Consider the following 504548-nt stretch of genomic DNA (forward strand, 5'->3'; position numbering starts at 1 on the left):
GGGAGGTTGAGAACAAGGAGTCTTACCTTTTACAGTTCTATATTATTTGAAATAATATAGAACTGTGTGGTTACTCTTAAAAATATTTATAAAATAAAGAAGAATGGATTCCAGAATTTTTAATGTGCTTATGTTTTCTCCCCATAAATTCCCCATAAACAAACACATACAACATGCACATTAAACCAAAAAACATTACCTTTAATTAATCTTTATTTACAGATAAAAGCCATGCAGAGAAAATTACATTTTTCTTTTGGTTAATTTATAGATCATGCTAAGGAAAAAGTAATTCAATATTCATTTCACTAGAAGAATTTCATAAACACGTTGTAATTCTTATTCTACCATTGAGCATAATGGGTCTCTGGCTAGGGAAATAATAGCGCTAAGTAGTAATTAACTTTTATTTTTTTCGTTAACTTAAAGATATCAAATAGGGTTGCTAGATCTACCATTTTTTAAAATTAAGACTATTTTTTTTTAGATTAGTTTTAGATTCACAGCAAAATTGAGCCAAGGGTACAGATATTTCCAACAAACCTCCTGTCCCCAAACATGCACAACCTGCTCCTTTGTCAACACCCCCTCCTGAGTGGTACAATTTTTCAACTGATGTAGCTTTGTTGATATATCATAATCACCCAAAGTCCATAGCTCACATTACAGTCACTCTTCTTGTATATCATATAGGTTTAGACAAATGTAATGTATAGTGACATGTGTCCATCATTATGGTGTAATACAGAGTATTTTCACTGCCATAAAAATCCTCTGTGCACTTCTTATTCATCCCTTTCTGTCCCCTAACTCCTGGCACCCACTGTCGTTTTTGTGATGACCATAGTTTCGCCTTTTCCAGAACGTCATATAGTTGGAATGATACAGTATACACTTATAGCCTTTCAAGGTTGGCTTCCAATGTTGAAATATGCATTTATGGTTCCTCCATGTCTTTTCATGCTTACTAGCTTGATTAATTTTTTAATCAAACATTTTCCTGTCACCTCATTAATATTTAACATCTCATAACACTAAGGTAAAACAAGAAATCCTTTCGATATCTTGAAAATAAATGGAACAGTGTTTTTCTTCAGAACAAATGATGTTGCAAAAATCATTAGTAGTAAGACTGAAACTAAAAGGACATAAAGATGAGAATGTGCAATACTTTGGAATAAACTTAATCAAGGAGGTAAAAGTTTTACATTGAAAACTATAAAACATTGATGAAATAAAGGAGACAAAAATAAATGGAAAGACATCTGTGTTCATGGATTGGGATACTTAATAATGTTAAAAATCACCCAAATGAATCTACAATCAATGCAATCCCTATTAAAATCCCAATAGCATTTTTCACTGAAATAGAAAAAATAATCCTAATATTCATAGGAACCACAAAGACCCTGAATATCCAAAACAATCTGAGAAAGAAAAACAAAGCTAGAGGCATCATGCTTCCTGATTTCAAAATATACCATAAAGCTACAGTAATTAAAATAGACGGATCAATGGAACACAATAGAGAGCCCAGAAATAAGTCCGGGCATATATAGTTAACTGAGTTTTGGCAAAATTGCCAAGAATATACAATGAGGAAAGGATAGGCTCTTCAGGAAATGGTGCTGGGAAAACTGGATATCCACATGTGTTCTTACCACACACACACACACACACACACACACACACACACACACACGCTTGAGAATGTGCATAATCAGTTTCCTAATTTCCAGTTGTGATCTGAGAGATGTATGTTTTATATCTTGGATAATTAAAAGATATAAAATTAGTTCAATAATCATTGGCTTCATGTCCATTTAACTGTATGAACTTGGCTAAGTAATTAACTTACACATGCTTCAGTTTCATTACTTGGGAAATGTGGGTAATAATAATTAATTCATAGTGTTCTAAGGAGCCTATCACAGTGTGTGGCACATAGTAAGTTCTCAATGAAAGTAATTTACAATGGTGTTGATGATATATGCTGACCATGATTTAAGGAAAGGATTCTTTAGTTTTCTCTCTCTCCTTCCCTTCCTCTTTCTCTCTCTCCGCACCCTCCACCCCCCACCCCCCGTCTCTCCCTCCCTCCTTCCTTCTCTCTTTTTTGAATTTTTAAAAAATTTTAACCTGTCTTCTATTTCTGGTGAAGAACTGTGTAATTGTACCTTTTTTCTGGGTATTATTTGCCAAGCAGGTGTAAAAGTACAATGCAATATAATTTAGTAAATTCCTAATTTTAGGTATTGGATTCATGCTTCCCTCTGTGTGAGTCGATCAAGCAGTGTCCTCACACACTTGTCAAGCTGTGTGAAAGAACCTAGGCTGGCAGAGAATACGACCAGGAAGTGCCAAAGGGTGAATTTTCTAATGTCTCATATTTGAATTAATTTGAGTTTGTTTTTTACTTAAAGATTTAGATTAGGAAGAGATATGCAAATGTACTCTTATAATTGCTGAACAGGGTAAGGTTTTCTTTTGCCTCATTCAGAGCAGATGCAAAAGCCATTTTGTCGTGTTGGAGTTCAAGGTCTAAAGACCATCTGGAGACTATACTAAAGTGAAGAGCATGCAGTACAATTTGAATCGCACACTTTTATTAAAGATATGGGAGAAGGCATCTGATCTTTCCTATCTTCATCATCTGTAAGTTTTTTACATATAAGTATTTCTTCTTTAAAATAAGAATAAAATTATTAAAGACTGCAAATATTGCCAAATAAAGCTGTTTTTAGGAAAATCGTAAAAGTCTCTGCCAAATCTCTCTGTGGGGACAGAGCCAGGAGTGCAGTTTCCAGGCTCTCGGCCTCACGTGGAAAGCTGCTGGCTCAGGTAGTAAATGGCCATCAACTGTGATTGGATGGCCATCAGCTGTGGCTAGTTGGCCATCAGCTGTAACCAGTGAGCCACTGGCCACTAATATAACTGCTGTGGCTACACTAGCAGCAAATGGGGGCTGGCAAGAAGATGGTGCTGAGCTAGCAAGAGCAGATTGTAGTTAGCATGGCGGATTGCAGCTAGCAAGTGGGGTTGGTTGGCAGAGAAGTGGACGGCAGGTTGCGAGTAGTGTGGCTCCTGTTTCCTGTGTCTCCAACCCAGCCGCCAACGAGAATATAGTCGTATGACTTCCCTATCTATGGCCGTGGGTGTTCCTTTTTGGCCTCACCATATCCTGAGTTCTTATGTGGGGAGCAGAAGCTGAGACCCCACATGACGCCCTGCATGACACTCTCCTTATAAACATCAAAGAAACAACAACAACAAAACTTTGATGTTGAATTGTATTTTCTTAGAAAGCATATGAGTATCTGGAGGCCTCCCCCCCCACAAATGTTTTGAATGACCCAACAATCTTACCAACCTCCAAGGAAAACTCCCAAGATCAACTGCTTGGAGTTTAAGGAGAGAGGAACAATAAAGAGGAATTTGTAGGGAAAAGAAAAGAGAATTTTGAAAACAAAGAAGAGAAAGAGAAGAACATAAATGATATTTAAAAAGTGTTTAAAAAGTGTTTATTGTAAGTAATGGTTGTGTGACAACTATTTGGATTCTAATATCATAGATCATTTCCTTACCATTGTTGTAGGTCACATTTCTTGGTCTTTTAGTCGCTTTCTATGTCAGAGTCTCTAGTGCCAGATATTCTTCTGGGTGCTTTACTTGTGTTAACTCATTAATTCCTTCGTATAAAGTGATGTGGGTGCTACAGTTATTATCCCCATTTTACAGGTATTATACCTTATCTCTGTCACCAAATGACAAGAGTTTAAGTGAGTTGCTCAAAGGCACACACCTAGAGGTGATAGAACCAAGATATGATGAACTCAGATAGAACCAGAATCAGATTCCAGAACTTATGTCATCATCTTTTTTGCTAGACATTTTTCTGGGGAAGAAGACTTTAGGGGAAGTCCTTGGGCTTCTTTCACCTCATTCAAAAATTGCAGTGGGTGGTGTGAGATTAACTCAAAGCTGTTGTGTTCCATGAGTCTGTGAAAACATGGGAGTGATCCAAGGAGAACGTCAAAAATGATGAGTTTTTGGAAAACACAGCTAATGATGAAAGACAAAAATAATTAGAATGATTGAGCCTTTGAGAAGGGGAGGCATTTTGTTAATTGTGTTCCAATATGTTCATGGAATAATAGCAGTAGTAGTCATAGTAGCAGACAATGGTGCCCATCTTTATTTTTCCAGAGAATTTATTTTTTTATGTTTCAGCAAGAAAAATATTTTTGCCTAAAGCTTGTGACATTTTCAAACTTGCAACAGAAATTGTATACAGTATCATTTTTTCTTGCAAAGTTATCAGGGTAGACGTAAAATCATGACTCTGCTGTTTATTATCCATAAAAACTTAGCTGAGATTTTTAAAATTTCTTTGAGCCTGTGTTTTCTCATCTGCACGAGGGGAGAAACAGCAGTGCATACTTATAAGGTTGATGAGGATATTAAATGAGTTATGCCTGTAGGGGCACTTAGCATTCTATCCGGCATCTACTTACTGCTTTATACATCTCAAGAGTCATTAGTCTGATTACTGTTATGACTATTATTCCCTGTGGTCAGTGGTGAATCTTTTTGACATGAGTTTTGGTCCTCTAATTTGCATGTATTCAAGCCTGGCCAAATTTACACAGATACCTTTTGTTTAAAACAAAGGTTGAAATAGAAATAGTAAAAGTATTTTATGATGCAAGTTCACATTGACCATCCACATTTGAATTTTTATGAGTTACAATTGTTATTTAAGAACGATCCTATTCGAATGCTAGGAATTCCATAGGAAGTCTATGGAATCTTATTTCATGATGAAGTTTTATACCAAATGCACACACGTGCTTGCACATTTTATGGTAGCCATTGAAGTTGAAACACAAACAAGTAAGATGACTTTATTTGATCTTTGGGTTGAAAGAGAATGCTGTGGTTATTATAAAATGAGAGTTATTGAAAATATTTCCACACCACCTCCTGTCCCGTGTCTCAGTGGCCCTATGTAAACCGAATAAGCAGACAAATAATTACACAGACATGTTATTGGTCTTGGCTTGAGTCACTAGTTAAGGAAAGATTTGGAAAGTTCTCGTTAGCAGCATGAGCAGAGAGTAAAATAGGTAATATTTTCAATGACTTCTACGCAATTCTTTATTTTAAGTAATTAAACATATGAGTAGTATTTCCTCCTATATTAAGTTGCTATGGATAACATTTTAACTTACTTTTTCCTCCTTGCCCTCAGAGACATGAGAAGATGAAGCCCAGGTATGCTTTTTCCTGAAAACGAGATTTAATTTGCCTGAATAATGCAGGTCTGTCTACCACAGCTTGGTACTTTGGTTTTCTGTAGTTTTGCTTCAAGGTTAATCCTCTTTGCGATTCAAAATGGTTGTTTTTATCATTTGAATTTTGTTCATTTGCTTGTTTGGCAAATGCTGAGCTGAGTATATCCGACTAAAATGTAAGCCCTGTGAAGGCAGAAATTTTGTCAAGCTGTTTACAGTACCTAGGACAGTACCAACACATAATAGGCATGCAGTCCTTACTTGTTTAATGAGAAGTCAGGGTTTCTCAGCCGTGGCACTCTTGATATTTTCCAGATGATTTTTTGTTGTGGGCAGTTTTCCTCTGCATAGTAGAATGTTGAGCAGCGTCCTTGTTCTCTCAGCTCTAGATGCCAGTAGCGCCAACCCCCAGTTGTGGCAATTATAAATGTCTCCAAACATTGCCAAATGACTCCTGGGGAGAGGAAGGGCCCAAATCGCTCTCTGTTAAGAACGACTGCAGTAAATTAATGGATTGCTTTGGCACGTCAAAGAAAGTCTTCATAACTATAAGTCCCTGGCAGAAAAAAAAAAAGGAATTTGGAAACTATCTGACTTACATAATCAATATAGATCATTTATACCCCACAAAAGTTAATGTGATTGTTAAGCCAATGCAATAGATTTGTGATAGTAAGTGGGAACTTACCTTTTGCCACCTTGGGAAAGAAGAGAAGGGGTCACCCCTTAGCCACTGAAAGTAATATTTTGGCAGGATTTTCATTATCCCTTCTCCCTCTCCGAACCTAGTTCTTTAGGGAACCCAGTGTTATTTCCATGTCTGAATATAAAGGTTCTAATCCCAAAGTCTACAAAATATTTAACATTGCAAATGTGATATGGAACTCTGGGTTATTTTCGTGATGCAGCTGTTGGAAGCTCATGCATTTCGGGAACGTGGAAAGCATCTCTGACAATGTGCAATTGTTGTCTAAGCTATCATACTCTCATTTGCCACAATTCTGGCTTCCTTCACATGGTGTTTGTAGGACTGGAAACATTTGCCACCATATTAGCAAGAAGGAACATTAGGTGTGAAGAGACACCTGAGGGAATAGGCTCAGTAATCACACTTCATCTCTGCCAAGTTCACAGCTCAAATGAAATGCAAATGGGAAATATTTTAAATAAATCACTCTCTCTGTCTAAAGATATACAAATGTTTAGATGACCTTGGGCAAGTTACTTAGCCTTTCTAAGCCTTAAATGCCATCCATTAAAGGGAGGATTTTGGTGATGCTTAAATGATGTCTGTAAAGCATTTAGCACAATGTCTGGCATGTACCAGGAACTGAATTATTAGCTATTGTGATCATTATCATCATTATCAAACATACAGGAGATGTTATACCCCATAAACTGGTTGACTATGATGGAAAAACCAAGAACACAAAATCAATGAGTTCATATGGATTCAGGGTAGAATCTTGGTTCAGCTACTTACTAGCTGTTTGAACTCTTGGCTCAATCAGCCAGAACTATTATATGTTGTGCTACAGTATCAAAGGACTTAAAATTTTTACTCTTTACAACCCCAAATGCTTTTCTTGCTCAGCTTTGAGTCCATTAAGGTCTAGTTGCATCTCTACTCTACATCATCCTTAGGCTGGGACCAGGCTGTCAGAGTAGCCACTATGTAACACATTGTATTCAACATGGTAGAAGACAAATAAACAAGAGGGCAAGTCACAGAGAGATTCTTAAAACTTCTGTCCAGAAATGCACACAGCAACTCTGGCCACATTTTCTTGGCCAAAATAAGTAAAATGACAACTCCTGAGTTCAAAAGATCAGAGATATATATATGAGAGGGGCTCTGCAGAGACTGGCAGGTCAGTGCTACAATCCACCAGCCTCTAATGTGACCCTCTGAGCCTTCATCTTTGCATCTGTAGAAGTGTAAGCATTGAGGAATGTAACTAATACATGTAGAGAGGTTATGATGTGCTGGACTCTACCCTACACATGTAATCTACAAAATCTCACTAAGACCTCTTAATAACCAGCCATGGTAGATTGGTGCTATGGCTCCATCTTTCAGATTTATAAAAATGCAAACAACAACAACAACAAAACTGGGTATTGAAGAGACAAAGTAACTTTATGCTTAAGATTATATACATAAATTGCAGAGTACACACTAAGTACTTAAAAATGTTAGTTCTCTCCCCCTCCGCTTGTGGTTGCATAATGGCTTATTTTTGAAACAACATTTTTAATTGTTTTAGACTCTTTCTGTATGTAGGAAGAACAGTAGGAATAAAACTGGCTGACTGAAGATTGTGCAACTAGCCCTTTGGAGTCCTTACTAAATTTCTAGTTTTTCTCTACCAAAATCCATGGACAAGGGGCATCTACACTGGACACTCTCTTTTATACTCAGTTTTGGCCTGCTGGCTCCCCTTCCCAATCTGCAAATGATTCATTTCTATCTTTCTTCTCCACTTTCAAATATGAGTTACTACCCCCCACCCCCACCCCTCACCTCCCACCCCACCCCACACACACACAAACTCCAAACCTTGGCAGATCTTTGTAGTAAACAGATGGGCTATCTGCGTTGCTGGGAGACCACTTCATACGTGGAATCCAGTCCAAAGGGAATATCAGCTACACTGGGATAGTGGCTAAGAGCTTCCTCTGCTCTCTCTCTCTCTCTCTCTCTCTCTCTCTCTCTCTCTCTCTTCTGACTCCTTTTAATATTCTTGCTCTGGCTTCATTATCTACTAGCTGTACATCCCTGAGCAGACAGACCTCTTCCCTTCCATGATCCTCAATTTCCTCATCTCTAAAATGAGTATAATAGTACCATTAACCCATAAGATTTTGTGACTAGTTAATGAAATAATGTTTATAAGCCCTTAGTGCAATTTCTGACTCATAGAAAGAACTCAGTTGTTTTGTTGTTGTTTTTATTTATTACTTTCCTCAAGGTTAGTAGACTAAGGTTAGTAGATTAAGAATCTGGGGCCAGCCCAGTGGCTCAGGCAGTTGGAGCTCGGTGCTGCTAACTCCGAAGGCTGCCGATTCAATTCCCACATGGGCCAGTGGGCTCTCAACCACAAGGTTGCCAGTTCAACTCCTCCACTCCGCAAGGGATGGTGGGTTACGCCCCCTGCAACTAGCAACTGCAACTGGACCTGGAACTGAGCTGCGCCCTCCACAACTAAGACTGAAAGGACAACAACTTGACTTGGAAAAAAAAAAAGTTCTGGAAGTACACACTGTTCCCCAATAAAGTCCTGTTCCCCTTCCCCAATAAAAAAATCTTAAAAAAAAAAAAAAAAATGAAGAATCTGAGTTTTAGAAGGGGGGCTTGGTCCTACTTATGATGAATTCAGGAGCTTCATTTGAGATGTACCTAGGCAAAGGAGCTCAGTAGAAATAGCATGAATTTCAAAGGAACTTGAATTCCAGTCAACTGCTCAGCCCCTCCTGAGTTGTAGTACCTTGGCTGTTTCAGCCTACGTCGGTATTCTGCTTTTAAAATGGGCATAATAATTTGCTCCTGATCTCATATAGTGGCCATAGGGATTACCTGCCTGTCACATTGTCCCATATTCAAGATTAGTTTGTTTCCCTCTCCCCTCTAGTCCGTTCTCTCTGTGTCCTAACCCTCTGCTTCCTTGGGGCGAAGAGGCAGTGTTTACCCTACTCTTTGCTACATGCCAGCACCTGGGCACTGCCTGGCCACAGGGAGGGCGTTCCATGAAGGCTTGGGGAGATAGACAAGTCACCAGAACTCACACAACTACGCATGTAAGGTGTGGATGCCTTTTTGTTACCTGGAAGCCCCTGCGTCAGGCAGGAAGCCGTCTTGCTGATGGTACCAGCCTGCCTTCCTCCATCAATAGACCCCAAAGTTTCCCCGGAGCCTGAGGGCGTCGGGCGCGCGCGGCCGAGCCCGCACCAATGTCTGTGGTTCTGCCTCGCCCACCTGCCCGCCCTCCCCTGAAGCTCGCAGCTGGCCAATTGCAGCCCTCTCCCGGCGGCTGGCTTTCTTCCCGCCCCGGCTGCCGCCCCCCCCCCCCCAAGCCCTTCCCTCCTCAGCCCTCCGCTGCCCTGCTCCGCTCCAGGCGCGCGGGCTTCGCCGAGAGCGCACAGCGGAGAGGCAGCGCCCGGCACCCCGATCTCCCCGGACCCTGCCCGCGCTTGGCTGCTCCCGGCCTCGCTCCTTTGGCTCCTCCCGAGAGGACGCTTCCGGCGTGTCCCTCGAACTTCATTTGAAAGGGAACCCGTGGGTAAGAAGACGGAGCAGGGCGAGTTATGGACCCTGTGAGTAAGGTAAGACAGACGGGGCAGGGCAGCTGGTCCTGGGGACCCCGAGGCTCCGGAGATGCGCCCCAGCCCCTGCCTCATGCTTTCCCTTTCTCTCTCTTGTCTCATTCGTCCATAGCTGGCCTCAGCAGGCACCTTCCGGGCGCTGAAAGAGCCCCTTGCTTTCCTGCGAGCCCTAGAACTGGTGAGTAGACGCTTCTGTGCGGGGAGGGGACCCAGGGGGCCCACCATCAGGCGAAGAGAGGTCGGGTGAGGTGTTATGTGCTTGGTTCTGCTCAAAGCTGGGGTTCAATCTCCCTATTTCAATCTTCCCCACTCCCAAGGTGCCATTCCGGAATGGCGGGGACAGGAATGAGGGACCGTTTGGAGGCGGAGGTGTGGACAAATTTTTGCAGGCGCTTAGACAAGGTGTTATCTCACCTCAGCGCTCGCAAACGCGCTGTGTCTGATGAAAGAGGACTCCGCGGGAGATGGAGATGGGAGGGGAGCAGATGGAGGGGCTGCCACCGGGTCCCTCTGCTCACCTGGACTTTCTCATGGGCGAGGGCCTGAGACAGGGACGTGGGGCTGAGCGGGGTAGCTGGGAGGACTGAGCCAACCTCAGAAAGTTGGTCAGCACCGGGACAGCTCTTCGCCTGAGCTGGGATGCTGGAAGCGCTGAGGTCACCTGCTCCGCGGCAGCTCCAGCGACAGAGAAGCTGCGAGGCTATGAAAGATACTGGGCTCGAGAGTGGGCTTCCTTCCTTCCATGTTGTAATTTCTCTCCTCTGGCCAGTCCTAGAGGACTCTTTTGATTTTTACTGGAAGATCTCCCCAGCCTTCTTTGTGTAACATTCATCACTGACTGGGTTTTGGGAGATTATGTTACTCTTAGGTTTTGTCCCCCTTGAAAAAAGAACAATTGATGACAGTCCTATGGCAACTTGCCTGTTGACAGAGGAGTGAGGCATAGAAACTCACGGGGCTACAGAGCAGTGTTAGTGGTGTTGGCTTGGTGATGGTTATTCAGAGTGAAATCTGCAGGTCACACGTTCCCTCTTGCTAGGAGCTCTGAGAGGCAAGTGAACCTTGTGAACAGAAAGTTCAAAGCCCGTCACGTAGCATTAATCACAGGCCCTACCACTGACTAGCTGGGAAATTATGTAAGAGTGTGTTCTGCTCTCCCAGATCTTCGTTCCGAGGGCTATTGTCTGGGTCTGGCTTTACAATGGTGGTGCCTGTTTACATGGGTGATGTACAGTATAATCGTTATTTGTAGACCTGCATAAAAATGCATGAATATATCAATTTGACATATGTTAAGACTGCATTTGCAAAGCTTGAGCTAGAGGTTCGGAAACACCTATTCTAAAACTGTTTTCCTTACAGCTCACTAAGTTGAACAAATCAAGCAGCGCTCACAGTCCAGGAAACTTGCAGTTGTCTCAGAATTCTGTCCACGTTCATTCTTTCAGCCATCTAATAAACATTCCCTGTGAAAGAGTGGTGTCTTTGATAAAAATAATAGCTCCATTGCCAAGCCATTGTCTCTCAAAACAAAATCCAAAGACCTGACATAATTTTTCTGACATAAACTCTTGTCTCACATTGTCATTTACCTGAAACGTTAGTTTGTATTCTCTTCAATCCTCTTACATTATTTTATGCCACTACTCACCACACAACCTCTACTGATACATTTCAAAGACTGCTAAACCTGGATGAATTTGTTTAAAATGCAGATTTCTGGACATTAATCAAAATCTTGAGATGAGTGCCCCTGAATCTGCATTTTAAACAAGTTCTCTGGGTAATACTTGCGCACAGTGAAGTTAGAGGACCACCTCCCTAAGCTCCATCCAAAACTCAAAAGCATTTTTCCCCGTAAAGACCTCGCCATTTCTGTTCACAGTGTGTGCAATGCCCTCACACCCAGAGCCTAGGGAAAAAAAATGCTTGTCTTTTAACCTCAGCTTAAATATTACCCCCTCAGTGAAGATTTCTGTCATGTTTACTCCTTTCCATTTTTTCTATTGAATTCTTCACCTCATTCTTTGGGCTTCCATTTCATTTCATTCATTCATTCATGAGAATTTATCATATTGCATTATAGGTGTCTTTTTCTTTGTGGGGTGGGGAGAGAGAGAGAGAGAGAGAGAGAGAGAGAGAGAGAGAGAGAGAAAAGTTACTACATTTCTAGTCTTTCCACTCTCTCTTCTAGGGCTCTAAGGCTCTAAGGAAGAAAGGCTTTTGCTTTTTAAATCAGGTATTAGCCTCTCATTTGTGGACGAGAACCTGAATAATGGACAAAAAAAAAAAAAAAAAAAACCACAACACCTTATATACAAGTAAAATAGTTGATCAACCCTTTAAAATAACTAAGGTGGAGATATGAAAGCAGAGAGATAGAAGACGGTTAGTTGCTGAGAAAGTTTAACACAGTGGAGAGAGGGAAAGAAAATGTTTTTTGTGCATGCAGTGATGTGAAAAGCCACTCTGCGATATCCTTTCCTGCAGGAGATCTTGGCAATGAGAGAGAGTGTGATCTCTTAGATGGCAGAACATTTGTTCTATTTGTCTGTTTCCCACTAGTGCTTTTCCTAGTGCTTGGTGAACAGTAAATGATCAACCAAAAGTGTAAATCTACAATGACAGAACACTGAAAATATCCCAGTTTTTCCTGTTCTGTGATAGAGCATCTTTAAAGTTGGTAGTATTTAAAGTCTTTAAAGTACAGTCCTTTTGTTTTTCAGTATTTATGCTGCAGAAATAAAAGTGTGTGTAAAGAAATATGTTCAAGGACATGTACTGCAACAGCATCTGTAGAGGAAAGAACTGGAAACAATTAGTAAGTCCATTAACAGGACAATAATCCAAGTATGATTCAACAATGTAGTGAAATATTATACTACTATTAAAAAGAATGAGTTACATTAAAATGCATTGGCTGGAGGTCAATATATATAATTGTGTTTGATAAAATTAAGTGAGAACAATTGAGTTTTATTGTTAGTATTTGATAAACTTTTTAAATGGAAAAAAGTGATTTTCACTTTTTAATCAACATGTGGAAAATTTGTTCAATAAAATTTCTAAGTAATGTATGGAGTACAATACTATTTTTGTAAAAAGAAAACAGAGTTTTGTGTGTGTGTGTGTGTGTGCATGTGTGTGTGTGATTTGCATAAAGTATAGATGTATATTACTGAATTGTCAGGATTGATTTTTTTCTGAAGGGTATACTTTGAGGTGCAGTGGGGAGGGAAAAGGAAAAGGTGGAGGAAAGCTGTGGTGTGCTGGAAGAATCATAGGCATATCACTTGTCCACTCTTGCACATATGAGTAATTCTTAAAAATAATTCATATTTTATTATTTTAAAATTTTTTATTAGTTTCAGGTGTACAAAGCAACATAATAGTTAGACATTTACACCCCTCACAAAGTGATACAATCTACTACAAAAGTAATCCATATTTTAAATGCTTTCCTGTGTATTGGCAATATAAAGTGGTATTAGTTCTAAAAGTATCCTCCACTTTTGGATTTATAGCCTTAGGGGAAAAATGAACTTTATGTATTCTTTGCTTATGATGGGCTCATGGATACAGTATTTTTAAAGTCTCATAACATATAAAAGTCAAGCCTTCGGGAAAAGCTTTAGCTAGTTTCAAAGACTGAGGCAGAACTCCCAAATCCTTAATCTCTACTTAAATGAGATTAGGGGACTTTTCACTAACTTGTGGGTCAAAACCAAAATTCAGGACACAGCACTGACTCTGGTATTCTATGATGTTAAAATAAGTCCAGCAAATCTCTTAAATCATCATTTGGAAATGGATATATCTATATCTATCTATCTATCTATCTATCTATCTATCTATCTATATCTGTATATCTGTATATCTGTATATCTATCTCTCTCTCTCTCTCTCTCTCTCTCTCTCTCTCTATATATATATATATATATATATATATATATATATATATATACATATATATATATATATATATATATATATATACTGAATTTTTATATATAGATATATAGCTATATACTGAATTTACCCCATTTCTCAGACTTACTCTGAAAAACTAAGCTGGTATAATCCTGTCTTCCACTTATCATTTTTATTTTGCTACTTTAGTACATTGCCAGTAGGACTTTGGTGTGTGTTGTTTTTTCCCCCCTTTCAAAACTTTTGTTAGCACATTCTTTTCTCTGGTATTTACAAGGCTCTGGATTTGTACCTGTGGATTCATGTGCAATGGATTTTGGGGGCCCCACATTGTCCAGGACCAGAACTGGTGCAGCTGTTGGGCATTGAAAGGACTTCAGCGACTCAAAATATGTGCTTGCTTGGCACAGTCCTCCCACACGAAGCTGCATGTACAGATTCTGTCTCTGTAGAATTAACTGCTGGATCATCTTGCCCGATTCTTCTCATTCTTATTTTTGATACCATCCCAAATTTTGTTATACCATTTCTGCTACAACCTCTGGACCTCACATCTGCATTCTACGTTTCCTTTCTGCCTTTCCAAAGAAGGCCAGCTAATCCAGAGATGTGTGTGTCTGACATATGAGGTACAGGTCTAATTGATCTAAATGGAGGCACCTGTTTCACATAATCTTCATTCGTGAATCTAAATTCTGAGCAATGTTTCTAAGCAAACATCATACTGCTTACTTGATATTGACAGCATTTATAATAAAAATATGATATAATTAATGTACTGTAATATAATTAATGTATTATAATATAATTAATACAATATAAAACAATAATAGTCATTTTAAACCCCTAATGAGAGAAGTAGCAATAGCTATACTTCAATGCTTTCCATACATCATCATACTGAATCTATATGACTCCAACATTCCCATTTCGCCACAAAGCTCAGGCATGTTAACAAACTCATCAAGGACAAGATTGTAAGAATGGGCAAAGCCACGGTTTGAGCAGTCTCACTCTTAACTATATTCTCTTAAATGCTACACTTTTCTGCTTCCCTTAAGGTACCTTATCCCTAATCCTCAAAGAAAACGTAGAAGACAGATACTATCCTATTTTGCAGTGTTTATCTCACTCAATAAGATAGCTATTTGAAACCTTTTCTGGAAATGCCAAGGAGTGTTTGTATTTAAAGACAAATTCAACAGATATCGATTGTCTTTTACATTAAGTTTTATTTTCTGTTGGTTATTAATTAACCAAGGTAAAGTAGGTTCTTAGTAAATATCAGTATCTTTCTATGTTAAATATGTATTAAAAGATTTTGGTTATAAAGCCAATAATTTCATGTCATTTTCTGACTTTTTTTTTTTTTTCTATTTAAAAAAAATCTGTGTGCATGAGTCAGGCAACTTTCTTTTTTTTTGTAAGTATAAACCAGACAGGGAATTCTAAAATACAACTTATTTAAATTATGAGCAGCAATCTGCGATTGAGTGTCTGATGTAATTTTAAAGCTACATTAATATTTATTTAATTAACTTTCTAGCCTCACAATTAGTGACAAAAATCATGTGCAATTGGAATATGAATCAATAAATACACTTTTCATAAAAGAGCCATTTCCCAGTGTGCTAATGGATTTATCAGTTAAATGCTTTTCTGAGTTTATTAAGACAGCTGGTGTTGGGCCCCACAAGTGCAGGAAAAAAAGAGGAACATATTTCTTATGAATTTGAATCCTAATTTTATTCTTCACTAGCTTGGTGACCGTGGGCAAGTTAGGACTTCACTAGGTTTCATTTTTCTCATCTATAAAATGGACTGATAATAGTTCCTACTTGAAAGAGTTGCTATAAATGATTAAACCACTTAATCCAAGTAAACAACCTTGCACAGTTCCTAGGCTATAATAAGTGCTCAACAAATGATTATGAAGTTGATGATGGTGACAATGATGTTTCTGGTGATGATGGAACAGGAGGAAGTAGAAATCCATCACTGGGTAATTTAGAACATTATGATTAACTTGTTGCAAGTTAGAGTCTTGGTAAAATTCTGAAGTAGAATATCTGTATTCCTCTTGCAAGCACTTCTTTTGAGCCCCTCTACCTCTAAACCATGCTGCTGTGGTTACTTTTACCACAGCAGGAGTGACTCCAGGGGTTTGCTCCTTGGAATATTTGCATTTGGAAGAACATTCCAGAGAGACCAGTGTGGACCCTAAAGGAAAAGTTCTAATGGAAGAATTATAGGCATTTTGTTCTCTGGAATTTTTTTCTTGAGTTATAGGGAGAGAATTTTCCTGAAATTTCTCAAATTATAATCCATAGACATTCCTTACACTGGAGAAGTTACAGTGTATCCAACTGAATTCTCTAGGTGGAGGTCCTCATAGAGTCAAACTTGGGCACTTACTAACCACACCCAGGTGTACCTGGCCCGTGGGGTCTCTCAGAAAGGAATAAGGGATGCACCCTGGGCTCATGCTCAAGGAGAGGCATCATCCTTAGTTCTCTGTTCCTCAAAAGATTCACATCTCTCTCTGATCCAGGTGGGAACAATAATCATGTGGTAGTAGAAAAACAAAATACTAAAAAGTCTCTAAGGAATGTGTCTGCAAAACCACTGCCTTCCTTTGAGTCTTCGTCTGCAATAGGCATGTGTTTCACCTTGGTTGTATTTATAATGATTCTTGTTCACTCTATTACCTTAATCTTCCTTTGAGAACCTCAGTTTCCTCACCTGAATATTGGGGAGAAGTACTCTGCCTACCTCTCTCCCATAGTGTTGGAAATTTTAAGTGAGGTTACGTATGTGAAACACTTTTTAATCTATTGAATATCCTCCAAAAGTAAAGATAATTATGATCATGATGATGGTGATGATAAATAAATACCTTTTTGCAACCTAAGTGACTCTGAACACCATATAATTGCCCTAGATGGTAAAGGGAGACTTGAAGTGTGAGAGCCTGATCTCTACACAATGAGGGGCTGAATCTTCCCAACCACTGTCTACCCTCTAGCCTCTTCCCCAATCTCTTTTGTGTCATTTAAACCTAAAAGAAAGAATGATACTGGAAGTTGAAACTGATGCATCATAGAAATTTGGGGAGGTCCACCCTCACCCTTTTTGCTGTCATATAGAAAACCGATTTCTTGCTCTGTGCACATTTCACATTTCTTTGAAGTTTGGGGGACGTGGTAATGTTTTTTTGCTGTTCGGATGAACTTTTGCATATGCTACTTCCTTTGCTTAGAATACTCTCCCTCACCCTTTTCGCCCACTCCCTATTAGCTGGAAAATTCATCTTGTGCTTTCAGGTGTCACCTTAGATGTCACTTCTTTTGGAAGGACTTCTCTGAGTAGGGAGGCACCACTAGATGAAGCCAACCTCCCAATGGCTCCCAGAGCACATTCTGTAGTGACTTGTTTACATTTTAGCTCCTCAGCTCCTCAACCAGACTAGATGCTTAGTGAGGGCAGAATCTTGTTTGTCTTGTTCATCAGTACATTCTAATTGTCTAACTTTGTGCTTGGTATGTAGTAGGAACAACTCCAGGGACGTTCACAAATCCCACCAAAACACCCAGGTACTAAGTTCTTAGTAAAGGAAGTGATTGATTGAAGGAAATGAGGGAAGAAGGAGGGAGTAAAGAGAATGAACAATGAATAAATGAATCTTTGAGAACATATTGGATGTGGTATAAATTCCCTTTCATAATCTCCATTATGGACAGGAATTATAAGGACTCCCATGGAAACAATCATTTAGCAGTTGCTCTTAGTTGGGGAGCAGAACAAATCACGTAGGTTGACTCAACTGTCAAGGAAAGGAGGCAATTGTAGGCATACACACTGCCCAATAAAGGAGGAGACCTCTTGCAGAAATAAAAATGTGAGGACTGAAACAGCCCCAAGCCTCACGTCATGGGTTCAAGGCTGCTAGTATTGTATCTCGGCCACCATCCTGCTTGACTTCTTTGTGTATTCCCTTTCTGCTTCTCATTTAGCTTATTCTTTCTGTGAGTCTTATCTAATGTCCTAAGAGAAAGCACGTGATTAGCTCAGCTAATATTTTTTTCAGTTTAGACATGACTCAGCCCCAGGCCACATCAAGCTATGGATTGGTTACCCATGCGTAAATGCCTACTGCTGGTCCTGAATAAAGATGATCATGAGATTCAAAGCATGTCCCCCCTAGACTGTTCTTTCTCCTGGGGAAGTACGAGGGAGAGTTCTTCATGTAGTGGGCACATTAGGCTCAGGGAGAGGTTTACGTGTCTGCAGGAAGAATAAACGCCTGTTTTCCACCAGCACTTATCCCATTAAGGTAGCACTGGCACTTTTCTCAAGGGGAAGATATTGCAATTTTGAGATTTGGGGAGCAGCATTCCTGGAATTCTCTCTGCTGAAGGGATCACTGATGGATTCACACTGGTGGTGTTGTCTCAGGGGTGTACCTTGGGCCCTTCAGCACACGGGGCTCCACCAGTTTGTGCCATCTTGTCCATCACTTGAAAAGCCACTTCCTGAAAGGAGTGGTGGGGCTTTGCCTAGTGATGAGATAGCCCATTTATGAAGGAAAATTATTTCCAGAAACCACATGCACTTCATCTTAGTACATAAATTACTTTCTTGTGCTTATTAATTTGGTAGAAAATAGGAAAACATGTAAGTAAATATGTGTGTGTGTGTTTAAATGTAATATTCCCTACAAATTAAAATTTTTGTCTTGAATATTTACTCATGGAAGAGTCATTGGCTTTCCTGGTGTGAAAGGTGCTGTATGTTTAAGGAAAGGGAGGTGAGGAATTAGTTGACAAGCAAGAACCTGGAAGGCAGCATGAAGAAAACTGGAAGGCGGCATGGGGCTTGAAGGAGTGTGGGCATTGGAATGAGCTTCTTGTCAGAATCCTGGCTCTTCTTTCTGGATGTGGGACATTGACCCCATTGCATAAGTGTGCCGATCCTCAGGTCTATAGCCGTCAAGTGAAGATAGTAAGAATCATGTGTTTTGATGGCTGTGAGGGTTAAGGAAGATAGTGCTTATAAAACCTCTGGCAGTTTGGTCCATATTAAGGTCCCTTAACTACAATTAAGAAAGACATTAAAGATGGTGATACGATATCCACAAATACGATGTCCTACAATTTCTAGCACAGTATAAATATAAAGTTTGTTCAATAGGACAATATTATTGTCCTATCCTTTTTTGTTATTGATTGTGAGATGATCATAAAATAAACATAAATAATATTAACACTAATATATAAAGACAAACACTTTTCTATGTGCTATACACATATTATTTCACATAATCTCAAAATTACCTTTGAAGGACCAAACAATAACCTCTTTTTACATATGAAGAAACTGAGGCGTGGAGAAGTCAAATAACTTGCATAAAGTCATGCCAGTGTGTGATAGAGCCAGGGTTTGAACCCAGGCAATTGGATGCCAGACTCCTTGATCTTAATCATTTTTCCATGTTATCTTCCACTAATAATGATCACTTATTACCACTAGGTCTTTTTTTTCAACCTCTATTCCCCTTCACCTTTCCCCCACTTTTTAATTTTTCAATTATAATTGATATTCAGTATTATTTTATATTAATTTCAGTTGTATAGCATAGTGGTTACACATTTATATAACTGAAGATTATGTATAGTTGATCTCCTTGACTAGTCTAGTACCCACCTGGCACTATACATAGCTGTTACCCTATTATTGACTAGATTCCCTGTGCTTTGTTTTATATCCCCATGACTATTTTGTAACCACCAATTTGTACATCTTAATCCTTTCCCCTTTTTTACCCACCCATCAAACCCCTCCCATCTGGCAACCATCAAAATATTCTCTGTATCTATAAGTTTGTTTCTGCTTTGTTGTTTGTTTATTTTGTTTTTTAGATTCCATATATAAGCAAAATCACATTGCATCTGTCTTTCTCTGTCTGACATACTCCACTCAGCACAACACCCTCCAGCTCCATCCCTGCCACAGCAGATGGCAAGAACACTTCCCTTCCATGGCTGAACAATATTCTGTGATATGCTCGTATATGTACCATCTCCTCTCTAGCCATTTATCCATCAATGGACACCCAGGAGACCTCTACATCTCAGCCATTGTAAACAATGCTGCAATGAACATATGGATGCACACGTCCCTTCAAATGAGCATTTTGGGTTTTTCAGATAAATACCTAGAAGTGGAATTACTGGGTCCTTTTTTGTCTCTTGTTAAAACCTTTATTTTAAAGTCTACTTTGTCTGACATAAGTATTGCTGCAACAGATTTTTTCATTTGTTGCCATTTTCATGAAATATCTTTTTCTATCCCTTTACTTTCAGTCTGTGTGTCTTTTGATCTGAAGTAAGTCTCTTGTAGGCAGCATATGTAAGGATCTTGTTTTCGTATCCATTCAGCCACTCTATCTCTTGATTGTAGCATTTAAAGTTATTGTTGATAGGTATGTAGCTATTGCCATTTTATTATCCATAATTTTGATCATTGTTTTTTTCCATCTTACATAAGTCCCTCTAACATTCCTTGTAATACTGGTTTGGTGGTAATGAACTCCTTCAGTTTTTTCTTGACCTACAAGCTCTTTATCTGCCCATCGATTCTAAACGATAGCTTTGCTGGGTAGAGTAATCTTGCTTGTAGGTCCTTGCTTTTCATCACTTTGCATATTTTGTGCCAATCCCTTCTGGCCTGCAAAGTTTCTGTTGAGAAATCAGCTGACAGTCTTAAGGGAGCTCACTTGTAAGTAATTAAATGCTTTTCTCTTGCTGCTTTGAAGATTCTTTTTTGTCTTTAACCTTTGGCTTTTTAATTATGATATTTCTTGGTGTAGACCTCTTTGGGTTCATCTTGTTTGCGACTGTCTGCACTTCCTGGGCTTGTATGTCTGTTTCCTTCACCAGGTTAAGGATGTTTTCTGTCATTAGTTTTTCAATTCCTTGAAAGGTGAAGGGGAATGAGAGATTCAAGTTTCCAGGTACATAACAAATAAGTCATGGAAATATAATGTACAGCATAGGGAATATAGTCCATAACATTGTGACAGCATGGTAGTGTCAGAGGGTTGCTGAACTTATCATGGTGATCACTTCTTTAGGTATGTAAATGTTGAATAACTCTGGTGTACACCTGAAACTAATATAATATTGTGTATTAGTTATATTTTAATAAAAATATTTTAAAAAGAAAAGAAAAATAAGTAATAATGAGTGTGTACAGTTGATAATCAAAGAACTGAGATTTGAATGTAGGGTGCCATGCTTCCAGTGTACTTAACCTAGCCATTATAAAGGAAGAAAAGTTTTGATTCTCTCCCAGAGATCTGATTCCTATGGGAAAAACCATCCTAGCCAACACACTTGTCATCCATAGTCCCAAGTAAACCAGGATTAAGACTGAGGCAGAAGCCCAACCATTTGGCCAGAGAAGTGGTATCTATCAGGGAAAAATTCACCAAGAGAGTGGTTTTGATTGAACCCACTTATTTGTCTCAGTTAGGTAGTGAATTCTGTCATAGGCAGACAGAGAAAAATTCTTCAGTTCTCTTTACATTTCAAAGACAAGTACATTTTTAGAGCAACTTTTTCTTATGAGTGAATAAATGAAAGGATAGTTTTGATTTGAATTGAATTGATATTATTTTATTTACATAAATCCGAACCACTGTGGAAAATACTTACAAAGAGGCATGGGCCTGTATGCTGTCTGCCTTCTCTGTTAGTCAGTAATTTCTCTGCCACCTTGTAGCCCATCCCCCGTCTGCTTGTAAACATGCAAAGATCTTTGAGCTTGTAAACATTTTGTTTTATTGATTTTTGGAGGGGGACATGCAGTTTCCTCTCCTATTTTGGTTAGCTTGTCTCTGAAGAACCTGGGTCTCATGCCCAAGGCCATCTGTCTGGTGGGCTTAACGGCCAGAATGCAAACCAGGTCTGCTAGAGGCCAGGCAGATAATGTGTGAGGATACAGGATGCAGGCCTCCGTAAGAGGCGATACTTATAACAAGAGGTACATGGATTTCTGCCTGTAAGAGCAGCTGCTTCTGCTCTAGCCAATTATTGCTGAGCAGGAGCATAGGTGCAATGTATCTATATATTTCCATTTTTCTTGAGAAAACAGAAATAAGGATTTTGGTGCTAATCTTGAGAGATTTTAATGTTGTAAATGTCTTGCATTTTCCAAATATTGTGAGGCCCATTCTTTGCAGAGTAAACAAAGCGTGGCTGAATTCTTAATATGGCCCAGAGTTTCCACACCATCCTAACTCCCCTGCCCCCAGGGTTTTGTCTGTGTACCCCCAAGGACCTGGCCCAGTTCTTCTTGCACAGGAGTTTCTGAGAAGCCATTTGTCTTGTGGATGAATGGGAACTTCGGTGTTCAGAAATTAACCCTAGCTTGCTTTTGTAATGATGGAATTGGTGAGTCTAAAAGTCTCTTTTGCCTTCTTTCAGATAATATAAATTTATTTTTCACTAGCTATCTAGGAAGCATAAAAATATGTGGACTGTGTCTTCTTGGGCCAAAACCTTAATGGGAATGGAGGAAGTGGCTCTTCTTAGCAATGTAGGGTAAATGAGTAATGCAGCTCTGGATACCAGATAATGCATTGAAGAGAATTGAATTTCTCAGTCAACCAATGTAACCTCAAAGAACTCTGTTTATAAAAAGTGCAATTTAATTGTTGTTTAAAGAATCAATGAATAAATGAATCCTAATGCGGGATGATTGTGAACATTTATCTAGAGTAGGATGGTCTGACAGAACATACAGCAATAAGAGAAATGTTCTATATCTTTACTGTCCAGCACAGTAGTCACTAGCCATATGTGCTTATTGAGCACTTAAAATCGAGGAACTGAAATTTTTATTTTGTTTATTTTTCATTTATTTTAATTTAAATAGCTAATGGTTACGTATTGGACCACGAGTGCAGAAAATGAGCTCATCTATCTGATTTGCAAGGGCAATGTGCTGAACTTTGGTTAATGACTTAGGTAGGGAATGGCTACTATGTAGTAGGATATATTCATTGCAAAGTCATTCTGTTCTTTAAAATACGCATTTTTACATTTATTTTTCAACACATCACACAGTTGGTATTGGGGAAGTTTTCAAGTCAACTTCCAGATATTTATTAGATGCTAAATTTTCCAAACTTTACCAGTTCTTTAGCATATGCTTTTCATGCATTTTATGTATTTCCATCTATTCAGGAATTTTATACATTTTACATTAATTGTATACATTGAAATAAAATATAAAACAAACTAATAACCCTTTTTTATTGGCCCCCAACATGAAGCAAGGTGTCAGTTGTTAAAGTTTGTACTAATTTGTTAGCATAAGAATATCTCATAATAATGGCTATTATGATTTGTTAATGAGGATATGCATTTTATTTGGGAAACAGACTAGATATCCTACAAGGATTTTTTGATATTATGCGATGCAGAGAAATTAAACAATTTCTTCAAGGTTAAGTTATCAAGGAATCATGCTGAGACATTTAGTCTATGATTAGCAAGGTAGTGGGGTCATGTTTTAACAGTGGCCGTATGAGCAGTATCATATCATTAACATTCAAATGTGCATTTGAGAGGAATAAGAGCATGGTAATCAGATTAAAGGAGTAACAGTGGCAAGCAACGTGGTACTTATGCATCACAATGGTGGTGTCAGCCGTATGAACAACACCTGGGAATGTGCAATTCCATGTATCTCTCACCCTCATTTAGGTCACCCATAGACAAAATGGAACTTTAGAGATGGCCTAAGTGTCCTGGTTATGCAGTGTCTTAGTTTGGATTCCCTTGAGAGCAACACCTATGTCAAAGGCAGCTTCTATGAGGGTAGTGATCCCAGGGAGCAGGAATGAGGGACCAGGGGAGTAAAATGGGGATGGAGAAGAAGTACCAATAAAACGGTACATTACGGTGTTGGTCATCCTTGCGGGAGAATGTCACTGAAACTCGTATGGCTTCCTGAGCATCCTCATGCAGTGTGTCTTAGAACTACCTAACGTGGGGACAAAAGGATGAAACAGTAACCTTTTGGTTACCATTTCCCACTAGTCAAGAGTGACCCCATGGAAGTTAACTCCCGTCTCTATTTGAGTTTCCTAAAAACAAACACTGAGGAGGAGTAGTTTATTTGGGAAGTAGTTCCAGGGAACACTAGTAAAAGGGGTGGAGAACTAGGACACTATTTAAAGTGTCACTGCTATTGCCAACTGCAGCTTAATCCCACCTGGAGACTCTGGGGACCAGTGTAGAATATTCATTGGCTATAATTGTGTCACCTGGCTACTTTTATGTGCAAAAGAAGCTGGGAAATGTGGTTTGTAGTCGGGCATGTTGATACCTCCAACAGGACTGTTGTTAAGGAAGAGTGGACCTTGGGAAGGAGTTACCAGTCTCTGACACAGACACACAATAGATATTCTTCAAATAGTTGCTACATTCTCCACTTTGCTTTGACTGAGGTGGTGTGTGTGTGTGTGTGTGTGTGTGTGTGTGTGTGTGTGTGTGTTGTTTTGTTTTGTTTTGTTTTTAAAGAATCCATTTTGATCCTTCAATGGATCAGAGATCATTTGGTTGCAAGTAACAGTAACCCATTCAAACTGGCTTTGGGAAAAAAAAGGTATGATATATTGCAGGGAATCAGGGTTGTCAAAAAGCAAGAGTTTAGTCAGGCTTCATAAGTGAGAGAGAGGGAGAAGGAAAGGAGATCTCGGAGCTGGAAAGTCAGCAGTTTTTCTGCATCAACTTACTGGACCCTTAACTAAACCTGCTCTTTGCTTCATTTTGTGTCTTGGCTCCATTTCTCTGGCTTTTACTGTAAATATCTCACTCTGCTTTTTTTTTTTTTTTTTTTTTTTGTATTTTAAGAAGAAAATAATCTGCCACTAGCTCGATTCTAACCTCACAGTATATGTGCCCAACACTGCTCTTGGATAAATTCTCCAGAGAGAGAAAATGGCTGACTCAGTCTCACCTATGGGATGGTTCAGGTTGGGTTCTATGGCCAGATTTGGGGAGAGAAGCAGGACCATGTAGTATAACAGAGGCTAGCCAATGTTGGGGGGAGGGAGATTCTTCTAAAAGGGGCAATGAGTGGGGAGAAAATGGTTGCTATCTCTACTTCACCAGTAGGAACTTCACCAGTAGGAACTTTTTTCAAGTATGAGAAAATATGAAGTTTATAAGAAATCAGCTTCCCAGGCAGTTGATAATGATGGTGGTAGTTTCATAATTATTGAGAAACTAATACAAATGAGGTGTCTCTGTGGGTGATGACAGTCACTTAGATGTTGGGGGCACTAATCTTCATTCTATCTCCTGTGCAGCAGGATGAGGCATTTCCATGTTCTCAACGTAGCATCGTTGAATTCATTAATCATTAGAGGTGCTTGGTATTAAAATTAGCATCAAATTATGATTGTCCTTGATTGCAGAATTGGGATGTTTTTTACTTGTGGTGCTCAAGAGTGATTTGGATATATTTTTGATAACTGTTCCAAGTTTCTCTGCCATTTTCAGAAGAACTCTTCACAGAAGAGCTGGTGGGGGCACAAAGGGAGAAGGAGGAACTATGACTTGCCTCCAAATGATGCCTTGCAAATTGTACCTTGGCAATTGACATTTTATAAAATGTGTTACTCAGAGCCCATTTAAAGAATCTGCTTGTATTCTGAGCTATGAGTGTGAATTATAGAAGATACATATAGAAAGTATATAGAAGATACATGTATCCATCCATTTATCTATCTACCCCGTGTTTCCCCCAAAATAAGACCTAGCTGGACAATCAGCTCTAATGCGTCTTTTGGAGCAAAAATTAATATAAGACCCGGTATTATATTATATTATATTATATTATATTATATTATATTATATTGTATTATATTATATTATTATATTATATTATATTATATTATATTATATTATATTATATTATATTATATTAAGACCCGATCTTATTTTACTTATAGTAAAATAAGACAGGGTCTTATATTAATTTTTGTTCCAAAAGACACATTAGAGCTGATTGTCCAGCTAGGTCTTATTTTCGTGGAAACACGGTATCCATCTGTCTACCTCTCTATCATCTGTCTGTCTGTCTGTCTATCTATCTATCTATCTATCTATCTATCTATCTATCAATCATCATCATCATCTTCGTTCTAAGGTAGGGTAAGCATAGAACTGCTGACTCAAATGCTTTGGCTGAAAAAATGTGGCATGATGTTGGTCTTCACCAACCTGGTGCCAACCTCTACCTTTAAAGATAAAGTAATTATGGTGGACTCTGATGGTCCCCTTTACCAGGCTAGTGCACAGCTCTCTCCCCCTTCCATAGCTGCTATGAATGTTGATTGCTAACAGGTTAGACCTCCCTCTTTTCTAGAGAATTGCCTCTGGCTGAATGGAAGCCACCTAACCCGGAACGTACACTGTGCCCCAGGGGGAAACCTACAGCCAGTAACAGCCTAATACTGGGGTACACAAGTCTGGTTTCCTTGCCTCAGGGAGGGACCACCTCTGGTCCAGTTCACACTTTAGAGCATCTGGCGGCATCAGGCTGGTGCTAGCCTCTAGCTGACACCATACCCATGCTCAGTTCCTTTCCATGCTCTCTCCTCCCCTCTATTGTTTCCTGAAGAGCATCCCCCAGTAAATCCAGTGCACCTGAATCTCTGTCTCAGGCTCTGCCTCCAGGAAACCTGATCAAAGTTACGAAGGTTACTGTAGTGAGGCCTTATTTTTTTAAAAGCATATTGGCAAAGGAAGCTGGGGAGAAGTTTCTTTCTGTGAAATAGTTTTGTTAAATGCAGTGAAATACAATTTATTGAAAAGAGAACTGGTTTTGAAAATCCAGGCTTGAGCCTTTGTTTCCTCATGTGACCTGAAACCAATTTTCTGAGCCTCAGCCTCTTCATTGGAAAAGGGGAATATTTTTTCCTTCATCATCTATTACTAAACTGGTGTTTTATAAACATAATCTTTCTTTTCAGTAGTGTTACTGTGACATGTTGGAGAAAGAAATCTGGATATTTAGATTATGTTTTGGATGACCTTTAGATATGAAATGTGCATAGCATAGTACCTAATATAGAGTGGGCCTTTGTGAATTTTGAAACGTTATTTAAAATATTTATATTTTTAAAAGATATACATTTGTAAATATTGGCTAACTTAAAAGATTGCTCAAGCCATAGAACAAAAATCTAGAAAAGCCTACATTACAAGGATTTAGCTATTTGTTAAGTTGGATTGATATGGAAGAAATAGGTGGAGGGCATTGTTTACCATCTTATACTGAGTTTGATGCATATACCAACATTCACTATTTTGAGAAATTTATTTTTGAAGTTCATGAACAATTAAAATTTCCTACAGTATTCTTTTACCAAAGAAAATTATTTCCTGTCCTGAGGCTGTGATGGGAACCTTCTGAAATGACATATTGTAATTTATGCAATTCTTCCAAGTTTGCTACAACAGGCTTGTGTTTAAATCCATATGATTTAATGAGAAAAGTTGAACTATTTTAGAAAATTCTCCTTAGAAGCTTAGCAGTAACTAAGCAGGTGGGTGCTTATGACATTAATTTATGTCACTTCTTGACACTTCTGGATTTTGTAGTTTCCGTTTTGTACTTCTGCAGCTCAAAAAAGATTCAAGATCTCTCCTGTTGTCTAATGAATTACTTTCACTTTAATATTGAATGTTACCACAAGCTTTACTGAAATGTATGCTCCATGAGGACGAGCTTGTCTGTCAACTTCACCTCTATAATTCCATTATGTAGAGCCGTGCCTGTATCATGGTATCACCCAAATATTTCCTAAATGAATGGAGGTATGAATAAATGAATTATTTATTTTCCCATCTGGAATGCCATTCTTCATCAACATCCCTTGTTTAATTATTTTCTGCCCCGCTGAACAATTACCCATCCTTCTAGAACCATCTTAAATTCCCAGATTGTTTCTTTACTCATTTGAACTTTCATAAGAGAAATTTCTTCCTCTGCTTTGGGAGTCTCTGTCTGCCTTAGTGAGTTAGGCTAGTATTTCCCGACATAAACTAGGCATTCTAGCACAAATTTATTCCTCTTCTTATTCAAACAGGTAAGTAGGAAGGAAGTGAAACTTTTTAGAGCATTTCCTTCATGCCAATCAATACGTGACAGGCTTGATGTCCCCACATCACTACCTGTAAGGTTGCTATTCTTTTATAGATTTGAGTTTTGGAAATATCATTATGTCCAAAGCCACATGACTAATAGCTTATAGGAAAGGATTTAAATCTTAGTGGGCCTGACTCCAAGTTCATTATGCTATCCTCTACACCACTTTATTTCAATGGTCTGCAATTTAGCTAGGTATATGATATATTACATTCTTCAGTAAAATAATTTTTTTTATCAAAATTTTTGATGTATTGATTTTCACTATTGAAATAAAGCACCAATAATATATGACAGCCACATTGAATTAATGTGCATAATTTCTTATATATTCTTAAAATGTTTGTTTCTTTAAAAATAATCTGTTTTTTTCTAAATGCAAACATAATGGGCAGTCATCATAATAATCTTAGAAACTGACAGTGAGTACAGTAAAGAATTCACTTTCAAAAGATACATTTTCAGAGGTGAAGATCATTAGTTATAAAAATTTGCAAATCACTCATGTAGAAACAATGGCTTTGGATATATTCTACTCTGTAATTCTGAACTCAGAAAAAAAATCTGAGAATAGAATGCTCTGTATCACTTTATCACTTCTAAGCATCACTGCTATTATTATGGTATACTGTGTGCAAGTAGCCCTTTCAAGCAGGGTGCTATAGAAGGAGAGACTTGAGTTCACTCATCAGAAGACCCTGATCTGGGTCGTAACTCTGCCACTTAACTAGCTGTTGAGATCCTAGGTAAACCACTTCCATGTATGAGCTTCAAGGTGTTCAAATGCAAAATGAACACATTAATACCTGCTGAGCCCACTTACCAGATTTGAGAGATCAAATAGTTTATGAGCCCTGTGTGTGAGCATGCCTACTGACAAATAACTTATTATATGCACAGAAGGTAATTTATCCTCTGGGGTCAGAGAAATTCGTGTCCAAGTTTGATCAATTACTTCCAAGTGTGGAAAATTTTTTTTTTAATCTTAACCTATAAAGTTGGGATAGATATACTTACCTCATACACTTCTGCGATCATGAAATTTTAAAATGCATGTAAAATACTTAGAGAAGGCTGACCCTCAGTAGGTGCTCGGCAGAGGACAGGTACTAAGAAGTGTTATGAAAAGCACTGAATGAACGTGGACGTCAGTTCCTTCTATGTCCCATTTTAAAAAGTGTAGTATCACTTCATAGATATGATCTTTTAGACCCTGTCAGCAACATTTGGTGAGGTTTCCAAAGAAGCTACATCATTGTTCAGTGTTAGCTGACCTTCTATCATAAAGCAGAATTGTCATTTTGAGTTTTATCAAGAAAAAGCTGAGTTCTTTGGAGACACTGCCCATCACAATCTACTGTGAGGGGTAAGGGCTATAGGGTTCATGGTCCAGGGAGGTCCCATGGAGTTCATGAAACCCTCCTGGTGTGTAACTCTGGGCAGTTGAGGAGCAAGTATATACTCTTGCCAAGAGCCACAGAATTGATGCAGCATATAAGCCTGCTCCAACTCTACTTCGTAACATCACATGAATTGTCCATTGAGTGCTGTTGGCTTTTCTTCACTCCTTTTCTTATTCTAGGACTGTTCAAAAAAGCTGTTCATCTGCAGTTAGCGATAACATTTAAATGGAAAAAGGAAAATTTTCTTGGAAAAATAACAGCTGGGTTAATTTTATATGTGTTGTAAATGACTGCTAGCAGATCGTTTTCTGCAAGTGGGAAAGTATTTGGGAACTAAGGGGACAGAGAAAGGCATGACTGATGCCAGTTCAGCTCCAAAAACAATAAGACCTTCAATCACCTTGAGAATCAGGTGTGTAAAAAAAGATTGTGTGTGTGTGTGTGTGTGTGTGTGTGTGTAAAATAAATTTTAAATTACTGGTCATCCATGGATAGTGTTTCTTTAAACAATATCAAAATTGTGAAGAGCATATAAAGACCAGGGCAGAGAAATGGCATAACTTACAAGGGAATTGATCCTCTAATTTATAGGGCATGCTACAACCTTTCAATGCTTGTTAAAAGATTTTTTGTCTTTCTTTTAAAGCCTCCCAGTTGGAATTTTATGATTTAAAAATATCACAAGTGAGAATTGTATGAATGACTCATGCAAAATACTCAACATTTTCTACTTCTTGGGACTATCAGTCTCTTTTTTTCTTTTTTTCCAATAAAAACATCACATGTGTCTCACTGGAAGAAAAGAAAAGGATTTGTAATGAAGAGTTGTCTTTTCGGGAAGTTAAGTTTGTGTTATTTAATTTTATTAATTAATTTCATTAAATACTAATGTTACAATTAAATGTATAATTATGTTGTTTAATGATAAGACAAATCAGTGACCCAGTAAATATGATTTCATATATAATTTTATTAAATGCTTTTTGTGAAGAAGACTAGTGTGGTAATTAAAAGATTTTGCACAAGTTATGGGTCAGACAGGTCTATTTTCAGTCCTGATCCTGCCATGTTACCTGTAGAACAATGGGGAGAGTTACATTCTTTATGAGCCTCAGTTTACAGGTCTATTAATATATAATGTGTGAGAATGACATTAGTACTAGTTAACCTCTTAGATGGTCCCCAGTGACCCTCACCTCCTGGGATTAATATCTTTGTGTAGTCTCTCCCCCCCACATTGCACTGAGCTAGCCTGCCCATTGGAGAGCCCCTTAGGCAGCACATTGAAGCCTCCAGCCGACAGTCAGGAGGAAGTGAGGTCTGCAAACAAGTGAATGAATGACCTTGAAAGTGTGTTCTCCAGCCCCTGAGATGACTATAGCTCTAGTTGACCATACGACTGCAATCTCATGAAACACCCTGAGCAAGATCCTGGGTTCCTGACATTCAGAAGTTATGTGAGATAGTAAATGTTTGCAGTTTTAAGTGGCCAGTGTTTTTGAGTTGATTTGTGATACAACAGGAAAAAGAGTTTATTTCTTATCCTCTAAATAATTAAGAGCTTTTTGTATATTTAAGTAGTGCACATGAGATTTGTGTTTTAGATTTGTTTTTCCGTACACAAACCCTGTTTTCTATTTTGTGATTAATAATCACCTCAGGAGCTTGTTTGAAACCCACACACCTAGGCCTCACCACCAGAGATTGTCATTTGGTAAATCAGGGGTAGGGTCTAGGCATCTTTATTTTTAACAACCAAACTGGGGATTTGAGATGCAGGTCCCCTAACTACGCACCATCTTTCAGGAACCCTGCCCTTGTTAAACTGTAGCTATTACTTTCAGAACCAACTTCGACCTTACTTGCATATCCTAAATGACAACTCATCTGGTTGGCCATGGACTTTCCTAGTTTTAAAATTGAAAGTCCTACGAATCTCGGTAAATTCCTCAGTCCTGGGCAAACTGGGATGCCAGGGTTGTTTAGCATCTCCCGTGCCAGCCGCTGCAACTAGAATGAATACCCTCTTCACCCCAGTTTCTGCATCTTCACCTGCCAACGTTAACCCATCATTGAAGGCTCAGTTCACGTACCACCTCTCCATCCCAGAGAACTTTTCATATTCCTCTTCGTTATCCTGGGAGCCTTGGGATTCTCAAAGCATGGTTTCTTTTATAGAACCATATAAGGGTAACATTTGTGATTTCTTTATCCTTTGTAAAACCCTGGAGGCAAGGACTGGTGTCTTATTTATCTCATAATTGAACGTCAGGCTCCTGGATTTGAGGTATTGATTCAAGTTCAGGTGCAGCTTGCTGCAGCTCCGAGGAGTAAGCCTTTGGGGAAGGAAGAAAGCATCTCTCTTTACTAAAGTCTCCTAATATGCTCCCTTTCAGTATGCTTGAATTTAAAGCAATCTTGTATTCATTACTTCAGAAACATTAAATAGGCTTATATTTATAAGTAGGACACTACACAAAGGAAGATGACTTCTTTTCTGACACCTGATAGTTACTCGCTGGCAGAACAGACTGACAGATTCCTAGGTACTTTCGCTTATCCATACCTGACCCCTGTCTATCAGTTTTACCAATGATTAAAAACAATATAAAATTAGTTTGTAATGGCCCATTAACATTTGCCAAAAAGTTCATTATAATGATAAAGATCAAGTTGCAGGGAACCCAATATGCTTAATTATGACTTCAAAATGCTAAGAAAAACTCTCCCTCATCCTTGAAAATCATTACATTGTCTTTGCCTAATTTCAGGTGGATTTCATACAAATGGAAGACTGTATTTAAGAGACAGGTGATTTTAATCATGGTTTTGACATTAACTTGATTTAGATTTGCGGAAGGCAAATTCATTCAGTTGCTCTAGGAGTTTTGTTTCTTCTCAACTGTCATTTTTATTGTGCTTGTTCTCTTAAATTATAAAATTTACACTCTCCATGGTGAAGGCAGAATAACTAGAGGAAGTGTCTGGATAATAATAATAATACTTGTTATATACTGAATACTCAGTCCGTGCTAGGCTGTGTGCTAAGAGAAAGCATCTCCCTTCAGTGAGGTTTCTTAATCTTCTCCCTTTCCACATGTGTGAATCTAAAATCAACTTATGCTTTACCCAGTGTTGGATTTTGCATTACCCAATGTGGTTTTTCCGATAACACAAAGGATGAAATATTATTGTCTCCATTTTATAGATGAAGGGATAGCAGCTGTGAAGTTAAGTGATTCACTGGAGTAACACACAAGTTGCATGAAGGAGCCAGGATTCAAACCCAGACTGTCTGACCTCCAATCCCAAGTTCTTAACTAATGTATTACATGCCCCACCACCCCACCACCTTCTTAACATAAGATTGGAACCAATTTTCTTCTTGAAAAATCACTTTTATAAGGGTTACTAATGTATTAACAAAGTGCCAAGTTTACTTTAATTCCTTCATTCTTTAATATATGTTTATTTCCCCAGAACTTCTGTACTAATATGTTCATATTTTCTCATTGACTGACATTCTAATTTCAGAAATATTTCATCCTCCTCTCTCTTTGCCTTTTAATTAGCATCTTCCTCAGCCTTTAGCTGGCAGTTTTACAGTCTTTCCTTTCCCTGCCATCTTCTCACTTCAGTCTTTTTGTCAAATAATCTTTTTTTTTTAAGTTGAAGGAATTCTTCATGAAAGTCTTTTTTAATACAGATAATCATCCCTCAATTTACAAGTTCTGTAAATTTTGATTTTCATATATTAAGTTGTCTTAAAAGAGGTCACACATTGAGATTAAGTAAGAAATTCGGTAGTGATAAGATTCCTAGGGGTAAACCTATTTAAAATGTTCACTTTCAAGGCAAAAAAATTGACTCTGGTCTAATTGCAGTTGGTATTAAGGGACTAATAGAGATCTGATACCAGACCTGAGAAGGACATAGTTCATGGCTTTTTATCTTGCTCACATTAGGAAATAATAATGAATAAGGATTTTTACCAAAGTAAAGGACTTTGAAGGGCAAAGAAGAAAAGATTATCTTCAATAATGTTAGGAAGTATTAAGGAAAAGGAAAAAAGAGGGCCTCAGTATCCATTAAATGCAAGAAATAGTAGAATCAAATCCTTCATTTTGCTTTGGCATTCAAGTTGAGAGATAAAGAGGAACCTGACTATATTTTGCTTGTTTGTTTTTAAATTATTAGACATTTTCATTGTGGTCTCATCTCATTGTCTGGAAGACATTCTAAGATGAAGACTATATCTAATCAATGTCAATGTTCTGAGCATAGAAAAATGTCAAACATATAACAGACATTAAATGATTATTTTCTCAAGAAAATTTTATTTATCTACACATACTTTATTTTTTAATACTTTATTTAGGTATAATTGACATGAAATAAATCAGTTACCATTTCCAATGCTCCTTATTCCTGTGCTTAGATTCACATTTCCATCTAGTTTCACTTTCCTTATGTTTGAAAGACTTTCTTTAACAATTTTTGTTGGTAATGTCAGCTGGTGATAAATGTTTTCAGCTTTATTATGTCTGAAAAAGTCTTCATGTCATCTTTATTTTTGAAAGGCATTTTTGCTGGGTATGAAATTCTGGGTTGTGGGGGTTTTTGCTTTCAGTATTTTAAAGATGCTGCTCTACTATCCTCTCACTTGCTTTGCTTGTAAAAAGAGGTTTTTCTATCATTCTTATCTGAATTCTTCTGTACATAATGTGTCTTTTATCTCCGGCTACATTTAAGATCTTCTCTTTAGCATGTGTACTGAGAAATTTAATTGTGACATACTTTGGTGTACTTTCCTTCATGTATATTTTGCTTGGAGATTCATTAAACCTCTTAAATCCATAGTTTTCATCATATTTGGAAAAATTCCAACCATTATACTCCTTTTTTTCCCCCCCTGCTCTTCCCCGCTCTCCTCTGGAGACTCCAATTCCTATAATAGGCCTTTTGAAGTGGTCCCACAGATCACTGATGCTCTGTCCATTTTTAAAATGCTTATTCCATTCGTGTTTAATTTTGGATAGTGGGAAGGATACCTGCATAAATGACACTTACATGTATTCTGGAATGTTCAGCCCAGAGTGTTAGAGGGGATACTGATGAGATATTTTCTGCCCTCTCTTGCACAGCTAGTTCAAGGCAATCCACAATACACATAAATGTCATTTATGCAGGTGTCCTTCCCACATTCTTCCAAAAATCAGATGTGTAAAGTTTAATGTCTACAAGTGAACAGAAGCCAAAAGAAGGTGGTATTATTTTCACTTTGTTTTATTTAAAAATCTCTTTGCTTTCTTTGTGTTTTTAATCAACTTCTGCTTTTCCCCTTAACATCTCACTATAAAAAGAAATGATGTGTAATTATAGTTTATGAATATCAATTATCAGTTTGAGAAATTTTATCTGTACCTCTGACAACCACTAGCTAAAAGTGAAGAATAATAGTGAAGGATTAACCTGATTGACTTCGCCATGGAAGTGCTCAATGTGGCATCTGTAGAAAGATGAAAGTAGATAAAGTAGATAATGCAATTTTGATTCAAAGTTATGGGTGTATGTATGTACGTACATATGTCTGGATAAATATATACACATATACATATATGCATACTTTGAATATTGTCATCAAACAGGATATTTCCTTATCTAAAAAGTAACTTTAACAACTTGTTGAAGACAGTTTTCTATGCATTATTTTAAATTTAATACTCTCTCTGAACTTAGCATAAGAGAGACCCATGTGTAGGAATTAGAAGGCTTGGGACATACCAATTTCTGCAGTTAAATCCTTACAAGACTTTAAAGAAAAATTTCCTCTTTCCGGGCCTCACTTTCCTTAACTTTAAAAGGACAAGGTAGGATAAGATGATCCCATTCAGGTATAGAATTCTGTAATTCTTTAAATCCCCCCATTGACAATACAATAAATTCCAATGCTGTGCAAATATGAAATAAATCTAACAATGAAATGAATCATACTAAATAATTCATACAATTCAATTCATACATCAAAGTCATTCACCCCATGTACAGATAGTGTTGGGATGTTGATTAAATTTCTTCTAACATTTTCTTTGTGTGAGCAAGACATATGCATATTACATAAGTAAGATTGACTATACTTGCTGTTCTATAACCTACTGGCCAAAGATTTCATTTGCTTTTATTAAAACAATACATTTTCAGTCTCACTCTCTGTCTCTCTGTCTCTGTCTCTGTCTCTGTCTCTGTCTCTCTCCCTCTCCTTCTCTCCTGTTTTTCAGAGGGGATAGTTCAAATTGGACCACATTTCCTTAAACTTCAGCTATATCTGTCTCTTCCTTCCCTGTTCACAGATGAACTCTATCCTACTTTCAGAGAAGAGAGAAGCCATTTCCTTTGACTTCCTGTGGCCAAACCTACTAACAAAACATACCTGTGCTCATACACATCCTTTTCTCCTTTCCTCCTGACGTGATAAAAGATGTTCCTTATCCTGCTCATGACTGATCTGTCCACCTATGTCTTGGATCCCTTCCTCTCCCAGAGTGGCATAGCCCCATCCAAGTCTGTTGTGCTGAGCTCCCCAAAGCTTAACCCAATCCATGGCTACTAGCCTCATCTCAGTTCTTTGAACAGACCAACTTCTTGCCTGTCTTGGACTCGCACTTATCCCTGTTCTTGGAATTTTCTTTCCTCCACTCTTCCCACGGTTGGCCACTTCCCATCTTTCAGATCTCCATTGAGATAGCCTTCTTTTGCAAGTGTTTCTTTACAGACTCAGTAGATGTCTCTTCACCTTGATAAATTCTATATCAGCACCATACTTGTTTCTTTGATAGGACTGATAGTAATAGATATTATTGGATTATTGGTTCATTCCTTTCTTCATTGTCTGTCTCTCTCATAAATTTAGAAACTTCATAAAGGCAGAAACTCTGTTTTAATCACTAAGGTATACTCAGGGCCTAGCAGAGTACCAAATACTGCTACCATTTATTGATTGAATAAATGAAGGAATGAAGGAATGAACAAATGCCTTCCTAACTTGGGAAACCATTTCAGTCAAAGAAAAGTTGACCTGATATTTTATGTGGGCCAAACTTACAAACATTTAGAGATTAGCTTTTGTGGTATTTCTTCAAAGTCTTCATAATTCTAATCCAGGTCTTCTTGAACAGTGTGTGCTGGCTTCTCATAGCCAGTGGAATTGTCACATACAAGTTTACATGAAAAGTAAGATATGAATAGACATTTTAATATATTATATGAATTTAGTCACTCTCCTTGTGTATTGAGAAATTAATGTGGAATAAATTTCTTATGAAATTGCCCTTACTTTTTTATGGATATGATATAACATTGGAAAATTCTGTTGACTGACATAAGGCTCTGTGAGACAAGACTTGTTGCAGCCTGTTAGAAGATGTCATAAATATCACAGTTTCACAGACATTTGAATTTGTGATTTGGAGAAAATTATTTAATTGTGTAAGTCCATAGTATTTCTGTTACCACACTTTATGATATTTTTCCCCAATCTTTTGAGATCAATAGTGAAAAATGCATTTGAAAAACAAGTTATTTATCCACAAAATGTCCCAAATAAACATGCCATATAATTCAGTTACTGAACAAGGTAGGACTATATTTTCTTGTAATTTACATTTTTCACAGTGGTCCCACTAGCACATAACAACGCAGTATTCACTGATGGGGTGTTGATTAACATTTAGTTGAAGAATTATAAAAAAGTTAATGGTTAAGTCATTTGCATCTCCTGTTAAGGAAATTTTGCTGTTACTGAAATAATTTTTATTATAGAAAGCACATTGGCATAATTTATTATGTAAATGACAGCTATTTTTCTGATTAGCAAAATAATCATCTTTGTTGTTAAAGTTTTGAAAATACAGAAAAGCAAAAAGCAGGAAATAAACATCACTCATAATTACAAAACCTAATAATAATATCTGTTTTTAGAACATACTGTGTATATGTATTATGTATAACTAAAATTATGCTTTAAATATTGTTTTATAACCTTTTTTCCACATATTCTGTTGTGAAAATTTTTCTATATCCTTAGGAATTTTTCTAAAAGGTTACATCTTTAATGACATAGTACTATAACATATCGCTGTATCACAGTTTATTTAATCAGTTTCTAATTATAGAGACATGAGGTTATTTTCACTTTTGCTGTTTTATAAATAATGCTGTAGTGAACATCTTTAGACATATATCTCTATGCACATTTTTTATTATTTCCTGATTGTAACTTTTTAAAGTGGACTGAATGAGTCAATGGGAAGTCAGCAAAACTAGGCTTAATTCTTTTAAAAGGATGTCAAGGTAAAATAGAAGAAAAAGAATCTCATCATATGGCCACCTTATTTTTAAAAACTATTCTTATTCCTTCTAATAACTACTTGTAGACTATACTGAAGAAAGCTATATTCAAGTTTTTAGAGGAGCACTATAATAAAGGTACACCTAGTTAAAATAAAATAACACAATATAGAGAATGTTTAGATCCAAGAACTTACTCTATAGTTCTGTACTACTGGACCAGGAAGGCCAGGTCCAGATACTCTCTGTGTCCACAGAGTTTAGAGAATTGCCTGGCACATAGCAGTAAATTAGGAGTCAGCTAGTGAATGAGTGAATGAATAGAATGACTGTTAATGGATTGGTGTAACAGAACTTTTAGACCCATACAAGGCATCTATGCATTTCAGGAAATGTGAATCTTAATTTGTGTACTGACTTTCAATATGGAAATAGCATCTCTTTGAGAGGACGATACAAATTTTAATCTTAGTTTTGTGTTGTACTCCGAGACCTTGTTTTTCCTCAGTCCTCCTCTGTAGAATGAGGCTACAGCACATGGTTTTCCTGAAATTCCTGCCTTTAAAAAAACTTTAATCCAAAATCTGTTCTCTTTACCCCCTTCTCCCCCCATTTGATTAAATCAATCTATTAATTTTGAAAGCTGGAGCATGAACAGTGCTAGAAAACATGTATTCCAGAAAAGTCAGGGAGAACAAAGCATTGCTTAGATAAACATGCTCGATATGGATTAGATTTTTAACCCAGAATAACATAATTACTTACACCTTTGAAGCTTATACCTCCCCTCTTCCTCCAGATATTTCTTTCAAATATAAACGAGACCTTAGATATTTTGGAACTTATTTTTGGAAAATATTGATATTTTATTACAGCATTTTCATTTTGATAAAATATGACTTCAGGGGACTTAGTCTATTTCTGACCCTTAAATACAATAAGACTTTTCAAAAATTTTTCTTCGTAGGAATAAACCATGTTTTATTGTAGAAAATATGGGTCCTGAAGAAAATTTGAAAGAGGGAAGTGTGTTTTATTTATCCCTAAACTTGCTTTGTTGAGAATTGTGGGGATTAAATGTTTCTGTAAGAATCCATTTCTATTTTTGGAATAGACTAATGTGATTGCTCTTATAAAAATTATGAAAGTCAAGGTATATGTGGGCACAGATAAAGGAGAAATTAATTTTGAGCCCCTGAAGGATGAGCGATATATGTGTGCAAATCCCCTGCAAGTTTGCTGGTTCCTTAAAATTAAGGACTGTGCTTTATTTTCTCCGTAGTCCGAATACCCAGTTTGTTGCTCAGCGCATAACAAGTGCTTATTTTTCAATATCATTTAGGGAAGGAGAAAACTCTCTCTGCTCCTCCTTTAGGGAGAAGAGTCCACATTTCTAGCCCCAGAAGTTCTAGCACAGAAGTTCTCCACGTGTTTACACACACGTCTCCATTTGGGTAGCCAATTGTAACATAAAGAAAACTCTCCTTGAATAAAATCAGCTGTAGGTTCTTTGCACCCCACATTAGAAAGCTCCCCTCGGAAGTTCCTCTTGAAGGGGTAGCTAAAAAGCAGCCATGTCAGGCTGGCTGGCAGGGAATTAGCAGTTCGTAGCTCTGAGAGGGTTGCAGTTGTGGCTGTTTCTTTAGGGTGTTTACAGCTCTGCTGTCACTAAGGGAGTCCACTGTTGTTACTAATTCAATTAGTTCTGTTACAACAGTCAGTGAGGAGAGATGGTGCGTTGCAGTGTCCCTGCTTGTCCAGAATGTTAGGAAAGGCTTCCTAATGGAGGAATAGGAGGGGACCCACACTGCTTGGTTAGAAAAGTACACAGAAATTCTCTGTATTCAATGCCTAGAGGACCATAGGGTTTTCATAATGTCATCCACAAATGTTTGTCATGAGCACGCTATTCGTAAAGTGTAAATGCTGGAGATATGAACACACGTAAACAGAGGAGGTGGACATACATACACTTTTTTAAGGTAATGGGGTTATTTCCACTTCGCAGCTGAGGAGACAAAGGCTCAGAGAGGTGAAGCACCCTCCTGAGGTCACACAGTTGGAAGTGGACGAGAGAGGGCTTGAATCCACATCTGCCTGGGCCCCAAAGTCTATGTACTGCCTCTACAAATATAAATTGATTTAAAAGTCTCAGTGATCATGCAGAGGCGTTTATAGTACAGTCTTTAGGTCTTTATTCCTCAGGATGTTTCTGTGGGTTAGGTGGCCTTGTGCCCGTTGTACAGATGGAAAACGACAGCTGTGAGACAGTCAACTTGTCCATGATCACTCAGCCTTTCAGTGTTACAGCTGAGATCTGACTACAGCCAAAGTTCAAGCTCTTTTCACTCAATCCCAAGGTCCCCCCTACCCTTGAAAAGCTCAGCCCTGAGATGAACATACATAGATACAAGGAGATTTACAAGCCCCCATCTAAGACTTACTTGCTCATTGAGAGCGAAATTTTAGGGAAGACGCTAGAAGTCACGTAAAGGCCATTTCTCCTGCATAAGCCTCCCCTGAAGGATGGGAAGAGGCTTTTCACTGGGGATTATCTAGTGAATCTTCCTCATGTAGAGGAGGCAGATAGGAGTGCAAGGTAAGACCTTAAACCCCAAAGAGGTCACTTCTGCAAGATCCAGGAAAGGCTCAAACAGGACTAGTTTAAGCACATCAATAGAATTCAGAATAGCAGGGCTCTAGCTGCTTAGTGACTGTGGCATTTTGTCAGGGAAGGGCTTTTGACATTTGTTTCTTTTGAAGCAACAACAGAGCTTTTGAATCATCAACAATGCTTTCTTTGGAGGGCAAAATGCCCAAAACCAGCTTCAGAGGAAATAAGAAAGGGCCACATGTAATGTTTTCCACGTGTTAGACTGACCCATGTACTCGCAAAGCTCATTGTGCAGTGGACAGTCCACCTTTCCTCCCTTCGCTTCATAGCTTCAGTTTCTAAACTTCAGGGCCCTGTGGCAAAAGAGGAGGGAAACGGATGAAACATGGTTAGTTCCATGAGCATTTATTGAGCTCCTCCTACTGTGGAGATGATAGGAAGATGAAATGGACTGAGTCTGTGTCCTTGAATTTGATAATTTAGTTGTCGAGATGAAACATACACAGTCCAGAATGCCTTAATTGTGTTGGAAAGGTACTCCTTTATACTCCCAGAGAAATTTATTTCTGAGAAGTTATATATTTCCTGCTGAGGCATCAGGAAAGGCTTCCTGTAGGAGGAAACATTTGAGTATTTGATCTGGGTTTAAAGACTATAGGACCTGGAGAGTTATAAATAGGAGAGTAAAGTGTGTAAGGTGGTTCTAGGATAGGAAAAAAACAGCAAAATAAGAATGCAAATGAAAGCGTGTGTGTTCAAAAAGAGTATATTAAAGTAAGCTTAAAATAGGACAGGAAATAATACCTGGATTTTCCTGAGCACTTCCTTAATCCCCAAAATTAAGTTTTCACATGCATTTACTTACTGAATGCTCACAACATCCCTATGAGTCAGGTATTATTATCTCCATTTTACTGAGGACAGTGAGGCCCAGAAAGGTTAAGTAACTTGCTCAAGTCACACAGCAAGTAGAAGAGTCAGCATTTAAGCCTGGACTATGTGATTACAAAATTCTAATGCTTAACCGTATATACTATACTGCCTCAATAGGTAGTTCATTATGGCTGGAATATTGGCCAAAAGCAGGAAATAATACTGAAAATTTAATAGTAATTATTAGAACTATGGTTTACCTCAAGTGAGTATTTTCAGTGCAAATGTACTGGGCACATTACTTTGATATAACTTAATCCTACCACAGTTGTGGAAGCATCATTCATCTCATTTTAGGATGAGTAAACTGAAAGAGGAACTAACTTGATAAAAGCATATTAAGGAAGTAGTAGTTTTGAGCTTTAAATCAGTATCAGTGACCTCAGCCATTACATTACCTTGCTTCCCAAGATTGGGACCAAATGATAAGAGTCTTGAATGCCAAGCCAGGAAATTTGCATTTATCCTATAGCCAACAAGGAACTATTAAAGGATTATGATTTAGGAGGTGAGATAGCTTGATGTGGCCTTCTGGATGGTTAACCTGGAATCAGCATCGGATAGATGATAGATAGATTATAGAACGGAAAGTCAAACAGCAGGACCAATTATGGGACTACTGTAACAGTCCATGTAGACGTCCTATCCAGGTGAGATGTGTGGTCCACGTGAGTGGTCCTGAAAGCTCAGTATAGACAGAACCCTAAGGGGGGGAGAAAGGAACTGTATGGCACTGGGTTTGTGAAGCTCTTTGGTGCTTTGAAATCTGGATGTCTCACTAGAGGTGGAGGCTGCTATTGTGAAATCTGCTGGGCAGGCAGCCACTTGAGCTAGCTATTTAGTATGGAGAGGACCTGAAGCTGTGACTACCAGACACTGGGGTGCAGCTGCAGCCACCCAGAATTAGCTTGGACAGACGGTGATGGGTGACTGGCTGTTCTCCACAGACCTCAGGACAAAGCACAACAATATCACAAGTGAGAGGCACATGGCTTCCCATGAACACAGAAAACATGTTGAGTTTCTGATTTGCTCAAGGTGTTTTCTTTTCATGTCTCAGTTACATTAACTCAGGCTGATAATGGTGAAGAATGCTTGGTACAAATCAGATATTTATTTTTTTTTTTTGAAGAGGCCATCTGGTGAGTTGTCTGCATTTATATCCTGATATCCAAAAAGCCCTCCCAGCAGGTTAGAAGCTGAGGACGTCTCAGCTAGTACAGTACTAGTGGAAACTATTTATAGCACGGCAGAACAGCCACTGCAATTACATCTTAATTCTTGGGGGACAAGAGACAGGATGTTAATTAGATCTTCCAGATAATAGTAATGACCATTTACTTGTACCAGGCATTTTCCCACATGCAATAGGTATGAATTCTCAGCACCACTCACTTGGATTATACAAGAAACATAATTTTAATAATTTCTTTAATAAAATAACTTGAACCCACAATCTACCTAGTGGTCAGAACATCATCTATACACTTCCAAGAAAGGTCGGATCCAGAAATGGGTTAGTCAGTCCCAGTTTGGGATAGAATCACATTCAGCATCATCTCTCCTCCCATTTATTCTTCCTTTCCACCCAGGAGGGTACTGAGCCCAGGAGGTCTCACTCAGGCGCCAACCTGGTGATGGTCTGGAGTGGGTGTCCCCTTCTCTGTCTGGACTTTGCTGGCCTCCAATGCTCTGCATAAATTTATTTACTTGAGACCTTGATGCACCTCTGAATGGAGACTGGACAACCTACCAGTTCTGACTGGTTCCCATTTTAGACCCCTGGCTCAGATAACACATTAAGGTGATGTTCAGTCTTCCCCTTGTTTCTGGTGGAAACTGCCCACACAACTGACATCTGATACTTAGCTCCCTGTGCTACCACAGGACCCTGTACAACTGCATGCATCTCTCCTTCTCAGCCAAAGTTCACTTGCACTGAAGACCATAGGAAGTTTTGGATGCCTCATCCCTACAACACCCCAGGATTATGCGAGCACTGGGGCTCTAAAAGGGGATTTATTTTGTCTCCACATCCCGGTGTGTCTGAGATGGAACCAGAGGATGAGACATTGTCATTTTTTTTATTTATTGGTCCATTTCTGAAGAATCCAGCCCCAAGACAAATGGTGACCCGTCTCCCCCTGCCTGAATGGGGATGAGATGGGGAGAATAAAAGAAGAAATTGGTTAATATCTCAAATTATGGTTCTGCTACACACACATGATTTTAAATCTCCACAACACGTCTTGGTAATAGGAATGATGACATTGACAGTAAGAAAAATGAGGGTTAGAAAAGTTAAAGGACATGTTCCACTGAAGCCAACAGCAGTGCAGAAGTTTGGACACATCTGACTGCAGAGGGTGAGGTCTTACCCATCACTCTACAGATAGCAGAGGCTGAGGATGCTTATGGGACCTCACTTAGAATTTAGGAATCAGGGTACATATTTGGATTGTTGTGTGAATCAGAATATTTTGAATGGATCTACTTTATTCTTCTTGTACCAGATATCAAGGGCAATAGTTAAGCCATGTCTGCATTGGGAAGGTTTCCTTTATAACAAATGGGATTATGCTGAGATTCCAATTGTACATCACCATTTGTTATGAATTGAAAGGAACCCCAGAGGCCACTAGCTGAAATCATACTTCATTTATTCCCCATCACTGAGTGGCCAGCCTTCTCCTAAATCTGATAGCTTGTCATGATAAAACTGAAAGGCTGGAGGCCTAGATTCTGGCCCTTGGTAGCCTTCTCACAGTGATGCCCTGAAACCAGAATCTTCATCGTCTGTCAGTTTCTCTCTCTGCTAAATATCACTAGGAAAGGGAGTTGCGGTTGTTACTAACTTTGAGACCTTTAGAAGAAAGCAGAAGTTCATGGCACATATAGGCCTTAATAACTCATCAGAGTAACTGAAGGGTTGTGCTTGTACTGTTGCTAATTAAGTTGACAGAGGGCTAGTTCTAGGAGGCGTCATATGGAAATATCTTAGATTTAAATGACTATCAGTTTCATTTCCCTGCTCCTAAATTTTTACCAAAATTAATAGTAATATTTTCTCAAAGCATTAGAAACTAAATTCCTTATACAAATAAAATGAACCACTGATACCTTATTTTTAGCTCTTTGTTTTATATTTTTTCAGTGACTAGGTATGTATTAATTGTTAGCTATGCTAAAGTGCAGTATTTAGTACAAATTTGGAGGAGAAAAATAGTCACTGGCTATGACGAATGGAGAATGGAGACAAATATACACATTATAAAAGGAAATGTGCCCCCCCCCCAACATGACTAAAATTAAAAAGATAATACCAAGGGATTCCAAGAGTGTAGAAGAACTAGAACATTCTCACACTGCTGGTGGGAGTGTAAATTGATGTACAAGTAACTTTGGACAACTGTTTAGTTATATCTACTAAAGTGAGTATATATGTTGGTTCCTATGGAATATATGTACAAGTATCAGATATACGTGATACATGTGATATATGTATATTATATATACTTATATCATGTAATCTATACATATATGTATCTCCAAGCAGATCTAATCTTTGGCCTATATTTCCCAAAAGAAACAAATACGTATGATTTCCTAACAGACTATTTATAAAACCACAAATGCCCATCAGTAGTCTGATAGACAAATATATTGTGGTGTATTTATACAATGGATTACTTACTGCAAGAAGAATGAAAAAAATTGAGTTCACACACACAATTTCACACACAAAAATATTGAATGAAAGAAATCAGATACAAAAGAAAATATAGTAAATAATTCAATTTATTTTAAATAGATTAAAAAAATAATGTGTGGTCTTAGAAGTCAGGACAGTAGCTAACTTTTGTGGGAAGAGGGTAGGAAGGGTCTTCCTGGGTTCTGATAATATTTTGCTTCTTAAACTAAGAACTGAGTAGATAGCTATGTTTACTCTGTAAAAAGTTGTTGAGCTGTTTTGCACTTTTCTGTATGTAATATGTCAAGAAATTCAATTTATAAAAGGCAGTGTGTGAAAAGGACCAGGAGAGGCACAGATGGAAAAAGCAGGACAAACTAAATATTGTTAACAAATTAATTAGGCATAAATTGTAAAATGTTATTCAAATGTGGAATATCACATATGCTGAATCTAAAATAGATTTTAGTGGTCCCATCACTAGGTTTTAACATTACTTTTAAGAAATTCTACAAATCTCAAATCTTTCACAAGACCAGTTATATCATTCAAGATGCTCAATACTAAGCCAAAAAAAAAAAAAAAAAAAAAAAAAAGCAAAAGCACACCTTTACAAAAACTGTGATATAAGCAGAATGAGAATTTCTTCTCACGTTTCCCTTTATCCCCAGGTCCTAGAAACTCAGAGCCCTCATCTCCCGCTTTGGGTCTGTCCAGAATCTTTTATTCAGGCTGCACATTTCACCACAATTAGATGACCTGTTTAGCATAACTGGCCTGAGTCAGCCCGTTTCATATCAAATGAAACTGGTCTATTTTTAAAAGAAGGAATTAATAATGTAGCAAAGTGATCTAGGAGTTTAATCATTGGGTCGAGAGCTCCAGGCACCATTTCCCCTAACACCCTTTTTCTTCCTGGCTTTGACTTACAATCAGTGTTTTTAAAATGGATAAGAGAATGAGCATAAAAGCAAAATTGCTGGTGACTAAAAATAGTAGCCAGCAGTCCTGGGCAGCAGGCAATGCTCCAGGGCTTAGCAGGAAAGCTGTGGAAGCTTGGGAACCATGCTCAGTGCAGAATTAGCATCGAACTGGAGGACTGATGTGATCTCTGAAGAACTGAATTCCCCAGAGCTGGTGTCGGAAGCCACTATGATTCAATAAACTTGCCACATTTGTTAGTAGCTTGTGTTTAAACACGAGTATTGTGTGGTTGAGCAGTAGTGGTGACTTTGTTTTTTTCTATCTTTTATTTATTAGACTGTCCATGAGAGGCCAGGACCTGTTTTCCTGTTGCCCCACCTGCAGCATTTATCGACAAGCTGTACTATAGTATCTGCACAATATAGTTCTTGAATGATCTAAATACAATCTATGAGTCAAATACAACCAGAAGGTTATCTCAGCTCTCACAATTCTGAAAACAGGGCCCGTCCTCGGGTGCTTAGATAGTGCAAAAGTAATACATACTATCAATGAGCTTAGAAAAATACACTGCCTATTCAAGTAAACAAATAAGACTTTGGCTATTCAGCAAACTTTGGCTCCAGAGCTCTCAATACACAATCGAGGGTTATTTAAATATTAAAAATAATAGCTAGTCGTAATCAAGAGTTTGCTGTGTACCAGTCACTAAACTGGTCACTTAATCTACATTGTAATTTAATGAGCACAATAACCAATGAGGTACCTAGTTATCATAGCCCCATTTTACAGGTGAGAAAACTGTAGCACAGTAATGCAGCTGTTGAGCAGTCCAGTCAGCATTTGATCCCAGCATCTACAATAGATTAATTTGTCTAAAATCGTCTAGTCCTTTACCAGCTTGCTCTGCAATTCTTCCCCAAATCATCACGATGTAATTATGATTAAAGAAAATGAAATGAGCCTGTTCTTAATCTTAATAATTTCTTGAATCACAAAAAATCTCCAAAATGTAATGCAATTCATTTCTTGAGGAAAGGACTGTACTCCCTAATGACTAGTAAACTGGTCACATATCTTATGACTGTCATGGTTTATGCCTGGGTCCTGGAGCAATTCATCGTTCCCTTTCCACTCACAAATGACCTCTGGACAATAAATCATATGGTTACTAATGAACGCATTTGTCCTTGACAGAAATGTCCAAACTTCCTCAACTAAAGCTTGGGTGTCTAGAATACAGGCGAACTAAGATCATGGGTCAGGCTGATTTCTTCATCTGACCCAGGTCTTTTAGGATCAAGACCAGGTTGCTTCTTGACTAGAAACTAGCTGTCTGGCCACTTCTGGGTGTTAGCCACTAAAGTGGTCCTTGCTTGGTGGAGCAATCACCTCTCTTACATGTCCTTTATTACAGCAGGGAAGTAAATGCCAAGCACAGAGTTCTGAAATCAGGTGACATGCACGGGACATGTAACCTCTTGTTCTCAGGGCTTTCGGTGTCCCTGCTGATATTTTAGTATTAATTTGGGCTGACTGGTCTGAGAACGTCCTGTGACTGGGCACGTGTAGGCTCAGCTGTGCCTGGTGTTGTCAGGAAGCTGAGTGATGCTGTCTGGGCTCCAGCAGGTCTCTTGGTCCTCAGGAGCCTTTTATCCAGCAAGTGTCCCCTGCGGACAATCAGTCCTGGGGTCCAATCCATCCTTGTTGACTGCACGGGTCAGTCTCCTGTAGGGCCTTTGGATGCATTCTTCTGAACACGACTTCAAGGACAGACCTCTACATGGAAGTTAAAGGTCCCTTGTGGAATAATCAGGGCTCTTCTAATTGTGAGTGTCAAAACTTCATTCCAGCTGGCTTAGACTAAACAAGCAAATAAACAAACAACCTTTAAATCTAGGTTCAGATTCCTGCTCCAGGTATGGCTGGATCCAGGATTTCAAATGACGTCATTGGGCTCTATCTTTCTGTCTCCATCTTTTGGCTGTTCTTCCCTGTATTTGTAGACAAGCATCACCCCACATGCAGCCACAATGAACACAACCAGGTCCAAGCTTTCCTGACTTCATGCTGAGACCTCAGAAAGAGAGAGACCATTTTCCCCCAAGGAGCCTTTCAGTTCTTACATAAAGGCTCTAACCAAACTGGGGATAAAACAGGAGATTCCAAACACTTGAAAGTGTTTCTAAATGCTAGTCACAGTTTAATATTTTACATGTGTTAGTTCATTACATCTCTGTGAGCCCTACAAAAGAATTATTAGTTATTCTTTTAAAAAGAGGGATTATTACTATCTCCGTTTTACAGATAAGGAAACTTAAGTATAGAGAGATTAAGTAACTTGTTCAAGGTCATATAGACTGTAATTGATGAACTGATATTTGAACCCAGGCAGTCGAGCTGTGGAGCACAGGCTCTTGATGTTCTACTGTACCATATATGGCCCCACCTGATGAGCAAGAAACAGCTTTCTAAGACAAAACTTTCTGTCAGACAAAAAATTGACAGAAATAGACTTCCACTAATATTGTCCTCAAGACCTCCATCACATTTGTACAGGTCACTGAAGTCGCTGATCCTTTATCATGATTGCAAGGAAGGAATTGGTCTAGATAAGGGCCAGGAATATACAATACATGTGCCACTACCCCATTATGCCGTATGGTTCCCACGGCAGACATTGCTCATTAATCATCACACCATTTGTCCCTTAAATCTGGATCAAGTCTCAGGATCCTTCTCAGCACGTTAATCTGGAAAGCTGTCATGCAGGGTGTCATGCGGGGTCTCTGGTCCCGCTCCCCACATAAGAATGCAGGATATGGTGAGGCCAAAAAGGAACACCTACGGAGCCATAGGTAGGGGAGTCATACCACTGTATTCTTGCTGTTGGCTGGGTTGGAGACACAGGAAGCAGGAGCCACACTGTCCGCAACCTGCCGTCTGCTTCTCTGTCAACCAACCAACCCCACTTGCTAGATGCAGTCCACTGTGCTAACCGCAATCCGCTCTTGCTAGCTCAGCCACCACCTTCTTGCTAGCCCCCATTTTTTGCTAGCGTAGCCACGGCAGGTGTATTAGTGGCCAATTGCTCACTGGTTACAGCTGATGGCCAACTAGCCACAGCTGATGGCCATCCAATCACAATTGATGGCCATTTACTACCTGAGCCAGCACCTTTCCACATGAGGCCGAGAGCCTGGAAACTGCACTCCTGCCTCTGTCCCCACACTCCACCCCTAGAGGGTCTCGCCTCACAATCTAAGCGACAAGCGTCTTCCGCAAGGGGCCCTGTGTGAGAAGCCTGGAGGTGAATGTAATATCCTGGACACAGCCAGGCTCTCTGGGCACAGCCAGGGCCTCTCAGGACACTGCCACTCTCTCTGGGCACAGCCAGACTTCCTGGGCACAGCCAGGGCTTCTCACATAATCTCGATGGCGGCCAGTCGAGACACAAAAGCAAACATCTGCCAGTTCCACTACAGGGTGGTACGTTCCCAAGCAAACAGTCAAGCGGTCCATCAAATCAGAGATGGAGCCCATTCCCCATAGTCCACAGTCATTCGCCAGGGCTGTGCGTTAGCCTCACAATGTGTGCCCTCTCCACAGGGCGAGGGCTCTAAGTCCTCCCCAACCTGGGGGTGAGGGCCTCAGCAAATACTTCCCAGCCCATAGAGCCACAACGACCTTCGCTTTCTCCAGCCTGTGCTGGTAGGAGAACTATCCACCCCTCCACAGGGTCCAGCTCTCCAGCAGCTGCTCCTCCTGGTCTTCCTGAGACTGAGTGTGCATACGCACAAACTGCTCCACCACCCTTTGGGGAGCTTTGGCCTTCACCGTACCCTACTCGCTGTGCCATGTGTCACGCAGGGTAGCATGCCGGATCTCTGGTCCCGCTCCCCACATAAGAATGCAGGATACGGTGAGGCCAAAAAGGAACACCCACAGAGCCATAGATAGGGGAGTCATACCACTATATTCTCGCTGGCGGCTGGGTTGGAGACACAGGAAGCAGAAGCCACACGATCCACAACCTGCCATCTACTTCTCTCTGCCAACCAACCTCACTTGCTAGCTGCAATCCACCATGCTAACTGCAATCTGCTCTTGCTAGCTCAGCCACCACCTTCTTGCCAGCCCCCATTTGCTGCTAGCGTAGCCATGGCAGGTATATTAGTGGCCAATGGCTCACTTGTTACAGCTGATGGCCAACTAGCCACAGCTGATGGCCATCCAATCACAGTTGATGGCCATTTACTACCTGAGTCAGCACCTTTCCACATGAGGGCGAGAGCCTGGAAACTGCACTCCTGGCTCTGTCCCCACATAAGCCTTACTAAATGGACAGAGTTCATATGTCTTTCCACCAAAACCTGTTGCTAGCCTAGGATTAAAAGATCTCGAAAGACACTCTCAAGGTTAATGCTTCAGGATTCCTTTGAGGCAGTGAAAATGAAAGACGTAGATAAAGCAGAATCACAAGAGTTTATTAGATACTCATGAGCAGGTGCTGTCCTAAGAATTCTTCAGGAGGTCTATCATCTATGCTGCAATTCACCCTGCTGATCCCCACTGGTTTTTTCTGTCCTTTTTCTTCCTCCTTTTCTCAGAATAGCAACATGACATACTGTGTAGTGACAATGTACTATAAACCTTTCTTCTTACATGCTGATATACATTTACACCAACTCTGTGAAATACATTCCATCAGGACCGCTGAGAGAGGCCAGCTCTCTAGAAGAGGGCTGGGGCTCAAATATAAACCCATGTAAATAATTTTACCTGGAGAGCTTGAAAAAAGTTCTTTACAGGGCCTGAATTTAACCTGTTCCCAACAGCCCTCAACAGTACCCATTCCTACTTTTTTATGAGGAAATTGGGACTCAGAGAGGTTAAGAGACTTTTCTAAAGTCACACAGCTGGAAGTACCAGAATTAGGTCCTGGACCTCAGGCTTCCAGCAATAAATCGATAAATATCTCCTGAACTTTTAAAATCCAGGTTGTGTGCTAGCAGATGAGGTTTGGAAGAGGCTTACGCCAGTGTGTCTTTCCTGGCACATACTTTTAATTGGCAAGACAGCATGAACATAAAACGTCAATGAGATAAAAAACAAACAGGTCCTCTGTCAACTCAGAAGTTACCTTTAGCTGGTGGGCAATCTTGAGGATTGGGTGTGTACCCTTTCACAACGTGCCTAGCATGTGGATCTAGAATGAAAAGCTTCAAAACAAGACCGATGGCCAGGGAAGAAGCGTGCATTTTTTAGTTGGGCTTCATGAAGTCTCACGCCTTGTCCTGCCTCAAAAATTTCAGACTTGGCTCCCTGGCCTTTCTCTTCCACACCCCTCTTTACTCACTACTCTGACTCACCCTTTATTTTCAGCCCCAGTGTCCCTCCCGCAGGAAAGTGTGCTCTGATGGCCACCTCGCACCCCCGGGTCCCCTTATGCTTGCATGGCTTCATACAGCTTACCTGTGCTAACTCGTGAAGTAATGGATCATTTACTGACTGTCCTTAAAACTGGAATATAAAGTCTGTGAGGGTCAAATATATCTGTCCTGCTCCTATTGTATCCTCAGGCCTAGTTCAGTGCTTTGGTCAGAGTACTTACTCGATATATTTATTAGAGGAAGAAAGGAGGGAGGGAGGAAGAGAAGAGAGAAGGGTATACATCTTAAAAATCTTAAACTTACTAATAATTCTGAAAAATGAGACTAGCATTTATTGAGCCCTCATGATGTCCCAGGCTTTTTCTGTCATGGTCCTGGGATACAGGTCTCATCATTCCTATTTTATAAATAAGAGCTCAAAGCCCAGAGGTTTAGGAACCTGCCTGAAGTCCTTCAGCTATTAGATGATACATCAAGGATTTAAACTCAGTCTGTCTGACTCTAAAGTTCTTTCTAGAGTCTCTATATAGTATCCAACAGCAGGGTTTCTCGGTGTTAACCGTATTGACTTTTGGGGTATATATTCCTTTGTCATGGAGGCTCCTTCATGCGCTCTAGCATATTAAACAGCATCCCGGGCCTCTACTCACAGATGCCAGCCGCACTCTCCCCTACACCACTGGATGTGACAACCAAAAAAGTTTCCAGACATGTCCGAACGTCGTCTGGGGGACAAAATCATCCCTGGCTGAGAACCACTGCCTTTGAGTAATGACTACATGCTAAAAACAGCAGATTCAAACTCACACTTCCTCAAAAACAGATTGCTTTTTAAAAAAAAAATACTTAAGTTTATCTTAACCTTCCTTTGCTGAATTCAATTTAAGGGCATTTTCCAACCTGTTGCACTCTTCGTTGATTACACTCTTATCTCTTGTTAGACTTTTCAGAAACTTGACAAATAGTGAGTTCCTACCACTCCCTCCCAGCCTGGTGCTATCTTTGACTCTGAAAAGCAAGGAGAATACCTTGATGTTAAGGGAAGGTATGCACAAAAGTGGCTTCAGACTTAAGCGGGAATTTCTGATTTGGTATCAGATTACCCCTTTCATGGTCATAGCAGTCACCAGTCCAAAGACAGTGATAGAATTAAATCTGCAGCTAAATGTTTGTCTTTTCTGTCTAATTCATTTTTTACATTCTTATTTTCATTCAATGCAATGGGGATTTCTTAAAAGTTAAAATGTTTTGCTAAGAGATTTTCTAAAATATAGTATTAAGAATGAAGAGATGGTCTGTAGTAATAGAGAAAATTGGTGACACCTGGTGGTGGACGACATAAAACTTCTTAGAGTTTAAACAGGATTAGATGATGATGATGATGATGGTGATGATGATTATTATTTAGAATAATCTGTGCTATTTCAGTCCAGTATTATAAAGTATTTTTGGCTCACAGCTGTTTTAATGAGCAGGGCAGGAGTGTATAATTGCAAATAGTTTAGCTGTGGAATTCAGAGTAGCTAATAATTTCTTTTTTCTGGCATGTAGAAGCCTTGTGCAGGCAGGAACAAGGAGTAGAGGCAAATTTATATGCTTATAAGACCTCCATCAGGAGTTGGCGTTGGCTCTTAGAATCAGAAATTTAACCTTGGGTGCTTATAGGATATGGCCCGCCTGAAAAGGGTATGGCTTGGACGTGGTTGCTACAAGAGAGTGTCCTGCAAGCTGCAAGATGGGAGATGAATGCTGATTGCCTGGTGTGACAAACGATTTCAAGAGAGACCAGAGAAACACATCATAACAGCTGTGTCCTGGCTACCTTTCTTTAGCCCCTGTGCTGAAGTTCAACCTGAAATTTCCAGGCCATTGTCTCAACCAATCGTGTGTGTGTGTGTGTGTGTGTGTGCGCGCGCGTGCAGATGGTGGTGAGTAGAGGCCGCTTCACTAGTCACAGGCACTCGGAATGCGTGCTGGCTTCCTCAGAGGAAAATACGTCTCTTACTTTTGCGAACCCATTGTGCAGATTTTGAATCCTGGGCCCAGTGATAAGTGATACTCCCCTGCAGTCACTCGTGACCCAGCCTTCAGCTGATGAGGGCTACCTTTGACTCTTTGTAACTGCTGAAATTAGTTCCACTAGGAGATGTTTGGAAAACCTGCTACTGGAAGAAGATGGTGTCACTCTGGAAGGAGTAGTGAGCCCCTAATATGCACGTCGTGGATATAAAGGCAACTCGTCACAGTCCTGTACTTGGGTGTACAAAGTCCAGGGGGAGATAGTAATCATGTAAGTGTTGGGTTTGGTGCCATAGAGACAGAACAAAGTGCAGGTGAGCATGAAGGGGGGCAGGGCAAATATTAATAGAACCATCACACCTGGAAGCCCACAGGGTTTCCATTTCCCTTGAGCTTGGTTGAACCATTGTTTCGGACTGGTCATAGCTTTGTGAGACTCTTCATCTGAGGTCTTCTTCTGATCCCACTAGCCTGAAACTCTGACCTTCTGACCTTGTATCTTCTGTCTGGGCCACTGTCCATTCCACACCCTTTTGCTTGCCTATCTCCTAGATTTCTTAAAGGCCACTGTCCTGACCCCACACAAGTCCATGATAGCTTCTCTTTTAGCAACAAAGAGAAATGACAGTAAAATGATAAAAAATCTAAATGTCTGACCATTAGAATTTGGTTAAATATACCATAGAATAATATGCAGTGACAAAAAATGATGTGTAGAGAAATAGAAAAATATTTATAATATTTGGTCAAGAAAAAAATTAGATTATAGAAGAGTCTGCATAGTATTTTCCGGGGACCACAACTATGAATTACTGTTTTAGGATGAAACCAGAAATTTAGCCATGAAAGTACTGATGGGGGCTGAGAACATACATAATAGGATCTCAAATACAACACACACACACACACACACACACACACACACACACACACACAATGTTAACAGTGATTACCTCTGGGCAGTCATAACATGTATTATTTTATAACCTTAAAAATTTGATTTTATAAAATCTAGCCTCAAGGCAATCCAATAGAGAATGGATAGTCTATTCTGCAAATAGTGTTGGCAAAACTGGACACCCACATATAAATAAAAATAAGAATCTCAACAATGACATTCATATTTCAGAAAATTTAACTAGAAATGCATCAGAGACCTGTATGTAAAATGCAAAATTACATAACTTCTAGAAGATGACACAGGAGAAAATCTAGGTGACCTTGGGTTTAGTGATGACTAAAACACACACACAAAAACAGGCTCTATGGAAGAAAACAAATTTGAAAGTTGGACTTTATTGAAACTTAAATCTCTGTTCTTCAAAAGATATTGTTAAGATAATGAAAAGACAACACAGATTGGGAGAAAATATTTGTAAAACATATTTCTGAAAGAAGACTTGTATCCAAGATACATATTAATTATTCTTAAAACTCAACAATGAAAAAACAACCCAATTAAAAACTGTACAGGGGCGGCTGGTTACAGGCTCAGTTGGTTAGAGTGCGAGCTCTCAACAACAAGGTTGCCTGTTCAACTCCCACATGGGATGGTGGGCTGTGCCCCCTGCAACTAAAGATTGAAAACGGTGACTAGACTTGGAGATGAGCTGCACCCTCCACAACTAGATTGAAGGACAATGACTTGGAGCTGATGGGCCCTGGAGAAATACACTGTCCCCCAATATTCATCAATAAAATTTATTAAAAAAAAAAAAAAAAAAAAAAAAAAGACTGTACAGATACCTAGCCAAGGAATATATACAGATGGAAAATAAGTACATAAAAAAGATAACATCATATGTCATTAGAGAATTGCAAATTAAAATAATGAGATACCACTACACACTTATTAGAATGACTAAAATGCAAAATATTGGCAACATGGACTGCTGGCAAGGATGTGGAGCAACAAGAACTCTCATTCATTGATGTTGGGAATGCAGAATGGTGCAGTCACTCTGGAAGGCAGTGTGTTAGCCTCCTACAAAGCTAAGCTGAGTCCACCATCTTACTAAGCAAGTGTGCCTCTAAGTATTTACCCAAATTAATTAAAAACTTATGTCTACACCAAAACAAAACAAAACAAAGACACACACACACACACACACACACACACACACAAAAAAAAAAAAAAACACACAAAAAACAACAACAAACAAACAAAAGCAAAAACCTGCCCATAAATGTTGATAGCAGCTTTATTTATAATTTTCAAACTGGAAGCAACCAAAATGTTCTTTAATAGGTGAATGGTTACATAAAATGTGATAATATTATTCAGCAATAAAAACAAGTGAATTATCAAGCCACAAAAGACACGGAGGAACCTTAAATATATATTACTAAGTGAAAGAAGCCAGTCTGAAAAGGCTCCATATGATATGATTTCAGCTATATGACATTCTAGAGAAGTCAAAACTATAGAGACATTAAAATGATCAGTCATTGCCAGGACTTTCAGAAAGTTGGAGGGAGGGAGGGAGGAAGGGAGGGAGGGAGGGAGGGAGGGAGGGAGGGAGGGAGGGAGGGAGGGAGGGAGGGATGAAACTATTCTGTATGATACTGTAATGGTGTGTATGTGACATTGTGCATTTGAAAAAACCCACAGGATGTACCACACAGTGAACCCTAGTGTAAACTACGGATGTTAGTTAATAAGAATGTATCAATATTGGTTTATGAATTATAACAAATGTACACCAATGCAAAATGTCAATAACGGGGGGAAATGTATTTTGTGGTGGGGTAGGGGTCAGGGGAGGAAATGTATTGGAATTTTCTGTTCAATTTTTATGTAGACTTAAAACTGCTCTAAGAAATAAAAGTCTGTTAGTTGTTCTTTTTTTCTTTTCTTTTCTTTTTTTTTTTTTTTAATCTAGCCTCTAATAAACTCTTTGAGAACTCCTTTTTGACCTTTCACCCTAAGTTAACTAGTTCAGCTTCTCATCCAGTGACTATGCTACAAGAATAATTATTCAGAAGGCAAGTCATAAGCTGTGGAGTTTAGATATCTTGGAGAAAGTGCCTCCGGTATTGGGGGAGTTACGCAGGGCTGGTTCCCAGTGAGTCAGCAGGGTGGAGCAGTGGAGCTCACCTGACCAATCAGATTCAGATTTGGCCTATGGGGGTGGGCTCAATATAGGAAAGAAAGATGGTGCCTGCCTGCTGGCTGCATAGGAAGAGGCCCTCTCACAGGGAATATGGCGACTTTCCTCTAGCCCCCACTACGAAGCCGCACACCTCAGTCTGCCCCCTATATGCCTCTGTCGCTCCCCGAGTCACCATTTCTCCACTGGAGCCCAGGGTGAGTCACTGCGAGTGAATGAGTCTGTGTGCGGGCCATTTAAGAGGATGGCTGGGTTTCCTGCAGCCTTCCATCCCACTTGGTTCCTAGGAATCCTCACTGTTTTTCACAGCCAGATGTTGTGGGGGCTCCTATTCCTGGCACCAGTACTCTGGGCTAGGGAGACTGGTGTGGGGCTGGGGTCCCTCGCTCCTTCCGGGGAGAACCTTTGCAGCTGAGATATCTTTCCTGATTCTTAACCGCCACACAGCTGTTTGGGGCCAGCCTGTTTGGCGTCTCTGCCCCTCCTATCCGTCTTGATGTAGCTTCTTCTTTATATCCTTAGTTATAAAACTTCTCAGCTAAACTTCAGGTGATTTTCCATGTTGATTGTTCTATGATTTAGTTGTAATTTTAATCTGTTCATAGAAGGAAGCATGGACAGTGTTTATCTACTCTGCCATCTTGGATCTCTCTGGTTTGTTAATATATTTTTAAGGATTTTGGCATGTATATTCATCACAGATATTGGCCTATAATTTTCTATTTTTGTAATGTCTTTGGTTTAGGACTCAGGGTAATGATGGCCTTGTAAAATGAGCCTGGGAGCTTTCCTTCTTGAATTATTTTGGAACAGTTTGAGGATAGGTGTTAATTTTTCTCTGTTTGGTAAAATTCACTTGTGAAGCCATCTGGTCAAGGACTTTCGTTTGTGGGGAGTTTGTTTGGATCCTGATTTGATTTGATTTTTTTAGTAGTAATTGGTCTGTTTATATTTTCTGTTTCTTTCAGTCTTGGAAGATTGTATGTTTCTAGGAATTTATCCATTTTTTCCAGATTGTCCAATTTGTTGGCCTATAGTGCTCATAGTATTTTCTTTTAATCCTTTGTATTTCTGTGGTGCCAGTTGTCACTTCTCCTCTTTCATTTCTTATTTTATTTATTTAGGTCCTCTTTTTGTCTTGATGAGTCTGGTTAAAAGTTATCAATTTTGTTTATCTTTTCAAAGAACCAGCTTTTGGTTTCATTGATCTTTTGTATTGTTTTTTAAGACTCTATTTTGTTTATTTCTGCTCTGATCTTTATTATTTCCTTCCTTCTACTCACTCTGGGCTTTGTTTGCTGTTCTTTTTCTAGTTCCTTTAGGTATAAGGTTGCATTGTTTATTTGATATTTTTCTAGTTTCTTGAGGTAGGCCTCTACCGCTATGACTTTCCCTCTTAGAACTGCTTTCACTGTGTCCCATAGATTTTGGGTCATTGAATTTTCATTTTGACTTGTCTCAAGGTATCTTTTGATTTCTTCCTTGAATCTTATTGTTAACCCATCCATTGTTTAGTGGCATGTTATTTAGCCTCCACGTGTTTGTGTTTTTCACTTTTCCTCTTGTGATTGATTTCTAGTTTCATAGCATTGTGGTCGAAGAAGATGCTTGATATGATTTCAATCTTCTTAAGTTTATTAAGACTTGTTTTGTGGCCTAACATGTTGTCTATCATGGAAATTTTTCTATGTGTGCTTGAAAATAGTCTATATTTTTCTCTTTGGGTTGAAATGCTCTAAAAATATCAATTATATCCATCTGGTCTAATGTGTCATTTAAGGCTGCTTTTCCTTGTTGATTTTCTATTTCCATGATCTATCCATTGATGTCAATAGGGTGTTAAAGTCCCCATACAATTACTCTATTACTGTCAATCTCTCCCTTTAAGTATGTCAATGTTTGCTTTATATATTTAGGTGCTCCTACATTGGGTGCATCAATGTTTACAAGAGTTATATCGTCTTATTGCACTGATCCCTTTATCCTTATGAAATGTCCTTCTGTGTCTCTCACTATAGCTTTTGTTTTAAAGTCCATTTTGTCTGATATAAGAATTGTTACCCTAGCTTTCTTTTCATAAAACATATTTTTCTATCCCTTTACTTTCAGTCTGAGTGTGTCTTTCGGTCTGAAGTGGGTCTCTTGTAGACAGCATATGTATGGGTCTTGTTTTCTTATTTATTTATCTACCCTATGTCTTTTGATTGTATCATTTACATGTAAGGTGATTAATGATAAGTATGTAGTCATTCCTATTTTATTATATATACTTTCCCCGCTGCCCCCCTTCTTCTTCTTAAAAAAGCTCCTTTAACATTTCTTATAATACTGGTTTGGTGTTAATGAATTCCTTTAGCTTTTTCTTGTCTGGGAAGCTCTTTATCTCTCCTTCAATTTTTAATGGTAGCATTGCTGGGTAGAGTGGTCTTGGTTGTAGGTCCTGGCTTTTCATTACTTTGAATATTTCCTGTCAATCTGTTCTGGCCAGCAAAGTTTCTGTTAAGAAATCAACTGACAGTCTTATGGGAGCTAACTGCTTTTCTCTTGCTGCTTTTAAGATTCCCTCTTTGTCTTTAACCTTTAGCATTTTAGTTACTATGTGTCTTGGTGTGGGCCTGTTTGGGTTTACTGTATTCTGGACTCTGCATTTCCTGGACTTGTACATCTATTTCCTTTGCCAGGTTAGGGAATTTTTCATCATTATTTCTTCAAATAGGTTTTCAATCCCTGGCACTCTCTTCTACTTCTAGTACCCCTATGAGGCAAATGTTGATATGCTTCATGTCATCCCAGTGGCCCTTAAATTGTCCTCATTTTTAAAATTACTTTTTCTATTTGTTGTTCCAATTGGGTGTTTTTGTTACCTTGTCTTCCAAATTGGTGATTTAATCCTCCCCTTCCTATAATCTGCTGTTGATTCCTTCTAGGGTATTCTTTATTTCAGTTATTGTATTCTTTATTTCTGACTTTTTAAAAAACTGTTTCTGCATCTTTTTTATGTTTACTATCTCTTTGTTGAAGTCGTTGCAGAGTTCATTTATTCTTCCCCTAAGTTCATTGAGCATACTCATAACCAGTGTCTTGAACTCTGTATCTAGTAGATTGCTTGTCTCCATTTAGTTTAGTTCTTTTTCTGGAGTTTTCTCCTGTTCTTTTACTTGGGAAATATTTGTCTCCTCATTTTGTTTGTCTCTCTGTGTTTGTTTCTATATATTAGGGAGATATGCTATGTCTCCCAGTCTTGGCAGAGTGGCCTTATGTAATAGGTGTCCTGTGGAGCCCAATGGCACAGTCACCCTGATCACCTGAGCCAGGTCCTCCAGAATTGTCCCTTGTGTGGGTTGTGTGAGCTCTCCCATTGTAGTTGAGCCTTGATTGCTGTTGGCAGTCAGTGGGTAGAGTTGACCCACAGGCTGATTGGCTGTGTGGATTATCTCTAACCACAGCTTATGAGCTGTTGTGCAGGGGCTAACTCCATGGAGCAGGTTTCACCCCAGCATGCTCTGGTGCCTGCCAGGATCACCCTTTGGCTGTGCCATTTGTGGAGCTAATTAGGTAGTGCTCTGTTGTGCTCTGAAGCTGGCCACCCAGTGTGTTGATTCTAGGGCCTCTGGAGAGAGGCTCAGTGCAAACTAGGTCAGCTGCCACCTGTGACCAGCCCTGGCTTACTGATAGGAGCTACAAAGCAATCCATTGTTGTTAGGTTCCTATACTCGGCCTGGAGGCATGCAGGAGAGACCATGCTGCAACTAAAATCAGCTGCCACCTGTACCATGCCTGGGGTCACTCATGAAGAGGCACAGGGTACACCAACACCAGCTGCCACCTACGTGGGACCTGTGTACCTTGGAGAGTTATTAGGAAAGTCTGCAGCATGGGCTGAGGCCAGCTGCCCATAAAGCACAGCTGCTGAAAGAGCTTTGGGCAGTATACAAGTTGGGTGGAACGGCCTGTCAGGGAGTCTCCAATGTGGGGTGAGTGATGTTCATTAGGTTAATGCAGAGTCAGATTTGATGCCAGTGCTGGACCTGGGGCCACTCAGCAAGAGGCACAAGGCACTCCATGGCCAGCTGCCACCTATGTGGGGTCTGCAAACCTTTGAGAGTTTTTAAGAAAGTCTGCAGCACAGGCTGAGGTCAGCTGCCTGACGTTTTGGGAGCCTTGGGTAGTGGGCGAGTCGGTGGGGTGGGGTCTCAGGGAATCATCTGTGTGGGGCGAGCAGTGTTTACCAGGTTAATGCAGATTCAGATTTGACACCCACCTGCACCTTCAGGCCATATGGGGGGAGAGCTCAACAAAGGAAAAATGGCAGCTGTCCTTCCAGCACTCACCCTGAAGTTACACAATTCATAATCACCATAATCACCATAATTACTTCTCTGTATGTCTCTGGTGCCTTTTGAGCTGCTTTCCCTTTGCTGGAACATAGGCTGAGTTTGAGTGAGTTTGTGCACAGGCCCTTTAAGAGGATGCCTGGGTTTCCAGCAGCTTTCCTCTCATCCAGTCAATCAGAATCCGAGCTGGATTTCACAGCTAGAAGTTATGGGGACTTTTCTTCCTGGCACTGGTGCTCCAGGCTGGGGAGCCATATATGGGCTGGAACCCCTTAGTCTTCAGGGGGGACCTCTGCAGCCAAGATATCCCTCCTGATTCTCAACCACCACTGTGAGTGTGAGGCCAGACCATTTCATGTCTCCACTCCTCCTACCAGTCTCATGTGGCTTCCTCTTTATATCTTTAGTTATAGGAGTTCTGTTCAGCTAGGCTTCAGATGGTTCTCCAGGTTGGTTTTCCATAATTTAGTCATAATTTTAATATGGTCATTCGAGGAGATGAGCACAGTGTTTATCTACTCCTCTTTCCCCCCCCAGATTGATGTCTAGTTGTTCCAGCACATTTTGTTGAAAACACTGTCCTCTTTCCATTGAATTGCCTTTGTTTCTTTGTCAAAGATGATTTGACTCTATTGATGTGGGTCTATTTCTGTGCTCTCTATTCTGTTTCATTGACCTTGTTGTCTATTTTTTGTCTTATATCACACTGCATTAGTTGCTGTAGATATTCTTGGCAAGTTGAAGTATTTTCTCTTTAATCTTAATTTGGCTAGAGTTTTTAATAGTGAAGCGCTGTTGGATCTTGTCAAATGCTTTCTCTGCAATGATTGATATGATCATATAATTTCAGTTGTGTAGTTTTTTGATGTGGTGAGGTATACTGTTTGAATTTTGAGTGATAACCCAAATTTGCATACCTAGAATAAATTCTAGGTTCACACTTGGTCATGACCACTGATCAAATAATGACCAGGTATACAATTGATCATGGTATATAATTCTTATTTTGCATTTTTATACACAGTTTTCTAATGTTTTGTTGAAGATATTATGCCTAAGTTCATAAGAGATAGATGCCCGCAGTTTTTTATTCTTGTGGTGTCTTTGTATCAGATTAATTCTAGGGTCATAAAATGAGTTGAAAAGTGCTTCCTCCTCTTCTACTTTCTGTAAGAGATTGTGTAGAATTGGTGTTAGTTATTTTCTAATGATTGGTAGAATTTCCAGTAAAACCATCTGTGGCTAGAGATTTCTTTATCAGAAGCTGTTTAATTAAAAATTCAATTGCTTTAATGGTTATAGTGCTATCCAGATTGTTTATTTCATGTTAACTGAGTTTTCAGTAGTTTGTTGTTTTGAAGAAATTGGTCCATTTCTTCTAAGCTGTAGAATTATGAATCTAAAGTTATTTGTAGCATTTCCTGATTATCCTCCTGCATGTGCTTTTAAATAATGGTAAGTGCTATGAATAAAGCAAAACAGGGATGATAAGGAAAGTCCTCTCAGGAGATGATGTGTGAGCTAAGATCTGAAGGAGCCAACTGTGGAAAAAGTTGGAGAAAGAAAATTCCAGGCAGGGGGAAATTTACAGGCAAAGGCTTAGAGGAGGGGACAAGCTTGACATGCTTGAGGGAGAAAAAAAAGCTGGAGTAGAAAAAGCTATAAGGAGAATGGTTGCAGTTTGTGGAGAAGGGAAAAATTCCCGTTTTTCTCCCCTGGTTTTTTTGGCTGCCTGAGTAGTCAGGAGGAAGATTGACAAGAGAAAATCAAATTTAATCTCATGTGCACAGAACCCTGTGTTCATTAGAGAGTCAGAGATCCCACATACACGAGAGGTTCAGAGATAGAAAGGGGGCTTGAAGTATATAAGACATTCTGAGCGAGGGATGAAATAAGGTGCCTTGGGGGCTTCAAAAGTTCATTGGAGGATGACAAGAAGAGCAGATGTTCAGTAATTAATAGTTTGCTCTGCCCTATAGCTAGGTCAGAAGAAGTTATCTCTGATAATGTTTTATGGGCAATGTCTCTAATTCAAATTCTTTTAGGTAGTTAAAGGGGGACAGAAGTTTCTCATGAGCTTGAAGCCAAAATTGCCTTTAGCTCAAAGTAATCTGCATACTGTAGAGGCATATCTTGGGGTGGCACATTCTGGATCCCCATAAGTTGAACCTGGAGAGGCGACAAGGGCTAGAGAATGTGGTACCTTGGGCCAAGGGAAGGTGCTTGAATATTATGGTTGGGGAAGTGGGACATCATTGGATGGCTTTAGGCAGGAAAATCATGGCTGGATTTATTTTTATAAAAGATCGCTGTGGCTGCTGTGTGGAGAATGGGTTTTAGGAGGGCCAAGAATCAGAAGTCAAGTGATGAAAAGTCTGCAGGCTTCTCTGTAAGACGATGGCTGCTGAGATCCCAGAGGCAGCAGTGAAGATGGAGCATAGGAGGCAGAGTGGGCACACAGTTTGAAGTTACTGTTTTTATCCCTCTTTGCTCTACTGGCCTCAACTCCGCTTAAAGATTAAAAAAGGATTAACCATGCTTTTTTGTTGAGCTTCCAGCACATTTCTTTTGAGACCATCTAAATGCATAAGGTTTAAATAAAGTTCAGACTATCAAAAACCACCTCAGCTATATTTTGACTTTTCTTCAGTCTTAGTCCATTCAGGCTGCTATAACCAAAACCAAAACAAAAACAAAAAACAAAAAACCCATAGACTGGGTGGCTTATAAACAACATTAATTATTTCTCACAGTTGTGGAGATTGGGAAATCCAAGATCAAGACACCAGCAGATTTGCTGTCTGATGAGAGCCCACATCCTGGTTTATAGACGGCCATGGTGTTGTATGCTTACATGGCATTAGGGGTGGGAAAGCTGTCTGGGGTCTCTTTTTAAGGGTATCACTCCCATTCGTGACCTAATTACCTTCCCAAGACCCCACCCTTCCAAATGCCATCACATTGGGAATCAGGATTTAACACATGCGTTTTGGGGGACAGACCGTCTACCCCCATGAAGTTTTTAAAAGTTCAGACTACAAAAATCATTTCAGCTATGTTTTGGCTTTTCTTCTACTGTATAAATTGCCCCCGAAGTTTTGTGCAGGCTCATGAATTGCTGCCTAACTTTAGATGGATTCTTGAAAAGGCATCAGCCATTTGTTTTGTCAGAGGTTTAGGCCATTGTTCAGAGTGTTGAGAGATAACAAGAGTACACTTTAATGCGCTACAGATGTCTGGACGGTGACTCAAGCTCCTGGCAGAAATCCAAGGCAGGAAACCTGCTGTTGTGATTCGTATTCTGTGTCTATGCCGGAAACAGCTTGAGCTGTAATTGCAGAGTTGATAGTGATGTAAATGCATCCAAACCCCAAGTGAAGCCTCACAGATGTACATCATTAGGAGAGCTCACAGTTTCTCTCAGATGCCATTCAGAGGCGATTCATTTGCAATCAATTTCAAAGACTCTGGACGGGAAGAATGTTCTCTCATATTGTCTAGCTCACTTTAAAATCTGTCCTCCTGACATTTTGATAAAAGGTAATAACCAAACCTCTTGTGTTTAACAGAAAGTGCTTGTAATAACAAGCCTTGTATTGAAGAAAAAAAAAAATGACTCAAAGTATCAACCGCCCTTTAGAAATGGGATACACCATTTTTCACTTGACCCGATTGTGCAGTTGTCTGCAGTGCCCTCCTCTTTCCTAACCATTTCATGATTAGTTAGGAGGCGGACACTTGAGCTCCCAGTCAGAAAGCCTTGCTGGGTACAAGTTGTAGAAGTTTCACATTTTTTCTTAATGTGAAAATAAAAAAATAAAAAAAAAGTTTTGGTCTACTTACATTTATAAACTTTTAGTAATACAGAGAAACAGTTAATATGTAATTATAACAGTAAATAAGATATGAATATTTAATTCTTTATTCAATGTATTTGGATCCCAATGGGAAACATGCATACTCAAACAAGGTTTATTTATGAAGAGAACATTAATAAAAATGTAGTTGGGTGTAAGGAAAGCACAAGGGGTAGTGCATTTACCTGGGGTTAGTACCCCAGACCATTCCCACACCTGGGCCCATGAAGAGGCAGGAAGAAGCACCTGTGGAACCTGGACGGAGGGCGCTGTCTTGAAAGAGTGGTGACCTTCAGTGAGGGGCATGGCTTGGTTGAGGTGATTTTGCAGAGGACAGACTGAGGAATCCATACCCTGACCTCACTCTCCCCGCTTTCCCATACCCTCATTTGCTGGGTCTCCATTGGCTGAATCCAACCCAATCAGAGCCTAAGGGACCCCATGGGTATGGTCCATCCAGGTCACCTCCTGGGGAGACAAAGGTAGAAAGTGGATCTGAAGGGACAAGTTCATGTTTTTAAAGATGTATAGCCTAGCATAATATATTAATTTTGAAATATGGTTGTGGGGACAGAGCCCCAGAGAGCAGTTTTCAGGCTCTCGGCCTCACGTGGAGGGGCACTGGCTTGGGTAGTAGATGACTGCCAGCTGTGGCTAGTTGGCCGTCAGCTGTAACCATTGAGCCACTGGCCACTGATACAACTGCCACGGCTGCATTGGGGAGCTGAGGAGAGTTGGGGGGAGTTGGGGAGAGTCGGTCGGTTGGCAGAAAAGGGGACAGCAGGTCGCACGTCGTGTGAATCCAGCCTCCAATGAGACCATAGTGGTATGACTCCCTTACTTATGGCTCCGTGGGTGTTCCTTTTTGGCCTCACCATATCCTGCGTTCTTATGTGGGGAGCGGGAGCAGAGACCCCGCAGGCCACCCCGCACCACAATGGTCTTTGAATTCTTTTCATACATCAACTTTATTTTCTTCACGAGAGCCATCTCTGAGTCACCAAACACAGTTTTAAGAGACATTCACTTTTTTAAATACAGAGCTTTGAAATATTTCTGTGATCCTGTTGCTCGAATTTTTACCCAAGTCGCAAATATACATTCATATACTCGTATTATTATGACATTTTCACTGTTTTTGTAGATATATGTTTATATACTTCACTGTGTAACTACTTAGTATTTTACTTCTAAAAATTAGTTTAAAATATTATCTATAATGGTAGCTGTTGCTGCAGTTGAGAGGTCATATTAACAGAAAATGTGATGAAATATGTACTAAGTTTCTTTACCTCTTTTTCGACCAGTTCTATCAGCTTTACCTTAATGAGCATCCAGAAGTAGGAGTGATTGAAGTCACTTCAGAATTGTTGTATCTCCCCCAAGTGTCACTTGGTGATGGAGTTTCCTATAATTTGAGAGACTTTGTAATGATGTAAATATAAGGCTTTTACTTCAGGAATGATTTTGTGGAGAAAAAAAGTATTCTCTTAAGGCATATATTCTCTTAAAACTACCTAGACCTCTGTTTTCTCATATGAATCAGAATAATGTTAGTACTTATCTCACAGAATTACTGAGGAAAAAAAATGAAATAATGCAAGTAACACAAAATTGGGGACATAGTAAGTGCTAAACTTCACTTAGTTTATTAATTATTTATTAGTTTGCTAAATCACCCTAATTAATCCATTTCCTCAAAGAACTATCTTCTTAACTGATGATTACTTTTTTCTTAGTGAGACTATCATGTTTCCCAGAAAATAAGACCTAGCTGGACCATCAGCTCTAATGCGTCTTTTGGAGCAAAAATTAATATAAGACCTGCTCTTATTTTAATACAAGACCAGGTCTTATGTAATATAATATAAAATAACATATATAATATATAATATAATATAATATAATATAATATAATATAATATAATATAATATAATATAATATAATATGACCGGGTCTTATATAATATAAGACTGGGTATAATATAATACTGGGTCTTATGTTAATTTTTGCTCCAAAAGACACATTAGAGCTGATGGCCTGGCTAGGTCTTATTTTCCGGGAAACAGGGTAGTAGGTAATAGATTAATGGTGTGATTTGACAATAATGAAATGCAAGCGTGTGGTTGAAAAATGTTTTCATCTGGTTGCTGTGGATAAAGTCCAGCATTTCCAGTTTAAATTTCAGCAGGAGGCAGGCTACTTTCTGCACCATTTGAAATAGCTTATGAAGAACTGTTTATCCTCTGCCTGAATTCTATACACACACATTTCCTTTTGTAAGTACACTATTGCTGAATCTTTTGAGATCTTCTTCTGTTGGCTTGAGTACTGAAGGAACTTCTGCCTCATTTTGAGCCACTGCCTTAGCCCAGTAGGTGGCGAAAGCATAGACTATTCAGCTGTATCTGTCTTGGGTACCAAATGGTGCTGTTTTGACTTCATTTTGATATTTGTCTTTTAGTTTCATTGTACTTCCTTTTTCTTGTATTTCTCTTAAAAGTAAAATGCAAAGAATTAGAATAATCTATTGAGTTTGTTCAATTATATTTAAAGCTTAAATATAAACTGTTCTTAATACCCCGGCACTGTATTTCTAAAATGCAGTACTTTTGTAGTCACTTCATACTGAAACTGAATAAGAAAAGCTAAGCTATAATGACTGCACTTTTAGTATCCCATCTACAGCATTTTAGGAAAGGAATCTTAATTATCAGGAGACACCCTCCACATTTACAACTCTACTTAGTATTTCTAAACATTAAAGGAAAGGGAAAATATGTAGGTTTATCCCCTCCTACATACACACACACACACACACACACACACACACAATTATTAACTTCTGATTGGAAAGGGAGATTTTCCTTACAACAAGCACCTATGTCACCCTAGCTTTTCAAGCTGGATTGACTACAAGGTCTGTGCTGGGGGTGGGAGACAAGACACAGGGAGACCCTGTTTTATTCATATTTTTTGGCAAATCGGGACTTCAGAGTATATCGTGATGGAGGGAAAATCCGTATTACCAAAGCCGTGTGTGTGTGTGTGTGTGTGTGTGTGTGTGTGTGTGTGTGTGTTGGGATGAAGAGGAGAGAGATGAGGCACTGTTATGCAGAACATCTCAAAGGGATTAGGCAAGAGTGTGAATGAAGTCAAATGCCTGCAGGAGCCGGCAAGTCACATGAACGCATGAAGCAGGCTGGCTGTTAGACAATCATCAGTGTGCTAAATGGAAATGACATGTGCACTCAGTAGTGACATCACAGTCAGAAGATCAGAAGTGTGCATTCATGTGCGTAAGAGACAGACAGACAGACAGACAGACAGACAGACGGACGGCGGCACGTTGGAGAGGCCTTGCCCCTCCTGATTGGCAGCTTAACCAGCAGTGTGCGGGACCAAATCACGTCTGTAGTTTGGATCTGCTCCAGAGCCCATCGGCAGTGATTCCTTGACCTTTCATCATGGCCTAGGTGCTCTGTGTTCACTTTTTAGTCCCTCCTTATCTTACCAATGAGAAATTTGATCTCCACTGGGGCTACATTAGTTTACATCTCTTGACTGTGTGCTCCTTCCAAGATACTTTGCTTCATTTTTGCATATATTTTCCTGTATTTATTCTATTTGTTTCTTAGATTGTCCTAATATGACCAGTTATCCCTGATGTTTCTTGTTTTTACAGGAAGAAATGCAGTCAGTGTTTCAAAGGCCAAAATTCTGAGTGATGGGCCCAGTTGATTTTGATGAATTTAACTCTCAGAACAGATAAGCAACACAAGTACACTCATTTATTTGTTGCGGGTCTTGCTCTTCTCATCTGCTTACTCCATCTGGTTTCAGGGGTAACAGGACATTCGGTGACTAATGCATTTGACAGTTTGAGTTCAAGCTGCAATATTACATACTTCCAGTAGAGGTCACATGCGCTTTTCAAATCAAACGTGAGCGCGTTGTAAATGGAAAATACTGCAGTTTGGCTTTCCACTAATGCTTGAAGAAACAAGATTCTTGGTTACTTATTGCTTTAAGGGAATTTAGACCAGCTTTCCCTTAGCGGAGGGAATTTAAAGTAGAAAAATTTGCTTGTGTGTGCGTGCGCTTGTGTGCGCGCTTTCGCGCAATGGAGATCAAATTTGGGGGCAGTAGGAGTTTCACTGAGGAATATTATCCGAGATGACAAATTTCTAAAGGTAAATGTGACATTTAGTTTTATTAATCCTAGGCTGTTTTTAGAGTAATATCACCTGTAGGGTAGTGTTAAAAGTTTATCTAATATTCACGGATTCTATTTATTCAACAATATATACTAAGAACCTGCCAAGTGACAGGCACAGGGGTTATTGCATAGACAAGAGAAAGCTCGTCCCTGCCGTCATGGAACTTACATTCTAAGGGGGGAGAGGTAAAACAAGTAACCCAACAAGCGAATGATGACCAGTTCAGAGAGTGATACCTGCTAAGACGCTGTGATGGACAGTAGGGGCCGGAGGGCAACCTGAGACCCACAGTGTGGCCCTGCTCTCTGAGGAGGTAGCACAGGAACTGACCTGAGTGGGAAGCAGGAGCCAGCCCTGTGAGGACTGTGCGGGGGGGCGGGGGGGGGGGAGTTCCAGCTGAGGGGACCTCAAGTATGAAGGTCCTGGGGTGGAAACGACAGAAAGAATGCCACTGAGCCTGGAGGGAGGTGAGCTGAGAGGAGAGGGCGATGATATATGCTGGAAAAGGTGACAAGGAGCCAAGGAAGACCTGTGGGCCTTAGCAAGAAGCTGCTGTTTCGCTTCATAAAATTGTAGAATCTTCACGTTGGAAGGCAGCTTGGAAATCATCCCACTCAGTTGTTCTCAAAACATGTAAAAGAATGTCCTAAGGAACTTGTCGCAGAGGCAGATTCTGCCAGAAATTCAGATACAGAGGTCTAGCATGAGGTCTGTGGAGCCACATCGAAGGTGAGGCATATGGGTCCACATCTTCAAGCTCCATGGTTCAGAGATGGAAGCAGTCCATGGATCACTTGAGAAAATACTGATTTATCAATTAGATTTCTACGGTTGCCAGCGACAGAATTCAACTCCAGCTGACTGAAGTAAACAATTCATTAAAAGGAAGCTGGGTAGCTAATGGCACAAGGGAAAGGTTGATCATCAAGACCCAAAGATACTCCAGGCATCTAGATTTGCAGAAACAATGGGGAATGTTTTCAAGGACTGTAACCTAGAGATCAACTCCAACCCAGGTTCTCTGTCTCCGAGTGCAGACTGTTTACTCATTCATTACCACGGGGTTACTAGGTGTCTACCAGGTACCAGGCAGTGTACCAGGCACTGGTGGTACGGTGGGACCAAGAGAGGCCTGAGTCATTGTGCGCATTTTAAACCACATCTTCCTTCTCCAAATTTATTTTGTTTATTGAGCAAACATTTATGAAATACCTACTGTATACAAGGTGCTGTAGGTGAAATAGAAATCCACAAAATAGCACTTATTTCAGGAAATGTATAATCTGGTAAGAGAAGTATGAATAGAATGTTATGGGAATTCAGAGGAGTAAGACGTGGCTATCAGCCTATAGGAACTGAGATGTCGTCCCAAGAATGAGATGGGTCATCTTTATTCATCTCCCTTGACTGTGAGGAAGACGTAGTGAAACTGTCTAGAATTAGCAATGCTAATTGCGACCTGCTACAATGGAACCTCTCCCTTTGGCCTTGACCCCCACTGTAGCTGAAGCAGCACATCCCAGCTTATTTTTTCCCCCAGTTTTATTGAGAAATACTTGACCCACAGTGGGCTTATCTGACATTCGTGATGGATTATAACGTCTTTGCCCATGGGGCTCTGCAGTGGAAGCTTAGGAATTAGCCAGCAGCTGGATCATGAAGGGGCAGGTCCGCTGGATGATTCAGGCCCTCCGCAGTCACGTTCCTGCCTGACTCACTGATGACTCCAGTCCTGCTGTCTAAGCTCCACTTTAAACAAACCATCCCCTGCACCTATAAAACTCAAGTTTTACAGCACTCTGAGCTGTTAACATGTTCAGCTATGTGACTGAGACTTAATGTTTGGGTGGTGAGCTGATTCCGTGAATGGGCATTTTCTTAGCATGAAGATATCTAATTTTTGTCTGAATTTTACTGCATAAAAATACAGGCTGTATGCATGAAAAGTAAGAACACAGAATCTAAAGTCAGATTCCCTGGGTTGTAATCTCAGTTCTGACACTTATTAGCTGCAAAAATTTAGGCAAGTTGCTGAACTCTATGCTTCAATTTCCTCATCTGTAATATGAGCACTAATAATGATAATCTTCTTTAGAGTGCATCAGCTAGTGATTACTACGAAAATGCTGCATAACAAACTACCCTAAAGCTCAGAGGTTTAAAACAATCATCCTTTACTGCTGCTTGCACAAATAAGAGTCAGTGGGAGGTCAGTGCATCAAGCTGAGCTTGGTCGGGAGGTTCTGCTCCACCTTGCAGGTTAGTGTTTGTCTCTCATACACCTCAGGCTACCAGATTGGCAGAGGATACACTTCTCATGGTGATGGCAGAGGCATTAAAAGGACATGTGGAGACACGAGGCCTATTAAGATGTGGGTTTGGAATTGGCAGCCCATAATTTACATGTCATGTCCTATTGACCAAAACAAGCCACCTGGCCAAACTCAGGCAGAGGGCAGAGAAATATTCTCAGCCCCTTTACTGAGCGGAACTACAAAGTCACATGGCAAAGAGAGTAGTTACAGGGAGGAATGAAGAATAGAGGCAAATAATGAACATAACACACAGGGTTATTGTGAGGATTAAATATATTAATGTATGTTAAGTGCTAGAAAGATGCCTGGCATGCAGTAACTACTTTATCAATGTTTCCTTTTATTATTATTCTTTTTCAAATGTCATCTCAGTCTAGAAAATATTGCAGGAATGACTATTGGCATCCTGAGAGAGAAAGGAACCTGCTTTATAAGCTGTTGACATGCATGTTTATAATAACCACCATCAATATTTGTTGAGTGCTTTCTTATCCTTTGTCCAATTTGATCTTCACAACAAAGCTAAGGAGTGGGTATGCCTTTGCCTTTTGCAGGTAAGGGAGGAGGTGCTCACCAATGAGAGTAACTTGCCCCAAATCATAGATTCACAGATCCTAGGATTTTACCCAAGGTTTGTCTGATTTCAAAGCTGCTGTAGTAAAACCAGCATCTACTGCAGGCCTTAGGCCCCTGCCTCCCACATCATTCAGATTTCTAGGAAAACTGTCAGTGGCAATGGCTTCCCCTCTGATTGTTACACATCTTCACTGGCCCCACTTTCCAGTCCATTCTGTACGCCTCAGCCAGGGTGGTTCTTTAAAAAGGTAATGGTGAACTTCCGCCTCACCGGCACAAATCCTTACTGCTTTCAGAAATCTTAAGGTTCCTAACGTAGCCCACAAGACCCTGGTGTTCCAGGCCCTGCTCTCCGCTCACCCTGCGGCCTCTCCCTTTCTTCCTGAGCTCTAGGTGCCTCGGCCTCCCAAGCCCTTGCTCACTTCCCTTCCCTAGCATGGGAACTTTGTTCAAGGACTACGACAATAACATGGCATATAAAACACATACTATGTGTTAGACACTATGCCAAATGCTTTACAAATGCTATCTCATTCAATCCTCAGAATAAGCCTGTGAAGGTTGTGTTATCATTATCTCTATTGCAGATGGGGAATAAAGCTGAGACAGTCAGGTCAAACAATTTGTTCAAGGACAGTAGGCAGTGTCATGGTCCCTGAATCCCCAAGCCCTCCTCACTTTGCTGTGTCATTGTCGCCCCTTTCCTTTTGAGACTACGAGAGCCAAATGGTCTCACCTTTCCAGTCCCCAAGTCCATGTTCCTGGCACATATTAGGTACTCAATTAATGTTCATTGAATATGAAATATATTTGTCCTGATAACAAACCCATAAGCAGTTTTAGAAATGGAAAAAGAAGGACTTTCCTAATAGATTAAGGCAAATACAACAAACAAAAATAAGCCAATGAGAGCAAGCAGAGGTCAAGTGTTATAGTGCAGAGGGTAAGCAGGCTGGCTTTAGAACCAAAAACTCTGTGCTCCCATCTTGCCTCGTTCTTCTACCTCTGTGAATTTTGGCAAGACATTTATGTACTCTAGGCTTCAGATGCTCGTCTGAAAAACGGGAGTAATAATACTATCTATATTCCCATAGGGTTGTTGTAACATTGAAATGATTTAACATGTAAAAAATGCTTTTCACATAAAAATGCATCATGAATAGTAATTATCATTATTACAAAGCATTGTGACTTCGCCCAAATGCTAAGCATTAGTTCCCTAGTTTCTCACATCTCTGGAATTGGAGTTGCCTTTTCTTGCTTCGGCAGAGTCCAGACCTTGTATCCTAGCTCCGTCCCTGGCTGTGTCTGCAGGGTGAGCAGCTCCCAGCTTTAGCACTGCCCTGGGACTGTCACACCACCACTGTCCTCTGGACCCATGGTGAGGTGCTTTCCTCCCTGAGACCCCAAAATCCCTCCCACTCTTGATGGACTCCTACCAACCTGTCTTGAATGTCCATTTGTACCCTGGACCTGGCATAGCTAGTGTGTGAGCTAGAATGAAAACCCAAACACTAGAACCATTGAATGTAAGAACTTTACCGTCTACTGCTCTTTCCCCAAGAGTCAAATAAAATTCCTATATTCCTATAATACCATTCAATGTTCTTCTATTAACTTTTTATGATACTAAGAATTTTTTAAAGCATTCAGTTTCTTTATTGAGAAATTAAAATGTTTTCCATGTTTTTATTTCAAATATACACATTGAACGTCTGCTGAGTATCAGGCACTATGCTGGGCTCTGGGGAGCACTTGAACAAGCAAGAGAAGCATCTCTCTCCTCCTTCTAGGTAACAACTGGGTAACCTAAAAAATCCACAGGAACTTATTTTCTATTCATAGATAAATCCTATCAGATTCTCCAAACAAGAGAGTGTATCAGCCTCAGAGAATTTCAATGTGAATTAAATTTCTACACCTGGCCATGGAATAATAACTTTCCCCCTCCTTGTCAACTCAGCTTCTCTACTCTTAGGAGAATTCAACCAAGACTTCAGTTATTTGCAGATCGCAATAGAGACTTGGTGTAAAGTCACAGTGTGCTACCAGAAAAAAAGCAAAACTCCTTGTTGCTGTGAGATGCCTCCTGAAATTTTAGATTGGTACCTGCTGGCTCTCCCAGAGAGATGCCCTTTTCTGTTTGAGTTTGTGCTTCCCTCCTGCCTCTCCTCGCCACTGGGAAGTCACTTTGAACAGCACCAGGCTTTTGAAGACTTCTTGCTAATGAGATCATGCAGGCAGCAGCTGTGTAAAGTTCTGACTTTAGAGGGGTGGTTATCATACAAACACACCTGGCTTCAAGTTCCAGCTCTGCCTCTTATTACCTTTGTGATTTTAGCCAAGTATCTTATTAATCTTTCTGAACATTAGACTCCATATTTGTAGAATGAAGATAATAATAATAACAATAGTAATAATAAGTATCAGGGTATTTTGTTGCAAGCAACAGAAACTTATTTTAGGATACAAGATGTAGAATTTACTTGAACATTACAAAGTGACTTATAGATTCAGTGAACATATAAAGAAGGGGATTCAGAAAGAAGCAGAATCAAGCAGCCGTGGGGATTTATGAATTAGGAATGAATAGCCACTCTCCTCAGATTCTCAAATATACATCGCAGCCCCTCCCCCTCTTCTGAAATCCAGACTCGTATATCTAACCATCTTGTGATAGCTCCACCTGGAGTTATTACAGGCATCTCAAGAAATTATATTTACAAAGTAAAACTTAATTAGTCCTCCAAATCCTGACAATCCGTATTTTTATTAATGTACCCACTTCCACCTCATTACTCTAATCAAAATTCTTGTATTCATCTTTGTTCACAGCTTATATCCTGTCCATCAGATTCTTTCAGTTGTGCCTTTTACCTATATCCTGATTCTGACCATTTCTCACCTCCCACCTGTCACCCACAGACCAAGAAGCCCTCGTATCTTAACCAAACCGTTTCAATGACCTCTTTTCTCCCAGATTTTCTTCTTGCCCTGTCCCACTTCTATTCTACACACAGCAGTCAGATTAACTATTTTAAAAACAAAATCAAGACATGGCAATCCTCCGTGAATGCTTTAATGACTTTCCATTACATTAACAATAAAATTCAGTGTCTTGATATTGACCTACAAGACTCAACATTATTTGGACACCGGCTACGTCTCCAAACGCCCTCTGTAGCATTCTCCCCTTGCTTGGCCCGTTAGCCTCCTCCATGTTCCTAGAACAGACTAAGTTCATCTCTATCTTGCGATCTCGGTCCTTGCTGTCTTCTCTTGGCGCAGAACGCCGCTCCTCTGATGTTCACATGGCTGACTCCCTCACTTCATTCATGCCCAGAATCACCTCTTAAGAAGCACTACTGACTATCTTATGTAAAACAACACCCCGACTTACACGATATTTTCTGTAAACTTAATGAAGGCAGGACATACGTGTATATGACACACTACTGAAATACCAGGAGGCTTCCTGCCACATAAGGGACATTCGTTAAGCATTGGGATAAATTAATGAATATGTTAGAATGCCACTACTGGGGTGTAAAGCTCCAAACCATTTTCCATTCCATCCCTTGGAGGTTTTCAAATCTCCAAGAATCTCAGTGGCCTATTCTGGGCTGTGTGCTCATTCCTTGGTCAGGGGAAGACAAGCTTCTGTTACAGTCACACCTGCAAGGCTGTGTGCACTGAAGGACTTGTGGTTCTCTGAAGGTAAATTGGAGTGGTCTTACCAGAAAGAGGCAGAAAGGATAGCAGGCCAGGGCAGCAGGCGTTCAGCTCACATTACCTCCTCACAGCATTATTGCGTGGGTTACGTATGGATGGTAGCCTTGGTTGCAGTTATGGTTATTGAAGGGCACTACTAACTTGAAACTTCAGCTCTGTCTTTATATATATATATGTGTATATATACTGGGGGTGCCAAAAAATGTATACAGTGGACACTGGTCAGCATTGCTCAAGCAGTAGTTCACTGTCATCAGAAGTGTCTGGACACGGATGGTAACCGCTTTGAGCACCTCTTATATTTGCAGAAGTAAGATGTGACTTGTATTCATCCTTTGTTATCGGTATATATTGAGTATTACAATTTTAATAGTTTTCCTTTCTTAAAATGTGCATGTATTTTTTGGCACCTTCTGTATGTGTATGTGTGTATACATACACACGTGTGTGTAATATATATCTACATATATCTACCTATATCTATATCTATATCTATATCTATATCTATATCTATATCTATATCTATATCTATATCTATATCATACAAGCTTTGTATTGTTTTGCGAAATAAGAAATTGGTAACTTTATGGGGCAACTCAAAAAAATAGCTAACATTATTAGCATATATTCAACAATTGTTTTGGGGGTAGATGAGATTTTATTAATGTCCCCCCATATGTAATTCTTCAATGTTGAGTACAGGAAGAGTCCGTTTCCCTCTCCCTTTGAATTTAGGTGTAGTTCGTTGGTTAGTATAGCCATTAAGTGTGAGGGAGGGTGATGCGTGCTGCTCTGACAGAAGCGTGTCAGGGCTGGTCCAGCTTCTCCCTGCCATCACCAGAGATGTCTCAGGTGGTGAAGCCACAGTCAGACTGTGCCTGAGTGCACATGTGAAGCAGAACCCCCCCACCATGCTATGGCCATATTCACGGGTAAGAAATAAACCTTTGTTGTTTGAAAACTTACCAGGTTTGGAGGTGGTTTATTACTGCAATATATCCAAGCCCACGCTGACCCAAGTAGGGAGCTTTACTTTTCTTTTGCTCACATATTAAACCACTGAGTGATAGACACAATATTAGAAAGCAGGGTTCCTGAGATAAATAGTTATCTCTCTATTGTAGGTTCGTGGATGGATTTATTTTAAAAAATAAATTAGGAACCTACCATGTTACCAAGTCTGATGTTAAGCCCTGGAAAATTAGAAATGAACAACTAGACTTGTGTTTACCTTTAAGGACCTACAGTCAGGTGGGACTTCACTGAATAATCATGCAAAAATTACTCTATTGTGATGAATGCTGTAGGAGAAAGTACTAGATTCTGAGGTAAGGGGTAACCTAGCTTTGTTTAAGGGGTGGGAGTATCAAGGAAGGCTTCCATGAGGAGGTGGCATTCATGCTGAGACCCAAATAATGAGCAGAGTCTTCTCAGCTTCTAACCAGAGGTGTCAGTATAATCATTCTACTTTGTGAAATCTGTTCCTTTCAATCCCTTGATTCTAAAATTGCTCTATACCTTCCACCTTTTACCAAACAATAAGACAAAATTTTGTAGAGAGCCAAAGCCATTATCTGAATGATTCCTAATGAAAGCAACTGTCAACACAAATAGAATTATCTAAACAGTTCCTTGAATATGGTAACTGGATAGCAGTAAGTATAACATAAGAATTTCTATAATATTCATATGCAACTAATCTGTGGTAGCAAATACAATTTTCGGTTTTTATGCCATCCAGAGTGGTGCTCTCGTGTACTTAACTACTGGAAGCCAGATCATTCCTCATACTTATTTCTTGTCTTAGTGCTATTTGGTGTTGCAATTTTAAACATTTTCCTTTGCACAGCATCAGTGTTACAGTGGCAATATCAGCCCTTTGGTGTTTAGATATTTAAGCATTTTATTCTAGGGAAGATTTCAAATATAATCATAATCATAATCATAATAATTTCTCATGTTTAACTGCATATTATCACCTTTGAATGTTAAAACAACCTTTCAAGGTAAGCAAGGCCAAGAATATCTTTATTTTTGAATGAGAATTCTGGGACTCTGGAAGTTTCTGAGACTTTCCCAAGGTCTATAGCTGGTGGGTGACTGAACAGAAAAAGAAACTCAATTCTTTTGATTGCATGGTTGAGAAACGGATGGGGGGTATTCATGATCTGGCAGTTGCAACAGACGCGCTTGGGTGGCTGTCCTTGGGTGGCTGACTCTGATCTTAGACAAATCACGAGGACTTTGAGCTTCATTTTCCTCTTCTATACGGTAGAGAATGACAGCTAACTCATGGGCTGTTGTAGGCGTTAAGCAAGATGAGCTGCTCTGTATTCATGCAACTGTTTATTTACTTATTCATTTAGATATTCACTGAACCCCACTCAGTTCCAGGTCCTGTCTAGAAACTCAGAACACAGCCCTGAATAAGACAGTCTTTGCCTTTATGGACTGTCCAGACTAGCATCTCATAGGGAAAGTCCCAGAAGGGTCACATAATGGTACTTCCTTCTGCCCAGACCCTATATAACCTCCTACCAGGGCTCATTGGCTACACTAAGTATGAAAACTGTGCGTGATAACTAGGAGGAGCATTAAGTTTTACAAGGAAATTTACCACCTGTTGCCACTCTTATCCCTGAAGATGCAGGTTCTTTGATTTGGAATGATGAGAAAATGGTAACAAATAATACTGAGTAATAATAATAATATTGGAGTTACCATCTGGAAACGCTTTCCCATACTCAGTCCTGTTGTTGTTGTTGTTGTTGTTGTTGTTGTTGTTGTTGTTTTTCATTTTCTACATTAAAGAGAGTGACCATCAGTCTAGAGATATAAAGCACACCACTGCTAAGGATGTTGAAGCGACCTAAATGTGAGCTGTCAGAAATCTAGACGAGCCCATTTCTGTCCTGTTCTGGATGAATTGCACTTCTGTGAGAGAGCTTCTCAATCTGCCAGGATGTTGGTAATGCTTTCAAAAATGGGGGGAGGGGTCAGTAGATAGTATAACTTACAGATTCAAGAGCTTAGTGTCAACCCAGTAGCAAATAGTTAGAAGGCTTATGTGCCCATAGAAAAGGAAGAAGGCGCATGAGAAATATTGTCACGCAGGGTGTCAGGCGGGGTCTCTGCTCCCGCTCCCCACATAAGAATGCAGGACATGGTGAGGCCAAAAAGGAACACCCATGGAGCCATAGGTAGGGGAGTCATACCACTATAGTCTCGCTGGTGACTGGGTTGGAGAAACAGGAAGCAGGAGCCACACAATTCGCAACCCTCACTGCGCCGCTTGCAGGCTCAGCCACCATCTTCTTGTTAGCCCCCATTTTTTTGCTGCTAGCGTAGCGCAGCCACAGCAGTTATATTAGTGGCCAATGGCTCAATGGTTACAGCTGACGGCCAACCAGCCACAGCTGACGGCCATCTACCACCCGAGCCAGCACCCCTCCATATGAGGCCGAGAGCCTGGAAACTGCTCTTTGGGGCTCTGTCCCCACAAATATTGACTGCACTGACTCTTTTTATAAAAATAGTGTTAGATCAGAAAACCATTTTGAACAGATATATCTAGATGTAAGTAAAGTTTTTCCAAAAGTTGCTCAAGAAATTCTGTGTGTGTGTGTGTCTGTGTGTTTTAAAATGATTCTATTGGCATGTGAGTGGATTTCAGAGTACTGGTATTCAAAATTAATTCACCTTTTAATATAGAGGCCAATTATAAAAAGGTTTTCTGTAAATAATACTCATGAAATTATAGTTGATCACATTCTTTTTTTTTTTTCATACAAGAGGGAAAAGGGGATCAAATATATGGTGATGGAAGGAGAACTGACTCTGGGTGGTGAACACAGCTTATATTATAGAATTGTAAACTTGATGAATTGTACTCTTGATACCTATGTAATTTTTCTAACCATTTATCACCCCAAGACTAGCATTTGATAGGGAAAGTGCTAGAAAAAAAGTTATAAAAAAAATTCTTGTTTTCAGCTTGGATAAAAGTAATTTAGAAGAGGACAGAGTCAGTGAATTCTTAATTGGTTGAATTGTCAAACAAAGTGTGGATTAAAATCAACCAGAGTTCAGATGATGTCTGTCTTTGTTCCTGCCTCATTCACTGCTACAGTGGATGACTTGTATTAAGACCTCAAGGAGTGGTTCCCAAACCCAAATCACCTGATGTGCATGGGAAAAATAGAGCAGCTTGGATCTGCTCTTGGAAATTCTGATTTAGTCGGTGTGAGGGGGAGACCTTGGATGCTCCGCTTTAAAGAAGTTTCCGTCATCAATTTGTAAATGACCTTAGTTGGAGGATGAATTAATACATTAGGTGACTGACTTATGATCTCAAGTGACCTGAATAAACTGAAACAAGGACCAAATTTAATGAAATGGCATTTTTACCCATAGGAATAAATGACAAGATTTATTTTGGAGGGTCTGAAAACCATCTGCACAAGTACATGAAGGGGAGTGATAGCTTCCGATGGGTAACGACCGAAAATATTCAGGGGAAGTTAACTGGCTGCAAAGTACACATGTGCCAGCAGAGGGCTCTGGCATGCCACCGAGCAAATGTGAGCTGAAGCACAGGATTTTGGCAAAAGGTGAAAGATCAACTGTATAACTTATAATTCACCTCCCAGATTCCACTAAATATCTTTGAAGGTTGTATTCAACAATCAGAACATCATAGAAAAACAGAATTTAGAGCTTGGAGTGCTCTACAACCAAGTAGTCCATCTAACCCTTGAGGTATTCAAGCATGGTGCCATCCTCCCCAGGGTTCCACAGAGTCTTCCCTGGCAGGGGGAAGGGGTTGGGTGGGGGAGGGAGTAGGTGGAGCTCAGCTCTCTCACCCAAAAGGAAGCTCCAACCAACAGCAGCTCTGCTATGGTTTCACATTTTTGGTCTCCACGTAGCAATTTATATGGGAAATTTAATTTTAAATTTGGCTGATTAAAATTTAACATATAGAAACAGAGCGGAAGAATTACTATATGTCAGCCTTACAATTTGCTGTCAGAAAATATCATCAGGGTCTATTTCTTCAAAAAGATGCTTAAAGAGGAAAGAAACATATCAGTGCCCTTTTCATTTATTTGAGGAAAAACTGTTACCCAGAGCAAAAGGGCTTGTGTTTTTTCAAAGGAGACTTACCATGTATATACATTTGGATAGACAAAAACCTTCCTTCATTACATTTTCTGTTTAGCAAGAAGCAACGCAAACCTTGTGACCCGTGGTATCACTTCAATGTGATGAGTCTATTAACAGGAACACCCTGCATCCTCTAATATTCCTATTATCTCTCACATAAAGGTGGCGAGCAAATGAAGCTTTTGATGCTGTATTTCTGATTTCCTTTGTTGCAACAATAGTTCCTTGCTATCTTAAATGACATTGAAAGTTGTCTATACAACTTTTGTAAACACTTTAATTTAGTAATTATATAATGAAAGACTTGAAAGACTGAATTATGCTGCATCCATTTTATTCTCTGCAAAAGAGGCAGAATCTTAATTAGCTTTACTTCTAGACTCATTAACCCATATATAATCTCTGGTTATATATTAAATTCAAGTAGAATTCAAATCCTGTCAGGACTTTTGGGATAAGATTCAAGGTTTCCTATCCTCCCACATAGGTTTTTTTTTTTTATTCTTAATTTTACTGGGGGAGTGCGAAGAGGAATATTTATGGTATTAGATTAATTTAGACAATCTATTACTATAATTACAGAGCTAGAAGAGAGTAACTTTAAGATGCTGTGAAAGGAAAAAGGCTAAATATGATATACACCAAAGAAGAAAGACGATTCTCGAAACCTCCCGGATCATAGCTTCCAGGCAAGGGCGTGTGCCTTTAGAGGTAACAGTGCTACCTGGTAATCCATTCACTGCCATTCACCGAGCATTGTTGTGTTTTTTTATATGCTGTGTACTCCTGTTAGGAAAACAGAGTAAATACAAGACACAGTTCCTTCTTGCTGGCAGCTCATCCATTTTGGTTAAGAACTAGGAGGAGGATACTGTTGTAATAGGCTTAGTTTTACACTCTCTATCCAGGCGCTCCAATGAGTGATGCAGAGGAGAGTCATGGCACCAGTATTGACTGCTTACTCTGTGCCAGGCGCTGTACTGTACACGCATTATCACATTCGGTCCTCAAACACCCATTTTGAAAATTTAATGAAGAAAAAATAATGAGCCATAGAGTGGTTAGGAAACTCGCCCCCAGATTACACAGCTAATGTCAGAGTGAAGAATAAATAAGCTAGCGAATAGTAAGCAGTAATCACAGTGCCTGGCATAGGAAGTGCTTCCTAAGCAGCAGCTCCACACCAGGTGGTGGTAATGGCAGTAATAACAGTGTGTGTCAGTGTCCTTCATAATAACCTTAGGAGCAAGTTACCAATTTTAATTCTAATATTTCCATTGAGAAACAGGCCCAGTGAGTGCAAATGACCTGCTTGGGGACACCAATTATTGAAATGGCAAGGGAGGGATTCAAACCTATACTTTTCTTCCAGCCTTCCCAGCTCTGGAGTTTAGGTTTTATTTTGCACAGGGTCAGTATACTCACTGAAAAATATCTGCCGGGAGTGACAGTAACAACACTGGTAGTTAAAGGCTAGTGCTATAATGATACTTGGAGAAATGGGGTGGTGAGGCATAGGATCAGGCTGGAGGTTATCAACAGCAATGCAAGTGTGATAAAATTGATGTAATAAGAAGCAAGAGGTTGGCTTTGACAGCAAGGAATTATAAAAAGAGAAAGAGAGAATGAGAAAGAGCGAGAGGAAGAGTGAGAGGGGGAGAGAGATGGGCCTGAGGGATGTTTAGCAGGATTTATGGAATTTAGTGACAAGCTACGGGGCATGAAAGGGAGCATTCACCTGCACCAAGAGCAATGGTAAGGCCAAGACTGTACCTCTTTCATTTACCTGGTATCTGTGTTGCTTAGCTGAGCATGTGCCTGCCCGCAGGGGCTCTGTAAACACTTGGATAATACATTAATGAATAATGACCAGAGGTAATGCCAGGCTTAGAGCCTATGTCCTGCATTGAAGCAAAGAGAGCACAGGAAAGAGCTCTAGTTTGAGGGAAAGAGCAATGTGAGTTTACATATGATGAGTTTGAGCTGAAGAAATTGCAAACGAAGAGCCGAGAGTTGAACGTAAGAGACCCAAGTTCTGAAGGAGTTCAGGGCAGGCAGTTCAGCTACGTGTGTAGGAGGTGATAGTTCAAAGGGCAGAGTTTTCTTAAGGAAAGTGAGAGCAGGACAGACTGGAAGAGTGAGCCTGAACTCAGAGACAGGAGCAAAACTAGAAGGGGGTACCAGAAGTGGTCCCAGGAAGGAGCCCTTTGGAATGTTAAGTCATGGTCCCCAAGGAAGGGATGCATTTCCAAAAGGGAGCAGCAGTAGCGGCGTCCAGTGCAGCATAATGAACCAGGGGAAGTGGAATGGAGAAACGGCTCTTGACTTTGGCCAAAGGAGTTTACCTACAGCTTCGGGAAGAGTTTTTTGTTTGTGTGATGCTTCAAGTCAAATTGCAGACGATGCGGTGATTGCAGTGAGAAAATGAAGAGCGCTCGTTGACAGGTGTTCCAATCAGACCTGAGCCAGGGGGCTTCATAGAGTTGAGAAGGGAGTCTTGCATGAAGATGCTGTTGTTTTCCAGATTGGGAAAAACAAAGCATGCAGGCTATGGTCTGTGTTATGGGCTGAATTGTGTCCTACCAGAATTCACATGTCCCAACAACCTGTAACGTAGAATGTACCCGTATTTGGAAATAAGGTCTTTAAAGTAGTGATTCAATTTAAATGAGCCACTGGGGTGGGGACCAAATCCAGTTTGTCTAGTGTCCTTATAAGAAAGGGTATTGTGTGCACAGAAGGCAACATGTGAAGATGCAGCAAGGGGACGGTCAGCTGCAAGCCAAAGGGAGGGGCCTCAGGAGAAACCAAACCTGCCAACACCTTGACCTTGGCTTTCCAGCCTCCAGAACTGTGAGACAATACATTTCTGTCATTTAAACCCCAATCTGTAATATTTTGTTATGGCACCACAGCTGACTAAAGCAGGCTGCAAGGTGGGGGTGAAGGTAAGTGTGGAAAGAGGGGCAGATAGTACAGGGGAGTGGACCCCAGAGAATATACGGACATGCAACAACAGCATAAAGTCAGTCATGAAATTAAAACAATTAGGTGCTTATTGCCAAATAATCTAACCTATGTGATATTTCTTGCCTACTTACTTTTCTTGAAGTATTTCAATATTTGTCTTTTTTCACTGAATATACGAATCTAGTCCTTTGAAATTTGAAACCTGGTGTTCAAGCTCCCTAAGGTGTAATCTCTTTTTCCATGCCACTGTCTTTTTGTTGTTGTTGTTGTTTTTCATTTAATAAATCACTATCTACAGTTTGGAGGTGAGGGAGAGAGGATGCTACTCTCCAGGCCTTCCATGTCATTATTTTTTATTTGATCGTAATTGGGATATTGGTCATCAGTCATCTAATATTGTATTTCACTTATCGTTTTAAAGTGTTTTTAGACACATGTCTTGTTTCTTTACCACTGTACAGAATTCTGAGCTTGATTTGGGGTGGTGAATACTAGGAAGAATTTCCCTTCCCATTTATGGAATCTAGAGATGCAGAAACTCAGAGCTTCTCCAAGTCCTTTTCTTGTCCCATGATCATTTTGTGAAGAAGTTCATGGATGAACCCCGTCAAATTAACTCATTTGAATCTTACTGTCTAAAGCAGAGTAAAATGCAAAGGCAGTTTGTGTGCCTCCATCCTCGTGGATTAGCCACATTATTTCTGAATTTTGAAAGTCCAAATAATCAGCAAGTGGTTAGATAGATGGAGATGTGTAAATGAGTGATACATTTGTACATGTCCACAGGAAGAGGGTATGTTAATCCTCCTTTATCCTCTGCATTCTCTGCCCTATGGGAAAAGCTTTCCTCAGAGCAAGCCCAAGAAGAGAACAACAATCTTTTAAAATACTTGGCAAGATTTCATTTAGAAAATCAGGCCCCTGAGAGTGTTCTGAAAGGATTGACTCTACTTCTATTCCGGATTACTTTAATCTTTTGATCGTCCTCTAGGTGAGTTTTAAAAAAATATATTGACAAGGTGTCTAGTGTGTCAATAAAGAATCTATTGGACACTTTCTTTTAATAGAACTTCATAATCACTCTTCTGTAGAGGTCTGAAAATGGAATTTGTGCTCATCCAAAAAATTGTCCTGGAATTTAACTGTGACCATTTCACACTGTGATGTTTCAAGTGGACCAATACCACATGGCCTTTTGTATATGGTTTGTGGCCCTAGCTGGAAGTTTCTAGGCCAGGGGCAAAACTTCAGGATGGAGCACACAGCCCTTTTTGGGTTTCGAAATAAATATGTCTTCTACTCTCCAGCAATTTAGAGATTGCTTGAATATTATTCAAACCCTTTGGGGAAAATAAGGAGGAATTTTATATTTTATACTCTCAGGTTGAGCTTTTGAATTCATGAGAATCTGATAAAATTTTAGAGTGCTAAATTAGAGAAAGACTCCTATATAAATAGAGTACATTCAGGAGCTCAGAAAATATACTCCAAACGCCATTGTTGGATTAGAATTTAAATAATCCCATTTGGAACATATGATTAAAGCACTTTTAGACACGGAGACTTCAAGTCCTTCAGGGTTTCCAGTTCTACTTATATGATATAGATATTTTAAAATTTGTATTTATTTTTATTAAAGTATAGTTAACAATTTATATGATAATTTGGTTATAATTTGTGAAAATGGAAAAACCTACCATCAGTTTTTGCCTTGAGTTTACAGTTAAATTCTATTCTACATAGGTTCCCTGAAATGATATTTAGTGTCAAAGTAGTTACTTCATTTAGTAATACTTTTAAAAATATTACCTTAGATACCAACAAGTCCAAAATCCTTATCTCCAGCCCTGATCTACCCTTTAGCTACACATTTGAGTATGCATGTGTCCACCAGACATGTCCACTTGGATATCTGAAGACATTTAGAAGTTAACATGTCCAAAAAGGAACTCTTGGTTTCTACCTTAAAACCTACTCTTCCAGAATCTTCTCCTGTCAGTAAATAGCACCACTAGCCACCCCAAAAAACAAGCACCAAACCTACATGTCAATCTTGGTTTCTCTTCTCTTCTTTGCCTTTCCTTTCAAACTTATCACCAAGTGCTATCAACAGCACTTTTGGGACAGAACCGAAAGTCCGTCTGCATCTCTCCATCTTCACTACTCCTACCCTAGTCCAAGTTATCACCATCTTTCAAGAGGGTTCCTGCAGAATCTCCTAGGCTCGCCCCTCTAAAATCCATTCTCCACACAGCTGCAAAAACAATCTTGTTACAATTTTACTCAGTTCACATCACTCCCCTGTGAAGCATCTAATGGCTTTCCTTACAGTTAGGATAAAATACAAACTCTTTATCATGGCCTACAAGGTGCTACATGATATGACCACTTGCCTATCTCTCTGCCTCATTACAGTCTTCTCTCTATGTTAGTTACTATCCTTCCACCACCCTGAGCTTTTCTTTGTTTCTGTAAAGGGGCAAAATTTCCCACCCCAGTGCCTTGGCAGTTCTTAAACTCCAGCCCCCCACAATGCCCTGTCTGCCATCCCCTTCTTTCCACAGACCTTCACATGATTGGGTCTTTCTCCTCATTCAGGCTTTAGCTGAGGTGCCAATTTATCATAGTGACCTTTCTTGATCACCTCATGTGAAGTAGCTACATACATCACCTTATCTGTCTATGACTTCACTTTTGTTTGATTCATGGTACTATTAATAGTTATTGTCTGAAAATATTTCTTTATTTTCTTGTTTATTGACTCTCTTCTCCATTGCAATGTAAGCTTTACAAAACCGAGGAAATAACTCTTATTTTATTTTTTAATTCTGATACACTCTTTTTTATATATTAAAGTTTTAATGTACAATTAGAAGGTTTATGATACAAACTCCCCTGCTACTTTCCCATTATTTTTTTCTTTGTGTTATAGTTACTTTTTTAAAAAGATTTTTTAAATTAAAATATAGCTAACATACAATATTATATTAGTTTCAGGCATACACCATATTTATTCAGCATTTATGTACCTAAAGAAGTGATCACCATGATAAGTCCAGCAACCATCTGACACTGTACCACGCTATCACAGTATTATTGACTATATTCCCCATGTTGTACATTACATCCCCATGACTTACATCTCTGGCCGAGTAATATTCCATAGTGTAAGTGTACCACCTCCTCTTTATCCATTCTTCCATCAACAAACACCCAGGCTGCCTCCACATCTTGTCCATTGCAAACAATACTGCAATGAACATATGGATGCACACATCCCCTTGAAGTAGCATTTGGGTTTCTTCAGATAAATACTCTGAAGTGGGATTACTGGGTCCTTCACCCTCTCCTCTTATAGCCTTTGTTTTAAAGTCTATTTTTTCTGGTACAAGTATTGCCACCACAGTTGTTTTTGTTTTATTCATTTCAATTTTCATGAAATATTTTTTCCATCCCTTTATTTTCCATCTGTGTGTGTCTTTCAATATGAACTGGGTCTCTTGTAGGCAGTATATGTAAGGGTTTTTGTTTTCTCATCCATTCAGCCCTCCTATGTCTTTTGAGTGGAGCATTTAATCCATTTAGATTGAAAGTAATTGTTGATAGATATGTAGCTATTGCCATTTTATTATTCATAATTTTGATCTTTTTTTCCATCATAAAGAAGTCCCTCTAACATTCCTTGTAATACTGGTTTAGTGGTGATGAACTCCTTTAGCTTTTTGTTGTCTGGGAAGCTCTTTATCCTTCGATTAAAAATGATAGCTTTGCTGGGAAGTGTAATTTTGGTTGTAGGTCCTTGCTTTTCATCATGTTGAATATTTTATGCCAATCCCTTCTGGCCTGCAAGTTTTCTGTTGAGAAATCAGCAGACAATGTTATGGGAGCTCCCTTGTAAGTTACTAGTTGCCTTTCTCTTGCTGCTTTTAGGATTCTCTCTTTGTCTTTAATCTTTGCCATTCTAATTATAATGTGTCTTGATGTGGGCCTGTTTGGGTTCATCTTGTTTGGGATTCTCTGCACTTCCTGGACTTGTATGTCTGTTTCCTTCACTAGGTTAGGGAAGTTTCCAGTCATTATTTCTTCAAATAGGTCCTCAGTCTCTTTTCTCTTCTGGTACCCCTATGAAGCAAATGTTTCACATTTGATGCCATGCTTCACATTGTCCCAGAAATCTCTTAAACTATTCTCATTTTCTGGGTTCTTTTTCCTATTTGCTGTTCTGATTGGGTGTTTTCTGCTACCTTGTCTTCCAAATCAGTAATTTGATCCTCTGCTTCATATAGTCTGCTGGTGATTCCTTCTAGTGCATTCTTCATTTCAGTTATTGTATTCTTCACTTCTGACTGGTTCTTTTTCATGGTTTCTGTCCTTTTTTATGCTTGATACTTCTTTGTTGAAGTTCTCACCAAGTTCCTTGAGCATCCTTATAACTGTTGTTTTGAACTCTGTCTCTAGTGGATTGCTTGCCTCCATTTTGTTTAGTTCTTTTTCAGCCTGATTGACTATGGGGTTTGACCACTGCCACAGCTTACAGGCTGCTGTGCAGGGGGCTTATCCCACTGAATAGGATTTGCTCCAGTGGGCTCTGGTGCCTGTTGAGACCTCCCTTTGTGTGTGCCACTTGTGGGGCTAATTGGGCAGCACCCTGCTGTGATCTGAGCCAACCTCCAAGTATGTTGGTTCTTGGGCCTTTTACCTGGAGTTCTGATGCAGGCCCAGGTTACCTACTACCTGTGACCAGCCAGGGACCACCTGGTAGGAGCTACAAAGTGATCCACAGTTGTTGGCTGCCTATGCTAACCCTGGAGGCATGTGGGAGAGACCATGCTGTGAACCGAGGACGTCTTCCACCAGTAGCAGGACTGGGGTAGCTCTGAAACATGCCAGAATACCCGAAGGCCTGCTGCCACTTGCTGGCTCTCTATCAGCCACTGATAAAGTCTTTTGTGGTATACAAGTTAGGTTAGGTGTGCTCTCGGGCAGTCACTAGAGTGGGAAGAGTATGGTCATCAGGTTAATGCAGACTTTGGTTTGGTGCCTGGAGCTACTCATGAAAGTCTCAGAGCACACTGAGGCCAGTCACCACCTGCCTGGGGTGCATGGACTCCAAAGTTTTCTAAGAGAGTACAATTTGTGTTGGGCTGGCTGCTTACAGGGAAGGTGCCTCAGGTGTTGGGTGTGTTGGGTGGGGTGGGGTCCCAGTCAGTCAGCAAGGTGTAACAAGCAGAGCCAATCAGATTCAGATTTGGCCTGTGGGGGGAAGGCTAAACACAGAAAAGATGGCTGGCACCCACCTGCTAGCTGCACAGGAGAAGGACCCAACACAGGGAAAATGTTGACTGTCCTCCAGACCTTGCTATGAAGCCACACACCTCAGTCTGCCCGTAAACCCCCAATATGTCTCCAACACCCCCCAAGTTACTATACCTCTGCTGGAGCCCAAGGTGAGTGCCTGCAAGTGAGAGAGTCTGTGCTCAGGCCATTTAAGAGGACATCTGAGCTTTCTGCAGCCGTCCGTCTCACCTGGATGGTTGGAATTCTCACTGTTTTTCACAGTCAGATATTATAGGTCTCCTCTTCCTGACACCACTGCTCTGGGATAGGGAAACTGGTTTGCAACTGGGGTTCCTCACTCCTCTGGGGGGAGCCTCCATGGCCGACATAGCCGTCCTGGTTCTCAACTACCACACAGAGGTTTGGGGCCCATTCCACGTCTCTGCCCCTCCTCCCAGTCTCAAGTGCCTTCTTCTCTATATTCTTAGTTATAAAACTTCAGTTCAGCCAGACTTCAGATGTTTCTCCAGGTTGATTGTTCTATAATTTAGTTGTAATTTTAATATGCCCATGAAAAGAAGCAGGTACTGTGTTTATCTACTCTGCCATCTTGGATCTCCTCTATAACTGTCTTATTTACTAGTGTATCCCTAGTGCACAAAACAGCTCCTTGCATAACAAGTGCTTGAATGAAGAGTGATATCAGCATTGTATTCTCATTATAGTGTTTTTCACTATATGCTTTAAACTAATCTCCCTCTGTAACATTCTCTCTTAAACATCCCATTTTACCAAGTACAACTGACTTAGCTCTGTATAAGTTGATGTGTTGGTTTCATTTTTAAATTGACAGCATAAAGGTTAAAAGAAAAATGAAGACAAAAATAATGTTGGTAGAGTTAATAGATTCTGTTGCTATATAATAAAGATAGCATTTATGAACCACATTTGCTGTTAATGGAGTTAAACATTTATTTAACAAAGAGCACATGAAAAATAAATGGTCAATTTACTTGAAAGCACCAGAAAAAACATTTTTTAATCAAAATATCTCAACAGGATGTGGCATTTTGTTACTCGCTTTTAAGTCAATGGTTCTCTAGTCTCCTGAGGCTTAAATAGACAAAAATTTACAGTTCTAGGTTTAAAAACCAACTTGTTTCTATGTTAGAAGTCACTTTCAGGTATGAAAAGAAGTCTTATTTTACAAGTATAATTATCAGGTTTAAGTGAAACTGACAGCCTGGAAAGACACAATGAAATAGCTTCAGGACAATAGCAAATTTTAGTAAGGAAAAGCCAACCAATTATCTTTAATGAAATCATGTGCCTTGAATTAAAGTCTTTGTTTTAGTGTATTATAAAATAAAAGCTGGAAAAAAATTAAGGAATCGAACAGCTAGGATGAAGCAAACCAAGTGAGATACATTTTAGATGCTTAAAAAAACAAATCCTGCTTCATGAAGACACAATGCTCCAGAAAACGGGAATCTATGTTATTAAACAAAAATATTAATTACATGGTTTTATACTTAGCAGAGCATTAGCGAATTATTATGTTCTCCATTATCATAAAACAGAATGTTCTATGTTTTGTGATTTCTTCCCCCTTACTGCTGAGTCCAATCTTTAGTAAAACAAATATGATGGAAATCAGAGGAATATAAGAAACTTGAACTGTCAGAATAAATGGGCACAAAATATTAGTCAGATCAACTTCACTAAGAAGTCTCATTAGTATTGGTTCAGAAAGTAAAGAATAAAATGTTCAAATTATGTTTTCTTAGAATTGATCTATGGATCCATATTGCATTTACTATAAAAGAATAAATCAAGTATTTTAGAAAGAAATACTGTACAACATAGAAGAATATTTTCAACAAAGGATAACTCCATATATATTATATGTATACTAAATAAAAGATATTTAGAATGTTAGTATTATAACTGGATAGATTCTTGCAGTTTATCTAATACAATATTTCATGATGTGGTTTTAAGTTGTCCAAAGTCATTGCATTAAATGTCATTAAATCATATAGTGGAAAAAAGTATTCACTTTCAAATTCTTACTGTCTTTAAAGCTCTATAATGCAATTTTGCAAGCACACGAAGAAGAAAGAATGGAAGAGCATATCACCATATACTGATCATTCAGGTTTGTCACTTGCTATAATTTGGAAAGTTTCAGCCATAGATTTTTTGAGTACTTTTTCAGCTCTATCCTCTTTCTCTTCCTTCTAGGACTCCAATGACATGAAATGTTATAGATCTTTTGTTATAGCCCCAGAAATCTTTGAGGCTCTGTTCAATCTATCAAGAGAGAAAACTTTCGGACAATAGCTGTTCCACATTAGTCAAGCACCAGTGAAAATAACTCTGTTCCTTACTTCCATCCCCACCAGCAAAGGTCAGGTGGGAAGATTAGACTTCCAAATTCACCAGGCTGTAACGAGAAACCCTAACTACTTTCCCCCATATTATCCCCACACCCATGGTTTACAGAGAAGGCTGTTTAGGGAGCCAGGATTTTCATGCCTGGCAGTGACAAACCCACACAAAGTCAGAGAAGCCTGAGGGGCATGGATTTCCATCCCTATCCAGCACTAAAAGAACTCACTTCAGTTCCAAGATCGCTAGCTAGTCTGTCCTTTTCTTCCCACATTTCAGAGTCTCCTTATGTATATTTTATACATAATTTGCAGGGTTTGTAATTTATACTTATACTTAACAGAAGGAATGATGAAAACATATGTCTACTCCATCTTCCACCTGAGCTGGTTTTTACTTTCTCATCTCTTTCCCTTTCCTGCCATTTACTTCTTGAAAAAGGAGAGTTTTGTTTATTTTGAAAAATTTCCAACATTCTGGATTACTGACTGCTTTTTTTTTAACCTACAGAATAGATACTTTCTTTTGCCATTTTAGAATTTTACTTGCCACTCTACTACAATGAAATACTAATAAAACCACTGTTTCTGGTGATCAAATGATTTTGTTAGAGAACTTTAGGAATTTAGTGGTGGTATAAAGACTAATATGTAATATTGTAACAAATAATATTATCTAACATTATTCTTTGACTCATATTTTACGTGAGTTATGGAATGATGATTTGGTCTCAAAAAATATGAATTTTTGAGAATGAGCTCTTAGATTTTTTTCACTATTCCAAAAATAATACTGATACTATTTTTCCTCAAAGTCTACAAGCTCCACGATGAAAATCTTAGATACTGAGATGTTCTTTCTGATATATATTTTTTTACCCATCCTTCCTTCCCCTCTGGCAACCATTAGTTTGTTCTCTGCATCTATGGGCCTGTTTCTGTTTTATTTATTTGTTTGTTTTGTTTTGTTTAATTCCACAAATAAGTGAAATCATACGGTATTTGTTTTTGTCTGCCTTGTTTCACTTGCTGATTGCATTTTATGTATCATTTACTAGGTTCTTTTATTTCCATAAACTGCTAATTAGCTTCCTGTTTATAGATGGTGCTGTGACCCTCACACTAGATTATGCTAATCATCTGGGCATCGCAGTTTAAGGAGGTAAAGATTAATCAGAGAGTTAAGGAGTTGTTGGCTTTTCTCATTCATTGTGTAGTTTCCCATCAACTCTCTCTGATAGCTTTCACTTTCAGTTTTTTTTCAGTCATAATAAAATGGCACACCTTTTACCCAACTGCATTCTGAACAAGTTGATATAAAATCAAGGAATAACCCCTGGAGGCCAAGGGTTGCGTTTGGGAAAACAGCGTGGTGTGAGACTCAGTAGCTCCTAAGAGGAGAGAGTGGATCTGAACGAAGATCATCCTGTATCCTTCCCACGTTTATTAAGCAGATAGGTCAGTTCACCTGTCCTAGGACAGCATGAGCCAAGAAATGGAAGAGGCAATGAGTTATGTTAACTGAAATTCTATCTTATAAAGTGACAGAACTCTTCCCTGAAATGATATCAAGAAACACATCTTTGTTTCTTATATCTATCTCTCTGTAATACTTTAGTAGACCACTGGTACTAAGATTTTGCTAAACTTTCAAAAAATGTTTGTTTTTACAGATGGCCTCCATTTGTGTTATAAGATACTAGTTTTTAATTATGGTCATGATATAGGATTTCCTTTGAAAAGTAAATTTATTGAAATAAAAACAAACTAATTTAAAGAATAAAAAAGTAAAAAGAACAGTATGATGGAGTATAGGTATGACAACAATTGTAACTACAAATGGAAAACCCTGATTAAACATCTAATGATGTAGTTTCAGCACTGTGGACACTCAGAGAAGCGAAGTGCCTTCTTCAAAGCATCACATCATTTGAGGGCAATCAATGCTGCATCTGAAATCCAGTTACCTAATGCCTACTCAGTTGCTCCTTTCGAGCTATGCTTTTTCCTGAGCAAGTGCTGGGAAGATGGAGTGACTTGAGGGCAAGAGTCTTAGAACATTTGATTGCAGCACTTTGCAGGAAGGGCCTGGTTTCCCTTATATATTTCTATATCCCCAGCACCTAGCAGAGAGTGCAGCACAGAGTGAGTGCTTAATAAACATTCTTAAAATTTGTTGGATACTAATATTTACCCTTAAAAATATTATCTTGTACTTCTAAATACAGCACCCTTCGTTGAGATTCAATTAAAGTCAATTTCTCACCTCTCCCCCTTCCCTAAAGATACGACAATATCTCTGCCTGCCCAGAATATGTGATTTCAGGTTCCTTGTATCTCAACTGGTCAGTCTCAGGAACAAGCTTTTTAATTCCCTAACAATAATGAAGGGAGTGAATAATATGTCCTAAGATAGGCCAGTTCCTGACAACCACTCAGAATGCTAGAATGTTCAAGCATTCAGCAGAATTCTGATTTTAAGTTTTTCAAGCAATAGTTTTTTCCAGTTTATTAAGGTATGATTGATAAATAAAAATTGTATGTATTTAAGTTGTACATTTTTTTAGTGTACAATGTGATGATTCAATGTACATATATAGTGAAATGATTTGCACAGTCAAATTGATTAATACATCCAATACCTCAATTAGTTACCTTTTATCAAATTTCAAGTATACGATAGAATATTATTAACTATAGTCACCATGTTGTACATTAGATTCCCAGAACTGATTTGTTTTTTAACTGGAATTTGTATCCTTTGACTAACCTCTCCCATGTTCATTGCAGCATTATTCACCATAGCCGAGATATGGAAACAACCAAAGTGTCCACTAACAGATGGATAAAGAAACTGTGATATGTGTATATACAATGGAATATTATTCAGCCATAAAAAAGAAGGAAATCCTGCCATTTACAACAACATAGATCAACCTTGAGGACATTATGCTAAGTGAAATAAGCCAGACACAGATAGACACATTTCCCATCCCCCAAGCCTTTGGAAACCACCATTCTATTCTCAGTTTAACTTTTTGAGATTCTACATCTAAGTGAGATCATACAATATTTGTCTATCTGTGTCTGGCTTATTTCACTTAGCATAATGTCCTCCAGGTTCATTTATGTTGTTGTAAATGGCAGGATTTCCTTCTTTTTTATGGCTGAATAATATTCCATTGTACATACACATATCACAGTTTCTTTATCCATCTGTTAGTGGACACTTTGGTTGTTTCCATATCTCGGCTATTGTGAATAATGCTGCAATGAACATGGGAGTGCAGATATCTTTTTGAGATACAGATTTCATTTTTTTTTTTTTTGGATATGTACCAAGATGTGAGATTCCTGCATCATAACGTAGTTCTAATTTTAATTTTTTGAGGAACTTCCATATTGTTTTCCATAATGGCTACACCAATTTATATTCCCACCCACAATGAACAAGGGTTTACTTCCTCTGCATCCTACCCAATACTTGTTACCTCTTGTCTTTTTGATAATAGCCATCCTAACACAAGTGAGTTGATATCTCATTGTGGTTTTTATTTGCATTCCCTGATGGTTAATGAGGTTGAGCACCTTTTTATGTACCTGTTGGCTATTTCTATGTCTTCTTTGGAAAATTTTCTATTTAGGTCTTTTGCCCATTTTTTTACGGTGTTACTTGTTTGTGGGAATTCTTTATATATTTTTGGATTGTAACTCCTTATCCTATGCGTATATATGGTTTGCAAATTTTTTCTCCCATTCTTTAGGTTGCTTTTTCATTTTGTTGATGATTTCCTTGGCTGTGCAGCTTTTTAGTTTGATTAGTCCCACTTGTTTATTTTTGTTTTAGCTGCCTGTGTGTTTGGTGTCATATTCAAAAAGTCACTGCCAAGACCAATATCAAGGAGCTTTTCCCCTAAGTTTTCTTCTAGGACTTTTACAGCTTCAGGTGTTCTATTTAAGTCTTTACTTCATTTTGGCTTCATTTTGGAGTCATGTCAGCTAGAAATCCAGCTTCATTCTTTTGCATGTGGATATTCAGTTTTTCCAACACTATTTATTGAAGAGAGTATCCTTTCCTCATTGTGTGTCTTTTGCAATCATTGTCAAAGATTAGTTGACTGCATATTCTGGGTACATTTCTGGGCTCTTGATTCTGTTTCATCAGTCTACGTGTCTATTTTTATGCCTGTACTACACTGTTTTGATTACTATAGCTTTGTAAAATACTTTGAAATAAGTAAATGTGTTGCCTCCAGCTTTGTAATCAATATTTTGCACAGAAATTTATGGAGCTCCTATGTTTATGGGGCTGTGCTGAACACTTGATATGGAATTTTCTCATTGAAGCACCACAAGGACCCTATGAGTTAGGTGCTATTATTATTTCTTTTTATGATAGATACAAACTGAGGGTTACAGATGTTAAGTAATTTGTCCAATAAAGCACAGCTAGTGGTGTTGAAGCTGGATTCAATTTCAGATCTTCCTAACTAGAGAGGGGAGCTCTTAACCTCTACTCAAACTTATCCTTGAAATGAATCAATAGTTTAGGAGACATTCTTGAGGTAGAAAGAGCAGAAGATATAGAGTTGAGAGGACCCCTTGGCCACAGCTCTCAACATTTACAGCTGTATGTCCTGATGTGAAGCACAAATATAAACTTCAGTCATCTAAAACTACTTCCTCAGTGTTTGTATTATGTTGAGACCTCCTGTACTATTATTTACTTATTAGGTACTCGATACTCTTCTTTAAGTAGATAACTATTAAGATAAACATGATGAGTGAAATGATATTATTAAATTCTTTCTGAATGCTGCAAAATGCTTTGAAAGTGACAATTATGTGCTCCTTCCACGTCTCCCCTGACTTTCCCCTCTTCTTCCCTCCCTTCTTTTCTTTCTTCCTTTTTCTCTTAGAGGTTGTTAGCAAGTACTATGGAGGTTCTAAGGAAGTGCTACCACCCAACTTAGACTTTCTGCTGGATTAAGAATTATTGAAAAATAATTGAAAATAGAGTAATTTTCAGATGGTGTGATTCAGTGTCATTTAATATTATATATTACCTAATTTCACTTCTTATTCTAAGAATGTGCCCCACAAGTTGAGAATCACTGGCTTAAATTCTTTGAGGATTTTTATGAAAATTGAATGGTTAGCTGGAAAGTTCTACAACTCTTCCCTTTGGCCTGAATAAACATAAACTCATAATTTGGCTGTAAAATTAATAGTACTTCTATGTCTCCTCCCTGATACCACTAATTTAGATTTTTCCAAAAACCATTTAGAAAATGTTTTCAAATGATATAGTGGCTGAGGACTGGGGTATGTGATTAGACTTTATAGGACATCAAGTAGAAGAAAACCCCCTCTTGTAAACATATTTAATATGATATGCCATTTACTCTTTTAATGATGGAGTCAGGTCAACAGTTATTTTGAAGTACATGCTATGTGTAAGACCTGCTACAGAGAAAAACCAAATATGGTTCTTAACCTCACAGAGCTAAAAGTCTTGCATAGGCTACCAGAGCTGAGAGACTCAAGACCAAGTGTTAACCCTGTCAAGACCTTTCTGGATGAATGCTGAATGATATCTTAGGAACTGTAAGTAGCTAGAAGTTCATTCACCTTTATTTCATTTTGTCTGACACCAGTTAGGCCCCTGTAATGAATGCATCAGGTCTGTGGTCTGTACTAATTACTCTGGTAGCATGCAGCTAATATACGAGTATGCAGAGTACTTACTAAAAATGAGGCTCCATGGTGGACAGCTTTGTACATTTCTGATAACTATCTGTTATTCACCCTTATTTTATAGATGGGAAATGGAGTCTCAGAGCATTTGTGTGCTAAGTGGTTAAGTGTGATTTGAGCCCTGTTTTGACCTCACAGCTTCTGCCTTAGCTACTAAGCCTGATTTGTCTCACTCTAAAACTAAAGAAATAAATTTCTTCTACCCTGTGAGAATCCACGTGTCCCCTTGCCGCCAGCCATCTTAAAGGCACGGGGCAGTGCTGAGTTCTAGAGTAATGACAAGGTGTCTGCTTTCCTCGTTAACAAGCTTTGTTTGAATCACTTAGATGGCATTCTTAATGTTCCCGAAACCTGCTTGGTGTTTGTTTAATTATAATATAGTCTGGCACTTTGACATTTAATTTTCTTGTTTGGTTGTAATTATCTTCTATGAGACTAAGAGCAGAGCTGGATTATATTTACTTCCTTTCTTCCGTTCTTTTTTTTCCACCCTAACTATGCAAATCTGACTGTGACTCACTGTGTCCCAATGGGCCTCCTTTCTGGATGACTGACCTGGGATCCGCCTTAAGGGACGTGGCTGCGCAGCCAGCGGGGCCAACCTGGGGGGAGCCAGACGCTGCGCATGCAGAGCGCAGTGTGGTGGCCGCCACGGCCAGCACAGCAGGCCATGCCACAGAGCACCCTGTCTGCCTCCACAGCGGAGGGTGCCCCTCGGGTCACAGGGAAACCTCGACAAGGCAGGGACCCTGCCAAGTGGCTTCTGCTCTTCTTTTCAAATAATTAGAATTTTTCACAGTAAATGGCCTTGTCCCTCAAGAATCCCATTATTCAGGGGTTGGGTTTTATTGGACCCAGTAGTCCTCTTAGGACAACTGACATGTCTTTATTCTTTAATAGATTGTGCAATATTTCATAGAACAAAGCAAATGTCTTTCACACACACACACACAGTTTATGCTTTCAGAATACACCACATCCTTGTAACGCCTTAGATCCAAGTATAGGCTTTATAGTTTTCTTTCACTCACCCTATTTTTAAAACAAATGTAAATTTATTTACCACACAATTCTTTTAGAACTCCAAAATATTTATTTTGGGGGATACACATCTGTGATTTCCTCATAGATGGTCTTCATATCGCTTAACCTTTAGAGTTTTGCATTTGCATGTTCACCTTCATGTCTCTAAATGCCACCAGTCACTGCAACCGCCACCTCTCCACACTGCAGTTTACTGCTATGGAGAGAAATCTTCAGCATCACTGTGATCTATGTGATTGGAACACCTTTGAACGCACCCTACCAAGTCTTCCCCATTCCTCCGTCCACCAAAGACTCCTCTGTACTAGCCCCATTTCAGAATCTGGAGAGTGGTCAGAGAAAGACAGAGTGAGCAATAAGACAGGAACAGAGGCATAGTCAAAGAGGCCAAGTTTATCAAAGAGCTGGGTCAGATGGAGGGGTGGGGAAACAGGAAGAAAGGCTTATGGGGCAGGGGCTAGTGAGGGGTTTGGGGAGTTTCAAGTGGGGAGTTCTGAAGCAGCTGTGGGGTGTGAGGGGTTGAGGGGAGGGAAAAGCTTTGGGGATATACTGTTGTATGTTAAAGGTTGGGTTTCCCAGGAAGCTGGCCCTGAGACCAGTACTCAGAACATTTCTCAGAGGGGATCTGGGTTGACATCTGGGGATGGAAAGCAGGATCAGGCAGAGGAAGAAGATGGGCTCCAGCGTAGTCACCAGAAAGATTGCAGCTGACCCTGGAGGGAGTTGAGAACTCGGGATGACACTTCAGAGCCATCCTCAGTTGAGACGAGGGGCCTGGACCTTTGTGCCCATGATCAGTCACTGAATGTGGGTTGTTCCAGCAAGAGGGAGAGAGTTTGGGTAAGGTAGCCCTGAAGGGGCCGACAGCTGGGCACTGGCTGCCAGCAGCAGGACCCACAGCTAAGGTCATATGTCTCTTATTCCTGAAGGGGTATCTGGATGGCATATCACAGAAACCACCACATTATGGTGGATTATGAACTGGACTCCATTTATATTTTTTGCAAGCCCTAGTAAAGTTTACATTTTAAACAATACATATATTTTTGGAATGGTGCAGCTAAAGGGTGACTGTGCAAAGATCGAGCCCTATGAGGTCCCACAAACTATTAGATTTATACCTCGAAACTTGATATTAGATTGTGAAAACTATTAATTGATGCCTGCTCACACAGCACAAATTCCCATAAATTAAAAAAAGGGGGTAGAGAGAAGTGCTTTTATTATATTTTGATAAAACAGTTGTTCTGACCTCCAAAATTAGATCTTTTTGGCCTTCGCATGAGGAGATTTAGAATTTCAGCTACATCTGGGCTTTTATTCTTATCAAATTATGATCAGCAAGAGTAAGAGTGGTGTTCTCTTTGGAGCTGCTGTCAGAGGAGTTAGGAATAAAAGAATGTGTTTTATTGTATTGTTCACAGTGCATTGTGAAACAGTACATTAAGTGGATGGAGTAAGTTTGGGCTCCATTTTTGAGAAGTACTTTTGGTTCCAAATAACCAAAATGTACCTTAAGCTTAAAAAAGAGGGAAGGATGGATTTGTTAGACTCAACATGCCTGGGACACAGTCCAGATGATGTTATCAGGTTGGCTTCCTCCTCAGGCAGGCTTTCCGAGATGGCTGTTGGTAGTCCTGGGTTTACATCATTCCAGTTTAAGTACTGAGCAGAAAGATTGTCTTTCCTACCAATGGTCCAGCCAACTCAGTGGGACTTACACTCTTTGGTTTTGATTGGATCACTTAGGCCACGTGCCCTTTCCTGAAACAATCACTGTGGTTGCGGGATAGGGTACCCTCACTGGATGTTATGTGGGAAGCCAAGACTTCCATCAGCCCCTCTGGAACCATGTGGATTGAGAATGTGGTGGGAGCTATTCCCTGAAGGAAAATCAACATACTGCCAACAACAAAAAACAGACAAAAACACTTGACATCTACTATCCTTTCAGACCAAAGAGAAAATTCTGCCTCAGCCACTTTTAATTTGTTTCTGTTCTCTTTTTCTCACTGTTCTCATATGTAAAATGGGAACAAATCAGAAACATCATTCTGATTTGCAGGGTCAGTATAAGGATAGTTATTCATATATTAGTATATAAAAACTCTTTGAAACATAGGAGGTGCTCACGAATTAAGAGCTATCATTATAGTCAATAGTAAGCACATTCTGGACCCTATACTGGCATTTCCGTAAGTATTACCTCACTGTTAATTAGGAACCTATGAAAGCATTTATACTGGACCAAGCACTACTGACTTCTACCATTTCACAGGATATTTAATCTTGTCTTAGCCACAAAAAGAAAAACGTGATATCTCAGCATTTTCCATACCACACACAAATTGGCAATAGGAAAATTGTTCTGTCTCTAAAAATCATGATAAACAAATGTGTTTTGTAGCCTACTTTTGAATTATAATCCGAAAATTGAACAGAAGTAGATAGAATTCCAGTCGGGCCTTCCTCTTGAGGGTACATTTAGCAAATCAGAGGAGCAAGAATACATCTTCCAAATGGTACCCAGGTGGCTGTTAAATACATCAAAGGCAGGAAAGGATGAATGACTAGGAAATTCATTTGTGATGGGTTTTGATGTGAGTAACTGAAAGGTTAGAGCTAAATGAGACTGTACACCTAAAAGAAGGGACCCAGGCTGATCCCTAAAAAAGGACATGGTGTCACTGCTGATGGCTTCCTGAGGACGTGTATCTCCTCTGCCATTGTGAGAAGAGAGTGTCCACAGCACTGTGTGAGAGGAAATAGAGCAGCCTTATGATCAGACAGATATGGGAGTGCATCCTGTTTAGTGAACTTAAGCACAATGTTTTAATGCCCCCGACCTCAGATCCCTTATTCCCTCATTCCTCACCATTCCTAGTGAAGCTCTGGCTCCAGCCTGATTTTTTTTTTTTTAACTCTTACAAATCTGCCCCTCCCCAGGGCTTTCTTCCAAATTGTTCCCTCTGCCTAGAATGCTCGTCTGTAACTTATCCCAGCTACTCAGCGAAGACCTTCTCCTTGGAAATTCTTTCTGCTGGAAATTCTTTCTGCTACCCCCGCGGCTCACTGTACTCCTCCAGAGCCCGCTGCCCTTGCTTTTTTTCTGTGTGCGTATCCCCTTAGACTGTCAGCCCCACGAAGCTGGGGGTCATACCATGTTTCCCGGAAAATAAGACCTAACTGGACAATCAGCTCTAATGCATTGCTTGGAGCAAAAATTAAAATAAGACCCGGTCTTATAGTAAAATAAGTTGTGTACCCAGTGCCAAGGATAGTGCTTGGCCCTCGTTGGTCCTAAATATCTTTTGAATGGATTATATCATTAAAATGAGATATATTGGATTTCATTACAACCCAACTGCTTCCACTATTAAGCTTTCTGCCTGCTTATGGGGGAAAATATTTGGGATGGTTCTTCCTAGGATTCTCTCCATCTGTATTCAGAGCTCTAGCCAGACTTGAAAATGGTCTAATGGAGTTCCTATCTCCCATGTGTCCTTGCCAGTCCCTCCCTGGAGGTTATTAATAGTGCCATTAGTCTCCGCTACCATTTATTGAGGACTCACTATGTGCTGCATACCATGTTAAGGGCAACAATAATAGCTGCTAACACCTATGAGAATTTATGTGTGTGACACACACTATATATACAGGTATATTATGTATTAACTCATTTAATTCTCACAACAGCCCTACAAGATGAGCACAATTATTATCTCTCATACAGATGAGGAAAGTGAGACAAAGACAGGTTAAGTAGTTTGTCCGTGATCTCATAGGAAGAAAGTGGTAGAGCCGAGACATGAAGCAAGATGACTGGGTTCAGAGCCTGCATTCTTAACTCACGCTGACCTGATTTTACAGATGGGCAAACGGACACTTACAGAAGTAATTTTACATACCCAAAGTCTCATGACTAGTAAGTAACAGAGGCGAAATAATAATTCAGATGTGCCCAACTCTAGCACTTTGGTCCTTGGTGACCATGGCCATTGCCCTTTCTAAGCTATCCTGCCTCTTATCAGCCATGAGCAGTAAGCAGAGCCCTCTGTGTGCTCACATTATAAGTAATATCCAGATCCATTAGGACTAGCAACTCTATTGCCTAACTAATATTCACTATCAATAATTAATGTTTGTGTAACGATAAATCTTCATGGAGAAGAGAAGACGTGAGCATCAGTCCCAGAAATGGTACCACATGTCCCTCCTTCAAAGGCTTGCGTTAACATACTCAAAGTGGAATACTAGATTGCTTAATTCCAGGCAGTAAGCGTCAAGTTTTCAGAAATGATATTGCTCTCTGGTTTCAGAGGCAAAAATTGAATAGATTCTCAGGTTATATCACTGTACACAAACTATCCAAATTACCGTTTTACATTCCACATTTGCCCAACCAGAGGGATGACTGCATACACAAAAATACCCCTAAAATAAGGCTATTCATGATTCTTGAGGAAATAGCATTGTGCATATGTGTACATCTGTTTATGGAATCTTGGAAATCTTTTATCTTTCTGTGCCCTGGAGTATTATCTGGGGAACAGAGCTGTATTCTCACAAGGCTGTTGTGAGAATCCAGGGAGATAACATATGGGAAAAGAACTTTGAAAACTGCAAAGTGCTAAACAAATGGAAAGTGGTATTATAATTATCGTCCAAGGAATTCAGTTACATCTCAGGTGCCTGATTGTTCAGCCGTAATATCCAACCCAAGTGGAAACTCTTCTTTTCCTGGGAAGTGTGATGAACTATGCCTCCACATTTTTATTGTTAGTAAGTAACATTTTATTTTTATTTTCATTAACTTTTATTTATACCAGTGACTTATGAATGAATTTATGTGCCAGAAATCCCATTTTTTCCATTTACATGGAAAATTTTCCATTTTTTCCCATTCCTGTGAGAAAAAGATGCACTAAAATATCACAGGTAAATCTCCAGGTTTTCTTGACTCACACCATAATTCCCATCGGCCCTCCTTCTTAGAGCCAAGCACTGGCATGAGTATATTGTGATTCTTCTATACATTTTTAAATGCTTACCAATGCATGCATATGGCCCTAGAAAAGTAACTACAAGTCTTTAGCATAAATTATATTCTGTGTGCATTTTTCTACGACTTGGAGTCAACCATACAAGTAAACTACTGAAAAATAACCATTTTCATACATGTCTCGTTGTGCATATATGTGAGAGTTATTTTAAGATAAATACTAAAAAGTATAATTATTGGGTCACAGAGTATACAGGTCTCCAAAGTGGCTGTACATTTTTATTTTTTTAACAACTGAATAATTTATATTTTTTCCTCTGATGTATATTTCCATAAACTATAACCACAATAGTTTTGTCCTAATTTCATATATTTTTAAGAAGGCTTTCATTGATTACACTATCATATGTACTTCTCACTATAAAATTTATATAAATTAAAATTAATTTTTAGGGTTAAAACATTGTTCTGTATTTAGTTATTATATGCACATTTTATATTTACTGTTTTCACTAGTGTTAGGAAGTGACTGTTTCCCCACATTATTATGGAGCTATTGCCAAACTTCTTTATGTTTGCTAATTTAATGAATAATAAATGGTATTCTGTTGTCTCCTTGTTCTTAGAGAGACTTTTCTGTTAATAGCCTTTGTTTACTTATCTACGGAACATTTTTCATGTTCATTTGTAGAAGTTCTTTACATATTATGGCTAATATGTTTTCGTCTGACATATACCAGCGGAGCCAAAAAATGTATACACATGACTTGTATTCATCTTTTGTTATCAGTATACATTGAATATTACAATTTTAATACAGTTTTTTCCTTTCTTAAAATGTATATACTTTTTTTTGCATCCTCTGTATTTGTATATATAACAAACATTTTCTAGGAAGTTATCATTTCAATACCTATCTGAAAGTGTATATAAAAAGCACTTTGGGAACTACAATACAGTGTAGATTATTTCATTTTTCATGTCCCAACATCAGTGTTTCCTCTGCAGGGAGACCTTTGACTTCCTAGATCAGATCAAGTCCCTTGGGGTACCCTTATGTCACAGTCTGCTTTTCCTTCATCGCATCCGGCACACTGCTAAGTAATCATTTGCCTAATCATTACGTTTATGACTATTTCCCATGCCAGAATGTAATCTCCCCATGGTCAGGGTTGTGTTTAATTTTAGCCAATACTTTTCTCCAGGTCATAGCAATAACACATAGTAAGTACAAAATAAATACCTGCTCAGCGATTGTATGAGCTTTGGAATAGGACAGACCTGAATCCAAATCTTAGCTCTTCCCCTTTCCTAGCTGCGTGGCTTTCAACAAACCTCTTAAACCTCTCTCAGCCCAAATTTCCTTAACTATAACATATTTTGTAATTGTATTTTTCGCTTATTCTTTAAAAAAAAAAAAAATTGATGTTGCAGTCTAGGTTTAACTCTGTTCATTCTAACCCAGAATTTGGTATAAAGAAAATCTTGTTTGGACTCTGTTATTAGTAGATCTGGATTATTACTAGAAAAAAAACAACAACAAACAAACAAAAAAAAAAAAACAACACAAAATAACATTCACATTGCGAATCTGTTGGTTTGGAATGTGAAGACAATATTTAATGAGATTCTAAGTGTACTTAACTTTTTATTCTTGCTTTCTTAAAAATCGAGCAATTGCATGTACAATTTTTCTTTATCATGGCAAAATCTCTTACCTTTAAAGCAAATTATTCTCAACCTTTCTGGATCAAAGATGCCATTCAGCTTTCTTACAAAGAGAAAATACTCCCAGATTTCCGTGGGCAGTAAGTATGTTAAATTGCCATGGGCCACACTGCCAAGATATAACCAAATAAGCTGAAACACCAAGTGTCATTGTGTTCAGAATCACTTCTCCAGAATTGTAGCTCTTAGAGAATAGGAATATGTTCAAAGAAACAAAAATACCTTAAGTAATCATACATAAAAGAAAATTTTAACCAGAAGTCAATATTAACCACTAAAGCTATCCTGAGCATTAGCATCAGATAAAGTTTGCAATTATCTCATATTTATGGGATAAATTTTATGTAATAAAGATCATCAGCGTAAATAGGTACATTTATCAAAATATGGATCTAATGGTCTATATCACCATATGAAGAGCAGTATACTGTCATAACTCATATGCTGTGGGTAATGGTAGACTTAAAAGCTCTAAATTGGTCTTGCATCAAGATCTGAGCGCTGATTATCAAACAGTTCTGATGCTTGAGGGGAAAGTGATACTGGGGGCTGGTTTCTGGTTCCAGTCTCCATGTTATTCAGAGAGTTGTTGGGTGACCATCCTTCTTTGCCTCACCTACAGGATCATTGAAGATAATGCTACCAAAGGCAGTTTGTGCGTTGCTTCTTGGCTCTGTTTCCTTATAATAAATTTTCAAAAGTGGAAGTAAGCCTCTTTAAGACTCTTAATATGTGAATTTGTCATAGTGTTTTTCCAGACGGGTGGCACACATTTTCAATGCTGCTGGCAAAATATGTGCAGTAATAATAACAACAGTAACAAAATGGCGAGCTTCTGTTTGTTGTAACAAAATGGCTAGCTTCTGTTTGTTGAGTGGTTACTGCGTGCCAGGCACTGTGCTAAGCATTTTACACATATTATCTCAGTGGAGCCTCAAAATAGCCCTGTGCAGTAGGTACCATGATTGTGCCTGTTTCCAGATGGAGATGATGAGATCCAGAGAATCAGGGAGGCTAAGCAAGTAGCCTAAGGTCACACAGCTCATGAGTGTTGTCTTTCCATTACATGTGAATCAATAATAGTATGAACTAGTAATAACAGATAACAAGTATTGCACGTTTAATATATAGAAATATATGTATACGCATTATGTTATGCGTTACGCATTATCTCTTTCAATGTTTGTAGCTTTTTCACTATAACTTTACCTGCGTTGGGTGTTGTACTTCACATTTTATTTCCTCTTCTTTTTTCTTATTTAGTGGGTACAAAAATCATCCCTGGGATTTAAAAAGAATTGTCTTTTAATTGTGAAGATGAGCATCTCTTCTGTTTTATAACTTCAATTAAAAATCCTAGAGATGCGTTGCATCTATCTAAAGCCAAGCTCTTTGTCTTACTTAATCTCTCTTTCCCTTAATTTTCTCATCTCTTTTGAGGATTAAATGAGTGAAAAAGCATGCAAAGCATTTAGAGCAGTTCCTGGCCCATAGGCAGCAGCCTAACAAGGATATCTATTAGCTAATAATAGTCTAATAGCCACACGAGCATAACCAACCATCTATGTGTGAACTGCTCAGCCAGGGACCAGCTATCGCTGGTTGTTCCCTTACATCCTTGGGTTGATTACACCTGCACCCCGAACAGTCCCTGTATGATGTCAGCTTCACAATTAATTAATTCTGGAGCTGGCAGACTCTATGGAAGGACTCTTTAATTGCCCTTCAGTTCAGTGGTTAATCATATCAGACGGCTCCTCGGGATCGTTCCTCTAAGGAAAGATATTAGCCTAAAAATGAAACTTTGAGAGCTCCTTTTCTCGCAAAACAAGCGTTATAGAAGTGAAACCTGAGGAAGGAAATTATAAAATGAACTCTGCGGACAAGTCAGTATCCCATGTCTAGAGGGAGAGAGGGAGAGAGTTTTCAATCACTCCTTCCCACGACATCCTCAATCAGTATCTCTTTCAGAAACAATATTAGTTCAGGTATTGCCTCTTTTACAGGCAATGTCTTCAGTTCCCAGACTGACAACATCCTTTTATCGTAACATGTCAGGAACACTCCTGGGTAAGTTTCTGGGATGTCAGGTCTTTAACTTGAAAAAGTGTGTCATGGAGGGCTGAGTTCTCCCTCCACCCCAGGGATCATCAATATTCAAAATCTGACAAAAAGGCAAACAGTAAAATTTAAATATTTCATACATGTGTTTTGTTTTACTTCTTGTGGGAACTCTCTGCTATATTTTCAGGCTCCTCTAGTACTAAAATAAGGGGAACATGGAAGCCTTAAGGACATTGACATTGAAAATATGGTGAGGTGGGTTAACTCTAAAAGGCTTTAAAGGAGGGAGAGAGGAGAAAGTGCCCTATTGGGGACAAGATATCTGGGAGTAGTAGTCTTGGCACTACTACTTACTGAGACCTGGAGCCAACCACCTAACCTCTCTCCAGAATCATCTGCAAAATGAGAGCGTTGACTCAAATTGATAGTTTTAAAACTTTTTAATGCAGTGGAGCCCTTTAAAAAAATCTTACTTGGAACTCAGATATATAAAACAGATAGAAGTCAAGCTACTCTGGTTAAAGTAGAATCGAGGGGCCCAAAGCACTACCTACTTGGCTCCCATTTCACTAATTTTTGTCCTTCCTTTCCTCCTCTCCAAATCCTTCCCCATCCTCCTCTTTCTGGAAGCTTCTGAGGTACCTTTGAAGTACTCGGGCCCACAGTTACAAAATCACAGCTTTCAGCAAGTCCTAAGGTCACACTAGTTCTGAAGAGCTGTGACATCAGAAGCTGGGTCAGTACTAGGAAATCTAGCATGTTGTAGGAAAAAAGACTTATCAGCTGGGCAATTAGGCAGACTTGGGTTTTAATCCATGCTCTGCCACTGAGTAGCTGCGTGACTTTGAAAACATCAGTTATCTTTTTACAAAAGTATTTTCTCATCTGAGGAAGACGGTAGCTTCCTATGAATATGGTAATAGCCCATAAACAATGTTCAAGAGATATTAATTCTCTTCTTGTGTGTCCCAAGAATTGTCTTTGAAGAAAATAAAAAGTGACATTGAGACAGGCATTCAGATAGCTTCAGCAAAGAAAATATTTGAGGGTATGTAACATACTCAGAACATAATGGAAAACAGAATCTCCAATTATCCTTGGAGATGGGTAGATGAGGGAGAAGCTTTTCACAGTTTCAAGAGGGTGTGATACAGAGGAGGAGTGAGAGTTTTCTTAAGAAAAACCTGGGATACACAGTGATCAAGTGACCAATTTGCTTTTGGGAATATGACTCACTCCAAATTTGATGGTTCTTTGCTTTCTGTAAGTGAAATCAATGCCCAAATCAAGAAGGATTCTCCAACTCAAAAGACGACAGATTGAACGCATCAGTAGAGTATGGTGGAAGTCTCTTAGGAGCAGTGCCTTTAAAAATATTTTGAGTTAGTAGTAAAAGCAAATGGAATCTTAGGCTCCATTAACAAAAAGCCTGGTCTCTACCACAGAGATAGGCTCTCTTCCCTCTCTGCTGCTTCAAATATGCATGAAGAACTGTATTTGAATTTGACCCCATCAGAGGATAGCCACTAAATGGTGAGAGAGTAAAAACCACATCCTATGAGGAACGTTTGAAGGGACTGGCGACTCAGGCTGGGAAACAGGAATAAGCTAAGATATTTCTTGGGCTAGGAAGCAGGAAGACGTGACCGCTTTCATGGTGGGAAAAGTTTCATCAGGACCTTCAGCTACAGTGACATGCAATATGTTTCTCCAGCCTTGCATCATGCAGCTTAAGATTCAGGGCCCTGGAGAAGACCATCTGATTAGATCAGCTTAGGCCGCAAAGCCTGCTGCATCCAGAAGTGAAAAAGGATCTGGTCATGGTAAATTAGATTATCAGGCCAACCCTTTACCGAATCCCATGTAACAGAATTATACGTCCATAGGCTTTGCCCCATGTGACTTTGTAGTTCCTTTCACTAAAGGGCTTTTTCTTTTTTTGTTTTTTTTTGCATTTTGACTTTGTATTCAACTATGTAACTTGCTTTGGCCAATTGAAGTGAAAGTGTGTTAGTTCTTAGTGGGGAGAGAGAGAGAGAGAGAGAGAGAGAGAGAGAGAGAGAGAGAGAGAGGATGCAGCATGTTTTATTTAACAGTTTGCAACTTGGTTTGTAACATTTAAAAATATTTGTACTCCTGTGGTGGGGGGACAGCATAAATGTTAGGACTGTGTTTGTGACAGTACCCATGGGAGGCATGTCCCATCTCTGCTTCCATGCAGTTTTGGGGAATACCGGTCCATTCCCCTCCTTATACAGAAGTAGCCGACCCAAACCCACTTCCACCAGACTTACTTTCCTTGTCCTTCTAGCCTCAAAGGTCAAGCATGTGACCTAAGCTCAACCAATCATATTCTTTCTTCCTGGCTTGCAACTTAAGTAGAATAACATTGGATAAGTTGATTTAGGCGATGCTCATTCAGCAGGAGTGGGTCCTGGGAGTGAAGTGGCACCTCTCTGGTTGCAGTCTTGCTGCTCTGCCTCGTACTCCAGGTGTCCCTCACTTCATAGGTTCTGAAAGCTTCTCGATGTTGTTCTCTATGGTGCTTAATTTGGCCAGTTGGTTTCTGTTGCTTATCATCAGAGACCTTGGCAGTTTTAGGCTTCAGATTTCTGTTTTGTGAATGACCTCACAGCTCGGACGATCAGTGGCCCATGTAGCACATGCTGTGGAAGCTACTCAGCTTCCTCTATGTGACAAGTTTATATTTGTAGATGGGAGGTGTCTCTGCTCATGGTGCCCCCATGGCATGAGTTGTATAGATCTGTAGACAAGACAAATCATGAGAAGCGGACGTGTCTAGGGTCCGCTGTTGAGTTTCCAAGTTTCCCATATTTCTGCTAGTTCTTTTGTGCTTCTTTCATGGCTTCTGCCATGAAAAGAAAATGGCTAAGCCACTTAGTCATACAGTGGAAATGAGTCACATGAGGCAGAACAGTATAACTGTGTCAACCTCTAACTCGTTTCCATAGAAGAAAGAGTGAGTTCAGCCAAGAGCATTAGAGCCATCCCAGCTGACAGGTAGATGTGTGAGGAAACAAATGCTAATATTTATAGGCAAATAAGATGTGGGGGCTTTTACACAACAACAGCTTGTTTGCTTAGTGAGATATAGTGTATTAGTTGTCTATCACTGTATAACAAATTACCTCAAAACTTAAATGCTTAAAATAATAGTATTTATTATGTCACACAGTTTCTGTCGGTCAGGAATCCAGAAGCAGCTTAGCTGAGCTAGTCTGCCTTGGAGTTTCATGCGTTAAGATGTCAGTCAGGGCTGCAGTTACCTGAAGGGCTGGATGATTCACTTCCAAGATGGCTTAACCATACAGATGGCAAGTAGAAATTGTCAGTGGCTGAATGCCCCGTTTCCTGGCCACGTGGACTTCTGCGTAAGGCTGTGTGTGTGTGTTCTCATGACATGGCAGGCTGGCATTCTCCGTAGCAAGAGATTTCCTGAGAGCGTTCAAGGGAGAAGCTATGCTGCCTTTTATGAGACAGCCTGAGAAGTCAGACACCGTCACTGTCGCCCCATTCTGTTCATTTGAAGAGAGTCACTAAGGTTAGCCCACACTTAAGGGGAGGCAAATTGTGCTCCAGCATTCAAGAGTAGGAGTGTCTAAGAATTTGTGGACATGTTTTAAAACCACCACAGACAGGCTCTAGATCAAGTGATTGAACTGAACAAAATGGGGAAGAGGCAGTTTCCCAAAATAAAACCAGGTAATACCCCCAAATACATATTTGAATAATTCCCCAAAATAAAATGCTATAGGAAGTGGAAGTGGAAGCAGAATAGTCCAAAAAACTAAACATCAGAGGAGGGAGCATCCCCTTGAAATGTTCTGCAAAGGGGTCTTAGACTCATTCGGTGTGACCCAAGGAAAAGGAGTAGGGCCCGTGTGTGCAAGAGCTACAGTAAAACAGAATGACGTGTTGTAAGTGATGGAAGATCCTCTGAGATGGTCCAAAATGACGTGATGTAAGTGATGGAAGATCCTCTGAGATGGTCCAGAAAGAAAGCAAAATTGGCAGTATAGCGACCAACGGCAGAGGCAAAGGGGAGTACAGGAGCTGGATATAATACATGCAAAAGGTTTAATTCTAATGCTGCCTAAGAAGAGGCTCCAGTTTGAGAGGCAGAGGTTTGTAAAACCTACAGTGCTTTGCAGACTTTAATGAAGGTGGATAAAGGGAGAGAGAGACGGCATTCATGTACTCATAACGGTATTATGAAGAAATCTGTGCAGAGAGCGACAAGTGAAATAGCAAAACAAGCACCCAAGAAGATGATTGGATTTGCTGATGAGTGGCCTGCAGCAGTGCACTCAACAGACTGGCCACGGATTGAATAAATGCTTGATGAGAGCCGTTCTGTTAAGAGCATGTGATTGTCCTCGTCGTCAGTGCAAAGCAAGAAGAAAAGGACCGGTTTGTGCGTTATGTTTACCGCCAAGGAGAACTGTATCAGGGTGAAGCCAGGAAGTTCTTTCTGCTTGTCACAGCCCCTGAGTGGTCAGACCTTGCTAGCTCCCACCATGTTGCAGATGAACTGGCCTAAGGACGAAGAGCAAGAGGATAGGGAGAAAACACAGTAAAGCATTGTTACCTGTGCAGGGACTTACCCAGCATGTCTGTGTGAAGTTTGAGTATCATTTACTGTGACGAGCCCAGAGGAAAAGATAAACTGAGGGTCAGTTTAATGACAGGACAAAAGCCATTCTATCAGGAAAGATAGCACATACCTGGTGCTGTGCCCGTGTTCGTAGTGCCATCACTAACTGACTGCACTTTCTTGCAAAGTCTGAAGGTGGCCGTGGGCATCTTACGTGACTCAAAATGGTGCTCCAAACACCTGATACCAAAGGATCAGAGCTGCAGTGCAGGGTGAGCCCTATTTGCCCTCCCTAGGGTCAGCCTCTGAGAGTTGAGGAATTCTTGGTGAGCAGCCCATGAAGGAAAGCAGTGTCCTTGGCAAGGGAGATAACTATAGAACAAAATGTTCCTCAATCTGCTGAGCTTCAGAGATGCACGTTGCTCCCTTGAAGCACAGAATTTCCTGCTTGTCATCATTAATTGTATATATTCAAACTTATCTACTCATAAAGGAAGGTGCTATTACAGAGGAAGGGGCCCCTACTGTCCTGGTAAGAGATGGACTCAGAAGCAGGAAGAGAGGTCTGGAGAAGACCACTTTCTAGGTCAGGTAAGATTGGCATTTGGGGTTGGATAATTCTTTGTTGTAGGGGACTGTCCTGTGAATTATGGGATATTTAGCGGCATCCTACTCTCCAGATACCAGTAGCTCTCCCACTAATCTGTGACAATAAAACATGTCTCCAGACATTGTCACATTTCCCAGGGTGAGGTGGGGAAGGTGGCACAGAACCTCCCCCGGTTGAGAACCACTGCTCTAGATGATAAAAGTCACAGGCTGGAAATCCAACATGAATTTCAGTTCCCACCTAAAAAATAGTATTTTATAACTATGATGATAAGAACCCTGAAGGATTCTAAAAATTCTGTCCTTTCATCATTTTATCTATATCACCCCTCTTTAGTGGCAAAACCTTAACAGGAAAAAGGGCCAGCCTATTTGCAGGCATAGCTGAAGAGAAGCCTTCCAGTTTTTAAAAGTCCAAGGTAGCAGAGGCAGGTCGGGGTGTGGACTGTGGATTCAGTGAAGGAGACCGGAGCAAGTGGGAACACAAGGCTTAGGTCATGCTTACCTTCGAGGCTTCGCGTTAGCCGTCCCCTCTACCTGGGGCTGTCTTCCTTCAGATCTGCGTATTGCCCCTTCTTTTTGATCAAACAGGGCTCCATTCAGATGTCACTAATTCAGAGACCACCCAAGTGACAATAGCGCATCCTCTCAATCACTCTTATCCCATTATACTGTTGCATTTTCTCCATAATATTTAATCTCTGAATTTGTTTTCCTAATGTGAGCACATACTTATTTTATATCTCCAGACACTCACCAAATATGAGCCCACCTGAAACAAGGACTTTACCCTTTTCATTCATTGCTGTATCCCCCGTGCCTGCTACTAAGTGGCAGCTCAGGAGTATTTGTTGCACACAAAAAAATAAATGATGGTGTACTTGACATACATGATGGTGACGCAGGTGTGGAAGTACAGGGGGCTGTTGCAGCACATAGCATGGGACATAAACTGTCTCAGAACATGAAGGAAGCTTTTCTAGAAAAATGTGGCCTCAAATATGAGACCAGAAGTCTCTGGCCAGGAGAAGAGCCCAAAACAGTATATCAATGTGTATATTAACACAATTAGTCCTCACAATAGCCCCATGAAGTGGGCACATTTGTTTAATCACCATTTAACACCATCACCATTACCATTTAACCAGTAAGAAAACAGATACCAAGAAGCTAAGCTCACTTGCTCAAGGTCACACTGCACATAGCATGGAGAGCTGACGTATGACATTGGCTGTCCTAATATCAGAGCCCACACCCCCAAACATCACACTAATGAAGAAAGACAGACGAATAGCATGGTTAATGTCCCAGAGCTGAGAGAGAACATGATGTTGGGAAGCTAGGAGTCCAAGATGCATTATGCAGAGAGAACAAAGAAGAGGGTGGGATGAGTGACGGAATTAGTCAGACAGAAAAGAGCCAGATCAAGGAAGTCTGCATCCAAAGACCATGCATGCACAACTCGGGGAATGATCTTTGACAGACCACAGTTCTTACATTGCAGATTAACGTCAACAATCCCGTAAACCATAGGATGGGTTTAATTTCTTGTGACCAGGTCCAATTGATCAGTTGGTAATATTTAGAAAAGTGTTCATAGTAGCTGCTCTACCTCCAATCACCATTTACATGGACAACAACAACACTGAACCCAGGTGTTTAGCATCCGGGTTTGTTTTATTTTTGAAGAAAAGGCAACAGAGCATTAGTTTTTATCCTGGAATAGATGGTTTGTCCAGCTGTAGATATTGTAGAAAGGAAGCTGAATGTTAATTAGGTGTCAACAGTAATTATGGTGATTATGTTTTTTGAATAGCTATTGGGAATCGCTGGATCCACATCTAGAATGTAATGTGAATGACATTTTAATAGTTTTTAAAAGAAAAAGAGGGAACAGCCTGTTACTAAGGAAATTACAGTGAATAGAATTATAATAAAATAGATTTCTTAACAAAGAATTGGAACAATGGTAATAGTCACACATGAAATATATAGTATATATTGAAGAAAATCATGAAAAATGTTTTTGAGATAGGATCCCTTATTTAAAAGAAAACCAATTATCTTAAATATTCACCTCAAGATTTCCTTGCAATGTGTTAGAATGTAAATATTTTTCTGCTTTTTCTTAAAATTGGATCAGATAACAGTTTTTATAAACCTATCGTTTTAATGATATTCTAATTACATGTTTTTAATCTATTACAGGGACTCCAGTATTGCAGTAAGTTGTATGCTCATCCATTTCATAAAACATTTTTGTTGAATTAATTTATTTCAAAATAAAAATCACAGTTTGGAGTACCAATATTTAAGACAGGAATTTATCCTATTTTTTATATTGAAAGAGTCTTCCTTTTTATAAAAAATTGTCAACTGATATTTTAAATAGAGCATCTGCTTCACATATTTAACAAATTTTATAGAAATCTTGGGGCTAAGGTAAAATTAATTTGCCCTCTCAAGCCAGAATTTAAAAGTGTAAAGAAGGGAAAGATGTTGGCACAACTGTTTGTAATCACAAATTACAAGCCAGCAGTATAGATGAACATACTAGTATTGCTGTAGTCATTCATTCAACAAATATTTGTTGAGCACCCACCACGTATCATGTATCATGGGATGAGTGGGCAGCAATCCACACCATTGTTTGGTGACCTTCCTGACGAAAAGGACATATTTCCATCAATATTAATGGCTCCCTATCGCAATGACTGCAGCGCAGGTTGTCTCTGTGCCTCTCCACTCCCAGCTGAGAAATATGGCTGACAGACAATTATGAACATAATAGGTTCAGTCCCTGTTCATGACTTTCTATGGGTGGTCTTCAAAGTTCAATGGACAAATAGTAAATAATGTGATGAATCGTCTAACAGAAGAAGTACACAAAGCTGTGAGATCACATGGAAAGCACACAGCACAGGTTAAGGAAACCCTCTCAGAAGAAAAGTCCTATAATCGGATAGGAAGGTGGTACAGAGTGCACAGGTAGGGTACAAGTGAACAGCAAATGCAGAGTGCTGAAGGCTAAAGTGGGTCGCCCACATTCAAGGAAGTGAAAATAGTTCTGCGTGTCCAGATCAAAAAGGACTGAGAAGGTTGTGTTTAGTGTTGAGTCCAAGTAAGTTCAGGACCTTGGACCATGTAAAGGACAGGACTTCATCTTAAGAGCAATCAGAAGCAGACAAAAGGTGTTGGGCAAGGGAGTGAAATGATTGGATTAACCTTTGAGAAGGATCCCTCAGGCTGCCACGTGGAGAGCGGTTTGGAGAGAGCAAAGCTGGCTGCAGGGGGACCAGTTAGGGGTCTACTTGCTGCAAGACTCAAAGTAAGAGATGGGTGTGGTGTATGCTAGAACATAAAAAAGAATACATGGGTTTGAAACAAAAGATTAACAAATAGAATCTACAGAACTTTGTTTTCTGTAGCTTAAATTCTGTGTTACTAAAGAACATTTCAATGTGCAGGTTTCAATAATGATAAAATAATAACAGTATTCAAAATAAAAACACTTATTGGGCATTTATGGGCACTTGATCAGCACTTCTCATTTAATCTTCACAGCACCACCATGAATCAGGTATAGTCGTGTCATTCTTCCTGCCTTATAGAGAGAAAATTGGGAATCAGAGAAGTTGAATTTCTTGTCCAGGATCACATCAGTATGATCCTGTAGTAGGTGGCAGAGCTGGGATCTAGGCACTGATAGCTTGCCTCCTGAGCCCATGTTCGTGCTGGAAATGAATGATGGAGAACAATAATGGGGTCATATAATACCTAAGTCTTGATGTGTGTGGGTTAAGAGTGTAGCTTTTTCCCACCAGTACACTGTGTACTTGTCAGGACCAACATCCTTGTGTTTTCAGTGAGATTGGTTTTTTTTGCTGTAGAGAAAACATAGGTTTGGGGTAAGAAAGAGAAAAAGCAGGAAGAAATCAAATGATTAACAGAATAAACGTGAGCTAGGTATCCAGTACCTTCTCTATACCAGGTACTCTCCTAGGTGCTTTTTATTCCGCATTGTGCTGTGTGCAGGAGATGTATTATTTTTAATTGTCCAGGCAACTCTAAGAGGCAGGTGGTGTGGTTCCATTTGATGAATTCAGACACTGAGATTGAGCGAGGTTTAGCTTTATGTCCAAGGTCATTCCATTAGCACAGGGCAGAGTTCCAACATGGCTCTTGTTCTCTTTCCAGAGCACACTGCTGCCTCTCATAGAGAAAAGGAAAATAGAGATGCCTAAGGCAGGTAGACATTTAGGCCCAAAGAAATGAAGATTTGAAAAGTGGGAAAGATGAAGGAAAGCTTTATTGAGTGTAGAATTTGGAGCTGGGCAATCTTACAAGCAGGTCTCTTTAGAATAATAGGAATTCCTTCTCTTCATATTGTATCAAGCTCCTTGACAGTTGGAATGTGTTCTATTAGCTTAGGTGCCCCACTTGGAACTCCACAACAATTAGAAGTCAGGACAAGAACATAAGTTCCAGTCTAGATATTTTTATTGCTGGAAGAAGTGCTTTGGTGCCCTTTGGATTGTCACAGATCCATCCATTGCCAAATAATTGAGACTCCAAGGAATGTTAGCTCCCTCTGAGTTTTCTTGAAATAGGTGATACCTTGGACCTACAGTCCACCTGTCGTAGTCCCAGGACCAATTGGAAGAGTGAAAATATCTAACAGGTAACAAAGCACAGGCAGTTTAAATGACTTATTTACTTACCTAGAGTCATTCATGTTCCTGGTGGTAAAGTTTACATCAAGTTATTGCCATTGCATCTTAGTTTTCCGTGGAGAAATCACATGAAGAGTTTAGGGTTACAGCATTAGTGAACCATTGCAGGATAGACCCAGAGTTGTTTGAGAGCAGCGACGCTGCCTCCAGTTGGCTACTTTGTCCCTGTGATTACCATCGTGCCTGAGTTATAGTCAACTCTCAAAAAATGCTTGAACGAATAAAGGATAACAAAAGTTACGAGCAACTTATTTGTGTATAATAAGGGGCAATGTCATATAGTGGTCAAGCCTCTGGATGCTGAGCTCAGACTGTCTGGGTTCAAATCATCCGAGGTACATGTTTGACATTTGGCTCTCTGCATTTCAGTTTTCTCCTATATAAAATGGAGATAATATTGTTCTAAGATATTCCACTTCAACTGCTTCCTAGGGCCTGATGTAAATACTCAATACGTGTTAGCTGTTCTAACCTTATATCATTTTCCCTAATATCTCAGCTCAAGAAAAAAGGAATATACATGTAGAAGTTGTTCCTTTGACAGGTGCATCCAGAGGTGAAGTCCAGTCTTGTTTGGGAGCCAGACCAATAGGGGAGTGAGTAGCAAGGGCACTCAGAAGTTACATTGTAACCCAGAGTGGGTGTTTCCATTTGCCAACAAGGACAGACGTGAGGTCTCTCCCTTCAACACCACCACGCTGATATCGCTGGCCTGTCAGATGGTTGGAGTACCCAGGTACTTTTGAAGGCGGTGAGAATTCCCACTTAGGTGGGGCTCAGCAAAGATACGGAGTATACTTGAGGCATCTTTCTATTGATTGATTCACAGGTGGGTTTCAAATGCTGACTAACATGACTTCTCAGTATGGCGACAGGTAGTGCTCACCCAAGTGGCAATGGAAGTCCTCAGGTTTGGGCTTGGCTTCCCCTTGGCTGCTCACGGGCAGCTTTCATCCTCTCCACACTGACTCTGCCCTCCACCCCTCCTCATGAGCTCTCTCCTCTCTGACCCAGCCATCCTCCCCCAAGGTGTTGAACCCTCTTCCTCTCTTTCTTATCTACCCCACTAAGCCTGGTGATCCTTATCCTGTCTCCCTATAGGTTGATCAGCCTGCAGCTTGCTTTCCTCTTGATTCCATATGGCCATAGCATAAACCCTGTATCCCTCATTTATTCCTCAGAGCCTTCCACTTTGAGTCTCCAAAGCCCTTTCTTCTCTTGATAAAACTGCTACATCAAAAGCCATGGCTATCAAAGAGATTGTTTCTGATATGAGCTTTAAGAACATAGTTTGGAATGCAGAACAACTGAACATTGATTTTTTTTGTTCTCCTTATATTTCTGCTATAAACACACTAGTTCTCCTTGAGGCATGTGGTTCTTCTGACTGACAGGATGACGGGTCAGAACCAAGGAAGGGAAGAGAAGCACAAAGGTGATACTTCAGGACCATATCTTGCTGCATCACATCCATTCATCGAGTCCCACTTTCAAGTTTCAGCAAGTTGGCTCCTGTCTTTGGCTCACTGCTGACCTTGATCCCTGGGCTCTGCTGTTTTGCCCTGTGAAGGTGTAAAGTGAGGACCTAGTAGTGAGGTTCTCCTGAAATTCACACCCGTTCTTCAGATCACAGTGCTCCATGGGAATTTTCCAAAGTTTAACTATTGTTCCGAAGATACGGATGGGATGCTTGTGATGCATGTCTCATTTAGTTTTCACCACAACCCTGTGAGGGAGATGCTATTATTGTCCTTATTTTACAGATGAGGAAACTGAGATTCAGAACATTGGAAGCCATCATTTTTGCTATTTATCATGTAATTCCAGCTCCCTGTATGAGCACTACTGCCCCCTTGCTGTTAAGTGCGCCTATATAATTTGCTTTGGTAAATAAAATATGAGTAGAAGTGATACATGTCATTTCTGGGTGGAAACTCTAAGAGCCAATGCAAAATTCACCATGCTCTCTTTCCCTGTGCCTCCATCATGTCCCAGGTAGTGAAAGCTCCATTTGCTTGCGTCCTGGAATAAGGTTGACGTGGAGCAGAGCCCTGTCCATCCCTTAGTGGACAGGGAGCAGCATGCAAGAAAGAAAACTTTGTTGTTTTAACTTTGTTGTTGCTTTAAGCCACCAGGTTTTGGTGGTTGATACAGCTTTACCTTGCTCACCCCAATTAGTACAGAAGTTCCTCATTCATGCAATTATTTATCCATTTATTTATTCAACAAACAATTATTGACTCTGCTATGTGGCGGACGTGGCTGGGTATTACAGAAGCAAGTCATGAGACTTGGCTCATTAGCCTCCAGTAACTTGTCCACGCAAGTCATACACTTACGTATAAGATGGAGTTGGGTTTCAAACTCAGACCACTGGATTTCAGAACTTGTGCTCTGGAATACTGCATGCTGCATTCTACTATCGCAAATAGAGACTTCTAGAATAGTTTAAATTGGTTTTAAAAATCTTTCAGGTTCTGAGTCTGGTCTATCTCAGATAGCGTAGCGGCTAAATTCCTTCTGAGTTGTTAGTTCAGTTGCAATGTGCAGTGCAAATTGGCTGAGCCTCACCACCAAAGAGAGGTTGAATAAGAGGCTAAAATTTTGGCAATGATATATATGGGGTGGACATTGGTCGTGTTTTCTGGTTGCTCAGCATTTTTAAGTACCCTGTTATGATTGTAGAATGTTTCCCCTTGAAGGGCCCCACTTCCTCAATGTGGGAGCCTAAAACTTCACTTTGACTCTCCTTTGCAGCTAGGACACGAGCATGTGACCATTCTCCACCAATCAGATTCACCCCGTCTGGACTTCAATTCAGAAATGAGCAGTCTGAGGAAAAAGGCTTACTGTGGAATCCTTTTAGCTGGTGGGGGAAGCAGAGGTCCCTGGCTTTAAGGAGGACGGTGATGACAGAGCTGAGTGCCTGGCATGCATATAGCATCTGTAGTGAGGCTGCAGCTTTAAAAGAAGCTCATTTGGTAGCACCAGTACTGGGATGGAGCAGCATTCTTCTCATCGGGCTAGTTTTGGAAACTGCTTTGGGGATTATTCCCGGAAATTTGGTATTAAATCTGGTTCTCTAAACCTCCCAATAATTCTGTGTGCTACCCACTATCCTTTAGTGAACTTGTTTTCTGCTTAATCACCCACACTCAGCTTCTGCTTCTTGCAAGTAAGAACACCAACTGACACAAATGTGGAAGCTGAATCAGGAAAGTTTTGGGCCAGATCTTGGGGAAAGAGAACAGCAAATGGCTAATCTAAAGGAGTGTGTGTGGGTGGGTATAGAATTAAAGACTGGGGCATCTAATCAGAGGTGGTGAGGTTTGAAAGTGAAGTGAGCTTCTGGTCCACCTTGAACAAACTGGTGTGGACAGCATCGTCTTCAGGCCCTTGTCCTCTGACAGCTGTTCCTTCAGTCATTAGCGTATATTTAGAGAGCATGTCCTGCAGGCCTGGACCCGGGCTAGGCTGTAGGGGATACAATGATGGGTAAGCTAGGGATAATCCCAGTAGTTTTATGTCATGGAAAGTCTGATCATAACCAATGATCATAATAATGAACAAATATATAATTACAAATTGATCATAAAAGGAAGTTATATTCTAAGTGCATGTAATAGGATGATATGACCAAGTGTGGGAGGTCAGGAAAGCCTTCCTAAGGAAGGGATTTTGGAGCTGATATCCGAAGGGCAAAGAGAAGCAGTTGGTGGGAGAGAGCAGAAGAGGATTCCAGGAGACCTGAAGAACATGTGCAAGACCCTGGAGACAGAATGAACGTGGCACATCTGAAGAGCTGTAAACTCGATGAGACAGAAGTGAAGAAAAAAGGCGATAATGGCGTGAGATAAGGCTACAGTGGTAGCGGGGGTTCAGGGAAGTGTATGTGGAATCTGGGAGCTCTATTAAGCGTTTTGATTTTTTTTCCCCTAACGTGACTAGGAGGCCATTGAAGAATGTTAAGCCTGGCAGTAACACGGTTAGATTTGCATTCTGAAATGCCATGCTGACTATATATAGGGGGGCAGTGGATGGGGCAGGGGAGTGGAGTGAATACAAGGAAGTGAATTAGGAGACGACTGCAATAGTCTAGCACAAGTGGGTTGCTAGGTCAGGCTGGAACATTGGCAGAAGAGATAAAGAACAGAGTGATCGGGGAGATTAAGAAGAGGAAAATCACTGAACTTTACAAGTTATATATGGAATGTGTGGTGACTCCAACTTTTCTGACTTGGGCAACTTATGCAAGGGCCGTTGGAATAACATCAAACTGGGCAGCAAAAGAGTGGGGATGATGACTTTAGTCTTGTAGATGCTCAAAGAGAAGACAATAAGCAGATATGAGGGTCTGGAGCACCATGGAGACTTTTGAGCTAGAGATGTCTCTCTGTTGATCTTTAAAAACAGAATCTTCTGAAGCTGGGACTGAAAAACCCAGGTTTGGTACATTCATCCATTTATTCAATGCAGTTTTATCGAGCACATACCTTGTAGCCAGCACTGGGTATATAAAGTCAAGAAGGGGCCACTGACCCAGAGAAGCTGATAGTGCAGTTCAGAAATACACAAAAATAATAAATTGTAAGTAATGGAGATATGTATAGGATTCCTTAAAAAGACACACTTTGGAGGGTAGATTTTAGGGTTGAGGTACAGGGGTGAGTTGTGTTCTAGGAAGGGGGGCAGTATTGCAAAGGCTTGGAGATAGCATGGGACAGTACATTATTCATAAAGAATCAGCAGTATTAAAGATGGCTAACACAAGGGAATTGGGGACTGAGCAGTAGTAGACGAGGCTAGAGATTTAGGCTGATATCAGCCATCCTATAAGCATTTTTACTTTAACCTAAAGATTGCCGGGAGTCTCTGAAGCATTTCATGCAATGTGATAAGGGAATCAGATTTATGTTTTATGTAGATACATAACTGCTGGAGTCATGGTGGATTGCTTTAATGAGAGATCAATATCCAATATCCAAACTTGCTATCTGCCTAGTTTTAGCAGGTGGATTTTACACTTATTAGTGCTTTTAGGGTTCCAAGTGTTCATGTCATTATTTTATAGCATTTGAAGCATGGCAACTGGAAAATGCTACAGATCAATGTGTTATGTTATCCTTTTCATGGTTAATTTAGATAATGATCATGAAGCAGCATTGGTTTGCTCACTTGTTAAAAGCCATAAAACAACCTTCCTCATTAAGTAACCATTTTCATATCACAAAGCAAATTTGGAACGGGTACAGTGTGTCTTTAATCTCTCTTTAATTGATATGCATTACCTTTTATCACATTCCATGACTCACTGTGTCTTAACTCTAGGCGACTTGAACTATAATGGTCTCTTATCTTCCTGTCACAATCTGTCAAAGGCTCAGAGGGTAGCTGTCAATGAGAATGTTGAGATAAAAGTTTGTGTTTTGGGGTCTTAATTTAAATAATGAGTAAATAATAGAGAAATAATTCTTCGAAGTAGTCCCTGAAGGCTTATATAATGGCTTATTTGGTCCACAAATAAAGCAAGATAGAAAATTAAATTTTGCTAGTTAGACTAAAGCCATTTTATTTTCCTTCACTATCACAGATGTTGAGGACAAAAATCAAAGACAAGACCCTTGGAACAAACAGAGCCCCAAGTACCACCAAGAATAGTTATGCTAAGCTAGAACTTTAAGTAGCTTTTGGCTTACCTGTTTAAAATCACTGTGAGCTATTGTCTGTTGTTACATGTAAGTGCCTGGTAGCAGCTGCTAATGGTGATTGCTGCTTGGGGAAGAGGGACTGGGAAGAAAACTCCTCCACCAACTGTGTTTTCAACTCGTCTCAGATGCTAAAGATTTTAGTGCTGTGGAAGAATCATGGACAATTGAACATTAACAAAAGCAAAAAAAAAAAAAAAGTGATCTAAAAGCTAAAAGCTGCAGTATCATCAAATAAGGGGCATTTCTCCATTTATTTTCTTAGTAACAATGGAGATGAGAATAAGAAAACCTAAGAGGAATATATACATATATGTACACACACACACACACACACACACACACACACACACACATATATATATATATTTATTTATTTAATTTAATATAGATATCTGAAATAAAAACAGAGACTCTTGGTCGTTTCTTTTTCGAGCAGTAACCTGAGTATCTTGATTGACAACCTTTATTATGTAGCCACTATTGTGAATAAAACAATGATTCTGATGTGGGAAGAAAAGCAAAGAAAGCTTACAGTGGTTTAATGACAGCTTTCTGCTGGCTAGATAGCTGAAAACTTAAAATATATTTGACAGTAATTCGTTTTGTGTTTCTTTTTTCTTAAAAACATAAAATGTTAAATATCTTTTTAAAAAATCCCACACACAATAGAGACCCATCTGATGAATTCCTTGTTCTTTGCAGTTTTATTAGGCTGTGAATGTTTCACCTCACTCTGGGTTACAAGTCTATTGGATTGGAAGAAATGTAAAAAGATACTTTGCATAGCAAATTGGCCAAGAGCCTTCTCCATCATGGAACAATGATAGTGAGATGTCAGCAATACTACAAAAAGAAACCCCGTCCCTGCCTCTTTGTTATTGCAATTCAGAAATAGTCTGTATATTCAAATTGATCACAAAAACTTTCAAAACCAACCTGCACTAATGAAAAGGCTGGAAAATTTATCCAGTAAATATTTTGAAACAAGATCTAATCCACCTACTACTGAGTTTATTTTTCTTGGAGTTAAAAGAAAATATATTTGGGGGTGGAGAATGTGATTGTTAACTGACTATATAAACTGCAACTTCTCAGCTTAGATATATCCTAACAACAACCAATATCATTTGCACATACAATGAAGTTAAGTAGCCAGTATGCTCATGCTTAAGTCTTCCCCTCAAGTACATGTGTATATTTTGAAATTTACCACTTTCTCACTTGCAGTACGGTCGTAAAGTACTTTCTTTTTATCTCTAAGCAGTGAAAGTTTCCTAAATTTAGTGATGTGCTGCAGGAAGCTGGTACTGGCTCGCAAGAGCCAATTGTGAAATTTTCATAGATTTTGTGAGTTGATTGTTAAACATCGTCATTATTAAAAATCAAAACACATAAATTTACAATTTAATGTTATATTCAAAAAGTAATAAGCACTTAAAATTCACCAGTTTCTAATTATTTTATTACGTCCGACTGTATGCTCTTGAGGTTATTCAGGTGTGTCGTGAAAATACTATAAAATGGCAAGTGAGTGCACATCTCTTCCCAATACTGTGTTTGACGATCGATGCATGTTGGTAGCTTGAAATTGGTCATGCTGGAGTATTTACACCATGGAAATAGGCAAATGCTATACATCAGAGTTTGAATTACTGTTTTGTTGATTGTCTTGACCAGAGAGTGGCAAATTATATCCTAAAAGCCAAATCCTGTTCCAGGGAATTAGAATTTTTTTTTTTTTTTAACATTTTTAAAGAGTTGTTGAAAGGAAGGAAGGAAGGAAGGAAGGAAGGAAGGAAGGAAGGAAGGAAGAAATATGTGACAGATCATAAGTGGCAAACGTTTTCTGTAAAGGGCTGATGATAGTAAGTGTATCAGGCTGTGGGCCAGAGAGTCTGTCACAACTCAACTCTGCCATTCTGGCACAAAAGCAGCCACAGGCAGTATGTAAACAAATGGACTTGGCTGTGTTCCAATAAAAATGTATTCACTAAAACAGTGTGTGAGCTTGATTTGATCCGCAGGCCATAGTTTTCCAACCACTGGTGTAAGTTCTAAACAGGGATAATTAAGTTTATGTTCTGCAAGTGTCCTTCTAATCAACAAGTAATAACTTTAATAATAATCTTTGAATCTAGGCAGTGCCCAGAAGGAATTAAAAGTATCAGTGACCTTTTGCTGCAGCACACTGCAACACACTTAATTTGCAGTTCCATTAAAGGAAATTCCACCTCTGAAGGTTCATTGGTCAATCATGTGATGACATTTATGAAAGGAAGCTTTGTCGTTTTAACAACATTTAAATTTGCCTGATTCACTAAGCTTCATAGGTAACTCTCAAGTAGCATTAGAAGGTTATAAGCAAGACACAGACACATTTTCTTATTCTACCCCCTAATCTTGTAAGTGATCTAAAGCCAAATGTTTTTGATGTGTACTTTACTGAGCCTCATTTCTACGGAATGCTGGAACATTACATTTCAGTTCACATGGCAATAAGAAGGTTGGCCTTATATTAGATTTCATTCTGTTTTATATGAGTGTGTTTTGAGTAGCCACATATATGTACCCATACACAGGGTATGTATCCAACACGCCTAAGGCACAGATGTTATCACTATGCTCAACCTCTCACCCAATAATCTGGAAAGTCTGGTTACAACTGCCCAGATTTTAGGCCCATAAACTGCTAAGAATTAATAGAATACAGTCATGTGCTGCTTAATGATGGGCATGCGTCCTGAGAAATGCGATGTTAGGCGATTTCACCATTGTGTGACCATCATAGAATGCACTTGTACAAACCTAGATGGTATAGCCAACTACACACCAAAGCTGTACGGTGTAGCCTGTTGCTATAAGCCTGTACAGCATGTTATTGTACAAAACAACATGAGATTGACTCAAACACAAAAGAAATGATGGAACCAAGAGACACATAAACACTAGATGAGGCTCCTGCTGGTGTAACACAGCATACTGTTTTACAGCAAACTTTTTTTTATATAATTAGTAAGAGTACACTCTAAATAATGATTTAAAAAGACATAGTATAGTCAATACATAAACCAGTAGCATAGTCACTTATTATTACCTAGTATTTATTGTACATAAATGTGTGTGCTGTACTGGCAGTGCAGTAGGTTTATTCACACCAGCACCACCAGAAACACGCATAATGCTTTGCGCTGCAATGTTACAATGGCTACGATGTTGCTGAGCTGGGGGTTTTTAATCTCCATTATAATCTTATGGGACCACCATAGTAGAAGTGGTCTGTTGTTGACCAGAACATTTTTATACAGCACATAAATATAGTTGGTTTAATAGAGCCTTAATAGTTTGTATGCGTTTTTCATTTCCTTTTGGAGGACAACATCTATGTACCTGTATATGTTTTTCCCACTTGGTCTAGAGTTCCGCCACATGCATCCTAAAAAGGAACAATCCCTCAATAGTATCTCACCTGCCAAACAAATTCTCATGTATCTGAGGCCTTGTAGGAAGGATCACAGCTGTCCCTCGAAGGAGCTGTAAAATAATCAATGTAAGCAATTGTACCGCTGCTGGATGTGGACTCAGCCCTGCTGAGTTCTGGGCCTGGCCTTGTCTCTCGGCCATTGTGTGAACCTGGGCTAGCTGTTTCCCTGAATCAACCTCAAAATTGCCACAGCCATCAAAACTGAAATAGAATTAGAGTAACTCTAATATCCCTTATAACTCCTTCTCTGTGATACCAGATACTTAGAGCTAGAGACCACATCCCAGACACGTTGTGACCGTCCCACTAAAGGAACGTGGTGCAAGGGACAGAAGCTCAACTGAAAGGCTTGTGGTGACAGAATTACCCCCAAAGATGGAAAACTGGCAGCCCTCATATTATATTAGGTCTCAGGTCTGTTTAGTTTGGCCCACTAAATGTTAGTTTTTTTTCAAAATGATTTGCCAATATTTAAAAGTCAGAAAGTTTCATGTAAAAACTTGGATTGTCGGCTTTTCTTGAAAACCTGGAAGATCTAGCAGCTTTGGTCTCCCGCATGTCCTGTTTGCAGTGTGAGCTGGAGCTGAGCAACTGCTGCCCCACTAAGTTGGTGAGGGCAGAGGTAGAATACCCATTGCTGAATGCACACTAGAGAAGGTGATTTCCCAGCAAAGGAGTGTGAGGGAGCACAATGAGTTCTTTCTAATCACAGAATAGATAAAACACCACTGTAAATACCAGCTCATAAACAATACCAGGAACAAGTTCATTTTCTATGTTGAAAGCAGTCCACTTGGTGAGATTACAATTTCTTTACATTCTAACTTTCCTAGGGAAATGGCTGAGAGTTTGCATAAAATTTTAAGACCATATCTAATATACCTAGGACTAAATTTAACAAAAGAAGTACAAGGTATTTATGGAGGAAAAATTGCAAAAGGTTATATATAAGACGTCTAAAAGAGACAAGAAAAATAGGTTAAATATAATACGCTTGTGGATGAGAAGACTCAGTATTGTAAACATGTAAACATTTTCCCAATTAGTTTATACGCTCAATGCAATTCTAATTTAAAAATGCATAAAAATTTTTCAGGTAAATTTATTCTCAACTTTATCTAAAGGAGTAATATTCAGGGAATGCCAAGATAATTTTGAAAGAGAAGACAAAAGAAGAGGAAATGTTATAACACAGATGAGGCTTATTGCAAACGTATTAGAACAGCATGGCTTTCGTTCAGTAATAATCAAATACACCAGTGCATCAGAATAGAAAGCTGAAAGACAGATCCATGTATATATGGGAATTACTACATCTGACACTGAAAATCAGTGGAGTAGGGATTAATTATTTTATATAGAGAGTTAAAAAAATTGGCTTTAAAAAAAATTGTATTTTTACTTCCCTGTATGCAAAAATAAACTCCAATAGGATTTAAGACTTAAATGTGAAAAACTCTAAAACTATAATAAAAAAATTAGGAAAATATGTTTATAACCTCAGGTCTAGGAGCAGTTTCTTAGAACAAGTAATAAAAACAGACATTATATTTTTAAACAGACAAAATATACTTTATTAAAATTTAAATTTTCATATGACAAAAGGTATCTTTGAATTAAAAAACAATAATAGGCAAATAACTTGTATCCAGAATACATAAAGAATTCCTATAAATCAGTGAGGAAAAAAATACAAATAACCCAATAGAAAAATGGGCAGAAGATACCAAGAGTCAATTTACAGGAGAGGATACCCAAATAGGCAATAAAAGATAATCAGTCTTACTAGTAATCAGGAAAATTCAGATTAAAATAAAAGAAATGAAAATATATGTCCAAACAAACACCTGTGGTTTTATTTGTAATTGCCAAAAACCTGGAAACCACCTAAATGTTCATCAAAAGATTAATGTACGAGTATGTCGTATATCCATACACTGAATAAAAAGAAACTAAGTACTGATACACAACATGGATGAATCTCAATAATCATTATTTTGAGTGAAAAAATCCAGACCAAAAATAAAATATATACTGTATGATGACATTTATTTTAAAAATCTCGCAAATGCAAGCTAATCTATGGTGAAACACAGCAGATCAAGTATTATCTGGTGTATTTATTTTCTACTGATGCATGGTGATATACAACAAGCCAGAGACCTAAAGCAATTCACAATCTCACAATCTCCATGGGGCAAGATTAGCTGGATTATCTGTTCAGGCTGAAATCAGGGCTGCAAACTCTTCAGAGGCTCTGGGTCCTCTTTCAATTTCTTTGGTTGTTGGCAGAATTCAGTTCCTTGCAGCTGTAGGATTAAGACCCTAAACTCTATAGGAACGTGCTATTCTCTGCAACATGTCAGTTTGGTTCTTCAAGGCCAAGAGGAGAATTTGTCTGCTTTTTCAAATCTTTGTGATGTCTTTCTCTGACCTTTGGAGCCTTTTTTAAAGGACTCACATGATTAGATCAGGCCCATCTAGGATGACCTTCCTTTGACGAATTTAATCAAGTGAATCAACTTGATTAGGGACCTTAAGTCAATGGATTAGGGACCTACATACATTTGTAAAACCCCTTCACCTTTGCTAGATAATGTCACCTAATCATGATGTGCTGTCCCCTTGTATACACAGATCCCATTCACATTCAAGATAAGAGGATTACACAGGATGTGTACACCATGGTGGTGGGAAACTTAAGAGCCATCTTAGAATTCTGTTTACCACACCTGGGGTCAGAAGTTGGCAGATGATTTGCAAAGAAATATGAGGAAACAATTGGGCATGATGGAAATATTCAGTATTTTGATTGTGGTGTTGGTTTAATGGATATATATACATCTCTCAAAATTCATAAACTTGTGTACATTAAACATATGCAAATAACTATACATCAACTATGCCTCAATAAAGTTGTAAATTAAGAAAAAAATTCATCAGGTTGACAAATTATTGAAAGTCTAAAAGTAACAAGCATAAGCAATAATGTGGCATAACTGAAACACACATATAGTGCTGGGGCAGGGGACTGAACTGGACAGAAATTCGGGCATACCTAGAAAGAAAGTTGAATAGGCCATATATTAAGACCCAGGAACTCCACTGCTAGGTATGTATTGTAGAGCAACTCACTTATCTCCACCAAGAATAAACATAAAGCTGTTCATTGTACTTTGTTGCAATAACAAAAATTGAAAACAATTTAAATCATCAGAAAAATGTATAAACATAGCATATTCATAAAATGAAACACTATGCAGGAGTTTATAAATGAAGGAATTAGGTCTATATATATCAACATACATCTCAAAAGTTTAATATCTAAAGAAAGCAAGTTGCAGAATGATTGTTCATTATGACAACATCTATGTTAAAGGACATGAGGTTAAAAACTATGGAAATTAGAATAAAGTATGAACTTTAGTTAGTAATAATATATTAATATTGGTTCATTAGTTTTTTTGCTGAGGATATTTATTTTTATTTTTTATTTTTAAATTACAGTTGACACACAATATTATATTAGTTTCAGGTGTACAACAGTGATTAGACATTTATTTAACTTATGAAGTGATCACCCCAGTAAATGCAGTCCCCATCTGACACCATCCAGCTATTACAATGCTACTGACTATATTCCCCACGCTGTACTCTACATCCCCATGAGTACTTTGTAGCTACCAATTGTATAATACCTCTTAATCCACTCCCCACTTTCACTCATCCTCCCCAAACCCCACCCCACAATCATCAAAATGTCCTCTGTATCTATAAGTTTGTTTGTTCATTTATCCTGTTGTCTAGATTCCACATATAAGTGAAATCATATGACATTTGTCTTTGTCTGTCTGACTTACTCCACTCAGCACAGTACCCTCTAGGTCCATTCATGTTGTTGCAGATAGCAAGGTTTAATTATTTTTTGGCTGAATAATATTCCATTGTATATATGTACCATCTCCTGTTTATCTATTCATCCATTGATAGACACCCAGGCTGCCTCCAATCTTGGCCATTGTAAACAATGCTGCAATGAACATATGGATGAACATATCCCTTCAAAGTAGTGCTTGGGGTTTCTTTGGATAAATACCCAGAAGTGGGATTACTGGGTCCTTCTTTGTCTCCTGTTAGAGCCTTTGTTTTAAAGTCTATTTTGTCTAAGTTGCTACTCCAGCTTTTTTTTTTCATTTCCATTTTCATAAAGTAACTTCCCCCATCCCTTTACTTTCAGTCTGTGTGTGTCTTTTGATCTGAAGTGAGTCTCTTGTAGGCAGCATATGAGTATGAAACGGTCTTATTTTCTTATCAATTCAGCTCTTCTATGTCTTTTGATTGGAACATTTAATCCATTTATATTGAAAGTAATTGTTGACAGATGCGTAGTTATTGACATTTTATTATTCATATTTCTTATCTTTTTTTCTTCTTAAAGAAATCCCTTTAATATTTGTTGTAATACTGTTTTGGTGGTGATGAATTCCCTTAGCTTTTTTCTTGTCTGGGAAGCTCTTTACCTGTCCTTCAATTCTAAACGATAGCTTCACTGGGTAAAGTAATCTTGGTTGTAGGACCTTGCTTTTCATCACATTGAATATTTTGTGTCAATCTCTTCTGACCTGCAAAGTTTCTGTTGAGAAATCAGCTGACATTCTTGTGGGAGCTCCCTGATAGGTAAATAACTATTTTTCTCTTGCTGCTTTTAAGATTCTCTCTTTGTCTTTAACTTTTGGCATTTTAATTATGATGTGTCTCGGTGTTAATTATGATGTCTCTTTGGGTTCATCTTGTTTGGCACTCTGGGCTTCCTGGGCTTGTATGTCAGTTTCCTTCACTAGGTTAGGGAAGTTTTCCATCATTATTTCTTCAAATAGGTTTTCAATGCCTTGCTCTTTCTATTCTCCTTCTCGTACTTCTATGATGTGAATGTTGGTAGGCTTGACATTGTCCCAGAGGCCCCTTTAAACGAGCCAATTATTTTTGGATTCTTTTTTTCTTTTTGCTATTCTGGTTGGGTGTTTTTTGGTATCTTCTCTTCTAAAACACTGATTTAATTCTCTGTTTCATCTAATCTGCTGTTGATTCCTCTAATGTATTCTTCATTTCACTTATTGTATTCTTTATTTCTGACCGGTTCTTTTTTATGTTTTCTATCTCCATTTTTATGTGTCCTATCTCTTTGTTGAAGTTCTCACTGAGATCATTGAGCATCCTTGTAACCAGTATTTTGAACTTTGCATCTGGTAGATTGCGTGTCTGATTTTGTTTAGTTCTTTTCCTGGAGCTTTGTTCTGTTATTTCATTTGGGACGTGTTTCTTTGTCTCCCTATTTTGGCTGCTTCCCTGTGTTTGTTTCTTTGTCTTAGGTAGGGCTGCTATGTTTCTCAGTCTTAGTAGAGTAGCCTTATGTAGTGGCATAGTCTCCCTGGTCACCTGAGCTGGGTGCTCCAGGAGTGTTGCTTGTGTTTGTTGTAGACAAGTTAAATATCTAACAGCAGAGGGACCATTTAAATAAGTTATGGCATATCTGCTGTATGATATATTAGGTAGCTATTAAACAGCTTGATTTATAACATGATTACCACTAAGTCAACTGTATGCATGCGTGTTTTGTCAGCTGTTGCTGCTGACAAACCACATAAAACTCAGTGCTTAAAACTGTAGACATTTGTTATTTCTCCTTGCTCTATGGATAAATTGACTTGCTGATAATCAGCTGGGCTTTGCTCGTGTGTCTGTAGTCAGCTGTCCAGTCAGCCAGATGCTAGTCTAGATGACTCGCACTGATATGCTTAGTAGTCTGTTGGCTGAACTATGGGGGTGACTACACCATGTGTCTTTCAGTGTCATTCAGCAGGCTAGCCTGGGCTTATTCAAAAGCTTGTTAAGAAAAGTTATAAGAAACAGAGTGGGAACTGCAAGGCAATTTGAGACCTAGACTTAGAACAGGCAAAAATTTACTTCTTCAGCATTCTATTGGCCAAAGCAAATATAAGGTGAGCCCAGGTTCAAGGAGTGCAGAAATAGACTCTGCTTCTTGCATAAGAAGAGCTACAAAGTCACATGGAATAAGGGTGGGTACAGGAAAAGGAATAAGAGGGTCTTTTTTTTCCTTTCTGTGTAATTGATGTACCACATGTATGAACAAGAACTGGGAGGCATATAAAAATGCAAAAAACTGATGCGTTGGCAAAGCTAGGAGTATTAGGTCTGTGGGTATTTTTTTCCTTTTTATCTTTATTATTTCATGTAGGTAGCTATAACATTGTTGGTGCAACAGACAATGATTCAAAGCAAAAAAAAAAATAGTAAGGGAAGTCATAGTGAGAATAAGATCAAAAACTCTATTACTCACTATACGGAGAGAACTGTATCAATAATTTGCATATCGTAAACCAACATCTCCTTCTGTAATGCACACAGGTGGATAACAGTGGAAAGATCCTCAAATTGCTAAAGCTAAGTGATTCTCTAAGATACATGCAGTGGCCTTAGGTCTCAAGTAGAATTTAACTGTGAAATACCCAATGATACTTAGCACTTCTGCAGACTCTGAATATTACCAGGGCTGGCACCATCTCAGGGCTGTAACACTTGCAATCTCCGGAATCCCTAGGGAACAATTCTTTGTTTAAAAAAAAATTATTTTTAATTTTCAATTACAGTTGACATTCAATGTTATTGTATATTAGTTTCAGATGTGTAGCATAGTGATTAGATATTTATATAATTTATGAAGCTTTCCCCCCGATTAGTACCCACCTGGCACTATACACAGTTATTACAGTGTTATTGACTATATTCCCTATGCTGTGCTTTACATCCCTGTGACTATTTTGTAACTACTGGTTTGTACTTCCTAATCCCATCACCTTTTTTATGCAGCCCCCCAATCTTCCTCCCATCTATCAACCATCGGTTTGTTTTCTGTATCTTTGAGTCTGTTTCTGTTATTTACTTATTTTAGTTTTTACATTAGTTCTGTTCCTTAGATTCTACATATAAGTGAGATCATATGGTATTTGTCTTTCTCAGTCTGACTTATTTCACTTAGCATAATACCCTCTAGGTTCATCCATGTTCTCGCAAATGGTAATATTTTATTCTTTTTTAGGGCCGAGTAATATTCCACTGTAGAAATGCACCACTTATTTTTTATCTAATCATCTACTGATGGGCATTTAGGTTGCTTCTATGCCTTGGCTATTTGTAAATAGTGCTGCAATGAACATAGGGATGCATATATTTTTTTGAATTAGTGTTTTGGATTTCTTCAGATAAATACCCAGAAGTGGAATTGCTGGGTCATAAGGTAGTACTATTTTTAAGTTTTTGAGGGACCGCCATACTGTTTTCCAAAGTGGCTGCACCAATCTGCAATCCCACCAACAGTGCACAAGGGTTCCCTTCTCTCTACATCCTCCCTAGCACTTGTTGTTTGTTGATTTAATGATGATAGCCATTCTGACAGGGAACAATTCTTTCTTAATAGCCATGATTTCTGATAGTTGAAGTTTTGCCCATTTAAGAACCAAAGTTTTAGTTGTATTTTTAAAAAAGGGTTGTAACTATTTTGAGTAGAAGTCATTCTTTAAAAGTATAAGTTTTCTGTGTCCTTGTGTTTTAAAATAACGTCAACAGAAAACATTTTAATCGTTTTGACAATATCATTCTTTGCCATAATACAATGGCCTCTGCAGAGCCCAGTGAGCAAAGCAGGGTTTCTTTGTCCCTATATAAAATTTTCTGAGACTGGTATGCTTTCAAGTTCTCATTGATGCCTTTTTTCCCCCAATTGGGGAATATTGGGGAACCGTGTGTTTTTCCAGATATCAAGTTGTTGTTTTCAATCTAGTTGTGGAGGGCACATTTCACTGGCCCACTTGGGACTCCAACCGGTGACCTTGGTGTTATGAGCACCACACGCTAACCGCTGAGACAACTGGTCACCCACCGGTGGCTCAGATCCAAGCTTAAGCCATTGTTTTCAATCTAGTTGTGGAGGGTGCCCGGTTCAATGACACATGTGGGAATCAAACCGGCAACTCTGTTGTTCAGAGCTCGTGCTCTAACCAACTGAGCCATCTGGCTGCCCCGATTCTCTTTTTATTGTTTCTGTGCTCATTCTTCTCCCATGGACTCTAAGTGTGCCTGTCTCTGATAGCTTGTTCCATTTTACTTGGCTTCTTCTAATATGTTGTCATCTTAGAGAAACCAACTGTATTAAGACTATTTGTAAAGTAAGCGTGATTAAGGGCCCGGGACCTCTAAGTCAGTTCATACCGTGTTCCCCTGAAAATAAGACCTAACTAGAAAATAAGCTCTAGCATGATTTTTCATGATGACAGCCCCTGAACATAAGGCCTAATGCATCTTTTGGAGCAAAACTTAATATAAGACTTGGTCTTATTTTTGGGGAAACATGGTAAATTTTAGTATACGAAGCTTGGTGACACGTCCTTTGTCTAATTATTTCCCTACTCTTGCCTATGTCCAGGGACAGATAAGAGCCCGATTGTTGGAATCCAAAGCCTTGGCACATTGCTAGGTGTCAAGGAGATAAAGATATGAATGACCCGAATGAAGAAATATGTTCTAGATGGGCTAACTGTGCTCAGGACATTAAGCATCCATAACCTGATTTTGTCAAAAGTTAGTTTGTCAAATAAATTATGGACTTTTTCAAAGCATTGATTTATTTTTACATTATATTTTAGGGTATGGGAGAATTTGTTTGTTCATTCATTTCACACCATTCATCTATTCATTCATTTGTACACTGAGGATATATGCACGGACACACACACACACACACACACACACACACACACACGCACAATGACAGAAACCCTGTCCTCATGGAAATTATATTCTTGTTTGGAAGATAGAAATATATGCATGTGATTGTGAAATATTAAGACAAATACTCTAACTGAGACATGTTAACCACTATGGAAGAACCAACATGGAGGAAGAAAAAGAGCCAACAGACCACTCTGTCCCTGTAAACGTGGTTGATAATATCCAACTAACAGATCTATTGTGATGAAGTATTAGGACCACGAGTGAGGACATATATACTTTAAACAAGTTTATTATATAAAGAATCATAGGTAAGGACTAGTAGAAAGTATGTGCACTCTGCTACCTGAGAGACTTATATTCAAATCTTATTTCATCACATATTAGCTAGGTTTTTGTTAGCCCCACATTTTTTTCCCCCGGAAAATGGGGCTAATTCCTGGGGGATATTTCTGGGGAAATAAAATAAAAGAACATAAGTAGAGTAACTTACACAGTGCCTGTAAAAGAGTACGTGCTCCATAAATGTCAGCTTCCTTCTCTGTTTCCTCTTTACAGAGAGGGTGACAAGTGAGCTGGGTTTTGAAGGATGAGTAGGAGTTCAAAAACCAAATAACAAATCCCCAACAGGGAAAGGGACTTTTCAACAAAGAAAACGTAGAGATTTGCTTCCAAAAATTGAAGGATGTTTTGTAAAATTGTTGCCCCTGCCCAGCAAAGCCAATTAAACTTCTCTATTTCGTTCTCTGTCTTCAATAATGCTAGTTCCTAGTGGATTTGTCAACTCACTTGTACCACCTGTACCACCCCTCTAATGAAACATATTTGAGCCCTCATTACAGTCAAATAGTGGTATGGCACTTATAAAAGAGAGGAAAACACTAGAAATCAATACCACTGAATGAACTAACAGAATTTTTAAAATGTGCGAGGAGGAAAAAGATATTCTTTCCACAGCTGTATGTCCAGGGTTTGAAGTTAAATAATATTAAATAATAAATAATATGAAGTTAAATAATAACAAGATATCCTTTCCACAGCTGTACGTCCAGGGTTTGAAGTTAAATAATTAAAATCTGTTTTTATTAGTTCCCCCTTTATCCAAGGAGGCTGGGGGGGAGGGGCTAATATAAAGAGATTTAGATTAGACCCCTACTGGATGCCTGAAACCAGAGATAGTACCAAACCCTATATATACTATGTTTTTTCCTATGCACACGTAGTTTAATAAAGTTTAATTTATAAATCAGGCACAGTAAGAGGTTAACAAAAATAACTAATAATAGTAAAATAGAACAATTATAACAATATACTGTAATAAAAGTTATGTCAATGTGGTCTCTCTCAAAATATCTTATTGTACTGTACTCACCCTTTCACTGAAAGAAAGCACTTTATGGCTTCTCTTCGGCGTATCCAAATTGCCGGCATCACTACTCTTGTCCTTTGGGACCAATTATTAAGTTAAATAAGGGTGACTTGAACACAAGCACTGTGATACCATGACAGTCAATGTGATAACTGACACAGCTACTGAGTGACTAATGGAGGGGGGAGACGCTCCCATACAGTGCGGAGATGCTGGACAAGGGGATGAGTCATTTCCTGGGTGTGACAGAGTAGATGGCGTGAGATTTCACCACACTACTCAGAACGGTGTGCAACTTAAAACTTATGAATTGTTTATTTCTGGAATTTTCCATTTAATATTTTTGTACCACAGTTGACCAATGGATAACTGACACTGCGGAAAGTGAAATCATGGATAAGAGGGGGCTATTGTATTTAGTAGTGGTCTATCCATCCAGTTTTTCAGCATTTATCACTTGTAAAATATTGAGTTAAAAGGAGAAGACAAACTGAACATGGTGAACTATGACCCTGAGAGAAGGAAATAATGGATAACACAAGAAAAAACTAAAATGGATGGCAATGGCAATTTACTTGGTTTTTGAAGAACAAGTAGGGTCATGGTTATCCAAGAAGAAAATTGAATGCATTCTGTTGGAGGAAATGGCATAAGCAAAGGGGCAGAGCAAATGGCTGGAGAGAGAAGCCTAATCTGTTACATAAATCACCAAGCCCATTAAAAACAAAACAAAGAAAAAAATCATGCAGGAGAAACAGAGTCAGAACTAACATAATCTTTCCTTGGAACCCTCATTAAAAAATTATGGTTTCCTTCTTCCCTTTGGTTTCCTTTCCTGATTTGGTAGGCCTTTGATGGCTTTGGTAGGCCTTTCAAAGCCATTGCGGTGGTCACTGCCAAGGATGTGCCAGCATCTAGCACAGGATGTTGAAGACTGGAGCTCAACCTGAGGACCTAAGGCTGTCAAGCAGTATAGGCAGGAAATGCAGGGGATTTAATGCTTGCAGGCGCCAGTAAGGGAAAGCGATTGGATGAGTGCACGCGCTTCCTGCACCTCATGCAGACCTGCTCATTAATGCATCCTTTGTTTGCTTCCTTCTCTTCTCTGTCTCAATCCCCCACGCCCTTTGCTGGAATCACTTTCTCAATAAACTACTAGTGCTCACATCCTTGTCTCAGGAGGAACCTTTTTGGGGAGAGCAATGGAGGAGAGCTACTGGTGATACACAGGGAAGCAGAGTTGATGAGCTGACATGGAAAGAGTTGGGGCTAGTTTGAGGCAAGAGAACAGAGTCCAAGCTGATTCTAGAAAGTGGTTCAAGGAACATTTCTGTTGGTCTTTGGCCTTTGATTTTTTTTTCAGTTGGTTGTATTTTAAGGAGGATTAAATGAGTTAATTCATATCAAGTGTTTAGACAAGGGCCTGTCATATAAATATCAGCCATGGTCATTGCTGTCATTATATTGATATTGGTTTCTCCTCTTGTTTTTGTGAGAGCATGCGTACTAGAAGAGGAAGACCTAAGACACAACAGAGGAATGAGAAGGAGAGGTGGGCACATGGTTCATTACTCATCTTCTACCTCCACGGCGCAGATTCCAGAAGGCAGCCTTTCTCACTTTAGATGGGAATCCTCTTCTTACTCAGAGTCTTTGTGGAATATGGAACTCACTCTCTGTGATAAGCTATGGTGGCCTTGTTGACAATAACTTAATCCAAGCACTGGCTTCATGCTCTGTGCAGAGAGGCCCTAACACCCACGTCCTGTCAGACTCACAGTGACAGGAGGGAGCTGCGAACCCTCCTGGCTTATGATTCAGGTGATCTGGCTTTGGAACTGGAATCCCACATTTCTTATAAGCTGCCCAAGTGATTCGGACATGTAGCCAGGTTTGAGAAACATGCTGCTAAGTGGCTTTGATCCCCAGGATTTGCAGCCTGGATTGAGAACTACGCTGCTAAGAGCCGTTGATCCACAGAGCATTGACTGTGGTGTCATATCAAAAAGGGTAGGCCTTTTTATATTCTATATAGAGTCTAGGCTCACTCTTCTTATACTGTAACTAATGCCAGACCAAGTCGTGTTCTAGCACTTTACAGGGAGCTGCTGTCTCCACACTTTCATAGAGATAAGAGGAAAAGGGTTGGTCTTGGCAGTGAGATAGTGACATTCTGGAAATATCAGAGTGTCCTGTTCTTCAGATTCACTCCCTTAATTTGTATCATTTAACAACTTGGGATGGTTTAAGAAAGAACTAACATTTTAAGGGAGACATGGGTAAAGGATTCTATTTTAAAAATAGATGCACAGCTGAACAAGAAAACTGGTTTCTCTCTGTGTGAGTGCACATGACATTTTGAACTGTTCTAAGCAGGCCTGCAGTAATAAATAACCAACTATCAGAGAAAGAATAGTATGTCTTATCTCTACGGAGGGACACATTGAGTACAGAAGCTAACAGGATCTTTGTTTAGTATTGTAAATTTCATTCCTCAAAGTACTTTTGCAGGAACAGTCTCTTGTTGGCATCACAGCTGCCCTGTGAGATAGGCAGGGCTGCAGCGCCTTTCTTTGTGGCCCTGAATGCAAGGGTTTGGGAAAATGTGGATGAAGAATGCAGGAAGCATCCCCCAGACAGGAGTGATTTTTTGTTTTGTTTTGTTTTGTGTTTTTTTTTTTGGTTAGTAAAAGTGTAGAAGATTTTATTGGCCAAATAGATTGGTTAAATAGATTTCATTGACCAACAAAGATTTATTTGCTTTAAGCCAAATGATCAAATCCATTATCATAGGAATCCAGAGAAACCTCTGGCATAAGATGTAACTCAGGCAAAAGAGAGAGGTTTTTTCAAAGATTTCATAAGCCCTCAAATAAAAGCAGTGCCCCAGGTTCTTTGACCAGCTCCATTCTCTTAGTGCACAGCATCACAACCATACACACCCCTAAGACTGGGGCTGGGGTAGTAAGGTGGGAGCAGAGTGGGGAGAATGCTTTCAGAGGGAATCACAACCAAATAGACTATGACTAGAGTCCTTGGAGCTCCTAAAGACACTCACATGTTTTGAAAATTCTGTACTTTGTAAACTATATGGGAGGAAACAGGCTTTCATCCTCTTTCCTTCCTATGCCCTGTTTTATTAAGAGCTGTAATTTGGTCTGGGTTTTGGAGGCATGTTTGTGTAACAGAAGGGTTTTTAACTCGCTTTGGTGGAAAGGAAAGACAAACCAGAAGGCCATTTTGCAAGTGTTTGATTCTTAAATCTATCTTGCCTTAAGCCTCAGGGAGAGAGAATGCATATCACTTGTGTTGTTAGAATTACCACCAGGCTTCTGTGTGTTATTTATACAAATCAGCCTTATCATTCCCATTTTACAGGTGAAGAAACTGAAGTTGGAAAGGCTAATCAGGTTGCAGACGTATATACAGTTGGATATGACACCTCCTTTCCTGGGGAAATGATCAATGAAAAAGTCATGTAGCTCTTCATCTAATTGAATATTTATTTCTCAGTATACTGGGCAAGATTATTGAAAACGATCTCCGTGTTTTTCTTCTTTCACTCTCATTATACTGCTACCAAAATTCATGTGAAAAATGGACCTCAGGGATTCTTTCTGATATAAAGTCTTAATCCTTAATCACTGCAACAACTGTTCATCTCTGGTTCCACACCAGGCTTTAAGAAACGTGTCAGAAACAGCCAAACTTATAAGCTGTCTACTTGCTGACAGAGCCCTATCTATTATAAAAATGATAGGAGGAAAGCAGAGAGCTGTGTCTGTTATTTCTCATTAGAATTATGAATGTGGGCTTAATAAAGTTCATTCATTTTCTCTTCTTTAATTATTTAACAAATATTTATTTAGTACCTACTGTAGGCGAAGCAATATTGGGAACTATACAAGATCGCAGGAGGAATGATTCTGCTGCTCAGAGATTTATGGTGGGATCACTTTTAATCCCCTACAGCAGAACAACAGATGTAATCACCCAAAATTATGCAATGAAATATATCATCATTTTTGCTTTCCAGTAAGTATAAGGTCAGTCAGACCTTGTGTCTGCTAAACTTGCACAGATCAGCAAGGCTAGTAATATGGAGATTTATAGCCTGGACTTTGGAGTCAGACAACCCAGGTTCAAACCCTAGTTCTAACTCTTTTTACCTTTGGGAAACTTACTGAACTGCACTAAACTTAGCTTCCTCATTTGTAAAATGAAAATAACAATAGATTCTATATCACAGGGTTGAATAATAATCAAATGGGATAATGCATGAACAGAGCTTAGGTGAATACCCAGGAATGAATGCTCGCATAATTGTTGGTATCAGAGAGATTCATTGCAGGAAATGACAACTGCCAAAGTTCTCCAGTAGAATAATGGTTCTCTATACTTTTTCATTTGAGACAGGAAACTTTTTTTTCAAGTGCAAGCACATACAGAAGCCTGGGGTATAGAATAGCAAACAGTGGAGTGGAGTGGGATGGGTGGAAGCAGAGAAGGGGGCGGAGCCCCAGCACCATCTTCCCACCTCTTTTGCGTGCCAAGCAACATTTCCATGGAATTCCTCGTGTTCAGTTTAAATTTTCATAATTATATTGTGACTTGAGATAGTTTGGTCATTTGAATATGCCATCCATATTCTAATACATATAAAAATTGTACCCAAATATTTATTTTATGGTCGTGTTTTACATTTTAAGAATTGTGATGGTAGGCCAATATGTTCACATGTTTACTTTTGTAATTGAGAAATACATCATAGTAATTCAGCATTATTCATTCAATAATTCAAGAAATATGTAGCGAGCATTACTTATACACCAGGCCCTGGTAGGTTCCTGCCTTATACAAATAAATCAGAAACATTCTAAGTTCCTCTGGGGCAGGGACTATGTTTGTCTTTTCCTCTGCTGTATGCATAGAATTTAGCACATGCCTGGCATATAGCACATACTCCCTAAACGATCGTTAAGCTAAAAGTTTAGGCTAATGAATGACTGTCCTTTCACATAGGAGATTAACAAAGTTCTCAGGGATTTGAGAACTGTCCTTCTCTATTGAGAACATGGGCCCCCAAGTAAGCTTTGCTGTGATACACAAAACCTAAGTCCCTTTCTCGCCAGAGTCAAAGCCTGTTCTGGAATATTGAGGGAGTTTCTAAAGGGATTCGGCCCTCCAGTGATTTGCAATATTTAATTAGAGCAGGAACGAAAGCAGAAGGTTAACCAGCACCTGATAATTCTGGAGTTATTGCCTGAGGTCCAGGGGATCATGCATGGACATCCGGCAATCCACAATTTGCCCTCCACTACGTGTCAGAAAGAAGCAACTTCCCATAGACCTGCTCTATAGGCTGACTGGATCAACAAGTGCACTGGTAATATTCAGAAACACCAACACTCAAAACGCTTTTCAACAATATTTATTCACTTTAAGTCATATGTCTCAATGTCTTTGCTATCCTCCTTCATCGTCAAGTGGAGGAAATTGGCTAAATCTTTCTGAACGGGAGATGGCTTTTCCTTTCCTTTCTAAAATATGACAAGCTCTTCCCTCTAGAGGAGAAATGAAAGAGCCACACATCATCTCTCTAAAGCAAACAAGCTGGCAGAGTATCACTATCAAGTTATAATTATTACCATTATTATTATATGCTGGATATCTGCTATATGCTTAGCCATCCGTATGCATTACTTACAGGTACCCATTTTTATTAAGGAGGGTGTGTGACAAGACTACCTAAGGAGTAAGGGACAGAACTGGGACTCGAATCCACTTGTTTGCATAGTCAGGTTTCAGGTAGAAAGAACTGGCACACTCAGACTTGAATAATTGAGGGGATATAAAAAGGGACAGATTGAAAGGGGGGTGGGCAGAGTTTAAGTAAAGCACAAAGGCATGGTACATGTCCAGTACCTTGGGGCTAGTCCCTGATAGGAGCTTCTACCATCCCAGCCCTGAAGGGGGAGTTTGGGGGAGAGACACAGACAGAGAAACTGTACAGAGAAGGCAACTTCACAGCACCTGTGGCCTTTGCTAGAGGGATGTAACTGATTTATAGACCCTTCAGGAGGGACCAAGAGAATAAGTACCCAGACCTTCATCTCTCCCACCCTCTGATCTCCTGGCAGCAGTTTGCATTTGCAGTATTTCCCATTGAGATGCCTCGGGGGAGAAAGGTGCTCATCCATCTGGCCCAGTTAGGTCAACCTGTTGGGACACAGAGTAGGTGAGAAAGGGCATCTCGAGGGACCAACAGAAGCTCTCCATCACAAGGTGTGCCAAAGGAAAGTGCCTTTAACCATCCATATTCTGCCCCCAAATGCTTCTATCCCTCAATCAGCAAATCACCTTTGCTTGGCTGCTCTGTGCCAGGCACTTTGCTTTGGGCTGAGGATTTAGAGATGAATAAGATATTATCCTGTGCTTGAATAGCTTAGACTCATGGACTTCAGAGAATGTGTCTTGAACATCTTCTATTTGCGGTTTCACCTATCATGTCGTCTCCTTTTTCCTCCCAGGTGGGCCTACATTTCCACCCAAATATCCTAACACTCCTCAAATTTGTTCCACTATATTTTTTTAGCTTCTCTTGTTTCCACAAACTCCTCTATGTTCAGCTTATTTCCGTCAGCCTTGAACTCTACTGAGAAAAGCTAATGACCTAATACATGTTCACGTGATACTGGTATTATTTTATCTCATGAGGTATTTGACAAGTAAGAGAAACAGAGTTGGAGAAAAATAAGTCATTCTCCTATGAAAGAGATATAAGCACGAGGTCGAGAAAGTTCTGCCCTGACTCTATATATCCTACCTACCCTTGTCAAAATAAATTGCATTTTACTCTTGCTAGGAGCTGTGCTCAGGCAGAGTAAGGAAGGCACCATTAAAGATTTCAAGCTTGTTCCGTAAGTGGATTGAATGTAAGTGCTCTCATTGCTATAGCTTGGAAGATTGGAAATTGTTTTTGCAGCAAATGGAAGAACCTTAGCTAACTCTCTTGGTCACTTAGATATTAGTATGGCCGGAGTGATCTTCTCTTCAATTACTTCCCTTCCCCCATAGCAACAGAGAGATGCTCATAGTGCTGGAATTTTCCTCTCAGTGTTTGCCAAATGCTTAGAAAGCTGGGCCTCCCACTGCCTAGCCCTGAAGCATACAGGCCTAAAAGGACCCCTTGTGAGAAGCCACATGTTTAGGAACAGAAGCTGTAAGGATAAGGAACGGCTGCATATGCCAGGAGGTGTGTCCACCAAAGGGGAGATGAGCTTTTCCGTTCAGAGAAATTACGAATTTCATTTGAAGTTGTCTGAAGCCCATGCTCAGTTGAAAGATCAGAGTGGAAGTTCTGACCATGTTGGAAATTAGCATCGCTAATGAGGTTTTCAGATATTATTTTAATCTACTTAAGCTTCTCTATAAATACTCAACTTAGAAAACACTTTACTTCTATTTTTAATAGTCTAATAATGGACAAATGTTATTTTTAAGGCTTAATGGAAATACCATTTTTCAAACAAGGACTATCAAATAATGGCATATGGCTTTATTCTGATCAGTTCCAATGGCATGTTAGTGGTAGCCAACTGTCTGAACTGTCTGATAAACGAAGGTACAGACCGCTTAAGTGACTAGCTGAGAAAACCATTGGCTCTCTAAAGACAAATGTGTACAGTCAAGTATCCAAATATCAGCTGTTCTACGTGGGCCTGCGTGAACTGAACCCAGGGAACACAAGCTCCTTTAAAATATCTGATCAGTACGACTTGCAAAAGGAGGCCCCTACTATCTTTGACATGGTCTCCATTTAAATCAATAGGCTACTGAGATCTGCAACCTTTCATGAATGTTCCCTGAATAAGGAAGTAAAAACAGTCTGCATCTATTAATATGAATGAATCAGTCACCCTTATTCACCAGCCCTGCATTTCAAGGCTAAGGTCCTTTGATAAACTTAGGTTCCTTTGCCTCTGTCTCCAGCCTAACTTGTTCTCATGTTGACTGATCCCTTCATTCATGAGATGTGATTAAGCACCTACAGTGTGCCAAGTATTCTCTTAAACACTGCAGATATGGTGTTATGCAAAACCAATCAGCTTCCTGCTTCCATAGAGGTTATCTTCTAGTGAAGGAAGATAAGCAATCATTAAATGAACAAGTAAATAAGCAAGAACATATCTGGCATAAGAAGTAAAAAATAAAACCCACATCACACACACACACACACACACACACACACACACACACACAGCACCTCCACCCACAACATCAACAAAATACAGGCTAATGTGAAAGGGAGGACTGGGGAGATAAAGGATAAAGGGTTTTCAGTCAGGTGGTCAGGGAAGAGGAGGCAGTAGCACTAAGAACTGAAGGGCAACGGAAGAGACAGCAGGCAAAGACCTGAGGACAGAACGTTCCAGGCTGAAGGAAAAGCAAGTGCGAAGGCACAGAAGACCAGTGTGTCTGAAGAGTAGGGAGGGAGAGGGTGGGGATTAGAAAACAAGGGAAAGGTAGATGGGAACCAGTCACATAAGGCTGAGAAGACATGGTAAAGAGTCTGAGTTTTACTTTAAGCCTCCTGGACAACTATTGAAATACATTTCTCAGATGAGTGATGTGATCTCATTTATATTTTAAGTAGTAGCTCAATTTGAATAACATACAGAGAATGATTTATAGGGATAAGAGTAAATGCAGGGAGACCTATATTGGGTTCTATTGCAGTGGCCGAGTGGGAGATGATGGTAGGGTGGTCGCGGGGACAATATAGAGAATGTTAACACTTTATCTGTAACAAAATATGAGGCCAGAAAAGCTAACCCAACCAGCAGATCAGTCTTAGAAACTGTCTAGTCAAAGTTGACCCAAAATGCCCTTTCGAGATTATTCAGTGGAAGCCCTTCTATTTAAACATAGAAAAAACTGAACCATGGACAAATTAAGGGGCACACTCAGCGTCCTTGAGCAGGCCGCAGGCAATCTGAAGTCTGAACCTCATACCCCCTACCTGCCCGAGTGTTACATGAGGTGCCTACGTCCGTAAGGAGGCAGCAGAGCCTGGGCATGGGCCTTGTCTACCCCTGGGGGGTTCCCAGGCTCTGTGGTGTGAATCCACACAGTGGGAAGAGCTGTCGAGTTACTGCAGGGTCCATGTATCCAATTGTGGATTACTGGTACCCATCAGCTGGATAAATAAAAGGGTACGTATCATCACGTGGCCTCTGCACAGTGGGTAACAGCTTGGAGCCTGGTATCCAGCTAAGTTTAAATCTTGGCTTAACCAATTATTGACTGACTGTGTACCTTTGGATAATTTACTTAATTCTTTGGGTCTTGGTTTCCTCCTTGGTAAACTGGAATAAAAACAGTAACTCTTCCTAGTTTTGGGACACCCACATAAGGTAATTCACTTATACCAACAAAGAGAGAGAGAGAGAGAGAGAGAGAGAGAGAGAGAGAGAGAGAGAGAGATAAAGAAAAAAAAGAAACACTTAGACTAGTAGCTGGCACAGAGCACATATTCAACAAATGTTCACTATTATTACATGGAAGACAAAATTTTTTACTGTTACTTGAAATGGGGCTCTTAACATTTAGAACGGATGTGAAAGAGTCACCTCACCCATAAGAAACTATTAATATGGCTCTCCCCTATGGGTGCGTGTCTAGGACTGCTGCCTTTTGAACTCTGCTCCAACACTGTGCATTACCACCACTGGCAAGAATTGTGGCCCTCAGCACAGGGACATTGGGACACTCTTCCTTCCGTCAGTCCCTCATTCATTTATTCAGTAAATGCTTACTGAGGGCTGACTACTCGTCAATGCCTGGTGGTTCTCAGCCCTTTTTTCTGCTTCATCTATGAGTAACTTCTTAATTTACTTCCTGAGTAACTTCTCTCTTTGAAATACAGTGATTTTTCACTAGGCAGGGGAAGGATGGCAGTGGGCCAGGTAGAGGGCAATAAGGTTCCCGTCAGAATTTCAAAGGGGCCACAGGGTATAAATAGTCTGAAGCTTTGGTAAGGACCCCGAGGGGTTATGTGTGAGGAACAAGCAGATCACAGGAGGAGGAGGAGGAGAAAGGCGACGGGAGGATCGGAGCCAGGAGCTGGGTTGCATGTGTGCAGTGTGGGTTTGAAAGCACTGCCTTAGTCATCTTTCATTTTCCCCCGCACCTCCCCGCCAATAGCTCTATGAGGTGTTAGTATGCTCATTTTACAGAGGACAAACTAGGACTTAGAGACTTTAAGGGACTCCCCAAATCATATGACTAGTAAGTGCAGGGCAAGGTTAGACCTCAGGTGGCCTGGCTCCTCATATTTTGTTTGTTTATGTTTGTTTGGTACCCCAACCTCCCTTTCTCCCCTACCCCACTGAGTTATCGCTGTGTGTGGAGAAAGAAAGGGAGTAAGGAAGATGATGGTGATGGTGATGATTGGCGTGTGCGGGGTGGGGGGGGAAGGAGTGGTGTATCTGCGTGTGTGTGATAGAGAGAGACAGACAGAGACAGAGACAAAGAGGCAGAGAGAGGGACCCAAAGAAAGACTCAGGACAGATTTTGAATTAATAACCATAAATAAAAAACATGGCCAGCCAAGGAGAGTTTTCAGTTGGGCCATTACAACTGCACGGAAGATAAAGCAGACACCGCTGGGCCAACCTAACACTTCTCGTATCCAGCGGGGTCTTGAAATGGGGAATCTGAGGGGAAGAGGCACACAGCTTACTCCCACTTTTGCTATGGTACAGGGCACTGAACAATTGCCCCCAGGAAGCCAGTGTGAGGAGAGCATGTAACCTGTGGGCAGCCTCTCCATGAATTTGGTGCCAATCCCCCCAAAACATGTTGCCTCAGGATGCCCCAATTTCAGCCCCTTGAATGAGTCAAGTTCAATGCCTTCCCGAGGAGGCTCATTTGTAGAAAAAGCAGAGCCAGGTCACGTTAAACCTCTGAAACCTATTCAATTTGAAGATTTTTCAGGAGAAGGCTTTGAGTAACACTCTTGCAAGGAATGAGAACCAAGTTGTAATGTGTCCCTTCCGCAGTTGCCACAGCCCCCAAAGCCTGCCTTCCCTGCCCTTCACCCGAGTGATTATTTACGGGTGGTGCACACATTTCCCAAGTGGGGCTCGTGCTTAACATCCAGGCATTTCCATAAAAAAGAGGGCAATTTTTTAAAACCAAACATAAACATTTACCTAATCTATGCAAATCTATTCACAAGGTTTTAATATAGCCATCACTTCCCACCCGCACATCCAACACACAAAACCCTGGCTCCATTTTATTTCTCAGTTTGTGTTTAAGGGCAGTGTTTGAGGAAGGAGGGGGCGCACAGAGTAAGAAAAGGGTTCTCTCTTCAGATGCAGCCCGCCTGAGCAAAGCAGCCCTGCACTTGCAGTTGTGAGGGAAGAGCTCAGGGTGGGAGCTCATCATCAGGGTAACCACCTCCCCTCCAAGCAGGCAGCCTCTCACCAGAGGGAAGTGTCAGGTTGCTGCACTTCGGCTGTGGGCTGTCACTGTCTAATAACATGACCGTTTTGCCATCTCTCTGCAAATAAGGCAGAAGCTGCTACCTGATTGGTATAACATCCCACTTTCCCTCCTCATTGATTTTCTTGTTCTCCTCCTTTGCTTCATAAAACAGAGGGACAAGTGGCTGGTGCTGTGGACAGAGAAGCTTTATTTTTAGTATGAGACAACCTCTATTTTCTTTCAGGAGAGGGAAGTTGGATTATCAATTCTTTTGTAAATGTGTATGGTGATATTTGCTCCGGTAAGTTTTTCTCTCTTGATTTACAGCTATCTGTGTGTGTGTGTGTGTGTGTGTGTGTGTGTGTGTGTGTGTGTGTGTGTGTATTAGATACATTTGGGCTGTAGAGTCACTTTTCTTTCCCATATCACTGTTCAATCTTTGGTTATGACATTTTTTTTTTTACTTTGCTTTCTTGTATTCATTTGTTTAAACCGAAGAGGCTGTGCTCTGTGATAGTATGATGCTTACCTCAGTTGTTGAAGGATGTGTTGGGTTTCTTCTAACATAGTAAGGAAACTGTTTAAGCAAACTTACATTTGGCTTTTTCTACCCTACCACCCCCCCATTGAAGAGTTTAATATCTTAAGTATATTCACTGTGCTACAACCTGCTTACCATTTTAATTAAAGTTTCTTCGTCAGTATCAGAGTAAGAATTTCTTAAACTCTATAGATAGCTATTAAATACTGTGTGCTGTGCAGAAAGGGGTGTGTTAATTTCATAAGGTCTCATGCCAAGGTAGAATGAATGAGACGAGTCTTCTCTAAGACTGGATGTGTGCACCTTTAAAAGAACTGAATTTATGAAAAGTATTCAGTCCATTAAAGTAAATCTCCAGCATTCTGTGAAAAGATACAATCACAAGTGGCTGTTGCTTCTCTTCTTTCTTTGCACTGTGCATTTGTGCCACCATCTGTCAAATGCCCAGCCCTGGCTCTCGTGTTTCTATATCTGAAGCTGATGAAGAGAAAAGTTGCTGTTATTAAATTCAAAATAGTGCAAAATGATGCTCTGGTCACCACTGCTAATAATGATTTTTAAATGTATTGCCTGGTTAACTGCTTTTTCCTTTTTTCTAGACAGTATTAGAGGGTCTGAATTCTTTGTTGTTAATTCAGAAACCTGGGAGAAAGTCTATTAATATAATGAGCCTAGACAGAGATGATCAGGTAATTAAGTAATTGCTCTAATGGAAACGGACTGATGCTTTAATCTCTTCTTTTGTTACACAGTCAACAAATCTGCATAATATTTTTCATGGTGAAATGAACTAGAGAATATATTTCTATTATATATTTATATATAATGAAAGTCAAAGGCACCTTTGAATGGGCAGGAAGAGGCCTGACTACATGTTTTTCAGAGATTTTGAAAGTAAAGTTGGGACTATCACGAATGCCTGGACCTCTTAGGCTTAGAATCTTTTTCAGAATAGCAATTTTTCAGATCCTGAAGTAATGTAAGGGCAGCTCCCGGAAACAGTAATGAGTGTCTGGGAATGCACTCATCCTCACCTCTGCTTCCTTTTGGGCATGCCTCCCTTCACACATTCTTCTCATGCCACAATGAAACTCTTTGTTCTGACAAACAGAATTTTGATTAATCTAGTTCAGCCTCGAAAAGAGGCAAATCCTCCAAAGCCACATGAAGTTATTATAGTGCCTCACTACTGGTCACAATAAGCGTGTTCCTAACAACAGCCTTAGATGCTATAAACCCTCCCTGGAACAAAGTGTTCCTTAGCAGATAGTTTGTTGAGAAAAACAAATAAAACTTTTATCCTTTGGCTTTTGGCAATGACTGCAAAGTGAATTCAACAGCGCTAAACATCCCTCTTCCCTATTCAGCATCCCTTAATATGTTTTCTCATCCTTCTCTTTTCATGGCTGTTGTAGCAGGTTATGTACAAAGTCGTTAGGATGTTTACCATCATCCAAGGCTGTTCAGGAATATCAATTAATGAAAATGTGAGGGGGACGGCATCCTGTGGGGGTAGCATCGTCTTTTTCTCCAGGTTGCCAGCTTACAGAAGTGTTAGGGCTCCAGGTATGTTTGGACTCAGTGACATAGGAAGGACAGTGGGACACCTGAGGAGCCTTAGTTGGACTTAGGGTTAGTGTGCAGTCTTTAAAAGCATTACTTCGGAAAAATCCAAAATGCCATAGCCAAAAAATTGTTGTAATCTATTCCAAGGAATAAAAATCTGTGCCATGCTGGGGAGAATAATAAAGGGATTTTTAAATTTCACAATTAGATCATTTATTCATTTTAGCAAAATGGAGACTGTGATTGTCATTTTCATTTAGAAGTACCTACTGTATGCCTGGCACTGTGCTAAGCATTTTACATGGCACAGTTTCTTTCATCTTCACCACCATTCCATGAGGGCACTAGTGTTACTCCCCAGTTTACAGATGATAAAATGGAGACCCAGGGCGAGTATGCAACTTGCTTGATGCCACACAGTGATGACAATGAAACTCAACGAGGTAGCTTATTCCAAAGTCATCCGTTTCATCTCTCCCTTCTGTCAGGGATTTGCTTCATCAGAATAATCTACAACCAACTCCTGTACAGGAATGATTTGCCGGGGCCCACAATCACAAAAACACACCAAATTTGCGTTGGTGTTTCTCACCCTTCTGGCAGTACGTAACCTCCTTTCAGACTGTGCTTTTATGACTCCAAGCTAAGTATGTGTTTGAAACTGGAGAATGTGTGTTTTATTTCCACTCAACTTGTACAGCTATGAAGATGTGGCTATGACCAAAGGGGGCCAGCCTAGGGAGAGTATATGCAGAAGTGGCTAAATTAAGGCAGCTTTTGCAATTGATCAAAAGAAACCCATTGCTTGGACTTTCAATTTTTTGAACATAGGGTAAAAATAATGATGCAACAATAACTTAGAAATATCAAGATCTCAAGGTATCTGGTTTGTCATTGATGCAAAATATAAAATGCAGTTGCAATTGAATTTATTTATTTGTGGAGCACTTTGTAGAATTCTCACCTCCATTTTATTCACTCCCAGCATGATTTTCTTTCACTCTTTGGCTAGCTGCAAAGGGCTGAGGTGGCACTTCAGGTAGAATATTGCAAAGCATCTACACCACCTGTGTAATTACAAAATGAACACAGCTGCCGATAAGCATGCTGAGAAGCGTGACAAAGTTGAAATTCAGAGTCCCAAGTGCATTCTTTTGCACCTGAGCACTGAGCGCCCCATTTGAAATCTATTTAAGCCAATAAAATTCAGATAAGGGGAAAATGCAACTGACATAGAATCAATATGTTTAAAATTTCTCCTCAACTAGCTGTTTTCAGACTAGAGGCAGGACACACCAATTATGAGGTGAGTCTGTGAAATGCTGCCATTTCTTCCCTCCACTGAGAGAGAAAAGATTATGTATGAGTGATGAAAATGTTCCTACATGATAGAACCTACCTCAGGATACCCTTGCTATATTTCACCAAACATCAGAGGAAATTCAAAATAAAACAAACAAACAAACAAAAAACAAAAAAACGAATGAACAATCTAACAAAAACAGCCCACCACAAATTGGGAGCATTAAGAGTCAAGTTTTGATGTGTTGACACAATATGGATTTCTTGGTGTGATCTGCTATGTCTAACAAGCAATAGCTTTTGAGTTACCCCTCGTGTAGACACACAGTTAATTAAAAAGAGTTCAGAGCCCAGTATACAATAAAGTATATTTCCAAAATGGTAGTCATTTTTGTCAGAGGCAAGGTTGGTAACTTATTGATTCTCTATTACCTCTTTTTCTTGCTTTTAAAATAATAATTGGGTGGTTTAATCAGAAAGTGTGGTATTAGAGCCAGTCAGGATAAAGGAATTTAAATCAATCTGCTTTCCCAACAGTATTTGTGAGAGTTCTAAAAATAGTAAATCATAAAATGAGCACTTTTGCTTTAATGAAATATATTGTGCTCAGCCACAGTGCTCATCAAATATAGGTTATCCCACAAAACTAAATGTAGAGACAATTTTATAAAGTGCATCACATTTCAGTCTCCATCTACAAGGTACAGCTTTCTTCAGAGAGGTGACCAAGTCCAAAATAAATAGCAGTGGAGATTGTACTTCCTCTTACCTCTGTTTCCTTCTGCCTTTTCTTTGGCTATGGATGTGTGTGCTTAAACATGTTGATCAGTAAAAGCTAAAAAATGATCTATTAAGTATGGAGAAAGCAGCTGGTATTAAGATATAATAAGTGTTGGACTAGTCTTGAATTTATCAAACATTCTCAGCTGGCGTACAAATAGAGCTGGTGGTCCTGTTCCATATTTATATAAGAAAATGGAATCAGTGACGATTTTGAGCCTGGAATGGGCACATGAAGTATTTAATCCTGTAGAAGAGGCTCTTGGTCATTGGTGTGTCTTTAAATGTTTAAAGATTAGGAATGAGTTGAAAATGGAAACACCTCAGTCTCTCTACTCTGCAGACTAGTGGATCTGCATAATTAATATGTTTTACAGTGATCATATTTTAACACAGATTCTAGCCAAAAGTGGTGATGGAAAATTGTTCTGGAGTAACCTCAAATACATTCCACTACAGTTTCTGGAAAGCTTATTCCCAACACAGGGCAATCAGTTCTCTGTGGAACTTAGGGTTGGCCAATATAAGTGGATAGTCATGCTCCTTTGGGGGACTGAAGCGTTGAGCATAAAAGGCTTCTGTTGAAAGTTCCCATGTGACTTCTTTAGTCCTGTTAATGGAATTTTTAATTCCACCCAAATGACTGCACATTATCTCAGTGTAGACTTTCTGGTGACGATATGACAAATATTTTAGACTTATTTTAGTTCTGGTAAAATGTGGCTTTAAGAATATTTGTGTCTGATATGATTTATTATTGCAAGGACTTTTAATTCACTATATTTAATTCCACCTGTCAGTGATGAACGCATATATATTTATCTGGCTTTGGATCTCCATAAGGGAGGAAAATATATATAATTTTTCAAAACATATGGCATTCAAATTGCCTTTCTATGAAATTGAATGGTTGAGACAATTTTTTTCTTAATTGGGGCCAAATTTGAGGAAGGAGTTAGAACACTGACTTCAGCAGGTTACCTTTTTATTCATCAAATACTTAAGGATACCTAGCGTGTGCCAGGCACGGCACTAGGCTTGGAAGATACAGTGATGAACAGATAATACCTGCACTCTTGGAACTAAATGCCTTCATTTTCCATTTTCTCACCTAAACCTAATCTCTATTTCATGGCCCAAGATGTGTCTTTTTAAAAGCATAATCGAACTGCTCTAGTACGATATTTGCAGGAAACATGTGCTTTTGGTTGGTCCTACCTGTTCATACTCAGTGAAGGAACAAGAGTGAATCCATTTATTTACTATGATTACTGTCTGGCTGAAATGGAGTGGTTCAAAGGGGTGGGGGGCTGGAAGAGGTCTTGCAGTGCTTGTGTCTTCTAAGCATTATTTATTGCTCCTAGGCATTCTCAGATTTGATAGACTAGTTGCATTCTTGCCTGATGTTGGATGAGGAAAGAAAGGGAAGAAGCTTCAACAGGGCAGAAAAGAAGATAGAAGAGTCAACTGAGGGGATACCTAGAGGACCTGAGATTCCCACTGGCAATGTGAATTAGATCTAACTTGCATTCTCTGGTTCTGTGTAGGTGTTCATTCACTCACCCATTTATTCAACGAACATATATATTGGGTGTCTACTTTGTGCCAAGTACAGTGCTAGATGCTAGGGCACAGGAATACACAAGATATCGTTGTTGAACTCATGGCACTTCTAACAAGCCAGGATTTTTCAACTTTAACACTAATGACATTTTGGCCCAGATAATTCATTGATGTCAAGGGTCATTGTATGCACTGTAGGGTGTTCAGCAGCATCCCTGGCCTTTACCCACCAGATGTCAGTAGCAACCTGCCCCGCAGGCTGTGACAGCCCAAACTGTCTCCACACAATGCCAAATAACCTCTAGTTTAGAACCACTGCAAGAAACTTAATACTACCACCAGCTTTGAGCAAATCTTCTCATCGTATTTCTACATTTTTTTATTTTCAGATACTCTGCCACATGGTTTACTCCAGGATTTTTAAATTGCTTTCCCCAAATACTCTGGTGCTACTTGACTAACAAAGACGAGGAAGGCATCTCCAAGTTTTTTTTTTACTACCGTGTTTCCCGAAAATAAGACCTAGCCGGACAATCAGCTCTAATGTGTCTTTTGGAGCAAAAATTAATATAAGACTCGGTCTTATATTATATTATATAAGACCCGGCATTATATTATATTATATTATATTATATTATATTATATTATATTATATTATATTATGCCCTGTCTTATATTATAGTAAAATAAGACCAGGTCTTATATTAATTTTTGCTCCAAAAGACGCATTAGAGCTGATTGTCTGGCTAAGTCTTATTTTCGGGAAATCACGGTTTTATTATTCCTTACTTCTGTTTCATACTTTACCACATTCATTTGTCTTACAGCATCCCATTTGATTCCAGCCATCAACAGATGAGGCAACATTAAACTATTATAACCTTTTAAAAGATGAATAAATGGGCATTTAGAATGGTTATATGCCCAAATTCTTGAAACTAATAATGAATCTGAGTAGAACATAGATTCACACCCACGTCCTGATTTAAGAATGCAGTGTTTTTCTGCAAAATTATAATGTTTAATGAGAAAAAAAGATAAGTATGTTTAAAGCACACCTTTTCTCTTGAGGCCATTTTGGAAATAAAGGCAACGTAGCAGTAGACAGACGCCAAGGCGTAGGAGGTTCCCAGGCAAGGCTTCCTTACTCGGTACTTATTAGCTGGGTGGTTTTAGACAGTCAACTCACACTCTCAGAATTTCCTCAATAGTTCAGGGAACACAGAAGTGATACATTGCAAAAGCCACAGGAAGCCCTAGAAGTGAGTCGAGCAGAGTGGGTAGAACACAGGTTTTGAAGTCAGATGGACCTGCTGGATGAATCGGCATCCCAGCAGGAAACAGATGACATCCTCAAACCAGCTGACCTCTTGCTGGTGACTGTAAAACACTGAAACTTCATTTCTGTAAGTCAGAAAATTGAAGCAACAAAAGGTGAGTCAAGTTTCCTAACACCTTATCGTGAATTCAGTACAGAAAGAAGACAAAAGCAGAGCTCAATGCCCTTTTAACCCAACGAACTGAGGAATTATTTCAGTGGAGGAAGGCCAACATACCAGAAATGTGCATGTTCAGGATTATTACCAGATGCCTAGGTGCCTGAGATAGGTCCCGGGTTTTGACTTGTGTACTTGCAAGAATCTCGGGGGTTAACCAAATTTCAGCCTCATTAGAGGCTGAAGAGACATGGGGTTCTTTGATGGATCTTGAAAGAGTGGTGGACATGGAGAACACATCAAAGGCAGGTGGTAATTTGAATGGAGCTCATCACATGTGCCTCTGAGCTTGGACACATGCAGTGCTTTCTCATGAGAGGGGCTCACACTGTACAAATCCTTGATCATCTGATGAGCTGTTATCAGGTAACTATTGAGACCCTTGGTGCATTTGCCAAAATGAAAGTCCTTCTAAGCATATTGCTCTGGCAGAATGCCCAGCAAGAAAACTGTCTCCTGTCTGCACTGTCTTGGAGAACTGAACGTGGAATGAAAGGAAATAGGTCCAAATCCTGGCTCCGCCACTTACAAGTATGCATGGCCTTAAATAATTCATTTGCCCTGTCTGGGCCTCAGTCTTTTCATCTGTAAAATGGAAATAATGAGTTCCCTCCACAGAGTTACAAAGAGGATTGCTGTCATAGATGATATAGGAAAACACTTTTGAGACCGTGGTGGCCTAGACAATACAAGGTGTGATCAAAAGATATGGTGAATATTTAAATTTAAAAAATTTGCGGTAAAAGACACATTGCCATTAATCTCCCTCAATATACTCCCCCTTGATTCAAACACACGTATCCTATTGTTCTTGCCACTTTCTGAAGCAATTCTTGAGGTCCTCTTTCATGAGTGTCTTTAAGTTGTGCTGTTATGGTTGCCTCGATGTCCTGAAACATTTTCCTTTCATGGTCATTTTGACTTTGGAAAGAGCTAGAAGACGCACTGTCTCAGATCCGGTGAATAAGGTGGATGAGGACACACCGTAATGTTTTTATTTGACAGAAATTGCTGTACTAGAAGCGACATATGACATGGAGCATTGTGATGATGGAGGATGAAGAAAGACACTCACTAAAGAGGACTTCCAGAACTGCTTCGGAAAGTGGCAAGAATGATGGGATACGTGTGTTCAAAGTGAGGGGGAGTATTTTGAGGGAGGATTAATGGCAATGTGTCTTTTACTGTGATAAATTTTTAAAATTTAAACGTTCATTGTATTTGTTGATCACATCTTGTAGTGTAATTATTTCCTTCCCTGTGTAGTCAAAGTCCATTCTGCTATCGGTTTTCGTTCTGTGCCCTCATGAGTGCATGAGGCTAGGGGAAATGTTTCCCCAGGCTACCAGTAAAATGACTATCATTATTGGATGTGTAAAGTACTCTGGAAATGCTTTGATGGGTAATTCCATCTCAAGGGGAGATTTAAGTTGGTATTATAAATTTCAGAGACAGAGTGTCATCACTGAAGAATAACTATAATAAAAAATGCAGTATGGATAAAGCAATTCCCTGTGATCAGCTCATCTTAAGGAATGCCCCTAAATTTTCTTTTCTGCTCCTTGGAACCCTTTCTTCCCCATCTGCCCAGGCATAACCCATTTGTTTTAGAGGGGGCTGGGGTGGGGGATTGACATGAACTCTGACTTCAGCTTATCATGTTCTAATACTCTGTGACCTTAACCCTCTCCTCTCTCCACATGACCCCAGAAACTCCTTGGGGGAATTGGCAGATCCTGATTTTTTTTCCTACCTGAGGACTGCGGCTCAGGGAAAGCTTCTCACTGCCTGCCATGGGTTCTTCATTAGCTCCCGATGCAGGGAATTCAAAGGTTCCTCGTTTCTTGTATTTTATTTACCTCAAAGCATTTCCTGACACATCTGTTCAGAACACTTGGTTAGCTCATAGTTTTTCCAAGACCGTTATCTGCTGGCAGCCTCTCCCAGACGTCTTCCCCTTGGCTTACTTCTTCCCTCTGACTGGTATTTATGAACTACTCATCCTCTGGGGGATTTGGAAGACAGCCCTCTAAACCTCCCCCAGATTAGTTAGTTCCCCAATATCAGTTTTTTCTCCCCCTCCACTCCTTCTATACTCTAAGAGAGTGTTTCTCAAACTTTTTTTTCCTGAGGATCTCTTCAGGAAGGCAAGAATGTTGCTCATTCAGGCAGTCATTGATTTATTCGTATGTTCATTCATTTACATATTTGACTGTATTACTGAGTAGTAACTGTGTCCCAGGCCCAGTGTAAAGATCTGGGGTGCAGAGATGTCTACACCAGATATAGTCCCTACTTTCATAAGATTTGTAGTCTAATGGAGTAACAAACAGTCGACTTAAAAATCCCTCAAAAGTGATTTAATTATCATTGCAGTAAGTGCTAAAGTAAAAGCTAAGCCATCATGGGTACTAATTACGTGACAGGCACAGTTCCAAGTATTTGATGCATATTAATTCATTTAATCCCAACAACTCTTCGAGGGAATCAGAAGAGCAAAGGATTGGAGCCCATAAAATCCTGAAGGGCATGGAACCTTTTAATAAATCTAGGAATACTGGAACGAGGGTCACACAGCAGGACAAGATGCTAAGAGTTCAGGTAGCTGACATTTATGCAGCGCTGGCAGTTTACCAGGCACTGTGCTCTGGCACCTCACTGTGGTCTGTACCTTCACAACAGCACCATGAGGGATCATTGGATTATTTTAAGAATGGGAGGAAGAAGATGTAGACAGCCAGAACCACTTGTGCAAAGTCACACGGTTTGTTAGTGGTGATTGTGAGACTGTAGCATCGGTGTGTATGACCCTAAGCCCAGGCTCTCACACACTATGTTAACTTGTGAAAGCTGATTAGACACTCCTGATTTGGGTCATATTCTGAAAAATACTGGTAGAATGGGAGAAAAGCGGATGATTTTAATAGGTATCTGAGTAAGAACTGCAGTGATCCCTTCGGGGGAAAATGGAACTCTATGCGCCCAAGAGAACCAAATCTTTAACCGTGAAGCATATTTCAAGGGAGACAAGCAGTGCCTGCTACAGCTTCTTACTCAAAGAGTGGACTGAGAGCCAGCACGGCATCACCTGGGAGCATGTTAGAAATGCAGAGTCTCTAGCTCCACTCCACACCTACTGAGTATCTGAATCTACATTGAGATGATCTCCAGCTGATTGACAGGCAGAGTTAAGTTTTAGAAGCATAACTCTAGAAGGAGTTAAAAGATTGGGCTTCCAGCCCTGGTTGTGATGCTCACTGACCAGTTGCTCAACATCCCCACATTTTCTTCACTCTGCCTCTTCAGTGGGGATGACCTCCATCCTCCTCATGGGTACAATTAAGGGTACCCCCTGCAGAAGAGCCTAGAGCTGTTGGGAAGGAAAATTCTGTAGAAACTCTGAGTCTGTCACCTCCAGAATCAGTTTCTCATGCAGTCCATGGACCACCTACACCAGAATCCCCTGAGGAATTTAGGAAAAATGATATGTAGATTGAAAACAGACTTCTTGTAACACCACTAAGTGCCAAAATATAGTGTAATAATGTCCTAGTGTCATAATGTTCTTCCAAACATCAAGAGAAAATGACTGTCAGATTAGAATTGAATAACTTTCCTAAAGTATTTATCCAGAACAAGGATGCATTATCAGAGAAACATTAAATCACATTTAATTTTTACATTTAACTGATTCCCTTCTGGGAGGGACTATCACTGTGGAATGTGTACCCTGGATCCATCCACACCTTGGGTTCAAATTCAGGTTCCCATTTCCCACTAGCTGTGTGACTTTTAATTAATTTACATTTTGAACCCAAATTTTCTTGTCTGCTAAATGAAGAAAGAATTTTTAGCATTGGGGGGAAGGTGGGTCTGTTGTAGGGTTCTCAACAGTGTATATAACTATGTAGCACATAATACTATAACTAAATCAATCATAATTACTATTATTGATTATGAAGCCAAATGAAATTTTATAAAATCATTACTCTCAAATTATCACTATTATCATGACATAATCATGGAATTATAAATCAGTTGCTGTAAATAAAAACCAACTTTGAATATTTTAAAAGTAATTTTTATTTCATTTAGCATGTAGACCTTGTCATTATTCATTCAACCAATTTTTATTTTAGATTCTACTAAGTGCTCGCAACTTTCCTAGGTATTGAGAATGCATCAGTGTTATATGTTACTCAGAGAGGTGAAGATAGGGGACAATAAATAAATAAAGGAAAATGTTATATGGTAGTAAGAGCTATGGAGAAATATAAATGTGGTAGAGGAGATGGACCATTCTTTCAAACGCATTTTTATATATTGAATTAAATAGCATTTTTATCAAGGAAAACCTACCAAAAAGTTTTGAAAGTGTTAACCAAGTAGTTTTCATCTTTGCAAATTTTAGGATTTTCTCTCTAGGTTTTCTTTAAAATGAAGTGTCACCCTATATGAAAAATTAAAATGGATTCCAAGCTTGATAGCCTACTGGTACCACATTTTCATCTTCCCACAGAATGTTCCACAATTGCAGGTTCATGGATCATTCCATGTAATACTATTATTAACTTCAGGAAACAAACAGATTAATTGTATATTGACTTCACCATCAAATGAAGGAAACTATGGCTCAGAAAGACTGTTTTTAATTGACCAGAGATTTACCTCTGGTCAGTGGTGACGCGAAGACTAAACTCAGGTCTTCTCTCCCAAATTCAACATGGGCTCTGCCATAGAACCTCTCCTTGTTTGACAATCCCTAAAAAGCCTCGTAAAGAAAGGTCAGGGCTCCAGGGCAGTGAAAACTGTGTGATGTTACCTTTGTATTGTGAGGACTTGTTGGGTTTATTTTATGTTTAAGCTATTACCATTGTCTAAATATGATGGTACTGAGGATGAAAGCAGAAGAAATAATACAGTGGCAAATGGAATATATGAGGTGTGAAGCATCAGCTTCAAAACAACTGTGTGTGTGTATATACAGAGGTTATCAAAAAAATGTAGACACATTTTAAGAAAGGAAAAAACTGTTAAAATTGTAATAATATACACTGATAACAAAAGATAAATACAAGTCATGTGTATACATTTTTTTGGCACCCCCGGTATAGATAGATAGATAGATAGATAGATAGATAGATAGATAGATAGATAGATAGATAGATAGATAGATACATACATACATACATACATACATACATACATACATACATACATATGAAGAAGAAACCTATTAGGCTATTATGGAATTTTCCAAAGCAACTTTAAGTCTTAGAATGGGCTTTTTAAGCATTTTACTCTAAATTCCCCTGCAGTTTTAACCACTGCACGTGCTGTTTGGGAAGGAGTAGATCTCATCCTGGATTATAGTTCTTTCCCTAAGGTCTTGCTGCTTGTCCCTATCCTCCTGGTGACCCCACTCTCTATCTGGCCAATTTCTCTTTGAGTTTTTTGTTTGTTCTCTATACCTTGAAGTCTTTTTCCTCAAATCCATCCTAGGATCCCTCTCAGCCTTTCTAAAGATTGGATCCATTCACTTCGAATGAAGACCAAACACAAATACCAACAAAAACTGCCTTTTATTTTCTGCTAGAGTCAGTAGACCCTGGACGCGCCCTTCTCTGCTGAAGTCCCCTCCACAGTGCATCCCCTGGCCTGTTTTGCAGGGGCAGCCCAGGGGGGTGTGAAGGCGGGAATTGTTCATAGCCTGGTGCCTTTGCTGGTTCCTCCCTATATGGGCTCATCACTCTCCAGGCTAAGAATACCTTCTCGAGCTTGCCTCTAAGTACCACTTAGGGAGTTATCTGAGGCTATGACACATTCTCAGAGCCCTCTTTTGTTTCCTCTGCCAAGGTAAGAATTCGCTTCCTGGTTAACTCAGGGCTTTCTCTTTGAGTTAAATTCTGACTTCCCAAGGATTGTTTTCAACTGCAACCTGTTATGTTTTTTATTTTAGTAACTCCATTCTACTGAATTGATATTTCCATTAAGAGTGACCCTTTATTATTTTATTTTTCTTCCTTAAGGTCTTAACAGGTCATTGTTTCCCCCCTAGAACTTAAGGACATCTAAGACCTCACGAAGAGGCGTAGCATGAGAAGCACAGAAAGCGCATTTTAATGAACTCTTTGCTGATGTTCCTGACATCTGCTAAAATAAATTAGGTCAAAATGAGATTGAAGAGAGCCTCAGGTGCTTCGACATCTAACAAACTGACTTTATTATCTAGAAAACAGGAAGAATTGAAAACACACACACACACACACACACACACACACACACACACACACTGCAGAAAAGAGTCATTAAACTCCTGTATTTAATAAAGGGTCAAAAATCTCAGTGGGGCAAATGCTAATGTATTACCTAAGAAAGCGGGAAAAGGTCTCCTGAAGAACTGTACATGCTTACAGAACTCAAACCATACCAGGGACACATTGAATATTTAGCAAGCATTGGTCCAGGGAGGCAGAAGACTCCTGACTGGGCTGGGTTCCTACCTGAGACATAGAAGTTTACGTAACTACCTTACCCCGGCTGATGCTTTGGGTATTACTGATAACATCAGACACGATGCATTTGGTATTGACTTTCTCCTCTTGCCTTTGTTCACTCTAAGTGGTGGAATTTTCAACCCACTTCTTACAAAGCAATTTCTCCTTTTAAGATCCTCAATGAATTTTTTTTCTTACCTGTCTGCTCCTAACCCTAGTTATGCATGCACCTTTTGTAAAAATCAGAGTATTGGGGCCACTAAAACTTTGTTTTTGCTATATGATAAGGTAATTTAATTGATGCATTAATAAAGTCTAGCAAAATCTACTAACTAGCTTATTTTTTCCTTGAGTTTATGTGATTTACTTAGCATTGCCCTCTGCTTTTCTATTTCTTAATTCTCTCTCCCTGTCTCCTGAAGTTTATGTATCAGTTAGTTTTTGCTGCATACAAAATCACTCCAAAACTTAATGGCTTGAAACCACATTATTTATGTAGTTCATGAGTCTCTGAGAAGCAATTTGGCCTGAACTCAGCTGGATAGTACATCTGCTGGTCTTGACTGAGCTCACTCATGATACATCTGTGATAATTTTCTGGATAATAGGGTGACTCTCTGTCTAGGGGTTAGCTCTCTTGCAGTTGGGAAAATGGGGAAGACTGGTCCACTTACCTCTTGTAATCCAGAAGGTTAGCTTGGGCTTATCCTCATGGAAATCTTGACGTTCCAAAAAAGTGAGCATGAACGCTGCAAGGCCTCTCAAGGCTTAGGCTTAGAACTCATACACATCACTTTCATCACATTCTGTTGGTCAAAGCAAGTCATGAGGCCATCCCAGACTCAAGGGTTGGAGAAACAGACACTGCCTCTTGATGGGAGTAGCTACAAAGCATTATAGCCATTTTTGTAATCTATCCAGTACTCAACCATCATCTCTATGACTATATCCCTTAAATCTTGCATCCAGATTTCTTACTTCATTTCCAGAACAAGCTCACTTTATTATCCCAATCTCACCTGAGCTTAGACCTCTTCAACATAGGCCTAACTATCATCTTCCTTTCCTCGTAACCCATTTCGGCAGTAAAACTCATTTTCCCAGGCACTTAATTGAAAGCCTTTTACTCATTGTTCACTCTCCTTTCTCTGCTTTATTTATAGCCCAAACCACCAAATTCTATAAGAATCCTTCTGAAGTATCTCTCAATCTCTCTTCTCCTACCACTGAGATTTCTCCTTGATCTTCTTGCTTCCAATTGTTCTTCCATCCAAAACACCCATCATACTCTCTTCCAATTAATCTTTACCTATCTCTTCTCTCCTCCTTCAGAACTATTCTTTGTTCCACAAGATTCATTACACCAAGCTCAGGCTTCTCTGCCTGGCCCCGCTTTCTGATTTGGCACCAAATTTACCTGTCTAGATTTACTTCCACTATCCACCAGTTTGGAATTTCACATCTCACAGTAATGAGACACTTCACTGACCCCCAAAACTTTACAATTACTTCTATCCTTTATTCACATTATTTTTTCTCCATCCTTTTTGCTTTTCAAATGTTGGTCCCTATGTAGGACTCAGACCAACTTCTTCTTTCTCTACAGAGTCAAAAGGCAATAGTCAAAATGATTTCTCACCGTCCTGCTTTTCCATTATGTATTTAGCCAGTACCATATATTTTGCTATTAATTATGTTTTATCTTAAATAATATCAATAATCATGTGCACTAGTGTTGTTTTCTCCAGCTAAGATTGATTTCTTAAAAATAAAAATTTAAACTTCTTTCTTTTGGATTCTCCAGATCTCATATGATGGGATATGGGCAAAATTGCTCTTCAATGAAAACTTACTTATTACATTGAATTAAATTTTGAATTTTATTTAATTATCCCCTTTATGAAGATAGATTTGTCATTTTAAGAAGCAGAAAAGCTATGTGATTTAGCAGGTTAATACAGCCTGATACTTTTGGGGCCAGGATGGAAATGTAGGTCCCTAAACTCTGAACTGCTCCAGTGTTCTTCACATGGACTCTATAGCCTCTTAATCATGGCAAAATGATTTCTACTGTAAAGCTACAGGAAAATGCTCTGTTCCTTCATTCAACAAAGCCACTCTTGCCCAACAACATCCAACTCAGCACTAAATCCTGTCAATTTTGATTCTGGACTATCCCTTGATCTGTCTACTTCTCTCCATCTCCACTCTTACCCTCTCTCTATGGCAACATCCATCAAAAGTCTCACTATGATATTTTCACTTTTCTGCCCAGCCATGTCTTCCTCCAAACCACTCTCCATATAGTGACAAACGTGCTCATTTTTTAAATTCATATCTGTTAACCCAGCTCCCCTGCTTAAAAAGTTCCAATAAATTCCCATTGTTGTTAGGTTAAAGGTCAATGACCTTAACAGGCCCCATAAGGACCTATAACATCTAGTCCCTCTTTGCCTGTCCAGATCATGCCTTACATCATGCCCCTAGTCAAACACCTCATCCAACTCAGTTTCTCAAATGCACTATACTTCATCTTCTCGAAGAGCCTCTGTATGTTCCATTCCCTCTGCCCACCCTGAGTACTCTTGATCCACTTTTACACATCCTCAGTCAACTCAAATTACTTGGAGGTTATTTAATTAATGTCCACCTTTTCCATCAAACTATCAGCTACTTGAAGGTAGAAAGCCTATTTTAGCTCTTCAATACATTTACTGAGCATACCAGTCTGGTACATATTAAATACTCAATACATAATACAATATATGTTTGAATGAGAGAATGAGTGAACAAATGAATGAATGAATGGCCATCAATGGTCCAGCCTTGTACTCATGCATAAATATGCAGAGGACTTGGTTTTAACCCTCAGAGCTTATATTCTTGTTAGAAGAAGAAGGTGTGTAAATTGTCCAATAGAAGCTTCAAGACAGAGGGGTTGATTTTCCTTTGTGGAAGAGTGAAGCAGGGACAGAGACTGTGTATTAGTTTCCTATTGTCACAACCACCACAAATGACCACAAACTTAGTGACTAAAAATAACACAAATTTATCCTACAGTTTTAGAGGTGAGAGTTTTAAAATCAAAGTGTCGACATAGCTGCATTTTTTCTGGAGACTTTAGGGCAGAATATTTTCCCCCTGATTTTTCCAATTTCTAGAGGCTGCCTTCATTCCTTGGCTTGTGGCTTCTTCTTCCACCTTCAAAACCAGTAACTTGGTTCAGCCGTCTTTAAATCCTCTCTCCCCCCTCCCCCCGTACTTCTGTCGTAAATCTCCTTCTCTGACACTGACATATCTATCTCCCTCTTATAAGGACAGTTATGATTGCAGTGGACCCACCCAGATAATCCAAAATAACCTCCCCATCTCAGAGCCCCTAACTTAATTACATCTGCCAAGTTCCTTTTACCATATAAGGTAATTACATGGAAGGAGGTTAGTACATGGGCCCCTTTGGGGAGGGGGAGACATTATTCTGTCTACCACATTATAAAGGGATGATGTAAGAATAGTTTCATAGAGAAAGTGGCATTTGAACTGAGTCTTAAAACACAAAGATGGAAAAGGCACTCTAGGAGAAGACGGCGGCATATGTGAGGGCTTGTAGGCAAAGAATGACAAAGATTGTTTGGGGCAGTGAAGAATAGTAAGTAATTTGTTGTTCACTGAAGACAGTGAGAGATGAGACTAGAGAGGGAGGCAGAAGGCCTTGTGTGTCATGCTAAAGAAGTTTAACTTTATCTGAGAGGCAGTGGAGGGTCATTGAATGGTGATAAGTGGGGAAAGGCAGGCAGCACAGTCAAACGTTATTCTGGAAAGATCGCCCTTGCAAAACAATGCAGACTAAATGTTTCAGGGCAAGGTGGGAAGCATGTACAGCTGATAAAAGACCACACCGTTACTCTGGGCAAGTGATAATGGTGGCCTGGACCAAGGCGGGAACAGGTGAATAGAGAAGGGAACACAGTATGGTCAACATTAAAGACGCAGAACCAGCAAAACAAGGTGCTGAGGTGAATGAATGAGATGAAAGAAAAAGGCACGCAGGATGGCTCTCTGGTTTTTTACTTTGGTGATGGGACAGAGGAGATACTCTGGGCTGAGCATATCTCAAATGAGGCTTTTCCCATGGGTTCTACGAGTCACCCCAAAAGGAACACAGCCTTTAGATTCCCATTGAGGCTAGCTGGTGTCCTAATGTCATCCCAGGTAAATGGGTTTGTTGTTTCATTTTCAATGTTTCATTGGACTTGCAGCATCAAGAAATGAGAACATTATAATAATCATAATTATTAATGAGATCTGCTTCCTATGATGCAAGCTCTACATTACCCAGCTCTTCCTACTTCCCTCTGGCATTTGTCTACCAGTTTTTCCCAGGGGACATAACTACATCAACCAATAAAAGCCAAATGCAGCAGCTTCCTCCTTTTCCTTGAGCAAGTCTAACGCTTTCTTACATCTCTCTTCTGGCCTTTTTCTGGACTTCAGTTAAAGCATCGCTTCTAATACTCTCCCCACAGACCTCTGGTTCTATCAGGATTTTGGATTCCATCCCAGCATCTGCCGAGTACAATGCTAAAGCTAAGTGAGATCTAAAGGAGCCCAGGTCCCTCTAAGACTCATCCAAGGGCAGGTTCTGCTTGTCTTCAAATGCTTCAAGGTACGGATGAAATTCAAGAGGAGTGGTCTCTGGATTTGGTTAAGAACTCAAATCAGGCAGTCTACAATCCAGGGCTCACCTCCGGACCTTACCACTTACTTGCTGTGTGATGTTGGAGAAGTCACCATGTTATGAGTCTCAGTTCCCCCAGGGTAGAACCAGGATAGTGCCGATCTGGTAGGCATGTTGGGAAGATCACTTGAGATAATACATGGAAAACACTTTATCCAGGTCTGCCTTTAGTACATGCTCCCTAAACATTACTTATTCTTTTGAGTATGAGTATTTGATTAATAATTACTATAATGTGAGTCATAAATGAATAACAAACAGATTTTATGTGGTAAATCCAGGCTCCTCAGCAGGACTTGCCTGGTCTTGTCTCAAGACACATCACGTACTGTTTTCTCCCCTGTCCATTGTAACTGCAGTAGCTTCCTTTCCTGTCCTCAAACATGCCAAGCTCTTGCCCTCCTCAGAATCTTCATCCATCCGTAACTGTTCCCAAGGCCAGCTCCTTTTCAGGAGCTGAACGTCCCTGCACCTTAGCTAAGAAGGCCCCGTGTTATTCTCTACCTCTCTATCTGCTCTTACTTTAATTTCCTTTATCATAATTTTGTATTTGTTTATTAATTTATTGCTTATTGCTCCCACCACAGTTTAAGCTCCAAGAGAGCAGCATCAATCCCTGTATCTATCTATCTATCTATCTATCTATCTATCTATCTATCTATCTATCTTTATTATCTAGCTATCAGCTATCTCGATATCTAGCTATCTATCATCTCCAGCACCTATACTCCTGGTGGACAATAAATATTTACATTTAGATGTTCATTTTTTTTAATTTTAAGAGGAAAGTCCATATACCTCTGATAAAATTGCATTGGATAAAAAGACTATTCCAGGAAGAGTCATATATCAAATAAAACCCTAAATTTAGTGGTATGAATTTATACTCATTAACCTGTAATGTCGGTCACTGAGTTACACCTTATTCCCAGAACATAGGATACCAGCTTCCTAGAGTCATTGATAACAGAGGGCATAGAAAGTGCCCTTCCTAAATTGAGTGTTGTTCTAAAATGAGCTGAGATGTCTCTAAAATGATGATATCTTCTCATATCTATTATGACCGGGAAGAGATGAAAACACTAGGCAGGGAAATTATTCTTTGCATACTTCAGTGTACATCCTTTAAAATATGCATTTCCAACCAACTCTGCAAAGGACATCAAAACCTGATAAGGTGTTGATGATCTCAAACCAGCCTCTTGGGTGTGCCTTTTGGTTTCCAGTAAAGGGAAGTGTGCTGGTGTGCAGCGTCTAGACGCAGGACTGTGAGAGAAATGAGTGGAGTCTGCACTCCACCATCCCTTTCAGGCACCTCGGCTCTGCAGACATACAGCTGCCATGGCTGCTGCTTCATAACCACATTCCTCAGAGACCAGGTTTTTCCATTAGAAACTAATTCAATGGCACACATAGTCATTGAGGTTTGCCATATGCCAGTAGGTTTCCCAGAAGGAGTCTGCCACTTTCTTCTAGAATTGAAGGAACAAGATAAAGTCACTGTCTTTATACTGTATTGTAGAACATTTTATAGTTTACCTTTTCAGTGAAGTGATTTTCATTCAGGTAAGAAGCAGCCCAACTGCTTCAGAAAACTTAGTGAGAGTTAGACTTAGAAAATACCTTGGAAATGCGTAGTAGTTGCCTGAAACATAATTATTGAATGAATGTGACAGATAGGTCTAAGAAGGAATCATGGTCTCTCACCAGCTATGGTACCTGATGAGTTGTGTTTCTCTTTAAGAGCAGTGGTTCTTAACCTGAGGTCCCTGGATTGCTGAGTGTGGTCTGTTAGAGAGCCTCAAGGGGTCTCTCAATCTATGGAATCTGTATGACAATGTTTGAATAGGAGGCCTGACAACTAAGTTCGTGAACTTGTTGCAACGATGTTGCTAACCTTTTTTGATATCAGAGGGATTACTCATTATGAATTTGTACCAACTGGACAAACAGTTAACCAAGTTTACTATTTGGAAGTGCTGAAAATGCTGTGTGAAAAAGTTAGACGACCTGAACTTTTCACAAATAATTTATGGCTCTTGCATCACGACAATGCACCAGCTTCCACCGCACTGTCTGTGAGGAAGTTTTTAGCCAGTAAACAAATAACCCTCCCTCCTCACCTGATGTGGCCCCCAATGACTTCTTTCTTTACCCGAAGATAAAGGAAATAGTGAAAGGAAGACATTTTGATGACATTAGGACATCAAGGGTAATACAACAGCTCTGATGGCCATTCCAGAAAGAGTTCCAAAATTGCTTTGAAGGGTGGACTAGGCACTGGCGTCAGTGCACAGCTTCCCAAGGGAAGTACTTCAAAGATGACCATAGTGATATTCAGCAATTAGGTATGTAGCACTTTTTCTAGGATGAGTTCGCGAATTTAATTGTCTGACCTTGTATGTGGAGATGAGAATTTTTCTATGGAATACGTCCATAGCCATCAGTATCTTTCCAAAGGTAAAACATCAACCCTCAGATATTACCCATGTCATCCTATTGGGACTTCCCTACATGACCACTATCAAATTCCCCCCAAACAAATTCATCCTATTCCAACTTCTAGAATAGTCCATCTCACACATTGGAATGCTGTTATTCAATAATTATAACTCTATGTATCTATTTTTGTCCTAATATTTCTGCCTTCTTTTCCTTATATGACTTCACGCTTTATGCAAATGCCTTTTTTTTAACTTCTAGCTCTACTTATTTCTTTCTAGACTCTCATTTGAACCACTTTGTGTGGGCCCCACTCAGTACTTTGCTATAAACTTGTGGGTTCTGCCCTGTTTGGAGGGAGATAAGGGATGTATACCCATTAGTTGAACAAAGTGTATGAAACGCCTGCTATGAACTAAGCGCTGTGTTTACCCCAACGACAGTTGTGTCATGTGGGTCTTTACCTTCATCAAATAACTTTTTCTCTAATATTTTCCCTACTTTTTAGCTTACCTGTCTGACAGGTGCTGGAGGTTTGCTCTTGCACTCATTGAGGAGAATACTAATTTACAGACATGATGAGAACACTCCTGCAGTATAGGGGAAACAGAGGTAACCAAGAGATGGGCTTTGCCCTGAAAAGGGCTTCCAACCAAGCAAAGAAAGCAATGTAATGACATCATGCCTTTTTGTAATTTGTGATGTTTTCATATTTAGTTCATTTCTTTCACTTCCTCAGTAGGCATTTTAATGTTTTTCCTGATTCCTCAAATTCCTATTCTTCTTCTTCACTTCCACTCATTGTTTGATTTTACTTCTATGTTCACTAAGAAGATTAAAACCCTTCCACATGAGACCCCTCAATTTCCCTCTTTTCCAACTCAGTATAACTCCCTGGAGCCCTATCAAGTGCCTTCTTTTTGTCTCTTAGAGGAAGAATTGTCCCTCACATTCATTAAACACATTTTTGTAGGTCAATTACTATTTGCAAGGCATTTGCCACTTATGTTTCTCTCCCCACAACTTCCAATTTTCTGTAGCCCATACAAATTCCTTCTTTTAGAATGATGTCACTATTTCTTCATGATTGTCTCTGATTCCCATGCACAAATAAGGTGGCTCTCTGATAGCTTTTTTTTTTTAAGATTTTTTTTTTTTTTTAATTGGGGAAGGGAAACAGGACTTTATTGGGGAACAATGCGTACTTCCAGGACTTTTTTCCAAGTCAAGTTGTTGTCCTTTCAATCTTAGTTGTGGAGGGAGCAGCCTCAGCTCCAGGTCCAGTTGCTGTTGCTAGTTGCAGGGGGCGCAGCCCACCATCCCTTGTGGGACTCGAGGAATCGAACTGGAAACCTTGTGGTTGAGAGCCCATGCTCCAACCAACTGAGCCATCCGGGAGCTCAGTGGCAGCTCAGCTCAAGGTGCCATGTTCAATCTTAGTTGCAGGGGGTGCTGCCCACCATCCCTTGCGGGACTTGAGGAATCAAACAGGCAACTTTGTGGTTGAGAGCCCACTGGCCCATGTGGGAATCGAACTGGCAGCCTTCGGAGTTAGGAGCACGGAGCTCCAACCGCCTGAGCCACCGGGCCGGCCCTCTGATAGTATTTTAACCTTGCCGGATGTGTTAGAGTGGTATATGTTTAATCTGAGAGCCAGAAGCTAAAAGTTTTTAAAAAGGTCACTCGTCACTCTGCTTTTCATTACAAATCAGTAGATGGCTCCATATTTGCAGTCTCTTCTTCATTGCTGGAGTTGATGGGATAATACTTATGTCTACACTTATCATTATAGTGTATATGAACCTCGCTTGACAACATTACTACTCAGAAACTAAAACCAATATGTCAAATATTAAGTAATTCAATATATTTTATCACCTCATGAATTTAATCAATAGAAAGACATTACTGACTGATGGTGGAGATTTTTGTCTTATTGCCTGGGAAATAATGTCCTTCACAGGGAATATATAGTCCTTTAGGCTATAGTGATCTTTCATCTCATTAAAACATAATGAGAAAAGGCTGCTCTCTCACAATGAGGCAGAACTAAATGGATTCTTAGAACAATCAATAAAAGATTATTAAGAAAGAAAATTTTTGTTGAAGAATGGAGAATGTATTTTCTGCTAAGTCCTGCAATATTATACAATAGAACAGAATGAGACATCCTCACTTTAAAAAGTGTTCCTCTCAGGAATTTTGGTTAAGATATTTTTAAATATCATGTTACAGAAATTTTTTAAAAACATAAAACCTATATTTATTAAATAAAAAACTATTTTAAGTTTGTCTATACATATACACTCATCTAAAATGGTTTATAATATTATCTTAATTTTAAAAACTTTTAATAATGGAAAATTTTAAACATATATAAAGAAACACAGAATAATGTAATGAGCTACTATTTCATCATCACCTAGCTTCAAAAATAATCAACTCATATCCAATGTTGTTCCTTTTATACTTCCATTCTTACCCTCTCCCCAGGCATCATATCATTTCTCCCATAAATAAATTGGTATGTATTTCTCAAAACTATTGAAAACAAAAACACCACAATACCATATCACACATTTAATATTTTAATTAGCAATAATTCAGTGCTATCAAATACCTACAAATATCCAAATGTCTCATTTAATTTCGTGATTTTTTTTACAGCTTCCTTGAATCTGAATTTTTTAAAAAAACCTATCATTGGATTGCTATAGCTCATAAAACCTTTTAAGCTATAAGCTCCTATCTTTCAGTCTCCCCTTCTCTCTCTCTCTCTCTCTCTCATTCTCTCTCTCATTTGCATGTTTTTGTAGTTTATTGTTGTTGTTCTTGAATAAGCAAGATGTTTTCCCCTAGAGAGTTTCTCAGGGTCTGGAATTTGCTGATTTCTTCCCTGTGGTGTCATTTTACATGGTCCTCTCCTGTTTTTTGTTTGTTTTTGTTTTTTCGTAAATTGGCAGTTGGACATAGATTCTGATCAAATTCAAAAATATTATTTTTTCTTTTGGCCAAGAATAGTTAAAATTTATGATGTCTTCTTCCCTTGGCGACACTTAATATACAGTTGTCTCTTTTTTGTGGCATCAATCATCCGTGTTTAAGGATTCTGTCTTAGTCAGTTTGCGCTGCCATAACAAAGTACCACAGATTCAGTGGCTTATACAACAGAAATTTATTTCTCACAGTCTAGAGGCTAAGAAGTTTAAGATCAAGGTGTCAACAAGGTAGATTTCATTCTGAGGCCTCTTCTCTTGGCTTATAGGGTACTACCACCTCACTGTGTGCTCACATGGCCTTTCCTCAGTGAGTGTACAGAGTGTATGTGGTGGGGGGGAAGGGAAGAGAGAGACAGAGAGAGATCTGCTGTTTCTTCTCATAAGTACACTAATCTTATGGGATCAGGGCCCACCCTTATGACCTCACTTAACCCTAATTACTTCCTTACAGTCACACTTGGGAGGGGCAGTTAGGCCCTCAACATATGAATTTGGGGAGTGGGGGAGAGACACAAGCATTCAGTCCATAACAGATTGTAATTCTATCATTTCTTCTTTATTATTAGTTTTAGTTACGGACACTTCTTCTCATCTACTGTTTGGTCACTTACTGGTAGCATTCTTAAAGAACAGACAAGATAAATGATTGATTCTTCCTTTTTATTTTCTAGTTTTTAAAATAATGGGTTTGTTCACTAGTATCCTTTAACAGTGACCAATAGATTTTTTTATGCTTAGTGTTCTTTTTAGTATAGTTATGAATTCATGGATTCAAACTATCATTCTTTGTGTGGCCTTGGATGAATCATTCAACCCCTCTAAGCCATAGTCTCCCTAGCTCTGAAATGGTGATAATGATGGTCCCTACCTCACGGAATGATGAGATTTCAAAAATCTGTAAAGCACATAATACACTGTGGAACACAGAGAATCTCACTAAGTAGCGGTCAACAGTTGTGTTGTTATTATGATTAGAATTATAATCAGAAAATTCTACTTTATACTTTAAGCTGTTTCTGTAGAACTTCTACTTTATTTGGAGTATTTTTCAATGTGAATAACATGCTACCTTTTAACTACCTGGTTTAGGTTTGCTCTTTTCCATTGCGTAATCAGATAATACATCGTAGCTTGTTTCTTGTTATTACAGAGGTAATCTGATGAGCATGCGACATGTTTGAGAGATTCAGGCATTGATTTCCAGGTCAAGAAACAGGGGGGTGGGAGATGAGGGTAAAGGGGATCAAATATATGGTGATGGAAGGAGAACTGACTCTGGGTGGTGAACACACAATGGGATTTATAGATGACGTAATACAGAATTGTACACCCGAAATCTATGTAACTTTACTAACAATTGTCACCCCAATGAATAGAAAAAGAAGAAAAAAAAGAATCAGAATAATCAAACAACTTCGTGAATGTTTTGAAGCAGTATAGAGATCCAACTTGCCAGCAAAGTGTTCAAAGGAAGCAGAATATAGAAAGGCCTTCAACTTGCACATTTCAAAATTCTCTGACAATAAATAGTTATGACTAATTCTGGGTTGCTACCTCTTAGATCATGTGCTTAAACATTATGCCTGGTTATATTCGTGGCTTCTATTTAATAAGACCTGAATTTTGTTTAATATAGCCACAAAGCACACACACACAAAAATGCAAAAACAAGCAAAAATCAACTCTTACTGTTCTTTTAATGGGACCCTGTGCTTGTCCTTCATTAAGATAGAGCTAAATTTAAAACAACACAAATTTTTAAAATAAAACAAGGGGGAATGAGAGACACTTCTCTGTTTAATGACATTGTAGTCTAGTGAAAAAATATTAATTAAGTGTGGCAAATTTGTTATTGATCAATGTTTTTTTCAAAGCAATCTTATGTTATTCTAATTTGCTTTATGGACACAAATACAACTCTAGACATGAAATATTTAAATATTTAAATCTTAAAGAAGATATGCCAAATACACTGAACTCAATCATAATGGAACCCCAATTTGACTTTTTTTTCTATTCAGAGAACTCTGGACGTGATAATTTGGGGCATACTTATAAAAAACAAAACAAACAAACAAAAAAACGAGGTTTAAGGGTTGTAACTTAGTTTCAGACAAAAAAAAAAATTCTAATCATTCTACATTATCCTGAAAACATGATTTCTGAAAAGGAATAATTCACGCCAGCATGTTCAGTGGATACATGCATTATTGAATTACAGAAAAGTAGCTATGTTCCATGAGCTTATCTTGCTCTAATTTTTCTATCAAACAGAAGTATGCAGTTCAGATATCTATCATCAGTAATTTTCTTCAACACTCTAACAGATGGTTGTGGTAGGTAAGAAAGTTCAGGAAATCCATATAATAAGTTTACCTTGGAAAAATGTCAAGTTCAAAAACAGTATGATAGGAAAGAAATTAATTCACAAGACTTTAATCAGGTGTCAGAGAAATGGTGTCAGTTCTAGGTGAGTGTTCTATCGAATATTTTTTCTTGTTACTCCATTATGACAGCTATGAAGAGAATTGGAGTTGATTCCTTTAAAAATAATTACTGTCATTGAATCTGATGAAAGATAAGTCATACATTTTACTTACCCTATGATTGACATATGTTCCCATGGTGTATTTTGAAACATTTTTTACCTTGTTTCTAAAGAGTGACTTTGCCAAAATATTTTAATAACTAAGCAGGGCAAAATGTTACTCCATTTACATTCTCTGCAAATGTAAATAATGCAAAGATACTACAGAAGATAATTCCAAAAGAGAGTAGGTTTTATTTTATTTTATTTTATTTTACATTCTTTTTATTCAAATGAAAGTTAAAAACATCACAGTCATCTATTGACAGGCCTGAATTTACTTTGCTCAAGTTACTCAGAGGTTGTCAAAATTTGCATTTTTAAGAAAATTTCTTTTTTGTTACACAAGTTCTGCATGCTTATTGGAAGAAATTGAAATAATATGAAAATAATTATAAACTGAGATTCTGCCTGCAAAGTCCATTCCTCAATGATAACAACTGAAAATACTTCAGTGCTACCTCTCTAGACCTTTTCAAGTCTATTGAAAATGTATATATGTGTACAAGCTCGGACAATTAAGTTCGCAAACTCATCCTAGAAAAAGTGCTACATACCTCATTGCTGAATATCACTATGGTCACCTTCAAAGTACTCCCCTTGGGAAGCTATGCACTGATGCCAGCACCTAGTCCACCCTTCAAAGCAATTTTGGAACTCTTTTTCTGGGAGGGCCATCAGAATTGTCGTATTATACTTGATGTCCTAATGTCATCAAAATATCTTCCTTTCAATATTTCCTTTATCTTTGGATAAAGAAAAGAGTCATTGGGGGCCAGATCAGGTGAGTAAGAAGGGTGTTCCAATACAGTTATTTGTTTACTGGCTAAAAACTCCCTTACAGACAGTGCCATGTGAGCTGGTGCATTGTCGTGATGCAAGAACCATGAATTGTTGGTGAAAAGTTCAGGTTGTTTTTGGCTAACTTTTTCACGCAGACTTTTCAGCACTTCCAAATAGTAAACTTGGTTAACTGTTTGTCCAATTGGTACAAATTCATGATGAATAATCCTTCTGATATCAAAAAAGGTTAGCAACGTTGTTGCAACAAGTTCATGAACTTAATTGTCAGACTTTGTATGTACAAATATTTCATTTTACAGAAATACAATGCATGCATGTTATACTTTGAAATTTGCTTCTTTTAAAAGTTTACACAAGATTGCAAACACCTTTCAATATTTTTTTTATTCTTTTTAACTATTGAATAATATTTCATTGATTGCCTCAGAATTTGATTGCCCTATATTTTTTATAGGCATGAAGATTGTTTCCAGTTTAGTTTTACTATTTCAACCATGCATTTTACTTTATAGATTTGTGTCAAGTTTTATGTTGGAAAATAAAATTTGAGCAGAAATTTACATTTTAATTCATGGGCAAGTGTTAAATTTAGCCTATTGCATGGAAGGCAGAGGAGTTTCTAGAGATTGTCCAGGGTAAAGGAAACAGTCAGATACTGACTGGGTTTGACTCTCCCGTCTTGCCTTTATAAAATGTCGTCGTGCTTATTTTACTTCTGCTTCTTTCTCCTGTAAGTTCCTATGGCAAACAGTGGAGACTAACAGACTCAAAAATCATTCCCAGGCCTTGTGCCCTTGCCTACCTCTCCTATAGAGCCCAGGGAAGCTGAACATTACTAGTTTCCCATGCAGGTACACAGCAGCCATTTTGTGACTATGAGGCAAAGATCATACGAACCAAAGAGATGTTGGACCAGCCATCACCAATACCAGCAGCCACCTGGCTCTGGACTCCTTGATATGAATGAAAAACAAACCCCTATTTGTGTAAGCCACTATAAGTCTGTTACCTTGACCAAATATTTTACTAACTGATCCGGTTTCCAAGATGCATGTTTAAGAAAATGAACATGGAAACTTGTTACTTTTGCTAGATAAGTAATTTGGAGTTCTTCTTCAGTGCCTGGTTAGAATTCCTCAGGTGGTCGTATGAAGTACCAATTCTGTAAAGCTGCTTTTGCCTGGGAAGACTTCACACAAATCACAAAGCAGAGAGTAGGGCACAGTATCTCAGTTTTAACCGGTGGCATGAAATGCAATGCAATATGGGAAATATTGGAGCTGGGTAAGAGCACAAATAATTAAATATGATGACAGGGAAAAAAACATATGGCTTCATTGGGGAAAATTTTTTGACAATGGTTTTCAATGCCTCCAAACCAGATACCATGTATTGTCTTCCAGGGACAGCTTGCAGTTTTTAATCTTCATATGAAGGTCCCACCCAAGGTTTCACGGGATTGTTCACAAAAGACTTCTGGGTCAGAGTGTTGCATAACCATAAATTGATGGCCAAGAAGGTGCTTGGTCAATTCCTTTGAAAAATCCAATTATTAGCAGAAGAAGAAACAGTAAAGGGAAGAATAATTGGACAAAGATGAGTAGAAATGAAACATTAAGTTTTAGAGATGTTCATCAGTTTGCTGGGGGCCTCCTTGGTAGCAAGTGGGATACAAGGGAAGCCATAGTTAATCAAAAACTCTTACTGCACCAGAAAATATCCTGACAGGATGTATTCCTCACTTTTCCAAGGCTACTATTCAGGCAATCAGCTCCTATAAACAACTGTGTTTCCAGAAATGCTCTTTGGAGGCACTGAGGACAAATAGTTCATCAGACCCAGAAAATCATACAGGAGAAGGGACAAGAGGGGCCCATCACAGTGATGGAAGGACAGGAATTGGGTCTCTTGAACTTATAAGCCATTGAATGTTGGAGACGTATGAAAGTGAGAAAACCACCCTCATCCCCCACTGTGGGTGGCTGACAATTAGGAGGAGGGGTTTGTCAAATATAATTGGCATAACCAACTCACGTCAGGCTTTTTCAATATTCCTGTCATGCCAGATCCTAACTCCCTTCCCACTGATATCCCGGCATGCTGCAGGGTGAAGGCTTGTTTAGCTGAGGCAAAGTACAAAAGCTGCCACTAATATCCATTTAGATGATCGGGACTTTGTCTTATGGATGCTTCTCTCTGTGCTCGCTTGGCTTTTTGAGCATTGATGTGACAGAGCAAGTCTTAACAAGCCCACAATTGATATTTATGTTTCAGTCTTTCCATAGAAAGCTCCAGCCAAAGACCCGCTTCACAGCCCTGGGAGAGCTGGGAAGAAGGAAGATAAACTTTAGAGAAAGGCAGGTTCGAGTTCAAACCCTGACTACTTCATGCACTAATAAACCATGTGACCTTGGCATACTGTTTAACCTGAGTTTCCTCATCTGTAAAATGAGGGAGTATGTTCCTATGTTGAGAAGATTAAATGAACTCATGTAAATAGTGTACTTACTGAAGGCACTGGTACAGAAAACCAAATGTGGTTGTTTTATGATTAGTGTCATCTCTCTTCATCATCTCCATCATTCTAATGTTTATTATTCTATTCTCCAGTGCCGGAATATACTTTTCCAAGTACTTTGTCCTCCCATCTTCTCTTGCCCATTTATTCGTATACTCATTCACTTGCTAAAATTTATGAGCCACCTGCAAGGTTTTGGCACACTAAAGGCGCAAAGGTGCCTGAGGTGTGGCCCTGTTGGCAAAGGGTTCACAGACTATCTGGGGAAGTGAGACACTTGCTCATTTTCCAGCACCTAGCCCAACCCTCTCTCAGGGTGGCCTTTCTGAAATGCAAATTTGTTAGGCCCCTCCCCCTGCTGAAAATTCATCTCCCCATGAGAGCCAGGTTTCTTCACTTTGGCAAACTTTATGTAAGGGCTGAGAGTAAATATGGTTGTCTTTTTGGATCATAGGGCCTCTTTTGTCAGTACTCAACTCTCCTGTTGTAGCATGACAGCATCTACAGACCATGCGTAAAGGAATGAATGTGGAGGCTGTGGCCCAGGAGACACAGTTTTCAGATCCCTGCTCAACCATTCCTGACAAATCCCTGGCTGCCTCTTGCCCTCAGTCAATCCTTTCTTCCCATCTTACAAATGTCTGCTTCAGTCATACCAACTGCATAGTCCAAATGTGCCTTCCTTGTTCACTGGAGTATCTGAGTTACTGCTCTCTCTGCTGAGGATATTCTTCGCTTCCCTCTTTCCTGGATAAATCCGGCATGCTTTCCTGGTTTCTGCTTACCTATTTATTCCTCCAGAGAGCTATTCTTCATGTCCTCTCCACTCCTCTGCAAGTAGGTAACGCATTTTCCCCTAATATGCTCCAGTTACTGCCATCATAATAAAACAGTGTCACAATGCCTGTTCATTCACTTGTCTGCATCCCAAAATGGACAGCAAGTTTCTTGGAGGTTCGGAGGGGGTGGGGAGGGTGTGGATATATTTACTTATTTATTCAACAAGAACTTAGGGAGCACCGTTTTCATGCCAAGCACTGTGCATGCTGGCAGAGATTGAGCAAGAAACAAAGACAACTGTATTACCTTTCTCCAGGGACGTGGTCAAACAAAAGATGAACAGGTGAATAAATAATGCTAAACAAATACAGATACTAAAATGTCTGTGCATGTGAAAAACAAACAAACAGGAAATAATGGGTTCAGGCTGGGGGTGAGCTGGGTTCAGAAGGTCTCCTGTAGACAATGTAGCCAAAAAAGACTTCCTATTCATGATGAGACCAGCTTATTTGAAGAGAGCAGGGGAGCTAAGAGTGTGGTAAGTCAGAAGCTGAGAGACATGCGATCAGACATGTCAGGAGACCCCATTCCCTTTAGTAATACAGTCTTAGGGCGCACTGCAGTGCCTGAAAAGGGACAGGGGGCCGGTCAGTGTTTGATAACTGTCTCAGTTACATTTCCCAAAAGCAGATCCTGAGATGAGCATTTGGACTCAAGAGATTTATTTGAGAGTCGATGCCCGGAATCACAATGGTGCATGGGGAGATGAGACAGGGAAAGGAGGAAAGCCAACCAATGGTGTGTTAATGAGCCGATGTTGCTGCCGGTGAGTGGGGCGCAACCCTAAGGGGCATCCTCTGAGAAACTGTACTGAACACAGCTGAAAATTTCCCCAGAGGTGCAAGGGCACTGGGGTTTTATCCACCAATTTTCATCCCTGGTTGGAAGCTGCCAGGGAAATAGCTCCTGGGGGCTTCCCTGATGCCCCATCACAGGCTGAGCACATTCCTGCTGCCTGAGAAAGCCCTCAGCAGAGAGACCAGGTGTGTGAGGAGAAAGCCTTTGGTGTGTACAACGACTGTGCCCCTAAAGCTGCAGGTGGCCTCTAGGGGGCTAAGGGGATATAAGCAGGGCACCAGCAACCTCTGCTATAATAAATAAGTGAATTAGAGATTGAGTGGGTAAATTAATAAAAGAATGAATAATTGTACCTGATGAAACCTCTTCAATCAATGAAATAAGCCCAAGGTGAGTGACATGAAATAAGAGGAAATATGAAGAAAAGGAATGACTCAATGAAATAAGCCCAGAGCTCTTGCCCCAGGGAGAGTCAGGGAAAGACCCTCAGTGGCAGCAGTGTGCTGGAGCACACTGATTGTGCAGCTCTCTGCCCAGTCAAGGCTCAGCGGGATTATGTTGTAGCTTGGAGTTGGCCATGGTGGCTGTATTTACACCATGGAAATTGGCGAATGCTATAAATCAAAGCTTTGTCCTCTGGAGATCTGATTGTCAGCACACACAGCGTGGTGGTAATATGAATACCCGTAGTTGGTCCCCATCTCCCAATACATTTCCTACCAGTCTCTTTACTTTCACTTACTTCCGAGGCATTACCTGAGATTGTATATCAGGCCTTGGAAGATGTCCCCTCCATGGCTTCACTGCAGACCACAGATTCCTATGAGAGCCATTAATCAGCTTGATTTCCTGAAACCAACATACTGCTTTCAACTATGCTTTGCAACTTAACCAGAAGGATTCATAGCAGCTTTCATTGGCATTCCTTGTGTTGTTCAGTTAGTTCCAAGGGGAGAGTGGCTTGTCCTCTTTCCAGGAGAAAACCTCTGCTTTCATTAACTGTGCAAAGATATTCCTGCTATGGGTGACTTTGGTTTATGGATACTTATTAAGCCAGGGAATCAAGGCAATTCTTTTGTCCTACTTCATCTGAATGTGTCTCTAATCAGACTGCATGCAAGGGAAATCTCTGCTAATTGTGTCCATTTAGAGAGTAATTTTTTGTTGTTAGGAACAGAACCATAGATCACCCAAGACAGCAGTGAAATGAGAGTCTATTGCAGGAGGTTTATTTAGCACTCCTGAACTTAAAGCAAGTGAATGATTGGGCCAGTCGTTACGATAATGATTATCTTAGAATGTGCTGGAGGTGATGTGTCTTCCTTGTTTGAGGAGAATTGGGACCTTTAGGAAAGATGGGAACACAGAGGTTTTAATTTCACTTGATTGGGTAAATGGACTTTTGCCCCTGGGTTGTGCTCTCAATGTCTAGAAAGGTGTGTGCGTACACAGCATTACCAAAAAGAAGACATAGAATTGGCTGAGGACAGAACATGGAGCCCAGGTTAGAGAAAATACACACATGGACACCATGTCTTCACATCTCCCATCAAGTTCTTTGTATTCTTTAGAGCGTCGGCTTCAGATGGAGCTCTTTCTCCTGAGCCCCCTCTCTCTCATCTATTTCTACCCCCTTCTCCCCACCCCCCACACATTGTCCTCTCAGGCTCTTGTCTCCCCTGAGCCTTCCAGGACCCACACCCGGTTCTCATTGCAGCCTGGCTGCATAACACAGAGTTTTCCCATCCCTTCCATCTTCCAGAAAGGGATAGTGTCTGTCTTAGGAATAAGCAACAGTCTTGCAGAGCCAACCATCTACAAGACACACAACCTACCTCTTGCCAATATTACTGGCCTCTTGAAACAGCAGTTGTCAAATTAAGAAAGATTTTGTCTCTTTACATTTTCCAAGATCTTCCTTCTAAAATACTCCACCCCATCAAGGGTGAAAAGAAGAAGGAAGGAAGGAAAGGAGGAAGAAAGGAAGGAAGGAAGGAAGGAAGGAAGGAAGGAAGGAAGGAAGGAAGGAAGGAAGGAAGGAAAGAAGGAAGGAGAAGAAAGTAAGAGAAGGCAATGCACCTGTTCTGCTTGGTTAGTGAGCCTGCAAGTATGTGTTTGTGAGACACTCAGGAGAAACATGGAGAGCTCCAGGCCACTGAAGCACCATGGTGTGCTTCTGGGCAATGATGGCCAGGCCATTTGACAGGTCTTCTACCTACATGGCAAAAATTGTTCTTCCTGTTATTCCAGAACTAAACAGAAGAATGGTGACTTGGGGAGTCTAGAGAGCAGGATTCTCATTCCAACTCTGCTCTAGCTGAGTTGCAGCAAGTGAATTTTCCTCTCTAGTTCTGTTTCTTCAATAGGGTAGCAGTAGCAGTAGTAGTAGAAGGAGAGGACTAGGAAGAGGAGGAGGAGGAGGAAGAAGAAGAAGAAGGAAAAGAAGAAACTTTAATGTTTATTGAAGGCTATGGACCTGATACTTTACATGTGTTCTCTCAGCTAATACACATAAAATCTTGGGAGGTAAATACTGTTATTCTCAACCTCTTTCACCATCTGCCTGCCACCTTGGCCTTCCACTCCTCTTTGCACTTGTCAAGATTTTTCTCCCTCGGGGCTCTCCCTTGAGCTGTTGCCTCTGCCCACCGTACTTCCCTCCACTCTGTCCCCTTTTTGTGTGGCTTCCTCTAATTTATCCTCAAGGTCTTAGCTTAAATGTGACCTCCTCAGATAGATCTCCCTGTCTAGAAGAGCTTCCCTTAAAATATGAAACACAATTTGAATTACTTTATTTGTGTGTTCTTTTTGGTTCTGTCTCCCCCGTCCAGCATTAAGCTCCATAGTGGGCATGGGCTTTCTTTATCTTTGTGTTTTCTCTGACCTTTTTCTGTTTGTGTTATCCACCAATTGGCACCTAGTAAGTACATCATTAAACATCTGCTGAGTGAACCAGAGAATTGGTCCTGATTTGGTGGATGTAGGAACAGAGGTTAGGAGAAGTTAAACGACTTGCTCAGTGTCACACAGCAAGGAACTGGACTCCAGTTCGGGTCTGCCTGACTGCAGAACTGCTCTGCGTTACCACCTGGGGTGGGGTGGATGGACAGACTTCTGGAAGGGGAATCGGTGGGAGGATTTCCAAAGTCCCCTTCTATTCTACATTTCTCTATTACACCAAGAGAATTTTGATACCACCCTCCCCCCAAACGTGCTTCCAGTCCCCTCTCCCCACTCTGCCTTGATGTATTCTAATTACAGGACCAGGCCCTTGGCTGATTTATTCTGGCGGAGCTGATTTCATTCTCCCAATCATGGAATCAACCACCCCTATAATACATTATTCACTCAGCAAGATCTGACTCTTCCAGTGGTATACAGAAATTATCTGTTTAATCTGCACTTCATGATATTACTGCATTTGATATTGGTTACACAGTATGATTTCCCCTTAATCAGTGAGGACTGTGGAGAAAGGAGAACGTTAACCAGAATGCCCATAGATATCATATGTAACTCCTGTACAATGTCTCACATTTTCATGGTTTGAATCATCTGATGCCTTCCTTCTGTGCATCTAACTAGTTAAATTCATAATTATCACTCCATCTTAAGTTTATTGCATGGTAGTATTAATAATACCTTATTGTACATAAAGCACTTTGAAATAAGATGAAAAGCCAAAGGCTGTTTCTTTGTAGCCATCAAGCACTGAAATTAACAAGGCTTGTCTTTATGGCTTCTACTGTAACTCACTACACGGTAAAGTTTCAAGGGATTTTTTTAAATGCCACTGTGTGAAGGCACTTGCTACTCTGCCACATCTTTCATATAGAAATATTAAGCTTCACATACACACACACACACACCCCACACACACACACACACTCCATTGTTGGCAAAAGGAAATATGATCACATACATTACCTGATAGGCACAATACTTGCCCCTGGTAGGCACTTATAATGGCAACAGTGGACAAATCCTTCTCACCTTCACATGTAAAAGTGCTGATAATACACGTAGGACTCTTGCCCAGAGAAGTGCACGTGCATAAATACCACACAAACCTCTGCATGAATTGGGAGGGGGCTGTTACACTCCATTTCATTTAATTATCTCATTGATTCAGGACGACACAGAGGATATCCATGTCTTACAGGGAAGTGCTCTCTGCACAGCCAGACAACAGGGTTTGGACTGCATTATATATTCCTTCTTCTGGAAGAAGTGGTACCAAAGGTGCTGTCATGACATGGTCCAAAGGGCAGAGATCTCCAGGACTGTATGATGAAAGCTAGATTTAAGCATTGAACAGTGAAAATCACTTCGTCTTTACTCCTAACAATACTCAGAGCTGACTGAAAGAGCATTGGTCATGAGAACCCAGCAAATCCACGCCTCAGGGGCAAAGATCAGGCTCCGTGCAGCTCTGGCCTTCTGGATGCACCATCCCCAGACTGCAGAGTGGGCTGGAGTACTTCTGAATGCCTCCTCAAGTCCCATCAGTGAGGCAAAGTAGGAAGAAAGGCAAACAAAGCAAAATTGATCAGTTTTTCTGCAGTGCTTCGATGTTGGTTCACTGGGGCTAATGGCTATACAGAGTTAGCTAAGGAGGAGTAAGTCTGAATTTCCTATTTTTTGGCCTGGAACGTCTCGCCAAGGAGCTCATCCACATCTATTTACAGTAATGACATTTGTTAACATTTGCCTGCTCTGTGCCAGGAGCTCTTCTAAGTGCTTTACACACATTCACACATGTAAATACATTTGCTTTTACTCTGTCTGCTATATTTTTTTCGTCAAGTTGTTTTCATTTTTTAAACACTGGTTTAAAACTAACAACTTAGAACTGCCACATACACTTTCCCTGTGGAGGTTTTATCATTAACCAGTCTTTTCCTGTTAAAGTTCAATGGCCAGTTGGGACAAACAGTTCAGAGGCTCTTCTTCCACCCCTGATGGAGTGAGGTGGCAGGTGGTATGAAGAATACTCATTTCAGCTTCTGAACCTTCTGAACAGACTTGGCGATGTTGCCAGCTCCAGCAGCCTCTGTCCACAGCAACTGTCTGCCTCATATTACAAACAGCAAAACGACCCAGACGACTTATTACAGTGCTGTTTTACGGAAGAGGAAACCAAGGCATGGGGAAATTAGGCAACTTTCTCAAGGTCACATTCTAGAGTCCGTGTACTTAATCCTTACACAATAACTCCTCTTGCTCTGCAGAGTGAGTTCATGTTCCTAACAGGGACCCCAAGCTTCTTCAAGAAGCTGAATTCCAAAAGGAAAATAAACTAAGTGGGACGATTACAGCATGGGTTAGTGTTAAGTGCATTTGATTGCCTTTCTTTGGAAATGAAATTCTTTTGAATTTAGCCACACTAAGTGGACAAATTTGGCACTTTCTTCCTTGCCATTTTTGGCACTCTCCACCCTCCCAGATGTATCTTCTTCCCTGAAGACTTCTTTGAGTTTCTGCTTCTAGTTTTCAGTCCCTAATTCCCCCAGATCCATGTTCTGCACCAGTACAGTCCATGACATTAATTGGTCACCAGTTGACTTAGAAAGAGCAACTAATACAGAGATGTAACCACCCAGGGTGGTTTGAGGCTGAGATTGTGGGCTCTGAAGTAGCACCTTTTTGCTCCCTATCAACCCTTTAGCTCTAAAATTCTCCAATCATGCCTTTTTAATAATCTGTTTATTTCCAAAGACAAACATGTTCATTGCAGAAAAGTACAGATAAACAAAAGAAGAAAGTAAGGAGACACCCCAAACTCTTCCCACCTGGACACACCCCTCACTAATCCCGTGGCGCATGTAGCTTTCCAATTCCTCTGATGTGAAATTACATCTCTACCTTCTGAGGCATGACAGCTAGTTACACACTCAAACACAGATATTTTGTCGTTGCTTTTAATTTCTCTCCAAGCAAAATTACTCCAGTTTGCCAGACTATCTCTTTTCAGACACCAAGTCCCTATTCTCCACCATCATCCCGGCCTTCATCTTCCAGCCTGAACCAAATATGAGGCCACACTTCAGAAGACCTGTGACCTGTCTCAATCCAGACACTAAGCTCCTATCAATATATCTCATCAGATCAACATCCTTCTTATGGCCGCTTTCTCTTTTGTTGTTTTGTTCCCCACAGCTTTTTGCCATCTTTGCATTTGCAACATGCGGTGGCTATTCTGGAGGCCTGCGGCTGAGTGTGGACTGCGTCAACAAGACGGGCAGTAACCTCAGCATTGACATAGCGTTTGCCTACCCGTTCAGGTAAGGGATGGAGGTTTGTGCTCGCTAGCCTCACAGAGCAGGGCACTCTCTTCCTTCCATGGTTTCTCAAAAAAATAATGCGGTCTCCCAAGGATTTCTGGGTAAACAAAAAGAATTCTGCCTCAGACACAAAATACCCAAACAAGTAAAATTTCCACCTACCACCCCATCTGGGAGGACTTGTGAGTTGTACCTTAAAATCAGAAATGACTCTACTCTAAAAAAAATGCTACAAATGCCAGAGTATTAGGGGCTATCAATAGGGAGACCTCAGTTATACAATTCCTTACTCCTCATCCATAATTTCCCATTTTAAGGTCTCCCAAATTCTCTCTAGAATTAATGTCACCTCATATTGACTGCAATCTTGGTTGATAATGTGTTAATAATATTAATATCTAATATTGTGCCAAACACTGCACTTTCTGTTTACTTGTTTAATCTCATTTAGTCATCACAATGACCCTTTGAGAGAAGTAAAATTACCATCACCATTTACAAAAGAGGAAACCGAGGCCCAGATAGATTTGCTCACGTACCCTCGGCCAGTAAATGGCAGAGTCAGGGCTTGGGCCACCTGGCTTGAGCCCAGAGCTCAAATGTCTATTGTTAGATTTAAATTGTTTGAGATCATTCTTTCAATCTTTTTATAAATTCAGTCTGAAAGATGAAACCTTACTTTTGTCTTTGGCCTGTCTATGACGTGCTTCCCAGCGCTTGTCCCAAATTGAACATTTTGTGATTCTGATCCGCACTCAAAGTGGATCCATTGAATTCAAATTTGAGATAATAGGTTTCTTTAAAACACCCAATTTCTTGGCACCAAATAACTGGTGCAATTTTTTAAAACAACTTTCAACACAATGTTTGGCATCTTATTAATGTAAGAGGACCCTCTTGTTTACTTCAACTCAATAAACATGAGCCACCTTGTGCCAGACACACTGCTGGCTCTGAAACTACAAACAAAAGTAGGAATTGATGTCTACAAATCGCTCTTAAACAGGCAAGTGTAGTGCTTTGCAAAATTTTTCCCGTGGAGTCCTAAATATTTAATGTTTCTAAAAAGAAAGGATGGAAGAAAAGAAGGAGGGAGGGAGAGAGGGAGGGAGGGAGAATTCTGAAATTATATGATCAAATAAGTTTAAGAAAGACTTCTTGGTACCTTGCCCTTCTAATGAACACTTTGCATCACCAAGAGAAACGCAATGTTTCTCAAATATGTTTGGCCACAGAAACCCTTTCTCACTGAGCATCTCAGAGCATTTGTAAATCATGGAACACTTCCTCAGTATCCTGATCTAGTGAACTTCTCTTAGTCCAAACAAAAGTGCTTCAATTCACAGGCAATGAATCATAGGGAAGCAGCATTGATACTAAACAGTTTGTACTAAACAGTTTTTAAGAGTAGAGCTGATAAAAGTTGCAAAGACCTCCGCTCAAGTAGATACTCTCCTAACTAATAAGAGAACCCAAAGTTCAGATTAATTAATGAAGCAAATTAAAATAAATTAAGGAAACATTAAGCCTAGCATCCCTGGTTCGTTGGTAAGAAGAGCTTCCTATGCTGCTGGAAATGGAGGTAGGGGTGCTTGACAGTTCTGAGGTTCTGAATGAACTCTGCGGATGAACTCCAGAGAAGGTGAAGCCAATGCATGCTCACCGATCAACATGGAGCTTCTAGGGTGGGAGAGAAGAATTGCCAATGGCCGGCAGCAGGGGTGGGATGCTGAGTAACGTGATTCGTGACATTGTCAGGTCTGCACTGCCTTCTCCAATGACTTCCCACCAGGAGATGTGGTAGGAGCAGACGACTTGAAGGTCAGTCCCTTAAGTTATGAAGTGAAACAGGTCACTAAACATTGAGCACGGGTCTGCCTGTCTCTCAAACTGGAAGACAGTAATCAAGGGGCCTGTTGAGACAGTGCCTGGGTGGGGGTGCAATGGAAAGCAGGGTAATATTTAATTTCATGTAATCCTTGGCTAAGTATACAATTTGAAAAGACCCTTCAAGGAAACATGTTTCCAACACTGGGCTTCTTTATTTACTTCCCAAGAATATTACTGGCCCAATTAAAGGCAACTGAAGAAATTGGAAGAAAATGTTTATTGCCATCTATAAGTATAGTGGTCTGCTCATTTGACAGAATTTTACTTGGGTTCTGAAACACAGAGATCACCAATGTTTTTTCAGTAGCAGAACTTTTCTTCCAAACATTACCTTGCTCAGAAGCTCTGCATAGAAAACATATGAATCGCTGAGAAAGTTGAAACGGGAGGAAAGGAGCTTGAAGCATCCAGGTAGCCCTTCCCCGAACCTCTCCCTGCCACACATGTGCCATCCCCCAGCCCTGCTCTACAGCCCCTATAAAATCTCCTTAGAACCCTAGGTTTCCTAGAAGTAATTTAAAAACCACTGCCCTAGAAGAAAGCAAGAACATGTTTGCCACTCTGCTTACACATCTGCACAACGTTTACCATCTACTATTAAGGAGCCTACTCAGCCATCCGAGTATCTTATACTTTTTTCCCATTAATTTCCATCTAGGAGGTATACTTACCATTCGAAACAGGCTCAGTTTTACTAGAGGTGCAATTTCAATTACACATAAAATGTTTTGCTATTATCTTCTTGGGGAAGCTTTCAATAGTAAGTAAACACATCTAGAGTTTATACAGATTATTTTGAAGTCATTTGTTTCAGAAGAAGTTGGGTTAGCAAGATACTCGTGATGTAAGTCATTAAAAAGCTATTTTTGCCCCAAACTTCACAATGCCAATGATTTGATCATAATCTTAGAAATAAAATAAGAACATTCAGCAGCTTATAACTATTCAGTTTGTTGCAAACTCAAGGAAGACAATAAATTCTAATGCCAAGTTGTTTGAATAAGAACAATTACAATAGTATCCCCTTATCCTCAGGGGATATGTTCCAAAACCCCCAGTAGATATATGAAACTATGGATGGTATATATACTATTCATATATACTAGTATATACTAGACCCTGTATGTTTTTTTTCTATATATACATACTTATGATAAAGTTTAATTTATAAATAAGGCACAGTAAGAGATTAACAATAATAGCTAATAATAAAATAGAACAATTATAACAATATACTGTTGAAAAAAGTTATGTGAATTGTACTTACCCTTCTTCTTGTGATGATGTAAGATGATAAAATGCCCACGTGATGAGATGAAGTGAGGTGAATGAAACATTATTAAGAAAATAGGGTCATTTGAACACAAGCACTGCGATCCGATGACAGCCAATCTAATAACCCAGTTGGCTATTAGTTCATGACTGACGGGCAGGCAGCTTCTACAACGGGGAGACATTGGACAAAGGGATGCATCACATCCCAGGCGGGACAGAGAACAATGGCATGAGATTTCGTCACACTGCTCAGAACAGCATGCAATTTAAAACTTATGAATTATTTAGTTCTGGAATTTTCCATTTAATATTTTCAGACCTCTACTGACCTCAGGTAACTGTGGAAAGCAAAACTTCAGATAAGGGGAGACTACTATAGTCTGTAAATGACAGATCAAAGGAAGCTACTTAACGTTTTTATCAGATTGTTACATGTGGGGTAATATCAATTTAGAAAATGCTAGGTAATTTTACAAAACATCCATGTACTACTTCTGGTAAACATGCCCAAGTGAGTAACTCCTTTATACCACCACATGTGCGTATCTTTGACTCATATCAGAAGGGATTTGCATTCAGTAATATATCATTTTACTATGGGACTAAAACATTTGTCATCTGACCTTCCTTTTGATTTGTGGTTGAAATGAATAAGTAATATTTAGCTGTTTTCTCATCTAATGTACTAATTTGGTAAAAAAACTTTTTGATAATTGAGAGGGGGTTCTGGATTCAAATATTTTTAGCACTTCCTTTGTACATTGAAGTATGAAATACAGTTTCTTATTTTAAGAAATTTAATATATTTGGAGAAAGCCTACTCAAAGAATGCCAACTAACAGTTTTCATTAATACATGATGTGTGAAAGATACAAAAGATAGAGGGGGTTAGAGAGTTCAGGGACTAAGGGAACAAAAGTTTTCCTGGCAAAGGTTAGTTTTAAAGGGTCACAGTGATGAATGAATGAATGAATGAATGAATGAATGAATGAATATGCAAATACTTATTGCAAGCCTGTAATGTGCCAAACACTGTGCTAGATATTTTTATGTATATTACATTATGTAATCATTACACCAACTCTGGGAAGGAGGTATTATATTCTCACAGAGAAAACTGAGCTGAGAGAAATTTAGTTAGCATCACATAGAAAACCAAATTCAAACTTCTGGATTTCATATATTCTACTAATTTGAATAAAAACAGAAGAAAGTCATGTTCACTCTATTTGAATCATGGTGAGTAGAGCAAGAAATTATGATGAAGAAAGGTGATAAAGTTGGAAAGGTGGTTTGGGGCAAGATTTTAGAAGATCTTGATTTTCCAAATGACTGAATAGGGAGGAGTTAAAGATTAGAAGAAGAGACTTATAGGAAAGCCGTTTTGAAGTGGAGAGTATAAATTTGGATTTCGTCATGCAGAGCTTGAGGTGTTTTCTGTCATGGAGTTTTATGCTGAACGCCATGTACGAAGAGAGAGGTGAAAGGAGCTGTAAGAGTCATTTTCATGCAAAGAAAAGTCCTGGAAGAAGAGCGGTCACCAAGGAGATGGAAGACCCAGAGCACAGCGCTCAGCTAAGGGGAATGCCCACACTTACGAAAAATGAGGCAGGAGAGGCGTGGCTGAGGGTGACTAAGAAAAGCCAAATGGAGAAGAGGTGGGGCAACCCGGAAAGTGTGGGCTTCACAGAAGGTACGAAAACTTCAAGCATGTCACCACTCAGTACTTCAAATAAGTGAAGGAGTGAAAACTAAGAAAAACCAGTTAATATAATTAATGGTGGTTATACAAGGACTTCTGTGAGATATTTCAGTGGAAAAGAAAACTTGCCAGGCTGTATGGGAAATAGAATTCGGCATATTTTCCCTCAGACAAGTAAAATGCAAAATTCTAAGGACTCTAACCATCTTACCTTAAGCCTGCATGAGATGATGTTTGTGGAGAAAGAGACCATGTTTGTTACTGAACTTCTTAAAGAGAAGATATTCATCTCTCAATTCTTGAAAGTAATCAGCTCATTTGATGATATGGTGATAAACTTGCCACCTTGACTAGATAATAAAGGTTTCCAGAGTGTAAAAATCTTAAATCATTTGAGAACAACTGAATATAGAGAATAACAGAAGATTAATAATGAAAAAGGTATTATTATGTCATTTCCATGTCTTGAGATTTCATCAGGATAAAAAATATTGTTTGTTGTCAATTTCAAGCATTCTTATAGATATGAGATTAATAGTCTCTGCTTTAGATAATTAGCAAGATTACCTTTAATTTATCCTAAAGAAATAACTAGAGATATAGAGAAAGAAGTGTGTACAAAGGGTATGTATTGCTGAATTATTTTAAATCTTGCAAAAGCAGAAATAACTTTTATGTCCAAAAATAGGGAATCAGTTAAACAAATTGTTTTATATCTATAAAATGAAACGCTGGGCAACAATTAGAAGTCATTTTATAAAATAACATTTAAAGATGTGTGAAGTGCTGCCAGCATTGTATTATGTAAGAAATCAAAATACAAGACTATGTGTATGTAGTGATTCTGATTCTGTTACTAGCCGGCCAAGGCAGATACTGCTGTGCTGCCCGTGCCTCCTAGTCAGCCCCTCCCCTCGTCATTCACGCCTACACCTTCTGCTGCACGCTCCTAGGACTATTAAAGGGCTTTCTCTAGCCACAGGAATTCGCCTGATCATTATGCATGGCAGGCCAGAAATGCTAGGAAGTTAATGTCTCTTGGAGCAGCCCTCATCCAGTGACAGAATATAAGTCGGAGGATAAATATTCCAACTTCCCACCCCTCATGGGGTACAACTCATGTGCCAAGTCGCTCTCCATACCATTTCCAGGTGTACCCAGGAGGATAACTCTGCCCTCAGGTGAAACCTGGTCATTAACACACCATTTGTTACCTTCTTTTCTTTTCCTGCCTCAATTCTCCACTACCCTGTTGGTATTTCCAGAGATGAATCCTCCAAAAACAAGTTGCTCTCAAATTTTGATCTCAGGGTCTGCTTCTGGGAAATTCAACCTAAGACACTAACATTGCTTGAATTACTAGCATTAAAGAAAATGGATGAATGAATGGGTGGATGGATGGGTGGAGAACTGGCTGGCTGAATAGATGATAGATAGATAGATAGATAGATAGATAGATAGATAGATAGATAGATAGATAGATAGATAGATATCCCTATTTTCTCTCACTCTAATTCATGTTGTATAATGTTGCTCACGTGAAAATGAGCTTGGTTAGAAATCAATAGTTCCAGTTTAGAGTGTCTCCCCTTGTGTCTCATGTGTGAAGTCACAGTTGTTTTCCTCTATCCATTGTGTTGTAGCATGTATGGTAGGTCTTTTCCAGTTGATAGACTAGCATCTTCTTCAACCTCAATTGCAGATTTTCTGAAAATAGGTGATAACTCAGATTTTGGAGATATTCCATGGGGCCTCCAAAATGGATTTTGTGTAAAACAGACTCTGTATTTTAAGTCAGTCCATTCCAAATATATACTCCAAATTTTGTGATTAACCATACAGGTTTTCTCAAGGGATACTCAAATAACAAAAAATATCTCATATTTATAGAGATTAGTCATGATCATTGCCTAAAATGGTTAATTTATTTTTAGGTGGTGAGAGTATGAATGAATCAAATATTCATTTTATACTTGTCCACTTCTTCTTGATTTTCTACAATTATCTTTTAAGATTTTATACAGTTAATCTACTGAAGCAACAGCGTATACCTTGAACTTCAGAGACAAGCTGCACTGATTTAAATCCCCACTGTTATATTTACTAGTTGTGTGATGTTGAGAAATGTGCTTCCCACTTCTGTTCCTTATCTGTAAAGTAGACACAGTGTTACCTATTTCATAGTTGTGTTGTATTAAATAAGTCATATTTGCAAAAATACTTAAACCAAAGTCTGGCTTTCAATAAATTCTCTTTTAGTATACTATTTTTACTTTCAGAATCAAGAAAGGGTAGTTAAAATTAGAGAGCTAAAAAAGATAATTATTCTAGTTAAATAGCAAAATTGCTCTCAAGACAACAAAATAACCCCTTTATTATGTAATATTTAACTCAGAATGGGAGCTTCCCCGGTTTCCTCTCCGCTCCCCCCCCCCACCATCTCCCCAATCTGCAAACATTAAAAGGTGTGTACATATTTAACTGTCTCACATTTGCTAACTTGCTTTTAATTCTTATCTTTAATGCTTATTCAGGTTGCCCTTGGAGGTATTAATTCATATTATTATCAGACTTACTATATATTGTTTGTTTTTTGGTTTTGGTTTTTCTCATTAAACTAATGGGAGAATGAAACCCTCCCAAGTGAGGGGACAGGGAACGCTCAGTGTCACTAGCATGATCTTTCCGTGATTTTTTGGCATACGTGGGATGGGAGAACAAAATTCTGAGTCTCATCTTTGTTATCCTTGCCACAGAAAATTCAAAGATGGGTCTTCTGTATTGAGGGAAAGATGAGCTGGGGCTGCTTGGTTGGGAACTGTTGTGTGAAATTCTCCTCTTTACGACTCAAGCCACTTGCTCTGATTCCCCTCCTGCTGTTTGGAACGTGGGCACAAGTGGAGGTTGACGCCAAGAAAGCTGTGGAGTTTGGGCTATTACCTAGTAATGTTGGCTCTGTTGGGGCGAAAGGATTTTTCCCCTATGATCAACACCCTAGAGCAGTAATGATAAGCAATTTTTTAAATCATAAGGGCCAATTTGGGGAAAATAAAAATGTTAAGGGCTGCAGTTTTTTTTTTTATCTTGTGTTCAGGAAATGCTCCATTTGCAATTACATTGAAGCATTCATTATTGTTTCTCATTATGAAAAGATTTCATTCTTTTAAGCTAAAATTTCAGAAACTTTATAACTACAGTATCTCATTTTAATGTCGTGCCTTAAAATAAATTTTGTGTGTGATGAGACCTGGTGATTCTATGGGGTAGAGAGTTGGGGAGATTTGAAGGTGGTGTAGCCAAAGGGCTATGGCTTCACATCCGAGCCCTGCTACCTAGCCAATGAGCACATTATAACCTCCCTGGTTTTAGCTTTCCTTATTGTAAGAAGAAAATAACAGCACTCTCCTCAGTGTACGGTTGTGACCATTCGATTAAGTTGCATAAGTTAATTGCATAGCACAGAATCTGGCATACAACTAGTGTTCACTGAATTGTACTGTCCTTGTTGGTATTATTAATGTAACTTAGTGTAAGGAACTGGCACCAGAGTACAGCTATAGACCAAGGACAAAGACAGCCCTACTGGAGGTTCCTGCAGTGAAGAGAGGGAAGATCATTTGTAGGGAATGTCTGCAGAGAACACGAAAATTGTGGCAAAATGGCTTGCTGGCATGGAATGGGCTAAATGAAAAAATTAGGGAATGACAAATTAATCTACTTCACCCGCACTCCACTGTTCTCCACCCAACCTATATATCTGCTGGTTTGGAACACTTTTGCCACAATACTTCCCCAAAGGAAGAGTGATGGTGGCGAATTAGATAGGAGGAGTCTTCGTTCAGCTTCTCCTGGAAGCACACCCTGGGACGGACATTTGTCATTTCCTTGGCAGATGACCCCTGGAAGTCCCAGTTAGGCATGGGGAAGTGAGACAGGGAAGGGAAGAAGGCCAATAAAGAGTGGATTAATGGGAAAGGCACCACTGTGGGCAACTGGGGCAACTGAGACTTCTAGAAACAGGGTAACATGCTTCAAAGTCATTCTATTAGGCAGCTGATAAAGCTGGTATTTACCTACCAACTCCTATTGGCCACTGGTCAAGCTGCTTCTGTAGGTGTTAACTCCCTGGCACTACCTGCAGACCAGCCATTTGCTTGCATCCCGGGAAAGCCTTCGGGCAGAGATCTTGGATGCTTACACTAGAAAACCACCATTGTATCAAAAATGGTGAGTAGCAGAGAGATATGGGTGGTCAACTGGTGGCCTCTAGTACAATGGGGAGACTTTTTAATCATCTTTCCTAGATCTGTGGATGACTCCATATTGTATCACTTATTCATTCTCTCAGTAAATATTTATTGAGCACCTACAGTGTCCAAGGCCCTGAACTATATTAGCACTTGGTGTATATTTGTTGGTCAGGTGCACATGGCCCCTTTCTTTGTAAAATTTACAATCATATGGGGATAGGAGAAAGACAGTAAAGAAGTAGGCAAAGAATATTCACACACACACACACACACACACACACACACACTCACACACACGTGGTAATTTCTAAGAAGAAGGTGAATACTGTTCAGAGATATAAAGGAAATGTTGGTGAGGGTGGTGAGGGTTACAGCACACCTACTTATATAAAACATCCCCAGATGGGCCTCCCTGAGGAGATGGCATTTAAACCAGTCAAAGGGAAGAGGAAAGAATGTTCTAAGCAAAGGGGACAACATGGGCAATGCTGAGAGGACATTAAGAAGATAAAGGGAATAAGCAGGAGAAGCCGTCTGTTTTAGATCAGCTGGTTGGGGAAAAAAAATATTGCCGATGAAGTGACACTGTAGTGCAGACCTGCAAGAAATGAGAGCACCAGAGAGAGAGAGAGAGAGAGAGAGAGAGAGAGAGAGAGAGAGAGAGAGAGAGAGAGCCTCAGAGATGTCTAACTGGTGCATTCCAGGGAGAGGAAAGAGCAAGTGCAGAAGCCTGATGTCTGAGTTTGGGGATATTACCAGGTCATTGCCTGTACCAGTCAGGGGCCAGTCAGGGAAAGAGAACACGTACCAGGTGGTTCAATTTTTAATTTTGTTTTAAATTAAAGTTTATTGGGGTGACAGTTGTTAGTAAAGTTACATAGATTTCAGGTGTACAATTCTGTATTACATCATCTATAAATCACATTGTGTGTTCACCACAGAGTCAGTTCTCCTTCCATCACAATATATTGGATCCCCTTTACCCTCGTCTACCACCCCCTCCCACCTTACCCTCTGGTAACCATTAAACTATTCTCTGTGTCTATGAGTTTCTGTTTCTCATTTGTTTGTCTTGGTCTTTTGTTGCTTTCAGTTTTATATACCACATATCAGTGAAATCATATGGTTCTCAGCTTTTTCTGTCTGACTTTTTTTGCTTAAATGATCGAAAAGAGGACCAAGAGGCAATCCAGAGATTAGCAACTGTAGGAAGTCACCACCACCCCTAAAGCTAGAGCAGGGGTTGGCAAGTAAGGGCCTTGAGCCAAATTCAGCCAGCCCACTGCCTGCTTTTATATAGTTCACCAGCTAAGAATTTTGATGTGATTACATTTTAAATGCTATATAAGTACCTACAAAATATCCTCGGTTTTCTGTGCTGGCCCATAAAACCTAAAGTATTTACTATCTGGCCCTTAAAGAATATGTTTACTGACCCCTGGACAAGAGGCATAAAGGAGGAGGTGGTCTTATTAGAGCACGAAGTGGGGCCTGCATGGCAGAACCTGGGACCATGGAGAAAGGAGACGTCCAGTCGGAGCAGAAACCCAGGAAGACATGCAACTACTGCTGGAGGTGTGGCCCAACACAGGAAAAGAAAGAGGCGGAGAAATCCCCTGATTGTTCCTTCTCCTGCCCTTCAGTCTCCCCCAGAGCTTTCCATCGGGCAAACCTAACTAGCAGCGAGTTGTTGAGGAAATCGGGTCCCTGAGATACAGCAGAGCAGGAGAGCAGCAGGGCATGGAATTGAGAACAAACAAGCAATGACCAGCACAGAGTTCCTGTCTGAACCTCAGTTTCCTCATCTACAAAGTGAGAAAACTGCATTGAAGCTTTCCTAAGAGAAAAATGAGACCGCTAATTCTATGAAAATAGAAATATGTAGATTTCCTTTTCAGGGAAACAGTTGTTCTTCACCCTGACCAGGAACCCTGGTTGTGCCTTAGCCACTGGTAACTTGAGAGAGAGCAGAAGGAAATGTACCAATTCGATGAAATTACTGTATACAAGTCTTTCTTTTGACCCCAGAGGGCTTGCTCTGATATTTGTTCTATTTAGGTAAAATCTGAACAGGCTTTTAAAGACCAGGATTGGGGCACTTACTGAAAATGATTGTAGGTTATGTATGCAAGGCTGTTGTTTCTGTTGAGCTCCCATAGGGAGGTGCCAAGAGGCTGAGATTAAATCAATGTCTGTTGAGTGAGCCTTTTATGTAGTTCTCGGTCACTTGTGTGCACTTTTACAGAGCAAGCCGTGGGGCATTATGGTATGCAAAGCCTCATTACCTGGGAGAAACTGTACAACCTAGAAGAAAGCAAACATTGCTTTTTTCACAGGTATAAATAGTAGTCCTTTCTTACATCTACTTTCTTTTCTAAACTAGAATGGGGGAAGAGCGAGAGAGAGAAAGAGAGAGAGAGAGAGAGACTGAGTTGCCTAGAAGAGGAAAAAGGGTTCAGCTATAGTAATGGCTCAGGAACGTCAGAAGGAAACATCCCGCTCACATCTATATGGATGTCCTGTCCCTTGAAACTATTAGGTTCCTGCTCCATGGCCCCATTAACCTCCATCTCTGTTTCCTCCTCTTCCGGAACCAGAGAAATGTTGGAACATTCTTTTTGTCCCCTAGAGCCATCCAGCAGGTGGCCAGAAGTCACACAACATACTGTAGGAGGTCAAGCTGGTGTCAATTGAGTGGTGGAGACCTGTGTTCCCTCTCCTTTCCCACCCTCTACTGGTCCCTGAGAGAATGGCATTTTGTCAGCCAGGAGATGAATCTAAATCTCTAGGGGTCACAGGGTCAGACAAAAAGACAAAAAGGAGGCAAGCTAGTGCTCAAGCTGCCTTGCTTGCCAGTTGCTTGACTATCAGAACTGAAAAGTCTCAGGGCCTGGGGATTCAAGAAGTAACAATTGGAAGGCTGGGATTCACATTCCTAATTCCCCTTCCAGGATCCAGCTTGGGAATTCAGAGGCCTGCGCATGAATCAGGACTTTAGACTCAACATGCCACTACCTGTATTTGTATCATGTAGAAAGCTTGTTAATGGAGATTCCATGATCCTACCCCAGACCTACCTGGTCAGCAGCGTTACTGACCTGGGGCCTAGGGTTGGCATTTACTAAAGTCCCCAAGTGATTCTTGGACACCCAGAAATTGGAGAACTGCTGACCTATGCAGAAATAGGGAGAGCTTCAATTTACAATTGTCTGATATTTTATGTTCTAACATTGATGGATTTTTAAAATGTATTTGGGATTATACTTTGGTTTAAGGAAATACTTGCCGTATTTATTACACTTAACATGGTAAAATAGAGAAAGAAAAGCCGTGACTACAAGTTCTGACAATTAAACTCACAAACTCATCCTAGAAAAAGGACATATCTCATTGCTGAATAGCACTATGGTCACCTTCTGAGTACTCCCCTTGGGAAGCTATGCACCAATGTCAGCACCTAGTCCACCCTTCAAAGCCATTTTGGAACTCTTTTTTTGGAATGGCCATCAGAGCTGTCATCGTATTACCCTTGATGTCCTGACTGTCATCAAAATGTCTTCCTTTCAATATTTCCTTTATCTTCAGGTAAAGAAAGAAGTCACTGGGGGCCAGATCAGGTGAGGAGGGAGGGTGTTCCAATACATTTATTTGTTTACTGGCTAAAAACTCCCTCACAGACAGTGCTATGTGAGCTGGTGCCTTGTCATGAGGCAAGAGCCATGAGTTTTTGGCGAAAAGTTCAAATCATCTAACTTTTTCATGCATCTTTTTCAGCACTTCCAAAGAGTAAACTTCATTAACTTTGTCCAGTTGGTACAAATTCATAATGAATAATCTCTCTGATATCAAAAAAGGTTAGGAACAGTGTTGCGACAAGTTCGCTAACTTAATTGTCAAATCTCGTAAGCAAATGGAGGTTTCTATTTTCTCTTATTCCCAAATTTTCTGTTGGGGCCTATATTACTCTCAGAACGAAAAACAATAAATAACAAAAAACAAATGGTAATTTAAATTTAGTAGTAAAGGGAAAACTGCAGCAATTGCACTTCCCCTGTCCATAATGTGCTTTTGAGCATGTCCCCCAAAAGGCAGAAGTGCTAGTTGCTGTTCCCCCTAGGCCAAGTGGCAATGAGGACAGAAATCAAAACATGGGATGAATCTGTTAATTCTTTCATTGTGAGTGACTGTGTGTGTGTCTGTGTGTGTGTGTGTGTGTAATGATTGGCAACTATTAGTATGGTCATTATCCCCTTATTGTCACAACAATGCTGTAACAGAGGCAGAGCCAAAGTATTTTTATTCCCCTTTTTACAGATCAGCACACAGAGACTTAAAATTTATTCAAGGTCACACAGCTAGTAAGTGCTGAACCTGGAAACCTATCTACATCTTCTGGCTTTCGTGGGGGTCCAGAAGTAGTTGTTTACTACCACCTCAAGCTCTTCTAAGGAGATGATGATGAAGATGATGACCATCAATGTCATTATCATAAAAATAAAAGCCACTATTTAGTGATAATTTTACCGTGTAAGAGGAATAGTACAAGGCAATCACACATATGATACCATAACATCCCTATGAGACAGCATCCCTATGAGGAAGGTCCTCTGAACTCCACTGGACAGGTGAGAAAACTAAGGCTAACTGAGGTTGAAATGACTTGCCGAAGTGCCTGCACCTGACAAGCGTCTTGCCTTGGCGTACCTGACAGACAGTGAGTACTCTTCACCAGCGCACTACAGAGAGCAGCAGGGATGTGTGTGAGCTGACAGATCCCCACAGTTGCAGAGGCTCCTTTCACCACTCCTAGATGGATCGCTTCCTTCCCACAGATAGGCAAGCTGGGCAGGCAGGAGGGACTTAGGGGATGATTCTCAGGCACATCTGTCCCCGGGGACTCAGAATTACTGGCATTGAGTTTCTAGTTGACTTCCCAAGTCCAGGAAAAGACTGTGAAGGAAAAACCATTCCAGGCTAGAGCTGTAACTATCACCCTTTTTCCTTTTTGCAGCTAGCTGGAATTTGAAATAAATGAGCTGCTGCTGATATGGTTTGTAGAACTCTTTACTTTGTATTTTGAAAGATTCTCTACCAAAGTAGCAGCTGTCACTTGGAGGCTGAGTGCTAAGGAGTCATATAAATGACAGGGTTTTCTAAGAATAAAGTTCTGCCAAAGGGTTTAGTGTATGGCAGATTCTCCTTTTCCTGGAAAAGGGGGAGGAGATTGCGGAGGGAAGCAGGAGTTGAGGAGTTGAGAGGTCCCAGATGATTAACAGGGGACTTGAACATCTTTGATTATAATGAAGGAACTTTAGTTAGAACGCTCCTTAAATTTAGCACTGAGATATCAGAAATAAGTGGAAGGTGCGGAGAACCACTTTCCCTAATTGCAGAGTTGGGACTTGTTCTGAGACGTACTCGATTAGCTCTTGGACTCTTTAGAAACTAACTGAGAATTATCCTTAACAGCCTCTACATTTGTGTTTTATTTTAGCATACTTACCAAGGGTTACGTTTCCATTGTTTCTTCCACCATCTTACATCCCATCGTTGAAAACAGTTACACTGTCTGTTATTTTTAACCACATTTTAAAATACATTTTTATTAGAAAAAGGAACACTTTTTTTGTCCTTGTTCTAAAACTCCCAGTATATGGAAATGAGTATAGTAAAAAATATCAGAATCCCCCTTAACATATTTTCTCAGAGATAAAATCACTATCAAAAGTTTTAATGTTTATCATTTCAGACTTTTTCTTTGCATGTACTCATTTTTTAAGCAAACTGATTCTGGTGTAAATAGTATTTTGCAAATTAATCTTATTTTTACAAAATTGTAACTATCTTTCCGTGTGAGCCTTAATGGACACACCACATTTTTTTGGCCTCGTAGCTATACCATAATTTATTAAGGCAATCACCTATTGATGGACATTTAGGTTGTTTCAATTCTTCACTGTTACAAACAATGCTACAATTAACATTGTTTCATAACTTCATTTGTAAGGTAAATTCCTGGGGCAAAAGGTGTATATGTAAGCCTTAAATTTTTATATATTTTGTCAAATTCCTCTATAGAAAACAATTTATATGCCCACCAAGAGGATATGAAGGTGCCTATTCCTCCATATTTTCCCCAATATGGAATACTATAAATGTACTTATTTGATTATTAGTGAGGACGAACATGTTGTCATATAATTACTAGACATTTATATTCCTGGCAACAAACTTTGAGGAACAGCGGGTTCATTTTTCTTTATGTGTCATCCTTGGCATACGTACCTATCGCTTCCTCCCACCAGCAGCCCCCCCCCCCCAGTTGCTTTATTAAATCAGCATTATTCAAGGAACTCCTGTGAGATTTACTAATTGATGCAACAAACATTCAGTGTGGTGCCAGCCACTGTGCCCGGCAATGACAGAAATTTAAAAATGAAAAGAGCATACGTTCTCTTTTCATGGAGCACAGTCTCTTAAAAGAATATTTGACATTGATGAAATTGAGACACAGAGAGGTCTCATGGCTAATACAGAATCCACAACAAGTCCTCAGTTATGCAGGAATTTACACTAGTGTCCCTGAAATCCTTACCTAATATGACTATCACACAGGGTCACAGTGCAGATAATTAGAATGAAGACCTATTAATCTTCACTAATGAAAAGGTGGCCTATAACAAACTGCCTAAATTAACAAATGAATATTTATACAGTGTGATAGTGTGTTGAAGAATTCGCATATGCAATTAATTTACATGATGGTGCTCATGTTAGCAAGCCCTTGTTAAATGTTGTCATTGAAAACAGTCCGCCCATAGTGTTTGCAAACAGAATGCATTTGCCAACCCCTGTTCCCTCAGATACAAAATATCCTGAAAGAGTTTGTCTTTGGGTTAATTTTCAAGAATGTATCCTTATTTATTTCTATGTTTAGTTTATTCCTTGCCAAAATGAGAAAGAACAGCTTTCTCCCATTTTTTCGCAAGTCGCCACAGGCAATTGTTAAGAGTAAGTGCTACTGATGATGCGGTCATCTTAGACTGACATGAACTTCACCATTTCCAAACCTGAAATTTCTGCTCTAATTACCATGATCTTTAGAGATGGAATTTGGTCCCTCTGCAGGGTAAATGTTCTCTAAAGAATGAAAAGTTTAATGTTTCCTTTATGCAGATTTAAAAAAAAGTAAAACATAAATATCCCATATTGGAACAAACAGTGCCATAGAAGAAAAGGAATGTAAATGCCTTATGTTGTACAAGACTAAATGAAAATGTAATGTGAATTACTTTCTAGCTCAGGCTCCTCACTACTGCCCAGATGACTGTGTTTCTATATTTTTAAAAATCACTTCAATTTTCAACTAAATGCCTCCAGCCAAATAAACAGTGTCTCTAGCATTTTTTATAATGCTTTCTGGAAGAGAAATACAAACAGTGTGAAAAAAAGCAAAACACACTTAACTCTTTTTTCAGTCTCACTGTATATTACCAGGAGTCCTCAGAGACTTGTTGAACTTTTCTACTTATCCATTTACTCATTTGATCAGTAAATGTGTGCCAAACATGCAACCAGATGAGTACAGGGTGCTTTGCCCTCTGCTACAGATCTAGCCCATACTCACATGTTTGCATCTTAGGAGCCCTGCCCATCTTAGCTAATTGGACCATTTAAATCATTACTTGGTCAACAATCTATGAATGTTGCTGGAACAAAGAAAGAGTCATTCATTCACTTAGCACGTTTTTTGAATGGTTACTCTGTGCGAGGATCTGTTCTTTGTGCTGGAGATCCAGTGGAGGACAAGTTACATTGGGTCATCCTTCTTCTTTGGAGCTTAACATGGCCATGCGGGGAAGGCACAGATAAAAGAAAGAAGCAAACAAGCAAAGACCAAGATCGTGCCAGAGAACAACAGATGCAATGACAAAAATTAAACAGTGATGTGGGAAGGGGTGGGCAAGGAAGTCCTTCTTAGGAAGGGACATTTGAGCTGAGACCTGAGTGACAAGTAAGATGAACCATGTGATGATCTGGAAAGAGATTTGTGCAGATAGAACAGCAGGTGAAAAGGTGGGAGGAGACCTGCTGCAGTAAAGGAGGAGATAAAAGAGCAGCGCAGCAAGAACACAGGCTAAGGAGAAGAGTGGTTATGCAGTGAGGCAGGCAGAGACCAATATCAGACAGGGCCTCGTGAGCCCATATAAGACACCTGAGTTTTATTCTACATGCAATGGAAATTCTTGGCTTAAAACTAGGAGAATGACAAGATCTGATTTACATATTTCAAGAAATATTTTAGCTGCTCTGTGAAAAATATTTTTTTCAGTGGGACAAGGAGAACAGTTAAATAACTATGAGTTAATATCAACAAGAGATGTTGATGCCTTGAATTAGCGTTTTGGTGATTGAGAGGGAGAAAACTGGAAAGATTCAGGATATACGTAAAGGTGTGGTCCATAGAACTGGCTGATAGCAAGGATGTTTGGGGAGAAGGTAAAGCAAAGAAGGAATCAAGGTCTGGGGCCCAAGAGATGGGTGGGTGATGGTGGGAGGTTAGTGGGGCGTGGATCAGCTGTTCTATACTGGACGTGTAAAGTTGAGATTCTCATTAGATGCAGTAGCTGTGTGTTTGTTTTTTTTAAGCAAAGGAGTGAATCATCAGTTGTAGAAAGCTATGGTGAACCAATCCGACTCCCTATGTGGGGAATTTGTACTAAGAAGCTCAAGAGAGGGAGGGAGTTGCGGAAGATCACAGATGAGATGCAGTCAAAGCCAAAGAGCCAAGGACGAGCTCTGAGAGGTAAAATTATAAGGAGGCAGGAAATCTGAATTAACACGAAGTCAGGAGGGTCAGAAGTCAGACTGAGAGAAATACACACGTCCCCAGAAGCCCTCAGGGTGCATGTCTTTCAAGAGACTTGGGAGGTGAGTTGATCCCTAGAGCTTCCTTTATCTTTCTTCCTAGTTCTGTCCATATGTGTCCTTTCAAAAATACAAAGCGTACCAAAAAATGTGTACACATTTTAAGAAAGGAAAACTGTATTAATTGTAATAATATATACCGATAACAAGAGATGAATACAAGTCCCATTTGACTTCTGCAATTACAAGAGCTGCTCAAAGTGGCTACCATCAGTGTCCAGACACTTCTGATGACAGCAACCTACTGCTTGAGCATAGATAACTGCTATTAAAATGTGTATACATTTTTTTGGCACCCCCGTTATGCTCTTGATGCAACTGAAGCAGGTCTCTTTCTTTCTTTTTTTGTTGTTGTTGTTGTTGTTTCTTTCTAATAAACTAATTGCAGTAAATATCTCAGCACACTGAGGACCACAAATATGAGTAAGGTAAAGTCATTGTCCTCAAAGAGTCCGCAGCCCAGTGAAGAGAAGATAATAATACAAAGTGCTCTTTATTGGCTGCAGTCTGTGTAAGATAATTAAGCTCTGCATCTATTCTTTACTTGGTAAAACGGAACTAATAATCTCTGTTTTGTAGAGTTTTTATGAAATTTAGTGAAATTAAATGTGCTACTTGTCCATCAGAATCTGCATCAAGTAATAAAAAGTACAAGTGACAATTTTTGTTAGGAAATGTGCTGCATTATATAAGGTGGAGTTTCCCAAATTTTGATTGTCATTTTTCACCATATGTACAAACAACCTGGACTGTTGTTTACTTATTTTCATGGGGTTAAACTCAGTTTTGTAACTTAAACATATACTATAGCCTCATCCTAACAATAAAGCCCTGAAATACTGGGTTGTTTACTGTTTATATATTTTTCTAGTATCCATAAAAATAAATACTGACTATAAAATAGAGCAGTCCTGCATGCAGCTGGAGTCACATAACAACCATTAGGGCCACACATACCAGATTCTTGTAAACTCTATGGCAGAAAGAAGACGCTAGACTCTGATTCACCTGATCTGACTTTGGACTCAGCTCCTTCACCAAAGAGCTACCATGGGACCCTGGGTGAGTCAACGTCCTTTTCTTTCAGCCATAAAATGAATACATATCTTCCCTGCCCACCCTACAAAGTGATTATAAGGCTCAAATAAGCTAGAGTATGTCTAGTAGCTGTGCAAAAGAAAAAGTGCTCAACAAATGGCGTGCTTATTATGAATGCAATTGTAGACTCTAATGATTGTATAAGTGGGTTCTTAATATGAGTGCCAGTTGGGCCGTGCCAGCATTTAAAAACATATATATATATATATTTCTCTTTTCTAAGCTGTGTTCCAGAATGCTTCAGCTCTTTCTAATCTTCTCTAAACTCGTCTTTACTTATTATCAGAAACACAGTATTTGGACAGTGCTCAGAATAATTCCCAATTATTTATAACAAGCAAGCCTTATCTTCCCAAGTGTATAAAGGATTCCCCAGAGGAGAATATGTTAATTACAAAGTAGAATATTCATGATAGCATATAGTGTGGCATGAGCAAAGATTTAGTGCCCTTGGTTGGCAGCAGTCTTTGTCTAAGATAATTAAGCTCTCTGCATCTATTTCCTAACTTGTAAAATGGAACTAATAATCTCTATTTTGTAAGGGTTTTATGAAATTTAGTTAAATGACAGTTGATTGATTAACATAGTGCCTGACCCATGGCAAGCTCTAAATATTAGTAAATATTGGCTCCTATTACTGCATTGCGTGAGGAATGGGAATTATTATTCACATTGGTGACATATATCTGTATTATGATTATATGATTCTAAGTATCTTAGTATCCACCCCATAGGTTATTGTGAGAGTTAAATGTACGTTCTCACATGTAAATGATGTCTGGTACCTGGTAAGTGCTTAATAAATGTACGCTTTGCTATCCTCATCAGCGTTTGTTATCTCGGGGTTTATTACAGTAGGTCTTACTGTGGATAAAGAGGGTTGTGATGACTTCAAGGATTCTTAGTTGTAGAAAACTCTGTGTTGAATCCGAATTGATTGTCTATGCTGTTATGTCCTATTGTTGAAAATACTATAAAATTTAACACAATGTTAGAAAATAATAGATGCTCAAAGATATTACTTGATAAACAGGAGAGATTAGCATCTGGTTTGATTTGAATACCTAAAGCTCTTCATTGATAAAGACCTAGATTTGCACTATTATATGCTAGCTACATGGGGCTACTAAACACTTAAAATGTGGCTAGCCTGAATGGAGATACGCTGTAAGTGTAAAATAACACTAGATTTCAAAGACTTAGTATGAAAAATTATATTAAAAATTTCATTAATAATATTTTATGTTGATTAAACATTGTCATGGTAATATTTTGAATGTATTGGTTTAAAATAAATAGATAATTTAAATTAATTTTACCAGTTTCTTTTTATTTTTTTAATCTGGCTATTAGAAATTTAAAATTACAGATGTGTCTCCCATTTGTGGTTTGTATTATATTTCAATTGGACACCACTAATCTAAGCCATTTCATGGTTCAAATGCTGACAAAATATTGTGGCTCATCTTATAATTCTCCAATATCAAAAGGAACTTCTTGAATCTTAAATAGTAGTAAAGTTTTTTCAGAATTTTAATGTCAGTTGTTTTTGTACTACTTTTTGTCCATGGAAGCCACTTTCCAAACTTATTGTTTTGCAGCAAGCACAGTTTTAACGAGGTTGGGTTTGGTCATCAAGCCCCAGTTTTCTTAATTGTTCATATCTCATTGTGTTTAAAATGCATAATTTTGTAATGTAAAAAAATTAAGATAGTTGTTTCCACTGAACTAAAGAGTATAGAAAGTAACAATGTTCCCCAAATCTAACAAAATAACAAACACACAAACCAATAATGTTATAATTATATAAATAATCTTAACAGGGAGTCATTGGCTGAAATTAGGTGATGGGTCAGAAAGCAATCATGGATTAGTTAGATATCAATAATATTTTTTTCAATTATAGTTGACATTCAGTATTATTTTATATTAATTTCAGGTGTTCAGCACAGTGGTTAGACATTTATATAATTTATGAAGTGATCCCTCTGACAAGTCTAGTATCCACCTTGCACCACACATATATTATTACAATATTACAATATTATTGACTATGTTCCCCATACCATAGTTTTAATTTTATGTAGTCCAATTTGTTTATTTTTTATTTTGTTTCCCTTGCTCAAAGAGATTTATGTAAAAATGCTACTAAGGGCAATGTCAGAGATTTTACTGCCTATGTTTTCATCTAAGTGTTTAATGGTTTTCGTTCTTACATTTAAATATTTAATGCATTTTGAGTTTATTCTTCAATGTAGAGTAAGAAGGTCCAGTTTCATTGTTTTTGCATGTATCTGTCCAGTTTTCCCAGCATGATTTATTGAATAGACTACCTTTATCCCATTGTATATTCCTTCCTTTTTGTCATAGATTAAATAACCATATAGGTGTGGTTATTTCTGGGCTGTCTGTTCTGTTCCATTGATTTATGTGTCTGTTTTCTGCTAATACGATGCTGTTTTGATTTCTTGTAGTATTGATATCATGTAGTATGATACCTCCAACTTTGTTGTTCCTCAATATTGTGTGGCCTTTTTTTTTTATGGTTCCATATAAATTTTAGGGTTTTTTGTTCTACTTCTGTGAAAAATACCATTGTTGTTTTATAGGGATTGCACTCAATCTACAGATTGCTTTGGGAAGTATGGACATTTTAACCATATTAATTCTTTCTATCCATGAGCACAGTATATGCTTCCATTTATTTGTATCTCCTTAAATTTCTTTCTTCAATGTTTTATAGTTTTCTGAGTACAGGTCTTTTACCTCCTGGTTAAATTTATTCCTAGGTATTTTATTTTATTTTATTTTATTTTATTTTATTTTATTTTATTTTATTTTATTTTATTTTATTTTATTTTATTTTATTTTGATGCAATTGTAAAGGGGATCGTTTTCTTAATTTCTGTTTCTGATAGTTTGTTATTGGTGTATAAAAATACAACCAATTTCTGAATATTAATTTTGTGTCCTGCTACTTTCTAAATCAGTTATCAGTTCTAACAGTTTTTTGGTGGAATCTTTGGGGTTCTCTATATATCTTATCATGTCATCTGCAAATAATGAGTTTTACTTCTTCCTTTCCAATTTGGAGGCCCTTTATTTCTTTTTCTTGTCTGCTTGCTGCGGCTAGGACTTCTAATACTATGTTGAATAAAAGTGGTGAAAGTGGACATCCTTGTCTTGTTTCTGATCTTAAGGAGAACGCTTTTAGCTTTTCCCCATTGAGTGTGATGTTAGCTGTGGTTTGTCATATATGGCCTTTATTATATTGAGTTATGTTCCCTCTGTTCCCACTTTGCTGAGAGCTTTTACCATAAGTGATGCTGGATTTTGTCAAATGGGTTTTCTGTATCTATTTGTATAACTACATGATTTTTATCTTTGATTTTGTTTATGTGGTGTATCACATTAATTAATTTGCCGATATTGAACCAACATTGCATCCCAAGAATAAATCCTATTTGGTCATGGTGTATGATCATTTTAATGTATTGCTGAATTTGGTTTGCTAATATTTTGTTGAAGATTTTTGCATCTATGTTCATCAGGGATATCAGCCTATAGTATTCTTTTATTATAATTTCTGTTTGATTTTGGAATCAGGGTTATGGTGGCCTAGTAAAATGAGCTTCAGAGCCTTCCTTCCTCTTGAATTTTTCAGAATATTTTGAGAAAAATAGGTCTTAATTCTTCTTTGAATATTTGGTAAAATTTATCCATGAAGCCACTTGGTCCAAGACTTTTGTATTTTGATTACTGATTCAATTTCATTAATAGCAATAGGTTGGTTTAGGTTTTCTGTTTCTTTCAGATTCAGCCTTGGAACATTGTATGCTTCTAAGAATTTATGCATTTCTCCCAGATTGTCTAATTTCTTGGTGTATAACTGCTCATAGTATTTTCTTATATATTTTTTCTTATATTTCTGTGGTGTCAGTTGTCACTTCTCCTCTTTCATTTCTGATATTTATTTGTGTCCTCTCTCTTTTTTTTTCCTGATGAGTCTGGTTAAAGGCTTACCAACTTATCAAAGAACTAGTCTTGGTTTCATTGATCTTTTGTAGCTTTTTTAGACTCTATTTTGTTTATTTTTGCTGCAATCTTTACTATTTCCTTTCTTCTACTCACTTTGGCATTGTTTACTATACTTTTTCTCATTTTTTTAGGTGTAAGGTTAAATTGTTTATTTGAGATTTTCTTTGTTTCTTGATTTAAGCCTGTATTGCTATGAATTTTTCTCTTAAGACTGCTTTTGTGGTGTCCCATAGATTTTTGGGTCATTGTGTTTTCATTTTCATTTTTCTCAAGGTATCTTTTGATTTCTTCTTTGATCTCATTGCTAACTCATTCATTGTTCAGTAGCATGTTATTTAGCCTCCATGTGTTTGTGTTTTTTAGGGGTTTAATTTTGTAATTGATTTCTAGTTTCACACCATTGTGGTTGGAGAAGACACTTGATGTGATCTCAATCTCCTGAAATTTATGAGACTTGATTTGTGACCTAACATGTGGTCTATATTGGAATATGTTCCATGTGCTCTTGAAAAACTTTGTTGTTCTGCTTGGGTGTTTTCTGCTACCTTTTCTTCCAAATCACTGATTCAATCCTCTGCTTCATCTAATCTGCCATTGATTCCTTCTAGTGTATACTTCATTTTAGATAGTATATTCTTTATTTCTGACTGGTTCTTTTTTTATGGTTTCTGTGTCCTTCTTTATGCTCACTATCGTTTTGCTGAAGTTCTCACTAAGTTTCTTAAGTATTCTGATAACCAGTGTTTTAATCTTTGTGTCTAGTAGTTTGGTTGCCTCCATTTCATTAAGTTCTTTTTCTGGAATTTTCTCCTGTTCTTTTATTTGGGATTTTTTTTGTTTCCTCATTTTGTCTGCCTCTCTGTATTTGTTTCTATGTATTATGTAGATTTCCTATGTCTCTCAGTCTTCACTGGATGACCTTGTATAGCAGATGTCCTGTGTGGTCCAGTGGCACAGACTCAGTGATAACCTAAGCATGTGTTCCAGGTGTGTCCCTGTATGTGTTGTGTTTATTCTCCTGCTGTAGTTAAGCCTTGATTGCTTTTGGCAAATCACATACAATGCCAATGTGGGATTGACTCAGGCTGACTGGCTGGGAAGATTTCCCACATCCACAGCATATGACCTGCTATGTGGGGGCTAACCCCTCAGAGGGGGATTCACCCCAGTGGGCTCCTGTGCCTGTGGAGATCACCCTTTTGGTGTACCACTTATGGGGCTAATCTGGTAGTATTCTGTTGTATTCTCAAGCCAGCTTCTGGGTGAATTGTTTCTGGTGCCTCTTGGGAGGTCAAGTTCAGCCAGTGCCTATAACTGTCCCAGGTGTGCTTGGTAGGAGCTATAAAGCTATATGTGGTTGGTCGCTTCCTGAGCTGGACCCAGATGTGGGTGGGGGTGGCCATACTGAGAACTAAGGCTGGCTGCCACCATTATCAGACCTAAGGCAGCTTCACAAAAGGCTCAGGCACCCATAGGCCTGTTCTCAACTGCTGGATGCCTATAAGACACAGCTGCTGAAGGAGCTTTCTAACTATTGCAGGGCCAGACTGGTTGCCCTGATGCCTAAAGTGCTTCTGGTGGTGCTGTGTGAGTTGGGCAGGGCAGAGTCTCAGGGAATCATCAGGATGGGTGGGTGGTGTTCACAAAGTTAATGCAGATTCAGTTCTTGCACCAGTGACGAGCCTGTGGACACGCTGCAAAATGCCCAGATAACACCGAGCCTAACCACCACTTGCCTCAGGCTGGCAGATCCCCAAGAGTTGTCTAAGGAAGTCCACAGTGTGAGTTGGGGCACATCACCCTCCATTGAAAGTGTCTCAGGCAGCCACACAAGCCACTGTGGGTTGTTTACTGCTTGAAGGACCTTCCACAGTGTTTGGGGTAGGGCTGGTTACCCAGGCACTGAGAAAACCTCTGGTGATGTTGCACAAGTTGGGTGGGGTGGGGTCCTAGGGAGTCACCAGGGTGGAGCAAGCAGAGTTCAGCAGGCCATTGCGGTTTCAACTTTGGCCGTGTGGCGGAGGGTTCAACACAGGAAAGATGGCACCATCCTGTAGGCTACACAAGAGGTGAGATCCACACAGGGATAATGGAGACTGTCCCTCTAGCCCTCATCTTGAAGCCACACAGCTCAGTCTTGCCCTGTATGTCTTTGGCACCTCTCAAGTTGCTGCCCCTCCATCGGACCCCAGGGTGAGTGCCTATGAATGAGTGATTCTTTGCACAGGCCCTTTAAGAGGATGTTTGGGTTTCTAGCCTCCTTCCATCTCACCTGGCTGGGCAGAATCCTCACTGATTTTTACAGCCAGCTGTTGTGGGGACTCCTCTTTGCAGCACTGGATACCTGGGCTGGAGAGCCCTGTGTGGGACTGGGACCCTTCACTCCTTAGGGAGGACCTCTAACACTGAGATATCCCTCCTGATGCTCAACCACTGCCCATGGGTCTGGGGCCAGTGAGTTTCACATCTCTGTCTCTCATACCAGTCTTACATAGCCTCTTCTTTATATCCTTAGTTGTAGGACTTCTTTTCAGCTAGTCTTCAGATGGTTCTGAAGGTTGTAGATATCAATATTTTGATTAATTTATGTGAGTAAAATATTGCATTTAGTAATGCCAGTATGCCTAGGAATAATGTAGATTGTAAATTACTCTGTCCAACACGATATTCCATATTCATTTGGGGATTTTTACTGAAAATAATCTTACATAACATGCACTTTTCCAAATCTCCATCAAGTAGACAGTATACATAACAGGGTAACCTTTTAATAAGTTATTTTTGTTCAAACATATTTTAAAAAATAATGCGTTGATAATGTTTTAAGTTTTATATGCACACACATATTTTGGGCATGCATAGGTATGAGTATTTAGACTTTTGAGAAGGTAGTAAAATGAATAGCCCTTGTCAGCTATGAGTAGAGAGAAACCGCTTTGCTTTATGACAATCTTGCAAAAAACATTCCAGAAACTTTCTGAAGCACCCCAAATAACTTTCTGTAAAGAGATATTGAAGAACAACTTGCTTTAGCTTAGAATTGGTAATTCACAAAATGAAACATTGCTCTTTCTGTGATACTGTCACCTGCACCTCCGTCCTTTGTTCTACAGGTTTTTAACAACCTGCCCTCCTCCAACTTTAGAAAGGATTTGCTTTTCCAAAGGTCATCTACACGTCTGTCATTTTTCTGTTGGAGTCAAGAAACAGTTCCAAGACTAGCTCACCAAAGCTCCATATACTGCTAAAATGGTATGAGGTCAGACAGTTAAGTTCATGAACTTATCCTAGAAAAAGTGCTACATACCTTATTGCTGAATATCACTATGTTCACCTTCAAAGTACTCCCTTTGGGAAGCTATGCACCTAGTCCACCCTTCAGAGCTATTTTGGAACTCTTTCTGAAATGGCTGTCAAAGTTGTTGTCATATTACCCTTGATGTCCTGAATGTCATCAAAATGTCTCCCTTTCAATATTTCCTTTATCTTCGGGTAAAGAAAGAAGTTATTGGGGGCCAGAACAAGTGAGTAGGGAGGGTGTTCCAATACAGTTATTTGTTTAATGGCTAAAAACTCCCTCACAGACAGTGCCATGTGAGCTGATGCATTGTCGTGATGCAAGAGCCATGAATTGTTTGTGAAAAGTTCAGGTCGTCTAACTTTTTCACACAGCCTTTTCAGCACTTGCAAGTAGTTAACTTGGTTAATTGTTTTTCCAGTTGGTACAAATTTATAATGAATAATCCCTCTGATATCGAAAAAGGTTAGTATCATCATTGCAACAAGTTTGTGAACTTAATTGTCAGACCTCGTATGTGTATCAAGTCACCATGTTACACATCTTAAAATTATACAATGTTCTATATCAATTATATCTCAATAAAGCTGGAAAAATAAATAAATAATAATGAGAGACTGAAAATTAAAGGATTCAAATACTGTTGAGAAACACCATTTACTGGCCCCCTTCAGAATGTGCATTGCAATTGTAAAGGCTCTAAGAAGTCCTGCAGTAGATAAATTTGTTTATCTTTGTTCACCTAGCATTTCCCAAACTCATTTGATCAAAGAAACTTTTCTTAAAATGTAATATCTATTTACATCATATAACGAGTCTTCCATAAAACACACTTCAGAAATGTTGAGGTAGACATTGGCAAATTTTCGTTTTCAAAAGAAGAGCTATATCTCTTAAAAGGATAATTTAAAAATAAAAATTATAAGCTTTCATGCTGCTTCAGATACATACTCTTTCCTATTTATGGATCAGTCTTTAATGGGGGTATAAATCATGTTTTATGGGTTACCACATTCAAATGTATTATGTCCATTCATCAGTCAATGCATATATATTAATCACTAACTATGATGTCTTATCTTAGGCAATCCAGTGCTGAGAGCAGTGGATAAAGATCTAAGAGCTATTAAGTGTCTGATATGACAGAAGTGTTGATCGTATGGAAGTGGAGGGGGAAAAAAGGGTCAAGAATGATTCCTATAATTTTATCTTGGGTGACTAAGTAATTTGCCTTTAGATTATAAATTGGATTATAGATTTAAATGGGATTAATTAGATTATAAATTGGATATGTGTGTTTTTTGTTGTTGTTGTTGTTGTTTTTTATTAAATTTATTGGGGTGACAATTGTTAGTAAGATTACATAGATTTCAGGTGTACAATTCTGTATTACATCATCTATAAATCCCATTGTGTGTTCATCACCCAGAGTCAGTTCTCCTTCCATCACCATATATTCCATCTCCCTTACGCTCATCTCCCACCCCCCCACCCCCCTTACCCTCTGGCAACCACTAAACTATTATCTGTGTCTATGAGTTTCTGTTTCTCATTTGTTTGTCTTGTTCTTTTGTTGTTTTTGGTTTATATACCACATATCAGTGAAATCACATGGTTCTCTGCTTTTTCTGTCTGACTAAATTTCACTCAGCATTACTCTCTCAAGATCCATCCATGTTGTCACAAATGTTCCTATATCATCTTTTCTTACAGCCGAATAGTATTCCATTGTGTATATATACCACAACTTCTTTATCCATTCATCTATCGAAGGACATTTTGGTTGTTTCCATGTCTTGGCCACCGTGAACAAAGCTGCAATGAACATTGGAGCACACGTGTCTTTATCTCTAAATGTTTTAAGATTTTTTGGGTAGATACCCAGGAGAGGGATTGCTGGGTCATATGGCAATTCTATTCGTAATTTTTTGAGGAACATCCACACTGCCTTCCATAACGGCTGCACCAGTCTGCATTCCCACCAACAGTGTATGAGGGTTCCTTTTTCTCTACAGCCTTTCCAACACTTGTTACTATTTGTCTTGTTGATGATAGCCATTCTGACTGGGGTGAGGTGATATCTCATTGTGGTTTTGATTTGCATTTCTCTGATGATTAGTGATGTTGAGCATTTTTTCATATGTCTATTTGCCATTTGTATATCCTCTTTGGAGAAATGTCTCTTCAAGTCCTCTGCCCATTTTTCAATTGGGTCGTTTGTTTTTTTGGTGTTGAGTTGCATGAGTTCCTTGTATATTCTGGATACTAGCCCCTTATCGGAGGCACTGTTTGCAAAAATCTTCTCCCATTCAGTTGGTGGCCTCTTTATTTTGTCAATGGTTTCTTTTGCTGTGCAGAAGCTTTTAAGTTTCATATAGTCCCATTCGTTTATTTTAGCTTTTACTTCCATTGCCTTTGGAGTCAAGTTCATAAAATGCTCTTTGAACCCAAGGTCCATAAGTTTAGTACCTATGTTTTCTTCTATGCAGTTTATTGTGTCAGGTCTTATGCTTAAGTCTTTGATCCATTTTGAATTAACTTTGGTACATGGTGACAAATAGCAGTCCAGTTTCATTCTTTTGCAAGTGGCTATCCAATTCTCCCAGCACCATTTATTGAAGAGGCTGTCTTTGCTCCATTGTATGTTTTTAGCTTCATTGTCAAAAATTATCTGTCCATATTTATGTGGTTTTATTTCTGGGTTCTCAATTCTATTCCATTGGTCTATGTGTCTGTTTTTCTGCCAATACCATGCTGTTTTGATTATTGTAGCCCTGTAGTACAAGCCAAAGTCAGGAAGTGTGATACCTCCAGTGTTGTTCTTTTTTCTTAAGATTGCTTTGGCTATTCGGGGTCTTTTGTGGTTCCAAACAAATCTGATGATTTTTTGTTCTATTTCTTTAAAATATGCCATTGGGATTTTGATGGGGATTGCATTGAATCTGTATATTGCTTTGGGTAATATGGCCATTTTAACTATGTTGATTCTTCCAATCCATGAGCATGGAATGTCTTTCCATTTCTTTGTGTCTTCTTCAATTTCTTTCAAAAATGTCTTATAGTTTTCAGCATATAGGTCTTTCACATCCTTGGTTAAGTTTATTCCTAGGTATTTTATTCTTTTTGCTGCAATTGCAAAAGGAATTGTTTTTTGTATTTCTTTTTCTGAGATTTCATTGTTAGTATATAGGAAGGCAATGGACTTTTGTGCGTTGATTTTGTAGCCGGCAACTTTACTGTATTCGTTGATTGTTTCTAATAGCTTTTTGGTGGAGTCTGTAGGGTTTTCTATATATAGCATCATGTCATCTGCAAAGAGTGATAATTTAACTTCTTCATTCCCAATTTGGATGCCTTTTATTTCTTTCTCTTGCCTGATTGCTCTGGCAAGGACTTCCAACACTATGTTGAAAAGCAGAGGTGATAGGGGACATCCCTGTTGTCTTCCTGAACGTAGAGCAAAGGGCTTCAGTTTTTCTCCATTAATTATGAGATTAGCTGAGGGCTTGTCATATATGGCCTTTATTATGTTAAGGTATTTTCCTTCTATACCCATTTTATTAAGTGTTTTAATCATAAATGGATGTTGTATCTTGTCAAATGCTTTTTCTGCATCAATTGATATAATCATATGATTTTTGTCCTTTATTTTGTTTATGTGACGTATCACATTGATGGATTTGCGTATGTTGAACCATCCTTGTGCCCCGGGGATGAACCTCACTTGGTCGTGATGAATAATCTTTTTAATGCATTGTTGTATTCGATTTGCTAGAATTTTATTTAGGATTTTTGCATCGGTATTCATCAGAGATATTGGTCTGTAGTTTTCTTTTTTTGTGTTGTCCTTACCAGGTTTTGGTATCAGGGTAATGTTGGCCTCATAAAATGAGTTAGGGAGTACTGTCTCTTCTTCAATTTTTTGGAAGAGTTTGTGCAGAATTGGTATTAGATCCTCTTTGAAGGTTTGGTAGAATTCAGTAGTGAAGCCATCTGGTCCCGGACTTTTGCTTTTGGGAAGGTTTTGGATGACTGATTCAGTTTCGTTACTGGTGATCGGTCTGTTTAGATTTTCCAGTTCTTCATGGTTCAGCCTTGGAAGGCTATATGTTTCTAAAGAACTTGTCCATTTCTTCTAGGTTGTTGAATTTGGTGGCATATAGTCCTTCATAGTATTCTTGGATGATCCTTTGTATTTCTGTGGTGTCCGTGATAACTTCCCCTTTTACGTTTGTGATTTTGTTAATCAGTGTCTTCTCTCTTTTTATCTTAGTAAGTCTAGCCAAGGGTTTGTCAGTTTTGTTAATCTTTTCAAAGAACCAGCTCTTTGTCATATTAATTTTTTCTATTGTCTTTTTGTTCTCTATTTCATTTAGTTCTGCTCTAATTTTTGTTATTTCCTTTCTTCTGCTGACCTTGGGTTTTACTTGTTCTTCTTTTTCTAGTTCTTTAAGGTGTAACATGAGGTTATTTATTTGGGAGTTTTCTTGTTTCTTGAGATAGGCCTGTAATGAGATAAATTTCCCTCTTAAAACTGCTTTCGCTGCATCCCAAAAATTTTGGTAGGATGTATTTTCATTGTCATTTGTTTCTATGTATCTTTTGATCTCTCCTAATTTCTTCTTCGACCCAGCCCTTCTTTAAAAGTATGTTGTTTAATCTCCATGTATTTGTGTTTTTTCCCGCTTTCTTTTTACAGTTGATATCCAATTTCAAAGCCTTGTGATCAGAGAATATGCATGGTATGATTTCAATCTTCTTAAATTTGTTGAGACTGATTTTATGTCCCAATATATGGTCTATCCTTGAGAATGTTCCGTGTACACTAGAAAAGAATGTATAGTCTGATGTTTTAGGATGAAGTGCTCTATAAATGTCAATTATGTCCATTTCATCTAATGTGTCATTTAGGGCTACTATTTCGTTATTTATTTTCTGTTTGGATGATCTATCCATAGCTGTCAATGATGTATTTAAGTCCCCTAGCATAATTGTGTTTTGGTCAATTTCTCCCTTTAGTTCTGTTAGTAGTTGCTTGGTGTATTTCGGTGCTCCCTGATTGGGGGCATAAATATTGATGACTGTTATGTCTTCTTGTTGTACAGTCCCCTTCACCGTTATGAAATGTCCGTCTTTGTCTCTTGTTATCTTTTTCACCCTGAAGTCTGTTTCATCTGATATCATTATGGCTACACCTGATTTTCTCTGGGTACCATTTGCTTGGAGTGTCAATTTCCACCCTTTCACTTTGAGTCTATGCTTGTCCTTGTAGCTGAGATGTGTCTCTTGGAGACAGCATATGGTTGGGTTTAGTTTTTTGATCCAATCTGCTACTCTGTGCCTTTTTATTGGTGAGTTCAGTCCATTTACATTTAGGGAGATTATTGATATGTGAGGATTTCCTGTCATTCTATCTTTAGTTTTCTGGTAAGGCTGTGTCTCCATTGTTTCTTTGCCTTTTTGTTGTTGTCTATTATTTCTGTGTGGTGGTATTCTATGATGTTTCCCTCTGTTTCTTCTTTTATTTCAGTATATATTTCAGTTCTGGATTTTTTTTTTGAGTGGTTACCCTTAAGTTTATGTAAAAGAAAGTTTGATATTTAGAGTATTCCATTTTCTTCAGCACGCTTACTTTCTCCATTCCCATATTCCGGTTCAGGCCTTTACTCTCCCCCTTTTTGAGTTGTGGTTGCCACAAATTGTCCCTGTTGATGGTGGTCGAATAGCCTCCTTTAGTATTTCTTGTAGTGCAGGTCGTGTATTAGAAAATTCCCTCAGCTTCTGTATGTCTGGAAAGGTCTTTATTCCTCCTTCATATTTAAAGGATATCTTTGCTGGATATATTATTCTTGGCTCATGATTTCTCTCTTTCAATAGTTTGAATATTTGGTTCCACTCCCTCCTGGCTTATAGAATTTCTGCTGAAAAATCTGATGATAATCTAATGGGCTTTCCTTTGTAAGTTACCGTCTTCTTTTCCCTGGCTGCCTTGAGGATTCTTTCTTTGTCGTTGATTTTAGACAGCTTCAATACAATGTGCCTTGGAGAAGGCCTGTTGGGATTGAGGTAACTAGGTGTTCTGTTTGCTTCTTGGATTCGAGGGTCCAGTTCTGTCCACAAATTTGGGAAGTTCTCATCGACTATTTGTTTGAATATATTCTCTGTTCCCTTCTCTCTTTCTTCTCCTTCTGGTATGCCCATTATTCTTATATTGCTCTTTCTGATGGAGTCAGAAAGTTCTTGTAGAGTTCTTTCATTTCTTTTAAGTCTCAAGTCTCTTTCTTCTTCAATTTGTGTCATTTCCAGGTTTCTATCTTCGATGTCACTGATTCTTTCCTCCATCTGGTCAACTCAACTACCTAAGCTGGTTATTTCATTCTTAATTTCTTCTATTGAGTTCTTAATCTCCAGAAATTCTATTTGGTTCTTTTTTAAAATTTCAATCTCTTTCATAAAATGCTCATGCTGTTCTTTGATTGAGTTTCTGAGTTCATTTAACTGCCTATCTGTGTTTTCTTGTATCTCGTTGAGTTTTTTCAGAACTGCAATCTTGAATTCTCTGTCACTTAAGTCACATATTTCTGTATCTTTAAGTTCCTTTTCTGGAGATTTTTCACTTTCTTTCTGAGCTATCTTGTTGCCTTGGCTATTCATGGTGATTACTGGTTTACTATTTCTCTTCCTAGACATCTACAGGAGTGACTTCTGCAACAGGTTGATAGGAAGAGGTCTTTCTTTTGTTTTCCAGTACTTGTTGGTAGAATGTCTTATTATTTCTCCAACTGCAATTTATTTTTCTTCTCCCACACGGTAGTGCTGTTTTCTCTGCACTATTCCTGCTTCTCACACAATGGGGGGATTCCCTGGGAGACGGGCTTCTCCTCTGTTAATAGTTCGTCTAGGTCACAGGGCGCAGTGTCCCGGTGGGTATGCGGAGAGCTTTTGATGTTCCAAAGCTCTTCCAGCTCCTGATTTAGAGCCCGTATGTTTCAGCAGTTCTGTTTACTCCTTCAGGGATCCGCCCAGATAGGTGGGGCCAGGGGCGGGATAAGTTGTGAGAGGTGGCCCAGAGCAATGGCGGCAACCACCACCACAGCCGGTCCTGCTTCCACAGCTCCCTCCCCTTTGCTGGAACTAGTTGGGCTGTGAATTTGTGTCTGTGGCCCACAGTTCTCAAAACAGCAAATTTTCTGTTGTTTTGATCTGACACTGCTACTGTTTCGCTTCTAGCACCGGGCAGGTGGGGGCGGGGCGAGCTCTGGGAGGGGAGGGAGGGGGCGGCTAGTCTCAGTGCCTAAGGCTCCGTTCTCTGCTCGGCAGTGCGGGCTTAAACCACCGTTTTCAGCCTTTTTCCCTCAGTCTTTTCTCCGAGGTCTCTGCCGTGAGCGTTGGGTTCAGCCGTGTTATATGCTGTCCCCTCAGCCCTGTGGAGCCCTGGCGGAGCCCTAGCAGTCCGATCTCCCGCAGCTGCGGTGGTTCCGGGAAGCAGCGAGCTCGGCGCACTGAGCGAAGTCTGCGTCCTGCGCCCGCGCGGCTCCGTCTCCGCACTTCTCCCTTCCCTCCTCCCTCCACTCGCGCGAATCTCCCACCTGTAGGTGATTTCAGTCGGTAGTGGGCCTCTTCGTCTTGCCTGTCCGCTGTGCAGGGAGTCCTTTGTGGAGTTTTTGTTGTTCGATTCTTTGTAAATTCCAGGAGAGCTTTACAGAGGCTCACCTCACGCCGCCATTTCAGAAAGCCATTTTCAACTCAGTTTGGGAAAGGTGGATATGTGTTTTAATTATGCTCATTTTCCCTGATTGTAAGTAGATCATTCATGACTATGTGGTCGGACAAAATTTACTAACGATCGTAGTTCCCAGTCTTATGCCCCAACACCTCACCCATGAGAAAGCAATAAGAATTACCTGCTTTGCTTGCTCCCTTCCCCCATGTTCTGAAGACAGAAAGTACAGAATCTGAATAGTGACCAGGATGGTGGAAACAAAACAACATGAATGAAGTTGAGCTCTTCTGAGGCAGTCAAATAAATGTTTTCCAAGGGATTGGAAGTTATATTAAGAGTTGCTGTTGTAGGACCCATTTGATGTTTAAGAGAATACTTTGTCATGATTGGAATCTAAGTAAGCTACACTCCATTTTATATGACAGTTTACAATCACTGGGCTATGAGAGACTTGACTTGACAGATAATGAACCCATTTCAAGAAGGCTGCAAACTCAAATACCGAGTGTCATTCAAGTACCATCGATGATGAAGTAGGCAGGGTATAAAAACATCACAGTGTAAAAGGAGTGATAGACAGCCATTGCCACTCAGCTCTATGAACTGGCCTCAGAAATGATGGGACCCTCACCAACAGATGCTAAAAACAGTCCAGGAAAGTTTTAGGAGAAACTGGATATTTGCATAATTTTGAAGTATCGCTCCCAAGATATTTATAAATTTAAAAAAGGAAAAACAATAACTTTACAGTGGAGAAACCCAGTCGATACCACCTTAACCAAGTGATCAAGGATTTACGTCATCAAGATTAAGACATACTGACATTATGGACCCCTTGCTATGTTGCCCGGACATCACAAAATTGATTCTATGGTCTTCTTGCAACAAATGTACAACTTCAATCTAATAATGCAAAAATAAAGCAGGCAAACCCAAAATGAGAGATTCTGTGAAAATGACTAGTACTTACCTGAAATGCCATTGTTATAAATACAAGACCAGGAAAAATTAGGAACTGTCTCAGATTACAGGAGACTAAAGAGGCATCATAATTCAATGCAATGTGGAATCCTGGGTTGGATTCTGGAACAGAAAAAGAGGAAAATTGTTGAAACTTGAATAAAATCTGTAGTTCAGTTAAAGTAGTATGAGGTATTCTCATTAGGAGAAGGTAGGCAAAGGATTAACATGAACTGTCTATACTATCTCTTCCTAATTTTTGTCAGTCTAAAATTAGTTCAAAATAAAAAGTTGAAAAAATAAGGATAGCAGAAAAAGAAATAATGGGATTAAGAAACTACAACACAGCACGGACCCATAGAAATACATGTGAGCCATGAACATGAGTCACGTATGTCATTTAAAATGTTCAAGTAGCCAAATGAAAGAAGGTAAAATGAAATAGGCAAAATTACTTTTAATAATATTTACAATGTTATCATTTCAACATGGAATCAGTATAGAAAATTACTAATGAGATCTTTTACATTCTTTTTTGTCCTAAGTCTTCAAAATACAGCCTCAATTCGAAATAGCTACTTTTCCAATCCTCAGGAGCCACAAGTGGCTAGTAACTGTCATTTTGGACAGTACAACTACACCAGCACAATATACATTCTCTATGCATCTTTCACGTCTGCTTCTTTCTATGAGGGTTTGTTCTTTCCCACTATAGACTCCTCCTTCCTTCCATCACTCAGTTATGAGCATTTATATGTGGCAGACATTGTTCTATGCACAAGGCTGACAAAAATCTCCAACTTTTAGAGCTCCAATTCTCAGGAGGGAGTGATTGACATAAACAGTCGTTATAGTAAATAAGTAAGTTATATAGTAAGTAGGATATAGTATGTGCTGTGGGGGTAAGAATGGGGACACAGAGCTGGACAAAGTGACTCAGATATGCTGGGAGTAGGAGAGCTAAAAAAGGCAGGACCTAAAGTCAAACCCAGATCATCTGTGACTTCACGCTTGTTCTTTACATTCTTTAGTTTCAACAGACAGTTTTGAATGTAGGGAACAATGGGAAAGTGGAAACAGTGTTCGTTCTGCTTTTACTTATTTAGTACTAAATAAGGTCAAGTCCAGCTCAGTCATAGATTTGACTGCCATTTTCAATGTCTGGCTGAAAGGAGGTGATAGCATTCTGAACGGCCAGCCCTCCAGCTAAGCAAAGCAGAAATAAGAAAGAATGAGCTGCCTTGTGAGGACAAGGCTATCACAACAGAAAACACAGGGCTTTTTAATTACGCAAACACTGCAATTTTGTGACGAGTCCAGAAAGATTTGATCAGTAAGGTTTGATTTTTTTTTCTTTCCTTGAGATTTGAATAATTATCTACGGTCTGATAGATTTAACATATTTTTTAAATTGATTACTTCTCTGTAGAGGACTGTGAGTTTTGTTTACTCTCTTTGTAATAGAGTATGAGGTTTCTTGTTCGTTTTTTAAACCTCTGGTCAATAGTAGCTATACCTTGAAATACCTGCCAATTTCAGTTCCTTAGGCTCTGGGACGTGAGAAAAGAGTGGCAGCCAGAAACCGGCACCTCTGCTTTTCAGAGCCTGAGATACCTTTAAAAAGTTAAAATGTAACACGTGCAACAGAAAAAGAGAGAGAGAGAGACAGAGAGACAGAGAGAGAGAGAGAATTGGATCTTATTATGCACGCTGCTTATTGGAATGCAGATTTATGGGCTTGGCCCCAGATCTCCAGATTCCAAATCTTTGGGGAGGTGGGGTGTAGCCTGAGTATCTAGGGGCTTAATGAGTTTCCTGAGTGGTTCTTATGCTCTTTGGGTATTGAGATCCACAGACCCTAGCAGCAGAAAGGCCCAGATTTGAATCCTGATACCTCTGCACTGGCTGGGGTGCTCAGAGGGAAGTGACACGGAGCTGTCCCCTGCATGTTGGTGGGTTCTCTGCCTCCCAGGTCTAACAGCAAGGAGAAGACTAGGGAATTCAGGTCCAGCACACTGAACCCCACTGTGCCGAGTCCAGCAGGAAGATTCTTCAGAGCTCTTAATTGTGACATTTTTAACAAACTGTTCTGTTCCCATTTTTTTAATGCAGTTGAAGTCGAGGCTGCTTTTGTCTTTTTTGTTTTGCTAAGGGAGATGCAGGCATTTGTTTCTGCTCCTTTTCTTTTAACTTGGGTTCCTATAATGTGTGTATTTATAGTCCAAGGAGACAAGAAAGAGAATTAAGACACACTTTTGCTTTCAAGGCCTGCCATGCGAACCTGAACAGGGACAGGTCAGGCCTACAAAGATGAGCCAGCAAGTTCTTTGTTTGTCCCTCTGAGCATAGGCCTTTTATCATCTGTGGGACCATCTCAATAGCTTTTCTTAAAGGAGAAAGCATGTTACCAGGGCCTAAGAAGCAGCTTGTAATTACGGGCTCTCAAGTGGACTCATGCACTATTTAAAAATACCAAATGAGAGGAAACTGATGAGTTTTCTGCAGCTTAAACTAGACCTTGGAGCTCTGGATGAACTTACTTTCTTGTATATAGTCTCTTATTTTTTTTTCTTCATTTTTAAAATTACAAAAGTAATGCATACCATTAAACAATATTCACATAACACATTTAAGTCAAAAAGTGAAAGCTACCCCATACCAGCCGCTTCAGTTCTATTTCCTGCTATTCTTACTAGAGTTTTCTAGAAACATACACATATATATGATACATACACATGCATATAAGTCATTATGACTCTTACTTTGTAAATGAGAGAAACCCAATTTAAAAATGTTTAAACAAATGGGAGGAATCTCTTGGCTTCCATAGTCATGATGAAGTCAGGTGCCTTAGCTTCAGGAGTGACTGGATCCAGAGGCCCCGACAGGATAGCCTCTCTTTCTCTCATCTGTCTATCTCTCGGCACTACCCTAAAATGTCTACATTGTAATCCCCAGAACCTCTAAATATGTTCCCTGACAGGGCAAAGGAGAATTAAGATTGCAGATGGAATTAAAATTACTAATCAACTCTAAAACAGGGATATTATCCTAGATTATCTGGGTGGGCCCAAAGTCATTACAAGGGTCCTTAAAGGTGAAAGAAATAGGTAGGAGAGTTAGAGTCAGAAAGAGATGTCACAATGGAGGCAAAAGTCCGACAGATGTAACTCAAACTGCTTTTACTGGATTTGAAGATGGAGGAAGGGGCCACGAGCCAAGGAATGTGGGGGCCTCTAGAAGGTGGGAAAGACCAGGAATGGAATTTCCCCTAGAGGCTCCAGGAGGGAACACAACACTACTGATTCCTTGAGATATGTCATATTTCTGACCTACAAAACAATAAGATAATAAATTTGTGTTCTTTTAAGCCACTACGTTGGTGGCAATTTGTTCTAACAACCATAGAAAACTAATCAGAGCCTAAAAGGCAAGAGACTTCTTCTCCTCAAAATCCAAATTTTAAAAATCCCTGGAAGGCTTCTGACTAGCCTAGTTTGGTGTCCAACCCAATTTCCATTCCAGTACTATGGTTAGCATACTAGGAAACTATAACTGTCTAGATCTAAATAGTCTTTATGGCAGGGGGAGGGGGCCAATTAACTGTGATTGGCAGCCCCCTCCTCAGAATCACAAACCTGGCATGGGAACAGAGAAATTCCCCAAAGGGAAGATTGTGTTTGTTTGTTACTTATGGTTCGTTTTTTTTAATGGGTTTATGATATATATTTTGTTTTATAATTTGCTTAATTCTTTTTGCAACATATTTTGGAGATATTTTCATTTCAGTTCATATAGATACTACTTTGTTTTTTTTAGTAGCTGCTTGGTATTCCATTGGGTAGATAAACCAGATTAATTTAACCAAGCCCCCTGTTGATGGACCTTTAGGATGTTTCTAATCTTTGCTTATGAAGATTACGTATATCCTTCAATATATCTCTTTGCATGTTATAGTACTTTCTTTTTATTTTTTCTCAACATTGGTAATGTGAGGGAGAATAGGGAAAGGAAGGACAGGTGTATTTGAATAATGGCCCTCCAAAATACATTGAGTCCTAACCCCTGGTACCTGTGAATGTGATCTTATTTAGAAATAGGGTCTTGGCAGATGTAATTAAGTTAAGGGTCTTGAGAGGATAATCCTGGAATTAGGATGGGTCTTAAATCCAATGATAAATGCCTTTATAAGATACAGAGTAGAGCACAGAGAGACACATGGGAAGGCCGTGTGAAGATGGAGGCAGAGATTATAGTGATGTTTCTATAAATCTTGGAATGCTAAGAATTGCCAGCAGCCAGCAAAAGCTAGGGCAGGGGCATGCAATGGATTCTCGGAGCCTCTCGAAGGAATCAACCCTGCTGACTCCTTGATCTCTCATTTCTGGCCTTCAGAATTGTAACAGAATAAATTTCTGTTGTTTTAAGCAACCCAGTTTATGGTCATCTGTTATGGCAGCCCTCAGAATCTAATACAACAGGTTTGGAGAACACCTGGTTCTCCTGTACTTCTTCATTTGGATTGTGCCCAATTCCCAGTCACCAGGGAAGACAGAGAAATTGTAGTTCAGGTCATAAAACCAGGCAGCATACAGGAGTCATTTCCAAATGACTTGTGAATGTGCTTTGTGGTTTTCATTTTCTAGTGCCACTTTGCTTAAACAAATGACAAAATTAGTTTACACTTCAGAGCAGTTCCCAATGGATATATGGAAGAGAGGCAGGCCAAATGTGATCCACGTAGCAAGGCAAAGTGAAGGCTTAGCTGAATATTCCTCTCCAGTGATTCGCAGCATCAAAGATCTTTAGTGGTTGTGCATACAAGGAGTTAGTAAATAAACAAATGAAGGAGGGAGGGGGAGGAAAGGAGGATAAAATAGGTTATGACAAGTGAGGACACTGTGAATGCCCAGTAGGGCATCTTGCTAAAATGAAGCCCTTTGTATTTAATTCATAAACATGACTAAAAATGCTCGTAATGTGCTTGGTGTCCACTATAATGACAGAAGCTGGCCATCCTCCCACTCTCACCACCCCCACCACTACGGATTCAAGTCAGATATCAGAAATACAGTGAGCAACACTCCAAGCAGAGACCTAGGCATCTGATTCTTTGTGATCAGTAAATCACACACACACACACACACACACACACACTCACACACACGGCAATAAGGCCTGCAGGTATAAAGTACACAGCTGTGTCGACTGCATTGGACTTTTTCTCATCCGATTTCTGGCATGTGTGAATCACCATTGGGCCAAGAAGCTCCTGCTTGGTCATTGGCAGCTGTATTTTCACTGCATGCTTGCATGTTTTTGGGGAAAAACAAAGAGAACAGATGTTGAGATGACTATTTTAGGATGGGTAGTGTATCATTGCACATCTTTAAACCTGCTGAAGGAGACAGATCATTTCATGGAAAGTCATGGAAAATGGAGCAAGTCTAAGAAATCTCTGCACAGTGTACCCGCTGGAGCATAGCACAAAGCCGGTCATTGGCTTTTGGCTTTCCAGCCCATAAGTGGCCTTGGCTCCTGCTACACCCTCTTCTGGATTTCCATCTTCTCATCAAGGCCCATTGCAAGTTCCACCTCCCCTCTTTCTGGCCTGGGAAGATCTTCAATGGAACAGGTAACAGGCCTAACTAAATTGGAATGATTAACATATATTGTAGGATGAAGACATTTGTAGCCAATAATTGAGTGAAGAAGTAAACCAATGTTAATGAGTTGGATCAACCAAGAACTACAGGTCCCCAAATTAGCATCTCTTTTTTTTTAATGTTTCCTCTGAGCTCCTAATGAATAACTTTCCGCTCTTCGGATAGCCCCTCCTGTGCTTGCTTTCTTGGTGCATTTAAATGTAATCACGGGGCAGGAGCTGGCTGTCCTCACGCTTCCCTGAAGGATGTGCGTCGGTGTTGTATGTTTAATGTTTTCCCTCTGTTACAGAGACAGATGTCGTCAGTAATTCTGATTGGCAGGCCCAATATTTAAGGTTTTAGGTATTATGTGAGTCCTGGGGTCACAGGAATTGTCCTACATTCAAATATTTACAAAATATAATTAAATGGATGAGTAATGTGGGGTTCTAGAAACAACATGGTTTTGTTCAATTCTCCAGCAGTTTTCTCTTCCTCCATTTCTACTAGTTTCATCGTTCTTTTTTCCCCCCTTCCCTGTCTTTTCAATTTATGATTTTTGCTTTCAGCCCTCAAAATCTCTATGAGCTTATTATATCTCAGACTTTGCACTGAATTTCTCATTTGTCCGCTCTTGTTACTGTCCAGCTGTTGTTTTCATCTCCTCAGTATGGAAAGGCCTCCTCACACGTCTTAGATTAAATCTCCCACTCTTGCCATTGTCCTCCTCACTTTGCTTAATTAGATTATATCTGAGACAGCTTTGAAGACACTAGGTGTCTTCACTAGTGCTAAATGGGGTTGTTATAATTATTATCTCGAAGCCTCCCATCACTATAATCAGCTCTTCTCTCTTATTTTTTTCTCTCTCCTAGTCAGCTGCATATGAATAATGAAAACAGTCTTTCCTTAAATGGAAAAATAAAAATATAGTTGAGTTTTTCACCCAAGTTATCTGTTAAGGGGAAAGGAGGCATATCTACGTGTTTTGGCCTGGAAAAAGGAATAGGGAACAAACATTAAGACAGGACAATGTGTACTATGAATGATTTATGTTTTATTACCAGACCAACACAAAATTGTTGTCAAGAATTTGGATGATCCAGAAAAAGAACACAAGTGAAAAGACATATCACATGTGTTTTCACCTCCCAAATTTTGTGTATGTACATATATTCATATTAATCTAGTCTTACACACAGAGAAAGTCAACCTGAACATGATGTTTTCTAACTTACAACTTAAACTTAATACACTATGGACATTTAATAAATTAAATTTTCTTCACATCATGATGACTACAGAACCACTGTTACACAAATGGACCACAACTTATGTAACCAGCCTGACGGAAGTGAATGATGGACAATTGGTCCAACAATGCATTGGACTAGTAATGTAAACAATGCTGTGGTCAACATCTTTTGTGCATAGCCTTGATAGTTTTGTTTTTTTAATCTTACTTCTTCAACAAAAATTTCTAAAGTTAGATTTGCTGTTCAAAGATGTTAAATTTTAGTGAGCATTGGGTGTACCAAAAGACACCCAGAAGATTGAACTAACTTGTGCTGCCCATTTTGCTTTGGGGTAGAAGAGGACACCCCATGTTGGCAAGGCTCTTTCCCAGTCTTTGCTTGTCTTGGACTACTAGCACCAGGTTCATCTTCCTTCCAGCTGGACATGCTTCCTTCTGGCTGGAAATCTGTATCTGTATCATGAAATCATGATACAGGGAGGGCTGAAAACATCCAAAGAACAACTTTTGCTTAGACTGATTTTACAACTGCAACTGTGGCCCCAGGGTCTTTCAGAATCTTGGGAGCTTCTATGGACCATGTGGCATAGCAATCCAACTGGAAATGCTAGTTGGATTCTTAAAGTGGTTTTGAAGGATGTTCTGAGGCTCCTTGTGACTCATCAGCAAAGTCCTGTATTTTGGGGACATCAGTTTGTATCAGGAGTGAGTCCTTCATATTAAAAGAACTGCCCACTGGAAACAGTTACTCTGGTTTTACACCAAATTAGAAGAAAAATTCCAAAGAAAGAAGGAAGACTGCTAATGCTTATTGACTACCTATACAGTACGGACCTTCTGTTTTCTTGATAATATTATAAGATAGGTGAGGTCACACCTTCCTTTCAGTTGAATTAGATTCAAATCAATGTCTACCTGATGCTGAAGACCACGGCCTTTCCTTCCACCTAGAGTTCAGTTTTTCAGTTTAACTTTTCAGAGCTATTCCAAAAGCCACAATACATCTGCAGCGCTATTAGCTCTATTTATCTTCTGTCAACTTTTTATTTCTTTTAAAATTTCAATTTGGTATGTATTTGCCTTTCAAGGTGTTAGAAAGCAACTTCTCCTGTTTTACATGTTCATGTTTTTATTAGAGACTTTGATGTATTAAAATATTCTCTCTCTTCACCTAAAAATGTAATATATATTCATGAAGTCTTTGAATAGTGTTGTAGACGGGATATCATTTAACTTGTCTTGCAAAGTTTATTTATAAAAGAAAGAGTTGCTTGTTCAGGGAAGCTAACATTCTGACTCAAAGGGAATGTACCCTGTCAGCCTCCGAGTGGTCTGTGTCTGCATGTGGTATTGACTAAATGGTTAAGGAGAATTCCGGCATCTCTAGACCCAGAGGTCTTACAAACCAGTGCATTGGACAAGCTTATCTCCAAAAACAGAAGACTCTAGCAGACGTGAAGACAATATAACATGGGGTTATATACATAGACAGGCAGCTTGAGTACCAATCTTACTTCTAAGTCTATTTCCTTGTCTGTATAATGGGGAGACACTAACGCTGACTCAGAGAATCACTGTGATGGTGAAATGAACTAATGTGCTTTCGGGTGCTTAGTAGAGTGCTTGGCACATGAGTTTGATCTCAGTGGATGATCATGGAGGAAAAGATATTTTAAGAAGCAGAGAAAACCATACATTACGGGAATTTTTATTAGAAAAGCATAAAGGGCCGGCCCGGTGGCTCAGGCAGTTAGAGCTCCATGCTCTTAACTCCGAAGGCTGCCGGATCGATTCCCACATGGGCCAGTGGGCTCTCAACCATAAGGTTGCCAGTTCAATTCCTCGAGTCCCACAAGGGATGGTGGGCTCTGCCCCCTGCAACTAAGATTGAACACAGCACCTTGAGCTGAGCTGCCTCCCGGATGGCTCAGTTGGTTGGAGCGCATCCTCTCAACCACAATGTTGCCGGTTTGACTCCCGCGAGGGATGGTGGGCTGCGCCCCCTGCAACTAACAACGGCAACTGGACCAGGAGCTGAGCTGCGCCCTCCACAACTAAGATTGAAAGAACAACTTGACTTGGAAAAACAGTCCTGGAAGTACACACTGTTCCCCAATAAAGTCCTGTTCCTCTTCCCCAATAAAAATCTAAAAAAAAAAAAAAAGAAAGAAAAGCATAAAAGTGATGCTTTTGAAGAATTCACTCTCCTAATGTAAAAATCAAGGATAGCACCCCCTCTTTTTTATTATAAAAAGTGTGATGAAGAACCCAGAATTGCTTCATAAGCTTAAGTTGAATCCAATACAGCAGGTTTTTCATTTCCTTTGGAACAGTGTTTCCTCCCTCCCATTTGGTAATCTCATAAAGCCTTGAATTCTCCATAGAAAAATGCACATTGACGTCATAGTTTTGCAACCCAGGAACACCATTTATTCCAGGTTAAAAACTGCGCCAAAACATAGAGGTTGTAGGACACACTTTGATTTATCTTAACCAGGTCAGCAGTGAGAGGTTATGGCCAAATCAGAGCTCCGGTTGGGTATACCCAACCCCAGAGCCAGAGATCCTAGTCATTGCCATATGCTGGATACCCTGGAGCATCATAAGGTACAAAGGAAGACAAACAGAGAAATAAACAAGTGTAGCTCAGTGTGGCGAGGGTGAACAATAAGGACATATACTGGAAGGGATGATTTCATGATACAGATATAGATTTCATGATACAGGGAGGGCTGAAAACACCCAAAGAACAACTTCTGCTTAGACTGATTTTACAACTGCGACTGTGGCCCCAGGGTCTTTCAAAATCTTGGGAGCTTCTATGGACCATGTGGTATGCATTATACCAAAATCCAAGTCCCAGATCAGACCTAACTCAAAGAATCAGCCATGTTCTTTCTCTCCCACCAAGTCCATCCTCCTTCTCTACATGAGAGAGATGGAGCAGGGGAGGTGAGGTGAATGGAAACTTACCAGGACATATACCACACTCTGCTTGGCAAGTTTTAGCTCACTTACAACATTCTATAATACCTATAATACCCATAGCAAGCCTTGAAATTTCTGAATTTTTTATTCTAACTATCCAGAAGAGGAAACAGACACACTTCATTCACCTCACACACACACCTTGTTTATGGAGGGCTCTAACTTCGCAGGTCTGGAAGTGTGTTTAGTCAATGCAGGGTTCTAACTCAGATAAGCAAGAAAGGGAAGGGACTCAGGAAATGGCCTGGTCATTCAGTGATACTTGAGTGAATGTGGGAGCACAATTAGAGCAATTTCTCCACTTCCAAGTGCCTTGCTAACTCCATTAGCTTAGTGTTTTCCCTTAGGCACACCTAAGTTCAAATCATAGCCCTACGACCTGCCAGACCTGGGCAAATTGTCTCACCTCTCTCAATGCTGACAACACGTACTGAGTGCTGACTCTATACATGGTACTAGCCTACGTATTTTACATAGGTATGCAGACTCAGCCTACCCTCCCAACAACTCTATGGGAAGGAATTATTATTATTGCCATTGGATATTTCGCAGGTCCATACAGTAATTGGGTAGAGCTGGAAACAGAGCCCAAGCTTTCCGGCCCCAAAGCTGGTACCCTCACTCATAAGACCATGGTGCCTCCAGAACAGCAGGCCAGTTTCAATGTTTGTAAAAATGAGGTAATGCTGACCATTCCTCAGGGCAGTAGTAGGGTCAAATAAAACTGGTCTGAGCAATCAATAAATAGAAGAGTCCCTGCCCATGAAGGGAGTCCTTTTGAAAAAATCCACAGGCTGGAAAGAAGGCAGGTTGGCCATGGAAAGTGCACTGTCAGAGGCCACTTACCACAGCAAGCAAATCCACCCTCTGTCTCAACAGTGCTTTTTATCTGTTTCCTTTGTTCATCTTCCTGCTTCTCTTTTCTTCCACATTGCTCTGAGCTGACTCTTCAAATGGGCCAAACCGATGGCATTTCATTTCCTCGTGGCCTTCATTTCTGGCTGTGCTGATTTTCCTTAGTCAATGAAAAGAGTTGGCTTTCCCGAAACTGTCTGGACTGATACATTTCCTTTCAATTGCAGTATGTTCTGTCAAAGGTGAATGACCAGAAATCATTATCAGGAAGTCAAAAATACACTCAGAGAGACAATACAGTTCTGTTTGCTGCTTTAAATATTATGTGTACGTACTTAGGTTTTTCGGATTGCTGTTATTCTTATTCAAAGGAATTGACTGCACATAACTAACTCTTCCATAAACATTGTTTGAGGCCTAGTTTTGTGCATAACGCAGGGCAAGGAGAAAGGGCTCCCAGATGAATAAGACCTGGAACTACTCTTCAGAGAAGAGCAGGCAGGAGCAGAAAGATGATAGGCTGAGAAAGATGCAAAGATAAAGAGAGCTACCATCCATTGAAAAGGTGAAGGTGTGGTGATTTAGAGAAGAGAGTGATAGCCACCATTTAGAATGATGATGGAATGCTTCCTGAAGGTGGTGGCAATTGAATAGGACCTCGAAGAATGTAAAGAATCTGGACTAAGGTATGGTCAACCAGAAAGGGCGAAGGATGTTGTGGAATATAACTGGAGAGTAGCATGTGATTAAGGAGACTTTCTGAAGAAGGTTAATTTTTATAAAAAAAAATAAATAGGAAATGATTCAAATTAGCCTCTCTGACCTTATTTCTTACCATTCTCCCCTGGTTCACAATTTCTCCAATACAGTACTGCCTCAGGACCTTTGTACTTGCCATTCCCTCTGACCTGAATGTTTTTCCCAGATCTTTGCTTGGCTGGTTCTGCTTTGTCTTTCACCTCTCAGTTCAAAGAACCCCTCTTAGAGAGAGTCTGACCTCTCTGAAGAGGTTGGCCTCCCTCACCACCTCACACATGCCACCCCACATCTACACACACACACACACACACACACACACACACACACACACCACCTCAGCAGTCATACACGATAATAGCACCCTTGTTTGTTTGTTTCATCGCACTTTACATACTGTCTTGTTTACTACTCTATGCCTAGCACATAGAATCTCACCTTCAGTTTGTTTCTTTTTCATGTCTATCCATGTGTCTATATAACATAAAAATACTAGTTTCCATGTGATTCTAGAAAATTTTAGCTCTTGATTTCTCCTTTTGTGAAAATAAAGGTGAAAACACTTCCTTCAAGCACTGGTTCTTACCCTGGCTCACATTAGAATCACATGTGGAGTTATTGAAAACACAGACGCCCAGCTCTTATCCCAGGCCAATTAAGCCCAGATTCCTGCAGGTGGGGCCCAGGCAGTGTCCAGGTCTTTACAAAGCTCCCCAGATTGTTCTTGTGGACAGCCCTGATTGACAGGATATGCATTAGAAGGAGAATGCAAGGGTAATCATCTTCACTGACTGTATTTCCCTTACCTGCATGCTCTGCCAGGGTGGGATTCAGAGTTAGCCAGGTCCAAAACAAAGAGACACGATCTGGAAGGCAGAAGCAAGATACATTTCCTCATTCCATGCCAGGCACTGTCCAAAAGGGTCCAGAGTTTAGGGAACCTGACAGAATGATTGACATTGTACCTTTAGGTCTCCTGAAATGCTACCATCTCTTGGAGACAAGACTACTTGACTGTAGGGTTTGGTCATGGACCAACTAGAATGTTCTAACTAGAAGCCCAAAGGAAACTTTCCTCATGTCATCACTTAACCAATGATGTCGTTTCCCCAAGTGCAATAGTATGTTCTAGAATAGCATCTCTTTTAGAATACGAGAGTCATTGCCTTAATCCATGAGGCTTGACATGATCTTGCTCTTGCTTCTGTTTCTGACCTCACTTCCTAGCATTCCTCCCTTCCCTAGTGTACTCCAGCCACATTCGCCTCCTTACAGGTCTTGAGAGAACACCAAGAGCGAGTCCCTTCTCTGGCCCTGATACCTGTCATTCGCTAAGCCTGTAAACCCCTGCCTCCAGGTGGACCATGATTTGCTCTTCAGGGTCTCTGCTCAAGTGTCACCTCATCAGAGAGGTCCTCCCTGACCTCTTAATACAACAGTACCCTGATTCCTCTCCATCTCTTCGCCCTGCTGCATTTGCTTTATAGCATTTATTAAACATTTATGATCTAGCTGTTAAGTTTCCATTTTCCATTTACCATAATAGAACATGAACCCAAAGAAGCTGGGCCCGTGTCCTTTCTATTCATTGCCACAGCCCTAGCACCTAGCACTGTGCCTGGTGCACAGTAGATACTCCATAAATATTTGTTAAATGAATTAATTTAACAAGGTTTTGTTCTCATTATATTCCTACGTATGTTTATCTTCTATTAAGGGCAGGTGATACTAGATTTCTACTTAGAGGTAAATAATGTGCTTTTTAAATGAATTAGTATAAGCAAACCCATTTAAAGAAAAGTATTAGGGAAGTAGAAGTAGAAGTGGTTCACAGATGTGACATACTCAGGAGAGTTTTGAGAAAGACTGACGTTTGGAAAACACTGATTTAGAAGCAGGTAAGAAAACACAGAGAGAGTACAAGCCTGAAAGTAAGGAGAATAATATCCAGTCATCCAAATCAAGATGCTGAATGATAAACGTTGTCTATGCCCAATTACAGTCTTTTGCAATGTTGAGCTACAATTCAACTGGCATTTACTGAGCCTCAGCTATGAGCTCAGTGTGGTGTTGGTGGGCAGGGGGTGTTTAGGAATGTGATTCAGAATCCAGTTCCATCTTCAAAGGGGGAACCTCAGAGACAGTCATGGACACCACAATAGTAAAAATCAAAATGCTATGAAAAAGGCCCAAAGAGGCTACAGAAAAGCAGCATTTGTGTCTCCAGAGGCAATCATGAAACCCTTCTCGTAGGAGGAGAAGTTTTGAGCAGGGTCACGAAGAATGGGTGAGATTTCAATGGGCAGAAATGGAGTGCATTCCAGAGAGAGGGGACAACTGGAGCAACGCCAGGCAAAATAACGGCAGATAATTCGGGGGAAATAGATCACAGGGCACTACGACAAAAATATGTATGTATCTTAGTAGAAAGTTCATGCAGCACTACCTCTTGCTGGCTTTCATCTCTCTTTCTAGAACTTACTCCACTTTCATCATCCAAAAGTCATTTCAGATGATTGTGTCTATATCTTCAAGAAGCCACCCCTGCTTCCAAATAACCAACCCCAAAGCCTTATTTTTTTCTTTCTGTAAAGAAAATATCTGGAAAGCCCCATCCTGTCATTTCCACTGTAAGCACTCAGGCAGCAATCAACTGATGCCCTGAATTTGCATTAAAGAGCTACCCGACCTTGATAAAAACTCCGGAGAATGGCAGCACTGCTTGCCCGAGCCCTGATTAGTTCTGTGGACAGAGAGCTGCTCTCCATTAGCACCAAGAATCCAAATAAATCTGCTCTCAGAACTGTCAAGGGTCCATACCAAGCAAAAAACCTCTTAATGAAATCCTTAATCTCAACAGGGAAAAGTATTCTTAAAAAGAGATGTCCCTTGATAGCCAAGTACATAAGCCTGCTCCCTCTCCTTAGCAACCCCAATGAGTAATTATTGTCCTTTGCATGGCTTTATTCTGCTACTTTGCAATATCATGCCCCATGTGTTGAGCTCATGACCTCAGTGTCCATTTATTAAAAGTGAGTGTGATTTAATTGGCACTTTATCTTCTCAATGCACTTCAGAGTTAACGTCCTACTTAATTTTATCAAAGGCCTTTGTCTCGAGTTACAGCATGGAACAGAAGATTCCACGGAGAACTTAATGACATCAAATAATGCACAGAGAAGCGAACCACCTTCCCAGAGGTTCAGAAGCTCCTGCTGGTCCCTAGTCCCTTCCTACATGCTAATACCGGATTTTTGAGGAAACTTCCACTTGGAAGGCAACTACAGGAGAGAATTTGTCTCTCTCTCTCTTCCCCCCTCCCTCTCCCCCTTTACTAATTAAAAAATAATCCATGAAATGAGTCTCCCTCTTGATCTCCCTTTGTCATTAACATCTCATTTTATAGCAAAGTATGTTTGCCACAATGTTAATGGCTGTTATGCAACCTCCACTTGGAGTCAAGTAAACTTAAGGGAAAAGTGAGTTAAACAAAGTTAAGTAGCGTTATAGTTACTGGGGTCATGTAGTTAGGCCTTTAATAGGTGGCTCTGCACTATTAATATTCAAGAGGGCTGCGTAAGTTGCAGCATTTCCCAAATTTACTGTTTCCGTGGAACCCTGTTTTGATGTGGTATCTGGAGAGACATGAGTTCATCACCTAGTGAGAAAATAGCAAAAAGAGGCCAAGTTCTGCAATGGATGCTCAAATGTTCCCCCTGAAATGCGACCCCCAGGGGAGTTCCCATTGTTGCCTGAAAAACAACTAATAGGTAAGGTCAGGGAGTTGTGCTCAACTGGGAGGACAGGTAGAAGGATTCCCTGCAGTTTCCAATGTAGCTTCACTTCAATCTTCTCATCTGTACAATGGGACGTAATAATGTCTGCCTTGCAGCATTGTTGATAGAATTCCTGAGGTGACTAGTTTGGAATAATGAAAGTAAAAATGCTCAGCAAAGTAGCAGATGCAAAGCACACATTCAATTGGCTGGTATTTCAAGGTCCTCTAGGGAGTGCTTCTCAATTTTTGTTGTTGTTGTTTTTTTAGTTAAATGTATTGGGGTGACAGTGGTTAGTAAAGTTACATAGGTTTCATGTGTACATTTCTATAATACAGCGTCTACATAGCACATTGTGCGTTCACCACCCAGAGTCAGTTCTTCCATCACCATATATTTGACCTCCTTTTTCTTTGTCTACCATCCCCTCTTCCCAGTGGTATGAGCTTACTATTTACAGTGCAGATTCTGATTCAGAAGTTCTGGGATGGGAACTGAGATTCTGTGATCTTATGCTCCGAGCCTGAGGACCATACTTGGAGAAGCAAGCCTCTCTGAAATGCAAAATGAACAAAACACAGTCTCCAATTTTAAAGAGTGATAATATGCATATATGGAGAGAAACTAGACACGCAACTAGTTAGCTCAGTGGTAATCAGAGTGCTGTTACAAACAAACCATTTGGGAGGACAAAGTCATTCTCACTCACCCAGGCTTTATTGGGGGACTTTTCACTTTGAGCTGAGTTTGAATACTGAGTTGACTTTGAGCAGCCTGGAACCCAGGGTTCTGGCTATGCCTGGAAGGAAACACATTCCTGGAAGTGGAAGAGCAGATGGGAAACTTATGCGCTGCTCAAAGTCCTAGGGAGCCAGAGCCTAAGATGTGGTGAGGAGGAGGTAGGTATATCGTGGATCATGAACCTGGACATCTGGGTCACAGGTACCAACAAAGCAGCCTAGGAGAGGTTTAAGCAAATGCATTCGTTTCTCAGGGCTGTTGTGACCAACTACTGCAAATAGGGTTGATTAAAACAACAGAATTTTATTGTCTCACAGTTCTGGAGGCGAGAAGTCTGAGTTCAAAGTGTTAGCAGGGCCAGCCTCCTTCCAAAAATTGTAGGGGAATCCTTCCTTGCCTCTTTCTAGTTTCTGATGATTTGCCAGCAATCCTTGCCATTCTTTGGCTTGCAGCTGCATAACTCCAGTCTCTGCGTTCGTCATCAGATGGCATTCTCCTTGTTTGTCTCAGTTTTCACATGGCCATCTTTTTATAAGGCCCCAATCATACTGGATTAAGGGCCCACCCTACTCCAGTATGACCTCATCTTAACTAATTGTATCTGCTAGGGCCCTATTTCCAAATAAGGTCGCATTCTAAGGTAGCAGGTGCTAGGACTTCAGCGTATAATTTTTGGAGAACACAATTCAACCCATAACACAAATCTATATGCACCCATTGGGCCCGAGCGATCTCCTGTGCCCTAGCTGATAAACTTCGAATGTGGTTTCTTCCTAATGAGCACTGGAAAAAAGGGACATAGCTTTGAAGATGATCTACTTTACCTGTGTTCACCCCTTCCAAAATATGAAAAGGATATTTGGGAGATCCTGGGGTCACTGAAGTGAGTTGGAAATTGAAGATACTGATACTGGGAAAATCAGGGCAGCATTAAAATTCCCGCGGAAGCCTTCTTGTCTTTTTCTACCTGCTTCTGTAGGAATGTTATGTTGTTTCCATGGAGCTTCTGGGAATGCGAGCCCCCACTGCTCCTCGCTAATGTGTTCCCACAGCAGCGTTCAATAAAATAATGACTTACAATGCCTTCCTTCCCAGACTCTATAAGAAGCAGTGGCCTCCAATTCTTTCCTTTTTCTTGCCCAGTAGAAGACTAATGTAAACACTGTCCAGAATGTGAATTTTGTAGGCAGCGGAGGGGAACATTGGGCACTTATTTTATCAAAATTAAACTATCCTCTTGAAAAAAAAATTGGAACTTTTTAAAAATAAGTGACTTTCTCTCTTTCGATTGTATGCTCTCTGCTTAGACAGATGAATTCATTGTCACTTAGGTACACAATGTTTTGTGTTCCAAATAACACTGTTTCTTAATGTCTTAGAGGTTACCGGCATGAAAACAGCATTCACGCACAACCCCTGCAAGTAAGGCCATGAGTAATAATGTTTTTCAAGCCCATTCTGTCAGACTGATTGTCCATCCCAGATTAATTCAGAGCATCCTTTCTCTGCTAAAATGAAGAAGAAAGTTGGCTGCACTATGTGGGCAGATAAAAGGAAGATGTGGAAATAAAATAATATGAAATGAGTATCTGTTTTCCAGGCGGCTTAGAACAAGTTGCAGGCTCTATACATGTTTCTGTGTCCAGTTGAAGAAAATAATCCCAAGAGGCTACTCGGAGCTGGTGCTTAATTTTAACATATTTAAAGACTGCTAAGAAACACTGGTCCCAGTCCAGGCCACAGCCAGTTGTCCCTTTGTTCCAGTGACTAAAAAGATGCAAACACCAGGCCCCAGACCCATTAAGCACAGACTAGCCAAGGTTTGTTCTCTTTATTTTGTCAGTTGTGTCCTAAGCGATTTAGTACATTGCCCAAGAAGGCAGAAACCTTAGAAACTGTAGTATGCCATGCTAAGAGAAAAGAAACTATTCTTTAGCGGTCAGGCTGAATTTCGCAAACTCCATTTCCTGGAGAAAATTGGCCACTGGGCACTTACAGGATGATCAGTGGGATTGAAGTTTCATCTCCTCCCCTGAAATCTTCTCCAATCCTCCCAGCCTGAATTAATCTCCCCTCCTTTGTGCTCCTATAGCAGTTGATCTATATCTCAATTATAGCTCTTATCACAGTCTTAGTGGCACTACCGTTATTTCTGGTGTCTTATCTCTCCTACTAGACTCCAGGCTCTCTAAGGAACAAGACTCTGTCCCACTCACTTTTGTATTTCTAGCATCTAGGACAGAGCGCATGGTATGACCTCAATGGATATTTATTGAAGAACTGAAAGTTGGACATTAAAGAAGGATTTTATGGTTTTCTCTAGCATCATCAAATGTCACTTTCTCCTATTACACATGGTCTCAATCAAATCTGTTGAAGAAGAATTCTGGAAAACTTAAAATTCTGGAACTTAACAGGAATAAGGGAATTTAGGGGTGAGCATTTTCAGAGATGAAAGGAGTCAACAAACAAATGCCTATGGAGAACTCACTTTAAGTAGCCCTAGTTGTCGGAGGGGGGAGGGTCTGGGAAAGGGCAGGATAGAGGTGGACTTTGCATCACTAGGAGTTCTTGCGGTTGCAAGTAACAGAAATTGTCTTTGAGTAACAAAAGTAAAGTAATTTATTGAAAGGGTATAGGGGAGTTCACATAATGAAAAATAACGCTGAACTAGGCTCCAAAAAATACAGGAAATGGACAGCTTAAGGCACATGTAGAGTAAAAACTAAGGAGTGGCTTCAATTCATAGTTCAACACGTGCATTGCTATGGGAATGGTTCAACCCCTCATCCTATCCATCCCTACATCGTGCCACTCAAGGTCCAAAAAAACCAGAAAAATAATCTAGTTGGTCTAAGCTGGGTCACACACCAATCTCTTGGCTTGGAATGTGCCTTCCATACACGGGATGCAGTTTCCAAGAGACGCGATTCCCCAAAAGAAGTCAAGGTACTATTAACAAGAGAAGGGAGAATGAGTACTTGGCAACCAAACCTCAGCTAACGTCTCCTATATACTTAACTTGGAAAATATCCAAGTTAGAAAACTGCTGTAAGGGATAAAACTCTCTGATAGCTAGTGGGAAAAATGACACACTAGAATTCTTTTGTTTATTAAGTGGATTAGACTTGAAATTCAAATACAACACATTTAGGCAAGTGTTGTCAAACAGTTTATCCACCATTCAGGTTACCTACATATTTCAGTAGTTTTTTATCCTGTGAAATTGCTTAAAAAGTCATCCTTTTTTTTTTTTTAAATAAGATGAAAGGACCAACCTTGTAAGAAGTCATCAAATAATGACTAAATCAGAAATTAGAATTAATGAGAACATCAAGATAACTGAATTTCTGTCAGTCCTTTTCTACTTTCTCACGTGGGTATGGAACCATCTTTCCTCTACTTACAGCTAGGAGGAAAGAGAAACAACCTGAGTATATTTAGTGAAATGGAACTCTAGGAATTACATTATTGTGCATTTCCAGTTTCTCATCTTAGTTAGCCCATGAAAATTACATTTTGTCAACAGATACTCGTGCATCTCTTACTAATAATCTAAGTTTTTTAAGTACGTCTGTGCATCAGATACTCTACTAAGATCTTTACATGCATTTTTGTTTAATATTTATAAAAATCCAATGAGAACAGGTACTCTAGGTATTAAGAAAGTATGAGTCAGAGAATTTATATAACTTGCCCCAGGTTGTACAACTCATAAGTGGTAGAACTAAAGTAAAATACAGAAAATAATGATGTAGAAAATGAATACAGTACACATACATCATGCATAAAATTAAAGACATGGTGATTAACTTTAGAAATTATTTTCTGAAGCATTTAGATTATCTATCCTTACAAAGGGCAGGTTCTCAATAAATGTATATTAAAGGCAGGAATTTATAATGTTATTCAAAAATATGACTCTCAGGAAATTTTTGAGAGTCGGGGAAAGATCTATTAACACAACAGAGCTTCTTTTTATGTAGAACATAATGACTTATTATTCCTACTAATTCTGAAAATCATTTTCAGTCATTACATTAGGAACAACTACAGAGGAAATAATAATTGATTAATAATTTTTTGACCCTTAGGTCTGTTTACCTCTTGAATGGCTTATTAAAGGCAGTGATGGAGTCTATTTCTGTGTTTTGTTTTGTTTTTCAATCAGAGCAATCAAGAAAATGTAGTATTAGCATAAGGATAGACGTATAGACCACGGAATAGAATTGAAAGTCCAGAAATAAACTTTTACATTCATGGTCAGTTGATTTTCAACAAGGGTGCCAGGCATATTCATGGAGAACGGACAGTCTTTTTCAACAAGTGGTGCAGGAAAAACTGAATATTCACAGACAAAAGAATGAAACTAGACCCCTACCTCACACTATATATAAAAATTTACATGGATCATAGAACGTGTGAAAGCTAAAAACTGTAAAACTCTTAGAAGAAAACATAGGACTCAATCTTTATGATCTTGAGTTAAGCAGTGGCTTCTTAGGTATGATACCAAAAGCATAAGCAATAAAATTGAAAACTCAATGAATTGGATTTCATCAAAATTAAAAAAACACACCACTTTTGTGCTTCAAAGGACACTATCAAGAAAGCGAAAAAACAACCCATAGAATTGGTGAAAAATCTTGAAAACCATATATTCAAAAGGACTTTTTACCCAGACTATATAAAGAATTCTAACAACCTAACAATGAGAAGAAACTCAATTTTAAAATGGGCAACTAATTTGCGTAAATGTTTATCCAAAGAAGAAATACAAATAGCCAATAGATACATGAAAATATGCTTCACATCCCTAGTCATTATGAAAATGCAAATCAAAACTACAATGAGATACCACTTCAACCCCACCAGGATGGCTAAAATAAAAAAACACAGACAATAACAAGTATTGACAAGGATATGGAAAAACTGAATCACTGCTGCACGGCTAGTGGGATTGTAAATGGTGCCGCCACTTTGGAAAACAGTTTGGCAATCTCTCCAAATATTAAATGTATGATTATGTTATTGTTAAAACGTATGGTCCAGCAATGAAAACATACACCCACACAAAAATCTATATACAAATGTTCCTAGCAGCATTATTCACAATAGTCCCAAATTGGAAACAACCCAGATGTCCATTAACTGATGAATGGATAAACAAAATGTGGTCTATCCATACAATGGAATAATATTCAGCAATATAAAAGGAATGAAGTACTGATACATTTAACAACATGGATGAACCTTGAAAACATTATGCTAAGTAAAAGTCACAAAATGTCATGTATTGTATCATGCCATTTATATGCAATATCTAGAATGTGCAAATTCATAGAAACCAAGTAGATTAGTAGTTTCAAGGAACTAAGGGATGGGGGAATGGAGTGTGACTGCACATGGGTATGAGCTTTCTTTTGGGGGTGATAAAAAAATGTTCTGAAATTAAATAGAGTTGTACATTGCTCTGTGAATGTGCTAAAACACTGTGAGTATACTAAACTCTATAAATATACTAAAAACCAGTGGGTTGTATGTTTTAAAAGAATTTTATGGTATTATATTATAGTTAATTATATTTCAATAAAGCTGTTGCTTAACCATAAAAACTTCAGTTGTTATCTCTGTGAGATGGTACATTTGTAGAGTGGCTTGTAGTTCCCTAAACTTGCTATTTTCCTACATTTCTATTAACTATCCACACACTCTACTGTTTGTCTACAAACTTCTACCCACTTACACATCCCTACTCTAACTCCATTCCTACCTTGTAAATTTCTTATTTCTCCTTTATGAGTTGGCTCAAACTTCATCTCTAATAGGAAATCTCCCTGAATCCCTAGTTAAACCTAGGGCTGCATTTATCTGCAGGTGTAGTTGAACCTTATACACACCTTCATTCTTGCACAGATTATATCCCATGGTAATTATCTGTTTATGTGTCTGTCTCCCCACTAGTGTAAAAGCTCCTTGAGGCTCTTTGTGTTTTGAGGTATGGCACAGTGTCTGGCACATAATGGGTACTTAGAAATGTTTACGAAATGAATGAATGAATGAATGAATGAATGAATGAATGAACGAACAAATGAATGAATGCTTAAAGACAGAAAACTAAAGACTATCTCCCATGGAAGGATTTTATGATGTCAGGATATTTTTTGATCACAGAAATTCTCTTGGATTTAAACCTTAAATATTTTTTGCATGTTGAACTCAAGTTACCTGTGGATATCAATGTTATGATGAATAAATATTTCCTTTTAAATGTGAGATGCTAGCTCAGTCCTCAAATATCTCAGGATAAGCTTGGCTTCCTAAGAGGAACAAGTAATTCTTCTTGCCACATTTAAACACCTATATTGCAAGATCCTAAAACATTCCATTGGAGCATCCAGCCTTGGTTTTCAATAAGCCCAGGATGCTTTAAGAGTTGAATCCTGAGAGTATTGTGGTAGGAAATAGAGCCTGTGATGAATACATGTTATCCAGATTATTGTCCTTCCAAAACAGTGTCTCCCCGCTCTATTACTTCAGCACACTGTGGTTTGAAACATCTGAACAAGATAATCATACAGACAAAAAGATTAAGTATTTATAATAAATTTTGATCATTAAGACTTTTTCTATGCACAAATCCAAATATACAAGCAGGGGTTGGCATCTGAAAGATAAGAAACTACCATCAATTAAAAAAAATAGAACAAAAAATATTGCCTTTATATACTTTACATTATAAAAAGGGAAGAGATATAAGGGAAATAATTCTAAGCAAAGAATAGGCAACAATGTTTGGTGAGTTGAAGGAGCCCAGGTGACTGGGGCATAATGAACATTAGACAGCAGTTTAATAACTAATATTATCCCCTGTGGTAGACAGACTTATTGGTCACAATTCTTCATCTCCTCCCCACAGCTAGTATTTTGCGAAACCACATTTGCCATGGTCACATAGAGACAGACTATACTTCTCTGCCCCTATGATGGGCTTTGCAGGTGAGATACTTTGGTCAGTGGCTGGTGGGCAAAACTGATGGCATGTTATTTCCCAGAGGAGGTCTTCAATGGGCATTCCTACTTGTCTTCCTGTACCTCTGCCATCTCCAAAGATGGTCTCCTCCATGTTGATGTGCCCCTTCATCCTGAGCCCCAGAATGAACATGCATGAAGCTGAGCTACCCAGACAAACCTATAGACACGAGTGCCAGAATGGATGGTGGCTGTTTTAAGCCACTGAGTTTGGAGGTGGTTTATTATGCCACCTTCTCGTGGCAATAGTTAACTAATAGTCTTCAATACCAATCTTACACAATATTAGTATACCTTCCTATTTTTCACTTTTTAAAATATTATTTTATTGTGCATATAATCTATAGTTGCCAAATCATTTCTGGAAATACCAGATTGTTTGTAAATCATAAATGAAACAAACATGAGACCAGCTCTCTGTGTTTGGAAGGAATAAACCTCACCTGACTGAATTACTGATTTGTTCTAGCCATTTGTTTAGCTGAAGGAAAACAAAGACACTGTCTCTCTTTCCTCTCCTTGGAATGTACCGCTCAGACATCTGTGAGTCTCTCTCTCTCTCTCTCTCTCTCTCTCTCTCTCTCTCTCTCCACCTGACCACAGCCTGGCCAATTAGAGCACCCAGCCCCTTGACTTCAGTGATTGTTTTAGAGGTAAATACATGACCTAATTTGCATTTTTCTACTAAAGCTGGGAGGGAACTTGGCTTCTATCAGGGTTATTGAGCTGGTAGGATATGGGTTTGAGTCTGCTACGGCGCCCACCACAGGAAGAAAGAGGAAAGCCAAGCAGAGGCAGCAAATCTGAAGAATGGAAATTCAGTGCCCTGCCTTTTTTTTTTTTTTTTTTTTTTTTTTGAGCTCTTCAGCTCACTCTTGACAATAAACAAGAGATAAATTTTATCTCCAATTTCTCAGAAGAAACCCCTTGAATTGCACATGGAGGAAGTAAGGTTGTAGGTAAGCTTTCCTTAACATAGCTTCTTAAAAAACTCAACCAGCCAAAGATTGGCATATTCAATCTGCAGGATACCAGAATGCACTTGTCCTTTCTACTGACCTCAGTCATCACAGGCCATTAGAACCATTGAATATTTATGTAAGTGGGATTCTGGAATAGTTGTGTCTAATTAACTTTAGGTTAATTTTCCCTTGATTGAAGGAGCCAAATCTATTGAGTACTAAATCCTCCAAATTGTAATCCTGCTTTTATGAAACTTTATCTTCTCATTAACTCTCCTAATTCTCTTTAGTTCATGTTCCTTGCCTTGATATCTAGACTATGAATGTTGGCATAGGTTGGCCGTATGTGAAATTTCTTTCATAAGATTTAGGAGCCCAGAGAAGCTAAAATAGAAATTCAAAGCTAAAAATACTTTCAGAAAACAATGCTTTTGAATCATGCAACCAACATATCCAGTGTTCTGATATAAGACAAATACCTTCTCAAGAGGGTACTTGGAATGAAAATGAACAACTAGAGAAGTGGTACACGGTAGCAACAAAGAGAAAGGGTAAATACTGTGTTTCCCCGAAAATAAGACCTAGCCAGACAATCAGCTCTAAGGCGTCTTTTGGAGCAAAAATTAATATAAGACCCAGTATTATATTATATTATATTATATTATATTATATTATATTATATTATATTATACCCGGTCTCATAGTAAAATAAGACTAGGTCTTGTATTAATTTTTGCTCCAAACGACGCATTAGAGCTGATTGTCCTGCTAGGTCTTATTTTCGGGGAAATACGGTAGAAGAGAGAAGAAGTAATGTATTTTATCAGACTATGAGATGCCAGTGTGTAGTTTTGTAGTGATGCCCATTTGAGATAAAGGATTAAATGTGTGTCTGTTTTATCTGAGATGCTCTGGCTACTTATGAAGAAGCTAGCTTAAAGTCAATTGAATCAATAAATATTTTTGAGTTTCTGTGATGTGCCAGGCACTGTGCTAGATACTAGGGACACAACTGGACACTAGAATCTCTTTCTCCACATGTTTTCTTCTGTATTCGCTTCATTATCCTGGTGTAGGAGCCAATATGCCTGTCTTAGATTCTTAAACCTAGGGGATGAAGCATGACAATTGATTCAGTCTAGAATTAATATTCAAACCTGAAAATCAAGGAAATGCTCAGAAAAGGAAGAATTGGTGCCAGTAAAGCAAAAAGCTCAAATGTCCATTAGTTGGGGATACTAAGATGGATAACATTTGCTCCCATTTTGCAAATGTCCTCATCTTTAGTCCTCAGTCTGTGATTCCCTTACAGAGATGAGATAAAGGATGGAGAGTTAATGAATACACTGGATAATCATAATAATGGAACATCTAAGTCTGATCTCTCTTTTCTTACTTCTAACTTGAGAGACCTTGAGAAGTGAAACATCAAAGACCAGGATACATTCACAAACCTGATATGAAGGCTTATCCTTTCCTGGCAGGCATGGACAATCAGCTGGTTAGAGAATATGTAGGTAGCGCTAGATATTGGCTATGAGAGCCTTTTACTCAGTATACGTCAAGGACAGAGAGCTGATATACACTCTTCGACTGATAATAATAGACCTATTGTTTAGTGTGATGACTTGCACGTAATAAGTACTCAGTAAATATCTGTTGAATGAAAGGAAAGCCTGTGTAAAATGGTGAATCATGCCCATATTATTTGCATTACCAAAAATGGGCATGAGAAAATTGAAATAATTTGGGGAGTGTAAAATAATCATCCCCTAGAGTAGTAGTTCTCAAACGTTAAGTCCCAAGACCCCTCCACATTCTTTAAAATGATTTAGGACCACAAAGAACTTTTTGTTTATGTGGATTATGCCCATGGATATTTACCATATTAGAAATCAAAACTGAGAAATTTATAAAATATAAGAATATGTGAGTACACACAAATTAGCCATCAGAACAATGGCTGCATCCCACAACATGTAGCTCTGGAAAACCCCACTGTATACTTGTGAGAATGAGAGTGAAAATGACACATAACTCATCAGTATCATCATGAAAACAGTTTTGATCTCGTGTACCCCCGGAAAGATTTCAGAAATACTCAGAAGCCTGGACCATAATTGAGGATCTCTGATCTAGAGTTTTTAGAAACATGAAGTATTTCTAGGAAGCTAAACATAATTACTAATATAAAACTACTTGCAAGGCTTATTTGTAGCATGTGTTCAGTTCACGTGGTTTAGACCTTAAGTTTTAATTATCGGGGAGGAAGCTAGATTTAGCTGCTGTTCTCTTCCATTTAAATATTCTGTAAATTAAGAAGAAAAGTAATCATAGAAGGGTTTTTTGTTTTTGTCTTGTTTTGCTTGAAATCTGTCCAATGATTAAATGCAATTTTCCATTTTAAGACTTTTTTGATCCTGCTATGAATAGTTTGGCATCACTGGCCTCACTAAAAGAATCAAATTATTTCCAATCAAATTCTTAGTAGACATTGCATAAAACTCCTTTCATTGAGGAATGGTCCAAATTGGGGTGATTTATTTGGAGACAGGAGTTTAGGAGGCTGGCTTGGATCAGCAGGAAGTGTTTGAGCTGGGCATATGGAGGATTGCCTGAGACCACCAATGTGTATATGTAGAGTAGACTGGGTGAGGAAAGGAAGCCATGCCACTCTTTTTCCTGGGAAGGTTGAAAGACAAAATCTCATTCTCAATGCTACTTTCACCTCTGTAGGCAAGGAGAAGATGACACTGGGTCCAAAAGTGCCAAGCCGTTCTCTAAAGATTCTTTTCCAGAGGAAGTGTGGGTGGCACTGAGGGTCTCTAGGTTTATCTCACTAAAGCTAAACATGCAGAAAAGCCGTTTCCCTGAAGAAGATTTTCCAAATAATCATTTTGCTAAAAGAAAGGTTTTTCTCCTCTAAAATATTTCCATTGTATTAGCTGTAGTGGGTCCAGCCCTCTATAACACCCCAACACACACACACACACACACACACACACACACACACACACACACTCACTTACATTCTTACTGGCCTTCAAACTGAGGAGAAACTTTAACCTCAGACACAGTGACCAAACAGCTATGGTAAAAATCTCCTTGGTAGTTTCAGGTTAATTGATTTTTCTTTTTGGCAAATTGTTTTTTTAGCCAATTAATTTTTAACAAACTAGTTTCTCCTGTATCAACCATTCTGAAAATTTGCACAGCCCCCCCTCTCTGCGGGTGTACAGGGAACTGGCTTTGATGAGCCCCCTGAGAATAGCAGAGGAAACAGCTAGTCTGCCATGCAAGCATAAAGCATGCGTGTGGAAGCAAAAGGAAGAAGATTCGTCTATGCAACTAAACGGACTCTGGACAGACAAACTACATTAGACTGGAATGGGTGAAGGAAGGAAGCCGTCTCATTCCTTCTGGGAGACTATGCTCAGCCTCGGTCTCCCCACGTGTAGAGTAGGGCTAATAGTTGTTATACCTCTCAGGACTACAGTAAAGAGGAAAGGAAATCCGGTACGGGAAGCGCACAGTGCGGTGGCTGACACAAAGGCAGCGATCCGTGCCTCCCAGCTATTGTTGTTACCTTACCATAATGACAGAGTTATTATGGCAATCTTGTTTCCACTTTCTAAAAGAAAACAGTTCCTCACGTTACACACTTTCTCACCTTCAGGCCTGGAGCCTGTCATGTCAACGTCCGAGTGGGTGGTCACCCGGGAGTAAGGTATCTGTGACTCTGGGACTTGGAATAAGATACGTGCAGCTGACGGCAGAGCAAACATGCTTTATTTACAGGCTCATTGGGCACATTCAGCCCTGTCACTGGGCACAGCCAGCCGCCCCCTTCTCAGCAGCCCTGCACAACACAGCCCACAGTCTCCACTGTGTCTCCGCCTCAGCGCCCGGTCCCCTAAAATGGTCGAACCCCTTTATACCTACCATACAGAGACAAAAGGGCGCCCAGCCAGGGTGCTGACATAAGCATGTACACAAGCCACGTCTTCAGGATGGACGGCGCTTGCACAACAATCTATCTTATCCGGCCAGCGGATCGCCGGTCAGGGCCAGCAGATGGCCGGGGAGGAGCCTGACCAATTCTATTTTCCCTGCAGAGCCCTCCTCCTCTCCCTTCTCCAACTCTCTAGCCTCCACACCCTCGGCAGCCTCCAGACTTCACTGAAGCATCGTCTCCCACAGGAAGGCTTCTTTGGGCCCGCAGACTGGCTTAAAGCCCCTATAAATCCTAGATTTAACCCCGTTGCCACTTATTGAAACACATTGTTCAGTTGTCTGCCTTGTCTTGGAACAAATACTCTGAGAGCGGAAACCGTCTCCATATTGTTCACTCTGACACCCAGAACCCTAGCACAGTACTTGACACACAGGGATGAATGGAGGAGTAAAAGAACAAGTGAGGCACAGGTGGGGAGCACGGTACTGAGGCCTGGCCCTGACACTGGGGCAAAGCCAGCACACAGATGCACAGGTGTGACTTAGAGACACAGGGTCTCCTGCAAACACCTGACCGAGGAAGCCTGGAGGGGAGGGCTCTTTGTTGAGCTTTTTCAGCAGGCCCCAGAAACCTGAGGGGTAGCTTCCATTTGGCACTTCCAGCTTCCAGGCATGGCCTTTCTGGGACACCAGAGAGCGTCTTCCTCATAGGAACTACAGAGCAGGGGAAGGTCCCCTGATCTAGGACCAGAAAACTTGAGTTGTGGTTCTTACACTATGTGGCTTGGATAAAGTGCCTTAACCTCTCTGAGTTTGGTTCCCTCTAAGAGAACAGGTGAGGCATCTCTTTCTACATTTCTATGAGGTAAGTGCAGGGTCAGCTTCCAGACAAATATCTAAGAATTCACTCAGATCTACCCATTCTCTTCCAATCCTTTCTTTGCTTCCTTCTCTCCCTGTTTCCTTTTTCATTTCACAAATATGTATTGGGTTTTTACTAGGATCCAGATTTGACCTGGTACTCAGTAATAGAGAGATAGACAAAATAAACTAGATCCCTGCCTTCAGGCTATTTATAGTCTAATGGTCGAGTTGGGCAGCACATAGGTTCACAAATAAACAGGATAACTGCACAGGCAATAAGAGCCATAAATAAAACAAATTAAAGCAATGAAACAGGATAACGTGATAGAGAATGACTAGGAATGGGGCACAACCTTTAAATTAGTTGGTCAAGCGAGGCCTCTCAGAAGTGGTCACATTTGAATTGAGACCGGAATGAAGAGGAGAAGCTGACCGTGGTCAACATGGAAGCAGTTCACAGTCCTGGGAGGCAGGGGAAAGTTGTGTTCTAGGAAGAGAAAGTAGCAAGGAGGTTTGATAATACCGTGTTCCCCCAAAAATAAGACCTAACCGGAAAATAAGCCCTAGCATGATTTTTCAGGATGCTCGTAATATAAAATAAGCCCTACAGTATTTTCCCAAATATAAGAATGGGTCTTATATTAATTTTTGCTCCAAAAGACGCATTAGGGGTAAAACAAGTGGGTAAGATCCAGGGATGCTGGTCCTTGTGGATCAGGGGTTTAGATGTGGCCCTGAGTGCAAGGGGAAGCTTTGGAGGAGAGTTGCATGCAGGAGAGTGGCATGCTCTGATTCATGTTTCAAAGAGATTTCTGGTTGCTGTGCAGAAAATGAATTCTTACATGGCATGTTCCAAATACAACTTGAAGATTGTATAATTAATCCCTCGGTTGCTGGCAAAGCACTGGAAACATCGGTGACATTATATTTGCTGACCATAAAGGGCACTTTTTCTATCCTGAGCTGATAAATATGTTGAACAAACTGTTCCTAGTTAGCTAGAATGAGCAATGTTCCTTTGTATCTTTGACATTTTTTACCCAGAGGATTTGTGTATTTATGATATTAATAACTGAAAAATTGGAAATATACAATTCCATAGCCACTTGACAGGACAATAGCTTTTCAGTAGTTTGAAGGAGATTGGATTTTGTTCTATATGTGTAAGTGATTCCTTTTTATTTCTTTGTAATCTGGCAGATACATTGAATTTCCTACCTGGGAAGGGCTCTGTTAGGTGCTCTATACTGATCATTCAACAAGGCCAGTTATTATGTGAAGAATGAAATGGCAGCAGGCAGCAGCCGAAAATGACCAAATAGCTGCTTGATAGGGTGGATTTTTGACAAAGCAATACATTAATAGTAATGGAATATGCCATGTTTCCAGGTCTTTGAAATCTACTTTTTAAAAGCACTTGGATTTTTTAAATCAACTTTAGTAATTAGACTTATAACTTGAATTTTGAACTTCAGAAGCTATTTCCTGTTCACCTAATAATAGTAACTATAATTGCCAATTACATGTAAGTGCTACAATAAGTGCAGGGTATTCCGCTAACCCCATGATGTGACTGGGCCCCATCCAACCAGTTGAAGGTCTGATGAGCAAAGACTGAGGTTTCCTGTAAAAGAAGGAATTCTACCTTTAGACTGCAATGTAGAAATTCTGGTTTTCCAGACTTTGGATTGTAACATAAACTCTTACCCGAGTCTCCAGGCTCTTGGTTTGCCCTATGTATTTCAGACTCCACAGTCACATGAGCCAATTCCTTAAAGCATATTCCTTAAAATACATATCCTATTATTTCTGCTTCTCTGGAGAAGCCTGACAAATTCACTTCTTTACCCAGGAGTTCTGTTTCTAGAAATTTGTCCAAAGAAAGTTATCATACTAATATCCAAAGATACATGCTCAATGCTTTATTTTAACAGTTAAAGATCAGAAACAATCAAAACATCCACCAGTAGGGGCACCAATTAGGAAATTATTGTGCAACCTGCGCTATATAATTATACAGAATGTTCCATACACTATGATAATTCATATATCCTGTAGATATATTATATGACTGTTAAAAAGAATAAGGTAGATCTTCGTAAAATAATATGATTTGTATCAATCATGTTATCAGGTAATAAATAGCAGAGTAAAGACCCTGTTTGTTTTTTATTTTTTAAGGTGTTAATGCTAGGTATGGAATTATGAGGAACCTTACATTTTCCTCCTCTAAACATTTTATATTGACTAAATTTTTACAAATAACATATTTTGACTGAATTAATAATCAAATCAATTTGGCCTAAATTCTAAACAAAAGGTCAGTTCAAACAGGTATTTGCTGCCCTCTCCCATGCTACCTGCGTATTTTTAAATGTTCTAAATATCTTTTAGTCAAACACTTCAAGTTGTTTATTCATAAAATATTTTTATACTAACCAAGTTAATTGGACAGATAAGTTAAATGGACATTCAAGTAAAAAAAAAACAGAAAACATAACTCTGGGACTGATTTTGTTTCACAATTTACCTAAGTACAGTACCATAGTTCAGGGAAGACAAACAAGAGAGGAAAAAAGGATTTTCCCAAAAATATACAGATAACAACCTAATTATTTTAATTTGACAATGTAGAGGCAGTCTGAGCTCTCTATGACTCAAATTCTATTTTAAGAAACTAAAATTAAGAAGTCATAACTTTTTGAGGGTGACAATGCTTCTTTGCAAGCCAATATATGAGTTTTATGGAGTTTTCCTTGTCTCAATTTCACTCCAAACCATGCCCTAGCCCCCACCAACCCATTCCCTTTTAATCACATGTAAGTCTACTTTTTCAGTTTGAAATGTTTACCCATGTACATACAAACTTGTGTGGGGGGGAGGTGAAATTTGAAAAGATCGTTCTTAGCATAGTATATTTTCAATCAATTGGATAAGTATCTTTCTGGCCCATGCAGATGAAAGTGACATGCTGGGAGGAGGGACAGTCATTTTCCAGCCTTATCCTCATGTGTGCAAACACAATGAATTGTGTGGAAAAGAGTACTGTTTGCAGTAACCTTGATTTCATTTTCCAATGTCTAGCTCAGTTCCCTCTGCTTGATATTTATTATCACTCTCCATTAAAAAAGATTATCTCCTCTAATGGTAAAGTGGAGAGCACAAAAGTAATGGAAAATTCCTCCTTTGGAGACAATAAACTTTAATACATTTAAAATATAATCACATCAAGGAGAAATGCCCCTTTGTGTTTAAGAGCAGAAGTACAACATTTTGTCTTTCACTTAGTTTTGTTTATTTTTTTCAAGAAAATATTTTTAGTGAATACACGCTGTTGTTGCAAGCCTGGGAGATGAAGCTGGTTTTGATTCAACCAAGATTAAGTAAAAAATACCTGGGAAAAATGATTCTGGCTGCCTAAACAATGCCATTAACCTAAAGATAACAAAGCTGACAGTTGTCTCTTAAGTCTAGATGATGGGAGTACAGGTACCATCTCGATGTCCACAGACCTTCCTGGAAACAAGCAGCGTCATTAGAATCCCTGAGGTGGTCCTAGAAGGATGTTTGTGAACTGGATTGTTTCATATTTCTGCTTGCTTTTAACATTGGGTAGAGCTGAGTGATAATCCTTTTTGTCAACAGAGGCATCCCAGGTGTACTAATCCTCGTCAACGTCCAATCAGGGAGCTCTGCATCTCAGACACCCTCTCCGTTCTCCTTTGCGAGACAAAGACTTCAAACTCGTTTCCACCTTAGCAACCTGAGTCCAATTGCTGGAGACTTCTCTCAGTTCTCACTGGCGTATTTCCCAGTCCGGTTCTCAATCCCCACTTTGTCCCCATTATTGCCCATTCTACCCAAATAGATTCTAAATCTGAGGCTCTATGAAGTCAGACTCTCCCCAGAGTTTGACTGTAACATAAAAATATGTCTTATGAGGTGCTGGTGGCATAAAGGAAAACCTTGTTCTAATCCCATGTGCCTTGAGAACCAGTCTGAGATCACCCGTGGGCCGGGGGAGTGTGGAACACATGGTCACAGGCTCCGCGCATTCATCTCCTGCTGAACAATGACTGAAAGCGGTGAGAGACCGGCTGTAAGGAGGTCATCGGAAAAGCCCGTGATGGTGTAAGAAGTCAGTAAAAACGTGATTGGTAAAATAAATAAATAAATAAATAAATAAATAAATAAATAAATAAATAAATATTAATAGACTCAAAAATTAATTGATAGACTGGGAAAGAAGGATCTCAAACTTGAACCACTGGAAGAAGAAGTCACTGAGGGGACTATGAAATCTCACATCACACATGTGCAGTGTCCGACGTTAGTGATAAGTGGGGCTTCAGAGAATTCCATCTTGATCTGGAACGCTACACGGAGGGCGCTTCCTCCCAAAGTGGATTTCTATACATAAGCTTTCAAATGAATCTCGTTACCTGATGTATGATCTCTGGGATTAGGGTAGTATGTGCGATAGCCACCTACAGAGGAATTACAGCAAAACATACCAAAGAAGTCACGTGGGTTTCTTGGAAACTCCAGAACTCACATCTACTCTCCTGGCTCCTCACAGTGAATCCTGAAACACAACTTAGTATACCCTAGACTTTTACTTTGTGATTCCATGTGCAAAACAAATATTCTTATCTAAAACGTGAATTAGAAAAATTCTCTGTAGTTGTTAATGCACTCTATACTTTTGTTTAATGTATTTAGTCTAAGATGTGCATTTTTCTAAACTACCTTCTATAACCTTACCTTCCATGTAAATTTTAGCACAATTTTCAAAGTTCACTACTATTCTCAAAATATGCCATTGCTTTGCTAATTGTAACCTAAAATCCTATCGTCACAAAATCCTAGTATGTGAAAAAAAAAAAAAAGCATACACATAATGAAATGAAACTGTGAAAAAGAAATTGTTATGATAAAGAAAAAATATTTAAAGTGGGAAATAACCTTTTTTGTATGGGAGGTTAAGAGTAAACTCTTTGGGGTCAGATAGACTGTTTCAAACCGTTACTTCAACAGGTCTCTTCACCGCTCTGCTCCACACTTTCCCTGCCCATAAAATAAGGGAAATACTACCCACATTATCAAGTTTGCAAATTTAAGTGAGATAATATGTGAAAACATTTGGCATGGTGCCTGGCTTATGGTGTGCTCGACAAACATCCGTTGGTGGTTGGCATCCTGTAGCAGTAGATGTGGAATTGCTATCATTATCCTAAATAGTATCACCCAATGCCATGCTGCAGGTATAGAAAAAAAACACAAAACGGGGAGATGACAGAGCCAGGGGCTTGTCCTTTTCAACCTCCTAGATAATCTCCATTCCCATTCCTCACAGTTCATTACCTTCCCATGTTACCTTCTCTGATAACTGGCACACAGGGCTTAGTAAATCCCTCTTGAATGAATGAAAGACTTGAGCATAATGGAGAACTGAGTGGTCTGTAACACTTAGAAATGGAATTTGGGTCATAGTACAAACAATCTCAGAGCGGGGTATCAGAAGGCCCGGGTTCTAAGTTTGCCTCTTCTCTGTGCCAACTGGGTGATCTTTGATGATTCTTTCCGGATGTCTGAGCTCCAACTTCTTTAGCTGTACAATGGGGAAGGTTGCTAGGGAGAAAAAATGACCTGGAGTGTGTGAAGAGGTTTGTAAACTCCCAGGATTTTGTGTTTGTTGAGGATCATACAGGCTGAGCAAGCAGGGCTGTGTGCGTCAGTGTGTAAATGTACGCATAAACACATTGACTGTACACACACGTGTGGCTACCAAAAGAAAAGGCAGTCTAAAAACCAGACAAATGCCAATATTTCATATTAAGAAAAGAGAGAGAATGGAGTAAGCGGATTAAAGTCTATCGCCTGGTAAGAAGGATTGAAACAAGGGCTGTGGAAAATAATCAAGTAGAGAAACGTGCTTAGCACAACACTCTGCCGGTTGCCCTCTGATCTTCCCTTGGCCACTTGAACTCTTCTCAAAAATTCAGCACAGCCTCTTGCTGCCCGGCACCCTTAATGCTTCCCACATTTGTTCCGGGGCAGGGTCACCCCCTCCCCCGCCCCCAGACATGGCCTTCCCTTCTTGCGCTGACCCTCCCCCAGGTGATGTGTTAGGAGCCTTCGTCTTGTTTTTTTCTATCCCTGGTGAAAGATATTGTCGATAATTTCAAAAGTCTTATTACCAGATGACGATAATGGTATGATGCTACCTCAAGATGAATCTATGCTGTCCTTTACTGATTACCTCACTTTCTATAAAGACCCATGGATGCTGTGATGATCACAATTTCAGTACCTGATACAGTCAGGTTCATTTGTTCTCTGCTTGCTTCTGAGGCAAAAGTCAGAATCACCCAGGACCAAGTGAAAACTAGGAAGCTTTTAAGGACTTTCTATTGGTTGGTCTATAGGGATTCAGCTCTGTTACTGCTGGGTAACTTGTATAATGCAATGCCTCATTCACACACTTCAAGGGGAAGCAGAACGAATGCTGGTTTAGAATCATATTTAGTATAAACTATCAGTCTACTATTAGATTGGATGGCATGGGAAAGCTAGATTTGTTGTTTTTATACATGCATTCAGCTGGACACTTAGAATGCTGTAACTTTTGAAATGGGGAGGCAGAAATGGGCACTAATTACAAGTGTGGGCTTCTGATCTGCTTGCATTCGAGACTCATCTCTGCCTTCCCTTAGCCACGTGAATGCAGGCAAGTTCACTACATACTGCAAGCCTCAGTTTCCTCATCTCTATAATGGTGATAGAAATAGTATCTACGTAAGTAAGTTGTTATGAACGCTAAGTGAGAAACAGTCGGCAAAGAACCTAGCTCAAAGCCTGGAGGTTGAAAAATGTGGATGGTTGTTCTCATAAGTATTTTTATTAATTAAAAAAACACACACCAATGTGCTTAATATTTTTCCAGGCCCTATAAACAGAACTGAAAACTGTGGGATGCCAAGCAGTCCCTTTAGCTTAATTGAAGCAGCAGTGAAAATGTTTAAAGGGCGTGTTTAAGCATTGGTAAAAAATAAAAAATAAAACAACTCTAACATGGAGGCTTTTCGTTGATCAACATAATGCAGTAAAACCCAACGACATTCAATTACCCCTTGATTGAGTCAGGCCAGCCAAGGAGGGAATTATACAATTGAAGTCAACAAATTGGATTTGTCCGTTTTGTAGGCTCAGCAATTTCTTCCTGACTAGTTCTGCACAAGATCAGAGGTGGCCCTGCTGGCCTCCAGCATCCATGAACTGACATGCTCTCGCTGCACAGAACAGTTTTGTCCTTGTTTAGGTTCTAAATGAACCTTAGACTCCACAGTTACTACAGCTGCTAAGCACACACTGACTATAAAATCTCTCTTTCCAAAATAAGACATATGTATTTATCCATATCTATGTAACTGTTGCTTAAAAGAAACTTTCTGTGAAATACATATACTGGGGTGCCAAAGAAATGTATACACATGACTTGTATTCAATTTTTGTTATTGGCATATATTGAGTATTACAATTTTAATACAGTTTTTCCTTTCTTAAAATGTGTATACACTTTTTTGGCATCCTCTGTGTGTGTGTGTGTGTGTGTGTGTGTGTGTGTGTATGTGTACATAAATATATTATATATATACATATATAATATATATGTATATTACTATATGTACATATAATAATATATGCCATTATACAGCATTCAAAATGTTCAGTGATATGAATTATTATGCTCAGACTATTTTGAACTGACAGGCTCTTTCTTTATCAATGATCCCTTCTTCCTTCCACATAACAGGCTGTAGCTTAGAGCTTCACTTCCATTTCCCCTCTTTCTCTTGATTTCACCCCAGTGTGGCTGGTGGTCCAAATTCCAAGCTATATCGTTTTAATAAGCACAGCAGATTTGTTAGTGATTTTTTTTGCCTTGTACAGATAAGCACAATTAACATTTACTGTAAATCAACACAATTAGTTAGCAACATGGAAAATGTTGATATTCAACTGATTGCTCAGAAAAAAACAGTTGTTTTATTCTCCCCCACCCCATGCTGCCCCCACCACACACAAAGACGCAGTCTGTATTGTGCATTTTAGCTGAGGCAGCTAGCGTGCTGGAAGCATGGCTGATTCTAAAATGCATCCCAGCCCCTGGAAAGCGAGTGTATACGTAACTGAGTAGTTGTGGCAGGTGACATGGCTCTGCCTGCTGTTTTTGTTTTACACGTTTTTTATTATAAGAAAATATTTCCATTGTTTGCCTTAAGATAAAAACCCGAATCTGTAACCTGGTCCACTGGACCCCACAGTGGGGACTCCTCGCTACTTCTGCATCTCATCCTACTTCCATCCCCTTTCCTGCGATATTCCAGTTCCCAAGCCTTATTTCATCTCCTCCCACATGTTCTGCTCCTTGCCTATGTAGGACATTGGTACAAACGCTTTCCTACCTATTTTTTAACACCATTATTGAGATGTAATTCACATACTATACAATTCATTCATTTAAAATGTAAAATTCAATGGCTTTAATTATAATCATGGAGTCATGCTTCCATCAACACAGTCAATTCTAGGACATTTTCGTTACCCCAGAAGAAATCCTACAACACCTAGCCATCATCCCCAATTCTCCCATCCTCCCTACACCCAGCCCTAACCTACGTTTGTCTCCATAAATTGGCCTATTATGAACATTTCATATACATGGAATCATACAAAGTGTGGTCTTTTGTATGGCTTCTTTCACTTAGCATGAGGTTTTCAAGGTTCATTCATGTTGTAGCATGGGTCAGTACTTCATTCCTTCTTATTGACTGATAATATTCTATACTATGGATATACCACATTTCATTATCCATCATCAGTGGACAGATGTTTGGGTTCTTTCCACTTTTTAGCTATTACTAATAGTGCTGCTACTGTGAACATTCTCATGCAAGTTTTTATCCAGACAAATGTTATCATTTCTCTTGGGTATGTATCTAGAAATGGAATTACTGGGTCATATGATAACTCTGTATTTAACTATTTGAAAAACTGCCCGACTGTTTTCCAAAATAGCTGCACCATTTTAATTTCTACCAGCAATATTTAAAAGTTCCCATTTTTCCAACTGAAACTTATTATTCCAATCTTATTTTGTTATTCCAATTTAATCTCACTAACACTTGTTATTATAATCTTATAATCTTTTTGGTTATTGCCATCCTAATGGATGTGAGGTCACATTTTATTGTGCTTTCTTTCCCCCCAACTTTTGATCTGGAGAATTTCTACTCATTTTTCCAGTTACAACTTAAAACTCACGTCCAGAGGGAATTTTGCCTTGACCATTCTACCCCCAGACGCTAGTCAGGGCTCCCCGCTCAGAAAATCTATCTTTTCCCTCTAAACTTGAAGTTCAACATGGACAGGGACCATCCCATCTCATTTTTGTTTTCCTCTCCATCCCCAGCATCTAATTGTTGTATAAACTCCAGAGCTGCTTATTAAAAATTGTTGAATGAATCACATTACAAAATAATGAGAAAAAAGTGTACCTTATCTGAAAATCACCTGTATCAGAATAATTAACATGATGACTTTTTAAATGTATTTCATTGTTCAGCCTTCCCACAGACCCAATTATTGAGAAATATTTTAATATCTCTGCAAGGGCATAAAAGGAGTCCCACAATACAACCATGATGAATGTTTCTATTTTCCTGAATTTTATTGAAGCTGTACACCTTTCTGGTTGATAAGAAACAGGAGGAGGCTCAGTAACACGAGCAAAATCAAGTGGACTGTGTAGTTGTCTCTTAAGTCAAGCAACAAATAAAAAAAGAATAGGTTTCTGAGAAATAAGGAACACAGGGAGACTGGACTTTCCTGCTTTGGCTTTCAACTAGGCTACACCCCTAGAGATTTCGATTCAGCAGGTCTGGGACAAGGCCTGGAATATATACTGTTAACAAGGCCCCTAATAATCCTGATGCTAGCAGTCCATGGGCTCCACTTTGAGAAAACATTCATCCATCTTAACAATCTCATTGTTTAACAGAAACATGTTAATGCAGAAGTTAAAAAAATCAAGCTCTAGATTAAGACACAAATTTAATCCCAGGCCCAATTTACTAGCCATGTGGTTTAGGACAAATTACTTAATCGTTCTAACCTTCTATTTGCTATTATTATTATTTTATCCTTATATTATTTCTAAATTGTAAGAGAATGTATACAACAAATCTGTTTAAGGAGTTGAGTTTTGCTTAGTAAGATAAATACTTCCTAAGCATAAATTGGGAATTTATCAGGTTCATCAATGGCTTTATCATCGTTATTCATATAGATAATTTTCCTAGTGGTTCTTTATTGATATTGCTAAGCCTCATTTATGTCCATTTCCACATGCTTCCCTAAAACTCAAGGAACAATTTAGTCATTGCTGAAGAAGCAGAATTTTGGATCCTGTACTGAATTACTGTTCACCATCCAGTTCTCACCTGAGCTACCCTACTGGATAGAATGTATCTTCCTTCGGTGTCATTTATTGCCTCCCCACCCCGAATCTTATTTTTCCCTGTTAATATATTGAGCCTGGATGCTGTCCTGAAAAATTTAACTGTCTAAAATAGAAGTCCTAAAAGTTCAATCAAATTCCATCTACCACTCATGTTACAGATTCCAGAATGTTCATTAACTTATCCAAGTCCTATTAGTGAATGCCTAACAAGTGTCTGGACTTTGGAATACACAGAGAAGAAAATTAAGATCCCCACGGTCATGGAAGGGACAGAAGAAAACAAGTCATTAAATACGTTACCAGGATAGTGTGGCTGGTGATGAGTGCTGTGAATGACATTTACCAGGGTGATGTGTCCGAAATGTCTAAGGGAAAGGAGCCGTTTTAGATTAATGGACAGGAAAAGCCTATCCCAGGAGATGACTTGGAGCTCACACCCAAATGGCAAGAACCAGCCAGCCATGGGAGATATCAGGGAGCAGAGTGATTTGGGGAAAGGGAACAGTCAATGAGAAGACCCTAAGCCAGGACCACAACGTAGTACCTGGTGGGTCACGTTTAGGAGTTAGGTTTTGAGTCCAAGTTAAGATGAGAAACCACTGCAGAGTTTAACAGATCATTTCCAGTGCCTCTTCCCTTCCCTCCTCCCCTCTCTCTTCAGTGACAGCTATTGTGAAAGCCAAGGGAATGGTGTTTAACTGCAATATTTACTTCCACGTTTCCAGTTACAGTATCTGTAATTTCGTTAATGAACTTGTCACATAGGCATGCCATAAAACTCCCAAATCACTTCTCTCTTTGCTTTAGAACCTGTAGACATGTGGCATCTCGTTTTCTCTCCAGAACATTTTAAAGAGTGTCTCCTTAAATCTGGCACTTTAGGTTGCACCAGGTGACATTTGAGGTGCCTACCTGCGAGGGAAAGGAGCGGGAGAAGCTGGCACTGATTGGCGACTTCTCGTCTTCAGCAGAGTTCTTTGTCACCGTGGCCGTCTTTGCCTTCCTCTACTCCTTGGCTGCCACTGTCGTTTACATTTTCTTCCAGAACAAGTATCGGGAGAACAACAGGGGTCCACTCATTGTAAGTGCTTTGCTTTTTGTTTTTCCTTCCCCTTCTAATTTCTTTTTCCAATGCTTGAGGGGCTTTGGAGTTACCCAAGCCCGCAGGAGAGGTATTTTACAGAAAATCACATTCCTTTTCATCCAAATCTCTTAGATCTAAAACAGAAAGATGATTGCCTGTCATTCTTTTGTGCCCCTGTGTTGGAAAAGCATCACAAGACTTGCTAAAAACTCCTGTGAAATAAATAGTTGGAAATATCATGAGATCAAGGAAAGAGGAATGAGGTTTACTGCAGATTTATTTATAATTCCAGCATGATGGAGTTAGTCAACAATTTTTTTCACTGATTATTTAGACAGTGTGACTTGTGGTTATTTGAAATGTGTATTCTCTTAATATATGATAGACCGGGCATAGAACTGTTTAGTTTGAAAATGACCAATGGAGATCTTCATCTCTGAATCTCTCTCTCTCTCTCCCTCTCTCTCTCTCTCTCTCTCTCTCTCTCTCTCTCTCTCTCTCTCTCTCTCTCTCCGCCCCCCACCACCAATCCTCCCCTATTTGCTTCTTTCTTGTACAATTGTTGAAGAACTCATTTTGAAACGAATATAGTCCAGCATGGACTAACAGACACACACACACATTTAGAGGTACAGAATTCTCAGAGGGGTACATGGCCATGGATAATTTTGAGGAAATAAAATTTAAAATTGTCAACCTTTACATGTACATTTGTCTGAATTTTATCTTATAGAGAATGCCCTGCATTGAAAAATATCTTGTCTTCTCTCTTAATTACCTACTCTCATTACATAAAAGAAAAGCATCCTGCTTTTTTTACCCCAAATATTACTACACAGTACATTTCTAGGATGTAAAACCTTTGAGACAGTAAAGAAAGGATCATTTGAAGTACTGGTGTTGGTGTTGACTAAAATGAATGATTCTAATGCCTGAGTAATGTACTCTTTTGCATATAAGGAGGTTTCTATTTTTTTTCTTTCAATAAAAATGAAAGTTCTAATCTACTCATCAGCTGATAGATTATTAAAAAATAATTCTTGATGACAGACCACTAGGTGATCTGAGGCACATAACTCAGAAGGAATTCAAAGAAATTAATGACATTGCTGTAATAAAATTCCATTCATTCTCATCTACTCATTTATGTGCGCAAGCATTCTCAACACATCTATAAAATGAAAAATGGAAACAGAATTTATGCTGAATCATGTCCCATTCTATACATAAATAATATTTGTTCCCCAAAATATAAACTAATTGAAGTAAAAATATTCCCATACATTTCTAATAAAAATTTAACTTTTTAAATTTAAAATTATTTATGAAAATTTATAACACATTTATGTTGTTTCAGACAACAATGCATTCAAAATATTTGTAATGATTACCTGACCCAAAAGAAAATTTTGGTACTTAAAACATTAGGGCCACTGGTAAATAAAAAGTAATATAAGTTTATATAAATATTTTTGTGACAAAGAAATATAATCGAGTGATTGATAAAATGCCTTCCCATATAAAAAATATTATGTTGACTATAATTGTGTGAGGGAAGTGTAATGGAAATACGAGTTCTAGAGAACAGAGGAACATGTGAAATTTCCAACTCTTAAAGAGGAACTGTTCATTAATTTTTTTAAATTGATGATAGAGAATATCAAGTAACTATTCCATTAGATTCATTTTAAATGGATACAATGGGTATTTTTAAAATATCAATACTTACAATATGCCAGAAATTATATTCTTTGCAATGTTTTAGACGTAATAAAAAAAATTAGATGTCAACTTTATATAGGAGGAACAAAGTTTTTCAAATTTCTTTAAGGGAGTATGTGAGTAAAACATTTCTACAGATCTCTAACTTAATCTATATATTATAAAGACTTGAACCTTAAAATAAACACATTTTGAAGGGTAACTGGGAAAAATCCCTGTTTGTAGAACTTTGTGATCAAGTTTGAAGGGACCAGAAAAAAAATCAGTTTTGTAACACTTTAATATGTTATCCTGGAAAAAGAAGAGTGATGCAGCAGAACTTAAACCTTGGACAGGTTTCTTTCTTTTTTTTTTTTTTTTCTTTTTTTTTTTCTCAAATTTGAGCTAATAAATAGTCTAAACAGTTTTAAAATATCTTTAACAGAGTCACCTATCTTACTTGGGCTCGTCCCTCCCGTGTTGTCTAGAGGGACCCATAAAAGATATATGTAAAACCAACATGCATCCATTCCTGGGTACGTGCATCCATTCCTGGATACTCTCACAGAATTCTAAAGGTTGAGGAAATACCCCGACTTCCAGAGAGAAGAAGTTGACTCAGCTAGTTTACCCACAAAGTGAGAAAAGATCTATTTGTTATATAAAACTACATTCTATTCCTATGAAATAATCTCGTGCAGGCAAGCTGCTTCATCTCTGTGTAAACAGTCTTCTCCATCAAGCAGGATATAACGAAATCCTGAACTGTGTGCTACACTGGGTAGGTTTTGTTTTATTACATCATGGAAAAAAGAAAGGGGTCGGGGGGGGGGGAGATAATTCTAGTAATAAAAAAGGAAAGGCTCCTAGATGAAACTTCGGGGATATTAAAAAACTGATGTGCTCATTACTTAGCAGGTAAAAGTTAATTTAAAACTGAGCCTGAGTCCTAAGAGCCACAGAGGCAGAATGACGGTAGACGACCAGCACGATGCCATTGTAGCTGCAAATGGCAAACCTTCCCGATTCTAACCCTGCTATGATGAGGCCACGGTGGGGGACGAAGGGTGGGCTATTATACCACCTTTAATTATGAGTTAGCAGGTTAAAGCGAATCCACAGTGTAAGATCTCAAGACAGTGCTTCATACCTAAGAAAACTTTGAAAAACTAGAAAAGTATTTGTTCATATGTTAATAATAATTATACTTGTTTCAAACCAATCTTACTTATTCAGAAAGACAGTTGCTCATCATTACTTGGGCATCTCTTTTCTTGTTACCATCTATTCATTTTTGGTGTTGTTGCTTTGTTATTAACAAAACACCCATTTTTCCCTTCTCTCTTTAATTCAGGATTCTCCACGTCAAATAAACTTACTCTGAAACAAGAAAGTTACCATAATATGCTGACATGAACTAACTCAAGCAGTTTAAAGAAGTTGGGTATCCTAAGCTAGTTCACATCTAAAAGTTAGTTCTCATCTCACTCTGTAGTCATCTAGAACATGACATTGTACATCATGCATAAATAAGATCTGTGTGTAGGAAAGTGACGAAGATGTAATGGTATTGATGTAACAACAATAATATTAACTGGTATTGATTTCCCACTATGTGTTGATCTGTTTTAATTCTCACAACAACCCTAGCTTATGTTATTATTCACATTTATGGTTGAGGAAAGGGAGTCACGGGGAGGTTACCCCACTGCGCCAGGTCACAGAACCACCACGCGAGAGGGTCCAAAACCCTGATAGGCAATGTGCTCTGAAGTTAGGGGGATGGAGGTGGGCAAGACAAAGTGGTCTACATACCTGGACAGCTCCTATATTGTCTAACTCCGGATATAGAGAAACCAAGCCCTCCCTATAGTCCCTAGACTTTTCTTGGTATTTGCCATCACAGAGAGTTTTTGTATTTGCCTTCAAAATCGACTTGGAGTTATGGACGATGCTAGACTCTATGATACTAGAATAACTGGAAGGTTCCGTTTGTGCTGCCATTTATCTCTGTCGCGTGGGGAAGATGTCAATGATAGAAAACGAGCTGTAAATATGCCCCAGCCGATGTGTGTTATAAATTAGAAATGGTGAGGACTGATCGCTACACATTTGCAAGCAGTTGTGAGCAATTTCAGACAGACTGGGGCCAAGCTTATCAATGACTAGTTTTTAAAACATCTTTTTCCTACTGAATATGTTTGACAAGCATCCCTTTAAGTAAAAATGAGAATCTGAATGCCTTTAGAAGTAACATAATGTTAATGACGCTTAATGGCACACTAGGGAGAAAATGAAGCCAAATGAATCCGCCAGCCTCCGTGCATCGCTACCGCAAGTGCCTTCTTGTTGGGTGAATAAATACCAGTTCTCAGAAAGCAGAAAGACCACCTGAATGGTGCATGATTGTGGAATTGAAATGTCACATCTGGTTATATCATTTTGTCATGTTCCTTAGAGTACAGTTTTAAAGCCAATCTCCTGCCTAGATTTCTGTGAAAGGACGTTCTAAGCCGTTTTCAGATCTCATGTCAAATAGTGACACTGTGAAGCTTTACCTTTTTTTATATGAATGTAAAATAGGTTTTAAAAAAATACCTTACAGAGCTCACAGAATCCTCTGAGAATGAGTGTATAACAAACACCATCCCACATTTTGGTGAATCCTCGTCCAGATAGGTTTGGTTTAAAGTAACGACTCTAGGAGTTAAGGAGAATCAATATCAACCTTAAGAGTCTGTGGAAAAGAAAGGAACTGTGTTATTTAAACTCTGCTTTTCACATAAAGGATACCGGGTTGATGGAAGGTGTTTTATGGGACAAGAAATGTGTCCCCATTGCAGGCATGCAGCGGTGTTATGGCTCACATTTGTTTCATGCCCAGGGTATTCCAAATCTTTTCATATTTTCCATCCAACCTCAAAACAATCCTGGGGGAGGAGAGAAATTAGAACCAGGCCCATTCTACAGATTTAATTTAACTCCTCTTTACTGAGCACGAGGTGTTAAGAAATGAGGTCTTGAGAGATTAGAAACCTTGCCTGCGATCAGAGAAGTGAACGGCAGAACAAGAACTCAAACTCTTAGGCTAATGATCTGAAGGGCAGGAACTACACTCTGGAGTCCTGATTTTCATCTCCCTGTATGACCTATTATTTCACAGTTGGAAGCCCGTGACTTCACCCATAGAATGAAGCCAATAATAATGTACACTTCACAGGGCTGCTGAAAGGAAAAGAGGAGTTAATGCCCGCAAAAGGCTTTGCATGGGGAAAGGCACACAACCAGAGATAAATTAATGGAATTTAATTGTAACACCATTAAGTCATTAATTTTAATTATTCTCCTTCTCATTACGGGGTAGTACCTTGGCCCCAGCACCAATAAAGGGAAATTGCAGGCACCTTCCTTAATTGACTGCATTCCTCACAGTTGTACTTTCCTTCAGTCCCTCCATCCCAGGCATCTTCTGCTCGAGGTCCCTCAAGGATAGAGCTTGACTCAGGACTACTTTTATGATCACAGTTGTTAAGTTGAGCATCCAATTAACCTTTTTGGTCCTGGAACCCCACCCCATTATATGACTGGAAGGTGGATTTTTAACTCCCTGAACCAAAATAAAGCTCCTCATTTTCAAGTATGGTCTAAGATCATCACTAAGAGAGGAAAACAGGAGACAGGCACAGAGATAGATGCTCAAAGAATCAAATGCTAATTCCTAACTATCAACTCCATCTTTCCTTGGCTGTGATCAGAGATGGAAATCAGATTTTGCAGTCTCTGAGCTATTTGTAAATGGTGAAAAATCTCTTTCCTCTCTCCTTCCCTCTCCCTCTCTTCCCCTCCCCTCCCCTCTTCTCCTCTTCTCTCCTCTTTTCTCCCTTTTCTCCTCTCTCTCTTCTTTCTATCATCATGTCAATCTCACTTCGTACCTAAATGTATTTCATTTTAATAGGTAGTAAGTATCTTCCATAAGCCAAGTGATATGTAGATGGGGTGAATTCGAAGCATCCAGTCTGGTGAGGAAAATTATTTAATAATTATGACTCTCCTACAAATGACCTATGAGGAGTATGTAGATGGGCTTTGGTAACCTAGAGGAGGAAGCATGCCCTGTAGAAGCCAGAGCACCCCCTCCCCAGGTTCCAGTGGGAACACTAACACTAAAGACAATACTAACATTCCAGGGCATCTGATAGTTGGTGAGAGGATGAGAGCAGAAGGCTGTGTTTCAAGTTCTGTCCCAGGTGCAATGCATCTGATGCTAAAAATAAAAACATCATTTGAAGCCCCCAAAGTACATATCTTGTTAGTCATAGGCACGCCTGTCAGAATCTGACACTTTGGCTTGTGATGCGATGTGATGTGATGTGATGTGATGTGATGTGATGTGATGTGATGTGATGTGATGTGATGTGGTTTGTATGTGTGTGTTTCCATCTCTCCACTCTTTGAAACAAGAAGAGTTGACATTACAAAAGGGTATAGACCTAACCTTAAATGAACCCTTAGTCTAAACTACTATACATTTTGCATCAACAAGTACATTTTTCCAGAATTGGCACCACAGATGAAGGCAAATAAGTTCATCCAGTTAAAGTGTTCCAAGCACACCATCTACACATTTTTATCAGATTTTATATCCTCAGCCCTTTTCTAGCTTCTTTATGATTAGCAGATTTTTAATTACAATCTAAATAAGGGTTAATTCCCACTGTACTTGGTGCTATGGTTCCTCAATTAACTAGTTAAACAGAGAGAAGAGCTGTAGTCCAATAGCCTTAATAAAGGCAGTGAACTGCTTATGGGATTCGTGGGGTTCTCCAGGATCCCAGACCTCTTTTCATCCCATGTTGGAGCCTGTGCTTTTAGAAGGCTAGCAGACAATTTCCTTCTGAACTTCATTCGTTTCTGTCAGATTGTCTCTCACTCCAGAGAACTAACTCATCATTCAGTTAGAAAAATGAGGGCCGAGCAGAAACTTGGCAAAGCTCCACATGTGTCTTTCCTGCATGGTTCTTTTTTCATTTAAAGTACCGGTAAATGTGAAATGTGCCTACTCCATGGCCCAACACACCCAGAAGAAACCATGCTCCCTGTCTGAAATAGACCTGTGGTTCTCAACTGGTGAGGGCGACATTTGGCAATGTCTGGAGACACTTATGATTATCACTACTGGGCAAATATTGCTGGCATATAGTGGGTAGAGGCCAGGGGTGTGGCTAAGCCTTCCCCCAGTGAATGAGAACCCACCACAACAAAGAGTTATCCAGCCCAAAATGTCAACAGTGCTAGGGATGAGGAACCATGGCAACAACCAGCAGTTACTGAGTACCTACTGTGTTCCAGGCACTGCACAAGCACTTTCTACGTGTATGTCTTCCTTTAAATCCTTAAGCTAACCTTCTAGTTTCATATTTTAATTCCCATTCTTGAGAAGCAGAAAATGAGGCTGAAGAAGTTTAAGAAACTTGCTTCAAGGTACTTGCCCCAGAGGCAATTCATGTCTGTCTGAGCTGAGCTCAGATGTTGCTAGATCTTTCACTGAATTTTTTCACTTATGGGGAACTCTCTACCCCTCACTGTGCTTGTTTCTCTTGGTCTATGAACCTCACAGCTGACTCTTGGCTCCCCTTATGTCCCCTGTCTTCTTTGTTCCCTCTCTTAGCTATCCGCAACACACACACACACACACACACACACACACACACACACACACACACCCTAAACCTCTAGGTTTTGTAGCCTTTTCTCCAAAGCTCTGCTTTCTCATCTAGCTGACCTACTAGAGAGGAAAATGGTGCCAACCCCAATTTTTAAACCGATTTTACATGTTACCCCTGAAAGAACTCTTGTATTTTTCCAGAAGACTTCAAGAGCTTTAATATTGCTCCTAATTCTATCTCTAATTATGAAATTTGAGCCAATTTGAATGTCTTCAAGCAACTCAGGGAACTAGTTTAAACTCAGGGATACAAGTCATTTCAGTGAGACTCCCAAAATGGTATAAAGTTGGTAAGGAAGGGGGCAACAATATTCCCTTATTCAATTAATAGCTATCTACAATTAAAAACTTTTTTTCTTATATTGGTTTTTTCTTATAGTACCCTCAGACATTACTAGTTTTCAATTTTTGTCTTTCAGTCAAACAAAAGTTCATGTGGTGCTTCCTTTTTGATCCTAAGAGAAAGCTCTTCTTTGGATTCAAGAGTAATGACCATGGCTGCTTATGCCCCACTGGACCCAGGCTCTGCCCCAGGCACCAAAGACACACAGCAGAAGAAGACCTGGTTCCTGGCCTCAAGTTACCCCCTTTGTTCCTATTACTCTTGGGGCAAAAGCTGTCCCGGGGGAGACAGTAGGAGCCAGTGGTTAAAAATTCAGGCTCTGTACCCAGGCTGCATAGACCCACAGTACCACCATGTATCATCTGTGTGACTTTGGACAGCTTACAGAGGCTCTCTGTGCTTCCATTTTTTTCACCTGTGAAATAGAGCTAACAATGGTTCCTAACTTAAAAAGTTGTTGGTCAAATTAAATGAGTTATTACACCAAAAGTAGTTAAAACAACACCAGGTACACCGCAGGTGCTCATTAATTCGAGCCATTATTATCATCAGCCTGGTAGTATTATCTACCTTTGTGTCCATATCGTGCTTTTTATGTAGCTGGTGTTCATTTCAGTGAGCTGATTGGCTGAAAGATAAGTGGATAAGTACAAACTCCATTGACTTTCTCATCTTGAAAAATGCTTTGGAAGGCTTCTTGTTGTACTGTTAACATTAAACACACTTTTATTATTTTTTATTCTTTGAACCTTCAAATTCAGCATAAAAGCTGCTGTCATTACATGAAAATGCAATGAGCCCTACTGTGAGGTTTCCACTGTCCCCCATCACTCAGTTCCCTCCCTTCAGCTCTCCCACCCCCATCCTGGCACTCAGATCTTATCCTTGAGGGAAGGAGGGGAAAGAACACAGCTTCATTAAATTAATAAGGCTCCAGAAAACAGGAACTTGAAACCCTTATCAACTAACACATCTGAAAATAGCAGGAGAATGTGAAGAGCACAGTTGTGTAACAGGGAGAAACTTGGAAAATTTGGTTGTTTGGGGCATCCAACTGAGAAATTGGGTTCAGACATTCACCCTCCTTTTATCATTTTTTTGAAAGTGGTGAGATCTTCCCCACTCCACCCCCACATTGGCAAAAATAGATTACAGTTTGCTAAGTTTACGTCTTTGATTCCAGACCAAGCGGATTCAAACATGCAGCTCTGGATTCACTGGCACTCTCAATAGCTTAGGAGTGTCTTGCTCTAAGACCGTGGTCCATTAAACTTTCAAATAATTGGCACAGAGCCCAGAGCTTGGATTTTTTTCAGCCCTTTAGCCCTTTCTCCCAGCTGGGCACCTTCACTTCCATTGCTTATTAGAAGGACCCAAATCAAAGCCACAGAGCCAGACAAGAAAGTGCTTGAAAATTTGTCCTGGTAACATGGAGGAAGTGACTCTAAAACTGTCTTGGATACCTTGAGGGACATACCTATCTGAGACTTACAACTTTGAATCCACCTCTGAGTCGTTCTGAAATGTCTAGGAAACATCGAATTGATGCATATACTGTCTCCTGAAATTAACAGCTAAGCTGAATTGCCATGAGTTTTATTTGTAGACTACTGGCCCACTGGCAAATTGACTAGCCACATATATGGGCAGAAAAGCATGCAAATATTGACAACCTAGAAATTAAAAGAGAGAGAGAGAGAGAGAGAGAGAGAGAGAGAGAGAGGAAAAGAAAAGAAAAGAAAAGAAAAGAAAACATTACAATGGAAAAAGAACTTAGAAAACTTGTAGTTGAGGCTAGGGAAAAGAGGGCTTAAATATTATTCAGCTGTCACTCTTGAGCACTTTCCACAGGACAGATATTAAGATAGAAGTTATTTTATTTAATTCTCCAAACACCATTAAGGCAGGAATGACTGTGCCCATTTTGCAGATGTTGAATCAGATTTACAGAGATGAAGTAACTCATGCAGTGATACACAGTGAGTGAGCCTCCAGGGACACGCTCTTCAGCCTGGTGCTGTATCTCTACCTCATTCTTACCTGGAAGTAGAAAAATGAACATCCAAGAATATCCAAGCTGGAGCTTATAGTCAAGTCAGTAAGGCAAGACAAAGACATATCAGGATATAAAAGCACAACAGAAGTATATTTTATCAGGACCAGCGATAGCAACATTATGTAGGATTCAACAGGAAAGAGCATGTGTTATTCGCTTGAGGGGTCAAAGACAGTTTACAGAGTCCATGAGATTTGACAAAGAATGGAAACTAGCTGGATGAAAAGGAGGGCTTTTTGACTTGGGGAAGGTGTTAAACAAGAATGGGTGGAGAAATAATATAATAGCAGACCCTTTTTTGGCCCACCAGCTTCCTTCTGTGTGATGCGCAGACTTCTCCCACTCACACAGTACCGCTGGACACAATACCACGGCGCTTTACCCAGTACATAAGATTGTCCAGTGACTCAAGTCAGGCAATTAAAGTCTCCTCTGGAATTTATCTGTGGAGTGAAGTTTTTCCTCTGGAATTGCTTGGCTACAAAGATGTGAGTCTAGTTGATGGACGTATTGCCCAAGATGTGGGGCAAGATTTTGTGTAAAGAATAAAGTTGAGCAGAAATAAACAGAGCCTCAATATGAAGGAGAAATAAAAAGATAGAGATGTAGAGAGACTTAACAAAACACACACACACACACACACACATACACACACACACACACACAGCACCTGGATTTGGCCATACCTGAAGCCAGACACTCTAGGCTTTTCACTTATGTGAACTACCAACTTTCCCTTCGGGCTTGCTAGTTTGATTGGGGTTTCTAATACAGTGCTACCTCGGTTTTCAAACATAATCCGTTCTGGAAAACTGTTTGAGTTCTGAAACATTCAAAAACCAAGGCATGGTTTCCCCATAGAAAGTAATGCAAAATGGATTAATCTGTTCCAGACCTTTAAAATCAACCCCTAAAACTGCAAATTTAGCATGAATTTTACTATCTAATGATACCACAGATACATAAAATTTACGGCATTTATAAACTGAAATGTTCGTCAACAGAGACATTCGAAAACCGAGGTACCACTGTGCTTGCCAAGTGAAGTGACCTTTATACATAATTTCTACCCTCTCTATAAAAAAGTTGTAAGAACTCATATATCAAAAGATAATTATTAAGATTAAATAACAAATGTCTACTATGATTGTTAGGTGCTAAACACATAGTAGATGCTTAATAACAATTTATTTATTCATATTACCAAGAAAGAATAAGGTAGAATAACTCTGGTAATACTTTTATATTCGTTATTATTGAACTCTAGTTGTGTCCATTTTTAATGGCTGCATAATTTTCCATTATAGTGAGATAACATGAACTATTTCATGAATCTCTTATTGTTGGACTTTGAATTTTGCATGGCTTTGAATTTTTCTCATGAACAATGCTATGATCAGCCTTGCGCATCAATCTTGACACATATTTTAAATCACTTATTTAGGATAAAACTTGATTGTCTTCCTGATTTTTAAAGTGGAAGTTTCCATTTTTAAATCCATATAAAATATATCCCTAACAGATTAATTCTGATCTGAGTGAAAATGTTAAATTCCAACTTTTGATTCTACTCTAGTCCTTGCAATCTTGGGCTATTAGAGATCTCCCAGAAACAATCTACAATTTTTTCCCCAACAGGGAAAAAAAAATTTTTTTAAACTTATTTTAAGGAGGCTGCCACTGAAACATTTGCTTTGAAACTTGAGATACTAAGGGGACATCAAAAATTCAGTCAAGCCACGTTTAAGTATTCAGAAGCTCAGGCTTTAATTGCCAGTGAAAAATCCCCAAGATGGGCATTCATTTGCATGGCAGTGAAAGCACAGCCCCAGGGCTGAGCTCTGCATACCCCTAGATTTGGCAGTATCCTTTCTCACCGAGGCTCAGTAAATGAAGTTCAAGACCATTAACTGCTCCTCTAGCCACAAGCAAGCAGCAGAAGAAAACAAATATACAGAAATTCCATGTGATGATTTTTTTAAATAATGGAATGCTTTCTGTGTTTCATCCTGAGTGTCTCCAATGGCTGCAGTTCTGTATGTGGCAAACCAGCAGATGGTCAGGGAGCAACAAGATCGGTAGGAGTCTTCGTCCAGCCCTGCCTGCTGCAGTTGGCCTCCCAAGAGCTTCTGCATAAATCTGGTGGCTCCTTTCAAACACCAATTAAGCTATATCCCACAGCCTTCCTTAGTTGTTTCTTTTTCTTTCTCTCTCTTTTTTTTCTTTTTTTTTTGACTCGTTCTGTAAATTGTTGATTTAGGATTGAAAAAACCAAGACCAAACTACATGGGATTAATGTCCCCTATTAGAAGATCCAACTGCTTGGGTCCCCATTCTGGGCTTCATTAAATCCTCATGGCTTAAGGATTGGCAAAGTTATAGGGAACAGGGTGGGTGAAGGGCTGTGGAGAGAATTGATTCATATTCGGTCATATTTATGGAGATTGGATGAAGTGGTCTCCTACCTCCTGTCTTCCATTCTTCCAACCATCACTCCAAATACAGCTGTATTTATGCCATTGGCCATCTCTGGCTTATAGAAAAAAAGACTCACTGCTCACTCCAGCATTCAAGACCTTCCTAAACCATGACCCTTCATCTACTCTCCCGAGACATCTCAACCATTCCCTACTCCCCATGTTTTAGCCAAACTTACCATTCCCTAAACATGCTGCACACATTCGTATTTCTGCATAGTTATTGAGCACCTAAAACCTGGAAGGTCCTCCTGCCCTCCTCCATCTCAGCCTATCAAAATGTGATTCATCCTCAAAGACCCATCTGAAATGCTATCTATTCTGTGAAGTATTTCTTCACTGTCCATGTCCTTCTGAAGATACAAGAATCCTCTCCCCTCAAAACTTCATAGCTTTGTGTGGCAATCTTTGTGGAAAAAGCACTCCTGCCTTGTACTTTAGTTAGTTGTGGTTTTGTCTGATTCCACCACTAAATGTTAAATATCTGAAGGGCAAGGACTATTTCTAACATCAATATTAGACATGAAATCAGTATTAAAAGTGAAGTTAATGACCAAGCTGGTCATCAGGGATAGGATCTGTATAAGCATTCATTCAATACATATTTGTTGAGGTCCCACTGTGTGTCAGGAATTGTGGTTGGCACTAGCTGTACATAGCAATTGTATATTTCAAGAGAAACATAGGAACAGCTCCCCAGAATATGCACTATCTAGATCTGGCTCTATAGATATTGGAGGTATCCATTGCTATACTTTAAACAAGATTTCAAAAACCCAATAAACATCATTGTTATCAAGACAATGCCTCATCTCAGAAGACACTGAGCTTCAAAATGCTGGACCATAGTTCTTCTCACATACTACCAACAGCATGCATTCTATAATGTAGAGGGGAGTCTGCCCAACCAAAGGATCATAACGCATCTCTTTTATGCACTTTGTTCTGATTAATCATTTTGAAGAGGGAAATGGAATCAAACTATAATCCACACATCATCCCTTAGTCTGTTCCTCTGACAAAGTGAAATTTGACCTTAATTCATAACTTTCATTTAAAAGACATATTTATAATTGTGCTTCATCAAGGCAAATTCAAATTTATAAATTTCTTAAGCATCATTTCAGTCACTGGTTACTAATGTTTATCTGTGTTCTGGTTGTGATAAATTACACATTTGGTAAATGTGTAATAAGAAAACTAAAGAATTACTCTTGACTAAGAACCATCCTCTTCAAGACTCAACTATGAATTTCCCCCCAAGAGTAGAGAATTGGTAATATTTTGTTTTCAAACTTCAGATAATTTCCAAATGCTTATAAAAGAAGAGAAACCTCTTTTCTACTATGCCTAATAAAATAAAGCTAATTCAGCAAAACTTCATATTCTTTTTGCTATACGGTAATTTAGACTATATATGAATGGATTCCTGAGGTGAGTGGAAGACAAGTCAACTTCTTTCTCTAAAACAAACAAAATTTTCTGGGAAGAAAAAATATTTTCCTTGCTGGACCAGGTGACCCCACCCACATTGGTGATCCTGGGACAATGCCACATGCATATGTGTCGGTTTCCTTTGCTGGGAAGTGAGCTTCTGGAAAGTAGGACGTGTTTTTATTATTTCTGAAGAACCAGCACTAACTAGGACAGAGAAGAAATTCAGTAAGTGTTTATTAAAGGAATGAACTTCAAGCTCCAATTTGTGTGTATGTGGCTTATTAACTAGAATTCAGACTTTCAGTTTAAGCTAATCATACACATATTTGATGCTACCACATGTCCTGGGATCTCAAAACAAGTTGCACTTTTGGCTGTAATTCAACTCCAAATTTTTCCAGTTGATTCTTTCCCCCTTCTACTGATTGAATCAAATTGCTCTAACAGGCCTACATTTTCATCAAAATTCCACTTCATCTTATACTTTTTTTTTGTATGCCCTCTTAACTACCTCTTTTGCTGTGAGATGATTCAAACTCTCCTCTCCTGTCTTAAGCATTGTTCTTGCAACCAAGACTGATGCTTGCTGACTTTGAGTAGACATTATGGTAAGCATATTCACCTAAGCCTACGTTTCTCCGTCCTCTTGTGCCCTCTCATTTAATAGTTTATCTCTCCAAAACAGAAATACTTTCCTGCCCCCAAAGCTCTTGAATTAGGGGAAAAGGTCAGAAATTGAATGTTATCTCATCACTCTTGTTTGGAAATACAGAATTCTTATTGGTTTTTGAAAGTGGGAACTAGGAACCCATTTATCCCCATCCAAAATTGAACAGCTAAGTAGACGTGAAGGGATGGATTTAAATTAGAAAGGCTATATTAAATCAGCCCAAATCAAAGCTGATTTCACTCCAGGAACTGTATTCAAAAAAGATATAATTATAAAAACTTGATATTCTGCTGCCTTTATGCATATTCACTTTATGAACTTAGACCTTCGTAAGCCTCCCAGGACTGCTTCCTCATTTTTAGTAAGTATTGAGAATGAGGTACTTCCTGAAGGAATTAAATGAGGGTGAATTTTTTTTTATTTTTTTTTTAGACTTGGCAGAAACATTAAGACAAAGAAGTAGCTATTCTCCTGGTTTTTGTGTGCTTTGAGAATGCTATAAAATAAAACGAACCTCTGGGGAGTCAGCAAATACATTATGGTTTGGCAATTAGGGGACAACTAATCTATCCAGGAAGAATAATCTTATTATCAATTGCAACTTCTAAATAACATCAGTGGGTCTCTATGCAGTTGCTGGGGATACTTATCTTGGGAAAAGGAGGGGTTTCAGAAAATGCTCAGATTTGGTAATCCAAAGCTTGGGGCTGCCAGCTGGACCATGTTCCAGTTGATGAGCTGCCATAATGGTCACCACAAAACCAGCCAGGTGACGGGAGAGCTGGGAATGATTTAGCTCATGCCCATTTATTCTACGAGGCTGCCAACCTCAGAACTGTGCTCTGTGAGGTTTAATCACACTTTAGGAAGGATGCCGGGATGGTTGAAAGGCTGACTTTTGTATGCCATTTCCCAAACTCCCAAAATAAAAATTAATGCTGTGAACCCCTCAATTCCGCGAATCTCTAAGAACATAAAATTGCAGATAAAATCATAGTGAGTGCTGTGAGCAGCTTAGAAATCATCACTTTCTTCACTTTCCATCTTACCAATAAAAGCCCAGAGAAGTTGTCACTTGCCCAAAGTCACACAGCTTGTTCCAGAAAGCAGCATTATCACCCAGCACGTCCAAGTCCAGGAAGAAAGGCCAAGGAAATCAGGCTCATCTTGCCACCCTGCCGTCCCATTATTCCACGTCAGTCTGGTCCAGGGCAGAGGCTGTGTGAAAGGAGCATGTGGGTTGAGCTGTGACTTTTCCTGTCCTCATTTACATCAAAACAATAGCTGACCTAGGGACAGAATGCCTCCACCAAAGCTGAGATAGATTTAACTGTATTTTGCCAAGAACATTTACTTCCAAGGTACACTAGATTTCAAGCTCCCAGGTGGGTGCATCAGTTAGTGAAGCCGTTAGTTGAATGTCAGGACTATTTTTCTTTTTCCCTCTGAGAATCTGGGCTCTTTTCTTTCCCTGCTGTGGATGATGAAATGTAAAATATTTATGTGGCTTTATAATAACTATTCAGTGTTTAATGCACCTGATATTTGCCAAAGTGCTAGACAATCAGGGTTTATTAACAGGAAAATAACTGCTTGAAAATCTACACTGTGACATTTTGGGGGCAAATCCCTTTGGGGCTGAGTAGGGTGTTTCTGGGAACTATGTTGGGGCCAATGATTTTGAGTGAAATTCACTGGCCATATTCTGCCTACAGCCTCCTACGTAAACGTCCCCCTACTTTACTAGACTTTGTTCCAGGAATCCTAAAGTGTAGCGTGGCATTATGCACTCCATCCACTCATCAAACACTTACTAAGGATCAACTAAGAGTTGATGATGAAGAATTAACAAGATTCTTCCCAAATCTGGATAAGGGCTCCTCCCATGATGCTTTGTGTCTAGCCTCATCTAGAACTAGTGGTTCTCAATGGCAGGGGGTAGGGGGACAGTGTTAGGGTTGGATGTGAAATCTGGCAATGTGTGAAGACATTTTTGGTTGTCACTACTGGAGAGGGTACTACTGGCATCTAGTGGTAGAGGCCTGGGATGCTACTAAACATTCTAGGGTGCCTAGGACACTCTAGCACCACAAACAATGATCCAGTCCAAAATGTCAACAGTGCCGGGGTGGAGGAACCCTAATGTAAGTCTTATTTCTCTGGTTTATAATTATCTGGTTACATATCAGCCTACCTCACCATATTGAATGATCTTTGAGTGCAGAAACCATTGCTTATTTTTAACTGTAACCTGGCACCTAGCCAGCACATATAATGCAGAACTCAGTACTTACTGTTGAGTGAATTAATTGAGACAATATCCTGTCAGGGAGCCCGTGATTTCAGGGGCAGAGATAGGTAACAGGCAATTCAGGGATAAAAATGTGTCTGCTCTTCAAAGTACAGTAACGTAAGAGGCTATTTTTGGATGGCCTTATAATTTATCATCCAAATAGATACGCTGAAAATGAAAGTGAGCACTTTCAAATAATGAAGGCAGGGCCGCGGATGAAACGCTGCAACAAGCCTATCCTAAACAAATCAGGGCACATGTACATACGCCCTGGCTGTAGCCCATACATTACTAAACAACCACCATGAAGCAGGTGTAAATGCTTCATGGAATCCAACACCACACTCGTCAGCTAGGTTTTTAGACATATGGAAAATTTCGGGGGGAACGGTAGATGTTTACATGTACATGGCATATCACAATGTAAAAAGTTAATACAAATAAATAAATGAAACCTTGTAAGAGGTTTGTCCTTCATTGCAGACTTCCATTTCATGCCCCCTCTCTACTAAGTGCTCTGAGGCCAGCAAGTTTCTCTTCTGCTTCTTGACCCCCTCCCCCACCATCAGCCTCTCCAGCCATCCAGGTTTTCCTTCTTCCATGATCACCCGAGCTGCTCCCCTTTTTTATCACAGAGATGTAGCACTCTCTCAATTTGCATTTCCATACCCATTAACTTTGTTCAGTCACCCAGGGGTCCTCCTTGCATAAGAACCAGTTAGAGACTGTAACTAAAAAGAATCTTTCCCAGAAAAGCTTCTCACAGCTCCATGGGCTACAGGAGGGGTTTCTGCATTGCTGTGGTTGCAGACACAAAAGCAAGGTTAACTCTACCTTGGATTGTGGGGGAAGCTTTACAGAGGAAATAATATTCAAACAGACTGTCAGTTTACTCAAAGGAAATTTAATCATCAAGCCCATAGAGACACAACAAAAGGTTTGGGCGTCATGTTTTCTGGGTAGGTAAAATTATCTTCATTTAGCAACAAGCATTCTTTGTTGTGGGGTCAAAAAGATATGTAGAAACTTGCTAAAGAGTGAAGTAGAGCTCGTGAGTATGTTGCTACTTCTCTAAGCCTAGACTTTGACAGAAAGCGTTCAGGCTTCAAGTTAACTTTATTTTCCTTTTGTACTAAACTCTATTTCAATAAAACCCAATTGTTTGTAATCTTTAGCTCAGTTAGTATAAAAATAAATGTCTACTTCTTAATGATCCAAAGTGTCACGGTTTAATTAGGTCCAAATATTAGTGACAATAAAGTTACTATCTTTAATATTGGATAAAATAACTTCCTTTATTCTGTAGTCCCATCTGACACATTACTGCAGCAGAGAAATCCCCAAGTGAGGCTATAATATACCATCTCTTCCTAGACTGGGCTAAAAAGATCCTCCTTGACCCAAGATCAAGGGCATCTAGCACCCTTGTATAGATTTAGAGATTTCACGACTTGATATGTGAGTTTGATATCAAGTGGACCTTTCAGGATAAAATGTTGCTTGTATTTGATATACTCTCTTCCAGTTGGCTTTCTGGGAGTACATGAAACAAACACCAGATGGTAATTCGTATAAAGATAAGGGAAGTGGTGCTAATTTTAGAAAATTCTTGGCCACTTCCCTCACCCAAAGTTAGGAAGGGAATTCTCAGTTGCAATGACTTTCCAAGTTTCAAGAAGTAGTGTCTGATTTTCTTAAAACTGCCATCATTCTGCTTCACACTCTGTCAGGCCGGACCACAGTATTCCATACATAGAAAACATGTCATCTAAACCTTCTTCTAATCATTGATAAACATATTGATCAGCACAAAGGTCGGTCTCAGAAACCTGTGAACCATTGACAGTCAATTTTGATGTTCACTGTACCCCTAAATACCACCATTTTTAGCCACCTAAACTGGTTGAACCCATTTTTAATCTCTGGTCTAAACTGTCAGGTGGCAAATGCCACTGAAAAGGCTCACGGGTGTGGTTATGCCAAGGCTGGTAAATCTGGGCCTATTGGCACTTGGTAAAACAGATGGAGATGCAAATAGGATTTTCACACTCAGTTGTAAGGTAAACTGAACCAGGGCACAGCAGGTGGCTGGGTAAATGCAATGCTTTAGTACTGTTGGTGTGTTTGCATTTAAATCTTAGAGATGGAAATCTTCCTAATTGAATTCAACAAACAAACAGTTATTGAGATTTAGAGCTGTTTGATTCATTGTGCTTGGGCCAGAAGGAGGGAAAAGCAAATAGTTGTATAAGAAGAAAGAAAGAACAAGAAATTGAGTCCAACCGGCAAAATTGAGATTTTTTTTCTTCTTTTTTTGAGGAAGAAAAGGTCAAATGTAAGAACAAAGGTTGGGTTTCTATGGACAAATACAGCGGGAAGTTACTCCCAAAAGGAAAGAAAAAAATGGAGGAATAGACCAGATGGAAGAGGGCAGAGAGAGTGCATGTATGAGTGTGTATATGTGTGAGTGAGGGTAGATGTAAGTGTGTAAGTGAGGGTGTGAATGTGTGTGAGGGTAAGTGTAATTTAAAGGTGGGACTTAGGAGATGAGGCCACTAAAGGTGGGAGGAGCCTAATTGTGGAGCATAGATTTCTATTCTACAAAAGACCACTGACAAGACCCTCTCCTAAAAAAAAAAAAAAAAAAAAAAAAAAAAAAAAATTCCAAGGCAGGATGAATGCTAAGACACTTATTTATTTCACTGGAAGTTTTCAACTGGCGATGAATATTAGTGAATCTGTGTTTTAAAAATTTTATGTTAACAAATAATTGGCTGGTGATAGCACTGGAGGTCTGATTTGGCGACCTTTGCAATAGTCTAAATCAGAGAGTAGTAAGACTTGAAGCATAACACCAACTCTTCCACATGCTGACTCTCTGTGCCAGGCATGCAACCAAATGTTTTGCACACATTGTCTCTTGTAGAGCCCACAAAATCCTGTGAGCTAAGTATTTTTATACCCATTTCAAGTGAGGTCCAAGGTCAGTAGCATGGCTGGTGAATGACTTAGCAACACGTGAAACCAGATCTGTGTGACACAGAGCCTGGGCTGGTCACTGCCACCTTACGCATCCCGTAGGAAAGAACAAGGGTGGCGGAGGGAGGAGGAGTTTAAGAAGGTTCCCAAGTGTAACATGAGATTTTGTTTCAGCCAAGCTGAGCCCTGCAGGGGGAGGAGCAGGTTTAGAGAGAGAGAGACAAGGAGTTCCTTTCCAAACAAACTAGAGGCGTGTAGGACATCCACATGGGCACAGTAGCAAAGACATGATGTGTGGCTCTGAAGTTTAGATGAGGTCATGAGAGTGGACGAGAACGTGGAGAGAGAGGAAGAGTGAACATAGAAGTTATGACTTTATAAAACTCCCATGTATTAGGGATAAACAGGAAAAAGGCTCTCAAAGAGAACCCTGAAGAACTTGAGGTGAATAGTACTGACCATCAGAAGGTCTTCCATCTAAAAGATTTTGAAATGAATGAATGAGAGGTTTCCTTTAACCATCCCTAGCCAAAGAGAAGATTTAGAAATACTGTGGTGCTTCTTTTCATGTGTGTGATTTTAATGGGGTAAATAGCACCCGGAACTGTATCTTGATGAAATAACCATCCAAGAACTTCCTGAGTTCAGTGGGGCAGGTCCACCAAACCAGCAGGCTGAGCTGGTAGAGATTGCTGCTGTTAGGGCTCTTGGAATTATAGATTCTCAGAGTTGGGTCTCCAATAAATGGAACTATTATACCATCTTCCCAGCAAAGCACCTGGGTGTTTTCTATGACATCTTCTCTCCACTTCAAATTCCTCACTAAACTCCATCAAATCTATCTCCATATTATCTCTTCCTTGATCCTATTGCCACTTCCTGAATCCAGAGTATTGTCGGCCCTTATTGAAAGTGTGGCCGTCATCTCCTACTCCTCTCCTTATCCTCCCCCCAGATCCAGCTTCCCTGGAGCCGTATATGTGTTATCCCATCCTATAAAGGGTCTCTTACCCTGAAAAGGTAAAGAACCACCATTCAAGTCATTTAAAGCAAGTTAATTAAAGCCCTCATTTTTCCCGATTGATGAACCCACGAGGCTCTCTACCTTCTCAGAGCTCTTGTGCTACTCTTCCCTCTGCCTGGAAGGCTCTACCCAGACATCCACATGTCTGCTTCCCTTATTTCCTTCAGGTCTTTACTCAAAACGTACCTTCTTAATAAGGTGTCCCTGGCCACCCAAACTAGAATTTCAGCACCCATTTCCCCATTATATCAGTTCCTATCCTTTTCCCTGCATTATTTTTTCTCCATAATACTTACCACTATCTGACCCACTACACACTTCACTTATTTACCTTGTTCACCGTTATCTCCTCCTCCAGAAAGCACATTCTACAGGGGCAGGGATTTCTGTCCACTTTTGTCTACTAATATATTCCCAGTGTCTAGAAGTACACTTGATACCTGGTGGAAAGGCATGTACGTGTGATTAATAATGTTTACTGATTTTTTGTTTCTTTTGTTGCTTTTTCTTATGTTAAATGATCTAACTAATTGTTCTAGTTCTCACTTGAAGTATATAAGTGATTTCAAATCCCTTTTGAGGTTGGTTCCTTATATATAGTTACAAAAACAAACAAAAAACTTGTTATCTGTCATTTTTTTAAGGAAGAACACTCGGATATTTCTCCTTAGTTTTGAAGGTCAAGCGTGGAGGAGAAAGGGTGGGGTGGGGTGGAGGACTGTTCCATTTTAAAATTATTAAAAATGAATTATGAATGTTCATTTGAAAAGTCTTCCCATTCATTCTTATAAATAGCTATTATATGACCCAGTTGAGCTAGGAGCTCTGACGGCTAAGGTAAAATTAGTCCTCATATCCATTTTGTATTTAAAAACAAAGAACTTAGTGAGTGAATATTAGAAAAAGAAAGCTCTCTGTTTTATTACTGTTTTTTCATAAGCAGAGTTCATCAAAACCTCTTAGAACAGAACTCACGTTTTTAAGAAAGTTTGCCTTGTCTTGAGGAAAATATATACATATTGATAAAATGCAGGTGATTTTGCAAACACAACAGTTTTTGTAGGAAAGATTGCATTTCTTTGCCAAAATGCATGGAATTAAGTGTCCTGGGGCAACTAAAAGTGTGACTCAGAAAAATACTTTAATAACTATTCTTTGCTCATAGCAATACAAATCCGAAGTAAGGCAGAGCCTGTGGGGAGTTAAATGGCAGTGTAGATCCAGAACACTGCAGAAAGAAATACCCACAAAAGCCAGGCATACAGTACAGCATAAATGCTTCTGAGCGAGAAACTCAGCTGGACAGCTGCTGCTTGGCTTCCAAGAAAACGAAGTGTTAACCTAATGCAAACGTCAGCCTTTATTAACAGGGTTCAAGACTAGTTAGATCTAGTTACCACTCAGTCAGTCTCTGGTCCCGAAAGCCAGTGGGCTGATCTCCTTCTAGTCAAGTGGGTTAGCATCCAGCATGCAGTCTCACGTCCAGAAAGGCTTCACCTCTGTCACCAGTGATCTGCTTTGGGAATTCACTCTTGACAAGTTCAGTCTCACTGTTAAAAAATTCTGGCCTGTGTCTAGTACACCTGGAAATAATAACGCTAACAGTTACTACTTATTGAATATTTGCCATATGTCAGGCATATGATGAGTGTTTCAAATGTTATATCTCATTTAATCCTCAGAACAGTTTATGAGACGTCCCCCATTTTACAGATGGGAAAACTGAGGTGGAGAAGGTTTAGGGATCTTGGCTAAAGCCACACAGAGTCAGTGATGAAGAACCCAGAACTGACTTCAGACCTATAGCAATTAACCCCTATGCTCTAGTGCCCTTCTAAAGAATGAAAACCAAAGAGATGGGGAATGGTCAAGAGGGAATCTCCAAGGGATGTTTCTACCAGTTCCCTGAGTGTGGTCAGAAAAGCTACATACTAAATCAGAAAAAAGACTCATTTAGCCTCTATTCCAAATTGACACTTCACAAACTGCTTCAAATGAGCACTGGGTTGAGAAACATTCCTTTGAAACCTTTGGGTAAGGTGGGGCTAGGGAATGTCTAAAACAAAACCAAACAAAAAACCTCATGGCCATTCCAAAGCAATAATGGAGTGGAGTGGACTGTGTGTGCATTTGACATATTATCATTCAATCAACAATATGTTTTTATTAAAAAAAAAAAAAAGGCTAACACACACACAAGAAAGATGTAGAAAACAAAACATTTCCAACCTGCAGGCAACCTGTCTGCCATCTCATCAAAAGCATCGGCATAGCAGTCTCTCCATCTCAGCTCGCTCTTGGTTCTCACAGTAAGAGCATCTCCCTGAACGGAAGCAATCCCAGTGTTCAAAGACACGCATTTTTCATACATGACTCCTAACACAGCCCACGACTTGTATGCACAAAAGCAAGGACACAGCTCAATATGGGAGACTTGAAAGGTTTATCAAAGATTATTTAGGCTCCTGGTGACATTCTCATTACAAAAGGATTTTAGAAGCCATTTCCACTTAAGTATAATTCGATTCTCATATTTCCAACACAATTTTGAAAGATTATTGTTACTGTAACTGTGCATTTTTTTTCCAACTTAAGCTATGCGCAATTACCTTAACAAGTACCATAATTTGGCTTTCACATTCTCTCTGAATCATCAAAACAAAGTACTTGCAAAATGTTTATTTCCCAGGTGTTTTCCAAAGCAGTCAATCCTGTCTGCCCTGGTACATACATGGAATGGGGGTGGTTCCTAAAATATGGAACCGGATGCTGCATACTTGCCTCCAGAATGAGATGCAGCTTTCTTTGTGCTCTAAAAAAGAATGCTTTCTATTTGGTTTCATTTTTTTAATAGTGAAAAAATATTTTTTAAAAACTGAATGAGTCTATAAGTGGCACTTAACAGCTCTGCAAACTGGTACAAGATTGTTACATCTTAATTTGTGCAGAGCCAGGGTCCTCTTTGTTATTAAGAATATCTTATGTAGAACCTTCCCTTTTTTAACATCTAATTTCTTCCTCTCATCAACAGGGTACAATATGGCATATAATGAGATCTCATTATAACAGATTTTAATATAACATAGGTCAAATGGTGCCCACAAGGCATAACTACTCACGACCACATTCTAATAATATGCAGTTTAGTTAAGTGCATATTATTGGACTTCTGTCTGATAATGTTAGTCCTCATCCCCAGATACCACGTTTTATTAAGCAGCCAGTTCAGAAAAAAAGAAAGATTAAAAACAGCATATATGTATTTCTTCTTTATTTGTGAAAGGGATTTCAATCTATCTGCTTATATGTATTACATATAGCACGGGAATACGTGCTGCAGTAATGGTAAAACATAAGGAACACAGTTTCAGTAAGGCGTGATCTTAGCAAAGCCTTAATGACTGGGGACCCAGGCTCTGGAGTCAAATTGTGTTTGTGTCCTGGGTCTACCACTTACTAGCTGGGTGACCTTGGGCAATTCACTTAACCTGTCTGTACCGCTATGTCCTCACCTGTTAATTGAGGGTAACAACAATAACTACCCTATCACTGAGAATTAAGCAGTGTCTGGTATACAGAACTTACTCAGTAAATGTTAGAAGAGAGAAAGCAAGAAGAGAGTCACCTTAAAATTGAATTGGGAAAACGAGACGACCTATATGAAAATGAGACAGAATGGCAAGGTATGCCGAATGGTTTGGGGACGCTCTTGGGAAGAGCCGTGGGGAGCAATGGATGCTGAAGTAGGCTGGGCCGTTTTTGTGGAGGTCGTCTTCTCACAGGCTAGGACCGCGCTTCTCAAAGTTTGTCCCTGAACCACTGGCGTCACTCGGAAGCTTTTTAGAAACGCAGCCTCTCAGACCACTGAATCAGAATCTACATTTCAACAAAACGTCCAGGAGACTCGTGACATGTAAAGTTGAGATGACCTGCTCTAGGACACATCTTGCTTCTCAAAACTTTCAGGTCTTCCATTATCTCTTATCACAGACTTCAGCATTTCTAAAAAAAATATAACCCGGGGGAGAGGGAGACTATACTCCCAAAAACTCCCACTGCAAAAAAAACTGTAAATGTTAAATTATAACAGTTATACATTGGAAATATGATAGAACTGACTAAAATAAGTGGAATCAGCTACACAAACCATGCAACGTAAGTTATGATACAACTAGTATGTATGCCTAGACAGAGTAAAAGTCACCAATATTTATTCCATCCAGATTGAAAATGAAAACCAAGAAAACATGTGATCACTCTGGGAGGGTTTGGGCACAAGTCCCTGGTACCACCAGGCTTAACCAAAAACATGTACTCCCCTAGAATGTAATGGCATTTCAGTTCCATGAGTCTGCCCATCCATTCTTCTCATATACACACCAAATAATAACAACACAACATTTCAGTTAGTTATACTATATACACAACACACACAGAGAGACAGACACACACACCCCCCCCCAGCTTTATCCACCCCTTGTCACTTTTTTATGTCTGCTTTCCTTCTGTCCTTATGCACCTGCCCAAATCTTGCCAGAGACACAGAATCTTCAATCTGGAATAAACATACAGGAAATGGGATAAGAAAAGAAGGGAAGAACTGATGGTGAATATAATCTCTATCATTTCTCAGGTGCCTAGTTCAGCAAGAAAGATATTGTCCCCCAGATTATCTGTTCTTTTTTCATTCTTGCAATAACTCTTTAAAATAAGCTATTAATTCTCTACTATTTCAGTTAAGGAAATAAAGGCCTACAAGGCCATTCAATCCCGAAAGGCCGTGTAGCTAAGAAGCAGCATAACTGAGACTCAAACCCAGGTCTATCTTCTCTCCAACTGACAGAGTAAAGCCAACATCTAAGAATCCAAGAGCCATCTTTTTGAGGAATGGCTTCTAATTTGTAATTCAAATGTAATATATGTAATATTTTCTCTCACTTTCACTTCATCTGATGAGTGGGGAAGTGGCAAAGGAATTTTCTGAAGTCAGAGTGAATTTAAGCTGCGGATGGTGAAAAGCAGAATAATTTCCTCCTTGGTATTTTAGAAGTTCTTCATTTTAACCATCTGTTGCAAACTGACAGATGGGGTGATATATGACAGAATAATGGGTCTTCAATTCTAGAAGGGCATAAGGAATGCTTGAAAAATAGCAGCTCTTTTCATGAACCTAACTGAGCTAACACTGCTTGCTCACTTGCAAAAAAAAAAAAAAAGGAAAATATTTGTGGGAGGGAAGTGTGAAATATAATCATAATCAGTCCTCTAAGCAGAAAATTTCTCACAATTGCCAAAGGTCAAATCCAGTAAAATATGCCTACTCTAAAATTATGCTGAAGTTTTCAAATGCAGTCATTTAAAAAGGTACATAGGGGGGAAAGGTATGCATAAAGAAATTTCAAACAACAGCAACAAAAAAAACCTTCTTCCATCTCTATCTTCCAGTTATTTAATTTTCTTTTTTTATAGGCAGACAGTGTTAATAGTGTCTTATATCTTTGAGACAATTTAGGAAACAGGCAGATTTTTGAAATCCAAATGCTTTTCCTTCTAAGTGACTCAGCCAAATGTGAAGTCTATATCCTTTCTTCTCGCATTCAGTGGATATACATGAGAAGTCATATATATGGCAGATACTTGGCGAGGCACTAGGGATACAAGTGCTTAAGACTATCCCATCCCCAGGAACTTAGTCTTGTGAATGAGACCGACTTGCGAACAGAATTTGAATAGCACGTGTTATGTGCTTTCTGAATGTAGTAGTGAGGAAGGCAATCGTTGTTGTAGCACTGGCTCATTCTCCCAGGCGGGACTTCTTCCAATGGCTTGACAGGTCTTAACGCTATTGCCTCTCTTCTTTTCCAATCATGAATTGCAACCAGATGAAATTTTCACACACACACACACACACACACACACACGCACACACACGTCTGGTTGTTGCAAAATAAGTTTAAAGCTCTAAGCACAAAGAACCACTGGCTCAAATTTTGGACTGTGTTAGCAAAATTGTGGCCATATGAATTTTACCTCAGCAGAATGAATTTACTTTGAAAAGAAACATCAGGATACAGGTTGAAAAAAATAGTCATTGCAGCTGAATTTATGCTCAAGTGTCATTGACCATGAGAAAAATCAAGCCATGTCACTTGAAGATTACGTCATCTTTACCACCATCAACATCCCAACCATTAATACAACAATGATTACATTCCAGTCTCAATGCTGAACAATTTTATGTCATTTTAATCCTCACAATAATACTGTAAGGTAAGCAGTCCTATTTCATGTTACAGATGTGAACACAGACGGCAAGATAATTTTAAAATCCATGATCAGGTTTGCTTTATTGCATTATTTCCAGTCATGCATATCAACTCTTCCATGTCCTCTCTGGGAGATTATCATAGTGGAGAACAGTAAGTTAATAGCAGAATTATGTTTTCAAAGGAGTCTTTGACAGCCTGGCTTTATCTCGGCAGTTCCTTCCCACTCTAATGTTACATAATTGTGGAGGAGGAAGATGTGTGCTTTTTCCAGTTTCAGGGAAGGTGATGGCAAGAGAACACAGACCAGGATTCCAAGAGGAGTTGACTGGGTTCAGAAGGTACCACCTAAAAGGTCTGCCCACATTTTCTGAGTCAAAATTTGTCACTGTAGCTTACATGAAATTATTTCCTATAAAATGCATCCATTTTTAAATACAGGTTGCTGGTGGGGGTAATTTAAAAATAGTTAGACAAATTAAGAAATTACTTCAGGTTATCTGTTGTTTTAATTATCCATACCTCTACTATTTGTCATTGTATGGAGGAAATAGGTAGTTGTGTATCATCTTTTTAAAAGTGTGTGTGTGTGTGTGTGTGTGTGTGTGTGTGCATTCACATATACACGATTCCCACAGAAAACTGTGGTGACGTAGTTTTGTTCACATGATGAGAGAACATTGTCGCCCAGGGTACACATGAAAGATGAAGTTCAAATCTGGCTGCTTTTGACTTTAAGCCTCCTACCATGTCTTCTGTATACTACACTTCCTCCAGATGTTTCATCTATATGCTGCCTGACATCTGGTGTTTTCCAGATATGTTTACAATGCCCAGATGTTTCATGTCAAGTAGACAAAGACGGTGGTTAATTGCCTGAATTTTAGCATTTTCATCTAGTTGGTTCAATGGCAGCCCCCAAAATATTTGGAAATGCTAAAAATTACTTAAAAATAAAAGATGGATAAGATGTTCAATAAGAATCTCCAAATTTCCATATATTCATATTTGACTAATTCTACAAGGTGGTTTTTTCCCCCAAGTTATTTTTAGGACATCCAAACTGGTTTGAACAATTGCCTCACCTCTGGTCTAGGACGTGGGCATGCATCTTGTTTCTGTAATTATTGATAGATGTGTCAAAGGCAATAACCAACTATTTGGAAAGAGTGCTGTGTTCTGCATAAGCTAGCAACTCACTTGGAAACACCCTGGTTGTTTCTCTGGACTTACAGACTTCTAGAGTACAAGGGCTCAGAAAGGCAGGAATACTTTCTGCCAAGATTTAGATGGGTAACCAGATCCACCCAGACTGCTTTACCCCTGGCCCCACTTTGTTTATTGCTTGGCTTTCTAAGAGGAAGATGGTTGCAGGTGAACAAGTGCAGAGAGCTGATAGCTTCAGCAGCCACTTGAGCCACCCAAACTTCCAATTAGTAGGCCATCTTTCTGTTCTCACAGTTAAACCTTCCTTCTGCCAGCAGCATGGCCCAGTAAGTCTTCTTGGTCCTGACCAATGTCAACATGCATCTTCTTAGGCATGGAGTAAGCAGGTAGTAGAGGGAAGCCCAAAACTCCCACTAGATGTCAATTCATAGGCCTTCCAGATAAGCCATTTTGTGATAGATGTATTATTCAACATGTGTCTGCTTTGAGAAACACCCACGGGTCAAGCCCAAAAGGATCCTGGATGCAACCAGATCTGTGCAGCTTCCCTTGTTCCCCTAGACTAGCCAGTGCCCCACACACATTTTGTTTGTTGGTTGGTTTTCAAAACACCAAGTCCTTCTCCTGCAAAGCCATTATCACCATTTTCAGTTACACATTCTTCTGTGATCATTTGAGTAAGGTCTTTCTCCTCCAACAGAATGAGTACTGGGACCATGCCTGTTTTTATTAACTACTGTATTACTAAGACCCGGCACCTAGTTTATTCTTACTAGAGATTTGTTGAATAAATGAATGAACCCACCAGATTTGTTTGACCATCAAAAACCACTGAATAATTCCAATATATATTTATATTCTGTTGCATATTCAATTTTTTTTAAAGATTTTTATTGGGGAAGGGGAACAAGACTTTATTGGGGAACAGTGTGTACTTCCAGGACTTTTTCCAAGTCAAGTTGACCTTTCAGTCTTAGTTATGGAGGGCGCAGCTCAGCTCCCGATCCAGTTGCCATTAGTTGCAGGGGGTGCTGCCCACCATCCCTTGCGGGAGTCGAGGAGTCAAACCGGCAACCTTGTGGTTGAGAGCCCACTGGCCCATGTGGGAATCGAACCGGCAGACTTCAGCGTTAGGAGCACGGAGCTCCAACCGCCTGAGCCACCAGGCCCACCCCCAATTTTTATAGAGAGAATTTTTCCTTATCCGTGTGTGTGTGTGTGTGTGTGTGTGTGTGTGTGTGTGTGTGTGTGAAAATTCATCGAGATCTTCCTGTGTCAGGCACTGAGTTATACATTTTATTGAATTAACTCATTTATCCTTGGCAAAACTCCTATGAAAATATATATCATGATCACCTCTTTTCACAAGTAGGAAAACTGAGGCTTAATAGGGTCCCAGAGCTGGTTAACAAGAGTTGAGATGTGAAGCCAGGGCTGCCTGATTCCAAAGACTGTAGATTTAACCATTATGTGATACCTTCTCTTCTAAAAATCTCTGGATAACAAAACTTACCTCACAAATTCTTATGAAGATTAAGTGGAATAATGTATGTAAAGGTCTTAACATAGTGTTGGCAATACTACTACTATTATTATTAATTTCTTTTGAACAGTTATTAATTTTCTAATGTTACTGTGACCTTTTTTCAAAGGTTTGTGCTATTTGTAATGAAAAGGTTTGGAAATCATGTCAAGCTTTAAGGAGTGTTTTTAACATATGATTTTCAACAGCATCGAAGCAAGCTAGAGAAGACTTCACATCCATTCCAAGATCACCAAAGAGCCAAGACTCCTTCTTACGCCAAGACTCTGACTGAGTTAAAGGGAGAGATGCAGATCTTTTTAAAAGTCTTCTTTTCATTAAAAAACAAACAAACAAATAAACCCTTAAAAACAAGAAACTGGAGGCCTCAATTCCAGAGCTAAGCAACAATAAATCCATTGATAAAGTTTTCTGGGAACAGACTATAAAAGAAAAACATGCAGCAAGTCAATCAATCATATTTAACTTAAGAGAAAAAGAAATGAAATCTTACATTGGTTCTCAAGAAGAAGGCAGATTCTTCACACATGAACCCAGATGACTGAGTATCACTCAGCCCTTGTAACAGAAGAACACCAGCATCCACAGCAGCTCTCTTTTTACAAAATTCTGATTAATTGCTAGTGTGACTATATCTGTGATAATAACATAAAACAACCCAGACAGTGCAGAGAAAGGAAAGATGTAAACCACTTGAGACTGAAAACAGATCTTTGGCTGGTATCCCCCTGCTCCTACTCCATTTTCAGAATGGTACCCAGCCGATACTGGGAAGATAATACATACTGGACAGATGCTTAGGGAGGAGACAGAACGATGAACAAATGAACAAATCAGTGGGACTTGGAGTCAAATAGATCTGAGTTTGGTACTCAATTTCTCTACTAACTTAACTTCTCTAAGCTTAGCCACTTAGTGACTGAGACCTCCAGCCACTTACTTATCTTTCTGAATCTTGATTTTCTCATCTGTAAAGTGGTATCGATAACAGCCACCTCGAAGTGTTCTTATGAGAATTAAGTGAATAATGTATGGCACGCACAGTGTCTGGTACATAGTAACTACTCCATAAGTGATAGCCATAAATATTAACATCACAACTTAATATTTATTACAAGCCAATAAAATCATGGGTCTCTAAGAGCAATAGAATGTTTTCATAATAGATTAAGAACACAGGTTCTGGAGCCAAACTCCCTGGGTCCAAATTCTTGCTCTGCGTTTTTCAAACTAGAGTTAAGTAATTTATCCTATCTGTAACATTGGACTGAATGCTTCATCCAGTTTCACAAGCCACCATCCTGGCACATGTCCTGAGCCTTTCACCCTACATCTAGCCTGAAATTCAGCTTCTACTTGGCGACGCTATCCCTGGGGGCCCATTCTCCTCCCTTGGGAGAAGGCCCACGCCTCCCTTTGGTTGCACTCATCTGCCTTCAGACCTCTGGAGCAATGCAGTGAGTTACCATATCAATCCACATGTGGGATCCTACCAGGCAGGAAGGAAGTGAGAGGTGTGCTGGCCTTATCAAAGCTAAGCTGAGGGATGGCTTCCAGGGCTACCTCGGACTCAAGTACCAAGAGAAACTGTGACATCAGTGACCCAAAACAGAAGAAGGGGCATGACTCTCCCTTGACCTTGGATATAAACGTGTTTCCGTTTTTGTTAATTGTGGATTAAAGCTGTGTTGTCCAATAGGGTAGCAATAGTGACATGTGGCTATTGAATACATGAAATGTGGCTGACACAAATTAAGATGTGCTGCAATTATAAAATGCAGATTTCAAAGACTAGTATAAAAAATAAAATATGTTATTAACAATTTTATACTGATTATATTAAATGACAAGATTTTTAGACATTGAGTTTTCTTATAGAAATACATCTGATCTATTAATATAATCAATTGAACCAGTTTCTTTTTTAAAAAAAGTTATTTTCCAATTGCAGTTGACATGCAATATTATATTGTATAGCCATAAAAATTAATATCATGATTTAATATTTATTACATAATGATTAGACATTTATATAACTTACAAAGTGATCAACCCAGGAAGTACCCATCTGACACCATACATGTTATTACAATATCATTGACTATATTCCTTACGCTGAACTTTATATTCCCATGACAACTTTATTGCTACCAATTTATACTTTTTAATCCTTTCCCCTTTTTCACCAACCCCCCAACACCCCTCTCAGCTGGAAACCATAAAAATGTCCTCTGTATCTATAAGTTTGTTTCAGTTTTGTTTGTTTGTTTATTTTGTTCTTTAGATTTCCTATGTAAGTGAAATCACGTGGCATCTGTCTTCCTCTGTTTGACTTCCTCCACTGAGCAAAAAACAGTCTATGACCATCCATGGTGTTGCAGATGGCAAGATTCCATTCTTTTTTATAGCTGAGTAATATTCCATTGTATATATATGTACCACCTCTTCTTTATCCATTCATCCACTGATGGACACCCAGGCTGCCTCCACATCTTGGCCATTGTAAACAATGCTGCAATGAACATATGGGTGCACACATCCCTTCAAAGTAGTGTTTTGGGTTTCTTCAGATAAACACCCAGAAGTGGGATTACTGGGTTCTTCTTGGTCTCTTGTTTTAGCCTTTGTTTTAAGGCTGTAAGTTCATCACCACCAAACCAGTACTACAACAAACCCTTCTCCGGTTAGGGTTTGTCTGGTTTAAGTATTGTTTTAAGCCAGCTTTTTTGTTTGTTTGTTTCCATTTTCATGAAACATCCTTTTCCCATCCCTTTACTTTTAGTCTATGTGTGTCTTTCAACATGAAGTGAGTCTCTTGCAGGCAGCATGTGTAAGGGTCTTGTTTTCTTATCCATTCAGCCTCCCTATCTTTTGGCTGGAGCATTTAATCTATTTGCATTTAAAGTGATTGTTGATAGATATGTAATTATTGCCATTTTATCATTCATATTTTTTATTTTTATTTTTTGTCCTTAAGAATTCCCTCTAAGATTTGTTGTAGTACTGGTTTGGTGGTGATGAACTCCTATAGTTTTTTGTTGTCTGGGAAGCTCTTTATCTGTCCTTCAATTCTAAGTGATAGTTTTGCTGGGTAGAGTAATCTTGGATGTAGGTCCTTGCTTTTCATCACTTTGAATATTTTGTGCCAATCCTTTCTGGCCTGCAAAGTTTCTGTTGAGAAATCAGCTGATAGTCTTATGGGAGCTCCCTTGTAGGTAACTAACTGCTTTTCTCTTACTGTTTTTAAGATTCTCTTTTTGTTTTTAATCTTTAGCATTTTAATTATGATGTGTCTTGGGGTGGGCCTCTTTGGGTTCATCTTATTTGGGATTCTCTGTGCTTCCTGTGCTTGTATGTTTATTTCCTTCTCCAGATTAGGGAATTTTTTTTGTCAAATAGGTTTTCAATTCCTTGCTTGCTCTGTTCTCCTTCTACTACCCCTATGATGTGGTTGTTGGAATGCTTGATATTTTCCCAGAGGCCAATTATTCTCGTTTTTTTTAATTCTTTTCTCTTTTTGCTGTTCTGATTGGATGTTTTCTGCTACATTATTTTCTAAATCACTGATTTGATTCTGTTTCATCTAATCTACTGTTGATTCCCTCTAATGTATTCTTCATTTCAGTCATTGTATTCTTCATTTCTAACTTTTAAAAAATGTTTTCTATCTCCACTTTTATGTTTCCTATCTATTTCTTGAAGTTCTCCCTGAGATCATTGAGCAACAACCTTATAACAAATGTTTTGAACTCTGTGTCTGGTAGTTTGCTTGTCTCCATTTTGTTTAGTTCTTTATCTGTAGCTTTGCTCTATTCTTTCACTTGGGGCATATTACATTGTCTCCCAATTTTGGCTGCCTCCCTGTGTTAGTTTCTATGTATTAGATAAAGCTGCCATGCCCCCTGGTTTTAGTAGAGTGGCCTTATGTAGTAGGGGTCCTGTGGGGCCCAGTGGTGCAATCTCCCTTTTCTCCAGCTGGGTGCTCCATGTGTGTCCCTTATGTGGATTGTGTGTGCCCTCCTGTTGTATTTAAGCCTTGGTTGCTGTTTGCACATCAATGGGAGTGATTGTCCCTTGGGCTGATTGGTTGTGAGGACTCATGGCTACAGTGGAGGAGCTGTGGTGCAAGGGCTGATCCTACAAAGCAGGATTCACTTTAGCAGGGCTCTGATGCCTGACAGTCTGCCCCTTGGGTGTGCCATCCTTGGAGGTGGCTGTGTGATACTCTAGCTTGGCCTGAAACTGGCCACTGTGTGTGCCAGTCCCTGGGCCTCCTAGGAGGACCAAGTTCAGCCACAGCCTGTGTCCTGCCTGAGGCCACCTGGCCTGAGCCACAAAGCAATCTGCAGATGGCAGCCACTCACTCTGGGCTTGGAGGTGCCTCAAGAGTCTAAGCCGTAACATGAGACTGGCTACCACTAGTGCTGGGCTTTGAGCTGCTCAGCAAGAGGTGTAGAGCATGCCAAGGCCAAATGCTGATTGCTTGAATTTTATGAACCTTTGAGAGATTTTAGGAAAGTCTGCAGCATTAGCCAAGACAGGCTATTTGGGTGGAAAAGTCGCTGGAAGTGGCTTGGTTAAGTCTGCAGGTTGGGATAGGCGGAGTCTCAGGGAATCAGCGGGGCAAGGTGAACAGTGTTAGGTAAGTAGATGGAGCACCTGTCTAAGTCTTCATGCTGAGAGGGGGGAAGCTCAACAAAGAAACAATGGATTCTGCCAGTATTTCTGTCTGGGAGAAAGTTGTCCCTCCAGCCCCCACTCTGAAGCCAGATAATTCAGTTCCTCCCCATATGTCCCTAGTGCTTTTCAAGCTGTGGCCCCAGTGCTGGAGCTCAGAGCAAGTGAGTCTATCTTCAAGTAAGTCTGTGCATGGGCCCTTTAAGAGGAATTCCTGGGATTCCCACCACCCTCCCTCTCATTCAGCCATAATCTCTGCTGATTTTCACTGGCAGAAGTTGTGGGAATGTCTCTTCCTGGCCCTGGAACTCTGGGCTGGGGAGCCTGGTGTGGGACTGGGACACTCTCACTCCTCAGGGGGAATCTCCACAGCTGAGCTATCCCTCCTAATTTTAACTGTCACATGCGGGTGTGGGACCAGCCCATTCCGTGTCTCCACCCCTCCTATCAATCATTAGCTGTAGGCTAATTTTTTTCAGCAAATTTCAGGGGATTCTCAATGATGATTGTTCTGTAGTTAATTGTAATTTTGATGTCATTGTGAGAGGAGGCAAGCACAGGATTTACCTATTCCACCATCTTGACTGCAAAATTGGACCCGTTTCTTACTGCTTTTTTTCGTTTAATGTGGCTACCGTAAAACTTAAATTCCATATGTGACTGACATCTCTGATTTGCATTATTTCTGGGTTAGAGTCTCAGTGTTCTTACACCAGGATGGGGCCATGCAATCCTTCCAAACTTCAGGCATTCTCTGCCATGCTTCTGTCACCTGGGCCATGAATTATCTAATATTTTTCTTTAAATTAAATTCTTTTCCTAAACTCCAATAAAATGTATTTTGGGGGGAAAAAACTCTGTATCACTACTGAATATAGAAATCTAGCATTATATAACATGATGAGAAGATAAACAGAAATGAATCAGTGGAAAATAAAGGGTATTGTATTCCTGTCAGGCCCTGAGTTTAGGGCCAATTTTTTTTTAATAAATAGGTATTAAATATTTGTTAAATGGGTGTTAGGGACAGATTAGCACCCAGCTGAGACTTTTTTCTTTACTACTCAGATTGAAAGAGAATTGTCAAGGAAATGCCTTTCTTCCTATGTTGCTCAATGTTATTAATTGCTATGTCTGATGGCAATGATAGGTGACCCAAACTTCAGAAAAGCTGGGCATAATGAAAAACCATTCGCAAAACACGGAGCCCAATGTCCTGAATTCAAATCTCAGTTACTTGCAGCAACTTGGACACATCACTTAACTTCCCTGAATCTGTAAAATTGGTATAATGATCTTTACCTGATGCAGTTACTGTGAAAATCAAATGATCTTCTATGATCACATGTTAAAAACTGTAGATATTCTCCAGAAGTTTCATAGCTTTATTATTAGTCCTTTACATGAAATAATGAAATAGTAATAAACCTGTGAGTGCACAAGAAGTTATTGTATCCAGCCATTGCTTAGCTCTTCTCTCTTCCAAGCCCGTAGCTCTGCCCTGAGCTGGGCTTCTCTGTCTTGCTGTTTGATTCCTGTGTTCCCTGATTCACAGCTTCATTCTGGGATTTCTGAAAATTGACTCAGTAACATGAACCTAGTTGCACTAAGGGTAAGAGTGACTGGTCGGACTGCCCAGTTTCTGGTCCAGGCTCTCAGTGAAGGTGTGAGGCACAGGAAAAAGAGCAAAGCCACCAAGGAGGAAAACCACATAATAAAGTCATTGGTGTTGAAATACTGGGAATATTTGCCAATAGATAAAAATGGGAAAATGACTATGTTTCCCAATATCCAGTGGCGCTCAGTGTGCCACTATCAGGGAGAGATGGAGACAGGTTTTCCTGGTTCTAAAACATTAAGTTTTCTGTCACCAAAGATGAGTCCCTTTTGTATGGCTTGGAGTGATCCAGGACAAGCATCTTTAATACATTAAATTACTCTCGAGTAAAAATGAGTTTGCTAATGGTAAATTAGGAGAAGTGGAAGCAGCGAAACACACCCAACAAATGAAATGGAAACACACCACCCAGCCAGCAGTAAGCCAGACTGCTCCTCTGTGAAGAAATCTGTTTGCTTGGATCAATGAACAGATATTTAAAACATATTACAGAAACACAACCAGATAGTACGTCAGTGTTTTCAGTACAGAGTGAGACCAATAGCTCAGAGCACATTTTATAAACACTTAATGAACCATGGGCAACTCACTTAGCCAACTCACTTAACCCACTTGGCCTCAGTTTCTTCATCTGTAATATGGGGCTAACAATGCCTCCTCTAACTACTTCTTTTTATTATTTTTTTTTATTTTTATTGGGGAAGGGGAACAGGACTTTATTGGGGAACAGTGTGTTTTTGCCAGGACCCATTAGCTCCAAGTCAAGTTGTTGTCCTTTCAATCTTAGTTGTGGAGGGCACAGCTCGTGTCCAATTCCAGTTGCCATTGTTCAATTTTAGTTGCAGGGGGTGCAGCCCACCAGCCCTTGCGGGAATCAAACCAGCAACCTTGTGGTTGAGAGCACACGCTCCAACCAACTGAGCCATCCGGGAGCTCAGTGGCAGCTCAGCGGCAGCTCATTGTCTTCATTCTAGTTGTGGAGGGTGCAGCCCACTGGCCCATGTGGGAATCGAACCGGCAACCCTGTTGCCCAGAGCTCACACTCTAACCAACTAAGCCACTGGTCCGCCCCTCTAACTACTTTTTGGGGTTTTATGGGAACCACTTAGATCCCAAGTATGAGATTTTTTCGGAAGCATTAAAGCACCTTCCAAATGGCAGCTTCTCCATGCTATGGGAATAAATAACACAAGCACAGCTTTCAGAAGATACCTTCAAAAGGTTAACCTGTGCACCAAGATAACCTAGCAGTAAATGTTACCAATTTATGTCTTGAGTTTCTTCTATCCATACTCCATCTCTGCTAGATAGACAAGGAATAGCACTTGTAGGATTCTTACCTGCACCATCAGAAGAAAGTCACTTCTCAAGTGTGAGGCATTACCTATCCTGATACAGAAGATGGTTTTAGGCAGACCATTAACACGACATTATATATAGATATAGATAGATATAGATATAGATATAGATATAGATATAGATATAGATATAGATATAGATATAGATATAGATATAGATATAGATATAGATATAGATATATATGAAACAAAGTTATTCCATATTTAATTAAACTTCAAGTCTTCTGATTAGGTCATGCCAGTATTCCTTTAAAATCTCTCTAACACTCCTTAATCTTCCTTTATAACAAAGATCCTCAGCTCTAAAGCCTATGCAAACATCCCCAGCTAGAATTTAAGGTATTTTGTTTTCACTGTATAACATTTATGTGTGTTTGCAATTTTCTTCTATCTCTAACAAGTCATATTGGTTTAACATTTATAATACACATGTAATTTTCTTCTAGGATAACTTATGTAAAAAAGTAATTTGTTTCAAATTAAATATTAAATAGTAACACAGGAGGTATGGATAAAATCAAAATTGTTTAGGTAGTTCCAAAATGACTAAAACGTAGAGAACACCAACTAAGGTAATTACCCACATAGAATACACCAAAGAGCATGTTTTCTCCCAACTTTTCAGAAAGCTCATGATCTGCTACAATAGTCTAGCCAGGCATTAATTATAAGTAAAGTATTTGACCTGCCTATGCTTCAGTTTCCTCGTAAGAAAAGCAAAGCTGACAAATGCCCTTGCTGTAAGATTAGTGATATCTATAAGTGTTTAGCAAAGTGCCTGGCATTTAGGTAATATGGGCTCATGAAATGTGAGTGATGGCAGCTAGTGCTACTGCCTCTGATACAGCCATTAGTTTGAGGCAGCTTCTGGGCACCCTGCCACTCTCTACCGTGCTCTGTGCCCTGGGTGGATACCATCACTGGGCTCCCTGCCCTAGGGGTTCCACTTGGGCTTGGCCAAAGGGAAGCCTTCCCAGGAGATTAAAAGATGGAAGGAAAGTGGGGTCAGGGATTTGCTCCCTCCTCTCATTGTCTCACTCCCTATAAGTAACCTCAGACTCAGGTTTAAGCCCAAAGCCAAAAACTAAAAGAGTTCAGGATAACATATACTTTAACTAGAAATTTTGACATAGTCTTCCCATCTTCACACTTTTCTCAGTTATAGAAAAGCTGGCTTGAGGCTACTTTCTGAAACCCCTTGATGTAAAAACTCTCAATTCTAATGACATTTATTAGTTAGTCTAATTATAAATCCTCATGCTGCTGTTAAGGACAAACAGGCCATCTGAAGTTTCTGGCTGTGACAGCCATTGATATAATCAATCAGTGCCCTCATCACATTGCCACGTTGTTTTTATTTGGTCTACATATAAATTATGTTTTAAAAATACACACACGTTTGTAAAACAAAATAAAAATCACCTCTAATCCTTCCAGCATGACTTGGTAAATTCTTATACAATGTTATACATATACATATACATATACATATACATATACATATACATATACATATACATATACATATACACATACACATACACATACACATACACATACACATACACATACACATACACATACACATACATATACATATACATATACATATACATATACATACTTGGGACTATTTTCTTTCATTCATTCTCTCACTCAACAGTGTTGATAACTCCTCTTCTATCCAGGCCCAGCAATGAGCAGGGTAGACAAAGTCTCTGACTTCTTGGAGCTGACGTCTTGTTGGGAAAGATAGGCAAACAAACATATTTTCACTCTTCACAATCATCTTATGAAACAGACACAATTGCTATTCCAGTTTACTGGGAGCTAACCTGAGGCTTCAAGCAGTCTAGCAAATGGCCTAAGCACACACAGCTAGTAAGCAGCAGAGTTAGGATTCAACCCCAGGTCTCTCTGATAACAGACTGAGTTCTTAGCTCCTACGTAGCTTAGTACCACATACTGACCTTTCTTTACAAAATGGTACTAGGGACTAAAAAGTTGGCTTAGCCGCCCCAAAATAACATATTTACTCCAAGGACATAGTTTCTTGACTTCAATCATGAAGTTTATTTGTGGGAAATGATTCATTACTATTTTGTCATGTTTAAGTGAAGCAGGACACCTTGGAATGTATTTGTTTTAAATAAGATGATCGATATTCCTTAAAGCAGACATGAGAGACAATACAGAAAAGTCAAGCTCAGGGTCCTAGAAACAAACAGCCCAGTTTACAATCCTGATTCCTTTACTTACTAACTCATGCGTCTGAGCAATTTTATTTAACCTCTTCATGCCTCAGTTTCCTCAACTGTAAAATGAGAACAGGATTGGCATCTATTTCACAGTGCTGATGTCAGGATAAAACGAGTTAATACATCACACTTAGAATAATACTTGGCATGTAAATGCTCAATACATGTTAGGTATTATTACTATTCTTATTTTAACGAATAAGTCTAAAAGTTTTGATATTATTTTGTCCAATTTCCAATTGAGAGGTTTTCACGTGACTCTGTTGTTTTCTTAAAGGTTTCCCCTCCTAAAGGCCTTTTAAAAAGTCTATTTCTAATTATGAGTATAAATAAGGACAGCTATTAGCTCATAGTTCAAATTATAGGATATCTAGAGCCCCAAACAAATATGTAATGTCAAGAGAGCAGAATCCATATTTTGTGTTTTTAAAATTCCCCACAAGACCTTGTTCAATACCTGGCATATTACTCAAAAATTACTCTTTAAATGAATGAACTAAATAGGTACCAGATTGAACATTAACAGAAAGTTGTATCTGCCACCGTCAACCTGTCTTATTTATTTGTAACAATTCCTCCAATTTCTAATCCAAACCTAAACACTTGAGTCTCTTTATTCCAAACTTTCTTATTGATGTTGAAACAGTTGTAGATATTGTATTTGTTTGCTGGTTTGTTTATACATCCATCTTATTCCAGAAACAACTTAAGATGCCTACACGAATATATGAAATTCAAAATGGAATTAATTAAAAATAAGAAGTAAAACACAAGTAAAAGGAAGGACGGATATATAAACAGTTAGGAATAGGGTTAAAATACTCATGCCATGAAAACCCTGTAAGTGGGTCACAAATTCCCCTAAATTTTCTAGAGCTAACATGAGAAGGTCAACTAGTGAGTTATATAATTTCCAACAACCACTGGATGAAGAGATCAACTATTCGGAAGATTCAGCTACTCTTGTAGTAGGCCCTTTAGGGCCTTCTCCACAAGAGTCATACTTAACAAATACCACTCACAATAGCATCTTTAGAGTATAAGAGTCCCCTCAGCGTAGAGCTGATGAAAAGTCATTCAGTCACACCACAAGGAAAGGCAAACCAGATGTGCGGTATTCTTCAGGGGATTATCATTTAGAATAAAAAAGAAGTCTATTTCCATTGGTATATCAAATTTACTATGTGTTTTCCTTTCCAGGTCACTGTTTTTAATATTCTAAGAAAGCGTATGGAACATCTTTATAGTAGTCAATCATTAATACAGTAAATCTGGGAACTTGTCCTATGATCTGCTTGAGTCTTGGATATTGACTCCCCACCCCCCCCCCCACCCCTTCTGAGTCATGAGGGAGGATATGAGAAGTAGCCCCTTCCCCATCACCAGAAACTTGGAGATGTTTCTTTAAAATATTCATCCCCTTACATTGTGGAGATTTTGTTTGACATGAATAAAGAAGCTTCTTTCCCCTGAACTCATAGTACATGGTTTTCTAAGTCAGACAGATCTAGATTTGAATTCTGGCTCTGGTACTTTCCATGTGTTACGCTATAGCTCTGGGTCTCAGTTTCCTCATCTTTAAAATGGGCATTAAAATACTTTTTAACATGATGTTTATAAGGACAATTTCATATAAAACCTCTCACCCATAAAAAAGCACTCAAAACATTATACTTATTATTGTCTCCTACTTGGCACAGTCCTAAGCATACTGTAGACAACGCACAGGTTTCTTGAATGAATGAATGTTACCACCTATAAATCTTTATCAATCAGCAAATCTGTCTAAATATTTGAAATCATTATACCATGGCAGTTAAGAGCATGGGCTCAGGAGTCAGGTTGCCTGGGTTTGAATCCTGACACCATCACTAACTAACTGGGAACTCAGACAAGCTGTTCAACCATTCTGTCTGAATGTTATCTGCAAATGGGATAATGATTGTAACTTCCTCACAGAGGTGTTGTAGGAACAATTAGATGAGGGTTATTAAGTATTTAGCATCATTACTGGGACATAGTAAGCATTCAGTAAGGATTACTATAATTATTTATTTTATAGAAGTATTAATAAAATATCACAAAACTTTATTTGTTTTTTCAACTTTTCCCTGGTTCCAATGCTATAGGATCTTGGAATTTTCCAGAAGGCAAAACAAACAGCTGTATAAACGAAATGATTTGTTTCTAAAATTCACCCTTCTTTCACTGCTTTGTCTTTCTGTTTGTCTCTGTAGGATTTCATTGTTACCGTGGTCTTTTCGTTCTTGTGGTTGGTGGGCTCATCAGCTTGGGCGAAAGGACTGTCTGATGTCAAGGTCGCCACGGATCCCAAAGAAGTATTATTACTGATAACAGCTTGCAAACAGCCCTCCAACAAATGCATGGCTGTCCACAGCCCTGTAATGTCCAGCTTAAACACATCTGTGGTACGTGTTCACCGATGCTTTACCTCCAAATCGTTGTTTGCCAGGCAAGTGAATAGAACCTCTCAGAGTCATCCTGGGAATGTTTGCCTCCAAAACGAGCCCAGGCTGAAAGGTGCTACTTTACTCCAGGGGTAAGATGATCCTTTGGCCTTGAAGTTCCCATTGTCAGAGCCCATAGATTTCAATGCTGCCAATACGGAGTTCTTAGTAAGGGACCCAGCAGGTACTGGATGACAGTCAAGTCAAAATTCTATCCCAGAAACAGAGATCAAATCTGAACTTTAAGGCTGAAGCCTGCCAGAAGTCAAAAAGGAATATTTGATGCCATTGAGATTTCCCAGGAAGAAAACATGGTTCAAGCCACACATAGTTAGAATACATCCAATTGATTGTCTGAAGAAAAATACGCAGACCTAGTACAGTACAGAAAGAAATCCATCATATAAGAAAGCACTGATACTTGTTATGGTAATTTTTATCTTCTCCAACATCCCATTTTAGTTGCTTGATAACTTCAGAAAAGCTGAACTGCAGTCGTTGAACAAAGGCAAATGTTATCATCAAGTGGAGAACTCTTACAGGAAGACAGGCAACCTGACAGATAGCAGGGCTGCTAAATTGGATTCTTGTTTATGAGCCTAAGAATGTGTGTCATTTCAAAGAAAGAAACTGTATCTGAGAAAGAGAAAAGCTGTGATAGCAGCAAAAAAACAGTAGTTACCGAAGAATAAATGGCTCAGCAGTATTTGCTGAAGGAACAACACTTTTTAGCCATCACTAAACATAATTATCTTTGCATCAAGGTTAATTTATGTTTCTACAGCTTTCTGAAATTTAATCTGAGAAGTCATGTGAGAAGGGAAAGAGGATTGCTCGTCGGTTCCTGATGGTTTGACTGTGAATCTTGGTTTGGTAAAATAACAAACATGGACATGAACTCTTTATTCATGTTTCACAGTCATTTTTATTTGCTGCTGCCCACACCTGTGGATAAATACTTTGAGGCGTATATTAAAATATATTCCACTGCTTCTGTAGTTTGTTTATAGGCAGTACTTAATGAAAGTAATTGAAACCATAATCTCAAAATCTAAGAGAACAGACAAAATCATTCGATGTATTTGTAAGTTTAATGAATAATCTTCTCTATGAGTTATGACAGCCTGCATAGTCCATTTAGTTCCACTTCTGATGTCTCTAAGAAGTTTTAGACTAGGAGATAATGAGTTTTGAATGAGAAAGAATGTGACGTGTCTCTTAAAACTAAAACAGAGAATGGATGGAAACCAAACACGGTGGGGTGCTAAGGACAGGACTGGTTCTGCTATAGCCATGGATCCATATTAGTTAAGGGTCTTCCAGTTCCTAGGGACAGAAAATTCAGTTCAAACTGGCAAAAGCAAAATAATCCTTCCAGTCTGTCCTTTGCGTCTCCACTGCTACTACCAACGTCCGTAATGCATCAGAACATTTGGGCTACAAGTCACAGAAACTGACTCTGACTAACTTCATTAGGAAAATACCTTTGGAAGGAAATCAAGTAGCCCAGAAAATGGATGAAACTTGAAGAAACAGACTGTAAGAAAGCAGGATCTAGGGCAGGGCAAGGGTTCTGGAGGTCAGATGCCAAAGAACGGTCTCACCAAGTCGCTGTTAACGACAAGTTGTATCTAACCTCGCATTGCTCTGCTTAAAATTCAAAGTTCCAGGAGAGAGCTCAAGTCACTTAACTGTAACTTGGCTCTGCAAAGGCAATCAAATTTCCATTACCAGCAGCAGAGGAAAAGTATATTCATCTGCCAAAACACAACAATTTTTTTCATTACGAACTCATTTGACTTCAAATCATGTTGAGCTAGCTTTTGACAAAAAGTGTAAGTAATTGGAAAAACACTGAAAATGTGTCTTTCAAGGGCAGAACCCAGTGCCAGGACCTGGAAAGCTGGCAAGAAACTGGACCGTTCTCATTCTCCTTCTTTCATCCCTCATTCCTTCTGCATGCCTGTTTCCTTATTCTCTCTTTTCAGATGGATTAGTTTCTCTTTTGCCTGCTCACACAAGAGAAGATAGCCACCCCACAGTTTCTGAGTTTATATTTCTTTTTAAAGACATATCTTAAACTGAACAAAAATCACTCAGGTCCAAGCCCAGATTTCTGCTAGAGAGACTCTCCCTAGCCTATTGTGGGCCAGGAGTCTGCCTTGGTCTCATCGGTCATGTCTGGGGGATTGGCGGAATTGTGTCATAGACACACGGCTCACAGAACCCAACCCACTGGGCAAGCGTAGGTTTTAGAGGAGCCAGACACATACTACAAGAGATGACCTCTGTAAGCTAATGGTTCCGGCAATAACTATATTTTCTACCTGGGTAACAAATTGACTTTCTTCAAAGCACTTTGGCATCTATGATTTCACAATGACATTAGTAGGCAGGTAAGCCATCCGGTTACTTCACAAGCAGGGAGCTAAGGTAAGGGATGTGCATAAGGCCCCCTAAGTAGTTACAGCAATGCCAGACTAGAGCCCAAGTCCCCAGTGCTGCTGCCACTCAAAACAGTTAAGGGCAGAGTTTTTCAATTAGTGTGGCAGGGTTAGAACCCTGGCTCTACTACTTAGTAACTGACTGCCCTTAGATGAATTAACTAAGCTTTCTAAACTCAGTTCCATCATTTCATTTGTAAAATCTACAGTTTTTATTCCCTCATCTATAAAATGGGGGGATGTTATATAAGAGACATTGAAAGGATTTGATGAGATAATATGTAGGTACTTAGCTTAGCACCGTGCCCAGCATATAACAAATGTTCAGGAAGTGTCAAAGGAGAGCTGCTACTAAAATGCATTCATTTCCTTAAACTTCTATAGTGTTAGTGCCCAACAAAGGGGGGAAAAGCGTGTTTTTTATTCTCTCAACTTTTCTTTCAAAGGTTCACTGAGCATAACTCTTCTGTCCCTAATTTCCACTTCTGTTTCTCCAGTTTCCCCGTAGGCCACCTGGACATATCTTTTCAGATAATCAAGATTTCACACACACACACCCTTCTTTCTCATGCTACATAGAGTCTCTCTTTATGTTGGTCCCACACCTGAGCTTGAATCAAAATCTTTAGTACAATTTCAAATGCAACAAAATGACAAGAAAAGATTCAAGGGCTATGTGCCCCCAAAATGTGCCAGCCAAAAGATTTGTGCTATCTCTGTGAAAAAAAAATAGAATAAGACATCACTGTTCCTTAAATATACCCCAGGAAAGCTTTGTTTATGTCTTACTTTTAAGTTGCATTTCCATGATTTCTAGTTTCTTCTTGAGCATTCCTTTTTTAGAAACCAAGTAGCATCGTGGAAAGAAAGAGATCAAGGAGTAGAAAACATAAAATTACATCTCTTCCTACCTGAAAAGATTCCATGATAAATTTTTCTACTCATGTATTGGCATATACTTACAGAGGTACAATTTAATCAAGTTCTCACCTTTAATGGAAAATATCCTGGTTACTGCACACGTAGTTAAAAGATCCTATATGTAAATTAGAGTTTTGTAAGTGATTATCTAATTCATTTTGACAAAGCGACTATTACACTATTATAAGTGCCTTGGTTATGTTTTGTATCTCCCTCAGCAAGGAGCCTAGAGCATAGCACAAAATAATGTTAAATAAATGTCACTTAATATTAAAGGAAGGAAAGATGTTAGAATAAGAGAGAGGGAAAAAGGAAGGGAGGGAGGGAGGTTTGAACAAATCAGTCTTCAATTAGATCAATTAGGCCCTAGATACTCTGTTTTAGCCATTGTCATCTCTCAAGAATATGGCCTCACTGTCAAAGCCCTGCTTCAATTTATGCTGCAGCAAAAGAGTCCACTGTAAACAATTCATGGAAATGTTTTAGAAAGTGATTCAGAGCATAACTTACCATCAATAAGCATTTACTAATGCACCCGGCACTGTCCATCTGCTTTAGGGGCATCCTCTTTAATCCTTACAACTATTCCACAAGGAAGGAATAATTTTTTTTTCATTTTATATAATGGCAGGGGGCGGGGCTGCTGAGGTCCAGAAGCTAACTGCCTTGTCTAAGGTCCCAGAGCAAGAAATGGCAGAGCCCAGTCCACTCTGATTCCAAAGCCTGCGGGGATGACTCCAAGGCTGATATTCAGTTGGTGGGCCTGAGCCACCTGCTGCTAAAATATTGCAATGCTTTGGTAAGGAGGTCCAGTTCCAAGCCCCCAAGGCCCTATATCTTGACTATACTGGCCCACCCCCTCCACTGACTCTCACCCTTAGGGCATTCTGAACCACCCACCATCCAGCAAACCAAGGGATACATTTTGACCCAGCAAGGGACTTCCAACACCCTATTCCAGAGCTATGGCCACTGCCCAAGACCATTTTGGATGGTCAGTGTCGTGCTGGATTGGCTACTAAATATACTTTAACGTCATCACAGCTTTGTATCACACTATTGCTGTATGTCTGCAATATGGGGCTGTTAAAATTGACGGCCCGTGGTTAATTCCCAGGTCACCCAGTCGGCCTTCAGAAAGGCTGCAGAACAGCTGTTCAGTTTGGGGCCTCTTGCAGCAGCGAACAGTTCTGCTTCCATCACACCTTAGGCCCTGGGGAAGTAATGTCCGGTCCTCTGACTCACCCTCCAACACATTCCTGGAGAATAAGATGAGTTTCCATAGGAAAGTCTTGCACCCAGTTCTTCAGAAAACATCTCAGGCTTCGCTGAAACGTGCGCTTCATTCTGCGCCCCGTTTCAGTGCTCACGTATGAATATGAGAGGCACAGAATATACAATTACTCAGATCAGCTACCTCTCTGCATGTAACCGTGCACGTGCTTATCTGCGCTCACCTACACCACTGCTAACCCCACGCTGTTTCTTTCAGTTGACTCATTTATATCATTGCAATCAATAGAAAACTAGTATCTCTAGTCATAAATTAATGCACCATCGGTAAAATGAAAATACTCAACCCTGTACTCCTTGAAAATATCTCACACACCATGAAGAATACCTCATTTGGGGAGATAATGACAACTTAGGTAAAGGCTCAGGCTGTGGAGTCAGACAAACCAGGGCTTTGAATCTGAGTTCTACTACTTACCGAGTCATGTGACCTTGAACAAGATTCTTACCCTTGCTGAATCTCAGTGTTCACATCTTTAATGTGGGTATAATAATAGAACCTTCCTCTTAGACTAGCTGAATCAATACACAGAAACCCCTCTATGCAGTGCCTAACATACAGTATGCATTCAATAAGAGTCAGATATTCTAAATGAAAGGAGTTCCAAATGAAAATTTGGAAGATGCCTTAACATTGAAGTGAAAAGTGACCTTTCGTATTCTGAAGGAATTTTCTGAAACAGATTTTACTTGTTCAGTCTGTCAACTTTTTTGCTTTGATTCTCCTTTAGGTCTTTGGATTCTTGAACTTTATTCTCTGGGCTGGAAACATCTGGTTTGTTTTCAAGGAGACCGGCTGGCATTCCTCGGGGCAGAGATATCTTTCAGACCCAATGGAGAAGCACTCGAGCAGCTATAACCAAGGCGGGTACAACCAAGACAGCTATGGGTCCGGAGGTGGGTACAGCCAGCAGGCGAGTTTGGGGGCATCCTCCGATGAGTTTGGCCAACAGCCCGGTGGCCCTGCCTCCTTTACCAACCAGATTTAAAAGGGTAGCACTTGCATTCTTCTGGAGGTAGCCTCACCACCTTCCATGTCAGTGGCAGGAGAATTTTTTAAGAGTTTCAAGCACTTATTAATGCAGAGAGTGTTGAATGTCAATCAGAGATCTGTAATCCTCCTTACGGCAGAAAGGCCTGTGTCATGAGAATTGGTACTTAGAGATGAGATGACATGAGGAGATATATTATTCATCACAGATGGCTAATTGGAGAGTACCTTGTTATATGCACAGTCTTTCATGGTGGTTTTGTATGTGTGTTGAGATAATGGAAACATTTTATAGCTTAAAGTCTCTAGTATGTAATATGCATAAAGTAAATTAAATAGCACTAAGTTTTCCTATGTGTTTTGATGCAAAAGACATTTTAATGATTTCTATAAGATAATTTGGTGTATCCCAATGTGCATGTATTATTTTTTTAGCTGTAAGCCCTAATAGGATTGTGAGTCTCTAAATATTTGATTCAGACAGTTACTGTATTTTATTTTTCACTTGATAAATCAATGCTCAGATGATTTAGTGCATGAATAGGCATTTTCTCACAAAATCAACATTTCAATGGTATTTATGAAAATTTTCCAGTTTGCACCATGAATTTGTTAAATGGACACTTAAAGAAATATATTAACTACTATGTATACTTGACAATTTGTCTCTCTGTCTTTACCCAATTCTGAATGCATTGTAACTAAGGTTTGGGGTTCTTTTTTCCCTATTAGTAGCTATTCAGTGTTAATATGTGGTAATTGCCCAATATTAATTCTATTTACTTAGCTAAATATTTACATTCTTATAACTTTCAAGGTATTTTGTGACTCTTATCTATGGACCAAGAACAGTAGACTCAATAACTGTGTGTATGAAGTGCTGTTTTCTTAGAATAATAGACATGCAGATATCATGCTCCATAGTCAATATATTGTGTTGACATTAATTTATAAAGGATATTCTGTAGAACCTACAATACCAGCTAAACTTTTAAATCCTATTTATTTGTAAAGTTAATAATATGTTCTTCAATCCAGTTATTAAAAATTCTCAAGTCTCAGCTCAACTTATTAATTACTCATTCTGATTTGAAAGTTACCCATAAATTATAAATTACTTCCATGCGCCACTCCATATCTCAAGAGAGTTCTCATAAAATAACCCCCAGAATGTATGTGTTATCAAGAAAATGCCAATCTTTGCCTCTTTGTTTTAACTCAGTTTAAACACCGGGGCCCAATAGTGAGGGTAAGCTGAGCATCTGTATTTCTGGATAAAAATTATCATCAATGTAGAAACTCATTGTGTGATCTGTGATGTTGGAAACCTTTTAGCACAATATAGCCTGTGTCTTAGATGGCATCTGTAACCAGTTTCTGGGTCCTGCTGGATAAATCTGTATTGTGATATCTATTTGACCTTAATAAAGTTATTGTATACAGTGTTGGCTGGATGATGGACAATCACAATAGAACCTGCCTGGTTTTAACAACGAAAGAACAAGGGGTAGATGTGCAGTGTTTCCAATTTTTCCCTCATCCTTGTTTTATGAGCCCAGGAGTGTTCATTCACTCATTTCACCATTCTAAGACCTTCTGTGTACCCTGCGCTATGCAAGGCCCTGAGGATATGATACAGAGCAAACACAGAAACACACCCTACTTCGAGAAGCTTTACCCTCATTACCAGAGACAGACATTAAAATAGCCCTGTCCCAATTATGCTGTGTGCCACAAGAGGCGCTTAGGATTCCATGAGAACATTTACCCGAGGGATCTGAGCTAGTTGGGGAGGGGTCACGGAGCTCCGGGCCTGAAGACTGCACAGGGTTTCACAAAGACAGAGTGTGAGAGGAACTAGCCCAAGCAGAGAGCAGCCTTGCGAAGCTCTCAGATGGTAGGAGGCAGGATGGCTATGTAGGGGTGCCAGAGTGTAATGAGTTAGGGGGCTTTGTGAGATGGGGCACTGCTGATGGGTGCATGAATGAAACCCTGTGTGGAGACCATGATCAGGAACTCCGTCTGTAACCTAAAGAAGCTAAGGAGGAGCACCGAAGGGTTTTAAGCAAAGGAGATACATGATGCATTTTGAAAAGATCTCAGTGGCTACAGGGTGCAGAGCGCACTGAAGGAGGACAAGAATAAAGGAATCCTGGGGAAAGGAAACAAGCCTTGACTCCTAACACCTATTAGGCAGTAGGCTGGGAATGGGGGGGGGGGGGGACTGGCATGAGTGGTACCCCCTCCACCTCTCATTTCCTGGGACAGTGGCTGGATTTGACTGCTTCCTTCCGCACTACCCAGGAGGAGAGAGTGGGCTCTGCTTCTTATACTGTCATGTACTCTCCAAAGCGAGGAAATCCTCATAGCCAGCAGCTGTTTTTACCAGTCTTAGCAGTTCCAAAGTACATGGGGATTCTGGTCAGCGGGAAGCACTACCTGCCTTAGTTGAGATGAAGACGTGCTTCCACAGTCTGCGGCAGATTCTCAATAAAATGCTATTGTAACCCAGTGCGGATGTCGCTAAGCTGGTTTTATTCCTTCTGTTTTCAAGAAAAGAGCAGTAGCTCTGGCCTTTGAAAAAGGAGAGTAATTAATCAGTGCAGCAGGAGAGCCTAATTTGGGATCTCAGCTTCACTGCTCGCTAGCTGTACAACTATGGCTTCACTTTCCTGAGCCTTGGGCCGTGGGAGGAGGGACAGCATCCAAGTAGAAGCGTGGGCTCTGAGATCTGACCACCTAGGCTAGAATCCCCGCACTGCCATTTACTTGACTTTCCTTTTACTTCCTTAAGGCCTTCACCAAAGCCCTGAGACTTTTCTAAAGCCACAGCCTGAAGGCAAGTGCAGCCTGAAAATGTAAGGGAGTTAACACCCCAGGAAGCATCCTCAATCCTGGGGGGTGTGGGCAGCTCAATAAATACCTTTGGCAAGATGCTTAACTTCTCATTCATTCCGTTGCCCCATCTCTACAGACAAAGGTAGTAGCTGCACGGTTGGATATCAGGATGAAAAAGGTAAGCCACATAAAGGCATTGGAACAACGTCTGGCACATAGTAGGCACTGTCTGAGTTTGGGTTCCCCTGAAAGCAGGGGAGGGTGATGCCAGGAAGCAGGAATGAGGGAGGAGAAGAGGGAGACAGACAAGGAGGAAAACCTGATAAAAGTGGTGTTGCTGGTGAAGGCTGTAGAAGCTCAGTTCCATCAAGATTTCTGAGTAGTGTTCAGAATGGTTCCAGCAATTTCCATCAAGAGGCTGGCGTATTTATCTACCCTTAATTGAGATTTGCCCAAAAGGGTGGTAAACTTTCCCAGATTTTTCAGGTTGCTCTTGCTTGTAGACTGAGCAGGCTCCTGTGATTTCCGAGAAATAAGCTTTGCATCCTAACCATGGTTAGGCAGTGGGCTGGGGGGTGAGAAGAGGGGACTGGTGTAAGTGTTGTCACTTCCCTCCCCTCCCCGATTCCTGGGGACAGTGGCCTGAGAAAGGATAAAGGGGCAGGCCTGGAACATGCGTGCATGAAACAGGTCACCTCCAACATGAGCAGGAACTATTCTTCACAGCTGTGGCTGCAATCAGAGGCTGGCCAATGGAAGGAAACACAGGGCAGCAAAATGATCCCTTTCAGTGATCAATGAACATTACTATTATCACTTAGTCTGTAAAATGGGGATGCAGATAAACCCACCTCACCGGGTAGTGACAAGAACTGACCTGGTCATGTGGAAAGGGTGATGAACTTTATAGCACTCTACAAATGCTAGTTGGCTGTGGAATGTTCACATATAAATCTACTCCACACTGACATAAGCCTGAGTTTTTATAAGTCAAACTTCTAATTGCTCTGAGATCAGCAAAATCCAGCTCCTGACATCTTTGAGCAAGCTTGAGAGACAAATAATAGACAAGTAAGCAAACCAAATATGTAAGAATACATTTTGATTAATGCTGTGAAGAAAAATGAGGCACAATGGTGGGGCAGAATGGAATACGGTGGTTAGCATCGGTCGCCCTGAGAAGGTGACATTTAAGCTGAGACCTGCAGAATAGGAAGGAGTCAGTTGCAGGGAGAAGTTTGCAGGCAGAGAGGAGAGCACGTCCGAGTACCTAAGGTGGGAGACCGCCATGCACCTGTGAGAGAATGAAGAGCAAAACTAGTGGGGACATGACATGTAAGGGGCGGGTCAGGAGTTGGGCTGCGGACTTTGGAAGAACCAGATCATGAAGGCCTTGTAGTACATAGGAAACAGATTTTATTCTAAGTGGGAAGCCACTACACAGATAAACAAGACAATAACATGATTCAATCTGCAGCTTGAAAAGATCCCTCTATCGATTTCCTGGTTCTGATATACTACAGTTCCATAAGATGTCAACATGGGGGAAGTTGAGTGAAGCATTCATGAGACTCTAGGAACTATATTTATAATTTCCTGTAAATGGAGATGCTGAGACTAGGTTGCTGGGGATATAGATTCGAAGAAGATAGACATTATCCCTGAGCTCATGGAGAGGGCATGTGCAGATGATAAAAATATAAGATAAATTCAAATAGCGATAAATGCTAAGAAGAAAATAAAACAGGATGACACGGAGGAAAGCATAGGCTTGGAGGAGGATGGACACTGCAATGCCAGACGCCCTGGAATGAGAACACGGCAGTCTGAATTAGGACGGGGCTCCATCAGTGTTCAGCGACAGCTTAGGCTAGTTCTTTGGTCTTACGTGTTGGGTTGGGGAAATCTTCAGTCACTTACATTCAGCAGTTGTAGTTTGGTATTTAAAGATCATAACACCTATGATTTCATTCAATCCATTCAACAATCCAGTGCAAACGTAATGCCATTTGAAACTGAGCATCTTAAATTGAGTTTCCCCAGAAGTATACTCTGAGACAAGAATTCAAGTATCAGTAAGGGGTCGGGGAAGTGAACCAAAGAAGGGAAGCAAGCCGATAAATGCTGCATCATGGAGAAAGTTCCTGCTGGGTGCCACTGGGGCCCAATCCCCCTGGAGAACATGGGACACAGAGCAGAACCTCTCTCAGATAGAACCGCCAAGGGCAAAGGACCACCAATGCCTGTCAGTAACTAAGTGGCTGCTGCCTGGAGGTGAGGGTTCGGACCAGGCTGTGTGTGGGCCACGTGGCTGTAGCAGACCCGGACAGCTGACACAGTGGAGCAGGCACTGGCCAAGGGGAGTCGTTAGGTCAGCATGCATGCCGTGGTGAGTTCCAGAGGAATGGGTGGCCCTATGACAGTGTCTGCCACACAGAGTTTGGCTGTTACATAGCTACACCAACTTCATTAGTCCAAGAAATGGATGACAACTTAAGTCTCTTTCCTTTTAGTCCAAAGACATTTGTTTCCATTAACTCCCAGTCTACCTAGCACATATATATGACTTTAACCTCAGTTGCCATGTGATTTTATCTAGCTGTCCAAAGAGAACAATTTTTAGTAACAACTATGAAGTAATAAACTAATATTTATTGAGCACTTACAATGTGCCAGCCACCAAGCTAAGTATTTTCCATTTAATCATGACAGCACTGTGAAGAGGTGCTAGTATTACCCCTAAATAAGAGTTTAGAAGATCAAAGTTAAGAGCAGTCAGACGATGACAAAATCCTGTGATCACCTCCGCTAATAAAAATAGTCCTTAATCACTGCTATTTATCGAACATCTACTCTGCACAGAGAACTATGCTTCAGGGTTTATATCCATTTTCCTATGGAATGCTCACAGGAAATGCAAGATGAAATATTATTTCCATACCCACTGAGCAGATGAGAAAATTGAGATTCGTAAAGATCAGGTAACCTGTTGGCTCAAGGTTACTGAGCTGGAAGTGGGCAGGCCCCAAATTCAAATCTAGTTCTCTGCGTCCAAAACCGCTTGCTCTAAACCACCTTGCTAGACCCCAACATGCTACCAGACTGTTCCACTACATTTTAAGCCACATGTGCTTTGTCTGCTCTACTGGGCACAATGAACAAAGACCCAGACCCTCAAGTGCTTCATTTGACCTTCCACAGGGATGTTGAGTCCCTAATAGATGGAAAAATAGCTTTTATCAGAATAATTTGTCACCGTGAATAAAATCAGACCCCATTCACTGAATAAGTTAAGTCATGAAGATGGCTAACGGTCCAGCTGAAGTAAGAATGATTTCTTAACATGCTTGGAGCCTGAAGCTTCACTGAGTTTGGGGGCTCAACTGAATGCTCTTTAAAACCTGTTGGCTGGCAGCAAGAACTTCCAAGGATGGCCCAGGCTCCTCCACCCCCACTGGGACCTACCTCCATGAGTAACGTGCACTGGAGATAAAAAGCTAAGATGAGAATACAGGAAGACTTCCTGGAAGCCCTGTGTTTCCACAGAAAATATTTAAATCTAGTTCAATTTTCACTTAATGAGCAGGTCCCCACTAGCGTGCCCTGGTTTATTGAACAAAACACACGAAGGAGGTTGTAATAAGTCTCATAGGATTTCTGGTGGCTGAGAAAGGATTTGCCTTTGGCCTCTAGTCTCTTGTTCGTAGTTTACAGCTTAGGAGGGTCTGATTGGCTTGTGCTGTGACCAACTCACTGGCTCATATGAACTTCAAGTCATCTCCCTACTTATTAGAAACAATCTCGTGTGACATGTTGCCTGCTTTCATGCCACTTTGGTGAACACAACAAGAAAAGCAAAATACAAACTCAACAGATTTCTTATTTCAAATATTTTTCCTTCTTTCCTGTGAACTGACATTTTTCCTGGCTATTTACTCCTCTGGTCTTTTCAGACGTTCAAGTCTATCCTGATTGATCTCCACTGTCATATGTTACTTCTAGGACTTGATACATTCCATAGCTGACATGTTGCCATGAGATTTGCTGCCCTTTTTACAAGCGGTTTGTTATCCTTACTCTCCTGATGCTTCTAGACCTTCCATTAAGATTTCAGAGTTAGTGATGATATATACTTTCTTCCACAGAACTTAGCAGCATGATGCCACATGTACTCACAAGGAATGCATTTTTCCACACAGACAATTGCCTCAGATGAGACCCGAGGTCCAGAACTGAGAGCTAGTTTGCACCTTTAGGCATTGGTATATGTTGTTATTAGCAGAAGAGTGTGGAAATCAACTTACAGTCAGGTAGACTCGAATTCAAGTATTGATTTCATCACTGGAACCAGGCTGTGTGATTCTGGGAAAGTGCCTCAACATCTCTGAGCCTTAGACTCTTCGCCATATAATGGCAGATAATGATATCTGCCTTTATTAGTTTTTCTGACTGCAAAAAAAAAAAAAAAAAATTACCTCACACTGAGTAGCTTAAACAATACAAATTTATTATCTTACATTTCTGTAGAAGTTCAACACAGTTCTCACTGGGCTAAAATCCAGGAGTTGTCAGAGCTATGTTCCATTCTGGAGGCTCTAGGGGACAATCCATCTCCTTGTCATTTCCAACTTTCAGAAGCTACGTGGCCCTCTTTCTCCATCTTCAAAGCCAGTAACAGCAGATCGAGTTCTTCTCACATTGTCTCCCTCTGACCTTCTCTCCATCCTCCACTTTTAAAGATCTCTGTGATGACTCTTGGACCAGCATCACCGAGGATAATCTGACTTTCAGGTTACTTCTTAACAGCCTTATTTCCACCGGCATTCTTAGTTCCCCTTTGTCATGTAATCTAACATATCCATAGGTTCTGGGGATTAGGATGTGGGCATCTGGGGTCTGAAGGTAGAGAGACATTATTCTACCTACCACACTAACCCCCCAAGAAAGGATAAAACGAGTATAATGTAAATAAATTCTTAGCAGATTTGACTTGTCATCGTGCTCAGTAGCTGAAAGTAATGATCAAAATTGATAGTTGTCTCAATCAATAGTATTCACTATTCTGTTAGAAAATGATCCAGTCTATAGCACTAAAATGTGGCAAGTGATAGCTTTTCAATGGTCACGTACTGAGATGACAGCTTTGAAGATGCTCCCAGTCAGGTAGCCCACGTTTATCACATTCTCCGCTGAAGTGCTCTAACAAATTAAAATGCATTGTTTACAGATGGGATCCTTGAAGCCCCAAACATTCATTCAGTCCGGCACGTAGCTGGAGAAGTAGCAGGATAAACACAATTGTTGCCTCAATGTTCTCATAGTCCAATGGGAGAGAGTACATATAAACCTGAAATTACATTGTATGTTCATTTGTTTGCTTGTTGTTTATCTCTCTCCCACTGGAATGTAAATTCCATGAAGGGCCAGAACTTTACTAGATTTTACATACCTGTATCTCCGGCATCGGGAACAGCACCTGGAATATACTAGGTACTCAATAAATATTTGAACAAATACAATGTAGCACATTATGCAAGCTATTATATTGCAGGGTGTTCACAAAACATGCAAACTATTATAATGTAGGTGATGTAACATATTAACTAGCCAGAAAAGAAAAACAATCTACCTCTCCTTTGGAAAGTTTTTAGAATGCTTACAAATAGTTCACAGTACACCGACACAGAAATGGTTTCTTACACAGTGGGGCAGGCACACTGCGGCCCTCATTTACTCATTTCCAATGTACTCTTTCTTATTATCCTGTTTGCAAATTGCACCATCCCCAGGTCATAATGCAGGCATCACCTGAAGCCCATAGCTGTTCACCATGTACATCTGTTGTACCCACCCTCCCCCTCGGCACCCCTCCAACCCCCAGTAAGTAATAAATGAGCTAGCTTCACATATTGATATACTATGGAGGCTAAAAAAGGGTGATGGGATAGGGGATGCCCGGACAGGTGAGCATTTATATAGAAGCTACAAAGCCCAGCCAAAGCACTAGGGTCATCTCTTTGCCATGGAGCCTAACAGACCCATAGGTCCTGGGTATTATGGGCATTCTGAACAAGAACTACATTTTGAATGTGCCTCAGCACACATAGTGCACGAAACTCAAAGTTCCACAACTCAAGTCTTACCTTTACCCCACGGGACACACTGTTTTCTACTAGATTCAATTCTGTGCCATTCCATTGAACTTCATTTGTTTTTTAAGGCCGGCCTTGACTCTCTCCATTGAATCACGTGCACAAGGGCTCACTAATGGTTGATGTGAACCAACGTGAGCCCAGTGCTCCATGACACACACACATAACTTTGACACCAGGTCAGAGGTGTGGGTTAGCAAGAGCAAAGCTTAGAATCTAGAAGAAGATCCTCCCCTTGCGTCTAACCAATTCTCTGTCATCATTACTTCCCCCCCAATATGCACTGCTGGATCTAGCAGAGTCTTCATTTGCTGGGAAACAAGGAATAAATGGGAAGTGCATTTTGTTACAATAACCTGAAAGGGATTTTCTAGGTTCCAGGAGAGACAAAGACAGGGCTGGGAAACTCTAACAAAGGGTTAAAGAACCTACTAAAAGTCTATTTCTTTCTCCCAATTTGGAGTTGTTTGTGGGAAACAAAGAATCTTGACAGCCTCTTGTGTGGAAAAAGGCAGGAGAGTCTGTCAACTGAACCATTGAAGCCAGGCAAACCAACCCTCTCCCCAGATGTAAGACAGGTCAGCGCTCTTCCACCAAGGACTTCCTGGGGACTCCAGGCCTCATTTCTGCTCCTGAGCCACAGCCAGCCCAGGACAAAGGAGGGCGTTCAGCAGGCGTCCCATTGTACAGCCTCTCCCTCTTTTACAACATGGTTATTTGTTTTGACAACTCAAGGGCCTTCCTTTATTTTCTCCTCACTTTTTGTAGAAAGCAATATAATCAGAGGTCTCTCACATCTGATTCTCCCAGACTATACCGCCAGAAGCAACCATTGTTTTCAATTTCTTACAGGTCCTTCCAGAGATGGTCCATGAAGATGTTAGTACACATAAAATCCATTAATTCTCAACAGGGGCAGTATTGCCCCCAAAGGGGTGAAAATTGGTTTGGGGAAGGGACAGTGCTGAAAAGAATTCTACCCTTTATGCATAAAGCACAGATAATACAGTACGTAAACAGATACATTCTATATCTGTGATATTAAAATTTCATTGGGGTAGGCCATTATGAAAACAGTATCTAAAAGTTTCCTTAGAAGAGATGTTAATGAAAAGTAGGTTGAGAAATGCCGACAGAATCCCACATTTTTGTATACATACATGTTGACACTCTGTTCTAGGAGGAAGCTGGTAGTAGGGTGAGAGCTTGGTCTTGGGTTTTAAATTGTTGAATTGTTGTTTGAACCCTGACTCCACCACTTATTAGTTGTGGGAAGTGGAACTAGTTACTTAATGTGCCTCTGCTTTAGTTTTGTCATCTGTGAATTGGGGGCAATAGTACTAGCTTCCTCACAGGGTAACTGAATATTCATGAATTTATGCATGGAAAACATGAGAATAGTGCCTGGCACGTGGTAGGTATAGGTGCTTGCTACATTGTGGTTTGTCCACTTAACTGTATATCTTAGAGATTGTTCCACATGCTTTTTAATAGCCTCATCATATTCCTCTTTATGGACATATCATAATCTATTTAGACCAGGAGTGAGCAAATAATAGCCCACAAGCCAAATCCAGTCCGCCACCGATTTTTGTAAAGCAAGTTTTACTGGAATATAACCATGGCCTTTCATTTGTGTATTGTCTATGGCTGCTTTCACACTACAGGTCAGAGACTGGTTGGCCTGCAGACCCTAAAGTATTTACTATTTGGCCCCTTATAGATAAAGTTTGCTAATAGCTAGTAGCCACCTTATTGAGCAGTGAAGCACTAATGGGTCACGCAAGATTTTGTGCACATTTTCAAGGGTTGAGAAAGAACACCACTGAGTATGAGGTACATTAAGTTGGTGAACTCATCCTAGAAAAAGTGCTACATAACCTCTGCTGAATATCACTATGGTCACCTTCTTAGTACTTCCCTTGGGAAGGTATGCACCAATGCCAGTGCCCAGTCCACCCTTCAAAGCAATTTTGGAACTCTTTTTCTGGAATGGCCATCAGAGCTGTTGTCATATTACCCTTGATGTCCTGAATGTCATCAAAATGTCTTCCTTTCAATATTTCCTTTATCTTTGGGTAAAGGGAGAAGTCATTGGGGGCCAGATCAGGTGAGTAGGGAGGGTGTTCAAATACAGTCATTTGTTTACTGGCTAAAAGCTCCCTCACAGACAGTGCTGTGTGAGCTGGTGCGTTGTTGTGATGCAAGAGCCATGAATTGTTGGCAAAAAATTCAGGTCATCTAACTTTTTCACACAGCCTTTTCAGCACTTCCAAATAGTAAACTTGGTTAACTGTTTGTCCAGTTGGTACAAATTCATAATCAATAATCCCTCTGATATCAAGAAAGGTTAGCAACATCATTGCAAAAAGTTTGCGAACTTAATTGTTGGACCTTCGTGCACAATAGGTATTTACTTACCATCTAGGGAAATGAATTACTGGGCTCCAACGCCCCTGGTAGTATTACCAGGTAGCCCAGTAGCGTGGTTCATTGAACTTAACCAAGCTATAACTAGCTCTATACTGCCCAGCTGAGAAAGCACAGAATGGACTCAAAGCAACCCCTTTATCAATAGTGCATGGATTGCCAATCATCGGCCCATAGTCTCACACAGTTCACGCATGTTTCATCTGGCCCACACAGTGTTTTTGAATGATTTTTAGATTTATAGTTAACATTGAAAATTCAAGAGGTTTTACATTTCAGACCTCTTTTAGAAAATTCAGAAGCCCTGACATTTCCCCCTGGCAGAAGTTGGTTGGAGTTGTGAATTCACCCCATGCTACTCCATAATGATGTGTCAGAGTCCCTTGTCACAGTCACTAATTTCCATGTTTGTTTATGTGGGGACACAATCCCAGAGAGCAGTTTCCAGGCTTTCAACCTCACATGGAAAGGTGCTGGCTCAGGTAGTAGATGGCCATCAGCTGTGATCAATTACCATTAGCTACTAATATAACTGCTGTAGCTACGGTAGGTTGGTTGGTTGGTTGGTTGGTTGGCAGAGAAGCAGACAGGCGGATTGCAGCTCCTGCTTCCTGTGTCACCAACCCAGCCGTCAGCGAGACTATAGTGGTGTGACTCCCTTATCTATGGCTGCTTGGGTGTTCCTTTTTGGCCTCACCATATCCTGCATTCTTATGCGGGGAGCGGGACCAAAGACCCCACATGACAGTTTATCGTCTGTCTCCCCTGCTAAATTGTAAGTATCATTAGGGTGGGGACCCTATCTATAGCCCTAAGCCTTTCACATAGTGCGGGGAACACAGTTGGCACCCAACCTGTGTTGGTTATTGAACATCAAATGATGAATGACCCTGTGAATGGATAGATGGATGGCTGGCTGGCTGGCAGACTGGGTGGATGGATGGGTATATATTGTTTAAAAAGAAACAATACCAAGTCATTCAAATGTGAAAAAATGGTTCCCAAATGTGTTCCCAAGTATTCCTTCCCAAAGTAACACTTGTTCTAAATTAAGTATTTGAAAGCAGAAACCTCAGAGTGTATGAACGAGGTAGGGATTCTTGCTGATCAGTGAACGATGTTAATGATGATCAAGTGGAGGGAACTGAGGTCTCAGCTAATCGTTATTGGCTGTTATTTTTAGGTAGTCGGTGCTCGCTGAAACCTGCAAAGGACTTCACAACTTAAAATTGGCAATGAGATTTGCTCAAGCGGATGTGCCATGTAACAATTTATCATCATGACAGATGCCGGGAGTTCAAGGAAACTTGCTGATGCCTTGCTTTCCTACGTCAGAGCTCAGGAGGAAATATACTTTGTTAGGGAAATTAGAATGCTCCAAATAGATTCTTCTGTGTATTGCTATCTCTGCTAGCCTCCAGATTGGATCTTTCTGTTTACAGCTTGGTTATCTTTATTTGTATCTGTCCAATGTCAAGGATGCCACTCAAAGATATATTGCCAGCTGTTTTAAGTTCTAAAAGGCCAATTTTATCAATGCAATATTTTTTTAAACCCCATATGCACACTGTGGTGATAATGTAACTCAAATAGAGAAAAATGAAAGTGGTAAAAAAAAAAATCTTGCTGGCATTCTGGAATTCCAAGTCTCTCCGGATTAAATCACATTCCCTCCAACACAGGAACCTAGTGGAGATTTATAGCACGTTGTACTTTACTTCTTGGGTGCAGATTAGTCTCAAACTCTGACACCAGCATAGAAAGAACTTCCACGGGGTTTAAAGGTCATGTGCTAGAGGTATAAATGAGACAAATAAAGGTCTGAGTGAAGCCTGAGCACTCCAGTTCCCTGGGAAAAGCAGGGGTAGATAAGAGTCAAGGAAACAGGCAGCAAGGAGAGGACTGGTTAGTCATCAGGTCAAAGGAGGGAACAGCCAAGAACTGAAAGTAGCTGTGGCTCAAAACACTCCCAATTATTTTACATCCACAAGACTGTTTTGTAACTACCACTTTGTACTTTCTAATCCCATCCCCTTTTTCACCCAGCTCGCCAACCTCCCCTCTGGCAACCATCAGTTTGTTCTCTGTATCTATGAGTCTGTTTCTGTTTTGTTTGTTTGTCTGTTCTTTAGATTCCACATATAATCACTGTGTTGTTTTGTACACCTGAAACTAATAATATAATTTAAAAATAATAATAATAAACTAGACCCCAGAGGGAAGAAAACTTCCCAATTATTTGACTTAAGCAGTGCTATGACCTCCCTATTTAGGAAATCGGACCACAGACACACAGCTTCTGAAAGAACCACTGTAGAGAAAGAGGGAGGGAAACCATCACTCTGTCATGTCTCCACTACCTGTGTTACATTTAGGGATTTGTGTCTCATTTATTCTGTGCTTGGTTCCCTGCAGGACTTAAGACCACCTAGACTCTATATGAAAACCATGCAATATTCTTAGGAAAAATAATTCAGACTTTAAAACTAATTCAGATTAAGGTGGTTATAAGTGGGGGGAAAAAGGAACTGGCAGATGAGGCAGAGAATTAGGAAGGAAAATGTTCATTCTATGCCTATTATATGTTCAGTTGAAAGCATGAAAATGTGTTATTTTCTCAAAAATAAATTAAAAGTTTGAATGTATATAGTTAAACACTTTCAAATGACTTTGAAAGCAAGCCTTTTCCTCCACATCAGCTACCATTTCAGGAAAACGCAAGTGAGTATTTCCTCGACAGGGTAAATAATTTCTTCTGTCGTTCAGTCAAGCCTCTTTAAAGGTATCTTATGAAACTGATCATTCTTGCCTGATTTCTTCACCCTGGGCATTAAAATTCTAAATTAAGAACCCATGGATTAACCAAAGAGATTCTAGACCCTCTTAGGAAGTGGCGGATTATAAATAATAGCAAAGCCTAAAATCTTGTTTAGTTTCCTGAATTAATTGACAGGATAATGAGCACGAATACTACATATATGTGTGTGTTGGCTGCGTCACTGTAATTACATGGAATGCTTTATTCATGAGCGAGGCCCCAGACTGCTCCAGTGATCATTGGAACCCGTTTCTCCCTCTCAAATAAGCATCAGGAAGGTCTGCATAATGATAGTCACCAAGGGAAATTGAAAGGTTCGCTCTCTTTTTCCCCCACTGCGTTGTAAGATTAAAGCTCAAACCAATAAAATAAAATATCGAGCACTTTATTTGGAGATTTAATTTTCACTACACCAGACAGGCCGTTAAATGCTTTAGTCCACCTGCTGGTAACTTCTCTGGGTGAGCCCATGACAAAACCAGTCTTTCCAAGTGGTTTTGCCCATGTCCAACCAAAGAGAGGAAAAGGGCAGAACAAGGGGACCCTCTGCATTGTCTACAGGCTTGGGCCTCAGTGCCTGCTGGCTTCCACTTGGTTAAATCCAAAAGAACTGTTTAATTAAAAACACACGAACAAAAAAAAGATATTGCGTAACATGTGTAACATGAGAGGGTTAAGTTCTGCTGTGTATTAACCATATTTCCATGAAGCCCCAATCTCTGCCCATCGGAGGGCGTGTGCTGGCTGTCAGCATAGGAGTCCCGTAGCGAGGTCCCATTATAAAAAGATCATTCCAGGGCAGCCATTACGAGATCACAACAACATAAGCATGTGGAGAAGAGTTAGCACAAGGTAGGTGTGAGACTTATTAGAGAGAGTAAATAGACGCGTACCTGACTACACGGTATGGGAAGGCAGCTGGCGTAGTGACAGGAGTGCCACAAACACCAGTACTGTTACTGGCAAAGAAGCATGATGAGGTCACACAAGCTGTGTGGTGTCAGGTCAGAAAACAGGCTCTTGAGCACGTTCCTCAAGCTCTCTGAGCCTGTTCATGAATATATTGCAAGTATTTAAACAAGCTAATGTTCCTAACATTACGCAGGGGCTTCCATTTCCAGGAGGATGCTGTTGACATATTTTCCCTAATCCTGCTGCTAAATACAACTGAAAATCCTGGACAATATACACAGAATAAACATAAGTCTAAAAGATGCAGAACTGCCGGGGACCTCAGGACTCAGGTAACACGGCAGTGAGTTCCCTGGAGTTTCTTTTCACCACATAATCCCAGGCCGGGTGCCACCACCTGAAACACCAAAGGCACAGACGAAAAGCTCCACCAAAAGCCTGCTCTCTCCAGCCGAAGAAACAGGAAAGGGACAGCCTAGCACGACAAAAAACTTAGAAAATAACTACTCTGCGCATCTAGACGCCATTACAAACAACTGTGCCCCACTCCCACCAGCAAAGATCAAGTAACGAGCTTAGACTTCACCCTCTCCAGGCTGTGATAAGGGGCCCCAACCACTGCCTCGGGTGGTGTCAGAGAAGGCTCAGAAGGAGGTCAGGACTCTCATCTCCAAGGATGGTAATGAGCCTTCCAACCGGCCATGGAGTCATCTGAGGCCCTGTGGGGACCCTGGCTTTCTGCCCCAACCTGGTAGTAATGAGGCACCTCTTCCCATCCCTGCTAAGAGAATATGTTGTCAGCAGATTTACTCTAAAAAAAGTGGTTAAAGGAAGCTCTAAGCATAATGTAACCTATCCCTACTAGAATGTATGCTGCAGGAAGGCACAGCTCTTGTCAGTTTATGTTTTCTCCCCCCACTGTTTTATCCTCATTGCTTTTAATAGTGTCAGACTCATAGTGAGTTCTAAATAAATATTTGTTTAGGGAATAATTGCAAGTTAATTTTTCTACATGTATTGCAGAGTCCTTGACAGAAAAGTTAATGATACTTCTAATGCATATTAATATGAGGATTAAATGAGATAATATTCAAAAACCCAACTTTACAAGGATATATAAAGAACTTCTACAATTAAAAAAAGACACCAAAAAGTGAGCAAAAATTAGAATAGACATTTCTTGAAAGAAGATACACAAATGACAAATAGACACAAGAAAAAATATTGAACATCATTAATCATTAGGGAAATGCAAACCAAAACAGCAATGAGATACCACCTCGTTAGAATTGCTGCTATCAAAATGGAAGGAAAGAAGGAGGGAGGGAGGGAGGGAGGGAGGGAGGGAGGGAGGGAGGGAGGGAGGGAGGGAGGGAGAAAAGAAAGATGGAAGGAAGAAAGCAAGAAAGGAAAGAAAGAGGGAGAAAGGGAGAAAGAGAGAAGGAATGGAAGTATTGGTAAGGATGTGAGATATAGAAACCCTCATATACTGTAGACGGAAATAAAATGGTGCAAGTGCTATGGAAAATAGTACGGAGTCTCCTCAAAAAATTGAAAATAGAACTACCATATGCCCCAGAAATTCCACTTCTGGTTATATATCCAAAAGAATTGAAAGCAAGCATTCAAACAGATATTTGTATACCCATGTTTATAGCAGCATTATTCCCAAGAGCCAAAAGATGGACACAACCCAAGTGTCCATCAGTGGGTGAATGGGTAAACAAAAGATGGTTGACATATTTTCCCAATGAGGAGAAGGGGAAATGATCAATCATTGTTTAATGGGTATAGAGTTTCAGCTTGCAAGATGAAAAGTGTTCTGGAGGTGGATGGTGGTGAAGGTTGTACAACAGTTTATATGTACTTAATGCCACAGAACTGTACACTTAAAAAGGATTAATATGGTAAATTTTATGTTACATGTACTTAACCATAATTTTTAATGGAAAAAAGCACAACTTGTGAGACCAAGAGTCTTGATTTAATGTATGATTTTGATTTAACATGCAGCCCCAGCACTCACTCCAGCTTCTTCACAGCACGCCCTGTAAGCCTCGGCCCTTTCCCTTACGTTCATGAACTCCCTAAGGCAACAAGAAACGATGGCCATGTCCTGATGTTGTGTTTCAACTCCTGAGCCCTAAAGCAGAATGACCCCCTGGCCACGTCCCCATGAAACCAGACTGAGGGACTCCAGAAGCTGACCTCAAGACCTGAGATCAGGATTTACTGCCCTTACCTCACTCTTGACCCATCAGTTTCACCCATGACTCCAAATCCCATATTCATTATGACTCAGGATTTTTGATCCATAAAGTCTTTTTTTCTGTAAGCCATCAGAGAGCCAGATATTCTGGAGCACGAACGAGTTCACCCGTTTTCCAGATTGGCGCCCATCCTAATAAACTAATTCTTTTCTTCACTACAAACTCCTGCTCATACATACATTTATTTTGGTCAGTGCACACGGGCGGATGAGCTCTTGTTCATCTCAGTAACACTTGCACCAAATTAACAACATAGAAGAGAGTCATTCAATGATAGATTGCAGAAGTGGAATACAAAATTTATATCAGAACAACCCAGTGGTTTGTTTTTGGTTTTGGGGGGTTTTGCCTATAACTATGGCTAAGAAAAAAGGATCTAGCTAAGTAGGTGTCATTGTTCTTTTGCAGCAGCTTGGCAAGAGCAACCAAGAAAAAAGGGGAGTGGCAGGGAAGGGCCAGTGTCAGTAGCTGCGATGACACTACCACTGAAAGGTTAAATTGCGAGTGTCTGGCGACATAAACACTGTCTCAGCAGGAAAGAAAGTGTGTTTCTGGAATCCTTTTATTGCAGAGAAAGAACAGAGCTGGGTATAGAATAACAGAATTAGATTAGGCCTTAAAAAAAAAATCAATACAAGTTATCCCAAAGTCCAGAGCCCAACTCTGTAGTTGATTCAACAGTGTTTGTGGCAAGAAAATTGAGGAAGAACTCAGTAAACTAAATTATTCCTATCAAGTTCCCATTGGGGAGGAAAGGAGCTTTACTAAAAGAATTGAGGAGACATGTTGATGAAGAAGTAAGTCCCTGAGACTAAGGGAATTCTTGCCTAGTGGAAGAAAGGACAGCACTGAAAGATAAGGTGCTGACACTGAGTGGAGTGGTAGTTTCCCCTTTGCCAGGCAACCACAGTGGTGCTGGGTGGGGGAGTTCGATCAATTCTTTCCTTGACAGTGGCTTCAAAGTAAAGTGATCCAAGAATTTCATTCTTCAGGTGAATTCATTTGGCAAAAGTTTTGATAAATTTTATTGAAGTAAAACTTGTTTATGTACGTATACACCCACGTGACCACCGCCTATGTCAAGATATAAAACACTTTTATTATCCCCGAAAGTTCCCTCATCCTGCTTCACAGTCACTGTCCCTTCCTGATTAGTTTTAACTTCTGTCCCTATAGATTAGTTTTTCTTGTTCTTGAACTTCATATAAATGGAATCATACAGCACATATATTATTTTTAGTGTCTCACTTTTTTATTTAACATGTTGGTTTTGCAATTTATTCGTGTTTTTGTGTATATTTGTAGTTTGTTCTTTTTTATTGATGAGTAGTATTGCAAAGAGGATAACCAAACAGCCAGTAAGCATATGAAAAAGTACTCGATAGCATTAGTCATGAAGGAAATGCAAATTAAAACCACACTGTGATACCAGAATACCAGAATAAATAAAACCAAAACCATATGTAGAAAATGTTCATAGCCACTTTATTCATAATGGTCCCAAACTGGAAAAAAAAATAAATATCCATCAATAGGACAATGGATACATAGACTGTAGTATTCTCAAATGAAGTTCTACTGTGTGCAAAACAAACTCTTTCTCCTCGTCATCTCTACCTTCAGTGGATATGACACCCTCTTCTTGTGATTCTGTTTCATTCTCAGTTTCCTCTGGAAGCACTGGAGTGAGCATTGGACTCTGTACACTGGGGATGTCAAAAACATGTATACAAGTAGACACTTTTATCAACATTGCTCAAGCAGTAGTTCTCCATATCAGAAGTATCTGGATGCTGATGGTAACCACTTTGAGCACCTTTTATAATTGCAGAAGTCAAACGTGACTTGTATTCATCTTTGTTATTGATATACATTGAGTATTACAAATTTAAGACAGTTTTCCTTTCTTAAACTATGTATACATTTGTTTGGCACCCTCTGTTTATATCTCCCAGGACCAGATATATGTTCAACTTTCCCCAGTGGATATTAAGCTCTTGAATCTGGGTCACACAACAAACGTCCAATTTCATAAACATTTCCTGAGTATGATGCTGGATCCTGAGAGGAAGATACAAAAATGATTAAGGCATAGTCCCTGCAGAGGAGATAGTCGTTGAGAGCTTGTTTCTTGGAGTCAGAAAGACCCGCGCTTGAAACCCAAGTCTTATTAGCTGTGTGCTCAAGCCCTGATCTAATCTGTGTAAGGTGTGTGCACAATGCAAATAATAATAGTGCCACCCAAAGAGTATTCTAAGAAGTGAATGAGAAAGTACGAATGAAGTGCATAACACAATGTCTGGCACTTAGGAGGTTTTAAATCAATGCTATGTATTATTATTGTTGTGGTTGTTATAATCACAATCTAGTGAGGAGTACAGACAAATCATAACTCACTATGAATACAAAGTAGATGATCAGAAATATTAATATAGAGGTGAAATGTGTTTTAGAGCTTCTTTTTACACTATCCACAGCTCTCCCATACAGTCCGTGTCAGAATCATCCGGAGTGTTTGTTACAAATCCAGATTCTGGAAAACCTACCCAGGGCCCGCTGCTGAGGAAACTACCTCTAGGTTTTCACTTGAGCAGTGAGGTTGGCTCAGGGCCATCACCTGATCCAAGGGAGGGAATTGCATAGGCTAACTGACAACCTATGGGGTGGGCTGGCATTAAAACTCTGACCAGTATGAGTAACAGTAATTAGTGAAGCCAATAAAACTCTCTCTCCTCAAATTTAAATGAGACATGCTAAGAAAAGTAGTCAGGAGGTAGAGGGAGGAGAGAAAAGAAAACCCACACAGAGAAGTAAGCAATAAGAGAGTGAGAGGGCTATGTGGTGGAACAGTGACCGGTGATGCAGTAAGATAGCATGTCCCTGGAGCCAACTTGAAGCCTGAACAATGACTATGCTTAGCTTCTCTTGAGATCCCTTCTTACCCATCAACCCACCAGTGAGCTAAGTAATCATTGGTCATGTCTTCCCTGACCCAGACTAATTTGACTGAGTTGGCACATCCCCCAGTTTTTACAGAAAGAACTCTAAGCTAACACAAGTGAAACAGCCTCCCCACTGGTCTTCCTGCATTTACTCTGTTTGCCTCTCTAAACCATTTTTTACATTGAACCTGGAGTGATCTTTCCAAAATGTAAATTTAACTTTATAAACCTCCTTGCTTAGAACTCAAAAATGATTGCCTAATCTTTGGACGTAGAGTGAAAATCCCTTCCTATGGCTCACAAGTCCCTGTATGGTCTAGCCACCATGCCTCCCCTTCGTCCTCAGCTGGGCCTCATTCCCCTCACCTCTCTGGTCCAGCCACACTAGCCTCTCACCACACTGCCTCTAGCTACTGGATTTAGCACAGGCTATTCCATCTGCCTACCTTGTGGATCCCTTGCCCTTTCACCTACTTAACTCCTATACATCATCAAACATCACCTCCCCAGGGATGCCTCCCTGACTGACAGCAATCTCATGGTAACCCCCCTTCATGGTATCGTTCACGGGTGTGACTGTTTGTATGACTGCTTGATTAATATCAGTCTTTGCCACTAAGATTCCTGAGATCAAGGTCTGTATCTGATTTTCCTCACTGCTGTGTCCCCAGTACCTTGTAAGATGCCTCGCCCACAATAGGCACTTGAATATTTGTTGAATGCATGAGTGGTTTAATGTCCACATACAATAACAGTGGGTAAAAGCTCTTCCAAACCTGCCATTGTATAGTTGTCATGGGGTAATTGACAATAGTAACAGTAGGCAAGTGGCTGTTGCTTAGGAAGGGCCAACACACAACAGGAAAGCAGAGTACGTGTGGCTGTGTGCACAGTACCCAGGACCAAGCACTCCACTTGGAAGGGGAGCCCGTCCTTCTGCAGCCCCAATATCCACTTTAGCACCTAGGAAAATGCCCAAAAGGTCAGTGGCACTTGACTCTTCTTTATTGAGTTTAAGTTGCAGGTATATTTCCAAAGAGTTCATATTAACAAATTCATAGCCAAAGTATTGCACATTTGGTGCCTATTACCCACACCAATCTAGCTTTAAATTGAATTGGAAAAATAAAGAGAATAAATTTGCAGCTTTGATTGAAAACTGAAAAGATGATGCAATTAACACAAATATCTTTGATTGCCTCTTGAGAAACATTGGTGAATCAAAATTGGTAGTGATATTAACTGTATAGCATATTTTTTAAATTACCCATGACAGAAGGAAATTGTTTCATATTATTGAAATATGTAAAATTATGGCTAATAAATAAAAGAAATTTTCTCATATAATTCCCCTTAGGGGACCTCTTTTAGTTCAAAAAACATTTTTTGAACACTTAACAAGTGCTAGGTATTCTGCTAGCCCAGAGTGGGAGGTATGAATATAAACTGAATAGCTTCACTCTCAAGAGACTCAGAAACTAATGGAGGAAATCATGACAATAGAAAATAATGCAAGCCATGTTGTAAGTGCACATTGTGCAAAGTGAAAAGAATGCCCATCCTTTATCCTAGGAAGGAGATAATCATGCAGAGCATTTAGAAAGTCAAGAGAAGCTCACCAAGAAGACCATAAAAGGTCACAGATATCATAGATTCCAGCTTCCTAATTTTACAAGAAAAACGAGACCTCCAAAGGTGATGATCTCTTGACCAGTTGATGCTAAAACCAGATCTTGAACCCAGACATTCCCTTTAAGGATACGATATGACCAAGGATATGATATGTCAAAGATATATGTATTTCCAAAGAGTTCAAGTTCAAGACCAAATTCTATTGTTCTTATTGGCTTTCTCAAAATAACTCCAGCTGTTGGGGGCTGAAATATCAAGCAAATATTGATTTGCTCTTTATGAGGGAGCAAGATACACCTTCCTACCTTCCACCTGGCCCCTTCCTAATCTCCTTCTCATGTATCAGGTGAAATAACTTTCCAAAATGCAAATCTGACCATGTCATTCCCTTCCTTCCCAATACCCTTAGGATAATGACCTGAGTCCTTCATAAGGCTTGATGTGGTCTGGCCCTGACCCTGGATTGCAGCCTCACTTTCCACCACTATCTCCTTCCTTCTCCAGGTTCCAACCACCTGTGCCTCCTTTGGCTCTTCAATCACGCGTGCTTTCTCCCACTTCAGTGCCTCAGCACACACTCTTCCCTCTGCTTGGAACACTCTTCCTCCTTCTTCACCTATTGATTCATTAGGCTTAGATAAAATGCCATTACTCTGACCCGTGGACTGGTTAGTCCTTCACTGCCCTCTGTATGTGCTCTGCCATTACTCTTCAGTGAGTTACCTGTTTAATAGCTATCTTCTGCACTAGACTGTAAGCCCCCAAGAGTGCAGGAACACTACCTTTCACTGATGCCCCCCCACCCCCTAGCACAACACCTTCATTCTTAGGTAGGCTAAGTTGTCAGAACAAATAAACTTCAAATCTTCAGCGTTTTACAGAACAAATAAGTTATTTTTGTCTTTTTCATGTAACAGTCCAGAGTAGGGCTTACAGGTCAGTGGCAGTTTTACTCCATAAAACCATATAGGGACACAGGCTGATATGGCTTGTGGCTTAAACATGTGTCTTCCAAAATATCCCTGATAATTTCTATGTTAATCAGCTGGAAATGGGAAAGCGCGTGGAAGAGCTTATGTGGAAGGTGATCACTTCTCTTCTACTCTTTTCCATTGGGGGGAGTTTAGTCACATGGTCACATAAATACACAAAAGACAGGATATTCGGGCGAGCCATTGCCAAGCACGTCTTTATGATGTGGCCAGGGGAGAAAGAATTTTAAAAGACAGATGGCTGCTCTACTAGAATGCTCAGTGACTATTTATTGAAAATAATGAATCTTTAAGCCATTGTATTGCTCTATGTTAGGTGCTGATATCAATACCCAAACTCCCAGAGTCATTATGTCTCTTTCATTTTGTTGGCAGCATTGCAATCTCCAAACAACTGGCTTCGATAAAAGGTAAGGTGTGGGGTGACTGAGACATATGCGTTTCTTCTCTACCATGACAGTATGTCAAGAGTTAAAAATAACAGGCCATGAAAGATGCCAAGATGTAAGGGAACTTGTGGATAATCCATCAAACATTCAGAATGTTCTTTTTAAAGATTTGGGAACTGAGGCCAGTGATAGGAATTCACTCACCCAAACTCAGTCCATTGAAGGCCAGGAAGAGCGTGGGTCCCCTGACTCCTAACTGAGTGACCTTCCCCCCACCCAGTCGCCGCTCCATGGGCAGATATCAGTGTGTCCCGAGCAAGATCGTCAGTGTCTGACTCATGAATGTTCAGTGGAACTCAGGGTGCAATCAACCCCCCACTGCCTCTCTTTATTGAGTAAAAACAGTGTGGCCAACTCCCAAAGTACAAATATTTGCCCTCACAATTCCATTTTTATAGGTAAGATAGCTTTAGAGCTAACACTATTGCTGTGGAAATAACAATATAAGAACAACACTTATATACTTGGATCATTACCTTATTCCAAACTGTGTGACTAAATATGTGTACCGAGTAACAGGCAGAGCTGGATATCACCACACTGCAGTTGTTTTTCCTTGTAGATGGCTGGACGATGTCACCAAAAGAAACTCTTTATATTTTTATTTAAATAAATCTTCATCTTGATGAAAATATTATTTTTACACTATCGCAACACAAGAGACCCCTAATTTCTGTCTTACAATTTACATAATTTCAGGCACTTTTGATAATTTCCATGATAACATCAAATCCAGGTCATGACAAATATCCATGACATTTCTAATGCTTCCTTTGTGCCACATTTATCGCCATACCTTAACAAAACACAGGAGAACCACGGCTCATCTTCCCAGAACATGTTATGTTCAATGGTAGGTAACTTTAAATGTTATTCATTGAAATCAGACATGCATAGATCATAGAATAGAAGCCAATATGAACCCACATTTCTGGCAAGTTGGGCTTATGCCCTTGATCTCTTGGGGGTGGGCATGGGTGAGGGTTGAGTACATATTTGCCTCTGTGATTTAAACATGTTTTATAGTGGAAAAGTTTGAGACGTACTGGAGTATTGGGAAAACTACTGATTCAGCAAGAAAAGAGCAGAGGCCTAGTTTTTAGTTCTGCCACATACTACCAGTGTGAACCTACACAAACAACTTCTCTCCTGTCTTCATTATCAAAAAACAACTAATATTAGGAAAAGTTCTAAAATGAGGTGATTCTGACACCTTGCTGTACTGAGAGTTGTGTTTCTATTACACTAAAGTGTCAGGAGCTCACTAGATCAAATGCTTGTTGTTTAGTGTATCATGTTCCAGGACAGGTGACAAGAAAGAAGCAGAGAATTATTCTAAAGTTCAAGTCAGCTCAGTTCAGCTCACATAGACAGGCCGACAACGCGCCAGAGCCTGAGAATGAATGCAAAAAGAAATAAGATACAGTAACGGTTTTCAGGGAACATTAGTCTAGAACTGCACTGTCCAGCATGGTAGCCGCTAGCCACTTGTAGATACTGAACACTTAAAATGTGGTTAGCTTGAATTGAAATGTGCTGTACCTGTAAAATATATATCCGATCTAAGAGACTTAGTAGAAAAAAGTCCAATATATCTCAATAATTTGTTCATATTGATCACACGTTAAAGTGATATTTTTGATATATTGGGTTAAATAAGAGATAGTATTAAGGTAATGTTATCTGTTTCTTTTTACTTTTTAATGTGGCTACTAGAAAGTTTTAAGTTATTATTATGGCTCACATTACATTTCTTTTGGAACAGCACTGTTCTAGAAGGTAATTTAGACAAATAAACAGAGTGTTTCAGTCCAAAAGTGTGAGGGTTATGATAAGTTTATGTAAAAGAGAGTAGAGAAGCACAAAGGAGGGACAGGCACAATTTCAGGTTTTGGGAAAGAGTCTTACAGAATACACTGCCTGAAAAACAACATTTAAAGACAGCATGCATCATGGTAAGGGACCAGACTGGTCGTGTAACCTTTAGTGAGCCACTTAACCTCTCTGTGCCTCAGTTTCCTCTTCTATAAAGTGGGCGTGATACTGGGACCTACCTCAGAAGGCAAATATAAGAATGAAATGCGTTGAATTGTGTGCATCCCAAGGAGGAGTGGCTGGCATATCGAGTATGAGCTCCATAATCGTTCATTACTACCATCCACCAGAACTCAAGCTCCAGGAAATCAAGGCTTATTCTCTTGATTAGTACTCACCGCTCTATCTCTACAACCAGGATGGGGGCCTGACAATAAATTCTAGTTGGGGGAGTAGAGTGTTTAAGGCACTACACACAGTTCAGTATTACTAACGTGTAAAAAGTGAGGTAGGAAATAGCAAGAGAGGTGAACATGAAGTGGCCCGTTTTAATGCCCTCTTCACACTCCCATTCCAGAGGCAGAAGAGCCAATAATATTGCCAAAAGAAAAACATCAACCCTCTGCATTTTTAATAGCACCCAGCCCTTTACATGCTTTCACGTATTTGCTCACAACTCTGCGAAGCAGACAGGGCAGGAATTAGGGGGCAACATGCTGAGTTTATTAAGTGAAGAATCCAGCCATAAAAACAGGAAACCAAACCGCCTTACAAAGTATCCTCAGTGTTGGTAGGATAACCACAGCTCCTTAGTAACTTTTATTTTTAATATTTTCTAGTTCTCTTTTTACCATGAGCATATGCTATTTTATAGTCAGGGGGAAATGTATGCTGTGTTTAAAAGGAAGGAGGAGAAGGAAGACAGGTTGGCGAGTCCGGATGGAGGCCTCATCTCGCGTGCAGTCAGATCTGAACTCCTTCTGAGGGTTGGAAAATGTCTGGACTCCACAGCCTCCGTGGGGACGCCCTTACCATTGGATATTCCAAAGGGGCAGATCACTCTATGGGCTTTGAATTTGAGACTTTCTCATCTTTTCTCTCCCACTTTTGAGCACTGTGGTCTTAAAGTTCTTAATCTCTCCATGTGTCGCTTTCCAATATGTAAAACTGAGACACAAATAGTACCTACCTTTTGGAATTAAATATGATTATGTTTGAAAGGCACCTAGCACATAATAAACAAAGAAGGTGTCTGCCATTATTTGCAAGCTCACTCACAGCTTGGAAATCACCCCTTTCTTGCCAGAAGGGCAGAGCCAGGAAGACAAGAGGCTATTGTACCCCATGAGAAGTCTCAGACCCGATAAAGCAACTCATACTAAGCCCTTTCTAATTATTCTTGTTTATTCATTAATAAGTCAGCTGGTCAAAATCACGGAAGAAATATTTACCTCTGAAGGAAGTAAGGAGTTTCCTCTTAAGAAGCAATTTGCTTCTTAAAGGTAGGATTATTTATAAAACAGTTTATTCTTTAGCCACTTAAATTCAAGTTTACCATTATATAGCACCCCAACACCTCAAATACACACACCTCAGGAAAGATAGACATGAGCTAAAAGAAAAATGCCTATCACCTTGTAGTTTTGATGAGCAGGAAAATCTTGGGTAATTGAAAAGAATCCCAATTCTAAATGCAGGTTTCCAGATGTGGCAGAAGTGAATGGATACGGTGGAGGGGTAGGGGGAGAGAAAGCTAAAAATAGAATTCAAAAAGCAGGGAATTTTCTGAAGCTGGGGTTCTAGGCTAGATGAAGGGGCAACCACTGGACCAGCAGACAGAAGCAGGAAATGTAAGGCACCGAGACTGAGGAACAAAAACCAGGGAGGAAATCAAGGAGTAAGAAGTTGAGGACACAGGTTTTGCAGACATTCATTTGTGAAGCACCTACTATGTGCTAGACATTTTTCTAAGTGCAGAAGTGTCCACAGAACACAAGAGAAGCAAAAAAAAAAAAAAAAAAAAAAAATCCTTGTCTTCATGAGTCTTATGTTTTTGACATGGATCCAAATTCGGGACCTGCCACTCACTAGTAATGTGTTCTCAAAAAGACTAGCTCCTTTCTCCATCTATGAAATGGTATAATGATGGAGAGACATACTGTGTTCATGGATTGGAAAGGTTAATGTAGTAAAGACATCAATTCTCCCCAAATTGCTTCCTAGGCCTAATGCAATTCCTATTAAAATTTAAGGTTTTTGAAAACAGACAAACTTATTCTAAACTTTATAGGAAAAAGGAAAAGGCCTTAAAATAGCCAAAATAATTTTGAAAAAGAATCAAGTGTCAGGAATCATTCCCTCCAATGTTAAGACCTGCCATACCGCTGCAGGAACCAGAACACTATGACAAGGATTAGACACAGATCAGTGCAACAGAATAGGAGACTCAGAGATTGGCCCACACAGATATGCTCAACTTATTTTTGACAAAGATGCAAAAACAATTCAATGAAGGAAGAACAGAGTTTTCAACCGTTGGTGCTGGAATAATTGGTCATCCACGAGTAAAAAGATGAACCTCCACCTAACTCTCACAACTTAAACAGAAATGAACTCAAAATGGATCACAGATTTAAATGTAAAACATGAAATTATAAAACGTTTAATTATACGTAAGACAAATGTTTCATAAGAGAAAAAAAGCAGATAAATCAGACTTCATAAAACTTAAAAACATTTCCTCCACAGAAGACACCATTGAGAGGATAAAAACACAATTTACACACTGGGGAAAAATATTTGCAAATCACACAGCCCATCAATGACTTGAATCTTTAATAGATGCAGAACTCTCAAATCTCAAAAAGAAATTTAAATTCAATTATAAAATGGGCAAAATCCACGAACGGGCTTGAACAGACATTTCACCAAGGAAGATAGACAGATGGCAAATAAGCACATGAAAAGCTGTTCAGCATCATTAGCCACTAGGAAATACAAATTAAAACTACACTGATATCTCTCCACACACCTATCAGAATTGCTAAAATAAATAGTGACAACACAAATGCAGGTAAAGATGGAGAAAAACTGGATTTCTTACACATTGCTTATGGGACTATAAAATGGTACATCCACTGTGGACAACAGCTTATAATTTCTTAAAAACAACACCAAAAAAAACATGGGCTATCATATAACCCAGTAATTTTACCCTTCGGTATTTACTCCAAATAAAAGAAAAATCATGTTTTGTATGGTAATAACTTGTACAAAAATGTTCGCACAAGATTGATTTGTAATAGACAAAATTATAAGTCATCCAAAGTCCCTAAAGGGTGAATTGTTAAATCAACTATGGTACATTTATGTCGTGGACTACTATAGTAAATGTTATAATAATTCCTATGGTCATAATAAGAATTAAATATACAACTCATTACAGTATCTGGCACATAATAGATGCACAGTAGACGACGACTTTCTGTCCCAACCAGATTGTGTATGCACATGTCCTTGACTTGCTTTAGCTTGGAGCAAATAAGTGAGTACTCCTGAGTGAGGGGCATCCATTTGCAGGGCCAGGAAGTCCAAATAATTTAAGCTTCGGGCTAAATGGTGGGGGAAATGGCATGGGAGAATGGAGAGGGCATATATTTCCTCATGCAACAGGGAGAGATGCCAACCCATTGATTAGGATGCTTGGCAGAAGGTTCTTATACACAAAAACATGTAATGTCGCCATTTAGCCTGAGTCCTGCTCGGACATACAGTAAAAACTGAGAAGGCCCCATACTGGTTCCTGCATCCATTCTTCTTACCTCTTGCCCTCCCCTCTCCTCTTTAACTGAAAAAAACAAAAACCAAAAAAAAGGTGCTTAAAACCCTGCAATGCCTTTTCTCTACACTCGAGAGAAAATCTTGATTCCTTTCCACAGCCTGTGAGCCCAGCATGGTCTAGCCCTGCCTACTTTTCCTCATCAAACACCCTTCAGGCTCCTAAACTCCAGCCACTGCTGTCTTCTCGCAGCTCCTCCAACTGATCTGAGACGACTTCTGATCTGGCGTGTAGAGCATGACTCCTGATCTGAGCCTTTGCATACACTGCTGCCTAAGCCGGGAACACTCCGCGCAACCCGAACCCCAGCCCGACACCACACCCTTTCACAAGCAGGCTCCTTCTCATTCTATGGGTCCTAGCTTAGATATTAATGTCCTTCTAGATGCCTCCAAGACCACCTACCTAAGTCGTTTTCCTCCCAGTCCCATTCCATAATTTCTGTTTTTTCTGTCTCTGTACCATCTTTGTCTCGTACAACACACATTGTATGTATATTATATACAAGGGCGGACAATTAAGTTCATGAACTTTCCACCGTGCACTTACATGGCGGAAAGTTCGCGAACTTAATTATCTGACCTTCATATGTATATGGAGAAATAATGATCAAATATATGTAAAACAAATATGTATGTATACGCACATATCCTCTTGATTATTATTTATTTCTCCACTAGATTGTAAGATAGATGAGGGCAGAGGCCACATCTGGTTGTGTCACCTCTGTGTGCTCAGCCCCTCGGGACAGTACCAGGAACATAGGTGACTGCTCACTACAAAAGTCACATTATTCTGACTGATCAACATCCTATGAATTGACTACTATTGCATGTATCATGGGCTGAAAGCTGTGGGATTTTGTTTTTCTTTTCTTCTTTTCTTATTCATTCATTTAACAGCATGTATTAGCACCTACTATGTAGCTGGCATCTGCGTGGTCACTAGGAATATAATGATAAAGAAAGGTATGATCCCTGGCCGAATGGACCTTGCATTCTAATTGGGGAGGAAGACAGTTAAACATGGAATAACTGCAACGTGTGAGTAGTTCTATAACAGGGGCTGTATCAGAGACCAAGAGGACAGAGAACATAAGAAGTTCTGCACTGTGCCTTGTGCAGCTCTTGCTGTTCACTGGATGCCACCCACTGGAAAGGAATGAGTTAGCACCGCCCTTTCAAGGAGCTGAAACCAGAGAAACCAGCTAGGAGATTGCTGTGTTTGAGACAGTGCATCAAAGAAACCGCTCCTCTATCATGACATCATAGAGCTTGTTCTGGATCTCATTCTCCTTTATCACACGGGCATGAGGTGATATTCTACCTGACAGAGAGCATTCGTTCCACAAGGGCAAGACTTTGCTTTATTCGGTGAGGTATCCTCAATGCCAGGGCCTGAGCCTAGCACATAGCAGATGCTCCATAAATATTTTACAGATCAGAAAACCCAAGGTAGAGAGGTGACGTTTATTCCAAGGTTAGATGGCAAGTATGGTATATCTTGGATATCATGGATAGGTGGGATGTCTCATCCTAATTCTATTAATTCTAATTGATCCTGAAAGAATTTTGTTCTCCATCGTTTAAAGGTCCAGGACAAGACACCCCCATGTCCCATGTCCATTGGGGAGCAAATAGTCCAAGGACAGGGCCTCACTGACAGACACCTTCCAACCCTGCTCTGTGCAGTTCTCTTAACAGATGTAGTCCCACGTCTGGGGAAAGATTATTTCCAACCTGGGCCTCATCATTGTGTATTTCTTCTCTCACAGCTCTGGGGAAGGGCTCAGAACTGGAAAAAGCCATCGCCACTGTTGCTCTGATATTCAGAAATTCTTCTGACCCTGATGGTAAACTTGAAAAAGCTACTGCCAAAAACCTGCTGCAAACCCAATTTAGGAATTTCACAGAGGTAAGAAAATTAACAGGCACACAGAACAGGAGCCACACCATAATGACTGTTCCAAAGAGCCTATAACTGCAGCTGAAGGGCCCATCATGTTGTTTCATTCAACAGATATTTATTGAACACCTACATATGTCAGCAGGTGAGCTGAGCACTGAGATTAATGCAATGAACAAGCTACCAATCCAGCAAAGTAGAGAGATATGCTGAAAAAGTAATTAGAAATAATCAAAGGATGGTGAACTTGTAGAGCATGTAGTGCAAGAGTAAAACAGAAGGACCATCTTCAGGTGGGTGGTCAAAAAAGGGCTCCTGGAAAATTAAGGTATATTTGAGATCTAAAGAATGAGCAAGAGTTAGCAAGTCAAGGGGTTGGGGTGAAATGATAGTGTTCCAAGAAGAAGGAATGGCAGCTGCAAAGGCCTTGAAACATGTCAAAGACCTGTGAGGGCCAGGAAGTATTTGGTAAGAAAAGGGAAGGAAGTAGAAAGCAGTGGGTGCTGTAGGCCAGGAGGTGGAGAGAAGCCAAATCTCACAGTCATAGCCTGAGGGCAGAAGGAAGCCAGAAATGGTTTCTAAGTACAGGCGGAAGAAATTACAAAAGCTACAGATTAGATTGGGGTAGGGGTGAGGGTGAGACAAAGAAGAAGGGAGTGACTGCACGGAAGCAATCTAAACAGAAGATGATGTGGTTTAGATTAGGACGGTGAATGTGAGAGACATGTGCAAGGTGAAATGAACAGCATCTGAGCGTTGATTGGCTGTGGCTTTTGAAGGACAGGAGGAGAAAATTATGATAACCCAGTTCTGACTTTGGGGGAAAAATAACGAGTAATAAATCCCTTTCTCAGAGAAGAGAAAGACTGAAGAATCAGCAAATTTGAAATGAGGTAGGGGTGGGAGGAGGTGATGAATTGCATTAGAATGTGGCAATTTTAAGATGTCCACGAAACATAGAGGTGAAACTCAGCAACAGGATACATGAATTGGGAAGTCAGAACAGAGATCTGTGTTCAACATTCAGACGAGAGAATTAGCAGTGTATAAAGGGTCACTGACCTGAAGGAAGTGACCTAAATCACCTAGGAGCATATTTGTCAAATTCAGTCATTTGAATACTATCTTCAACATTTTTCCCATATTTCCTATAGTCTGTATTATAATTTATTTAGAACTTCTTTCTTTGAGTTAACCTTCCACTTAAATAAATTTATTTTATAAGTACATTTGATCACAATTCTAAATGTAAATTCAGTGGGTAAAAGTGGAAGGTAGTAAAAAATAGTTGACTATTAATTCTTATTAACTCTTATTTAATATTTATTCTTGCATCACCTCAAATTGCATTACATTCCACCAGCAGTGTATCTTCATTCTTTGGGAAATATTGGCCTAGGGGAAATGAGTAAGCATTACATGTAATTTAAAAGACAAATACAAAAGATTTAAAAGGTAAGTAACTTCCTGTGAATCTATGATTATTTCAAGTGAGAGTATGTAAAATTGGCTTTTTTTTAAGATTCCACGCATATGTGATTTTTTTTTAAAAGGTTGATTTGATAGAAACAGAGAATAGAATGGTAGTTGCCAGAGTTTGGGGGGAGGAGACAGCAGGCTGATGAGGTCAAAAGGTATAAATTTTCAGTTATAAAAATAAGTTCTGAGGATCTAGTATATACATGGTGATTATAGATAATAATATGGTATTGTATACTTGAAAGTTGTTGAAAGTACATTTTAAGCATTCTTACCACACAGAAAAAAAGAGTTAACTATGTGAGGTGACGGGTTTGTTAATTATCTTGATTTTGGTAACCATTCCACGACGTATATGTATGTATGTCAAATCATCACATTGTACACTTCAAATCGTATTTATCAATTATTCCTCAATAAAGTTTTAAATAAAAGTGTGTGTATGTGAATATGTGTGTGAGAGAGACAGCTAGATGACAGACAGACAGAAACTATAATGTGATACACAGAAAATTATTGAAAAAAAAGTTAATAATAGCTATCTTTGGGTAATGGGGTAAAGGGTTATTTTTACATTCTCCTTTTTAAAAATATTTTTCTAAATGTCCAATATTAAACATGTATTGCTTTTGAAATTTAAAAAAATTACAAAAAGCTATTTTTTTCAGATAGAAATATCAGGCAGAATTTGACAAATGATAGAAAGGTCTGGGGAGTCTTTAACGAGAGGATGGGTGCATCAGAGGCCGAAAGAAATGACAAACCCCCAAGAAAAACAAGACCTTGTACCTGGCCACCTGGTATATCCTCAGGGAGCTTTCAACACGGATGAAAACAAAGACCTAGCGGATGGATCATCCTGATATAACCTGTCTTCCTCGTGAGAACACCAGAGGAAAAAACAGTTGAAACCAACATCATTAGGAAAGACACCTTTAGCCTCGCGTCTCTGGGTGTAGGCTACACATGAGAAAGGCTTCAGTTTCTGGACCTCTAGCAGCAGACACACCCAGGTGTCAGTGCAGCCCTGCCCGCTGCTCGGGATGAGAAGCAACAGAAAGCCAAAAACATATTTCAGGGGATTCCAGAGGACAGCTCATCCTGGGGCATTCTCGGTATCAATGAAGACAGCATAACCTCACTGAGCAAGCATCTGGGTAATGTCAGAAGCTGCCTAGGACCAGCCATCCAGCTTCGTGAGATCCTCTAATGAGACAGGTTAGTAGTGTGTTGCTAGGTAGATAGGGAGGTCCCCGGTGGAATAAACAAAAGGCAGTCATATCCTGAAACACCATGATCTGGAATGTCTCCTTCACTCCAGGACAAAGATACGAGAACACACACGCCTTGAGGTTACTAAATTATCTCAGATCCCTTTTGACTGGACAAAGGAGCAGATCTGATAGATAGGAATGGGTTATTTCATTAACCCCTTCAGGATGGGCAAACAGGACAAACCTAATAGATAAATTCCATTAGAAAGCTCCAGCCCCCTTCCCGAAACAGGCAAGGGAAGGCATAAAAGTAAGAGCTTTTGCCTCAGTCACTGGGCAACCCCATTTGGGACCTCTTCCCCGCTCGGGAACTCTAACCCTTTGCTCTCAATAAATTATCCTCTTTTTAAAACTCTTTGCCTCTCCTGGGTCTGTGTTTCCATTCTTCAGTCTCTCGAGACACAATCCCAGCACTCACTCACGCACTCCAAAGTCCCCTACAACATTTGGGGACTCACAGAGACTTATTCCTACTCACTAACAGCTTCCTCCTAAATCCGCAGGTGGAGTTCTCTGGTAAACTGAACTGGGCCTTGCGGCTGAGGCCTGGGTGCTAAGGGCAACAGCTCCTTTCTCAAAAGCCGAAACATAATTTGGGGGATCTTAACCATCTATAACCAGTCAGATATAATAAAACTGAACACCTAAAGGCACTGCTAAGAGCATACAAAAGCAAAGATGGCTGCTCAGGCCCCAAGAGGGCTGGACCCAGTCAGCTGCATGTTGTAACAATACTATGCAGAAAAACGGAAGAAAGACCCACCACCATCTCCGACTAAGCAAGTGTGGTTCCACTAGTAACGTGCTCCTATGTCTGTCTCAGAATCTGACCCTTTCAACACAGCATTCAGCTCTCTTGGAGGGACTGGGAGAGCTCCTTCAGCCCTCGCTGGTAGGTGTGGCGTCTCGGGGAGAACCAGCCTACAGAAACAAGAATGGTCTAAGCCTGTAAGAGGAATGTCATCTTTTTTAACATGTCTTAGTCCTCGCTGTGATGGTTTTTACAACTAGCACATGGGGGAGCATTTACGGTTGAGCTAAATGAAACAAAGCTCAGTATAACATTGAATCAAATTACCTTAACATTTTTAATGCCACTTGGGAAGATATTTCACAAGCTGTAGTTGGAAACTGAAAAGCCTCTCCATGTATGAATTATGCACATGTTTTCTTTCAATCCATTTATAAGGACTATGAACTCGGATTTGAATTGTGATCAAACTGAATGCTGAAAAATCTTCCAAAGCACACATTTTCTTTTAGCATATTTTATTCTATATTCCTGGATAATCTCATTGTTCAGTGGAACACATACTGTATAATACCCATAACAAAGAGATTATATTTTGAAAATCTGGAAACATAACACTATCTGTGTTTGAAGAGAGGCAGGAGAGCTTAGCAGTTAAAAAGTGTTGGCTAGGCAGCCAAGGCTATGAGTCTGGATCCCACCAGAAGCTGCCTCACTTGGAGCAAGTTACTTAAATCTTGCTGAGTCTCTGATACTGCACTTGGGCAGTGGGGTAATTATAGTACATATTCAATAAGGTGACCACCAGGACTCAGTGATGACCCATGAAAAGATTTAACAAAGTGCTTGACTAGTAACATAGCAACTTGACAGTTATTATTGTTAATAACATGTTTATTGTTGCTTATTATCTGTAAAACCAAGGTGGCACAATGAATTAGGTTTTTACTTTTTCTTCTATATTTTTACAGGGACAAGAAACCAAACCAACATATAAAGACCTCCTTTCTGAACTAGACGAGCACGTAGAAAACAAGCTTGATTTTGAGGATTTCATGATCCTACTGATAAGTATCACTGTGATGTCAGATTTGCTACAAAATATATGGAATGTAAAAATTATGAAATAAACAGCTTTAAACATGTAGTTAAACAAAATAATGGCAAAAGACAGTGTTAATGATTAAAGCTTTTCTCCCCCATTTTATTTTCAATTAATTGAATGTACTGGCCATGCACCTGGGATAGATAGCCTGGGATGGTTCTGATTGCTAATATTCAGACCCAATATAATGCCAAAACTCTACGCATACTCTTCAGGAACATTTGAATAATATGGTCTCTGGGTACTTTACAACATAATGGATTTCATATCACTGAATATCGTATTGCTTTTGCTGAGTCAGGAGTGACTTAGAGCACTTTCTTTATAGTGACTGAGTCACTCACTCATTCATTCATTTATTCAGCGATATTTGTTGAGCATCTACTCGACAGTACTGCTGAGGATGCAGTAATGAACCAGCCAGACAATCCCTGCCCTCCCACACGCCTCACACATGCTAGCAGAAGAGATGGACATTTGAACAATGTATTAATCATTTGCATATACAGTATAATTATAACTGAGATAAGGGCGATAGGATGTTAAACGAGCTGCTGTCACCTGACGTGGGCTTAACGGTCAAACAAGCTTTACTGACATTCTGCAAAAGACAAAATTATAGGGGAAAAAAAAAAAGCAGCTCAGTGGTTGCCAGGGCTATGGCTGGTAAGCAGAGTTGTCCACAAAGGGGCATAACAGAACTTTTAGGGAGATAGAAATGTGCTGTATCTTTATTGTGGTGGTAGTTTCATGACTACATGCATGTGTCAAACTCTTAGAACTGTACATTTAAAATGGTGACTATTACTGTATGTAAATTATTCTTAAATAAACATGACTTAAAACAAACAAACAAAAACCCCAATATCCTTGTACTATCTGACCATGGTTTAGTGAACAACTCCTTGAGATTATGGTCTAAAAGTGGTCATGGCCAAAGGACCCATATCCCCTACAGTCATGCACATATTCCTGAGTTTAAATTATATCTGTATATAAATTCACACGCACAGAGAGACGCACACACACATGTCAATGCCTGAACATTTGAGACTGACTTTCACAAAAACTATTATTTATTGTAAAATTATTTTCCCAAATCTCCTCTCTTATCTCCACTTTTCTTCCCAGCCCAACACTGTAAGCCTTACATATGTAAGCACACGGTGGAAAGTTTGTGCACTTAATTGTCCAACCTTTTGTACATATGTTAAGAAAAGTCTTTCAGGAGGGAGACCTTCACCGTTGGTCTGGTGAAGTGTTATCTCATCCAGTAGTGACCCAAATCCACCAAGACCTGACTATTTGGCCCTCCCCACTTTCCAAAGCTCAGACATTCTGAGTCTGAAAGCTTACATACTATGTAAGGGAAAGCCCCAGACTTAACGCTCTCTCACCATTTTAATAGGAGGTACGTGTGTTCAACAAGGCTCATACAACGTGCCAGGCACTATCTTAGGGGCTCTACCAATATTAGCTCATTGAACCGCCATAACACTCTAGGTAGGTATTATTATTATTATTATTATTATTATTATTATTATCATCTTATAGATGAGGAAACTGAAGCACTGAATGTTGATTTTCCCCAAAATCACAGTATTGGAAGGTTTGAGAGTCCTCTGCCCTCTCTCTAGGCATTGTTCATTTTGTTTTCATATTAGACACTCTTGTGAGCAATAATATTATAACTCAACAAAAAGAGCTGTGCATATTTCAGGCACTGTGCAAGGGAGAGTGGTACCAGCTGGGTTCTGGAAAACCATTTGGCATTCCTCAAATAGAACTCTGTGGGTTGGTCTCCCTCAAAGTCACAAGTAGCTGAATATGGCAACCTTGGTGACCAATGAAAAGGTCAAATTCACATATTTTGGAGAAGGGAAAAAGAGACCCTGGCAAGTGATGTGATGAAGAATCTTGGAGCCATTCCAACCTCTGGGCTCCCAGCAAGAATTTTTGAAAATCCATTCCAGATGGAAAGTCACACTCCTCTGAGGAGGATATCAATTACAGAATCTGTTTTTGCTTCATGCAAAGAATGAACACAGAACAAATACATGTGTACCTGTTAAAGCATTGGTGACAGATAAATCAATGAGCATGATGCTAAGCTTCTAGATCACAGAAGCCTCAATCTTTGGCTCTAGTCCCAGGATCATGAGCTCCACTCTGAAAACAAAGGTGCCATCTTGAAAATGTCACTGGTCATCATAGGTGAGGTTATGGATTCGAATCTATCTTGGGATCCCTTGGTTGCAAGGAACAAAACCCACTCAAATTACAAACATATACATATATACACACAAAGGAAAAAAGGAAGGGTTGTATTTAGCAACAAGGTACAGGAGCATATTATGAAATGAAAGGGCAGAAAATGCAATTAACATCCACAAAATACTGCGAACAGCAGTAAAAAGCAAAACCAAAGTTTTGCTCTCAGTCTCTTTTAAATAAATTGGTTTCTTGTCTCTGCTTCTGTCTGTATGCCATTGTTATTCTGCATTCTCTCTCTCTCTCTCTCTCTCTCTCTCTCTCTCTCTCTCTCTCTCTCATTTTTATCTCTGTCTCTAGATCTCTTTTTATGTTTTAACAAGTTCTGCCCATTTCTTGGCAAAAAAGCAAAAACAATGTCCCCATTGCAGACTTTATTTCTCTGTTTAAATGCTCAACAGACACTCAATAGAATTTCATGAGCCCAAATCCAATCCCCAGGAGAAAGAATCTGACTGACTGACTTTGTGTGGGGACTACTGCTGATCTAGTTGTCTGTGGTCAGGGTGGCAAATCATATGCCCACACAGCAGGGACCGTGGGAGCTGACTCTTTGCAAAGTGCATGAACGTGTTTTCAAAGAAAAAAGGAGGGTCTGAGGAATAAATGATTGACAGAGGAAATTATTAAAAATTTATAATATAAAATCCATAATTTGTACTAGAAGAGCAATGTTATTTGCTCCTCAGTTATGGGCTCAGCAGAAGTGTCTTGATGGAATAATCTCATTTGTTATTCTAAGTGAAACCTTTCTTGTATTGTCACTGGATGAAAGGCGCTAACCTGAGTCTCCCTTGGAAGCTTTCCTGTGATTAAATATAGTGAAAATATTTCTATACGAGAGCTGTGAGCACCCTTGCAATTTGGTGAGCATGACAGAAACATACCCCAGTCCTGGAACCTCTAATTTTTTCACTTTAGCATCTAAAATTGGGTCCAAGTAACAGATTAGGATTTGTGGTTTAAATAGTCCTTTATAAGAACGGGGGAAAGGGCTACAAGAAAACCAACAGGAGTCCTGCTTGTCAGCTGACCTTCGGCATTGGCACAGCTAATGAGAGCTCGTGGGTGACCAGTCCACTGAATCCCACAAATGTTATCCCACCCCATGGACAAGGGGAGACAGAAACCCAGGGTATTCAGGCCTGAAAGATGTATCGTGCCAGGCTCCTTTCCTCTAATTTCAATCTAGGACATGTGGATTTGGATTTCTCTATGACCCTTTGGGAGATACGATTTTAAAACTATCAAACTCTGGCGGTAGTGTGGCGTAAAGCAGGAGCTCAGCATGCTTTGCACTTCAGCACACTTAAGGACCACCATGCATTCCTCTTACAAGCTTCCAGTTCTTTGTCCAAATTCTGAATCTAAGAACAGTGCACACTCATTTCATGCTCATTTGGTGACAAAACATGAACTATCACTGACTAGAGGCTATTGGTGTCTTGATTTCTCCGAGTCGGTGTGGCTGTTTAGACTGTGTAGTTGGGAGGCCTACACTCCTTAGAGAAGTCAGACAGACAGAGGACCAGAACTCCAGTCCCAGCTACCCCACCACCTGCTTTGTGGCGCTGAGAAAGTCCTCCACATTTTCTGAGTGAGCCTCATGTTGTTTTCAAATATTAATTTGGGATCAGATGTTTGGAATTAGAAAAGTTGCTGTGAGAATTCAAGAAGCATCTACAGTCTGCTCTCCATCCACAAGTTCTGCACCCGCAGATTCAATCAACCTGGAATGGAAAACAGTATTGTTGATCCACAGTTGGGAACACTTGGATGTAGAGGGTTGACTGTGTGCATTGTTCTACACCATTCTATATAAGGGACTTGAGTAGCCATGGAACAAACCCCTCGAAGACACTGAGGGAAAACTGTAAGTACTGCAGGAATACACGGTGGGTCTATGTACATTTCTCTTATCCATTCTAATTTGTTAAAGTCTAGACAAATTATCATCATTATTTTTAATAGCTGCCCCTAATAAAGCATCCACTTACACTCAAGTATTACCATACTGTCTTTTAATTAATTCCCTAAACAACTTTAAGATTGGTGTTATCTAAATTTCACACACAAAAAAAGAATGCAATTTAGAGAGGTCGAATGACTTACTCAGGGTCACACAGCAATAAGTGGTGGATAAAACCCAAATTCCACCCCATGCCTGTTTTGTGCCACAGTCTGGCTCCTTTCCATGATGACGTAAGTGGACATAAAACTACCCAAAGGAGAGCATCTTCACTGTTTAAGGCTTATTTCTGATTACAACAAATTATTCTCCAAAATAATGAGGAAGAGGAGGAAGAGGAAGAGAAGAAAGCAGAAGAGGGAGCAGCAGCAGCAGTATTTCATAGATCCAGAACCCAAAGGGAATCAAAAGTTAAGGGGAAAAGCCATACAATATAACATGTTTTCCTTTCCTCCCTATGTCTTTTAGGTGTAATTTTTCCAGAGAATCCTTCCTTTAGGGGAAGCCAATGGAATTTTTCTTTTTTCTTTTTTTCCCTTTTTTTTAAAAACTTTTATTTATTTTTAAGTGTGTTTTTCCAGGCTCCATCAGCTCAAGTGGTTGTTTCAACCTAGTTGTGGAGGGCACAGCTCTCAGTGGCCCATGTGGGGATCAAACTGGCAACCTTGTTAAAAGTACCGCGCTCTAACCAACTGAGCTAACCAGCCACCCACATCAACGGAATTTTTAAATCTGTGTGGCCTGTAACCATGATTTTCCTTGAGGAAAATGCGAACGGCAGAAAGGAGGTAAGGGAAGAAGGGGCAGCAGAGCCCTTGGGCGGAAGAGTGTGGCACGTGCTGGGTGGAGTGCAGAGCTGCTGCTGTGGGTGTCAGAACCGTGACCTCTCCTCCCAGCTCTGCTCCTACTCCCCACCTCTCGGCATCTTAGATTCCTCCTAACTCAGCAAAAGGGGGCACTGTGACCAGATGTTCCTCCAAGTTCCCCCATTTTGATATCCTTTTGTGTAAACCAAGACTTTTTTAAAAAGAAAATTATAACAAGCTGCCAGTGAGCACATGGACAGGTTTTAATCGCTTAGAAACCTGTCTCTTGTCCTCCTCTTTGCTACCTTTGGACTGTGGTTTCTGTGGCATAAGCCCAACACACTGAGGGCTGAACATCAGGAAGCAGAAAGTGTCTTAGAGAAAAGAGAAAGAGAGAGGAAGACGAAAAGAAGGAGGAGGAGGAGGAGGGGGGGGGAGGAGGAGGAGGAGGGGGGGGGGGAGGGGGAGGGGGAGGGGGAGGAGGGGGAGGGGAGGGGGAGGAGGAGGGGGAGGGGGAGGGGGAGGAGGAGGGGGAGGGGGAGGAGGAGGAGGAGGAGGAGAAGAAGGAAAAAGAAGAAAAAAGAAAGAAGAAAGAGAAGGAGAAGGAGAGGGAGAGGGAGGGGGAGGGGGAAGAAGAGGGGGAGAAGGAAACGCTGATAATTTAATTTAAAACATGTAGATATGCGTCATATGTGTTTTGAAAGTGCCACATAAGTCACACAATTCATGTGGCCATTTACTGGCCTATAGGCAACATCTTTGAGAGCAAGAGCCCTGCCTCTCAGCACCTGGAACAGAACCTAGAATACAGTAAGTGCTTCATTAATACTGAATGAACAAATAAGTAAATGAACGGTTCCTTCTCAAACAGAAGAGGTTGAAAGGGAAATTTTCAAATATTTGCTTGGATGCAGGTCAGTGTCATCCTGAAAAAAGAAAACACAGTGCGCTCTAATGTAAATGAGTGCTCTGAGTCTGATTATAAAGACTGTACTCGTTTTAAACACTGGTAACAAAGAAGATGTAGAGTTATTTGAGGATTGTTTTCGCTCCAGTTTAGCTCAGAACCAGCAAATAAGCAGTACAGAGAATATTTTCAAGATCAAAGGCACAGAAAATAAAGCATTCCCGTTGTTTAGGGGGCTAATGAAGCCCGCACAGAGTGGACCATCCACTAGGACAGAGGAGCCCAGGACCTGGAATGCTCACCAGCTGTGATTATCTGGGCACAGCCATCTGAGTACTCCTTCTGTGTCTTACTGATGTTTGGACCTCAGCCAGCCCAGCCATTTTTTTCAAGGCATATTTTTGAACATATAAGATAAAGCCATTTCAAAATTCAATGATTTATCTTTACATTCAAAATATCTTCACTAGTCTCATTTGCTTCTCATTCCAGTTTCTTGCCCTGTTTTAACTTAAGGGCATACTTTGACCTCAAACAGATTTGAAGCCCGTAGTGGAACAGGTTAACGCTGGGAAATCTTTGGTCCCTTCACCCTGAGAGAGACAGAGCCTGGGCTTAGGATGACGGCTTATTTGGTCGGAAGGCTGCCACATCTCTAATGGCCTGTAAACACTTGTAAGTGGCTGCCTTCTCAAAATCTCTCTCTTTGAAGGCAAGAAAGCTGTAGGTCCTGAGGGCTGCTGAAGAGCTTAATGAAAATCAATAATGAAATGAAAAATGAGCAAAGGAGAATCACAAAGAAGTTTCCAAAAGATGGTGAATTTCTCTGACACTTTGGTCTTCAAAAAAAGAGTTCTGACTCCTCCTGAAATGCATGTCTGAAATAAGACATAAAATTGCAAAGTAATGTGGCTCATTGCTCATGAGTGGTCCATGCTAGATTTCCCTCTACCCAGCCCCTCCTCTGAAATCAAGACAGGAGGATAGATGAAGAATGGAAATCGCTTCTAATCTCTGGGCTGACCATGTGGGAAGGAACTAGGGTTTCTTGACTCTTGGAATCCTTTTGAAATTCAGTTAGACGCAGGTGATTGGGCTAAGAGAGTGGGAAGCTTTTGTTTGTGCCCTGAGGCCATACACAAAACCAACTTGATTATGATATTGTCTGTGATCTTCATTTCAACTATTTTGAACTGATTTGGGGCTGATACCAAAACTCTGGAAAAGTGTGTCATCACAGAAATCGTATCAGTTGTCCGTGGAGCATCTCAGCCTGAGAACTGAGATTCTCATTCATGTGTGTATCCTGATGAGTGCTGATGTGTACATTCATTGGCCTGTCCACACAAGATGTTCACAACCAGCATGTATTCTGATTGGTCTGTGCTCATGCCGTATAAGTTATAGATCCTGAATGCCACCCTACAGCAGAGGAGGCTGATGCCCAGCCTGTATCTGCTCAGCATGCCTGAGTTTACCTGTACCTTCAGTAGACAATTTCCAGCACACTGGCCATTTCCTACCTCACGTACATATGTCTCTCTTCTCTGGAGCCCTGGAAGCTTGCTTTATAGCGGGCAGGGGAAACCATAGCATGCAGGAGAGTTAAAAGCCCCAGGGACAACTCTCAACCATTGGGGGAAGTCAATGACTAAATCCTCCAGCCTCCCCACCTTATAATTATGAGACAAGTCTACAACAACTTCTCAGAAGGTCCCCAGTGAGATTGAGCTCTAGTTACCCACAGCGGTAATTGTGGGTACCTTTATTGCCTTTTCTCCTCTCCTTAATTCACTTTCCCAATTTCCTTACTTTTGCTTCCTAGGACTGCCTTCCTATAGGTTGTTTCACCTAAGTCTTCATTTGGGGTCTTTTTTGCGGAGCAATGCAAACTACAAAAACTGCTCCCCTGATCCCTTGCACTGAGAACAGTATTTTGAACATCATAAGCATTCAAAAAGTACTTATGGATATCTTGGGAAATCTGCCTAGTAATAATTCCAGCTATTCCTTTGACTCCTTTGGGAGATTATTCACAATTGGAGATCATGAAACAGAGAAGATGAAATAGTCCCTTTCTTCCAAGAACAGCATATAAGTGAAGGCTGGAACATGTGTGGAAAATGCAGGGAAAGGTCATAGTTCTGCGTGCCTGGGACTCAGGTAGGTAGAAGATGAACAGTGGAGAAAGAGATAGGAAACAGGCATCTATCAGTCCTCCCTCCCAGTAACTCATTTTATTCGAGTTACGGCAGTAGAAGAGAGAGTTCAGTATAGAATTAACCTCAACTCTAAGTTAAACAGGCAAAGAAGACATTTTTCCAAGACTATTACAACAGAGGAGAGAGATTGAACTGAACTCTGAAAACAACAGGGACAAGTACGAGCTTATATTCAGTGCACAGAGTGAGAGAATGGATGAAAGATTACTAAGAAGAACTGGATAAAGGGTGGGAGGATTCTCACTAAACTATTAGGTTGGTGCAAAAGTAACTGCAGTTTTTGCAATTATTTTCAACCATCTAAGTTGCGATTACTTTTGCACCAACCTAACAACTTAGCAAGATTTTTGTTAAAACTGGGCTAAGCAGACCAATAGAAAGGCCTATATTAGAAAAGGGCTCAAAGGAGCCTGGGAAAAGTTTGACAAAGAAACTGGTCCAGACAACCTGTGAGCTACCTCTTCTCTAACACAAAGGCTGCGTGAAGCATTCAACATTCCATCCACATTTTCGACAGATATTTCTGAAGCACTTCTGCTTGGTTCTGGGATACAATGGGGGAGCAAGACAGACATGGTCATTTTTCTTATGAAGCTACATTGTTTGGAGGAAAGGTAGATACAAGCTGGAAATGATGTGGTTTGGTGGGTTCCACACTAGGGAAGCACTGAAACACCCAGCAGAACACCTGACCCTGGTTTTGGAGGTGTTTTGGGGGAGGAGATAACTTCTCAGATGATATGACATTTCACCTAAGGCCTGAAAGATGAGTAGAAATTGGCAAGGCGATGAGGAAAGAGAATAACATAAGAGTATGACAGTTTCAAGAAATTGAAAACAAGTTTGATATGGGTTGTTGGGGAGAATTGAGGAAAATTAGGCTGCGAAGTTAGATAGAGGACAAATCATAAAAAGCCATGAGGGACACGTTAAGAAAATATATATGTTTACTACAGGACTTCTCAGAACCTTTAATTGGTAGATATCTTAGGGTTTCCCCTGATGTGTACTCTAAGATAAGAATCAGAATAGAATTAGCTTGTCTGGGAAGTGATTTCTGAAAATTAGAGGAAGTAAGGACAATCAATGAAGGGGGCATTAATGAGCATGTGAGCCCCTGTGGTCAGGGGGGTTGGGCCCACTGGTGAGCTCTGGGTGACAGTGTAGAACAGGCCTCTGAGTTGTCCCAACCAACAGACAAAAAAGGTGTGGCATTGTCTCCCTACTGCTGTCCAGCATTGCTTAACGTCTGCTTTCAAGGGCAATACTCTCAGCTTGCCTTACAAGCCACCACGTGTATATCCCGGGCCCAAAGGAAAAGAAAACAAATAAACCAATGAGCACCTAGAGCAAGGGCCACAAGTGCTGACAGCAGAGTGTGCAGGATATATGGGCAGAGCATGGACACGGTCAGCTACAAAAGGGTCATGTACTTTGTGAGGCTCTAAGAGGGGAGATAAGGTTTGGATATTTTCCAAACATATTTGACCTTCTTGTATAGAGCATCCTGACGGACTAGCGATGTCCACATGGCACATTTGGAGGGTTCCTTGTCCAGGTCAGTGGTCAGCACACTTTGTCTAGAGAGGGCCAGATAAAGAATATTTTTGGCTTTGTAGGCCGTATAGTCTCTGTCACAATAGTTCAACTCTGTTGCTGTATCTTGAAAGCAGCCACAGACAAAATGCAAATGAATGGCCATGGCTATGTTCCAATAACTTCATTTACAGAATCAAGGAGTGGGCCAGATTCGGCCCATAAGCTGCAGCTTGCTAACCCCCGGTCTAGCTCATTCCTAGAGCGCCGTCCAGCTCTAAGATTCTAACACCTGTTTGGCATTGCTCTGCATAGCAGAGAGGTCCGATTGACTGACCTTACTTAGCACAGCATTTGCTCCCTCCTCCCCATGTGGATCCATGGTAATTGTGTTTCAGATCAATGTGCCTAGTCTCTCTGGAACCCATCCCAACCAGGCCTCTGCAGCAGCCTCTTTATTCTATTTTGCCCTCTGCTGGGGAAAAGCAACTGAGCCTGTATTAATAATTCTGCTGGGGAAATAAAAATAGTGCTGCCCTGAGGCTGCCTGATGCCAAGAATTTTCTATGTCATGGGAAGAGAAAAATAAATAGCAGCTCAAAATAAACAGGTCCTACCCACCCCTAGTCAGGCTTTGAGAGACCTGAAGACTAGGGGAAGCAGGGGAGGGGGTCAGATGGCAAAAATTGCACTCCAGCTTTTGCACATGAAGACATTAGGACAACAGTATCTCCTGATATGTCTATTCAGCCTGCTTTATTGACCATCTAATGATTGACAGGCATTTATTACCTCATTCAATAAATACATAGTGAAGACTACCTTGTTCCAGACACTGTGCTAGACAGAACTGGCTGCATAATTTGTGAGGGTCAGTGCAAAATTAAAAGGTACAACTCCTTGTTCAACAACGACTATGAACTTCAAAATGCTCAACGGACAGCAGAGCATTAGCCGAAGCACGGGATCCATCTAAGTGCTGTACAATTGCATCAGTCACACACTAATGAAGCCCGCCTCGGTGCTTGATTTTGATGTTATAGATATGATGTTACAAAGAGGATGCCAGTCCTCGCCCTAGAGAATCTTACTATCCAAGGAGGGAGAGAAGATGTAAGTAATAAAAGACCTTGCAGGGCTTCACACCATCTTTTCATTTCCTTTACCACTTTTGTCAGATCCCAGTGAGTACCCACATTCAACAGCCAGTACCTATGTCCCTTTGCTAGCATCTGACCACAGGCTGCCAGAGCCACTGACTGTGAGCTCAGAGAACTGGAAGTCCTTCACCAATGACTGACTTGTGTGGGAATCCATCTAGTTTGCTCCTGGCGCTTGACGAGGTCAGCTCTGACCCCTGCAGCATTGAGTCGTACTTTAGCTTGGTTCCCTTCCCTTCCTGCTTCCCACCTCCCTACCAGTTCTTCCTGAGAACACTTCCTAGTAGTTCACCTCGACACAAATTCAGAGTCTGCTTTTGGGGGACCCAACCTAAGACATGTGCATATAAATTATGGAGGAGTAAGGTTCAAAATGAGAAGTACCTTGATAGAGGTGCTGGGAAAGTCCTAGGCACATAGAGAGATGAGAAAAGGCTGGAAGGCAGTGAGTGGCACAGGTGGGAGAAATCCTGCATTATTTGGTGTCCACGTTGGGTCTTGATCAATAGATATTATTTCAAAAGGTCGAGTTGAGAGATGGAATAGTAGGAGGTATTGTGCCTATTCTTTGTTTATCCCTCCAGGTCTTCTCTGCACTCTTTTCTACCTTGCTCTGTGTCGTGCGGAGCGGCTTGCAGGGTCTCAGCTCCCGCTCCCCACATAAGAACGCAGGATGTGGTGAGGCCAAAAGGGAACACCCACGGAGCCATAGACAGGGGAGTCATACCACTATGGTCTCACTGGAGGCTGGAGTCACCCGACGTGCGACCTGCTGTCCGCTTTTCTGCCAACCGACCGACTTCCCAACCAGCGCAGCCGTGGCAGTTATATCAGTGGCCAATTGGCTAACCGGCCACAGCTGACGGCCATCGACTACCCGAGCCAGCACCTTTCCACCTGAGGCCGAGAGCCTGGAAACTGCTCTCCAGGGCTTTGTCCCCACACTCTGTGTCTGGAAAGGCTGACCTGTGTGGACTGCATTAACAGGCAACCTTGTCTTGTCTTCTGGCTTCTGGTTGGATGAGGACAACAACCCTGTCGGTGATAGGAACATGGAAGAGCATGAGCTGTACGGCCTTCTTCATAAAGCTACTCTTCCTGTATCTAGTAACTGCTCCACCTCTAGCTCTTTCGGGTCCAGAGGTAGTAATGGATAGCCATGGGAACTGTGCCATTTCATGCTGGTTTTAAACCCTGCCCACATCTACGTAAGTAGTCTCTTTTGTAATGTTTCTTATCGACCTAGTTTGAGTGTCCCATCTGGACTGTACTGGGACAGTGACTGACACAGATATGAAGGGGATTAAAAACAATGCAGGTGAAAGGAAGAGCTCAACCAAAAGCACGGAAGCCAGGCTCAAAGCTGTTACAAAAATTGTCAGTAGGAAGTGCATGGAGAGCATTGTAGGATTTAAACCACAAAGGCAGATTACAAATAAAATACAAACAGCTTTGAATGGCTAAGCCTAAGGAGTTGGGACTTTGAGCCATAGTATGTCAGAACAAAAGCTGTGATGTGATCAGAGCTGTATTTGGGGGGAGTTGACCTGAAAAAAGTGAGAAGGAGATGGACTGAAGATAAACTGGAAAAGGTCTGAAGGACGTAGAGGCTACTGCTGTGATCTAGTCAGAACCAGATTAATATGCAGACAGCTGGACAAGGTACTGCTGAAAATACAATGAGAGATATAGAAAGCCATCTGTAGCAGACACGCCACCACCTTGAAGTTTTTGTTCATGGCTGATTCACCCTTCCTGATTCACCTGGATCATTTCTTATTTTCTCCAGGTTTAGCTTAAACATTGTTTTTCCTAAGAAGCTTTTGCTGGCCCTTCCTTCTGTATTGCCTGAGGTCCCCTTGTTAATGTGCTCATAAAATGCCTTGTATCTGCCTATATCTACCTAACTGTGCACATTGCACTGTAACTATTTAACTTTCAACTTTGTACCATAAGGTCTATAACAGCAGAAACCACATTCATTTTGCTCACCATTGCATCTCTGGAGGCCAGCCTAATTCCCTAACACCTAATGAATATATAATGGATGCGTGGACAAAAGGAAGGATGGAGGGATGGAATCAGTGGCCTCTGAATGTTGCTGTTAGACAAGTGGCTTGACATTGACTTTCTAGTATCGATTTGGGTAGAATCATTCATTCATCCTCCGGTGATATTTTTCAGGTTCTTATTTAGTTCTACAGCTGAGTTTCAGAAGTTCCATTTCAGAGGGTAATTAATAGAGTCACATTTCTATTGAGGAAGTTGGAATCTGAGATATTTGGGCTCTTGGCAAAAAAGAGGATACTGACAGGAGGATGCAATCACCAGAAAGTAAAAAAAAGAAATTACAAGAAGCATTTTGCAAAGTAAACATCATTACGAAGGGGGAAAGATGAAGCTAAAATAAGTGTTTCCTGTTGAAGCCTTCTTTGTATTATAAATCATGAAGGGGCTTGACTGGATAGTAGCTTGTTGATGACAAATAACCTGCAATTCATTTCTTTTTCCTGCGCACTTTTGGCCAACATGCTGCAAGATTGATGTAACTGTGATTTGACAGCCCTTTCTTTCTACATCCTGGGAGAAGCTGAGACTGGGCTCTGCCTGGAGAAACACCTAGTCTGGGGGACCAAATCTGTTGCCCCCAATTGTAGATGCCGTTGTACTAGTCAAGGCCCCCATATGACAGCTAACACACCCAAACAGGCGAATTAAGGAGACATTAACAAAGCCACCACTTTCAAAAGTGTGGACAGGATAAGAGAAACCAACAAAAGGTGATGCAGCATCCTGGACCCAGTGACAGTGGGAGTTGCTGGTACCACTTCCAGAGCAAACATAAGTATCTACAATTTACAGGTGAGAAAACAAGACTTGCCTTTCCTATGCAGGTGGTCCGAGGGAGGTTCAAGGAAGAAAACGTAAGTGACAGCACTTGAAAAACTGAAATTCTCTGAACATACTACTCATCATTCCATTCCCATCTTCTTGCCTCTACCTCCTTCAATACATGCTGCCCTCTTGTTTTCTGTTTGTTGTTCTTCAAACAAAATGCACTTTGATGTTTCTGTGATTTTTAAACAAGGGTTTCTCTCACTCTTGAAGCCTCCTTTCTACCATTCCAGGAGCATACTTTGCTTAGTATCCATTCCACCTTCTCATGACCATACCTTAATTTCCCTTTGGAAAATGAGCTAGGTGGTCCATGATTACTAGGTGGGCTTATCATACTCCCTGAATCTGAGCTGGGTCCACAATCACAGTGATTGGTTCAGGGATGGGTATGCATCCAATTCAGGACAAAAGTCAGTGCTGAAAATATTGCTATTAATCTTTAGAAAAAGGACTTCTCTTTCTTTTTAAATTTTTTAAATTAAAGTTTATTGGGGTGACAATGGTTAGTAAAGTTACATAGGTTTCAAGTGTACAATTCTATACTACATCACCTATATCACATTATGTGTTCACCACCCAGAGCCAGTTCTCCTTCCATCATCATATATTTGATCCCTTCTCTTTCAGCGAGGGTTCTTAAGCCCTTGGAATGTAACCTGGAAAGCAGCCTGCACATGAAAGTGACACAGAAGGAGCCAGAGCTGAGACGTGTAGAGAGAGAGATTCATGGCGACATTGTATGAGTTCCTAAATCCAGCAATCCATGGAGCCAGACTCCCCCTGTGCCTCTCAATGATATGAGTCACTGTTTTGGCTTCAGCCAGTTGAAGCTAGCTTTCATCAGTTGGAATGCTGTTCTCCTGGGCTCTCGCCGCCCCTGAATCCATCCCTCCAGTGTTATCAATCTCTCTGTATCGTCTGATTTTTTTGTTGGTCTCTCCCACTAAACTCTGAGTTCCTCCTTTTCCTCTTTGCTCAAGGACTGGCACAAATTAGTAAGTGATTAATAAATGTGGAGAGAAAGCAATACAAAGGGTCAGGGTTGCAGGATAAAGGAGCTCAGTATCCCCATCTTCTTAATAATAGTAATCACCATCATCATTAATGATGGAGATGATGATGGTAATCATGATGGTGGTGATGACGATGGTGGTGGTAGTGGTGATGATGGTGGTTACAAATTATTGAGCACTGTGCCTTTGATGGCTTTATGAGCATTATCTCATTAGATCACTAGAACTACCACAGCAAGTAATTCTGTTAAACCACGTTGCTTATAACAAAGCAAAGGCTCAGAGACAACTTGTACAAAGTCACACAGCTAGAAGTGACCGAGACAAGATATCCACTGACCTCTGGTTCCAAAGACCGTGCTCTTGTCCACCATGTGAACAGCCCCCAAGCCTTTCTTCCTCCACTTTCCACTTTCCTGAAGGACCTACCTATCCTAACTTGCCACTCTTGATTCTGCCTCTCTTGAACTCTAGCAGATCAAGGGAACAGAACTAAACATATTTCCCTCTCCTGTTATACCAGTCCTGACATAGTGCTTGACCAACCGCATGGCTTCATGCCAGGCTGGGCAGAGAAGCATCTTTCCAGTTCACAAGTACTTTGGGGGCTAAAAAATATAGTGGCACCTGGATCAGGGTGTTCATACTCAAAAGTTTGGTGAGGATCAAAAGCTTGACACCAACTGCTGCAGACCTTGGAGTCGATTCCTAAAAATATCCGGTTCTTCTGCAGGGCCCACAAGCAATCTCAACAGCATGTAAGCATGCAGGCTTTGAAGCCAAACCCACCCGAGTTTGAATTCTGGTTTCTTTACAACCTAGATAACTTTGGGCAAATTACATCAACTTTCTCAGCCTCAGTTTCCTCATTTATAAAATGAGAACACCTGCCTCAGAGAAATGGAGAGAATTAACAGGATTGTGGTAAATCGATATCTGGCACATGGTAGATGTACCAGTGGGAATAGCTGTAATTATTATTATCTAAATCTCATCCTTTTCTGGTGACTAAGAGACAAAAAGCTTTCAGACCCTGGGGAAGGGGAGGTAAAGTTCCCCAGAATGCCACACCCTACGAGCTATTGTTCTGGCTACACACATTTATGTCTATATCTTTGCACAGGTGTCTCTTCCTTCAGGAAACCCTTCGATCCTCCTTCCTCCAGTGGTTTTAAGAATTGCCAGATTTAGCAGATAAAAATATAGGACAACCTCCAACAAAGAAAATCCCGGGACCAAAAGTCTTCATTGGTGAATTCAACCAAAGATTTAAAGAAGAATTAATGTCAATCCTTCTCAAACTCTTTCAAAAAATTGAAGATATGAGAACCTTCCAAACTCATTTTATGAGACTAACATTACTCTGATATCAAATCCAGAAAAAGATACCACAAGACAAGAAAACTAGCAGCCAATGTATAAAAAACATAGTATACAAATATATATAAATCCTCAACAAAACACTAGCAAACCAAATTCAACAGCACATTAAAAGTTCATATACTATGAACAAGTGGGATTTATCCCTAGGATACAAGAATGATTCACATATAAAAATTAATTAACGTGATACACCACATTAATAAAACAAAGGATTAAAAATCACATGATCATTTCAATAGATGCAGAAAAAGTGTTTGATAAAATGCAATACCCTTTCATGATAGAAGCTCTGGACAAACTACGATAGAAGAAAATTACCTCAACATAATAAAAGCGATATATATGAAAAGCTCACAACTAACATCATACTCAGTAGTGAAAACTGAAAGCTTTTCCTCTGAGATCAGGATGTCCGCTTGCACTCCTTTTAGTCCGCATAGCACTGGAAGCCCTACCACTTCAACCAAAAGGGGCTGTAATCAAGTTTTGTGCTCTGTTCTGATGAATTTCAGTGGGAGAGTGGCCCAGAGCTCATAGAGGCTGAGAAACTGCCCTCTTCATCTGTCACCTACTGGAAGGGTCACCTCTGTGTGCAGACAGCAAAAAGGCGTTCCACATCCCACTTTAACTCTGAGGAGGGGGAAAAACCCTCTTTTCATTTAACTTTTAGACCTCATGTTTTCATGTTCGCAGTGTGTTAACTATCAACCTCCTTGAAAAGTACCTGTCTGAGGTACCCAAGATTAAAGGTCTGACGTGAGCCAAAAGGGCTATTTCTCCCTCTCCTACAAAGTGCAGTCAGTGGGAAAGGAGAAATAGAAGTGGGGGAAGGGTACAATTTGGAAGCTTCACCTCAGCAGCGATCTGGTTCAGAGTGGTTGTTGGTTTTTTCCTAATATCTTTATGCCTTTCGTGGCAAAAAAAAAAAAAAAAAAAAAAAAAAAAAAGATATGTGCTCATTCTTTTAAAACTTCAAGCAAAATAAGAAAGCACAAAAAGTACATTAACAAGTATCCCAAGTCTACCATGTAGAAGTAACAGTAATATAATAGCATTTGGAGACAAAGGGTCTAGGGAAACCAAAAGGAACCAGAGATCCTCGGAGAAATGGCTGATTTCAAGGCAGGACCAGGGAAGGTACATGATGAAACTGGAACATCTTGTGCCAGAAAGAAAGAAACTGCTCAAAAAACAATGGGGATATTTCACAAGGACACAGGAGCTAGTTGAATAGGACTCCAGTGGCCAAATCCAAGACAATTTAGGCATCAAAATCATTAAGGCTAGAAATGAGTTATAAACAACTGAAACAAGGAGTGCATGAGTCCTTAATGAAAATAAACTGATAAAAAGTAATCAGTGGGAAGAGGGGAGGGCTGTTATTACAATAGGATTCCCAACACCAACAGATAAATTAGATAGTTAACTAAGGATACCAATTTAAAACTAAAAACTAAAACATGGGGGTGGTGGATATGTTTTTATATATTTATTTATATATTCGTATATTATATATGTATGTGTGTACATATAATATGTGTAATATATATTATATATATATATACTCCCCCACGTGTTTTCTTTCCATATATAGATATATACATATATACATATGTAGATATATATATTCTCAACCAAATGTTTGAGCTAATAACCGCTTTCAACAAAGTCTATCCTAATTTGTTTAGTCTTGTTTCTTATATATCTTGTCACATTAATAGTCAACAAATTTTAGACTGTTCTCACGTTACTCTATTTTCAACAATAACTTTCTTCAAATACTCTGTTAGGCTATCAACAGATTGGTGAAGAGTCTGTTGTTCAAACTGTGCATTTCTTCAAGGTAATTTTCAACCCTAAGACACTGTGTTTCACAATTGCTGAAATAGTCACTCTCGAATTTCTTGGAAGTGCCCATTGTTTCATTAATCTCCCACATATTGTTCTGAGCTTTCCGATTAAATGCTGCTTTCCAGTTTTATCATCCAGACCTAACTGCGTGTATAGCTGGATTTACATGTGGATTTACTTTCCAGAATTAAAAATATTTGTGTGTCAACAACCTCACACTGAATTGCAAACATCTCTGGCTTCATTTGGCTGAGTGGGTTGGACTAAATCTAACCCAAGAGTTGGAATAGAATTCACCCACTGTTTTTGCTTAGCAATTATGCCAGCTTTTTTCCTTGGAGACTGGAGACTTGTTATGGAAGTCAGACTTTTGCCCCTTCTAAATATGCAGACTCACACTCCAAACCTCTCATTTGTGATTCTATAATAAAGAAAAAGAAAGCTGAGAAGAAGGAAGACAACATTCTCATTTTTTACCTTAATTTGAAGCTGACTTAACTCACTCTGAGCCACATATAAGAGTAAAAGCAATTCCTCCTTAGATACCAATTAGAATAAACCTCTCTCATCAAAATGGGGTGGAGGTTGGGGGATCTGGTTATTTAGGAAGAATGGGTTATTAAGAGTCAGTCTTTAGGGTGGGGAGTGGGGCCTGCTAATCTCTTGAAATATTGGACACAATTTTTCCCTCTCTACACGCAATAACAATATCTAACATTTACTGAAGGCATATTATATCGGCACGTACTATGCTAAACTCTTCATTTAATCCTTTAACAGCCCTGATTTAGAAACTGTATCATTTCCATTTTTACAGACTAAGAAGCAGAGGCTAAGAGAAGTTAAGTAACCTGCCCAGGTCACAGTTCTAGTAAAAGACTGGACTTTGATCAAGCTCTGGTGAGCCTGATTCACTTACATTTATTTTTTAAAAAAAATTTTAGAACTTTTAAGTCTTTAATCCACATGGAATTTACTTTGAAACATGATGTGAAATGAGACATCAATATTTGTTCTACAAAGGTAATCAACTGGCCTGTCACAACTTAAAATGTTGTTTATTTTTTTAACCATTGAATGACAAGGACAAATGGTTATGACATATGTTAAGTAGGAAAAAAGGGAAGAACACTGAGCTTTTTAACATGCAGTGTAAGAAACTACAGTAACGTGCTGTATGTACAGCCACTGCTATGATATCTACTGAACCATTACATGGGAATATAACCCGGGAGGGTGTTAAAGTAGATCTGGCATCAGACTACTTGGGTGGGTCCAAATCCCTCATCTACTTCTTACTGCCTCTGGGCAGCCTCCTGCAAATTACTTAACCCCTCTGTGCCCAGCCTTTCATCTATAAAAATGTGGATGATAATATTACTTGTTTCCTGAGGTGGCTGGAAGGGTTAAATAAGTTGATCCACGTACAACACAGAGCATAATGCACAGCACTGCTGCACTTACAAATACGCCAAATAGGAAAGATGTAATAATATGAATTTTAATTTTTTCACATTGTTTACAGTTGTTTTGTCTTGCTTTTTTACTAAGGAAAAAAAAAGGGGGCGAATTTTTTAAAAGTCTGGGTCTTAATGCGGAAATACTCTAAAACCAAAAAGTAAGCCCCTTGCAAACTCCCTTCTAAGATGCGCCTTCTCTGGGAGAAACCCTCTCTTTCCCTCACAGAAAACAAGTTCCTTGTTTCCGTAAGCTGATAACATGAGGAGTCTTAGAGCAACGAGTCAGTGAAACATGATTCCTTAAATAACAAATTGAAGCATTTGCCATTATGAAAACAAGAAGCAACAAATGTAAATAAGTCTCGGGTATATCATCTTTTTAAGTCCCTGAGGTGTTATGAGAATTGGGAATATGCTATATTGCATTATAATTTGTAATTGGATCTTGAAGTCTGTTCGGTAATAAGTCTGGTAAGAGGGGTGAGAAGTAATCCTCAATGCACACCTTATTGCTGGGAACATCAGGGAAGCAGACTCCACATGAGACAGATTTTCATGTATATAAAGAAGGGGGCCAGACAAGTCTAATCCAGGTACTTTCTTACACACAGGAAAATTCTGAGGTAGAAAGCTGATTATTGAAAATAATGCAGTTCTCTTGCTATATTTCCTCAGGCTTCAGATGGACCTAACAAAGCAGAAATTTATCTGTTTCTTCTGAGATGATTGATGAAAAAATCAGCTGCAAATAACTGGGAAAACAACTGGGAGAAAGCTTAATATGTTTTCTACAGCTGAAAGTCTGTCATGGCCGTGTAATTGGTAGTGTTCAGAAATTCAACATGTGAAAGAAAAGACTAGGAGACTAGTCCTGGCAACGTTACTCTTGGGAAATGGTGGTTAAACATTTCCTCCCAAGCCCGTTGGGACTTAGAAATCTGAGCAAGATGAATGGTAGCCGTGTGAAGTGGCGCTTGTTTCCTGACCTTGCTGAACTTCATTTCGCCATCCACCCAGTAAGAAGTCCTCACATTCAGCAGTTCTGCGAGGACCCGAGACAATTCATTTAAAGTGCTTATCTTAGATCCTGACACCTAATGGGTGCACAGTAGCTATTAGCATCATTCCTGGGGTTCTGCTTTCAAGAGCCCTGGAAGGTTGTCTGGGTCACCTGCTCCCTCAGCTAATTTGCTGATGTTTGAATCCCTTTAATCAGAGAATGGTCTTTTTTTGCCCCACTATTATAGATAAGGCTTAATTGCAAATATCTAGGAAGGATAGCAATTTGCTTAAATGTACATTAAGTTGCAAACGACCCATATCAGATTATAGCAGGTTCTGAAGCGCTAGAAGGGAAAAAGAAAACACTTGCCTGCTTACTCATTAAGCACTTATTTAGCACCAACTGTGAGCCAGGTTTGCACTTGTCTCTGGTTGGTGGAGAGAAGGCAAGCCTGTGGACATTGAAAATGTTCCTCTCTCATCTGGTTCCTGTTTCTCGTCCTTCAGGCCTTCTTGGCTTAGATGCACTCAGATTCTGCAGTTCTCCCACACTACAACTCCTACAACAGAATCCTCCAGAGATAATGTAGTGATCAGCCTTCGCTTCCATACTCAGATGTGTAAGAAACTGCTATTTCTTTGTTTTCATTAAACTCAGTTTAAATCAGTTTTCAAGCCTCACCTCCTCCAGGCTGGGTAGAACTGCCATCTTAGTCACCACTGAGTATTTACCCCTCTGTTAGTCACTTTAGAATCCAGAAGAGTTTTGTGGTATCCAGAAGATAGAGAAAGGGCGCCTAACTTCTCACCCCCCAGGCTCATCAACAACCTCCCCACTGCCGAGCTGGTCTCTCCCCACTCCCAGCGGTCTCAGCTTCTGTGGGTACACAAATCTTGCTAAAGCAGAGAGCCCTGGTGTTTTCAGTCCAGCTACCCCTTTGATGTCTTGCTATCCTGGGAGTTACTGCCACAATGTAATGTGTGGGTCCTGCCATTTGTCACCCTCCAACTCTGATTTCTTTTTGAGTCCTGACAGCTCCTTCTAACCTAGGGCTCTGCAAACTTTTTCGGTAAAGGGCCAGATAGTAAATATTTTAGGCTTTGCAGACCATGCCATCTCTGTTGCAACTACCTCTGCTCTGTTGTAGCGCTAAAGTAACCATAAACAATACATAAATGAATGAGTATGGTTTTGTCCAAATGACCCTCTACTTATGGACTTTAAAATTTTGTTTTCATAAAATGTCACATATCACAAAATTTTATTTTTAAAAATTGTTTTGACAAACCATTCGTAGGGCTCAGGACATTTTTTAAAAGCAGATGGCAGACCAGATTTGGTAAATGACCAGTCGTTGGCCAACCCCTGCTCTAGCCTCATGTTGTCCTCAAAGAAATTTAGCATAATCTTTTCAGTGAGTGCAGGCTTTTGTAAAACAAAAGCCATTTACTCATTCATTTATTTGTTTAACAAAGCCTTGTAGGGTGACCAACCTTCTCAGATTGCCTACAATTGGGGGATTTCCCAGAATGTGGGATTTTCAGTACTGCAACTGGGAGAATCCTTGCCAACTGGGACACTTGATCACCCAACCTATTACACCAGGAGTGGAGAAGGCAGTCTTTATGAGGTTGGCATGCTTTTTAGGAAGGCAAGCGCCTTTGCCCACAACTCCTGTTCTTGGCTTGGGATTCACACCTTCCCCCACCCATACCCCCACTGCAAAGCAGGTGATAAAAAAAAAAAAAAAAAAAGAAGAAGAAGAAAAAAGATGTCAAGGCAGGAGATCAAAACAAAATGCTGGGAGGAAAAGCCCAAATTTTCATCTCAACAAATTGTCCTACTACATAATGAAGTAGATGGTGTTAGGAAACAAAGTTCATTGAGTACATTTTAAAGATATCATTAGCTTTATTCAGTGACTCATAAATCAGTCATCACCCCATCTAACAGGTAGAAAGGAGCTCCAAAAAGCTATACAACGCAAAACATTTTATAGGCAGAAAGAAGTAGGAACGGGGAAGTTGTGCTGGGCAAACAAGCAGATTTGTAAGGTCACTTTCCTTATAGGGGATGGCAGGGGTCTATGAGGCAGATACCCTGACTAAAGCTGATCAGGCAATTTCTGATCGACTGGAATAAGATTCCATTTCGGAGACCACCAAAACTGTAACTAAGTCTCGAGTGGGTGGCATGGAGCTCAGTACAAGCGACTCCACTTGGGGCTTGTCTTGTCTTTAACAATAGTATTGGTTCTAAGGGTCAAAAGAAGAGTAGAAAGAGTAAATAGAGAAAAGTTCCCTCCCATGCAAGGTGAGCAAACAGACACATAACCACACCCCTCCCCACCCCTGAAGATAGAACCAGGGCTGGAACACATAGGTCTACAGAGCAGAACAAGCGGTTCCAGCGTGGTTAAAGCCTCTTCCACATGTAGAGACTCCTGTTGTACTAGAAAATAAAAACATCCCAAAACCACATTATAAGAATTGTGGACTACCTCACTTGTTCGATTCTGTTGGTCCAATTCTCTGTTATATTTAGATGCTCTGTTGGACTTCATGAGGAAAGTCCAAATTTGTGGCCCTTTGGAAATGTGAGGTACAGGTGAAAAGCTCTTCTCTTCTGTTTCGCCGCCCCCCTACTCCATCCTAATTTTCCCCTGCAATAGAATTAGTAAAGCAATCCATCTCCCCAGAGGCCCTGTGAGCCTATTGAAAGCTTCTGTTTAATTAGGACAGTTTCCCACCCTGGGATTACATGCCAGAGGGGTAAGTGATACATAGACTGGCTCTCAGAGTCTCTTGGACCCCTCTGTCAGGTGGCGCGCTGAGTGTACAACCTGCACCACCATACAAAGCCACCTGAGACAACTGTCTGGCCTTCAGGAAAGAATCAGACCTTTTGTCTGAAGTTTAAGAAATAAAAAAAGGAATGAATCTAATTGCATCAGACTGCCTAGGCCTCGCTGTGGTGTGTTCAGGATAATGGATCTAAACTACTGTCTCTGACCCCAGGGCAATAACTTACTCCTTAAGGAAGTGATTTCTGTCTTCAAATCATTTGACAACTGGCTGTTTCTTGCCTGTTGTGCCTTCCCGCAGTTCTACTTACAGAATGTGTCTGCAAAGGATGGGCTGAAGCTTGGGCTGGGAAAGCTTTTGAAAGCCAGCCAGGCGGAAACTTGAAGACAAAAGGGCTTCAAGCAGATATTATTTGCATCCCTAGCTTAAGCAGCTGCTGAGGGTGAGGGAAAATAATAAAGAATGCACCCTAAATCAAGGTGCAAGGAGGAACTTGTTTGGTTTGGCTGAGGGGTGTGATTGAAGGAGCCCCAGAGTAAGTGCCTTTATCCATCCACCACTCCCCTCCTCCAGCTGAGAACTGCTAATCAGGTGTGAGTGGTAAAGTCCCCTACCTGCCTGACATTGATGCCTGATGGCTGGTAGTTAGGTTGCCATGTCAACAGCAAGAGATCCTATTGGGGCTTTGTTTACTCATCACCAAGTTCTCTCTCTGAATAGCTGTGGGAGAAGCTAAGAAACCTGATATGTGACTCCCAGACTGTTTCCTTGGGCAATGGAATTATTTTGACTCCAGTGGGGAAGACTAGGAGCCTGCATAGGCCCCCAGGGTATGGGGAGGAGGAGGAGGACAATGAGGATGGATGGCGCTTTCACATGAAGCATCCTGCTTCACTGACAGGGGAATTAACATTTATGGCAAGTCTTTCGTGTGTCTGAAATTCTGCAAGAAGCTATTCAGATTTTTTTTATTCTCACAACTATCCTATAGGATTGCTATTAGTGCTCCCATTCTACAGATAAGCAAAGAGAGGCTAAAGGGCCAAACATCAGAGCAATGATTAACTAAGTGAGGATATTTCATAAAATAGCTTATTATACAGCCATTTAAAAATCATACCTAGTTCATGATATATTTGCAAAGCTACATAATACAGACTATCTAAATGATAAAATATATAGGATGAATAAACATCCATAGGAAAAAAGGATGGAGAATAATATTGTGGCAATAAGCAAAGATCACCCAAATAAGAGCCAGCAAAGACTTGCTATACAAGGGAGTCAACCACCATCATTTTAATTTGGCAAAGATAGAAAGGCAGGAAAAGCTTTGCAGTGGAAAGAAGAGAAGGCTTCCGCCATGCCCTGATGGGAAGCTGTTGGCATAGGGAAGCTGGAGATGGGATGGGTAGTAGTGGGGCATCCTGGGTGATTAGTTAAGGGAGCATATTTAGCTTTCTCTGGTTGGTCCTAAGTTGGAAGCAGGAGTCAAAAATTAGGGAAGCCAGCAGTTATTGACCAAGTCCTGATGGTCTGGGGCTAATTGCTGCAGAGCTTGTGGTTTGGCTCCCTGGGCTGGTTGCATTTATATGTGGTCTGGTCATTGTCTGTGTATCCAATCTCCCAGTATACAGAATAATAACAATAGCTAGCAAGAGGGTTTAGGACTAGAATTGCTTTTTGGTTATTTTCTTTCTAATTCCTTTCAGCTTTTTCTAAATGTTCTACAATAAACAACTATTATTTCTAACAATGGATAAATAGTGCTTTTATAATATAAGGAAAAAGAAAACGAGTTTCAGAAACATTGGATAATTTTGCCGAAGTAACACGCCAATAAATATTTAACCTGGAATTGCACTCAGGTCTTTCAGAATTAATGCCTCAACATTTTCTTGCCCTATGTCTTCTATGGATTTTCAGAGTTTAGATGCTGAAAGAAATGAGGATGCAGACTTGTATTTAGCAATTTATACAAACCAGGTTTTTTTCATACATGACTTTAAAACTACTTGGTTAAGTCTCATCACTGAATAGCTGATAAGGTTTTAAGGTATAATCATATCTCCCAGGAAATTTCAATTCAAACAAAAGGTAGCGATAAACACATAATTTGTTTTAGGCGGAACATCCCAGCTACCACTGAGGAAATGGCAAGCACTATGGACCATCTTCCCAGAAAGAAATGAACAAAACATCTTGTTTTAATTATAGTGGCTCACAGATCCCAGGCCAAAAAACCTCTGTTCTAATGGTAGGTGTGTGACATTAGTTAGAACCCTGGATACAGGAAGATGTTTGAGGTCAGCAGGGACCTTTTGTGTACCTTGCAAAACATTTTCTTCTTATAAATAGGTGTGTCTGTGTTCCGTGAAGCTCATTTCTAATTAATTTGTGGTTAACAGAAGACAGTCAGGGCTGTCACAGACAGCCAAAAAGATTGCCCACTGCATAATTCTATATAGACTACAGTGTGGATGATGTCTTTTAGAATTGTAAGGGGTGGCCAACACATATGTGAAAAAGTGAAATCCACAGATAATACATACATTTAACTCAAGCAAATAGCTGCCTTTTTCCCCACTACCAACTATTTTCTCACCATTGATACCCAAAGGGCTTATTTAATATTCTTTCCTATTCTCATGGAACGATCAAAAATAAGAAAGAACAAAGTATTATATACCACTTGCTTGGATCAGCAACCTCTGAAATTAATTCATGAAGAGTTAACTTCTGTTATGGCACAGTGAGCTCCTAACAAAATGAACTCCCACAGATTCCAACTATAAACTTTGGACAGCATACAAAAATCAACTGTCTGGAAGCTCTAGAGAATGAGCAAAATAGGCAGATTTTGGAGCGAAGTCAAAACCTGGAAGAACTCTGCATAGAGAGATTTCCATTTTTATGGCTTTATCCTGCGGACAGACTACAGGAATTACATGGTTCAGGGTGGAAAAATTCCAATAGATAACTCATCACTTTGGCCTGAAGAACCAGAAGAGAGAACGCAGGACAACCATAGCTGCTAGAAAATGGGGTAGTAACTTTAGTAAGGAGAAATCCAAAGAAGAGGACCCCAAATTCTTTATGCAAGCTCTACTCAAGTCTCTGGTAAACTAATAAATTATGCATTATGGTGTAAACACAAAGCAGTTTTCAGGATAAAGCTAAAAGAGCTAAAGTAGATTTATGCCACCACCCAAAACAGGGTAGACAGAATTTATAATTTGAGTATAACCAAGTTAATTGCTTGCTGACATAACAACAACCCTCTTCAGAAGAATGTAGCAGAATCGAGAGTCCTCACAATATAATATTCATAATGTCTGGCATATAACTCAAAATTACTCAAATATGATGAATCAGGATAATGTGACCATTTTTAAGGAAAATAATCAACAAAGGTCAGCCTTGAGATTGCTTAGATGGTGGAACTATCAGACAAAGACTTTAAAGCAGCTACTATAACTATGCTCAATGATATACATGTGTGACAATTAAGTTTGTGAACTTGTTGCAATGATGTTGCTAACCTTTTTGATATCAGAGGGATTATTCATTATGAATTTGTACCAACTGGACAAACAGTTAACCAAGTTTACTATTTAGATGTGCTGGAAAGGCTGTGTGAAAAAGCTAGATGAGCTGAAATTTTCACAAACAATTCATGGCTCTTGCATCACGACAATGCCTCAGCTTGCATGACACTGTCTGTGAGGGAGTTTTTAGCCAGTAATAACTGTATTGGAACAAATAACTGTATTGGAACACCCTCCCTACTTACCTGATCTGGCCCCCAATGACTTCTTTCTTTACCTGAAGATAAAGGAAATATTGAAAGGAAGACATTTTGATGACATTCAGGACATCAAGGGTAATACAACAACAGCTCTGATGGCCATTCTGGAAAAAGAATTCCAAAATTGTTTTGAGGGGTGGACTAAGTGCTGGCATCGGTGCATAGCTTCCCAAGGGGAGTATTTCAAAGGTGACCATAGTGATACTCAGCAATGAGGTATGTAGCACTTTTTCTAGGATGAGTTCAAGATTTTAATAGTCCGACCTAAAGGAAAATATGCTCATAATGAATCAGAAAGTTAGGAAATGTCAGCAGAGAAATATAAACAATGAAAAAAATTAAAATTCTACAAAAATATAATATCTGAAAGAAAATCACTGGGAATGCGCTTAATGTTAGCATGAAGATGACAAGGCAGGGACAAGTGAATTTGAAGATAGAGTAATAGAAGTTGTTCAAGCTGAATAAAAGAGAAAAATAAATAGAGCCCCAAGGGCCTATGGAACAATATTAAAAGGTCTAACACATGTAATTGGAGTCCCATATAGAAAGAGGAGAGGGAATGAGCCAGAAAAAATGATTTAAAGGAATATTGACCAAAATGTTCCCCAAAATAGTGAATGACATAAATTTAAAAGTCAACAATCTCATCAAACTCCAAATGGATAAATACAAAGAAAACCATGCACAAGCACATCACAGTAAAATGCTAAAAAGAAAAGATAAAGTGAAAACTGTGAATCAGTAAGAAAAAATGGCACAATACAGACAGGATAATGATTTGAATGCCAGAGAAAAACAACATATTACATACAGAAGAACTGAAATGCAAACACCAAGGACTTCCCACCAGGAACTATGGAGGTCAGGAAAAAAGTGGAACATTTTTAAAGGGCTGAAAGAAAAATCACTATAAACCTAGAATTCTGTACACAACAAAAATATCCTTCTAGAATAAAGGCAAAAGAAATATTTCTTCAGATATAAAGTTAACTAATAGAATTCCCTGCTAACAGACTTGCACTATGGGAAATGCTAAAAGAAGTTCTTCAGGTTGAAGAAAAATAATATCAGTGTGAAACAGCTTCAGGAAAGAATGAAGAACATCAAAAATAATAAATGCCTAGATAAATATAAAAGTAATTTTTTTCTCTTAGTATCCTTAAATTACTAATGACTAGTTAAAGAAAAAAAACAATATATTGAGGTGTTCATAATGTATGAAGCTATAATAAATATGACAGTATAGCTTACAGGATAATGGGGGATTAAAAGATTTCTACATTTTACATGGAATGATGTAATATTAGCTCTACATAAACTAAAAAGTTAAGAATGTATGTTTTAATCCCTAAATTAACCACTTTTTAAAAAAAATACAAAGAGATATAGCTAAAAAGCTAGTAGATAAATTAAAATGTAATCCTAATATTCATGTAATTCAAAATAAGAAAAGAGTAAACACAGAAATGGAAAGTGGAAGGGAAAATAGGAAATTTAAATTGAAAATATAGAACAAAATTCAATAATATTAATATGTTGTTAAAATACTTAGTAATTTTGTGCACCAATGGACACTATCAACTGAGTAAAAAGGTATCCACAGAGTAGGAGAAAATATTTGCAAATCACATATCTGATAAGAAATTAATATCCAAAATATATACAGAATTCCTAAAATTCAACAACCAAAAATCAAGCAACTCAATCCAAAAATGGGCAAAAGACTTGAATTGATATTTTTCCACAGAGGATATACAAATGGCCAATAAGCACATGAAAAGATGTTCAATTTCGCTATTCATTAGGGAAGTAAAAATCAAAACCACAATGAAATATCACTTCACATCCATTAGGATGGCTATTAAAACCAAACAAAACCAAAACAAAATAGAAAATAAGTATAGATGTTAAAAAAAAAAAAAAAAAAAAAAAAATTGGAACCGGGAGGCTGGTTAGCTTAGTTGGTTAGAGTGCGGTGCTCTTAACAACAAGGTTGCCGGTTCGATCCCCACATGGGCCACTGTAAACTCTGCCCTCCACAACTAGATTGAAACAACTATTTGACGTGGAACTGACAGATCCTGGCAAAACATACTTCAAATAAATAAAAGTTAAAAAAAATTGGAACACTTGTGCACTGCTGGTGGGAATGTAAAATGGTGCAACCACTTTGGAAAACAATATTGTGGTTCCTCCAAAAATGAAAAATAGAATTACCATATGATCCAGCAATTCCACTTCTGTATATATACCAAAAAAATTGAAAGCAGGGAAACAAACAGATATCCATACATCCATGTTTATAGCAGCATTGTATATAATAGCCCAAAGGTGGAAACAACCCAAGTGTCCAGAGACAGCTGAATGAATAAACTAAATGTGGTAGATACATACAATGGAATACTATTCAGCTTGAAAAAGGGACAAATCTTGACACATGCTACATCACGGATAACTCTTGAAGGCATTACGTTAAGTGGAATAAGCCAGTCACAAAAGAAAAAATACTGTATGATTACATTTATTTGAGGTATCTAGAATAGTCAGAGTCATACAAACAGAAAGTAAAATGGTGTTTTCCTGGGTCTGGGAGGAGGAAAGAACAGGGAGTTACTATTTCAAGATAAAAATGGATCGGAGACGGATGGTGGTGATGATTGTACAACAAGTGAATGTAATTAATGCCACTGAACTATAAATTGTTAAAATAGTAAATTTTATGTTACTTGTATTTTATAAAAATTAAAATGAATATTCTTTTTTAAAAAGACTCAAACAAATAATTATAAAAACAGATGGTAATAGTCTACATACTCATACAACGTATCAAAATTTGTTGGATGCAGCTATTGCAGTGCTTATAAGAAAACTGATTGCTTTAAATGCTTATATTAGAGAAGAATAAATATTATGAAATCAAAGACTGAAGCTTCCACCTTCTGAAGCTAGAAGAAGACCATAGAAATATAAAGTAAGTAAAAGGGAAAGGTAGAAAAGAAATAGAGATGACAGCAAAAGTCAGTGAAAAAGAAAATCAATAAACAATAAAGTAAATTAACACCACCAAAGTTTGGTTCTTCAAGAACATCAACAAATTGGTAAGCCCTTAGCTAGTCTGATCAAAGAGAAAAAGAGAAGACACAAATCACTAATATCAGGGATGAATGAAGGGTTATCACTATAGATCCTGTAGATATTAAAAGAAGAATTAGAGAATATTACTCATATGTACAACTTCATGTCAACAAATATGGCAACTAGATTTAGTGGCACCCCCTGCCCCCCACACACACACATAAATTCCCATTGTCTAGGACAGCGAAACCAGCTATGACAAAGTGAAATGTTTATGGAGGACTCTGAGAGGCATCACCAAGACAGGAGGGGAAGGCAGTCAATACAGGGTGGGTTATCAAGCGGCTATCACTAGGGGTAACTGAGCTCCTGCTGGGGAACCATTGGAAACAGTGTGACATGTGCCTTGGTTTTCCCTACTGAGGGGTAAGGAGGCTAAAGTGTTCATCCACCAGTTCCCTGTCCAGCACTGATTGAGAACTGCTCCTAATAGCACTAGTGCCACATTGCTGTTGGCTTGCTCTGGGCCAAGCATGCTCCCACTGCCAGGGAAATACCCTCAGGCAGTGATTGGCAGACACTCCAGTAAGGTCCTTCTGTGTGTAGAGATTAGTGCTGAGAGGTTATGGGCAGGTACCAACAGCATCTGCTACAGCTTTGAGGAAAGAACAGGATTCTAATACATGGAAAGAAGCAAAAAAAGGGGAGTTGCTTCTTTTTTTTTTTTAACTTCATTAGGAACCTAGATTATCTAGATAAATCCCAAGTCTACTTCATTTTGAACCAATACATTTCCTTATTGAATATTTCCAATCATAAGTCCTTTTCTTGGATCCCAGAGTAGAATTATCTGGTGAAGAAAAGCTGTCCATTAGTCCCCGCCTCCAGGTCACTCTTAGGTAGTTTTGCTTGAGATGGAGTCAGGCAATCTGTGTTCAAATCCCCAGTGCACCCCAAACTAACCCTGGCAAGTCACATGTCCCTCCAAGCCTCAGTTTCCTTACCTATGAAATGGGGATGATAAACGCACACCATCTCCTTCCTTCTGAATGTGGGTTTCCCTAAGTCCCTACCATGTGCCAAACCCTGAGGTACACTTAGGAATTGAAGGATTACTGAGATGAGGTCTTCCTTTAAAAGATCTTACTATCTAATATAGACGACAAAGAAGTCAGCCAACAATACAATATAAGCAGTGTTATAACAAAGGTAATAACATAAGGCTAAGAGAGCAACACAAGTAAATGGGGTAGGAGAGAAAGAGAAAGTCTGAAAAAGCTGACACAACCTTGACCTCTGTGGTGGCCATGAGAATGCCTTTTGCAGACCTCCTACTGCCTTAGGGTCCCAAATGCTGCTGCTCTGAACTCCATCCTAACATTTACACCAAGGCGAGGCTGCCACTGGCTGCTCCCTTCTGGTGATGGGCATGGCAAGGACACTGAGGCAGGCCCATTCCTAGAAGCGGACTTTGACTCAAGGATTCCCTGCTGCCTCTGCCAAACCTTTCTTAGACTGGGGGGCCGTCCAGATGCTCCCAGGAAACCTTCTCTCGCTGTCTTCTTGCATTGCAGTCTGACGGCTCTCGCAGACTTTTCCAGCTCCCTCCCAATTTCTTTCGCGCAGGCATTTCCCCTAAAATGTCCTTGAATGTTTAATCCTGTCTTGGCATCTGCTTCTCGGAGAACCAACTAACGGCCTTGAAGGATACGCAGCAGTTAGGTAGACAAAGACGGCCAGAAGATGCTCACCAGCGGAGGAAATGGTGTGAACACAGCAAAGGAGGCCGGGCGGGAGAGGCCAGTCCTCCTCGGCGGAAGCAAGTGCAACACAGGGGAGGCTGCGCAGGACCCGGGGGGGCAGGGGATCATTCCTGAGCCAAATGGTGTGTCTGTTAGATGACAAAAGTGACCAGGGTCAGAACGCCAAGGGCCTGTTAGGGGATTTAGAACTTGTCCAGACGACAATAGGGAGACGGTGGAGAATATTAGGAAAAAGAGGGGGAAAATCAGGTCTGCACTGCCCAGGAAGCAAGGAGAGCAGGACTGGGGACCAGGAAGTCAGATAGAAGGCACTGCAGGAAGTCAGGTGAGCACTCACTCACGAGGGCCTGGGGAGGGGAGGAGGATGGTGGGAGAGAAGAGACAAAAGATCCAAGGGATATGTGTGACCTAAAATTGTTAGAACTTCACTGCTGAATATGGAGAGTGGATGACAGTAAGGAGTTGAGAACACAGGTTCCTGTTGGGAGCAGCCCATTGTATGGAAGCTGAGCTGTTCTCCAGAAACAGACTGTCAGAGAGAAGCCCACACTGTAGTTCACCAAGTTCCATGACACTCACAACTTGCAAGTCACATAAAATTAAAAAACAGATAAATTGTCCTTTCCCAAAACAACACCCCAAATCATCAAAAGCCTTTGAAACCATCTCATGGAGCACACGTTGCTAGATACCTGGCTTGTCACATCAAAAAATTGGCTGACTGGTCACAAATGAAGAGTGCCGGTGGCGTTTGAGGTGTCTAGGGGACATGAAGTGGGAGAGCCCAGTTGGCATTATGCCTTAATCCTAAAAGAGGTCAGGGGAACGATGAAGGTTAGGGCGGCCTCGGTGTGCGGGTAGAAAGTGAAGCCGTAATGGTGAGCACACTTGCAAACAGGGGAGCTGAAGGCCCATCTAGTAGTTTCCTATTACTGCTGTAGCAAATTAGTAATACTACAATCATGGTGTCTTAGAACAACACAAATTATTATCATAATTTACAGTTCTGGTGGTCAGGAGTCTAAAATTGTCTTCCAGGACTAAAATCAAGGTTTCTACAGAGCTGTTTTCCTTTTAGAGGCTTTAGCAGAAAACCTGTCCCTTGCCTTTTCCAGCTTCCAGAGAATGCCCGCATTCCTTAGCTTTCGCTGCGTCCCAGCAGTGGCCTCACTCCAACCTCCTTTTTAAGTCATCAGTTTGTTCTCTGACTCTGACCTTTTTGCCTCCCTCTTTCACCGATAAAGTCCCCTAGGAATATATCAGTCGCACTCAGATAATCCAGGAAACTCTCCCCATCTCAAGATTCTTAACTTAATTACATCTGAAGAGACACTTTAGCCATGTAAATTAACATATTCCAGGCTTCAGGGATTAGGAAGTAGACATTTAGGGGAACCCATTATTCTGCCTGTTGCAGCCAGGGACTAAATCCTGGAGAACATGACTCTTTATGGAACAGACAAGGCTTGGAACAAGATCGAGAACTGAAGGCAGGGATGACTTCCAGACAGTCCGTTACCAGGGACATTTTCAATTCCAAGAGTATCTTAGCTCTTGCTTCATTGAGAAGTGAGGTTTGGCTCTTTTTCCCTTTTCTTTTTGCCTGTCATCTACTTCACCAACTCAAAAGTAAGAAGCTATTTTGGGTGGAACAAAAGCCGATTGGGCACCACAGGGATATGCGTATGAAGCATTGCAAGGCCAGAATAACATAATTATCATTCTAAAGTTACTCCTCCCCAGAGGGAACTATGCCTCTTCCAGAGGACTCAGCTCCCTCACTAAAAGTGTTATAGCTTCATGAGGTTGTTTTTGATCATGGGATAAATCTGGGTTCTGTGCAGACTCCCAGAAGTCCTTGCAGTTCCCTAGCTAGTTCCCTCCCTGCCATTGAGAAGTCACCTCTCCATCTCTGATTGATGGCTTTATGGCTTTATGGTGAAGCCAAAAAAGCTGGGATGGCACACTCTCCTCCCAACTCAGGGTTAAAACAAGCAACTTCTCCCTGATTGTTTGCTTGGAAAACGGCTGGGTTCAGAAGTTTGTGAGGGACTGGCTAATTTTATTGATATGTTCAGTTCCACCCTGAATTTTCTCCTCCCCCAGCTTCAAGCAAGAAGTCTGACCCTTGGGATTTCTTTTGCCTTATGAATTTTCTGTCATTTGTGACAGCATAAACTCAACTATGAGATGATGCCAGAGGTCACGGAGAGTCTTAGGTCAAATTTCCCAGAAGCAAACACAAGACAAGGATTCATTTGCAAGTGATGTACTAAGGAAGTGCTCCCAAGAGAAGCTGTAGAGGGAATGGGGAAAGCAAAATAGGGATAGGAAAAGGTTAAAAAGGGCCCATCACCAAGCAAAGTACAGTCTCAGCCTGATCCCTTAGGAGGGCGCTTGGGAGAGCAAATTACATCTGAGCTTTTCCTGCTGGCAGGGAGGGAGCTGGGCTTTCACAACACTTCACTAGTTAGTAGTTTGCTATGGGCAACCTTGGGAGAAGGTGTATGCCCTGCCACTTCCAGCTCTCTGCAGGTACACTGAGCATGAACAGTGCCTCGTACAGAGGAGGTGCTCAGTAAATATTTGTTGAATACATTGATTAACACTGTGATTGTTATCACTGGCTTTTTATTGTTGCTGTTGTTGTAATATTAAATAAGATATCACATGTAAAGCACTCAGTTCTGTCCCTGGCACATCCAGGCCATCTGAGGTGTGCAGACGAACATGCGCATTACGTGTGTGCCTAAGGCATAATCTCAAGAAAATAGCTCTTTGTAATGCAAATATGTGGAGCAAGTGCTGCCATACCAAAACCATCACTAGTATTTTTACTCTCATTTCTCTGCAGCTACACACAGGTGTGACAATGAAAGGAAAGAAAACTGAACATCTTACACTGGAATTTGCCTTTTAAAAAAAGAAGAGGATAACAAAAATGGGTAAGGACAAAGAGATCCTGAAAATAAATGTGGCCTATTTACACCTGTGACTCAATTATTACATGTCAATTGCCTTGGAAACGGAGTCCAGTCCTGAAATCAGACAAACCTGAGTTCAAAAGATAGCTCCAGCATTTGTTATCTCAGTGGCCTTGAGTAAATGACTTAATTCCTGAAAGTCTTAGTTTCCATATTGGTAAAATGGGCAGGGCAATAATAGTACCCTCCACCCAGTGTTATTCTGAGGAAGGCATGAGTTAGTGAATGAAGAAATGCCCATGCTTTACAAAGGGCATGCATTTTTTATTATTGTTATTGTTGTTTGGCTTTTAGTCTCTTCAGGTCCTTCCCTCTGTCCAAACCATGTGTTTATTCATTCAGTTAATATTTGTTGAATGCTGACTCAATGCCAGAATAGGTCCAGGCAATACAGTAAAAAATTAGACAAGTATTTAATCGACTATCAGTTAAGACTTGTAAAATAATTTATTGAGCATTTACTATAGATCAGCTTCTATTCCAAGTGCTTTATATTTATGAGGTATGATGAAACAATACAGTGAGTGTTTAAATAAAAAAAATTATTACAATAAAAAACACATTGCCGTTAATCGCACTCAAAATCCTCCCCTTGGCTTTGAACACATTTATCCCACCATTCTTGTCATTTTCTAAAGCAGTTCTGGAAGTCCTCTTTCACGAGTGTCTTTAGTTGGCTGCCTTGATGTCCTGAATCATTTTGACTTTGGGGAAGAGCCGGAAGTCGCACAGTGCCAGATCCGGTGAATAAGGTGGATGGAGACACACCATAATGCTTTTACTTGACAGAAATAGCCGTATACCAGAGGTGATATGTGACATGGAGCCTTTCCATTGTGATCAACAAATACAGTGAATGCTGCTGACAAGTGCCATCCAACAGAAAGACAGGGATCTTCAATATAGGAAGCTGTGTGTCAAACCTTAGCAACAGTGTGTGACAAGTTTCAACTTGTTCAGTGCAGTCAGTCAGGTGTGAGCTACGGTTGAGAGAAGGTGTGTTTTAAAGTGTGCCATAAAATTATCCTCCATCATGACAATGCTCTGTGTCACACATCACTGCTGGTATATGGCAATTTCTGTCAAGTAAAAACATTACAGTGTGTCCTCATCCACCTTATTCACCGGATCTGGCACCGTGTGACTTCTGGCTCTTCCCTAAAGTCAAAATGTTTCAGGACATTGAGGCAACCACAACAGCGTATCTAAATACACTCAGGAAAGAGGACTTCCAGAACTGCTTCAGAAAGTGGCAAGAATGATGGGATAAGTGTGTTTGAAGTGAGGGGGAGTATTCTGAGGGGGGAATAATGGCAATGTGTCTTTTACTGTAATAAGGTTTTTTTTATTTAGACATTCACCGTATTGCTTGATCACACCTCATATGATCTCACTTAATATTCTCACAGCATCTCTGTGAGGTTGGTCGTTTAGTCATCCTTATTAGACAACCCAGGATCAGAGTGGTAAACTACTCACACAAGGTCAGGCAACCCTGGGCAGGCTGGGTCCAGAGCTCTTCTGTTTTATCACAAGGGGATATGATGCCTCAACCCCAGGGCTTCACCAGAGTGCTAGGTTGATCTCCACAATGTGACATGAAGTTGCCAACCAACCTCTAAGCCCGAAGTTCAGGAACACTCAGCAAAACCAGCAGCAAATTATGCTGGCTTTCAGGGGATAACAAGTTCTTCTCTTACTAAATCAAAATTGTGACAAATCTAACTGCATGCTGGAAGCTGCATGATTGCTTGTGATTTGCCCAGGATAAATGGCTCTGCTTGCCTTCATTTCAAAAAGCATTTCTTCCTGCCTATGACATGTGGCCCTAGACAATACATATTCTTTCTGCACATAAACAGCAAAAACTAATTTCCAAAATATCTCCAACAATCCTCCAACCCACAAGCCCAAGCAAATGAACTTAAATCCCACCTATCTGAAGTTGTGTCTTTTTTTTCTTTAAGTGTGAGCTACAGACTCTTGTTTCATTTCAAATCCCCAAACATTGAGGCTATTGATTTTGGTAAATGTAAAAATTAATATCTCTGAAGAAGACACATGGAGGGAAATATCCAGGCAATTACAAGTAACATCTAATAAAGAAACATAATAAATATTTAATAAATTGAAGGAACTACTAATATAGGAGAAGATGAAAAGAGTTGGAATATCAGAATGTGTGCGTGTGCATGTGTGTGCGTGTGTGTGTGGAGAGAGAGACACAGAGAGAGAGAGAAATTACTACTTAGAAAAAAACTACTCCCTCAATCTAAATTTGAATGAGGTCAGAAGACCTGTCCATTCCTATCCCAAGTTTGCACCTCTCTTCCCAACTCCTTCTGTTAAAACCTAAAAATTCAGGCATATGATGAGAAATAAAGACGGGACATCTGAATTTGCCATGAGAGACATGACACTGGGAGCTGGGAATGTATTATTAAGAAGGAAGAACTGCTCTCTAGAATATCTAAGGTATAAGAAATGGTGAGACAAAGTTAGGCTAGACTTGATGTTTATACCCTCTGAAATGCCCACAACATAACCAAGGCAGGACTTCAAAAAATTTTAAATTATCTTTTATGTTAGAGAAAACTCTTTCCCTCTAGAGCTTCTGCCTAAATTCTGAGATAAACCAACCCTGTGTTTAAACAAACAATGAAAAAACTTTCACTGTATCATAGTAAGGTTTTGAGACTCGATCCGTAAAGGAGTATCTGGCTCCTGGTAAGTGTTATATATTTAGGTAAAGATTATTTGGGGATTTTAAGAAGGAAAGCAGCACAAAAAGATTTGCATTTTAATAAGATCATTTGGGCAATGGGGTGATGTGGGATGAAGGATGGATTGGAGGAATGATACTGCAAGCAGGAAGATCCATTGGGAAGTAGTTACAAGCTTCGAGGAGAAGACGACGGTGGCCTGGACTCACTGGACTGCATTAGGGATAAAGAGGAGGAGAGAAATTCTGCTGAATGTGGGAGTAGAACTGACGGGTGATGGCAGTAGCTGGCTAAGAGCGGAGAAGTAAATGGAGAAGTCATGAGTGACACCCAGGCATTTTGGGCAAGTGAGAGCGTTGCAGTGTCATTTACTAAAGTGGGAAATGTGGGAAAGGAGTGATTTGTTAGAAAATCGAGACTTTCTGCCCCAAGTTCTTCAACAATACTCACACTACATGATTTCCAAGTGATTTGAGAGCATAAGTTTAGAGAGCGGGCTTTGAAATCTGAGATTCTAGTTTCAAATCATGACTCTATCATTCATGAGCTCTATAACCTTGATACATTGCTAAGCATCTCTGTGCCTCTGTTTTCTCATCTATAAATGGTACAATAATAATAATTTACCTCACAGAGCTTTAGGACTTAATTAGAAACTTGATGTAAGGCATTTTGCATGGGGTCTGGCACATGGAAATGTTCTTTACTTTAGTCCTTGGTATCTTTACATTATTATTGATTACAAAGTCACTGTGGATAATGAACATCTGAGTTACTCTCCTCAAAGCGAGTTCACTTGGTCTAAGCCTCTCCCAATTATTGGTCCCCATTAGTAGCCTCTTTCTCTGTGTCATCAGTACCCTAGCCTCTTTCTCTGTGTCATCAGCACAAGTATTATTGTGTGTGTACACACACACACACACACACACACACACACACACACACACAGAGGGTGCCAAAAAAATGTATACACATTGTAAGAAAGGAAAAACTGTATGAAAATTGTGATAATATATACCGATAACAAAAGATGAATACAAGTCATGTGTATCCATTTTTTTGGCACCACCCCCCCCCCATATAGATAAAGACAGATGATAGATGGATGGATAGATGATAGAGAGAGAGAGAGAGAGAGAGAGAGAGAGAGAGATAGATAGATAGATTCATTTAATGTCCATCTTCCCAAACTAGACTCTAAGTACCATGAAGGTTGTAGCCAGTTTACAATCATATACCCAGTGCCTGGTTTAGGCTTGGCACACAGCTAGAGTTTGGTAAATAATTGTGAAATGAACCACAGTATGTTGGTATTTAACGTATTGTTTCCAAACTTATTTTGAATGTTCCCCTTCCCACCTCCTGTCTGTGTTGTCATTTCCTGGCTGTTCTCTTGAGGAAGAAATAAGCCCTGAGGCCCACACAGCTCTCATTTTCAGACTCTCAGATGCTTCTGCCACACAATCAGTCCAATCTTGGATTAAAGTTCCAGCTCTGCCTCTTACCAGCCACGTGATCCTAGGCAAGCAAATTTATTCTCTGAGGCTCAGTTTCCTCATCTGTAAAATGGGGATAATAATGCTTCCTCCATCATAGAATTGTTGTGGAGATTAAGTGAGAACAGGTGTGTAAAGTTCTTTGCACAAGGCATGGAACAGCTACATGTTCCAGATGTGTTAACTATTATTAATATTATGATTATCTTTGTATTCAATTCCAGGTATATTCTCAGTGAGAAAAACTCATCACTCACTCTCCTCACAGATCTACGGTATTTACAGAAAATTCTTCCTTGTTTTTCACTTTGGTTTTTTTCCAGCTCTTTTAAACACGAAGTACTAACAATTTCCTAAAACTGTATTAATAAGAAAAAAAAGAATTCCCTGAGTCTCACATGATCCAACAGTTGAGAAGAAAGCCAAAATGGGTTACTGCCATGTGGCAAATTATATATTTACTGATACCATTAAATCACCCTCTCCAACTTTGTTCCAAAATTTCCATTAATGAAATCTTGAGTTTTTTATCACAAGGAATAAAAGCGAAAAGATGGGTGAAGACGGCTCTCGACAAATGAGGATGAGATTGGCTCTCTCAACTCACAAGAATAAACAATGTTTCTACTTCCAGATCATTTGCAATAGATGCTATTGATGCCCTACCCGGCCGTCCTGTACCTGGCCTGTACCATCCCCCAGCTTCTGCAAGCATTGCCAGAAGCCCACGCCTGTGCCTGTCTCCAGAGATCTGCCCTTGGCTGATGACCTGCCTCGTCTAAAGATGACTGGGAGTTACAAACCCCACTCCAAGGACAGCCTGCGGTGAATGGCTGACTGATAAGGGAGAACAACAGCCCAGGCCATTGGCCTCTGGGCAGCACAACCTCTGAGGTTCAATTCATATTCCAGAGCTCCCCCTAGGGTCACGCTGAACTTGACCTGATAAACACATCTCCACTTAACCTATTTCCCTTCCTCCTCCTTCACTCCCTCCCCTTACAGTCTCTGTTGAATTCCCCCTTCAATAAATCATTTGCACGAAAATCCCTGGTTAGGCTCTGCTTTTAGGAAACCCAGCCTAAGATATTGGCCCCTAACAAGTCACACTAGCTATTAATGAGGTTAATGTGGCCATTGTAAAAGGGACTTTAATTCTAGCACATGAGTATAATGGGGAAGAGTATAGAAAAAGGGGACACGTTCAGTGATCAGTCGGCATCTTCATGACCCATTAATTTTCCATCACTGTATAGTTTGCAAAGAGATTTCACATTTATCTCTGACAGAGGAGCACTGCCGTTCTCTTCTTTGTGATGGACAAATTGAGGGTCAAAGAGGTTGGACCCAGCATATTCAGATACACGGTGAATGCAACTGGACTGCCATCTGTCACCATGTGCCAAAATTAATTCAAAATGAACCAAAGACTTAAGCATAAGACCTGAAACAATAAACTGCATAGAAGAAAACATAGGTACTAAACTTATGGACCTTGGGTTCAAAGAGCATTTTATGAATTTGACTCCAAAGGCAAGGGAAGTCAAAGCTAAAATAAACAAATGGGACTATATGAAACTTAAAAGCTTCTGCACAGCAAAAGAAACCATTGACAAAATAAAGAGGCCACCAACTGAATGGGAGAAGATTTTTGCAAACAGTGCCTCCGATAAGGGGCTAGTATCCAGAATATACAAGGAACTCATGAAACTCAACACCAAAAAAACAAACAACCCAATTGAAAAATGGGCAGAGGACTTGAAGAGACATTTCTCCAAAGAGGACATACAAATGGCAAATAGACATATGAAAAAATGCTCAACATCACTAATCATCAGAGAAATGCAAATCAAAACCACAATGAGATATCATCTCACCCCAGTCAGAATGGCGATCATCAACAAGACAAATAATAACAAATGTTGGAGAGGCTGTGGAGAAAAAGGAACCCTCATACACTGTTGGTGGGAATGCAGACTGGTACAGCCGTTATGGAAGGCAGTGTGGAGGTTTCTCAAAGAATTACGAATAGAATTGCCATATGACCCAGCAATCCCTCTTCTGGGTATCTACCCAAAAAATCTGAAAACATTTAGAGATAAAGACACGTGTGCTCCAATGTTCATTGCAGCTTTGTTTACGGTGGCCAAGACATGGAAACAACCAAAATGTCCTTCGATAGATGAATGGATAAAGAAGTTGTGGTATATATACACAATGGAATACTATTCAGCGGTAAGAAAAGATGATATAGGAACATTTGTGACAACATGGATGGATCTTCAGAGTATAATGCTAAGCGAAACAAGTCAGACAGAAAAAGCAGAGAACCATATGATTTCACTGATATGTGGTATATAAACCAAAAACAACAAAAGAACAAGACAAATTAATGAGAAACAAAAACTCATAGACACAGACACAGAGGGTAAGGGGGGTGAGGGGTGGGAGAAGAGGGTAAGGGGGATCAAATATATGGTGATGGAAGGAGAACTGACTCTGGGTGGTGAACACACAATGGGATTTATAGATGATGTCATACAGAATTGTACACCTGAAATCTATATAATTTTACTAACAATTGTCACCCCAATAAATTTAAAAAAAAAAATGTTCCCTCTTCCAGAAATGGCATTTTGAAGCCTCACCTGCAGCCCAGTTTAAGCACACCTAAATTCTACTTATTCTAAAAATTCTGTTACATGCCACCTAACCCGTGAGACAACGCTTGAAATCACTCCAGAAACCAGATGGTGGCCATAGGTCAGTGGAGCAGCAATTAGCTGCAGCTCCAAAGATGCTTCCAGCCACATGTAGGAACCCCCTTTGGGATTCCAGGAGGCAGGTTGTGTACATACTATCAAATGGGGATCAGAGTATGGACTCCGGAGTCAGAGGCCTGGGCTTGAATCCCAGGGAGAAAAATGGCTTTACTATCTAAGGACAGAAGCCCTTTGTCCTCCCCTCAGCTCTGTGTACTCATGTATGTATGGGGAAGTGGGTGGAGGGTATGGTCAATGAGAATATTAAGATGTTTATTTCACTTCATTTCATCTTGTTTGTTTCCTTCGTTTTACCTTTTCAGCTGAAATGGGCCTTACCAATATTCCTTAACCTTACATTTTACGCCTGCCCTCCTCAGGGTCTTTGTTGGGTGGTGGGTAGAGGGTTCAGCCAGGGTCGGTGAATGCAGTGTCACAACAAGCCAAGGACATTATGATAGTGATAAATGAACTCGAACTCGAAAGAAATCTGGGACCCTCCAAGCAGGACAGATGAAAAATAAAAATACATTTTCCAGTGTGATTTATCTGAAGTCATTTATGATAAGACATTTCAGGGCAAGCAGGCCGCATTCGAGGTACATATCTCTCAGGGAAACTCAACCACCAAGGAGTCCAAGATCATTTTCAAACAGCAAGGCCCCTAAATGCAAGCCGACTACTTTATCTGATGCTAAACTAAGATACAGGGAACTCATACAATGCTAGAGCGGGGAAATGACTTTGTGGTTTCTTTCAGACTTACTGAGAGGCTACAGAGATATACAAAGTCATGGGTGTTTGGCACTATATTGATCATTCAAAAGATTTTTGAGGGTAACTTTGACTCTACACGGTTTCTGCCTTATGTGCTGACTTTAAACACTAACTCCCACATAAGATCCGACTCTACTCTTAAGAACTTCAGCGCCTGAGGCCTGGAGATCATTCATATTATATGAGTTTCTTGAAAGTCTCTCTGAATCTAAAGGAAACGGGTCCCGTTATATCCTTGTGCTCATGTTTGCTTTTAAACAACTCACACCTTGGTTTAATGTGTAGGAGCTTTTCCCAGTCCCATTTCAGCTGATTTTAGCATTGTAGGCCCTGGCCCCAAAGAGCTTAGGGTCCGATGGGCTTTGAAGTTTAATTATTAAAGCAGCAATTATACACTTGAGAAGAGTGAAATTGGAAATGAGTCCAGCAGCTGATGGTGGGGTGGGTTTGGGAGGAGTCACGGGGGCTGTGATAACTGAGAGCCAGAGACAAGACCAAACAATTCAACCAGGGGTTTACATAACCAATGGAAAGTAACACAATGTACTTTAGAAATAATAAAACAGATCTTTCTCTTGATTATTTCCATCTTTTTATCAAAAGAGTTCATCTAATTTTAAAACATTTCCTGGCCTTTGGGAGAGTCACCATGGCTCCAAAATGAAGGAGGTCTAAGCTTCAGACTCAGCTGTCAGTTCCACAGTAGGGGGACCGTAGCAAATGACCTCATTTTCCTACTTAAATGAGAAGAGGGTTTTCTCACAGTGTGTTCTATGGAATACCAGCTGTGGGAAGTGTTCCTTATGTAAAAAGATTCTGTAGTCAAATGAATCCAACCTTGCAACTTTCTCATAATATATTCCCCTCTTGGAAATAAACAATGCACATTACCTTACTAAAGGCTCTGAGAAATCCTGTAGTAAATGAACTTTGCTTAAACTTAGTATTTCCTAAACATTCTTGATCATAGATCCCATTTTTGGTGAGACATTAATTAAAGTGTGATCCAAGGAACACGTTTTGAGAAAACTGAACAGCTTTGCGTAAGCCCTGTGAAGATCAAGGCCATGTGTATGTGGACACGCTATACTTACTGCAGAGTAAAGTAGGGGCTGGCGAACTATGGCCAATACACAGAAATCCAGACTATGAGCTAAGTGTGTTTCTCACATTTTCAAGTGGTTGAAAAAGATCCAAAGAAGACTGCTATTTCATGACATGTGAATATTATATGAAATTCAAATTCCTATGTCTATAATACGTTTTCTGGAATATAGCCACGTCCATTTATTTATGTATCTTCTGACTGTTTTCAGACTACAATGTTCAGTAATCGTGACAAAAACCATAATGGCCAGTAAAACCTAAAATACTCTCTGGCCTTTTACAGGAAAAGTTTGCAGACCTCTGGATTAGGCAATTAAGTTGTGCAAATGAATGAATGTCTACCCCTGGCACTCTCCATACCAAGCTGCCTCATTTTCTGGGAAGAGGATCAGGTTATAGCTGGTTCCAGAATGAAGCCTTCTTTTAAAAAAAAAAAAAAAAAAAAAAAAAAAAAAAAAAAAAATTGGTCTTAATTATCTGTTTTTTGGTGTCTGCAGTAGCTCAAACATTGACTTGAGCCAAGGAACTGCTCAGATTCCTGGTCTCTCCATACCTCAAATTGTCCCTCGTTTGCTACATGAGAGTTTTTCCCAGATAACAGTTACACTCAAATGACAATGGTCTTATGCTAAGTGAAATAGGTCAGACAGAGAAAAACAAATACCATATGATCTCACTTATATGTGGAATCTAAAGAACAAAATAAATGAGCAAACAAAACAGAAACAGACTCATAGATGCAGGAAACAAGCTGATGGTTACCAGATGGAAGGGGGTTTGAGGAGTGGGGTGAAAGGATTAAAAAATAAAATTGATGGTTACAAAATAGTCATGGGGGTATAAAGTAAAGCATAGGGAATATAGTCAATAATATAGAAATAATTATGTATAGTGCCAGGTGGTTATGAGACTAGTCAGGGAATCACTTTGTAAATCATATAAATGTCTAACCACTATGCAGTACACCTGAAACTAGTATAAAATTATATGGAATGTCAATTGTAATTGAAAAAATTTTAAAAGGAGGAAAAAGGTGAAGGGGTATAAGAGGTTCAAATTTTCAGGTATGAAACAAATAAGTTGTGGGATGTAATGTAAAGTATAGGGAACATAGTCAATATATCATGACAGCATTGCATGGTATCAGATGGTTGATGGATTTACCATGGTGATTTAGGCATATAAATGTTGAATAACTGTGGTGTACACCTGAAACTAATGTAATATTGTATATTAGCTGTATTTTAATAAAACATCTTTTTTTAAAAAGATTAGTTGAGATAATGCCTGTTGAGCACCTACAGTGAGTGTGGAATATGGTAACAGCACAATATTTCATAGTAGCCATTTTTTATGACATAAAACATTCTTCCCTGACTTCTCTGCTCATGAAATCCTGTTCATTCTTCAGGAATCCCTTAATACCCTTCTTAAAATTCTCTTGGACCCCTCATTAGAATGCCACCTCCCTTGAATTATGGAGGAAGCTTTGTTTCAATCTGTCTCCCCCACTCAAATGAGTCTCTGAAGTTAGGGTTGATGACTCCTTGGGTGGAACTTCAGCAGAGCCCACCAGAAAATACCACCAGGGGAAAAAAACAGGGTTTTCCACTTCCCTAAGGACTCTACCTAATTCTTCAGCCAAAACAAGTTGATTTCTTTTTTAAGCATGGATCACATCATTCCCCAGGATAACATCCCAGGACCTCAACGTGTCCCCAGTGAAGTTCCCCTACCTCTCTCCATCTCCCCTTTTCTCTCTGAACTCCAGCCACACCAGTCCTCCTTCTCTTCCTCAAACTTGCCAACTCATAGTTGTAGCTCTTCTGGATCAGAAGGTGTTTCCCCTCCAGGACCCACCTCACTATTCACTGGATTCAGTCTTCGTCATCCTCAGGGAACCCCTCAGACAAGGTCTCCCGCCCCTCCTAGATGCCCTCAGAGCACGCTGTGCTTCTCCCTAAGCACTAGGAACCACTGTAACCATAAAACTGCATCTGCATCTGCTGCCTGTCTCCTCTTTAGACCAGCATGCCCGGTGAAACTGTTACCGGAGGGTGGGCTCTTCTCGGCACCGTGTCCAGGTTCTTGGCGTCTCAAGCAAAGAATCGAACAAGATACTGAGATAAAGTGGTGAAAAAGCAGTTTATTAGAAGAAAAGTTACACTTCAAAGAAGTAGAAGTGGGCCCGAGCAGAAAGCAGCAGCTCATGGGCCATTATTAAAAAGGATAGTACACTCCAAAGAGTGTGGAGTGGGCTGAGCAAAAAATGACGCTGAAAAGGCCTCAAAAAGCTCAAAGGCCCAAAAGGCCAAGGGCCCATGCTCAAAAAATGGGCCTGACTGGCGAGGACTTGGAGTTTTTATCCTTTTCTGTCTATAATGGGCTGTTCCTTTGCAGGTATGGGACCACTTGATTGACAAGAGGCTATTACCTCATCTTTTTAGACTGCGCAGGTATGAATGGTGGGTTTGATCTAGTTGGGTATCTTATACTCATTTGTTTACAATGAAAAGAGGACATTTTGGACAGAGAGAGGAGGTCTTTTGGGCGGTAATGTAGAGACCCGATGCCTAGCTCTAACTGCCTGCCTTGTTTACCCTTGAGAGACTTGATCCCCATAAAATCTCTATGGGAAGTTGAGGGACAGAAGGTCTGTTTTTCTGTATCTGCTTCCTGCTGGGCAGGGGCGTAGAGCTGTCCCTACCTATTGGAGGATTCATGGAACTCTCACACTATCTGATCTCAGACGAGAGGAAGGAGGTCTCAAGATCTGCCTGGAAGACCGCATTGGACTGGCAATTTTGCTGGCGTGTCCTCTGTATCCCCAAGGCCCCTGAATGAGGAAAAATATATTTTAATTAATAAATCCATTAGCTCTATAGAGCCTGTGGCCATTCAATCAGTCATTTAGGTGGCGTCAATTGTCCAGGAGCTGGGCCCAAAATGGGTTGGAAAGAACATTAGGCTTCAGTGATTACAATCAAAAGTATACTGACCTGAGGGAAGGTTAAAACCTATTTGATCCAAGAGTTGGGTCCAAAATGGCTTGGGGGATGTTGGGAAGTCACAGGCTTTTAAGTAGCTATCTGAAGCAAGGGTGAGAGACATTCGGTGACTAGGGCTAGGAGCAATCTTTAGTCTACGATTCAGAAATTGATTAGAAGAGTAATCAAAGCCTGGGGCTAAGGAGCTAAGAAACTAGGGAAAAAGAGACTTGAAATTTCTATAGTGAGGGAGGCTTAAAACTTTAGTAGTGAGGGAGCTTTCCCATATCAGAACTATATTGTGAATCATAAGTGTAATTTTAAATGTTCTGTAGCCATTTTAAAAAATGAAAAGAAGCAGGTGAAATTTTACTAATAGGTTTTATTTAACCCAATATCCAAAATGTTACTATTTCAATATGTCATCAATATAAAAAATTACTGAAGGTGTATTTTACGTTTTTTTCATATTAAGTCTTCACAATCCAGTGTGTTTTACATCTACAGCACAGCTCAGTTTGGGCCAGCCACACTGCAGTGTTCAATTGCCACATGTGGCTCGTGACGGTCATAGTGGACGGCCAAGCTCTGGACAGGAACTCCCTGAAGGCACATAACAGGACAGTCTTACTGCGGTACCCAGAGCACCAGACTATGCTTGGTTCAAAGGAAGAGCCAAATAAATATTCGGTTTTAAAAAATAAAATAAGCAGTGTTGGTACAGAGGAAGAAACGGAGGCCCAGAGAGAACAAGTGATTGGCCCAAGGTCGCAGGACTTTGGTCAACCCCTGCTAGCTCCCAAGAGCAGCCAAATAGCCCAATGCATCTCGCAGGTCAATCTGCCCTTCTAGGTGCAAATGTGCTCCCAAAGGTCAACCCACAGCATCTTTATTAAAAACTTTACCCTTGAAAGGCAGGAAAAGTTTGATTTCATGAGCAAAGTTTTCTTTCTATTACCTTGTAAGTCCTATAGATTGATAGGTATTATGTAAGCAGCATTAAGGTGCTGTGCGCTGCTGCAGATGTTGTTTTGAAATCTCTGCACAGCTATCGTATTATCAGCAGAAATTTCCTTCAAGACTCAGCCTTCAATTTCTCTTGGCGAAGCTGTGAAGTGAGTCAGTTAGCATTCCCTCCCCAGGCTGAAGGGCGGGAGTCAGGGCGTGCATCCAGTGGGCCTGAGTGAGCCCACAGGGTGCAGGGAACGTGTTCAGCATATCTCACATTCCTAGCCTTTATTTATTCCTTCTGAAAATCAGAGTAGGATAGTCCTAAGAAAGATCTCCTTCCCTTGGAAGGTTTCATTGCAAATAAAGGGAGAGTAATCACACAAAAAAGAGAGAAAGAGGACATACAAGAAATATAGGCTCAGCCTATACTTGTAAGTAGAACAAATATAGAGAGTTACACAATGATATCACAATATAATTCTATTTTCATTATAAAATTTATATTTCATATACCAGGGGTGCCAAAAAAATGTGTACAAGTGGACACTTTGGTCAACATTGCTCAAGAAGTAGTTCGCCGTCATCAGAAGTGTCTGGACGCTGATGGTAACCACTTTGAGCACCTCTTGTAATTGCAGAAGTCAAACGTGATGTGTAGTCATCTTTTGTTATTGGTATATATTGAGTTTTATCATTTTAATACAGTTTTCCTTTCTTAAAATGTGTATACATTTTTTTGGCACCCTCCGTATTTATGTATGTTATAAGAAAGAGATCCAGAAGATTATTTTTCAAAATATTAATTAGAATTATCATTAGGAAGTAAAGTATGAATGATTTTTATTTTCTCTACTCTTGGTTGAGCTATAGCTTTGAATTTTCTTCAATAAATGTGTATTACTTGTGTAAAAAGAGAAAAAAACATTTAAAGTAAATATGTTTATGCACACGTACGTACACTCACACACGATCCTAAATGTTCCAACAATACTTCAGTGCTAATGATACAAGATAGTTAGCATGTCCCTAGGTAGACAGGAAGGTCCCTGGTGGAATAAACAAAAGACAGCCATATGCTAAAACTTCAGGTTTTGACATCACTCCTTTGCTCCAGGACATAATGTAACAGGGCCCTGAGATTAATCATAAAATTCCTTTTGACCTGACAAATGGAATGGATCTGATAGACAAAGAGTGGGCTACTTTGCTAATTCCTTTAGGATGGGCAAGCAGAACCAACCTGGTAGACGAATTTCATTAGAAGGCGCCAGTTCCCTTCTTCAAATAGTTCCCTTCTTCAAACAGCTCCCCTTCTCCAAACAGGCAAAGAGAAGGTATAAAAGTAGGAGCTTTTGCCTCAGTCACGGGCACGCCCATTCAGGATCCCCTTCCACTAGGGAGCTGCAACCTCTTCTCCTGCCTCTAATAAACTATCCTCTTTTTAAAACTTTTTGCCTCTCCCTGGTCCATGTTTCCATTCTTCGGCTTCACGAAACAAGATCCCGGCCCGCACTCAGAAACTGCCGGCAGATCCAACATCACCTACATCACTAATTATTTTTAGAAGTTCCAGAAAACTTGTTTGTTTGTTTGTTTTTTTAGCTTTTAAGTAAATGACTTTTCCCCTTTCATACTCAAATTAGTCGCAGAAAACCAGCCTTCAGTGCTGTCAAAGGCATGGGGAATACAGCCCCCCCCGCCCCCCAGTGTGTAAATCGAAACTGGCACCTACTTGCAGGCCACTGGGGGTGAGAGACTGTGGGGGCGGAGCCCCAGAGAGTAGTTTCCAGGCTCTCGGCCTCACATAGACAGGTGCTGGCTCAGGTAGTAAATGGCCAACTGTGATTGCATGGCCATCAGCTGTGGCTAGTTGGCCGTCAGCTGTAACCAGTGAGCCATTGGCCACTAATATAACTGCTGTGGCTACGAAGAAGAGAGGAGGAGAAGGAGAAAAAAAGAATGGGGCTAGCAAGAAGATGGCGGCTGGGCTGGCAAGCGTGGATGGCGGTTTGCGGACAGTGTGTATCCAGCCTCCAGTGAGAGTATAGTGCCGCCAGAGAGAATAAAGTGGTATGACTCCCCTACCTATGGCTCCGTGGGTGTTCCTTTTTGGCCTCACCATATCCTGCGTTCTTGTATGGGGAGCGGGAGCTGAGACCCCGCAGGCCACCCCGCATGACAAATGGCGCAGCGAGCAGGGTCTCCCGCACGACACATGGCGTAGCGAGCAGGGTATGGTGCCGGCCAAAGCTCTCCAAAGGACGGTGGAGCAGTTTGTGCGTATGAACACCCAGTCTGAGGAAGACCAGGAGGAGCAGCTGCCGGAGAGCTGGACCCCCGTGGAGGGGTGGGAGGACGTGGACGGTTCTTCCACCAGCACAGGAAAAGCCATGCAGCTGCTGGAGAGATGGAGCCCCGTGGAGAGGTGGAAAGATGTGGACGGTTCCGCAACCAGCACAGGCCGGAGAAAGCAAAGGTCGTTGCAGCCCTGTGGGCCGGGGAAGTTCCTGCTCAGGCAGCCCGGATGCAGGACTTATAGTCCCAGGAGGTAACGCTTGCTGAGTCCTCCGTGGGAGATAAGGGTGAGGTCAAGGTCATCCCTCACCCCCAGGACAGCCCTGGCGAATGACTATGGACTATGGGGAATTGCCTTCCATCCCTAATTTAATGGACCGCTTGACTGTTTGTTTGGGAATTGTTGTTAGTGGAACTGGGGGATATTTGCTTTTGTCTCTTGACTGGCCACCATTGAGAATATGTAAGCACCTTGATTGTGAGTCGCTGTTGTTCCAGCAGGGTACCCTGAGAGGCACAGAGAGAGTGGCAGTGCGCTGAGAGGTCTGGCTGAGCCCTGAAGATACCCTGGCTGTGCCCAGGAAGTCGGGCTGTTCCCAGAGAGAGTAGAGCCCTGGCTGAGTCCAGGAAGTTTGGCTGAGCCCTGAAGGTACCCTGGCTGTGCCCAGGAAGTCGGGCTGTTCCCAGAGAGAGTGGCAGTGCCCTGAATGCCCTGGCTGTGTCCAGGAAGTGTGGCTGTTCCCAGAGAAAGTGGCAGTGCCCTGAGAGCCCTGGCTGTGTCCAGGAAGTGTGGCTGTTCCCAGAGAAAGTGGCAGTGCCCTGAGAAATCCTAGCTGTGCCCGGGGAAACTAGTGGTACCCTAAGAAGTCCAGGAAGTCTGGCTGTGCCCAGGAGTACTGGTGGTGCCCTGAGAAACCCTGGCTGTGTCCGGGAAGACAGGTGGTACCCTAAGAAGTCCAGGAAGTCTGGCAGTGCCCAGAAGCACTGGTGGTGCCCTGAGAAACCCTGGCTGTGCCCAGAGAGCCTGGCTGTGTCCAGGATATTGCATTCACCCCCAGGCTCCTCGCACAGGTCCCCTCGCGGAAGACGTTTGTCGCGTAGATTGTGAGGCGAGAGCCTGTAGGGGTGGAGTGTGGGGGCGGAGCCCCAGAGAGTAGTTTCCAGGCTCTCGGCCTCACATAGACAGGTGCTGGCTCAGGTAGTAAATGGCCAACTGTGATTGCATGGCCATCAGCTGTGGCTAGTTGGCCGTCAGCTGTAACCAGTGAGCCATTGGCCACTAATATAACTGCTGTGGCTACGAAGAAGAGAGGAGGAGAAGGAGAAAAAAAGAATGGGGCTAGCAAGAAGATGGCGGCTGGGCTGGCAAGCGTGGATGGCGGTTTGCGGACAGTGTGTATCCAGCCTCCAGTGAGAGTATAGTGCCGCCAGAGAGAATAAAGTGGTATGACTCCCCTACCTATGGCTCCGTGGGTGTTCCTTTTTGGCCTCACCATATCCTGCGTTCTTGTATGGGGAGCGGGAGCTGAGACCCCGCAGGCCACCCCGCATGACAAATGGCGCAGCGAGCAGGGTCTCCCGCATGACAGAGACCCTTGCAAGGACCAAAGTGTGGGAGTCTGGGTCTGGTCCTTAGATTTCCCACAGCTGCCACCAACCTTGTCAGGAATTCAGCCTCATTAACTAGGAAACAGAGGAGTCACTCACCTTTCTTCTGTTTTAGTGGTAATTAATTCCCAGAGCCACTGCCCTATTACAGAGAGAAGAGCTCAGGTTGGCGATTTAAGCCAATCTGAGGGAATGTTTCCAAACAAGCTGAAGGTTTCATTTCCCTTACCTGGAGGCTGCCTCCCCAGGCAAAACTCCTAGACCGGCGGTTCTCAACCAGGTAGATTTTGCCCACCCCCAAGCCCTGCGAGACATTTGGCAGTGTCTGAAGTCATTTTGAAGGTAGGTACGACTGGCATCTAGTGGGTGAGGCCAGGGGTGTTGCTAAACATCCTACAATGCACAGGACAGTCCCCACCACAAAGAATTATTCGGTCCTTAATATCACTAGTGCAAAGGTTGAGAAACACTTAGACAATGAAGAAAATTATTTAAATACTTTGACGGAAAGCATGAATTTTTTGCTGAAATGAGCCAGGTTCCTGATACCTAGCTACATCCTCCTTGGCCTTCTGGCCAAAGAAGGATTTAGGCTCACCTATTTTTAGGAATTATTTGAATGTTTTGAGTATCTTGATTATACACTTCTCATTGGCCTAAGAATGACAGGCATGTAAAATGGACTTAATTCCACATGTCAGCTTTAGTCTACTGGTAGTGACTACCAGGTTGGGTTCTCTGGAAGCAGCTCTTGAGACAAGCTTTGTAGTATGAGATATTTATTAGAGATCGGCACCTGTGAAGAGAAGGGAGAAGCAGCAGGATCCGGCAGAGAGAGAAGACAAAGCACAAAGGCCTGAAAAACCTCAGCCAACCGGACAGGGGGTGAGACAGAATGGCCTGGGGAGACATTCTGGAACCAGGATTTCCCATCTGAGTTGTCCAACAGCAGGCTGGAGTCGCGGGGCCCTTATGAGCCCCTCTCTCTTAGCCACCCACCAGGCTCAGTTACTAGGTGACGGCTGCCCTGGAAAGGGTGTGACTTCCAAGCAGGGGGCACACTGCAGCTGAGGCTGACATGGAAGTTGCTGACAGCTGGAGTGTCTGCTGACCACACTCCCTGCAGCTGGACGGCCACTGAATCTGGGTGGCTCGTCTCCATGTCTACCACAGGATATATCCACACTCAGCAAGAAGGTGTGCAGCAATCCGTTAGCCATGTCTGCCATCGTGTGCAAAAGGGCAGCATATGTGCCAGGTATTTGGCAGCCCTACATTAGAAACAGGTACAATTGCATTGACGTCATCAAATGGCGGCCCGTGAGGTGATCCTCTGTAAAGTTCCCCTGGAATTTACAACGAATCGAACAACAATAACGCCACAAAGGATCCCTGCACAGTAGACAGGGAAGACGAAGAGGCCCACTACTGAATTCACCTAAAGGTGGGCGAATCGTGGGAGTGGGGGGAGGAGGGAAGGGAGAAGTGCGGAGACGGAGCCGCGTGGGCGCAGGACACAGACCTAGCTCAGTGCTCTGAGCTTGCTGCTTCCCGGAACTACCGCAGCTGCGGGAGAGGGAAGAACTTGAACTGCTAGGGCTCCGCTTATGGCCCACAGGTCTGAGGGGACAGCATATAACACGGCTGAACCCAACGCTCACGGCAGAGACCTCTGAGCAAAGACTGAGGGAAGAAGGCTGAAAACGGTGGTTTAAGCCTCACTGCCAAGCAGAGAACGGAAGCCTTAGGCACTGAGACTAGCCGACCCTTCCTTACCCTCCCAGAGCTCACCCCACGCCCACCTGCCCGGTGCTAGAAGCGGAACAGTAGCAGTGTCAGATTAAAAGAGCAGAATATTTGCTGTTCTGAGAACTGTGGACCATAGACACAGATTCGCAGCCCAACTAGTTCCAGCAAAGGGGAGGGAGCTGTGGAAGCAGGACCGCCTGTGGTGGTGGTCGCCACCATTGCTCTGGACCACCTCTCACACCCCGCCCCTCACCCCACCTATCCGAGCAGATCCCTGCAGGAGTGAACAGAACTGCTGAAACATATGGGCTCTGAATCTGGTGCAGGAAGAGCTTTGGAACATCAAAAGCTCTCCGCATACCCACACGGACATGGCGCCCTGTGACCCAGGTGAACTACTAACAGAGGAGAAGCCCGTCTCCCAGAGAATCCCCCCATTGTGTAAGAAGCTGGAATAGTGGAGAGAAAACATAGCACTACCGTGTGAGAGAGAAAAAAAAGGCTGTAGGCGGAAAGAAAATAAAACATTCTACCAACAAGTACTGGAAAACAAAAGAAAGACCTCTTTCTATCTACCTGTTGCAGAAGCCACTCCTGTAGATGTCTAGAAAGAGAAACAATAAATCAGTAATTGCCATGAATAACCAAGGCAACAAGACAGTTCAGAAAGAAAGTGAAAAGTCTCCAGAAAAGGAAGTTAAAGATATGGAAATATGTGACTTAAATGACAGAGAATTCAAGACTGCAGTTCTGAAAAAACTCAACGAGATGCAAGAAAACAGAGAAAGGCAGTTTAATGAACTCAGAAACACAATCAAAAACAACATGAGCATTTTACGAAAGAGAATGAAATTTTTAAAAATAACCAAATAGAATTTCTGGAGATTAAGAACTCAGTAGAAGAAATGAAGAATGAAATAACCAGCTTAGGTAATAGAGTTGACCAGATGGAGGAAAGAATCAGTGACATCGAAGATAGAAACCTGGAAATGACACAGATGGAAGAAGAAAGAGACTTGAGACTTAAAAGAAATGAAAGAACTCTACAAGAACTTTCTGACTCCGTCAGAAAGAGCAATATAAGATTGATGGGCATACTAGAAGGAGAAGAAAGAGACAAAGGAACAGAGAATATATTCAAACAAATTGTTGATGAGAACTTCCCAAACTTGTGGACAGAGCTCGATCCTCGAATCCAAGAAGCAAATAGAACACCTAATTACCTCAGTCCCAACAGGCCTTCTCCAAGGCATATTGTATTGAAGCTATCTAAAATCAACGACAAAGAAAGAACCCTCAAGGCAGCCAGGGGAAAGATGGTAACCTACAAAGGAAAGCCCATTAGATTATCATCAGATTTTTCAGCAGAATCTCTATAAGCCAGGAGGGAGTGGAACCAAATATTCAAACTATTGAAAGAGAGAAATCATGAGCCAAGAATAATATATCCAGCAAAGACATCCTTTAGATATGAAGGAGGAATAAAGACCTTTCCAGACATACAGAAGCTGAAGGAATTTTCCAATACACGACCTGCACTACAAGAAATACTAAAGGAGGCTATTCGACCACCATGAACAGGGACAGTTTGTGGCAACCAAAATATAAAAAAGGGGAGAGTAAAGGCCTGAACCGGAATATGGGATTGGAGAAAGTAAGCGTGCTGAAGAAAATGGAATACTCTAAATATCAAACTTTCTTTTACATAATCTTAAGGGTAACCACTCAAAAAAAATCCAGAACTGAAATATATACTGTAATAAAAGAAGAAACAGAGGGAAACATCATAGAATACCACCACACAGAAATAATAGACAACAACAAAAAGGCAAGGAAACAATGGAGACACAGTCTTACTAGAAAACTAAAGATAGAATGACAGGAAATCCTCACATATCAAAAATCACCCTAAATGTAAATGGACTGAACTCACCAATAAAAAGGCACAGAGTAGCAGATTGGGTCAAAAAACTAAACCAAACCATATGCTGTCTCCAAGAGACACATCTCAGTTACAAGGACAAGCATAGACTCAAAGTGAAAGGGTAGAAATTGACACTCCAAGCAAATGGTACCCAGAGAAAATCAGGTGTAGCCATAATGATATCAGATGAAACAGACTTCAGGGTGAAAAAGATAATAAGAAATAAAGATGGACATTTCATAATGGTAAAGTGGACTACACAACAAGAAGACATAACATAACATCAATATTTATGCCCCCAATCAGGGAGTACCGAAATATACCAAGCAACTACTAACAGAACTAAAGGGAGAAATTGACCAAAACACAATTATACTAGGGGACTTAAATACATCATTGACAGCTATGGATAGATCATCCAAACAGAAAACAAATAATGAAATAGCAGCCCTCAATGACACATTAGATGAAATGGACATAATTGACAGATATATAGAGCACTTCATCCTAAAACATCAGACTATACATTCTTTTCTAGAGTACATGGAACATTTTCAAGGATAGACCATATATTGGGACATAAAATCAGCCTCAGCAAATTTAAGAAGATTGAAATCATACCGAGCATATTCTCGGATTGCAAGGATTTGAAATTGGATATCAACTGCAAAAAGAAAGCAGAAAAAAACACAAACACATGGAGATTAAACAACGTACTTTTAAAGAATGACTGGGTCAAAGAAGAAATTAGAGGAGCGATCAAAAGATACATAGAAACAAATGACAATGAAAATACATCCTACCAAAATTTTTGGGATGCAGCGAAAGCAGTTTTAAGAGGGAAATTTATCTCATTACAGGCCTATCTCAAGAAACAAGAAAAATCCCAAATAAATAACCTCATGTTACATCTTAAAGAACTAGAAAAAGAAGAACAAGTGAAACCCAAGGTGAGCAGAAGAAAGGACATAACAAAAATCAGAGCAGAACTAAATGGAATAGAGAACAAAAAGACAATAGAAAAAATTAATGTGACAAAGAGCTGGTTCTTTGAAAAGATTAACAAAATTGACAAACCCTTGGCTAGACTCACTAAGATAAAAAGAGAGAAGACACTAATTAACAAAATCAGAAATGAAAAAGGGGAAGTTATCACGGACACCACAGAAATACAAAGGATCATCCAAGAATACTACGAAGGACTATATGCCACCAAATTCAATAACCTAGAAGAAATGGGCAAGTTCTTAGAAACAAATAGCCTTCCAAGGCTGAACCATGAAGAACTGGAAAATCTAAACAGACCGATCACCAGTAACGAAATTGAATCAGTCATCCAAACCCTTCCCAAAAGCAAAAGTCTGGGACGAGATGACTTCACTAGTGAATTCTACCAAACCTTCAAAGAGGATCTAATACCAATCCTGCTCAAACTCTTCCAAAAAATTGAAGGACAGACAGTACTCCCTAACTCATTTTATGAGGCCAACATTACCCTGATAGCAAAACCTGGTAAGGACAACACAAAAAAAGAAAACTACAGACCAATATCTCTGATGAATACAGATGCAAAAATCCTAAACAAAATTCTAGCAAATTGAATACAACAATGCATTAAAAAGATTATTCATCACGACCAAGTGGGGTTCATCCCTGGGGCACAAGGATGGTTCAACATCTGCAAATTTATCAATATGATACATCACATAAACAAAATAAAGGACAAAAATCATATGATTATATCAATTGATGCAGAAAAAGCATTTGACAAGATACAACATCCATTTATGATTAAAACACTTAATAAAATAGGTATAGAAGGAAAATACCTTAACATAATAAAGGCCATATATGATAAGCCCTCAGCTAATCTCATAATTAATGGTGAAAAACTGAAGCCCTTTGCTCTACGTTCAGGAAGACAACAGGGCTGTCCCCTATCACCTCTGCTTTTCAACATAGTGTTGGAAGTCCTTGCCAGAGCAATCAGGCAAGAGAAAGAAATAAAAGGCATCCAAATTGGGAATGAAGAAGTTAAATTATCACTCTTTGTGGATGACATGATGCTATATATAATGCTATATATAGAAAACCCTACAGACTCCACCAAAAAGCTATTAGAAACAATCAACGAATACAGTAAAGTTGCCGGCTACAAAATCAACGCACAAAAGTCCATTGCATTCCTGTACACTAACAATGAAATTTCAGAAAAAGAAATACAAAAAACAATTCCTTTTGCAATTGCAGCAAAAAGAATAAAATACCTAGGAATAAACTTTACCAAGGATGTGAAGGACCTATGTGAAATTGAAAGAAATTGAAGAAGACACAAAGAAATGGAAAGACATTCCATGCTCATGGATTGGAAGAATCAACACAGTTAAAATGGCCATATTACCCAAAGCAATATACAGATTTAATGCAATCCCCATCAAAATCCCAATGGCATTTTTTAAAGAAATAGAACAAAAAATCATCAGATTTGTATGGAACCACAAAAGACCCTGAATAGCCAAAGCAATCTTAAGAAAAAAGAACAACACTGGAGGTATCACTCTCCCTGACTTTAGCTTGTACTACAGGGCTACAATAATCAAAACAGCATGGTATTGGCAGAAAAACAGACACATAGATAAATGGAATACTATTGAGAACCCAGAAATAAAACCACATAAATATGGACAGATAATTTTTGACAAAGAAGCTAAAAACATACAATGGAGGAAATACAGCCTCTTCAATAAATGGTGCTGGGAGAATTGGACAGCCAAGTGCAAAAAATGAAACTGGACTGCTATCTGTCACCATGTACCAAAGTTAATTCAAAATGAATCAAAGACTTAAGCATAAGACCTGACACAATAAACTGCATAGAAGAAAACATAGGTGCTAAACTTATGGACCTTGGGTTCAAAGAGCATTTTATGAATTTGACTCCAAAGGCAATGGAAGTAAAAGCTAAAATAAATGAATGGGACTATATGGAACTTAAAATCTTCTGCACAGCAAAAGAAACCATCAACAAAATAAAGAGGCAACCAACTGAATGGCAGAAGATTTTTGCAAACAGTGCCTCTGATAAGGGGCTAATATCCAAAATATACAAGGAACTCATGCAACTCAACAACAAAAAAACAAACAACCCAATTGAAAAATGGGCAGACGACCTGAAGAGACATTTCTCCAAAGAGGACATACAAATGGCAAATAGACATATGAATAAATGCTCATCACTAGTCACCAGAGAAATGCAAATCAAAACCACAATGAGATATCACCACACCCCAGTCAGAATGGCTATCCTCAACAAGACAAATAGTAACAAGTGTTGGAAAGGCTGTGGAGAAAAAGGAACCCTCATACACTGTTGGTGGGAATGCAGACTGGTGCAGCCATTATGGAAGGCAGTGTGGAGGTTCCTCAAAAAATTACGAATAGAATTACCATATGACCCAGCAATCCCTCTCCTGGGTATCTACCCAAAAAATCTGAAAACGTTCATACCTAAAGACATGTGTGCTCCAATGTTCATTGCAGCTTTGTTTACGGTGGCCAAGACATGGAAACAACCAAAATGTCCTTTGATAGATGAATAGATAAAGAAGTTGTGGTATATATACACAATGGAATAGTACTCGGCAGTAAGAAAAGATGATATAGAAACATTTGTGACAACATGGATGGATCTTGAGAGTATAATGCTAAGCGAAATAAGTCAGACAGAAAAAGCAGAGAACCATATGATTTCACTGATATGTGGTATATGAACCAAAAACAACAGAAGAACAAGACAAACAAATGAGAAACAAAAACTCACAGACACAGACAATAGTTTAGTGGTTACCAGAGGGTAAGGGGGGTGGGAGGTGGTAGAGGAAGGTAAAGGGGATCAAATATATGGTGATGGAAGGAGAACTGACTCTGGGTGGTGAACACACAATGGGATTTATAGATGATGTCATACAGAATTGTACACCTGAAATCTATGTAATTTTACTAACAATTGTCACCCCAATAAATTAAAAAAAAAAAAAAAAGGAAAGAAACTGGCACAATGGGGAAGGCCTATCATTGAAATATCTTAGTAATACATGAAAATAAGCAATATCTGACAGAAAACCCAAAACATATAAGTCAAATGAGGAATGGAACCTGCCTGCCATCTAGGTAACTATCTATTGGGCTGGAATGAACCTGGAAGCATTCCTTTGGTTTCTGATAAGAAATTTCTCACCCTCCTTTTGTCTATTGCACACTCACTAAGTACCCACTATGTGCCAAGCATGGGGCTGGATATTGGAAAATGACAGAAGAGTGAGCCATAAGCGCTGGATGATTTCAGTCCTGAGCTCATAAGCCTTGCATTTCTTCCTCATGGATTTGGCTTTTCCCAATTAATTATGTTTGTGCCATCAGCCTATGAGCTTCTTTAGTCTCTACAGCTGCAGCTAGGAGAGCCCAGTACTATAATAATAGAGCCTTTGGGCTTCCACCTACCCTCTCCACTAGCTTTGATCTTGGAAGTCAAGTAAGAAGAGGGTTTGCTGTCTTAGTTACGCTATTTCTTGAATTAGAGTGCAACAACCCAATTCTTTCAGGGAAGGGGGATGAATTTGCAGGTAGGGAAGAGCTTGAGGCTCTAGCATATTGACTGAGGATCTGGAAAGCTCACACAGCTAATAGCAGTAATAGTACTAGTGATACTAATAGTACTACTACCATGATTCCCCCAAACAAGACCTAGCCGGACAATCAGCTCTAATGCATCTTTTGGAGCAAAAATTAATATAAGACCCGGTCTTATTTTACTATAAGTAAAATAAGACCGGGTCTTATATCATATCATATCATATATCATATCATATCATGTAATACCGGGTCTTATATTAATTTTTGCTCCAAAAGACGCATTAGAGCTGATTGTCCGGCTAGGTCTTATTTTCGGGGAAACACGGTACTAGTAATGGTAACAACAGTTACTATAATAATTGTAATTATTGACTTTTCTCAAACACTTACTATGCATTATATGTTTTGCTAATCACTTTATATAAGTTGAATAGAAACTTCCATACTGATTTCTTAAAATTAAAGGAAGAGACAGAGAGAGGACTCAACTGGTAGTCCTTGTACTCGATCCTTCCTTATAACCAGGTAGATTGGTGTCTGGTAAGATACTGCATAATGTTAAATAAGCAACTGTTTAAATCTAATGTTATTGTTAACAGCAATAAACACCAATTAAATTTGTTTTAAAGCCAATGAAGTGTCTAGACTGGCACTACAGCCGTGTGTACTAGTAAGTAATGTTTGCCATACATCAAGAAGATAATAAAACTGCCATTTTTTCCTATTTAAAGCCATCCTCAGAGAGTTTAGATGATGAGCTAACAAAATGAGATGCCGTTAATTACATTCCTAGGTAATTTTGATCCGAAAGGGATCATTTTGCTTTTTCCAACTCAGAGTAAATCATTTATTATAGATGAAGGAGTATAATTTTGGAGCTGGATGAAATATAAGGTAACAATACTGAATGGAAGCTATTATGCAGATGTTTTCATCCACAGCAGCTTCTTTGTCAGCTACTGAAAATATGCTGTTCCATCCAAGGGGAATTCTTAATGAGGAAAAACTCATGTTTTTCAATTATTTAACTCAAGTTTCACACTATAACTAGATTTCCTCTTTGCTTCAATAAAATAATTCTATAATTATCGTTGTTCCTCAAAGGAAAAAGCTGCCTGTCAGATAGTGAGGACCCATCACGAAGTTACTTAAGCAGACCCAGGATCAGCACTGGAAACGTAGAGGGAATTCTTTTCAATTAGTCAGATAAGGACTTGGCGAGGAATATTGTGAAGGTCATTTATTTAATAAATGTTTGCTGGACTCCTCTCCTGATCCAGGGACCATGGAATGGAACTTTGGGTGGGTCCCAGCTCCTATCCTCAAGCCAAATACAGTCCCAGTAATTCTGAGGTTCTACAAATTCATCTTAATGAAATTTGTATCAGAGCTCTGTTTTCCACGTTTTGAATGTTTTAGGGGAGGTCTCAATTTTTTAAATAAAACTTTTGTGTGTGTATTTCTAAATACAGAGAAAAGTATAAGAAGATAGCATCTTACCTTCTTTCTGGTTTCATTAGCTGTTGCTGAATAACAAACCAGAGGCTTCTAACAACAATCATTTATTGTCAGAGTTTACATTCCTGATGGTCAGCTGAAGGTTGACTAACGTTGGCTGGCTTTGGTTGGGTAGTTCTACTCATTGAGGCTAGACTCATGCATCTGTAGGTAGGTGTGCTGGGGCAGATCCAGGTGGTATATAGATCAGACATGGAGAAAGTGATTGAAAATCTGCCAGGATTTTCTCCCCTCTGAACCAGAAGAGAATTGTGGCCAGCGTAGGAGAGCCCTATGGCATGGATCTGAAGGGAGGATCTCGCTCTTGGAGATCAGGATAACTGGACCCCTCCCCACTGCCAGAGGGATTGGGGTGTTGGCCAGTAAAGAGATGCCAAGTCTCCCTGACCCCCAAAGACCTGTGGAAGCACTAGAAGCATTGGGGTAAGGCTCCTCTCTCCCTGGAATGGAGAGGACAAGCAAAGGCCTGTCATCATGGAGATCAGATGGCTTGCATCTGCTGTACCGTCAGCCCACATGGGGAGAGAGAGCAGTACCTCTACCATCGCCTCGGAAAGATCTGGAGCAACTCAACTTCAGCCCCAAAGCTGACAGAAAGAAATGACCAGGCACCCAAGAGGCCCAAGAGCCTAAGGGAGACCTGAAACCCTGAGGAAAAAGGCATAAATATTCAGAAAAGGCCTTTACTGAAGTGGACAACTTCAACAAAAATAGATAATAAGATGCCTTAGAGTCATGTATAATGTGCATGTCTGCACACATTCTGTACACACACACACACACACACACACACACACACACACACACACACACCTTCCTGGAACTAAGAATATGATCTTAAAACTTGAAAAATCAGTATATCAGCTGAAATTGAGGGTGGTCACTGGTGAGACCCAAGTTAGTGACACGGAAGGGCAACTGAAAGAAATCTCTAACAAGCAGAGCAATATTTCAATGGGTTAGAAATCATGAGAGGAAAAGATAAGAGATTTAGCTACTAAATCCTGGAGACCTAAGCTGAGAATAATCAATTTCAAAAGGAGGAAAAGAGACAGATGGAAGGGCAACAATAGTTATACAAATCAAGGAAGAAAATTTCCCAAGTAGTAGAAAGATTTGAACCTAGTTTCAAATTGATTTGAAAGAAAATCCTCAAACTCTTATAAAATTCTAGAATAAAGTATTTAAAAAAGAAATAAATGTCCTAAAGTCTTACCACCAGATAATACCTACTTACATTATTAAAAAATAAAAATAACATATTACAAGGTTGGAAAATTCAATGGATCATAAATAGTGAAAGGAAAAGTAAAAATCTCCCCTCATCTTCTGCATTTTCTTCCCAAGACTTTCTGGAAAAGGTAATTGTTATTAACAGTTCTCTCTGATTTCTCACTGCCCCCTAAGTTTATGCATATACCAACACACACATACACACACACACGCACACACACTTAATTTTATTTATTTATATCAATAAAAATTCTGTAGTTTACCAACCTTGATAATTTAATATATCTTCCATACCGATATATGCCTAATTCTTTTTAATAGCCACATAGTACATTCCATAATATGGACAAGATGTGATTTTCCAACCAATCCCTTATTAAATGGACACTTTGATTTTATTCTGGTTGTTTTTCTCTTACAAACCATGAGCAGCCATAGGGGGAAAAATCTTATAGATCTTTTATAAACCTATCTATAAGGAAATTCCAAGCACCAGGTCAAAGACATCTACATATTTCAATGAATATGCAATTAAAGGCCTTAAAACATTCCTGGTACATAATGGGCACTCAATAAATATTTTTAAACAAACTAAAATGGTCATATTGTTCACCAAAATGATTGCATTAATTTATACCCCATATTAAAGACTTTTAAAATCATTATAGTTTGTAGATTGTTGACCCTCCAAAATGATATGTCTGTGTCCTAATCCCTAGACCTGTGAACATGATTTTTACTTTGCAGCTGTGATTAAGTTAAGGACCTTGAGATGAGTTCACCCTGGAATATGCAGGGAACCCCATATTCAATAACAAATGTCCTTATAGACAGAGGCAGAGGGAAACGTGACAGACACATGGAGGAGACAGTGATGTAAAGGCAGATGCAGATTACAGAAAAGCAGCCACAGGCCCAGGAATGCGAGGGCAGCCGCCAGTAACTGAAAGAGGCCAGAAAGAGATTCTCCCCTAGTGCCTCCCGAGGGAGTATGGCCCTGCCAAAAATTTGATTTTAGAATTCCAATTTCCAGAACTATAAGAGAATAAATTGCTATTGTTTAAGTCACCAAGTTAGTGCTAATTTGTTATGGCGGCCTCAGGAAATGAAAACAATCATTATTGTTAAATTGGAGCTTGTTGGTAAAATAGAAAAAAGCGTCCAGAGTTTGAAGGCAAATTGATTATGACCCAAAAGAGAGGCCAAATTCTACAGTCGTGCCCCTGAGAGCAGCCCTCTTTTGCTTCCTCCTAAACAACTCTTCCGTTGTCTCCAGTGCATACATTCTCTCCTTGCCAAATCTGAAACCAAGACCCAAAACAACGAAACAAAGGAAAGCTAACACAACTTACCAATTTTTCTTGGGTTTGGCACAGCTGATGCAACAGTAATTGATCCAGGTCTGACTTTGAGAAGGAAGTTTTATAAATGCTTATTTTTTCTTAAAAGCTCAGATGGTGGCAGATGGAGACTCACATATCTACATCAGTCTAATCGTAATTGATCCAGTGAGAGTCTTGCTGGAGAGGGGAGAGCATTTTCCCAGTCTTTAGTCTCTCCCCTGGTGGAATTATCATGCCATCTGCAACAAGGCAGTACACGCTTTTCACAGAAGTTGTGAAGCTAATTACTGACCCATTCCAATGTAGACTGGTTTACAACCATGGAGTGACCCTCTCTGTATTCCAAGCCACTGCTTTCTCACAGGCCAATTTTGACTTAACAAAACTAACCCTGTTTCACACTTAAATAATGTTTACAATTTTAAAAGCACTGCCAAATGTAGAACCTCAATTATTTTATGTTGTTTCTCACAACAAAATTATGAGATAGAAATTATGAGAATGATTGCATACATTGCGTACATTTTCTAAAAAAAGAAAACTGAACTTCAGACGGGCTACACGACTTGTCCAAGCTCCAGACTTCAAACCTAGTGATGTCCTCCCCACCAGAATGTCTCCTGAGGATTAAGCCATCTGAGCTAGACAGAAATAAAAAATGAGCCTGTTTGTGTTCAGTTGCTCTCTCGTGTTGGGGGTATAGGTGTCCCTGGACTGAAAAGGAATCATCTGTGTGTACACATGCAAAGTGGGATAAATATCAAGGCATCTCTGGTCATCGAAGCCCCCGTTATCCTCTGACTCAAATTCATTGCTCACGGTGTGTTTTGCTTTGAATAAGATTCTTTAAAAAAAAAAAAAAATGTATCCCAAGTTGAACTCTGTTTTGGGTTCTATGTGGGCTTAGCCTCTACCATCAACAACCCTTTAGTCTCCTGCTATCGTATGTCTTGTGATACCCAAGGAGGGAGCTCATCAGAGAGCTCATATGTATTTAAAAACTTATTTGTCTAAGTACATAGCTCTCAAAACACTGGATTCCAACATTTCCTTGACAAGTCATCAATAATAATAAGTAAAATGTCAGGTGGTCATTCTCCATGGTGCTATAAAAAGAAAATTGAAAGCAAGATCAATTGTGCTTTTCAAAAATACTGAAAAAAATCCTTTATTTTTGTGACTACTAGAAACCAAAAAAGTTCTTCTCTAAAGATCATTCCCATTTGTGTTCTGTGGATCATAGGAGTTATAAGCAATTTGAATTAAAGGCAAGAGATCTAAATTTATATATTCAAATTCATTTATTCCCCAAATATGTATGGAGTCCCCACTATGTGCCAAGCACGTGCTGGAACTACAGGAGTGAGCAAAACAAAATCTCCAGTCGTAACAAGCACACCTTCCACTGGGAAAAGTCAAACTGTGAACATGTATCAGTTTACTCTCTAGTTTTCAGCAAAGCATATTGAGAGACTCAAGGTTGACCAGTCCTGCTGCCCTCACCCAGAACCTCCAACTGGAAGATTACAAAAAGCTGTGAACAAACAAAGCAGCTGGCCTCACATCTACAGTTTAATTTTAGGTTGCCAAGTAAAAATTGTCATGACAGCGACATACACAAAAAAGCAATCATTCAGAGACACAAGAAAATACTACTCCTGCATGGGAATTTTTAAGGATGTGGGCTCCTCAAAAGTGGGGGTGTCTGGGAGGGAGTACATGTCTGCCAAGGACTCCTCCTGGTGGCTGGGGGGCTTCTTCCACTTTCTTGCACCTGTTCTGCTGTTATATTCATACACATTCCCAGAAACTGCACGGAGAAGAACACAAAACACAGAGAAAGTGAATTATAATGAATTCACAAAGCATTTATTCATCCCACAAAGCGTTTATTGATCATTTGCCATATAACCAGCGTAGTGACAAGTTGCTTCTCTTATCAAGCCTTGCTCTGTTACCAAAGGAAAAACTAAAAGAACAACTTGAAGCAGCATGTGATTGCGCATGCATTAAAAATTGCCTCTTTAGCACTCAAGAGTTCTTTTGTGGTGAAGGAAAGGTTTTCCATTTTGACCATGGTAGTGGTTGTTACCGTGTTTCCCCGAAAATAAGACCTAGCCGGATAAACAGCTTTAATGCGTCTTTTGGAGCAAAAATTAATATAAGACCCTGTCTTATTTTACTATAGTATAAGACCAGGTCTTTAATATAATGTAATATATAATATAATATAATATAATATAATATAATATAATATAATATAATATAATACAATACCAGGTCTCACATTAATTTTTGCTCCAAAAGACGCATTAGAGCTGATTGTCTGGCTAGGTCTTATTTTTGGGGAAACACAGTAAATGTTATAAAACTACTCACACAGACAAAAAAAATAAGTGCATGCAAAAACTGGGTCAATCTGATTAAAGGTTGTCGTCCAGTTAATTTTATTGGACCAATGTCAATACCCTGGTTTTGGTGCTGTAGTTATAAAAGCTGTTGCATTGGGGGAAGCTAGGTGATGGGTACAGAGTACCTCTCTTGTATTTTTTTGCGTGTTTGTTTTTGCAATTTCTTCTGAATTTGTAATTATTTTAAAAATCAAAAGTTTAAAAAAAGAACATGTCAAACTATTATTGTAATTGTCCCTCAAGTGATATGCCTTACACAGTGTCTGAGGTTTATTCTGCCACCTTTTATGGAAACAATAATGAAATATAATAATATACAAGGGAAAAGAAGCAGGGTAAGTAGGGTCTGATATAGTAGGAAGTCAAGCAACTGTTGTTTCTTAGGTGTCTAAGATGTAATTAAAATAAAAGTAATAATAATAACAGCAATGCATAGTAATAGCTGACTCCTATAGTGTTTACTATGTACCAGACTCTGTTTTCATATATTAATTCATTTAATCTACTCAACATCCTTGTGACATACATACATATTCTGAGCCACATTTTAGAGCTGAGGAAATGGGCACAGAGATGTGAAGTAACTGTCAATGCCACACCATTTATAAGTGGTAAACCTAGATTTGAACCCGGGGAATTCAGCTACAGAGCTCTAAATGCTACCCACCTAGGATAGGGGGCCATGTCTTCTTTTACTTTGATTAGACTTTATGAATAAAATGATGCCTTATGCATCACATTCTGAGTTCCACAGAACATTTAATAAATGATTGTATGTTCCAACACATACAGCAAAATTTATTTTTATTTTAAAATATTTCTCTTCTTTAAGTGTCAGCTCTCAAAAATACTTTACTTGAAATGTGCTTCTTGTGCCAGGACCACTGTGCTAGGGTAGACCGTGCACTTCCCTGAAAAACACCTCCCTCTACCAAAAAAATCTATACCATCACTCAATAGTGCATGTTAGAACTTGAAAACTAATTGCTGAGTCAGGCATCAAACATCCAGTTTCAAAATAAGCCAACTGCGTCATTCTAAACACATAGTAACTATGTCCTCAAATTGAGAAGACCAAAGGTGATAAGTATCAGTCAAATGCTGAATGGGCAAAAAACGACCATAACAGTTTACCTTTATTAGGCTCTGTGTATTTGTATTGTTGTGTTTTGTAGAACGGAGCAATCTAGAGCCCAGTGTTTATTAATACACTGCTTCTTACCAGGCCAGTGGTAAGAAATATCATGACTAGTGTTAGGGTGAGGGTTCCGGTGTCAGACTGACGACCGTGTTTCCTCGAAAATAAGACCTAGCTGGACCATCAGCTTTAATGAATCTTTTGGAGCAAACATTAATATAAGACCTGGTATTATAACATATTATATTATATTATTATATTATATTATATTATATTATATTATAAGACCAGCTCTTATATTAAAATAAGACCGGATCTTATATTAATGTTTGCTCCAAAAGACACATTAGAGATGATGGTCTGGCTAGGTCTTATTTTCAGGGAAACCCGGTAGCTTTTAATCCTGACTCTTTCCTCTCACCAAACTGTGATCCTGGGGGGACCTTGTCCCTCTGTACCTTGGTTTTATCATTTGTAAAATGAGGATAATGATCATAGTCACTACCTCAAAAATTGTTATGAGAATAAAGAAATGATGTAAAAGCATTTCACCATACTAAGAATTCAACAAATATTCGCTATGATTCAATATTAGGATTGTCCTAATAACATGTTTTAATAAGTCTACAACTGTATAATTAAACATAAAATCTTTCAGTGTGTAAGCAAAAATGTTAAAATTAAATAGGTGATACTGCAGCTTTAATAGTCAAAAGGTAGAAGCAATCCATATGTCCATTGCTGGATCAATGGATAAACAGAAGGTGGCAAACACATACAATGGAATATTATTCAGCTTTAAAAAGGAAGAATATTCTGACACATGCTACAAGATGGGTGAACTTTGATGATGTTATGCTTAGTGAAATGAAGCAGTCACAGACGGATAAATATCAGGTGATTCCACTTATAGGAAGTACCTAAAGTAGTCAAACTGATAGAGACGGAAAGTAGAATGGCGGTTTCCAGAGGCAGAGGGAAGGAGGGTTAGCGTTTAAGGAGCACAGAGTTCCTGTTAGGGAGGATGAAAAAGTTCTGGAGATGGAAGGGAGTGGTGGTTGCACAGTATGTGAATGTACTTAATGCCACAGAATGGTACAATTAAAAATAGTTAAAATGGTAAATTTTATTTTATGTGTTTAACACAATAAAAATTAAATAGGTTAATAATTATAAAGTGCTCAGAATAAGTCTGCTCTATTGCAAGTACTAAACAGGTATTTATTAAATGCACATTTTTTACATACTTTAGAGGAAATCAAGAATTATCATATAGTAATTTTGATTATTTGATTAATAAAAATAGCTAAGTAGAAGAAGAACCTGATGATTATGAAGGTCTGCTACAGGCCGCTCTGCCATTCTCCCACCTGGAGGTCTAGTACCAGAACTTCCTCCCGTTGTCGGCACACAACAGTGTTCTCATGGCTCTGTAGCCAAGTACCTACCTACCTCCTCCTGGTCTGCCTCTGTTCTACCACCATTAAGTTTAGTCTCTGTTCAGTAGAGCTCCACCAAACTCCTTTCTTTCTTTTCTTTGAAAAGGAAGAATGCTATATGACCCTAAACACATGCATAACCTGTCTGAGCCTCTGTTTCAATGTCCATAAAATGGGGACCCTGATGGCACTCCCAATATAGGGTTGTTGTGAGGATTAAATGAGACAAGGCAGATGTGGTGTATGTAAGCACTCAAAAAAGTGCTTACGTCTGCTTTTCAAGAATTCCTGGAAACTGGAACTCAGATTAAACATAGATTAAATTAGGATATAAGCAGTATGTTTTCAATTTAGTATAAGTGGTTATATTTCTTTATGGAGAGCTTGGAGGTCAGTAATAAAGCATCAATCATTGCATGCCAAAACATCCAGAGCTGCCAGCACTTAATTTGCTGTAAAGGGTCACAAACTGCTCTATTGCCAATGAGTTTTTTGTGACTAATACCCCATGTGAATGACCCTTTACAAAAAAATTTTTATGTTCATTACATTCATGTTTAAACATCATAACCATCATGTAACAGGCAAAGCCCACAATATTATTCTGATTTCTCAGCTGGGAAAAGGGAGACTCAGAGAAGTTAAGTACTTTGTCCAGTTTCACGTAGCGTGTTAGTGGTTATGTCAACGCTCAAACCCAAGTCTCCTAACTTACATCCAGGGTTTTACAAATACCTCTGGTGATATCCTATTCCTGCCCCTTCTGTAGAGAAAAAATGCATGGAATAGAGAAAAGTCTTTGAAAGCTTATAAAATGGAGATATGATCTGTTATACAATTTCAAGTTTCATAAAGGAAATCTTTAGACCAGGAATTGCAAACCCATAACCTATAGATGTTGTGGTTGATTAAAGATAGTCACAGATTCTTTGACTTTATCCCTGGAGAGGTAGAATATATGCTTCTCTCTTTAAATCTGGGTAAACTGAATGGATTAACCAGTAGCATATGGTAGATGTGACGTTGTGCCAGTTTCCAGGCCCATGCCTCAAGAAAATGGCAACCTCACCTTCCTATTTCTTGGAACTCCCTCTGGGAGATCGAAACTGATATAGAAGGTGTTCAGCTAATCCTGCTTGAGAGACTACATGAAGAGGCCCCAAGATTACACGAAGAGGAGGTAGGAACTGCTTGAGCACAACCAAGCAACTACACCCACCAAGTTGTCAGGCGTGTGGTTAGGCTATGTTGGACCCACCAGACCAGACCAGCTGCCCACTGAATACCATTAAAGTCCTTTTTAATACCATAAAGCCAATGAATTGTCCAGGTGGCACTTACACAAATTCTTGACCCACAAAATTGTGAGATATAATAAAATGGTTGTTGTTTTAAGCCAGTAAGTCCTGGGGTAGTGTACACAAAAATATGTAACCAGGAGGGAAAACGTATTTTACTTGTCTTGTACAATGGAGTTTGTTTTAATCGAATTACTTACCTGTATTTTTTAAATGGGCAGATTTCATGTAACAACTTGGATTTCTAACTTCTTTTTAAGTATCAGAATTCTGGCAACTCCAGGCCTATTCCCAAAGTGGCAATAATCTGACAGAGCCCAGTAATAGCCATATCCCCCAAGCATCAAATGCCATTGATGATTGAACTTACTGTCTTATATGGCTCCTTTCAATCATTTACTTTACCTATCTGGCCCTTGAAATGTTTACTTTAGGACAGAGTCTTATTATGCAAAGCATAATGAATAAGTAATTTATTCACACAGTGTAGCATCCAAATAGGCAAAATGGGCTGAACTCAAAAGATACTTAAACATCATACCTGGATCAACAGCTTCTCCATCAAATATGGTCTCGTACACAATGGTTTCCTTATGAAAAGCACAAAATGTTAGCAATGGAGTCAGCTTGATAAATTAGTTTTGACCTGTGGTGAGTACTTTGAGCAGATGAATTCTTAGAAATTACCTCATCATTCTTGTGTAGAGGGCTGGAAGCCTGGGTTCAAATTTTTCCTGCTGTTCTTGTCTCCTGCCAGCCCCATCCTCCACATCGGTCTGCCCACCCTGCCCTCCCTCAACTCAGATCTTTTTATTGATGTGAAGTCTCTTATCTTGGATGGAAGGAGTTATGGGCTGAATTGTGTTCCCTCAAATTTTGTATGTTGAAGCCCTAACCCCTGATACCTCAGAATGTGACTATATGTAAAGCCAGCGCCTTTACATGGGTGATTAAAATAAAATGAGGTCATATGGGTAGGTCTTAATGTAATATGACTAATGTTATAAGAACAAGAGATAAGGACACAGACAAAACAGATGAGGGATGACACAGAGAGGGGACACAGAGAGAAAGCAATCAAAGACACCAGACCTACCAACACCTTCATCTGACACTTCTAAACTCTAAAACTGGGAGAAAATAAGTTCTGTTGTTTAAGCCACCCACTCTGTGGTATTTTATTTTTGGCAGCCCTAGCAAACTAATACAGAGATTGGCGGGCATCAGTTTCATAAAGGAAGAGGTAGGGGAAAGGAGCATTGAAAGAGAACCAGCTCATGAAATAATGTCACGGTTAGTCAGGACTCAGATAGGAAAGTCCTTGGTAAATGGGGCAGCAGATGGAGACAAAAAAGGGGAGATGAAGGCTGAAAATGCCCTTTCTTTTTCTTTTCCACGTTTATATTTCCTGGAACCAACCTTACCCTTGTACAGTTGTTTATATGGATGATTTAATGATGAGCCTCACCCAATTTTAAGATTTCAGATACTCTAGGGTATAGATTTTACCATCTGCTGAGAAACTCCAGGGTTGAAAACTTATTCAGTTCTATCATATATAACAATCTATTTTCAAATCTAGATCTTATTTTTAAGTAATAGTAGATAATGCTGGATTTCCATTTGTCGAGAGTTGTTTTTATTGAATACACATACAATATTTGAGGCAAATTCTGACCGAAACCAGATTCTAAGACTAGACCTGAAATCCCAGTTTTGTAATACACAGAAATTCAACAGAAGCAGATAAATCGAAATGATTTTATTTCCTTTCTATGATGCCTGAGTAGATTTACTATATGTTTATATGGAAGAACTTTTCATTGAACAATAATTATGAGAAAATGTAGTGCCCTTTCTTCTACTATAGAGGGATCTCAAAATGTACTTACTGTCAATACTTCTAGTTTTTTATTTCTGTTTCCAATGACAATCTTTTCCTTTTGATTTCTATCTCCTGTTCAAAAAATAATTAAATAACAGACATTTATCTGATGAATGGCTTTCAAAAATCACACAATTCATAATACTCATGTCACAATTAGCAACCTGTGTCTTACCTGCAATATACTTCATACCCCTGTATGAAAAGAAAATTTGACAAAATGTCAGCTTCATTATGCTAACACATGGCAAAAACATTTTTTGCAGCACATGTCTATTATCACATCTCTCTCACTCCCGATTTAAAAAAATTAAAATGTTGTATGTGGAATAATATACTGATCTCATTAACCATCACCACCCTCCTTCACTGAATCATAAATTATCCTTACTTAGTTAACAAAAATTCATAATCAACTCTATTTTTGAGGCCGTCATATTCTGCTCCCTGAAGAACTATTTTTGGATGGCGATGAAAGCAGCTGTGCTTTCTATCCTTTTCTTTTGTTCCTCTAACCAGCTTCACATAAATTCAGACCAAGTATGGAGAAGGTACCTGGATTTATTATCTGTCTCTAAGGTAGTCCCTGGTGGTTGTAAAATACCCACCCATGACCTGCTTTCATCAAAATAATATGGTGAATTGTTTGGCTTGTCACAAATTGATGACAAGCCAAACAATTTGGCTACTCACAAATTGATTTGTTTAACATCTATTCTCACAGAAAATCTGTTTCAGATAATCTAAGGTAGAGCCCCAGGATATGTTGCTGTTTTTCAAAGAAAGCTCTCCAATTGTTTATGAGATAGAGCAGGGTTGGAGTAATGGTGAAAAGCACCACTGAGTTTTGTATCCCAAGTACTTTCCTCTGTGCCCCTCAAAAGCAAACTTAGGCAGAAGCAGATCAGTGAGAGATCACCAAACCCCAACTGATTTCAACTCTTTATATCAGAAGTTTAGAAAGAAAAATCACATACTTGGGTTTGGGCTTGGAAAATTCCTTGGCCAATTTCTGACAGCATCCCATAGTGTTTCCATATCTCCAAAGCAGGAAACATACCCAGGAAACCAACCCGGCAAAGAAAACAGCCATCAGAGTGAAGATAAAAGGGATGTACCAGCCACTGGATGTGTATGTGTTGATAGCTGTGTACACAACAGTCAGACCTTTTCTTTGCTGGGAAATATTATTTCAAAGCAAACAGAGCATTAATTTGTGTTTTCAGAGAGCATCTGTTTACAAATAGTAGCATCAGTATAGAGCCATGGTCCTATACAGACAGTGGGGTATTGACTCAGACATGTGGATTTTTGAAAATACTACAGGTAATATTGAGGTAATATTGAGGAACGTCCAAGCCTAGAAAAGGCAACAATTTAAGGAACTTATGACTTGAACTGTATGCAATGACCACTCTGTGAACTTGGACAAAAATATTTCTCCTCTTTGACTTCAGTTTTCTCATCTGTAAAATCAAAGGGTTGAAATAGATAGCATCTGAGGTACTTTTAGACTTATATGCCTCATTATCTACACTACATAAGAAAAACTCTTTTGTGCAGCTGGAGAGAACAGTATGTTCTTGAAAATCAAATATTCTGTTGGAAAGATTTATAATCCATGTTATAAAAAATGACTCTATTTCAAAGGGTAGAAGACAATAAAATACACTAACCATACAGTCTACTGAATAGACTTTATCCTTGGGTGACTCAGAAGCCATTCTGGAGTCCTGAAGAGGCTTTGCTTATCTCTTTTTGAAATAACAAAATACTAAAGGGTCTGCTAAACTTCACAGGGTTGGATCAAAAATTAGATGCCATGATGAATAGCAGCCATGTGGTACAGAGCCTGGCACATGGTAGGTGCCCATTCTATGAAGAACACAGCTCTAGAGAATAATGTTTAAAAGTGCCCATTATTTGCAGAGATTTTTAATTGATAGATTTCATTGACGAGTGGGATATTCTGGTGGGCAGCAGTTTCAGAGAATTCAGACATAATTAGCTGCTTGGGGGTATTCTGTGCTCCACCTGCAGTTATCACAAAATCTCTCTCACCCACAGTTTGTACTCACAATTTGTACTGTCAGGTGCACACTCTAAAATGTGGCCTGGGGGGTGGATGGGGTAGTGATCAAGTGAAAAGGTATATGGGTGAAAGTGATGCCCTAAATAGCCTGTTAGCCTTTCTAGATGAAACTTGAATTTCCAGTCGAATATTCCCACACAGAGACCCAAATTAAATTCCATAACTCTTTACTTCAGAACTGGTGGTTGGAGGAGGTGGTGTATTGACCCTCATCACATAAATATCTATAATAGCGGTGCCCGTCCTGGGCCTGGTGGCTTGGCTGTATCTCAGGTTATCATCGATTATGTGGACCACGAGACGGTACTGCTGATGCAGTTCAGCTCCAGATTCAAAGTTAAAAGGGTTCTTCACAATTAATTTTGGAGTATTTGAACCTCGAGTTGGGTCAAATCCAAAATGATGGTTCTCATTTCCTTCAAAAGGGATAATTTAAAAATTATAATTATGTTCAGATGTAGTAAAAGGTTTTTCTCAAGCTACCAAACATTGGTTTTAAACACAATAAATGTAAATAAATACAATTTCTATTGTTCTCTGAATTATAATATCTATACAAGGCTTATAATAAAACTGAAATCAAATGAGTAATAAAGTCAGTTGTTTAGAAAAAAAATGTTTTAAAGGTTAAGATCATGAGTTTGATCTTCATATAAGATCCACAAGCATCAGACTATTATCAAACTATTATTCTGCTTTATTGCTTCCCCTTCCTTTATCTCCCACTCAAAAAATTTTTACTTCCCCCTTCAGCTTGGTCTAGATCAATAGCAAATGGGCCAATCAGACCACGAAAATCTGTTGAACTCCTACTAAGTTTCAAGTGAAGTCTCCAGTGGCCCTGGAGACACTGTTGTAAACAACACGCACATAGTCCCCATCTGCATGAAGCTCATCATCTAGCAAGAGAAGCAGACACTGAACTAGTCTTTAAAGTTAATTGGCAACGTGGGTACTGATGTCCACACTCCCATTCTTTCAGATGCGTGACAACAAACTAATCTCCATACTTTAAGTCTTTCTCCTTGATCTACTGTCTCATGATACCTAGTAGTTTTCCTTAATAGAACTTGTCATACTGTATAATTTTATAATTGTTGATGTTACTACTAGTTTAACGAACAATGATTTTCATGAACATAAGATCCATATGTGTCTTGTATGCTACTGTGTACCTATCTTTCAGTACATATGTGGTCTCCAATAAATTTCTTCCTTATGTCACAAGATGATGACTAAATTGGATATGGATCTTTGTGAATCCAATAATAGCACAGCTGAAAACATCTATCTTAGAGAATCTGTATTCCTATCACCTGGAAAGGTGGCTGTTGTTTTCAGCCAGAACCAAGGACAGCAGACTTGTTTCCTTGTAGCTTAACATTCAGTGTTTCCCATGGAGGCCCAAAGTCTCTTCATTGTCAAGTATCTTTGAAATCACTGATAGTTCCACCACAAGGGGAATTAGATTAGGTATGTGGAAGTGAAAATAGTTCCTTGAGGAAACTTAATGCCATAAATATGAAATAGCTTAACCTTTATAAACATAGTTATTTCTCAGTTTATATCATGTCGAACAGCACATAACTAATGTCAATTTAACACAGGCTCATGATCAAAAGAAATAATAAAATTACCCACCAGAAACTATCTCAAAGCGCATTTCAAAATCTTGTGAATCTCTGTCATGGCAGTTTAATTCGAAGCCATTGACATTTGTCCCAGCAACAACATTGTCAAAAATGACTGCCTTATAGAAAGAGGGTATGCAGACAGGTGTTTCATCATTCTCATCTTCAATGTCAACAGTGACCTGTTAGCAACCACAGAGAAACAAACATTACATCCACGCCATGTGACTATTTACACACAAAATCAGAAATAAGCATCTGGGTAGAGACAGATCATTTAGAATTATTAAATTAAAAGTCTGGAATTTTGAGTTTGAAGAAATGTTCCTGCAGACTTGGGCTCTGACTGTCAGTCAACTAGGCCATTGGTTTATTATTCCTGGATCAACTGTCACATTCAGTGTGGCGATTTGGGAGAGCTTCAGACTCATTAGAAGAACCTGTGGAAAACTCACAAATTACATAAATGATAAGAAAAGCAAAGCTGAAGAATGATTCACCTAAAAAGTGTAATCCTTTAAACTTTTAAAATATCTATAGTTAATGGCAACTACAAGTATATACTGAGTTTTCTTCCTCTTTCATAATTTAGGGGCTTCCTCTGCATTATTCTCTCAAGCACAATGTATTTTTTGGTAACAATATGATTACCTCCATGTATACTCTGATCTGAATCAGGGTCTGTTAGCAACCTTTCCTTAATTAAAATAGCATAAACCAGGAAAGTGTGATTTACATGGAAAAAAGATCAAAATATCAAGGATTTTTAAATGTCAGTGATTGAATGCCAGTGAGCTTAGAAAGGTTATCTGCCCACCTTTTAGATGAGTAATAACTTTCTCAACAACATTTGCAGAAAAATCCCTGGTGTGCTCATATTTGCAAGTATTATCTTTTTTTTAAGTGGTTTCTGTAATGTTTTAACAACACAGCTAAATTCTTGGGGAATAATTTATTCTTTAATGCTACTTCTATAGACTGAATATAGCTATCTGTTCTGTTAATATGTGAGGTGTTTTCATATGATTTTAGGGAGATTGCTATGATATAATGGAAACAACACAGGACTCGGGATTAGAAACCTTTATTAAAACTTTGGGGGGCAGTGACATGATGATCTGGACACACATTTGTTGTGGGGACAGTGCACCGACTGCAAGAAACAAAATTTCATGGACAAGCTAAATTATCATTCAAGAGTGAAACTCCTACTTCTGGTTGAAGATGGCAGAGTAGGAAGATCCTGAGTTCACCTCCTGTCATTGACTCCAAAACTACAACTACGTATAAAACAGCTTTCTCTGAGAGTGACCTGAAGACTAGCAGAACAGATTTTCTGCAACTAAGGTTATAAAGAAAAAGCCACATTAAGATGGATAGGGGGGTAGAGATTCAGTCTTGTCAGGACCCACCCTGCCCCCCATGCCTCATGTGGTGACCCACAGTGGGAGAAATATCACAGCCTTAGAGCCTCCCCCCCTCCCCAGAAAAGCGTTAGGTCTGAGCCCCAGCCTGGGGGACCTGCACTGGGAAGAGGAGCCCCATAACATCTGGCTTTGAAAACCAGCAGGACTTACATTTGGGAGAGCCAAAGGGCTGCAGGAAACCAAGGTCATGCGCTTTCCGAGTCCCAGTGCATAGGCAGCAGTTTGAAAAGCACCTGGGTTATATGTGAAGGTGATACATTGACTAATTTTAGAGTGTGTGCTGGGGGTGTATGGATCTGTTCAAACTTTCTCCAGGGACAGACATGCTGGTGGGTACCATGTTGTTTTCCTTTCTTTACTCTCCTTCTACCTATCTGGTCTGACACTGGAAGGTACCATTTCTGACAGTCTTCATTAACCTTGCTAACACTGTTCACCCCACAGTGGTATTTCTCTGAGGACCCACCCCAGCTGGCATCCCTCTAACACGGCTCCTGCCCTGCCACATCTGGTGGGTAGCCTCAACCATCACTGGTATCTCCTCAACATGGCTCCTGCCTTGCCAAACCTGGTTGGTAGCCTCAGTCAGCAACAGCACACAGCAGTGTGTTTGCAACAGTTTCACCTTGCAGCCAGCCACACCAGAGGCCCATTCTGCACACCAGATGACCAGCATCAATTGCAGTCAAACCCACCAGCCAGCTGCACCAAGGTGGGGGGCGGGGGGGTGGTGAGAGGGCTGTCCTGCACGCTAGTATACCCACAATAGTTGTGGCCAGGCCTCACAGCCAGGGACCATCCTCGCCTGCCAGTGTGTCCATAGAAGTTGTGGCCCAGCTATAACAGGAGGCTACACTTGTCCACACAGGGAACACCTCTGGAGCACCTGATTCCGGTGACTAGGGGGGATTGCACCACTGCACATCATAAAACACCTCCACATAAGGCATTTTTTCAAGACCAGGAGACGTAGCTGATCTACCTAATGCATAGAAACAAACAAGAAAAATGAGAAGACACACACACAGACACACAAAGCAAGACCAAACCCTGGAAAAAGAACTAAATGAAATGGAAATAAGCTGTCGACCAGATAAAGAGTTCAAAGTAACAGTCATAAAGATGCTCATTAATCTTTGCAGAACAGTGGGTCAACTCAATGAGAACTTCAACAAAGAGGTAAACAATGTAAAAAAGAAACAATCAGAACTGAAGACTATAACTGAAATGAAAAATACACTAGAGGGAATCAACAGCAGGTCAGGCTGATACATTTATCAGCCATTAGAAAGACATGATAGTGGAAATCACCCAATTGGAAGAGCAAATTGAACAAAGAATTTCAAAGGATGAGGATAGCGTAAGGGAACTCTGGGACAACATCAAGCATATTAACATTCACATCATAGGGGTCCCAGAAAGAGAAGAGAGAGAGAAAGGGACAGAAAACCTATTTGAAGAAATGATGGCTGGAAACTTCCCTAACCTGGTGAAGGAAACAGACATCCATATCCAGGAAGCAAGGAGAGTCCCAAACAAGGTGAACCCAAAGAGAACCATGCCAAGGCACATAATAATTAAAATGTCAAAATTTAAAGATAGAGAATCTTAAAAGCAACAAGAGAAAAACAACTAGTTACGTACAAGGGAACCCCCATAAGACTATATCAACTGATTTTTCAGCAGAAACTTTGCTGGCTAGAAGAGAGTGACCTGATATATTCAACGTGATGAAAAGAGAAAACCTACAACTAAAAATACTCTACCCAGCAATGTTTTCATTCAGCATTGAGGGATAGATTCCCAACAAACAAAAGCTAAAATAATTCATCACCACTAAACCAGCATTACAAGAAATGTTAAAGGGAATTCTTTAAGCAGAAAAGAAAAGGCTAAAACTAGATAAGAAAATATATAAAAGAAAAACATCTCACTAGTAAAGGCAAACATATATAGTAAAGGCAGTAGACCAACATTTGTAAAGCCAGTATGAAAGAAAATATCAATAATTACTTTAATCGTAAATGGACTGAGTGCTCCATTGAAAATACATAGGGTGGCTGAATGGATTAAAAAAAAAAAAAAAAAGACCCACATAGCAGCCTACAAGAGACTCATTTTAGCTCTAAAGACACACAGACTGAAAGTGAAGGGATGGAAAAAGATAGTCTATGCAAATGGAAATGAAAAGAAAGCTAAGGTAGCAATACTTAGACAAACTAGACTTTAAAACAAAGACTATGACAAGAGGCAAGGGTAAGACATAATGATAAAGGGATCAATCCAACAAGATGATATAACACTTGTAAACATCCATGCACCCAACATAGGAGCACTTAAATACATACAGCAAATATTGACACATAAATGGAGAGACTGACAGTAATACAATAGTAGTAGGGGACTCAAATACCCATTTACATCAATGGATAGGTTATCCAGACAAAATCAGCAAGGAAACATTGGCTTTAAGCAACATATTAGACTAGACGGACTTAATAGATATGTACAGAATATTCCATGCAAAAACAGTACAATACACATTGTTTTCAAGTGCACATGAACATTTTCCAGGATGTATCACATGTTAAGCCACACAACAAGTCTCAATAAATTTAAGAAAATTGAAATCATAGCAAGCATATTTTCTAACCACAATAATATGAAACCAGAAATCAGTTATAAGAGGAACACAAAAACACAAATGTTAGATAAGTGAAAATGGAAACATTACAAAATCTGTGGAACACAGCAAAAGACTTTTTAAAAAGGGAATTTATAGCAATAGAGACCTACTAAAAGAAACAAGAAAAATCTCAAATAATCTAATATTACACCTAAAGGAACTAGAAAAAGAAAAACAAACAAAGACCTAAGTTAGCAGAAGGAAGGAAATAATAAAAACCAGAGCAGAAGTAAATGAAACTGAAGATGGAGACCTCACTCTGCCTGATTTCAAACTATCCTACAAAGCTTTAGTAATCAAAATAGTATGATACTGGCACAAAAACACACATAGATCAATCAAACAAAATAGAGAGGCTAGAAATAAACCCACACTTAAATAATTAATTAAATTTACAACAAAGTATGCAAGAATATACAATGGGGATAAGTCTTCAATAAATGGTGTTAGAAAACCTGGATCACTTACTTACACCATATACAAAAATAAACTCAAAATGGATTAAAGATTTAAATATAAGACCGGAAACCATAAAACTAGAAGAAAACATAGGCAGTAAATTCTTTGACATCAGTCTTAGAAATATATTTTTGGATGTGTCTCCTTGGGCAAGGGCAACAAAATTTTTAAAAATGGGACTACATTAGACCAAAAAGTTTTTGCACAGTGAAGGAAACCATCAACAAAACAAAAAGGTCACCAACTGAACAGGGGAAGATATTTGCAAATGATATATCTGATAAGAAATTAATATCTAAAATATATAAACTTATACAACTCAAAATCAAAAAAAGCAAATAATCCAATTCAAAAATGGATGGAAGACCTGAATAGACATTTCTCCAAAGAGGACATGCAGATGGCGAACAGACACATGAAAAGATGCTCAACTTCACTAATCATCAGGGAAATGCAGGTAAAACCACAATGATATCAACTCACACCTGTCAGAATGGCTATAATAAAAAAGATAAGGGATACGTGTTGGCAAGGAGGTGGAAAAAAGGGAACACTTGTGCACTGTTGGTGGGATTGTATATTGATACAGCCACTATGGAAAATAATATGGACAGTTCTCAAAAAATTAAAAATAGAACTACCATACAATTCAGCAATTTCAGTTCTGGGCATTTATCCTAAGACAATGAAAATACTAATTCAAAAATATATATTCACCCTTACATTCATTGCAGTATTACTTATAATAGCCATGATATGGAAGCAACCTCAGTGTCCATTGATAGATGAATAGGTAAAGAAGATATCTATCTATCTATCTTATCTATCTATCTATCTTCCTTTCTTTCTTGCTTTCTTACTTTCTTTCTTTCTATCTATCCATATCTAGTTCTATTTATATATCTATATATACATATACACATACATATATATGTATATATACAATGAAATATTACTCAGCCATAAAAAAAATGAAATCTTGCTATTTGTGACAACATGGATGGACCAGGAGGATATTATGCTATGTGAAATACATCATAGAAAGACAAATACTGTATTCTTTACACTTATATGTGGAATTTAAACTAAACAAATGAACAAGCAAAACAAAATAAATAGACTCATAGATACAGAGAAAAAACTGATAGTTGCCAGAGGCTGTGCAGTGGGTGGAATGGAAAAAAAAGTGAATGGCATTAAGAGGTGCAAACTTATATTTATAACATAAATAATTCATGGGGTGTAATGTACAGCATAAGGAATACAGTCAATATCCCAACAACTTTGTGCAGTGACACATAGTTACTAAACTTCTTGTGGTGATTATTTCATAAGCTATTGTCAAATCACTGTTGTACACCTGGAACTAATATAATATTGTATGTCAACTATAATTTTAAAAAGCTTCACATTAAAAAAAATTGGGGGGGGGGGGGCCTTCCACTTGCCAGATCCTTTATTTGATACAAGGACTTAATCCTGCTTTCCTTGTCTGTAAAAGGATCTCAATCCCTCCCTTCTTGGGACTGTTGGGGGATAGATTCATCCATTTGAATAATGTGTATTGAACCCTTACTCCGGCTAAGCACTGACCTAGACACAGAAGATATTCTGGTAAACCAAAGTCCGTGACCTACTGCAATTTATATTCTAAAGGAGGAGGCAAAGCAATAAAGAAATCCACAAATATATTAGGCAACGCCATACGGAAATTGGTGCTCTGTAGGTAAAGGAGATAGAGAATAGCTGATAGAACTCTTTTAATAGAGTGTTCAGAGAAGGGCTATTTTTTTTTTTTTTTACTTACTCTCCTATTTTCTTTCTCCTCCTTCATGTTTGATATATGCCATCAATCAAGTATGTATCCTCACAGAATATGTAGTGTTTGGTCATGTGGTTTTGATTTGCCTAAATGATATCGTGCTACTTCCTGTTTCCTACTCTTCTCACAAAACACCATATTTTCTTTCTTTTTCCATGTTGCTGTTTGGAAAACTCCCTTTTTATTTATTCTTGATTCTTACTATTCCATCATATGCAGCTACTGTATATTGCTTATTCAATCTTCAAATGATGAACACATGGATTGCTTCAAAACTCCACCATCACACAGCAGAAAAGATCTCTGCGAGCAGGTTTCTTCTGTGCAGAAATATGACTAACGTGAGCATGTAGTCATGTGCCTTTGTGGAGGGCAAGCATTACAGCTTTGGGCAAAGGCTGTGAGGTGCGAACATTCCTGAACTCGTTGAAGAAACAGCAAGTTTATGTGGCTGGATTGAAGTAAAAGGGAGAGAGCTATAAAGTGAAGACAAAGAGGCCGCCAGGGTCCACATCACACCGCACTGCAGACCTTAGAAAGGACATTAAATCGTATGCTAAGTGCGATGGGAAGCCATTGGAGAGCTTTGAAGATTAGGGTGAGTTGACTTTTTAAAGATTCACTCAGGCTACTGTGTGAAGAGTAGATTGTAAAGGGCACAAGCGGAAGTGGGGATTCTAGTCAGGAGGCTGCTGCACAAGACCAAGGGACGATGGTGGCACACCGAGGGTGTTCGCAGTGAGTGGGTGAGAGGTGGAGGATTTAAGATACCATATTTTGCCATGTATAATGTGCACCTTTTTGCCCAAATTTGAGAGGGAAAAATGAGGATGCGCATTATACATGGGGCAGTACTAATTCTATATCTATATAAGTGTTTTAATTCTTTTATTTATGCTTATGAGTTAAAAGTGTAACTTTAGAAATCAATAACGACATCTGTATGCAAAATAATACCCTGGAATACGATCATCAGTTTTGCTGAACTTACGACAAACTTGCAACGTCGAAGAGTTCTTGGCCTTCTATGATGGGTAAATATCATAAATTTGTTATTGGCACATAAAAATTTTTGTACCTTGTATCTGTTCTTGTGTTTTGTAGTTATTTGTTACACAAAATTTATTGTATCATAATATGTTTAAAAAATGAATGCTAAAATTCCTTTTTAATACAAAACCCAAGTACCTAAATGTAAACAAATAAAAATTTGAATTAAAATATTAAAACAAAAAACATTTTTTACCTGAAAGTTTGGTCCAGAAACTTGGGTGCACATTATACACGGCAAAATACAGTACATTTTCAAAGTAGAGACAACTTTGAATTTGCTGATGGATTAGAGAGATAATTTAAGGTATGTGATAGTGATTAAGTACTCAGAATTAATTCTTTTTCTTCGTTCTAGCTGAGTAAACTTGGGTCAGTTACTTAAATTCTAAGCCTTGGAAGTGAAATTCTTCTACCTATAAAATAGAGTATCAGTAACTACCTCATGGGATGGGATTGAAGACGAAATGAGACATCATGGTACTTGGTCTTTACTGGGTTCTCAATAAAGGGTGGATGGTAATGATGGAGGGGGTGACGACGATGATGATGACTGATTTCTAAACTTTGGAGTCTAAAGACCTATCTCCCTTTTCTGAACCTGAAGTGTCACATTTATCTCTCTCATCAATTTACTTGCTATATACTGTTTAACTTTTTCTGTGTTAAAAAACTTAAGCCCCCTAAAGGCATATGTGGTGTCCTACACTTCTTTGTAACCTCAGATGTTGTGCACAGAGTAAATACTCAATAAATATTTGTTAAAAGAAAGAGGGAAATTTTGTAACTATGTAAAGTGACAGATGTTAAATACACTTGTTGTGGTGGTCATTTTGCAATGTGCACAAATATTGAATCATTATATTGTACAACTAAAACTAACATAATGTTATATGTCAATTATACCTTAATTACAAATTTTTTTAATTAAGAAAGATGGAACAAAAAAGTTCCTGCTTTGTCTATAGCTAAAATATAAATTCTTTTTACAAAAGCAGTCACTTCAAATCGCTTTTTTTTTTCTCTGCTCTCATCTCAATTGTATTAAGTGAATGATAATTGTTGCAAGTTGTATCATCCTACACTATTTGGGGAGTTGATAAATGTCTATAGGCAAAGCTGCCACAGGTACCTAGGTGTAAACATCACTTTCATAGGTATCTTCCTGAGACAACCAAGCCGCATAATCCTGTCCACATGAGAGAGCAGTCCCTGTGAAAGTCATTCTAACTGTTGATGTGAGTGGGCCTGACATTTCCCTCGCAAGGACACAATCAGAAAACCTAATCACCACAGCAGTAGCAAGCCAGGGGGCTCTGTACAGCAAAAGGAAATGCACAGGCCAGATGGGGACCTTAAAATTTTTTCAATTCTACTTCTATCTTTTCTCCAGTGACAAAATCTCGTAGAACCATATCATCAACACAACAGTATTCACTCTTGATATTTGTCAAGAGTCCTTTGATGTTGCTAAAATAATTTAGAGGCTCACACTTTCCCCACTGTGATGCCAAAAGAATGCACATTAGTTAACTACCGTCACTGTAAACATCACCTCTCAATGACAGGCAGCCTGGGCTGGAGTCCAGTTCTACAAATGCTGAGTAACTTCCTAAACTTTGTGCCTGAATTTCCTCATCTGTAGAGTGGAAACGATGATAATACTGCCTACCACGAAGATTAAATGTAGAGATTAACTTCATCAGCATATAAAATGTGCCAGCGACAGGAGTTGGCACATGATAGTGCTAGATGCATATTTGCAATTATTACCATTTTTTTAATCTCATGAGAATTATTGTTGCTAATATTTGACCATTTATCATGGTTTTTCTTTGACCATTTTGATTGTAATAACTTAGACCTTAGATCATCTCTGAGGCTGTCTACTTACCATGGTCATCGCTGTGCGAGGGTGAAATCTGTCACAGTCCACACCTTCCACGGTGAGGTTATACTGCTTCACGGTCTCGTAGTCTGGCTGTGTGGTGAGTTCAATCACTCCAGAGAGAGGGTGAATCCAGAATCTTTGTACAACTTGAAAATCTCCACTGGTTATTTTGTATGTCACACAGTTTGGTGGGTGGTCTTCATCAATGGCAGTGACTCTTCCAACTTTGTAGAAAGCTGCAATAACATTTAGTATGGTTCATTCTTGCTTTGGAGATACACTGCTTTTAAAAGCTTAACATGTCTTTGCCTTCCAAATGGCATCATAGTTTCTTGAAGGATCAACCTGAATATTTTTGGGCAATGACATATGCTTAAAAAGCCAAACTCTACGTGATGGAGGGTAGATTTACAGTCCTCTTCCAATTTAAACGACATGGCATGAATCTAATGATATGAGTTAACAAAACTTTATAATAATAATAATTAGCTTACATGCATTGCATGCTTATTTTCTGCTAGGCATTATACTAAGATTAGCATCCGATAATGGTTCACTGTACAGACTCCAGAACCAGACTGCCTAGGTTCCAAATTTCAGTTCTGCCAGCTGTAACTCATTGGAAATTCTGTAACCTCTCTGGGTCTCACATTCATTATCTGAAAATGAGGAATAATAACAGTAGCTATCATACAGAGTTATTGTCAGGATTGAGTGAATTAAAATATATAAATCATTTAGAATAGTTCCTGGTATATAGTAAATGCTATACAAGAATTAGCTATTATTTGGACATATTGTCTCATTGAATTTTCTCAACAGCCCTATGATACATGTGCTATTACTGTCCCCATTTTACAGATAAGGAAAACATAGTCCAGTGGTCTTAAGTAACTTGCCCAAGGTCACAAAGCTGGTAATGACAGTCAACAAGTCTTTGTCTGCTAAATCTAGAGCCCACTTTTTTTTTTTAATGTCTCTCCTATCATTTCAGTATGTAGTTCCCCAAAATAATCTTTCAGAGGAAAGATGGGTCTGGTAGATTGATTGCATTAATAGATCCAAATTCTTTACCCTTCCCATGATCATGCACTTTGCCCTCCCACGTGACTTCTTTTGACCAGTGGGATATTAGCAAACCTGCCTCAAGCAGAAGCCTGAATAGCACTTGTGTGATAGGCTTGCCTTACTCCTGCACTTCTTACTCTGTCCTGACAACATGCTCTGTTGTCAGACTGACAGACTACAGTTGTTGTTAGACTGACAGACTATCCTGTTGCAGGATGAGAGAGGAGCCAAATCATTCAGTTAGCCCAGCTAAAGCCGGACTAGATCAGCAAAAAGCCAGCCAATTTCCACAACTTTGAGCAATCCCAGCCAAAACCGTACAGATGGTCCAGACAATTCTCAGACTCACAGGCTAAATGTTTATTGTCGTATTGCTCTCATTTTTGTGGGTTTTATTACACAGCATACTTATAGTTATAGATAACTGATATAACAGGCTTACCCTCCAATCATTTTCTGCATGGATTATAAACTGCATGGCAAATACCATACCTCCTTCAGTTAGTGAAATACCACCTCTCAGTGACTAGGCTCGCTAACATGTGTATAGGACATTTTGGTTGCTGATAATCAAGAATGAAAAATTACAGTGAAGAAACCATTTCATGGGGACACCACCAACTTCAACCTCACAGGATTTCTTTCTCAATTTGCATCTTTCTTTTACCAATGTTCATCAGTCCCTATAATGAGTTATGAAGCAGGCAATGAACACAACTCATAATACTCAGAACAGAGAAAACACATCTGTGGAAAAAAATAATATTTCATTATGACAAATCCAGAGCATGCAGAGTCCAACCTATTGCTTGTGAGAAGGCAGATTTATTAAGAGAAAGCTGTAACAACTGATAAATTGACACATAAAATAGATTAAGAGTAAAATTGCCATCTCTATCATACAGTCCTGGGCAAAGATGGTGTCATTTAACACTGGTTAAGTACAATGGGAAGCTTACTCTTCTGTAGGTATAAAATTATCCTTTCAATAAAACTAAAAGCTGTCTTGAGCATCTTTAGCTAAAGTTTAAAATAGAGTAATTATGAAACTTGGCAACTCTGCCAAACTTCCTTATCAAAAATTATTGGAAATTAAATGTTTTCCCTTGTAACTTGCAACACAGTGATTTATTTTTCATGTGTTTTCTTCTAAATCATTTCTGGTAAAACAATTGTTTTTGCCTATTCCTACCTCCCTCCAGAAGCTTTTTGTCAATAAGAGATTCAGTTACTCATCACATAACATCATAAAAAGTTTGTTTTTACTTTAACGATTATAGATTCCCATGATTTTGCTAGAAAAAACAACCTCGTGCAGTCCTCCAGGCACACTGGAACCTTCTGCCTAATCAACACAGTGTGAAAAGACTTCCACATTAATGGATTTTCTAATGCCCTCAAGGTCTGTAGGCTGAATGTTTGATGTTCTGAGGAGACTTTGTTTTCAGAGTAGTTTCAACTTTCCAGTTTCCTCCTTTAAAGCAAATTGCTACCAAGTTGTGAAGAAGATTGTATCTCCTCTGGTGGGTATTGTCTCAAAACACCAACTCTCGCTTAATTTCATTGAGTTTATGTACTCTGGTAAGGGAGATAAAGGGATGGTGGAAAGAAAGAAGGAAGGAAGGAAAGAGGGAGGGAAGGAAGGAAGGAAGGAAGGAAGGAAGGAAGGAAGGAAGGAAGGAAGGAAGGAGAAAGAGAGTGAGAGAGAGAGAGAGAGAGAGAGAGAGAGAGAGAGAGAAAGGTAAACTGGCAAGGAAAATGTGGCACACTGTCGGCACTCAATAAATGTTAGTGTTGATGATGATGATTATTGGCAATACTATCATGGCTTTTGTTAGTATGTAACATGTAGTTTACGTAACTACAATTATCGTTTAATCCTCATCTCAACTCTGTGACATAGTGACTATAATCTCCATTCTGCAGATGAGAACTCAAAGGCCCATAGAGGTTATGTGACCTATCTACGGTCATTGGACTAGCAGTGGCAGAGACAGAGTTTGAATCCGGTTCTATTTGACTCCAAAGCTCGTGTTTTTTTCCTGCTACACCATGTTGCTCCCTTATGAAGACCTAGAAATCTTCCCTCTGGGACAGCAGTCGGTAGTCAGTCATTTGGAGAATAATACACATAAAAATTACCCACTTATCTCTCTGTAAGAATTCTCAGAACTTGTTTCTACACTTCTGGTGACTTCAGTCATCAAAATCCATCCAAGAAAAGCAGCTGAAACACTAAACAGAGAACTGGACCAGGGATTTGGAAGTCTCATTTAGCCACTGTCTCTGCCACTCACTAGCTCTGTGGTCCAATTCTCTCCCAAGTCCCAATTTTCTCACAGTAAAATAAAGAGGCTGAATCTTTCCAGCCGTTCCAAATCAACAGTGCTGTAATTGAAAATTCTAAGTTCTTCTCTTAAGCCATCAAGAGGGTACTAAATTCTGCTTAAGAAAACATAAAAGTGTTCAATACATTTAGAGAGTTCTACATTCAAAACATAGAATGCATTTTAGGACAACTTCAAATAGTTGGAAAAGAAACTGATATGAAACACTTGATTCCCATAAAATGCTATTTAAAAAAAAATGCCAGTCTCTATCAGGGATGGGGTATCACTTTATAAATTACATAAATGTCTAACCACTATGCTGTACACCTGAAAATAATATAATATTGCATGTCAACTATAATTGACATATTTAAATTAAAAAATAAATAACGAATAAAAACTGCCAGTCTCAAAAGGCAATAGTATAGAGAGAGTAAAAAGATGTGGAGTTTTTAGGTGTTGGGGAGAAGGGAAGGATGAATAGGCAAAGCACAGAAGGTTTTTAGGGTAAAAAAACTATTCTCAATGACACCCTAATGGTAGATACATGTCATTACACATTTGTCACAACGAGTGGAATGTACAACACCAAGGATGAACCATAACGTGGACTTTGGATGATAATCATGTGTCAGTGTAGGTCAGAGGGTATCTGGGAAATCTCTGTACTTTTCTCTCAGTTTTTCTGTAAACCTAAAACTGCTCTAAAAAACAAAGTCTATTAAGAAAATGTCTCTATTTTAAAATCTAGACTGGTTATCGTTAACTTTGAAGGGCCCTGGAATTCCTTTGATAAGCTGATGACAGCGATGGGTCTTTTCCCTCAGGGCCCCTTGAAGTTAATGTTCAGATCCTCTGCTCCATATTTACACTTTATAATCTAGGAGATAATTAGAAAGTTGTGAACTATTTAACTTCTGCATAAAGACTCATCACAAAGCTCGTTTACTTCTAGAACTTCCTAGAGCTAAAAGATCACCAGAGAACTGGGAGAATATGAAAGGAGGAAAGAAATTGTGGTAATGAGGCTCTATCCACAAAAGATTACTCAGAAATCAATATTGAGTGCTTGTGAAATAATAACAAAAAGTCATTAAGGGGAGAAGCAGGATCCTGTTTACAATAATACAATTTATATGCAAATTTTCTGGAATTGTCTGGTCATATTGTGTAAGACTCAACTGTAGTATGCTCCAGAACTAGGATCATAGGTGTGCATTTATTTTACAGAGATTTTTGCGAACTTGTCCAAAACTGCATGGAGAGGCAAACAAAGAACTGAAATCCAAACACATGGGTTTTTAACTGACTAATCTCTCCTCAGACTAATTGTCTAATTAATGTAGTTGTCTGCCAAGGAAATAAACTCATTTAAAGTAGTGCGTTACACCTGGTGATATACTGGCAAATGATTAACAACCAACTCTCTAAAACAAACAAACAAACAATAACAAAAAAAAACAGAATGTGTGTGAGTGTGTCAATATATGTTTACATAAATACACGTTTATTATAAATTTACTGATATAAAATATGTACAGCATAAAATTTACTAATAATAATAAAATATACAATATTCTTTATTGTGAATTTCCATATAAACGATTGATTCTCCCAGAATTCTTTCATTGATTTTTGCCTAATTCTCCTATCCATAGCCATACTATGATTGCAATTGACAATAAAAGTAGGTCCAGTATGAATATTAGTTAATGTTTTCCTTTATATTAAAGAGTAAGGTGAAAGTGAAACAATGTCAGAGCTCCATTACTTCATCAATGATGAGAATGACTTCTTTGCTGAATAGGATAATAGTTTTTGATTTCTAGAAAAATGTTTCCTCAATTTTTGTTACAATAATCAAAAAATAATAATGAATCAAGCCCTGATGTGCAGTTTTTGCCTATTTTCATGGTATAAATAGTCCCACCATTGCTAATTCTTAGTTATCAACATAATGATACTAAGTTGGGAAAAGAAGTGTAATAGCAAACCATTATATATACAGAATTTCACCATGCAGATCCAATAGATATAAATAACGTCAAGGGTATAGGTAATAGTAAATTGTATTAATATAATCAAGAAGTGCTGAGTTTTGAGTATTTATTAACTTTGTCTTTAATATAATTTATGTAATTAAGTTATATATAATTTTATTTTAATGCCAGTTATTAATAATCGGGTTATAAAATTCCTGAAAATGTAACAATTGGCTCTTGTAAGTCAGTATGATTTGACTCTAGCACAAAATTGCTTTCCTTCATCCCTTGAAGTATTCAAGCCGAGTCTTGAGGACCCACTCCAGAGATGCTGAAGAAGGGATGTGTTCCTCTCTTGGATGACAGAACATACAAGTATTAATTCTGCTTTCTCTTCCAAAGCAAATGTTCTTTGGTTTATGCTAATAAATATGACCTAATTCATATCTAATTTGTGGCTCCGATAAGACCTTGACAAAGATCTTGACTCTGGACCTGAAATCTGACCTTAGATGTTCATGGGATTTAAACTACATAGACCATGGCTACATCGTCCTTATCTTCTTTACACTTGGACCTAATTTGGAGGCAAGCGGGAAGAGAAATAGAATAAAACTATTATCATGTGTATCTGTCCCTTACAAAAATCTGAGATCTGACATCAAATTTCGAGGGAGACTTTGAGGAACCATCAGTATGACACACTGAGGATGTTGCCAATGAAAATAAAGTTCTCTGAAGGTCTGGAGCCCCACATGGCTTCCTCACCTGCTGGTGTTTTGTCAGCTCACATGCTGTTTTCCATTGGTCACTCATTTGAGATCTGCTAGATGTTCCCTTGTGAATGCTTCAACACCATAGAAGTAAGGGATCTCTTACCTCCTGATGTTTCCGGAACAGAGAACAAATAGTGCGCAGCTTTAAATACAGGGCTGAAATCATTGGCCGGAGCAATCTCTACAATGATCGTCACAGTTACTGTAAAATTGAACAGTGAATAAACACTTTGTTGTGGTGGGGGTTTCAATCTACAAACAAACAAACTAACTGTGCCCCCAGGAACAGGCTTAGTGGAGGATTTTGAAACTACAATGGGATTCTCTCTGGTCCCATATAATGCTTGTTCCCAGAGTCAGCATTCTCAAGGAACACAATGAATTTTGGTGCTAGCCAAAGCACCAGATATAGTCAAAGATATATATTTGAGAGTCCTATTTTTCTGGTCATGATGGTGGAGGAGGGGCAACCGATGGCTCAGTTGATTAGAGGACAAGCTCTCAATAACAAGGTTGCCAGTTCAATTCCCACATATGATGGAGGGCTGTGCCCCCTGCAACTTAAGATTGAAAATGGCAACTGGACTTGGAGCTGGGCTGTGCCCTCCTCAGCTAGATCGAAGGACAATGACTTAGAGCTGATGGGCCCTAGAGAAACACACTGTTCCCCAATATTCCCCAATAAAAAATTAAATTAAAAAAAGGATGGTGGAAGAGATAAATGTTGTGCTTGCTTCCTTACAACCACATCAAAATTACAACTAAACTACAGAACAACCATCATAGAGAATCACTTGAAGTCTAGTTGAACAGAAGTCCTATAACTAAGGGTATGCAGAAGAAGCTAACTTGAGACTCCTAGGAGGGGTGGAGATGAAGAACAGGCTAGTCTCACATCCACCTGTGGAGGTTAAAAATAGAGAGGGATATGTCAGCTGCAGAGGACCCCCTGAGGAGCAAGGTGTCCCAACCACACACCCGGCTCCCCAGCTCAAAGTTCCAGTGCCAGGAAGAGAAATCCCCACAATTCCTGGCTGTTAAAACCAGCAGAGACTGTAGCTGAGTGAGACGAAGTGTGGCTGGAGTCCCAGGCTTTTCTCTTAAGGGGCCCACACATGGACTTACTCGCTGACGGATTCACTCGCTCTGAGCTCCAGTGCTGGGGCAGCAGCTCAAAAGTGCCACAGACATACGGAAAGGAACTGAATTGTCTGGCTTCAGGGCAAGGGCTGGAGGGGCAGTTTTCTCCCAGACAGAAGTGGTGGCAGAAGCCATTGTTTCTTGGATGAGTCCTCCCCGCTCCAAGCATGCAGACTCCGGTGGGCACCATATCTGAGTCTCCATCAACCTGGCTAACACCATTTGCCCCATTCTGGTGATTCCCTGAAATCCCATCCCATCCAACTGATAGGCCCACTCAAGCAGCTTCCAGTGGCTTTTCCATACAAATTGCCTGTCTTTGCTCATGCTACAGAATTTCCTAAATGCTCTCAAAGGTTCACAAATACCAAACAATCAGCGTCTGGCCTTGGCAAGCCCTGTGCCTCTTGCTAAGCAGCCCAAAGTACAGCACTAGTGGCACTTGCCCTTGGTTCACAGTCTAGCCTCTCCAGGCAATTCCAAGCCCAGTGCAGGTAGGAGACATCTGTAAATCACTTTGTGGCTCAGACCAAGTGGCCCCAGGTAGGGCATAGGCAAAGGTTAAACCTGGCATGTAGCAGGGCCCCTGCCAGGAGGCCACAGAGCCAGCACACCCAACGGCCAGCTTTGGACCATGCCAGAGCACCACCAGGACACCTCCATAGATGACACACCCAAAGGGCACACTGGGCAGGCACCAGAACCCTGCTAAAGCATATCCTGCTCCATAGGGTTAGCCCCTGTACAATAGCTCCTCCACTATAATCACAGCCAGTCCTCACAACCAAGCAGCCCAAGGGTCAGTCCCTTCCATTGACATGCAAACAACAACCAAGGCTCAACTACAACAGGAAGGCACACACAAGTCACACAAAGGACATACCTGGAGCACCCGGCTCTGGTTACCAGGGAGACTGTATCACTGGGCCCCACAGGACACCTACTACATAAGGTCACTACAAAGACGGGGAGTCATAGCAGGGAGGCAGCCAAAATGGGAAGTCAAAGAAACATTTCCCAAATAAAAGAACAGAACAAAACTCTAGAGAACAAACTAAACAAAATAAAGATAAGCAATTTACCAGATGCAGAGTTCAACACACTGGTTATAAGGATGCTCAGTGATCTCAGTGAGAACTTCAAGAAAGAGATAGGAAACATAAAAATGGATATAGAAAACATGAAAAAAAGAACCGGTCAGAAATGAAGAATACAATAACTGCAATAAAGAATACATTACAGGAACCCCCCATTTTACAGGGAATCAACAGTAGATAAGATGAAGCAGAGGTTCAAATCAGTGATTTGGAAGAGAAGGTAGCAGAAAACACCCAAACAGGACAGCAAAAAGTGAAAAGAATCCAAAAAAAAAAAAAAAAAATGAGGATAGTTTAAAGGGCCTCTGGGACAACATCAAGCATCATAGGGGTCCCAGAAGGAAAAGAGACAGAGCAAGAAATTGAAAACCTATTTGAAGAAATAATGATGGAAAATGGGGGATCGTTTCTTAAATTATATAAACATCTAACCACTACGCTGTACACCTGTCAACTGTAATCAAAAATTAAAAAGGGGAGAAGGAGTGTGGGGAGAGTGGGAGGTTCAAATTTCCAGGTACAAAATAAATGGGTCGTGGGGATATAATGTACAGCATAGGTAATATAGTCAATAATATTGTGATAGCATGGTAAAGTGTCAGATCGTTGCTGGACTTGTATGGTGATCACTTCTTTAGGTATATAAACGTCGAATGACTATGTTATATACCTGAAACTAATATAATATTGTATGTTAGCTATATTTTAATAAAAATCTTAAAAAAAAAAAAGAAATGTTTGCAATCTACAACAGCATGGATGGACCTAGAGGGTATTGTGCTGAGTGGAATAAGTCAGACAGAGAAAGACAAATGCCATATGATTTCACTTATATGTGGACTCTGAAACATGAAATAAACAAACAAACAAAACAGAAACAAACTCATAGATACAGAACACATTTTGATGGTTGCCAGCTGAGAGAGGAGGTTGGGGGGGAATGAAAAAGGTGAAGGGATTAAGAAGTAAAAATTAGTAGTTACAAAATAGTCATGGGATGTAAAGTATAGCATGAGGAATATAGTCAATGACATGGTAATAACTATGTATGGTGTCAGATGGGGACTAGACTTGTTGGGGGGATCACTTTGTAAGTTATGTAAATGTCTAATCACTGTGCTACAAACCTGAAACAATATAATATTGTATGCCAACTATAACTGAAAAATAAAAAAATATTTTAAAAGGTATATAATGTCTGCACATTGTTTTATTTTATACAATAGTGATATATGTGTGTATAATTATATATTTTACAAAAGAAAGTTTATTGCATTTTTCATGAGTATAATCTCTTCCATTAGAGAGTTAGTTTCTTGGTGGTATTACTGTCAGCCTGGCATATGACATTCCCCATTCTGCTTTTACTATATATCCTAGGAGGTAGAATCGAACGAGACTCAGAAAACTTCAAGGATTGGCTTTGACATATGCATTACGGCCTTGACCTTAACTTTTCAGAGGCCTAGTTTCTTCATTAATAAAAAAGGAATAACATCAGTTTCAATCACAGTGTGTATATGAGGACAAAAGGAAATAGTGCCCAAGAAAGTTTTTTCATACTATAAAAGGTTAAGTAAAAAGTAGTTACATTTTACTCCTCTCAGTCAGATGTTTGTATATGGTGTGTTATAGAAAAGGAATTCTATATTTCAGACCAACAAGCTCAAACTAGCATATCAGAAAGTTGTCAAAAAGAAGGAATTTGATGGTCAAACATAAAAGCAAACAAATTGCAAAGACGAAAACTTTTTATAATTAAAAAGAAAATAATTAACATTTACTATGCAAGGCATTTGTAGTAGTATTTTTGTCCCCATTTTATAGATGAGAAAACTGAGGCTCTCAAAATTAAGTTTTTTGCTAGGTCACATAGCTAGTAAGTTGCTGAGTGGGTATTGGACTTAGCTGTGTCTGCCAACATCTCCCAAAATGTCTCCTGTGAAATGCTTAATGTGTCAAATACAAAATGCTAAATTAAAAAAGATTAAAAGTTTTTTTTATAGCAAGGCTTCTTACGGTTTCTGAAATGTCATTAGGTATTTTGAAATTCCAGGTATGCATCATTCTCCAAAGTCATTTGACCATGGAATTTTTTAGTGGATTATCTTGTAGAAATCATGTTCTGAAGAACAATTGTATACTTTATCTTCTGAAAATCTATGCCACATGTGTCAAACAAAAAGTTTACTCTGGGATCTATAGAACTTTTACTTCAGAGAATCTATGGTATTCTTCGTATTTTGCTATATGAGATTATTATACATGTATTTTTCTAGGAATAGGGTCTGTAGCTTATATCAGCATCTCAAATGTATCCATGACCCTCAAGAAAGGTTAGGAAGCAGTGTTTCAGAGACAGGAGATTTATGAGGTCTGACAATTAAGTTCGCGAACTTGCCACCATGCGCTTATGTTGGCAGCACTGTACAAACAACTCAGTAAGGTTTCACAACCTTGATATGTCAGTGTCTCATAGCTGTGTTCATGTCGACGTGTGGCGGTGTCTTGCTGAATGGCATTCATTATTGTTGTTGTGTGTTTTTGTGTGCCATCCCAAGAATGTCTGAGCTTGAATTAGAAAAACGAAAAAACATTAAATTTCTTGTTAAATTTGGCAAGAGTGGAAGTCAAATCAGGGACATGTTAGTCCAAGTTTATGGAGATAATGCCATGAAGAAAACGGCAGTGTACAAATGGATTAAACGTTTTTCTGAGGGGAGAGAATTCATCACTGATGAAGAGAGTTCAGGGCGGCCAGTAACGGGCAGTACTGATGAAAACATTGTAAAAATTAATCGAATTTGGGGTCAAAGTGGTCGGCTGACTGTAAGAAGCATAGCAGACTAAGTAAACATTGAGAGAGAAACAGTCAGGAAAATCTTAACTGAAAGTCTTGGCATGAGAAAGGTGTGTGCAAAAATGGTCCTGAAGGAACTCTTGTATCACAACAATGCACCAGCTCACACAGCACTGGCTATGAGGGAGTTTTTAGCCAGTAAACAAATAACAGTATTGGAAAGCACTCCCTACTCACCTGATCTGGCCCCAAATGACTTCTTTCTTTACCCAAAGATAAAGGAAATACTGAAAGTGAGACATTTTGATGACATTCAAGACGTCAACGGTAATACGATGACAGCTCTGATGGCCATTGAGAAAAAGAGTTCTAAAATTGCTTTGAAGGGTGGACTAGTTGCTGGTGTTGGTCCATAGCTTCCCAAGGGGAGTACTTCAAGGGTGACCATAGTGATATTCAGCAATGAGGTCTGTAGCACTTTTTTTAGGATGAATTTGTGAACTTAATTGTCATACTTCATATATGAAAGCCTTTATGTCACCTTCAAAAAATCCCATTTATGTGCTATAGAAGCAGGTGCCATTCATATCTTTGCTGTACTGTGATTTTTATCACACCCACAAAGACTTAAAATTTTGCTACTTACCTGGCCTATAAAAATTGAACCACATGTGGGGTGTTACAAGCATCCTTTATGAGCAGTTAGTTGTTGTGAATATGTTGGTGTGTGAAGACCAGGGTGGATGTAAATTTATTACTGTGAGATTTTGTTTTTCTGTCCATATTGGAGAAAGGCTCAAGTCTGGTAAGAGGAACAGGTCCTTTATTTGATTACTTAGGCCAAGAGGCTGAGTGGCCGCAAGAGAAACCTAAAAGGTCATTTGAGTCATGTAACAAGCTTTTGTATGAAACACTAAAACTCTACCTGTGGGGAGCAGAGAAAACACAACAACAACTCTTGTGGGCATACTGTTGTGCTTGTCGTCATGTGTCCCTGGCCACTGCCATACCACTTCTCCACAGATTGGGTCTCAAGCCTAAAAAACACATTTGTAAACTTAACCTCATTAAAACTCGATCTCTGTCAAACTAGAAGGATTTAAACAGCTTTAGATCTGTTCCTTAAAGTTCAGCATTCAGTTCCCTTTGGTTGCAAACCTCTAGACACACACCATCATTCCACCCTCCAATATCCATAACAAAGTACTCTTTCCCACTTCTTCTAACTGCAACCTCAGATTCCCTCTCAGCTCAACGATCCAGACAAACACCACCAATGGATCAGAATTGGCACAAGAGCTGAAACCCAAAGTCCACTTCTACGTAGGCTCTCCCTTACCCAGCACTGACCTTCTACTGCTACGCCTGTGTTCACCACCCCAACCCCCACACCGTCTTGAACATCTTTGATGCCAATCAGCTGCTAGATGATTTAGTACTGTACTTTCCAGATACAACAGAACCTAGCATTAAAAATAGATGTGTCCAGAAACTTTTCTGAATCCCTAGTAGCACAAATACCTCTATGGCAACAAATTCACTCTTAAAGTGTGGTAATGTATAAATGACCCCTTTGGGCACTCCGTGTGAGTTCTCATTTGTACAACAATAGGCAGAGAGAAGCAGGTGTCCAGTGGTTGACTAAACTTACTCACCAGCTAGACACGCTCTGGCTCCATAGCACACAGTCATGTCTTTGCCTCAGGGTGATTTACAAATTGCAAAAGAAAGTCTGTTAAATCCACAAATGCCAAAGGACTGTGACCGTGCAATCTGGGTGGATTTAATTTTTGTGCAGCAGAGGCCCATTCTAGCACAGGCTGGCCCAAAATGGTGTAATAGTTATAAGAAGACCAAATAGCAGAGAGGGCTGACCACTCTTTGAACTTCCATGAAGGGAATGAGCTGTGGAACTTGGCAAGTGTCCTGTGGTTTGTGTTAATAATGGCTCTACCTATATTATGTAAAATAATTCCAATAAAATACCTTTAAGAAGCATTTGGTTACTCATTTGTTTATAGTACATGTTACCCAATATCTGGCTCTTTCCAAATAAGAGATGTTTGGCATTACTTCATGTCATGCACTGAATAATTGTGTCCGTCCACAATTTTTATGTTGAAACTTATTTCCCCAATGTGATGGTACCCGGAGGTGGGTCCTTTGGGAGGTAATTAAATTATAAGAGTAGAAACCTCATGAATCAGATTAGAGCCTTTATAAAAGAGACTCCAGAGAGCTCCCTTCTATCATGTGTGGTTACAGTGAGAAGATGGACAGCCATGACCTAGGAAGCAGGATTTCACCAGAGACCAGATCTGCTGGCACCTTGATTTTGGATTTTCCAGCCTCCAGAACTGTGAGAAATAAATTTCTGTTATTTATAAGCCACCCAGTCTAGGGTATTTTGTTATGCAGCCTGAATGGACTAAGACACTAGACATAAGATCATTTAAGTGTCAGTCGTAAGGGTTGGGCTGTACACATCCCCTGCCACCGCTGGTCCCAGGGATCTCTAGCCAGAGCTGTGTTTAAAAACATTGTATTGCTGAAGGTGCTGCTAGGCAGTGAAAAAGACTCCCCAAAGCTAATGATAACCTCCAACACGAGTCTATTTAATTCTCCCCTTCCTCATTTGCTTAACTTAACAAAACTATCCTAAGACTAATGAATCTTTACCTTTTAAAACCCTAAAATGAAGAGTCTAAAGAAAGGGCACTTACTGCTCATTGAAAAGTGTATCAAGCTTACCTGTGTGGGAGGGACGTAGGTCATCAAATACGGAAATCATCATTTCATAGATATGTCCAGCTGCAATCATCTCTGGGTTTTCATAATCCAGTTCTTTGGCAACCTTTTAGAATAAAATTATTTCAGGAAAAGGACTGGCTTTTTTAATGTACATGTTTCAAGCAATAAATCATTCTGCAAAAGGCAAGTGTATGGCCATTTTCATTTAATAAAGATGGCATCAGAATATGCCTGAGACTGGTCAAAAACTGGCGCACACAAGTAAGCATTTTGGTGGGAAAAAGAGAGACATTTAACCTCCTTCCAGGGCAGCTTATTTTTGGACAAAATATCCTGACATAATAGAAGAAAAGCATGGGTCATATCCTGTCTTCATTGAATGTTAGTTGTGTGACCTTAGGCAACATATTTTAAAAGAGAAAATATTTTGAAAGTACTCTGTTATGGATAAAGCACTATAATAAATGTACATTATTCCTATTATGACAAGTCACTCGCCATTTTAAAAACATTTATTGAGTACTAATTAAGCACCAGGTAGAATTGGAGGTTTTAGAGATACAGCAATAAACAGTATGATTCCATAGTCAAGACTTGAAGATAACCCTAATATTATAGTGCTGGCACGAATCTTAGTTGGCATTAATTAAAATAGGTCAATATGATATCGAGTATCCAGGTGTTTAGGAACAATGACATTTAAAAACATTGAGTATGTCATGCATTCATACATTCACTCAAGTATACTGAGTGGCCACTATGCACCAAGCACTATATGAAGTGTTGGTACACAAAAATGAACCACTCAGAAACATATGTAAGGCTACGGGCTAATGAGAAAAGACTAATTAAATAGGCAGTAATAATAGTCTAATAAGTGTTTTGATAGGGAAAATAAAACTTATAATATGAGCTCATAGCCAGAACTAAGACAGTTATGGTGGTAAAAGAAAACTTGTAGGAATAAGAGACATTTAAGACCTAAAGCAAGCCCACGGGCCAACTGCGGCCCGCGATCCATTGTTAATTGGCCCGCAGCAAATTCCAAAAATATATTCAGTTTACTTAAATAAACCAGGTGAGGCAATACGTACTTCACCTCGAGTGAGTTGCCCGGCTGTTTGTGTATTTTACCACATATGGCCCTCGGTGAAAAACGTTGAAAAAAGTTTGGACACCCCTGACCTAAAGGATAATTATGAAAATGTAGAAATTAATTAGAGGTGGGTGATGGGTGGAGGGAGTTATTCATAAATAGAGCAAGCATATGTGAGGGCCCAAATGTCAGTTGGCATCACGTTTACAAAACTCCTATCTTTATCCAAACTCCATTTTTTAAAATGACAGGTTGGCATTGCATTTCAAAATGAACATCAACCCCAAAAACGTCTTGGCTCAGTGCCTAAGCTTCCAAAATTCACAACATATACAAAAGCTCAATTTGTAGCTTGTGGAATTTGTCAAGAAAATTTAGGGTTAGGACAAAAGCAAAAGGAGAGGCCATTAGTGGCTTTTTCAGCCATATCTTCTGACTAAGAGGGGGTGTGTGCTGTCATTGGGGTTAAGGAACAATTATGCCAGCCTCACAGGCAATGGCACTTTCAAAAAAAGACATGTGGAAATTAAGATTTTGAAAAAAGGATTTCTTCCAAGGCAGAGTTCCATCATTATGGGGGGGGGATTTTATTGCCCGTCCTCTGGCAATGGGAAGTCTAGAATTTCAAGAGGGTGAAGGGAGAAGGTGCTGACCTACCAGTCCCAGTGCCAAGAGAATGAGCCATCATAACGTGTGTAGTCACACGACTTATCTCTGAGGAAATCAGCATGCTTTCCAGCCTCTGATTCATTTCCCAGCTCAGTGGGAAGTAAGTTATTTTGTGCTCATTACAAGAAGGAGAAAAAGACAGCTGGCAGCAAGATAATGAAGGACTTGCCCACATGCCTCCAGTAAAACAGCAAAGGGGGCCAGCCCCTCCCTGCAGTGTCAGAGGTCCTCTGCTGAATGTACCAGCACCCAGCTGTGCCAATGAAATGACTCCATCTCCTGGGAGATACAGCAGCTGGAGCTCACCTGGATGACATTTTCAGCATTTGGCACTTGCTCAAAGAGTTGTCCAGACCCAATTGGCCCCGAGCTTGGAGCATAATGTATTGTATCAGGAGGGTCGTCAAGATCATGACATGAGAGTTTTGCAACCACTGTGTCATTTGCAATCACCTCCTTGCCTGTGTACCTGTTTTATTTTTTAAGATAAAAAATCAGTTTAGATGGGTAGTCTTTAAAAATGTAATATTTTTCCAGTAAACATCCACTAGTTTGAATAATGCATATATGTGACTGCCCTGTTTATCCTGGGGCAGTCCAAGCTTGGGGCATCATCTGGAAAGCCAAAACGTGCTATGAATTTGGTAAGACTTTCCTAATTTTCGGGGAGCATTTCTTCTCTGCATCCAGCTCAGTACTTTGGAAGTCTATCAAGGATATCACCTCAACAGAGAAGCTTGAGTGGGAATCAGGTGAGTGGGATTTTTCCAATCAAGAGCATCTGTATGGTATGGTCCAGAGGAACAATCCTTACATGCTGTCGTCACAGTGAGCTAACTTCCATCTCTCTGGATTCCCCCATTTCTTCACTGTGATCTCTCTGCCCCAAATGCTCACTCGTAAGCCTTCAACCTCTAAATTCTATTTATTCTTCAAAGACTAGCATCACTCCTTCAGGAAAAGATCCCCTGAATACTCCAGTCCCACATGTTCTGCCTCTTAACAATGAAAGCATAACACATGTAACTTAATTTTAAAAATGTTGTATTTTTTACTATTGTTTTACATATATATATATATATATATATTTATTTATATGCATCTTATCACCCTGACAAGATACAACCTCCTTATAGCAAATGAACATAGCAAATACTCCTTCAGGGGCTAGAGCACAGAGCGCAGCATGGGAGTGGGGAGAGTATTTGGTAATTAACTATGATCCTCCTGGGGGAACAAGAAGAAAAAAGAGAAGGATGACAAAGGATAACATTTACCAATGTTATGCCAAACCCTATACTGAACAAATTCCCAGCCGTGTTGTATTTGATCCTTATAACAGTGCTATGAGGTAGGTGCAATTATCATCTCCACTTGAAAGGTAGAGTCCTTGGGGCCCAAACAAGACCACAGGGGTAGTAATTATCAGAAGCTAGACAATCAAGAAGAAAGCTGAGACAACATAGGGGCAGCTGTTCTATGTGTAGGTGAGACACTGGGAGCAGGAGGGACATAGGAAAGTGACAGAGATATAGGTTTGGAGACTGACCCTCAAATAAGAAAAATAGTCATGCTGACAGGAATACGGTACCATAATCCCTATCCAAACTCCCAAATCCAAAAGCTCTGAAACTCAGAATTTTCTCATGACTTATTTAACACAAAAACCTGTTCTGACCTTAAATTTTTGATGTGTAAACATTACTTGAACTGACAAATCTTTCTTTGTCCCACTTAGTGTGAGTGTTCATATATTTTACTACAGATATATTCATAGATTTGAATTTGGGGTATTTGCATAATACAGGGTATATACACCATATGACATTTCTAAAATTCAAAAATGTCTTTATCCTGAAACATATCCCGTGCCAAGGGTTTCAGAAACGGGATTATGGAACTGTGATAAACAGCATTTATGAAATGGACACCACATGCTCAGCACTGTGCTCAGAATGTTCCATAAACTATCCCATTTATTCTTCACAACCACCCTAACGAGTAAGTACTATTGTTAGCCCATTTTATAAAGAAAGAAACTGAAGATCAAAGAGCTTACGTAATTACCCAACAGCACATAGCTGATAAGTGATGGAACCAGGATTCCAAGGCAGGTCTGTGACTCCAAAACATACGCTTTTAACAACTTACTGTCAGATCCAGTGAACTCAGCTTTCAGCAGGTCATTTCTGAGGACCAGAATATGAGACTGGACAAGAGTCAATGCAATGATTAACCACATGTTTAGTTGAGCCAATAACTCACTCTGAATTCGCTGCTCACCCTGAATTCTTAGCCCAGCCCACTCATCTCAGCTCACCTAATCAGATACCGATCACAGAAAGGTGAGTTGTCATTTATGCCGTGGATATTGGCAGTCACTAGAATGGATGCACACCTCCGGTCATAGTCACAGGCCTTAATGGAGAAGGACTGGACACGCGCAAACCCAGCTCTCTCCACATCAAGGCGGGCAGCAGTAACCACGGTCCCATGCTCTGTAACAAAACAACATATCTTTCGGCAAACTGGCCCATGCCATCATTTTCAAAATTACTTAACTCCATAGCAATGAAAGAGACAAAGAGTGAATTAAGCCTTGTTCATTAGAATTAAGGAAATGATTTAAAATTTAGCTACTTTGTGGAATTGTTTATCACCAAAATGCCCTCATTAATCGTGTTATGTTAGCTGGTACAAAAACAAAATTGTTTTTGACTTAGGGGACCAGGGAAGACTTTCTAGAAGAAGGGGCCCTTAATTTAGGCTTTGGAGGATACACGAGTATTGGGTAAGGAAACTGGGGAGAGTGGAAGGAGATGATTCCCAGCAGAGAGAACACAGATAATGAAAACCTGATAACGTGATCATGACTCACTGTGTTCCCTTCCACCCACTCTATCCATCCATTCATTCAACACACATTTATGGAATGACAGCTAGGTGCCGGGAACTGTGCTGCATACTGTATATACCACAGTGAAGTCCCTACCTTCATGGAACTTACAATCTGAGCTGGGAAACAAATGTAAAAACTTTTTTTCAATAGACATATTATTAAGGAAATGAAAATGATAATGTGATAAAAAATAACGTCTAATGGTGAGGTCCTGAAAAATGCAAGGACCGAGTGAGACAGAATAGTTAGCACGTCCCTAGGTAGATAGGGAGGTCCCTGGTGGAATAAACAAAAGACAGCGATATCCTAAAACTCCAGGTTTTGAAATCACTCCTTCGCTCCAGGACAAAATATAACAAGGCCTTGAGGTTAATCATAAAATTCCTTTTGGCCTGATAAATGGAGCAGATCTGATAGATAAGAGTGGGCTATTTTGCTAATTCCTTCAGGATGGGCAAGCAGAACAAACCTGGTAGACGAATTTCATTAGAAGGCGCCAGTTCCCTTCTTCAAACAGTTCCCTTCTTCAAACAGCTCCCCTTCCCCAAACAGGCAAGGGAAGGTATAAAAGTAAGAGCTTTTGCCTCAGTCACTGGGCACCCCCATTCAGGACCCCTTCCTGCTCAGGAGCTCTAACCCTTTGCTTTCAATAAACTATCCTCTTTTTAAAACTCTTTGCCTCTTCTGGGTCCATGTTTGCGTTCTTGGGTCTCACGAGACACGATCACTGCCTAGACCCAGAAACTGCCAACAGATCCAACATCATCTACATGAGGGGTGTCCAAACTTTTTTCAACGTTTTTCACCAAGATCCATATGCGGTAAAATACACAAATAGCTGGGCCACTCACTCGAGGTAAAGTACGTATTGCCTCACCTGGTTTATTTAAGTAAACTAAACATATTTTTGGAATTTGCTGCGGGCCAATTAACAATGGATTGCGGACCGCAGTTGGCCCGCGGGCCGCAGTTTGGACACCCCTGATCTACATCATTTGGGGACTCACAGAAAAATATTCCTTCATCACAAGGTCCTGGGGCAGGCAGCCTAGTGTTTTCACTGCAGTGTAATGGACAAAGAGAGATGGTAACCAAAGAGGTGAGAGAGAGAGAGAGAGAGAGACCAGGGAGAGAGAACACTTTGTCTTGGGGATGATTTGAGAAGTCTGGGTTACATTCCAAGTGCAAAGGAAAATCACAAGAGGTTTTACACAGAGGAGTATGATCCAATTTGACTTTTGTTTTGTTTTGTTTTAATTCATCCTTTGCTTCGCCAGGACTACTAGAGGGGAAAGTGTGAAAGCAGAAGCCCCGTTAAGAGATCTGCGCAATAATTCAAATAAGGGGATGGTAGCTGTCTCAACTGGGGCTCCCCCAGAAGCAGAGCCGCAGATGAGGATTTGAGTTGCATAGCTTATTTGGGAGGTGATCCAGGGCAACGTGGCATGGGGGGAGTGAGACAGAGAAGGGAAGCCTGCCAATAAAAAATACATTATCCAGAAAGTCACCGCTGTGGGCAACTAGAGCTTAATAGTACTGAAGAATTCTGAAAAACAGTGCAAAACACACTCAAAATGGTTCCACACCAGGGGCAAGAAGCTGGAATACTTATACACCAGTTCTCTTCAGTATTTGCTTGAGAGCTCAGGGGGGTAAGTAGTGTTTTTCCAACTCTTTGAACCTGCTATTTGTGAGGGAGGAGTGGGGTAGATGTCAGACCCCAAACAAAACCTCAGGCAAAGATATGTAGATACTGGCAGTTGGAAGTCAGAAAACTGAAGTGTTAAGTCCTGAGGAGATATGGGTGGGACACTGACAGTGTCTGCTACAATGGCTTAAACCTGTGGATGTGCTAAAGCTGACCACCTTTCTTCTCTTCTCAACCCCAGAAGAAGCCATATATACCACATAATCTGACCTACCCGCACCCCTCAGCCTCAGCCACAGCTGATTAGCTGAGAAGTGAATGACTGACTCTAGAAAGTCTAATCAGATTTTCTCTCATGAACATTTGGACCTGAATCAGAGAATTATTTAGATCTGAGCAGAAGAACTGGAAAGTCATGTAGAGTAGAGGGCTAAGGTAGTCATGTGGTAGCAGCCATAAAGAGCCACGTGTTAACTCATCAGGGACAAAGAACTGGTCATGCAGATTTATTCAACATATTTATCAAGCATCTACTATGTGCTTCTTGTAGGAGTTCTACAAATGAAGACAATCTGCTACATACTCTCAAGAAACTCAGTCTTGCAAAGGGGACATAATGTAAACAAATGATAACTAACAATAGCATATAGAGATATAAATTGCTGAGAACAATTCCCAACCCACCTTTATCAACTGCAAAGTAAATATTCCGTGGATCTAGTTCAAAGGTTAAGTCACCCAAATTATCTTCATCAGTTGCCTGGCATACTCCAACCGTTTTCCCAATTGGAATTTCTTCATCTAGTGTGATGTTGATTTTATTGTGCAGAGTTGAGTTTATAGAAGTAACACTCAAGACGCAATTTTCAATATTGAATAAGCTTGTTTTAAAAGAAAAGACTATTAGAGCGGCACTTACTTAGTGTGTATTCTTTTCTACCCCTTATGGTGGTGGAGGGGTAGGGGGTTAGCCGTAGCAATGAAGAAAATGGAAACTGATAATGATGTCAATAGCTAACCCATTTATTCAGCGCTTGACTATTATTTAGACACAATACTAAGCACTTTCACATTTTTTCCCATTTATTTCTCACAGCAGCACCAAGAGGTAAGTATCATTTTCCCCCACTTTACAGATGTGAAAACTGACATTTTTAAGAAACTAACTTTCAGAAGTAAATATCAAAGTGGCTGAGAGAAGATTTGACCTCAAGCCCATCTGGCTCCAGACTGTAGGCTTAACCACTGTGCTCTTATCCCTCATAGTAAGAACAAGATTCTTAAAATTGCTGACCCCCCTCCCCCCACCCCCTTCCCCCCCACCCCCCACCCCCCAACCCTCCCACCCCCCCACCCCCACCCCCCCGCGTATGGTTTTATAAACTCCCTGGTGATCATTTTAACCAGAATTTCCCTTGAGGGTAGAGACAGATAATTGAGCACATCAGACATTAAGAATATATTGCACTAATAACACCTTATTCTGTTGCAATTTCAATATATTTTATACTTTAAAACTATTTTGCTCTCAGTTTTTAACAAAGCCTTTTCTTTGGAGTCTTACATCTTAAGTAATTGTTTACATCTTACTTGTTTGTTTTCCTTTGAGGAAGAAGAATAAGAATAAGAAGGAGAAGAAGAAGGAGGGGTGGAGGAATAAGGAAGGGGAGAAGGAGAAGGGGGAGGAAGGTGAATAAACGGAAGGAAGGAAGGAAGGAAAGAAAAAAGGAAGAAAAAACCATTCCATTCTAATGGAAATTTTATTAATGAATTTCAGAAACTACATTTTCATATCCAATTTTCAAGGTCAAGTTAAAAGAATATGTTTTATTTCCTTACCTGCAGGTAAGAACAGGGTCCTTATTATTGACATTGATGAGGAAAATCTTTAGATTCCCAGCAGTGAAGAGTCCTCCAGGATCAACCACTTTAATAACTAGTGAGAAACTGAAAGTGCAGCCACAGGAAAGACAGCTGAAATTTTATAGTAACTAACAAGCTTTCACAGAAATAGAATCTATGAGGCTTAACTGACCAGTTGAAACAACGAATTTATTTAGTTAAAATTGTCAGTCACACTAGTTATGTTAAACAGTTGGAAATGGCTGACATTTTGTTAGAATTAGTCAAATCTGGTGAGAGGACAGACAGGACCTTAGAAAAGTGTGTTGATCCTCATCAATAAAAAAAAAGAAAAGAAGAAGGGGAATTCCTTAGTGCAGTAGAGCAAACAGACCTATGGCTGTGGGCTCCTACCCTGAAACACTGACTTCTCAATCCTGAAAACAGAGGGACAAATGCAAAGGAGAAGGTAGCAACGACACTTCAAATAATGTAATGACTATGGGGACATCTCAGGATGACAAAGGGTTTTTATTTTAGCAGAGCTGTGTTTGGGTTTGAGGAATGACAGTGCTTGAAATGGGGAAACTGAATGTTTCCTAACTGAAAGATGGATGTTTGTGTCCATAAACTGTGATCCACACAATGGTCCTGATTTGGCTGGCACTGTCTCGTTTTAGCGCTGAAAGTCCCACTGGCATTTCAGGAAACCTTGAAGTCCCAGGCAAACCAAGACAGTTGGTCAGGCTTTCAGAAAAACAAAAATTAAAATTCTATTCTAACTTGAAATGTACTCATAATTGAGACCAAAATTACTCTTTTCCTTTTATTTATCCTAAAAATGAAACTAGTTCTCAATTTTCCTCCTGTTTCATAATTTTGTCCTACAAGAACATGAGGTAACTCTTGACAAAAATCATAAAGCCAATTCACTTTTAAGAATAAAGATACTTTGCTCTTTCACCATCCAAATGGGGGTTGCATTTGCATTACCTTTTGGTCCTAATGCTACGAGCTCCCACCTTGAGCACAGCAGCTCACACAGCCACCCATCCTTAGTCTGAGGATGGCTGGTCACTGGACAGCACTGGTAATTTCAAAGCAGTGTTCAGCCAGGAGCTCCAGGCCCTGCCACTAACTAGCTGTAATCTTCTAATATTTATTCTGTGAAACTGGCCCTTGTGATCAGTTGCCACCCCACCAAGTAACAATCTGATATTCATTAAAAATAATAATATCGTGTTTTCCTGAAAATAAGACCAGGTCTTATATTAAGGTTTGCTCCAAAAGATGCATTAGGGCTTACTTATGTTCTGGGGGTATCATCCTGAAAAATCATGCTAGGGCTTATTTTCCGGTTAGGTCTTATTTTCAGGGAAACTTGGTAATACAGAGACAGATATTGTAAAGATGGCAGAACACGTAAACTCTGTGTTTACTTCCTGTCACAACCATATCAAAATTACAACTAAACTACATAACAACCATCACTGAGAATCACCTGAAGTCTAGCAGAACTGAAGCCCTACAACTACAGACATATACAAGAAGCCACCTTGAGACTGGTAGGTGGGGCAGAGACACAGAACGGGCTAGTCCCACACCCATGTATGACCATTAAAAATTCGTAAGAATAGCTCACCTGCAGAGGTCCCCCCACCAGAGGAGTGAGGAGTCCAATCCCAACACCAGGCTCTCCAGCCCAGGGTCTCAATGCCAGGGAGAGAAGTCCCCATAACCCCTGGCTGTGAAAAGCAGTAGAGATTGTGGCTGAGTGGGATGGATGGAGGGCAGCTGCACTCCCAGGTGCTCCTCTTAAAGGACCCATGCACAGACTGACTTATGACAGACTCACGTGATTTGAGCTCCAGCCCTGAGGCAGCATCTGGAAAGGCACCAGGGACATACAAGAACTGAAAGAACTGAATTGTTTGGCTTTAGGTCAAGGACTAGAAGGGCAGCTCTCTACCAGATGGTGGTGTTGATGGAAGCCATTGTTTCTTTGCTGAGCCCTTCTCTCTCTCAGTGTGCAGATGTAGGCAGCTACATCTGAGTCTCTATCAACCTGGCTAACACCATTCATTCTCTGTGATTCCCTAAAGACACCACCTCACCCAACTTTCGGGCCCACCCAAGCCACTTCCAGTGGATTTTCCATATAAATGGCTTGCCTTAGCTCAAGCTGCAGACTTTCCGAAAATCTCTCAAAGGTTCACAAACCCCAAACAAGCAGCATCTGGCTTTGGCATGTTTCTTATCTCTGGCTGAGCAGCCCTAAGCCCAGCACTAGCAAAAGTCAGCTTTGGTCTGGGGCTTGGCCTCTCAACGCACCTCCAAGTCCAGTGTGGGCAGCAGCCATCTATGGATAACTTTGTGGCTCCTGCCAGGTGGCACCAGGCAGGGCACAGACTGTGGCTGAACTTGGGCTGAATTTGGCCTGCAGCGGGGCTCCTCCCAGGAGGCTCTGAGGCTGGCATGCCCATTGGTCAGCTTCAGGCCCAGCTGGAGCATCACCCAACCACCTCTGGGGATGACACAGCCAGAGAGCACACTGGGCAGGCACCAGAGCCCTGCTAAAGTGAATCCTGTTCTGTGGGGTCAGCTCCTGCACAATAGTTCCTCTGCTATAGTCACACCCAGTCCTCAGAACCAAGCAGCCTGAGGATCAATTTCTCCCACTGATGTGCAAACAGCTACCAAGGCTCAACTATAAGAAGAGGGCATACACAACCCACACAAGGGACTCCTCTGGAGTACCTGGCTCAGCTAATGAGGAAGACTGCAGCACTGAGCCCTACAGAACACAATAAAGCCACTCTGCTAAGAGCAGGAGACATAGCAGCTCTTCCTAATACATAGAAACAAACACAAGGAGGCAGCCAAAATTGTGAAACAAAATAAAATGTCCCAAATAAAAGAACAGGATGAAGCTCCAGGAAAAGAACTAAACAAAATGGAAACAAACAATCTATCAAATGCAGAGTTCAAAACACTGGTTATAAGGATGCTCAATGAACTCAGAGAGAACGTCAACAAAGAGATAGGAAACGTAAAAAAGAACCAGTCAAAAGTAAAGAATAACTGAAATGAAGAATGCATTAAAAGGAATCAACAGCAGCTTAGAGGAGCCAGAGGACCAAATCAGTGATTTAGAACATAAGGTAGCAGAAAATACCTAAACAGAAAACAAAAAAAGAATTCAAAAAAATAGGGATAGTTTAAGGGTCCTCTGGGACAACAACAAACATGCCAACATTCGCAGCATTGGGGTACCAGAAGGCAAAAAGAGAGAGAGAGAGCAAGGAATTGAAAACTTATTTGAAGAAACAATGATGGAAAACTTCCCTAACCTAGTAAAGGAAAAAATATACAAGCCCAGGAAGTACAGAGAGTCCCAAACAAGATGAAGCCAAAGAGGCCCACACCAAGACACATCATAATTAAAATGCCAAAAGCTAAAGACAAAGAAAGAATCTTAAAAGCAGCAAGAGAAAAGCAGTTAGTTACCTACAAAGGAGCTCCCATATGACTGTCAGCTGATTTCTCAACAGAAACTTTGCAGTCCAGAAGGGATAGGCAGGAAATATTCAATGTGATGAAAACCAAAGACCTACAACCAAGATTACTCTACCCAGCAAAGTTATCATTTAGAATTGAAGGACAGATAAAGAGCTTCCTGAACAAGAAAAAGCTAAAGGAGTTCATCACCACCAAACCAGAATTACAAGGAATCTTAGAGGGATTTTTTTTAAGACTCTCTCGCCCAAAAAATAGATAAAAAATGTGAATAATAAAATGGCAATAACTATCTATCAACAATTACTTTAAATGGAAATGGATTAAATATCCCAATTAAAAGATAAGGGTGGATTAATGGATAAGAAAACAAGACACTTATATATGCTGCCTACAAGAGACTTCACACACAGACTGAAAATAAAAGGATGGGAAAAAGATAGTTTATGAAAATGGAAATGAAAAAAGAAAACTGGGGTAGTAATACTTATACCAGGTAAAATAGACTTTAAAACAAGACTATACCAAGAGACAAAGAAGGACCCAGTAATCCCACTTCAGGGTATTTATCTGAAGAAACCCAAAACACTACTTTGAGGGGATGTGTGGATCCATATGTTCGTTGCAGCGTTGTTTAATAATGGCCAAGATGTGGAGGCAGCCTGCGTGTCTGTTGATGGAAGAATGGATAAAGCAGAGATGGTACATATATACAATGGAACATTGCTTGGCCAGGAAGGGAATAGTTTCTTGCCATCTGTGGCACCATGGATGGATCTGGAGGGTGTTGTGCTGAATGGAGTATGCCAGACAAAGACAGATGCAATGTGATTTCACTCATATGTAGAATCTAAAAAGCAAAATAAACAAACAAAACAGAAACAAACTTAGATACAGAGAACATTTTGATGATTGCCCGATGAGAGAGAGGGTTGGGGCTGGGTAAAAAGGGAGAAGGGATTAAGAAGTACAAATTTATTATTTCAAAGTAGTCATGGGGGTGTAGGGAATAGCATAAGGAATATAGTCAATAATATAGTAATAACTATGTATGGTGTCAGATGGGTACTAGATTTATAAGGGTGATAGGAGGGGGACAGGGTGAAAAAGTGAAGGCATTAAGAAGTAGAAGTGTGAATTGGTAATTACAAAATAGTCATGGGGTTGTAAAGTAGAGCATAGGAAACATAGTCAATAATACGGAAATCACTATGTATAGTGCCAAGTGGGTACTAGATTAGTCAGGGAGATCACTTCTTAAATTATGTAAATGTCTAACCACTATGCTGTACACCTGAAATTAATATAAAAAAATATGGAATGTCAACTGCAATTGAAATATTTTTAAAAGAGGGAAAAGACGAAGGGTAATAAGAGGTTCAAATTTCCAGGTATAAAGCAATTAAGTCATGGGGATGTAATGTACAGTATGGGGAATATAGTCAATAATATTGTGATAGCATAGTATGGTGTCAGATGGTTGCTGGACTTATGGTGATCACTTCTTTAGGTATGTAAATGTTGAGTAACTATGGTGTACACCTGAAACTAATATAATATTGTGTGTTAGCTATATTTTAATTAAAATCTTTTTAAACATTAATAAAAATAAAATTAAAAAACATAAACACAGACAACAGTTTAATGGTTATCAGAGGGTAAGTGGAAGGAGAGGGGTTGGAGAGGGTAAATGGGGTTAAATATATAGTGATGGAAGGAGAACTGAATCTGGGTGGTGAACACACAATGCAATACATAGATGATATAGCATTGTGCACTTGAAACCTATGTAATTTTACCAACCATGTCACCCCAATAAATTTAATAATTGTTTTTTAAAAAATAGACATTTTAAAAATAATTCTGGGAAGCCTAAACTACAAAAATGGAAGAACTAAGGTGTGGGCAGGATGCCAAAGCCCTGAAGACCTCAGATTACATTTGGTCTAGCTGGATGCTGGAGAGCTGACTGCAAGGGAGTAGAGGAGAAATGAGCCTTTCAAACTCTTTCATCAGCATTTAAACAAGCTGTTTTGCAGCCCCTATATCATCTTTGAAGGGAGGGAATTAATAATAACCAATGGGGCATTCCAAAATTTCCTTTATTCTCCCTTAAAGGTCTGCTTAGTGACCATATAAACTCTAGAATTAAAAAGAAAATTAAGGAATGGTATGATCGTTGAAGCACTCTAGTGCGAATCCATTGCAAAACTTTAGCTAAATAATTATACAAGCTCTACAAACAGAGCTTCAGTTTTTCAGTGTCAGCCCCTCTGATGTCAAAGATACAGAGAAAAGGAAAAGCTTTAGTTTTCACTTATCAAGAAAAAGGTTAATTTTTAAAACTCTCATTAATGACATTTACTCCCATTTGTTAACAAATCTTAAGAATTATAAATACCTTGGAATGTGCTTAGTCATTTTTCCATGAGACATACCAGGCCAAAGTAAAAGGAAACTGATGGACATTATCCATTATTCCCAGAGCTGTTAATGAGACCAGATAAACATGGGGCAGAGGAATTTGGAAGTAAGGGGAAATGGATAAAGATTTTGGCAATTTTTCTACCCCCAAAATATATAAAAATAATACAGATAAAATAGTACTTTTCTCCAGCTGGCTTTATGACATCAGCAGGAGAAAGCACATCTCATTTTTGAACTCTCAATCTATTTTACTGAAGATGCTAATACTTAGGATATAAACCATCCTCAACTTTCATAATCAGGAAGAATCTCCTTATGAGATTCAGCAGCAGTCTGATTGGAACGGCTTAACAGTCCATTTGGGTTTCCTGTAAAGCACTTTGGTGCAGAACATACAACTGAAAAAGGTGGTAATAATAACCATTATAAAAACAGAAATAATAACTGAGAACCAAAAGCTACCCATTTGGCAAATGTGCAGGAAATAAGGAGGAAATGCCAGTTTATTAACTTTTCAAAGTTGCTGGATTACACTGTGAATGAATTCTGTGTCCCAGTTATCCAGGGAGAAGTCCCCACCAATTTCCACCTCAGGTCACAAACACCATCACTGAAATCATCCCTCTGCTTGGCTCTGGAGAAAGATAATGTGGAGAGGGGCCAAACTACCCACATCTAGTACCTAAAGTAGCACTTGTGCGATGATAGTTTGTTTGGGTGATGATTTCATATTTAAGGTAATGGCAACAGCATCTTCATTTGGGAGTACTCGTACATTAAGGCTAGATAGGGGGAAATGTTGTCAAAGAAAGAAATATGAACCAAAGGGCAGACATTTTAAGTGAATGAAAAGCCAGTAGCAATATTTACCTTCTAGTTTCACTTTCAAAATCAAAAACTGCTGCTGTAGAAATTGTTCCGAGGCTGTCAATTGTGAAGCCAGAGCCCTCCGGGGAAAGGAAGTACTGTGTATTGAACAGTAAAAAGAAGGCAAAACATTACAGAGACACTGACAAGTTGCTTAGCCAGGTTACGCGCACCAAAACCAGGCTTGAAATCTCTTTGTACTTTGGGCCACCCTCCTGCTACCCGCCCCACATATAATAGGTGCTCATTCCATGTTTGCCGGTAATGATGGTGATGAAATGATACTCCATTCAGCTGGCTTCAGGCCAGACAACCTGCCCTTAAATATTAGAAATGAATTTTCCTAATCTCTTACATTCAGTATGTTACCTGAACACTTCTCACTTACAACATTCCAGCCAAAGCTAAAATTAAATTAAAAGCAGTTACATTTAGAGAAACAAGCTGACTATATAACGAGAATTCAGAGATTAGTTTGTTTGTTTGGTGGTGCTGAAGATATGCTTTTGGCGGCAGCGTAGGGGTGGGGGACTGGGAGCTGTAGAAGGGGAAAACTAAAATACTGGGACATTTGTGCATCTCATTTTATGTGAGATAGGTATTGGCAATACTTTACCAAGTTGTATTTCTTAGCATATCATTGACTTTCATTCATGCTGTCTTCCAGTTATTCTGTTAAATGCTTCAAATACATTCTCTTTTAATTGTCACAACTCTGTCATAGGTACTGAAGTTATCCCTATTTCACAGATAGGAACACTGAGGCTTAGAAATTCAAGTGGCTTACCCCCAGTGTGAGAGTTGAACTTTTAGTCACTTTACATAATGCCTCTCTGCTTACCACATTACATGCTAAAGACAAATTTTTGCCAAAGAGGGAAGGTGAGGTCAAGGTTTCCAGAGTAGGTGAGAGTCAAATGATTACAAAAAGCCAGGGCAAAAATCCATTAGAGGATTAATATCAGGAGCTAATTATACTGAGTGCTACTGACTTAATAATTGTGTAAACCCAGAGATAATTTAATAGAGAAGATTGAACCCAGAAGGATTGCAAAGCAACCTAAAAGTTATTTGCAGAAATTAGTGACCTTTTAATTTATCGATTTTCTGATGAATCATTGTGTCCTGATTAATTTAAATTCATACCATTCATTTCTACACATATAAATAAGATGAAATTGATTTCTCCTTTTTTTTTGTAGAACAACATTGTAGAATATTCACTTTCAGAAACTGCAGGAAAATCCATCACATATTTACTTTTAGAGAAAACACCAGAAAAATGATGCCCATTTCATGGCTCATAAGTACCAGGTCTGGTTATATATAAATGTGTATAATTTTTTAAAGACACCCACATTTATGTTTGTGGCCCCTCAAAAATTTGCAGTTCCCAATTCCATTTCAGCATTACGCAGGTGTCAACAATAGTTTTTGGGGAAAAAAACCTATATATTGGTAAGCTGTATTTTTATGATGTTTAATTTTTCATAAAATGAGATAGCCTTTAAATTAAAAAAATGGATGGCACTGATTTGAACAACTGCTGCCGCTGTTTCAGGGAAGGTTGGAGCTGGCAGTTGGTTGCTAGGCAGCCAGGGCCATCACTGGGAAAGCCACCTAAATGAACCATCTCCTGAATAGGAAAGCAGTCCAAAGGATGAGAAATTAACTCTCTGTGGGTCCAGGAAACTTAAATTCATTTTTCACCACCACCCTCCCCGCCCCCATTTTATCTGCAATAACACCATAAACTAGTAAAGAAATATTTCAACCATAAGAATAAAAATGGCAGCCCAACCCCCAGGTTTAAGGGTGTGGCAACAGCTTACAGAATGTGTAGCAAGGGGAGCCTTCGGTCCTTTTAGATGGACTTATCTTCAAAACCAAGTTTATTCTTTTCTCTGAACGTCTTGCTTATGACTATTTGTTCTCAGAGAAGCTTGGGAATTGCAAATGTCAGAGCTCAAACTACAGGCCAAACACAGTGGGTTAGGGCCTCAGTGCTTCAAGAGCAGTTACACAGGAATGGCTGCTGGGTTTTCTGCGTTCTTAGCATCAGTGATAATAAAAACAACAACTGTGACGTCTGCCAGTTACTCTGACCCAGATTCTGTGCTCAGCATTTTTCCAAAATTAATTTGTTTAACCCTTAAAATGATGCTATGAGATTATACTCTTCTCAACCCCATCTTAGAGATGGATATACAGAGGCTTACAAATGCTATAAAATAGTCCAAGACCACATAACCAGTGAGTGGTTAAGCTGAAACTCAAACCCAGGTCTTTCTGACTCCAGAGCCATTGTATTTTCCTGCCTGTCTCATGGGAGAGTGTCTTCCTGAGAGAAAGCCAGTATATACTTGTATTTCTATTTTTAAAAACATCATATTTAAGCTTGTTTTTAATTTTTTTTGTGGAAATTAAAAATCTAGGTGGCTGAAGACAGCAACAGAGCAACTCAGTGCTTCTGTTTACAGAAGAAAAGAAGGGCGGGGAAGGAACGAAGGGGAGGAACATCTATAACTCAGCCCTGAAAAACTTTCAAGATTTAAAGATCCAACAGAGGAAGATGAACATGGAAAGAAAATAAGAAAGAGTTGTCATAAAGAGAGTTTATTGTCCCAGAGTAATACTAATACTATTATCTAATATTTATTGAGTACTATCTGCCATCCACTATTCTAAGCCCTTTATATGTGTGACCTCATTTAATCTTCATAATAACCTTGAGGTAGATCCTATTATTAACACCATTACAAATAAAGAAACTGAGGCACAGAGAGGTTAATGGACTTGTCCAAGTTCGCAAGCCAGAAAATGGGGAAATCTAAAGTTTAACCTGGGCTGCCTGACATTAGAATCCGAATCTTAAATTGGTATACTGTGTCTAATTTGTTATTTGACCCAAGGTAATGTTTTCTTGAAGGAAATTAGTACGTGAGCGTGATCTGGGCTACATTTTTTCTATATAACAAAATATTCTGTGATTTTTTTCTAAAGCAGAAATACTGGCTAGTTGCTGATCATCTACAAAAGCTTGTTATAGGAAAGATATATTTTCAAGAAAATATTTTTAAATTATAAACATAGATATGATTCTCAACTAAACCTTAATTGTGTTAGTGTAACTTTGCCTTTTAGCCTAAGGCTATACAGAAAATAATAGCACATTATCATGAGCATTTGGGACCCAGAAGCACAATGGGACTTATGCTTGCCCTTAAAAGCCTTGGAGTTTCACACAAGATCCCTTTTACTTTCCTCCAGAGTATTAGGGAACTCTCCTACATTCACTTTATAAACAAGAGGAATAGTTTGCTACCTGTAAACTTACACTGGACTATAGAGCTCTCCTTCCCAGAACAAACCTTATTAACTATATCTAATACACTGTCCCAATGCTTAGCTAAAATTAGAGACCTCTATGCAAGCATTCATCCCACTATCCTTGTTGGATGAACCCAGACTCAGTGTCAGAATCCTTCTCAACACTCCTGAGAGCCTCTAATGATCAACCAGAGAGATAGACATAGACATGTTAAACCTGAATTGGCTGTCCCGAGCTGAGCCAGGTGTTCCCAGAGGACTTATCCAGATGTTTATTATACACTCAGTAGCAGTTACAGTATCTGCAAAGATAAATTTACAAACCTTTTGCAATGTTTCTCCACGTGTGACTCACGGACCACCATACATTATAAACCTTCATCCACGAGTTAATTGTTGAAGCTGGATAATTCAGTGGAATTCATTATGCTGTTCTCTCTACTTTTATACATGTGAAATTTTCATATTTATTAGATATGTAGACCTAAGGGATTCAGAATGCCTAGGGTAGGGAGGGCTGGGAATATGAATGTATAACAATGGGCTAACCAAAGTCATTTTTATGTGCTCTAAAGTTGCTTCCTTTAAGTGATTATCAACCTTGACTGTACAACAGAATCGCTTGGAGAGCCTTAAACATGCTAATGTCCAGACTACACCCTAGACTAATGAAATCAAAATCTCTGGGGGCGTAACCTGGGCATCTGTGTTTTTTAAATTATACAGATGCTCCGGCAGCCCAGTGGCCTTAGATCTTTGGCATCTGTTTTAAGGTTCCCAGAAACAGATCCGGAAGTGAAAATTTGTGTGCAAGTGATTTATTAAGGAAGTGCTCCAGGAAAACTAGAGTGGATATGGGGGGAGTCGGGACTGAGAAGGGGAGGCAGCCAAGAAGAGTGCTGCCTCCAAGTCCACACAGGCAATTAAGGTCCACGAGGAGCTATGGAGTGGACCTTAACCCCCAGAGCGTTCCCACCCAAGGAAAAGGAAATGGGGCTTTCCTACTCCTGCACCCCTCATTCAGTGGTTAAGGGCTACCCCAGAGAGGTAAGTTCCCAGGTACTTCCTGCTTTTTGAAGTGCAGGAAAGGTCCAGGGACAGTCCTTCTCTTGCTAAAGGAAGTAAAAGCAAGTTAGCTGAAGTGGAAACACCACACAGAAATGGTACAAAAGTATCCAAGGGGACCTGGGATTAGCATGGCTATTACCGACTACAGTCTCTAAAACATCCTTCATTACAGCAGCTAAAAACAATTGTTTGGCTGAATCATGCTAGAAAGTAGAGTTAGTTACCACATTAAGAAACCAACCAGTCACCTTACATGTGAGTAACATTTAATTCTGTCCCAGATTCTTTGATAACTCTGATAGCAAGTAGGCTTCATTTCAACTCTGATTTGATTGGTAAGGACTACGTGGTGCCCTATAACAAGGAAAATTTTATGCTCAGATTGGAAAAGTGCCATGTTCAATTAGTGATGCCTGCCACAAGTAAATGAGAAGGCAACCACAATACTGCCAGAGAACTTTGATGTATAAGGGACCATTAGAATGCTTGCGGAGCTTTTTAAAAAATACTGATTCCCTGGGCCCCACTTCCAGAGGTTCTGAGTTAATTATTCTGAGGGGAACCCTGGCATCTGTGTTTTGTTAAAGGATCCCAGGTGATTCTATTATTGCAGCAAAGAAGAACCACAGTAATATTCAGCATGAATTGCCATGCTGTTTCCCAGCTGTCCCAGGAAATGTTTTCAGGCATACTTTAAAATAATGAAACAAATCCTCCAAAAAACACATATGTATTTATAATTCCTTCCTCTTTTTTTTTTCGGATGTTATTTGTACTTATTAAAAAATTCAGGTGTACTATTTTTTTTCTATTTGCTTATTAAAGTATAGTTGACATACAATACTATATTAGTTTTAGATGTACAACATGATTCTACTTTTATATACCGTATGACGTGATCACCATGATATGTCTGGTAACCATCTGTCACCGTATAAAGTTATTACAATAGTATTGACTATATTCCTTGTGCTCTACAACCCTGTGGTTTATGTATCTCATAACTGGAAGTTTGTGCCTCTTATCTCTCTTCACCTTTTTCACCCATCCTCTCACCCCCTTCCTTCTGGGAACCATCAGTTTGTTCTTTGTATCTATGAGTGTATTTCTGTTCTGTTTTGCTTATTCATTTCTTGTTTTTTTGTTTTTTAGCTCTCGGGCATGATTATTCCTTTCTTAGTCTCATAAAAATCTTTTCAAACTTGACTAGCAGAACATTTTTGTTTGCTTTGTCTTGTCTTGTTAGGCCTTCAATACAGTGAGCTTTGAAAGGGATAGTCATTACCAAATCTTCATTTGCCTTGTGTAAGTAGACTTAATATTGATTTCTTTTCACATAGCCTTTAAATAATTACATTTTGGTGTGCATATATTTGTAAGGTAATAGCCTTTACCTATGAAAAATATCACAAGAATGTATACATTTGTAATTTGTAAGGCAAAAAAAATAATAATTTACCGTGCGGTGGTTCAGTGTTATTGCTTGTTACAAGGTGATTTAGCAATAGCATGACTACTGGATAAAGTACATGTTACAAACTTGCATGCCATCTTGTGGAGGATGATGCAAGTTGTGCACTTATGAAGTAAATACTCCCAAAAAAATATTTATTAAAAATGTGACTCTGGACTTTTCTAAACATCTGCCTTTTGTGTGGAGAATAAAGATTATTTTCTAGGCAATTAATGTGTTTCTTTTTTCCCCCAAAGATTTTATGGGGAAATATTGGGGAACAGTGTGTTTCTCCAAGGCCCATCAGTTCTAAGTCGTCCTTCAATCTAGTTGTGGAGGGTGCAGCCCAGCTCCAAGTCCAGTCACTGTTTTCAATCTTATTTGCAAGGGGCGCAGCCCTCCATCCCATGTAGGAATTGAACTGGCAACCTTGTTGTTGAGAGCTCATCCTCTAATCAGCTGAGCCATCCGGCAGTCCCTCCAGCAGCTCAGTGGCAGCTCATTGTCTTCAATCTTGTTGTGGAGGGCACCGGCAACCCTGTTGTTTAGAGCTCACGTTCTAACCAACTGAGCCATCTGGCCGCCCCGAAAGTGTTTCTTAAAATCAGCTTTTCTCCAATTACATACTATTTCAAACAAAATTGTTCTTTAGCTTGAATAGTGCAGATAATTGCTTCAATTCTCAAATTCATTTGGCTGGTACATGCCTAAACTAAATGATATTTCTCCACATACCAGAATTTCTAAGAATGTGATAGTATATGATTCAAACTTTTCACCTTTCTCTTGGTGTCACAGAAAGATGAAATTTTAAGGTGATATTAGGATTGAAGACCAAGCCACTGTGGGCCCAGAAGAAATTGCTGGATCATATAATAGTTTACTTTTAGTTTTTTGAGGAACTTTCATACTGTTTTTCATGGCAGCTGCAGCATTGTGCATTCCCATCAACAGTGTACAAGGTTTCCAGTTTCTCCACATCCTTACCAGCACTTGCTGTCTTTTGTTTGTTTTTGTTTTTTTAATAGTCATCCTGACAAGTGTGAGGTGATATCTATGAGTATTGTGGTGTGTTTTTTTAACATGGTTTGATGCTTATATTTATTTTTTTATTAAATTTATTGGGGTGACATTGGTTAGTAAAATTATATAGGTTTCAAGTGTACAATTCTATAATAAATCATCTGTATATAACATTGTGTGTTCACCACCCAGAGTCAGTTCTCCTTCCAGCACCATATATTTGACCCACTTTACCCTCTTCTACCACACCCCTCTCCCCTTACCTTCTGGTAACCACTAAACTATTGTCTGTGTCTATGAGTTTTCGTTTGTTTGTTTGTTTGTCTTGTTCATTTGTTGCTTTCAGTTCTATATCCCAAAAATGAATGAAGTCATATGTTTCTCAATTTTTCCTGTTTAACTTATTTTGCTTAGCATGACAATCTCAAAATCCATCCATGTTGTCACAAATGGCAGTATTTCATCATTTCTTATGGCCGAGTAATATTCCATTGTATACATGTACCACATATTCTTTATCCAATCATCTATTGAAGGACACTTTGGTTATTTCCATGTCTTGGCCACCATGAATAATGCTGCAATGAACATAGGGGTGCATATATCTTTACGGATGTTTTCAGATTTGTTGGGTAGATACTCAAAAGAGGGATTGCTGGGTCGTATGATAATTCTATTCTTAATTTTTTGACGAACTTCCATGCTGTTTTCCATAGTGGCTGCACTAATTTACTTTCCCACCAACAGTGTATGAGGGTTCCTTTTTCTCCACAACCTCTTCAACACTTCCCATCACCTGTCTTTTTTATGATAGCCATTCTAACATTTGTGAGGTGGTATCTCATTTTGGTTTTGATTTGCATTTCCCTAATAGCTAGTGAAGTTGAGCATTTTTTCACATATCTGTTGGCCATTTGCATGTCTTCTTGGGAGAAGTGTCTGTTCAGATCCTCTGCCCATTTTTTAATTGGATTGTTTGTTTTTTTGTTGTTGAGTTTCATGAGTTCTTTATATATTTTGGATATTAGTCCTTTATCAGAGATGTTGTTCATGAATATCTTCTCCCATTCAGTTGGTTGCCTCTTTGTTTTGCTGATGGTTTCTTTTGCTGTGCAGAAGCTTTTTAGTTTGATATAGTCCCATTCATTTAGTTTTGCTTTTACTTCTTTTGCATTTGAGGTCAAATTCATAAAATCCTCTCTGAACCCAATGCAAATCAATCAATTTAATACACCACATAAACAAAATGAAGAACAAAAATCATATGATCATATCAACAGATGCAAATAAAGCATTTCACAAGATACAACATCCATTTATGATTACAACACTTAATAAGACCACTGCCTGTTTATGTGAAGGAAAGACACTAATGTAGACAATACACTTTTATAAGAGCACTGATATGTCTACACTATGACGAACCAATTAGGTAAAAGTAAATCATTTCCTTGCTGTGTTAACTGACATCAAGCAGCCCCAAATAGTCAGTTTTTCTACTAAGTACAAAAGGTTTTCCTTGTAATGAATTTGGGCAAAGATAAGTGTAGGTTGCACGAAGTGAAGTGATGTTCATTTCTGATTAACTTTTCAAATATGAACAGCAGAACATTTTTGTTTGTCTTGTTGGGTGTTCAATACAGTTGTTGACTTTAAACAGGATAATAATTGCTGAATCTTCATTTTCCTTCTGTAAATAGACTCAAATTATGAATTCCTGTGTAGTGGCTCCTGAGATGGTTGCCCCGTCCCAAATTTTTGACGCTGCCCAGAGCAGGTTTCAGGGGGCCACAAAGAGCTCTTCCTGCTTCCAGTAAGATGTTCTCTCTTATTCTCTCAACAACATCGACTGCATCAATGATATAAACTTCCTAAGAGACCGGTCTCAAGCAGTGTTTAGTGATAATCAGTACAGATTATCCCTATCCTGCCCCCTTTAAGAGACCTTCAGGACATGTTCACATACTCAGTCACCCCAAGAAGTTCAGTTCTCATCACCATGACAATTGCTCATCCCACTTGATACCTCAAACCCTTCCCCAAACCTTCCCAATGGTGCCCTCAAGAATTCAGTCTCTCATCAGCAACCTCCCCATAGCCTCTATCCCTTCTCTGAATGTTCCCTTTCACATTTATCTGGACAATTCACTCTCCCTCTCTTGGAGGCAACACATTCATGCTTTCTCCTCTTTTCCCAAATCTCCACCACTCCCCAGGCCTCTTTCCTCTACCCACTCTCTCCTACTCACCTTGTTTTCTATTTCACTGAGAAAAGTAGAAGCAATTAAAATAAAACATCCCCTGGTCATTCTATTTAAAATCATTGATTACCACTTTAAAAATTACAAACTACCCCCTTATAGAATTCCTTATTCTGTTACCCACTTCATTTTGATCCATAACACTTGGCAGCATCTGATAGATTTAAATATATAATCTATCATCTCCCACTAAAACATAAGCTGCATGGAGGCAGGGATTTTTGTCTCTTTTTCTCACTGCCAAAGCGTCACTTCCTAGCACACTACTTGACACTAGTACAGTACTCCCCCCTTATAAGCAGTTTCACTTTTTGTGGTTTCAGTTATCCATCGTCAATTGTGGTCCAAAAATATTACATGGAATATTCCAGAAATAAACAATTTAGAAGTTTTAAACTGCACTCCATTCTGAGTAGCATGAGGAAATCTCACGCTGTCTCCTGTGACTCATCCCTTTGTCGAGCATCTCCACACCACAGACTGTAACCACCCATCAGTCACGTAGAAGCCATCTTGGATACCAGATGTGTTGCAGAGTTTGTGTTCAAGTAACCCTTATTTTACTTAGTAACGGTTCTCAAAATGCAAGAGTAGTGATGCTGGCAATTCCTTTATTTCAAAAGGTGAGTACAGTACAATAAGGTATTTTGAGAGATAGATGACATTTACATAACTTTTATTATAGTCTATTGTAATTATTCTATTTTACTCTTAGTTATTGTTATTAATCTCTTACTGTGCCTTACTTATAAGTTAAACTTCATCATAAGAATGAATTTACAAGGGGAAAAACATAGTATATATAGGGCTTTTTACTCTCCATGGTTTCAGGCATCCACTGGGGGTCTTGGAATGTATCTCCAGCTGATAAGAAGCAACTACTACAAATGTTGAGTAAGTGATTGTTGGATGGGAAAGAGAATGAACATGCAACTACTATGTCTAATAAACTTTTTGCATACGTCCCTTACACCCTGTATTCCTCCTTGGTTCCATAGATAAATAGATTGTGCTTCTAACATCAGGCTCTCCACTGACACACTGGACACCATCCCCCATTGCCTACCCAAGGTCATCACTCCAGCAATTGTTGCCACTACCTCCTGCATTATTAATTTTTTCCTCTTTACTGGTTTATTACTACCAACATAAAACATACTGTAATATTTCCCATCATTGAAAAATAAAAATTTCCCTTGATTCTACATCTTCCTCAAGATACAGTTCAATTTTTCTGCTCTGCTTTTAAAGAAAACTCTTTGAAAGTCGTCTCTGCTCACTATTTCTATTCTCCTCACCTCTGATTCTCTTGAAGTTTCTTCCAACAGACTTTCATTCTCAATACTCCACTGAAATACTCCACTTATCAAGGTCACCAAAGTTCTCTATGCATTACTCATTTGAACACTTGTTGTATGCCAGACACTTATCTGAGTTCCAGCAATTAACATATGGCCACCTTCAGTGATCAGTAATCTCAGCTCTCATCACCTCACCAGTTGAGCAGTACTCACTCAGTCCCTGCTTGAAATATTTCCATCTGTTCTTCTGGGAGACACTCAACTCTCCTGATTTTCCTTTTTTATTTTTTGATCCTACTCAGTTTTATTCACTCAGTCCTCTTCCTCTTTCTAACTCTGAATGTTGGGGCACCCCTCAGACTCAGTCCTTGAACTTTTTCTCTTCTCTCTTATATCCACACTTACTCCCTAGGTAATCTCATTTCATTTCAATCTATAAATACTAAGTGTTAACTGGTAAATCTAAATTGATGCTCCAGCCCTGAGTTTTTGCTGAGCTCCAAAAATTTTAATGGAGCTGCCTACTCTTCCTGGATGTCTCACTGGCTTATCAATCTCAATTGGTCTAAAACAAAGCACTTGATTTTCCTTCTCAACCCCACTCCTCTTCAAGAGTTGTTCCAGCCAAAAACCTAGAAATGCTCTTGATTCCCCCTCTTTCCTTTAAACCCTATGTCCAATTTGTCTGCAAGCCTATACACGTCACCTTTAAAATATATGCAAATTGCCTTGTTTAGGAGTGAAGGGTGCTGCATATGTCACTTTGAGATACATAAATGAAATAGGAGTGATTCATGGATGAATACAAGGATGGAGAGTTGTATGATCATAAAGACATGGTAAAATACTAGCTATAGAACCTAGTGTAGGGGTTTACGGATGTTCACTCTCAATTTTTCAGCTATTTCAACTTTTCTACATACTTGAAATTTTTCATAATAAAATGGAAAAAAAAATTGTAAATTCCAATGACTTCTCACCACCCCAAGCCACCATTCTAGACCAAGCCACCACCATCTCTCACCGGAACTATTGCAATCCTCTCTAAATGGTCTCTCTGCTTCCCATCTTGCTTCTTTACAGTCAATGTTTTTCACACAAAATCCAGCATGATCTCTTAAAAATGTAAATAATATCATTTATTCTTCTGCCCCAAAATTTCCAGGAAAATCCCACTTTAATCAAAATAAAATTCAGTCCTGACCAATGTTTAAAGGGGCTTTTGTAATCTGGCTGCTATGCTGGCTATATTTCCACCATCATCTTTCTAACTCTCCCTCTCACTTTTTGCTTTTCAGTCACATTGAAGTCATTGTAGTTCCTTAAATATGTGAAGTCTGTTTCTGCCTCAGGGCTTTTACACTTACTGTTGTCTTTGTCTGCAATACCCTATCCCAGGGTATATGCATAGTTCCCTCCCTCACTTCATTCAGGTCTTTGATTACATATCTCTTTGGAGAGAGCCTTCCTGATTATCCTACCCAAAATAATACACACCATTACCCCATCTCCTCATCACTCTCTTTCCCTTTGCTCCACTTTATTTTTTTTCCACACCACTTACTATCTGACATCATATCATTTATTTGTACTTTTGGTTGTTGTCAATTTTCTTCACTAAATTGTAAACTCCAGGAGTTTACATGCCTTATTCAATGTTTATTCAATCTTTTATTCTTAGCACCTAGAACAGTATACACAGAATAGTCACTCAAGAATTATGCATGCAATGGAAAAATGGAGGTTTCAAAAGAGTTCTAACTGCTGTGCAGTTAATATGTTTTTTCAATATTTGAAAGTTCTATTAAATGCCAAAACATTTAAAGCAATTTTCTGGGTAAATATTTTATTTTATTTTTCATTGATTTAAGTTTATTTTATTTATTAAGCACTTCATAGACACCTTACTGTTGTGAATAACACAGACCCAATTTCTGCTTTTGTGGACCTTATAGTTTCATGAGAGGCATTTTTAAAATGATGACAAAGTATGATTACTGTTATAAAATAGCAAGAAGAAATTATTTTTTTGCCAAACAATAACCCACACTAAAAGTTAACTGTTTTGAACCATTTCTATTTCTACAAATGTTTTCAGGGGAATATAGTTTTAATATTGATCAACATGGACAAAATGAGAAGAAATTTTGAAAATTTCAAATTATAAACAGGCTCTGTCTACACCAAATAAAATTAAGGAAGATTTGGCAAGTTTTGATAGGCTGATTCAATGCAGATAGTCTCACTATAGTGAGCAGCATTTGGTTTTGGACTGTGGAGTTTCTATTCAGGTACTTATGATAGCAGCACTTTGCTAAATCAACCTCCTTCATTCTCAATCCCTGTGATTTTGCAGTTCAAATCTCTTCCTCCTAAGATTCCTGGTGAGGAATGTGAACTAGGCCTAAGCCAATCGGTGCATAATAGCCTACCTTGCCACAGTAATTGGTTAAAGGTTACCACATGAACCAAACAGAGCCATTGAGATTCCCTGAACTCAGGGAAGGAGCTTCAAGTGGGTCTGAAACTGTTAGGCTACAGGGACTCGAATTCCTGCCCTCTGGTTGTTACCAAATGGGTAAGATCATGGGTCTTATAGTTAACCTACTTACATCATCTCCTGCGTACATCATGTGAACCCAGAATTCAGCTGTGCTGGAAGCCCAGTCTTTTCAGTTATTGCAGCCAAAATTATCATTTGGGTCAAGTTTTCTCTAAGTTGCAACCGTAAGGATCCTAATATACTTTCTGAGTGATTAGGCTCACAAAAAGAAGACACAGACTCACATTTATTTATTCTGTTTGCAAAATATGTAGAAATGACATGACCTAATACTACCAACAATTGGATACATTTTACCTATCAGATGTGCCTCCCCCACCCACACACACATGAAACTTACAAAAATTGAAAATATAGATGTTATTCAAAAGACAACATGGACCTTTTCCCTAAAATGATTATACTTAAAAATAATCCATTAAGGAGATCCAAGATGGCAGAGTAGATCAACGCTGTGCTTACCTCATCCCTTGAACATCTCAAAATTACAACTAAATTATAGAACAATCAGCCTAGAGAACCATCTGAAGTCTAGCTGAACAGATGGCTTATAATGAAGGATATAAAGAAGAGGCCACATCGAGACTGTAGAAGGGGCAGAGACGCTAAATGGCTGGTCCCACACCTATGCGTGGTGGTTAAAAATTGGGGGAGATATCTCCCCACAGAGGTTCCCCACAAAGGAGCAAGAGACCCTAGCCCTCCACATCAGGGTCCCCAACCCAGAGTACTGGTGTTGGGAAGAGGAGCCCCCACAACTTCTGGTTATGAAAAACAGTGGAGATTCCGACCTTCCTGGTAGGATGGAAGGCTGCGGGAAACCCAGACATCCTCCTCAAGGGCCTGGGCAGGCACTTACCCTGGGCTCCAGCAGAGGGACAGTGACTCTCTGGACGTTGGAGACATATGGGGAGACACTGAGTTGTGTAACTTTGGGATGAGGACTAGAGAGACAGTCCCATTTTCCCTGTGTGGGGCTCTGCTCTGCTCGTGTGCAGCCAGCAGGTCAGTGCCATCATTCCCACGTTGAGCCCACCCCCACAGGATAAATCTTAATCTGATTGGCCTGGTGAGCTCTGCTGTTCCAATCTGTTGAGACCCACTCACTGAGACCCTGCCTCACCTAACTTGCTTACTGAAGGAGGCTTTATCAGTGACTAAACCTTATGGGAGGTAGGAGGTGGCAGCAGGCCTAGGAGTGCCCTGGCTTTTGCAGAGCTACCCTAGATCAGGTACTGGTGGCAGGTGTCCTCAGTTTGCAGTGTGGCCTCTCCCACGTGCGTCCAGGTATAGCACAGGCTGCAACCAACCATGGATTATTTTGTAGCTCCTACTAGGTAGTCTCCAGTCAGCCACACAGGTAGTGGCTGACCTGTGCCTGCACCAAAGCCTCTCACAAGAGGCCCCAGAACTAACATACTTGGAGGTTGGCATCAAACTATAGCAGAGCACCACCCAATTAGTCCCACAAGCAGCATACACAAAGGGGGTCTCAACAGACATGAGAGTATGCTGGGGAAAATCCTGCTCCATGGGGTAAGCCCATAAGCTGTGGACAAGGCCAAATCCCAGAACCAATCAGCCTGAGGGTAAATCTCACCCACTGACATACCAATAGCAATCAAGGCTCAACTATAACAACAGGGCACACACAATCCACATAAGTGACACTCATGGAGCACCCAGCTCAGGTGACCAGGGAGAATGTGCCACTGGGCCCCACAGGATCCCTATGGCATAAGGCCACCCAGAAAGACTGGGAGACATAGCAGCCCTACTTAATACATAAAAACAAAAACAGAGAGGCAGCCAAAATGAGGAAACAAAAAATACATCCCAAATGAAAGAACAGGAGAAAACTCCAGAAAAAAAAACACAAAAAAAACAACTAAACAAAATGGAGACAAGCAACCTAACAGATACTGAGTTCAAAACAATGGTTATAATGACGCTCAAAGAACTTAGTGAAAACTTCAACAAAGAGATAGAAAGCACACAAAAAAGCATAAAAACCATTTAAAAAAAAAGTCTGAAGTGAAGAATATAATGACTGAAATGAAGAATGCACTAGAAGGAATCACCAGCAGACTAGATAAAGCAGAGGATTGATCAGTGACTTGGAAGACAGTTAACAGAAAGCACCTAGTCAGAACAGCAAAAAGAAAAAAGAATCCAAAAAAAATGAGAATAGTTTAAGAGATCTCTGGGACAACATCAAGCATAACAACATTCACATCATAGGGGTACCAGAAAGAGAAGAGATAAAGCAAGGGACTAAGAATCTATTTGAAGAAATAATGACCAAAAAAATTTTCCTTAACCTGGTGAAGGAAATAAACATACAAGCCCAGGAGGTGCAGAGTCCCAAAAAAGATGAACCCAAAGAGGACCACACCAAGACACAGTATAATTAGAATGGCAAAAGTTAAAGACAGAGAGAATCTTAAAAGCAGCACAAGAAAGGCAACTAGTAACTTATAAGGGAGCTCCCATAAGACTGTCAGCTGATTTCTCAACAACTTTGCAGGCCAGAAGGAATTGGTACACAATATTCAACGTGATGAAAAACAAGGAACTACAACAGAGGGTACTCTACACAGCAAAGCTATCATTTAAAATCAAAGGACAGATAAAGAGCTTCCCAGACAAGAAAAAAACTAAAGGAGTTTATTGCTACCAAACCAGTATTACAAGGAATATTAGACTTCTTTAAGATGAAAAAAAAAAAAAAAAGATAAAAAATTTGAATAATAAAATGGCAATAACTACATATCTATAAAAAATTGCTTACAATGTAAGTCAATTAAATGCTCCAATCAAAAATATTTGATGGGTGAATAGATAAGAAAAACAAAACCCTTACATATGCTGCCTACAAGAGACTCCCTTCAGATTAAAAGACATGCACAGACTGAACGTAAAGCATTGGAAAAAGTCATTTCATGAAAATGGAAACAAACAAAAACTAGAGTAGCAATACTTACACCAGACAAAATAGACTTTAAAACAAAGGTTATAACAAAAGATAATGAAGGACCCAGTAATCCCACTTCAGGATATTTATCTGAAAAAACCCAAAATGCTACTTCAAGGGGACGTGTACATCCATATGTTCATTGCAGCATTGTTTACAATAGTCAAGATGTGGAGGCAGCATGGGTGTCCATAGAAGAATGGATAAAGAGGAGGTGGTATATGTATGCAATGGAATATTGCTTGGCCCTGGAATGGGTTCTTGCCATCTGCAGCAGCATGGATGGACTGCAAAGTGTTGTGCTGAGTGGAGTATGTCAGACAGTGAAAGACAGATGCAATATTATTTGACGTATATGTGGATTCTAAAAACAAAAAATAAACAAACAAAACAGAAACAGACTCATAGATACAGAGAACATTTTGATGGTTGCCAGATCGGAGTGGAGATGGGGTGGTGGGTGAAAAGGGGGAAGGGATTAAGAAGTACAAATTGGTTGTTATAAAGTAGTCATAGGAATGTAGGGTATAGCATAAGGAGTATAGTCAATAATATTGTAATAACTAGGTATGGTGTCAGGTGGGTACTAATTCATAGGGGTGATAGACAGAAGGTGGGTTGAAAGGCAGAGTGAAAAAGGTGAAGAGATTAAGAAGTACTAATTAGTAGTTACAAAGTAATCATGGAGATGTAAAGTAAAGCATAGGGAATATAGTCAATAATATGGTAATACTAACTATGTATGAGATTTCACAATTAAGTTCGTGAACTCATCCTAGAAAAAGTGCTACATACCTCATTGCTGAATATCACTACAGTCACCTTAGAAGTGCTCCCCTTGGGAAGCTATGCACTGACACCAGCACCTAGTCTACCCTTCAAAGCAATTTCGGAACTGTTTTTCTGGAATGGCCATCAGATCGGTCATCTGGATTACTCTTGGTGTCCTGGAAATGTCATGAAAATGTCTTCCTTTCAATATTTCCTTTATCTTTGGGTAAAGAAAGAAGTCACTGGGGGCCAGATCAGGTGAGTAGGAAGGGTGTTCCAATAGTTATTTGTTTACTGGCTAAAAATTCCCTCACAGACATTGTCGTGATGCAAGAGCCATGAATTGTTGGTGAAAAGTTCAGGTCGTTTTTGTCTAACTTTCTCATACAGCCTTTTCAGCACTTCCAAATAGTAAACTTGGTTAACTGTTTGTCTAGTTGGTACAAATTCATAATGAATAATCCCTCTGATAAAAAATTTTAGCAACATCGTTTTGACTCTTGATTTGGGCTAATGGAACATTTTGGTCGTGGAGAATTGGCTGATTTCCATTGTGCACTTTGATGCTTTGTTTCAGATCATATTGGTACACCCATGTTTCATCACCAGTGGTAACATGGCCCATAACATCATCTTGCCTCTCCAAAAGGTCTTGGCAAACTTTGACCCTCCTTTGCTTTTGTTTATTGGTGAGCTCCTTCAGGACCATTTTTGCACACACCTTTCTCATGCCAAGGTTTTCAGTTAAGATTTTCCTGACTGTTTCCCTATCTATTTCACTTGGTCTGCTATGCTTCTCACAGTCAGCTGATGATTTTGACACACAATCGATGAATTTTTGCAATGTTTTCATCAGTTTTGCTTATTACTGCTGCCCTGCCCTCTCTTAATCAGTGACGTGTTCTCTCCCCTCAGAAAAACGTTTAATCCATTTGTACACTGCTGTTTTCTTCACTGCATTACCCCTATAAACTTTGACTAACATGTCCCTGATTTCACTTCCACTCTTGCCAAGTTTAACAAGAAATTTAATGTTTGTTTGTTGTTCCAACTCAAACTCAAGCATTCTCGCGACGACACACAAAAACACACAACAACAATAATGAATGCCACGCAGCAAGACACCACCACACGTCGACAAGAACACAGCTGTGAGACACTGATAGACCAAGGTTATGAAACCTTACTAAACTGTTTGTACAGTGCTGCCAATGTAAGCGCACAGTGGCAAGTTCACTAATTTAATTATCAGACCTCATATAGTGCCAGGTGGGTACTAGATTAGTCAAGGGATTCACTTCTTAAATTATATAAATGTCTAACTATATGCTGTACACCTGAAATATAAAATAATATTGAATGTCAACTGTAACTGAAAAATTTTAAAGGTGGGAGAAAGGTGAAGGGCAATAAGTGGTTCAAATTTCCAGGTATAAAACAAATAAGTCATGGGGATGTAACATACAGCATAGGGAATATAATCAGTAATATTGTGATAGCGTAGTATGGTGTCAGGTGGTTGCTGGAGTTATTATGGTGATAACTTCTTTAGGTATATAAATGTTGAATAATTATTGTGTACACCTGAAACTAATATAATATTGTATGTTAACTATATTTTTAATAAAAATATTTGGAAAAAAACTCAACCCATTAAAACTAGAATTGGCACCCAAATTATAAAGCAAAATTCATATATTCTGATTTCTAACTCTATAAGACTCATCTTTTCTCCCCTTTAATGCTTGTTTTACAGCTGAGTTATAAAATAGGAGTATATAATTAAAACCCTCAGATCCATAATTATAAGCTCTACTGCAGCATAACTGTTGAGTCATTTGATGATTTCATCACTAATTATGCCTCTTAGAATTTCCAAATATCACTTTACCCTAAAATCTTATCATTGTTAGCCTTCAGTCAATATACTTGACTGAATGGAAAATATTGTTTATTTCCATGTGTAATCTGTGGCCTACATTGATTCATTGCACTTATTTTTTCAAAGAGGGAAAAATAATTAAACCATAGAAATAGATTTATATTTGTCATTAAATGATATATCTTTTTATCTTTCAAGGGCTACCATAAAACTTTCAAACATTATTCTTTATTAGGATTTTAAAAAATATTTCCAACAAGTTATTAGAATACTGATTATTTCCTTAGGCTAATGATATAATTCCCAAAAGAAAATAAGAGTTTATTATTGAAATGACAATATATATCTAAGATCTATATGCTAAGTTTTGTCATTAACTTTGGGGTAACTTCAATGAAATCTTTTACCTTGAAATGGCAATATTAAACCTTATTTCATGGAAATACCAATTCCATCCTCCCACCTCAACCCCACTCTCATTTTTCTCCACTGTCCCAACATGCTGCTCGTTCTCAAAGACTGGGCTTATTTTCACAAGGTGCTAATCAACTATTTTGATAGACACTATAAGATACAACACAATATTTTGAAAGATAACTTTTAGGGAATATGTTTATTTCACCATTAAGAAAAGAAAAGACAGGCGCCGGCCCAGTGGCTCAGGTAGTTGGAGCACCGTTTTCGATTGCCACATGGGCCAGTGAGCTGCGCCCTCTACAGCTAAGATTGTGAACAATAGCTCTCCCTGGAGCTGGGAGGCTGTGAGCTGCCATGGGTTGCTGTGCTGCCATGGGCTACCGTGTGCAGCCAGGAGTGGCTGGTGGCCAGCGTGAGCGGCAGGCAGCCGGTGAGAGCTGCCGTGAGCTGCTGTGAGCGGCCAACAGTCGACTGTCAATGGTCGACTGTCAACCTAGCGACCGACTGCCTCAGCCGGGGGAGCGCAAGGCTCATAACACCAGCATGGACCAGGGAGCTGTGTCCTACACAACTAGACGGAGAAACAACGGCTTGAACTGGAGTGGGGTGGAAGGCAGGTGGAAGAAGGGGGGAAAAAAGACAAAATACATATTGGTCAAGATACCTCTCTCCCCCGCTTCTTGTTCATGACAGTCAGAGATATCTGCGTTGCCTCAAAAAGCAGGATTCTTAAAGCAGAAATGAATTGAGATAATGTATTTAGACTTCCAAAATTGACTTTCAGTGTGATACACAATAGAGAAAGTCACATGCTACCCCCTCACCACCACTGAGCCAGGAAGGTTAAGGTCACACTGGCCATGGTGGATGGGATTTGTAATATGTGGGGTGTGACATGGAGTGTTGGGGTAGAGGTGAGTCCCGGGGAAACATCAGGAAGACCTCTATAGAGAAGAGTAGGGTCAGCCTCAAGTCACTGATGGATTTCATTACTGCAATGTGGGAAAGGAGGTGGGTCTTCTAGCTGTAGCCATTTTTTAATCATCCTATTGCTGACTGGCCATTATTGGGCATTCCCTAGATGCCCACTCTCCATTTTTTGTTTGAAATTCATATAGCTACTCCAGCTATTCTTGGATTGGTGTTAACAGGGTATATCATTCTCTATCTCTTTACTTTGAACTTGTTTGAGTTTTTATATTTAAAGTAGGTTTGTTTTGCAGACAAGATACAGTTGGGCCTTTTTTAAAAATCCAGTTTAATTATTTTTGTCTTTGAATTGGTGCATAAGACCATTTGGATTAGCTGAATTAATCTCTACCATGTTTGTAACTGTTTTCTTTTCATTGTATTTATCCTTTGTTTTTTTTCCCCCTACTCTCTTTGCTTTAATTGATCATTTGTAAAACCTTTTTCTTGTAGGTCTGCAAAAAAAACCTACTTTAAGTATAAAAACTCAAACAAGTTCAAAGTTAATCCATTAATCTTCTCTTAGCATATTAATTATATGTATTTTTAAATTTTTTTAGTTATTGCCTCAGAGTTGCCAAAACACATTTTTAACTAACCTAAATGTAGGCTCAAATAACACTACATCATTTTATAGATAGTGTAGGTGTCCTATAACAGAGTATTTCCTATTTCTCCCTCCTGTCATTAGGATATTGCATCATTCATTTCACTTATCAATATGCTATAATCTTCTAACACATTTAATTTATCTAATTAAATGTGATAAATTAAAAATATTATTTTACCTTTATTTATTTCTTCTCTCATGCTCCTGCTTTCTTTATGTAGATTTGAGTTTCTGACCTACATGATTTTCCATTCTTGCTGATGAACTTTCTTTAACATTTCTTGCAGTTCAGGTATGTTGGTAATGAATTTCTTCAGTTTTTGCTTGTCTGGGAAATTATTTATTTCTCTTTTGCTTTTGAAGGGTAGTTTCAATGGATATATACTTCTTTATTGACTCCTTATTCTTTCAACATCTTCAATATTTCATTCCACTTTCTTCCTGTTTGCATGGCTTCTATTGAGAAGTCTGCTGTATTTGTTATTCTTGTTCCTCTACAGGCAAAGTGTTTTTTTCCCTGTGACTTCTGTCAAGATTTTTCCCTTTGTCTTTGGTTTTCTGAACCTTGAATATGATTTGCCCAGGGGTGTACATGTGTGTTTATATATGTGTGTGTGTGTGTGTGTGTGTGTGTGTGTGTGTGTATCCCAGGTGAGATAAGGCTCAGGAAAATTCTTTCTCCCTGAAGAGTAGGCCTTTGTTATGGAGAAGGCTCTGGGTTTATTCCACAATGATTCTTTTCTTCTCTCTCTTCCAAAGACACAAGGTGAATTTTCTTGGATCTTCACTGTGAGAACCTAATGGAGTTCTTGATGGTAAAACCTATGAAAGTTATTGGCCCCCTAAGGTTGCAGTACCCAGAAGTTTCTCATTCTCATGCTAGTCTGTACTCAGCCTCCAGCAACTCATCAAAATTACCATGTAAGTCTTTATACCAGTTTATGGCTCTAGCAGTTTCTGCTGCAAGTAAGCAGAAGTTTCTGTGACTCCCTGGATTCAACTGTTTCTCCAGATTTTGAAGCGCTGGTTTGCCCTGATATGTCCAAGAAAAGTAATTGATTTTCAATTTGTTCATGATAAGAGGTCCCACTTTTTTTTATATCTTGAAATACCCCCAGAACCAGAGTGTCAGGGATCTTAAAACATCAGCAGCAATATGATGCAGCATGGAAAGTTTTAGTCCTGGAACTTAGATATGGATGAAATCCACTCATTACATGAATTGCTACAAATCGGGTCCTCACTTGGAATTTCATCTTTCATCATTATAACAATCCCAGAGACATGACGCATTATATCAATTTTCCACTGGGATCTAGTGTAATCTTTCTATTCTCTAGAATGCTAATTAGACATTATGTAAAATGTTAACAGGTGTTACATTTTATTTAAAATGTACTATGGAAAAATAATTAGAGCAAACATGATTAAATAAACATCTCTCTATTAGAGAACATCTCAGGGCATTTAATATGCTGTGTATTTTGAATTTAGAGGAGATATATAGATATTGTTTCCAAAAATCATTTGATCAGAGGATCTTTTATGTTTCTCATGGATCTCTTATATTTCTTAGTAGAGCTTGGGTTTTGTGGAAGCACTTTGGGAATTGATGATATGATAGGAAACATATAGGCTTTAGAGCAAAATGAACATTGATTTGAATCACAACTCCGCTGCTTATTCTTTAGGCAAATTGCTTCATCTCTATTAGCCTAATGTTCCTCATCTGTAAATTAAAGACATAATACTCTAGCTTATTGATCCATTTTTTAATATTATGGTAGATAATAGCATCTACTTCAGGAATCACATGGGGATTCAATTTTAAATAAGGATTCATGATAAAGACTTCAGAGTTATTAAAGTAGTCATTATTATCATCATACATCAGGCTCCAAAGCAGTGGTGAGCTCTTCCCCAGAATAGAACAAGCTTTTCTCTGAATTAATATAAAGGGTCAAACAAGTGAAAGTTAGTGCCCAGTCATGAGTGCTTGAATAACACATTTGGTCTGACCTACTGTGTCAGAAGGATATATGTGCAGGAGTGTGTCTAAATGTAAGTTTCCACAGCCTACGTCAACACTGAAATGTCATTCCATGTTTGGTAAAATTCACAAAGAACGTTGCATTAGCCTTCCATATACGGCCCAGGATCCAGTTCTCTTCTAGGAAAAGTATACAGCCAGGGCCAGAAGCATTTAATCTGTATGAACAAGCATTTGGTAGTCCTTCATTTGAAATGAATTACTTGCATTAGTTGGCTAGTAAGTCATTGTAATTGCATGTTAGAGGCATCGCTAAACCCTATTGGACGGTGATGCGCTTTCCACCCTAAAATGTCAACCTGGTGGGTGAGATGCCATGCAGAGCATCAAGGACGCGACTGCAACATGGTGTCTGATTCTCTCATGGCTGCAACTGCTCAGTGCTGGATTCAATGCTATAATCTTGAACACGGTGATTTGGAGGAATATGCATGATTACGTGGCTTAATTGCATGTTGTAAAGAAGCTGTGACCTTTCCAGTCCCATATTGGATGTGGGATTGTTCTATTGGTAGGAGGTTGAGACAAATGGTCGGGGGGAAGAGGAGCTTGACAACAGCACTGGTTTTTTGCATGTAATTACTTGAGTATAGTCAGTACTTTTAAAAGCCATGTGGACAGTGCCTCAAATATTAGTGACCATTTATTTGTTTAAAGAAAATATTGTGAAAGTTAAGTTGCCTTGAACAAGAACTCAGGAGCACTATCAGTAAATTGTAAGTATTGAAAGTATAGCATCAACATGTATAATTCTCTAATTTTCAGCCAATTTTGGAAAGTGATACAACATTAAAAAATAAAAACATGATATTCTTGTCTACCATCAGTCCACTAGTTGAAAATGTTAGACCTTAATAATGCCATAACCATTCCATATGGCATCAAAAATTAAGACAGTAATACAAATTTTGTCAAGTGTAAGATATTTTACAGTTTAAAAACTAATTTCAAGTCCATTGGGAGAGAAAGCAATAGGAGAGAAGACAAAACAGATACCCTTTCCACAATTTCATAGTTAACACAGAAAGGCAGAAATGTTGAATGACTTGCAGCAGTGAAGTTAGGATTTAAATCCAAGCCTCTCGGCACCAAGTTCATCGTTTCCTCGCCCTCATGGTTTCTAGAACTGGGAGACACCTATTCTGAAAATAAGTGCATTCCTGGGGCATTGTAAAGCCCGAGGATGAGACCCAGCATTTTGAAATACAAATTAATTCTACCAGAAAGCTGTATTGTTTCTCAACAGTAAGTGTGTAGCCAAGAACAAAATGAAATCGCTTGGCATCTTTTGTCAAATTACCTAAGGATTCGCTGGGCCTGCCTGCACAGGGTGGAATAGACTAAAAGAGAAGCAATTGCCCAGACAAGCCAGCCATAATCATTTTCACCTGAAGTGTCCTGATATTTGAAGCAAAAGGTATGTTTGGAACATGAATTGTGGTATAAAGGATCTGATTGTCTCTGTGGCTTTATGTGTGAATATAGTCATACATAAAACTACCAGGCACTGATATTTTCTTCCCCAAACTATAAATTACCTCCAAAACAGCATCTTCTGGATCCTGGGCTGCTGCTCTGTAAATGATTGTGCCCAAGGCAGTGTCTTCTAGGATATAAATCTCAGTAACTGCCAGAAAACATATAATAGGTATTATAAGCCAAAAACCCCTCATCCACTCCTGGATTTTACATAAAACTTAAGGACTGTGCTTGCTCAGCACAGATGTTGTTATAGGGTGATTCCCACTAATCATAATAATCAATAATAATAATAATAATAATAATAGATACAAGTTATCAAGTATCTATCATGTGTCAGGTATAGAGCTAAGAGATGTATAAATTTAAACAATAACAACATTGAACATTTTCTGATTGTTAAGCACTTGACATCATTGGGGACATTATTATTTCCACTTTACTGAGGTTTAGAAAGATTGAATAACTGACTCAAGGTCACACAAGTAATACATTAATATTGTCTGATGATTTTATTAGTTTCTGGTTTTTCCTCAAGTTTGTACTCTTTCTATTCATTTTTAAAATAGCGGGGACCACAAACTTGCACATTTACTCGTCAAACCACTCTTCCAGGATCAGGAACATTGGGGCAGTAGGGGACCCCTCGTGCACTATTTTGCCGAGCTGGCAGGATTTGTGGATAGAAAAGGCATCCACAGGTCTGTTTGGACTATGGCCAAGACACTGGCCTGGGCGTCCCATAAGCAAATGCTCACGGAGTGTCCACAAGCAACCTGGTGCCAGCCTCACTGTTTTAGAAGTCAGAAGCATGGAATTTGACCTTGGATCTGCCCTTGAGGAGTTTATTATTTGCCTAGGGGAAGGGATGGAAGAAGAGTAACATTGATTCAGCTTCCACTTGCTTGCCCAGCACTATGGTTGGCTCATTAACACACTATCGCAGGTGAGCTTCCTCAAGAAGGTATTAATATCTCAGTTTAACCAATGAGGAAACTGAGGCTCACACAGGATTAGCACCTCTCCCAGGTTAGTGGCCACCTCAACATCTAAACCTCAAATGTTTATGTTTTTAAGAGAAAACATGAATCAGCCACCTGTGAGTATTAAATACTTAAATACATAGAAAGAGACAGAGATGAGAAAGACAGAGACAAGAGTTAGAGAAAGATTCACATGTGGTGAAAATCAGAGAGAGAGAGAAAGAGTGCAAAAAGGATATGATCCCTGCCCCCACAAAGCTTCAAACTTAATAATAACATAGATACACTGTTAATTAAATAATTACATGAATAAAGGAATCTTTTAGTACACAATAATCAAACAGATAAATGAAGTTTTGAAACACTGAGAAGTTACTTCACCTAAGTCTGTTAACTCATCTTTACAACATAAATACAAGTAGCACCTACCTCCAGTGCTAGGAGCATTCCATACACTAATCCATCTGACGTTCTTGGGACAGTGCCTGCTACGTAGTTAGTGCCTGATAAGTGGCAGCCCTTTATCATTACTTTTGTTATCATTATTCTCCTTATCCCTCATATAACCATGACACGATGAGAGCACATAGGACACGGGACACAGAGTCCACACGTATGTATCGACTGGATCCTTCTTTCCCCAAGAGAAGAGCTCTGTACCTTGGTCTCCCTGAGCAAGGGATCCACTGAAGGTGGGAGGCTCATTCACATCAGCAATCTGTATTAAAATGGTCTGTGATGCTGTCGCCCCTTGGTTGTCTTTGGCATAGATTATCAAGGAGTAGAGAGTCACTGTCTCGAAGTCCAGCTTAGGTACTCCCGTGGTGAATAGCTAAATGAAACGAAGAAGTGCAGAATAATGGAGTGAATCACTAGCTTCATAAGGACAGTTTAGATCTATAATTCCCAATATGAATCAGCATTGTTAAAAAAAAAAAAGAGATAAAAATCTTGTACTTAAAATGGGAAGTAAGGTGACCTGATTTATTAAAAATCTCTATGAACAGAAAATTCATACATGTTATATCTCTTTCTCCCCTCCCACATTTTCATGTTAGTCTTCCTGATAACAAAGTTTATTGAGTCTCTTTCCCAACTCTAATTTGTAAGGGACCATTCTAAGCACTTAACAAATGTGCCATTCTACTCTTTTTATTGCAAATGGGGACTATTATTGGATGCACTTTACAAATGCAGAAATTGAGGCTAAAGAGTTAAGGAGCTTGGCCAAGTTTTGGAGAGAAATGCAGTGGTCCTCCCTCCATCTGACTTCACCCTCTTGTCCTTAATCATAAGCCTAAACTGCCGAGCACCTATAAATGGATGAAAAGAGAGTGTAAGAGGCCCTCCCGCCCCTCCCCCACTCAGTCACCCCACATGTGTTCTAGGCTTCCTGTGTGGTTTCATACTGATTTCTGAACTGCTCTCTTCAGGAATCATGTGAAGTTGAACATCCGGAGAAGTGGGTTCAAGTTCCACCTGTAGTATGAAATGGCACTGAGACTTTGGCCATGAGCCTTCAGGTCTCTAACTTGGATTTCCTGGTCCTCATTGAAAGTGTTGAATGTTCTGTCACTGATGTCCTTTCCATGTCTGGCATGATGCAGGTAGGTTAGGAAATGCTTGTTTTCTAACGCTTTCTCATTGGTAAAGATTTTACTAAGTTGCAAAATCTACTGAAAAGGGTTTGCCAATTGTCTTTGGATGTTCTGTGTCAAGCCATGAACCCCTTGTTTATTATGATGGTGATGGTACTAATAGCTTGTATTGAGCACTTACTATGTATTAATTGCAAGTGTTTAATAGGAATTACATCATTTAACCCTGGGGAAAAAAAAAACAGTGCGATTGGTACTATTAGTATGCTTATTTTACAGATGAAGTGACAGAGGCTTAGAGAGATCACCAAGCAAGGAGCAGAGGCAGGATATGAATCCAGGCTTTGACACTGAAGTCCACACTCAATCACACTGTGACACTGAGGATACAGCTGCTTCCTAGTAACAGAATCACGGACTCTCAGAAGAAAGGGTCATCATGCCACATTGCCAACCTTGTACTAACAAGGGCTAACATTTTTTGAGCACTCTCTATGTGTCAGGCATTGCTCTTAGTTCTTTACCTTATTTAAACATAAAAGAAAAAAAACTGTTAGGGAGATATTATTATTACTCCCATTTCACAGATGAGGCAACTGAAGCTTAGATTATATAATACAGCTGGGAAAGACATGCTGCAGGAAGAGGCCAAACCTGAACTGGACACTGCCAGTCTGCCCCACACCTCACTGACCACCACGATGGCAGTAACGGCTGGGTGTTGTCCTTCCGCTGCCATAAGTCAGTAATACTTTCATACGTGACAGCTCTTGTGCACTGAACACTTAGCACAGACTGACACTTCATCTCTTTGATTCATAGAGCAAATGCTATTATCATCGTTATGCTACCAATGAGGAAACTGAGGCTCAGAAGTTAGAAACCTGAGTAATACAGCTAATAAGTGACAGAGCTGAGATTTAAAGACAGGTGTTCCTGGCTCTAAAATCTTCTTTGCTTTCCATCACATCCTGATGTTTCTGATAAGTTAATTGAATACGATAGCCTGATTTGAAAGTATATGGGACTTTCAAACGGTAATTAAGCACATTTTATTCTCAAGGACTTTCTTACCCAAGAAGCCCTGGGTTCAGGTCGGCCCTCCCGGCTGTGGTCCCTTTGCCCTGGGAGCCCCATAGGGACAGCAACTGTGTCCTTCTTGCCCCCTAACACCTTATACAATATCAGCCTTTTCAAAAAATACTTTTTGAATTTTTAAAAATGCAAATACTAAAAAAATGCAAATGCTTCTTCTTTACGCTTTACAGTGGAAGAAGACAGGAAGCTGGTGAAGGCCCCCTCTGGTTGGTTTCTCCTATCCAGGCATAGAAAGTGTATACACAGAGGGTAACTTGAATGCCTTTTCTCATCCTGCCTGCACGACCCATTTATCTTGCTCAATGACAGGTAGCAATTTGCAGATTACATAACTGGAGCATACCTTGACTCATTGCCATGAGATTTCAATTCATCTGTGTAATCAGTTAACTTCTAGCTCTGCTATTGTTTCTCCAGGAGACTAGTTTGGTTTGGCTTTTTGTTTTTCTTTTCATTCTTTTTTTTTTTTTTTTGACTGCCTGCCCAGTCACCCTTCTTAAGTTCAGTCTTTTGCAAACTGAACAAGCCAGATCCTGCAAGGAATGAAGTTCAACAAAGGATAATGATATGCTAAACCTCAAATAGAACAGTATATGTCCTTTCATAATGTAATGTTCTGGAGACAGATACTAACTCACTTAGTTTTGCCTTTATCTGTAGATTTATTTCCATGATATGAAACTGTTTCATAATTGAACTGTTTCTAAGCTATCTATAGCTGGTTAATGATACAATTACAATAACATGACTATCTCTCTTATATTAGGTTGGTGCAAAAGTAATTACGGTTTAAAAGGTTAAAAGTAATTGCAAAAAACCACAATTACTTTTGCACCAAACTTATAGTTTATAGTATTATCTGTAGTTTGACTACAATGGTGCTGCATATTGAAGTATAAATGTATTTATTATAGTAAAAGCCACTGTATGTTAATTACTTGTTATGGGCCAAGCACTAAGATGGCATTTTGAATACATAGGATCTTCTTACCAGGTCCTGAGTGAGGTATTATTATTATTATTATTAATCTCTCTGTATAGGAAAGAAAACCAAAGTGCAAAAAAGTCAAGTAACTCACCCAAAATCACATTGTTACTAACAGGAGGAGCTATGGGTCAAACCTAAGTTTGTCAGACTCAAAAACCTGTGCTTAGAACAGCTATGATTTACTACCTCACAAAAAAACAAAAGTAAAACAAACAAAATAATAAGCATAACTATTGAACACCCTTTGCTGCCATTTTACTGTTTAGATTTATTTTAAAAACCTAATTAATAAAATGCATGAGATAGTATTTTGTACCTAACTGAAGTTGGAAGCAAATTTAAAATCTAACAATACCAAGGTTTGGCAAAAATATTCAATAGCCACATAACAGATGTGTTTTGCCCCTCTATAGTCTGTTCTCCTCACAGTAGCTAAAGTAGCCCCTTTAAAATGTAAGCAAGTTGTATCTGTTTTCTGCAGAAGTCCCCAAGGTTTCCTAGATGTGGGCGGTAGATTGAATGTTCCCAGTTATATAGCTTCCCTGTAATCATGTCCTTTGCCATATGACTTTGCCGTTCCTCCCACTTAAAGCAGTATGTATATCTCCAGCCTAAGGCATGGACATGTGACCACCAACCCACAGATACATGAGCAAGAAACGAACGCTTATTGTTGTATGCCACTGAGTTTTGAGGTGGTTTGTTATACAGCATTATTGCAGCTATGGGTAAATAAGATTTCACCTTACTCAGATCACATATAAAAACCTAACCCTTCCCCATAAGGCTTTATAAAGCCTACCTCTGTGACCATGTCTCCTGCCATTTCCCCTCCCCTCAGCCACAGCAGCCTCTTGCCATCTTTTTCAAAGATCTTAATGTGCGTTACAAAGTGTTTTATATCATTTGAACCTCCTAGTAACCCGATGAAATCATGAAGGAGTATGATATCATTATTCCACTTTGCATATGGGAGAAGTGCAGACTCAAACCCTGGAAAAGGAGCTACAACTATTTGGTGATGTTGGGACCAACAATCTGCCCACTAATTTTTGTATCGCTCCATGGGGTTTTATCTATTTTCCTATTAAGATGTTTTAATAATATGTGAACAACTACAATCTAAATGATGGATTAAAAACATTAAGGTGGGGATGCACTATGTCTCCACTTGCAAATAGGTTCAGCCATTTAACTGATTGTGCAATAGCTTTTTGGGTCATCACTTTGGTCCCCAGTGTCTGACAGGGTATTGCCTCACACCCTTACAACTCGAAGCATTATCAAACTTTATTCACTTTGCCAATCTGTTAGGCAAAGTGCTCTTTATTAAACTCAAAACTGTTTCTATTCTTTCCATATGTATTTACAACTTTCAGTGGTTTTTCAGTTTCTACAGGAGAAAGTCTAATCCACTTAGTAAATAAAGCTCTCATTCACTCACTGAACTTCTATTGAGCACCTACTGTGGGTCAGGTACTATGATAGGCACTGGACACATCAAGATCGATTAAGACGTGACACTTGGCCTCAAGAAACCCACAGTCTAGTTGAGGAGACAAATATCTACACAGTGAATGGTAATGTAGTGTAATAAGAGGTGTAATGGAGCCTATGATGGACATTTGTCATCTGCCACCCAATCATTTCTCCTGTCCTTCTGGCAGCAGTCTCATTTTTTATTTGAGTCCAAGTTTTTATTTGCTATTCCATCTTTTTCACCACTGGTCTCAGTGAGGCTGTGCTCCCAACCAGGGTGAGACGCAGTGACGCACCTTTAAGTCAGTCGTCATATCGCATTCCACTGGTCTTCGTGATTGGTTTATAGTGAGCACATGACCCAAGCCAAGCCAATCAGATTGAATCTCAGGACTTTTGAATGGAATGCTGGGAAGTGAACCTGGCCTGGGGGTTGCTGGCAGCCATCTTGCAGTCACACGGACAGCGCCTGCCTGAGAAAGTTACTATACAGAGAAAACCAGAGAGGAACACAGTCCTTATCACGTTATTTGAATCATGAATCCAGCTGTACCTAATGTATTGTCAGATCTACTTTCTTGAAGATTTCAGATTTTAAACAAGTTCCCTTTTGGCTTATGTCAGTTTGGGTTGGTTCCTGTTATATGCAAATGGGAAAATGCTGATTCCCAGAGGAAAAGGAGCTAACGCTGGCTGTGGGTTTCAGGATGGCTAACTGGAGAAGAGAAAGCCCCAGTTGAATTAAACTTGGAGAAGCAGCGCAGGTCCGACAATCCAAGCCAGGGACACAGTGTCCTGGGGAAACTGCTCGCTGGAAGGTAAAACCTGAGATGCACGACACCTTTGAGAGGTGCTTCCACCCACCTCTCCTTAACTCACCTCTGGCTAATTGCTCCTTCATACTCGTGCAGCCGTACCAATACTTGGTCTTTATGGAGGCCATATTTTTACTCTTCTAGGCTTTTGCAGATGTTCCCTCTGATGTCATGATGTTTCATTGGGTCCCCTTGAAAAATTGTTAGCATCTGACCAATTAGGTAGCTAACCTAAGTGGTTAGCTTTATCCCTCTGGGGTAAAGCTTTCTGTTTGGGTTGTTCCTGAGCTACGACGGCTCCTTGGGCCAACCGCTACCTGGCCCAGATCACAATTATAATACAGTTTACACTGATAGAGTACTGACTTAATACCAGCCACTGTTCTAAGTAGTTTATGTATTTAATACAGCCTGGGAGGCAGCGGTTGTTCTTATCTCCATTTTATAGATGACAAAAATTGGAACAGAGACATTATTTGCCCAAATTAATACATGCAAAGCCCGGCTCTGAAACCAGGCCAGTTGGCTCCAGAGTCCCTGTTCTTAGCCACTGTCACATACTGCCTCTCATGACATACCATGATTGGTCATTTAGGTGTCTTTCCACCCTACTACTTTTCGAACCTCTTAAAGCTAGGAGTCAATTCAGATACCCCTACATAAGACCCTTTGCTGGAAATCACGCATTGCTCTTAAGGACTTTATTACTCATGGCACAGCAAGCAGCATGCACTTCAAGTTTATGTTGGTTCTCCTTGCTCCTAGGTCCCATGGGAGTATGCAGAGGGGCCCAGGAAATGCTATGCATGCACTGGGTGTGCACTGTATTTGAGGAACCCAGAGCTCAGGAAATCCAAATCTTCTAAAATCAGCAGAAAGCCTGCCTGAACTTTACCCCAGAGGGACTGAGTGTTAAACAAAACTTCCTAACGTGGCTCACAGGCCCTGCAGGCTCTGTCTCCCACCTTCTTTACAATCTAATCTCTCACTGCACCTCCCCTTAAGCTCCTGCCACTTTGGCCTCTTCTTGGTCCCAGCTCATCACTATACTCCTTCTTGCCACAGGACCTTTGCACATGCTGTTCCCACTACCTGGCATCCTCTTCTTGTTCTCTTCATCTTTTTAATTCATATTCATTCTAAAGATTGCTTTTCATAGCTCTTCCTCAGGAAGCCTGATAAGTCAAAGTGCCTTTTTGGTGCACTCTCAGACCTGTGGGCCTGTCTTTCATGGCTTTTAGTGCACTTATGAGTTTATACTTGTGTGAGTATTCACTTGATTAATATATCTTCCTATGAACCAGTAAACACCATGAAGGTAAGGACGCTTGCCCTGTGTGTAAGGAGGTCCTCAATAGATATCTGAAAAATAAATTCATCTTGCTATTATCCTCAAGGACTTTAGAGTGTCTGGCACATAATGGGGTCCCAATGAGTGGGTGTTAAATAATATACAGTAGAAGGAAAGAAGGGAAAGGCTGGTAGTTTCATTTTAGAACCATTGTGGTACCAAGTGATGGTACTGTTTGCCTATATACTTACCTCCCACTGATGTGTAGATCGACGAGACAGCACAAATGGATGGACTACAGGATTCGCATTAATGATAATAGGATCTCCAATCAGAGAAGTGGGAGGTGAGACAGGCATAGTGATTATGGCAACCCGGGTGTGTTCAGAGGCATTTTCCAGAAGAGGACTGGCATTTTCGATGACAAAATTTGGAAAAGCTAGAACATCTTAAAGGAAACACAAAATTTTACTTTTTTATAAAGATTTTTGCAATGCTTCCCATCCTCTTTCATATTTGAAAACCACAAAGGAAAAGCACAATAAACAGTTCCTTTTTTATTAAAAGTCATAAAATCAGTTGAGCAGGCTTAGGTAGGATGGTCAAGAACTGTTCAGGATCTGAGCACTTCCCCTACTTGCAGCTAACAAGTCAGCCTGCCCAGTTTCATGGATGCTGGCAGAACGCACAAGCCTCTTTGGTCAAAGACTGTGAGGGTTAATTTTATGTGCCAACCTGACTGGACCACAAGGTGCCCAGACATTTGGCCAAACATCATTGTGGATGTGTCTGCGAGCATGTATCTGAATGAGATTAACATTTCAATCAGGGTCGTTGAATTTGGACAGAAGGCTATGGACTGAATTTTGTCTCCCCCAAATTCATGTATTGATACTTCAACCTCCAAAGATCCTGGAAATAGGATCTTTAGGAGGAAATTAAGATTAGATGAGGATATAGGGGTGGGACCAATATCTGATAGGACTGTGGCCTTGTAAGAGGCAGATGTCTCTCTTTCCCTCTTCCCCTCCTCCCTCCTCTCTCTCTCTCTCTCTCTCTCTCTCTCTCTCTCTCTCTCTCTCTCTCTCTCTCTCTCTCTTTCTCTCTCTCTCCCCCACATGAGGACACAGTGAAGAAGCCAGGAAGAGAGCCCTCACCAGAACCTGACCATGCTGACACCTTGATCTCAGGTTTGCAGCCTCCAGAACTGAGAAAATCAGTGTCTGTTGTTGAAGCCGCCCAGTCTCTGGTACTTGGTTACTGCTGCCTGCGCTGACTGATACAGGGACAAAGGGCTTTGTTATTCTTGGCACCACAGCAGCATAGGCTTCATGTTCACATAGGTTCCCCTTGTTCCTCAGGCCCCCTGGGGACAGCACAGAGGGGACCTGGTGGATGCTTGGCCTGCAGGGGCCTTGTGTCACATTTGAGAATTTCTGAGCTGAGGGAGCCCTGATCATTTAAAATGAGCTGTGAGCCTGCCTGATCTTTGCCCTGGAGGGAGAAAACAGCTTTATTTTCGTACACAGTAAACAAACCATTTTCTGTCCCACAGGAAGATGCTTTCCCTGACGTTATTTAAACATCTTTGAAAAGAGAGTCCAGCACACAGCCAGCCAGTACCTCTGCTCACCGATGCACAGGAAGGCAAGAGACACATGGAGAACTGTCTCCCAGGCAGGGCTGCTCTTCTTTTTCTCTCTTCTTTTTTTTTTTTTTTTTTTTTTTTTAAACTTGTTCAGAAATGTGTAGCCACTGCTCAGTGTCTAGCCCCCCTTCCATCCATCCTCACGTCTCCATGCAGAAGGCGACTTCCTGAGCGCATGTACAGCTCTACCTGGGTGGCAGCTTTGCCTGCACACAGGGCAAGCTGGAGTGGCAGCGAGCGTATGTCCCTGGAAGCAGCCCTTAACCAACGGCCAGCAGTGACTTGGTGGATAAACATCTCAACCTTCACGCATCCTTCAGTGTGTGTAACTCAGGAACTCAGGGTGTGTGTCTGTGTGTGTGTGTGTGTGTGTGTGTGTGTGTGTGTGTGCGCCTACATCGGATCCCTGAGGCCCCAGTAGGATGCCGCTCACAGGCTTGATAACACACCCCTTCTTGGCTGCCTTCCATTCATTGTCTCATTTTCTCGTCCCCCTGCTGGTGTTTCCTGGGATCATCTCCCAAAGAAGTTCCTTGTACTTCTTGGGTTCTAATTCCAGGAGCATTCAAACTAAGATGATATGATATAACCATTGTTTGCAATGTACAACGGAAAAGTTTGGAAAGGTCTCTGGTCCTGCTGGGTCTGACCCCTGCTCATTCCTCTGGCCTCATCTTTATATTCTCCCTTCTTCACACTCTCCTGACCTTCTTTCCACGTCTCTAGCTCATCTCTGGACAATTACATAAATTTTTTCTAAAATACTTTTCGCATCCCCAGATTCTACCCATCCTTCAGTTGCCTGTTAGATATCACTTCTTTCAGAAAGCCTGACCTGACATTCCCGGGCTGGATTAGATACTCCTTCTCAGTGTTTCCATGTCACCCCATTAGGACAGTTGACATTGTATTATATAATTGACTTTTATTGTGTGACTCCCCAGGGCACCACAAACTCTAACTGCAAGGAATGTGTTTATTTGAACACTAAAAACAGCACCTGATACATATTTGTTGATTGAATAATAAATAATATACATGACCATATATAAACAGTCTTACACATGAAATTTTTCATTAAATCTTGCAACAACTCTGGGGTGAGGGGTACTATTATTATCACTTCCATGTTGCACAGAAGAAAACTAAGGTACAGAAAGACTAAATGGCCTTAAATCACACAGCTAACAAATGATAGAGTCAGGATTTGAACCCCAAACATGTGAATCCAAGTCGCATATTCTTAAATGACAGAGATGATTTCATGATTCAGAGTGAAGTTCTTTGGGATAAAAACTGGGAAAAGCAAGTCCTCAGAATTTCAAATTTTGAGAATGCTCTTACCAAACTGTTAGAAATAGTTCTGAAGAGGAAAGAGAGGGGTCACATGAGAAATGGACTTTTGAATCAAGCAGGCCTTGACTTAGATCCTAGTTCTGCCTCTTACTGGCCACATGGCCACTTGGGTAAGCAATCCATCTTCTCTGAAGCTAGAAGTCAACTGGTGCTTGATAAGAAACCTCTTTGGTTGAACTAGGTTGAAAAGCACATTACTACATTTAAGAGATAAGAAATTTAGATGATTGGCCATTATCTTAATAAAGATTTGTCATTTACTCTCGTGGGAGATGCAGGATTTCTTTTTACATCAGTTCATTCTAAGTTTTAGTAGACACAAGTCATGAAATGTGGGTAAGAATGGTTCCCTAAGTGACATTATTCCATACAACTTCTGTCTAGCCCTGCAGTGTCAGGAAATTACCCACTGCTCAAAGTCATAATGCATTCGGAGATAAAAGTCATTATATGCCCTCCTGGGCTGGCCTCCTCTGACTCTGTTTTTCACTGTCTTTCTTTCCCTCTCTTTTTTTTGTTCTCTGCTCCCTCTGGAATTTTAGCTGGGCCTTTATGGTGAAGATTTTAGCTATGGCAGACTAAAACTAGACTCCCAAAATATCCTTGTAAAAAGCAAAGATTAAGACAGTGCCCTCAATTCACGTCCTGTTGACTCTGCATTCTCAAGTGAAAACTCTGTTCCAATTTAGCTGGCCAAGCAATTATTGAGTGCTAAGGTAAGCCTGGTATTGTACAATCATTTTTTTGCAATGTACAGAACACAGAATATTGCAATGGTCATTCACAGTAAGAGGTGCCAAAAAAAAATATGTACACATTTTAAGAGATGTTATCTATGGATTATTTTTCGAAGTTGAATTGAATTATGGAAGCAATGATGTTCACTCAAAAGATGGCATTAATCAATTGAATTCCAGTGTCACCGTGCAACAGGCAGGACAGTCAAAGGAAATGGCGAGAGAATGGTTGTCGCTCGTACTTCCACCAAGGTGGGAGAGCTGACCTCAATGAGAATTTGCCAGGACAATGGATAGGATGAAGAGGTGTGGTTGAGTTTCCCCCACGTTGTCGTGACTTAACACCCCTTGACTTCTACCTATGGGGAACCTTAAAAGATGTGCTGTACCATAGAAAACAGGCTACATTGGCAGTACTTTGGGAAGAAATTAAAACGGCATGCGCAGCGATACAAGTGGACACTAGTCAACGTTGCTCAAGCAGTAGTTTGTCATAATCAGAAGTGACTGGACGCTGATGGAAACCACTTTGAGCACCTCTTGTAATTGTAGAAGTCAAACATACTGTGTTCATCTTTTGTTATTGGTATATATTGAGTATTACAGTTTTTTCCTTTCTTAAAATGTGTGTACATTTTTTGGCACCCTTTGTATTTATGCTCTTATACAATGATGAATAAGAGCCTCACATGTTTTTCTTCTTTCACCTCCAGACATTCCCAGCCTAATAGGAGGTGTGATGTATCCAGGAAGAGGAATGAAGCAGACACTGTCAGTGCCCCACCCATATCCCTTCGGCTTTTACCACTTCTGTGCACAGACCCAACTAACATCTATGAACACATAACACCTCTTTACCTGATGGTGTCCTCTCGCACTGAAGTACTGGAGAATCAATGCTTCTTTCTCCCCACCCCCATCCATCTTTCTTAACTCTGAGTTTTTTCATGAATCTGTTTCTAAAGATGGTTTCCAACCTCTCTCCAGTTATAAGTATTTTCATCATCCTGTTTTCTGAATCAACAGATTCTCTTCTACTTCCAAATGTGTGCTTTAGGTCACAATACAGCCTTTCTGTTTAGAAAATGATCTGAAAATTTCTTAATGATTAAATTTGTAAATGGAAATTTTTAATTTCTGTTCATTGATTTCCCTCTGGACCAGCACTTCAAAGTCTTAGGAATTTTTCTCCATAGCTGAAATTTGCATTCTATTAGGGGCATGTGTGTATATTGAGGTGGGAGTTTGTGGTTATTTAGCAAAGTATGATGTTTTGTGGTTGTGATAGAATAATGACCCCACTCCAAAGATATTCACTTCCTAATCCCTAGAACCTCTAAATAAACATGTTATGTTACATAGAGAAAGGGACCTTGAAATGTGATTAAGTTAGGGATCTTGAGATGGGGAGATTATCTTAAATTCTCTGGATGGACCCAATGTAATCACAGGTGTCCTTAAAAGTAGAAGAGGGAGGCAGAAGAAGAGAGTCAGAAGAAGATGTAAACAATGGACGGAAAGATGCAAATGTTCTGGCTTTTAACATGGAGGAAGGGAATGACTAGCCAAAGAATGTGGGTGGCCTCCAGATGCAGGAAAAGGTAAGGAAATGGGCTGATAGGCCAATACTTTAATTTTAGCCCAAGGAGACCTATGTCAGACTTCCCACTGTAGGACTGAAGGTCACACATTTATGTTGTCTTCAGTCACCACAAAGTTTGTGGTAATTTGTTACAGCAGCAAAAGAAAACTAATACAAGTGTTACTTAGATTTGTAAGAAAATACCAATAAGCATCTTTTACATGACTGAGCTACCAATAGTGGAGATGACAATGTACTAAAACTGAAATCAGGTAATATCACTCTCAAAATCCTTTAGCAGCTTTTCATCTCACACAGAGTGAAAGCCAAGTTCATATGCTGGACTCCAGGCTCCAAGGGACGATCAAGTCCCCCTTTATCTGGCCTCATATTCTACCACTCTTGCCCTCACTTCCTCTGCTCCAGCCACACAAGCCTTTCTGTTCCTTCAACATATCAAGCAGGTCTTGCCTCGGGACCCTTGCCCTTACAATTTTCCCAAAATGCCCAAATCCATCGTCCCTGGATATCGACATTTCTCATTTTACCCAATTCTAGAAGTGACTGATTCTAAAGCAAATGGTTAAATTCATCAATTCAGTTATTTTATGAAATCAATCCATGCAGTAAGGAAAAAAATCATTTAAACCAGTGTCTTGGTATTATGCATTCAAAATTTGGGTAATTCATTTTTAAATTCTTGGGTTTGATTTTTTAGTTTAATGTAATACATGTTCATTTTAAAAAATCAAACAATATAAAAAAGTTCAGAGTTTTAGGACATCCTGTCTCTACTCCATAGTACACAACTTGGATTACCTTTTAACTGCACATCAAACACACAGATCGGCCTCTTTCTTTTAATGTCTCCAATGTCCATAGTATGCCTGCAGGACAATTTATTTAATCCTGTATTGATGGACATGCATGTTGCCTCTAGCTTTTGTTATTGCAAATAAACCTACATATATCCTTATGATGTTATAAGAGTATTTCCATAGAATATGTTCCCAGAGGTGGAGCACTGGCTCTGAGACTGCAGATTTCAAATGCTGGTAGATATTGTTAAATTGCCCTCCAAAGAACTTGCACCAGTTTACCATCATATCAACTGCATCCGAGAGTACATTTTGACTGAAATGTAGACTTTCCAATGTTGAACAACCCAGTGCATGGCAACTTCTAAGACCAACAGTGAGAAGTTAGTAAAGAAAGTAAAAGCAAACCAAGTGATTATTTCAAAGCTACATGATATGAGTCCAAAGTTAAAGACACCAACCTGGGGCAGCAACCAACACAAAAAGCAAGTGAAAAAAAGGCATCATTTTCTTGAAATCCTCTTGCCTCTTCAGAGACGCTTCACTCCAGCCCTTGCCTTCACTGACTTCTAGGGAGTGTCACCCTCTTGGTTTTCTCCAGGGAAATATTCTGTCTCTAGGTGCCCTGCATACACTTCCTCATGACACAATTCTTGCTAAGTGATCTGTAAAGTGGCACCTTCTTCTCTCAAAAGGACAAAAGCTCCAAGGAAGAGATTTGCATGAGCAAGGAGAAAAGTCCCTAATTCATATCCTTCTACAGCAAAGGCCTCCCAAATCCTGGTAAATCTGGGGTGGCCAGAGGTCGTGGGGACCCTTCAGGAAATGGTCGGCTCTCTATAGTCCTTCATTTTCAAAAGGCTTCCATTTGTAAATGATTGCATGTCACCGAGGCATATTGTACCGCCCTGTTCCAGGAGTTTATCACTCCCAGACTTGGAATAAGACCCAGAATCTCTGCTTACCAAGTTTGCAGAAGGCTTACATGTTGCTAGGAGAGGTTAACGTGCAACCAGATAGAGAAAAGACTCAAAATCAATTTAATAATTGGCCAAAAGCCAGTAGAATGCAAGTTAATATATTTAAGTTAAAACTTGGGGCAGGGGGTGAATAGGCTTTGATGGGAAAGACCAAATGCTGAGTATATGTACAAAGATCTTTGGGGTCAGCACATTCGTGATTCACAGGCTAAATATAACTTGCAGACCACATTTTTAAATGCACAAAGACTTCTTAAAAATGTGAAGTGCAATAAGATTTGACTGGTCCAACACTCTACAGTTTACCGTCACCCCCACCCCTTCCTATTACATCCCACAGCTTCTCACATTTACCTGCCTGGCTCCTGCAGGCATTCATGTTTACAATCTCTGACTTCGAGGTTTCAACCAATTGCTATCTCAATAGGAGTCAACTGTTGTTATGGTTACCTTAATAGGCTTATGCAATCTCAGAAGTGTTCAATAGAAGGATAATGTTGAGAACAAGGGAGATTATGATTTGACCAGATTTTGCCCTGCTCTGGCTTTTTGGCTTTTCAGAGGGACATTGACAAATGTCCAGGGAATGATTGAATGGGTATAACTTCAAGTCATATCCCACGAAGGATGGTTGAAAAGAAAAGAACGGGGGACTCTTGAATTGGTGTTTTTTTCTCTAGCTCTGTTACCTCTGCTTAGTTAAACCACTACAATCTCACACTTGAAAGACCGCAAGAACGTCATTTCCCAGTCTAGTATCTCCCTCTCTCTACTCACATCCCTCATACCCAGTTCATTTCAGTATTATACCTCTTAAATATTTCCCGAATGTGCACACTTTTGTCTCATTCAACTCCTAACCACCATCATTTGTAGCCTGGACCAATTGCCTACCTAATGACTTTTCAACAGTCATATTTTTTCCCTCCGATGCATTTTCCAAGCTGCACACAGCAATCTTTTTAAAACACAAGCACAATGTGGTCACCTATATTCCCACCACATTTCTGCTGTCTAACATGACCTATTTCCCACTCACCTCAGAACCTTTGCTCTGGTAGTTTTCTGTCTTGTGAATACTCTTTCTCGAAGATCTTACCATAGTTTGCCTCCTTTTCAACATGAAATGTCTCACCTCAATTGTCCCCTCTTTAAGAGGTCTTTCTTGATCACTCTGGCAGAAGCAGCACTTCCATTTGCTTTCTACCATGGTTTTCTAGTTTCCTCACAGCATCCTTTATCAGTGCCTGAAATGCTTTTTCTATTTGTTAATAAGTTTGGTATCTGTCTCCTCTACCAGAATGTAATTCCTTAGTGGGGATTGTAGTTGTTTTGTTCAAGGCTAAATCCCCATTGCACAGAATAGTAAATGTGTATTGACTAGCTCTGTAAAAACCCTTATCAAATTCATAGAAACAGAAATACAGAATGATGGTTTCCAGAGGCTAGGGGTGGGTCGGGGTGGGGTGGAGAAGAATGGGGAGTTATTGTTTAACGGGTACAGGATTTCAGTTTTGCAGCACGAAAAAAGTTCAGGAGATGAATGACGATGATCGTGGCGAACAGTATGAATATATTTAATGACACTGAGCTGTACATTTAAAATGGTTAAGATAGTAAATTTTAGATTATATATATTTTACTATAGTGAAAATTTTTAAATGATTTTAAAAAACCCTAATAACTCTCCATTGCTCTAAAGATCAAGACCCAGATCTTTAATTTGCTCTGTAGGATCCAGCAAGTCTGCCCTGCCTTTCTCTCCAGCTCACCACACCCATCCAGCTCTTTGCTGCATCCACCCTGGCTATCTTATACATTTTCTAAAGTATCAGACTTCTTCCACCACAGGGCTGTGGGATCTGCTGATTCGTCTACGGGGGACAGACAAATCTTCACACAACTGATTTGTTTCCCCTTGTTCAGCTCTCAGGCCCAGTGACTCATCAGGCAGAACTGCCTGCCCCGGGCTGCTCATCTAAAGTTGAGCTTCACTATCCTATCACCCGTTTTATTTTCTTCACAGCACTTACCAATAGCTAACGTTAATTTATTTGTTTTCTTATTTGTTGTCAGTCTCTCCCACAGCATTTTAAGCTACCTTGGTTCAGAGATACTGTGTGTGTTGTTCACTCCAGCATCCCAGCTGTCCAGAGTAGCACCAGCATCCATTGGGCATTCAAATAGTTGTCAGCTAACTGAATGACTAAGGCATCCCTGGGAGATAGCAGTTACTATTCCTACTTTACAGATAAGAAAATGGAGATCCAGAGAGGTTTTATTACCTGCTGTGGGGACAGAGCCAGGAGTGCAGTTTCCAGGTTCTCGGCCTCACATGGAAAGGTGCTGGCCCAGGTAGTAAATGGCCATCAACTGTGATTGGATGGCCATCAGCTGTGGCTAGTTGGCCGGCAGCTGTAACCAGTGAGCCATTGGTCACTAATGTAACTGCTGTGGCTACGCTAGCAGAAAAATAGGGGCTAGCAAGAAGATGGTGGCTGAGCTAGCAAGAGCAGATTGCAGTTAGTAGGGCGGATTGCAGCTAGCAAGTGGGGTTGGTTGGCAGAGAAGCGGATTGCGGATCGTGTGGCTCCTGCTTCCTGTGTCTCCAACCCAGCCACCAGCAAGACTATAGTGGTATGACTCCCCTATCTATGGCTCCGTGGGTGTTCCTTTTTGGCCTCACCATGTCCTGTGTTCTTATGTGGGGAGCAGGACCAGAGAGCCTGCAGGGCGCCTCGTACGACAAATGGCAGAGCTAGCAGGGTCTCCCGCACGACACCTGCCCAGACACCCATAGCTTGTAAGGGACAGAGCTGGAATTTTAAAACAGATTTGGCTTAAATCAGTGTCTGTTGGTACCCTAGCTCTTGCCTCTGCTCTTCTCTCATATTCCATTCTCACGAGCTCCATCATCTGCTTCAGGGCTCCTTGAAGAACCCGCACACTTGTCACAGAAGCCAAAGCAGCAAACGTGTCAGCCTGTTGCACACACACATACACCAGATATACACATACACAAATGAAAATCAGCTCTCTTTTCCTAATATAGAATTAACGTCATTCATCCAGATATTTGACAAAATACAACAGAATTAGACAGTTATTCCAAGAATCGAGTGAAAATAAATGGGGCATGGTTAAAGGAAATGCTCATTCATTCATTCATTCATTCATCCAAGCACCTGCGTGTCATTCATTGTACTCCGGGGATTCCAATGGCTGAGGAAAAGACAGACCAGGTAGAAGCATACACCCATCTGGCTAAGCACATCAGGTATGCTGTGTATCAGTGCTATTCAAAGGACCACCAGCACCCACTCTCCTATGGCTTAAGCGCTATTATGTAAGTATGGCTTAAGCCCTACTTTACAGCTGAGAAAACAAGCACTGATAGGTTAAGTGAATTGATGAAGGCCACATAGCTGAGCTGGAACAAGAACTCACGTGTAATTCCCAAACCCACTCTCTTAACCCTTCAATGTTATACATTTCACTTTTGACCATTTTAAAGCTCTTTTGCCCGGTACTGGAACATACAAGTCCCTCGCTTCTCAGAGTGCTGCCTGTGGACCAGCATCATCAGCATCTTCTGGGAGTTTGTAAGAGATGCAAGTTCTCGGATTCTACCCCACACCTACCGTATTGAAATCCTCATTTTCATAAGAACCCCAGGTAGTTCATGTGCACTTGAAAGTTTGAGAAACATTCTCCAGGTTACTGATGAGTGCAAACACTGAAAACAGAGTAATCCTTGTATCTCACAACAATTTTTTAGACTTTTTCCTTCTTAGCTTCCAGTTATTTGGGACTGAAAAAGTCAAAACGCCAATGAGAGTGTGGGGAATAAATCCTAGTGTCTGCTGCCACCTTGTGGTAGGAAGTTTCAACCCAGGCAGAATTTGCTCTTCTCCACGAAACAAATATGGAAACGTTGGAGGGGTTGGGTGGACCAGGTCCTCAAGTTTTTCAGCCACATGCTTTGAGAGACCACTATAAAATTCCAAGATGTAATAAAATAGCCCTTTGGGTGTACTTTGCGAAGGCCAACTAATAACTGGCCTTTTCATGTGTGTCCCCAGGACGGAGAGAATATCATCAGCTCTCTCTGCGAGATTTAACAAAAACTGGGATCATTGGCATTGCTCTTGGTCCTTTCCTCTTTGGAATTCAGCATGCACAGCTGAATGCGATAATCCATTGGTGAGTGATTATTTTATTACCAACCTGAGTGGCGATGGTGAGATAATCAGGTCACCTTTCCTGCATCTGCCTTTGCCCAGGAATCTACAACACGTTTTCCACAGTGATAGGGAATTTCCCACCGCCCTGCAAAATGCATCACGGGCAACCTCTGTGAAGTGGCAAACAGAGCCAGTCCTACAAATGATGTCTCTAACACCTGGAAGGGAATAAAAAAGAGATTCCAAAATTTTCCTACAGACTTTCTTCCAAATAGCCCAGAAGTTAAAAGTGCTTCAGTCATTGGATATTTTTGTTTCGATGTTTGTGAGCTCGAGAACTAAAGAAATTCACAACAACTACTACAGGTGAAGTTGACAGCAATGGATCGCCCTCAACTATACCGATATCTACCAGAGTCGGTTAAGGTTGTTGATGGAAGTGTTGGCCAGTACCAAACATTTCAGCAACCCCGAAGGAAAAATGGCTCATTCAAAAGGAAGGGGATTGAAAGGTAGGTGATTGGGACACATTTTCTTTTCCATTGAGTAAGATTCTTTAGATTTTGCATTAGACAACATTCATCGTGATATTAGAAAAGCTAAGCATCTCTTTTTAAACACTGCATTAAGAAATGAAGGCTCTGTATGGATTAGAGGGAGAAGGCACTACATTTATACATCGGATCAGGAAGCTTAGTGCCACAATGGAAGCCTCGTTTCGTGATCAGAAGAGTCTTCATTGTAATGGGGAAAACCTTTTCCTTCCACCTGAATTTGCGTTTTAATGTGGCGTATGACACCAAAATAAGCTCTGACATTTTGAGACTAATTTCAGTCTCAAAATTTTAAACATCACACATCCCATGCAGATACTGTTATTTTGGAAATTCAGTAGTACCTTCTTCAAATTGAGTCCATGATCAATGCTTTTGTTCCTTTCCCAGCAATTTGGGTTGCTGACATAGGTACTAATTGTATTTCATTTACCTATGTACATGCTCTTTAATGTAACCTTAAAACTATATTACACTTGATATTTCTTGCCAATAGCAAAACCATCAACACAGGCATGAAATACTCCAAACATAACGTATTTTAATTTGGAAAGTCTGTGAGATGATTTGTTTTCCAATTACTTTTGACTTCTTTCTTACCAGATTCATTAGCAGTAGCTCACACATATAGAAATGAGGTGTTTTTACAAGGCCTGAAGTATCAAAGCCCAAACTTTGGAACTTCCATGGACAAAATGAAATTTTGCAGAGATTTCTATTTTCAATAAGAAAGGGAGGTTAAGGGGTGAAGCAATACAACCAAATAAATTCACTACCAACCAAGAAATGTAAAACCTTAAGAAAGGAAGTGTTCTTTTCGTAACAGAAATTGCAGTAGTTCTATTTCTAGGCCCTGAAGCAAAATCACCTTTGTTAATTGTTATAAATAGATTGGGAATGGGGGGAGGGGCAGTGGGAGTGGGAGACAGCCTAGAGATTCAGAGACTGTTTAGAGCTCGGCTTTTTACCTGAGGGGTTGCATGGGTGGCCTTGGGGTTCCTGAACCTCCTAACTTGTATTTCCATTGTTGTGTGTGTGTGTGTGTGTGTGTGTGTGTGTGTGTGTGTGTGTTAGTAGAAATTAATGATTTTATTAAAAGATTCTCAGAGGGGTCTATGGGAGATTAATCCTAGCCCGTTAAGTGACCTTTGAGTGAATTAGAAAATGACACTTCATCCTCAGGACACTCTACTGCCATCTGCTAGAAAGTTATCAGAGTAACTATATACAACTATAATGACTAAATGTGATTGGCACCCCTACAAGCTGTGTGTGTTCAACTGGCAGGATGCTGTCCTTCGTCCCAAAGGGGTGGCTACTAGTCCAGGAGGTCTCCCTTCTTCTGCCCTCTGTCTTGTGCGGCCTCCTCACCTTTTACATTTTTCCCACAAAGCTCTGATCCAGATAGTAATAAAAGCTGTCATTTATTGAATGATTTATTAGGTTCCAAGCACATAAGTTATTTCCTTTTATTTGCACATTTTTGAGAATGGTATGCCTATTTACAAATAAGGAAACTGAAGCTAGAGGTAAAATAACATCACACAGCTAGGAAGTATGGTGCTGGGTTGAACCAAGACCATTTAACTCCAGTGCCTGGACTCTTACTGAACTACTTCCCATGTATAGTTACAGAGAAGCCAAATGATTTAGGTCTAGTTAAGAATGGTGTTTTCCTGGAGGAAAATACGTGCTACTGGTGGTATTTGAAATATTCTAATTAGGTAGTATATGAAGAACATTTTTAATGGTTATGAATCTATTTACATCCATATTAGAAATATCCATTACATATATTATACATATAACATAATATAAAACCTGGGATTTCACCCAAAGAAATGATGATTTATGTTCACACAAAAACCTGCACACAAATATTTAAAACAGCTTTATATATAATGCCCAAACTGGAAACAACCCAAGTGTCTTCCAATGAATGAATGGTTAGACAAAGTGTGGTACATCCACACCATGGAATATTACTCAGCAATGAAAAGGAACAAATTATTGA

General features: G+C 39.7%; 3 protein-coding genes across 6 annotated transcripts; 2 read left to right on the forward strand and 1 right to left on the reverse strand.

Moving 5' to 3' along the window:
• The first annotated feature begins 9041 nt into the window (after positions 1 to 9041).
• Positions 9042 to 309957, forward strand: SYNPR (synaptoporin). 4 transcript variants are annotated; one of them, XM_019728362.3, is made up of 6 exons: positions 9042 to 9617; positions 9730 to 9795; positions 185080 to 185204; positions 260602 to 260800; positions 302633 to 302824; positions 308253 to 309957. In XM_019728362.3, exons 1-6 carry the CDS (start codon positions 9600 to 9602, stop codon positions 308508 to 308510), a joined length of 858 nt encoding a protein of 285 aa, XP_019583921.3. In that variant the 5' UTR covers positions 9042 to 9599; the 3' UTR covers positions 308511 to 309957. The 4 variants fall into 4 exon arrangements, with proteins under 4 accessions (XP_019583921.3, XP_074169329.2, XP_019583922.3 ...); XM_074313228.2 differs by lacking the exons at positions 9042 to 9617; positions 9730 to 9795; positions 302633 to 302824 and adding exons at positions 147345 to 147750; positions 155703 to 155834; XM_019728363.3 differs by lacking the exons at positions 9042 to 9617; positions 9730 to 9795 and adding an exon at positions 147361 to 147750.
• Positions 309958 to 329734: 19777 nt separating this feature from the next.
• SNTN (sentan, cilia apical structure protein) lies at positions 329735 to 344971 on the forward strand. The gene is made up of 4 exons (XM_019728384.3): positions 329735 to 329856; positions 331874 to 331908; positions 339375 to 339514; positions 343981 to 344971. Exons 1-4 carry the CDS (start codon positions 329846 to 329848, stop codon positions 344137 to 344139), a joined length of 345 nt encoding a protein of 114 aa, XP_019583943.3. The 5' UTR covers positions 329735 to 329845; the 3' UTR covers positions 344140 to 344971.
• Positions 344972 to 409417: 64446 nt separating this feature from the next.
• On the reverse strand, positions 409418 to 497656 carry LOC109445755 (cadherin-related family member 3-like). Its single transcript, XM_019728383.3, has 19 exons — positions 497278 to 497656; positions 490927 to 491123; positions 484067 to 484238; positions 482483 to 482571; positions 458276 to 458370; positions 451460 to 451567; positions 450305 to 450501; positions 447394 to 447571; positions 445380 to 445542; positions 443309 to 443411; positions 435624 to 435722; positions 429368 to 429600; positions 420040 to 420211; positions 418570 to 418814; positions 417284 to 417483; positions 416482 to 416501; positions 416314 to 416378; positions 414963 to 415011; positions 409418 to 409945 (listed from the first exon to the last, which is right to left on the reverse strand). The coding sequence occupies exons 1-19, from the start codon at positions 497321 to 497323 to the stop codon at positions 409788 to 409790; spliced, it is 2589 nt and encodes an 862-aa protein (XP_019583942.3). The 5' UTR covers positions 497324 to 497656; the 3' UTR covers positions 409418 to 409787.
• Between the last annotated feature and the right edge of the window lie 6892 nt (positions 497657 to 504548).

This window comes from Rhinolophus sinicus, chromosome 5, assembly GCF_057876585.1.
Source record: "Rhinolophus sinicus isolate RSI-liver-muscle chromosome 5, RSI-T2T, whole genome shotgun sequence".
NCBI lineage: Eukaryota > Metazoa > Chordata > Mammalia > Chiroptera > Rhinolophidae > Rhinolophus > Rhinolophus sinicus.

Excerpts from the sequence above, each read along its gene's own strand:
- SYNPR (XM_074313227.2), top strand. The coding sequence starts at position 155,745 with ATGATGGAGGATGAAGAAAGACACTCACTAAAGAGGACTTCCAGAACT. Across the intron at positions 260,801-302,632 it reads ACAACAGGGGTCCACTCATT|GATTTCATTGTTACCGTGGT; the intron begins GTAAGTGCTTTG and ends TTGTCTCTGTAG. Across the intron at positions 302,825-308,252 it reads CCAGCTTAAACACATCTGTG|GTCTTTGGATTCTTGAACTT; the intron begins GTACGTGTTCAC and ends ATTCTCCTTTAG.
- LOC109445755 (XM_019728383.3), bottom strand. The coding sequence starts at position 497,323 with ATGATGCCTTTTTTTCACTTGCTTTTTGTGTTGGTTGCTGCCCCAG. Across the intron at positions 443,412-445,379 it reads ATGCTGAAAATGTCATCCAG|GTTGCCAAAGAACTGGATTA; the intron begins GTGAGCTCCAGC and ends TTATTCTAAAAG. Across the intron at positions 417,484-418,569 it reads CTCCAACCACCAGTTCTGAA|CAAAGAAAAGGTCTGACTGT; the intron begins GTAAAGAGTTAT and ends AATATTTCCCAG.
- SNTN (XM_019728384.3), top strand. Across the intron at positions 331,909-339,374 it reads ACAACTGGCTTCGATAAAAG|CTCTGGGGAAGGGCTCAGAA; the intron begins GTAAGGTGTGGG and ends CTTCTCTCACAG. Across the intron at positions 339,515-343,980 it reads AATTTAGGAATTTCACAGAG|GGACAAGAAACCAAACCAAC; the intron begins GTAAGAAAATTA and ends ATATTTTTACAG.